This window comes from Hermetia illucens, chromosome 6 (assembly GCF_905115235.1).
Source record: "Hermetia illucens chromosome 6, iHerIll2.2.curated.20191125, whole genome shotgun sequence".
Classification (NCBI taxonomy): Eukaryota; Metazoa; Arthropoda; class Insecta; order Diptera; family Stratiomyidae; genus Hermetia; species Hermetia illucens.
The window spans coordinates 64,001,693-64,571,554 of NC_051854.1; the positions used below are offsets into that span (position 1 = coordinate 64,001,693).

The window sequence follows — 569,862 nt, forward strand, 5'->3', positions numbered from 1 at the left end:
CACCTCTTGCTGTCGCGCATCTTGAACATATGCTGTGGGTGTTGTTACAGTTTTTGTCGTCCAACGATCCATCTTCAGTTCATCATTGGTTGTTCTTGCTACTGGTGTTCTCGGTAAGGTCGTACTTCGCTTGAACACTTCCTTCTCCAGATCCAAATCACTGTCTGTCCGTCTGTCGGTCTGTCTGTCTGTCACAGCCGATTTATTCGGAAACGGCTGAACCGATTGTCATGAAATTTGGAAGGAGTCTGTGAACTGCCGTTCCCTTTACATGCAGCAACTGGCGCCATTTTGTGTTAAGTTTAAGGGCGGGCTCCCATACATGTGAAAGGAGGGTGCAAAATTTTTTTTCATAAAATGTGGCCATGTGGGGTATCAAATGAAAGGTCTCAATTAGTACTTTCCGAAACTGGTTCAATATTTCAATATTCCACATTTTAGAAATTTACCTGGCACCCTCCTTACGTTCATCCCAGAAGTACAAAAAAAGTACGCATGCCAAAATGCGTATAATGAAGAATATAATGCACAATTTGGTCAAGTTTAAAGAAAATCTAACTATTATTAACAAAGTTATAGGGGGTAAAAGTTTACAATTTTTTGTGAATTTCGTGCACTCTACAACCTGATGTCATCATCACATATCAATTCTTCAATACTATACTATAATATAATTTTATTTTATCAAATGCCTGATCAGGATGTAATCGTGAGACCTTTAAATCCCCATCCAGCGTATCAAGCCACCATTGTTTTGGCCGGCTTTTTGGTTGCTTACCATTGCTTTCGATGTTCTGACCAATACTGGTTGTTGAATTCTCGTTAGCGTGAATTACGTGACCACACCATCGAAAACGCCTCTCTTGCAGTTTTTCCACGATCAATGCAAACCCATATCGATCGCGGATATTCTCATTTGAGACGTAATCAAAACGTGTCACGCCACCAGTGCAATGCAACATCTTCGTCCCCATTACCGCAAGACGCCGTTCATTGTCCTTTATAGTCGGCCAACACTCAGAAAGATAGAGAGCGGCAGACGGACGACATTGCAGTAATAGATTTGGGACGTGCGCTGATACGTCGGTCAGAAAGAACACCAGTTGGGGAATGCTACTTCATCCAGGTTGCATTAATGCGTGAAACAATTTCATTACGCAGTTCTCCATTGGCTGATAGCATTAACTCGAGATATTTAAATCGCTGAGTTCTGGCAATAGTAGTAACCTGCCCAGAACTGAGCGATTTCAATATCTCGGGTCAATGCTATAAGCCAATGCAGAACTACATTATGCTCCTCACATAAGGAAACACAAAACCTTATATACCCGAAACGTCAAGCTTCCGGTTTCCCGACTTGTTTCAACTTATAATGCAATTATTTATAAACACACCCTACCCCAGCGCTACCGTTTCCGATAGTCAATTATATTGAGGAACAGGCATTTTTGGAATGCTACAAAACTATCCGCTATTTTTTCAAAACTATCCACGAAAGAGAAATGATAAAAATGCCACTCCCCCCAGGAGAAGATGCTTTTCAGAAGTGATATAGGTCGTCGGGAATTGAACCATCAGTTGAGGTGATTTGTTTTATTTCTATTTTCACAATTCTTTATTATTTCACAGACAGAATTTATGTCTTCATATCTCCTTTTCAAAAGGGTATGACCAGAATGACTACTAGTGTGTTTGAAGAGGGCAGAACAATAAAGTCTTTTTCGCGAAAACTATGAAAGCCATATAAGTCTTCCAGTTTAGGAAATTCAATATCTGGTCACGACAAGTGTAACCTAAACTTTTTCAAAATCGCGCATAGTAAACAGAAAGCTGGGAGTGGATTTTCTAACTTAGTTAACAAACTTCACATATTTTCGACCGAACGTCTATAGAAGTAAAAATGAATAGCAGCAAAGTGCGCTGTTTGTATTCACTAAGCTTTGTTTTTTTTCTTCAGTCCGCATCATCTGTCTCGTTACATCAAGATGGCAAATTCACCAAATTTTCTGTGCCTCGCAACAAGACTACGAAAACGCATGCAGAAATAAGTCCCAATCAGGGTCAGATATTCCTCCAGTGCTATCAATAGGAACTTCATTGATTTGTTTAAAGCCACATCCTCCAAAACAGTGCGGCATGATGCAACATTTTTTTTCACCTAACATATGCGTGTGGGGTATCATATGAAAGCTCCCAATGTGTATTTTAATTTTAAAGTAAATTGCAAAATGTGCGTGTAAGGGATCAAAATGTGCACACCTAAAGCGAGGCAATGCCCATGCCAACCCAAAAATCTGAAAAAAATCGGAGCGATGCGTTAATATGCAATCTAGGTCTCACAATATATCCCATTCCGATATTTGCTCAAACAAACTTACTAATAGTATATTGCTAGCGTTTCGAAATTGAGCGGAAAACCCCCCTCAAGCTCTTGCTAGAAGTACAAAGTTTCGTTGCAGTAATCCGACAATTATTGACAATATTATAGAAAGTCAAACTTTTGCATCTCAGGTAAATTTGTTGCACTCTAAGACGTGTATGGCGTCAGCTCGCATAAATGCAGTGGCCATTTTAGCTTTCCTTTGTTGGTTTTTAAGGTTCTGTTGAAAATAAAACCTTATTAAAATTGAGCGCTTCGATCCTTCACGTGTTATTTTCAGGAAAACGCACGTGTCCTTTCCGTTGCGTTGATTTGCATCGGATCCTGAAAACTCCTTTCTCTTTCTCTTCATCACCCCGCAAGCTCATGGAAGGCCAATATGCTATTCTAACCTCGTAAAATTGTAGCACATGTGTACAGAATAACTTCCGCCCAAAGTGCTTATTATACAAAGAAACACCTATCGTTGCTCCCCGTGGCAAAGTATTGGATAACAAAAGCAAATAAAAGGGATTGCGAGAGTTTCATTTTCTTCATTTGGAATCAGGAAACAAAGTAGGGTGAATTGTTGAGGACGGAAGGGCACAGCAAATAAATAAATAAATATCCAAAAAGGCCCATAGATCCAAAGACCTCTGGAAGGCAAACACTCAAAAACAAATACAACAAACGACTCTCTCTTTTGGTATACTACCTAGGATAAGACGGGAAACTCTACTCTACAAGGCTTAGGAACACTTGCTTCTGGTGAAAAAGGCGTGAAAACCAAAACTTGAAAGACGAAGTCAAGTGCACGTGCAACCTAGCCGGGAAAAATGTTGAGAATCTACTGACTTTCTATCCCACATAAGAAAACGAAGCTGTGAACCGGAATAGGCTACCTTCCATTAAATCAAGTAACTAGAAATTTTAGCGAAATTCGTCCAAAGACCGAGCTTAATGTACAAAGGCGGAAAAATAGAGAGAAACAATTCATGATGTTGAACCCAGAAGACGTGTTTTCATCGCGTAACGTCGTCGATTGTAGTGTTGCTCACGATTGCGACTATCCTATAAACATAGGAACCATGGATACTTTGTATTGTCGCCTTGCTACCCGAATAGTATGGTCACTATTTTGAGATATCCGCAAATGTTGGTCGTAACTGACATATTTCAGCATGATTTCCATCGATTCGTAACTTTCGTTCACACTCTTTATGTATCCAACTGAATTAAAGGCTCATTGTTCCCTTTACGGAATAAGACAACCTTCAAGCTATTTTTACCCCTATCAATAAAAAGCTTTCAGCTTACAAAAACTGTTCCGCTCGAAACGTCTCACCATAGGGTCAAAGCTCTTACTGTACAAGACTATGATCTTGCCAGTCCTCGGAGACTTGGGTTCTTAGCAAGAAAAATTGCGAACTCTTGGCTACGTTGGAGAGAAGAATCCTCCGCAGAATTTTTGGCCCCCTACATGAGGATGGACGATTCCGTAGCCTACACAATGACGAAATCTATGAGCGATACCATGACCGTCCGGTTGTAGATAAAATCCGGCTCAATCGGTTACGGTGGGCGGGTCACTTAATCCGTATGGATGAGGGTGATCCCACCCGGAAAGCCTATAAGGGCAATATCTACGGTAGAAAAGATGGCGTAGGCCAGGACGCCAGACAGCTTTTAGGAATATCGAATTGGTGGACCTCGGCACAAAACCGGGATGTCTGGAGTTCCTTATTAAGGCAGGCCTAGACCGGATACCGGTTGTTACGCCGTTGATTATGATGATGATGATCAATAAAAAGACGGCATTCAACTGACGTATATTGTTGTCGGAGTAGAACAAAAAGGCCGAGAATGTTGGAACAGTAGTTGCAGGAATGTTCACGTCAGGTTACAGGTTGCATCAAACTGAAATAACAGCCAGTCTGATAAATTATCGGCTCTCTCCATACAATCGGTCTTCCATATGTGAAATATTACTCTTCTTATTTTGCGATATAGTACAAAATACGTCGGCCAGTACCGCAAACACTGTTTGGTATCCCCGTTTTGTCCAGACCAATAGACGCAAACCCGAAGCATTGTTTATACCCCCTCCCCCCAACACTGATTCAACACAACATTTCCGACCTTTTTTAAAAACATTTCTCCACAAACATAGCATTGTCAGGTGATACTTTGCACATCATATTTCCACTAGCGATGTACAGACAGTGTAGTAAGTCCTACTTACGGTTACAAATGTTTATAGAAACAGGGAAGCACGTTACACTATACTATAACACAAAATAACAATTTTAACGATTTCTGCAACGCGTAGTAACGATTTTCACGGATTTTTCACAATAAAGTGTTTGGCTTCTACTGACCAACTATGTTGTTATCATATACCGAAATACGTGCTCTTGCAACCACATGGTAGCATCCTTGACATCAATCATATGCCATCACACGATCACACATGAAAATCATGCCCAGATGAGAATAACTACGAGGCATGAAAATTTTATAATCAAGCATACTATCGGAAAAAAATAAATCATTTTTTTAAGGTTTTGTTTATAAGACAAGACCTTATTAAAATCGGTTCAATGCCTGTCAGCCCGTCAATCTGTCTCTCTGTCCGTCTATCACATACATTTTTCTCGAAAACGGCCATATCAATTGACACGAAATTCGGTGACACTGATATATGCAGTAAGTTGCATCTTTCTACGTTGAGCTAAAGAGGAGGGTCCCCATACATGCAAAAGGGGGGTGTAAAATGTTTTTCACCAAATGAAAGGTTTCGATTAGTACTTTTCGAAGCCGGTCTTAGTTTTGATATTTTTTTGGGAAGGTGGCGGCTGCGGGGAGTCGGAAGTGACGATTACTTTAACGGACCCATTCCCAGAAACTATCCAACCGAAAAATCTGAAAAAAAAATCATAAACCTGCTTCTATACGATGTCCAGGCCTCAAATTAATATTATATTGACTATATATTACTAGTTTCTAGAGAAATCAACCCCCTCAATTTAGCCTAGAATTACAAAAATTTGCAGTAATATAGACTATAGTATGAAGCATGATATCACCAATTTGATCAAAATCGTACTATTACTAAAAAAATTTTACAAGTGGGATAGTTCTGCACCCAAATATACTTACATAAGAAACAAACAAAACCTTTCATATCTGAAACGTCTAGCTTCCGGTTTGCCGGACATTTGCATGAAATTGGAACTTTGGTGTTCTGTAACTCAGCCAGTTTTTATCAGATATAAACAAATGGTACATGGTTTAAAACATCATTTAGTTGTACTAATTGTCGAAATTGGACTAGGTATCCCTCCTACAGGCCGCTTCAAGCGAAATCGTACCCCAAACATCATAAATTTACATTTACAAAAAACTGTACAAGCAAAAACATTTTTATCAAAACCTATCGATAAAAACATGATACTTTGGATTATGAAAAATGAGATTGAAATTTGTCTGCCAGTGTTATTAAACTATATGAACTTCGGATACCTTTTTACCTTTTCTATAAAGGGGAAGTGACGAGTCCAATTTTTGGAAAAATTGACTTTTTTTATTAATTTGGTTCAAATTCGGTTTTAAGAATGTGTAACCAATGCACATCATATAGTGTGGCGTGTCATGACCGAATTTTAAGTGGTTTTAGGATAAAAACCTTTGCTTCTTGTATCGCTCCTTTCTCTTCAAAGCATCTGCTTCTTTCTCTTATACTTTACGAGTATATACATATTTTATACATAGAGAAGCTGTATGGCCTGCAACAATTACGAAATAACCTGTAATTTGAATATGTCATATCATATGTCAGAAGAATGAATGACCTATAATGGGGTTACATTAAGTTTTCGGCACTAAACCCGTCAAATTTCAAAAGCGCCGGCATTGTTTTTTGGGTAAATTTTTGATTATTCTATAGAGAATTTCATACTGCTTAAAATCTCGTCTTTTCATCATGTCCACCGTCAATTTTCGATGTTTTATTAAAAAATAAATATTATCAACATCAACGGCGCAACAACCGTTATCCGGTTTATGTCTGCCTAAGTAAGGAACTCCAGACATCCCGGTTTTGCGCCGAGGTCCACCAATTCGATATCCCCAAAAAGCTATCTGGCGTCCTGAGCTACACCATCGCTCCATCTCAGGCAGGGTCTGCCTCGTCTTCTTTTTCTTTTTCTACCATAGATAATGCCCTTATAGACTTTCCGGGCTGGGTCATCCTCATCCATATGGATTAGGTGACCCGCCCATCGCAACGTGTTGAGCCAACCAAACGGTCTATCGCTCATAGATTTCGTCGTTATGTATGCTACGGAACTGTCCACCTTCATGTAGGGGGTCAACAATTCTTCAGAAGATTCGTCTCTCCAACACGACCAAGAGTTCGCAATTTTTCTTTCTAAGAACCCAAGCCTCCGAGGAATACATGAGAACTGGCAAGATCATTGTCTTGTACAGTAAGAGCTTTGACCCTATGGTGAGACGTTTTAAGCGGAACAGTTTTTGTAAGCTGAAATAGGCTCTATTGACTGCCAACAACCGTGTGCGAATTTCATCGTCATAGCTGTTATCGGTTGTGATTTCGACCCTAGATAGGCGAAATTTTCAACAGTCTCAAAGTTGCCCTATCTTCATTGTTTTCGTTTGACCAGTGCGATTCGATGTTGTTCGTTCTTTGATTTTTGGCGCTGACGTTGCCACCATGTACTCCGTTTTGCCTTCATTAATGTGCAGCCCAAGACCTCAAGCCACCTGCTCGATCTGGATGAAGGCAGTTTGTACGTCTCGGGTTGATCTTCCCATAATGTCAATATCGCCAACGTAGAGCAATAGTTTGGTGGACTTGAAGAGGATGGTGTCTCTCGCACTTGCCTCAGCATCACGATCAATTTTTCTAGGGCCAGGTTAAAGAGGATGCATGAGGTATTCCCTTGTCTTAGACTCAGGGATAACAACAATGTCTTAGACCGTTGTTGAAGTTGAATGGTATCGAGAATGATCCTGCTGCTTTTATCTGGCCTCACATATTGGTCAGGGGCAGCCTACTCAGTCTTATTAATTTCGCCGGGATACCGAATTCCCTTATGGCCGTGTACAGTTTTACCCTAGCTACGCTATCATAGGTGGCTGGATGAAAAGATGGTATAACTGATAGCCATATTCTAGCAGTTTTTCCATCGCAAAAAATGAATGTACTACTTTTTAAAATACATAAACATGTTTATAACACAGACGCAGAGTTTCATCATAGTACCTACTTGTTTTCTTAACAAATAAAGCATTTGAAAAATTTGAACGCGTCACGCCCCTTAAGCTTTCGAGAAAGAAAGCTGGAACTATCCTCGAGAATGCGCTAATTCGTTTAATTAGATTCAAAAATTTATTTGTATTGTTTGTATTGTTTTCAGAATTTGTAATATGTACTTTATTTTATTTCTTATTATGATCATAATACATATTACCTCTGATTTTCATTCGTTGCCCCACGACGAAAAGTTTTGCATTATTGCAGAAACCATGGTTATTTTCAAACGCGCCCGCAAGTCCTGAAGGAGCTTCATTGAAGAATAAGTGCATAAATTTCGTTCCATTTCTAGAGAAGCAACAAATACTGTGATAGAATACGAAAGATAGTTGTCCACAATCTAAACGGCTTAGGTGTTACATTTAAGTCATTTTTCATACGTAAACTATTCGGATACACCTGCATTTTTACCCAAAGACTCCCTTAGATACTTAAACGTTACTTTTTTTTTCGACTAAACTTAGGACTCCCTATTTCCGACTACTTGTGTATTTGTTTACTATGGTATAATCTAACTTGTCCCTTAGATCTGTCCGACGTTTTATATTGACTATTTCAAAGCTCAAATTATTCAATGTCGTTGGTTGACCACTATGTCTACATAGACTCATATGTACATATAATACGAAGTCCTTAAAGTCAAGTAAGCAAGCATTAATGCAAACCAATTCAGTCTCATTAGGTAATTATAAAATTAAGAGCATGGGTCCATTCACTTTACCCATCAACTTTAAGTCCAATTACGAGCATGGCTATCTTAAATATCAAATTTCGATTCACAACAGAAAGAAGTCAAAAGCGGAACTCCAAGAATAGGGAGCCAAGACCCCTGCGTGGACGCGGCACCGGCGTTCCTCCAGTCATCATGCCAAGAGTGTGTCCACCTCGTTGCATGCACCATGACAATTACAATAAGTCCAAGGGAGCGATAGCGTCACTTCCACGAGCAGCCAACCCTTCATTCCTGTTTACGGAGGGTGCGTGGACGTCAAGTAAAAGAAAAGAAATCACTCACAGTTAAGACCCTTCGACATGCAATCTCTTAAGAAAATGAGGCATTATACCGAGCATTGGTTACGATACGCATTGCAAGCATATTTCGATGCTATACGTGTCCGGGTTTAGGCCAGGGTCCTCACCGTTGAGGACCAGCTGCTCGAGCCATATCAGAACCTTTGGCAGGTGGGCACGGTAGTGTGAGAAACTGAGTCCGAAAGTGTTTCCCACGGTTCCGTTTGAATAGGGGCCTCCGAAATCCTTACAGAAGTCGCATATTATATGAAGACGTGGAGATCAAGATACTGTAAACAAACGGAGGGAAAGGGAAGGGATCAGTATAAATATCAAATCCCGAAGATACCTTTAGTTCACTTTGAGTTAACATTCCGAATAAGAAACATTGGATTTCGTGTTTAGTTTTTCGTTTTGGATATTTTTGATTTCTTGTTTCTGATAAAGTTTGAGGAATTAATTGGATACATCACGATGGCTTCGATCAATATGGAAATGTCGAAAACATACCAATATCGGAAAGTAATGAAGCCAATGTTGGAGAGAAAGCGCCGCGCGAGAATTAATAAGTGTTTGGACGAGCTTAAGGATTTGATGGTCGCCGCGCTAGAATCAGAAGGAGAACATGTGACGAGACTGGAAAAGGCAGATATCCTAGAATTAACAGTAACACATCTACAAAAGCTAAAGAACCAACGGAAACTCACCGGCGGCAACTCAACAATGACTCGCGCAGAAGGATTTCGATCAGGATATATCTATGCAGCAAACGAAGTCTCACAGACGTTGTCGCGAATTCCGGGAGACTACGTTAATCTCGGAACGCAAGTTATGGGACATTTACGCCAACGATTAAATCAAATTCAGCCGCCTCCAATGAAAGTTACCCCACTGACCCCGCTGACAAATCCACTATCGATTCAGTGCGGAAGCTACCCTGGTTCCTATTCGGTCCCATTATCCCCGATTTCATCAAGGTCGAGTGCACTTGATAGTCCTTCAAGCGAACCACCCTCTACAAAACATACAGAACTTCGATGTTTCGTTCCTGAGCCAGAAGAAAACGTCTGGCGTCCTTGGTGAAAAATGTTGTATTTAGTTGTTTTAAAATGGATCTCATTAAGACATTGTGATTTGAATCTATAGTTAATTGTGTCTTAAATATCTCAGGGATAACAACAATATCCAAGAGCTTCCTAGATGGTATTTTATTTTCTCCAAAAGCTTTAATTATGTATTTCCAAATGTTTGTGATAAAAAGTTGTTGGCATTAAGTTTTGTTGACCGAATATCTGTTAAGTCCTTGAAAAATTCAATTGATGTACAATTGTTGTAACGATTAATCGTATTTTTGTAACAGCTTTATTAGAAGTAACGTTTACGTTTTAGAAAATATACAAAAATCCAATATACATGACGAATCCTTTTATTGAATTTCGGTTGTCCACTTGGGTTTGTTAGAAAATTCGCTCACTGAACACTCGGTTGTGGTCCAAATACAAAAATTGGAAAATGAACTTGTTCACTATCTGATAAGGCAAAGTTTGTCAAAATTTAAACTTCAAAACGCTGCATTTCAAATCGCCAGTTCCTTTCAGGTATTTAAATTATTTCGTAATTTATAATCCTAAAAATGGCTGTGAGTGATTGTGAAGTAAAGAAGCAAATTAACTATATGGTAGCCTTCATTGAACAAGAAGCAAGTGAAAAGATTGAGGAGCTCGAGATTAAAGCCGAGGAGGAATTCAATATTGAGAAAGGACGAATTGTTCAAAGCGAACGTCTAAAAATTAACGATTACTACGCAAAAAAGGAAAAAACTGTTGATACTCGAAAGAGGCTTCAATATATGAACAGGCTAAATAATGGTCGAATTGCGTTGCTGTCGGGACGTCAGGAGCTTTTGAAGTCTGTAATTGAAGAGGCACGTCAACGAATGCGAGAAATGACCCACATAAAGAAAACTTACGGAAAAATTTTAAAGAATTTGATCTTAGAAAGTTTTTATCAAACTATGGAACCGCATGTATTGCTTCGGTGTCGTGAGGTAGATGTACCATTGGTAGAATGCGTCCTGCCAAATGCTGTCCGCAAATATACCGAAAAAACTCATACCGAACTGACCGTGGAAATTGATAAAGCTTTGTACTTATCCCCGTACAGTTCCGGAGGGGTGGAAATATCAGATATGCATAAAAAGATTAAAGTTGATAATACTTTAGATTCGAGGTTAAATCTCATTTGTGAGAAACTGGAACCTCAAATACGAGTTGCTCTGTTCGGCAAGAATCCTAACAGAAGGTTTGAAATTTGAAATTTGTAAAATATTAAATATCAAATACAAATAAAGTAATAATTATTGCAAAAAGCTGTATGTAAATCGCTTTCTCGATTATTAATTTGTTAATAATATCCACCAAACGTCACTCTGAGAAATCGTAATGTAGGGTATTTTACGCCTGAGATATCATATGCTGACTCCATTTGGACCGCCGCACTCCATCGCTTTACCCTTTCGTTTTATACCCCACAAACCTATATTCGGTTAAAAAAATTTTGCACCCATTTTTACTTACTTAAATCCAACGTGCTTCCTTTTTCCGCCTGTGAAGTCGCTTCTCCGCTCGACGGAGTTCGTGATAAGTCTCTGCGCTCTCCTCATGTAGGGGACCAAAAATTCATCGGAGGATTTTTCTCTCGAAAGCGGCCAAGGCTTCGCAATTTTTCTTGCTAAGAACACAAGTCTCCGAGGAATACATGAGGACTGGCAAGATCAGTGTCTTGTACAGTAAGAGCTTTGACCCTATGGTGAGACGTTTCGAGCGGAACAGTTTTTGCAGAAGTAGGCACTGTTGGCTGTCAACAACCGTGCGCGGATTTCATCATCGTAGCTGTTATCGGTTGTGATTTTCGACCCTAGATAGGAGAAATTATCAACGGTCTCAAAGTTGTAGTCTCCTATCTTTATTCTTCCCGTTTGACCAGTGCGATTTGATGTTGTTGGTTGGTTGGTTTTCGGTAATGACGTCGCAACCATATATTTTGTTTTGCCTTCGTTGATGTGCAGTCCAAGATCTCGTGCCAATCACCGCCTGACAGTATTTTTCCATCGTCTTCAGTTGGCAGGACCTCCAAGTCGCCGATGTTGTGGTTGTTATATCAACCCAATATATATTCAACCCATCGCTCCAATATGCCCATTCTGTCTGCAATCACATTTCCCTCTTTGTCTCAGCTGGATGAGCATCGAGGTGTGTAAGGCTTCATCCTGCGGGTTCGTTGGTAAAACGCGGCTGGTGCGGATGCTTCTTGTACTTCTCGAGTTCACAGACTTGTTGGTTCTCTGGGGCTTCTTTTTCCGAAGTCGCTTCTCCACTCGACGGAGTTCATGATAAATCGTGCCCGTGTTCTTTAAAAATGCAACATTACTCGGTAGGCAGCATTCTTCCGTTCTGTCGCTAGCTTACATTCATCGCTAAACCAGCCGTTCCGAATCTTTTTGCGGCTGGGGCCAAATATGTTTGTGGCCGTATTTATGATATCGTTCTTCAGGTGATTATGAAGATCATTTGTTGATGCTTCATCTCTGTGGACTGCAGTTATTGCGGCATCCATTTCCCTCTTATAGCTGTTGCGGAGAGCTGTGTTGTGGATGGCTTCAGTGTTAACTGTCACCTGATTGTCAGAGGGGATTCTGGGTGGTCTTTTTATTCAGGCTCGGAACACCATGCCAACGAGATAGTGATCCGAGTCTATATTGGCCCCCTATGTGTTCTGACATTCAAGACTGAGAGGTAATAGCGTTCGACCCGCACGTGGTCAATTTGCTTGAAAGTGGTCCCATCTGGAGAGGCCTACGTTTGTTTGTGGACCGCTTTCCGCGCAAACCAGGTACTTCCAACAACCTTTTCGCGTGAATGATCCACAGTCCGTTATCATTTGTATTTTGATGTAAGCTCTGGGAGTCGACGTATCGCCTGAATACAAGCTCCGTCCCTACTTGGCTGTTAAAATCCCAAAATATAATTTTGATATCATATCTGGAATAGGCTTCGAGGGTTCCTTCTACTGCCTCGTAGAAGGTATCCTTCTCCGACTCTGCAGTCTCCTCTGTAGGGGCGTGAATGTTGATGAGGCTTATGTTTCGAAATTTGCCTCGGTAGCGGAGAGTGCATAGCCATTCGCCTATGTTTTCAAAGCCGATAAAAGCAGGTTTCATTTTTTGGCTGACTAAGGAACCTACTCCGAGCACATGGTTTACTGGATGGCCGCTATAATATATAGTGTAGCGACTCTTCTCCAGGAAACCACCAGCCCAAAACCACATCAAACAGTACATTTTTGGGGATGTAATGATTTTTCCCTGTTTCTGACACTACTCGAGAGTTTTCTGCTCCCCAGATGAGATAATTTTGTTTGTTGACAAATCCGTCCAATATACAATGCGCTTCATCTCTAAAGATGATTTTATGCGTAAAACCAGCATCATCTTCAAATAATCAATTCACGCTGGATAATGATCTATTAGCTTCAACTCTTGTGTTAATTGAATTTTTTATGAAGGCGAATACAAATCCTTATGTAAAAAGTTGAAAATGCTCAACAGCGCGATGCAATATCTCCTAAAGTTGTTCGTTTCATACACGGAGTTTTAAAATTTGGAAAAGTAATTACGGTCCAAACACTAGGAAAAATTATGATAAACGGATTTGAGAGAAAGGATCTCCCCTTCTCATCTCCGTTTAGCCATTAATGTACCTTCACTTTGATGAGCCATAAGATTTAAAGGGGTAGTTATCGCCGCTAGAAAAAGGGAGCCTTTTTTCTTCTTCTACAATCCCCTCCCCATCCTGTCTCTCTCTCGACATGCGCTTGAAAATTCAAACTTAGCCACTTTTTAAGAAAGATGAGCTCTACGAGTTTTGATCAAGTTTGAAGAGGAGGTATTTTTCCCTTCCATAAACTTTCCACCCCCTCCGGGTTGAAAATACAGGTTTAAAATATTATGAAACGAGGCGCAAAACGCCCATTCACGGCACAATGCGTTGCACAAACGTTTCTGTTGCCCAAAACATTCCAAATATGTTTGAAATTCATCGTACATTGGCACAACTCATCAAACACGCCCATACACTGACAAATTATTTCGCAACAGCCTACTTTGCGAAATTTGTTTGATATTGTATGAACCCTATTAAGGATCGGCCAATTTCATAATAAGTTCTAATACTTTTCAGGCGTTGTTCTATTGTGTAAATATCTAGGGTTAAAACTGTACATCTGTCCACTTGACAAATGTCAAAGATGTCACAAAAACAGTGGCGTTTAGGAATTATTCACTATTGACATCTTGCCCTTACTTTTGAAAGACCCCCTTGGCCTCGCATTCTGCAAAGTGCTTCACACCCTCCTCTTCAAGTTGTGTATTTTGACTCCTTACGCGAGCATTTTGCAATTTACGTCCAAACTAATGTCAGTTTCGAGAAATACTAATCAAGACCTTTCATTTGATATGCCACATAACCACATTCGGTAAAAAAAAATGTATGCGGAGACCCGCTTTAAACTCCTCGTTAATTTTTGACATTCACTGCATGCAAGGGGTTTCATAGTTTCCATATGTCTGCCAAATTTGGGGTGAATCAGTTTAGCCGTTTTGGAAAAAAGTGCATGAGTGCAATGAGTCGGCTTTAATAAGGTTTTGCTTTAGACAAAACTTTAAAAAATCGCTTGTAACCTCTTGCCAGTTGACCTTCACCTCCATCCGATAATCAGAAACTCTATAGAGTCCTCAGATAAAACGAATGTGTAGATCAATACGCCAGGCAACTGCTAGGGGTATCGAATTGATGAGAGTGAACAACATGAAGAGGAGCAACATTGTAGTGGTGAAACCAAGTTTGTTAGCGTTGAATTAATTTACTCACTAAAGAGTAACTAAATATTCGATTATACAACTCTTTAATTAATTGTGGGGCATATCGAATAAAACAAAGTTTGCTAAATGATAAACTTCAAAAAGCTTTCTATCTTCTAGGCTGTCTCTATTAAGTTTTTGAGTTTCTTTACAACTATCTCGACAATGGCGATGAATGACTATGAAGTACAAAAGCAAATAAACCATATGATTGCATTCATTGAACAAGAAGCAAAAGAAAAGATCGAGGAGCTGGATGCTAAAGCTGAAGAGGAGTTCAACATTGAAAAAGGACGAATTATCCACAGCGAACGTCTCAAAATTATTGAGTACTATACAAAAAAAGAGAAAGCTATTGAGGCCCAAAAGAGAACTCAGTGCATGAACAAAATGAATAATGATCGAATTGCTTTTTTGACAGAACGACAGGAACTTTTGAATTCTCTAATCGAAGAAACACGTCAACGAGTCAATGAGATGACCCACAATGAGAAAACGTATACAAAAATTCTTAAGAATCTCATTTTAGAGGCATTCTATCAAACGATGGAACCACAAGTATTAGTTCGATGTCGCGAAGTAGACGTGCCATTAGTGCAACATGTTATGCCAAACGCTGTTCGCAAATATACCGAAAGAACTGAAACTGAATTAACTGCAGAAATTGATACAGCAATGTACTTACCCCCGTACTGTTCTGGGGGTGTTGAGGTGGTAGACGTTCACAAAAAACTGAAAGTGGACAATACATTAGATTCAAGATTAGACCGTATTTGTAAGAAGCTAGAGCCTCAAATTCGAGTGGCTTTATTTGGTAAAAATCCCAATAGAAGGTATGAAATTTGAGCATCCTAAAAGTAGTGCCTTCAAATGTAAATAAATTATAACTGTTGAAAATAAACGGAAAAAATTAAAATTTTGCTTAATCGTGCTGGTAACTACATCATCAAAATTCTATTGCTCAACGTCAATGATTACTATTTCAGGGCATCAATGCAGGAGTCAGTAACCATTAAATACTCTTAATTATTTGATTTTACGGCATATAATGTCTATAATCGCAGTCTCCTTCATGTCGGCTGACTCAGGGAAAAATGTCCTCGTTAAAGCAAAGGAAGCGTAATTTTACTTTAGGCCGATTCGACTGCATGACCAACACAATGAAAGCGGAGCCAAATCGATGAACCAATGATCGAAAATGTTCACAATCAAAACGTTTAAAAATGGAAACGAAAGACAAATCCAGAAATCCTGAATACTTAACAAAATGCTAATTTTCAAATAGGAACTTTGATTCTGGAAAACCTAACTAGTATAGTTATTGAAAAGGAAGAAAGAACGGCGAGTGAGCATAATATTAAAAAAATAATTGCCGCCTTACTTGGCATGTAGATAGAATTTATTAACTTGATATCAACTACTCAAGAAGCAAGCAAGTGATGAAATAATGGAATTAATGACCAGGCGTTGCGAGAAAATGTGATAAAAAGTGGTTGACAGTAGACGAGTCAAGTGAGATCGTGTAAGAAAAGTAAACCCTTAAATGTGTAAAAAAACTCACATAGTGCGTTATATGATTGCCGATATCCTCTAAGCATGGCACAGCGCGCCAGCCACACCCACGCCGAAATATATATCAACTCTCTCTAAGTCTTCCGAAAAACCTATATTCCTCCTCTCCTGTTCTGTGCAATGGTTTTCTCGGCGACCCACAGGAACAAGTGTAACCTATCCACTGCCACCTCCTCCTTCTTATCAACACATATACCGGTTCCTGGTCCATAAGGCGACTAAGTTCTCCGTTCGAGATTTACTCATTCAGGAGCACACCAATGACAAGGTAGCTTTTCCTATATAGTAACACAGAGACAACAAGCTCAACTTGCTGTTGGTGTTGAGGCTACTTCACTTCCACATTTTAGGCAAAGTAACAAAAGCAGATGTAAAAGCTATTAATGCGTCGGTTAACATCAAGCTCGTTGCAACCGTCGAAACAATACTACCAAGCCAATCAAATTGATCTACGCCCTCGATATCCTAATTCAGATAAGAAGAGTGTCCCATCAGATTGGCAACTATAGTTTTGTTGGTGTTTCTTTAACTCAACTCTACTTGCCTCCTTCAAATCTAGAGCTATTGGCCAGGTTTCATGACTTAGTGAGAGATCAAGCAGCAGTCATTGGAGAAATGGAGGTGTTTTTAGAAATATGTCATAGTCCATTAAAGACCTCTACGTCCTCGGGACAAAGCAGCATGTAAAACGTCACCGATAACAAGAAGAAATAATATCGGTGGCAAGATGCAACCTTGGCGGACTTCGATGCAACACATGACATTTTGTGCTATCCTATGCCGCTCTGATAATAGCAATTAGGTTCTGCGGAATGCAGCTCCTCCGTGGGGCGTTCCAGATACCCTCTCGGTTGACGCTACCTAAAGCTTTCTCGAATTCAACGAAAATTATGTGCAATACTCCAAGAAGATCGGAACAACATTAATGGAGGAGTGGGAAAATCAGAATCGGTGCATATGCTTAGACTATGGGCACACGTCTACAACCTGTCGTTCACGCCAACTTTACAGTGCCCAGGCTGCGAAGAAGCATCTCTCTCGTAACCTTTGCGTCGGATTCACTGATACCGTCGGTCGACAGGTGATGAGTCCTCCAACACCTCTGGTTTGTGGCCATCTACATCGCGTCTAAACTGGTTAACGTACTCTCCGCAAAGGTAAGCAACAGACAGAGCTGACATTGCAACTGACTCTGTCGCAAATTCAGTGATGAACCTGATAACGATAGCCAGCGGAACTTTCATGTCCCGGAAGGCACCCAACCATTGCAAATGTTCCATGTGTCGATGGGTGGCGTAAATTGCCGACCCGCAAAAAGAGTGTCATAAATTTCGTCGTTTATCACAATGCTTGCAAGCCCAGGAGGGGGCATGTACCACAATGATAGAAACTAAAAGAAGAATTCGTAGCGCAATAAACAGAAGAAAAACTTGCTGCCGACAAGACGTAGTATACAAGGCGAATGGGGGTCCGCGGTGACTCGACTATAAGTTTGTCAACCGGAAAATCGAGGTTCTGCGGAATCCCTGCTCACATAACGCCAAGTAGGTGCATCCAATTGAACGACATTATTGCCTTAACATCTCGTACGGTTTGATAGCAACAGCCTAGATGGCACCGAAAGCTACTCGCTTCTTACCATGAAAGAACTTGAACATGATGCAAACCGAGAAAGTGCTCGAAAAGCTCATCAAGAGTAGACTTGCTGAAGCGATGCATGCTGTTGGGAGTTCATCCCCAAAACAATTCAATTTTAGAGCAGAAAGTTACTTGCACTGTTGATGGTGTTATGGAGGTCTTCGATAAAGTTTGTTGAGCTGAAATACATAGCGGCCAATTTCGCTTGGTAACGCTTGTTATTAGAAATGATTTCAATTCGGTAATATGAACCTTGGCTTAACGCTCCACTCGAAGGTGAGCTATTTCTAGGAAATCAAAGCAGTAGCATACCAGTTTGCGGCTGAAATTTTGGCCTTATGACGAATCCTAGGAACCCTTCATCTACCAGGAGACGTCTTCTTATGGGTGCAATGGAGTCCGTGCTGCTCTACCGCGCGCAGTCCATTCAGATTCCATTGGCAAAGCCCAAATGCAGAGCTGAATAGGACTGTCCCCGAACCAGCCGTGATGGTGATCGCTGCTGATCCTTAATAATGAACGCAAAACCATCTACAAGAGCATGGGAGCAGACTCAAGGGAGATGGCTGCACGTGAAGAACGACAACGTACACTAAATTAGTCGCAACTCTTTTGGTAAAGTGAATTAAGTTGGGCTTAGCGGTTTTCAGTCTTAAATGCGCAAGACTGAGAAGGAACTATCATCTAAGTGCGTATTCTATAATGGTGGACGACGACGATCGCCTGTTACGCTCGCGTTCTTCTTGTTGCGAAAAAAATTAAGCTCGACCGGTGGAGGGACCGAATGATAAGAGGGTTTTTCAACTAGCAATTCCTTCCTCCTCTGCCTTCCGGCTGGTGAAACGAATTAATTGACTGGAAGGATACCTGCCTTCTACGAGGCAGTTGAACGGAGCCTCGAAGACTGTCACAAGTATAATATCAAAATCATACTCGGAGGTTTCAACAGTCAAGTAGGGACGCAGCACATATTTAGGCGATACGTCGGCTCCCATAGCTTACATAGGGATACCAATGATAACGGATTGCGCATTATCCAGTTAGCAGTATCGCACGAAATAGTTGTTGGAAGTGCCTGGTTTGCGCGGAAGGCGGTCCATGAACATACGTGGGCCTCTCCAGACGGGACCACTTTCAACCAAATTGACCACGTGCTGATTGAACGCCGCCACCTCTCAGCCTTAATGAATGTCAGAACATATAGGAGGGCCAATATAGACTCGGACCACTATCTCGTTGGCATGATGCTCGGAGCTCGAATTACGACACCACCTACAATCCCCTCTGATAATCAAGTGAGAATGAATACTGCACGCGCAGAGACTTATCACGAACTCCATCGAGCGGAGAAGCGATTTCACAGACGGAAAAAGGAAGGAAGGAGAACCAACAAGTCTGTGAACTAGAAAAGTACAGGGAGCAACCGCACCAGGCGCGGAAGTTTTACCAACAAGTCAGCAGGATGAAGCCTTATACATCTCGATGCTCATCCTGCCGAGACAAAGAGGGAAATCTGATTTCCTATAGAATGGGCATATTGGAGCGATGGGTTCAGTACTTTGATGAATTTCTGAACAACCGGAACATCGGCGAGTTGGAGGTCCCGCCAACTGAAGACGACGGACAAATACTGTCACCACCAAGTATAGAAGAAGTGGTTCATCAACTTGTGCTCAAGGTATGGGACAGCGAATCAATGCCTGACGATTGGCAACGAGGCATTTTCTGTCTCATACATAAAAAGGGAGATTTCACACAGTGCAGTAATTATAGAGGTATCACGTTGTTGAGTACCATCTTTAAGATATTCTCCTCTATCTTGCTAGACCGGATAGTCCCATACGCCCAGAACATCATTGGCCCATACCAAAGAGACTTCACTCCAGGCAAATCAACAGCAGATCAGATTTTCTCTCTACGGCAAGCGATGGAAAAATTGTTGGAATATATACATCAGCTGCACCATCTATTCATCGACTTTAAGGCCGCCTATGATAGCATAGCCAGGGTAAAACTGTACACGGTCATGAGAGAATTCGGTATCCCGACGAAATTGATAAGACTGACTAGGCTGACCCTGACCAATGTGCGAGGCCAGATAAAAGCAGAAGGATCACTCTCAAGACCATTCGATATCAACAGCGGTCTACGACAAGGGGATGCCCTATCATGTGTCCTCTTGAACCTGGCCCTCGAGAAAGTGATCCGTGATGCTGAGGTAAATGCGAGGGGTACGATTCATCCAACTACTGGCCTATGCTGACGATATCGACATCATGGGAAGAACCACCCGAGACGTACAAACTGCCTTCATCCAGATCGAGCAGGCGGTGATTGGCACGAGATCTTGGACTGCACATCAACGAAGGCAAAACAAAATATATGGTTGCGACGTCATTACCGAAAACCAACCAACCAACAACATCAAATCGCACTGGTCAAACGGGAAGAATAAAGATAGGAGACTACAACTTTGAGACCGTTGATAATTTCTCCTATCTAGGGTCGAAAATCACAACCGATAACAGCTACGATGATGAAATCCACACACGGTTGTTGTCAGCCAACAGAGCTTAAAAAAACTGTTCCGCTCAAAACGTCTCACTATAGGGTTAAAGCTCTTACTGTACAAGACAATGATCTTGCCAGTTCTCATGTATTCCTCGGAGACTTCTTAGCAAGAAGAATTGCGAACTCTTGCCCGCTTTCGAGAGAAGAATCCTCCAAAGAATTGTTGGCCCCCTACATGAGGATGGACGATTCCGTACCCTACATAACGACGAAATCGATGAGCGATATCATGACCATCCGGTTGTGGATAAAATCCGGCTCAATAGGTTACGGTGGTCGTGGACAGACCTTGATGATGATGAAGGCTCCCTTGGCCAGAAAACTGGAAGGGCTAGCCCGAGGTAATGTCTCAGACAGTTCCAGACTAATTTGCTAATAAAGAGGCGGTGTACCATTGCAAGAGTTGAACACTCCGGACGTAAACGCATTCACCTACCCTACCCACAAAAAAAGGACAACGACTCCCAGTACATGTGAACGCAGTAAACAAGGTTGATGTTTGCCAGGTTACAGTAGAGCGATACCGGAAGAGGTAAAGGAATGCTCCTCAGAGTGCCTTCATCTTCGCTCGCTTAACCCCAGAATATCCAGCTTTTATCGCCAAAATTCTAGCGGAAGTTGGAACAAGCGAGCATTCTGAAGAGCCTCGGCATCGTCGTCGAGGAGCGCTTGCACATTCCAGAATCCATTCATAAACTCTTAACGAAAGTAAAATATCGTAGCCGACAAATCAGTCTATTTCCGAGGCTTGGTAGCCATTATCAAAGCATATTAAAAATTTTGCAGCCCACAAATCTCTTATCATTTTTCGTTAATTTTTACAACAAGCAGGAGTTTCGAGTGAATTTTAAACCCCAATCTGACAGAAAAGTCATAGTTCTCAGCGGCGCACCGACTTTCCCTAAATACGTTCATACATATAGTGCGTTTCGAAACGAAATTCTATCTCTTCACGAAGTCATCTGTTCACCTACTCCTGTCCATTCCCTAATTACAAAGTCAGCAACAACTCCCAATAAACACCAGGAATGCGCCCATATGTGTACTGCACTCCATCATTGAATGAAAATATCTCAAACGTTGATTCTACATACTAACCAAATATTGAAAACCCGAAGCACCATCCCCCATCCACATGAAAGTACGCTGCTAAAAATTTAATCACGCGTTTGTCTCACGTTCCATAAGTGCGGTCATCTCAACCGGATGCGATAATTTTATTTCATTTTAAAGTATCTGGGAAAGGACAACAGAACCGAAAGTGAATGAGGCGAAGTAGACGGCGCAAGATAACACACAGAAAAAAATAACCTGGCATTCCTCTGTAGGCTAAAGAAACCTTACATATCTAGTGTGTATCTGGACATTGTAAGGACGAATAGAGAGCTGCACCAATGAAAGCAGTTAGAGCGGAATAACAGAAACTCCTCCCTAAAAATACAAACGATAGCTTCCCAACCAAAGTGTTACGGAGCAAAAGTACTTTCTTTCACTTTGAATCCATTAATAATTTCCTGCATTCAACCGCTTAGAAAATAATATACATGCACTTTCATATGTTAATAGGCGAAGGACTTAATGCTAAGACAGGTTTAAAAAGTGGGAGAGCAACCTGAAAAACGGTTGAGCATCTCTGCTCCCTAACTCCGCATTCTAAACGATATGTAGCAACATCCCAATTCAGTATACGGGAAAAGTGAACTAACACCAAGGTTTCTGTTACCACGCTACCTGACGAAGGTAATGATTTCAACGGTATTAAGACTAACGTTGAACCATCGTTTACTTATAGGAAGGAGACGTGAAGTTTTTGTATGACCCCCTCTATACTGTCTTTGTTACCCATGTCCACATCCTCCTTGCATTTATTCACTTTAACGTGTCCGGGACCCTGGGGTCGAATTCTGTCAAAAATGAACCAAAACAAGTAACATCTGCACGAGCGCAGGTGACTCGGGTCGATAATGTGGGAATAGCTCCAGAGAAGTTTCCCACGATCCTTTGAAGACGTGCGAGTCGAGGACGACTGGGATGTGTATGCACAATTTCCTACATAAGGGTACTCTAACGATCCCATATTGATATTCTGAGAATTTTCGATGTCATCTGGATAAGTTGATTGTAAAACTAATTTAACTTAACTAGAAATCGATTTATATGTGCCTATTTTTAAGATGACCCCTTTTTGTGGATAGAAAAATCGTCGAAAGGAAATTATGCTTTAGAAACCGTAGCTTATTTAGAAATAAAAATAGCTCCAAGGGGTGACTAAAAGGCATGACATAAATTAAAAAAAAACGATTTTCTACTGCAAAGACTCCTTAAACTCACCAAATGAGGGTGAGTACAATGACGTGAGATCGGTAGCTACAAAGAAACGAGGGATGGGCCAATACGCGCACGGTATATGGAGGATACACGTGAAAGGCACGCACGATACGGATGCGCATACCTCTACCTGACTTGTGCATTGCTTCAGTTCAACAGGAAGATAGTTGTAACCTCAGATCGTGCGTACAAAAAGGTCGACTCACTTCAGGGTAAGTTCATTCGTACTTCTCTACTCGAGCTATACACGTTCCTTCGCCATTCAGTGAAATTGGGCTCTCTCCGTATCAAGTGGATTTTGTGAAAAGTGATAAGTTTTGGAAATTTGTGAGAAAAGTAATAATCATGGTAATCGACGGTTTAAAAATGATGTCAAAAACGCAACACTACCGCAAAGTTACAAAACCTCTATTAGAACGTAAAAGACGTGCTCGGATGAATTTATACTTGGACGAATTGAAGGACCTTATTGTGGAAACTATGGAGGAGAAAGGCGAACATATAACAAAACTTGAAAAAGCGGATATTCTCGAGATGACTGTGACTTTCTTAAAAAGTCGGAACGATGCCGCTTCCGCTGAATCTACAAAATCTGAAAAGTTCCGTGCAGGATACACACAAGCCGCTTATGAAGTTTCACGTGTATTCGCATCAATTCCTGGAATCGACGTTAAGTTCGGAACGAATTTAATGAAACACTTGGGATATAAATTAAAGGAAGTAGATACTTCAAAAGGACGAGGTCATGCATCACCATCTCAATCTCCTGGACTTACTACTTCATCAGTCCCAATTTCACCTGAAAGGGTTCAAAAATCTGCACCAACACCGGAGGCTGTCTGGCGCCCATGGTAATAACTCGGATTGAAATTTTTAAAATAACAACTTCATATATATAATAGTGTTAAAACAAAACAGCTTTACATTAATCTATAAGCATAGTTATTTAGGAATGCACCCCATTTTCTATATATTTAATATCAAAAGCTTTAATTTCCCAGATAAAAATGTAAACTTTAATATTCCTTAATCACGTTATTTTCATAAATAGTTTGGTTTTCACAGTAAGTGGAAAAGCTTTAACATTGATTTGTAGTTTTGTGATAAGTCTGTGATAATTATATTTTATCCTTTGGAACAAATAAAATAAAAACAAATGTACAATGTACTGTCTTTTTTGCTTACAAGTATTTGAGAAATAGCAGGCCTCACGAAAGGGCGGAGGGAAGGGGTTTTAGTATTAATCAATAAATAATAAATTTCGAATGTTGTTAATCCTGCTGCGCCACAGGATGATTGCCCCCGACGGAAGTTTTCTCCGGGCTCGAAGTACAATAAGATACATGTATATTTTGGTAATATAAAAGGTAGACAACTTTTTCCGAAACAAAATAAAATTTAATGTTAAGATGTTGCAGATTCACTAGCAGGAAATCTGAGTTCCTGTAAGTGAGAGGGTTAGTGAGCTGCATAAGCTTCGTTCGCTTCGGTCGCCATTGAGCGGAATAATTTCCCAGAAGGGGTAGGTAAGATGTATTAAAAAGGAAACAAGTCGGGAAACCGGAAGCTTGACGCTTCAGGTATAAACGGTTTTGTGTTTCCCTATGGGAGAAGCATAACGCAGTTCTCTATTGGCTGATAGCATTGACTCGAGATATTTAAATTGCTGTCAGCTGCAGTAACCTGCCCAGAACTGAGCAAATTAAATATCTGGGGTCAATGCTATCAGCCAATGGGGAACTGCGTAATGAAATTGATTCACGCATTAATGCGACCTGGATGAAGTGGCATTCCACAACTGGTGATCTTTGTGATCGAAGTATCAGCGAACGTCTCAAATCTAAAATTTACCGCAATGTCGTTCGTGTGCGCTCTCTATAGTTCTGAGTGTTGGCCGGCTATAAAAAACAATGAACGGCGTCTTGCGGTAATGGAGACGAAGATGTTGTATTGGACTGGTGGCGTAACACGTTTTGATTACATACGAAATGAGGATATCCACTACCGATATGGGATTACACCGACCGTAGAGAAACTCCGAGGAAGGCGTCTTCGATGGTATGGTCACCTAATTCGCGTTAACGAGGATTCACTTACCAAGATTGCTCTGAACCTCGAAGTCAATGGCAAACGACCAAAAGGCCGACCGAAACAATGGTGGCTTGATATGCTGGACGGTCATTTAAAAGCCTCGAAATTGCATCAAGATCAGGCATTTGATGAAATAAAATGGCGAAAACGATCACGACGAGCCTACCCCGCTAGTGAAAGGGACAAAGGCTAGTTTTTAGAAAGCAATTTAAGGGGGTCATCCCGTGTGAAGGCAGTTTTGTTTTTGGCTTTTTTAAAAAATTTTTTGTCAACAACTGGATAAAGATACAAGTACGAATTTTTCACCATAGATTTATTAATGCGTAGTAATTTTTCCAGCCGCATAGTTCGTTATTGAAATATGGAGCAATTTACACACCCATCTCCAAAAAAAGGTGTTTTTCTGCTGCCACGCTAGAGGGCGTTGTGATCATCTTAAAGAAAAAAAGTAAACGGCATTTTAACGTACAGACTTAACTACAGTCCGCAAAGTAGGATTATTAAAAAATATTAAAAGGTAAATTTTTGTTGCCTTGTTAAACTTTTTTTGTGGATTTTGGTGTTTTTTCACGGCTTCTTCAATGAATAAAAAAAACTACTCAATGAATCGCAATTATCCTAGTTTGCAGACCGTAGAAATATGTTCTAAATAAGTCCTGAAAATTTCAAAGAATTTCATTGGCCGATTTTCAACATGCGGTTTCGAGAAAAACGCATTTGAAAAGTAAAATGCGATTTTCAGCCATAAAACCTTAACTGACCATTAATCTGCTACACTTAGTCCATAAACCTTAGGTTTCTTGAAGAAACACATATACGGCCCTGGCTTCAATTCTTGTCTTTTTAACGAAGTCATTCGAACGTCATTTGGACCGATAAATATAAGCTTTATTACGGTGATTGACATAAATCTGGCATGTGACCTATCACGTGTTTAACACTATAATTTCCGAACGACTCCGAATATCAAAACATCACTTTGCCCATATATTCTACACTATATCTAGATACAATTGATGTCAAAAAGAAATTCGATTCGATAAGGTTTTGTTTTACATAAAACCTTAAAATCAGTCCTAGAAAAAAGCGCAAAGACCGTTCAAGTTAGCTACTTATGTGTAGCGAAGTAACGAAGACCCTTGAAAGGCCTCGCTTAGAGACCAATGTAAGTTTCTATTGTCGCGATAGGGTCCACGATAGAACACATGCAATAATTTCATCATCATCCAAGAATGACGTTTCTGGAAGAGAGGATCGTATTTCATAAAAAACTTGGGAGATAGTAGTAGTACGTAGGATAATTAGAGAAGAGCTACTAGAAATGTGCGTCCTGTGAATTGAGGCTTAAGAAAATATTCAAAGTCTTCCCTGCTTGTCGTAAGAGGCAGATTTTGAAAATGCTCGCTTTCTCCAACTTGAGGGAGAATTCCAACATATAAGCGGGACATTCTAGGCCTAATAGTAATGAGATGGTAGGACTCTGGAGAGTAATCCTCTCCCTCTTGCGGTAATGTGTTTTTGTACTCTGGAAAGCTAAGTGGTAGCAGATGCCAATCCGGTATCAGATCTCGACCTGGGACCGGGTGTCTGGCAAACTTCTAACTGCATGATTTTCGTTCAGATTAACAAACATTACCATTGTACAATGTTACGCAACAACGGAGACTTCCGATACAGTGGAGAAGGGTGGTTTCTGAGAACAATTGCACGCAATTCAGGAAAGGCTTCCTATAGATGACATTGTGATCGTGATGGGTGATTTGAATGCCAAGGTGGACTTCGATAATACCTTGCTTGTACAAATGATGGGGAAACACAGCAACTTCGTCACTGGTGGCACAATGTCCGAAGATAGAGCCAGCCACAAGATCAGTTGGGTTTCAACTAATGGACGCCGTACGAGTGATCAAATCGACTACTTCGCGATCAGCAATAGATTTACAAGTTTTCTACTGGATGTGCGTAACAAGGGAGGCGCTGAAATCGGCCTCGAAAGAGATTACCATTTGATGGTCGCTTACGTCCGCTTGCGTGTTGCGGCCGCCTCGCAGGGTAGGGAAGCTGCGATCCCCTAAGTTTAACATCGACCGCTTGTATGATCCAATTATCGCCCGACAGTAGGAGAGCTTATCTTGTTGATCAGACGGCAGATATACTGAGTAACTCGCCAGAGAAAATCGCATTGGACCGTCATCAAAATTTTTTTTTGCGGGTGCTAGACATCTCATCAGCTACGTCCTGAAGGGGCGTCACAAGATCTGACTGACTGCCGAATTGTGAAAACTGATCGATAAACAGATTAGATTGAAAACTCCATTGATCGCTCCAAGTGAAATCTCGGGGATTTTAACGTAGTGTGCCCCATGACCAAAAAGGAATTTGCTATTGTGCTTGTCAGGAACGCGGAAGATGCCGCAAGACGCAATGATTTCAGACGTGTATATTACATTATACAGATGATCCTGTGAAGGATGTCAGCGGTCGATTTCTCATCGACGAAAACGAGCAACTGAAGAGGTGAAAAAAATATTTCACCACGATTTTCCGATGAGTTCCCTCCTCTTGTAGATGAAATGGCTAGTCACCGGCTGTTTTTCATCGATTTTGAGAAAGCTTTCGATAGCCTGATCAGAGTATCTGGAGTGCTCTACGCAGGAGGGGCTTTCCCGAGAAACTATTACCTATTATCACAGCAACATATGATGGCGCATATCGTCAGATGCCGAACCGATGTAAAATCTTGAAGGACTTTGAGGCCCAAAACGGAGTTCGCTAGGGTTGCATCCTGTCACCGACATTTCTTCTCGTTGCCGGTGATGTCCTTCATGCTGCCTTATCCGCAGAACGTGGAGGAATTCAATGGACAAAGACATCTTTCCCCAAATATCTTTACTATGCTGATGCCATCTGTTTGCTCTCTTACAAGGTCTTTGGCTTTGGCCCAATGGCTCTGGTGAAGAGCATCAAAGACGACAATCAATCTGTATATACCTCTGTATATGCTCCGAATTGAAACAGGTGTTTCGTAATTCATTATGTATAATTAAGTGCAATCAAATGATACCACAAAAATAGTGTGTCTAATTCTCGCGAGTATTGAGAATTACATGCAAGTATTCCGATTACGGATTTCAAGTAAATTAGGCTCTGGAAATCCCAGGTGTTTACGTAAACCGGTCCGAATTCGGAAATCTCGGTTTGCAAGTGATACGTAGCAATTCTCTGTGGATGTGTGTGTGTGTTTGTGGTGGGGGAGAAGTTATAGCCTCTGACTACTTAGCCCGCGATAGCCCAATGTACTCCGGTCTCCGGTCTAAGGAAATCTCCGTGGATTCCACTTCCTCGTTACAGAAGGGCACGTATAATCTTGTACAATCCCTATTCTGACCATATGTCCAGGTAGTGAACTATGGCCTGTCAAAATGCATACAATCCTTCTGCAAGTCTTCCTGCTTTTCAACGGTATAAACTTTGCGGCATCCATGTTAGAGTCTGACAGGAAAAGTTTGTTGTATCTAACATCATTTAGACTTTGCCATCTGCCATTATGGGAAGCTCATTCGCAGTTTACGAAGACAGCCTTAGCCAATGCTGCTCCAATTGTTGGTTCCGGTCCCAGCATGGGGGAGATTGAACCTTCTTTGCTAAGTCATCCGAAATTTTATTTCCCTCTACACCACAATGACCGAATACCCAAAGTAATCCCACCATGTTGAATCTACAAGCAAAATTCAATTGACTTCTACATTCTTGAACAATTTTTAAGTTTTCAAAGGACTGCTCAACGCCCTCAGTGCAGTTTGACTATTGCTACAGATTGCGATGCACCTGCCCTTCAACCGCTCGTCAATCATCCAGATTGCCGCCCGAAGGATCGCATACACTACAACCTAAAAGACAGTTGTATATTGCTCTAAAGCAAAAGCCTACTTCTCGGTTTTATTCGAGAGATAGACGCATTCTTCTGGTTCGTCCCAGTTTTCTCAACGTTTCAAGATAACTTCATATCTTCTACCAATGTGTGGCGAACTGAGAATCAGAAGACATTGCGAAAACTGGATTCAGTTCTCCCAATAACTCCTCTAATGCCTTGGGCCCACCACGTCCATTGTTTCCCCATAGATCTAATCGAATTTGTCTATGAGCTGTTCTCACTGCAGTGGTCTGAATAAAGAAATCCAAGGGCAGTAATGCATTCAGAGCTGCGCCGAATGTCGTGCTCATGGCACCGGTGAAACTCAAACACACAGCGAAAACTACTTTGTTTGACCTCAACCCAGCGCGTAAGCGATAACGGCCTAATAGTGACATATATCCATATTACTACCTGAGGCCTAAGTCCCGATTTCGAGGCAAAGGTTCGTCTATACACCCCATAAGCTGTAAGAGCGTATCGGTGATCTGAGAGTGGGACTTCGTCTAGCACCCGCCAGTGTGTAATCAACTCCACTTTTGAAGTACAGATTGTTAAGTACTTCACTTCTTCTCGGTCCCATGAAGGTAGGGGCACACCCTTTGTTTGCAGTCATGAGACCAACTGAAGTAATGAAATCAAATAGCTTCTTACCTTTGGGATTGCATTTAGTCCTGCATTAACAAACATCTTGAGCGTTCGCATATCAACCTGTTATGAGTTCGTAATTTAAAACAGAACCGTTTAGCAGGGTCGGCGTGTGATCGGTTTGATTTCTCTGAAAATAGCCGCAATTGGAGGTACAGTAGTTCCCATGTCCTTATCCATGAAAGATCTCATCTCGTCACGCAGAACATTCGTCTGTTTTCCACTTAACACCTACACTGATTTGCGGTGTCCGGTTTGCGTAGATCCGATCACACAAACTGGCATCAGGCAGTCTCGGTCACGTCTCTAGCTTCCCTTTCTTCCCCCCGTTACGTGAATAGTCTAAGAGAAGTTACTAGCAGGTAATATTCACTCACTGCTCCCTTCGCCAGTGCGAACCCCCGTAAGGGCGTTCCCCCTGTGCAAACATTATCCCACGGGCGCAGCTCCATTGTGGGAAAGCGCACCGAAGATGCTGTAATTTGCTCTATCTTGTGTGAGTTAAAGATCATCATTGTTCGTGGCTCTCAAAATGGAGATGATGCTCTACAGTTTCCTGCTATGATTGAATTTCAATCTATGTTGGAAAAAGTGGGGCACCATATAGTGACTGTCCCTGAGCACTTTCAGATTATTTTGGTCCAGTTTGAAATAACAAGCTGAAACCCTCCAAGTTTGCAAATTCATTCTTCCTGGAATTCATGACCCTCCAATGTCCGAAGTCTATGACCGGGTTCTGTTCACCCAATATGCGGATGATGTTCCCTGCCTTTCTTCCAGGGCTAAGTAACCAGCATCTGACATGTTCTGTCCTGCACAGGTCAATGTTCACATAGTGAAGTTGGGCCGACCGCTAGAACTCAAATCCGGGATTACCTGCAGGAGCCACTTTAAGACAGCCTCATTAGTGCACTGCAAATGGAGGAGCCCATCGCGAAAACTTTGATTGTTAAATTTTAGCTTCGTTGCAGACTCCAGCGTTTTTTTCCACAGGCATTCGCGAAGGATGGTAAATTGTCTCTCTGACATTTTGACATCCTTGGAGAAAATTCCCACGGCAGCGGTCAAAAATGAGACTGCAGCTTGCGCCTACGTCCTTTTCCTTCTCGCCTTCATGTCCTCCTATATATTCCTATGGGAGGCACCGACTTCGTTGAAATCACTCTCGCTGATTTGATCACCTCCTAATCCCCGCGGGATGCGCTGATATAGGCCCTGGTGTGGAATTTCACCGGGGCCACCAGTCTGTCCCCACCTTCCGTCCAAAAATTCCGCTCCCTTGCGTCTGATTTCTCTGGACATTACCGTACCTAGTGTTGTAGCCCAGATTGATGGTGTCCGGGTCGCTTGGCTCCATTTCCACATACCGGCGTTAAACCAGTAGCGTCCACTTCACCAACTTCCCTTCTTCCGCTCTTCCTGCAAAGGATGAAGGATTAGGTTCTCCCTCCTCCTCAGTGGCTGAACTTTCCTTCTGCCGAGCCTTCCTCTTTCATTTACGGTTGGATTTGGACTGTAGTACTGCGGACGGGCCGGCCGTAGTCGGATTTCCGATTTCTCTCAAGCCGAGAATAGGAGGACAATTTGGGATGGCTCTGAAACTGGCGCCTCGGTCGCGACTTGATTGTTCGTGATCGCGGGTGAATTCGAAGTCCGTGACTTCTTACCATTTGGCTTCCATATCCATGTAAAAACACCCCTATTGTAGTAGTAAGATACTATAGGCTCCCCCACCACGAGAAGGTGGTGTCCGAGGGAGAGACCTAGAAACTGCGCAACAGCGTGTTTGTTTTGTAAATGTGTGGAAAATAAATTTGCTTCTTGTTAATGTTTCCTTTGGGTAAGTCCTACTGCCTTTAAAAGTTGAAAGCTATTTATTAATAATTTTATTACGATTTTTGTTCTGTGCTTAATTTTTCAAACTAAGAAAGACATCATTTATTTTCACAATGCCTGAAAGTTGCCTCGATTCATAATACTTGCTCGACTATTGTTGAAAAAAATCACGGGGGTTCCACTCACATATGATTGCAGAACAAGTTACGTCTTTCTTAATTGGCATTCTTAAATCATTCAAAGAATTCAATTTAGATTTTTAGTGAATTACTACATTTCTGTCCAACTAAAACACTGCTTTTCCTCCAATTCTATAGAACCCATTTGATTGAAGGAAACAGTAAATACTATTTGTAACTTTCATATTATAATGAAAACCATATTTCTGACTTATAATAGACGGCAATAAAAATTTATTATAAATTTCGCATATGGATCTTTAATAAAAGCACATTTTTTATAATTTTATCTAAATTTACTCAATAAAACCACTTGGAAAACAACGTCTTGTATACTACACACACTAAGTAGGGTGCGATCTTAAATAATAAGATACGAGGCACATATCATGCCGTGCAAAATACGTATTCAGGAATAGGTAACTACACTAATTAATATTGAAATAAATTAACTTTTCAAGAAAGTTGAATATCAATTTGGTTTTAAACAGCATTGGTAAATAGTCTTTTTTCTTTGTAAAATTGAACTTAAATTTACGCTGACTTCAGGTGGTGATTTCGTTTTCAAGACATCATTTCAAGAAATTCATTGCTTTCAATCACTCATCTCAAAGTCAGAGTCTTCACATTCGATTATCTGAAAAAAGAAAACGATTTTAGGAACCTTATAATGGAGGTTTTGTTCATAAAGGCAATTGATTAAAGGATATGTGTATATAAACCGAAATCACAAAGAATGCATTCTTACCTCACTGTCACAGACAGCCAAAGTTGAGATCCCTGTTAAATCTTCCAAGTATTTCGTTGAATTGAACACATCAAACAGAAAATCGATTTTTCGATTTTCATACTCGTCGAGGACAATCTGTAACACAAGCAATATTAAGCCAAAAACAAATAAATTACGAAAGGCAAGCTTTTAATTTCTCACCTGAGAACAGGCAACACATTGCGAAAATTTCGCTGTTGCTGGAAGGATATTTTCAAATGTGCCGAGCATTCCTCTGATCGAATGAGGCAAAATGCCTAGCAAACCTTCTGGAATCGACACATCCTTCTGATTATTAACCGCATAATAGGCTGGTGCTAATTCTTTATATTTGTGCTGTAAGATTGATACGAGTAATTCGACCGCATAACTGGCTGCAATATTCGAAATTCCTGGACGAGTTACGGTGCACTGCTGATCTAGAGTACGATCGCGTAATGACTGAAATAAATTGAGAAGATTTTCAGCAGTCTCATTCGATCTTTAAAAAACAACTGATTTCTAAAATCATTGTGACAATCAATTTTTCCTCAGACATTCTGACGGTCCATTTGAGAAAGTCATTCCCAAGATGTCAAAGGGTAGTGCAGGTCCCAGGGCGAAACGTGGATTGTTACCCACGATGGAGCATATATCCTGAGAAACGCCTGCTGAACCAACACCAACACTTCTACTACCAAACCCTATCTCCACCTCCACGTGGTGATCGCTGGGAGTTCTTTCATCATAAAAAACTACAAACGGAGAAGGATGGAGTCGAGTCTCCGACGCCTAAAAACAGGACAAAATGTACCAACTGGTCCGCCAGGTTGGAAGTTGGGTAGGGCTGACAACCTTACACGGAAAACCAAAGTTACGAAGCCACAACAGGAGCCTCGGACAGAATGGATTTCAAAACGACGAACCCGGCAACGACAACGGAATAATGACTTGCGATTTTTTCATGGAACGTGCGCTCCCTGTACAGACCGAATGCTGCTGAGCAGCTAGTCGATACCCTATCCCAATATAAGGCTAATGTAACAGCGTTACAAGAGATGCACTGCACAGGAACCAGTTTCCTGGAGAAGAGCCGCTACACCATATATTATAGTGGCCATCCAGTAAACCATGTGCTCGGAGTAGGTTTCTTAGTCAGACAAAAAATGAAACGTGCTGCTATCGACTTTGAAAATTTAAGCGAAAGGCTATGCACTCTGCGTTTGCGAGCCAAATTTAGAAATATAAACCTCATAAACGTTCACGCCCCTACAGAGGAGACTACAGAGTCAGAGAAGGATATTTTCGACGAGGCAGTTGAGCGGACCTTGAAGCCTGTCCCAGTTATGATATCAAAATCATACTTGGAGATTTCAACAATCAAGTACGGACGAATGCAGTATTCAGGCGATACGTCGGCTCCTATAGCTTACATAGAGATACCAATGATAACGGACTGTGGATTATTCAGTTTACAGTATCGCACGAAATGGTTGTTGAAACTACCTGGTTTGCGCGGAAAGGGGTCCACAAACATACGTGGCCCTCACCAGACCAAAGTGGCCACGTGCTGATCGAATACGACCACAAAGATACTTGGCCCCAACCGCAAGAAAAGTCGGAATGGCTGGTTCGACGATGAATGTAAGCTAGCAACGGAACGGAAGAATGTTGCATACCGAGTAATGTTGTATTCTAAAAGAACGCGTGCACGCGCAGAGACATCACAAACTCCGTCGAGCGGAGAAGCGACTTCACAGACGGAAAAAGGAAACCTGGGAGAACCAACAAGTCTGTGAACTAGAAAAATACAGGGAGCAACCGCACCAGGTGCGGAAGTTTTACCAACAAGTCAGCAGGATAAAGTCCTATACACCTCGATGCTCATCCTGCCGAGACAAAGAGGGTAATCTGATTTCCGACAGAATGGGTATATTGGAGCGATGGGTTGTATTTTGATGAACTGCTCAATAACCAAAATATTGGCAAATTGGAGGTCCCGACAACTGAAGACGACAGACAAATGCTGCCACCACCCACGCGTAGACGAAACAGTCCGTGCAATTCATAAATTTAAAAACCATAAGTCTCCCGGAGCCTATGGAATTACAGCCGAATTGTTTAAATATGGAGGCGACCAACTACACGAAGCGGTTCATCAACTGATGCTCAAAGTATGGGAGAGCGAATCAATGCCTGACAATTAGCAACGGAGCATTATCTATCTATTATCTATCACGTTGCTGAGTACCATCTATAAAATATTCTTCTCTAGCTTGCTAGGCCGGATACCCATACGCCCAAAAGATGCAACAGATCAGATTTTCTCTCTGCGGCAAACGATGGAAAACTGTTGGAATATGGCCATCAGTTGCATCATCTTTTCATCGACTTTAAAGCCGCCTATGACAGCATAGCCAGGGTAAAACTGTACACGGCCATGAGAGAATTTGGTATCCCAACGAAATTGATAAGACTGAGTAGGCTGACCCTGACCAATGTGCGAAGCCAGATAAAAGCAGCAGGATCACTTTCGACACCATTCAACATCAACAACGGTCTAAAACAAGGGAATGCCCTATTATGCGTCCTCTTTAACCTGGCCCTGGAGAAAGTGATTCGCGATGCCGATGTAAATGCGAGAGACCCCATCCAACTACTGGCCTACGCTAATGATATTCACAGCATGGGAAGAATAACCCGAGATGTACAGTCTACATTCATCCAGATCGAGCGGGCGGCGCGAGATCTTGGGCTGCATATAAATGAAGGCAAGACAAGGTACATGGTGGCAACGTCAGCGCCAAAACCAAAACCGGAAGAACGAACAACTTCGAATCGCACTGGTCAAACGAAAACAATAAAGATAGGAGACTACAACTTTGAGATCGTTGAACATTTCTCCTATCTAAGGTCGAAAATCACAACCGATAACAGCTATCAAAATGAAGGGAATCGTCCATCCTCATGTACGAGACAAAAATTCTTCGGAAGATTCTTCTCTCGAACGCGGCCAAGAGTTCGCAATTTTTCTTGCTAAGAATCCAAGTCTCCAAGGAATACATGAGGACTGGCAAGATCATTGTCTTGTACAGTAAGAGCTTTGACCCTATGGTGAGACTTTTCGAGCGAAACAGTTTTTGTAAGTTGAAATAGGCTCTGTTGGCAGCCAACAACCGTGCGCGGATTTCATCGTCGTAGCTGTTACCGGTTGTGATTTTCGACCCTAGATAGGATAAATTATCAACGGTCTCAAAGTTGTAGTCTTCTATCTTTATTCTTCCCGTTTGACCAGTGCGATTTGATGTTGTTGGTTGGTTGGTTTTCGGTGCTGACGTTGCCACCATATATTTTGTCTTGCCGTCATTGATATGCAGCCATCTGGACACTGGAGCATGCATGCTTTTTTCGGCGATTTTATTCTTAACGTGTGTGCGGAGCACCGAGGAACTGGCCATCCTGAAGTGGCTAATAAAGAGACAGACAGACGTGTGAAAGGCCAAATTGGCAACTTTTTCGAGCTAGATATTCATCTATAACAATAAGTCTTATTTTGAGGTGGTCGTTTCATTACTACCCAATAATAAGGCAGTAAAATGAAAGTTTAAATCCACCGACTATACCAACAATAATGTCAGTCCACCCCATCACGTCCCCACAGAACAAGGACTGTAGGCTGTTAAATGGTAAGCACTAAATTAGATATTAGTACTGGATAACCCCGGATGCGGCGCTACTTTTCCACTCACGATAAGAGACCAACAAGCATCTTTAGAAAAACTTTACTAGGCTGTCAGCCATTAAGGGGTTCATCCCGTGTGTCGGATCCGAGGAATCGATTTTTTCCCAGGCATCAATTGTGTCTAGATATAGTGTAGAATGTATGGGCAAAGTGATTTTTCGATATTCGGAGTCGTTCGGAAATTACAGTGTTAAACCAGTAAAATGTCACATGTCAAGTTTGTGTCGATCGCCGTAATAAAGCTCGTCGGTCCGAATACGTTCAAATAACTTCGCTAAAATCATATGAATTGAAGCCAAAGCTTTACTTTTGTTTCTTCAAGAAACCTAAGGTTTATGGATTAGGTATAGCAGATTAAGGTCAGTTAAGATTTTAGGGTTCAAAATCGCATTCTACTTTGTAAATGCGTTTTTCTCGAAACAGCGTGTTGAAAATCTACTGCCACCATAGCCCAAAATCTATCCAACGGAATTCTTTGAAATTTTCACGACTTACTCAGAACATATTTCTACGGTCTGCAAGCTAGGATAATTGCGATTCACTAAGTAGTTTTTTTTATTCATTAAAGAAGAATTGAAAAAACACCAAAATTTGCAAAAAAAAATTAACAAGGCACCAAAAATTTAGCTATCAATATTTTTTAGTAATCCTAGTTTGCGGTCTGTGGCTAAGTCGGCACGTTAAAATGCCGCTTACATTTTTTCTCTAGGGTGATCACAGTGCCATCTAGCGTGGTAGCAGAAAAACACCTTTTTTGAAGATGGGTGCATAAGTTGCTCTGTGTTTCGATAATGAATTACGTTATCGGGCTGGGAAAATTCTTCACAAAAAATTCTAAAAAAAGCGAAAAAACGGCCTTCACGAGATGACCCCCTTAAGTATATTTGCTTATAAAATATTCTTTAGATGCAAGATTGCATGTTTTTGGGTGAAGAGTAATCAGCAACGGTCACGGAACAATTAATACAATGAAGACAGAAATTATATAGTTGTTAGATATCGCTTTTGTAAACTTTTTTTGTAAATGTAAATTAACTGAAATAGGTCTAAATAACATACATATATATGTTGAGGGGAAAGTTATGAATGTGGCACATGTAAAGCTACTTTAAGTTTTTCATCACTCATATCGCTTTCCTCCTCTAGCTGAAGTTTTAATTGCTGCGAAAACGAGGCAAATTCAAACCAATCAATAAGAATATTATTTATGCTGCAAACCCTAAGACGAAATACTACAATATCCCCAATCATCTAAGAGAGCTTCACATAAACTCGCTAACTGCAAAATCTATTTGATGTCAACCAGATTCAATTTAAAATAGTAGATTCGCACAAATCACGCACAAAGCATATAATGCGGAGAGGCTGAAAATGCTTCTATTTATAACATCGTCAACTCATAACAAAATAAAGTGATATTGACCGCCAAAACAAGTACTTTTGGTTAGAATGTCAAGAGTGGTTGCAATTGGAGTAGGCCAGTATTGGAAATTCAAATCATAATGAGTGAGTTTTAATTTCATTCAAGATAATATCCCGTCTCCGTGTAATGAGTGTATTTTGCCTTCAGTGGATTTAAAGTAATTTGCACTTTAATTAAGCTCTCCAAAGTGTCATGTAGTGGCTACCATGTCTGAGTTTAGTGAAAAGGAAGAGTTTTCACTGGACGAAAAATTCTCTGGTGTTTTAGCATCACCACTTACTGAAGGACAATGTTTAGTTCTGTCCGGTATTCCAAATAAAGACGCTCAAAGGTATGTGAACTGTTTGAAAGGACCGGATTGGTTTTTGATATATTTTATCCACTTCCCAAACTTTCTCTTGAAGCATCGAGATAATGTTATTGTCTCGGTGTGATGTAGTTCATTTAAGCATGGTGATACTGTTCGATGAGGGTCTAATATTCCGACATGCCTTTCTCAATAAATAATGGACTAACGAAGAGGTGGACACTAATTTGCTACCGGGGAGCAAATCGAACCCCATTACACCTGATAAATTATTTCTCATTAACATCACAGCAGGCCAGGATAACTTCTTCATTTCAATAAATAACAAGCCCTTTTGTACGTACGCATACGCCTTCTGTGAAGAGAAATACAAGCTGTGCGCATATTCAGCGATCTGCAGTTTTTAGGGAAATTCGATTGCCACCAAATCTTTCCTGTTTCAATACCAAAAATTAATATTGATCATAATAAGGATGCGTTTTCTTGCGAAGTGGCAAAACGATTTCACCCTGGAAGTGTTATAGTATTAGAAGCGACACCAAAAGGAAGAAATAAGGGACATTTTGTAATTTATTTTACAGAAGATACAAAACCCAAGATGTGTCCATTCTATTTTGATGCACGATTTTCCAAGCGTTTGATTTTTCTCAAGTGTATGAAACCCCAATTAAGGTGGGTCACGGCGCGATTATTTAAAATTGTTTACAAACGAAATTCAGTAACGAAATGTTGTCAACATGCCCAAGCAAATGTTTCTACCTTATAATATTTCCATCAGACAATCCAAGTGTTATTTTAAAAAAAATATTCTGCGTTTTACTGCCTTTTTGTTCTATTCACCAAAAATAAGCAAAATAACTTATCAACGTTATCTGGCAGCCTTGACAATGAAATTGTTATTCCTGCATTCCCATTTCTACTAAACGAAGCCTTTCGCATGATAATTGCGTTCACCAGGAAACATTTTAAAGTTGCGGTTGGTGGACGTGAATTGTGCTCATTTACGTTCACAAGGGAGGATGTACTGAAAGACTTAAATGGTATGCGAATAAGAACACGAAATGGACTGGACGTGAAAGTATCTTTACTTGCCCATTTGAAGATAAATTCTGCAAACTGTAGAGGATACAAATTATTTTCTATCTTTTTAGCAGTGTAAAATATTTATTTTTGATCTCGAATATTATGCAAAATGTGTGTTGCTAGAATCAATGGAAGTAGCGCAAGGCATTAGCTATAAATTTACTTTGTAAATGCGAATAATTAAAATCCTTTTCAGAATGCAACCCCTATTCATTCCTATCTGTTTTCATCGGCAAAGGAACGTAATATATTTGCGAACTGGAACTTAGCCATGTTTAAATGTCAATTAGAACTACTTGATGGTGCTACGTAAATTAGATGGACTGCACATGCAGGATCTGCCACCTATTATAGCCAGGCTGCACCGAACGCGTTTTGTTTTTGATCACCTCGAAAATCGTTCAGGAATGCAGAAATCATTTGAACTCTATTTCTAGATTCAATACAGTGGATTTACTCTGGGTACCTGGTCACTATGGTGTAGAGGGAAATGGAATCTCGAATGTCTTAGCAAAATAGAGTTCAAGCTCCCCATGCCTGGATCGGAACCAGCAATTGGAGTATCAGTAGCATTGGCTAAGGCTGTCTCCATAAACTGGGAACAAGCTTCCCATACTGACAGGTAGAAGAGCCTAAATGCTGCTAAACACACCAAACTGTTCCTGTCAAAAGCTAACATGCATAGCGCAAAGTTTATCTCGTCGAAAAGCAGGAAGACTTGCAGAGGTATTGTTGGCATTCTGACAGACCATAATTCACTAGCTGAACATATGTTCAGAATAGGGATTGTACAAGATGATACGTGTCCCTTCTCGCCATAAATTCAACCAAAACCTAGTTAATGCTATTTACTACCAAGACAAGGATATCAGAATTCAACTTTCCTTGGCTAAATGGACAAAGATTTGCGCTTTCCTCCAATGTAAAGCACCTGGGTGTTACACTGGGTTCTAAGTTAAATTGGAAACTAAACATAAAACTGAGGGTTAAGAAGGCTTCTATAGCCTTTTACACCTGCAAGAACACCTTCAAAGTGAACCACGTGGACATCCAGGACCATCGATTGACAACGACGAGCTGCGTTTGCTAGTCGAATCCGACACACGTCAGTCTGGGAGGTTCAGTGCAGAGAAACTGGGCGTACACTATTCGACAGTTTCCCAGCACTTGCAACTTAGAAAGGTGAAAAAGCTCGACAAATGGGTTCCGCATGCCCTTACGAAGCAAAACATGGCGCTTAGAATAGAAATTTGCAGTTCTGTACTCCGCAACAGAACCGATCCCTTTTTGTACAGAATAGTGACATGTGATAAAATGTGGATATTATACGACAATCGTCGTATCTAGCACAATGGCTAGATGCTCATGAGCCACCGAAGCATATGCCAAAACCGAACCTCCATCCGAAGAAGGTATTGGTGACTGTTTAGTGGTCTACAACTGGAGTTATCCACTATTCTTTTTTGGCACCTGGAGAAACGATAAATGCACAGAAAACCAAAAATTGAGTATTCAACGACTGAGATTGGTCAACAGAGATGGTGTGATACTCCTTCACGACAATTCACGAGCTCATGATTCCAGAACAACGGTTCAAAAGTTGAACGAATTGCAGTATGAGACTCTGCCTCATCCACCATATTCACCGGACCTTTCGCCAACCGACTAACACTTTTTTTTAAGCATTTGGATCATTTTTTGGCGGTAAAACAATTTAGGAACGAAGAGGCTGTCAAAATTGCCTTCGACGAATTTATCAACACCCGACAGTTGGACTTCTACGAAACTGGCATAAATGCTCTTGAATCTCGCTGGGAGAAGTGTTTTGAATCGACTAGCACCTATTTTGATTAAATAAATAAATTTTTGGTAAGCTTTACAGTCGTTTGAAATTTTAGTACAAAAACGGCCATTTCATTTGCAACAACCTAATACCTGAGTTCAGATGTTGCACAGCAAAGCCCAACGGCCATAATAACGTCCTAAACGATCAAGCTACCCGCAAACTAAACTTCGAGCGAAATTTGTTGCTTTCTAACCAAATGGCAGAGACTGGTTATGACACAATATTTTTCATCGGCGGATCAAAGCTGGTCTGTGGAGTGGGCGTATGCGTTTTTTCGGACATGCACATTGTAGTCCCAGATTTGCCAGTGTATTCCACACAGACTCGATCGGGAGAGCTTCTGGGCAGGAACATGCAAATGCATACAGAATTGTGGTGGTTTTCATGGAGAACTGGCTAATATGGGACCATGCCGCCAGACTCGGCATGGCCTACAGTTCGCATTGCCTAAGTTACAGAAAGGAGGAAGAAATCCTCGGGCACTTCTTTAACTTTTGCCAGGCTCTACCTTGAACCTGACTAGGAACATTAGGTAAGCAATTCTTTGTGAAACTCAAAGAGATTTCTGGGGAGCTGTAAATGTCATGGGCTGCCTGGTTTTTGCTCTACTAGCTCACCTCGCAACAGAACAGTCTACTAATATTATCATATTTGACCCTTTAACGAATAAACGTTTTCAAAGCCAAAAAAAAATATGAAACACGGTACAGGTAACTAAACTAGCCTTACCTTGGAAAAAAGGGGTTCTACCGAGATCGACCTACTTTCCCCAGTCAAACAATGACCATGGTAGCCAATTATGAAATACCTAAGAAAACCAAAACACACGGAAACACAAGGAGGACCACGAAATTATGAAAGGACATGATATACAACTACTACAGGTCGCTGTAAGAATTCTGTAATTTAAAAATGCGATCAGCGTACAGAGAAATTAGAAGACAGTGTATTCTGGAAACGAAAGCTCGATTTGGGCTGCTTCACCATTGGTGATGATGCCCGGGTGAAAACATGGCGATTGGCGGTAATGGAGACGAAGATGTTGCGTTGGACTAGTGGCGTGACACGTTTTGATCACCTCGGAAATAAGGATATCCGCGATCGTTATGGGGTTGCATCGATCGTGGAAAAATTGCGAGAGAGACGTCTTCGATGGTATGGTCACGCAATTCGCGCTAACGAAAATTAACTTGCCAAGATTGGTCTGAATATCGAAGTGGATGGTAAACCACCAAAAGGCAGGCCGAAACAACGATGGCTTGATACGCTGAATGGGGATTTAAAAGTCTCGAGATTATATCCAGATCAGGCATTTGATAGAGCCAAATGGCGAAACCGATCACGACGAGCCGACACCGCTTGGAAACGGGACAAAGGCTGAAGAAAAAGAAGAATAATATTTTATCTTTTACAAATATACGAAATGCAAAGAAAGCATTTTTAAATTGTAGCACTATAATAGAAATGAAAGAGTATGTGTGAAACGGTTCAGTTAACTATTAGTAGCACTAACTGTTTCGAAGTCAATGCAATGCAATGCAATGCAGAAGACACAATCAACTGACTGCAATCTAATGTTAACTGTCCAGAGGTCATGTTAAAACTTTCTACTCCGTAATACGTCTGCCAGTAACACTCCTAGTGACTATACCCAAACTCCAACAAAATGAAAGCAGAATTCACTCTGCTACCCCAATCGTAAATGGCATACGTATGCCATCGCTCCATATCACTTACGATATGCTCCCTGCGGTGTGTATATAACGTTTCATTATGTGTATCGTAAATGTAGCGCTACAGGATTTATAAAAGAAAAATATTTTTGAAACAGATACAATGCGAAACAAAGAGACTACTTCTGAAGCCGAGCAGAAAAACAACAAAAAAAAGTAATATTTCACGAGAACAGAAATTTCATTAACAATAAAAATGACATTACAATTCTTTCAAATTTTGCGACGATAAAATTCCATTCAAACAGGCGTCTTATCCCGACGTCAACGCATTTCTTTGTTGGAAATTGTATCAAGTCTCTGATGACACAATGGAGGCAGTTGTTTACGAAGCCGAAAAAACCTTGACGTTGAGGAACTTTTATTTCCAAATTTTAGACAAATCAGTGAAAGCGAGTGTCTCAAGTGGCATTGAGTTCGATGCCACCGTCCCCATATACAACGGTCCCTAAATATGCAAATTATTCGACGCCTTCGATATTCTGTTCATAAATGCAAATAGAAAAAGTGTGATGACCCGTAAACCGGAAATTTTAGTTTTGTTTTCATTTATCTTCAATACGTCTTTCCTTGCTTCCTTATCCAAAATCTAGAACCATTTGGATAAGGTAAGTTTTTTATGAAAAAAAATTGAACTAGCAGCTTACTACTGGTCAAATACTACCTTGACTTATGTGCGTACATATATCATTTATAGAACGGAATATGACATTGAATTATATAAGCGGGTGCTTCTCAAATCATTCATTTTCTTTGAAACTCGACAGCCTGTAACGGTTTAGTAAATGCATGCCTAGTCTTGAAAAATCTAAAGAAAAATGATGTTGCATATTTATGCAGAAAATTTAAATAATATGGCTTTTATAGTTTAAACAAGAAAATAATTACACTGACTTTGCCAGAGGTTGACACGCTGGAAAAACATAATTAAAATATATCATGATAAAAATGCGGCAAATGGACCATTGTAGTGTGCACGACATGCACAGTATTTGTCATTTTGAAATATAGGAAATTTATATACATATTAGAATTCAAAAAAGATTGGGACCAAATTTTTTTAAACTCAGAAAATATGAATAAGAGGAAGAAAAAGCCTGTAAGCTAATGAATTGTTTCGCTTTACATCCCCCGCTTTTACACTGAACAGCTTTCGTTCTGATAAGACGTACGCATCTAAACTCCCTGACATAAGTTTAAAGCTGATTCACACAAAAGAAACTTTATCTTCCAAGTAACTATAAAATCATTAAAGCTATTCAAACATGATAATAAAAGCTTTTATTACTACTTCGGTAAATAAACGGAAAAAAAGTTATAACCCACATCGTATTATACAACTCATAACACACCACTGAATACCTGGCGACATTGAGAAATCCGAATAAAACACTCGGCACCGTGAGAGAATAAGCATTTAGCTCAATAGAGTTCGAATATGATAAAATGAGCGTCTTATAGCATGTCTTACACTTGTTTCGTTCCATTATTTACTGTGAGCATCAAAACAATCAAAAAATGCGTCATGTTGAAGTCACTACCGGGCATTTCACTGTTTTTCCTCTTTTAACGATAAGATAATAAAAAAGCTAGTGATAACAGCGACAACTAACACAGGTTTTGCCTAAGAAAGTGCACATAAATCGTTATTCTCAATTGTAGCTTCGCCCGAAATGATGACACAATTTGTTGGTAACTTGGCTTGTCCGATTGAATTTGGTAATTCAATAGTGATAGCAGGAAAAACGATCGATGGAGCTCAACGGTAAGATCTTCTGTCAGTTAAGTTAAATAATTTGTTTAATTACTTTCCCCGATTCAGGACACAAATCAATTTGCGTGCAAATAAAGAGGCTATCTCCAATATCGGTTTACATCTCTCAATCCGTTTCGACGAAGAAATAATTGTTCGTAACACATTAATAAATAATGAATGGGGAGAGGAGGAACGCAGTGAACATTTATATGAATCGACTTCTCCAAATCCGCTAGTGCCTGGTGACTTTTTCATAGTGCATATTTTCGCTAGCGATGAAAAATTTCATATATCAGTAAATCACCGACCGTTTTGTACATTCAAATATCGTTTATCAATCGAACAACTGATCACCGTCGAAGTGAGGGATCATTTACAGGCAGTTACACAGATTGATCATCGAACAGCATTCCCAAGCCCATGGCCACCACTGCAATATTCAGATCCTCACACAGTTTTCAGCAATGATTCGCCGATTCTGTTCACGCCGGGTCACGTGATTGTGATTACAGCTCTACCATATCATGATGAGAATGGGCGGTTCTTCGTTTTGTTTATGGATGGCGATTCGAAGCGAGAAGCTCTACATTTCAATGTACGATTCAACCCTCAAAACGTTGTTGTGAGAAACGCAATGAAGGACAATTATGAGTGAGTATCGAGTTAGTTTATATCTTACAGTTTTCTGAACATAGTTTCAAACTTTGTAGCGAAATTTAGGTTCAAAGAAATAAGTTTAAGCAAATCAAGCTTTTTTACAAACACCGGTTAAAACACAACAAGATAACCAAAAATGACTAAGTTGGTGGATGATTATCCACTTTGCTATCCCACTTTAATATTCACTTCAAAATATTTCGGGCACATTAGCAAAGGTTCCAGTAGCCATATTCAGTGCAGTGTACTCAGTACTCTCTTTCCCAATTTGTTAAAATCAAAGAATCTGTACTCACTTGCTATTTACCATACTTTAAGCAATTTAACAAAGGCTAGCCAACACCAATTCACCAGCATTTTTAGCTCTTGGTACCAAGAGCTATACTTAACAAGCTCCCTTATTGAATAATATTACCCATCCCCCCAACAAATTTATTGTAAATGATACGTATGACTCAAGGTGAGCAATAAATGAGGCGTTGAAGACCAAAATGCGCTAACAAGACCCTTTTCTGTATTTTTAACTCTAGTAGAACCATTGTCGAATGAAAATTCTTATATCGCACGAAATTTATTCACTACTTTGATCAAAAATTACCGAAATTATCGCGTTGCAGTGTTTCTACTGACCCGATTTATGTTCTGCTTTCTGTTAGGTTATCATATCTGTCTCTGAAATTCCATTTGAATTTATGTGTGACCCCTGTATGCATTTACATTGAACTTTTCGCAACGAAGACATGATTTCCACGAATGCATCCGAACCAACTTCCATTAAACGAATGGCGTACTACCAACGCCTAGACTGAAAAAAATCAATTAATTGAAATCAACTAATTCAAAAATCAATGAATAGTCACCGTTTTCATTGACACAACTCGAGCATTTGGCACTACTATAACCCACTATCGGAAATTGCCATTATTATTCGCGAATTTAGGACCAAACATGAAACGGATATTCAACAGGCACCGAATTTACCTGATTTGGCTCCCTAGAATTCCTGTATGCTGAACCGAGTCAAAATAGAGAAAATAGAGAATGATCCTGATAGACATACGAAATACCGAACATAAAACAAATTTCGAGGATTAAATTAAGCATTGACATAATTACTTTGCAGTCGATAAGGATTACTTTGAAAGGGATAATATCGATTTTAATGAATAATCTTATGCAAAATAGCCCCAAATAAATGACCCTGTCGCGTAACAACTACTACATGAACGTGTCGGCTATTAGTCACTGAAGAGACTGGATCAACAAGAGATTCGTTGCATACTGAAATTCCAAACGACCATGGACAATGTTATAAAACTGTCGGTAGTCGGTAGTCACTTTACTGATATCATCTTCAAAAATAATTTCATAAAAACCTAAAAGTCCAAAAAAATATTTGAAAAAAAAAAACAAATAATATTTCTATTCAATCAAAAGATATAGCAAAACAACATTATATATACGGTTGCCTTTCACCCCTTGGTGTGGAATAGAGCGTCAACAACATCTACGAGCTATCGTTGGCAGTTACTTGAATTACCCTTTAACTCCCCCCACGACTTCCCAAGACGGTCATCCTCTACTATTCTGCGCCAAGTGCCCCTAGGGCGACCCACTCGTCGACAATCTTGGGGGAATGGATTCCACTGCATTGTATAGCCAGCAATGTACTTGTCACCCTCGTTAATGAGTAACCTATCCACAGCCATTTCCGTCTTCCAATCACAGTGCGTGTGAGTGGCAGGCTTGTGCGCCGACCAAGTTCTTCGTTTAGATAATGTCAGGCCAACGTACTCCGATGATACGCCACAGGCAGGTATTGACGAACACTTCTTTTTCTTTCTAATAACAGAGAAGTTCACTTTCCTTGTGCTACTCCCATCAGGCAATACAGAAAGAACACTAGCACAGAACAGTCTCAACTTAATCTTGGCGCAACATCCAGTTCGGTGGCACCGTCGTGAAAAACCACACTTCCTAGATATACCAATTGAACGATGCCTTCGATGCTCTGGCCACTGATGCAGATAGGGAGAGTGCAATGACCCGTCAGATTGAGAACCTTGGTTTTGCTGGTGTTTATCTCCAGTCCAATTCGACTTGCATCTCTTTCCAAATCCAAAGCGATTTGGCCAAAGTCCATGATCCTGTGAGAGAGCAAACAGATGTCCTCAGCGTAGTCGAGGTGTTTGAGGAAAGATGTCATCGTCATTGATTTCCTTCACGTCCTCCAGACAAGGCAGCATGAAAAACGTCACCGATAACAAGAAATAAAATCAGTGACAGGATTTAACCTTGGCGACTTCCCCTTTGGACCTCAAAATCCTTCGAAATTTTACCTCGGTGCAACACTTGACATTTTACGCCATCATATGTCGCTCTGATAATAGTTATTATTATCTCCGGAATGCCCTTCCTGCGTAGAGGACTCCAGATAAACTCCCTGTTTATGGTATCGAAAGCGGCGGTGCAGCGAAGATCTAAACTTCGCGCATTGTTCCAAAATGATCCGTACAATGTTGATGTGGCCAATGCAGGAGGATCCGAAGAGGAAACCAGCACGCTCTCTATTGATCAAGTTTTCGATATGTTCATTGATGCAGGTCAGTATTATTTAGCTATTATCTTTACAACGGCAAAGAGCACGCAGATATCCTTCCAATTGTCACACTCAAAACGGGTCCGCTTCTTTGGGATCTTGACGACCATCCCCTTCTTGCACTCTTTGGGAAATTTCAGGGATTCCCAAGATTTCAGTAGAAATGGAAGTAGCAACGTCAGAAGAAAAAAAACGTAGGCAAGAAAAGCTGTGTAGGCGACATTTTCTTTTGCATTGTTTATTTTTTTATCTCTTGTTCACTGCTTGGTGGAGTATAGGGTATCATCACAGTGAGACTTTGCTTCAGTTTCATTATTGTCACACTTAATCATGTGTAAGTGATAAGCTCACAGCATCAAGACAAACATAAGACACAAAAAAAAAATCCATGACGAATTGGAGTCAAATCTAGGGTAACGAGATCGACAGGCCAGCGCTCCAGCTTCCCAACCATCGCGCGGAGGAAACTTTCGAATGCTACCTCGAGCAAAAGAAAGCAGGACCTACCTGAAATGGTCTTTTGACGATGAAGGTAACAGTGATCCTTAAGTACACACACTTTATTGTAGACTTTTATAGAATTTTCGAAACCGACTTTCTTAGAAATAATCCTCTGCGCGTCGGTTTGAATCCTTGTCTGATCATGACCTCTGAACAAGGCAACACGAAAAACGCCACCAATAAATAATCTCGGTGACAGGATGCAAGCCTGACGGACTCCGTTTTGGACCTCAAAATTCTCTAAAATTTTACATCAGTGCACCTTGCATTTTAAAATTTTTGAGTAAATTGCGAAAACCTTTTGATCAAAGTATAAACACAAGCCGCATACTGGTTTTGATGAACTTCTGCATACTCATTTTTCTTAAACTGTATTGAACTGAAACTATTATTAATTAGATAGTTTTTCCTCTCTAGTCTTTCCTCTCCATTTAATTATGAAGAATAATCGATTCAGATAAATTGGATATCACTTCTTTATAAGTATATTGCGCGGTTATATTCGCGATTGTAGAAGCCTAAAATTTGATGAGAAATTCAGAACTAAAATTTGGGCCACCTAGATCTAAACAAAAATCTCTAGTACGGAGTGTTCGATTGAGAGCTACGAAGACCTGACACTATTCCAATATCTGGATGTTATTTATGGCACATAAAAAACTCTAGAATAAGAAGAAATATCTATTTTTCATTAAACGAACTCACCACCTGCATAAAAAAAAAGAATAAACAAACAAGAATCCGAAATTTGTGTGCTATTTGTTTCTTACCTCCTGCTGAGAATTCAACACAAACCTCCCAAACAAAAAATTTACACAATTATCCAGTAAAATTCTAAATAATTGGTCTTGCGTTGCAAATTAACAATCGATTAATCGATTGTTTACAGGAAACAGAAAGAACCATATAGTAAGCCTGCACAACGTACATATATTGCAAACTAAAATCATTCAAAATTTATTATTGACCTGGAATAATGGAAGTTTGCAGGGTGGTGCAAAAGTTTTTAGACCCCTGCGTCAAAAAATTTCCTAAATCACCGTACCAGGAGTACGGTATATAAAACAATGTTGAGTCTATAAATCTTGAATAGGTTAATACGATATTGATTCTAAATGAGAGCAATGGTGAATACTCGCATCCAAAAGCGAGTAGAAATTCAAAAGACGAATTGACTTGGCAACAACGACGACCATGTTTCTAAAATACTGCGAATTTACAAGATCACAATGAGAAAATTGATTTTCTCTGGAAAAGGAAGTATGGAGGCTAAGAAAAGAAGTGGTGGATCATCTGCAATATCCGCAAAAGTGAAAAGCTAGTTCCCCATCAAAAATAACCCAAGAGCAGGCATGTGAATTGTGACAAAACTCATTCATGGGGCTTTGCAAACAAGTACCGAGGCTATCTATGGAACGGAACATTCAATCAACAAATGTTCTATAAAGAACATCGGCACTGAACTTCTACCAGAAGCTCCAAAACCTTGGCTGGGCTGATGATAACGCCCGCGGTCAATCCCGGTGGGCAAACACCTTGTTTGTGGACGAGTTGTAGATGCAACTGTGATGCAACCCAATCGATCGAAAAAATAGCAGCAATATTACACTTTAAAGTGATATTCACAGCTCACCAGCAGTTGCGTTCGATATCGATTGTCCGTGGTTGTTTAACTCGATTTTACCAGGTTATAATGCACAACATTCATGTCCTTTGAGCCGTGAGTATTTAGTTTTGTAGCCGGCATAGAAACTCACTCAATTCGGGAACTCACCATGACTTTGCGTTTGGGATAACAATCTAATTTTTATAAATACTACTCTCGGAAGAAGACTCTCGTCCAACATTTTAGATTTCAAAAACACATTTGTATTGAATGCCTCCTGTTCACCCCTTTGTAGAGTATATTTCTATTCACATATCTCTTCGTTGATATTGTTGAATTTCCCCCCATTTTATTTTCAATCAGACTGTGCTTCAGTTCATTGTCATCACAGTTAATTATGTGCAAGTGATAAGCCTAAAACGGTGAAACTAGCAGAAAGACGAACACAAATATCCATGACGACCGAGAAGTTGTCGCTCTACCAGCTCAACCATCGCCCCAGATAAAAACTGTTGAAGTTGTTGAAAATCGTCCAATGTCGCCTCACTGTCGGTTTAAGCAAATGATAATTTGCTAAATAATTCTTGATATGTCGCGAAGTTAGAACTTAGCTCCGAATATACTAGTATTTTGGGAACAACTTGTCCCCTTCTTCAGTGTAGGGTGTGCAATCGTATCCACTTTTGCTAAAAGCACCGAAAGTATACTCAAGAGTTGATCTATTAACTAGTAACTAAGAATCAGTTACTTAAGTATCTATTTTATTCATCACTCTATTCCCCTTTGAATTACTCGAGATAAATGTTTCCATTACAGATTTGGACCTGAAGAACGTGACGGAGGCTTTCCATTCCGCTTTAATCAACAATTTCGATTAGCAATTGCATTCACAAAAAATGCATTCCTATTTGCAGTAGATGGTCGACGATTTTGTACTTTCGCTTATCGGAAAAGCCGTTTATTGGATACTTTAACAGGATTCATAATTAAAACAAACAATGGCATGCGTATGCAGGTAACTTCAGTGGATCATCTAACCTCAAACGATATGGACTGCTCTGAGTTTGAAAAATATTCGAATCCCAGATTTGTTATAATGTAAAGTTGGAATATTTAAGACATTTCTTAAAAATATTGCATTAACTTAATTATAGGTTGTTAAAGATTCACACTGTACCTATTTTAAATTGAATGTTAGTAAATTTTGTTTCTGTTAATTGTTAATTTGTGTGTCAATCTTAGAGAGCTTTACTACACCGTATCTAGTCTAGACAGACATATCGCTGTCTTTGTGGAGCATCTACGCAACCATGAAAATTGTAGTTAGTGTAGTAGTAGTGTAGGCCAAATATTCAAAATTATAATACTTCATTCAACAAAGTATAATGGATTCATCGATTGACAATGACGTTAATACTTAGTTAATAACGATTGCACCAGGATTCTGGCAAAATTGGTAACCATACATACAGCGACGACGATAACTCATTGTCAATTAATTTTCCAGTTACTACAAAATTAATATGCTAAAAAAATCTACGTGACAAGGACTAGACCAAGAACTAGACACATCTTTCGGGTAGGGACAAGGTAGGTAAAGGTATTGATGTGTCGGTGTGCCGATGTCGGCTAGATGGTTTTCTTGTGTATGTTTCTTCATCTTATCCCAGCAGGAAACGGATACATCCAAAAGATTGATCTTGGATGCATCTACATACTTATTTCTTTCTCACATCCTTGGAGAGCAAACATAGTTCTATTATAGAGAATGTTGCGCTTGCTTGCTTCCACCAAGTTTTTTGAAGCATCATTCGCTCACTGATTCAATTAAGATCCATTACCATTAAACCTAAATGAATCTTTAAGATAGCTCTGCCATTGGCTCTAGCTGGGATGTGGGAAGCCATGAACAGCTGTGCAATGTCGGTTATGACAGATGCTCGAAACCACGTGGGTGCACACCAATGCACTGTATCACACACACGGCAGTAACACCACCCCCACCTCCATAAAATTCCAAAGAATGTGCTGCGAGTTAAATCTCTTCTCGACCACAACTTCATTCATGATACCATCATTGTCAGTTTATGACCATCAAACAGAAACCTCCACGAACCCAAAATAAAGAATTTCAAATATACTTACATCTCCCGGCGCAGTAACATCATTACAGAAATAGCATCCTAAATTTGCTCCACTTATACAATGCAGCCCATCAATTTGTTGAGGATGTAAAGCCTCTTCGAGTACTTTATGGCCACCATGCCGCATGACAAGATAACTATCAAAACCTAATGCAGCGTTAATAACAATCTGTTAAAGAAAATCAGATTTGATCAGAACTGCAACTTCTTTAAATCGAATCATTTCTTACTTTCTTATGATAAGAACCTAATAAGGTAGGTAACCATCGACTTTCTCTGGAATCAGTCAATAAAAATATAACATCACAGTTTTTTACTGCATTTTCGATAACGTCGAGATTTTGAAGAACTTCACTGCGCATTGAATCACCTACAGGATGACCAGGCATTGGCACTTGTACAACATGACCAGTGGAAACCTGATATATTTAAAAACTCTAATTTGAAGGAATTCATGAAAATTTAAAATGTTTACTTGATCTTACCACATTTGGATTTATTTGTTTGATCCTTTCTGCTGCTGTTAACGCCTTACGTTTGTTACCATCAACAGCATCTGCATGGATATAAAGAGTCTGTCGTACCGGATTCGAAAAATGAATTTTGCCACTATCAAGGAATGTTATGTTCTTGAAACCCCAACCCTAATAAAATAGGTGAATTGACATCAAAACAATCAATTTATTTGAAAGTAAAGTAATTGTCAATTAGTTCAATTTTCGCTATTACCAACAAGTTCCTCGCAACTGCACAACCTAACGTACCAGCTCCAAAAAGCAAACATCGTGTTCTCGTAAGAATATCCAAATCTAAATTCGGCATAATACGCCACTTCATCAGTTTCAGGTTAAGGTACACAGAGTTCTCAGCTAACCTGAAAACAATGATTAAGCTTTATATCGCAAAAACTTAATAGAACGGATCTCACTTTGCCGGGTCCATACTATCCGCCATCGAAACACATCTCGGTATCATTTTGCCGGCCGCATTTGGTTCCCATCCAACAAATGGAACTTCTGAATTTTTCGAGTTCACTGGAACTATAATATCCCAAACTAAACTTTCTCCTAAGGTTTTCGGAGTTTTCATCCGAACACCCACCACTTTTATGTGTTTATTATGCAATGAGGGACTGAAAAACATGATTCTGTCAATTAACGGTATGGTTGAGGAAAATTTAAAACCAACTTACCACAGATACGAAATACAAACTAAGTACAAGCGTAACAACCATGATGGTTTATCAGTTCCGCATGGATCCGAGAAGCAAAAGTAGATTGTCTCCAAATTTACGTCCTTAAAATTATCTAAATTTTGCACATTGATACAGTCTTTCAGGTTGTAATGTTTAAAACCGTCATCATCTTCATTCTTTCTCAGTATAAAAAATGACTTTGATTGATCCGATGGTAAGTTAAAGTATATAGCCTCTAAATGCTGAGATAGTTCAGGTGAATCTTTCAATAAAGTGGGTCTTGAACCGGAAATAATTTCGGCATTCGGATGTAGTGGAGCCGGAAATGCGAACCAATAGTAGTATTTGTGCGTTTTCAGATCCTACGAAAAATTGTTCAGTGAAACAGTTATACAATCAAAACATGGTTTTCCAGCTTACCGCAAATGAGAGGATGAAAAATCGACTTATACGCCGTGGATCCTCAAGAATTCTTCCAGTTGTTATGTCTTCCAGAAATTTTTGTCCCTCTGATGTTAGTAAAGCAACTTTATCGCATTCTTTAAAGCCCTCGATTGTATTTTTGTTATATAGTGTACCAAATGATGTGTAATTGAATTTCATTGGTGTGAATTCACTGAAAATATGAAGAAACCAGAATAATATAATGAATGTGAAGCACTCGTTTAAGGCCTTGGAACCGATCAAAACTTATTTAGTTATGTCTACATAGTACAAACGCGTACATTACTTCCAATCTTCAACTGTACTAAAACATAAAGATTCATATCTCTCAAATTCACGATGGCGGATATAGAAAGGGAAATTATGTAATAGCTGCGACAATTTACATCCAATTAATTGGTAATTGATTGATTACTAACCAACAATGAAAATAAAAAAAAAATATGTGGATCCCTCAATTCCCAAACAAAAATTTAGCCTTGGCCTAGTTTGGGCTTGAACTTTGGCGGTTTTTACGTTCAATATAGTTCGGACCCACGTTCTAGTTGCTATTATACAAGGTGTCCCGTTTATGATGGTACAAATTTTAATGGTGGATAATACCACTTTTTTTTACCGTTTCAGAGTTATAGCGTTTTTTGTGAATAGGATCAAAAAGCTTGACCTTCCCAAAAAAAAATCACAATTTTCCACTCCCTCACCCATTTAATCCCGGATTTGATACCATTTTCGGAAACTACATAAAATTTCTTATAAATGGCTATTTTCTTCAATTGCAAAGGTCATCATCGAAGGTATAACTGTTTAAATTTTGGAGAAATTACAAAATCGATTTTTTATCTAAATTTCGACACGAATTATTGTAACCTACTTTAAATTTAAAAAGCTGCCGAATTGATAAAAGTTGCTTCAATATGTTACCTTTCAAATGTTGGGTTTAATTATGGAAAATTTAGGAATATTACGCATTAAATGGGAGAAAACTTGGTCCTGATATGGAGCAAATTCACTTAAATATGGCAGTCCCAGTGTTTTGGCAAATCAATTTTCCATTGATCTCATTTAAAAATAACATATTTAGGTATAGGCTCAAAATCACTTCAAAATACAATATTAGACTTTTCAAAAAGACTAGAGACCGGATTATTCTGCGTAAATCACTTTGAGCTAGTGCAAAAACAACTTTCCTATCATTTCGGATTAGGATACCTTGCCGCTGAGGGAGTTGGGAGACAAGAACGTATGCTGAAACTTGGGCATCAGTTGGATTACTAAAAACTCTCTTCTAAAGACGTGAGACAAAATGACTCCAGAAATAGCAGCGACCATCGTTGTTAATTTGCGAAAAAATTAACATTCTAGAGGATTTTCATCTTTTATTTCTTACAACTTACAAAAATTTTATACTACATTTATCGCTCCTTGTATATACCGAAATCAGAGAAAGAAATAAATAAGGGTAGTTTATCTTTTCGGATCAACGGATCAACACCTTATAGTGTCCATAACTTCGTTGCGTGTGCCACTTTCCGTTTGCTTTGTTCTGTGACAAGCTGACAAGAAAAGCAGCATTTTCCTTTCCACGTTGTAGCCTCCCTTAGCTTCTCCAATACACTCCTTCCAATTTCCTAATTTCCATCCCGGCGTACACTTATAGGAGGATATTGCAAAATTCATTGAGACATCTTCGAATCATGAATTGAACATGGCGTGATTATCCTTGGACTTATACGAGTTGTAGTAGCGTTCGGGGAATGCTTGAATAGCGTGAACATGTTCAAAAGGCGCATCCTCCAATATAATGGCCTGAGGATGCCCAGTTAGTGTGGGAAGCCCAAAGGCCATGCATTGAGGCGTTTGTTCGTTTTTCAGGTTCCAGTGCGGATCCACGCATCGGTATAAATTTTGTTAAATGACACATGGCTAGCAAAGAGGTGGAGCTTTAATGCTTGTAGGCGGATCTTCAAAGTCAATTTCTCTTGGTTGTCTCCGACCACTCAGGATGGTCGTATGACTATCTCCAAATTTTTTATGTCATTACAACTTGCGCTATACCAAAAATTCGATTAACCAAGAACGTGAACAGAGTGAAAGCATCATAAATTTATCTACTCCGATATCCCACCCACTTAATGCAGTGGCAAATTTGCTACCTCAGAGAAGACAGCTTGCGTGGTAACAGTGCAGATCAACATTTTCTCACCTATCACTCGTAACAAAGTCGTGCTTACAGCGACGAGGCGAGACTCAAAAAAAACATGAAATGGAAACTTTCGGAATCGACAAGCTGGACAAGGGATTTGTCAAGCGTAATACCTCTCCTGAGAAATAGTAGTTATAATCAAAACCTGGGAGGTACAAAATAATCCCCAGCTTATTCAAGTTTGTTAACAAGTCGGGAAACGGGAAGCTGGACGCTTCAGGTATGAACGATTTTGTGTATTTCCTTTATAAAGACATTTGAGTGTCAATTTGTCCCATTAGAACGTAACACGTAATATACGCAAAATCTTGAATTTCCAAAGAAGTGGCAACTTTGACTTATTATAACTTTATTAGTAATAGGGCGATTTCCATCAAACTTGGTAGGATCAAGCTTTATATTATAACACAGATTGCCGCAGAATTTCATGGTGCTAGGATGAACTTAAGGGGGGTTCTGCAGTCAACTACTAAAAATTACAGAAATATACTATCATTAACTTTATTTGAATGGATATCGATATGGAAGGTATTTCGGAGCCTAGCCGCAGCTTCATGATTTTTTCCAGATTTTTCTGTTGGTCAGTTTCTGAAAATGATCCCGTTAAATAATTGATCACTTTCTTCCCCCCGAACTCCCCGCCTTTCCGACAAAATAAGACCAGTTTCGAAAATTACTAACCGAGACCTTTCATTTGATATCTCAGATGACTATATTTGGTGAAAAAACAATTTACATGTATGGGGACTTCCCCTTAAATTCGACGTAACAGGATGTCACTTACTGTATGCCTGAGCATCCACAGTTCCCACCTTTCCACCAAATTTGGTGTCAATCGTTGCTACAATAAACCGATTTTAATAAGGTTTTATTTTACACCAAACCTTAATAAAAACGAAATATAACCAATTAATTTAGCAATCCGAGAACGGAAGGTAAACAGGTCGGAAATCGTAAGCTCATCGCTTCAGATATGCAAAGTTTTGTGGATTACTTATGTAAGAAGATTTAGCTGTTCGCCGATTTCATTTGTAGTGTATACGTATTAAGTTAGCCAGGCACTTCAACGCGCTATTCACATTTTATTATGCATATGATGGCCAGCCATCCACGATACAGCAAGTCTGTCAGTTCCGAACAGGACCGAGTCTTTCCGATCGCCTGTTCGACTAAAAACACCATCTACGTACCGGCGCCATCTGTTCTACTCTGGCTATGAAAGGCGTTAAGAAGCAAATTAAAAAAAAAAGGCTGAACAATTCAAACTGAGAACCAGAGGGGTTCCACCCATATTCCAGTCGCAAGTCAACTATAAACTGTTCAGGCGTAACTGACAGGTCTGTATCCTTTAGGATACAGTCAATTTACGCGAAATAGACAACTTCGACCTACTATGATTTTGTTAATAAAAATACGATCTCCACCGAATACAAAATTTTGTACTTCTTGTATAAAATTAAGGACATTTCCAGTGAATTTCCAGCCCATTCTTAAATTTTTTTGAACAGATATCGGCATGGGAGTATTACCAAAGCCTAGATGTCATATCATCATTATTTTTTAAAGACTTTTTGGATTTATCGTTTCCCTTAATTTAATTTCCCGACAAAAGACACACACAAAAGACAAGGAATGATGAAATTTCAAATAACTGAAACTGAAAGAATTCGTACCCACAAAATATAAGAAACTCGAGCAGGATATACCTTGTAGACACTAAGGACCGCTTTTCTAGAGTTTTGAAATGTCATAATGAAGAGCTCCAGGAAAAACACAAAGGATTGGACAGAAAACACTACAATGTGAGGTCGGAAGCAAGCAAAGAAGCAATTGATTTATAAAGAAATGGGGTATATGACCAATATAACTTGAAGTTGAAGCCAAGTGCACTTGGAGCCTAGAAAGAAAATTCATTGAGAGGTTGATAATCATGTACAAACTGAAGTTTGAAGCTAAAATTGGCGTCTCACTAACACCCAAAATAAAAAAAGGAGGTCCAGGATGCAATTTTACATGGTTTAGAATTTAACTAACGCACCGGAACGTGATCAGTTGCTCGTACTGGGCGAAAATGTGCTTTTGGATGGAATACTCAAAAAGATTGAAATATAAAGCGGAGATAGCACTAAATATAAACACAAAAGTTCCGAATCTATCTTTGATATTGATACAAAAATAATTTCGACCTTTACGACTTATCGTCGCAATTACAACATACTTCAACATTTGAGTGTGTAATCTGCTCTCATGATTAAGCCAAATTAAAGACTAAACAAACGGCAATTATCACAATGTTTCCTATTTGTACACATCGTTCTCCCTCAATAAATTGTGGTCGTATAATATTTGGCGTAGATTGATAATAAAAGGGACATGTAAATATTTGCCACTATGCGTGACATGTTCGGAGACATATATTTATCTCGTAATCAAAGAGATCGTATGATTTTGAAGATAGCGACTATACAAATTTGGGGCTGACTTCATTAAAGGGTTATTATGGGGCTTATGACTATATCCAAGAAACAACAAAAGTAAGAGGTGGGTAAGTATACAAGGCCGTAAAAATGCTAGACATCATATTAAAGTGTTAGTTCTGATATCTACTATGCTATTCATATTATCAGATTATAATACGATCTCCATAATTAGATTGGTTTTATGACCTGAATACTACTTCGCCCAGAAGGTATAAAACAAGATAGTTAACCTCCAAGAGATTTTCTCAGGCTTAAAAATCGGCCGTTAATTTGTTGATATTTCTCACATTCCACCTCAACTGTTCTGTGCCATATGGTTAGGGAGTACTTCCATTATTATGTATTATTCCCTTTAGTAGGAAAATGCATTCGTCTGCCTAGAATATCAAGAAATCGAAACATCTAATTTCTTATTTTGCTGCATGTTTATTCATATTTTTTTCATTTTATGCTTTAGGTAATACCTGTGGGCTAGAAGTTAAAAATTCATTTGAAGTATTGTTTCTCTAAATAGTGACTAAAAGGAATAAAAATTTAGAGACTAACAAATCGAAGATTTCTAAATATGATATGGTAACGAAAAGTTATCCATACATAGGGTGTTAACAGCATTTGTAGCTTTTAAAAAAATCGATTTTTTATTACATTTTTTTTAAGTATAACTATCTGGAAATACTTTGTAATTGAAAAAAAAAAATCCGCTCCACAAACGACGTGAACCGAGTGGCGGGATTTAACCCCTTAAGACAAGGGCAGGTTCACAGGTTACAGCCTGCGACTATCGCACACAAAGAAAGACTGATTTTTTTAGATGTCCATACCCTCCCCGCCCAAAATGTTAGTATTTTTCAACGGGAATTAGATTTCCAACACTTCCGTTTAGACATTTAAGACGAAATCTCCGGGCCCGGGTGATATCCCTAAACAAAAATTATCTAGCTCCAGCCAAGCTCTGATCCGAACTGTGAGCGGATTTACATTGAACATAATAGGAGGTGCAGCGCTGCTCCCAGGGCAGAAGTGGGGCAGCGTCTGATGGGTTGCCTGTGCCTTGATACGAAACCGTAGCTATCTTCGTTCCGCTTTTGATTTTTGAACTTTGTCAGTCAGGACGCCAAGTATCGCAAAAGCAACAACCAACACTCTCGTCTTCGGCACGCTTAACACAGCTGCTTCAATAACTGTCATTTTAACTTAAGCTGTGAACGGAGTTATGCGCACTGAATTCATTCGGCCACAATTTTCAATTGCAGAGATTGAACGTTTCGGTATAATAATTGTCAAAGAACTAAAGTGACTCGTTAACTCCAATTGGAAGCTTCGTGCGGTCATCATGGAAATGCGAGCACGTAGATCTAGACTTATCGTTATGCTTTGTTGCGAAGCGCAATGCTACTGGCAGACCATTTTTCACGTTAACCAGAAGTAGCACCATTTACCGATCAGGTGATCATCATAATTGCCAGAGCATTCCCCAATGTATGAATCCACGGCATTGTATACCATTTCAGATCAGGGAAGACAATTTGAATCGTAATTGATTCAAAAACTCAAGAACCTACATCAGAACCACAGCGTACTATACTGCAGCCTATGGTGTGGTGGAGAATTTTCTACGTCAACTCAAAGCAGCAATACGCTGTCACAAAGCTGCTAGACAGACGCATTACCTGACGTACTACTAGGCATCCGACAAACTTCCTTTAGAGACTCATTAGACTTAAACTCCATTATTTTGGGGACACGCGCTGAAAATATTACACCATTGCGTTGAAAACCAACAGCAATAAACGTATTCCTTAAGGGGAGTTTTCACACCCAACATTTTATTTTCATTTTTTTTTGCTTACTAATTCCATAGAGTATATTCCCAAGAATCATCCCCCAAAACTTCAAGTCGAGAAATTTCATAGAAGTCGCTAACTAGCAAAAAACCCAAAACAACACATTTTTCATTTAAATTGTATTAACACTTTTTTGTAGCACTATGTTTTTCATACTTTTTGAGATTGCTCGGCCATTGATTATTTCATTTGCTTGATTGATCCTTTGAATACTTCGATCCCTCACGTGTTATTATACAAAACTTCACGACGGATCTTTCCTCTCGATCGCACACACGGTTCCCGAGTTCTACGGCTCCATGCGCGCGGTCGAGTCGTTCTTTTTTGTTGAAAACAAAACCTTATTAAAATTACTTTACTACCTGTCGGTGTCCGTCTGCCTGTCACATGCAGTTTTCCCCAAAAGATGAAATTCGGAGTGCAAAATTTACAATCGTGTACCCAAATATTCTTACATAAAAATTCAACAAAATCTTTCATAGTTGAAGCGCCAATCTTCCGTTTTCCGACTTGCTTTTTTTTTTGTTTCAATTTAGCTCGCGTGTTTATTATTCGATAGATGCACGCGACGTCCCGTGTTGGTTTGATTTTCAGGTTCCGGTGCAGACCCATGCATCGGATAAAAAACATATGAAGTTTTGTATAATGGCACGTAAGAGATCGAGATCTTCATATGACCCCCACTTTCCCGAGCCTTGCTAGCAAATAGGTAAGCAAGTGCGTTCGACGGAACACTTCGATGGAGTTTCAGTATTTATGGCGGACCTTCACAATCAATTACACCAAGGTTTTGAGATAGCTGTCCCCTCTTGGTTGTAAAAATAATACTTTCTAAAATATGCTAATATACTATTATTAACTTTATTTTTGCAGATATCAGAACGGGATGTATTTTGAGGCCTAGATTTCGTTTAGATACAACACTGTGATTTTTTTTTTCGATTGGATAGGTTCTGAGAACGAGACCTGTTACACTTTTCGAGGGACATATTTTTAGCCCTCTGTTAAGTGAAATCGAATATTTAAAAAGCTACAACTGAGACAAAATATGAACTCTATATCTCTCACTTATTTCGTATCCGACTCATTGATTGTCAATGCGCAATTGTGTGAAAATTATGTAATTACATAAAAGGTGTGGAAGAGGGTTAGTTAAACATGCAGGACGAGCATGGCACCACGCAATTAGTAGACGTACTAACTTATTGCTATAGCTTGCAATCCTATACAAATGAAAAAATTGGGAACGGATCTTGACGGAGATTTTCCAACAATACATGTGTGTGATGAATATGTGTGTTTGAAAGCAGGGTTGGCTTGTCCAGTTTTACGCTTTAAAGTAGATAAGATAAGAAAGGATCTCAATCAGAGATACGCCGAGAAATAGTTAGATAGAAGACGGTATAAGAGAAAAGATCTCGGTCGAATAGATAGGACGTGAGTACGAAAAATTTGGAATAAATAAAAATTGGCGAATTTATTTTGTTTCTTTTTATATTAGAATCAGTACATTTAATACTTTACACACTCACTTCTTTACGTTTCACTCGATATCGAATATGGGGCTAGTTTCGAAAAGTACTAATTGAACCCTTTCATTCTGAATATTATGCATTAAATTGGAGAAAACGGGGTCTTAATATGGGGAAAATTCACTTGCGAACAATAGAAAATAGAAAATGAATGCGCCAAAACATTAGAACTTCCATATTTAAATGAATTTGTTATGTCAAAACCACGTTTTCTCCCATTTAATCCGTGTGTTTCCATATTCCATAAATCATTCTACCTGTCATTTGCTTTCTTAATATCTGTTTTGCCTGACTTGCCTTCACAACAGAAAAATTTAAACTACTTAAAACTACTGCGAATTTCGACTGGAAAATTTGAAGAATGGTTTCTGAGGCTATATTCTATCGAATTAGCAGAACAAAATATGAAAACCAAGAGTGTGCTGAAAAAGATTGTACAATTTGCATCAATGAATTTTCATGATCTCTTCAGCTTTACCTTCTGATAAACTCTCAAACAGAAACCAATAATCAGTAAGATAAATTAAAGGGTCTATATACATCGAGACTGTAATATAGTTAGTATAGTTAATATAGTAATACAATACCAGCATTCACTGTAGAAATTATATTAATAACACAAACATTCACTGTAAATCTCATGCCAAAAAAACCCCACTAGACAATATAAGATAAAATATCATCCCAATTGTGTAAACATTTACTGCATCTAAATATTATCTACACACTAAAGTAGTCTTAACGCATAACCACATAAACACTCGAGGTCGAATTTGACGAGTGAATTGAATTTCAAATTACTTTTCAATTTGTTGATGGGTGTGCAATGGTATAATTTAATCAATTGGTAAATAATAAAATTATAAGAAGTCGGTAGGAAATTAAATTTTTAAAAAAAAAGTCAACTGTGCGGCAAACGTCAAATTCCACGAAATTGAGACTTTTAATTCCCCGCATTCCCGCTGCAGATTTGTTAGATTCACCTTTGCGAGCGTCTTATCATGCAGAGATCAATTCTCCAACGACTTTCACGGTTCGTGCGTCTCTAAGATCAGTGACGTCTGGGGAAGCGTTCATAAGCTTATCCTATACGACGAAATTCCCTGAACCCGCATCTGATTGCCGAAGAATAAGGACGAGCTCGTCCAATCCCTGCGTCTTCAAAGCCCCAGGATCCTCGTGGACGGCTTTGCGTTGATCAAGAAGGGGGAATAGATGACATTTTCTACTCTGCATAACCGGAGAGTGCCAGCAAGCACTAGAAAAAGCAGATTACAATGCAATTCGGAGTCAGCAACGCAAAAATGAAAGTGAAACCGCATCAAGTTGACGACGTCAATGAACTCTTGGAGGAGATCGGCGGTCCGATGGGAATTGACGCTCCCCTACAAAAGCAGATCACGCTGCGAGTACGCCGCAGCTAGTTTGTTGGTCTTCCTCCGTGAGGAGAACGTAGCATTGATACCGGAGCCTTCGATCCAAGGAGACCGAAATACAAAAGGAAGCTAAAGTAAATATTGCAATTTATTCTACAGCACAAGGGACACGGATCCGGACATACCTAAAAGATTTATCCTCGCCAGAATGACCCTGAATGCCTTTCTGTGTCCGAACCTCATTACCTAACCGAGGTCAGAATGGAGCAGGCGAGAGATGAAAACGTGTAAATCTCCTCCGCTTATACTCCTCTGCATCAGCTTCACCAGAAACTACGGTCATCATCGCAGCAGCTTGTTGATAGGCTATGATGCCAATGTGAAGCACACACTTTGTAGCTGCTCGGAAATCAACAAAGGAGGCGAGTCCTTGTTTAACTTTATTATTAACGCAAACCTATCAGTGCGTAACAAGAGCAGTACACCAATCTTCCGCTTCCATAGCTCCGAGAACTATGACAGTTGGGAGAAAGTCCTTGATATCACCCTACCAACCAACAGACACTCCAGGAGGATCGACTGTAGGAGTTATCAAGAACAATCTCTCTGGTGCACGCAATGGTAACATTCGCAAATCAAAGGTCAGGGCTCTGTAAAAGGCATTCGAAACCGCCTTTAAAGTCTGGTGCCTGGCAAAATACAACATCTGTCCAACGTTACGAAGCTGACCAGGGAGCTCTTCAACATCCGCTTAAAGGCACATATATTGGCAGCATGAAGAGGTACAAGTCGGCCATAAAGACTGCCAAGAAGCGATCCTGGCTGGATTATTGTCAGAACATTGAAAGCAACAGTGAGTACGCGAGGAGCCCATTCTTTCGTAAAAAGTGAGGACGCACGTGGCAGAATCTTCTGGTGAGACCCTAGAGTTACTAGTCAGCGAGGATAACTGTGAATCAAAACCTTCCTTGGAGGTTATATAGTCTAAGTCGTGTGAGATTGTATGAATTGAAAATTCGATGAAAATATCGCAATTTCCCTATTTTTTCAAAATAGTGTGGCTTTTTTATTTTTTTACGATGAAATATTGATTGAATGATTCATAATTATCCAAAAATGTGCACTAATCCATTAAAATGCTACTTGAAGGTTTTTGTAGATAATATAACGGTAAATTTTAACATTACGCCAATGATATGCAAATGGAGCAGTCAAACTCATTTGGTCCATGTTTTTGATCGTCAAAAGTGATAAAAACAAAGAAACAAGGGTCCTCAAGATGTACTCAAATCAAAATGTGAAGCATAATGGGCAATTCAATTGTGAAAATCATTGGTGCTTCGAAGTGTGGCCTTCATACGACTATAAAGGACCTCAGTCAAACAAAGTCGATCGAAAACGTTCCTACCTAAACAGAATCCCTGAAAAACCACGCCGGAAATTCGAAGAGAAGTGAACAATAGGTTCACCAAAAAAATATGGTTAAAAGGAAGGATTATTTTGGACGCAATGCTGTAAAGAAACTTGCTCTCAAGACTGAGCATTTTCGAAAACGATTGGATTTTGCCAAAAGACACACAAACTGGACAACGGAACAGTGGCAATCGGTTCTTTGGTTAGACGAATCGGAGTTGGAGTTTGGAAAAAAACGTTCCCAATATATCCCGCCAAAATAAAACAACGCTTCAATCCAAAGTGCATACCATAGCATTCTCCAGCAAAGGGCCATTACATCAAGAATGAACTCGCCGCGTTAGGAAATAATTTGGAAATTTGGATGTAGTTTGTTAGCCGAAGTCTTAAAATGAAAAATTGCCTTGGATGATATTTTCCTTTTTATTGGCTAAAAGTATCTAATATATACAAATACGTATTTCAAGGACCAACTGTCCCCTTTTTCGGTGTTTTATCAGAAGATAGACGTGATACAATATTTCACCATGCTTCTTGAGATTTGACGCGCGGAATTAATTTTGACATTTTGAGATCTTAATCAGCAACTGCTAGTTTCCGGTCTACTGAAGTTTCTTGACACAACTTGTGACGTCACATACAGAGGCGCGGGCTGTTGAAAATCCAAATGCTGATAATTTAAAAAATACTGGCTTGAGTTAATCTAGCTAACAAAAAACTTCAAAAATTAATCAATAGAATGTCAAGGATTTGCCGGACTATGATCAAAACGAAAGGATTCACTCTGATGAAAATCCCTTGACTCATTTTAATTTTTTTTTTGTTATTTTTTCCGCATTTTGACACTAGTTAGTGCACGTTAGATTGAACGGATATTGTTTATTTTGGATTAATCTTCAATAATTTGGGAAAATAAAACGGTGTACATAGTGAAAATATAACAAAAGCACGAAAAAATGTTTTTCAATCGTGCTTAAACTTTCCGCTGGTAGTTTACATCTTCGGGCAGAAACGACATAATGCCAGTCATGCTCCAAAAACACCAAGAGAGATTTGTCAGAACTGTATTATGTTCGAATGCTCGCCTCCAAAGCAAAACCACAGAAACCGCTCTTCAGAACGTAATTAGCATAGTAGTGCGATGGTTACAATGCACTATATACCTAGTTGCCTTCCTGGCAGCGGCAGCATAAATTCCTTTTTAAAAATTAAACCCATTGAATGAATCAGAACATTTTTACGTCTGCCTAAAGTTTTCATTTGCTTGTTCCCTCAAAACAGCCATCGATGCTCTTAAAGTGTATGACGTTGCATCGTCCTGCTGAAACCAAATGTCTTCTAAGTCCAACTCATCTAGCCGTGGGAAAAAAATCCTGTAATATGTTTATATATTGGTTTGAATTCACCACTGTCACCTCATTTTCCTTAAAAACCAGAAACTAAGAAAATTGCACACCACACTGTGACTTTAGGTGATTTCAAACGCCTTTGATGCAATTTCCGAGGATTAGTGTCAACTCAATAGCACATGTTTTGTTTGTTGACGGATGCACGCAAATGAAAATGGCCTTCATCATTAAAAAAACAATAGCGCCCCCAGGAACGCCTTCGAGAACGTTCAGAAAGTTCCTGAAAAATGCTCCTCACAGAACGATCGGAAAGCCCAAGGGCAGACAAACATTTGCACGCAGAACGCCGAAACATTGAAGCTTTCACTGCCTCAACGTGATCTAATGGGCCTGGGAGTCCAGTTCTTCGACTTGTAACACTTGTAGTTTGTCTGAACTTAGTGACCAATCTACCGATTGATTTCCAGTCCGGGACAGGTGCAAACAAAGCTAAATTAAAGCGGGTGCCAAAGGCGCGCTGTATTGCGATCACACAACATCCGCTCGGCTCCTAGGGCTCAATGGCAAAAGTACGCTCCACACTGTTCCAAAGCAGCCGACTAAACTGTGTCGGACCGTGCAGTAATATCAGGCTACATGTTGGATGTTGGACAGCGAACACTATGGACACAGTAACATATTATACAGAGTACCTCGGGAACTCTGGGCATTCCCAACGGATTACACCACATACAAGCTGCGTGCAGTGGAAGACCGGCAACGTATCGCAAGTTTATGACACAGTATTCTTCTCCGACGGAACAAAGATGATCTGTGGAGGCGGTGCGGGAAGTTTCTGGGATACGCCCAGTGTACCCGAGTCGTAGAGTCTTCCGGGATTCGCCAGTGAATTCTAAGCGGAGGTACTGGAAGCCTGTCAATGACTAGGGCATGATGCGAACCCCAAGCGTAACATAGTGAGACCGTCAAGCAAGCAGCCATTAAGACTTTGTAGTCAGTGGCGGCATTTTTCATTTTAGCAGAGCAGTGCAGGGATACGCAAGACAGACTGAGTGGCACGTTTGAAATCACCTTCCCATGGGCTCCCAGCCATAGGAAAGTAGATACGAACGACAACGCCGACAAACTGGCCTGACAGGAGTCTCTCGGTAGATGCAGTTAGCACAGACACCGCTGAGGAAAATTCTTTAGCCACTTCCTTGGCGATTATCCAGCTCTAGATAGAGTCAGGCTGCGAACACTTGGTACAAAATTCTCTGAGAACCTTAAAGAGATCTCTAATTGCAGGATTTTGGAGCTGCTAGCCTTCGTACTTGCTACGGGCTAGCTCTGAAGATCTAAGCCGACTCTCTTTGCTCTTCCCAGAGCAATCATGATCTTAGACGTTGGTGGTACCAAAATGGCACACCACAGCGCTAATTGGCTGGAGCGGCCACTAATACTTACCTATCTAACTATTCGAGCGTATTCTTGCAGAGGATATTTTTGGTAACCACCGCAACTAGAAGTTGTCTTTAAGCGACTAGTAGAGTTCGCTTCTACCTGCGTCCCGCCCTCTTTGTTAGATATTTATATTAACTTGTACTGTCAAGAAAGCCCACACCTTAGCAACCCTGAAGCACTTATAGAAATAGCTGCAAAGAAGGGTAGATGTCAAAAAGGATAAATGAGGTGTTTTTTTTACTAGGAGCGAAATTCAAAAGTCCCTCTCAATCCCCATAGAGTACGATTCTTCGTGTCAAGCCCCTAGGCAACATCAGACCCTAAAAAATACCTTCAATTATTATGTAATAACTCTCTATTATTACAAAACTATCTTTGAGCTAATATTAGGAATAATAACTTCCTTCTCAAGGCCATTTACCAAAATATCAGCTTTTTACTGAATCACTCTATATTTAATTCAAATTATCTTCTTATCGCTGCACTGAGCAAGAACATAGAAGGCGACCGCCACAACACCCACACGTATGGAATTTTAATTCATTCTTGAATGTGACCCTGTCTGAAATATTTTAACTAACTTATCACTGGCAGCGCAGCTTTGCTTCGGCAAAGAAGCTCAGAGTATCGATTGCTAAATGGTCAGCAATCGAGCTACATATTCGCTTTCAACCTTAAAGCAAAATCACGAATTATGTCGATCAAACGTTAGACAAGAACATTGTAACAGTGCGTGACTTTCATTGCTTCAAAACAGGTGTTGTGAGCATTCGCTTGAAGCAAGGGTCATTTGCCCAAGGAATTTCTTCGTGAAAATTTAAAAAAAGCGCCTATTTTTGGATTCATTTTGTATGAATACAAGGATGGGCTTGCCAACACCGTGTATGATAGAATAACTTTGAAAATTACAGCAGAAGCCAAACATCAGAACCATCTATAACACACCTTGAGCACGCGCCTCAACTTCAGATTATTTAAAGTAACTGTTCGACCATACGTTCCTCTGTTTGCACTATCACATAACGCACCAGCGCACAAATTTGCGTCAGTTCAACGCAAAACAAGTTTATTTACCTGTTAAAAGCGCTGTAATCCACTTCGAATAAACATTCCTTGGCATTGGCATTGGTGTAGTACCCATAAATCTCGCGTGGTCCATCACTCAACTTATCGACGTCGATTTTAATCTCTGCCAGCTTGTGCCAGAACGAGGCCTGGACAAATGATTTGAACGGCACGTACTGCAGCACTTCCAATTGCGGGTCACCCATTGCGTGAAACCAATTAAAATTCTGCGAGTGAAACAGCAAAATTGGTCACCAACAGAAACGAGCACGAATACCAGACGCGCGCGTAAATTCCTTGAACGACTCAGACAAACAACGCTTACAAGCTCCTCAGACGATACAACTCACACTGGAATCTGTTGTCCTTCCTCAAATGACCTCTCTTTTCGATATGCCTGATTTTTGGGGAAAACGGAACGATCTCGGAAGCATGCGTAGAGTGGGGCAGTTGTGTCTACGTTGGAAGACAAAAGCTCATAAATATTCAGGAAATAACGCACAGCGAAGCAGCGAACAAGTTGAGCTAGAATAAATAAAAAAATCAATATACGATTAGAAAAGTAACCACCGAGCACGCGAGATTAGCGTGTCTCCATAGTGTTAAATGTCTGCTGAGAGTTTTCTAAGCACGATAACTACCTGGAACTGTAACGGGTTCGTCAGAAACACTTCAGATAAGAATTAAAACTGGTGATTGTCAAGTGAAGATAATGCGCACGACGCCTGTAGCCAATAAAAACGACCTTCATGTAGTAAACAAGCTTCTTGTGCAATTCGTAAGAAACAATTCATCCCGAGTTTGGCAGATCCGAATGTTTGATAACAAAGCAACTAAAACATCAAAGTCACACTGACAAGCTAGGTATAGGTCCTTTCAACTATGAAGCACAGTGGAATTCTTGTGCTATAGTGTTTTGTGGGAGATAAGTTCAAATGGTTTTATTTTGTGTGCAGAGGTTTATAAAATAAAAAGAAGGAATATTTATTGAGATTTACTTTTATCACTGTGTTACCAAACTATATGTGAGTAATTCAAAACGAGCAAGTGATAGAATAGAGAAATACAGCCAACTAAGGAGGAAGTCAATTCTCCACCAATTTCAGTAATAGAAATTAGAAATTGATATTGCAATTATTTTTTGCTCTGAAGTATTGAGGCACAGATTGAAGAGTTCAGTGTCTGCTAATCTAATATTTCTTGAAAAAAATGGACCCAAACTCGCAATTTTGTATGTGCAAAGTGCTAATCACGCAGTTCCTCAACAGAATAATTAAATGGTTTTATATAGCAAATCATTCGCGTACCATTCTGGAAGTTCATGTAAGTATAAAGGGATCTAAGATCCGCCCTCAGAAGTAGTCCAGTCTCAGAAATAGAGCTATGTATGCGTCGCTTATTAATCATTAATTGAATATAATTAAATTTCTATGTTTAACGCTACAAGAACTTTTTGGTTGTTGGTTTCAATGAAACGAAAAGATTTTTTTTGATTAGGTACAAACCTATTGTTTTTACCCACGGGAGGGACTAGAAATGGTTGGATCCCCACTCGTACAGGCGCAAGTCTCCCCCATCGAAAGAGCTTGCGCCAGTGGAGAGAGTGTTGCGGGAGATGTAAAACGCAGCAGTCAATCGGGCTGCTTTTATTGCACTGGGTAACAAAATCTTGGGGCTCTGTGAATTCATCAAGGAACGCCAGCATATTCGCGAGGATATAAGGGCCATGATAAGAGGCATCCGGTCGGGGTATGACAGGGGTGAAAAAGAAGTGAAGGTGTCGAGCAAAAAAGTGACGCACGTTCAAAACACGAGAAAGAAGACACGGTTAAACGAATCAGCAGGGCAGCTAACCCCCAAGAGAAGAAAGGGCTCAACTCCACAAAAAGGGAGGTAGGCGAGGAAAACAGCTGAAGCTATTGGTAAATCTCATGTGGGCGCAATTCTGAAAAAAGGAGTGAAAGCCTGAAGAAAGGTGGCCCCTCAGAGAAGGAGCGATCGAAAAAAACATAAGACCGGAGATTATCATTATCTCCAAATGAGGTGGGAAATCTTAGGCTGACATTCTCAGGAAAGTAAAAGCAGAATCCGAACTGACCAATTTTTGAGATAATGTTAGCCGCATGAGGTGATCTCAGAAAGGAGACCTTATGCTAAGGTTCAAGAAATCCAAGGATGAAACCGAGGACAAATTCTTAAGCCAATTTGAAAAGTCATTAGCACAAGAAGCCGACATAAGGGCTAGCAAGCCAAAGATTACTATAGTCTGCATGGATATAGATGATATCACCACGAAAGAGGAGGTTCACGAGGCCTTGAAAAAGTAGTTCGGCCTTATCGTAATCAGCGGTGAAAGCACTAAACAACATTCAAACTATTAGCAGCAGGGAGAATAGGAATAGGCAGGGTTATGTGTCGGCTGAGGGAGCTAGTGACACTAAAGGGAAGAAATGGCATCTAATTTCGGTCACATTGCGAAGGCATGCACCAATGTAGGAGATGCGGAGCGGAAGGTCATATCAGCAAGGGATATGGAGCTGACCTAAATTGCTTACTGTGCAAAGGAAAGGAAGGTGTGGGCCATTGGCAGATTGCAGGCAGCGGCAGCTTCTCGAAATTCAGGAGAGCTCTCAAAACAAATCGCAGATGAGGTTGATTTTTATTAACCACTGTCAAGCGGCGTAGGGCATACTCTTGCAAACAATCCGCGATATGTAGCCATAATTAGTAAGCCATATCGAAACCACTGTGGTGGCATTTGGGTCAAAGGCCAAACGGGTCAAGCAGCGCTATGGACTTGGGAAGAACAGCTTTCCAGAAAATAATTAAACATCGGGAGGATGGATTCGTCAGAGCGAAAGCGAAGGGAATCCACATAGCTGCTATGCTACACTTATCGAGTATGAACAGATGCTGAACGCACTAACTCTGGACGCGAGAGGACGTTAGCCGAAAATCATAATAATAATAATAATCGTTGGCACAACAATCCATGTTAGATCAGGGCCTTGAAGTGTGTTAGAGCACTTCATTCAAGACCGTAACGGTACACTAGGAGGCAATGTGGTCAGCATTGCGCTCGCCCGAGATTATTACCCTGATTTTGACTCAGGTACGCATTCACAGCTGAGTCGACTGGTATCCGACATCAAATCACGATACAAATTCCACTGCCACCAGTGAGATTTGAACCGCGACCTTCCGTACGACAGCTTTGCGCTCTAACCACTCAGCTATCCGGACACTTAAAATCATAATAGGAGATTTTAATGCATGTGGTGGAATGAGATGTGAGAGAAAGGGTTTTGTTCGAAGCATTTACGGAGCTAGACGTGGTACTCGTGAATTCCGGTGCCTCATGCACTTTCAGCGGAAGGGGAGATCCATAGTGGACTAGACATACGTGAGCGCCGCTTTAGCTAGTAGAATTACTTGGTCACCAGGTAATCTGCACGGAAAGCAAGGAAAAAGGGCTCTTACAAGATGCAGTTTGCCCGGTTGAACTACTACTGGAACAACGAACTCCAAAATTTTCGAAACACATGTTTTCAGGCAAAGCGGCTTTACTAGAGGCTTAGCGGAAAGCCCGGAAGCGATGATAGTGAGGAAACACACGAAACAATTGCAGGGCCGCTTAAAAAATATCCACTCGGTTTCCCCACGACTAAAGCAGCGAAAGGCAAGCAGGTGGCCGAACTCAACAAGTGCGTAATACCTTTTGTAACTGAGGAGATTGTACGAGTAGGATCGACGACAACAAGATTTGGATAGACTCCCTAATGGAGCTTTGAAGCTGACAGTGAAAACTAGGCTCGACCTTTTCAATAACACCCTCGTGGTGTGCCTAAAACAAGGAATATTTTCTGTTCAATTCGAGTTACACTGGACGCATAGGCTCATTCAAAGCATAAGGAGCAGAAACACAGTAAGATCAGCTATTACATTACTCAGCTCATCACAGGACACGGTGGTTGCTACAGGCAATATCTACATCGCTTTGGATAGGATGATTGGCGAAGGATCCAGATCTTGTGTTGTTTTACTGCCCAAGTGGTGGGAAGGAGCACGAGCCAAGAGAGTATAGTTGCAGAGATGCTAAGGTCGAAGGCGAACTAGCTTACGGATTCCTCCGTAATCGTAAAATTATAGGACGAGCTCCTGAATGAAGTAAGGAGGAGAGCATAAGGAAACAGAGACACGAATTCTTAATGGCAGACCCAGCGCGAAATAATACCTAAATGGTGGTCCCGCGGCGCTGAGGCTGGGGGTGACCAGGTGTGGTTTTCGTTGGATAGGGAATTCCACACGCAATCCTGAAGCTTTCTCATTATTATTTAGCGTGATAGCCATACGTCGCCAGTGCAATTTTATTACCTTGACCAGTATCTGGTTTGTTTTGCTTGCTAGGTTCCGCTTCGCTAGGGTACATCCCTAGACGGCGTGACTATCTTACCTGGGCAGCTGGCCTTACATGCGTCAATGACGATACTGTCTCTGACTGTCTCTAGTTCCAATTCCTGATATCACCGTTGATTTCTCACTATTTTTTCTAGTTGCCTTCAGCCTCGAGTCTTATTATTCGTGAGCAGCTCATTCATAAGAGTACACCCTAGATTTATGTCTACTATCTCATGCCAGGGCCTCTGGGAGACTTATTTTAAATTGAGTTTAAGAATAATGCAAGCTATTGGTTTTTCATCTTCATGACGACAAAGTTTCCTGCTCGTCACGAGTGAGCATTTGATCCGGAAATGATTTCGGTAATATGGCTAGTCGGATCTTCTTCACTGCATTGGCTTCTACCTTCGCCCCTGACTTACCCCGGATTTCCTCCTTCTTGGGTTCGGATTTGTGTTTCCTAGGAGCATTCCCTTCTTATGGGCTGATCTCCGTACTCCCCTCGTCTTAAGTTCAGCTGTTGAAGGCTTAGGTCTATCCTAAGCATTCTTAAATGCCTGAATCCGTGGTATTGCTAGAAGACCTGAATAGCGCCCAAGTAAAGAATATTTTTAATGCGGCCAACTACTCATCAATATACTCAAGTGGATGCCATCCAATCAGCAAGATAGCTCTCCGATTGTCAAGCGATAGCTGGATCATATAAGCGGTCGATGCTGAACTTGATGGGGCACAGCTCTTCAAACCTCTAAGAAGCAGCGGACACAACAAACAAGCGAACTTAAGCGGCTGATGATGATCCCTATCGGAGTCGATGTTAGCGCCTCTCATGCTACCCACATCCAGAAGACAACTTTTAAGTCTACTGCTGATGGCAAAGTGGCCAATCTGATTGCTCGCCAGTAGAAACCCAACTTATGGCAAATTCTATGCCAGAACAACGTGCCACCAATGAGGAGGCAATGGGAACTGCAGAAATCCACAAACCTCTCATCATTATCGTTACGTTCGCCAAGACCGTATTTCCTCAGCACGCGTCCGACGCAAGTGTTGTCAGAACCAACCCTACAATTACAATGTCACCCCCAGGAAACATCTCCTGGACTGTGTTCATTATCTCGAAGAAAGCTTTCTTCTCCTTTGTAGCGAAAGTGTCCGTCTATATGTGACACTCTACTATTGAAAAGTTCCTTAATCCTGCGCCGAACCTGTTCCCAAGAAACGAGGACGTGCCTTCCTGTTGCCGTAAGCCTTAATCGAGCACCGGATCCACAATTGCTACCACCAGGCTTTTCAGAGTGCAACAATATAGTGTCGCAAGAGGAAGAATTATGCTTTTTAGCGTCTGACGCTGGAACTCACTCTCAAGTTGGAGGAAATGAGCATTCCGGGGACTGGGTACTGTCATCGAGGCGCGTACATTGTAAAAACCATTTCGATAGTCAAAGATCCTTGCCGATAAGTCAGGCTTATCCGAGGCATGAATTTAAAATAGCATTTAAAAAATTGAAAATCTGCAGGTTGGTAGCCCACAGATTTTTATCCCTTTTAGTCACATTTTACAAGAAGCAATAAATACTATGCGTGAATTCTTAACCCTGATCTCAAAAGGGAGTCAGCATCTCAGTGGGGAAGCAATGCAATAAATCAATAGTGGGTACCATTGAAGGCCCCACCTACTCCATGAGATACCTAGATGTTACACGGCCATTCAGGTTATAATCACTCGTCTCAAGGCTTGGGACTAGAGTTTATGAAGCATCCCCAAAGATATAAACTTTGAATCTTGCATTTCCAGAATTTGTGCCGCGTGGCCGTTCGAACGAGGTATCGCCAGTACATTTTCGGTATACGAAACGTTTTCTCTCGGCTAACGATCATTCAAATAATTTTTCCTTAACCACCGTTTTACATCTCAGCGGGTAATTATTATACATAAGTTGAGCGCTTCCGCAGTGATTTTTGAAACGATTGCGCAGAGATATTCAAATTATTATTAATTCCTGACCTCACGCTTATGAGTCTTCATAGGACGTCCTCTCCAAGACTGGTGTACTGAACTTTGCGTTTTCAAATATTTCACTCAAAATCCTCTTCAGGAATATTCATTGCACTGAATTTTGTTAGATATAGGACTATTTTTTATATTTTGCCTTTTTATAAGTAATTATGTATGGGGTAGGTAGGTAGGAAGGTATCAGTGACCGCTCCGAGAAGCCTAATTAGTCCTGTGGGGCGCCATTTTGATGCCAAAAACTCCTAAGACCATGACTGCTGTTATGAGAGCAGAGTCCAGCCGGCTTGGATCCTCAGAGTCAGCCCGTAGCATTCACGAAGGAAATGCAACTAGAAATCTCTCTGAGGTCCCCGAAGAATGGTTTATCCAGTGTCCGTAGCCTGACTCTAGCTAGAGCTGAGCAATCGCAGAGGAAGTGCATGAGGGTCCCCTAATCCGCCCCCCTCCCCTTCTCCGCTGTTTCGGCAATGCGAATTGTAGGTTATGCCGATCCTCGCGGTATGGTCCCCTATGGGCGAGTGCCTCGTCTAGAAAGCATTTGCACTTTCCTGGCACGGGATCTCTCGTGATCGGGCTATGTTATAAACGAGCCAAATCCTTCTTGACTTGGCACACCTGATATGCCTTCTCCATTCAAGGCCCGCAGCTCCTTAGTAGTGTGAGTAGACTCCGTCCTTGACAGCCGCCACCAGGACACCGACTGTACCCGCTGCTGTAAGGGCTGCCAAAAGCAGAGCCCCGCCTGGCCAATACGTTAGCCCGCTCATTCCTTTCTATGCTTCTATGCCCAGAGGAGGGTGACCTTGAGCGTGCCGCCCAGACTGTCGTCGTGCGTCCCTGCGCTGTCCCACCAGCCTGTAGGATGTTGTCGCTGAGTATAAGACCCTAATGGCCGCTTGATTGTCGATCAGAATGGTGCCGACTCCATCCACCCGTGGGGAATGCCCAGATTTCCTGAGGTACTTCGTCTAAGATCTTACTGTGGCCGTAGGACTTCACTCCCTAGCATCCGGACTCACGTAGTCTGACGGCACTGTACGCTACAGCGTATTTATTTTGGAGGTCTAGGGGGAGAAGATGCAGGAGTACATTGAGAGCACCTGTCGGGCAGCACTGCAGTGCCCCAGCAGCACCTGCACACGCGGTTCTTTGAATCCTATGAAACTTCGTTCTATTCTATTTTTTGCTCAAAGCCTACCACTATATAATAAAGCCTTACGTTAGGATTGGATGCACCACAGCGGTGTATATCCAGAGAAGCATCCTTGGCCGGAGATTCCATTTCTTTGCAGGCTTAGAAGGCTATACAGGCCTTCTTAACCCTCAGTTCTATGTTCAATCCCTAATTTAGTTTTGGATCCAGGATTGCACCCAGATACTTAACATTGTAGGAAAAAACCAATCTTTGTTCATTAGGTCGTGGTAGGTGGTATTCAGGTATCCTTAGCTTGGTGATGAATACCATCATCAGTAATTATGTATATACATTTTTTTATTTCCAGTCAAAACCATCGTTTCCATTAAAAATCAAACTGATAAATTTTTGCATTTTAATGCTAATAAATCGAAAATAAATTAAAATTAAAAAAAAAATGTCACAAATCCCCAGTTTCATTATTTAATTGAATTCTGCCGTTTATAACGGTCATAACTGCCATCTATTGCCCAGTACAATAAGCTCTGCGAGTCATTCCCATCAGAGTCAATACCTTTCAGTTGGAAAAGTGTTTGACATTTGTCCATGTTTTTAAAAGCCCCCTGCCTGCGTAGTTCTAAAAACGAGAAACATTTCGGCACCGGCTTGGGAACATAGACCCATTGATCGGGCCGGGCTCCATCGGGAGAGGGGAGGTTAGGCCAGTTGTCTTCCAGCAAGTTATACGAGTGGCGCGGGTACACGTGAATTTCAGTTGCGCGGAAGTGGTTGCCGTTGTGTGCACGTAGGATTGACGGAACAAAGTCAGGATGTTAGCGAAACACGAGTCGGAAATGAAGGCCCTGGCGGTTAAGCTGTTCGAGATCAACGCCTTCAAGTTCGGCGACTTCAAGATGAAGGTGGGGATCAATTCGCCCGTTTACTTCGATCTCCGCGTGATAGTCAGCTACCCTGACGTGTTGGTACGTTTCAAAGTTTCCACTGTGGCGCAATAGCCTGACGTTATCAATTTACTTTGATATCATAGGACCAATTATCCAATTTGTTGGTGGAGTACATCAAGCAGAAGAAGCTGACTTGTGACCATGTGTGCGGCGTGCCATACACCGCGTTGCCCATAGCAACCTTGATCTCCATCAAGAACTCCAAGCCCATGCTCGTGCGCCGCAAGGAGGCGAAAGACTACGGGACGAGGAAAATGATTGAGGGCAAGTACAATGCTGGGGACAATTGTTTAATAATCGAGGACGTGGTCACGTCGGGCTCAAGTATTCTGGACACAGTCAAGGACCTGCGGGCGGAGGGCATAGCAGTCACGGATGCTGTGGTGGTGGTGGATCGCGAGCAGGGTGGCGCGGCGAACATCGCAGAGAACTCGGTCCGCATGCATTCGCTTTTCACCCTTTCCTACCTGTTGAACGTCCTCCAGGAAGCTGGGAAAGTCGAGGAGGCAACAGTTCAATCGGTGGCCAAGTACATTGCAGGCTGCCAGATCAGGAGCGACGGCACTTTCATGAGCGACCAGCCGAAAATAGGTAATTGATTGGTATCCTGTTTGCAAGAAAAAGTTCAAAACTTTCCATAAATCATCCTCATCGCCGGGAAACTAAGTTAGCTAATTAGTGGCTCACGTCGCCCCGTCGCGCTTATCATCTGAACAAACGCTTGAGTTGTAAAATCTCCAGACTGCTGATAAGTTGATGTGCAATGCGATTCCACAATTGAATATATCGCGACGTTTCTGGAGTCGTGTTACATAAACTCGATTTGATTGAGCCAGCATAAAAGCTGGTGACATTGTTTATGCCAGATTTATCGAGGAAAATAATTGTTTTGAGGTTTTGGTGCTATTCATCACGTTTTTTTTAAGAGATTATGTTTAATTGAAAATTCACTAGGTTATCTCTCTCGGAGGGGCTGAATTGATACAAACAATCCCTTTGTAGCATTCTAAAGGGGGGACTACCTGAACAGAGTTTTATGGTGGGGTGGGATGGATACGCTTTGCGGTTGAGTTATATCGCCTTATACTGCAATGTGTTGATATATGATTATCTAATGGCCAGTCTAAGGATATAATCCACCAGATGCACTTGATTGAGCACTTCTACAGGGTTGCTATACCCGAGCTTGTATCCTTCCACCGCGACAGTGTGGGGCGGTCCTAGACTCGCCATATGTTTGTACTGAATGTGAAGTCGTACACGAACGAGCTGGATTTTTCAAAATGCTCGACCACTTTCGCAATACAAGTCGCAAACGCTCATGCTATCACTCTATCACCGTACGTATGGTTTCAATCGGAAAATTGGTGGCTTCACAGGCTAGACTGTCCTTCAGAGACTCCAAATTTCGATGGAATTTTTTACAGGTCATCTTCTCTGACTTGTCACAAATTTAATAATCCAATCGGTTCAAATCGGGGCTGCACGAAGTCCAATCTTCCTTGCGTATAAAATACATCACATGGTCTTCTAGCCACTGTTGAAACGGAATGTGATCCCGCAGAATCCTGTTGGAAGACCCAATCGATACTGTCAAGCAGAGTATCGCTCAAGGAATTTACTACCAACTCTAATACGGTATTTCGCTAGACAGCATCCGATGTCTTCACTCCTTTCTCGTCATGGATGGGACGAGCACCATACCTTGATGTTTCTCCCCAAACCATCACAAACGAGAGGTTAGGATCGCGCTAGAGCTATTGAACTTGTTCAGAAGCTTCGGCAGACGATCAAGCATACAACCTATCGTTTTGGTGATTTAATCTCCGTTCTATAGTAAACAAGTTTTGTTTTAACCGCCCTTTACGGCACAAGTGCAACAGTTTTTTCGTACTTTCGTACTCGTAAGGCCTTCAAACACGCCATAAGGAGCTGTTCAGTGCATCGTTTATATGTAGATCTCGTCTTTTAATACATGCGAGAGAGTTCTCGGTGTGATTTTAATTTCTTCAGCCATCGTTTTCTGTTGACTCGCTGGGTTACGGTTGATGGGCGAAGGTACATCCTCCACCACCCTCTTACTACGGGCAGAACGGGGCCGCCCACTTTCCGCTCGGCTAACAACATTTCCAGTCTCTCTGTATAACTCGACAACACGATATACGAAACATTCGGTAACTTTTAACGGCTTCAGCAGCACATGAATCTGATTTCTAGTGTTGCCTGTTTTTTGAATGCCAATAGTAATCCAACCAACATCAAATCGCATTGGTCAAACGGGAAGAATTATGATCTAGGGTCGAAAATCGCAACCGATAACAGCTACTACAATAAAATCTGTGTACGGTTGTTGGCAGCCAACAGAGCCTATTTCAGCTTACATAAACTGCTCCGCTCGAAACGTCTCACCATAGCGTCAAAACTCTTACTGTACAAGACAACGATCTTGCCAGTCTTCATGTATACCTCGGAGACTTGGATTCTCAGCAAGAAAAATTGCGAACTCTTGACCGCATTCGAAAGAAGAATCCTCCGAAGAATTCTTGGCCCTCTACATGAGGATGGACGACTCCGTAGCCTACATAATGACTAAATCTATGAGTGATACCATGACCATGACTTTGGCGCAAAACAGGGATGTCTGGAGTTCCTTATTAAGGCAGGCCTAGGCTGGTTGTTGTTGCGCCGTTGATGATGATGGATAGTAATCGCACGCTCATGAAAATTATTCCACTCCATTTTGGCTACTTTGGAATGCGGTGGCCGTTGTAATGTAGATCCGTGTTTAGAAGGTTGTAACATTGCTTTCTACTCGGTTGCCACTTTCGTAGTGTAAAATTTCTCTATTTCGGAATGCAGTGATGGAATATATATGGCCAGGTTAGGTGTTTGGTTGGTGCATAATTTTTTAGTTTATATATATCAATGATGTTACTACACATATATTTTATTTAAAAATTATTTGATTTATTTCAAATTCTATTCATAAATCAATGTCTGCGACCTCCGAGAGGCGTCTGCCCTAATTAGGACATGGGTGAAGGATTCAAGATCTGTGGGCACGTCCGCTACGGCATTGCATCCCTGAGCAGATGCAACAAACCGGTAGTGTTGAGTTCTGACTTGATGTCGAGTACAGGGTCGTGAAAGTCTTCAGCTCCGCAGGACTTGCAACAAATTCTTCGCGATTGGCTGTCTGGAGGCCAAGTAGCGTCCACCACTTTTCAAGCATCCCATTAGACTGCGGGTGGTATGCGTTTGACGCCGAAGAGTTTGCCTAACTCTGAGAAAGGGAGGGCTCAAACTACATTCCGGTGATTATAATTGGCGGCACACCAAAGCGTGGAATCCAATCTCAACAGGTCCTGAACCTGTCGATGATTTTGAGGCAATATCTGAAACCGTGCTAGTGATGGAGTATTTAATTCCGAGGTACGCGGTTAATAACCCACGGTCATGAATGCTGCAGTTCCGTTGAGCGAGATTCAGCTGTTTGGAAAAGCAGCTCAACGGTTGCCAGATTTTGTTTACTTTTTGTAGAAGCAGCACCTACGGCAATGTCTGAGGTATCGATGAATACGGGTAGGGGGGCATCTTGCTGAGGGAATACCAGAAGTGTATCCATTCACTAGCTATTGGTTGTTGATCTCAAGCGCTTGGACACCCTCTGGAGATCAGGAGTAATCAAGTGGCCGTGGAATTTACACTTTTCAACGTTGAGTACTAGACCGACTTCAAAAACACTTTTAAAAATGAATTCGAGATGCTCTAAATGCTTGAATTTAGAGGGAGATGTAACCAGCCCATCATTCGAATATACGGAACAGAAATGGAAATCTCGCAGCACAGAGTGGATGAACCTCTGGAAGCCGGGTTGTACAGTCCAAAAGTCATGCTAGTGAACTCGGCCGTTTTCGAAATGTCTTTGAGAGCTACAGGGATTACTTTATGCCTTGATTAAGTCTAAGTTCGAGAAAATACGGTAGTTTGTAATATAGTGCTCAAAATAGTGGATGAGGGGAATGGGGTATTGATATGGAATGATTTGAGCATTTAGACGTCTGTAGTCGCCACAAGGTGTCTATTCGCAATTGGGTTTAAGGACCATGTGAAGTGGCGAAGACCAACAAGTGTCTGAAAGTCTCCGCTTAGGAAGTTCTCAGAACTTTTCTGTGCAACTGTGGGCTTTCGTGGTGACAATGGACACGTATTAGAAAAGATCGGGTGCTGAACATCATGCTTAACGGACTCGGAGAGAATACGTTCGGTAGTGATGTTGCGGTATTTTTGTGTTGTTACATTTCAGGTAGCAGTCGCCAGAACTCCCGACAAGCCTATTTGGTAAGAAATTGCAGGTGCTGGTACATTTCATAGACTTTTCGGCGAACCTACGCCTACCTACGTCGAAGTTCCCGACGATTTACTACCCGATCGCCCATGTCGAGAGGCGGATTTTTACCTTTATTTAGTCCTACTTCTCTAACACAAATCATCGACGACCTCTGCCGACTCATAAACGGTAGTTGTTAATGCTGCTACCTTCTGCTGCAGCTAAACGACCTGGATTGATATATCGTGACCTACCTCATGAGTTTTGTTTGCGATGACAGCTAATGTGTTCAGAGACCCTAAATCAGCACATGTCAGGGTGGCATGTGTGCTCTCCGGGAGCCTCTGCTGCTATAAAAGCTGAAGCAGCTCGGTACCGACTTTGTCACTACCCGACTGCTTTATTTAGTCATCTCACTCACTGACAGACGCTTTATGAGCGGCTCCTTTAGTCTCTTGTAAGAGCAGCCCTGGAGACCTTCGGAGACAAGCTTATTTGCCTCCTTATCTAGCCCAACCAGCACGTGATTGAACCGAATGCCATCCATTGTGGCGCCGGCTAAAGCGGAGGATTCACGCTGCTGGGTTCCTACACCATAACGACGGCACCCGTACGGTCACGGCAGTTATCGAGGAGTCATCGTCAGTGACTAGGCGAGACAAAAACGACCTTGTGATGTTGTGCCGAATAATGACGAGCGCGAAAGGAAGCGTTTATTGAAACGCGTTGATTTTTTCTATTCTCGTTCAGGATGGTACCCATACTCCTAGTTTTTAAACCTTACGCATGGATTTTAAATGTTGAACGATGGTTAAATGATTGTAACATATTGGCAATTTTTCTTGTTATTTGACGAGTATTATCATGGTCTCATCCAAGTTTGGTAATCGTTCGGAGTGTAATATGTACTTTAAGTCAAATTTTTTCCTCTTTGAAGGATGAATACCACCTTCGACCTTTTTTTCTGTCGATAGCACCTTCACCATATAAGGCACACTTGTTCCTGGCAACCTTAGCTGCTTTTGCTCCACGATAAAAAAGACGGAAATTTTTCTTTTTTTTTTATCAATTTGACACTTCATAGTTCTGAGTCTAGAAATAAACATTTTTTTCTTCTATTCGAAAAATTTTACTTTTTCCAAAAATTTAATTTTGTTCGGCGACACAGTTAACGTTTATTTATTAAAACCAATGGTACATTAAGGTATGACTTTCGAAGAAAATTGTGCAAAATTTTCATAAAGGAATATTAAAAAATAAGGCAATGGCAACAATTATTCGGAATTGCCCGGAAAAAGGTAGAATTGCGTTACCCCCTCAACTCGCTGTTGGATAATCTGAAATCAAAAAATCTAAATCCTTTCATGAGATCACTTTCCCCAGGTAACGTTCCCAGGGGTTTTCGAAATTTCAATTTTTCACTTTTTGAGAAAACTTTGAAGTGAAAAACGCGATTTTTATAGAAAATTTAATTTATTAATTATTTAATTTAATATACTTATATGGACAGAAATTTCAAACAAAATTTCAGAAGGATCGGTGCAGTAACTTTGGAGTTATGAAGGGCACTGACTTTGAAAACTTGAGTTGATGACGCTTTGATATTTTGAACACTAAAAAATTTGGAATAAAATCTTCATAAACGAGTTTTATTGGCTTAGCTCACACTGATGCATCGATGCTAGGTCCATACAGAATGTTGCTATCATGAGATCTAAAGCATCTTTTTGCTCCTGTCTACGACGAATCCTGCCTTCTTTTGTCTGTTTTTCAGCTCCCTGCTTCGCTCGGCTTATCGCGTCCATACACGGGCGATTGGTCAATGCCTTGCATGAAGGTTAGTAAAGGAAAGCACCTTCATTGAAGCTGCAATCTCAGCGGTGACAGAGTTTCCACTCAAGTGCTTTAGTCAGATTTTCCAAATAAGTTGGTTCGAACTCTCATTATTTTTCTGCGTAAAACTTCTGGTATGTTACATTGCAACAAGAGGGTATCTTTGCTCAAACCTTCATAGATAGCCTTGATGGGATTCAAAACATCCTTGGGAAGAGCACTATACGTGTGTTTGAACCAATCCAATGCATTGGCAGCTGCATTTTTTGCCATTCGAACCATGAATCCGCGCATAGTCATGTATAGGTTGTGGTTGCTTAAACGTGACCCCCTCTTAATGTGTGACCTATCCGCTGGCGCCTTTCGATCACATGCATACGGGTGGCAGGCCTGTGCATCAACCAAGTTTCTCGTTTCAAATAGCATCAGACCAGCTCCAATGATACTTCACCAACAGTTTTTCACGATGTGTTACTTCCAAATAACTGCTCAGAAAGAACACTAGCGCGGAACAGTCTCAATTTGATCTTGGTGTTTAGATAATTGCATTTTCAGATTTTAGACAAGGCAGCGGAAGCGAAGCTAGCGTTGTTAATACGTCGGGCAAAATCCAGTTCGGTGCCGTCGGCCGAAACCGCATTTCCTAGATATAAAAATTGATTGACCACTTCGATGCTCTGCCCATTAATGTAGATAGGGACAGTGCGATGGTCCATCAGACTTAGAACCTTGGTTTTACCGGTGTTTATCTTCAAACCAACTCTACTTGCCTCCCTTTCCAAATCCAGAGCCATTTGGCCAAGGTCCATGATCTGGTAAGAGAGCAAACAGATGTCATCAGCGAAGTGGAGGCGTTTGCGGAAGGATGTCATCGTCTATTGAATTCCTCCATGTCCTCCGGTCAAAGCAGCATGAAGAACGTCACCGATAACAAGAAGAAAAAATATCGGTGACTGCCTTCTCTTCTGGCCCCATTGCCCATTAGAGGGGAGAATGGGTAGACACTGCTAATGCCAATGTGCGAATTGAGGCTATGACTTTTCGCGAGATAGTAATTAATAACCCATTCACATTATTCCGCTTTTGTCGTAAAAGGTCACTGAAAGAAATAAAAAATGTCTGAGACAGCAAATATTTGTACTTATTATCTTTTTACAACGTTATACAGTTCTCGGATTTTGTCCCGTTTGATAACCTGCTCGTTTGGATCGGGTTCGGTTTTTCTTTTGATCGTAAGTTTTCTCGAAACTTCTCCTCGATACCCAATATGTCATATCAGTTGCGAATGTTATCATTTCGGACCTGATCATAGTCCTCTATAATCGGCGCCCTTTGTCTTCGGTGCCTGTCCAACTTTCCAACCCACAGATGGCAAACGATGCTGGGGATTGAATTTAAGAGTTTTAAACAAATTTGTTACTGATAGATCTCAATAAAGACTGGAAAACATAATAGTAGAGCAATAAATACCAACAGACGCTTCCGATGTAGAGGAAAAGTTAGTGAGACTTCCAACGCAGTATCCCTAAACATATTTATGTTTCAAGCACACATTCGTAATACCATCATTTATATTTGGGTTGGCTAGCAACGGCCATCAGATCGACACATTGTCATCCGTAGTGAAGTAAAGGGGGTTTTGTTATCGAGTTGGAAGAAGGGAGACTACTTTGCGATGGTTGTACACTTCCCTTGCGTGTTACGTTTACGTTCAAGGTCAATATGAGTCCAATTTAAGTAACGAAGGTGATATCGTGACAAAAGGAGATGTTGCTGCCAATATGATTGATTTTGATTCCCAGTATTACGCTTTGATAAAAGCTGTGATAGTAATAGTAGTAGTAATAGTAGGAAAGTTTATTTAAAACATTCAAACTAGAAATCTGCTATGATATTAGTAACCAGAAGTAAAAGTCGTTTTAAGGAACCAAATTGAAGAGATCTATTACAACTAATCCAAGAATATCCACGAAAATAAGGAAATTCAGAAGCATAATCAGTAGGGTCATAAATCTGACTTTATTATCATCATCAACAACGAAACTAACAAGAAAAAAATATATTCATTCATGTTACTAATTATCATTCGTAGCAATAAGCATATCAATCAATGAGACTGAATATAGATATTATTGTAAATTACAGTGAACGAGTTCTCCCGAACTAAAATGAGATTTGAAGCCCGGGCTGATTTGGCAAAAGCAAAAATCGCCAAAGATTTATTCAAACTGATGGCAACAAAAAAGACAAATTTGTGCATAGCTGCAGACGTAACAAGCACTGATGAGATTCTAAAGATCGCCGAAGTATGTGGACCGCATATTTGTTTGTTAAAAACGCACGTGGATATTATAGAAAATTTCAACATTTCCTTCGTACAAGCACTCAAATCGCTCGCCGAAAAACATAATTTCCTAATCATGGAGGACAGAAAATTTGCCGATATTGGCAATACAACGGCTCTACAATATGCCAATGGCATATACAAAATCGCAGAATGGGCAAACTTAGTAACAGTTCATTCATTACCTGGGCAGAGTATAATTCAAGGAATCAAATCGGTTGCTGCAAATGTCGAGTCTCGTGGTGTGTTCCTTCTGACGGAAATGTCATCTCAAGGGAATCTGATTAACGACAAATACAAAGAAGGAACTATAAAGATGGCAACTGAAGGATTAGACACAGATTTTATAGCCGGTATTGTTTGCCAAAGTGCTGAATGTTTTGCCTTCCCCGGTCTAATTCAACTGACGCCGGGCGTTAAGATTGATGAAGGATCCGACAACTTGGGACAAAGGTACAACACGCCCGAGTTTGTAGTGAAAGAGAAGGGAGCTGATATTGGAGTGGTAGGACGGGGGATTTTGAATGCAAGCAGTATTGAGAAAGCGGCTTCATTGTATCGAGATCGACTTTGGTCAGCGTATTGTGATCGTGTTGGATTAAGCGCAAATTGAATGTGTCCTTATAAAGTAATATTCAATTCATTCGTTTCATTTCGGTATTTTTTTTCTTTAATGTGAAATCGAAAGATTATTTTAGTGGGATTATTTCTTATATTTTTTTGTATTCGGAATTTAAATAACGGTTTTTGAAACCGTGAATTTAGGGTAGGCTAAAAGCGAAGAAAAGACATTCTTAAAAATACAACAATCTTGTTGATTCTCATCTATTTTTTGAACTTTACCTCAAATAAATTCAATTGAAATTTAGTAAGTTAAAGTGAGCGTTATTATTCCCAACTTATCACAATCTATACTGACGCCGGATTCGAGCCACACATCATTATAACTGATTTTTTCTCAATAGTGCTTTACTCGGAAGATTCGCTTAGCAGCCGTCATAACATTAATCGATTTTACACTATGGAATAGCACTATTTGAAACGAAATGTGTGCTCCTGAGGCAGGAGAGCCGCAAATGGTTTTTAAGTTACAGCCGACAATGTTACACTTCTCTAGTCGTCAAATTTCCTTGATTTGTTTAATTAGTGGTTTGTAGTTCGTCTTCATCTCGATGTAATTCCATTCCATTCAATGCTTTTGTTATCGGAGAAAGCGAAATTTGGTGGGTATATGGAAATTATGAAATACCATGCATACAGCAAGTGAAGTAAATTTACGTGGAGTTTAAAGGGAGGCTCCCCAAACATGCAAAGGAGGGATCAGGGCCTTGAAGTGTGTTAGAGCACTTCATTCAAGACCGTAATGGTACACTGCAGCATTACAGTACCCCATAGGAGGCAATGTGGTCAGCATTGCGCTCACTCGCAGGATCTTATTTCAGATATTGGATGAGATGCAGGGGAGTGAGGACTCAAAATGCGTGCTCCAAAAAACAAACAGGTCTCGTTCTCAAAACCTATCCAACCGAACAATCAGACAAAATCACAGTAATGTATCGATACAAAATCTAGGTCTCAGTATAAGTATTAATATAAGACACAATTCTGGAAGTTTGAATGCAATCCAACTATTTCTATCAAAGTTATGGTCAAAGTTCTGTATTTCTTTGAACTTCGACATGTGTGATGTCACCATCATACCGCTACATCATTCTACGTCGAATTTAAGGGGATGTCCCCATACATACAAAAGGGGGCTGTAATTTTTTTCACCAAATATAGTCAAGTGAAAGGTCTCGATTAGTACTTTCCGAAGCCGATCTTAGTTTTGACATTTGTTGGAAAGCCCGGAGAGTGCGGTTGGTCGAAATTAATCATTTCTTTCACGGATCCATTCTCAGAAACTACCCAACCGAAAAATCAGGAGGCTGCCACTATATGGTGTCTAGGCTCCGAAATATCTTCCATACCGATATCTGTTCAAATAAAGTTAATAATAGTATATTACTATAAGTTTTAGTAATTGGCAGCAAAACCCGCCTCAAGTTCAACCTAGCACCACGAAAACAGCAATGTAGGCTATGATATATAGCTAAGTTTGGTGGAAATTGCACTATTACTAACTAAGTCATAATAGGTCAAAATTGTTGCTTCGTTACAAATTCAAGACTTTTATCGTTAATATCAATCGAGAGTAGATATTCTCTCATAACATATTACGTGCTACATACTTATGGAACAAACGCACACTCTAATGTCTTTATAAAAGAAATACACAAAACCTTTCATACCTAAAGCGTCCAGTTTCCGGTTTCCGGACTTGTTTTCATCGGAGTGTTGCAGCATAGACCACGTTGGTATGTAAATATACACCTCAATACATCAATATAAAAAGACCGTGTACCGTGTAAACGGCCCTTCGATTTCGACATGAAATGATTATAATTTATGGAGTATTTCCGCAAAGTTACAAAATATGGAGCGACTAAGGTGAATTTTCGATTTAGAGGAATCCGACTTGGAGATTGAATGATGAAAGGTCAAAAAGTTGGAGTTAGAGAATAATTTTGGCTTAGAGAGGTGCGGCTATAGTGCCACTTGGGGTTGGGGGGAATGGCGTTTCATCCTTTTTCACCTCCTACTTCATCAGTACAAAGTAGCTTTGTACTGATGAAGGGGGTAAGTTGTTCCCGAAGTATATATCTACCCTGTAAAATAAAAATTGTAGTTTGGAGTAAGCTACTGGTCTATCAATTTTATGCTTAACTATAAATAGAACACAATATCTAACTTTTTAGCAATCTAGGAATGTTTTAGTGTACTCTAAGTCAATAGAAGAAAAGTGGAGGAAGAAAGTGTTCAAATAGATATACCCCCGTGTTGAACTGAGAGATTTGGCAACAACCCCATATGGGCCCGGGTAGCTCAGTCGGTAGAGCGTTGGACTTTTAATCCAACGGTCCAGGGTTCAAGTCCCTGCTCGGGCGGAGCTTTTTTCGTTTATATTCTGAAAAATACATTAACTCACGAATTTCTGGAAGAATTTATTTTGCGGGATAAAAGTTGATTGGTCGGAGGAGGGCACAACAGAAAGCTCGACTCCATTACCAAGGAACTCTTAATAACATTTCGTTACTAAATAATTGCTCAAAATGGTTGTCTCAGTTTATTAGTTGTCGGGGGAAAACCGTATTCAAAGTAATTTTCTTAACTTATCCTGTGGTTAGAAAACAATTGTCCGAAAGGCTGTAGTCAAAGGGTAGGTAGTGTCCGCGGCTTTGCGACATGTGAAGCACTTCATTCGCCTTTTCCAGAGACAATTTTAAAAGGGAATGCATGCATGAATAATATGTAATATTCTTCCCTTTTCTTCCACTTTAGCAATTTAATTTTTGTTGTACGGCTCGTAGTCTTCCCAAAGAGGCTTTTCACAATGTGAAGTGGTCTTCAATTGGGAGCTTTTTATTGGAATTTGGAGGGAAGTTGCACATGATGGCAGGCGGTGATAACGAATTCGAATGTGGATAGAAAAGGGGAGGAAAAGTTAGCAATCGAAAGTGATGAAATTGACTGAGAGTGCTAGCGTTTTACTATGAACTTGAACTAGAAAATTTCCAATTGACTAACAAAGTTGATGACCATAAACTGTTAAGGAATTACCGCATGGAAAACAAAGATAAATAAATAAGGAAGCAAATGGGGAAAATGTCGGAACGTGAATCTGCCGTGAGTAGTATTTGTATTCTATTGCTGATAGTTAATCAGCATCGCATTCCGCTTTTGGATTTTCATTGGCCTGAGAATATGATCTATTTTGAAAGAGTGGCATTCCTCCTCGAAACGGATAGTGCTGCTTTCCATTTGCCTCTGCCTCTTTATCTTAATAAACCTTGCAAGTAGTTTTCGAATTCCTATTCTCATTGAATTTTGAGGGTTTGATGTAGCGATCGACTTGTTCCGGCTAATCGCTTTTTTAAGTCCGGAGATCTAAAAGCTTGTCTCTGTCTTCTTACCTTGCATTTGACTAGGACCAGCTATAATATTCTATGCGATGTACTACTTTTTGGAAGATTAGCGTTGAATTTCAACAGGACAGAGAACGAATGCGAATCAAAATGAAATCGAAAAATACTGCATATATTGCTTAAATTCAGGAGATGTTTCCCCACACTGTCGATCGGAGCAAAGAATAGACTTCACATACAAAGAAAAAAGAAGCCTTCACTGTCTGCTCTAGAAATACAGGGAGCAACCGCACCAGGCGGAGAAGTTTTAATAATAAGTCAGCAGGATGAAACCATATACAACTCAATGCTCATTCTGTCAAACCAAAAAGGAAAATTTGATTTCAAACCGTATGAGCACATTGGAGTTGAATGTTTAGATAAATTGTTCAATAATCAGAATATCAGCGAATTAAAAATCTCGACAAATGAAGACGACGCACAAATAATGCCACTACCCAGTATGGAAGAAGGGGGTCATGGAAACCACCGGCTTGAGAATCATAAGTCGCCTGGAACCGCTGAAATTATAGTTGAACTGTTTAAATGTGGAAGCGACCAATTACACCAAGCGGCTATTCAACTTATGCTCAAAGTTTAAGACAGCGAATCAATGCCTAATGAGTCTTTTACACAAAACCTTAAAAAGGATACTACCACGCAGTGCAGCATAATATATTTTTCGCTGTTCTGTTGTCAGATCTGATGGGGAAACCTACGGTAGCATAACCACGCTAAAATTATTCACAGCGTAATTGGGTATCCCAGTTAAGTTAATAAGAATAGCTAAGCAGACCTTGATGAATATGCGAAGCCAAATAAAAGCAGTGGAATCACTCCGGAGACCTTTCATCACCAACACCGGTCTAAAACCGGGGAATTTGCATCATGCATCCTTTTTAATCTGGTTTTGGGAAAGTTATCTGTGATGCTGATATGAATGCCAGAGGCATCATCCTCTTCAAGCCCATCCAACTACTGGCCAATGTTAAGGATGCCGTCATGACAGAAAGAAAAACTCTAGATATACAAATCGCTTTCGACCATATCTACAAACACACCAGATACCGCTGGTTAACTGAAAATAATAAAGGTAGGTAGATATCTAGGGCCAAAAATTACAAGTGATTAACAGCTATGACGACGAAATGCGCACACAATAGTTGTCAGTAAACAGAGCAAAGTAAACTTACAAACAAGTTCTTACTTTACATGAATGTGATTTTGCCAGTTCTCTTGTATTCCTAGAAGGCTTGCGTTCTTAGCACGAAAAACTTCGAACTCTTATCCATGTTTGAGGAATTCTCCGAAAGAAGTTTTTTTCTTAAGAGGTGGAAATCTTGAAAAGACTCACCTCAGCGTTCACGATCCCTGAGAGTATGGGATTTTTACCCACTAAAACCACTTCTCGCCAAGCTATGACTAAGATTTCGCCATCCAGCAGCTTTCTTTGATATTTGAGTTTAGTTTTTATTGGGAAAATACCCTGTGGCTACCCCAGCACTTTGGTTAGCTTCGCTGTTTCTCAGTAGCTTATATCTTTTGGCATTCTTTATGCTAACAAGTCGTTTGGCGTTACTCTTTTCAGTTGTCTCGTTATATCAGCGATATCAGTCGTTATTTTTCGTTATTGTGAACGTCCATATGGGCCTTATCTGCTTATAAATTAGCAGCTTGTTGTCAACTGTTAGCAGGGAGCTCCTCCGCAATAGCCAGTACATCTGCCTGTATCTGGCATTTAGCTCGTCTTTCTTTCTTAGGATGTATCTTTTTTTAGACGAGCTTAGCATCGAGTATCATACCTAATTATTTGACCTCACTCGCCTGCGGCACATCTATTCCGTTCATAATGACTTTAGCTTGATTCTCTCTTTTCCCTGGGAAGTTAATGTACATTGATTTTCATTCGTTTAATTTTATTTGCCATTTCTTGGTCCATTCTACAATGTTGTCAATAGCTGTTTGTAGCTTTATTTTTGCTTCTTCCGTAGTTTTACCCGTGGTAAGGATAGCAGTATCATACGCAAACAATCTCGTTTGTAAACTCGTCCTTTGGTAAAGCGCGCGTGGAATTTGATTCATTTCGCAAATTAAGTTTCCAAATAATTCCTATGAACTTCACCCTTGGAGCACTAGAGGGGGAGGGCCTGAGTCGTTGCATGTTTCTTATTTTTTTTTGATATTATTTTTATTTTTCTTTGGTATTATTTTTATTTATCATTTCGTTTATTCGCCTTGAGACGAAAATTCGAGATATTCTTGTATGTGAATATTTATCAGAAATGTTCGACAGCGGTATAAAATTTTCGCTCCAGCCTAAACAAACGTGAAATCTTTACCCACAGCCTAAACAAACATGTCTGGCCGGATGACCGAATCATTTTTCGTTCAATCATCGGCCGCCTGAACAGACAAAACTGACAGACCAATTGCATGCCATCCACGTTGCGGTCGCTGGTCAAACTCTTGAGGTCAAACTGAATGTGGATGGGGGGCTTGAGGAAATCAACTGAAGCCCATGACCGTATGCTTGCCTGTATTGTGCGAAAAGATCAGCTTAAAATGGCGTCGTAGGGGATCAGGACAGATACGCCTAGGAATATTTTGCTGTAAACAATAAAATTGGCTTTTTATTCCTTATTTATGTTATATTATGTTTTTGAGTGTCTAGGCGTGCAAAAGTGAATGCTTTCTGAACCACTAGAAAACTAATAATAACAGAAAAATTTTTGTGCAAAGTTAAGTTTTGCGGAAAATCATGTTAAATTAAGAGTCGGAGGCTGGAGCGCCCTGTCTTATGGTTTAACTAATTAAAGTTTAGACATACAGGATGAGATCGGTTAACCTCAACTATTTTTGGAAAACTTTACCAAGCGCTGATAGTTAAACATGTAAACTGGTCTATGATGGTATCGTCTTGTTGTTGTCATGGTACGGTTCGCCCAATATTCAAAGTCGGTGGTGCGCTGACTGCAGTCAAATAGTCTTATTCATAGTCAGGATTTATGCTGCCCATTCTCATGAAAATTGCATTTTTATGCGCAAAAATAATTCAAAGCTTTCAGGTCGAAGGACAAAGAATTTTGTGGTTGACAACCATGTGGATGTCCTTTAATTATCTGCACAAACCCCGAGATTAATTCTATCAAAAATCTCTGGGAAATAGTTGACATCTTTGTAAAAGAAATTAAGTACAAAAAGGACGAATGAAACAAAAACAAACACCGTCATCGAGGAAAATGGGCGAGACTTGGATCAGATTAATTGGCTTGTTGAATCTATACTTCAGCGCTGTTCTGCAGTTAGTACTGTGAAAGGATATATGATAAAAAATTGAATTTTAAATTCGCTAGTTTATTAACTTTTTCATTTCTGTTAGTCTTGTTAAAAAATTAACACTTTAAACGGATGAACACGTTTTTCCACCTAAAAAATTGTTGAAAACTATTAGGTTGTTGCAAATGAAATGTCGGATTTTTCAATGAAGTGAAGTTAGTTATGATTTTAATGTTTAAAACTGCCGCAAGGTGACTCTGGTGGTATGAGATAATTGAGTATAAATAGTCGTTCGTTCGATCAAGGATTCATTTCAGTTTCAATCGTCATTGAAGTGCCAAGTAAAACTCAAAGAAAAAAGCATGGAAGGGAGTCAAAAACGTCTACTTTTTCTATATGAATTTAAACTTGGTCACAACGCAGCGGAGGCAACCAGAAACATTTGCAGAGCATTTGGAGCTGACGCAGCAAACGAACGAACGACACAGCGGTGGTTCGAAAAATTCCGATCAGGCGACATGACCCTCCAAAGTGAACCTCGTGGACACCCAGGACCATCGATCGACAACGACGAGTTGCGTTTGATAGTGGAATCTGATCCCCGATCATCGATTCGTGACATTGCAGAGAAAATAGGCGTACACTATTCGACAGTATCTCGGCACTTACAACAGCTTGGAAAGGTGAAGAAGCTTGATAAGTGGGTTCCGCATGAACTCAACGAGCAAAACATGGCGCTGCGAATAGAAATATCCAGTTCTCTACTCAACCGTAACAGGAACAATCCTTTTTTGCGCAGAATAGTGACATGCGATGAAAAGTGGATATTGTACGACAACCGTCGCAGATCAGCGCAATGGCTAGATGCCGATCAGCCTCCACAACACATGCCAAAACCGAGCCTTCACCCGAAGAAGGTAATGGTAACTGTTTGGTGGTCTGCATCTGGAATTATTCATTATTCGTTTTTGGAGCGTGGTGAAATAATTAATGCAGAGAAATATTGTCCCCAACTTGATGAAATGCACGAGAAATTACGTGTTCAGCGGCCTAGATTGGTCAACAGAGATGGAGTGATACTGCTCCATGATAACGCCCGACCTCATGTTTCCAGAATGACGGTCCAAAAATTAAATGAATTACGATATGAGACTCTTCTTCATCCACCATATTCACCCGACTTCTCGCCAACCGACTACCACTTTTTTAAGCATTTGGATCACTTTTTGGCGGGGAAACAATTCAGCAATGAAGTAGCTGTCAAAAGTGCCTTTGAAGAATTTCTTAGCTCTAGAAACCCAGACTTTTACGAAACTGGAATAAATGCCCTTGTATCTCGTTGGGAGAAGTGCATTGAAGCTGCTGGTTCTTATTTTGACTAATAAAATTAATTTTCATAAAAGTTATAGTTTTTTGAAATTTTACTCAAATATCCGACATTTCATTTGCAACAACCTAATAAAAAATTAATTCTATATAAACTGTGAACACTTTTTTTCTAACACTGTATATATTTTAAAACAAGTTATTAAGTTAGGGTATGGACGGCCAAGTTTTGAAGAGGGTCTTTCCCTACCTTCGTGTGAAACGACAATCTCTCAGCAATTGACAAATTGAATATTCTTTCTTCTTCATCGGGAAAGTGAAGTGACCCTTAATATCCGATTTCTGGCTAAATTTGACTTCTTTGCACTCCACTGTTTTTTTATAGTGTCTTCTACACATCGTATCCATTACCGTGACCCTAAAAAAATCTCCGTATATACTGCACGTTATTCACCAAATTACGAGCATACGGACATTTCTATTCATAATTGGATGAGGCCAAAATTGTAAAGTATCTAGTCTGCAGATACATTGTACTTATCAAAGAGCAAGTATAGTCTGAAAAGTTTCCCATTGAATAAAACCATACAAAATGCCAAATGACACACAGTAAGAAAAATTTCATAAAATTGGGCTCAGTTTTTCCAATCATCTCTTGATACTACTTGGGTTTTCATTTTTCTTGACAAACTCGAGAAAATCAGCCCAAACAGTAGGGAATCTGCGAGTATAAGCTATTTAATAATTTACCTTTTCGAATTGCAATTAATGATCTATAGACACTTCTTTGAATAGCTCTAAAAATAGATTTCTTTGAAAAAATTCTCCTATGCGTCCAAGTCAAGCAAAAAATATTTTAAGACAACTGATTTCCCGTACTTTTTGCGAAAATGTATAATAATAACTGGAATATATTTTTTATATTAATTTCATTTTTCTTACGCCGCTTTTGTAAAAATCTAATTCTACGTTCTGTCACAACTAATTTATTGGTCATTTTAAAGCACGCTGTATGGCAAACTTCTAAAGAACACACTAATCGTGCATAACTTTCTAATAAAATCCATAATTTTTTGCGAATTCATACGTACACAGAAATTTTTTCTCACCTGTTCTTATTCCACTCAACACTTTATGAATTCACGGACGAAGTCTAATTATGCTCTTTTATGGTGTGGCCTGATTGATGTGATTCCATCCTCAGTTTCCTGTGCTGTAATAAAGAAAAATCTTTGACTATATGCTGCATCGTCCTCTTGCTAGCAGACATTTTTATGCTCCTGCTAGGAAAGCACTATGAACTGGAAGTACTTAAAATCGCTTTGCTTTAGTGTTGAACTACTCATTCTGTCTTCTTTATGATATGAAATTTATATGACTCTCTATATATTGACGTAGCTATTAATTAGATTATATATCGTGGTAATACCCTCCTGTATTTTGTAGGGATTATTTTAATGCTCTTGTTTCCCCGAGTTATCTCAGCCTCATCGCAAAATTCGTCAACATCGGAAAATGCAGGTCAGAAACAACCTATATAACGAATTCTTGCCTCTGCTTCCTAATTAGCAGGTTGGAGTTATCTAATTAATGTTAAATGGATTGTTTATTAAGCTATGTCCTTGCGACTTGCCCTAATATGGGGTGATGCAACAAATATCGGTCATAAAATATATGCGTAAATGTGAAAACCCTCTGGATATCCCATTTTGTATCTTAGAGTCCCGTGGTTAATATGTTAATGCCTTTGAATTTAATAGCGCTGTTTTTATCTGCGCAACAATGAGTGAACGGAAACTTTTTCATTTGCATTTAATTTTGAGAAAATGGGATAGTTCTCAAATGAATGACATATGGTTGCCATTTACCCCTTGGTGAGGTGTAGCGCGCCAACGACACCTACGCGCCATCGCATGTTGAGTGAAGTAAGCACTCGAGCCAAGAAACTTCAGTAGCTTGGCAACTGGCAGTTGCTTATGAAAATATAAAACTGTCAAAATTAATTTCCCGCGTCAAATGCCAAGGAGGACAATGAAATATTGTTTCGTGCCTTCATCACCATCAACAACAGCGCAACAACCGGTATCCGGTCTAGGCCTGCCTTAATAAGGAACCCCAGATATCCCGGTTTTGCGCCGAGGTCCACCAATTCGATATCTCTAGCTGTCTGGTCTCTTGATCTACGCCACCGCTCCATCTCGGGCAGGGTCTGCCTGGTCTTCTTTTTCTACCATAGATATTGTCCTTATAGACTCTTCGGACTGGATCATTCTCATCCATACGGATTAATTGATCCGCCCACCGTAACCTATTGAGCCGGATATTATCCACAACTTGACGGTATCGCTCATAGATTTCGGCGTTATGTAGGCTACGGAATCGTCCATCCTCATGTAGGGGGGCAAAAATTCTTCGGGGGATTCTTCTCAAGTTTCCGAGGAATACATGAAGACTGGCAAGATCATTATCCTGTACAGTAAGAGCTTTGACCCTACGGTGAGACGTTTCGAGTGGAACAGTTTTTGTAAGCTGAAATGGGCTCTGTTGGCTGCCAACAACCGTCTGCGGATTTCATCATCGTAGCTGTTATCGGTTGTGATTTTCGACCCTAAATAGGAGAAATTATCAACGGTCTCAAAGCTGTAGTCTCCTATTTTTATTTTTGCCGTTTTACCAGTGCGGTTTAATGCTGCCATTGTTTTTTTTCCGTAATGGATATGGTAATTTGGCAGGTGAAACTATCATACTATTTCGGTGTAAAAAAACATATAGTCATTTTCTAATGCGAGAAGTTTATTGTATTTGCCAGATTTTATTAGTGTTTATGGTTTCTATTCACGAGTCGTAAATTATATTCCGCATTGGACAGTTGCTACTCATCTGCCCGGCTAGCTCAGTCGGTAGAGCATGAGACTCTTAATCTCAGGGTCGTGGGTTCGAGCCCCACGTTGGGCGCGAATTTTCTTTTTGAAAATTTTTAACTTCAACTACGCAGTATTCGAAGGTGACGGATGATATTTAATGTTCTTGAGAGATTGATGACGACTTAAAATATTTCACGTAAACAAGAAATTTTTTATCATTGTAGGGACGACAAATGTGTCCTACATAATATTCCATACAACAACCCTGTGAATGATTTTCATATTTACAGTCCTGATGAAAAGAAACTTGGTTCTTGATTTTCGCTCAGCAATCGGTTCAAATTCCACTCCGACATACTGTAAGGCCGGGCCCAAGTTGAGGCGCAGTATAACGCAGGGAAGAAGAAGCTGAAATGGTTTGCGAGACGGTAAAGCGCAGTTCTATCGTCATTGCGTCAAATAATATACGGGATTAGTGCTTATATACATACATACCATGATCCTTTTTTATAATGAGAGATACCTGTAGCTGGTTCAGGAAACTCACATTTTTTTCTTATCTGAATATGATGGTTATCCTCTGTATAATAAGCCCTGAAAAGTGCAAATTTTCAAAATTTATAGCCTCCGAAGTGTCCGTGCCTCTACTGGAGAGTGAGAAACTCACGCCATTTTGTGCGACATCATAAGTCGCGGCAAAAAACTTCAGGAGACTGGCAACTGCAGTTGCTTATTAGCACCTCAAAATGCGAAAATTAATTTCGCGCATGAAATGTCAAGAAGGACGGTGAAACATTGTTTTGTTCCTTGCTGCACAAATAATTCCGTAAAAACCCCGCTGGAAGCTTTTTTCGCTGTCCCAAAAGGAAATATTCGTAAGAAGTAGACCGCCATCACCCGACTAAATTCAATTGTTTTGGAGTCAGGTTTAAATTTTGAGCATCATTTCAATATGAGTTAACATTTTTTAAACTTGAACTCCAAACTTAATTGATAATATAGGACTGCGTTAGAATTTTGTGTCATTATTATTTATGTTTCAAGGAAGATCTTAAGAATTATAGCCAAGAGATTCCGCAGAATATTCATCCGGCTCAAGGATCGCATTCCGCTCAGTGCAAATCCATTCGTTTGCGGCCTGTGAATCTTTTAGAAACGTACGTTTTATCGCCACCCAAGTAAAGATGCAAGCGAAGTTTCTTGTGCACATGTGTTCGAGCATTATTTCTGCCAAAGCAGTAAACATTGCCCTTGCACATTAACTGCACTCCCCCCACTGCATTGTCCCTATAACTTTTACGCTGGCACATGTAAATCAATTAAATAACCATATTGCGCATATTTGTATTAATCTAATTTTTCACACTTGCAAAATAGAAGATATGTTAATTGTTTAGGATAAGTGAGGGATCCTAAGTCCACAACCACTTGTTGGACCGGACCAAATGGAGAGCAACTTACTTCCACGTCACGCTGCTCCTAGGGCAGAGGTGAGGCAGCGTCTGACGAGTTGCCTCTGCCCTGGACGAAACCGTTTGTCCTATAATTTTTTGATGCTTGGGTGCCATGCTCCAAACCAGGAATCCGCGGACTAAAGAGACGTGGGAGTAAGTTGCTCTCCATTTGATCCGGTCCAACAACAAGTGGTTGTGGACTTAGGATCCTTCACTTATCATAAACAATTAATTTAGCTTTACCCAGCTCAGGGTTAAACTATTGGTTTCTTTTGGATATAATTCGCAACCTTGGCGTGTTTTGCCAAATATATAAAAAAAAGCGTTTTCCATCTCATTCCACTCACGGTCGCACTGCTCCCAGGTGAGAGCGTCTGACGAGTCGCCTCTGCCCTGAACGAAACCGTTTGTCCTATAATTTTTTAGAAGATGTGTCTGAAGCAATCGATTGAGACAGATATTAACTAACATTACAGGACTATTATTCTATTTAGTATAATAAATATTAACTAACATTACAGGATTATTATTCTATTTAGTATAATAAATATTTAACTTTCCGTTTTGACACCTTTCTTTTCGGGGACGTTGTACTTGCTATTTGGCGTGCTACCATTACTGCCGAAAAATTATTAAGGCATAAAGTCATTTTTACTGAAGTTGTAAAATTTTTGATTTTTTCGGATAAACATTGAAGGAATGAAATCTAGCCATTTGGCGTTCAGATTGCGACGTCCTTGAAACAATTGCAAATATTACTGTGGTTTTCTCAGAGTCAAACAAAAATTAAATATATTTTTTTAAATATACCTAATTAAAATCATATCATTGAAAATATTTAAAACATAACATTTCTACAGGAAAATCCTGAAAATTTTCTACTTTTTCGCAATTTACGGGTGTGTCTTCCCTTAATAATGAATACCGAAAAATTACACTAATAATTCTTATAAGCTTTTTAAAAAGCAATTGTTAAAAAAAAATACGGAGAATTTAACGTTAAAGACGAACTTAAACAGGCTCAACACGTTTGCCGCTTGCCGCAACCCAGCGGAAATCAAAGGCAGAGCTTTTTTTAAGATTTATTTAGTATTAGCAATATTTTTGATGCATTCTTTTCCTGCTGGGAAACTCCAAACCCCTGGAAACACGCTTGCAACTGCATTGTACAATGAACAGTCCACATCGGCGAAGTTCGTTTCAAGTCGGCAAGATATGTTGACACACTGCATTTCACACCGCTCATTAATCTCGCACACACTTGCACATACCCTTCGATTTTTGCCAAAGAACCGATACTCCATCGCGCTAGCGAACGTACACATACCAAGCAAAACACCTTGTCACACATTTGTGTTTGTTGAGGCTTGGGAAATGTGCGGGCGCGCTAGATCGCTAGCAAATGCTTGCGCTTGAGACTTTTCGTTAGGGATTGGCTTGGCGTTTTATAATTTTCTCGGTGCATATGTTGGAAACTTATTTTCAGTTGAATTCAGTATTGCGAACCGTTTTACCCGCAATAACTTTTTCTGAAAAACCTTGATTCCCAAATACCAATGACTTGTGTATAGCATTCTTCTTTCAAGGTTTGTTACATCATTTTATATAAATTGAATAATGGGGGAAAAATCAAATGCTATTATGTGAAAAACCCTTGATAATGATATTGAATCATTGTCAGGACGTCTAACCACTCACACCAGCATAAAGTGGCCGCCTGGCGATCCATGGTGCAGAGACTTTTGTCTATACCACTTACTAAAGAAAGGTTCGAAAAAGAAAGGGCATGCAGCTACAAAAAATGGATTTTGGCCAACTCTAATCCAGAGCTTAATTAAGAAGATGCAAGGTACGAAGGAACGAAATCGCCTAACAACTTTGTTCGAACAAGAGAGGATGAAGATGGATACACAGCGGGCCAGCATAACATACTCAACGGAAATGTACCCAGCTTTGCGACAAATCTTGGAAAAAGAAGGCATTGAAGCAGTAGGATCAAGCAGGACACTTATGCTCAAAGCACAATTAGGCAAAGAAAAAGACCCGAAGAAAGAAGAGGAAAAAAGCGACATCTACAAGAGGTCTTGTGAAGATTGCCCTTGTACATACGTAGGGCAAACCAAGCGGCTAGTCAACACTCGCGTCAAGGAACATTTAAAAGAAGCTGAGCTAATAAAACGGGGCAGAAAAACACATATTAATTCTATAGTCGCCCGGTATATTGTAGAACATGACTATAGAATGGAGAGGGTAACGGTGTCGAAAGAGGTTAAGAGCAACAAATTGGACCCTTACGAGAGTTTCTTCATTGGAATAGAGCCTCAGGAGCATCGGCTGAATACAGATATGGGTAACGCGCACTCATATCTGTATTCACGGATACCACAAGGGGGATATGTTTAAAAATTAAGATATAATTAAGGCCTAGTCATTAAAATAATTAGATTAAAATAGTTAGTATATGTGTAGAATAAAGATATTATTGGGATTATTCCGTTGGAGATCAGTTTATTTGTTTGCACATGAATGCGGTCAATGTAAATACGCCGGGCACAACACGCAATACCATTGAATCAGGACATTCAATGAGAGCGATAGTTGCTTAGCGCTGTATCTAAAATCAAAATCAAAAGCAATTTCAAATTGACTTTACAAATTCGAAAGGGTTAGAAGCTAAAGTAAAAGTCAAGAAATCATTTTTAAGAAAATAACATAAAGGAGGTGGATTTGATTTTGCCGCACAGTACTGAACTGTTGCTCATTAGAAGGTGATAATGTGATCTGATGGTAATAAAATTAATCGGTTAGGATCTGATGAATTTGGACTTGGATCCAACATTCGAGCTACATTACCGGAACATCAAACTTTAAAATGGGAGGCTTCTCCATAATTTGGCTACAAGTACTGAAAATTACGTGGAATAATGTGAACAATGGCCCATATGAACATCCTGTAGGATTCTCTGCTTCCGAATGTCGATATTTTTAGTAATGTAACTGAAGCTGCAATTTTCATTCACGATAATGGCCGTAGATACACTGTTAAAATATCAAAATAATGGCTACTAAGCACCGAAACCATCTGAATCTTGATATTGTTGAGAACTCGTGGTAAAGTATGTAATGAAGATTATCCCTTACTAGATCTTATCAAAAACATGTCAAAGTGAATTGAAGGAGTATTTAAGGCCAAAGCCACTCATAGCAAAACTGTTTACAGAATTAAGCAACAAAAAATATGTTTTTTTGCAAGAAATTATAATTAGATTTACAAATCTTCTTAGCTTTATTTATCTGGAAAAGAATAAATTAATTATCCAGATTAAAAGTATTCTTTGATTTTACTCCACCCATGGTGGGGAAAATATTAAACATATATTACCCATATTTCCGATTTACTTCTTATATCTATCTGAATTAAGCACTACCCGCAAAGTACTATATACCTATATACACACATGTCTGGTTGGAGTAATTGATATTCATATACAAATGACTAAAAAACTAAAACAAAATAATTCTTTCCGATCCAATTTATAAGAACTCATTTCGTTGTGGTATTGATGAATTGATATGTGATGATGACGTCATGCAGGCTGTAGAGTGCACAAAATTCACAAAAAAATGTGAAGTTTCACCCCCTATAACTTTGTTAATAATAATTGGATTTTTTTCAAACTTTACCAACTTGTGCCTTATGTTCTTCTTTATACGTATGCCAAATTTTGTAATTCTGGGATGAATATAAAGGGGGTGCCGGGTGAATTTCTAAAATGTGGAAATATACTATTATTAACTTTATTTGTGCAGATATCGGAACCGGATATATTTTGAGGCCTAGATTTCGTAGAGATGCACCACTGGGATTTTAGATTTTTCGGTTGGATAGGTTCTGAGAACGAGACCTGTTACACTTTTAGGGGGTCATATTTTGAGCCCTCACTCCCCTATGTTTCACCCAATATCAAATATTGAACCAGTTTCGAAAAGTACTAATTGAGATCTTTGATACCCCACATGGCTACATTCTGTGAAAAAAAAATTTGCACCTTCCATTCACATGTATGGGGAGCCCCCCCTTAAACTTAACACAAGATGGCGCCACCTACTGCATGTAAAGGGAACACCAGATTACATACTTTCACCGATTTTCGTGACAAACAGTCCAGCCGTTTCCGAATAAATCGGGTGTGACAGACAGACAGACAGACACCGTCTCGATTCTAATAAGGTTTTGTTTCACACAAAACCTTAAAAATTAAAATTTTTTTTTCACTTGAAGAATGCTTTGCTTGTCCTAAATGGTGACTAAAAGGAACGGAAGTTTGGGAGTTCGTATTTTCTTAGTGATATTGGTGGGACATTCTCCGCATAAACGGTATAAACTTCTATTAGGGCACAATCCATCAGACAAACCTACCTTCTATCATACTCCTCAACTACTTAATGTCATGTAGTTCTAGGGCGACCCACTCGCCTGCTACCCTGGGATAGTGGGTTCCATTGCATGGCATGACCCGGAGTTGCCGCTTTTTCTTACTGTGTGATCTATCTATTGCCACTTCCGCTTTCTGTTGAACACCTACACGAGTATCTAGCCCGTACAGTGGCAAATTCTTCTGTCTGCCTCGATGACATGGCGGAGACAGTTTTTAACGAAGATTTATAGTCTTTGAGTAACAGTAGTTGTCATTTGCCATTTACTACTCCCATATAGTATAAAAAAGAGAATATTGGCGGGGAATACGCGGGAATGTTTGTGTTGAGGTAGCTGCATTTACAAATTTTGGAAAAAATGAAAGCGGATTAGTGCTATTCATATTTCGTGCAAGATTGAGTGCGGTGCCGCTGTTGGTAGAAACAAGACTTTCAGATAGACAAATTGCTCAATGCCCTCGATGTTCTGCCGATTAATGGAACTAGGAAGAGTCTCATGACTCTCCAGCTTGGTTTTGTTGGAGTTTATCTTCAGCCCAACTCTGTTTGGTTTCTTTACCAAATTCAGAGCCATTCGACCAAGGTCCATGACTCGGCGAGACAGCAAACAGATGTCATCCGCGTAGTTTAAGTATTTGAGGAAAGTTTCAATGGGAACTCTTCCACGTCCTCCAGCCAAGGTAGCATGAAGAACTTCACCGATAACAAGAAGAAAATATATCGGCGGCAAGATGCTATCCTGGCGAACGCATCTTTCGACTGCAAATTACTTTGAGGTTTTTCCTCAATGCACCACATTTGCACTATCATATATCGCTCTGATAATGGCTATTATAGTAATCGTTCCTAGCTTAAGTACTGAGGAAGAAAGTAAGTAGGTCTCGAAATACGTATTTACTAACTATTACAATATATTGTAGTAGGAGAAAGCTTCCTAGTTTTATTTTTCTTTAATGGCTATTAGTTTCTTCGTAACGCCTTTCCACCCAAAGCGTTCCAGATACACTCCTTGTTGACTCTATCGAAAGCGCTCTCGAAATCGATGAAGAACACTCTGGACACTGCAAGACAATTATCCAAACTGTGTTGATGTGGTCGGTACAGGACTAGATTGGAAAATAAAGGTCAGCCTGCACTGTATCGATTAAGTCTTCTGCACCTCAGGCATTCCGATTAAGACTGCCACGCCTTGGTGACCTAGGAACTGATTCCTAACCATAATTTGAATGCGAAATCCCCATCAAGCGAAGAAAAAGGGGAAATTTCTGCGACTATAACTAACAAGGTGTTCGTGTGACACATTATTTAAGCACTGGACCTACCATAAGCTCTTTTCGATTTCGACAATTGGCCAGGTAAAATTTTAACTATTCAGGCTTTTTAGTGCCTTTATCTCTGAGCAGAGTGTAGTGGTCAACCATGTCCTATTAAATCTAGTTGAAAAATTTGGGTGATCAATGAACGCTAGGGGGTACAAGCTTTCATAGTCGCTGCGAGTGGAGGCGATCCCGTGACATAGCACAACGAAATGCAACGTAGCGTATGCCTGACGGAAAAGGCACAAACCTATTCATTGCCTTTACGGTTTCTGCAGTGTTGTTATTTCCGCTTATCAAAAAATCCCGGGTTCTTGCCCAGGGAGTGGAAAAAGGGATTGAGTGAGGGGGAGGGTATTTGCATGTTGTCTACTATTGTAAAGATAATAGTCAACGTGATTTTAGCACACATCAAAAAGCATTTTGAAAGCTTAATCGACGGGCAGCGGGTTTCCACTCTATATCCTTTTGTACCTTCCACATTTAGGTTTCGTGTTTACAGACTTGTTGGCTCTTTTAGGCTTCCTTTTTCTGTATGTGAAGTCGCATTTTCACCTGACGAAGTTCGTGTTACATCTCTGCACGTGCTTGCGTTTTTTGAGGGTGCATTGCAGCATTCTTCCGTTCCGTTGCTTTACATTCATTATCGAATCAGTCGTTCCGATTTTTTTTACGACTGGGACCAAATATATTTATGGCAGCACCAATGGTAACGTTCTGCTGGTGGTTGTGAAGATCATTTGTTGATGCTTCCTCTCCAGGACATCTGTTAATTGTGGTCATTGCGGCATCCATTTTCCAATTATAAATACTACGTAGGACTCTTTTATGGATGGATTCTAAGTGGTATTGCTATTATTATTCTGTTAAGGGAAAGTCGCACCGCGTCCTTGAAGAACTATTGTGCCCTTTTTTCTGGTTATAGTGTACCTATTGATCATAGTATCTCAAGCAGGCCTATAACCGTTAGGAACTTTAGTATGTTCCCTAGTTCTAGATCTTTCAGCTTTGCATCTGGTATTAAGTGTTCTCCCAGATGCTTCGACCTACTTTGCACAAGTGCCGAACACTGTCCCAGGATGTGTATAGAGGTTTCGTCCTCCTCCTCACAAAACCTGCAGGCAGTGTCCGTAGATATCCCTAGCTTCCCTAGGTGATAGTTCAGCCGACAATGACCAGTGAGAATTCCCACTATGATTCGGAGGTTCTTTTAGGTGAGGTTTAAGCAATCCTTTGTGTGTATGGGTTCGTATCCCCCAATAAGCACTCGGGACTGCTCCATCCCTGGTAGGCCAGCCCAGCATAATTCCCACAACCGTTCCCCTTCATTTCTTAGATTCATAGCCATGAAACCATTTCCGATTCCACAGAACGGTTCTGGCCTGGAACCCAAAGTATCCAGACCTTGTTGGACGAGCCGAGTCTATTCAGTTTCTCAAGGCATTCCCATACCAGTTTAGAGTTCACCTGGTTGGACCTAAGTGCCTTGACCGCTATTCGGCTATCGGTGAGAATAGCTATGTTCTGCCCCCATAGTTCCTTTGCAGATTAAAGGAGGCACATTTGTCTATGGCGTATATTTCCGCCTGGAATATGCTAGTGTACCTGCCCATTGGCTCGAAGTATATTTTCCTTGGACCAATGACACCGGCACCGGCTCCCTCTGTGAGGGATCCGTCAGTGTAAGTAATCAGTTGCTGGTTTAAGCCGTACGTCGCAGCCACACTCTCCCAGTTTGCCTTGTTACTCCAACGTGTTTCAAATTTCTTATTTCTTTCTTCGCCTAGAAAGAATATCAATCTTCCTTTGATTTAGGCAGCTCCCCCCCTCACTCATACTACCGGCCATCCTGAATATTGCCCTCCTTGCCTGCATCTGTATGTGCAGGTGGAGAGGGGTTATTCCCAGAAGGACCTTCAGGGATGCCGCTGGGCATGTCCTCATTGCCCCACTGATACACACGCAAGCCAGCCTTTGGAGCTTATGTAACTCCCTGGCTTGTGTGCTGAGTTCGTTTCTTACTATTGCCGTATATATCCAAAGTAGTATCTTCGGGCTGCAACCCCATTTTTTTCTGCTGTGGATCTGCAAGTTATCAGAGCCTTCGTGGCTTTCCGACAAGTGTTTCTGACATGTGTCTTTCAGAGTAATTTTTGGTCTAGCGTAATTCCCAAATATTTGACCTCTGTTTCTCGTTTCACCTGCATATCATGTAATTTTATGGTTCTCAGGTGATCAAGCTTACGCCTCCTAGTGAATGGTACTATGGTGGTTTTGGCTGGGTTGATCCGTTGTCCCACCTTCCTGCATCAGGCACTAGCAACCCTTAGTCTAGTTTGGATTTTATCACATAGGGTATCTTCATATTTTCCCCTACAGATTTAAACAATGTCGTCCGCGTAATCCTGGAGTGGTATTCCAGTATTTGTTCACACGTCCAAGAGTTCATCCCCTACCATACTCCAGATCAGCGGCGATAGTACCCCACCCTGTGGGCAGCCTTGAGTGGTGTTCATGATAATAGAATTTGTTCCTGTCGGTACCTCTATTTGCCTGCTTTCTAGCATTTTGTCCATCCAGAATGCCAGGGTGTTTCCCACTCCTTTGCGGCTCAGGGCATCTTGTATCTCTGTGCGCGATGTGTTGTCCAATGCTCCTTCGATATCCAATAACGCTCGCGCGCAATTTCTTTTGTTTCTCTGGCATCCCATAATACCTCTGTCAGTTGATACAGAGTTTTGAGAACGAACGATGTTAGGCACATTGGTCTGAAAGATTTAGGGTGAAAAGGATCCTTTTTACCCGCTTTCGGAATAAATACCACTTTTACCCGTCTCCATGCCCTTGGTATGTATCCCAGTGCTATGCTTCGCCTTACCACCCTCAGAAAAGACTCTAAGATAATTCCTAGGCCTCTCTGGATAAGTGCTGGGAAAATGCCATCGGAGCACCATACAGACCAAGTAGGACCCTGTATGTTCTGATATTCATCAAGGGTGAGAGGTGGCGGCGTTTGATTACAAGTGATCAATTTGGGTAAAATTGGCCCCGTCCGGAGACAACCACGTATGTTTGTTGACGACTTTCCAACAAACATTTCGTGTGACATTGCTAGTTGAATGATCTGCAGTTCTTTGACATTTGCAGTTTTGTTGTAGCGGGAACCGATGTTTCACTTGTATACGGGCTCCGTCCTTACTTGGCTGTTAAAATTTACAAGTATGGTTTTTATATCTTATCTAAGGCAAGGTATCCTCCGATTCTGTAGTCTCCTCTGTAGAGGCGTGAACGCGAATGAGGCTTATATTTCGAAATTTATCTGGCAAATACAGAGTGCATAGCCGTTCGCTTATGTGTTCAAAGCCAGTAACGGGGTTACTTAGGGTTGTCAGCCCTACTTAACCTCCAACCTGGAGGACCAGTTGGTAAAATTTGTCCCTTTTTTAGGCGCGGGACACTCGCTCGACATGAGGATGGACGATTCCGTAGCCTACATAACGACGAAATCTATGAGCGATACCATGACCGTCCGGTTGTGGATAAAATCCGGCTAAATAGGTTATGGTGGGCGGGCCACTTAATCCATGTGGATGAGAATGATCCCACTCGGAAAGTCTATAAGGACAATATCTATGGTAGAAAAAGACCCTGCCTAAGATGGAATGATGGCGTAGGTCAAGGCGCCAGACAGCTTTTAGGGATATCGAATTGGTGGACCTCGGCGCAAAACCGGGATGTCTGGAGTTCCTTATTAAGGCAGACCTAGACCGGATACCGGTTGTTGCGCCGTTGATGATGATGACACTCGCCTTCACCATTCTCTCTGCTGCAGTTTTTCGTTAAGAAAAAAATCCTAGCGATTACCACGTGAAGGTGGAGATAGGGTTTGGTTGTAGATCTTTTGGTCCATTATGTATATATACCTACTACTACCTCTGACTATTAATTTGCCAATTAGCCAGCGTTATATCGACGGGAAACTTATGGAAGAAAAGTTTCTTCTCACGGAAGTTATCATTCCAAAGCCAAGTATCTCCGTTGATGAACAGCTTACCAGGATTGGTAATCGCGTTTCTACGTTGATTCCATGTTTCTTCGACGTTCGTAATGATCAACAATCACGTAAATGAAACTATTTCCTTCCTTTTCTTATGAAATCGTCCCCCATTTAATTCGCAAAATTGGAGATGAAAACGTATTGAATGTAATGTTGACATATTTTTAGCTATTTATTATAGGAAAAAAAGTTGTCTCCCTTGTTGTGTGGCGGGAAGGTAGGGATCATTCAGGGTCCCGTACCTCCGTGGAGTATTTATTCAGCAACCAAGAGAGGAGATTATTTTAATCGAGTTACTTAAGTACTACTATTTTAGTAAATGTTCCTCCTCGACCAGAAGTTTCGGCAAAACTTAGGCACCGCCCGAGCAGGGACTTGAACCCTGGACCGTTGGATTAAAAGTCCAACGCTCTACCGACTGAGCTACCCGGGCTGTGATTCTAAATTCTGTGCCTACCATCCACACAAGAATATTCTTCCATACCCCCTGCTGGCCTTATAATAAAATATTCGCTGCACGACATCTTCTAAAAATAAATCTGATTACCTTCTTGATTCAATCAGTTTCTAGCACCACAGTCTGAAATCGAGTCATGCTCTCGTATCTTGGAAAATTATCAATGACGTCCCCTGCGTTGTACTAATGAAGCTTTAACGTGACTCATGGTGTTTGCAATAATCATGTTTACTATGAAAGTTCCACTGAACTTACGATGAGAATGCGATTCTAATTTGCGAATTATCTTTTATTTGTCTTTTTTGTAATCGTTCGTAGACTCTCCGGAAATTATTATATAATAGAAGGGCATATTCATTGATGTTCATTTGCACTGAGGTGGAAACTTAACTTTGGAAACAGGTTTGAGTTTACTATTTTGGGAAATGGTTTTCATTGATATTTTTCGAACACGAATATATATATACGTATGTTGAAATGTTACTTAGAAACGAGAACTTTTCTGTAGGTGACATCCGGATTTATTGTAGCTTTTCTCATATTCAATTTTATCTAATCGCATTGTGAGGCTAATCTTTATTTTAATTGGGGAAGCTAATGGAATGTCCACTGTAAATGGTGATAAAAAGAAGGGAAAGATGAGGATAGCAACCCGAAAGTAGAAAGATAATGTCTAATTGCCATTCAATATTTGATATGAATATCCAAAAAGGATTTGAATCCATTAGACACACCAATAAAATTTAAAGAAAAACGTTACTTGGATAATTAAAATTCAATTTATGAAGAACTATAAATACTCCTTTTGAGGGATGAGTCTTTAGCGAAGATTACGTTTTTAAAGCTTCCTGTCCAGCAATCTACAGCTATTAAACATTTCCACCATCCGAGAAACTTAACCCTATTCAAGAGTATCTCGCAATTTTTCTATGGATGTGCTATTTGAAGTCTTCCGAACAACCGAGATGCATTATTGATTTAAATTATTCCAGTGCAAAATCCTCAGGCACATACTAATGTGCCATAAAAAAATGCACCCAGTTTTTGGATCTAATGTCCTCTTTTAGTAGGTGGCTTGGCTTTCTAAATACTCTACCCTAATCTTCCAGATTCGGTTATTGTGTCTGAATAATGCTTATGGAAGGCGGCATTCATCATTATCTTGACTTGGCAAATATTTCTTTTTGATATTTCTTCCAAAAACGTTTAGTGATTTTTTCACAATCGCAGTTTGAATTAGGTACCATAAGTGATTAAATGTCTGACATAGAAGAAACAAAGTGGTGGAACTCATATTCTCTTAATACAGGTAACCTTTTTACGAATGAAGTCGGAATCCTAAACTTGTAACATCATCATCATCAACGGGGCAACAACCGGTATCCGGTCTAGGCATGCCTTAAAAAGGAACTCCAGACATCCCGGTTTTACGCTCACAGGTTCACAAATTCGATATCCCTAAAAGCTGTCTGGCGCCCTGACCTACACCATCGCTCCATCTTAGGCAGGGCCTGCATTGTCTTCTTTTTCAACCATAGATATTGCCCTTATAGGCTTTCCGGGGGGGATCACCCTCATCCATACGGATTAAGTGACCCGCCCACCGTAACCTATTGAACTGGATTTTATCCACAACCTGACGGTCATGGTATCGCTCGCTTGTAACAACAATTGAGATAATTGAAAATTGCAATTGTTACAAGCAACATGTAAAATGGAAGATTTTATTTAATGCTGTTATAATTCACAGTCATGTCATGTTTTCTGTATTATATAAATCAAGAGCGAGTCGTCACCCTCAACTCCCGTTGCAACTGGGGAGGCAGCACCTGAAATGTCCCGGGGAATTTGGGGAGTTGTTAAGGAAAACGAAAAGTTACCCCATACAATTGTTTATGCACCACCACAGGGGCTAACACTTTCCAATTTTCTGAATTTTTGGTAGAACCAGATCCACCTCGCCGTCATATTGTGGTGACTCTCGCTCTAAGGGCTTACTACATACCACAATACTCGACTCGCTTGAGTCTATAGTTGCTAAATGCTTTCGTAAGTCCACTTTATGGAGCACGGGAAATCCCATTCAGAACTTTTGAAATGAAACGATAGTGGCTGATTTCTGCGAGTATCCGGTGCTTGGAAACGGAGCGGGAGCCTTTAATCGGGACATGTACCCAGGTGTATCCGGACAGCTGAGTGGTTGGAGCAATAGGCTGTCGTACGGAAGGTCGTGGTTCAAATCTCGCTGGCGGCAGTGGGATTTGTATCGTGATTTGACGTCGGATACTAGTCGACTCAGCTGTGAATGAGTACCTGAGTCAAATCAGGGTAATAATCTCGGGCGAGCGTAATGCTGACCACATTGCTTCCTACAGTGTTCTGTAGTGTACCGTTACGGTCTTGAATGAAGTGCTCTAACACACTTCAAGGCCCTGATCCAATATGGATTGTTGTGCCAACGATTATTATTATTATATACCCAGGTATTTCACGCCATTTGATTGACGTTTGATAATGTTGTTCGTTTTTGTCTGAGGACAGCTTCTTTTTCGCAAAGTGAAAGTTATTTACCCCCTCTGGTTCGTTTACCTGCGTCCTCTACTCCTGATGACCATCTTCTACTCATTCTAGAGATGATACTTGAGGCTAAATTGATCTAAAGATTTCTTCCAAGTGCCTTTTTCCCATTGCTTTTAGCCGAATTTTCTATAACATTCCTTAACGGAGATTCCTTGATGATTTCGATAGCAACAGTGCCCAGATATAAACAAGTCGAGCAGAATTAGTTGAATATTAGTCTTCCGGGCTTCTTTAAGTGATTATTGAAGGAATTTCATAATTTCTTTCAATTTGTGTTTGTTGTTCCTTGTACCGGTAATTGCCTTTCCTTTTCCTTTAGTTTTTAAACGTCTGGTAGCAAAATTGATATATGATTTCTTGTATTCCTTGGCTGTTAATGGATACCTGATCAATCTAATTATAGGCGTGTGTGTGGTTTGATATTGTTGGAATCATAACTTTCGTCGCCGAAAGATAATCTGACGAAAGTATTTCGTTTCTAGATCTCAAAATATCGAATGTGGACGGGCAACTGAAATTTGAAATATATAGGAAACCAACCGCTACGTATCAAACTTAAGTAGGGGTATGTCTAAGTAAGGACTGGATAATTAATAACGGATGCTCAAGGTGTCGGGCAACGAATTAATTCCTGACGATTGGCAACGAGGTATTATCTGCCCCATAGATAAAAAGAAGTATATCACGCAGTGCAAGAATTATAGAGTTATCAAGTTGTTGACTACCCTCTATAATATATTCTTCTCTATCTTGCTAGGACAGAAAGTCCCATACCCTCAGAACATCATTGGTCCATACCAAAGTGGACTCTCTAGGCAACTCAACAAAAGATCAGATTTTCTCTCTGCGGCAAGCCATGGAGAAACTATTCCACCATCTTTTCATCAATTTCAGTACCGCCTATGATAGCATAACCGGGGTAAAATTGTACAAGGCCATGAGAGAATCCCGACGAAATTGATAAGACCGCCTAAGCTGACCCTGGCTAATATGTGAGGGTAGATAACACCTGCGGGATCACTTTCGAGATCATTCCCCTCCAACAAGGGTGTAGGACAAGGGGATGCCCTATGAGGCATCCCTTTTAATCTGAGGCACCGTCCTCTTCAAGTCAAGAGAAGTTCAAGGGAAGACCAACCCAAGATGTACAGTCTACCTTCCTCCAGATCGAGCAGGCGGTGCGAGATCTTGTGCTGGACATTAATGAAGGCAAGCCGAAGTACATGATGGCATCAAAGTACCAACAGTGTCAAATTGTACTGGTCAAATGAGAATAATAAAGATAGAAGACTACAACTTGGATAATTTCTCTTATCTAGGGTCAAATAGTACAACTAAAACTGTTGGGTGCCAACAGAGTCTATATTTCAGCTTACAAAAACTGGATCTGGGTTTTTAACAAGAAAAATTGTGGGCTCTGGGCCGCGTTCGAGAGAAAAATACTACCAAGAATTTTTGGTTGTGGATAAAATCCGGTTTTTAGCCATATACGAATTGAAATTCGGACTTATTTCATAATTCCTGCAATTCGTGTCAAATTTTTAGTTCCATGAGCGAACGAGCCCAGATCGAAATGAAGAAACGACAATTTTTGACGATTATTGGGGCTACGTAATGTTTTCATCAAATATTAATATTATTGGATCCTTCTTTCAAATATTTGAACCCTTTTGAGCCGTCGAGTTGTTGACTTTCGCAACAGATTCTTTGTCAAACTGTTGGGATGAGTTGTCAGTTTGTACATGCATTTGCTGGTATAGGATGCAGTCTCACGCTATGGGTATCTGAAGATCTCTGTGAAGCTGGTTATTTTTCACAAATTAAGGCGCCCCTGTAATTGTAAGCAGAATCCTGGATTGTGAACGTGGCAATAGCTTTATATTAGATATTCTCGCAAAACCCCATAACTGGATCCCATAGGCTTTATGACTGCCTTGTACAAAAGAACTTTGTACTCTAATTTAACCATAGAGCGCTTGTTTAAAAGCCAGTAAAAACTCCTTGCTTCAATGGTCATCTGCTGCTTCTTGGCTTCAATATGCTTTTCCACGTAAGCCGTCTGTCCGATTGGGGAACTTGGATTCCATTAAAGTTGATTGGAGGGCAGGTTTCCCGACGGAGCGTGAATGATATATGAGTGCATTTCGACTCATTAATTTTGATCTTCCAAGTGGTGAAACATTCCTCGATCCGATTCGCTGTAGAACGCAAGATGCAAATCGAGATTCGACACGGGTGGCCAGAAACGAAGTATCATGTAGATGTAACTATATTACTGCTAGTTTGCATTGAATCTACACATAGAGTTCAAACGGTTTCTGCATTCCTGAACGATTTTCGAGGCTGCAGTGACAGCCAAGCTGTATTGAGGCCATTGAGCAGTCTTTTGAGCACCTCGAAAATCGTTCAGGAATGCAGAAACTGTTTGAACTCTATGTCTAGATTCAATACGGTGGAACTATTCTGGGTACCTGGTCACTGTGGCGTAGAGGGAATTGAAATCTCGGACGCTTTAGCGAAAGAGGGGTCAATCTTCCCTATGCCAGGACCGGAGCCAGCAATTGGAGTATTAGTAGCATTGGCTAAGTCTGTTTTCAAAAACTGGGAACAAGCTTCCCATAATGACAGGTGGCAGAGCTTAAATGCTGCTCGACACACTAAACTTTTCCTGCCAGAACCGAACATACGTATCGCAAAGTTTATCCTGTCTTGCGATACTTTAACGAATCCGGAATATTCCGTTAGACGCGGGTGGCGAGTACAATGGGCCAACACGGCGTGAGTGCTCAGAAGCTGTAGCTTCTCCCCCACCATACACACACACACCCACGCTAGTTGCCATGTCTGATGTGTAAATGAGATTCAGTGCTTCGTTGCAGCATTGATGTTGTGGTCACGCATGGTAAACCGGTACCGAATTCTGAACTTCCGCCCAATAGAAATCTTGTGAACATTAGCCGGAAACAGTTTCTTAATTTTGTATATCAGACCTCTATCCACGTGCCACGTCCAGAAAAACCGCAAAACAATATCGGCAAGGAAAGGCGAGAGGAGCAGGCTGTCGAGAAGTGTTGACACTACTGATAGCAAACTCTTCTTCTTTTTCTTCAGCCTTTGTTCCCTTCACAAGCGGGTCTGGATGCAACTTCGAGGCTTTTAAATCCCCATCTAGCGTTTCAAGCAACAGTTGTTTCGGCCGGCCTTTTGGTCGCTTACCATCGATTTCGATGTTCAGACCAATATTGGGAAGTGGACGTTAGCGCGAATTACGAGATCATACCATTGAAGACGCCTCTCTCGCAATTTTTCCACGATCGATGCCACCTCATATCGATCGCGGATATCCTCATTTCGGATGTGACCAAAACGTGTCAAGACGGTAGTAAAACGCAATATCTTTGTCTTCATTATCGTAAGACGCCGTTCATTGTCTTTTATACTCGGCCAACACTCAGAACCATAGAGAGCGACAGGATGGATGACATTGCGGTAAATTTTAGACTTGATACGTTCGTCGATACGTCGACCACAAACAACACCAGTTGAGGAATGCCACTTCATCCATTTTCATAACACAGTTTTCCATTGTCTGATAACATTGACCCACGATATTTAAATCGCTCAGTTCTGGGCAGGTCGCTGCCGCTGACAGAAATTGTGCCTGTTTCATGAGGATTGGTCGTCAAAAATTCAGTTTTATGCGGATTCAATCTGAGACCGTGTTGCATGAGGTGATCATTTTGTTTTTGGACAAGTTGCTCGAGATTGTTTTTGCTAGGAAACCATTATCTGCATAAAGCAATGTACAGGGCGCTAGACGTTGGATGTCCCATGTGACGGTGTCCATAACAAGAACAAAGAGTAGTGGTGAGAGGGCGCTTCCTTGATGAACACTAACAGAGAAACGAAGCACTCCTGATACACCCGCCACGCTTCTAACTTTACTTTTCGGATCGTGGTAGAGCAATTGAACCTAGCGCACGATTTCTTCTAGCACTAAGTGTTGTCGTAAAACATACCAGATGAAGTCGTGTGGCACACGGTCAAACGCTTTCTCTAGATCCAGAAATGCAATGTAAAGAAGGCGATGCTTCTCACGGTGAGTAACCGCGCAGCATGTATTGTGTCAGTAGTTCCACAGTTTTTGACAAATCCGGCTTTATTCACGGTTATTTACACGATTTCGCGAATACATTCAAAAATCTTGATGGTATGGGAAAGTAACCGAATCCGACGAAATTTTTGAACATTCTGCTAGACTACCTTTCTTTTTCCATATTGGAACTGTGGTACTTTCTTACCAGTCATATGGGGTTCTATCTTCCTGAAAAACTCGATTAAAGAATTCTTTGAGTCACAGTGTTGGGTCCCAGCTCTTCGTTTTCCAGAGCTCAGATGGGATGTCGTCAGGTTCTGCTGCTTTCCCCGATTTCATTCGTTTCATTGCCTCCTCGACTTCAGTTGCACGGACAGTTAAGTCCTTGAGGGTTTAACGTGAGTACCTGTCTGGCCGACTTAATCCCACGGTCTTCTTAAGACACGGATTGATTTTGTGACCACAATCAGAGCCCCGCTGAGGCAAGCAACAACGGTAGCATTCATACTGGTGAATGCAAGAACTACCTAAATCTCTACCGAACTAAGGAGTACGGCACCCGTGTTGAAACCCAACACCACGCCGAGGCCCGAAGGTCTCTTCTCGCTTGAGCATAACCACAACCCCCATGAAACTCCCACTAGGAAGCCAAACGGAAACAACCGAGCTGTACTCTGGGAGTTCACCCGAAGTATGAGAGTCTAGGGGCTATCCCGGTTCTCATGGTACAGGATATCCCCTGGTAATGTTTCGTGACCAATTTGCCACTTCAGATGAGTCCTCGTGCAGACTCGGGTCTGATCGCCCTGATTAGGCCTTTGGAGCATTCACCTACTGCATCACGGCCGGCAAGCCAATGCGATACAGCGTCTCCTGGTGCCACTACTATGGAGGTTCTCCTCGGCCACTTGGTTTTGTTGTGGCCGACAGGGTTGCCGCCCCGTCTTCCTCCTCCCCACCTCTGATCACCAGTAGCGCTAACAGGTGAAACCGCTCCAAAGGTCGGCAGTGATTGTGGAAGGGGAGGATGAGTAAATTCTTCAGTTAAAATCTGCTTGAAATATTCTCGCCACGTATCTGTCGCGGCCCGACGGTGACTTAATATATATAAATCACAGAGCGGAATCAGCTTCGTAATTAATCATTTTCTTAATTCAACTCGTTTATTCTTATCTGTGAAAAAGTGGCATAAATCAACTCTTTTAATTATCAATTAAGTACTTATCATGACTTTTTTATAAATCTGATCTGATTATGTATTCTATTTGGACGTACATACTCGTAGCATATCTTAAGATATTTTCACTATCCTCAATTAATTGACTTTCATTGATATCAATTGTTAAACAAATAAATTCCCGTTCTTAATATACTCAGTGTGACTGAGTATTTTGCCGATTCAATACTAATGCAATGAATGGCTGACCCATCGATCTTCCTAGCGCCCAGCATAGCATTTGCACTAAACAAGTAAAAACGTTAGCAACTAACGTTTTTTCGCTATTTTTTGGTTTTTAGTTGTTCAGAGTGAAAGGAATATGCTATAAAATGAATACTTTTCCATACACATGTTTGTATAAATAATTTTTATCTGAAATTTTTGTTGCCACAATTTTGCATTAGTGTTCGGGGAGCGACCACTGCAGTGCTTTAGAATCTTCTGGTAGCGGGAATGTCGGTTTAGATTGAATTAGTCTAATGCCATATATTTCCTACTTCTGAGATATTGAAAAGGAGGTAGATTTTGCGTTCCTAAAGAAGTAAGCATCTAGATGTTGCCATAATGAATGAGGAGAGATTTCCAACATTCGTGCATGTTTAGAGTAGTGGGTAATTAACGTTGATCTAGGTTTCTAGTTAGTAACTAGAAAATATAAGATGAATCGTCTAAGTATAGCTGCTAACCGAAGGGAACTATCTTTATTTCCGAATATGAATCATTAACTTGTATTTTTAACTTCCGCTTCATTACAAATTCCAATTATCTCAAAAGTTTGTATATCTCTGCTTGAATTTTCGAAGACTGGGGAGCTTGAGAATATATCCGACCTGAACACGATGGATTGTGTGGAGCATGAATGTTTCCCGACTGCTCTCCAAATTGTTTTCGTCATAGGCGTCCGCAGTCGTAATGGAAGCAAAATTCCGATGGTTATCAAGCCAGAACACAAGTGAGTAATCTACTTCACTGGTAGTTCTTAGAATGGAGCATTCGTGTATGACGTGGGGCCAAGATGTTGGGTTTCGGCTCGTTGGGGAGCGTTTGGCAGTCAACCCGTTTCAGGAAAGTGGGAGTCGAAATAAAGCTTGCCGGACGACCGAAATTCGTGTTAGTCGCATAGTGAAGCTTGGTCGCAGTGTATAGTGGCGTTTCTCGTTCTTGGGATATTTAACTTTCGTGTAAGTACTTATAATCATCTTCTAGATTTATTTTGGACTGTGTTTTTATTTTTGAATACTGATTGAGAGTGGCGTTGTGCAGATAGGAATATCTTACGCTGAACGGCTTGGGTGCGGTTCTAGTCTTGGTGTTTTGAACTGAAATTCGTGTAAGTACACCTGATCAGCGAATTAACTTGTCTCTTACGTGCTAAGAGAAATGCCGGCTTTCTTGAATAACAGGTTTGGTCACAAGTGAAAATCTGAAAAAATAGTCTAAGGACTTTATTACAATTTATTCAGTGCATGACGGAGTTCTGTTCGATTTCCCGCTTTGAAAAGTGGCTTTAGAATAAAATCAGGGAGCACACCCTAATTTTTTTTAGAAAATGAACACAATCGCACTCTTGGTCGGAACATTTCAAAGAGATGACATCATCGTAATCTGGCATCACTTTGTTGTATGACTGGGGCTAGCTACCAATTAGTTGCTATATTGTGTATTTTACCCGCCCTCCAAATTCAGAAAAGCCTCAGATACGGTTGTGGGTTAACTACGTATTTGCATGTATGGTACAGTAACTAGCCTTCGAACAGTAATGCTATTAGTCACAAATTAAGTGGTTTTGGCATTTATTTTTTTCTCGAAGCGAATAAGCAAGCGGGTGTGTAATCACCTAACCAACGGACTGATAGGGTAGTTGGTTGATTTAGAGTGCTGTGAATATTCTGGAGTGTTAATAGAATGACTACGGTGATGGTTTCTTCCATAGAATTTGGTTCATATGATCTGATGCCACGTCAAATGTGCCGGTATAATATGGAGATGTACTATGGTCGTTTTCGTAGTGTTTGTCTGTTTACCGGTGTGCGGCAACATTGACATCCCATACGTCCATCGATACTCATATTGTGTTCAGCTTCGCTGCATTTCAAATCAGATGAGTCAATGAGATCAGAGTACGCTGGATACTCCTCTTATTTCATTTGAATTTTGATGCATGCAATGTCTGCTTTCTGACCTACATAGCAGTGCCTTCAAGCTAGTGAACTTTATTAGAATTGATATCGTGGAGGAAAATAGCATACCAATTTATAGACTAATATAATGATTTCTCATATCTTGTCAAATATTCCTTACAATATATAAATAATACCAATTAATGGGTTTTAAGTTGAAAAAATATGTTGAAAAATCTTCTCGATATTTTCTAATATGGCCACTAAGCGAAAATTCAATCTTATGCAAATCTCTCCATTCACGTTTTCTAATATAAAGTGTCTCGACACTTGCCGCAGTTTCCCTATACAGTAGGGGGGCGGTGACAAAGGTTGCCCATAAAGTCGCAGAATGCTTAGTCATCCTCTCCAAATGTGAGTTCAAAACAGTGCATGCAATGCTGTTTAGTGAGCACATGTTATCTAATCTGAAGGCGAATCTGTATCCTGTGCTTGCTACATCCTGGTTGAGACAATCTCAAATGGCTGCTTCTGCCCCTTGGATAAGCTTCCGCTATTGGCTGAAAATACTGAAATTTTAATTCAATCTATAATAACCAAACATGATATGATGCGTGTATAAATTGCAACAGTTCTAATTACAAGCTTGTCACAAGATGTGACTTCGGCTTACATTTGCTCAATAACTGTCATCAATCCCTAACCATACGCTTCTTGAGTCTAAGCCACTAATTCTAATTAAATTCAAATGGAACCATTTTCAACAAAAAGTTCAGGGTGAACTCAATATGATGTGAAGCGCAAATTAGTGCAAAGTCTCAACGTTCACTTCTGCCTTTTTCCATTTGATTGAGTCATGTAATATACATACATTATTTTTAATTAATCATCCGAAATTATAATATTTCGTTTAGGTGACGCATGGACGGTTACCTGGATACTCTTTGTTGCAAGGAACATTTCTCCATGTTTTAACAATGAGCAATACCATAGTTTCACAATCATTATGGCTGCAGGTGTTGGGCTTCATGCTATTATATAGTTGCCGTAAACCCCAATATCGCGTGAACCTCACCTAAGCGCCAACGTTGCTGGATCCTAGTAATGTCCTTCAACTCTCTCCACGATTTTCCGAGACGCTTCCATTCTTCCTCTAACGTTTTGTGCACGATAGTGGATCGCATTGAACCCGCAATAGAGTTGTCATCATTTCTTAATGGATGAGCAATCCTGTCACTTCTGCCTTCTAATCCATATATTCACGATTACTTAGTTACTACACCGGTTAAGTTCTTCATTTACTTTTGTGTTATGTCAGAGTAACTGAATAACACAACCCAGACATAAGTTGACTAAGGCTTTGGGCTTTCAAGCAAAAAAGGGATTCTTGCTTTCCAAGTGATTCCCACATGTAGGAGCAGAGGTAGTACCTTCATAAAGAACAATTCAACTTGACAGCGAAGGCGAATTTAGCGGTGTTAATAAGTCGAGTGACATGAAGTTTTGTACCGGCATCGGCAGAAACAATGCTACCTACCAACCTAAGCTATTTTACGCCGTCAACGTTCTGCCCATTAATGGAAATAGGAAGAGTGCAGTAACCTCTTAGACCGACAGCCTTGATCCTGCTGATGTTTATCATCAGTCCGAATCTGCTTGCCTTCTCCAAAGCCATTGTTTTGAGGAAAGATGACATCGTTCATTGAACCCTCCATCCCTTCCAGCCAATATAGCATGAAGATAGTCACCAATAACGAGAGGAAAAAGTATTTGTGGCAAAATGCAACCCTGGCAGACTCCGCTTTGGATTTCGGATTATTCTAAGATTTTAGGTCGATGTAGCATATGATGAAACGTTCTATTGTGATTAGTTCTTCATTTTGGGTCATATACAATATATTTCTGCATATTATTTTTACTATGCTTACCCATAGCTTATGGCAGGTCACTAATATGTTTACTGCTTATACATTACGCAATGTCTTCGATTTCTTTGCTGATATGCGAAGACCACATTGAGAGTCTGAGAACCATATTGAAGGCGTGAATTATTTCAAAGATTTACTATGTTCACGCATTCTTGCATTTGCTGTCAGTGCTAATGTAATGTGGATTGCTGGATATACGAGGCCTGCTGTGATCTACTTTCCCGCTGAGAAAACTGTCACTTGCTAGCTGGAAAAACTACTTCTGCCTGTGATGCTGGCACGTCATAGAGAGAGACTCGTTAAAGAAGTGGTTGGATATCAAGACGAGATAAACATATACGCTCATATTCTAGCTTCCATGAATTATGTGCGATTAGATCCTTGAAAATTCCTACCACAATTACCGCCAACGTCCCCAGAGTCGGTAGAGTATTTTCCTAAAATTTTTTGACTGACATTTATACACAAAAACCCAGGATAATACTCATAAGCAAGCTTGATAACAATCAGTCGGCCAGTTTCGGTATTTTCTTATTGCACTGTTTTTGGACAAATCCCTGGTTATGTTGGTTAGAAAAATTATTAGGCAAATGGATCTTCAAGGTGAAATCTTTGCTATTCTGAAAGCCGCTAGCATAACTGACTATAGAGTGAATTATGAGTATATTACCATCTACGGGGGTCAACAGATGTTGATTTGGGGTTTGAAAAATATTTAGGAATTAATAGGCTTACATGGATTTTGTTTCCCGCACTGTTTGATCCCGGAACTGCGACATACCTTTTATTTTTGCACCCTTAAAGCATTGATGCTATGATATCATATCAGTTATGCCAACGGTAGAGCATAATATGCTTATCGCTATGATAGTCAACAAAATAAATAATGTGTGCACACCAGTCACGATGTTTTATTTTATCTCCTCATATTATGTTTCAGGCGAAAGTACAAAAAAGCACCTCAAAATTTGATAAAAGATAACATATTTTTGTTATGACCACGTACTTGTACAGAAATAAAATAATATTACACAAATGATAGTACTGAACAGTGAATAGTATAAACACTAAAAATGTTTATAATAGAAAGCCACACTTCATCCCCATTCCATGTTTTTCAGTAGAGAAAACGTCAATATGAGATTGAGCAGATTTAAAGCACATACATACATATATATTGGTAATTCAATGATCAATGTTTACAAACAAAGTGAGGAAAATTCGCTGAAATTTTCGTGGGGTTAGTTATGTTGACAAATGTAAAATTGATGTTTCATAGACCAGACACCATCAGACTGGGATACCAAGTCACACTTGTTGAAATGTTTTGTTTTTGTTTTATAGGAAACAGGATGGGGTTTAATTATGCATTTCCATTCTATAGCAATTAATGGAATACCAGTTCTGTGCTTTACGATTTTACAAGTGGTTACTAAACAGCCTTATTGAAGCCCAAACATTTGCCATTAGGTTAAAATCTAATGACTGAAATTTCTAGCTTATTTTACTGATCCCATTTTCCTCCTTCAATTGCAAACAGAGAAGAATGATTGTTTTCCTGAAGAGCTCGATTTTGGTTGGGTTTGCCATGCACCTTGGTAGCAGACTTTATCAAACCAGATTTGTATAAAATAGGCTACCTGCATCTAATATTTGATGTAGCAAATTAACTGATATAAATCTTCCAGCGAAGGGTATTATCCAACTTGAAGTACTCTTTCATCCACCACCGCTGTGGAAAAGATAACCCATCTGCGAAAATTACTTTGGTCCCAGCCGACAAGCCCACTGAGCTCGTTTTTGCACCTGCTTTTCTGATAGTAAAGGTTTTCTCACAGTACTTTTATGGGTAATTTTATTTCCAAAAAGTTGACTTCTGCTTAGGAATGTGTAAACATCACCTTTAAATAGACTATCCCCTGTTTCGACTGAATCCTATTAAAATTAAATTGACATCGCCTCTCCTGGCGTCTTATCTTCATTCGCTTAGACCCTTTCTTGCTTCTTCGTCGATGATTCTGTCTGTTATCATCTACTTTTCCATTTACTGGCAAATGCATGTGGTCACTCATTTGGGTTCTTTTGGATTTTTGATCACAATAATTGTATTGTGCGATATAAGGCTTCCTCTCAGTCTTTTTCATATTTTTTTTTTCCTATATGATTTTCAATGAGACTGGTTCAGTTGCATTATCAGCACACTGAATAAGTGTAGTGTAAGTAATAAGCCTATAGCAGCGAGACAGCACAAAGACGGACACAAACATCAGTCAATTTCCTCTCTAATCTTTGGAATTTGAAGATCGTAGGATCCTTATGTCGTCTATATTCGCGACTTAACTGAGAATTTTTATTCAAAAATATTCCTACTTTCAGCCATTTGTTATATTTTCATTTCAGTGTGATTCCTTCATGTCGATGATATGTCCAGATGTATGGCACGATATTTTAGCCCTTTCTGCTGAGTGAGGCATCGCAATTTTGTCAGTTCGTTTGCAAACGTTTTGTCATGCCAGATTTGACCTTTAAGAACTCCTGCCATAATGTTATTATTTTCATCCTGAGCTCACGATCAAAGTCAAATGATTACAGAGTATTGTGACTCTTTACTAAAAGCAGCTCCCTATCCCCTACCTTGGAAATTAGACATTGATGTTTTACAAACAGACTGCTGAACACTATTTTGGAGATGAATTTGTGTTCAATGCTTCCTTCAAAAACATGAAAATATTGGAATTTTATAAAACAATAATATTTCAAAGACTTTCAAGGGAGTAGGGACTACACTGAGAGCGTTGTAGGAAGGAAAAACCGGGCCCTCGTCTATAAATTGCTTAATTTATCTATTTTTTTCTCTATTTCGGGCCAGAGGGGAATGTCTCCTTCCTGCCCCCCACTCAGCGGGTCTGCATTGTAGGATATCAGTTGAGTTCGATTCCTCCCTCTTTTCAGAGACCATAGTGATTTCTGAAAATCTCCAGACGCTTAGAAAAAAGCGAAGTCATAGAAACGCGATGAATATGTGTCTTCCCTTGAACTATGCTGAATTCCGGAAGTTCGATGAACATTTTACCTATCATGAGTTCATGACATGGAACCTTTTTTACATCCTCCTAACCCAGGCGGCTTTTTTGTAGGTGAGGGATACTTTCAAATTGTTGTCTTCGATCTTGCGCTTGATAACGGGATTGGGATTGTCTTTGCTTTTCCCATTTAAAATGTGAATAACATAAGTATGTTATAATACCTCAAATTATACCTTCCATTTGATTGATCAAAAACGCTCCTCTACAAAAACGAATGATAGCAGATGACTAAAATTTGGTGTGTATCGATCGCATGGCAGAGGCAACTCTTCAGACACTGCCTCACCTCTGTCCTGCGGAACAGCCTAACCGAAAGCGAGTACCGGTGGTATTTGCTATGATTTTATTGGTTTATAAACACAATATGGATTAACGAGTGAGGACACTATTTGGTTTTGGCCTTAGTTTGAACCATGCAACAAAGCCGTCAACAATTGTTGAGTTACACCAAATTTTAGTCATCTGATATCATTCGTTTTCGATACAAGAGCATTTTTTATCGTTGAGGGTTCAAAGGAGTACTTTGGGATGTTGCATTTTAAATCTCGGTGTCAAGCTGAAATTCGAAGACAGCGATTTCAATCGATTCTTGGCCTTCAGCCAGCCTACAGGTTAAAAAATAGGTTTCCATGAATTTATTGAAGTCAACAAAATGAGATGGTACGATATCGCAGTTTCTCCGTTTTTTTGCTTCAAAAGGAAAAATGTACGTACAGAAGTACTACATTGTTACTGGACTGAGTTTTTGCACTCATTTACTTGGCATATAGCCAGCTTCCAGGTTAGCTTGACTAAGGATTTCAATACATTTACATGCATTGGGAAAGATACAAAAGGGAAAGGAGTTCCACATGAAGCAATTAAAGTGAACAAGACGAAACATTGTTAAGCATAAAATCTACGGGTCAAAGTTCCGATTAGTCACGTGGCACAACGGTTCTGTTATCCTTTCAAAAAGTTCATTGTAGATTCAAGAAAAAACTTTCTTTCTAACCTAATACTTTGATTACCAATGGAGTTCCTCATGTTCACGTTCGTTCAGTACATACAAAATGTGAAAAGTAATTACGACTGAAAGTATAAATCGAAAGAAACTCAAGAGAGAGGCACAAACTATAAAAAGCCATAAAGTTCAATTTAGTCTTTAGATTGTGCATCATTCAGCCTCATCTTTTTCTAATCACGTTTTTTTATAAATATAGAACTAAAGAAAATCAAAAGGTTCCTTTTATAGATTTACCAAGAGCAATCAAACATTTTCTGCAGAAAATTCCTGCACAGTACTTAGTTCATTTTAGTCCAGTTATCCTTAGAGCTTTAACTTATGCTTGATGGAAACCTTCCACATCTTCTGAAATCAGTGCAAAGCCATAAAGTAATTTTATAGTTTCCGAGAAAGAATATATTTCCTAGATAGTATTCTTGAACTTCCAGTCTATCCCTTCTGAGCAATCACAGAAGTGGAACGTAGAGAAAAATATATTTTTGTCATCTCCCGCCTGCTTGGCGCCAATGAAATTAGTTTTCAAATGGAAACGTGTTTCGTTTCCTATCGAAATGTCGGTTGATCGATATTATATCTTAGGCTTTTATCACGGCGCGTCCTTACAAGATGTGTGTTTGTTTACATTTGACATTCACTTTTCGTTTGAGTTGTCCTTAATCCAGTGCGTTAGCAGATGACCCAAATTTGTATTCTGTCAGGGAAGTACTGGAGCAAGGCACGTAGTGTATCATTTTCGGGGAATTTAAAAGCATGGCCTTGTATGCTGTCGAATAATATTCCGTACATACTATCTATTTATTTATGGCTAAGTATTTCGGGAGCATTCCACGCCCATGTATCTGTTTTCGGTTTATTTTTTCTGCACAGGGCAATGATGATTTATTTCTATCCAAACATTAGTTATTTAGAAAACGCAAAAGTATACTTTCATGTATAGTGTATAGACCCTTCCATATGTGGAGCGTGAATAAGTAGTTTTGTTTGAAGATGAAAAATTACGCGCAAATTGTTGCAGGGAAAATTATTATTATCGCCAGAACAAATTGTGTCAACAGCATAAGATTTTTCATTTGAAATGTATTATAATTTCCCTGTTTTCCGGTCCTCTATTATTCTAGTTTGGTGCTATTGTTGGTACATTGTAGCAGTCAACGAATGAACATAAATTATGTATGACCAATGGGTAGGGCGTACATAATATCATATAAATTTTGAATTCGTTACTCGTCATCTAGCTTAGCGAGCCCAGATGACCAAAATTCACAAAAGTGAAACTTAACACGGACAATTTTGGTATTCAGTTCACAAGTTAAAAAGAACATTCTTCCAAGGTGCTTAGAGCATTTTGATAAATGTTCACCTTCAATTCACAACCAATGCTTTTTAGATATTCTTCAATGTCAAGATCAACACGATAAAAAAATAATTACCTTCCGGAGTTGTGATAATTTGGTGATTCATAGTAAGCGAAGCATTGCTACGAATAGCAATTCCTAATGCATACTGTGAAAATGAGCACTCATTATTCGTAGAGCTACATATGTCGTTCTTTTTTCCCCATTGGTAAAATAAGTACAGATATTGATTTTCTTTTATTGCGATAGTTCTACTAAGGGTACTAAAATTTCTAGGGTGGTGGTTTCGTCCTACAGTATGGTGAAGGCACCAAGTGTAACTGTTTCACCCTGAACTTTCGCTGAACACTGACAGAAAAGGTGTGTTATCTATTAAGCCCAAAAGTAGGCTCATCTGTGATAAACATTGTTTGTGTCTATTTCATTCTTTCTAAGATTTTTGAAATCCATATTGAATAGAGGTATGCGCTGGAAAGGTTTTTGAATATTAAGACGGCTTTTGATTGACTGTGCGACTTTTCAAAAGGTGTGCGATGAAATAATTAACTCATAGAAAGTCAAATTCCCAATGGAGTCGAAGAAACGACGCTTCCAAAAAGGCTTCTGTGTTCCGGTTCCTGATTTATGCTTATTAACTCACAATGTTTGCGGTCAAGTTTATTCAAATACTTGCTGATAACATGCAGAGATATATTACGGCGTACAATTTATTTGTGCAATAGTCGTAATTGTGATTTAGATAAAACCTAGAGAAGTAAGCCAAAATTTGTGCGTATGTGCAAAATTATCTAGAAATGCAGAGCTTTTCCATGAAAGCACAATTCCATGTTGCGATTTTTTTCTGGACCTTATATGTTTCTATCATAAATGAGTTTTTCTATCTGTTTGCAAAATGTTGCTCACTTTCATTTACAGTAGATCGGGTCTAGTCATTGCACCATTATCCTTTCTCAGAAAAGATCTCTCTCTCTTTAATAACGCTTTTTTCATGTTTTGGCATAGATAAATTTCCAATGGTCTTCTTAAAAACTTTCACCTTGCTGGTCGCGTGGAGTTTGAGCAGCTGTAGTTTTAGGGCAGATCGTTAATGTTCTATAGGATTTAGATCTCCACTTGGTATTGATCACTTTCAAGTCTAAAACTGCTGTTCGCAAAGCCAAGCCAATTTTGCCTTTCTTTTTGGTCATCTTTTTAAAAAAAGGTACGCACATTTTCCAACCAAATCTGGTAAATTGGATTTGAAAATATTGAGCCACTCATAATACCATAAATTTTTATAAACGGTCAAGTGTGATCCTGGGTGGAACAACATTGGTTGATTATGGACGGAAGAAAGGCACAACTGGTGCCCGAAATGAATCTAAATAAAATGTACATATCCCGTTGCAGGGAGAATTTAATTAGAGTATTTTTATTTCCTTCTTCAAATTTTGCGTTTCAAATTCTAAAATGACCAATGTTTGTGATCTTTGCAGAATTTTAACCTATCCTATCTTTTGATAAGGCAGACTTTATTTTAATTGATTAGTCGCTTTAACATTATGTTTTTATTAACACGTTAATATCGAAAGCCATAATCTTGTCGCCATCCCTTGTCTGTTCCGATCAGTAAGTGTTACTATTATACTATCCCAAAGTTCCTAGCATTAACGAAATGCCCTTATTGGCTGATTACGTATCGATCATTATTCTTCAACACGTATTTCAGACTTCGCATAAATTCCAGAAATATAACAGATCTTAAATGTAAAATTGAGCCAAAAAAGAAAGGTGCTGAATTTTGGATCGATCAAGCTCGGTCCCGTGACGCAGATGTCCTGATAGGTTTAGCAAAAGCCTCAGATGTAATTTTCTTATCTTTCAATTAAACGAACTTCACCATCTGGTGGTGGTCGATTATCATTATTTTAGTCTGTAGTGCACTTTTTCCCTTTTCTGATAAACTGAAACGTTTTATGGCTTATCTGCGTCCATTTCGCGATTTCTCTCTTACTTTGCTGTCAGACAAGATTAACGTTTTGTTGGATGGATTCGTTGATAAATTGTTGCACCTAGTCTCAGTTTTGCATGTTATTTTGATGCAATTTATCAATGTACGATTATATCATGATTACGATTATAATTGCGAAGTAGGTATAACTACGTGATTACGCGATTGTAATTATAATCACAGAAAAGAAAGACTTACTGTTGGATTTAGGGTTATGTTGGAAAAGCATTGTACCATTGGTACTGGCTGCGCCTAGTTTGAGAAGGTAGAACTTGACCCCCTCTATCTCATTGTTCTGAATTCGGATTCCAGTTGTCATGGATGGCTGTGTTTGTAGTGTGTTTGTCTCACTGCAACTGAGTTGAGTAAAAAGTGATTGTATTTCTTGCAACAGATGATGTTTGTATCCTTTTGGCACCGTATATATATTGGTTGTCATTCGACAACTGACAATTTAAGCTTCATCCTTTGCAGTTGAGTCATTTCATTTAGTTTTAGGGAGTTCAAAAAAAATTGAAAATGAAAGATCAAATTGCCCACTTTCGCTATCTTTCACTTTTTGTTGCCCGGATGGCTCAGTAGTTAGTCTGCTAGGATCTCCCTTGTACTGCACTAAGGGTGATAGTAATAAATTTGAAGCATAATCTCATTGACATCTGGGACTATGTGGATGCTCTTTATTCCACAAAAGAGTGAACAGGATACATACATACAAACGAACTTAGAAGTACAACAAAGGAAAATTATGTCCTCGGTGTGCTGAGATTGGAAGGGTGTGGTATTTTTTGAGGTCCTACCAAGGAACCCCACAATAAAAATCAGTGAAGAGTATTGCCGACAATTAGGCAGTTCGTACTCATCACCCACCCCCGCAGTTGTGTTCTGTCAAGACAATGCAAAATCAAACCTACATACCTCTGGTTGGTTATTGGGGGTTGGATGGGATGTGCTGCTTCACCCAGAATACTTGCCTAACCTTGTGTCGTCAGACGTCCACTTGATTTGTTTTCTTTCTCCACCAGCTTCTTTAGTTTTTTACAAACAAGGCATCCTTCTGTGAAAGGGGAATTGTGTGTGAGGGAAAAAACACAAATGCCTAATGTTGAGTAAGCGTCCTCTATCCAGAAAAAATGTAACAACGCGCCGTAGTATAAAAGTATATACTACTGCGCTAGCATCGGGATGAGGTTGACCTGCGAATTTGTATGATTAGGCAGTTCTGTTTGTCATGGAAGAGGATGAAAGCATGACAACTTAAATGCCAGCCGAAGACTTTAATGTCCTCTAATTAAAGATCATCGTTGTTTGAGAGAGTTACCGAGCTTTGTGAAAATTGACTCCAAGGATCAAAATTTACTTTCGGATAACAATAAAGCCAGACGTATCCTAATTTCGTAATTTATCTGAACGAAAACGAAACGAAAAGGTCGCGAAAATTGGCCATATCATAGTGGGTCTTGCTTCATTGAAAGTACAAATCTTACCCTTTATGCTCATGAGTTTGAACGACCATTTTAGCGCAAACGTGAATTTTCTTCAACATAGTTCCTCCTACGTTTTTTACCCTCTTTGTATGTTCAATGCATTTTCCTCCGTGCAGCCAACAGAGCCTACTTGACTCTACTAAATTCCTATCACTGAAAATGTCTTTCCATAGGGTTAACAAAAAATTGTGCAAGAATATGTTTTTACCAGTTGTCATGTAGTCTTCAGACATTTATAAATAAAAACGTGTATTCGAGAGGAAGATCCTTCAGAGAAACTTCAGCTCTTTTCATAAGGGAGGGAGATTCCAGCGTCTTTATAACGACGAACCCGTCACTGTATAATTCTTGGTAAAATTAGACTTAAAAGAATGTGGTAAGTAGGTTACTTGATCCGAATGGACGTCGGAGGACATTGTGATGAAATTCTAGAAGGGTAATGTAAAAGATGGTAAGTTGGCTCCTGCCTTAGGTGGAGAGATGTCGTATGCCAGAAATTTGTTGTGAGTAATAAAGTGGACGGCCTTGGCGGGAGACCTAGCCGTTTGGAATTTTCGGTAACGGCAGGTTCAGATCGGCTGTCAATTGAGTCAAATACTAAAGCCACAAGATCATGTCACTAGGACACTCGTAATGAACAATCTATTATAGACGAAAATGGATCTTGACTTTATTGGAAGAATGATCTTCGGTGATGAAGCGATATTTAATTTTGTGTTTTCATAAGCAAACGAATTCAGTGGGTGTCATGTACGATAATAGCCCCGGAATTTTTGTTGAACTAAAGGAAGTTTGTTGTTTGAAATGAACTTTATTCGATGTTTCTTGCTTTTTTTCGAAATATTTTTTCTTACATTCGAGAAATAATTCAGGTTTTACTTCTAGGGAATATGTCACTACTCTTACAATTTGTGTACTCAAAACTTTTTCTTCTTTTCGCTACAGTTGCCACTAATCTGGAAGAAAAATATTTTGATCATGCACCAGTTCTGTTAAAGTGCAAGGTGTGCAATAAGTATGTGTCTTGTTGAATGTAGTGTCGAAGCCGCTTCTGCAAATACTCGTGGGCATAACATCACATTGAAAATGGAACAATCAAATTATTGTTCTTTTTCTTTGTATTGTTGTGTTTTTGCTGTCTACTTATTATGTTTTACTCATAAATCCCAGCTTAGCGTCATCACGGCTTACTGACAGTCTTCTAATGATGACATGACACTTTTGAAGAACTTTGCGTCTGAACTAAATAAATAAGCATATTTTGTTTAGGAATTGAGGAATTCCTAAGTCCGCTATCCACTTAATGGCGGACCGGACCAGCTGGAAAGCAACATGCTCTCGCGGTTGTGGTCCACGGAACCCTCGTTCTTGGCAAGTACTCGAAATGAAAAATTTAAGACTTGTGGTTTCGTCCAGGGCAGAGGTAACTCATCAGACGGTGCTTCACCTCTGCCCTGGGAGCAGCGTGACCGAAGTGGTTACAAGTTGATCAAATACAACCTTGTAACCACTTCGGTCACGCTACTCCCAGGACAGAGGTGAGGCAGCGTCTGATGAGTTGCCTCTGCCCTGGATGAAACCGCAAGTCTTAAGCATAAGAAATTTCCTATTCAGTATGCAAATAATTTTTCACAAGAAGACTATACACAGGAGCTGAAACTTGTAAGAAAAAGCAAGACTGGACTTTTTCAGGCCAAGTCAACATCATAGTGCATTCTGTGCATCTGTTAACGTATTGTGCGTCGTGTTCCTACAGCACTTCTATGCGTGCAAATCCATGTAACAAGGCAACCAGTTACAACCAGCTACGATTGATTTTGCCACCCAGATGGAAAATTTCTATTACAAATGCAGACACGTAAAAATTCAAAGTTCAGTTTCATCTCCTGTGTACAGTGTTCTTGATTCCTTTATTGAAATGGTAGTGTCGCATCAGGAGCTTACTTAGAAACGACTTAAAGACAACGGCACATGTCATATATAATGCTAATGTTGGTTCTGTAACCAATGTCTGCTTATTTGTGAAAGGGTTACCAGGGGAAAATATTACGGCACCACATGAGCGAGAAGAATGCACCAGGCAGTACTCTACCGCTCAAATTTCTGGTTCGATTTAAAACGAGATCAGAAGAAGAAACTTTCTCCTTGATCTTGTATCTTAATAAGAAAAGCTGGTTGTTAGGATATTTACTAGATTTTATGTGATTTATAAAATAAGACAATCATTGAAAGGGTGTACATTTTTCTACATTTTAGCCTGTTACTGTAACTGACTTCTATACTTCCACATTCCAAAATGTTCAAATGAATAGATGATTCATAATTTTTTTCTTAACTTTGCCTCTCTCATTCAATGTGAAGGTTCTTTTTCAATAACAATCTAATATTTCTTTTTACTATCTTTTTTGCAGATTTTTAAACTTTGAGGAAAAAAAACTATCAACATGAGTTCTGCTGAATACTATCCATTCAAGGTAAGTTAATTGATATGCGAACAAAAAAAAAGCGGAATATCTTTTCTCTCTTCTTTTTTTACTTGCATCTTTTCGCTTCCGGTTACATTGAAATATAAACTGATTGGTAGCAATGCAATTTTATAGCAGAGACGTCATAGTTTTGAGATCGTTCAAGAAAATATTTTGAGGCCAATGGAAGATAGATTGAAAAGTAGTCATGCGTTCTATGAATAATTAATGAATGTCATTTTTAGTCTGCCTACACCCCATTGTGAATTTTAAAGTATAAATGACTACATAATTACTATTGCATTGAGTAATTCAATTATACACGATGATATAATCGTGTACGTGATAATTATCAAACTTATTTACTGGTTGGAAAATCGTGACTGTTTGACTTTGTTATTTTTAGTGAGTTCGTTTGTCCGCGAATTTGTCGCGATAAGCAACAGGAATGAATGGTGATAACTCAGAAGAAGGGGATTTTTTAAATTAGTTTTAAATGTTCAGGGAATATTTGAGTTCTAGAGTGAAATACAAGAATTTGGCCGTGCGAACTATAAATTATTTAACTTGGTTTAAATATGAGGAGCAGCAGCAATATTTGCGGTTTTTCTCACCACAAGTTTCCCTTAGTCATTGATTAGATAAGGGTTAATGAGAAATTGAATTCACCTAGAACTAAAACAAGTTACAGAATAGGTCTGATAATATTTAGAATCAAATTCTGTTTTAAAGATACGATTAAATCCCAAGTCTACTTATTACTTTTCATAAGTAATCATTCCCAGTGAAAGCGAATTCACCAGGAGTCGACTTAATAGATACGACCAACTGTGTAGATAGAATAGATATCTTTCACTTACCTAATATAAACGTAACTATAGGAACACGGCTTGACTCCTTGCAATTAAAGCATAAAAGTCACAACAAACAACAGGTTCTTCCTAGGATTTGCCTTCTAACTGCCACTCCCGTCGCGCTTGTTAGGAAAACGTGTTTCACAGAATAGTAAAACTAGCAACAGGTAGACATTACCCCATATATGCAATTGCATTCCAATAATATCCTTGGACAGTGATTTTAGTTCATGAATAAAACTTCCAACCATGAACTGCAAAAATAAGAGATAATCTTGATTATTTGAGTGGATGGGAAACTTTTGTATACATATCATTCTTAATTACTCCTGATAAGACAACAATTACTTTATTTTGCAATGCAATTAGTGATAAGCGGGTAAACAATTTCAATTCGCATTCCCAGCATATTTTATCATACTTTCAAAATTAAACTCGTTTCTCGCATTTTCCAAAGAAGATTTTTAAAAAAAAATTGTCTTCAGGTTAACTTTTATTGCCTCATTCTGAGAGAAATTTAGTACACAACTAGATTAGCATACTGTGAAGTTGATGATGTTGGTGACGTAATTTTGTAGCTAAAATTGGTTTAATGAACTGGCCTTGGATCGCCGGCATAAAACATGTTGGCTGAGAAGTGACGCCGATATCGGGCTATAAAAATTGGGCAAGTTAGCTTTGAGTTTTTAGGCTTTTGGGCATAGAAGGAGGCTAGGCGCTGAGAACCACTTCATAATGAAGTTTTTCTCCACGAACTCTGGATGTAGGAAACCACTACGAATGCAATGCGCTGTTTTCTTTCTTGTTTGCGACTATTTTAGTCATGCGTGAATGTTTCAGATGTTGTATGTTGTTTTTTTTTTTATTTTGTTCGTCTTATGACAATGATGGGAAGCTGTTACAAAATTACTATGCATTAAGTGGGTGCGGACCGTGGAAAGATATTTTTTTTGAGGAACGTTTTATATTTTTGAAACAGTAGATATTGTAAGATTAACATTACTCTTCGTCAGGAAACAGTGTAGTAGTTTTAGTATTATGTGTTTTCATAGTAATACATTAGTTTCGGACCAGAACGACCGCCTAAATCAATGCACTCTCACCTTCCTAACATTCGTTTTCACAGATGACTTAGTAATTCACATAATTTAGTCTCTGCTACTGGTTTTCGTAACCCACCATCTTATTTCGCTTTTTTCGTGCCGGCTACGGTCAGTGTCTTGGTATAAATGTGGGCCAGTCCAGTCAAATGCTCAATTTTTATTTAGAATTTTGGCATAAAATGCAATGCGTCTCATTTTTGATTTAGTTGGTCACCTGTCATGGTTCATCTTGATTTGTTTCCTTTTGGGGCAGAAATTTCTTTTACGACTATAACTAGGTCTTCATGGAGCCCTTTTCATTTTACCTGAGAATTGTTTTCTAAATCCAGTAGGTGCTGATTGTTTTCAAATTATCTCAATTCAGATTTATTTTATTTGGGTTAATGTCGCCGTCTAAAGCTTGAACTTCGATCTTTTTGGTTCATAGGATTCCCTCATTCTATTCAACAGTTTTACAATGATTGTACTATCGTTTCGGTACCCTATAGTAGATTGACGTTTACATCGCTTCAAACTTCCTGAATTCAGTTTTAGTTTTCACAGTTGTGCATCATAGTGTTGTTTTTAAAAATTATTATAAATAAATAAACGAATAATGACTATTTACTAATATTTTGTTTTGCCCTCATTGGACTTCGAAAATTCGATTTGGCGTTGAGGCTAATAAATTTTTAAAGTATTTGCTTCATTTTGGTCCCAGCATTCTAAAGTTTTTGTCTTTAACTGAAGTACGGAGCTAAAATGGCGTTTATTCGCATAGACTTTCCTTACAAGTATCCCCCATATATTCTCTATGGGGTTAAAATCAGGGCTTCGATGGGACCACTGCAAAATTTTTATTTATTTGTCATTTAAAAATGATTTCGTGTATGCAGAAGCGTATACCGCGGCGTTGTCATGTTGGAAATTCCAGTCAATGTTATTATTCTCATATAAATGCGACGTCAAAATGGCTTCCAGAAGCTCAGTATAAATTACAGAGTTAATTTTGGTTGATACGATTTCCTGTCGAAGGTTACCGGGGAAACAAAATGCCCCCAAATCATAACACTGCCGCCTTCAAAGTCGTGACTCATTCGAGGAGCTTCATTTTTTTAGATCGTGCCAAAATGCGCTAAATCCAGCTGGGCCGTAAAGTTTGAATTTCTGCTCATCCGAAAAAAATACTGCCTTCCATTCTTCCCATTTCATCCACGATCTACTCAATTTTTTATTATTTGTCGGTGTTAAATGAGGTGCTTTAGCAGGTTTTTTATATTTAATGCTATTATCAGCATGGAACGTCTGTTGAACCCGTTTCTTTTTAATAGGAACAAGTAATGTCAGCATGATCTGGAACGAACCAAAGTTTATTTCTAGTAGCTTCCTCCTTAATATTTTTTTAGCTTCCTCCTTAATGATTTTTCTTTTTCCGATTTTTTTTTTATTTCCACGCGGATACTTTTTTGTACGGTATTTTCCCTTTAATCTAACAAAATTACGCACAATTCCGTTGGATCCATTAATTTCCCTCAACATCGCTCTTATTGTCCAGCCCGAATCTTCCATTCTGGCAAGTTGGCCTTTTTCTTCTTCGTTAACACTTTTCCACGAGTGTGACTGCGTATATAGACATTGCGCTCACTGCACTGCAGTGAACTACTGGTGGAAAAGAAAAATCGTTTAATTATTATTTACATTAATTAAATTATTATTAAGTTTGAACGATGACGACACCAATGTTTCCCTTTCTCACTAAACGTCTGTCTGGTACCTACAGCATTAATTTTTCATTTGGCTAGCAAATGAAAATTGCATAATTTTACTGTGTTTTCATTGTTAGCCATCAGCGTTGGACATTTGAACTTTAATATTCAAAACAGTTAAATGCCTGACAAGGCTCCTGTCTTACAACTACATAGTAAAATAGATGTTTCTTCGTTGGCACTCTAATAGAATTGCATTTAGTTCTTCCTTTGACACGTCTCCATGGCTGCTGTTTTGTCAAACTTTTGTTGAACCACTGTGTTCTTAGGAGCTCCATCATAGAATCTATTTATTTTTTTGAATGTGAGCTCCTTCCTTCATACTCCTGGCCGACGTAGATAAAGTAGCATAAGTTAAAATAAGGCATATTGTCCAAAACTACATTGAATTTCAGCCCACGCCTTAATTTATTTGCACTTTCTGATATAATTTATAACTTACGTTATCTAGTTTAGGGTTATTCCTCACTCATAAAATAATATCTGCCGAAAGGGGGATTTATTTGAAAGCATTTTAAAAGCTGTGTCATCTCAAATACGAGTTGAGATCGCATCTTTATCATAAATCCAAAAAGATAATATATTGAGTTTACTTTGTAGATAAGGAAAAGTAAATTCATTTCAAATTATTCTAATGAAAAGCTGGTGAGGCTGAAAATAAATAACTCAATTGTTATTTGTGAAACACGAGGGTAGAAACCCAGTTATCTACCTATATCGCAATGAAATTGGATACGGATAGGAGATGCTAGACCTGACGCACAAGAGAAAATGCACGACGCATCAGAAGCATCAGAAACCAACCAACTTGGAAATCTAGATCTCCTTCAACTCGCTGTCTGCTCAAATAAAGTTAATAATAGGAGGTCATTTTAAAAATTTACTACAGAACCCTCTGAGTCCATTTTGGAAATTAATTTTTTTGCAATAATATTGGCCGTCGGCACATTAATAGAAAGTTTGGTGGAAGTCTTACTGTTAGTAACATCAGTTCACGATTATCCCATTCAGGCAAGGTGCAATAGCTTTAGGACTCTGCTAATATCAAATTAAGATGATTAATCTGAGACTTTAAATACACATCTCTACGAGTTGTTTACAAATAGAACCGGCATGCGTTCACATAAAAAATACACAAATGATTTAAATCGGAAATTTCAAGAGATATCAAAGCTCGAAATATTCATTTCTCAATGAAATATCCGGCTGAAGGTGGTCAAATAGAACAAAATAGCAAAAATGAAAGTCATGCAATTATACGGAATTTCCGGCACGCCTTAATTTGTTCGGAATTATCAATATAATTTATAATTTTTGCTATCTAGATTAGGCTTATTTCTAACTCATAAAATGATATTTTCTGGAAAGGGAGCTTGTTGGGCAATATTTTAAAAGCTGTGTCACCTCAAATGCAAGTATCTTTTATAAATCCGGAAATGATAAGCCAATTCAATTAGTTTCTTCATACATTATTGCCAAAAATGACGCATCTTAAATCTGTAGTACCGCAATACAGCAGGACGACTTTTAAAATTCAATCAGCCACCGATACCGCGGTAAAATTTGTTACATTGTAGAAATAATATATAAAAAAAGGAAAAAAACTTTTAACCACGCGCATAGGGCCGCACAGCTCGCTACTCCAAACACTGTTATTGAGGAAAAGCAAATTTATAACGAATTGCATCCTCATCGAATACTACGAGCTGCTTTGGATTTAATTGGAGCATAGTTCTTAGGGTTAACTTTCATTCTTGACATCTTATTTGAAATATACCATGTAATAAGTGTCAAGGATAGGATGTCCAAAGAACCGTGCCTCAATTGCATTAGAGGCAAAAAAAGATATAAGATGCGAATGGATGGATTTTCCCTTCCTCGATCGTGGTATCCGAAGTGGCCTACGATTGGACCATTTATTTTTTTTCTTTCTTTTACTGTTGGCAGAACGAGATTCGACTATTTTTTTAAAAAAAGTTAGATGCTTTACTTTAAGTGGAAAGTCCTTGAACTAAACTAATTGAAAACAGTTTTACGCAAATGGTCCGGTCTTCTAGTGGATTTAGAATCCGGACCACAATCCTAAACGAAAATAAGTTTCTTCTCTTTTATTCTAAAATGCTATATATTTTTCAATTTTGGATGAAAAGCCTTGCAGTGTAATGCAAGAATCGTCGTCGAAGCTCTCAGCCTATTTTAGTCCTTGCACTTCAGGATGCCCTTTTTCAACCACCTCGATCTCGATCGGGACCTCCAAATCCGAAATCAGAGCAGTGATACGCTGTCTACCCAGCACTCTCGAGGTTTTCCCACCTTCCTTCGCTTTTCTGTTCTTCCTTGAATATTAGGTATTCGAGGTTCGTCCACATGTTGAACGTGGCTAGCCTATTACAGCTTCCGAAGTTTGACTACTTTGGAGACTTTAGGGTGTATCTAATCCGCTATTGGTAGTCCTCCCATTTAACTCCTATTATTGTCCTCGGGGCTCTCCGCTCGAAGGTATTGACCATATTTTTGGAAGTTTGTGTTAGGGTCCATGTTTCACGTCTGTAACGCAGCACAGGTCTTATTATTGTTTTGTATGCTGGAAGCTTTGCTTTGCTTTCCTGTGTATGCAGCTGGTTTTTAAAATCGACAGGGCCGACTAGAAGGCTCTGTTTGTGAGCTTAATTCGACGTCAGTTGTAGACCCTAGTATATAAAGTTGTATATATATTGTTGTTTATATATATGCCCACCAGGCGTCATTTTTCTCTTTTGCGTCATAATTTTCGTATTGTTTCCGTTAATTCGTAGACCAACTTCGTTTTCTGTTTTGTCGAGATTTATAAAAATTTCCGCGTGCCTCAGCGCCAGATGAAACAATTTCCAATGCTATGTATATCGATGGACGCCCTGCTACTAATCGTACAGCCATAAAAACATGCCAAGAAATTGAAGTAATAAAAACGTGTTGTTTCTTTTTCGTTGGTGTGGGTATTTATTCTTGCAAATACCGATATTTCGGGAACCACTTGTTCCCTTCATCATCCTTTCGGTATCGGTATTTGCAAGAATAAATACCCACACCAACGAAAAAGAAACAACAAGTTTTTATTACTTCAATTAATTAATCGTTGGAAACACCGCATAATTTCACTCTGATGCCAAGAAAATTACACTCCCTCGAAATACACGTAAAAGAGCCGGGATGAAAATCAATAGAAGGGAAACTAATTAGGGTTAACACAAGTCTAAGCTAAAGAAGAATTCAATTACCTGGGCAACATTATTGTTATAATTACTGGGACCGATATCGACGTAGTCAATAGGTTATAACTACCTAGAATGGCGTTTGGTAGATTAAAAGTTGTTTGAAATCCTGGCAGATAACAAAAACACCCCTAGGGAGCATCGTGACTAAAAGTGACTACAGAAGTTATTTGTACCATTTTCATTGATTCCTAAATATGGCATGCCTGTGAACCATATTGGTTGACACCGTCAGCAACAGCCCTGGACGAAACCGTCAGCTACTTTTTTAACTTGATGACATAGATCTGTGCAGTAAATAGAGATGTACAACTGATGAGCAAGTCAACTGAAATATGCCATCCAGTCCATTCATGTGAGTGATGCGGCTCATCACAAAAGATGCGTGACTCAAGAAAGTTGCCGAAATTGAACCGCTTAAATTGAAGTGACAAACATCAGTACTGCATACCACACAGCACAAACTCAACGATACGGTAAGCACGCTACCCATACAACTCAGCGAGATATGCGAGCTGCGATTCGACTCAAATATCAGTTGGTGAGGTGATATTGGGTGATCTGTTAATGCAATGCAATATGTGCATAGTGTTACGAGTGTATTCTGTATTGGACATGCAGTAAATATAAAAGATTGTTTGTAAGAATGTTGATAGTACGATTGTGTCCTTTGCACACTAGCACTAAAGTGTGGGAGATAACTGTCTGCCATTAAGTGAGCGGAAACGTAGGACCAACTCAAATTCGTAAACAAAAAGTAAAAATGCAAGTATTCATCATCAATTGACTGAGAATTATAGGCAGGATATTCTGCTCAAGGCGAATAACCTAATTTGTTATTCGGCTAGTTATGGAAGGATTCAAGAGAAGACCGAATATCAGTCCACATTGGAAAATGCAATTAGCGTTGCATTGGATACATTCTGCGAACGCTTGCAAAAATTATGCAAAACCAGAGGGAAAAATAATGGGTAGGCGGTGCATGGTATGCAAAAGAATAGCGTTAAAAAAGGTGAACATGAATGCTAAAAATTGGGAGGTTTTGTGATTTATGCTCTAACTAGGAACGATGCAGGAGTTACAACACAATTACATAGATGTTATCAAAACTATATTTTTCATTTTGCAGACAGCAAGCAAAGAAATGATTGGTGACCAAAAAGTACAAATTGTTGAGTATAATTATCATGTATAGAGTTGTACTTCACGTTAATTATCAATACATTGATTAACGTGTCTTTTCGAAGCTTTTGCTAGATTGTTATTGATGAAATATTCAAATATAGACCCTAGTCACTTGACTACATAGTAAAAATTCGACCTTCGAAAAATTCTCTCCTTGGCACTTACAAAACTACATTCCGTCATACCCTTTATTAGCGTGTTTAATTACACACACTGAAGTTTTTTGTTTCCATTAAATATCAAATAAACAATGTAAATCTACACGATATAGTAACATTGCTATTATCGCTATCAACATTCTTCATTGAATAGTCGAAAGTATACTTCCCAATTCATCAAAGTACCTCTATTAGACTTGGATTTTTCGCTTACGAATTAATATGATGGCAAGAACTTATTCCTTCAGGCAGGTTAGGTGTGTTTCTCAGCACTCTCTTTAGGTAAATAAATAGTTGGGCGCTACTCATAATAAACATTGGCCCCCTGGAAATCATCGCACGCAATATAGTTTTGAAATAGGTGTGGGCGACTGTGAATATTTGACAATGTGATGAATTCACTCAGAAAATCGTTACATTCTTATGTTGAAGAGAATTTGGTTGACCTACTTTTTATATGATTGACGCTCGAGGACTTTAGTTGAAGGAATTGTAAACAGCTTCCACCTTATTCATATTTCCCCTTTGATTGATTGATGCCATCATTGCTAATTACATTGGTTGCAATAATGATTGTATCTAGAATTTTCTGGAAGTTTTGCATCATTGGTTTTAGTTTCCCAGACTATCTCGGTATTATCAATTGTCAAACGCAACATGATAGAAATTCGTAATCTCCAGCTTTTTTTCTAATAGAAATATGCGTTTTCTTATCACACAATGACAATATTAAATAAAAATATTTATTCTTTTAGTGTACACCAACTGTCTACCCAGCGGATCCCTTCGATCCCGTTGAAGATGCCGCAACATTGAAGAAAGCCATGAAAGGCTTTGGTACCGATGAAAAAGCCATCATTGAAGTTTTGGGACGTCGTGGAATTGTACAAAGATTGGAAATTGCCGAAGCCTTCAAAACATCATACGGCAAGGATTTGATCAGCGAACTGAAATCCGAGTTGAGCGGGAAATTTGAAGATGTTATGGTTGCCTTAATGACACCACTGCCACAATTCTATGCAAAGGAATTGCATGATGCCGTCGCTGGAATCGGTACCGACGAAGAGGCCATCATTGAAATCCTTTGCACCTTGTCAAATTACGGTATTAAAACTATTGCTCAATTCTATGAGCAATTGTATGGCAAAGCCTTGGAGAAGGATTTGAAGGATGATACCAGTGGTCATTTCAAACGCTTGTGCGTCTCGCTAGTTCAGGGTAATCGTGATGAAAATCAGGTATGACATGATTTCTTCTCACGTGTGACAAGACCATGTTCCGTTAGTAGTCATTTCTAAACGTGGTATTCTGTTTTAATTCCTAGGGAGTTGATGAAGCTGCCGCCATTGCTGACGCTACAGCCCTTTTCGAAGCCGGTGAAGGCAAATGGGGAACCGAAGAGTCCATTTTCAATTCAATTTTGATCACAAGATCATATCAACAGTTGCGCCAAATCTTTTTAGAATACGAAAACATTGCTGGACATGATATTGAGAAGGCTATCAAACGCGAATTCAGTGGATCCGTCCAAAAAGGATTTTTGGCTATTGGTGAGTAATGGGATGAAGCACAGAATTAATCTCAATGTAATTGAAACAAAAAGCGTACAAACTTCAAATCTTGGTGAAATGAATGATACCATTTGTCCTTTTTCCTTAGTTTGTTCTCCATGATCTAAAAATATTTTAAATGATTTTTCAGTGAAATGCTGCAAATCCAAGGTAGACTATTTTGCCGAACGTCTCCATGAGTCAATGGCTGGTCTTGGTACCAAGGATAAGACACTAATTCGTATTGTTGTTAGCCGATCTGAAATTGATTTGGGTGACATCAAGGAAGCCTTCCAAAATAAGTATGGAAAGAGTTTGGAATCATGGATCAAGGTAAGATATCTTTCGTGTTTGTCTTTTTGTTTTTGGATGATCCTTACCAATGAACCTAACAAAACTAATGGTGTTGGGCTTCGGTGAAGTTCTGAAAAAAAGGATATATTTCACCAGACCACATACGAATATACTTGAAACTTCTTGACTTAATTGATTGGTGTGTTTTTTTGAGTAGATGATTTGGTTTCATGCTTTCATAATTTCAATGTATATTTATATATACCCAGCAGTTACGCTTGTGTCCAATGTGTGCAATTTTAAACCTAATTGGAACAGTCAATTATGATTATTTACGCAGAAATTTGACTTTTGTGATGAAGTAGATACAATTTTTTATAATACAAGCCATCATTTACATTAAATTTGCCATTTTTTCATGTACATATATTGTAAAGAGTATGCTAGACTTGTATCATAGAAAATTGTTGTATAGTTTAGTGAAATGTGATTTGAGATTAGTTGATAGAAATAGATACTCAAAACTCTTTGTTTATATTTGAAATCAAACTTAAAATTATAATATTCAAAGTAGAATCTAGTTGTATGTATATAGGATAAGATTAGGCATTGACTTTTATGGCTTTGAGATTTTTTGAGTTTTGGTATAGGCCTTCATGCAGACCAACCGGTAAAATGAAAGTCTACTAACATCTTAATACTAACTTATTCGGAATTAGAACGTGAACTTTCTAAACAATTCAAAGCCAAGAAAAACTTTGAAATTTAAAATGTAAATATAAACTGAACATTCAGAATAGGAGATCATAGATAGCAAGTAAGTAAAATCTTTTCCAAGCTCATTTAAACTAAAACATGAGAACTAACCAAATTACTTATTTAGTACCTTATTAGGACTAGATTCCGAATATTGGAATTTTCTAATCGTTAAAAGCTAAAACGTTTGCGTTCAAGTACTTGATTGAGGTGATTTGATACGAGCTTCATGGCACACATTTTATATTTCAAGTAAAACTCCAGGAAGTACTGTTTATTTTTTCTTTTCGAGAGAGCTGATTCGTGTGGATCAACCCGAAACGTCACATATGAGGAAAAAATAAACTGTACCTTCGGAAATTTCATGCGAAAAAATGTTGAGATATCGACCCTTAACACACAATCGTCAATACACATCTTTATATTTGTTGAAAATTCGTATTTACACGTAAATTGCTTTTCTCAAACGCTTATAAACGGACAAAGTTCAAGAGTGTACGGGTGGGAAAGAGGAAGGAAAGATGCTTCTGCCCAAATGCATTGGGGACTTCTTATTCTCTTTTTTAGTGGGAATTATGGTCCCCGAAATGTAGAGCTGCGGCAAAAAAGTCTTTAATATATAGTAGCAGTAAAAACTTATTTTCCCTCCTTCCTATTTTTTTGTGTTTAGTTTGAATTGTTTTGTCTTGTAAAAGTTAATTTATTATGAAAAATGTATATTCGTTTTGAATGTTGCTAAAGGAATAAGAATTTATCATCAGATTGATATTCCTAGCTAAAAATGTTATCCAGATTTGGATTTTCGTATCTCCCTGTTTTGATTTAGTATCCAATGACTGCATTTAGTGTAAATTCTGAACACACAATAAGACACATTCAATTGATGACATTCGCATCGGCTAGAATTCAATACATGTTTTCCTGGTTTGATGCGACGAAATAGACTCCTTTATTTCTTAGTGGACTTACCTATCTAAATAACGAAGAAAATATGCGTAACAAACCATATTTACCAAGAAAGTCTTTTTTAAGGCGGTCCACGCATCATAGACAAACGATCATGCCTAGAACTGTTATATTGTCTTGGTTTTCTGCGGCAACTAAATTATTACTTGAACAATAATGAAAGTTTCTCCGGATTTAGAGTCAATTTCATCTTATTCTGCTAATTTATGCATATTGATGACGCTTTCTGCAAAGAAGGTTTTTCATACATATGAGTATGTTATTCTCTTCTATTCCTCTCAAAATCATACACGGTTGGCATTCTTCTCTTTGTGGGTCATCATCAGTGAAAGTCCTGAAAATGTGTCAGTTCTCTCTGCATCTCTTGTCTTAGCTTTTGCAGGGTAACAAATAACCTCATTATTAATAACTATAGATTACCGATTTTCATACCTATGTGCGACCTTAAGAACGGAGAGCGTTCATTTACTTTCCTTTCCCCGCCAATACTAACGAGTTATTCCCTGAGGAAAAAGGGTGCTTTGGAGCCTCTAGTAATTTCGGTTCTTTGATGAGGCGGGTCGAATATTGGCGAAAAAGCGAAGATCTGAAGAGTATTGACTAACAATTGGAGAGTATTTTCTCTTATTAAAAGCAATAGAGAATTCGAGGCAATGCGTACATTCTCAGAACTGAATTTGAAGATTTATATACATTTCTTTTATCGTTTGGGTTTCTTGGCCACCAATGTGAACTATAAATGAATTTCTTTACTCTCGTGCGGGTACTGATTTTCGAAAGTAGCATCTTGTTTCAATGTGAAGGCACTAGGTGTACCTCACAGAATAAAAATGAAACTTTTTTCATTACAAAGATGCCACTTTTATGAAGGAAAAGGGACTGAGTATGAAAGTATCATAGTCAATGGCTGCATCGTCTAGCAGCTAGCCCGTGTGTATGGGAAGGCTATGCATGCTGGGGGAGATTGGTATCTGACTGTTGGTTACCTGTTATTTGAACAATTCAGATCCGGGATATTTTTTTCCTAATGCCTTTGAGGGAAAAAAGAAAAAGGTTGTATGTATGCTAATCTTGTTTTAAAATTTTGCCATTGTTAATCAGGTCCTGCCTTCTTTTATTGGACCCATTATTGCAGAAAACGAGGATACTTAATATGTGCAATCTTATCGATTTTGCTTTCACACGTTTGTGATTTGAGATAGAACTGACCTAAATGGCATTTGAGAAAAGAAATGTGCATCTGGAAATAACTCTAAGCACTAATGACTTATATGTTACGCTCATTGTACTCTGGCCCGAAACGCCTATTTAGACGGCTTCCTGCCAGGGACGTTCGCAAGTTTTTGTGAGTTTGAGAATGTCTTCTAGAAGCAAAGAGTGGGCAGATTCTTCATTGAGGAAAACCTTTCAGAGATATCTTCCACTGATGTGTAATAAAAACAGCTGTATAAGAAATGCAGCTCTGTCTTCTCCTCTTCCTCGCATTGTTTTTTGAGTAGGGTGGGTGAAAGTGTTTAAGTACTGAGTGTTAAACTCCCGCAACGGTAAACCGTGGCAATACCAACTAAACATTTCCTCCGACATCAGATAACTAGCCTAATATATTTCTTCAAGTTAGCCCCCTCCGCATCTTCTGTCTTAGAGAGCCTTCAAATTAAGGATTTTTTTTTAAAAGGAAGGAGAAAAGAAAGAAAGAAGTATTTCAAAGAACCCCCTACTATCCGGTCTTTTGGCCGGTAAAGCTCAATTTTCATTGCCAGACGATGAACCTGAACACAGCTCCATTTTTCAGCGCTCTTGAACATATTTCTGGCAAGGTATTCAAAATTAGCTTCCTTATATCTATATAGGATTGTTGATGAATTTCAACTCACTTTACACAAAAAAAACTTAAGAACATGGGGATCGTGCCTTATCGATCTAGGTAAAGCGGAAAATCTTTATGCCCGCTTAGAAGCTGAATAAGGAAATAATCAATCCACGCAGTCTGTCTGTCACTCGACTCATTTTCTCAAGATAACCACTGATGAAATGTATGTTGCCGTTCCAGCGACAAGGAAAAGTAATCTCTTTTAGTCCGATGGTGGAATACCAATTTTTGTAGCTGTTCCGGGCTATCGTCGGGTCTTAACGCCTTTTCATTGCGCATGGGGACGATCGCCTCCTTTTAGCTTTTTCATGGTGAAAAGTGGACAACCTTGCGTCTTGCATGCTGTTGACAGCAGCCCGAATAGGATGCGCAATGAATAATTCTCGCCCTCTTCCTCACATCCGTTACATATAGCGGACGTTGGGTGGTTTAGAGAGCAGTGTCCCGTTAAAAGTTTTGTTAGGATTTTCAAGCCACCATCCTTAAGGGGCAACAAACAGTTTTTTCGTCAAGATTTACGTTTGCCGACAAGAATTTCCCCCTTCAGAGCAGACTTAATAGTAGCTCAATGACAATCGCTAATTCTGGACCCAGCAATGTGGGGCTAGACCCTTGATGAGCCAATTTATCAGCCTTCTTATTACCAATGGTGTTTGGGAGCGCCGATTCTGTGCAGTCGATCACATCAAGTGGTTCCATATATATCATTGTTATTTCATGCTTCAAGAGTCAAAATCATCCAATAGGGAATGCCTTGTGAGGTGAACTGAATTGGTTTCAAACGTTAAATTTCTTGTATAAATAATTTATTTTGACAAAATAAGGCGCAACAACATGTTACGGGGCCCTTGTATTTAACGCTTGATACCATCAATAAATTTATATTAATAGTTCTGAGAGCTGATGACGTCAGGCCTATTGAAGACCCTGTGGTTCCTTTATCCACCAAAAGACATGTTAATTCAATTTACTGAACCTCAGACTAATCAATATTGACAGACACGTCCATAAGAGATGAAAGTACAAAATTTCAATAAAATTCGATCTTCAAAAATTGTTCATTAACAATTATGTTGTTTTCGTTGAATAAATGGGTTCAAACGTCATTTTTTACAACAAATTATTGTGACCCATCGTGGCTAAAACCAAGTTTAATATTTCGCCCATTCCATATATATATCTAGTTTTTTGTTCTTTCATGACTTATCCATTGATTTCGCAAGCTTACATTTATTTTCAAAATAATACCCATAATACACCAAATAATCTACTTGAAAATTACTCTAATGTTGAGTGGAGAGAAATTCTAGATTGTTGTTTTGCAGCAACTCTCCTCGTGGTTTTTGGAGTGCTTAACGGATTAGTATTTGCATGAATACTTCATTTCATGCACACTCCGTTTCAGATTAATAGGCTATTCGATTCAACATAATTTCGAAGAGAAGTTTGGTCAATTTTTGCCAATACCGGCCACACACGGTCCAACCAAAATTGCAAACTGTAGAGAAGTTCCACCACTGCGGACAAATGACCGTTGCTCGCTAAAGTTGGCGCGAGAGTGTCAAAGAAATTGATCCTTGTGGGTGGAGTCTCAAGTTAGCAATCAAGTTGCAGTGTCCGTGGTGTGGTTTGCAGCTTCAAGACGGAAAGCAACAACAGTTGCCCGACACACGATATTTATTCTTCAAGATCTCAGAGCTTAGTGGAGTTGCTAGTTAAGTTGCATGGTTTATGGTAAATGGATCAGATCTTTGTTGGCAATCAGGCGAAGTTTGAATAATTATAATCGTTGGCGCGACAATCCAATTCGTTCTGAACCTTGAAACATGGTAGGGTACTTCATTCACTTACAGGACTACAGTATACTGTAAGGTCCGACGTGGTCACTATTGCCTTTGCCTGTGATTAACTCAGATAGTTATTCACAGCTGAGTTGACTGATATTCGACATCCAGTCACGATGCAAATCCCTCTTCAACCAGTGAGATGTGAGTCTTGTCTTTTAACTACGACGGTCTACCCCTCTAACCAACACCATCCGGGCATCCAAAAGCTTGAATGGATGGGTGAAATTGAACAAGACTGTCTCCTTCATCATTATAGACCATTTCACCGTGATAGCTCCTAAATGTTCCTTTACTTGGTGTAATATATCAGGAATTTATACACATTTTATCAATTATTAATATTATGCTGATGAATCCGCTGAAAATTTTCTCTGACGGGGATACCATGTGTGCTGCTATTGGTTGCGATTTTCATGCGCTCAACGAGTTTATCGGGTCAATTATTGTTCAATGTATCTTCCTCATGAAATTATACGATTGGATATGCTTTACAATGAAGTGTTGCGGAATAATAAAATTGTTACAAGATTATAAGAAGATCATAAGGCTATCAGTAGTCTATAAGTACATTAATGGGTTCTGCCTGTTATGTACCTAGATGGGATTGATTGTGTTTCTAGTTATCGTCGTTGAGATGTTATTTCTATTGAAATCGTTTCATTTCATTTGTTATACTATATTAACCAAAGTTTTCAGAAGTTATGATTATTTAGAATAGGCAATTGAACTTAGTTTCAGTCAAATAATTTCAAATTTAAGTAGATGCAGTTGTGAAAAGGTTGTGGATAATTTTATTTAATGTCAAGGAACATCATTTAAAAATATCTTGTCTACGGTTAAAAGCAAAACCGTAATGGTAGTATGGTGTTATTTTAGCTTTCTTGACTGAGGTATGGATTATATAAATCAAAATTGACTGTTCCAACAACTACTATTAGTTTACACAAAAAAACCAAGATTTTGTTAATTTTATTCAATACTGTTTTTTCTCATTTAATTAAAAAGAAATTAATTGGTGATTTGCTCTAGTAACAGACAGCCCTGTAAAACTTTCTAATATCTTCATCGTTTATAGTATCAAGACTATTTGATACTTCCGTACATTATTTGTGTATCATCTCTGTTACCTGCACGACACTCAGAAAACGTAAATGATAACTTTTCCTTCAAACTGGTTCATTCATTGTTGAAACTACTAAACGATCTTCTAAAAAAATATAAAAAAAAATTGGTGGTAAAAATATGAATTCGCTTTTTACAGGGCGATACATCTGGCGATTATAAACGTTCCCTCTTAACAGTCGTGGGATGTTATTAAAGAGAAATATTAATATAAACTTTTTTGCTTAGAAATGGAATCTCTCTGAGTTAATACAAATATTTTTTATTGTGTTTAAAACATTGTTTCATACACAAGTTTTTCAACTGAAAATAAGGCCACCGAAATCGATATATTTGTGTTCTATCACGAGCTGAATCTCGACGTTGTAAATTTCGTGGATCAATACAAATTCTGTAATATAGTTTTTTTTTTGTTGTTCTTGATAAATGTACAGAGAATAATTCGCGTTTTTGTTTCCTGGATGCATTGAGTATTAATTTATTTGACTCACATGCACATCCACAAAGTTGTGGTATATTTTGAAAACAAATGCCTTTTAAATACATTTAACAGAGATTTCGAATATTTTTAAAACCCTGACTTTAAATAAAATATGAAAACATTCAATATTTTACATAATTTTTATAATAAATGTTTTTTGATATTATGAATGTTGTTTATAAAGCTTCTATTACAAAAACAATATACAAATGTTTTTGTAACTTTGTGTTTTATATGGTTGTTGAAACAGTCAAAGTTTTAGATTCGTAAAAGTATTACTAGGTTTATGGGCACCTTCATAGTTTGACGAATAGGAGCAGATAAGGGGATGCTGTTTACAATTGCAAAGGCAGATAGGAAACCATTGCTCGTAATAAAAACAGGTGGCATGGAGTAACCACTATGTTTTAATAGTTATGATACTATATGGACATCTACGTCTCCGTTTTTGTCAGCGAAGTATTTTTTAACCTTTTATTCATACATTTATGTATGTATATATTCTAATTCGCTTCTATCGTTCAACCGCTGATGTAGTTAGACTGTAAAACGATACTAGATATTAAAGGTTATCTATCCATTCTTTATAAGTTCACAAAAGAACTTCTCTATGCCTCTGCTGGATTGCACTCGTGTATCTGCCAATGATAGATGCTTATTAATTTTCAAAAACAGGTTTACAACTAAAAGTTTCGTCAATTTGCTTCCCTGTACTTTAAATGTATTAAATAATATGCAACTAAACAAGCATCAATGTTTGTTATTTCTTTGAATATTGTTGCTGTTGTTGCTTAACTTTTCATTGTATAAAAATTGTTAAGCTTATACAAGTATAACTTCACCAGCCGAAGCCATGTAAACAATACAAGATTTATCAGAATATTGCACATTACGAACGAATTAGGTTTGAATACGCATAACAACGAACTCCTCTAAGGGATTGCGTGTAACATTTCACCAGGAAAACTATTTTTTCCGTAAAAAAATTAACATCCACCAGCATAGAAACATCATACACACCAGACGATATGAATAGATCTAAAATATTTCCATATATAAATACCTAACACCTATAAGCTGTCTATCAATCTACACTTGCATGCTTCAAATACTATAATAGGTTACTCAACCAACATAATATTAAGCAACATTATTTCTATTTCTATAGAAACACTTAAAAAAACCGTCCAAATTCCATATTTCCAAATAATATCGAAATATGCAATATTTTCTATAAATCTTTTCTAGGAGGATAGTGGAAGTGAAATTGGATATTTGCTGGTTACAGTCGTAGCTTGGTAGACTCCGCGAAACCAACAAACAAAAATGCTTCCTTCTATATAACCAAAGCAAAGCAGTTTAAAATAATAATGAATCTACTCATCATATTCGACGAGATTTCCAAACTCATAATTTTATTTATTTGTGTAAATTGATTTTGTTTCGGCAACAAAAAGTTATTGGCTTCATATAACATTTTCTTTTGTATTTATTTTTTTTTTCAAAATTCATGACATTTTTAGATGTTTAAAAAATACTCAACTTTTGGTTTATTTAATGCATTTGTCTTAATGATTTTATATTGAAAAACAATTCTAAATTGTTGCAAAATTTTCAATTAGGGTTCATTCTCATAAACAGGCACCCTAAGAATTTTAAAAACGCTTACTTACGGACGAAGCATTTGAAATATACATTTATATTTTAATGCGTTTTTTAAGAAAATTCCTCAAGGTTTATTATAACACAACATACTTATGTGAAAATCGTATTCTAAATACGGCCTTAAAGCTTATTTACCTAATAATTAAAAGCCCAGAAGTTAACTTTTCAATGTAACTCTTTTTAGATACTCAATAAAAGTTTTATGAAATGGGCTAGAAAATTATCTGAACGATTGTTTGCTTTCCATATAACATTTTTAGATGCGTTGAAGCTAGTGCGGGATTTATAGGTTACCTTCATACAGAATTGATATGTATATATAACAGGATTTGCGTGTATCTCTTAGCCGTTTTACTTTAAAGCATCTTCAAACATTCTATGTCAATCCCAAATTCAATACTAAAGCAGCCGTCGGCAAAAGGAACATTCATGGGTTCGTTTATTTCCTTTAAATGAATAAAATTCTTAAATGCAATATGTACATATATATACTCAAACTACGTCTAAATACTGTCCCACCTGAATTCAACACATGTTAAATAGTCTCAACTGTTCCAGTTAGGTTTAGATTGGGTTTGTGTTTGTGAGAATTTGTGTGAATGTTTCAGCTTTTCATTACAAAAGTTAACGGTAAGTTTGACTACACTTGAGAGTCTTCATTTGATTAATTTTATCAAGCCAAGTATCTAAATTTCAAAGTTCTGATCTGACAAATTTGGTAAAGAAAGAACAGGTTTTTGGAGAATCGAAGAGCTATTACTTGGCTTAAACTTATGCTCAAAAAGTATATACAAAAGGGAAAGGTGTTTTATTCCCTTCATTTTTTCAGGATGATGTTGAAGGCGATCAAGGCTATATATTGGCAACTTTGGCCTCCTATTAAACGCCAGAAGTGTAAGCATATGTTTCTCATTCCAAAAGTTATTTTCAACATCAAGTTTTTTGGATATGGTCTGAATTTTCTGGAGAAAATGCGGGTTTTTTTTTTAAACTGATTTCAAGGATAATTATATAAGTTATATTCACCAGGCGTGTTAGCATTAATTGAAATACTCGCATAAAATATTCCTTCTATTTAGTTGATAATTTGTGGTTGTGTTGAGACAAATAAACTATATTTGAAATTTTGTGATGATTTTTTTACTGTCTGAAATAGAACAGTTATAAAAATATATAGTTAGCTTTGTAAAAAGGTGTGTTTTATTATCGATATTTTGTGTTCTGCAACAAAACACTGTAAATAAATACATAAATGTGAAGCATAATGCCAAGCCTTTCGTACCTATATATGTATATACATATATTTAATAATGTTCATTTACATAATTTCAACTTTTAAGGATAAGAGCACAATCTTGCTCATTTCCTTACTATTGCAATAATATTGGAAGCAGGCTGCATACCCTTAGGAAGAAATTTTGTTTCCTTCGTTGTTTCAGGAGCTAATTGCACTCGGGCGCTCCATAGGCGAAATCGGTGTTACTATAGGTCTTTTTGACGGGACCTAAATAGAATCTCATTTCATCTAACTTTGTGCACTCTTGTGCGTCCCAATATGGTTCACAGTGTCTGAATTTATACAGCATGGACTTATACGTTGGGTTATATCAATTGCATATGACTTGCACATGTTTCATATTTAGGAATTTCTCTCTTGATACCCACATAGGCTTTTTCATCAAAATTCGTACTTTTTCAAGTAAATATTTTACTCTTGACTAACAAATTAATGCTTTTCCCAAGCAATTTCGTATTTTACTTAAGCAGTTTTGTACCCTCTCAGTCAATTTCAGTCCTCTCCATAACAAATTCGTACTGTTTCTAAGTAATTTCGAACCTGTTTGAATATGGAGCGCGGCATCAAATTTGAACCCATAAATTACCAGGCTGAGAAGCTTTCACTCTTCCTGCGCTGTTCTGCGTCATTCCTCAGTCACTATGGGAACGTGAATTTCATTGCATGGAGAACCAAAAATATAGTTGTCGCTATTTGTTAAAGGTTACACTTACACTAGAACTGCTACTATCGTCTTCTAGTCAACACGTCTACCGGCACATTGCCCGATATATGGCGAAGACATGTTAACGGATGCTTGGAACTTCCAAAAGTCTAAATTTAATGTTGTCGTTAAAATACCTGCATTTACAGGTTTTATCCAAACCAGTGAATGTGGATCTAGCGCTGTTCATACATCAAGTAGTATCGAGCTCAGTGCCACCTCCAGGGAAAACTGTGTTGCCAAGATAAACAAATTTATGAATGCTTTCAATGCTCTACCTATTAGAACAGAAAGAAAGAATGTGATAACCCATCACTCTGAGAACCTTGGTTTTGTCGTTTTTATCTTTAGTCTCCTCGCTTCTGTCTACAAATCCAAAGCCATTTGGTCCAGGCTTATGAGCCAGTGTGAAGCCACAGTAGCCGAGGTGTTCCGAGGAAATATGAAATGACCCATTGAACTCCTTCACGTCCTTCAGTGAAGGCTGGATAGAGGACGTGGCCCATAACGAGAAGAAAATATTGGCGACAGAATACAGCCCTACTAGACTCCGCCAAATTTCTCTGAAATTCTACTTTGTGGCATTTAACCACTTATATGTCGTTTCTTTGGAATGTCCACCTGGTGTAGAGCGTTCCATGCTGTCGAAGATTTCCACAAATCTATGAAGAGCAGATGAGGTGGGGATTCAAGCTCTGCCCACTGCGCCTAAATTATTCTCACATTGTTAGTTTGCTCAGCATTGAGAGATCTAAAGCGGTAATGGGTCTGCTCTCGGTCGATCGAGTGGAGGTGGAATGGATCAAGTACCAAGGTAATTTTAGCTACTATTTTTGCGATGGCAAGGTACACGTACCATACGTGCTCTTCTAATTGTAGCACTCAGTGCCCTTTTTCGAACTATCAAACCCTTCTTAAATTCCTGGGAAAGATCTTACATTCTTTGGATTTACGGATAAGTAAAAGCAGTCTCCCTGTGGAAACTGCAAGTCTAGTTGTTTTCCCTTGCTGAGTGGGTTGATCGGGATGACCTGACTATTGTCCCTAACAGCATGACACGGTTACTAGCCATTTCATCCACAAGAAGTTGAAATTCACCGGAGCCGAAGTGAAAGTCCCTACCACCTCTTAAGTTGCTAGCCATCCTGGATTAGGAAGATCATTAGTTTCTGATCGGACCATCAAAAGATATGCGACCACCTGCCAGTAAATAAATTATCTTTTATTACGGCACACGCTACACTGCACTTCTCGATTTGCGGCGGCACTGCACCTCAAGCATGCCACATTCGACACAATCAACGGCAATAAGAGGCTTCCCAATGCTCTACGATCCACAGTCAGCCAAATCTTACGGCGCCCCTTCGAAGAGTGGTCGACAACTTGACCTGCATCAGAAAAAAAAGCTTCTTTATGACGGCCTAATGCTCATCAATATTCTCCAGCGAGCTGCTCAAGATGCCTGTCAGCCAGGGAGAGGAAGTACGAAATCGCTTAGAGGGAAGTACAAAATTAGTAGGGAAAAGTACATAATTGATTGAGAACGAAATTGTTTGCGGAAAGTTGCAAATTTGGCGGGGGAAATCAAGAATTTGGTTCGCAAGGGTACAAAATAGGTTGTTGAAAATGTATCAGAAAAAGATACAAATTTGATAAAAAAACGTATAATTATTAGTTCTTGGCACAATGGATATATGTATAAATAGACTTTTTGGTATGGGCTACAAATTCTTAACCCAGTAATAATAATATTATCTAAATCCTGGTTTTCCGTGAGTGCTTAGCTTAGTTATTTTCGTCAAAACTTAAATTATGCTTCGATAAAATGGTACTGTGACACCATCTGGTTCGATGTACTCTCAGAAGCCGTGCGGATCAGCATTTTGTACTCGGCTAGGATTATTACCCTGACCTCATTCATATCTGAGCCGAATGGTATCCTACATTCAGTCGCGATTCAAAACCCTCTGTTAACAGTGAAATTTTTCTTATTTTGTTCATTAGCACCAAAATTCCTTCCACTTTTGAGATATTTCATTGGACTTTTCCGCATAACTCCTTCACTCTGGGCAATATGATGTAACAATATCAGTTTGAGAACTTCCCACCCACCAATCAAATTAGTGCACTGTATAACTACGGCAACTATTACCCGGCCTAGGTACTTATTAGCTTTGGTATAATCTTGAAGAAATTAATAGCCTTAAATATTTATGCTGGTGGGTGAGCAGTAAGGGAGACTCAATACCCCCTCTTCGACAGATTTTTGCTCATGGGTCTAATTGTACGTTATACGTCTACGATAGTTGTAATAGTAATAATCGTAATATTGGATCAGGGCCTTGAAGTCTGTTAGAGCACTTCATTCAAGACCGCAACGGTAAACACTCACTTGAGCCATCCGGACGCGAGAGTCGTAATGCTCTTCAAAAAATCCCGTGTAGATGATAGTAGTAAAAGCATAGAGATTTGGTGCAACATATTTTCATTCACATCATTTTTCTTTACACAATCGAGAAGCTGGTGTGTCGCGTAATTCTAGTCACTTTTCTATCTGTGTTCTACAGTACTTTCTAAATGTGTTTACATTTTCTCCCAACTATTCTGTGCTCTATAACTGTTGGAATTGATCTCCGGCTCTATCTGAGAAAGTGATATGAGATCACCGTAATTTTTTTCTTCCAGCTCCACAGATTTTTGATCTGAGACGACTTTTTTCAAAATTGCCTTTGACCTGACGCTTAACACTCTGATGTTAGGCAATCGTCGATAAAATCTCGAAGTTTTCAAGCGTTTCTTTCAATCAGCCTGCTAAGGGAATTCTGAAATTAAATGAGTATTCAATTATGAGGGGGATGATGTGCACATTTGATAACCGCCATATTTCCTAGAATTTGACTAACTTCACGTAAATTATATCAAGATGTGTCCTTGACCCGGTGTTTTGTAAATAATTTGTTCAGGTTTGACGTTCCAGCTTGAAGTGAATGTTTTCAGGCTGATGAAAAGGTTCATGAATTTTAACACCAAGACTGGTTTCACAATCAATATGCAATTTGTAGATAAAAATAGTGTGAAAACTTATCAGACACAACTTTGCTTTTATAAGTGTTCATCTTTAGCCAACTTTTTCCGCTTTGTTTTTTTTTATGTTCAGAGCTATTTTACAAAAGTCTATGATAAATAGGGGTATTTGGGGGAAGATATCATTAGCTGTAGATGGCTCAAAAATGGAAGATGAGATAATGAATATTGGCCTAGGGCCTAGGTTCAAGAATAATAGAAAAATTGCAGTTTCATCGTAATAGACAAGGTGGTGAAAATAACAGCTTGGCCACCTATAAATCGACCTCCTCTACATACATATATGTTTCACGGAGATATTGATCGATGAGCCATTCGTTTTTGTAAAGTTTGTGTGATTGGGTATTCAACTCGGCAAATCAGGACTAATTTCCTATAGCCCATTATTTGAAGTCTCTCATTATTACGATTATTTTTTCAGCACTCTATGAAAACGTTTGAAATTAAATTCGAATAGGCAACGAAACTGGTGGAGCAAGCTCTAACTTGGTCTAAATATAAAAGGTGTAAAATATTAAAGTACTTATTATAAAGCACTCCGGATGGATTCATTGTTTTTATTACGTAAGGTCCCAGAGGTAGGATAAATGATCTTTATTCAAAGGTTAAATTAAATGATAGATATTCGGGCAGACAACTGTGGTGTCATCGTTGATCAAGGTTTCAATCAAATTCAATCTTTTTTAGATAAGAATTATACCCCCATTTGCTCACTAGTGTGTTTGTCCGAAGCTGCCACCAAAGACCAAGTTTTAATCATAAAAAATATTGGGAGTATTAGAATACATATTAAACGTGATGGTATAAAATATTCAGCCTCATGGTTGTTTGGATTAGAGTACTATACTCCATGCTAATAACACTGCGCAAATTATATGTGCGTATACAAATCTCCAATCTCCTATTATCAGAAAAAGACATATACAACTGAAGAGCAGGAAAAATTCCGCGTTTGCAGAATAACAGATTTGGGCCCGCAGTTTCTTAAGGGCTCTTTTCACATTCAGAGCGTATTTAGTAGTGTTTTTAAAATTGTGATTTGCCAGAAATTAAATAACATTGATTTCCTTTTTTGGTATTTTAAAGATAAAGAATGAAATCAAAATAAAAAATATATTTGGTTGTTGTTTTTGTTACACACAGGATTATATTTGATGTTGAAATTGATATTTTATTGAGACTTCACAGCTTTTCCTGCTTTTTTGACCAAACCGTGAATCTGAAGAAGAAAGCTATGACCCTAACTAACAGTCGAATTTTGACGGTTTTTAAAAGCACAAGGCAGTCGTACGGAAGGTCGTGGTTCAAATCTCGCTGGCGGCAGTGGGATTTGTATCGTGATTTGACGTCGGATACCAGTCGACTCAGCTGTGAATGAGTACCTGAGTCAAATGGGGGTAATAACCTCGGGCGAGCGTAATGTTGTCCACATTGCCTCCTATAGTGTTCTGTAGTGTACCGTTACGGTCTTGAATGAAGTGCTCTAACACACTTCACGGCCCTGATCCAATATGGATTGTTGCACCAACGATTATTATTATTTTTATTATTTAAAAAATTAAATCTCCAAATCGCCTTCATTTTATTTAATTTAATATCAACGAATCTCAGAAATTCTAGTTTGGGTCATAATGGCGAGGGTTGCGATTATTTTGGAAAAATATTATTAAAATCGATCCAGTATTTCCTGAGAAAAATGAAGTTTTGAAAAATGTGTTTTCGAGATAAACTCGTTTAAATTTTCTAAAAATGTTTGCGACCATTTGAAATGTAAAAACTCGTTAAGTTTGAATGCAGCTTCTTAAAGGGAAGTTTAAAGAATAAAGCAAAGAATAAATTAAACAAATTGAATAATAAATAGCCGAGTAATCTCAAAAAGTATCCGGAAAAACGTAGTGTCACAAATACAACTCGTGTGGAAAATGTGTTGTGTGCAGTGATTTACTTTGAGAAAAAAATAATGGGAGTTTCAACTTGAACTTGAGGGATGGTTCTTGAGACTATATTCTATCAAATTAGTAAATAACAAAATGCTGACTGTGAAAATTCCCCTTAAAAAAGGAGTCATAAGATTTTCCTAAAATGCCTTTCTGAATTCAAAGTGGGAGTCGGTGATCCAAACAAGTTCTTTCTTCTTATTTGCGAGAAGCATTTGCAAATGAATCTGTGCTTAACACTTGTTACTGGTACTATCACTACAGGCAAATAAATAATATTTTTCGTTACTGTGAACCATTTAATTTCAACAATAAGATTTCTACCGATTCATCTGGGAAGGCACTGCATATCGGAAGTGATGGACTATTGGAAAGGCCATATCATGCAATTTTAATGTTAAGTAATTTCGAAATGGTCTCAATCAATTGCACCTCCAATTTGCTGACACATTTCATAAATATGTTGTCATACACTTTCGTTGTACTAGTAACATAAACAATAAATATTATTCTACCAAATCTTAACTCGTGCCAGAGTTGATTCTTTTTTGGACGTAGCGTTTCCATTTCAACATTCTGACAAAGAATTAATGAAAATCTGGTTTTCATGAACTGAACGAATGTGTTAACTTAATTATCAGGGGCATGAGACTGGAAGTCAGATATCACTTTATACATAGAGACTATAACTTTGTTGATTTTTCATTTCATTTATGGAAAGCTCGCAATGTAGATACGTTAAATATGCCCGATATTCAATTCGATGTGGCACTGACATTTCATCTCTTAGGGAGTAATAATTTAACGCAAAAGCGACCACTTTGACCTGCTATAACTTCGCTGTAACATGATATTTTGGGGTATTGATGACATGTACTACATAATTTTTTCAGATTTGTCCTTAGGGTAGATTTTGAGAACGTGTTCTTGAAGCAACTGATGCTTTTCGGACCGTCGCAATCCTTCCATTTGCAACCAATTTCAAAACCTTTCATTTGATACCCAACATGGCAAAATCCGATGAAAAAACTGTACACCTTTCTTTTAGATACATGGGGACTCCCTTAAGTTTAACGTGCAGCAATGTAATTCACATTATGTGTGGGGTTTCACAGTTCCAGCCTTGCTACCGAATTTAGTGTTAAAAGCTGCAACCGTTTCTGAGAAAAGTGCATGTGACAAACAGCCACAATGATCCGATTTTAATAAGGCTTTGTTTTCAAGAGCATGCTGGAACGCAAGTTCCCAATTGTCATCCATACTGTTTTGTAATAATTCAGAAATTCGGTAGTCGGATAAACAACCCTGACAAAAAAAATTAAATACAAGAAATAAATTAGAGGCTTAGACAGGGTACGAGTTTCTGTGGCCCTAGCTTAAATTCTGTGATTGTGCGATAAAAAAAACCACCCAATTAGAAAGTGGAATAACACTGTAAAGACTCTGGCTAATAATGTTCTTTTGTTCTTTAAGTCACTTGTCAAGTGAATAAACAATCGAATACGATAAAACAAAATTGAATCATCATTATCATTACATACTTAATTAATGATTAATGCTTTAGATTCATTTAAGACGATCGTACTGACTAAGAAAAACAAATATTTCTTCTTGGTCATATTTACATTATACTGAGTTGCTAAAGACGAAAGTTAATAATGGTTTTCATCTTTTTGGTTTAACATTCCTAACCCTCCTAAGCGCTAATTGTTTTGAAAATTCTAAACGATCAAATCTAGGAATCAGTTCTTCTGGCTTCTAAAAAATAAGCAAAAAGAAAACAGTTTCTTATTCGATACTCAAATTATTGCACGTTTTCCCTTATTTTCTTTCCAGGATGATTGTTCCGGGGACTATCGAGACATGTTGATAGTATTAGTTTCTTACTAATAATCGAACAAACAACGAAATAGAGGCCTGTCTAGAAAGTGAATACTAGAATTATTGCTGGATCGTAATGCATATTCATAACGTTACTTTCCTGAACTACATTCATTAAAAATTGTTACAAATTTCTCCTTGATTCATATTTACTTATATGTATGTGTGTGAAATTCGCTAATGTTCTAATCATATTGTTCTTTTAAGACATTTTTAATCGTTTGTGAAGTTTATTGAAAATGAAATTTTGAAACATGTATTTTATGAGATTTTATTGATAATAAAGTAGGGTAGTGAGAAAAAAGTGTTTAGATTGCCTGATATTTAGAAAAAATATGAAATTGAAGTTAATAATGTGGTGCTTAGCTAGCGACATAGGGAAGTATGGTTGAACGCATTTAATACCGTGGAATTCAAAGACAAGATTTGGAACAAAGACGAAATTCAAGGAAAATGAATTCAGCGAAATCCCATGAACTTTTAAATGACCAGGGATTCTCGCGGTATAAGCATAATTGACTCTGAATTGTACATAAATAGATTGTTTTGAAGAGGCTTCCTTTATTACTCGAGGAGATCAAGGCACCTAGTATTAATGGCATCCATCCCGCGATACCAAAGGACAGTATAGAGAAGCGCCTCCTAGTAAATATACCTCCAATTCTTGGCAAAGGGTAAGGTAGTCTTCATACCAAGGCCGAAGAACTAGACAAATTAGCTTGACATCTTTTCGATAAAATATCCGAAGAGAGTGGTTGAAGGTTACATTTCCAAGATGATGTCACGATCGTACCCGCGAAATGAAAACCAACATGGTTATTAGTGTCGAAAATCTTATGATTCTAGTCTTTATTATTTGGTTTCCTAAACTGAGGTAGCAATTATGAAGGAAGAGATCATAACGGAGCTATTCGTGGACGTTGGGGGAACTTTTCATTGCGCGCCTGTCGATTACACTTTAGTTAAGGAGGTTTTCCTATGTGACACTAGATATTTAAACTTTTTTGTAAATTTTTTTTGGCAATAAAAATAAACGTAATCTTTACAATCTTTTTATACATTCAAGACCCCATGAATTATGGTAAAAAATTCTTAATTAACGGATTTGATAAACATTTGCATTTATATAAAAGAAAATCCAAAAACCATTTATTAAATGGCAAATATGCATATTCCACCGGCCACTTCAGTGCTTATGTTTGGATCCAAACTTGAAATTTCTGCAGCCCATTCTAGTATAGCATTGAGTTGTAGTAATTTTACACAGAAGGGGCAATTTGAACTACCACAACTTTATTAGTAAAAGTAGGATCGTAGCTCATACTTTATATAGGTTACGGTATAAAGTATGAGCTTTTGTTACTGCAAAATATTATAATTCCAGGATGAACTTAAGGGATTTACCACTCAATTTCCCAAAAATATAGTAATATACTATTAGTAGCTTTGTAATTCTTCTCAGATTTTTGGATTGGGTAATTTGTCAGAATGACCCTGTGAAGTAAGTGATCACGTTACACAAAACGTTAAAAATAATTGGGATAACCCTTCAGCTTACCGGTGAAGTATCCGGAAGTTATTGTAGATTAGAACAAACATATAAAAGCAAAAGGTGTTGTTTCACCTTGACAGTTTAGTTTCTACCGATGTCATGTCCATGACATCCAGTACAGGCCTCAGACGCTATTCAATTCGCAACTCTCGGAAATCATTCAGAGCACTGTAAACAAGTAGTTCTTATAATAGTTTGGTTAGGTCTATGCGTACTACAGTAAATTAAAAAGCTGAATGCAACCCACACAATACCCTCTGGAAAATATAAATTTAGCTATATACGTAGAAAAACTATGACAGATCAGAATGGTTCGTGAGGCGAAACAGAAACCTTCTCGCTATAAGCCAGTCGTATTGTAAAAAGCAATGTCTAGGTATTACCTGCGTTATCAACACGATATTCGGGGCAGTTCTAAATGCTTTGGATATACACCTTCAGAGCACTACACTCAGAGCAGGTAATAAACTAATTTCTTTGTTGTATGAAGAAATACCAGACACGAAGGGCCCAAAATGTTGGAAGAATTGAATCCAGCTCTTATTATGTCTTCTGATTCTCGGGTAGCCATATATCTGTTTGATAAGAGATATAAGGTTAGCATGCACTGAGAAAACCCAGAATCCCAGAACAATCCGTGGCAGAATATACTGAACTCCGGTGATAACAGAACACATGTCTACTTCTTAGATAAAAACGAGAAATAGGTCTCCGCTTTAAAGCATATACAAAGGTCTTTCAGGCTGAAGGATATGTGATCCTAAGAATGGCAGCCTGGATGATTACCGAGCAATTGTGCGTATCACAGTCTGCAGCACAGTCAAGCAATATGAAGGGTATTGGGCAGTCCCTTGACTTCAAAAATCATCCAGAAATTCAGAATTCATTCGAATTCGATGCGGTGATACTAGTCTGGGTATCTTACGACTGTGGCATAAAGGGGAATGAAAAGTAAATGCCTTGGCAAAAAGAGTTCAATTTCTCCTACAACGGGACCGGAAAGAGTAAGTCATCGAAAAAGGGGAAGGAAACAAGTAAAGGAGACTAGACTGTATGCTGCTAGGTACAACAAAATTATTTGCTGTCTAAAAGCAGGAATTTATGCAGAATCATTGTGACTCTGACAGTCCAAACCTCACTAGCTGAACCAACCCTTGAATAGGAGAATCGTAAGATAATATATCGTGTAACGAGGAAGCGGAACCTGGGTGCAGCAGGCGTCAAATTTGTGGTGCTAATGTACTCTGGTTACGGGGACCAGCATCATATTCACTTGCGGAAATCATACCGTTCGTAAACGATTCTGAAATAGATTCGGGAGACACCCCTCACCCCTTTGCCCCGCTTCGAATTCAATCTTCAAAAGTTGGGACTACAATTCTATCATTCGTATATATGGACCTTAAGCCAGACGTTCACGCAGACACAAAAGGGTCCTTCAGTGAGTGTGTTCTAAATGGATACAGATTTTCAATGAGATAACTCTTCCTTACATAAAGCAATGCTAAGAAACTGTCTACTTTCGAGGAAAAGTTTCAAGCCTATTTTCGTAAATTAAATGGAGAACAAAACCTTATTAAAATCGGTTTAATGTCAGTCTCTCTGTCTGTCACATGCACTTTTCTCAGAAACGGCTATACCGATTGACACGAAATTTGATGAGAAGGTGGGCACTGTGAACGCCCAGATATGCAGTGAGTGATATCCTTCTACGTTGAAATTAAGGGGGGAACCCTACCAGCAAATGGGGGGTGTACAATTTTTTTCACCGAATGTAGTCATGTTGGGTATCAAATGAAAGGTCTTGAATAGTACTTTTCAAAGCCGGTCTTGGTTTTGATAATAATATCAAAAGCCCCAATAGGTCTTGAAATCTAGGGTCCAGCGAATTTTCAAGCAATATCTCCAATGAAAATATGATATTATTTTTTTAGAAGAAAATCGCTTTTAGGCTATAACAAATCCTTTACTTCTAAAAAAAATGTATGAGCCCTTTTGAAATTTGCTTCCGAGCATCAGCACTGGTCGCTTGCAGATTGGGGTCGCCCTCTTCGGAGTGACGACATATATTTGATGCATAAGACGTCCAAATGATTAGCGATCCCATCTGAAATGCTAAGTACTATAGATAAACCACAAAGGAGGAAGTGTTACCATCTGAGGTGTGGCTAAATAATTTGCTCATTTTCTCATTTGTTCAATATTCATTGTAGATTGCTTTTCGTATGATGGAGTTAGTTCGCCAAAGCAACGTGTGACTATCATAACAGTTCAAACTTACTGTCATATTTTTGGACAAAATACCGTATGTTCATGAGAAATTAGCTGAGCAAGAGAACTTTCAAGATGATCCTGATCCAAAGCATTTATTTAATTAGATTAAGCATTACGCTACGAGGTGCTAACTGTGACTCGAACCATTTCCTGGTTAGAGAGAATTATCGTTGCCGAATAGCCAAAAACAGCTATAGCAGCTTGACTCCCAAAATCAATATGGAAAAATAGAAAGACGACACGGCCAATGTGGCTTAAATGTGCACAATCAAGGCACATTTCGACGCACTACCTCATGCTGGTCCTGATGAAAATAGTGACGGAATGTGGCGAAAAATTAGGCATGCTATCCAGAGTGCAGCTAAAAGAATCCTTGGGTATATAGAACGGAGAAACCGTAAGGAATGGTTCAATGGTGCCTGCCTGGAAGCAGTTAACAAGTTGTACGAACTAGCAGCTTTGTTTAAATTAAAATCACATAAAGGAATCGATGGCATCCCAGCCGAGCTCTTAAAAGAAGGGGGAATAGAGCCCATCAGTCGATTCTACAAAGATGACTGGATGAAAAGTGTAATTTTCCCAGTGCACAAAAAGGGTGATCGCCTGTGTACACCATGGTGGTGAGAACGAATCAGATAGTTGCAATTAAGCAAGTGCTTGAAATGTGTTGGAAATATGATGTCGATGTGCACCAACTGTTCGTTGACTTCTGTCAGGCGTACGATAGTGTAAAGCGTAATGCTCTATACAGAATAACGATTGAGCTAAAAATCCCACCGTAGCTAGTCCGGCTAGTGAAAGTCACAATGATTAACAACGAGGAACAGGTAAAAATTCAAAATGAAGCTTTGTGTCAGGACTTAGGGGATGGTCTCGCCCTCACCCTCTTTAACTTAGTGGTCGAATACGAAGTCAGGAAGGTACGTTACTGGTAAAATCCGCGCAACTAGTGTCGTACGCAGACGACGTGGATATTCTTAGCGGATCGAGCAGTTCGAGTCAGCAGCGAGTGAAGTGGGGCTTAGGGTCAATGAATCCAAAACGAAATACATGAGCAACCTCGAAAGGCGGCTGCTCGTGTGTAGAACATTGCAATGGGCGAGCATAATTTCGAACAGGTGGACTAATTCTCCTACCTAAAAATCCTAATTTCGAAGGGCGCAAACGAAAAACACGAAATCCAAAGTACATGTAAAAGTACACGCATTTACAAGATATTGATACGGCCCGTGTTGCTGTATGGATGCAAGACGTGGACCTTGACGCAAAGCAGATCGATATCTTCGATAGAAAAATCTTCCGAGCCCCAAAGGAACGATACAATCATGAAGTGTATGAATTATTTGACGACCTACCAGCATCGATACTATAATAGTTAAAATCCGGAAATTGCAATGGACTGACCACATCGATCGAATGCACGAGGGAAGGATTCTGAAAGGCAAAGCCGATGGTAGCCGACCAAAAAGGAAGCCAAGGCAACGTTGGGAGGGCTTAGTAAACGCAGATTGCAAATCAATTCTAAGATTTTCTAATTGGAGGACGCGGTCTTGAGGTCCAAATAATTGGAGGCGATGCAACCGGGAGGCCAAGGCTCGATTTGGGCTGTAGCGCCATCGAAGATTAGATTGAGTAAAAAAAAAATTAAGCGAAGAGCATGGGTGTCTCAGAAATTTGATGTAAATTCCACGAAGGATAAAATGGTCGTCTCCGTAATCGGATATTTTGTGAAATGGTGAAATTAGTGTTTACATCGTAAGAAGAATGGGTGAAGCCGATAATAATGGCAAAGAGGGGTGGGGAGTATTCAAAGCTATTTAAATTTTTTTCTTTGCATTTTCTGTCTATTTTATTAAATGAATGCATAACATCTCAAGTATTTTGTGTCAAAATTTCATGTCGATCGGAGTAAAATTTACGAAATTATTAGTATTTGAACGTCCGTTGCTCCAGGTCGGAGTTTTAAGTGTGCAAATCTTCGCTTTTTTTAAACTTGCTTTCTTTTTAAAGTTCTTGTAGGCCATAACTCAAAATCTACTGTATTAATAGTTTTAAAATTCTGTTTTTTTGATATTTATTAATCTTAAATTGGTTTAAATTAGCGATGATGCCTCCCTTTGCCGTTCCCCTTAATTATAAAAACAGATTCGTTCTTCTAAGGCATAAGATGCATTAAATTTGCAAGAAATTGGCAACTTTGAATTTCTATAATTTTTTTGAATGAAACTTTCCAGCATGATCCATTATACTATTGTTTGTGCACATATAATTTCCTATCAATTCAGAAAAGTTGGTAATATAATGTTACTAAGTTTCTCTTTGGGTAGAATCGAATTGGAATATAATTTGAGGCCTACATTTTATAAAAGCGCATCATTTTGAATTTTTTTCCGATTTTTGTGCGGAGCAGTTCCCGAAAATGAGTCTGAGTGCTGATTCGTTAAACTGTACCAAAACCAGTTAAATTTGAATGCTCTGATCGGTAGTCTCGATAAATGGAAAATGCCAATTGATGAACCCAAGCAAAATAAAGTAAAATTGTTTTTCCATTAGATTTATATCATTATGTATGTCGTTCATTCGATATTTATAATTGGCAGGCACAAATGTAATTGAATTAGGAGGAAAAACTGTGATTGGAAAGGAGTCAAAAGTAAGATAAATAGGCACAGTACTTAGGGCTGACTTTCCACATCGGATTATCTCTTGTATAATGCACAAACGACAGTGCAATAAGACATCCAATGATTCTGGAACCAGTTTGAGTACATTTCAGCGAACCATGAACGAAGGCGCAGTTGACGCGCCATGCGCCACCAAGGATGAATGGCAAGCAATGATATATATATTCAGAAAGGATTATTTCGTAATAAACATAAATTTATTCAATCTCATAGAATATTTCATCATTTGGCCATTTTAATATTTAGAACATCCAAATTAGGATGACTAATATATGTTAAAGTTAATATATTAAATTATTTATATTTCCACTGACCTAATCAGCTCCTCGAATGCCACCATCCGTTATCTGAAAACAGAAAATACATCCTTTAATACAGTTGTAGTTCGATAACAACCAAATTCAATGATCTGACCTTAAAACCAATGTATACCGGCGGGGAAAGTTTCACTTTTTCTAGATACGCCACATAGTGATCCTTTTCTTTTGGATTCCTTCCCAATAAAATGCGTTGTCCAATTTTATGGGTGTGAGTATCTCCAAGCGCTGGACATAGATACCATTGATTATTCTCACCAGGTTTGGACGTTAAATTATTCGTCAACACGACCTATGAGTTATGTTGATAAGAAGCAATTTCCCTGGATGCGAACATCATGCCCATATCCACTTACTGCCAAATTATATTCATCAGCCATTATTTGAAGATCCGTTAAAATCCTATAAAGAACTCGAATGCGTTCTGAATAATCATCCATGACCCGAATCGGGGAACAAATTGAATCGATTACAATAAGTTTGATCTGAGGATATGATTGAAAGAAAAATTAGGCACCTGAAAGCCTATTGATAATATGATTACATCTTTCTCCTCCTTTAGCCTAGCTTTCACCAGTTGAATTGCAGCCCACAATTCATAACGATCGTTGCAGTAATAGTACCTGATTCCGTCTAGGATTTTTTCGACTGAAAACTCAGGTTCCGCACTCGAAGTTTGAGGTGAGTTCTTAAAGACATCTTCATACCGCTTCGAGCAAATCTCGGCGATTTCTAAAAGAAGTACAACATAAAAACTGTTAGCCCTTGGGGTTTTGATTTCATATGAGTGTAGAGAGAGGGTGAGTTAATATTAAAAAATATTCCAGTGATTGACAAAAAATAGCAACAATAATTTAAGCGATTATTTCTGGATTACCAAGACAAGCAGTATTTATTTTGTAGAAGTACATTTCGTTAATTTGTTCGATTGCTATTCGGGATAATTATCCCATATCTAAGCCTTTACAGTGGGTGAAGCATACGAATTAAACGGACGTTCAGCATATACAGATGGCACGACTACATAAGATGGAGGGATAGATGGATAAGAAATGACAAATTGTGATTAGCAATAGTTTTGAAATAAAACGAAGAAAAGTGAAGGATCAAGGAAGACGACAAAATCCGTAAATAAAAAAATTAGATGACCAGGCATTAAAACATCAAAAGAGTATCCAGAAATTGAGGTCCTTGAGCAGAAGAAATACATGGGTGCTTGCCATTCACCCCTTGGTGGCACACCAACATCGTCTACGTGTCATTGTACACGGTTCGCTGAAATGCGCTCCAACTCCTTTCAGGACCTCCCAAGACGCCCGCATTCTTCCTTTACCGTTCTACGCCAAGTGCTTTTGAGGCGATCCACTCTTCGGCTATCTTTTGAGAGTGGGTTACACTGCATGGCGTAGCAAGCAGTGGAAATGAGGCTCTCCATAATGTTTGACCACCCATTGCCACTTCCACCTGGGCCGAACAATTTATTTCTTCGAAATAGTATCAGGCCAATGTACTCCGATGCCACATCGCAGACAAGTGTTGATGAAGATTTGGAACTTTTGAATAACAGTGGGGGTCACTTTCAACGTGCTACTATGGGCAACATAGAAAGAACACTAGCACAAAATAGTCTGAACTTAATCTTGATGTTGAGGTAACTGCATGTCCAGATTTTAGATAAGGCAGCGAAGGAGGATCTAGAACTGTTAATGCGTTGAGCAACATCCAGTTCGATGCCACCGTCGGCAGAAACCACAGAAGTGCGATGACCCGTTAGACTGAAAACTTTACGTTTGTTTGTGAGTCCGAGTCCGACTCTATTTGCCTCTTTTTTTCGAATTCAGAGCCATGACTCGATGAGAGTGCAGATGTCAACAGCGTAGTCGAGATGTTTGAGGAAAGATGTCATGGTCCATTGAATTCTCCAATATCGTCCGGAGAAGGCAGCACGAAGAACGTTACCAATAATAAGAAAAAATAATATCGGTGACAAGAGGGAACAGTGGCGGACTGGGCTTTCGACCTCAAACTCCCCTAAAACTTTACCTCGATTCAGCACGTGATATTTTGCGCCAACATATGCCGCTCTAATAATATCTATTCGTTTTTACGAAATGCGCCTCCTGCGTAGACTGCATCAGATACATTCCCTGTTGACGCCTCGAAATCAATCAAAATCAGGTAAAGCAAAGATCTGAACAGTCCACCTTGGCATTCAGATCATCTATCACGATCACAATATCACATTTAGGAAACCTCTTCTGAACTGTGTGTTATTGCAATAAGAAGGAGCGGATCTCTACTATATTGGTAGTTTCCGTCGGTATATAGCACTCTACAACAATTTGGACCGGAATACTGCAGTCACAATCCTGCCAGAAGCCGGCTCTCAAGTCAAAAGAGCAAACTTTGCGGTAGCCTTCAGTAACAATTCGACACCTTCGCGTCTGCTACCACTTGGCTTTCCAGAGTAGAAAAGCGTATTGCCACAAGAACGAGAGGACGACGACTCTGAATAGTCCCATGTCCAGTTTATATCGCTGATATTTTCGCTCGAGTTGGAAAAAGCGATCATTCTCGGGACCCTCGATACGATTGTCGGGGAGCGTCTGCACATTCTAAAAACCAATCATAAGTCGCTTTTGATAGCCATCAGTCGAGCGGCTGGGGAGAAAGGGGCAATAGTAGGACCCTTCCAAGGGCAACCTTTTATTGTTGACAGTAGTGGCAATCACCATATTGCAGATGGGATTCTCGGGCGATTTGGCTCTGAATAAATGGATAGGTGGATATTTTTCCTCAGGGGGGTGGAACTAGAGGTTACCTATTTTTATCTGGGAGTAATTGACGTTGAAAAAAGATTTTTTTCCTCCAGCCAATCGATTAATTATTGAGGAAACTTGTGGGCCAGGTTTGAGGGATTTGAGAAGTTTCGTGTAGGATATATTCAGTTCGGACCTACTAGCTCCACTGATTTCGCTGGAAAGGTTTTTAATTATCTCGGAAAGGAGGCAGTAATCAGTGTTATGTGTGTTCCGTAGCCGGTGAAATAATCGTTTCTTCCGCTGCAGTAGCCAGTTTCTTCCACAGCGGCGGAAGTTTGAGGGGAAAAGGCACTCGTATTTATAGTAACCGGGCTCTTTAACTGGAACATATTTGTCGATTGTAGTTTCGAAGGCAGGGTTAAATTTCCAGATGTAAGTGTCTAGCTCTTCATTAGAGTGAATGTACGATTTGTTCAAGGGAGGACCCAGTGCACGTTCCAGTTCGTCAGATTGAAGGATCTGCATTTATGCGGATAGTGGTGGAAAGGGTAAAATTTGCTTTAGGTACAGAGAGAGGCTAAGAGCATGGTTGTCGGCGTGAGCTGCCAAAGAGGAGCAGTGACATGCTGAGAGATTGGACGAGATTATAAAGCTGGAAGACCCTCGAGGAAAGGATGGTACTCCAGCGTTATTGATGCCCACGCTAAGGAATGGACCTGACTGGAACCAACCGAAGTGCATTTTGCCATTTTCTTTGTTAACTAAGTCGAGGAGGAAAACGTGGAAACTGACTGCGACTTCCCAACGTTGGGGCCGAATGGGAGTGAGGTGTGGATCTGCACCGCCCGGGATACAGAGAGCGCCGATCAGGGCTCGGAGCACGTCTCCGCCCTAACAGGCAGTCTGAGCACTGCTAAAAGGGAGGCGCCGCCGAATCCTTGTCGGTATTTTCTTGGACAGAAGAACGAGGCAAACTCCTCGCGATGGGCTGTACGTAGGCTAAGTAAAACGAAAGGTAGGACTTGCGACCACGAGGAGTCATCGTGTGCCATTATAGCGGCTTTCAGTGTCCGATGCCAGCATTCCAGCATCCCATTGGATTGCGGGTGGTACGCAGTCGTCCGGTGGCTTTTGAAACCTAGGAGTTTGGCCAACTCCGAGAACAGGGTAGACTCGAACTGCATTCCTTGGTCAGTAATGACTTCGACCGGAGCTCCAAAGTGTGCGCCTCGGCGCACGATTGCGTCGAAATGTCGGCCAGAGATATTGCGTCAGGCCACCGCGTGAATCTATCGATGATTGTGAGGTAATACTTGAAGTCAAACGAATCTCGATGTGGATCATGTGAAAAGGCTTTGTAGACCGAGGAAATGAGCCTACCTCTTTCTGTACGTGCCTGGTGACTTTACACTTATGGCACGCGATGCACTGTATGGCCCAGGAATTCACATCCTTATTCATTGATGGCCAGAAATATCTACTAGTGACAAGCCGATTCGTTATTCTGCAGATCCACTAGTAACCCATAGTGGCCTAGAAAGTCTGCGTCTAATATAGGACTACTGATGTTCGCTACTACGAAACGCCATGAGAACGTTCCTCGAAGTCCCAGACTTACGTCTACACCTTCAACGATCCGGAGTCCACATAGGCTAAGATGATCTGAGTGCTTTCCGGAAGTCGCTGCAATCACAACGACTTCAGAAGCTCACCACCAACCTTATCCCCGCCCAACTGCTTCTTCTCAAGTAGCAATTGGCTCGGGGAGCGATCACCTAAGGTGAGCTCCGTCAGCAAGTGATTCAGCTTTGCCAATTCACTTACCGACAGTTACTTGATGAGGGTTCCCTTGAACTTCAAGTAGGATACTCCTCCAAAACGTCGGCGACGAGCCCAATCGACTTTTCGTTGAGGCCGACGAGCGCGTGATAAAATTTTGTGGCATTAGCAGTTATGCCTGCGAGCGCGGACTGTGCCTCCAATCTCCGGGTTACGTCGTCAAAAGGGTGGCATTCGTACCGCCACTGCGGGCACAGGGAGTGCAGAGACGCCCAAGGCGTTTGCCGCGCTGTTATTAATTGACATTCGTAAAAAACACGAATCACACAGAAAAGAAAAGTGAAGAGTCGTCCGAACCCCACTACGAACGAAAAACACAATCACCAAAGTGAAATTCACACCCGGAGCAGAATTATTCAAGCACCACTGCCGTTAACGGAATGAAAACCAAGAGAACCACCTGGGAAACAGCGGCACAGTCTGCCCAACTTTGTCGGTTCAAAAAGTCAATCAATCAATTAATCTTTTCTAAACTCAAATAACCAACGGGAATCTGCTACTGCTGTCGGCGACGGAACGGTGTAAGCAGGCAATACCACTTCACATAGCATGCACGGCCAGATGAATATACTGGAACTTGCCCGATGTCGACGACGCCGCTGCTCCTTGAGCTGCTGTTATTGCGGTTTCTGTCGTTGTGGTAACGTATACCTAATATTGTAGGCGCACTCCGAATGCCTCGAAACCCTTTTTAGCATGCACTAAATGGAAAACTACCTTGAATGATCTAACTTGCGGAAGTACTTGGGACGAAAGTTGGCGTAACTGAATCCGATGTTCATTGAGTCCAATTGGAGTCACCAATTGTGGGGTTCACCAATAATTTTCAAGCTACTTTTGTCAAGTAATTGAAATCATTTATTATTCATTAAGCATGTATTATACAAATATCTAAATGATATATTAACTACGGATGAAGTAGTAAGCACAAAAGAGAAAAACTTAATTTAGCGGACTTTTTACTTCCCGATTGTTCCGCCAGCCACTCAGCTGGGTGAGTTTCACTTCGTGCGGAGCCCGGACGAATTCGTGTTAATTAGCCTGTGCCTCCACAGGGCAATTGAGCCGGACTTTTAGCCTGTCGGCCGGTAGGTTGGTAATCTCGAATTTAACTTTTTTGTCGGTATTCTTAATAACAAGGCCCAGGGCTCTGGGAGTCAAGCCGTACAGAAAAATCGGAGGGAGAAAGTTAATTCTATTCTTATCTTTAACTACTGGCGGGTTGGCCGAGTCCGCAGATTTCGAAGTTCCGGGACGTACATGCGTCGCTTCGGGGCGATGCTGAATGTTAGATGCTCGAATAGCCACCTCCATGGGCGGCGATGACGTACGCTGGTTCCGCGTCCTTTACACGCTGCGCTTTAATGTCTCTCGAGCAAGGGTGAGTTCCGTACTCGCGATGCGAGGCTTGTTGCGGTTTTACTTTGTTATCGAGAAGGCACGTGGATTAAATCTCTACTTTGTTATCGAGAAGGCACGTGGATTAACTCACACTGATTTATCGTTAAACCGGCTGAACAACCGCATAACGATGTTCGTAAACTTGGCAATAGCGCAGGCAAGATCAATCGGCAGAACGAACCATTCGCCTAGGTGGATGCACCTTGTTATCACTTTTTATGTTTGTTTCTGTAGATTCAAAATATAAAAAATTTCTTTTTGTCTTGTGAAATAATATTTAAAAATTGTTAGCCAGGGACCTTAAACTTTTTTCTTTTACTTTATTGAGTTTTTTTTCTTAAAGATGGGCTTCTATACGCTGAATATTAAATGGTTGCAGGATTAGAGGACTTTGTATGAAGTTGCGAATTGGCATTACCTTGAACTTTTCAACCCTGAGGATCCTCAAACTGGCTTAATGTGTATAGAGAAAGGGGGCTACTTGCATTTTATTATGAATTGTCGTTTACTATAAAAGGGTTTTGAAGAACAAGTCGGAATACAGGAAGCTTGTGCTTCGGGTATAAAGGTTTTGTGTTCATCTTATGTAAGAAACTTCAACCCACATTTTTCTATCCGTATATAGCTACAAATCCAGCATAATCCTTCATATTTTTACAAACTACAAGACATACGTACATATTAGAGCCATAGACATTATCCTCACCCTAAACAAACTACCTATTTCCGAATACTGTACGTGCACGTACATAAATTGATCGTACCCATATTTTCGACTTAGTTCGTGCACAAAAGCATACATATGTACATATATAGCACGTATATTAAATACTGGACGGATTTTACAACGACGAATCCGGCAACGACAACGGAATAACGATTTGCGTATTTTCTCATGGAACGTGCGCTCCCTGTACAGAGATGGAGCTGATGAGCAGTTAGCCGATACCCTGTCCCAATATAGAGCTGATGTAACAGCTTTACAGGAGATGCGTTGGACAGGGACCGGTTTCCTGGAGAAGAGCCGCTACACTATATATTATAGTGGCCATCCAGTAAACCATGTGCTCGGAGTAGGTTTCTTAGTCAGCCAAAAAATGAATCCTGCTGTTATCTGCTTTGAAAACATAAGCGAACGGCTATGCACTTTGCGCTTGCGAGGCAAATTTAGAAATATAAGCCTCATTAAAGTTCACGCCCCTGCAGAGGAGACTGCAGAGTCGGAGAAGGATACCTTCTACGAGGCAGTAGAACGAACCCTCGAAGCCTGTCCCAGATATGATATCAAAATCATACTTGGGGATTTTAACAGCCAAGTAGGGAAGGAGCTCGTATTCAGGCGATACGCTGGCTCCTATAGCTTACAACAAAATACAAATGATAACGGACTGCGGATTATTCAATTAGCAGTGTCACACGAAATGGTTGTTGGAAGTACCTGGTTTGCGCGGAAAGCGGTCCACAAACATACTTGGGCCTCTCCAGACGGGACCACTTTCAACTAAATTGACCACGTGTTGATTGAACGCCGCCACCTCTCAGCCTTGATGAATGTCAAAACGTATAGGGGAGCCAATATAGACTCGGATCACTATCTCGTTGGCATGGTGTTCCGAGCTCGAATAACAACACCACCCAGAATCCCTCTCTGACAATCAGGTGAGAGTTAACACAACACTGAAGCCATCCACAACACAACCCTCCGCGACACCTATAAGAGGGAAATGGATGCCGCAATAACCGCAGTCAACAGAGGACCTGGAGATGAAGCATCAACAAATGATCTTCACAACCACCTTAAGAACGTTATCATTGATACGGCCACAAACATACTTGGTCCCCGCCCCAAAAGGAGTCGGAACGGCTGGTTTGACGATGAATGTAAGCTAGCAACGGAATGGAACAATGCTGCATACCGAGGACGCGGGCACGCGCAGAGACTTATCACGAACTCCGTCGAGCGGAGAAGCGACTTCACAGACGGAAAAATGAAGCATGGGAGAACCAACAAATCTGTGAGCTACAAAATTACAGGGAGCAACCGCACCAGGCGCGCAAGTTTTACCAACAAGCCAGCAGGATGAAGCCTTATACACCTCGATGCTCATCCTGCCGAGAAAAAGAGGGAAATCTGAATTCCGACAGAATGGGCATATTGAAGCGATGGGTTGAGTACTTTGATGAGCTACTGAACAACCAGAACATCGGCGAGTTGGAGGTCCCGCCAACGGAAGACGACGGACAAATACTGCCACCACCAAGTTTAGGAAAAACAATCCGTGCAATTCATCAGCTAAAAAATCATAAGTCGCCAGGAGCCGATGGAATTACAGCGGAATTGGTTGAATATGGAGGCGACCAGTTACACTAAGTGGTTCATCAACTTGTGCTCAAGGTATGGGACAGCGAATCAATGCGTGACGATTGGCAACGAGGCAGTATCTGTCTCATACATACAGTGCAGCAATCATAGAGGTTTCACCTTGCGAGTACCATCTATAAGATATTCTCGGCTATCTTGCTAGGCCAGATAGCCACATACGCTCAAAACATAATTGGCTCATATCAAAGAGGCAAATCAGCAACAGATCAGATTTTCTCTCTGCGGCAAGCGATGGAAAAACTGTTGGAATATGGACAACAGTTGCACCATCTATTCATCGACTTTAAAGGCGCCTATGATAGTATAGCCAGGGTAAAACTGTACACGGCCATGGGAGAATTCGGTATACCGACGAAATTAAGAAGACTGACCCTGACCAATGTGCGAGGCCAGATAAAAGCAGCAGGATCACTCTCAAGACCATTCGACATCAACAACGGTCTACGACAAGGGGATGCCCTATCATGCGTCCTCTTTAACCTGACCCTTGAGAAAGTGATCCGTGATGCTGAGGTAAATGCAAGAAGTACGATCCTCTTTAAGTCCACCTAACTACTGGCCTATGCTGACGATATGGACATCATGGGAAGAACCATCCGAGACGTACAAACTGCCTTCATCCAGATCGAGCAGGCGGCGCGAGATCTTGGGCTGCACATCAATGAAGGCAAGACAAAATATTTGGTGGCGACGTCAGCACCCAAAACGAACCAACCAACATCAAACCGCACTGGTCAAACGGGAAGAATAAAGATAGGAGGATACAACTTTGAGACCGTTGGTAATTTCTCCTATCTAGGGTCGAAAATCACAACCGATAACAGCTATGATGATGAAATCTGCGCACGGTTGTTGTCAGCCAACAGAGCCTATTTCAGTTTACAAAAACTGTTCCGCTCGAAACGTCTCACCACAGGGTCAAAGCTCTTACTATACAAGACAATGATCTTGCCAGTCTTCATGTATTCCTCGGAGACTTGGGTTCTTAGCAAGAAGAATTGTGAACTCTTGGCCGTGTTCGAGAGAAGAATCCTCCGGAGAATTTTTGGCTCCCTACATGAGGATGGACGATTCCGTAGCCTACATAACGACGAAATCTATGAGCGATACCATGACCGTCCGGTTATGGATAAAATCCGGCTCAATAGGTTACGGTGGGCGGGTTATTTAATCCGTATGGATGAGGATGACCCAGCCCGGAAAGCAGCCCCCGGGCAATATCTATGGTAGAAAAAGAAGACGGGGCAGACCGTGCCTAAGATGGAGCGATGGCGTAGGTCAGGACGCTAGACAGCTTTTAGGGATATCGAATTGATGGACCTCGGCGCAAAACCGGGATTTCTGGAGTTCCTTATTAAGGCAGGCCTAGACCGGATACCGGTTGTTGCGCCGTTGATGATGATGATTCACATGTATGGAGAGCCTCCCCTTAAATTTAACACAAAATGGCACCACTGTATGTAAAGGGAACAACAGATCACATGGTCCCACCAAGTTTCATGACAATCGGTCCAGGTTCAGGAGAATAGAAAAGCGCGGTACGTACGCCGCGTAGAGACGAAAGGGGACCACGCTAAAATGGGCTGACTCCGCCCCGTGATGTAATACCGTACAGTGGTTCCACGGGGATTGGGGGGAGTCGGGGTGTTTTTAGTGGGTAGAATCCCACACGTTGGTGTGTTCAAGCCAGTGTCTTTTGAAGATTTCCACCTCCTCAAAAAAAAAGACAGACATCGACTCGATTCTAACAAGGTTTTGTTTCACATAAAACCTTATTTATTATGCTTTATGCAAGAAAAAGAACGCCCGAGCAGGGACTTGAACCCTGGACCGTTGGATTAAAAGTCCAACGCTCTACCGACTGAGCTACCCGGGCCGTGGGAGTCTGATTTTAGATGACTTAGTCCAACCCTAGTCAGATTCTGAAATATTGACACCTCAACCCCACGCGTGATATTGTTTATACACAAGAAATGTAAACGCACTTCCACTTGACATACCTTTTACTCTGTACGGGGTGAAATCTTGGTTCGTATCGATGAAAATCGCTTTCCCGCCAACGCCGCCTATGGACCGTGGTATCTGAACATTGACGCAAAGCTGAAAACTGTAGAAATTGAATTATTGCTCTGAATCAAGTTGGGATGCTCACGTTCTTCAGTCATTGGCACCAAACTTGGTGGTAACTTACCAAAACTGTGTCTTCCCACTTCCTGGAGGACCACAGAACTCCGTTATAATTCCTGGAGCTATCCCGCCTCCAAGCGCTGTATCCAGTTTCCGGCAAAGTGTTATAATTGGCCGTTGTTTTGTTTCTTCAATTAAGATATCTAACGCCGTCGTCCCGACTATATCTGCCATCCCGGCAAAACTAGGTTATGTTTACAGTTTACATTACAACTGTTGGTTGGTGAATCAGCAGACCGTTGATGAATTTGGTTGGAATCTCTGATGACGCGCTGACTATGTGTCTAGACTTATCGAAAGCATACTCAGCACTCTACAGCCGCACTGCAGCGTTTTATTTATCGGACAGGTTAGATTGAAATCTAAGACTAATTCGCGATCTTTCTAGGGATTAAATTGAAATGTTTGTAATTTTGCAGATAATTTGAAATACCTCTGCATCCAGTCCAACTTTTATTTGCAGCCTGCCTTCATACTGTGTGATAATCTATTTGATGAATGTGCCTCTTATTACAAATTAGGCTAAATTTAGACGCACCAACACAAATTATATGATATGATTGGCATCCCTGAAAGCCACCACCAGTGGCTATAATAACCGGATACTTCCCTCGATAGTAGGAAAAGTTTGTTTAAGGGGGTCATCCCCCGTGAAGCACCTTTTTCGCTTTGGGAATTATTTTTGAAGAACTAAATAAAGATACAAATACGAATTTGTTACTATTTATCAATATTTTGAGCTTAAGTAACAATTTGTTCAGCCAGATACCATCGCTCGTTATTGAAGTACACGGCAACTGTCCACCTATCTCTAAAAAAATGTGTTTTTCTCGGGGTGCCACGCTAGAGGGCGCTGTGCTCACTTTAAAGAAATGAATAAATGGGATTTTATCTTGTGGAGTATATCCCGGTTCTTGGACTATAATAAAGAAGTCGGAAACCGAAGGCTCGGCGCTTCAACTATGAAAAGCTTAATTAATACTTTGTGTAAGAATATCTGGGTACACGATGGTTCTAATTATACATAGCTCCTAGTATATGTACTTTAAATATATCTGACATTCAATTCGATTTTTATCTCGTAGGGAGTAGTCATTTGATGTGATAGGGGCAACTTTGACCTACTATAAATTTGTTAATAATAGCACGATTTCCGCTAAACTTCCCGTATGATGTTCTCTGCTAGAGCCTACCTCACTGCAAAATAATGCGGACCAAAGGTGGTCAAAGGGTACTATATAGGTCCCAGGGCGAAACGTGGATTGGTACCCATGATGGAGCATAAAACCTGGAAAATGCCTGCTGAACAGCTCTACTACCAAACCCTACATCCACCTTCACGTGGTGATCTTTGGGAGCTCTTTTTTTACGAAAAGCTGCTGACGGAGAAGGATGAAGGCGAGTCTCCCGCGCCTAAAAACGGGACAAATTGTACCAACTGGTCCTCCAGGTTGGGGGTTGAGTAGGGCTGACAACCCTACACGGAAAACAGGTTGTTACGAAGCCGCCACAGGAGCCTCGGACTGGATGGATTACACAACGACGAACCCGGAAATGACAGAGGAATAACGATTTGCGCATTTTCTCATGGAACGTGCGCTCCCTGAACAGAGATGAAGCTGCTGAGCAGCTAGCTATGGACCACATAATTTACACCAAAATATGTATAAATGATAACGGACTGCGAATTATTCAATTAGCAGTGTCACACGAAATGGTTATTGGAAGTACCTGGTTTGCGCGGAAAGCGGTCCACAAATATACGTGGGCCTCTCCAGACGGGACCACTTTCAACCAAATTGACCACGTGTTGAGGGCCAATATAGACTCGGATTACTATCTCGTTGGCATGGTGCTCCGAGCTCGAATAACAACACCACCCAGAATCCCCTCTGAAAATCAGGTGAGAATTAACACTGAAGCCATCCCTAACACAGCCTTCCGCAACACCTATAAGAGGGGAATGGATGCCGCAATAACCGTAGTCAACAGAGATCCTGGTGATGAAGCATCAACAAATGATATTCACAATCACCTGAAGAACGTTATCATAAAAAAGGCCACAAACATACTTGGCCCCAGCCGCGAAAAGAGTCGGAACGGCTGGTTTGACGATGAATGTAAGCTAGCAATGGAACGGAAGAATGCTGCATACCGAGAAATGTTGCAATCTCAAAGAACGCGGGCACGCGCGAAGACTTGTCACGAACTCCGTCGAGCGGAGAAGCAACTTCACAGACGGAAAAAGGAAGCCTGGAGGAACCAACTGCAATTCATCGGCTTAAAAATCATAAATCGCCAGGAGCCGATGAAATTACAGTCGAATTGGTTAAATATGGAGGCGACCAGTAACATCACGTGGTTCATCAATTTGTGCTCAAGGTATGGGACAGCTGATCAATGCCTGACGATTGGTAACGAGGCATTATCTGTCTCATACATAAAAAGGGAGATATCACACAGTGCAGCAATTATAGAGGCATCACGTTACTGAGTACCATCTATAAGGTATTCTCCGCTATCTTGCTAGGCCGGATAACCCCATACGCCCAGAACATCATTAGCCCATACCAAACAGGCTTCACTCCAGGCAAATCAGTAAAAGATCAGATTTTCTCTCTGCGGCAAACGATGGAAAAACTGTTGGAATATGGACATCAGTTGCACCATCTCTTCATCGAATTTAAAGCCGCCTATGAGAGCATGCCAGGGTAAAACTGTACACGTACACGTACATTGATAAGACTGACTAGGCTGATCTGACCAATATGCGAGGCCAGATAAAAGCAACAGGATCACTCTCAAGACCATTCGACATCAACAACGGTCTACGACCAGGGGATGCCTTATCATGCGTCCTCTTTAACCTGGCCTTCGCGAAAGTGATCCGTGATGATGAGGTAAATGCAAGAGGTACGATCCTCTTTAAGTCCACCCAACTACTGGCTTATGCTGACGATAACAAACTGCCTTTATCCAGATCGAGCAGGCGGGGCGAGATCTTGGGCTGCACATCAATGAAGGCAAGATAAAATATATGGTGGCAACGTCAGCACCGAAAACCAACCAACCAACAACATCAAACCGCACTGGTCAAACGGGAGGAATAAAGATAGGAGAATACAACTTTGAGACCGTTGATAATATCTCCTATATAGGGTCGAAAATCACAACCGATAACAGCTACGATGATGAAATCCGCGCACGGTTGTTGTCAGCCAACAATGTCTTACCATAGGGTCAAAGCTCTTACTGTACAAGACAGTGATCTTGCCAGTCCTCATCTATTCCTCGGAGACTTGGGTTCTTAGCAAGAAGAATACGGTGGAATACGGTGGGCGGGTCACTTAATCCGTATAGATGAGGATGATATAGCCCGGAAAGTCTATAAGGGCAATATCTTTGGTAGAAAAAGAAGACGAGGCAGACCCTGCCTAAGATGGAGCGATGGCGTAGGCCAGGACGCCAGACAGATTTTAGGGATATCGAATTGGTTGACTTCGGCGCAAAACCTGGAGTTCCTTACTAAGGCAGGTCTAGACGGAATACCGGTTGTTGCGCCGTTGATGATGATGATTCTCTAATATAATGGCCTGAGGATATCAAGGCAGGGAGGGAACCTCAGGGGCTGCACCTCACAAAACATCTGAGGCAGGGGATACATCGGTCGAGGATGTGATCGATCATGAATCCTATTCTGCGACCGCGACACTCGGCTACGAAGTTCTATGGCTCCATGCGCGCGATAGAACTGTCTTTTTCTTTGTATTTCAGTTTCGGATTTAGTTTGCGTGTCGTTCATTACGAGGAACCCTCATATTATGCACCGGAAAAGGCACGTAAATTTTTGTGAAATGATACGTGAGTGATCGAAGTGTTCGATCGAACGACAGAAAGAACATAGCAAGGCATACAGAGGCTCGGGCACGGCTACTAACAGCTTACCGGCTGAAGCAGTGTTCAAACTGTTCGCTGCTGGTAAGGCAAAAGTAAGTTGGGTCCTTTGCCAACTTAAAGAGCAGGTGTCCTCCGAGTGCTCTTTTAGATGACTTGAATTTGACCACATAAGGGAGAAATGCACCAATGCCTATGATAGGTCGAAAATGTGCATAAAATGTGGAGGGGAAGGTCATATATTGAAGGAGTGGAAGACTGGCAAGGGGAAAAAAGGGCGTCGACTATTGGCACGTCGCAACCAGCAGCGGATGGCTAGTACTTGAATGATTGCAATGAAATGAGACTAAGGGCTATTGGGAAGTCATAAACCCGATGGTGGCGCTTGAGAAAAGGTACCATAAATGATGAAACTCTTAAAGAGAGCATACGATGCTGCCGTGCCGTTGTGGCGAATTTTCACCAATAGGTGGTCTAATCAGGCTACGTACCTTGCTGGTGCTGGTGCGAGAATGCTACAAAGAACTTGCACGGAGGTTCATCAGCGAACTTTAGGCATGCATGGTAGAGGGAGTTTTCCCCGCTGGGTGGAAGAGACAATCATCATGCTGCTCGATTTGCCCTATAGATATGGTAGAAAAAATGCTAGATATCATAGAATATAGGGATCATCTATCGGAGTGACTGTTACTGGAATAAGCTCCTCGAAAGTTACCTGTCGAAAAGACCGTTTGGTACGATATGGGTGATGGGCCTAAGCATAAAACAGTCACGGCAGGAGTTCCACACGGTTCAGCATTGGGTTCTCTCCTGTTGAACGTTATGTATACTGCGGTTCTTCCCGTGCCGAAGAAAATCATAACAATCGGTTTCGTAGAGACCTAGCCTTGGTTGTCGTCGCGAAATAATCTGAAACCATTAGTGCCTTAAAGTTTGTCCGGAGATGGCTCAACTTATCCTTCCGGAATAAAAAAACGGAGGCGGTCTTGATTACCAATCGCAGGAAAAGAAGACCAAATCATCTTCAAAGTCGGTTATCTGGGAGTGATAATAGACGCATAGAACAATTTTAAGGAACATTCGGACCGTGCCTGTGAGAAAGCGGCAAATACTAGGCCCAAGATGCTCTACACTATTATAAGCAGCACCAGTCTGGGAGAAGCACTAGCGTGTGTGAGTAATCGGAGGACAAATATGATTTATCACTTGCTGGCGCTAAGGGAGTGCAGTATTTTCAGGCAGCGTATTTTATTGCGGGGATAGTCAAAATGGACATTCTGGCAAGTGAGGCATGTTGCCTGTACGAGAAAAGAAGAATGAATCTACGTGAAAAGAATACCAAATTGCGGAGGGCGGCAAGACATGAGACGCTGATAACTGATGTACGATGATTCGCGGAGGGGTTGCTGAACGCTCCGATTCCCCGTATTGAGGAGCAGACCCAATTCCTCTCTGAACATGGTTGTTACTGGAACTATCTGCATCTGATTCGGTTTGCATGTTTCTGCATTTTTCCTTGAATGTGTTTGCTCGCTGTACCCGGAGCATTCCGTGTTCAAATATCCACGATTTTGCTGAGGCAAGAGATGCGTGGAAGACTCCCTGAAATATTCTATTTCAGCTATCAAAACATCATTGGCGATTTCGCGGCGAAGAAGAAGGAGAAATTGGGGGTGGTTTTGGTGGGTGAGAATCTCATTCACTGCTGCATCTTGATGCGGTAATATCTTTCTAAGATTTCCATCTCCAAAAAAAGACAAGTTCTCTGTGGAAAAAGGCTGTGGAACAAAAGGGATACGAGAAATCTAGGTTTACCCGTGGCTGTTATATTGGCACGGTATTTGCTGTAGATATGGTTGGTTGTTTTTCTTGTCTCACCTTTGGTTGTCGGTCTCCTCTTCTTAAGAGAATCTGAATTTTTTAATGGTGAACCAAAAATCGATTATTTTGCAGTTGTCGCAAAAGACACTCCAAGTGTCTTGCCAAGGTTTGACGGGTATGGCAGTGCCAGATAAGTGAGTTGGATAGAGATTTTTCAGGTATTGATCCTTGCGAATTTAAAAGTAGTATGGACATAAAAACAATTGGTTTACCATTATTGGAAGGAGAAATTGGAATAACAAATAAGGACAATTGGTGTCAAAGATGACTACGGGTGAAACTTAAATACTAGCCTAAGCTGGACGAAGCTGAAGTAATTTTTGTTTGGAATTGAGGAAGTCCTGAGTCCGTCATTCACTTGATGGCGCTATCAAGTGGATGACAAAGTCTGGGCAGTCTCAATTCCGAACCAAAAATTTTTCTTCCTGACCGTTTTTGGTGCCTCTTTGGGATAGTTCAGAGAAATTGCTTTCGTATGCTTAATCCGAGTTGAGCAAATCGTAGTAGTTTATGTTCACTGTGTTCGCTTCGCTTATTGTTTTGTTTTTGATGCCAGCGATTTTCACTATTTTGATGTGCTCATGTCTTTAATTATGCCAAATATATACAAAATATTTTGGAGAATAAAAAACCTTAGGGGAAGTGCTTAGACATCTCGTCCAATGGAACCGGGAAATCTTTCCTATGTACACTTGGGTCGTAGGGTAGCCTCTCTAGTGCACAGCTGTTTAGGGTTTATGGGGAGCTCTTTCTTTGAACCCGAGTATCGCCCTGGTCAAATTTCACATACAGGAAAATTGAACTCCAGGAAAGGCCAAAAAAGGGTGGTAGTGATATAGACACCATATCGGTTCTAAGGGTTTCAAATTAGAGGATGTAGGTATTAGATCGAAACAGAGAGGGGCGAAACAGAGAGGGGCGTTGATAAGGATTGTAGCGCCATGGGGTCGTCAATAATGCGCTATTATATGCCACTTAGTGAAAAGAAAGTTGACCTACCATATCCGGCAAGTATTCAAATTAAAAACACAATTTAATCTTTTAATTTTTTATTTAAAATCTGTAAAAACTAAAAAATCGTAAAAATCCGATCTTAGCTGATTGAAAAACGATATTTACAAAATTGTCTATAAAACTACGAATGAAATTAAATAGTACAAAAGAAGGTCCTTTTTAGAAAATATAGCTGCGGAGCAACTGAGGCAAGGAACTTAGTTCAGGATGTATAGAGAGTCCATCGTACATGAAAGTTGGGAAATTTTATGGGAAGTTAGAGTTACAAAATCTTAAATCTAGGCAATAACATTCTTAAAATAGCTAAATTTATAGCCTACTATTGCTGACATCTTTCCGTTCAACTGCGTCGCGTTTGGCGTTTTATATTACGTTTCCGTGGAATTTTCAATTGGAACGAGTCAAGGGTATCATCGAGCTCATAACCCGTGCGTCCTTCATTTTCCAAGGGGAAGAGGAAATCAGGAATAAGAAGTTCTCGTTGAAGTTCCTCAATTCTTTCGTCTGATGGAAGTTCAGGAACTAATCTTTTGAAAGAGTTCCTACTGCTTTCCGATGAAGTTGCAACGTCCGATTCTCCCGAACGTCCAGATGGTTTATCGTCAGATGGGGAGTTTTTCGTACGTAAGAGAGAGGACAGGAATGGATTGTGTGAAAAAGAAGGAGATGCCGTTGAGACCTCTGAAGCAGCACTTGGTAAATCGGCGTGACTGTCTTTTTCTCCAGGTAATTTTGGTGGTTCTAAGCTGTCAGATGGGGTCTTCCATTCATAGTAGATTGGTGGGCCTTGAGTGGTAGCAACGTCGTGAACTACATACTCTCTGAAAGGAGGAAGCAAGTCGCGGGGCGGGATTGGTACATCTGATTTTGCAGACTCAATAGGTAATCCTAAAGGTGTCTTCTCTTTTTTCCTTGACTCAAATGCTTGTGAAGGACCAGTAAAATTGTCTTCAATACGGTCACTAATTGTAGTTGTTTTTCTCGAAATGGTTGGACGGAAAGATGGTTCTTGCCGTTCAGTGATTGGGTTTTGTTGCTGTACTAAGTCAGAAAAATCATAATTGTTTTTAGCTTCGTTTCGCGAAGTTTGGGCCTCAGGAGCAGTGGGAGCAATAGAATTGGCCAATTCAAACGGCTGACCTGCAAAAGTAGTTGAAACTATTTCAGTGGGGAATGTTTGCTCCGTTGTAATTATAGTCGTTGTCGCTTCAGTGGTTGTGGGTGTAGTTGACAATTTTGTTGTAGTTGTTGTCGTCAATTCTTCCGTATAATTTAGATTATAAATGGGATGCAAGAATGGTGGCTCGTAAATTTTCGAGGGAACCTTCACTGGAATGCTTTGGTTCGGCTCAATGATAGTATTGGAGTCGGTCGTTTTATGAGGATGAGAATCAATATTAAGCTCGCTTGAAACATCACCTGTACTGTTGTAGCGAGAGCTGAAACTAGTACCAAGATCATTTTCGTGGTCAATATTGTCACTTCGTCGGTTTGTGTGTATCGAATTTTCTTTTGACTTCAATGAGTTCTTGAGGCTCCAACGTGTCGGTATTGGTTTACCCAGATGTTTCGAGTTCAATGAATCAGAAATATGATTTTGAATGGGGGGTAGGTCCTGGAAGAACAGAAAATGGAACGAAATTTTCAATATGTCCAAAGGTTTATTCAACTTAGAAAATGACGTTTGTGTTACCTTGTAATTGTTCCTAAATGATTCGCCTGAATAATCGGGAGCATATGGCCGATCCAACAAGTCTGGGCGTGGTGTTCGCTGTTGATGTTCTTCTTCAGGGACAAATGGCTTATCCTTTTGACCTTTGACGTGAGCGAATTAATTAGCAAGCTCTTTTCTTATACCAAACAGAAGAATGTTTTATATACAAACCTATTAATAAGTTTGCCGCATAATCATCCTCAGCTCTTGAACAATTCACCATGTACCAATGGTCACAAATTAACATCCTTTGTTGGAACAATGTTGTATTTGGGCAAGCGTAACTAAATTGTCTTCCGACGCCATCGCACATATGATAGACCTGCATTTTGGGTATAAAAAGTGTACAGAGATTTTGGAAGAAAAGGCTAAATAATACCTGACATCCTGTCTCCACATCAGCATAATATCCGGCTGGTCGATTTTTACATGTAAATGAAGTTTTTGGGAAAACACGGGATGCGCCGACTGGATTTGGCATCTGGAAAATAATTAGGAATTGGAAATGGGTTAAGTCATTCTTTGAAAAGATAAAATTATTATACATAAATAATATATAAATTTTGCAAATTTTCTTTGGTTTCTTCATTCGTACAATTTCATATCTCCAGATGAAAAGTTTCATCCTCAAACAATCTTGCTTAAGTATATCCGGTTATGAGCACCTCACAACCTACAGCCTTCAACTCCGTAAAGCGTCCAGCAGTTGTCTCTCAAATATCATTCAGCACTCCGACTAGGTAGCAAATTTTTCAAAAGGTATTACTTGAGTTCGGTGTGAAATCATCACCACCCTAGACACAACAAAGCAGCAACTAAAGATCTCGCTTTCCAGGGGTGTTAGTCAAATTTCCTATTCGGTTATACGGGGTTCATGCGTGGGCCGACCAGGTGAGAGCAAAACGCCCGTCCGTTTGGGTTTATAGTTAACTTGACACACATGGGTGTTACGTTAGACAGAAGAGTCGCTTTGCATGCTACTGAGGACTATAGTTACAGTGATCACTAAACAATCTGCATGGGGATCAAAGGGGTATCGAGCTTCAAAAGGAGCACTCGCAAAATGCCGAATTCGCTACTCGGATGGAAGGTGAAGACTTTTGAGAGGGACTCGTTTTGTGAGGCGGTCGAGATTGATATATCCTTGGACAGCACGAGATCACCCAGATTACCAATGAAAGAATGCAATGTTATGATGCCCAAAAGACAGTTGCTTCTTAGCGGACAAACACACGAAACTGGCGAATCAAGACTGTGAAAGCCAAACGGCATTCCAATAGAATGAGAACGCGATACGAGCAGTTACCCAGAAAGAACTGCGGGAAATGTTTTGGAAGATTGACAATAATTAGTCCCATGTTTGTATGCCATACTGAGCAAAGCTTGGGCGCTTCAAGTGAAGAATAGATCCAATCAAATCGCCAACAACTTGAATATTCCCTGTCTAATGTAAAGGGCAGAAATTGGTGTTGTTTAAAAACTCAAAGTCATCTGTGGCAGACTCTTATTCATCCTCTAAAACGATAACCGCCTATCGGAGCGTCAATATGGGTTTCGATGTGCTCAGTTTATTGTATGCTGGTGAATTGCTCTGCCATGTTGGCGTTGGATGTCAAACATGCTTCCAGTTCCATACTAGGCAAGTTTGGCCATACCGCCTGTATAAGGTATGATGCTAGGCTATATACTGGGGAATGTAATCCTGGGTGACCAGCGATAGGAAATGAAATTAAAATAAAACAAGAATGGTGAAAGTTGTCAAATTGAGTCCAGTTTTTTATTGAAGCAACATTCATGTCATTATGTATGGAGTATTACATTATACAAATGGCTGCCCTCCCGTCGCTGGCAGAGCTTCAAACGATCGGTCCAATTTTTAATGACTGGGTTCAATATTTCGAGCGTTGCTAACCTCCCTTTATACCAAGGACCAGGACCGCCACACAATAAACTGTCAATCTTTGTAGATACATAGATATTACTCGTATACTTATGGATTGTGTTTTGGTCAAAATCCGAATTTTCGAACCACATTTCGAATGCGGCGTTGTCTACAGTCATCTGGTTTCTATTCTGTCGTCAGCATAAATTTATAAGGATGTATGTCCAAATTCAACCACAAAAGAAGCCAGGTTGGCTCTCTGGCGATGCCTAATTTAGCTGATATGCGTTGAATCGACATTTCTGGGCCTCCGTGGAATTTTTTTCTCTTCTGGTTCATGGGTTAGGTCCACGATGAAAGCGGAATTTTAATAATTTTTTTTTGATAATTTCCACACGTTCTGCTAGAGTAAAACAATTCATGTTGTAATGACCAAGTTTACTGAATATTTTGGCAACTAAATGTCATCACTGTATACATAGAGTTCACATCCTCCCCGTCTCAGGGGGGGCTACGATTATTTATTTAGTGGATAGTTTGGCTGCCTATGAATAGCCCTGGTCTGCCTGAAAAAGATCGGGCTAACCTTGGTTGGTGAGAAAAAGCAAGCGATAATCATTATAAATGATAAAAAAAGAAACTGTCAAAGTGGAAAGTGGTGTCGGACATTATTCAAGGTGACATTCTAGGGCGAAAAATAAGTGCGCTACACTTTACAAGATATAAAGGTAGATGCGCAAAACGCAGGAATCCGGCAAAGCCAGAGTCACCTGACAATGGAGATAGGGCGAGTTCTTGGAGAGTCGGAGAATCATAAATGAGTTTCTAACATTAGGGAATGAATTGAGCGGATTGATTATCATATTACTCAGTTCCTTAGAGGACACGTTGATTGAAATAGACTACTGTTACGTGCCAGAAGATCCAGAACATGTTATCTTATGATGCCTACGACTGGCAAGTGACCTTCAAAATAACAAGATACTGAAAATAAATATGTGTGCGAACAGTATAATTGGGGGGATGTTCGCGTTAAAGGAGACTGGTTGACAGCTGTCCCTGCAATTGTAAAGCTACAAGCGACTTGCCTATGAAGGCAAGTGTCGCCAGAGCTTCAGAGAGGGGGGGGGGGTGACTTTTAGTGAGTGCGAATTTTAAATGCATCTGTATCGAGGCCGAAATTCACGCGACAGAGCTAGCAGAGGCACGCTTTGCTATAATTCCCAAAAGAAGTGGAGCAGGTGAAGAGGACGGCTGGAGCTACCGGCGAAACTCATGTAGCCGCAATTCTTTAGAAAGGGACTAGATCTCGCAATGAGGGTATGTAAGCTTGTAGAAAGGTGGCATCCTGGAAAAGGAGAGATCATCTCCAAACATGGTGAAGAGTCGTATGCTGTCATTCTCGAGAGAGTGAAGACAGAGCCTGAACTCACCAATGTGGGCAAGAATGTTAGCCGCGTTGGACATGTTCCAGGAGACCTTATTTTAGAACTCAAGGAATCCAAGGATGTAATCTCGTACTAATTCTCGAGCCAAATTGAAATGTCCTTAAGACAGGAAACCGATATAAGGGCAAGTAGGCAGAAGATCACAATAGTCTGCAAGGTCATCGACGAGATCACCATGAAGGAGAAGGTTCACCAGGCCTTGGAAAAGTAATTCAACCTACGGTGGAACGCCATCATCAGCCTAACAGTGGAGGCAGCATCCAAACTGTTAGCAGCAAGATGAGTAAGAATAAGATAGGTGATGTGTCGACTTTGGGAATAGGTGGCACTGGAGCGATGCTTTAGATGCCTTGGCTTCGTTTACACTGCAAAGACATGCGCCAGTTGAACAGACAGGTTGAAGCAATGCATTAGATGCGGAGCGGAGGGCCATATCAGGAAGGACTGTGGAGCTGACCATATTGCTTACTGTGCATAGGGAAGGAGGCGCAGGACTTACTTTCGCAAACCATCTGTGAGAAAAACATCAGTATGGCTATAATTAATGAGTCATATCGAAATCGCAGCGGTGGCATTTGGATTAAAGATTAAATGGGCGAAGAGGAGACACAGGCAACTACTTAATAAAGTCCATTAGGAGGAGTAAACAGAACAGTTTCAAACAGCTATGTGATCTATGGTTTCCTTACTAACAAAACAACGAAGGCAAACGGTGGTTCAACTCAACGAGTGGTTAATACCTTTAGTAACCGAAGAGGAGTTGCGAGAAATATATGGTAAGATCGGAGGCAACAAGACCACGGGGTTGGAGAGTTATGCAGCTGGCAGTGAAGACTATTGGTATTGGTATTGCTTCCCAAACCCAATAAGCTACCTGGAGATTCAGCATCATATCGTCCGATCTGCTTGATGGATTCAATGGGGAGAATGGTGAAGAGAGAGTAATCTAGAATGGACTATTATTCATCATCGACAGTGGCAATGACTTATCGCAGTATCAGTATGGGTTTTCGTCACGCCTACTTTTCTGTGGACGCAATTAGCATGGTAGTGAACCTGATAAGAAACGTGGTGAACTCTGATATCAAAAATGTGTTCAACTTCGTCAACAAAAGCTGAATTTAAGGCGCATTGGCTTTAATACTTAACTATGCTGAACAAGAATTACTTCGGAGAGGTCCATTTAGTTTGGGGCGGATGAGTGAACCAAGGGTTGCATTGCCACAGCGGCGATATCACACTGTATCCTCTGCTGTAGAGTTCCTCGGTGGGCATGATAGTTACCATAGACAGTATTTGCATTGGATAATTTCCCAAAGTGTTGTAAAAGTGATAACGTACGAGAAGATATTCAAGCAAGAAACCTGAACGGAGTAATACTTAAATGGCGGTCCCATGGGTTAGGGCAGGAGATACTGGAGTGGGTTTTAGTGGGTGCGAATTTCACGTGCACCTGTGCCAGTTTCCACATTCACGAGGCTGAGTTAGAAGGTACGTGTCGTGCTATGATTACATTACAGTGTAAGCACAGAAAAACGCACCCTATAAATCTACGAGGCCGTTGCTACTATCACGGTTATTTCATCCCCAAATAGTGTCTTGAACCGCAGCAGCTACGTATTCCGGGAAAATATTACTTTTCTGAGTGTTCGGACTCAACAAAAGAATGGAGAATTTATAATATACACGGAGAATATACCATTATTGAGTAAAGGCGATCGAAGCCCCTGGCAAATGGTTTCCTGATAATGTACTGTTGTATAAAAGACCAGATGCAGAAATAAATTGACGATAGCTCGGCCTATTAATGCTAATAGGAAGATTGCGTTGACCAGTCAAACCAAGAACCTTAGTTTTGTTGGAATTTAACTATCCAGGCATCATCAGCGTAATCAAGATTTTTGAAAAAAATGTAGTCCATTGGATCCCTCCACGTTCTTTTGAGATTCGAATTCGATGCAGCACATGACATTTATTTATTATTTGACATTTGTGACATTTGTGGTTCGATCAGCAAGAGAGAGCTCCCAGTATTAAAATTCGACTTTGTGGTAGGTTCTGTATGAATTACGAAGCAGAGAAAGCTGCAAAATCTTCAACTCCCAGCAAGGTGTTATCAATGCCCAGCTTGGCGTTCAAACCAACTATAACGACCACAGCGTAAAGCTTCTTCTGGACTGCATTAATCCAACACCGAATCCATGCTTACTTGGGATTCCCAATCAAATTGAAGGAAGTGACTAATTTGGGGGCCGTGATACTGCCCTGAGTAGCATCCCAGAATCCAATCCTAATACATTGAAGAAAGCAAAAGTCCGTAGCCAAAAAATCAGTCTACCTCTGAGGTACCTCTTTTATTCCCCTTCAAGTAGGTACTTTGAGGTATTTCTCGACCCTCAATTCACAGGGGAATCACTACCTTACGTAAATACATGTATTTTTCCATCAAAGGTAAAATGAGACTCGAAGCGGTTTAATCCAAGAACTCATGAAACTGTTATTATTTCAACTTTAGCCTTATCCTAAGCCACTATCTGCCTGTCATTAATACAACGTATGAATATAAACACTCAAAGAATTTACATATTTCTGTCAACATTTCCTAATTATTGTCGGAATTCAAATAAATTCAGGTCTTTAGTTTCTATTCTTATTTTTCTTTGAGTAAATCTGCCATCTATTTCAAGGTTGTCCGACAGAAAACCTCAAACGTAATTTCCAGCAATTACAGATACTTATGCAAGAGCCGTATTTAGCAATTTGAAAGCTGCTCCTAATAAATTTTGCATTACAATTACTCTCATTTCACAATTGCAGTCGACAATACGCTGCACCCCATCACAAACTAAAGCTGCACAATCATAAATTAACTGCATACGATTCATACTGATCATTCAGCAAATCTTCTGCTTTAATAAATCTCATTTTAAAAACTTTCCTGAATCAATCAGATAAGCTATCAAGATTAAAGATTTCATTGTGGCAGAACTTACGAGTATCTGTGAAGTCTCCGTTCTTCCTCACGAATCAAATGAGTTTGCAATGATTGACATGATTTATAGTTTTTTTCTTAAAGTAGGCAGTATGTATTCTTCTTTTAAACGTACACGAGTCTGTCGCTCTTTGTATTCGTTTTGTAGAGAATAAAAAGATCTGGCTGTCTATCTGATGGATGATCAATCAGACTGGCGGATTAAATAGCAATGGAATGAATGAATCAAGCTGCAATTAAATGAGCAGTTTTTATATAATCGCATTGTTTAGATATTGTCTAAATAAGGTGTACACATCTGTCGAATAAATTAACGCTTAGACTTCTAATTTGAAGAGGTCGAAAAGGGCAAATAGTGAAAGGAAACGTCTGTAGAATTGCGAACTAGTTTTTGATATATGTATGATATAATAAAAGAAAGTGCAACTAATTATTGTTATTATTTTCAGTCTAGCTGAATGTATCTAAATATTTATCACGGAACACAAAAAAATATGTGTGGGAAGAGTATTTTCCATGAACGATATTTAGTAAGTTGTAAATAAGATCAAATATCATATGATTAAGTGTAATATGGCAAATATTCAGGCAAAGTAGCAGCAATGTCTGGGAGCTATTCAGAAGCTTAATTAAAGTCGAGGTTCTTCCGTCCATATAGTCTACGTAAAGCGCTTGTTATTCTACGAGCTATTCAAAAATTGTGAAGCTTCACTGCTGTCTGTATAGATTCAGTCAAGTACAGCTGAATTATGTTAATTTTTTAGGGTAGTGTCTCCATTATGACATTGGTAAGTCAAGGGTTCATACCCTTTTTACCAACGTACAGTTCGGATCTTCATGAAATCTGAACACAGTGGAGGTGCGGAAAACATCACCTTAGTAGGTAATGTCTTCACACATCAACCAGCAGCCGACATTTTTTTCAATCCATAATTTTACAAATGAATTACTTAAAGTTAAGAATTTGCATCTGCACATGCACCCTATATTTTAGCCCAAAGTCACCCCCAAACCAGTCCACAAGCCAGCCCGATGCCAGTTCAAAGCCGGCCTAAAGCAAACCCAAAACCAGCCCGATGCCGCCGCGACTTATATTACGAAGAGCGGTATTGTTAGGTGATGTTTTATTACAATATCACTTTTGTAATGCGGTGATGCGGTCATGTTAGGTGATGTTGTAATGTTTGGGTCGCGCTTGGTGATAGTGATGTGATATTACAATAGCTGCGTTCCGTTTGCCGCCCACAATGCTCACGAGCCTCGCGAAGTGTTCATTTTGAGGCTTGTGTCTAACAACGATTGTTATTCGTTACATCAGTTTTCGATTGTTATTCGTTACGTCAGTTTTCAACCGCACTTCGCATTGTTACTTCAAAACATTAAGACAAAATGTCAAATCAGCTGAGAAAGAATGAGAATTTTCCATTGAATCATATTACTTACAATTACGTAAAGTATTTCCTAAATAATTACTTCCTAAAAATGCCATTTTGACAGTTAAACGTTGACAAGCAAACGAAGCGAGGCTCTCTGGGTACCAAACTGGATTCAGCCACTTTAAGGTGATATCACTTTTGTAATATTACCTACATCACCTACTCTCATATCTAGAACAAAGTAATTATGAATCTCAATACATTCGAGAAATGCAGAATACAAAAAAACGATTTTAAAAAAGTGCTAGGTTTGGATTGATTCTTCCTCTAATCGGGACAGTAAATTGGTGGATGTAAGTTCCCATTCTTATAGAGCAAAACATGAAGAAGAACTTCTTTTACACAAAACCTTATTAAAATCGATTTATTGTCTGTCTGTCTGTCTGTCTGTCACAAACGCTTTTCTACAAAACGGATACATCGATTCAAACGAAATTTGTTAGAAACTATGAAATAGAGAGTGACATAAATTTGTACGTAGTTTAAAGGGGGCTGCGCGTTGTTGCAAAGGTGGATTATATATTTTTTCGGCACCTAATGTACCTGTGTGGGGTATCAAACGAAATAAAATGCCAATTAAAAGCACTTTGATAAGCACATTTCAGATTCGACGTGAACTGCAAAATAGTAATGAGGGAGAGAGAGAAGAGAGAGAAGAGAGAGAAAGAGTAATGAGTGTACAAACTTGAACTAAGGTAAGGATTAAGGGTCTAGAAGGTGGAAACAAGTTTTGAAAATTGAGTTAGGTTTTGATTTTCTTTTAGTCTTATGTGTTTATGAATTGGATGGATGGAACCAAAACAAATTCCCAGTGACATCAATTGTCAATACAAAGAACCACGCCGACGTGAAATTTTGATTCTTCATTGAAGCTGCGAATGTGTCACTCGTAAGAGTTGTCCGTCGGCTCGCTCACCTTTATTATATCTTGTTGTTAAGGGTCCAAATAATTAGCACGCAAATGCTTTCGGAACATTTCATCTGAAGAAAATGCAGTCGACACCTTCAGGAAATGGGTTCTTATGCCACTGGTAGGTCTAACAATGGAGGAAAGACAATGACATATCGAGCACGATAGTGTGCAACACTTAACGTATGATGAACTAGAAGCTTTCATTAACATCGAAACTGGAAACCAATGTGAGCACGTAACGTGGAATGGACAGGCTACAAATAGATTTTCCCAGGGAGCCTGCAGTGTTCTTTTTTCATAAAAGAAGTCCAGAGAAAATAACTATACTGAGCAGGTGGATTTAGGCATGCACAAGTGGAACGAGAGCGCAGTCGACTGTAGAGTCGAAGCGGAAAGGTTTATCAAAACATGTGTGGCAGTGGTGAATAGCACCGTCCCTTTAGAAAAACGTCAGCAATTCGTGAAAAACGGGCTGGAATTGGATTACTCCTACACTGCATTTTCTTCTACAGGCGGCTATGGACAGTAGCGGAAGATGCGCTAAAACAGCAACAACCGCTGTTCCGGCTGAGATCACCGTAGGCGCCAAACGTGTCGCAGATAGTGCGTTGCAGAGCGAATTCTTAGCGAGATTCACTATATCAAGCCCGGAGATAGTGTAGCAGAAGGTATCTTCTATACCGCAAACGACAGATGACGGAGTCTTCACTGAATTAGAACTGAAAGTACCTAATAAGAGTACGTTCTCCAAGGCGGTTAAGGGGTTACTGGCAGAGGTTGGCTACTAATCTAGAACCTAGGTGCTCTCTGGAAGTGAGAGATCTTGACGTTCTCCCAGAAAAAAGTTGAAGTAGAGCAGACCATCAAGCGTGATTGCAAAGAGGTAATCAATGCCTGGATAGTTAACACCTCAGCGAGTCCTTGAGGCCAAAAACTTGCTGTGTTAGAAGTTGCCGAGAAATACGCGAGGATAGACTCCAGCAAGTGTTACAAGTGCTTAAACATCCACAACCTGCCGGGGATCTGACAGGTCAGGTTGGTCACAAAGTGGAGACTTGCAACGAAAAACGGAGTAGCGTTCCCCGGAAGGATCGTTGTACGTCTGGTGAGAACTTTGCACGCCCTATGGGCTTAGGGGGTGTCCAATCTTTGGGGTGAAACTGAAACCGTCGAAGAGGTTCTGACGTAGTTCGCAGTGGAGGTAAAAGCTGATCTAGTTCTAACCACCGAAGAGTACCGGAACAAGAACCCAATTTCGTGCATCTCCACTTATCGGGTACCACAGCACTTGACAGATTTTACTGGAACGCATGAAATGTCGCTAAGGTGAACATAGGGAAATACGTCTAAGTTATTGGAACAGACAGAGCCGTGCTGAAGGGCACTTTGAAGGGTGATGGCGTAGCAGCTGACGCTGTCGTAAATTCAGTGCTAAACCTAATTACGACAGCGAAATTTCTATGTTCCGGAGGGCACTCAGCTGCGACAAGACCTCTAGGCACAGGTGGTTGCCGAAAATTTCCCACTTGTGGAAGGAGTGTCATATGCTCTGCCATCTGGCATAATATTTAACAGGCCGGGGGAAGGCATGTATCATAATGGTAATGTGCAACATCGCGTAATACACAAAAGCAAAACTCGCTGCTGATAAGGGCTACTCGACAAGGTGAATGGAGATCTATAAGGACTTGGTTAAAATCTGGTTATCTGCAAAATTGGAGCTCTGCGGAATTTCTATAATATCTAGATAATGCCGAATAGATGCATCGCGTAGCACAGGTATTATTCCCTGCATATCACGTTCGGATTTGTGTCAACAGCGTTGAAGGTGCCGAGGATGGCCCACTTTTCACCATGAAAAAGCTAGAAGGGTTAGTCCTCCCTATGGAAACTAAGAAGGCACCAGGATATGACGGTATCCAAGAAGAGATACACAAATTACTGTTCCTCCTTTGGCTGGATCTACTTCACGCTGCATTTAACGGCGTCCTGTAAGATCTGGAAGGGGAGTGCTGCTCGTATCGCTTGACTTTACAGATGCCTTACAATCCGTAAGATAAGCAAAAATACTAGCCACACCAGAATATTTTCTCCACGTTATGGGCTATCTCTTGTGGATGTTGAGGTGAGTTCCATCATTCCATGGTGATCGATGAGGGGATTATAGAGTCAAACTCAATGATCTTTAACAAACCACATTAAGAGGTCTAAATCGACTTTTTTATTTTTAAGATCGTTAACTTACCTATCCCAGAATATCTTGCAAAAATTTCAAAGCAAAATTCGTGTTCCTTTAGATTTTATGAGCGTGGAACCGAGCATTTATCGGGTACAGCCTCGATCGTCTAGGGTGCCGTCACTTTATGTCCTTTCGTAATCTTGTAGCACAATGCCAATAGTGTATTTACAAATATTTTGCGTCGGTCCTTTTTACAAGTGCATTTGGATTTGTTGTAACTGTATTTTGTTAGTAATTAAACGTGAGAAATGTGTTCATATCCCAAGGGAGACTTTTCAAATACCTATTTTTTTCAAACCCGTTTTTTTTAAAATCACGTTTTTTCATATTTGCCAGATTTCCAGCTCAAAAATTAATAAACCCATCATTACGAAATTTGGAAGTATGATTCTTATAAGAATATGAACCAACATTTAAGATATTATTTTTAAGGGTGCTCTCTTTTGCATTATTTGTAAAAAAAAATTGTGAAAATTGAAATTTTCAATAACTACCAACATTTTTTGATTTTGATTATTTTCGTCCGCGTTGAGGTTCATATTCTTAAAACATAAGTTATTAATATAAAAGCTTTTTGGTTCCAGATGAAAATTGGAGTCACTACACGCCCTACAGTTGTAGAACTCTAGTTACAACCTTCAGTGGAATAAAGTTGCTTTTTATTCCTGACTCAAACTTAAAAAAAAAAATTTCCGAAAGTTACCCGGAATGTAACTAATATAATGTTAGAATTTGATTTTTTCCTTCTAACAAAATTACAAAAATATACGTGAAAATAGGTCTTTTAATGTGGTTTCTCCCTTAAGTACCTTACAATGACATGAATGAAGAAGTAGCGGACAAGGCTGCAGCTGCATTTCGTCCTTAAGTTAATTGATTTCCCTTTTTGGATGTCTTTTTGATTTCATATATCACGACCTACATTATTATAAAGAAATTCCAAAAGAAAATATGGAAGTTACGGTAGTTTTATTGTGCGTGTATTTTTGGCTTCATGCATGTGCTAACAACCAGTCCACCGCGACACGAGAACTGTAACATAGAGTGGTGAAAACACTTGCAAGTGAAGAAAGGGATACACAAGCCAGCTCTGAAGCTGGAACTATAGTAAGCATATGCGGAAACAACATACTTGAAATCCCCCAATGAGAATTAAATGTAACTGTCTATATTGGACGTGCGTCGTGAAATGTTTCCCTCCGCGAGTTTCGTTAAACTTCCGTTGAACACAGAAAATTCGGTATCAACCGAATTTAGCATAAAAATGTCACACAGATGCCGTAAGAAATGTCATTCCAAATTTGTTTTTGCGAAGTGGTGCAAGCAAGTGAAAAATGAGTTGTTGGAACCACCAACTCGAAATGTCTAGTATTCAAACGAGTCAATGCGATTATAGGCGAGAATGAGTTTTGACAGATCTCTAATTTAGTTTCATTAAAATTTTGACATTATGATATGACCATCATAGTTCTCGCTTATGTTTAGAAGAACAGGAGTATGTTAAACCTGTTTTTGAACTTTACTCAAACCTTGTTTGGGAAAGAACAATCAAAGTAATATCGAGTGTTATAACAATACGCTTTAGGTAATCATTCCCAAACAAACGTTTGCATGTAAGGAAGTCGTGGAATGCATATTTTACTCGCCTGGTTCAATGAAGTATGGATAACTCTGCTAAAATGTCTAGGCATAATGGGTTGCCTAATTGGGTTCATATCCTGAAAAAACTTTAAACGTGTTTTTCTTGAATTTACATTTTTCCAAACTGGTTAGTCTCAGGATTTATTTGACCGATTTTAATAAATTTTGTTAGGTTTTCTTTATTGGGGTATCCAGCCGACTTTTTCTAGATTTTTTTCATGAATTTTTTATCTTTCATTGATTCTTTTTTACAGGGTGGCAAATTGTCATGTAAAAAACCTTCCTTATTAATATGTTCTTTGTTTTTTTTTGTTTCAGACTTTCCATTTCTGAGATTGTGTCCGCAATGGGACAATGAGTTTCTGGTGTGCCTAACTTTAAGTGCTCTTTATAATTTTTTGAGAAATTATAAAAAAGGAAAACATATTTTTTGGTACTCGTAAATGCTTAAATAATGTTTAGCAAAAAGTTTCACTGCCATTTATAATAAAATAGCTAAAATTTGTATTTTGTGTAATTTTTACTATTTTTCGTGTTACTAGTACCTTAAGTCGGCTAATGGCAAATTTTGGTGGTTCTATCGCTGCTGTAGTTTCAGTAGGACTAATTGAAAATTGGAAATAAAGACTGACCAAAACCTAGGTAATCTGGAATTTCTTTTTGTGTTTGGAAATTAACTATTGGTCCATTTTTATTCATATCTAATAGTACACTTTACACCTACTTGGCCGGTAGTTTCGACATTGCATCTACACGTGCATCTATTTCCACAGTCCACCTAAATATCCAGTTTCTCCGTTGCGTGTTTCAATGATGATAACGCAAATTAACTCGGACTTCTTGTGAAAATAAGACTTATTATTTGTCCACGTGTCTGTAATAAGGCTTCACGCTTGTTCTTGCTATTAATAAGAACTATATAGCTATGTATATAACAGTCAAAGTCTAACGAGAACTGATTAACATTGAAAAAAATTAGTGTAGTATTTATCTTGGATGCTCTCAGCATTCCAAGATTTTTTCCTATCTCAATAAACACTAGAAGCTTCTTTTTTGGTAAACCCTGGCTAATTCGTCGCCTTTGGCATACCAAATTCAATTGGACAAAACAATTTTTCGGTGATTATTTCTAGACACAAAAAGAATTATCTTTTTCAAACAATTTTTTCTACTTATTTTCTCAATTTCGCATGCTAAATTAACTTGGCGATGATGAGTGGAAAAATATGGTATTTTTGCTAATGATCTTAATGCTAAAATATCATTGTACCGTTGATGATTGGTTGGCAGCTGATTAGCATTATAAACACCAGGGTCAAGAGGAATTCAAGATGTTGAAGAAGGTTTTTGCAGTTTCTTGAATTTGCACCAAGTTCACTGGAAATTATGATTGTTAATGAGGTTTGGCTAATTTGAATTATTTTGGCTAAGTAAATATGATAACAAGAATTTAGCTGAAGTGCTTTTCTTGTTAAAAATTATTCCAAAGGAGGTAAATGTGCAATAAATATTTAAATATGCGATAACTAGGGGTGACATATTATTTCATATTTACTAGAAAATAATGTTTAATCTTTTTTTTAAAGGAAGTGTCTTACGGTAGTCCTGGTATTACGATCACAGCTGGATGCAATTCCAAGTTTGACGATGTAATGAAATTCTTTTTCAAGAAGGCTTTTTTGCAGTCTGCATTCGAGGGAATGCCATTCCTCCGTTAATTTTACTAGGTTGCATGCTACTGTCATTCTTCCTCTGTGATAAAGGAAAGATCGACTTTACGTTTTACATTCTCGCCACAGTGTCAGTCATGATTTTTATAGACCGCACTCAGTTTAAGTACCTTATATGAAATCTGACATGCCTTACCTAAAGTTGGAGCTATATAGAGGAAGATTGATCTCCAAATGGCTATAAGTAGCCAACAAGTACATCGCGAGCCTCCTACATATATTCGGCATTATCTTTGCTGGTCTATATTCGTCACGAATCGATTGGCGCAACCTTGCAAGTGATAATATGATTAACAACTTTAATATGTGCGCAATTTGTTATACACTTGGTGACGGAAACCGCTCCCGTTTCATCATCATCATCAACGGCGGAAGAACCGATATTCGGTCTAGGCCTGTCTTGATAAGGAACTCTAGACATCACGGTTTTAGCCGCGGTCCACCAATTCGATATCCCTAAAAGCTGTCTGGCGTCCTGACCTACGCCATCGCTCCATCACAGGTAGGGTCTGCCTCGTCTTCTTCTTCTACCATAGATATTGGCCTTATAGACTTTCCGTTCTCATCCATTCGGATTAACTGACCCGACCACCGCAACTTATTGATTATTTTAGTTTGACCAGCACGATTTCATGTTGTCGCATTCTTTGGTGGTGAAGTTGCCGCCATATATTTCGTCCTGCCTTCATGGATATGCAGCCTAAGTACTCGCGGCGCTTGTTCGATCTGCATGAAGGCAGTTTGTACGTCTCGGTCGTTCTTTTTAGATGTCGATATCATTATTATAGACCAGTAGTTGAGACTTAAAGAGAATGGTGCGTCTCGTATTTACCCCGGTATCGCAGAATAGTCAGTTAATTTCGTCAGGATACCGAATTCTCTCATGGCCATGTACAGTCTTTTTATCATAAGCGGTGTTAAAGTCAATGAAAATAGTTTTCTATCGTTTGCCGCAGAGAGAAAATCTAATGTGTTGCTGATTTGCCTGGAGTAAAGCTTCTTTGGTATGAGTCAATGATGTTCTGGGCGTATGCGGCTATCCGACCTAGTAAGATAGCGAATATTTTATAGATGGTACTCAGCAACCTCTATTGCAATTGCTACACTGCGTGATATCTCCCTTTTTATGTATAGGGCGGATAATGCCTTGTCGTCAGGCATTAATTCGCTGTCCCACACCTTGAGTATAATTTGATGAATCGCTTGGTATAATTGGTCGGCTCCATATTAAACCGATTCGGGTGTAATTCCATCGGCACCTGGTCGATGGATTATATGGATTGTTTCATCCATGCTTGGTGGTTGCAGTATTTGTCTGTCGTCTTCAGTTGGCGGGACCTACAACTCGCCGATATTCTGGGTGTTGACCAGTTCATCAAAATATTCAACCCATCGCTCCAATATACCTATTGCATCAGAAATCTGTTTTCTCTCTTTGTCTCGGGAGAATGATCATCGAGGTGTGTAAGGCTTCATCCTGCTGACTTGTTGGTAAAACTTGCGTACCTGGTGCGTTTGCTCCCTGTACTATTCGAATTCACAAACCTTTTGGTTCTCCCGGGCTTTCTTTTTCCGTCTGTGAAGTCGCTTTTCCACTCGACGGAGTTTGTGATATGTCTCTGCGCTTGCCCACGTTCTTTGAAAATGCAACATTACACGGTATGCAGCATTCTTCTGTTCCGTAGTTAGCTTACATCCATCGTCGTACCAGCCGTTCCGACTTTTTTGCGGCAGTGGTCAAGTATGTTTGTGGTCGTATCAATGAAAATGCTTCCGTTTGCTTTTGCGCAAGTGTAAGTCCAGAGCTCTTTAACCAAGCCGTAACAGCACTGATTACTTCGCATGAATATAACGCAGCATTCTCGAGATGCTTTGCGACCACAATTAGTACCATGTTGGTGCCATATTATAGTTTTTATCCTTGTAAGTACATTACTGTTGGTAGGCACTACGAGAGGGGGGTGGAAAGAGAAAAATTTCCCCTGGGCCCGGAGTTTTCTCGGGAGCCCCAAATAGAAATTCCAGTGAAAATAGGGGATAATAGGGGGTCTACATAATCTTCTCCCCAGCTATTTATCCGCATACATAATTTTTAACTCAGGCTCGGATTTTTTCTATGACCCTGGCTGTTGACAAAAACAGCGAGATAGGTCAGAATACCAACCGTGGCAAGGGTTTTCTGGACTAAGCTCCAATTGACTGAATTGAATGCATGTCTCACGTCTAGGATCACCGCAATCCAATATTTATTGGTATTACGTTCTTTGCACGCGAATTGCCAAACTAGTAACCAATTTGCTGGCATCAATGTTGATCTGACTTTACGGAGCTTATACTGGCAATCTAAAAGGCGTCCTTAATAACAATAATAATCGTTGGCGCGAGAATCCGATTGGATCTGGGCCTTCAAGCGTGTTAGACCTCTTCATTCAAGTTACAGGATTACGATCCACTGTAGGAGGCATTGTGCTTACCCTTGATTATTACCCTGATTCGACTCAGGAACTCATTCACGACTGAGTCGATTGGGTATCCGACACCCAGTCCCGAAACAAGTTTCTCCGCTACCGGTGAGATTTGAACCGCGATCTTTCGCTACGACTGCCTAATGTTCTAAGGACTAAGCCATGTCGATACTAATGTATCGACGCTGAAACTCATCACAATTGGGACGGAAAACCGCCAAAATGGTCTTAGAGTCGACGACATGATTGCGTTTACGCGGCACTTATCTTCTCGTATTTTTCTCAGACCAAAAAACATAACCTGAACTATTTCGATCACCTAAAACCATGTCGAGGATTTTGCAATAATCATTTCGGCTTTTATGGATGTAGAGCCATATTGAAATGCATTTACCCGTTCACAAACAGAAGCGCCATGAACTTCGCCTAGCTTACCTTTAATCTGTTACCGCGCATGGTGAAGTATTCAAATATTCAAGTTGAACTTTTCGAAATAAACAAAAGCTTCTTCTTCCAACTGACATTGAAGTCAGTTGACTTCGAATATAATCAAACTTTGAAATCTACCTGGTAAGAAATCATACTTATAAAGAACAAGCTCTTTCTGACTGCCGTCTGATAGATTTTCTAAGGATTTTTTCCCATAGTGCTTAAAAGATATTATATTTCAGGATGCGAGGCATGTCTCCTCAGATATGTGGGTCTCGAACAATTCAGTGAACTTATCCGGCCTAGAATTTACTGTCAGTTTTATTCAGTAAGTCGTCCATGCTTGACGCTTTGTTGTCTCCTATTACACTGTAGATCTCCAGCAGCTCGTGTGTGCTGAGTGCGGGAAGTGACCAGTGCCCTTCTTTTACTGAAGGAAGAACCCTTGGATGAGTTTTAGAAAAAAGGTAGGAATTTTGGGAAGCAGGTAAGATAGACGAGTTGTCTCCTTACCACTTAACAAACGCTCTTTCGCAGATTTATGTCCCCATCTTAAAAGAGCTTCTTAAAATATTCCCTCAGAAATAATAAAAAACAAAAGCATTGAAATCTTTCAATATGCGGACGATTTCCTCATTTTGGCTACTGGAGACGATTGGTTGTCGACTTCCAAATGTTTGCAAAGGTAGATTAATGCAGTTTTTGATGAATCCCGAAGACTAGGCCCACCAATTAACATAACCAAATCTCAATCTATATCCTCCAAGAGAAGCAGGGTAACACCCCTGCTCATTAAAATTAATACCACCTCAACTTCGTTATTCCTAAAACCGTAAAAGCAAGTAGGTTGATTAATTTTTCAACCAATTTTTCTTTGGCTCTTACACCCCGTAAGGGAATCAATCTCTATAGATCTGTGGTAAGGCCCATTATAGAGGATGCCGCTACGTCCACTAAGAATCCGCCAAAATATTTTGAAAACAAGCTTAACTCAATATCTGCTTGTATCCTGAAAAGATGCTCGGGGCTGCCCAGAACCACACCATTTCACCATTTCGATTTGGCCAACGAGCCGCCTCTTCATTTCAGAAGGCTCCTCCTGGTAGCCAAAGAACCTGTGGCAGAGCCCAGGTGGCGGTTGCGTGTGGCGGTTGAGCTTTTTGCCGTGCTTCAACCCATCAAGGTGGCTTTTAGGATGGGTGAGGAGAAGGTTGCTATCATTACAGACTCTCTCCATACTTGCAAAATACATGGCCTTGCTTCTGACCCCCTTTTTAAGTCTTTTAAAGTTCTATGGTGCCCGGGGCGCGCGAGACACCCATTAAATGAACTCGATCAGGTAGAGAGCGCAAGGTTCTGGGCTCCAGTCCTACAAGTTTGGTCGAACCCTCCCTTGTAGATGGTCTGAAGGCAATTCAGAAACTCTCCTATAGGGAGTGGGAGGATGACTTTTTGGCAATATCATGGCCCATTTTTCTCTAACATTCACGCTGCTTTACCCATTATTCAACCGGAGCCTACGCGTATGCTTACAGCTTCCGAAGAAAAAGTAAGTAAGTAAGTAAGTAAGTAAGCCTTCAGGCCAATCATACATATAGTTTTTCTCAAAATGTTTGGAAACATAGATTCGGACAAACGTAACACTTGCATCGTTAGAGAAAGTAATGAACGGATTAAGTTTAGATGGTATAATAAATAAATAAATAAACTTTAACAATTCTTTTTGAGTATAGATCATTGCATGATTGATGACCTTTTAGAATTCTATAAGGAGGCTAGAGCTAGATTATAATACGTATAGTTTCAGTTTCTTCGCGGCACAGCATTTCCTGCCATCCCCGTTCTTGTTTTTTGCATTACCTCTTGGCGCTCCAATGGTTAGCAATGGTTAGTAGAGTCGTGGAGAAGTACCTGATCCACACGGTGTCAGATAACTACTGAGCAGCCTTTATGTGTTCGTGCGTCAAGTTGTTATCGGCTTTCTGGTCTGGGCTGGGGGCCTTTCGGATGGAAGATTCAGACAACCTTTTACTTCACTCGAAGGAATACTGAATCTTATTTTCCGGACCTCAATCACTGTCGATTCTACAATGCATTCTGTTTTTCTCGGATCTCATCTTTTTGTACACTAAAACTTATAATGTATCCTGGTCATCATCCTCAACCACGATAACGACTAGAAAACACTAGCATCCATCATCGCGAGAGTTAATTCTTCAATTTAAATAAATAATAATAAATTTATAACTAATACCTATTAAGCTTGCAGCACGTGTCCAGTCTATTAGGGTAAGCTTTGACACTCATGTGTTTGTAAGTGTGTCGGGTAATTAAAAAGGGAATCAAACTTAATAAATTTGTGCTTGGCTGTTTTTGGCCATGAATGATAGTGTGTTTCTGGCAACATAGGCTAGGTCTGCCATCAGACCTGTTGGTGTACTTCGTGGGTGTAGGATCGTGCTTTGAGTTACAGCCTACATTGCTGCAAAACTGCGTGATTCTAGGATGAACTTAAGGGGGGATTTGCAGTCAATTACTAAAATGGGCATGGACGGTATTTCGGAGTCTAGGTACCATGTAGTGGCAGCCTCTTGATTTTTTAAACATTTTTCGGTTGGATAATTTCTGAGAATGGTTCCGTGAAAGAAATTATCAATTTCGATCCCCCGCACTCTCCGCCTTTCAAACAATGTCCGAACAAAGACCGCCTACAGAAAGCACTAACCAATACGTTTCATTTATTACAACACATGACTGTATTTGGTGGAAAAAAATTCGTATTTTTTGGGGCCCCCTTTAAAGTTTGACGGTGAATTATGGGACCACCTTTCTACCAAATTTTGTATCAATCGCTATAGCCGTTTCCGAGAAAAATACGTGTGACAGACAGACAGACCGATTTAATAAGGTTTTGTTTTACATAAAATCTTAAAAACGGTGCAAAAAAGTTTATATCATTCCTCATTTTTCCCACAAAATCTGGAAGAGAAAATAGTCTAGTTAGTTTGATTTCCACTCAAATGTTAAGTTATCAGTCTTCAAATACCTAGATAAGATGTGTTACAAGGATGTTAGCCACTTGCCATAGGTGACTACAAATTCATTGTCTGCGTGCGTTAATCTTTGGCTACGAATACTTTTGCAGAATGAGAACACATTGGAACAATAGCAATATCTTACCAATGTGACCTTTCTTTGATATTGATCTCACACTTGGGATCTCGCAAATGTTGCATTCCGCTCGATTATAAACAAGATACCTATCATAATCTTGTACTATTTGATTAACAATTTGTATAAGTAATTGATTTTTCAACACCTCAAAGATAAGACATTCCCTTGTTTACATTTACACCACGTCGACAAAACATGTATCCATTTTAAGCATCAGAAGATCGTCAAGCAGATTTGGTTAAAGGTGTCACGGAGACAAAAGTTGGTATTTAAATCTCTCGTTGACGGTAAATAAAAGTCCACCTACATCTCATGTCGATTTTTGTATTTAATAAGCTCAAATATTGTTTCAGTGCGCGAAAATTGCTTCAGGGTCGATATTGATGAATGATGATTGCTGATCTTGGAGTCATACAAGAGACTGTATATCATTTGTAAACTGTGTTTATGTTTTTCTCTGCTCAGAATTGACAGCAATTTAAGTAATAATACTTAGCGTCCTAGATAAATGTCTGAAAAACACTCATTTCCAATTAGCATACTTCAATCTGCACATCAGGTTTACTTTCAAGAGATATTTTCAAGATGAGATGCCCAATTTAGATAACTTGAAAATGAAGGCTTTATCTAGATCCAATCAGATGAAATTGACACTCATCGCTACCATTTAATGCTTCGTTAAAGCCTCCGAATACTATATTTAATTTAAAACATGGAAGATAAAGATAAAAGATACATTAAATGTACGTATACATTGAAGTTGATGTTAAAAGGTGGCATTCATTTCTTTGATCTTTAAAATTATTAGAATTTTTAAGAAAATTGGATACTGATTGGTTAGATTGCATCGTCGGTGTTTGGAAACTTGGATAAATTTGGTTCTGAGAAAATGATTCATCTTTTTAAGGTTTCGTTGAAAATCGGTTCACTGTTTGTTTGGCTGGTTTCTCAGAAACGGTTATACCTATTGACACGAAATTTGCTAGACATATGTGAATCCCCACGCATGCGGTGTATTACATTGAACTTTAGGGGGAGGAGTCCCCGTACATTTGAAAGAGGGTTGCAAAATTTCGTTTCACTTAATTCAACCACGTGGGGTTTCAAATAAAAGTCTTCAAGGAGTATTTTTCGAAGCAGATATTAGTTTTAACATTAGTTACAACGGAGAGGAGAGTGGGCGTCCGGAAAGGGTCAATTACTTCAAATAGTTCTCGAAAACTGCTCACCCGAAAAATCTGAAAAATATTCTGGTGTTCTAGGTACATCGTCTGTACGCTACCGATTGTTGTTTAGGATCTGCGGGATCCTAAGTCCACATCCACTTGATGGTGGACCGGACTAAATGAGGAGCAACTTACTCCTTCGTTTTTTAGTCCATGGATCCCTAGTATTGGAGCGTAGCACCCTAAGCATTAAGAATTGAAAAAATCAAAAATTTGACTGACGCTGCCTCACCTCTGCCCTGGGAGCAGCGTCTGTACGCTACCGATGTCAACTCTTGAAATACGTCACCTAATAATAAAGCTAAATGAAGGAGGTAAAGTTGTTCGAACCAACCAAATTGCTTGTAGGAGCCACTTCACTGTTTAGACGTTAAAAAACATTCTAAACAAAAATTTTCAAATTTAAAATAAGAGCAGAACTGCTTAGAGCAAAAAACTCGGCCATCATAATGAACGGCCTATTCTAAAAAGAAGTTAATGAAAATATTTCTTAACGGCAAATCAACTGAAAAATTTTGTCCAAAACGGTTTTAAAAAGGATGTCTGTGGTGAAATGGTTGAAATTTTTCTTGAGAAATGGTATTTTCATGGCAAAATACCTGGGGAAACGCCAGACATCAGTAAGTAAACAAGTGGGGAAACCGGAAGCTGGACGCTTCAGGTACGAAAGGTTTTGTGTATTTCTTAGTACGTAGCACGTAATATATCCATATATTATGTGAGAGTATCCACTTTCGGGTGATATTGACATTCATAGTCTTGAATTTTCAAAGAAGCAACAACTTTGACGTATTATAACTTTGTTGTTCTATATTATAGCCAACATGACTGCAAAATTTCGTGGTGCTAGGATGAACTTAAGTGGGGTTTTGCAGTTAATTACTAAAAATTATACTAAGGTATTTCGGAACCCAGGCACCATACAGTGGCAGCTTTTTGAGAATGGCCCCTTAAAGTAATGGTCACTTTCAACCCTCCGCACTTCCCACCTTTCCAAAAACTGAAGGTATGCTCTGCCTTCAGGACTGTCTCAGATCATTCATCATTCGTCATCTCTGGAATGATGTCGATTTTTCACGATATATTCACTAATATCTTGAGCACACGTAGTAATTTTTCCAGCCGGATAGCATAGCAGAGAAATTTATATACCCATCTTCAAAAAAAGGTGTTTTCCTGCTGCCACGCTAGAGGGCGCTGTGATCATCTTAGAGAAGAAATGTGTTGAATGAATTTTGGTGTTTTTTCAAGGCTTTTTTAAAGAATAAAAAGAAAACTACTGAAGGAATCGCAATTATCCTAGTTACCGTAGAAATATGTTCTGAATAAATTCTGAAAATTTGAAAGAGTTGGATAGATTTTGGGCTATGGTGGCAGCAGATTTTCAACATGCGGTTTCGAGAAAACACATTCAAAAAATAGAATGCGATTTTTAACCATAAAATCTTAACTGACCATTAATCTGCTATATCTATAAACCTTAGGTTTCTTGAAGATTCGCATGTATAGTCTTGGCTTCAATTCTTGTCCTTTTAGTGAAGTCTTCCAAACGTCACTCGGTCCGATAAATGCGCGCTTTATTACTGCGATCGACATAAATCTGGCATGTGACTTATTACGTGTTTAACACTATAATTTCCGAACGATTCCGAATATCAAAAAATCACGTTGCCCATATATTCTACACTATATCTAGATACAATTGATGCAAAAAAAAATTCGATTCCGCGGATGACCCCCTTAAGCAACTATACCTCATATATGACTCAGCGCAGACTTGTAGTTGGAATGGCAGGAAGTTGTTAATGAGCTAGATTCGTTCAAAGACACATAAGAATCAAATCTGGCAGTCGTTGAGCTTCTTCCCCAAACAGCTCAATCCCGCTCAACGGAACTACAGTACCTATGATTGTGAGTTACTCGCGCCGTACCACGCAATTAAATTCTTTCGGTATTCTCTTGAAGGCAGGCCGTTCACATTATTCCCGGGCCACAACACTTTTTCTTTGAAGCAAAAACTCGACAAAGCGTCCCCTCGCCAACTTCGGCACTTGAGTTTTATCAGCCATTTCACTTCCGATATTTAACATTGTCTGGAAAAGATAACGTGGTTGCTGACGATTTGTCATGTGAAGATCCCCACCACTGTTGGTTTTCCGGCAATCGCTGAGGCACAGAAGGACGACGAAGTTCTTCAGAGCTTTAGGGCTAATTCCAAATATACATTTAGGGAGTTTCCTATCTTCGGGTTAACATCCAGTATATACTGCGAGAACTCAAACAAGGGACGGAGGCCATATATTTTGGCCGATTTCCGAACGGAAGTATTTAACGCCGTTCACGATTTGCCGCACCCAGGCATTCGTATAACGAATTGGTTAGTCACCGTGAAGTTTTTCTGGCGGTCCATAAACAAGGACATTAGTTCTTGGGCCAAACAGTACATCGCATACAAGAAGTGCAAAACAACAAAGCATATGAGGAAAGAAGTAGGAGTGTTTCTTCAGTATACCAAGCGTTTTTACACAATCCACCTCGGCATCATTGGCCCTTTTGCGAGACTCGTACCGTTTCAGGTATTGCCTCGCAATCATCGATAGGTTCACGCGGTGGCCTCAGGCAATACCTCCGAAAGACATTACTTCACAATCTTGTGCAGAGGCCTTCTGTCGAGAATGTCTGCCGGCAATTATAATCACCGACTAGGGAATGCAGTTTGCGACATCAGCTCGGGACTCACCGCTATCGGTCTGTCGCGTCAGCTCAAGGATGCAATGGCAAAACTGAAGCCGCCAAGCACGCAAAAACGTGACTGAGCCTAGGAATCTTGAATTTTGTACGCACGTCTTTATTAGCACGGACGCTCATCGGAAGCCGCTGCAGCCACCTTATGAGGGTCTCTTCGAATTCCTCGAGCGAGGCCGACATTAATATAGCCTCAACGTCGGGGACACCACCAAAAGGGTCTCGGTGTTGCTCTGCTAGAGCCTATCGCTCAGCTAGAAATCGCGACCAGGATGAGAAGCGCGCGACGCGTCCGCGTTGATTTACCGAAGCTGAATTGAGGAAGCTGTGCCTGGTCTGGTTCCTTGCTGAACCTCTCCCTGGTTTCAGCTGGGGGTGGAGTGTTGTGGAGGAGCGAACAACTTGCGTGCTGCATGCAACAACAAACAAGTCGGGAAACCGGAAGCTAGACATTTCAGGTATGAAAGGTTTTGTGTATTTCTTTCATAAAGAGATTTGTATATGAGAGAGAGATATGTATATATTATGTGAAAATAGTCACTTTCAAATGATATTGACATTCATAGTCTTGAATTTGCAGAAGAGTGACAGTTTGGACCTAGTATAACTTTGTTAGTAATAGCGCGATTTTTACCAAATTTAGCAGGATCATGCTCTATACTGTAGCCTACATTGTTGCGTGCTGTGATTCTAGGGTGAACTTAAGGGGGGTTTTCCTGTCAATTACTAAAAATTATAGTAATGTACTATTATTAACTTTATTTGAACAGGTATCGATATAGATGGTATTTCGGAGCCTAGGCACCATATAGTACCAGCCCCCTGATTTTGTTCAGATTTTTCGGTTGGGTAGTTTCTGAGAATGGGTTCTTTAAAAAAATGACGACTTTCGATCCCCCGCACTCCCCACCTTTTCAACAAAAGTCAAAACTAAGACCTTTAATTTGGTACCCCACATGACTATATTTGAAAAAATTTACACCCCCCTTTTGCATGTATGTAAATTCGTCCTAAAAGGATGTAACTCAATATATATATAAAAATATATATATAAAAAGGATGTAACTCAATATATATATACCAAATTTGGTGTCAATCGCTATAAACGTCTCCGAGAAAAATGCGTGTGACGGACAGAGAGACAGAGAGACAGGCAGACAGCTCTAGTCTGGGCATCGTCTTTGAAGGTGGAAGCAAACAGAAGAAAAATCGCAGCCCCATACCGATTGAGCGCAGTATATACGTCATGCGCTTACCGTACAACTTCAGATGAAGCAGCTTGTGTGATAGCCGTCATGATCCCCATCGACATCTTGGCGAATGAGGGTTGACGCCTCTATGACCTATCATATGCAATCGGTGAGTCTTATACTAATCGTCGGCTATTGGCACGAAGTGATCCTATTTTGGAATGGCAGAAAAGGTGGGATGATTCAACTAAACGACGCTGGACACACAGGATTATTCCAGATGTCTCTAAATGGATCAAGCGGAGATACGGTGAGGTTAGTTACCACCTAACTCAATTCCTAAGCGGACACGGAGGGTACCGTGCATACCTTTATCGCTTCGGGCGTGACGACTCCCCGTATTGCCCAACATGCGTGCTGATTCCGGAATATGCGGAGTATGCTGTTTTTAACTGCCCGCGGTTCGCTGCACACAGAGCGGAGGCGGAAATTGATGCCGAGGCACGGTTGACACCCGAGAATATCGTGGACTACATACTAGCCTCTGAAACATCTTGGAGGGCAGTGGAAAAATTAATGAAGGCGATCCACAATCTGCTGAGGAGGGAGGAGCTTCGGAGGAAAGTGACAAATGACGACAGAAGCCGCAGTTCATAACTGATCCTGCCCCGCGATTTAATACGGAAATGGCAGTCCCGCGGGGTAAGCGAAGGAGAAGGTGGTGGTTTTAGTGAGTAAAAGTCTCACATAACCGTATGGCAGGAGCCAGCGGTAGGTCTTGAACCTTTCCAAGACAGACAGACAGTAAGCCGAATGTTTTTGTGTTTACAATACAGAGAGTAACTCGTGGATGGAATAGAAAGGATTGTAACTAAGCTCTAAGATTCTTTCGACAGCGGAAACAAAAAGAAATGCCAGGAAAAGAGCTAAGGTTTCAGTAGGATGGAAGTTAGTGCTCAAGCTGCTAGTACCAGCAAGGGTGTAGATGTTCAAAAGAATGCGACAATTGAACTAAGATTCGGTGAAAAAAAGAAGGAAAAAATGGAAGTCCATCCCAGGGTGAATATTATTTTCAGCATCAAAAATATGTTTTATGTAAACACATTAAGAAAAGTGAACGTTGATCTTAGAAACTTGAAGGGGGGAGGGAGAGGTTAGCATCAACCGGAGGAAACGAAAAGGGATCTTATGCTCGAGTTGAAAAGTGTTGATTACAGAAAAATCGGGTTAAATGTAGGCTGAGGGAAGCAGAGGAGGAGTTGGAAGAGTCTTTACGAATGCAATCGATGATCGGAGGGACGAATAGCTAGTTCCTCAGAGAGGGGTGCGTTGAGGGTGATTCCAAAAGGTAAAAGTCCTACACACTGGTAATAGATGGACCAGCGTATTTTAATATAGGCTGACTGATTCACTAAGGTTTTGCTTTACATATAATACAATGATTACTTCTCCGAAGGCCCTGGTATCTAAAGTCGCCGCATTTCTATTTGTAGGGTTCTCTTTGCTCAACGCTTCGGTTATCTCAATCTAGCTGAATCACCGGCGATAATACTACGCCATACTCGTGACTACATGCAAACTAGATGAAGTCATAAATTTCTTCCAAAACTTGGCAGCTAAGTTTTCCCAATTTTTCTTCGTTCACTTCAACAGTAGGGCGATTACCTAAGAACGTGTCTTCAACAAACTTTATTACTGCCCTAAATCGCCTGTACATTTTTTGAGAACTTATTTTCAGAAAATTTATTGACTGAAGGTTCCGGTGGGAAGGTTTCAGTGTCTAACCGACTGATGCTAAAGTAACTGAATTGCCAGGCGAAATACACGATGATGTTTTTTCGTGATTTTAGTTTTGTATAATGGTTCCGCTGAAATAAGTAATTGCTATTACGACAGATGCTTACTGACTATTTGCATTGGGGCATGAACATCAACACGAATTAAAACTCCATTTATAACTATCATGTGAAATAATCACAACAATTTCAATCAACACTAAAGGGACGTTCATAGTAGAATTAACAATGGCCGCCAACAACGCAACATACCGCGCTCAGCAGATAATTAATTAATCCATTCCTTCTTTTTTTCATTCGTTCATTCATCAGAAAATTGCAATTGTTTGGGTGAGAAAAACTTGCGTAAATTTACATTGCTGACCATGAAAATAACTAAAAGCATCTTGAATCTTCCTAGAGACCAGGGCTTGGCTTGACACGAGGTATGTAGGTACGAGTACATTTAGTATCTGTTATGGCGCATCTTCTCCGATGGGTTTCGTATGCGTGATAATCCCAATAGTTATAATTTGTTGAGGTTCATACCTCGGTTACGAATGTCGTTCATAAATTCTTCACAGAAAGGTTCAATGTCAGAGCGAAGTTTGATTGTTTGGTTTCGCTTTTTTTGTTGGATCACTAAATGTTAAATGGCTGGAGAAGACTACGGTGAATGAATCTTGTGTGACTTCAAAAAACGATGTTGTTAAAAGGAATTGTTTCCGGTAGGTTTCTTTGATGCAGCTGTAAATTCAGGGTTATCTTATATAATCAGCTTAGATTTTGATGAGTGTAGGTTTTAAATTTTCATTAATTTGGTAGCTTTATGCTTCGTAAAATAAATAAAACTACCTGAAAATAGGTTATAATGTTGATTTAATAAGATATTATTTATTAAAATGATGTTATAAAGGGAACATTGACCAATTTTTATATTTTTTGAAAGGCAAAGTTAATGATAAATTGAGAATTTGATTGTGCAATTCAACTGTTTTTTCCCCGTGAGTTGGGTCGTAAGAATACACTCAAAGTCTTCCCTGTTTATCGTAAGAGAAGGCTTTAAAAGTTTATTGCTACCAAAACATCAACAACGGCTCAGATAGGGACCGACCTCGCGCCCAAGACCTGTGACTGTCAAAAATCGACTATGATTGGTTTCTGGAATGTGCGCATGCCCTGGACAACGACACCAAGGGTCCTTAGAGTGCTTGCTTTCTCCAACTCTTCTATAAGCTGGACATTCTGGGCCTAACCGAAGTAAGATTGTAGAACTCTGGAGAATACTCCTCTTTTCCTTCCCACATCAATGACAATGCGCTTCTGAACTCTGGAAATCCGAATGGTAGCAGATGCAGATAATGTGTCGGGCTGTTTCTGACAGCTACTGCAAATCGCGCTCTCTTGATTTGGAAGCGAGTTTCTGGCAGACTATATACCAACAGAGACTTCCAATATGGTGGGGAAGAATGTTTTGTACACATTGTTCAAGCACAGAGTTTACCATAAGGTCAATTGGGTTTCAACTGACCGACATTGCAAGAGCAATCAGATCGACCACTTTGCGACCAGCAGTAGATTTATGATGTCTGTAACAAGAGAGACTCTAACATCGACCTCGAAAGGGATAACCATCTGATGGTCCCTTATGTTTTCATTTGCCTGTTGCGTCCATCACTTATCACAGGGTTAGTGAGTTGCAACCCGCCAAGTTCAACATCGACCGTTTAAATGATCCAGCTGGCCCTTGATAGTGGGGGAGCTATCCTGTTGATCGGAAGGCAAACACACTGAGTAAACCACCTCAAAATATCGATGAGAATTGGGTGCTACGTCGTCGGCCACGATCCGAAGAGGTGTCATAAGATCTGGCTGACAATGGAATCGTGTAAGTGGATCATGAACAGAAGGGGTTGAATGAACTTCGATACTGAACGAAACCCGGGGAAGTTCAGGGTAGTGTGCATGGTGACAAAAAGGAATTTGCTATTGCGTTGGTAAGGGAAGCGGTGTATACCGCATCACGAAAGAGCTTGCATGTGGTTACAAATCTTTCGATAATCCTGTGGAGAACGACTTTTCATCCACGAAGGCGAGCAATTCAAGGGGTAGAAAGAACATAACACTACAGTTTTCAATTGAATCCTATCTGATGGGGGTGAAATGGCTGATCACTGTAACATGTGGATATGGAGTGTTCCTCCAAGCAGAAGAGAAATTATGGCGGCCATCAATGCATTGAGTTATTTATTGCTGCAACTTATTGTAGATCTGCTACGCTTTTTCCACTTGTATGGAAATTTGGGAATTCGAGGCCTTTGTCAGAGAGTGTAAGAAGGCGATGATCGTTAAGATCCCAAAAAAGGCACTCGTTTAGAGTGTGATAATTATATGGATACCTGTGGACTTTCCGCCATCGTAAATATAATGGCTAAAATAGTCCTAGAACAAATCAAGGAGCATCTCGTAAATTTAACTAACAGTGAGCAGGGTGGTTTCCGCTTCGGATCCTTCTGCGTTGACCGCATCAACACCTTGCAGATCATTTTCGAACATTGCGCTGAGTTTAGATCTTCGCATCACCTGCTCTTCATCGACTTCGACAAAGCTGTTGACAGCGATAATAGGGGGTGTTTCGTGTGTACTCTATACAGGAGAGGTTTCTCGGAGAAACTAATAGCTATTATCAGAATGGCAAGTGATAGCAGAAAATGTCATGTACTGCATCGAGATAAAATCTCAAAGGACTTTAAGATTCAAACCGAAGTTCGCCAGAATTGCTTATTGCTACCAATATTATTTCTTGTTCTTATCGGTGCCGTTTTTCATTTTGCCTTGCTCGGAAAACGTGGAGGAATTCAACGGGATATGAAATCTTTTCTCAAACACCGCGACTACACTGATGACATCTGTTTGGTCTTTCATCGGGTCATGAACCCTGGCCAAATGGATTTGCATTTGGAAAGAAAAACCGAGGTTATCAGTTTGACGGGTCATTGTACTCTTCCTCTCTACATTAGTGGGCAGAGCATCGAAGGCGTTGATACATTTATATTTTTAGGAAGCGTGGTTTCTGTCAACGGTTGCACCGAACTGGATGCTGTCCGACGCATTAATAACGCTAGATTCGCTTTTGTTGTCTTGTTTAAAATCTGGAAATACAGTTATCTCAACATTAAGATCAAGCTGAGACTGTTCTGTGCTAGTCTTCTTCCTGTGTTGTTATATAGGAGTAGCACATAGAAAGTATACTCCACTGTTACTCAAAAGTCCCAAGCCTTCGTGAACTTGGAATACGCCGGCTTGATATTATTTCAAACGAAGAACCTGGTTGGCGTGCAGACTTGGAAGGCAGTGGATTGGTGGCACATTAAGGAGGGGCGACAATTGCCGGCTACGCCATGCACTGGAATCCACTCTCCTAAAGACCAGCGAGTGATTGCAGCTAGAGCAGGGAATAATAAGGGCTTCCTTCCAAAGATGAGGAAGGTAACATTCTTCGAGAATTTTGTTGAAGCTCATACACAGAGAAAGGGAGATGTATTGTTTATAGTTAACGAAGTAGAGGTTAGGAAGCTTATCGGGAGGTCTGACCTTGGAGTCGAGATTACCAATTAAGAACTTAACCAAGGAAAGGACAAGAAGAGGGCGTAGTGCTGCGGTAGTAAACACAGAAAAGAAGTAAGAATAGAGTAGATTGAATGATTATTGTGAGTAATTTGCCTTGAAATGAATTGAAACTAAGACTGAGGTGAGGTCGTCAAGGTTGGCTTTGCAAAAATTTAGATTTAGAGTAACAGCGAGAAAGTTCCGCTTCAAGTGGGGGGCGGTAAATGTCAATTTTGACATAAGTCGAGGTGCAAGTAAATATGGAGAAGTGGTGCTCTGGCAGGTTGGAAAAGAAGAGATCAAGAGTGCTCATCAAGGAGTTGTTGGTGTTCAATAGCAGGATGGAACAAGAGGAAGAATGAAAGGGAAGGAAACCTCACAGGTAGTACTTAAGACAAACTGCCAAACAATATGCTATTCAGGGCTTTCAATGTCGTTCATTCCAACGAATTTGAAAATTAATAAAGTTAGAACAAAGTAATAACGTAAACTAAGAATAGAATGATAACAAAATGGCATGCGTAAGTTACTGCATCGTTTAGCAACGAATATTCCTGGCCATAATGCCTGAATTAATGTTGGGCATCAAATGTAGGTATGTTATTTAGTTTGATCAGTCAGGATTAGTATATTGGAATCTTTACTTAATTGCTTTATGATATAGTACTAGTATTAAATTACGGAAATCACGATGTATCAACCATGTGGAGTAAATGGAGCCCGGAATAGAGCAGATGTTTCAGAGTACACCCTTGAGGTTTAACTGAAATTTGTGGTTGAACTTTTTTCTTTATTTAACTGTTTGAAAAAGTCTCTAGTTTAGATCGAAACGTTGCGTGGTGGGAGATGATCCATATAATTTGACAATTATAGGTGTAGTGTAATACGATTGACAATTCAGATGAAAATTACAATTCTTACATATTCAGTTACTCCATAGTTTATATCTGTAGTGAGAAACATTTACAATCTATTGTTGTGGTTTAAACAGTCTTCACAAGTGGAGACTGGAAATAGGCAAACGTTTTTTTTTTTAATTTCATTCACTTTTCGATGTGTTTCGATCATCATGACAATGAATTCCCCAAATAATGCAATAAAAAACAAACATAATCGCTAGAATGTCATTTTTTTATTGTTTTAAAAGCATTCATTATATATGTTTGTACTATATATCACAAAAAACAATGCTCACAAAACTTCAAATTGTCCAGTTAACATTTAGTTTTTTTTCCTCATGCAATAAATGATGCAGATGCCCTGCTTTTATTAGTTATAACGAAAACTTGATTTACGGAATCTCAACACCTTTTTATTAACATATAAAGAATATAATTTCGAAATCTAGTTTTGATGTTTAAATTCCTTTTATGGTAATATTATTTGAAATTTTTGCATTAGAGCTATCTAATGCCACAAAATCAAAATTGTGTGGGCTGTAAAATGTATTATCCTCTTAAAATCGTTTTTTTTTAAAGATGGAACGATGGTGTGAAATATGGGGTGAAAAGCATTTTTTTCTTTCTTTTGTTATGCAATCTGATCATCTGATTTTATTTTACAAAAAGTAATATAAAAATCAAATAATTCGGGTATGTTTGAATAAATTACATATATATTAGAAATTAAACTGGCGCCATTGTTAGGAAATTAACATATGGTCTTGAGAAGCGGTAAGTTTTAAACCGTATTTAGAGAAATACACAATTAATTAATTATATAGGAAAAAAGTTAGAATAAAAATCCAAGGAAATTAAAAGTATTCAATTGGTATGATCTGTGTCTAAAATTCGGAAACAGGGAAGGTAGCTTTCATTGAGATATGAGGAGGTGAGTAGTCATGAATTATCGAGGTGATGTGCTGTTTGTCACCTTGTTTTGTACAAAAGCATATCCTACATTCAAGAAATATTGCTGAAGCTTCAGATAAACTTAGATAGTATCAATAAGAAAATTATCCGATATTCCACAAGAGAAGTGTGATTTTTCCTTGGGTCAATATGTAACGGTCTTTTAGGCTGATGTGTATACGATGCTAAGAGAATTAACCTGGATAATTCAAAAATGTAAATGATCACTAAGGTGTAGAGGGAAATGAAATCTCGGATGCCTTAGCAAAAGAAGGCTCAACTTATTTTATATACAACAAAGTCTAAGCATCAGATTTCTTTTGGTTAAGATCTTTAACTTCAGTTTGGTGTCAACAGGAGCTTTATTTAGTAGGTCGTGTATGATTTTCTTTAGAATGTAGCAGGAATTTTCTTATTCTCTAGATCAGTGCCTGTATTCGACCAATTTTCTATTACTTGAGACATATTTTATTAGTAAAGATCCTAAAGGTAAGAAAGAACAACGCGAAAACATTGAGAAGGATTTCATTCTACTGCAGTTGTCATAAGGAAATTTATTGATTGTCATGACCCCGACGGGGACACGCTCCTAGTTCAGTGGTTGATAGAAGTTTCACAGAAGAATCGTTTCTAGACAATAGAAAATAACAATATGGCTAAGAACTGTTATAAACCTTTTGTAGCTTTGTAAGCTTTTGCAGCTAGCCCTCATCAATTCGTGCTTATAGAAGGCCGAAAGGGAGGTGCCGTTCATCATCCGTAGCGTATACGTTTTTCACGATATCTAGAGTGTTTTTGGCAAGACTGTTCTTCCATAAAGTGTAAGTGGTCACCAATCGAATTTCTAGATGATATCTTACCAGACCGAATTCCTGAAAGGAACTCCTGTCTAAATCACAAGTAATCGCCCCGGATCACGTTGGTAGCAAAAGGTATCGTACAAAATTGATCCGAATTTGACAGTAGAGTTTCAACTCAACTCATATGGGCATTGGAACTACAATGACTATAGAAATATTTGAATTTGCAGACTAACAAAATATTATTAGACACGTCTGGCACGAAAAACGCCACGGGCTCGAATTACAGAGCCACTCTGCGCACGAAAATGCTCAACATAACAGTCAGATGATAAGCCGGTTGTATGACTCAAAAAAAAAAGGAAACCCGTTCTTCGTGATTGCATACTACCGGTAGCTTACATTGTAACAGGTCATCAATTTTATGCGAAACCGAGAAACATGTAAGTATTCGTCTTCACAACATTACGTATCCAAATTCCCTTCCGCTGTCGGCATCGATCCGCCGGGACAAATGCATTTAATTCCTCACAAGTAAAGTTAATTTTTATTGTTGTGGAGTCAGGATGGGGAATTGGGAAAGGGGATGGTGGAAAGGATAGAAAATGCGGCAGTAAAAAGAGAAAATGGGTCGTACTCAAATGAATTTCTCCAGCGGCCCGGCACCAGAAAATGAAGAAATAAAAGAACTTGCATGTCGTGAAGCCGCGGATAATACAAGTTTCTTGAACTAATGCCTTTAAAGTGTCGTCAGATACTAAAACCTTTACCTCACCTACTTGCTAGAGGAATCTGCAAGATAGTTTGTAGCGGCAACTGGTTTGATAGATTGTTTTATGGATGAGTAAGACTCTCGCCTAGTGAATTCAGTGATTTCAAAAATGTTGTGACGAGGCCCGCTCGAGGACTAACCGTGGGCTTGCTGGCTCTCCCTCTTGTACAAATGAATGCTGTTAAAGTTGTTCACATAGGTTCTAGAACTTGGGCAAAAATTCCCGGCCGATGCACCAGGTGGTCAAAGGGTAGTATAGGTGCCGGGGCGAAACGTGGATTGGTACCCACGATGGAGCATAAAACCTGGGAAATGCCTGCTGAACCAACACCAACAGCTCTACTACCAAACCCTATCTCCACCTCCACGTGGTGACCGCTGGGAGCTCTTTCTTGACGAAAAGCTGCAGACGGAGAAGGATGAAGGCGAGTCTCCCGCGCCTAAAAACGGGACAAATTGTATCAACTGGTCCTCCAGGTTGGGGGTTGGGTAGGGCTGACAACCCTACACGGAAAATAACATGTTACGAAGCCACAACAGGAGCCTCGGATAGGACGGATTTTAAAACGACGGACCCGGCAACGACAAAGGAACAACGATTTGCGCATTTTCTCATGGAACGTGCGCTCCCTGTACAGAGATGAAGCTGATAAGCAGCTAGCCGATACCCTGTCCCAATATAGGGCTGATGTAACAGCGTTGCAAGAGATGCGATGGACAGGGACCGGTTTCCTGGAGAAGAGCCACTACACCATATATTATAGCGGTCATCCAGTAAACCATGTGCTCGGAGTAGGTTTCTTAGTCAGCCAAAAAATGAAACCTGCTGTTATCGGCTTTGAAAACATAAGCGAACGGCTATGCACTCTGCGCTTGCGAGGCAAGTTTAGAAATATAAGCCTCATAAATGTTCACGCCCCTACAGAGGAGACTGCAGAGTCGGAGAAGGATACCTTCTACGAGGCAGTAGAACGAACCCTCGAAGCCTGTCCCAGATATGATATCAAAATCATACTTGGGGATTTTAACAGCCAAGTAGGGAAGGAGCCCGTATTCAGGCGATACGTTGGCTCCAATAGCTTACACGAAAAAACAAATGATAACGGACTGCGGACTATTCAATTAGCAGGGTCACACGAACGGTTGTTGGAAGTACCTGGTTTGCGCGGAAAGCGGTCCACAAACATACATGGGCCTCTCCAGACGGGACCACTTTCAACCAAATTGACCACGTGTTGATCGAACGCCGCCACCTCTCAGCCTTGATGAATGTCAGAACATATAGGGGGGCCAATATAGACTCGGATCACTATCTCGTTGGCATGGTGCTCCGAGCTCGAATAACAATACCACCTAGAATCCCCTCTGACAATCAGGTGAGAGTGAACACTGAAGCCATCCACAACACAACCCTCCGCGACACCTATAAGAGGGAAATGGATGCCGCAATAACCGCAGTCAACAGAGGACCTGGAGATGAAGCATCAACTAATGATCTTCACAACCACCTGAAGAACGTTATCATGGATACGGCCACAAATATACTTGGCCCCAGCCGCAAAAGGAGTCGGAAGGGCTGGTTTGACGATGAATGTAAGCTAGCAACGGAACCGAATAATGCCGCATACCGAGTAATGTTGCATTCTCAAAGAACGCGGGCCCGCGCAGAGACTTATCACGAACTCCGTCGAGCGGAGAAGCGACTTCACAGACGGAAAAAGGAAGCCTGGGAGAACCAACAAGTCTGTGAACTAGAAAAGTACAGGGAGCAACCGCACCAGGCGCGCAAGTTTTACCAACAAGTCAGCAGGATGAAGCCTTATACACCTCGATGTTCATCCTGCCGAAACAAAGAGGGAAATCTGATTTCCGACAGAATGGGCATATTAGAGCGATGGGTTGAGTACTTTGATGAGCTACTGAACAACCAGAACATCGGCGAGTTGGAGGTCCCGCCAACTGAAGACGACGGACAAATACTGCCACCACCAAGTTTAGGAGAAACAGTCCGTGCAATTCATCAGCTAAAAAATCGTAAGTCGCCAGGAGCCGATGGAATTACAGCCGAATTGGTTAAATATGGAGGCGACCAGTTACACCAAGTGGTTCATCAACTTGTGCTCCAGGTATGGGACAGCGAATCAATGCCTGACGATTGGCAACGAGGCATAATCTGTCTCATACATAAAAAGGGAGATATCACACAGTGCAGCAATTATAGAGGTATCACGTTGCTGAGTACCATCTATAAGATATTCTCCACTATCTTGCTAGGCCGGATAGTCCCATACGCGTAGAACATCATTGGCCCATACCAAAGAGGCTTTACTCCAGGCAAATCAGCAACAGATCAGATTTTCTCTCTGCGGCAAGCGATGGAAAAACTATTGGAATATGGACAACAGTTGCACCATCTATTCATCGACTTTAAAGCCGCCTATGATAGGTTAGCCAGGGTAAAACTGTACACGGCCATGAGAGAATTCGGTATCACGACGAAATTAATAAGACTGACTAGGCTGACCCTGATCAATGTGCGAGGCCAGATAAAAGCAGCAGGATCACTCTCAAGATCATTCAACATCAACAACGGTCTACGACAAGGGGATGCGCTATCATGCGTCCTCTTTAACCTGGCCCTCGAGAAAGTGATCCGTGATGCTGAGGTGAATGCAAGAGGTACGATCCTCTTCAAGTCCACCCAACTACTGGCCTATACTGACGATATCGACATCATGGGAAGAACCACCCGAGACGTACAAACTGCCTTCATCCAGATCAAGCAGGCGGCGCGAGATGTTGGGCTGCACATCAATGAAGGCAAGATAAAATATATGGTGGCAACGTCAGCACCGAAGACGAATCAACCAACAACATCAAACCGCACTGGTCAAACACAAACACGAACAAGAATAAGGATAGGGGAATACAACTTTGAGACCGTTGACAATTTCTCCTATCTAGGGTCGAAAGTCACAACCGATAACAACTACGATGATGAAATCCGCGCGTGGTTGTTGTCAGCCAACAGAGCCTATTTCAGCTTACAAAGACTGTTCCGCTCGAAACGTCTCACCATAGGGTCAACGCTCTTACTGTACAAGACTATGATCTTGCCAGTCCTCATGTATTCCTCGGAAACTTGGGTTCTTAGCAAGAAAAAATGCGAACTCTTGGCCGCGTTCGAGAGAAGAATCCTACGAAGAATTTTTGGCCCCCTACATGAGGATGGACGATTCCGTAGCCTACACAATGACGAAATCTATGAGCGATACCATGACCGTCCAGTTGTGGATAAAATTCGGTTCAATAGGTTACGGTGGGCGGGTCACTTAATCCGTATGGATGAAGATGATCCCACCCGGAAAGTTTTAGGGATATCGAATTGGTGGACCTGGGCGCAAAACCGGGATGTCTGGAGTTCCTTATTAAGGCAGGCCTAGACCGGATACCGGTTGTTGCGCCGTTGATGATGAATCGTGGATAGGTAGGTAATTTACTCCGTTTTACACAACAAGTTAGACCTTTCAATCGATTTTCTTTTCGGTTTCAGGACGACCTACGATTTCAGTGTGATGCGGAACTGAGGTTACTAGAATATAAACATAATGTAAAAGGGGCGTCCGAGTTCAGTAAAATATTTATATTATCAAAAACAAGCGCCAAATAAGGAAATGATAAGAAAATATATGTAACGAAGAAGTATGAACTGTATACTTGCCTCTATTAATGAAGATAAGAAAGTCGCAGTAGCTTCTAAAGCATAGTATCGTGTCCAATTTTGTGTTTCAATTAGTTTATTCATTTTTAGCTTTTTTCATAGTATTATAATAAAATCCCAACAAGATGCCTACTTTAAAAGTGTAATAGCTCAATAATTATGAATTGAACTTGAGGTTTTTTTCGCCAACCTCTCCCAGGAAGCGCCAGTCCTCCATATGGTTAGGCCCCCCCCTTATAACGCTTGAAGCGGTAGGGTTAAATAATTAGGATGGGGTGGGTCGCCGCAGGGGCGCAATGTCATCCTGTACAACAACCGCTTAAAGAGGTATAAGTCGGTCATCAGCACTACTAGGAAGCGGTCCTGGTTGGAGTATTGTTAGAGTACCGGAAGCATTACCAATTCTACGAAACTCAGTAAGAATCTGATCAATGAACATATGACTTTATCCCAAATCGTAGTTTCCTGGCGAGACGCACTTCTTCGCGAGCGAAAAGCACTGTGAGCCTGGACCCCGCCTGGAAGCTATGTAGCCCTAGTCGTTTGAGAATATTAAATCGGTAACCACTCACCATAAAATCAACTGGGCTTTAAACAGAGATTATAAATCCGGGTTCAAAAGGCATAGTGCCATTCATGCACCAGAAACACTAAGAAAGAGTTATTCCGTAACTTGTAAAGATTTATCGTAGCTACATTTCACTCATATGTGGTCTCTTATGTATGTTTTCATACCGAAAGTAGGCAGGTGCGGCAATGGATGTGCGAAGTAGGTTCAGCCAATTAGCCTCAGCTCTTTCGCCTTGAATATTTAAGAACACGCGCGGGACATTTACTTCAGGGCGATCATGGAGAAATCGTTGCTCCCCGATTCTCAGGACACTTATCTTAAAAGAAAACCTATAGAGATTGTTCTTCACAAGGGAATCAGAGAGATACCTGAATTACACTTTGCACGTCCAATCGACAAAGAATGTCACTTTCTTTTACCATAAATTATCTGGGTGTGATCCTGGTTTCTACGTTAATTAGAGATTGAACCAAGAACTCAATGTTAAGGATTACCCTTAATGGACTTCTATACCTTCTGCCGCTGGACGTCTACTCTTAATGTGCTGTATTGTGCTGCACTGTCAAATTCTGAGAGTTAGGATACTGGGTAGTGAAGATTACAGCCATAGTAACTTTCTAGATGAAGTGAAACAGGAACTCGGGGCATTTCCAACTGACTACCAGGGCTTTAAGAGAAATTTTGTGATGGGAGCTTTAACCAGGGCAGAGTGGAAGACCGATGGTGTGCTGCGGGATTAGGAAATAGTATTGTTTATCGACGGATCAAAGATGGTCTGTAGAGGCGGCAGCCGTGTCGTATGGTCATTGAGGATATGGCAATGTGTTTGAAGTGGAGGTGCTGGCGAAACTAGACGCCTGCTAATAATTGGGGTTAGCTCCGAATCCCAAGTGTAACATAGTCATTCTGATGGACAATCAACTTGTACTCCGCGGTGACATCCTCCAGCCTAGGTGACACGCTGAAAATCATCCTTCTTTGGAACGCCGGTCATAGGATTACGACCGTTTGCACGGACCACTGGCTTATAGACGACCATATTGCCTCACTTGACGTACCTTACAATTCATATTGTTTAAGTTACGGAAAGGAGGCAGGCACGCTCAGGCACCTCCACCACTAAACAGAGAACACTAGGCAAACAATTCCCTGGGCGCCTCAAAGAAATTTCTGGTTACAGGTAGAGGAGCTGCTATCTTTCGTGAAAATCTAGGGTGACTAGATTCTGCCGTCTAGTCCTTTGTAGTGGTGGCGATATTGACAGCATTTTCTTTGTTTTCTCCCGCCCTAACACTCCTTAGCCTTTCCCAATACTTTCAATTTACCCATTCCATCCCTACATTCCAATTCAAACTTTCAACTTAAACATGTAGCTTTTGTAACTTTTAAGCTAAGTACTTTTATTTATTTTATAAAAAGATACCTACAGGTCCTTTTCCCTTAATCCCAAGAATTTACTTAACCCCATTTGTACTATGTAAGCGAACAACGTGAAAATGAGCATCCACCTCATTTGTATAAATCGATCAAATGTTGGAGTGTTGTTGTTATTTTCGCAACGTTCCGGGGTAGCGAAGGGACCACGGTGTTGTTGGGTGCATGTTCTTTTCTGCTTCTGGACGAGGCATAGGGTATTGTTGCTGTCACTGAGGTAGCATGAACTTTGGAGTTCAAGGTCAGATTTAGCCGGACCGAAACCGGTTAACCGACTGACAGCACTTGTGGAAAAGAGTTTTTGGCGTGCAGTCGAAAGTGATTTGGAAAGTGGACGTTGATTCCCTGCGGATTGATCAGTGTGTGTTTAATTAATTAAATACATCGTTTCTATTTATTGACATGGTGTGGTTAATAAATGCCGTGCACAATCAAATGATTTGTATTTTATTCTCACATTTTTTTTTCGGTAATTGAAAAGACACAAGCGTTTGGTTACCGGAATCGGAAAAACCGAATTAAACTCTTTGGCTGCACACGGCAGCCGGAAACAGGAGATAGGGTGCAGAGTCGTAGAGGATGGCTTCTTGCCAATTGATGGTGAGTTGATGTCAGTATTGGGTTTCGAGTGAACTTGAATGTAAAATTTCATCGCAGGGAGCAGATGCAGAGCCATTGCCAGTCGCGGCATATCAAAGAAAAGGAGAGGATTCCATCCTATTTTCGCTAGACCGCTATCTTCCGTGAATTTGGACTATGCAAATTCAGGGATCAATTATTGGCTCGTCCTCCTTTCTGTGTAGAACCGGGGCTTCCGGGATCATAGTTGAGTGGAACATCAGCCGACGGAGTTATCTATTTTGATTGATTGTGGCTCATTCCGGTGGTCAGCAGCTGCTTGTTGTACGAATTTTGCCCCTCAACTAGGCAGGAATATTGAGAAAGTGGAACATTGTTGTTTTCGCAGCGGTCGAAGAGCTTGGTTGGTGTCCTACCGAGTTTACAGTGTGTAGAGCGCACATGAGTGACGGTTTTAAGGGTGAAAAATTGCAGCAGATGTTTTTTAGGCGCAGGGTCGCAGAGGTTGGCCGTTTACCAAAATTTGATTGTTGATATCATCTGAACAATTTAAAGAGCCATTTAATTGGAGTGTGGACATTTTCAAAGGGAAAAGATTTGACGGTGAGATGGCAGAACTTGATTAAAGAAGAAAAATCGTAAGAATGGTCGGTATTTGAGGCCCACTTCAAATTCTTTCACTCAACCATCTTGTGTAAGTTTTTCGTTTCTTCGACAGTTTGAATACTGACTTATACGCAAATGAACTGAAACTAATCATCAGATCTCTACTTACGTAAGTAGAGCGCTATCCATCTTCTCAATTTCAATCGGGGTACCAAATTGTTTCGTTTGTTATTATAATAACCCATTTCCTTTTTAGGAGTAAAATTCTACGACCAGAATGATGATTTCGAAGATGATGTTGTTAAAATTGAATATGTAGCCTCTAGTATGAATTTGCATTAAATTCGTGTTCGTCTTGAGGACCTTCCTTCTTTTCTCCGCTTCCTTGGCCCCACAAAGCTCTAGCATAGGAACATCCTTCAAAATAATGGTCTGAGGATTTCAAGGAAGGGTGAACTGGTTGCGCTTCACAAAAGATCTGAGGCAGCAAGAACAAGGATCGAGGATGTAATCTGCCGTGGATTCTCTCTTGCGATCGCAGAACTCAGGTCCGGAGATTTTAGGTTCCACGCGCGCGGTGGAGCCGTCCATTTTAAGGTTTTGGTTGCAAAACAAAACCTTATTAAAATCGGTTCAATGTCTGTCGGTCTGTCCGTCTGTTCGCCTGGCTATCTGTCACATGCACTTTTCTCAGAAACGGCTTTATCGATTGACACGAAATTCGGCGAGAAGATGACAACTGTGAACACCCAGACACGCAGTGAGTGATATCTTTCTACGTTGAGATTTAGGGGGGGTTCCCATACATGTAAAAGGGGGGTGTATAAATATTTTTCACCGAATATAGTCATGTGGGGCACCAAGTGGAAGGTCTCAATGAGTACTTTTCGAAGCCGGCCTTAGTTTTGAGATTTGCTAAAAAGACGGGGAGTGGGAGGGGGGGAAAGTGATGATTTCTTTAACGGACCCATTCTCAGAAACTAGCCTTGTCACAGCAATCACGGTCTTAGGGGTTTATGCCATTAAAAGAAAACTATTCGTACTTTATTGTGTTTCAAATTACATTCACATTTACGGAACTTAGGTGAATCAAACTCAAACGAAAATGGATATAAAAACAATAATTGAAATGTTTGCGCCTTATTACCTGCACATATGAACAACCTTGTTGCAACCGAAACACCAATGGCATTAACAATTTCCTCAGATATAAAACATGCATCGGTAGATTCGTTAAACATCTGCTTAACGGGCATTTATTTATAGCCTCTTTGACCTTTTCGCTGGTAAAAAATTTACTGTAGATTAGTATGATGTTTCAGATTTAATCAATTTAGATTGCCTACGTAAACTTCTGTACGCAGAGTCCATTCAATTAAATGAACATATGTGGAATTTCCTTTATATATATACCAGCAAATATATTGATTTGACCTACTATCATCAGGTACACAATGTTTACAATGTGTAAATCAGTGAAAAAGCTGCTGTGGAATGTATCGAACATATTGGGACTAAAATGACTTCGATGTTAGAAATAAGATTCAAAAACAAAAGCCGAATGTACATTTAGGTGATCTTCTTATACTGATTTCGCAGGTGGTATTGGTTAAACACACAGCACAGTTTTGAGCTTTATATCACTACCCCCATTAGCAACGAGTACTCATTCTAGTTCTGAATAGTCATTTCAAAGTTCTTTAAATTTTTCTACCGATAGATTGATTGATATACTCTTGGGAAAATTTTAATTGGTTAGACTGGTTTTATAATTTTATTAATTGTCGATATTTGACTAAAATTCCAACATTTCTTTATGGTCAAAGTGAATTCTAATTTCCTTTAATATGCCGATTTAAAGCCTACCGAACTCGTTTTGCAGTAGCTTAAGCATTGTAGAATTCTTCCGAAAATATTTTGAAAGTTGATGTCATTTTTAGCTAATTTCGATTTATTTATTTGCAAACATTTTTAGAAAAATTTTTTTGTATATTCATTGACTAAGTTATCAAATTTACTAGTACTATTTTGGACAATATTTCCCGTGAATGTTCGGAGAGAGATTCGTAACCATGCAAATGTAGAATAAACGTTATAAAATTCAGAATATGCCTTGTCAAATTAAATGGTTTTAATCTAGTTCATCTGGTTCAAGGCAAGTGTTCACATTTCCTCGTGAGAATATTTTTAGTCTATTTTTCTAATAAACTTCGGCTTAAAATATCTGAATAGATAATTCTTAGTACGAATTTATTAGAGCTATTTAGCCATTACACATGGACATAATGTCTTTATTAGTATTCATAATGGCATCATATTTTGAGAAGAAAATGTACTAGAAACCGGTATTTTCTCCTTTGGCGGTAGATGTTTGAGATTATGAATAGAATATCGTCCTTGATTGAGTGTGATTATCTATTTTACATCCTTTTCAGATTATACAATAATTTAAGGAAGCAGTTGGATTTTCTTGATTAAAATATTTTAGCAAAAAATATTCGTAATCATTAGGTTTTCCCTTATTCGAATCTTATCAATATTGTATAAAATCACTTTTGAACATTAATCCATCGGACACTTACTACACAATACTAGTGTTATCACTTCTGGTAGCTCATTTACATACAATAAAGCCATGTCGGTATTTAACATCATGATTTTATTTGCAATACACGCATATATACACATCTGCATCTATAATTGCATGAATGGAAAGACTCTTTATGCGATGAAATGAAAAGTATGTACTGCCTCTGGAGTGGTTTAATTTCATCTCAAGATAGTAACAATTTTACACGAGACGTAACGTGATATTACGCCATTTCCCGCCAAAGAAAATTGTGCGATAATAGTAGTAATTGCTACATATTTTCACATGTTTTCCATTTACTTTGAAAATATAGCCCTACATTATGATGAGGACAGTATGATAACACTATAAAGATGGACATTAAACGAACAATACAGTTGTGGTAATATAATATATGTGGTTGGGTTGTGTTAGCTTGATTTTCTAGATTAATTCTTTTATTGGATTAATTCTAAACTATTTAAAATTGATAAGCACATCCTGCTGCGATTATTCTGTAACTAACAACAAAGTGTAAGTAAAATATTTCCCAGAGACATACTGTATTTATGCCATAGGATGGAATTTCATTGATTACGTTTTTAATATTCTTGCGCAGTTTGTTTTGTCGAAATAAAAGATTTAAGCCAGCAACCCTAAATTTCTTCAAATCGTTTTTGAAATGTTGTTTATTTGTTTGATTGTTTCTGAAAATTAGTTTTAATCGTATATATTCATTTTTAATAGTATATAAGGATGTAATGACTAATTGATTTTTGGCGACCAAACGGCCATCCTGGGACGGATGCATCCGTCCCCTCTCCCTAAAAATTTGAAGAAATTGACAGTGATCCGATCAAGGGTTAAATGGTAGCCACGAATATAGTGAGCAAAATTGAAATCCAGACACCAGGACTTATATGTGTTTCATTTTTTTACAAGAGCGGAACGAATACAATGCAAACAAAATCACCGAAAAAGGATAAAATAAAGTCTTTGTTGAGGGCAAATAACAAAAGAAGCTCTATTTTCGGAGACAAAATTGAAATCTGGACACAGGTAAAAAATTGTAATAATGACATAAAAATCGTAATAATGACATAAAAGACCCCAATGTTTAGTTAACACTCCGTATGGAAACTTTAAGCATCATATACAGTCTTCACTAGCCAGTGGCATGGATTTGATCAAACGCTGGACATCTTCAGCTAGAATTTTTCTCCATTATTCGGAAGACGTTCCATTAAGTACTTTTTGCTCGAAATGGGAACTTCGGGATGCCTATTGTCAACATAATCCCGTAGGTGCTCATTGATATTGATTGTGGAGAGGTTTTGAGTAGCTTCGGACAATTGAACACTGCTAAATGTGTCTCTCACGCTTTGGAAGTACAAACATAAAACAAAAAAATAATGGCTGATGCTTTTTCAATGAAGTACGGTCTTTGGGAACGAAGCCACGATTTAACGATCAAGGTTTTCGTGATGGGCTTCTACATTTGGAGTGCGCTGACGAGGCTGCCTTAAAGTGGCTCCAGCAGGTAATCCCAACTTTGAGTTCCGGCGGTCGGCCCAAGTTCACTGTTGTGAACACTGAGCTACGCAGGACAGAACATGTCGGATGTTGGCTACCGGGCCCTCGAAGGAAGGCAGAGGACTTCATCCGTTTGCTGGGTGAACAGAACCCGGGCATGGACTTTGGGCACTGGAGGGTAAAGTTCATGAATGCCAGGAAGGACCAATCTACAAACGTGGAGGGCTTCAACTTGGTATTCGAACTGGACCAACAGAGTCTGAATGTGCTCAGGGTAAGTCACCATATGGTGCTCCACTTTTTTCCTATATAGACTGAAATTCAGTCATATCAGGAGACTGTAGGGCATCATCTCCATTTTGAGAGCGAAGAACAATGATGGTCTTCGACTTACACAACATAGAGCAAATTGCAGCATCTTCGGTGCGCTCTCCCACAATGGAGACGTGCGCGGAGGATAGTGCATACAGGGGCGGAACCCCCGTATGGGGGCTCGCACTGGGGAAGGGACTACAGAGTGAATCCTACCTGCTAGTAACTTCTCCTACACCTTCCAAGGAACAGTCGGAAGGAAGGGAAGCCAGAGACGTGAACGAAACTGACTTGATGCCAGTTCGAGTGATCGAATCTATGCAACCCGGACACCGCAAACCAAGTAAGATGCTAAGTAGAAAACAGACGAATGCTCTGCGGGATGAGGTGAGATCTTTCGTGGATGAGAACATGGGAATTGCGGTACTCCCAAGTACGGCTTTTCTCAGAGAAATCAATCACGAGGGGATCGAGTCTCTGGCGGTACGGTGTGGGGGAAACCCCGTCATACGCGGACTGCCGCATACACTTCTAACTGCTTTCCATAAGACAATAGACTAAGTTTATGTTGAAAAACATAAAGATTGGTCAAATCAACCTGCAGCATGCCAAAGCTCCCTCCTACCTGTTGGCAGCGAGAATGACAAAGCTGCAGGATTTCCCCTATATCTTTCTGGTGCAAGAACCGTGGGTTCGATTTAACAGAATGTGTGGTATTGGATCAGTAAAGGGGGCTAGGATCTTCTACGACGAAAGATCCATAAGACCGAGAGCTTGCGTCCTGATGTCAAGACGGTTAGAGGCAACTATGCTGAGACAATATTGTTCCCAGGACTTAGCTACGGTCATCATACAATACCAGATAAATGGCGAGAGGAAAAACATCATAGTTGGCTCCGCTTATTTACCCTATGATTCTTTGTATCCTCCACCGACGCAAGAACTTAGGGATCTGGTGGCGTATGCAGAATCAAGTGGTCTCGAACTCTTAATAGGTTGCGATGCGAATGCTCAACATATTTGATGGGGCAGTAGCAAATGCAATCCAAGAGGAGAGAAGCTATTTGATTTCATCACTTCAGCTGGTCTTATGACTGCAAACGTGGGGTGCGCCCCTACGTTCGTGGGACCGAGAAGAAGCGAAGTGATTGACCTAACAATCTGTACCCGAAAATTGTTAGAGTTGATTACACACTGGCGAGTGCTAGACGAGGTCTCACTGTCAGATCACCGATATCTAGAATTCAATCTGACTATTGCGGGCGAACAGTCTGCAGTACAAAGACGGAACCCTAGGAAAACGGATTGGGCAAAGTTCAATGAACTTCTTGGCAATAAAGTACAGTTCCCTAGGCGACTAAGGACTCCTTTGGTGCTGGAAGATGAATTGAAAAACTCTGAACTACACACTTTTAGAGTGTTATGAAGAGGCTTGTCCTATTTCCGAGGCCAAAGCGGTAAAACAGTTCCTTGGTGGAACCGAGAACTGCAAAAACTCAGGAAATCAACCAGGCGACTTCTAAATCGTGCTTGCAAAAGTAACAAGAACGAAGACTGGTTAAATTTCAGGAACTCACAACGTGAATATAAGAGGCTCGTGAGGTGCTCGAAACGAGACTCCTTTAGAGCGTACTGTGAGGAACTGGAAGGCGAAAGGGAGACTTCAAGGCTGTGCAGAGTCCTCAAAAGGGATGAGTCGGCCAAGTTGGATTCTCTTAGAAAACCCGACGGTACTTTCACGAACTTCAGACTGGACTCAGTACAGACTCTCCTGGAAGTACACCACCCGGGGGAACGGGTGAGAGAAGTGGTAGGGGGAGAGTTGACGGTTCTTGCAACCCCTTCAACACGCAAGTGTTGCAAGAGGAACTGGAACACTGCGAAAGCGGTTGTTACCCTTGAAAAGGTGAGAGCTGCGATACTGTCCTTTGAACATTTCAAAGCACCTGGCATGGATGGCATCTATCCGGCAATGCTAACAAATATTTTTCGAGGATGTCTTGCTCTGGGCTACGTGCCTTCTTCTTGGCAACAGGTTAAAGTAGTTTTCATACCGAAACCTGGGAAAGATGACTATCCAAAGAACTTCAGACAGATCAGCTTGACTTCATTCTTGCTGAAAGGTTTGGAGAGACTGGTGGAGCGTCACATTCGTGGAAGGGCACTTAGGTCACACCCACTTAGTGAAAACCAACATGCTTACCAACGTGGAAAGTCCTGTGAGTCTGCTCTTTATTCTTTGGTCACAAAGATAGAGGATGCAACTTTGAATGGTGAGTACGCGATGGGGGTGTTTGTGGACATTGAAGGGGCTTTTGACTGTGCGCCTTTTCAAAAACTTTGTGATGCCGCCAAAGCGCATGGTGTTGATGATGCTTTAATTAAGTGGATCCATGCTATGCTAACGCAAAGATTGCTGTGCGCGGAGGTAGGGGTCGATCGCTACCTGACTACGGAGGCAACGAAGGGCTGCCCCCAAGGAGGTGTGCTTTCGCCGCTTCTGTGGAGTATGCTGATCGACTCACTGCTATGCGAACTGCAAAATTTGCCAATGCACGCTCAAGCTTATGCTGATGACGTGGCTGTACTTGCTGTTGATCGGGATCTTGGAACGGTGTGTAGGAATATACAGCGTGCCGTTGATTTGATAGACAGCTGGTGCCTTAGACATGGTTTGTCAGTTAATCCAAATAAAACCACAATGGTTTTATTCACAAAAAGGAGAAAACTGGATGGACTTTGCCTCCCTGAGATGAGGGGTACTACCCTTCAACTCTCCGAAGAAGTGAAATACCTGGGGGTTACTCTAGATAAAAAACTTCTTTGGAACAAACATGTAGAGGTAAAGATGAAACGAGCTCTCACAGCTTATGGGCTGTGCAGACGGACCTTTGCCTCGACATGGGGACTCAGGCCTCATGTGGTAATGTGAATATACGTTGCCATCATTTGGCCGATGTTCGTATATGCATCCGTAGTGTGGTGGGTTAAAGTGAGACAAAAAGGTTTTCACCGTAAACTAGCTGCACTGCAAAGAACTGTTTGTCTGGGTATCACTGGTGCCATGAGCACGACATCCGGCGCAGCTCTGAATGCACTACTCAATTTGCAGCCCCTGGATATATTTATTCAAAGCACTGCAATGAGAGCAGCTCATAGGCTAATTCGATTAGATCTATGGGAAAACAACGGATGTGGGGGGCACAGAGCATTGGAAGAGTTGCTGGGAGGACTGAATCCAGTTCTTACAATGCCTTCCGATTCTCGTGTCCCCATACATCTGTTTGGTAGAAGATATGTAGTTACCCTGAAGCGTAGAGAGGACTGGGAAGACCCAGAGGAATGCGTGGAGGGATATACGGAAGTCTTCTACACGGATGGCTCAAAAACAGAAGAGGGTTCTGGAGCCGGAGTCTACCTCTCAAATAAAAACGAGAAGTGGGCTTTTCCTTTGGGACAATATGCAACGGTTTTTCAAGCCGAAGTTTATGCGATCCTAAGGGTGGCAAACTGGGTGATTGACGAGCGGTTGAAGGGCAGGCGCATCGCAATCTGCAGTGACAGTCAAGCTGCACTGAGGGCATTGAGAAATCCTTTGATCACCTCGAAAATCGTTCAGAAATGCAGAAACCGTTTGAATTCTATGTCTAGATTCAATACGGTGGAACTACTCTGGGTACCTGGTCACTGTGGCATAGAAGGAAATGAAATCTCGGACGCTTTAGCGAAAGAGGGGTCAATCTCCCCTATTCCGGGACCGGAGCCAGCAATTGGGGTATCAGTAGCATTGGCTAAATCTGTTTTCAAAAAACTGGGAACAAGTTTCCCATAATGACAGGCGGCAGCGCCTAAATGCTGCTCGACACACCAAATTTTCCTGCCAGAACCTAACATACGTACCGTAAAGTTTATCCTGTCGAAAAGCAGGAGGACTTGAAGGTGTATTGTGGGCATTTTGACAGGCCATAATTCACTAGCTGGGCATATGTTCAGAATAGGAATTACCGAAGATGATACGTGTCCCTCCTATAATGAGGAAGCGGAATCCACGGAGCATTTCCTATGTGAATGCCCCGCCTATGGACGCATCAGGCATCAAATCTTTGGTGCCGATGTTCTCCAATTACGACGGGTAGCATCACATCCACTAACAGAAATCCTACGATACGTTAACGAATCCGGAATATTCCGTTAGACGGGGGACGCGAGTACAATGGGCCAACACGGCCTGAGTGCTCAGAAGCTGTAGCTTCTCCCCACCACACACATACACACACACACACACACGGTCTTTGGGGTTTGCAAACTGTCATCAAGCGATAAAATTGGAGGATGCCCTTTAGATTAATATGAGTCTTTTGGGTTAGAGCGGAGGAGGGGAAGAGGGGGTCCTCAAATAAAAAGGAATTAGCTTTGATTCATTTCAACCATCGAATTTATGCGCAGGCGACAAAGTGTTGAATTTAAAAAGAAGCGATTAAAATATGCAAGGACGCAAATTAAAAGTAAAAGGAAGAGAAGATGATAAAGCAAGGATAAAAAAATATATATCCCAAAAATACAAATTTTAAAATATAAGTAACAGAAGTGAAATGTGGAAATAAATACGAACGAAAAAAAATCAAATGAACTTCAGAGCTTCCAAAGGATTGGTTTACGGGATATGGCTTATTTTTTGCAATTACGCTGCCATATTGTACCTTATTATAAACTCCAAATGTACTACTGTATCCAAAAAGTAAGACTAGTTTTCAATTTAAATAGAGCAGATAAACGGGACATAAAAACAATTTCTAAGCCGGTAGCATCGTGACAGACATCTGTGACAAATTTGTCAAAGCATTCATTATATTTTGTTTCACGCTTGATTTTGTACGACGCTAAAAGGGCATTCGGCGATTTTTGCAAATTCTTATTTTATTGAAAGTTGCTTTAGATGTTTGTAGTTTCAGGATGATGCAGAAAGCTGTTAGAGACCTTGCGGATGCTGTTGGTATTTCGCAAAAATCTGTCAATACTAGTTTGAAAGATATTTTGGGTTTGAAATGTGTAAAGTCTCGGCTAGTGCAAAAACAACTAGAGTTTTTCGAAAATGGATCAGTAATTCTTCGTACGTTATAATCAAAAATTGGATGTATATTGATCCAAAACCGCCGTGTTCACATTCACATTGAAATGAATAAAAGCTGGTCTTAATTTTTGGATAGAGTAGTATATATCAAATTCCAATAATCAATAAAATATGCAATCATCCCTTGAAATTTCGTGTAGTTGGTTTCGCGTTTATATGATTCCGATGACAGTTCGACGGACGACCTTCGCGCAGGGGATCTTTATCCGCAACCAATGAAAAAGCCAACGTCACGCTCCCTGCCGAAAAAATGGAAGGTTGGCGGCAGACCCCCCATGGCTACGATACTCTGAAAATTATAACGTCTTTACCCCCCAATTCCTTCAATGCTCCAATCGAGGCCACAATAAAATAACCGATATGATCGCCCGATATGAAGAAGTAAATACAAAAGTGCTGACAGATTCCGAAAAGAATATTCAAGAAGCCGCATGTGCCCAGCTTTGGAGCTACTGCGGATAGAACTTCTTCACACATGACGATTATCAATATTTTCCCTTGGCAATTTGCCAATCCAAAGTGCTCTACAACATCCGCCAATGCCACCGTCACTGTTGCGTCCAAATGCAATAGGGACGGGGGATTCTCTGCAGATTCCCCGGACACCACTGGCCAGGGTTCCTAGCTAGACTTTCAAACTTGATTGCCGGTGACAACGCTTAAATTGTAACGAAGAACTTGATGTCACTTTTGCCACTTAAGTTTTCACTGGAAGATAATAATAATAATAATAATCGTTGGCGGAACAATCGATATTGGATCAAGGCCTTGAAGTGTGTTAGAGCATTTTATTCAAGACCGTAACGGTACACTACATGATTATAATACCCTGTAGGAGGCAATGTGGTCAGCATTGTGCTCGCCCGAGATTATTATCCTGATTTGACTCAGATACTTATTCACAGCTGAGTCGACTGGTATCCGACGTCAAATCACGATGCAATCTCACTGTGCCCGTGAGATTTGAAACCGCGATCTTCCGTACGACAGCCTTGCGCTCCAACCACTCAGCTGGAAGATACATTGCCTCAATTTTCCTCGTACATGCACCACGGAAGCTGCCCACTTGTACCATAGAAACTACTCACAAAGAGTTAGATGAAGTGTGACCTATTCGCACGAAAGATGCACGTCAACTCCCCGGTTCATTTCATATTGCTGTTCAATGTCCTACTAATTTTGTTCTTGCCCCCAACTTTGAACTCAAAATTCAATGTCGGTTGGGGCAGATGCAAAGGCCAGGGCGCCAGACAGGGATATCGAATTAGTGGACTTTGATGCAAAATGGATGTTGATATTCTTCATTAAGGTAGGCCTAGATGGGAAACCAATTGTTGCGCTGCTGATGGTGATGATATATTTATCTGCCGTTGAAGATTGCAAAATAGAAATCTCATAATACTGGCACTGAAGTTGGGTCTTCTTTTCTTGAGGTATCTTCATTTTAAGTATAAGAAGTCGGAGAACTGTATATGAATTGCAGGATCGCTTTCTTCTCCTCACAGGAGTTGCCGGTAGCCAAGGCGTCCACTCTGATTTTCACTAGATAATTCTCAGGGTTTTGTCTTCCTAATCGACTCGACAACCTTAACCTTTTTTCAGGTCTCTGACCTTAGTAAAAATGAGGTCCTCCTGCTGTATTGCATTTTATACGTGCATGACGACCTTCGTGAGGAAATGACCGAGAATGTTTTTTCATTGGATATGTACAGCCGTGGTCCAGCCTCCTCCAATTCTAATGCATGCGTTTATTGTGTGGTGGCTAGTCCTGTGCAGGAAATATACTCGGACTAAGCTGAGGGAATTCAAAGAACCGCATGCGCACATGCTACCAGGGCTCTGTAGTCTTGTCGACAAATGCCCTTAATGTACTGCCAGGCCTGAAGTGAAGGTGAACCTTCATATTTATTCAAAAGTGCATGTTGGGCAGCAGAGCCCTACGGCTATAGAAAATGCTAGACCAAGACCTCTGGGCGTTTCCAATGGACTACGATACACGCAAGCCAAGTCTCAAAAAGAATTTTCGCATTTGGGCTCTCAACCAGGGCAGAGCGAAAGGCCGTCAATTTATGAGAGAATTACGACACTGTATTTTTTTACCGATGCATCAAAGATGGTTTACGTACTCAGAGCGGAAGTATTTTTGAAAACACACTATGTTACTGAGTCGCGCCTTCTGGCATGATAGGCTAGTGTATTCTAAGAGGAGCTACTGGCGAAAGTGGTGGTTTTTGGGAATAAGCAAGCGCATTTAAGGTCATTGTTATCTCTTGATTGCAGTACCTTGGTGGTAGTACATAATCTTAATGTGGTTAATTTGTAAAGCTATGCAAAAAGTAGGGTGCTTTGTGAACAAAAGCATTGGCTTACAGAGGAAAAATATATTTCTTAAAGATAGAAATAAGTAAGAAGAAGAAACGTTTATGGGAAGCAAGTGTCACAGTTGATATTTTTGGGAATACGGTGACCCGAACTTCAATATGCCCGGGTACAACCACGATTCGTGCTATTAAAGGAGATAATTAAACTACCCATATGGGAGTTTTACATTTGCAAGTGGGAAACCACCAACAGCAAGCAAATACCGCGGTGCTACTAAAAAGGAGCATTCTATCCAAACAAATTTAATAATTTAATATCTAAATTCCCTATTTACAGGTTTGCTGGAAATGAAGAACTCTGTTAGAAAAGGCTTGAGAAAAGTATATAGTTGTACATAACTAGCCACAAGATCTGTTGATATAACCTGTTCACGAAATGGATATAGACTCTGCAATTAATATATAGTGAGCCCTTAAAAGTACTGGATAATTTTCCCAGTGCTATAGAAAAATGATAAGATTGCTATTTGTTTGTGTGGAAAGTAAGTTGTTAAGACCGCTTAAAAATTGCGATTCGTCGGAACGAAAGTGGAGGGGATTGCTATTTTCAATTGCTTTTCCTCTCTGTACAATGCAACCAGGGAATGTGAGGTATCGCCAAAGGAGTTCCATCCCAAACAATCCAATAGCGGTATACTGGGCTGTAATGTGGTCAGTATTGCGCTCGCCTTGACTCAGGTACTCATTCACAGCTAAGTCGACTGGTATTTGACATACAATCACGATACAAATATCTCTGGCGCCAGTGAGATTTGAACCGCGACGGCCTAGTGGTCTAACCATTAAGCCATCAGAACATCTCAAATAAACCAGGGTCAATTATAGCCGAAAAGAAAGGGCTTGTGTGAGAGAGGGAGTATTTCCGATGAAACAGAAAAACCAGCTGCTTGCACTTAAGATAGATAACATGGTTATGAACACGGTAGCCAAGTTACAAGAGTGCGATATTTACAGCACATAGCTTCCAGTCGAAGAAAATAACCTATCAAGCTATCAAAGCAGGTCTCACGGCAGAGGTACGCCGGTACAGTGTCGGAGGATTTGTCTTTTATTGCCCTATAACCAGAAGTGGCATCAGAGGTGATAGGTTTGTTAAAGTGTTGGGGAGATGAAAAGGGTGAAGATGCAGTTGAGCATATCGGAAAAGTTGGAGGTAATGGTGGTACCTAGACAATTTGTCTTTTTGTGTAATAAGCGTAGATTTACACTTCCAAAGAAGCTTTTTGTTGATGGAATTATTATATTTTTGGTGGCATATACAACGCTATCTTCGAAGAATAATTGTTTTAAAACTTTCGGTAAATACTAGTTTCAACCTGGTGAATTGAACTTGTCCATATGTGAGTTCATACCGTTTGTGAAAGTGTACATAATATTACGGGGCCTCTGGAATATTGCAGGATTTTGATTCCGATAGATGTTTGAACCTCTCTTAATCTCGATAGCTACAGGCCTATTATCCATACTATATTCCTCCGCCAAGATCTTCGAGCGGACCATTGAGTCCAATATTATTAACCAGAAAACTCGAATCATAGCATGCCTCCTACACGAAAGAACAGCTTTCCATATGGCAATACGGAATCGCTTTAAACTTCTGTGAAATGTTTAACATCTATCCGCATATCAGTAAGCGCTGTAAGTTAATCCTAGGTGGAAGGAACGTCCTACAAAACCTTTCATTTCCATACATATGCCTAGCAGGTATTTGTCAAGTTATACAAGAATGAAAGCCATTTCAAATATGTTTCTAACCAAAATCTATGTGATTGCTGCCAAACTCCTTGCATCGTCACTGTCCCTGCCCATCACGCTACTCACTTCCTAACCAAACCCCAGGTGATGCAGAACGTCGAAGAGATCCTTCTTCGCATTCATCTACTAACTCAACTTCTCTTATCCCTATAATTCCTAAACTGCCCTTTCGGCCCAGTTTACAAACCTACTCATATTCGGCGTCAATCTCTAGCTTCTAACCTTCAACTCGTTCCTGCATATCATCCTTCACCCTCTCGCTAATCCTATCCCTGCTCGAATATAAAATTTCATTAAATAATGACCAAATGGAGGTTTTTTTACTTTTTTCCAAAACATCTTGTAAATATTTCTTCCCTTTTATAGCTTAGTTAGTTGAGTTTTTACAAACCTATCGATTGGCTGCGGCATCGGCTTAACACTCGATAACTGCCACAGCCACTGGTGCTATGAAGAGCGGTAATGCAATATCACATTACCTATAACAGAAATAATATCATCATTACAATTGTAATGTTATGCTGTTTGGTAATGTTTAAATCGCACTCAGTGATGGTAATGTGATATTACACTTTAAGGCGGTATCACTTTTGTGATAACATATACCGGACTTACCCATCTCTATTGAATATGTTACTGATAGTGGATTTTTTTAGCTACTACTCGGACGTGGGGAGTAGCGGTAGGGCTTATAAGTGAGCAGTGTTTCACAGCAATGAGTGGTTTGTATCTGCTCCCAATGAGCTTGTCTATCTTTTAGGAACTTTAAGTTTGTTATACAGTAGAATCCCGATAATTGGTATGGTCAAGGGACTGACAGTTTGGGATGAAATATCAGGATTACGAATTATAGGGAGTGCAAAATAAAGGAAATTTACTCTGGGGACCGACAAATTGGTACGAATTAGCTGGAAATACGGATAATCAATGTACATATTATCTGGATTCCATTGTATATGTCTTTTGTTCACTCCTTTGTGATGTAAAGGTTGTTTGCATTATTTCTTGTTCGTATTATTAACTTTTTTTTTATTTCTTCAATAAGACTGTATTTAGTAATCACACCTAGGGCTAGGTGAACGTTTTTTTTTTTGTCGGCATGGAATTTTAAGAACTTTTAGATTAGAAAAATGTGAAGAGCATTGTCCTTACAAGGGCACAACAGAAGAACGGCGAAATAATTGGCGGGCGTACTAGTTGCTATGCTGGAGTCTACGCTTACATTTTTTAGTATGAGTGGCTAGAATAAAGGTCTGTAAGGCTATTTGTAGAAAAATTGACCTACCATGATAAACCATTTCAAATTGGATAATAGTTTCTGAGAAGATAAATGTCGTCATTAGTGGACTGCTACGATGAACTGCATGATAAATTTTACCTGGGCATTGTATAGTGGACTAATTATAAAAGAAAAAAATAATTTGGGGCAAGCCCACCTGTCAGCGCGACTGAAGTTGAGGAAACAATAAAACGCATGAAACCGGGGAAAGCAATAGGACCTGACGGCATCGCATCTGAGCTCTGGAAAGCGAAGAGCTGGGATCCAACACTTCAATCGGATTATTGAGGAAGGTAGAACATCGTCTGACTGGCAAGCAGGTACCACCGTTCCAAAATGGAAAAACAAAGGTATTTCCGCAGAATGTTCGAATCACCGTTCGATCTGGTTGCTGTCCTATAAATGTAGATTTTTGGACGCATTTTTGACAACCGTATTCGCAAAATAATTCATGGTTAGCCGGATTTGTCAAGAACCCCGGAACTATTGACGCACTACACGGTACGCGGTTACTCATGGGAAAACACCGTCAGAAGCATGGCCCTCTGTACATTGTATTTCTGGATCTAGAGAAAGCGTTTCATCGTGTGCCACACAAACTCATCTGGTATGCTCTATGACAACACTTAGTACCAGAAGAACTTGTGCGCTGGGTTCAATTGCTCTACCAAGATCCGAAAAGTAAAGTTCGAAGTGTGGCGGGTGGATAAAAACCATTTCGTGTCTATGTTGATGTTCATCAAGGAAGCACCTCTCACCACTCCTCTTTGTTCTTGTTATGGACACTGTCACATAGGACATCCAAGTCCAACACTCCATACATTGCTTTATGAAGATGATGTTCTTTGGCATCTAATAGCAAAAATCTTTTATTTCTTCTGCCTTTGTCCAGTTCACATGCGAGGTCGGCTTGTCGTGATCGTTGTCGCCATTTAGCTCTATCAAATGTCTGATCTGGATGTAGGTTTTTAAATCCCCATCCAGCGTGTCAAGCCACCGTTGTTTCGGCCGTCCTTCTGGTCGTTTACCATCGACACTAATAGCAAAAATTATCTCGAGCAACTTATCCAAAAATGGAATGATCGCCTCATGTAACACGGTGCCTGATTGAAACTACAGTTTTGAAGATCCATCCTCATGAAACAGGCACCATCACTGTCAGTGGCATTGACCTGCCCAGAACTGAGCGATTTAAATATCTCGGGTCAATGCTATCGGTCATGCGTTATGCGTGCATTATGAAATTGTTTTCCGCATTAGCGCAACCTGGATGGCGTTCCCCAAATATTGTTCTTTGCGATCGACGTATCAACAAACGCACCCTGTTGCTCTTTGTGGTTTGGAGTGGTGTGGAATGTTGGTCGAGTATAAAAAGCAATGAACGGCGAGTCACGGTAATGGAGAGGAAGATGGTTGGATGGACGACTTGATCACATGCGGGACGAATGTGGGAAATTATCTGTATAGCAGACAATTGCCTGTCATTATAGTGTAGGTAATTACTGCTCTTTCAGGCAGATTCGCAATTATTAATGGTTGTTTTCTTTCTTTTCTACTCCTATCTCCAATTCCAATTTCTTAGGTTTTAACAACAGCATTAGAACATCACTTCTTTACCCCATGAAAACTTGAAAAATCATTTTCGTTTGCTTTCCTTCTTCCAGAAATAACAGTGGCCTTTTTTACATGATTTGAAATCAGCTGTATACGACATTGACTTGAAATAAATTAATTAACAGTGTTTCAAAGCCGTAAATTTCTTGGCAACATTTTTATAGAAAACTTTGCTGATCTAGTTATTAAACCTTTTTGTTTTATTAAAGAAAACATTCTCCATACTATGTTAATAAGATGAAGTCTTTCGTTCTAAATTACTTGCGATTTGAGTAAAAAACAACACACCCATCCAGGGAGAACTATTCTTTATAGATAAGGGATACCTCTTGATTTAATTTTGATAATTGATTGGAAGTTTTTGCTAGTTTGTTGATTATTATATGTATACATTGTTAATATCACATACTATAATATTTCTTTTAGATATGATTTCCAAAAGAAGATAAACAACAACAAACAAAGACTCGTAAATAATTCAGAATAGTCATAGGCATTCAAACACCATATGAAATTATTAAAATATTTCTATTTATTTAAAAAAAATCCGTCAAATTGACATTTAGAAAAATGTGGAAAATTGAACTGAATTTCGGTTTTTACAGAGTATGGGAAAAAACATTTGAATATCTAACAGATCTGATTTGAATTTTGAATGAATAAAAAACACTCTAAGGAATGTACTGTTAAAGTTTCGTGAGTGGAAGCATATAAGTTCAAGGTAATCATTGAAGACAGATGTGAGTTAAGTTTTTTTATACTTTCTTATTAATATTTTATAGAGAACTGTAAGAAACTGAAGGTAAATCTCTGGTTGGATACTAGGTGAAGAGGTTCTTTTTTCAATTCCAGGGCAATATTCTTAATTATATGTTACTGAATGTGGGTATAATTATAAAGTAAGGATATATGCCAAGGAATTATAACTTTTTTATAAATGATGTAATTAGCTATAATGTTATAAAAGAAGATGGAATGAAATATTTAAAATAGTATTTAACTCTGCATTTTTCAGTTGCATAATGTTGCATATTTTAATTATCTAGAATTGATATTTTCTTTAGTCAACCACGATTACCTTGGTGTAGAGAAATTATAGCCCAAGATATGTAGATGCATATAAACGTAGATACATAGTGGCAGTTTCCATCGGTCGGTAGAAATTAGTGTAATATAAATTCACAATTCCTGTTCAAAATTTATTTAGTTCTTCGGAATATGCAGGATTTATTCTTCTATTTTTTCCAATTTCTCTGTCTCCAGGTGTCTTCATTTTAGAACACCTTGTAATTCTCTTAAAAGAAGATACAATATTTATGGTTTGCACTTTAAAATATGGTACGTCGCCTCCTTAGACAAGGTGATCTTGTTCGTAATATTGTTGACTTATTCTGCGGAAGGAGTGAAGAACGCTAACAGTCACATGATATGGTAATAAGACGCCCATGCAACCATAAAACTAAATTATAACACCGCATTTGAATATAAAATATTTGGAAATCAATAGAAAATCGAAGAATGGTAAACAATTTTGAAATAAGTGTCTGATGTTGTTTTTTGTTTATCTGGGTATTAGCGAGTTATTTCGTGGGATGAGGACTAATGTTTATTGTTGATGAATATTCATCATATTTACGTGCGTAAAGTTCTCAGTCCTCCTTCACAATTTCAATAAATTGTATATTCATTCATGTGAGAAAGATTCATTTTATAACCACCAAAAATGGTTTAAATTGAGAATGATATATTCCAATCGCTAAGCTTCCTTTTTATTTTGAATGGCTGCACATGCGCCCGAAGGGTCCAGCAGACATTTTCAATTATACGTTTCTGCATATAGGATTGCCTAGTTGTCACACAAGTTGTCACAAGAGATACTAATAATTAGATTCCTATTTTTTCATTTAAGCGGAGATATCATCATCATCAACGGTGCGACAACCGGTATTCGGTCTAGACCTGCCTTAAGAACGAATTCCAAATACCCTGGTTTTGCGCCGAGGTCCACCAATTCGATATCCCAGAAAGCTGTTTGGCGTCCTGACTTACGCCATCGTGCTGGGTCTGCCTCGTCTTCTTTTTCTACCACTGATAGTGCCTTTATAAACTTTCTGGGCTGGATCATCCTCATCCATAAGGATTAAGTGACCCGCCCACCGTAACCTGTTGAGCGAGATTTTATCCAAAACCAGACGATTGTGGTATCGCTCATAGATTCCGTCTTTATGTAGGCTGCGAAGTCATGTAGGGGACCAAAAATTCTTCGGAGGATTCTTCTCTCACACACGGCCAAGAGTTTGCAATTTTTTTTGCTAAGAACCCAAGTGTCCGAGGAATATATAAGGACTGGCAAGGTGATTGTCATGTACAGTCAGAGCTTTGACCCTATGGTGAGGCGGTTTTTGTAAGCTGAAATAGGCTGTGTTGGCTGCCAACAACTGTCCGTGGACTTCATCATTATCGGTTGTGATTTTCGACCCTAGATAGGAAAAATTTTCAACAGTCTCAAAGTTGTAGTCTCCTATCTTTATTGTTTTTGTTTTTCGCATTTTCTTGAAGTTTGAGGTTTTCAAAGTTTCTGCCGAGAACGGGAAGGTAATATTTCGATAAATAAGCCAGTTGCAGCCGGTTTCATTCATTCTAAAATTTTCAAAGGCATTTTTCTCAAAACCAAGTTTACCTAATTGCTACCTGAAGTTTCTTGAAAACCAATGAACCGAGCGTCTTGTGCTTTTTTGTGGTTATTCTAATATTTGCCACAGGAGTTTTTTCCGTTACTGAGTTCTTGTTTTATAAACAAAGTTATAATAAGTAATAAAAATCGCAATTTACGTTCAATAATTAAAACCTCGATTCGAAATTTCGAATAGTTTTTCATGAAAAAATTCGTAAAAATGACCTTTTGCTTTCTTAGGTTGAGATAGGTAAAACGTGCGGAAATGGAGAAGTGACATCATCAGTGAGCGCTGAGGGTTCCAGCAAGTTCTTCTTCTCTCTCCTTATTAGCCTCTGCCCCATTCAAAAGCGGGGTTGGCTTGTCTTTATCGGTTGTGTTACTTTGCTCGGTCATCGGCCTGATCTGGGTGGAGTCGGGAAGCTCCCAAATCACCCCTTAGGGTTTAAAATCATCTCGATCAGCCTTTTGGTGGTTTCCCATCAATTTCGATATTCAAACCAATCTTGGCAAGTGAGTTCTCATCAGCGCAAATTACATGTACACAGCATTGATCGCGGATGTCTCCATTTCGGATGTGATTATGACGTATTGTGCAACTGGTCCAATGCAACATCTTCATCTCCATTACCGCGAGGGGCCTTTTATTGTCTTTTATAGTAGACCAGCATTCAGAACCATATAGGGCGTAAAAGGGGGCAGCATTGTGTAAATTTTGGAGCTGAGATGTTCGTTGATGCGTCGAACACTAAGAATACCTCCATATTGGAAAGACCGTGTTTTTCTGCCAGTCAGATGATGTTGTTTAATTATGAAGAATTTACTGTGCCATAGTGTTGGGTTTCAGCGTCAGGCCCTCTTACTTTTAACGTTTTCATTTATTTAATTGGTTCCTGGACTTCAGTCATTCTGGCAGGAGGCATCACTGCAATGTTGATGGTGCTTGTGGAAGCTAGAGTCCTGGCAAATTGTCAAGTAGAAAAAAGTACCTTCACCGAGGGAGTCTGAGCCGGGGTCTTAGCCCCAGCAGTAGCGAAAGAAACCACCACTCGCTAGACCGAAGAATGTATAAACGAAAATAGAAAAACAAGATGCGGCCTATGCAGATATCAATCGCAAGGTAAATTTGGATACGGAACTTATGGACTTCAGCCGAACACAAAAGAGGGATCTGATGCTAGAATTAAATAAACCCAGTGAGAAGCATACAGAGTACCATAATGGGGATGAGGAAGGTATAAGGAGGCATGCAGATTGATATTATTAGATTGTCGGTGGAAACAATGAGATGCTTCAGATGTCTTGATTCCATGAAGGAGAGCACCTCGTCGAGGATTGCACAGCAGACACACGATATATATTGTTGTAGGTGGAGTTCAATGTCCGCGAATACAAATTATGTGTTGAGGTCCAGGATCTATTTTTTACAAACTATTAGAGGAATTTGAAAACCATACGGAAATTATAGTGGCACAACATGGGGGAAGATACGTCTGGTAACGCCGCAATATGGTTAAATACAAGTCGTTCAAGAAAACATGACATGTTTGGGAGTTTGTTTTGTTAGAGCGAAAATGAGTGGCTTCCATATCTATAGCTACTACGCTCCTTCTAGTGTAAAAAAAGTGCAAAGTGAGAAGGTGTTAGACATGTTTGTATTAATAATAATCGTTGGCGCAACAATCCATATTGGATCAGGGCCTTGAAGTGTGTTAGAGCACTTCATTCAAGACCGTAACGGTACACTAGGAGGCAATGTGGTGAGCATTGCGCTGTTTGTATTGGGTGATAGAAATTATAGTTTTAAGATGATTGTTGGCTATTTTAATGTGTGGTTTTTTGGAGTGGAAAATCCGTGTGACGAGCCTAAGAAGACAAATCCTCATCGAAACCTTTGCGGAGCCGTGTTTCGTACCAGCTAACGGTAGGTTATTGTTGAATTTCCCAGGTAAAAGGTCAGGCTTCATCGTCAATTCAACATTCCTTGGGGAGAGGGATGGTCTGGAGAGTAGCGATCAATACGTCCACAGCGATCACCCGTCAATCTTTCTCGATATTGTAAACGGTGTCTATCGATTTTCTGGTGTATCGGGACTTTTCACGCAAAGATATGCCTTGTGGTAGAGCTTACGGTGCAAAAAAATAGCATAGAAATTGTGGGTCAACGTATAATGTAGGTATGAGACGTTACAATACCTCGACGGCGGTTGCACCACAACAGAAAACCGAATTAATTGTGGAACAAAGAAATCTCACAGTTGAGATCATCTTATATGCAACAGGATTTTTCCAAATTATAAGGGTGAAGTCAGAACATCGGGAGTTGGAGCAAAAATACGGAAATATCCGAAGTAACGTTAAGAAGGCTATCTGGAAAAGCAAGCAGGATTGTTAAAGGCAGTTATACCTCGATGCTAATACTGACGCGGCGGGCCGCTCTATTTGCCTTTTAGTCACTATGAAGAGCTTGTTGGAGTGGGTTGTGGCCTTTTGTAGGTTACTTCCGTTCGCTGCGCTTGCAGGTGACTACTCGCCAGAGTTGTCAGAGCTACTAGACTTATCAGAGCGACAGTTTTGATTTTGGCGGGCCCATTTTGCTGTCGATGCTATAATAATGGTCGTGAATATGGTTTGGGAGGCGCGATTAACAGAAGTTGGATTCAGGCACTTTGGTTAAATTGGGTGACGTTGGTTACTTCACTTGCGGGAGGGGGTTACCTTTTGCAAAGCCTTCTCTGGAACGAGGCGGACTACGTGCTGAAAGAGTTTATTATGACAACAAGTGTTCTCCAAGGTTTTGCACTTTGGTTCCTGCTGTGAAACATCAAGTACGATGGAGTACTTGGCTTTTGTATGCCAGCCAAGGTTGTTTGGTTTTGTAGATGACTTAACGGTGGTTGCAACGAGGTGCTGGAACTATATGGAGGTGAAAATATTCATCCCACAAAGTCATGATACGAATGAAATTAAACGTGGTGGACCTTTAGATTGATAGTGGGAAAATACTGGGAATATAATACAGACACAGAGAAAGGAAACTATTCTGAAAACCAGGGACTATTTGCTGTATACAGTCATTGAAAAAAAAGAACAATTTTTACGGTTCTCGGTTATCGCAAACAGTGAAAATTTCGTATGAAAGGACATACATTTAGGTTAAGTATTCCACCTTTTATAGTTCTTTGAATGATTTTCGTTGTTTTTGATTTGCAATAGTCCGCATGTTGCCCTTGATGTATTCATGTTGCGTGTGCGATTATTGCAGATAATTTGCTAATCTAACCAAAATAAATGAAATAAAAATAAAAAAATACGTTGGTGATAGTACTGTTACGAGCTCCATCCTCGGATTTCCGATCTAATTTGTAAAACAAAGGATTACGATCTTACTGATTTGATTGCGAGGCAAATATTTGATATTAGTCGTTGGAGATTTTTGGCTTCCACCTTACTTGGAGAAGACACATCGAAGCTAAAAAAATACCTATATTCTCCCCCCCCCCCCCCTTAACAACAAGGTCCTTTTGGATAACCTATTTGGACCTACGAAATTGACTTAAGGAGTGCTTTGAAATCTTCAAGCTCTTCCAACAAACGCAGTCGAAGATCCTACGAATAATAGCAAATACATCTTCTTTGGTTTCATAAAAAAAAAATACTTACATCGAGAACTAAATACTCCTCTTGTGAATGACGAAATGAAGTCAAAATATATCTCGAAAAATTGGAGGAGGAGGGGAAGGTGCTTGGACTTCCAGGAAAAAAATTGAAATCGAAGACTTTAACAAAGCGTTAAGAGTCTTGAGTCTTGAAGCATAGGTCTGGGCATAGGTGAAATTCGTCTCAACACAGGGGCTAATTTGGAAAGTCAATTTGGAGAAGGAAGTGCCTTTAGTGCTATTAAGAGATCAACCTTGTTCAAGGAGTCTGACACACTGACCAGATGATGACCTGGTTGATGGTGCATCAAGCAGTTCACCCACCTTCCGCCCAAAGAAACTCTGCCTGCTTCCATCTAATTACAACTCTCAGCATGAAACACAATTCTTCACCGCTAATTTGAATTTTTTCTTATTATTCAATGAATTAAGCTCAAGGCCTAAAATTACAGAATCTTTATTCGCCTACAAATTATTTAAGTTTTGCACGATTAAATCATACAATTTCAGAAAATCTTAAATTTCAAAGTCAATGCCTTTTAGAATTATTCATAGTTTCCGGAGAATTTACATTAATTCCTCTTTCTTTTGTTTTAAGTCGGTTAAATGCGTCTTTTTTACTCTAATATCTACATTTTCGCATAAAAGCTGTTAATTCAGTTCATTAATACGGAACAGCGCATCTTCAGAAATATGTCTTAATTATTACTTGTAAACGTTTTTTTGGCGAATTGTTCACAGCAATAACTCAGTACCTGAAGTGGTAAAAGACGAAACTGTGATTCCTATAAAAAAAAATGTAAATGCTTTTGACGATAGATAGACATCATTGTGGTCACTTATTGTTAATTCTTTATAGCATTTTATCAAAGCATAGAAGGGTCAAGCGATTATTATAAAATGAACAATTGAGAATTTTTTCATTCTGCTCTCCAGGCTTTTTCCTAACAAAATACATTGAAAAGAATATAGTTGCAAAAAATAGTAATTTTCGTCTATTGTAAAGTTTCTACGCGCAATGGTAGATAAATACAATAAGAATTGACCTTTTTCTTCCAAAAGGCGCTGCGTCCACTTTTTAAATTTTTCAAACTTTTAAGTTTTTAGAAAGTTTAACAGCCTAGCCTACTGTGTTATGGTCTTAAACAAAGTGCCCTAACAAACTTCAACGTCTAGATCCAATTCCATTGTTTAGCCAACGATTATTATTAGTGTATATTTATTTATAGTTGGGTGCAGAATCTATTTTGTTCCAGAATATACAATATCCTACTAGCAGATGTATTTGTATTCTATCCGCTTGGATCGGAGGTGTATTATATATAGTTGTTATTTGCCCATTGATAGGGTAGTACGCACCAACCACACCTATACGCCATTGCTCGTGGTTTACTGAAACGCGTTTAACCTCCCCCGACCAAGACTTCGTAAGATGTCTGCAGTCGTCCCCTACGGTTCTGCGCCAAGTACTCTTGGAGCGTTCCACTCGCCGGCCACCTTGGTAGAGTGGATTAGACTGCATAGCGCAGCCAGTAGTACAATTCTTCCTTGCTAAATGTGGGACCTGTTCACTGTTACTTTCGTCTTCTGATCACATCGCGTGGAGGTGACGGGCCAGTGTACCAACCAAGTTCTTCATTTGAAATAGAATCAGGATAGCGTACTCCAGTGATAGGACACAGACAGGTGCTGATGAAGACTCGGATTTGGGTGCCGCTATTAGTTAAGACCATGCTTGCTAGATATACAAATTGATCAACGCTTTCGATGTTCTGCCCATTAATGAAAATAGGGAGAGTACGATGACCCGTTAGATTAAGTAGGTTGGTTTGGTTGGCGTTTGCCTTCACTCTAGCTTTACTTGCCCTTCTTTCCATGTCCGAAGCGAGGGCAGTCAAACGGTAGCGTAGCGTCCATTGAACTCCTCGACATCCTCTGGACAAGGCAACATGAAGAACGCCGCCGGTAACAAGAAGAAATGATACGGTGACAAGATAGAACATTGGCTGACTCCGCGTTGGATCTCGTATTCCTCCGAGACTTCACTTCGATGCAGCACATGATATTTTGCGCCATCATCAGAAAATAGCTATTGGTTTCTCCGGAATGCCCCTCCTACGTAGAGCACCCCAGATACACTTCCTGTTCACGTTACCGAAAACTTTTTCAAATTCGATGAGGAGCTACACTCCGTTCACAATGGGGTTCACTATATCGTGGATGCAGGGTGATCCAGAGCGAAAACCAGCCTGCTTTCTGTCGATCAAGTTCTCAAGATGTTCTTTGATGCGTTTCAGGATTATCTTAGCTGTTATCTTTGGGATGGCAGAGAGCACGCAAATACCTTTGCAATTGCCGCACTCAAAACGAGTGCCCTGTTTGGAATTTTATCAATCGTCCTCTCTCTAAGAAAATATCTCGGCTTCCCAGCATTTCCGTATGAGCGGAAGTAATAGGCTTCCAGAAACTCCGTTTTAGTATATGGATCGTTTCTACTTAGAGGAACAGTCCGCATCCGCATATTACGGTGACTACTTCATCCACACGAGGAGGAACTATACCAGAAGTTAGACGGTTAAGAACTGTAGTGAAGTGTTGAAATGTGCCGTTCGATCAGCAAGATAGTTCTCCCACTATCGAGCCACAGCTGGATCATACAGGCGGTCCATGTTGAAGTTGGGAGGTTACATCCCTGCGAAAAGTGGCGGACGCAACATGAAAGCCAACGTATGCACCATCAGATGGTGATACCATTCGAGACCGATGCCAGCGCCTGTCGCAGTCTTATAACATACATTATAAATCTACTGCTGATCGTAAAGTGGTCCACCTGATTGCTCGTGCGGTGTTAGTCAGATGAAACCTAAGTGACCTTATGGCAGGCTCTTTGTTAGAACAATGTACCACGAATGACGACGAAGTGGAAGTTGCAGAAATCCACGAAAATCTCACTGTCAACACCGTCTTTCCTCATCATATGTCCGAGTAAGGTGTTATCAGAGGCCATCTTGGCATTCAGATCCCCGATTACGATCACAATGTTAACTTTAGGAAGCTTCCCCTGAACTGCGTGTAGTTGCCCGTAGAAGATATCCTTCTCCACTATGTCCGAAGTCTTCGTTGGTTCGTAGCACTGTAAGATTGCCATGCTCCTTAGCCTTTCTTTCAGATCTTCGCCGTGAGGTCAGTCCCTAACTGAGGCGTTGTTTATATTTCAGTAGCAGATGGCTAGCTCACAAATTTCTTCCATTATTCCATTCCATTCCATTATTCTTCCACCCTAACTCACATGGCGTAAAAATTGTCATAGATTACGGCAAATTTTGTCAAGCATTACATCCCAAAAACGAAAGAAAATTATTGGACTATTGGAACCGAGATTTTTCGCTCTACAGGGACTTAAAACTAAGCTGCTTATCAAGACGGTTTATGCGATTCCTTTATCTTGTTTAATAGACGTCACAAGAAAAGACGGTTTAACTCAAACACTCTTCGTGCGTGCCTTTTTCGGAATCGATGTCATTGATGAAGAGGAGAACTGCCTACTTTTTGTCCACCTGTTATTCAGTATACTTAGCTGACGAATGGCAACAGATTTCTTCCTTTCTAGCTGGAGGGTTGGAAGACATGTTTTCTTAAGTCCACTAGAAAGTTAAGAAAAACTCGTTATTTTTCTGATAGAGGCCATCTAGCTATGTTTTTTCTAGTTTTAAAAACACCGTTTTTTAGCAAGCATGGTGAACTTATGAGAAATTAGTCAGGAGAAAGTCTGCACACTTCGTAACCTCAGAAGCGAAGTAATATTCTAAGAGATTTCACAAAGGTAACATTGGATTTTGGTAAAAGACGATCTTATACAGTGCAACAACGAATCTCAATGGTCTAGAACAGTAGATGGTACAACCAGAGATCCATCGAAACTAACTATGCATTGGAATTTCTATTCTAAGCGCCCAAACAGACTTCGGAGGAAACCACCCTTTTCCCTCCTTTCTCTTGCCAGGCTTGGTTGAAGTGGTTCAAAAACAAGCAGACGAATTGCCACCAGAAGTGAGAAATGAATCATGTGTGATGTTAAACAAAAACGATCACAGAAAAGGCCATCTGAATCAGTGGCAAAGTCAGGATAGACGCAAGAAGGGAATTTCAATCTTTTTTCATGGAAAAGGGTTGAATCTAAAATGCGATCTGTCGGGGCTATTTGTAAGCTCTATGAGAACAAAAGTATATTGTAGTGATCTGGTGATTACGCCAGAAAAGTAAAAGTAACATTTCAAACAGTGAAAGTTAGTAACAAAATATTCGAAGAATAAATGCTCGTGGTAAAATATTATGGATGGTTTTACTTTAAAAAAAAAAAACATTTTTCCAGACATTGGAGTGAATTGTTCTACTATACACTATCGTATTACATATACAATTTTTATCTCTCTATTTAATTTAAGACAAATATTGTTTTTAGTATTATTGTGTTTTTTTGTTGAAAATAAGTTATATATAATATTTATTTTTATTTGAAGACATTTGACACCAACAGCATCACTTACAATTAGTTCCAAAAAATACTAACATATTTCCATTGATAAGTTCCAATCCACGAAAAATCGAAAATATTTTTGATAATTTACAAAGTCCAGAAAAGTGAGTTTAATTTCTACCTAATGGCAGATCTTTAGAACAGTATACCTCAAATAAGTAAAAAAAAATTCTTTTAAGGCTTGAAATCATAGAATATTTCCTGAAAATAATTTCAAATGAATATAGTACTTTTTGGGAACCAGCTTCCCAATTATAACAACTTTTTTTAACAAAAGTGGTCAAACTAGAACATTTTCTCACCAACATTCCATCATATGTAAACTTGAATGATAGTTTCTGGTTGAGAAAAAACAAGAGAAACTTTTGATGAGTGATTGATTATTTGAAAAGATAAAGTGTATCAAATATCTTATTTGTTCTCTAATTATTTTCAAGGCCGTTTTGTAGCCATATTAAAAAAAATAGTAGCATTTGTAGCTAAGTGAAAAATAACAGATTAAATGATTTTCATCGGTTGGCATTTTATTGCACTTACCTAAAATTACAATATTGACCTTGTAAAAGCTTTATCTACAATTAATTATGTGGTTTTAATCGCTTTACTTACGGTTACATAAATTTTGGAATGTTGGAAATTTAGCACTCATAGTGTCATTCAAGTGCATGTCTTAGGTTTCCTACCTGGAAGTAGAAAAAGAGAAATTATTTTTCGTTAATTGAATATGGTTTTTGTTCTTAGATCTATGTTTGAGATCTCTTAATCATATAGCAACTAAAGCCATGGGAATTTTACAAATGTTAAAAGGAAAAGTATCATGAAATCTGAGTCGTTCCACAAAGTGTCTCGTACGTAATCGTTTTTAGGTTTTGCAGTTCAAGAAAACATTCAATGAATAAATGTAGGACCTGACCTGATAGATCAACTAAAGATTGGAGTTAAGGCTCTACGAAATCTATAATTATGTTAGTTGCTGAGCAGGTTCAGTTCATTTACTTTCTTGCATAGACTATAAATCGAAATGTATAACCTTTCTTAGAGTCTTATAGTTTGGTGCCATATTTGTTCCGCTTTCCTTGAATAGATTGTTGATTCAAAACTGCAGTAAAATGCACAATAGTTTCATCAATGCATAAATGGCGATTCAGTGCATTAGCAAATGTTTTATTCAATTTACCAATCTCAACCCTCTGCATCTTATACAGATAACCGATCACATATATTATTTGCCTTGTTAACCATTAAATGTAAGCCATTCAATCTTTGAATGAAACGATTGTTAATTTGGTTACAAAAGATTGATTAAATACTTTTGTGGTTGATCAATTGTCATTTATATTTGGCATTGGAATTGAACTTTGTATGGAAAAAGGCAGTACTCTTTGAAAAATTCATCAAATTCTCGATTTTAGCAAAAGAGATGAGACAATTTTGCAAAAGACTATAAAAGTTTTGAAATAGCACTGGTATGGAATTTGCAATATATATATATATATATATATATATTTGGCGTACCAGGTTTATCCTCACCTGAGTTGCAAACGCAGAGCTGCATGCGACCAGGCGCGTGTCATGGGTTGCGGATAATGACATGACCCACCGGGTCAGCTACGAATATCGCAAGTTAATCTTGTAAATAAGTAGCCGCGGACAAGCAGAACGTTTCCCTTTGTGTTCGTCTTCCCTTACCGATTCTTCCCGTTCAGGAGGAGTAAACCTCCTTAACAAATCCGTAATCCGAGGTGAAGGGATCGACGCGCCTATCGGATGAATTGCAGTGACGTTACACTGTATTTCAGCGGCTCCCCTCCAAATACCTTCCCTATCTTTGGAGGTAACCATGGGGCATTGCAACATTGGGGCTCTGTTGCAGGGTTGACTGCTTCCCCAATACTCGCGGGAATAAAATTGGGGAAAACAATTTAAATTCTCTTAATGGGACCCCAGGGACACGAAGACAGTACCCAACACGGTTAAGGGTCGTTCAACAACATCAGAGCGGCTCTTCGCCCTTGGATGTTTTGGCGGTTATGCCGTCAACCACAAGGGACGGGAGACCTAGGCGTCATATGGTTTGGACGAACCAACTCAACGAATTTATCGTCCGCGCCTATTACCGTGTCACGGATTTGGAACGGAATCCATCAGGGTACAGACATCGACTACATGACGCGTGCATAACCCGATTTCCGGAGCTAAGTCATGTTCCGGAACAGAACGTCGTCAACCAGTACCGGGTGATCGTGAATAACAACCGAGTTGCCTTACCAACTAGACAACAAATATTCCAAGAGGTTTCACTTGAGTTCGGGCTGGAGTCATCAAATTACCGGACTAGTCAAAGGAGTAACACAAGTACCCCACCTGTAAGGCACTCCATGAATCCAGTAGTAAGGAGAAGCTTAGTAACTGGGGATGTCGACCCAATTTATAATGAGGCTTTGACCGCATTCCAGGTCGCATTCACAGAGTATGCTGAAATTCTCCCAGACGCTAGGCCAAAGATCCCAAAACTGGAGTTTACTTCGGCAACTACTAACATCATTGCTGCCGTTGACAGAATTTTGGCTGATCGTTTGGCTAGCGAAATTACTGCTACAGAGGTTCATAGCCTGATCTACATTGCAGCTGCCACGGTTATTCGTCTCCATAACCAACATCTTAGAGCGAATAACAGAGGTATGCGCAGAAGGACTTTACCGTTCTGGGTGTTTCGACTCAACAAAAGAGTCGAAAAGTTGAGAAAGGAGATTGGTCGTGTGACGCAAGCACTCCTTGGAAATCCATCACCAAGAGTGCATACATGCGTTGCGAACATCATTGGAAACTACCATCTGTCCAATGATATGCCAATCGAAGAAATCCTCGAGGTGCTGAAGCAGAAACTTGCGGTATGCTCCAATCGCATCCGTAGGTATCAGAAAAGCTTTCAGCGAAGGACAGACAACACCTTGTTCTTCCAGAACCAACGGGGATTCTACAAAAATCTCAACAGCTCAGATAGGGAAAGTAACCTCGATCTGGATCAGGCAGAAGACTTCTGGAGAAGTGTTTGGAGCGAATCCAGCCGTTGCAATTTAGAAGCAGCGAGGCTCCCACACCTTGTGCGTTCATGCGAGGCCCTCCCCGAAATGACCATGCCTGACGTAACTGAAGTCGACGTTGAAGCAGCCCTTGACAAGGCAGGTAACTGGAAGGCGCCAGGAGTTGACAAGATTCACAACTTCTGGCTGAAGCGGTTCAAGAGCACTCACAGGATATTGGCAAATCAATTTAATCAGATGATTGCCGATCCTGATTTAGTTCCACCATTTTTCACCAAGGGGATAACTTTCCTCATCCCCAAGGAACAGGATGTCTCTTGCCCTTCAAAATGTCGACCAATTACTTGTCTTCCTACCATCTACAAGGTCTTCACTTCAGTTCTGTGCGCGAACATCTCAAAACATCTTGATGTTCATAAATTGATAGCTGAGGAGCAAAAAGGATGCGCAAAAGGCTCCCGAGGCTGCAAAGAACAGCTTATAATCGATACGGTAGCTGTAAAGCAGACTGTCCACCAAAAACGAAACATCTCGACAGCCTACATCGATTATAAATCAGCCTTTGACTCCATATCACATTCGTGGTTACTACAAGTGTTACGCTTGTATAAAATCAACCCGAATGTCGTTCTTGTTCTGAGAACAGTAATGAAGAATTGGAGCACGAAGCTATCGGTATCCTCACAAACATCAGGAGAGATACTAATCAGGCGTGGCATTTTCCAAGGCGACTCTCTAAGCCCACTGTGGTTTTGTTTGGCTTTGAATCCGCTATCCCATCTTTTGCATGAAAGCAAATACGGGTTCCAAGTCAAGCATGGCATATTGTCGAAATGTACATTAAGCCATTTAATGTACATTGACGACATCAAATTGTATGCCAAAGACGAGAACCAACTTCGCTCCTTGCTGGACATCACCATCCAGTTCAGCAGGGATATCGGCATGCAGTTGGGTTTGGAGAAATGTCGCATAAAAACAATTGTTCGGGGAAAACACACCGACAACGAAGGATATAGCCAAAATAACATCCGAATTGAGGGCATGGATTCGGACGACGTCTACAAATACCTCGGCATATTGCAAGCAACAACACCTGCTGTGGCAATAATCAAATCTAAGTTGCTGGGGGAATTTGAGCTGCGTCTGGAGCTTGTCCTTAAAACTGAGCTGTACGGGAAAATAAAATCATGGCAATCAACACCTTTGCCATTCCCGTCCTTCTATACACTTTCGGTGTGATACAGTGGAGTAATTCTGATTTAGAATCTGTCAATAGACGGGTAAGGGTAGTTCTTGCAAACAACAACATGCACAATAGAGCTGCCGAAAAATTGAGGATCACTATCCCACGTCATCGGGGAGGAAGGAAAAACGTTGCACTACAATCAAGTGCATTCTCTTCGTGAGTTTTTCTATGAGAAACAATCCTCTAGCCAAATACATCAGGCTACCGTCATGGCAGATAATAAATTATCTCCTTTGAACTTGAGAAGCAGAGAATGGGATCCCATGTCGAATGTTACTTCAGTTCAACAGAAGATTGACATGTGGAAAGAGAAACCCATTCACGGAGGTCATATAAAAAATTTGTTGTTGTCAGGCATTGACATCGAAGCCTCCAACAAATGGTTGACAAATGGTGTACTTTTCTATGAGACCGAAGCATTCCTAACTTCAATTCAGGATGCTTCGCTCCCAACAAAAAATTATAAACGGTACATTCTTCACGACTCCTCAATCACCAACTCCAGTTGTAGGTTATGCAACTGTGAAGAGGAGACCATCCAGCACATAACATCTGCGTGCAGGATGTTGAGCGGTACCGAGTACACCAATCGTCATAACTCCGTTCGCAAGATTCTCCATCAAAACCTTGCGTTGAAGTATAACTTAGTGGCAACCTACCATCCTTACTATAAGTATACTCCGCAGAGAATCTTGGAAAATGATCGGGTCAAACTACTGTGGGATCACACTATTGCCACCGACCACAGTGTAAATCATAACAGACCCGATCTAGTTCTGCTTCTGAAGGAAGAACCAGCGTGCTTTATAATCGATGTAGCCGTACCGTTGGACCGGAACACTGTTGAAAAACAGCACGAAAAAATCCGGAACTACGGCCCCTTGGCAGACGATATGAAGCAGACTTGGAGACTACAAAAGATCCAAGTAGTCCCAGTAATAATTTCAGCGACGGGATTAGTCCCGCAGAACTTACATAAAGCGCTGAAAACGCTCGATCTTAGGGCTGGACTATACATGGAGATGCAAAAAGCGGTTATCCTTGCAACCTGTGCTATAGTCCGAAGAGTCCTGTCCGGTAACAATCTGACCTAATGGGTTTCAGTCTTGATCCGCACTGTCTTCAATATAAGATCCATGTCTCTGTAGTGTAGAACCTCCGCGTCATTGGCTGAAGTGTTTGCGACAATCGGGATGTAGTAATACATTTTCGCATGGTCGCACACACTTTGCGTTAAAACACATCATCGCTGTGATGCGGGCCTTTGGATGTTGCCTTCAGCCCATCCTTAGGTTGGTCGCCCCTCGGTCCGGTTGGGCGGGAAGAGGGTCCGTGGGCTTTTTGAACTATATATATATATGACAATACCGAGAAAATAGAAATATATTTATTGTCAACGGTAAGAGCGAAAACATCAGCAGGAGTATTAAACTTTTCAAATGGGTCGTACTTAAATTTAGCAGGAGGTGGACGCGTTGTTTATCACTCTTTTCTCTTTCCTCATCCATCCTTTATGTAATCCAACTGAACATACAGGAAGCATAGATATAGATAATGGGAAAGTTTACATTTCACACCGGCTGCTACGTCTGTTACACTATTGGATCTACTTAGTTGCAGAACATACTGGAAAAGTGGGTTCACTGCGTAATTGATTTCAAGTCAATCCTCTCCTTGAAAAGATTAATTTCGACTAAGATTGTGACAATCAATATAACATATTCACTAAGATTTTCAACCCCGCCTCTGTAATTCAGGTGATGTGCCGACTCTTCAGGATATTATAATACAGAGGGTGACCAAATTATTAGAACCACTCATATATTTCATCTAATTTTAATAACATGATATTTCTTCCAAATTTTAATTAAGTTTAGTGATTTTAACGCCGCGGGCGGGTCACTTAATCCGTATGGATGAGGATGATCCCACCCGGAAAGTCTATAAGTGCAATATCTATGGTAGGAAAAGAAGACGAGGCAGAACCTGCCTAAGATGGAGCGATGGCGTAGATCAGGACGCTAGACAGCTTTTAGGGATATCGAATTGGTGGACCTCGGCGCAAAACCGGGATGTCTGGAGTTCCTTATTAAGGCAGGCCTAAACCGGATACCGGTTGTTGCGCCGTTGATGATGATGATGATTTTAACGCCGTGATAAGTACTATTTATGCACTAGTTAGTTTTATTATTTTATTATGTTTAAATTAATTTATGTACGATGCGGTTATATATATATATTTTTATTTTATAGCCTTTTATTAAATATTCTTTCCCGCAAACAATTTCCGAAATGAAAACGTTGATTTTCCAGATAAAAAAGTTGATTACCGATACTGACAAATCCCTTGCATTGATATCAAACGAAAATTGAGTTTTTCATATCGGCGACCACTACTCCTGCAATGTTGATAAAGTGCCTCAATAGATGCAAATAACATTTAAATCTAATTGTTGATGTTTGAAAAAGGTAACTAGCTTAAGTTAATTAGATTCCATAGGTGAAGTGATGAAACGAAACAATTTGTCACATTTTGAATATTTGCCACCACAGTTCAAAACCACTTGATTCTTCCCGTTCCTGCTTCTCCCATTGAAGGCTCTGAAAATGGTTCTAAGAACTAGAATTAAGTATGCAGTTCTTTTGGTGGTGTGAACCCTCATTCAGGCATTCTACCCATATATGTTTCATTTTTCGCGTGCTCACCTATTGTGGAAAAGTACTTTGAAATAAATAAATAACCACAATATCACTCCAAGAATCTCTTTTGATCCCCATTGTGTTGCGCATAGAAAGTCTTTTCGCATTTTCCAGTTTTCATTCCTTAGAGGACTTCGATCGTGACCATCACACCGAAAGGACATATTAAATCGGTGAAGAAATCTATCCGACTAAAATCAATCAGCCTAATAGCCAGACAGGCTAATCTGCAGCTCATATGGTTCCCTCCTTGAGAAAAAACCCAACGAATGAAAGTGAAGCATTTAAAAACTCAATAAAATTTAAACTTTCTCGCAGTCTCCTGACACATCGGCACCAACAAACTTAAAAACTGGTGAAGTGATAAACTAAAGAAACTGTTACTGAAAAACTGTGGAGTGAACTAAACAAAAAACCTTTAATTGGAAGTGGAAAAAACTATCTTATGTGACGTGAAAACCGTCAAGACCAAATGGCCCCACAGGAGATGGACGAAAATGACGATAAGAAGAAAATGACGCTGCTGGGAAGGCTCATCGAGGAATTAACTGAAGGGCTTCAGTCATCTAGAAAGCTGAATGAAACGTTAACGGCGTTTATCGACGAAGAAGCGTTGTCAGATACATCAGAGAGCCTGACAATGAGAAAGACGAAAATAAAATGGAGGAGGAAAATCCAGACTTTCCATGGTTGTCGGAACCCAAGGCAGCTAAGCTCCCTTCCCTCCCACCGAGATAATAACAACAAACCCCCAGCCCCACCAAAGTAAACCGGTAAGTCAAAACAGAAAACAATAGCAATAATGAAAACGGCACAGTGCCAATAATCATGTGCCGAGCCAAAAAATGACCCCAAATAGAGCGTAAATTAAGGGAACTGAAAATCAAAATCCTAAACACTAAAAGGACCTTTCTGGGAATAAGAATCAACGCAAAAGAACCTTTAGATCGTCAAATGATCAGCAGATTTTTCAAAGAAAGTGGTGTAGAGTACCACACTTATCTTCCCCCCGAAGAGAAAAATTTAAATATCATAATTAGAGGTATTTATGGTATTCCCCCTGTGGAAGTCAAAGAAAACTTAAAATTTCAAGGCTTCCATCCCATAGAAAGCCACTCATTAAAAACCAAAGAGGGCCCCTCTAAATTAATGAAAGTACTTCTCTCTAAAGAAGAAACAGAAATCTACAATGTTAGATAAGTTTTTCACCCGATAGTACATATTAATTTACGACCAAGGGCAGGCAAATCCCAATATCATAATTGCCAATAATTCGGGCATGCAGCTAACAACTGCTTCGCTTAGCCAAAGTACGTGAAATGCGAAGGCAATCACCACTTCTCTAAATGTACAAAAAAGAAGGACGAAAAACAACTTGCACTAAACTGTAATGGCGATCATGTAGCCAGCTGCGGAGAATGTCCTAAAAATCCGAAAAAATTAAAAAACCTTTGGCCAATCAATCCTACTCAAGCGACAGCCCCAAAAGTCGCCAACAAATCCAACCAACCCTCGCCAAACACCATTCAAATGGGCCAAATAGTGTCCAACATGCAGAAGCAAATCCAAGGCATGATGGAACCGATGCTGACAAAAATGGTCTAGAATATGTTTAATGTTCAGATGTAATTTAAAAGCAAAACAATAACATATGATCAGGTATAACTTAAAAATATTTAGTTGGAATGCAAACTTCGTCAGCGGTGAAATGATGGAACTCAAACAATTCCTTATTAACACAGAGATAGATATTCTGCTAATTCAGGAAAGATTGCTAAAACCTGGGGCAGGCTTCAAAAGCAACAATAGTCGAAATAAAAACGGGTTCTTTTAAAATAAAAATGATTTTGGCTTACAAACTGCCTAATTCAACCAACTTCTTACCTGATCTTCAAACTCTTCAAGAGCATTCAAATCCAAACTTTTTAGCAGGGGATTTACACGTGCGCCACCGTCTATTTGAAACATACACAACAACACCGCAGCAACATCCTCAATAGATTCCTAAACAACAATATAGTTACCTTGTATACTCCAGGAGAACCCACCAATAAGAGGAACTACCATTGATATTGCCCTAGCAAAATTTTTATCTAATAACGTTACCATCAACGTGTTAGAAGATTTACCATCAGATCACAAGCCTGTGCTGTTTACCATCCACGGCATGCACAAAGATAAACTGGGAAACATACAGAAGCTTGCTAGAAAATTACATACTAATAGAACTTCCCCAATCAATACAAGAAGTCGAATTAGAAATCAAAAAACTAACTAACTTATTAACTAAATAATCGGAGCATAGGAATCTAACACGACGGAAATAGAATTAAAAGACCAACACCATTACCAGCTGCTACAAAATATAAAACAACTAATCAGGCGAAGGAATCGTATTCGGAACAGAGGCAGAATAACTGGGGATCCCAATCTTAAAAGAAAGACCAATAAACTTAATTAAAGAAAGGATTGAGGAATACAAAAACTAACAATGGGAGAACTTTAGAACTCGGGGGAAAACATTCTGGCGTCTCAACAAATACTTCAAAAAGGAATCAAAAATGCAATCCCAACTATCCATGGGCGAAACGGGCTAGAATTATACAAAGATATTAAGGCTGAAGCTTTCGCCGACACTAGAACTCCAGTTCAAAGAAAATATCCTCTCGGACGAAGATTCAGAAGAAGAGGAAGAAACGCAGTTTAAAACATTGGAAGGTCCACCACCGTCATTTCGGAGACATACAAATAGAAACAGACTGAGATACAAAATATCATACAAGACCTCAAGAAAAGAAAAAGTCCGTGATGGGATACAATCACCATTGAATGTTTCAAATTCGCCCCAGAAAAGATAACTCTTGTAGTAACCCAAATTATAAATGCAATTTTTCGAATCCGAAAATATAAAAAAAACTAGAAATTAACAATTATCACAGCCATTCTTATAACGGGGAAAAATCCCACTTTTCTTGAAAATTGGAGACTCATTAACCTATTTCCTTCTACAATACGGATTCTGACGGGAACACTCTTGTGAGTTGCAGCTATTAAGAGTTATCCAGCATATGCGCGATGGACTAAATATGAGAAAATCGACTGGATTAATCATGTTAAACATCGAAAAAGCCTTCGACAAAGTCTGGCATAAAGGCCTTATATCAAAACTCCAAAAATTCGGCATCTCTCTCTCACTTATTTCTTAAAAACAGGAAATTCAGAGTTAAAATCGGGGACCACCTCTTTAGTGTGAAATCAATAGAAGCGGGAGTTCCGCAAGGATCTCCACTCTCACCTCTACTTTATTCAATTTATACAGCAGATACTCCTACTAGCCTCAATAACATTATTCGCCGATGTCATATGCCTGTTCTATGTCTCTCGCCAATTACACATGATAACTTACAGAATAACACTAACAAACTCCTAAAGTATTTAAAAAAATGGAAAATGGATAAAACTCAAAACTTGAAATGTCCGATACGGTAATAGACTGGAAACAAACAGCAAAATATTTAGGACTTAATATACATTCGATAAAAGAATGATCTGGAAACCTCACATCCAAGAAAAAACCTGCATTGTCTGCCTGCCTAGTAAAAAAATGAGTAGCGAAAACAAACTACTCATATTCAAACAAACTATGTTTTTATAAGCATACAGACCCTTCCAAAACAAATCCAAATCTGTCAGAATATCGTGTTTAGAAGAATATTTAATATCCCTTGGTACATTAAAAAAGCAGACATCCAAATAATCTCCAAATATAATCAATAAAAAAATATATAAAAGACAAAGCCCATAAATTAAAAAACACCATAGACAACCACAATAACACATCAGGTGATAACCACCAGCCCCAAAACCAATACCAGTGCCATGCATTACTTATCATTGGTACCAGGGACCTTCAGATCGGGTCTCCGCTGTTGATAAAGAGATCGGAACTTTGGAGGATTCTTTACGAATTTGGAACACCGCATAGTGTGCATAAGATATAGAATGACAATGGGGGGTAGCTGTGCAACTTTAGTAGTAGTCGCGTGACAGTGATCTTCTACTGCTAATTTTTGGTGGTCGTAGAGATTTGTATTTTTTTAACTTACCGTTGAAACGAACGGGAATACCATGACTAATATTTCTGTAGTGAGCGTGCTATGCATAGGTTGTCGACCGCCAAATTTAGGGAGTACGGGGGGTTGAAAGTGATCATTCCTTTAAGGGGGCCATTCTCAGAAACTACCAAACCGAAAAATCTGAAAATCAGGAGGCGGCCACTATGTGGTGCCTGGGCTTCGAAATACCTTCTATACTGATATCTGTACAAATAAAGTTAATAATAGTATATTACTATATTTTTTTTTAATTAGCTGCAAAACCCCCCTTAAATCATCCTAGCACCACGAAATCGCAACAATATAGGGTATAACATAGAGCTTGATCTCACCAAGTTTGGTGAAAATCGCACTATTACTAACAAAGTTATAATACGTCAAAGTTGTCGCTTCTTTGAAAATTCAAGATATTCTCACATAGTATATGCGTATATTACGTACGTACTAAGAAATACACAAAACCTTTCGTACCTGAAGCGTCCAGCTTGCGGTTTCCCGACTTGTTTTAATTCGCCTCTTCCAACGCTCCTGATGTCTACAAATAAATGAGCCGTATCTTTCCCTTTATTTGAGTTTGCGACTTTAACACCAAAGTGACATGAATATCCTTATCTTGATTGTAATTGGAAACATTGATTATCTTGTGGATCAAGAAGGGAATGACGCTGATATGACTACCACAACTGAGAGACAAAGTCGAAGTTATATTGGCGGGTAGTAGCAGATTAGTGGTTGGATGGTGGATTCAATTGAATTAAAAAATCCACATTCTACCCAATCATTACACTTTTCGCTTACCTTAAAAGAAGAAATTAACAATTGATTATGGATTCTCAATGCCTACATTGACTCAGAGCCTATAACAACGATAAGCTCCCACTTTTATTTTATAATCTGCATTTATCGCCTTTGTTATGCAATATTCATATACTGGATGCATCACAATCTGTAATGCTGCATAATCAATTTTCTTATTTAATTCGTGATTCTCAATAAACTTTTCAAATGCTTTATATCACAAAACCAGCTGTGCATCGTGTCAAAAAATGCAATCAATGTAATAAAATTTGTAAAATTATACCCATATATAAATATTTTCATTGAGATGGTATCGTATGCATTTCTTCACACTAAATATTGATGCTGTCACATTCTTAAACTATTAAGTGAACAGCAACTGTATTATACTAAGTGTGGAAGAATTGATACTATCAGGAGATGGTTTTGAAGATTCATTAATCACATTTCACGTGATCTATGTTTCGAGATTACAAATTCGACATATTATAATTTATTTTCAGTTTCGATTTTTAACTACTGATCGAGATCAGGTTATTGGTTTCGATTTAAACTTGATAAATGAGTGCCTCCAAAATGGTTTCGTTTCTATATGACATTTACTTTTTACGGCAATTACCTACTTCCCACTAGATGTTTACTTTGACAGTGTATATGTACATTACGTTCTATATATTTATCAAAGTCTGAGTTCCCACTTAATTTTTGAAACAAAACAAAAGACTGAAGACAGTAACCTGATTTCTTAATTCTTACCAATTCAAATTTGGTTGTTGCACAAGTGCTGCAATAACCTTTTGATATTTTCTGCCGGACAGCTGCTTGTTGAATGCTAATGAACAACATTTTCATAGCATTTTTAAATCATAAACTTGTCCGGAATGCAGAGATTTATAAAAAGAAGCGTGTATAATTTGTGCAGTTTGGAAATCTGTTCCTTTTAATGTTTGTTTATCTAACGAAAGTTCGGTATAAATGCGGCTTACGGGCACACGAGCAATGTGGAAAAAAACTGAGAAAACAAATATTAATAAATTTATTCGAAAATAATGGTAATTTCTTGTCACTAGTGGGTGGAGACGACACTAAACTTCAATCGCCATAAATTTATTTCTTCTTGAATATGGATATTAATCGTGTCACATTATCTTCACAAACGAAAACAATCTGAACTATTTGAATCAGTTTAATTTCATATTCACGATTCATATTCTCGAAATATCAGCTTTTTCTAATGTTTGACTAGGTGGAATGGCTGTTTTTACTTTCAATGCCGTTTTATTGTAACAGCAAATTATTGTTGATTTATTGAAGCGAAATTGCATGGAATCAAAAGGAGTGATCACGGACAAATCAGTTTTATCGAAGTAATTTTCCAAGAGAGAAGTTCAAGGGAGCGAACTTTGGACAAAAGAATATTGTGTGTGATAGATTTGCCCTAGTCATCTGATTGTTTAGCATGACGACACATGGTGTAGCAGATAATAATCTAAGGGCGTTTTGTTAATATTGTGCCAGTGAAAAGTTAAAATGGCCATGGCCTTCGATGGGCTAAAGCTATTAAAGCATTAACTCATGTATTTAGATGTAAGGTCAATTACATATACATTTATTATCACAGATTAGAAATGAAAAGCCCAACAAATTTCTGATTTCAATTTAACATTCAATATACACATTTAATCAGAATCTTTTTATAAGTCAATAATATCTTTTAAGAGGTTCAAGCTGTAAAGATGTTCACCGAACATTCACGGTCATGTAGAAGTCATTTGGCATTAGAAATGAATCAAATTGATCAAATAAAGATGTTGAAATGTACTTATTTTGTTAATCGAATTTCTGTGGGCTTCGTTGTTCATTGTTAAATCGATATTCCATAGCCTTCATAATTGAATGATATAAACGCGGATGCTTGGTAACACATTAATAATAGAACCGATTGAAATAAAAATATATGGACATCAATGGAGAATAATCCTTAAAAGACTTAAGGGGTGATCCCACTTGTAACCCACTTGTGAAAAAACAATCCAAGTTTTTTATTGTATTTCTTCTTTAGTATAACTATCTGAGAATACGTCATGAAAATTTCAAGCCGATCTGAATGAAATTGACTGAGGTATAATCGTTGAAACGACCTGAAGCTGAAACTTTAAACGCGTTTTTCTACAAATGTTATGTTTGTAACCGGTGACTCCCCTAAAAAACCACGGAACCGATCTTTCCCAAACTTGGCAGGCTGATTCAATAAATAATAAATAGGGAAACCGGAATCTTCTGGTATAAAAGGTTTTGTGTATTCCTATGTCAGAAACTTTAGGTGCATGGCAGTTGTTCTTGAATAATAATTTAAAATTCAATTGGGTACCATTTTTCAGCAGCCATTTACATAAATAATTTGCCTTGTAAAGTGCTCTTTCCATTATAGTTAATTACATACTAACATACATTCTTAATAACTCACCAAATGTAATCAACTTTACCCAAAAAAGAAGCAAAAAAGGGCTGGCTTCGTAGCGACAAAGGAGTAGGACTTTAATATTTCCCTCGAATATCACTTATTCTCATTAATTATGACATCAGAATCATATTTGCATGGTTTAAGATGCAGGCAATTGACGCGAAATTGAATAACTTTGAACTGCTACAACCAGTATACCAGTAGCCGGATTCTCAAGAAACTTTGCAGTATTATGCGCGATACGGTCCTCTATGCTACAAAATTTGGTGAATCTAGAACGAACTTAAGGGGGGTTTCCGGTCAACTTTAAAAGTTTGTAACATACCATTATTGAGTTAATTTGAGCAGATATAAAATTGGGACACATTGGACACCCAGATTTCATGGAAGCGCATGGCCCTGAATTGTTTCAGATTTATGGGTTAGTTAGGTAGTTTCTAAAAATGAGTCCTGTCTCACTTTAAGTATGCAAATTTTTACCCCTCACTCACTTATTTTACAATATATGTCAAAACTAGAATCTACTTCCAAAAGTACTGATCGAGACCTTTCATTTGATACCACGGAAACATTAGGTGAATTTTTTTTGGAATATAAATTAAGCACGAGGATTTGGTTTCGTTTCAATTTCTTTGCTTCTTCTCTACGTTAAGGTATTTCAGAGTGGACTCTGGGCGATTTTGTGAACACAACAGGCATACTAACCGAATCTCCCAGAATGACTTTAGTGATACTGATTTAGCTTTCGATTCTAACACCGAGATCGCTACATATTTCATATCATTCGACGGCCAGCCACATAAATATAATAATAATAATTGTTGGCGCAGCAATACAATTGGATTAGGGACTTCAAGTGTGTTATTGGACTTCATTCAAAGCTGTAACGGTACAGTACAGGAGTACAGTATAGTTTTAGTATAGGGACGAATATGGTCAGCATTGCACTCATATCTGAGTCGACTGGTATCCAACGTCAATTCACGATACAAATGCTCCCAGTGAGATTGGAACATCCCGTATGACAGCCTTGCACTTTAACCATTGAGCTATCCAGAAGCCACATAAATGGGGTTATAAAAACCAAGTTTTGAGAAGAGCGTCAGAATTTAGGGCTTTGATTTTTTTGCTGGTGAACAATGTAAAACAATTCCTGAATATGCACCTGACCTTGGAGTCAGTGGCAATGTTGTGACTCGTTTAACGCAGTCAGTACCAAGCCAGAAGAATCACAATTTTTTTTGATTGTTGGAACAGTATTCCCAAATTACAGGTATACTTAGCTTACCGTGGTTTTTTGCCTTTGTGTAACGTGCCATTGAATCGAGTACCAAATACTCAAATGCCTCCCGAATTACGAACAAGTCGGGAAACCGGAAGCTGGACGCTTTAGGTACGAAAGGTTTTGGGTACTTCTTATATAAAGGCATTTGAGTGTGCGTTTGTTCCATCAGTATGTAGAACGTAATATATACGTATATTATGCGAGAGTATCCACTTTCGGCTGATATTGACATTCATAGTCTTGAATTTGCAAAGAAGCGGCAACTTTGACCTATTATAACTTTGTTAGTAAAAGCACGATTTTCACCAAACTTGGTAGGATCATGTTCTATATTATAACCTGCACCACTACGTGGTGCTAGGATGAACTTAAGGGGGTTTTGCAGACAATTACTAAAAATTATAGTAATATAATATTATTAACTTTATTTCGGGGGTATGTCGGAGCCCAGGCACCATATAGTAGAACCCTCTTGATTTTTTACAGATTTTTCGGTTGGGTAGTTTCTGCGAATGGGATGGAGAACAAATGAAGAAGAAATGATAATTTTCGACCCCTCCACTCCCCACCTTTCCAATTAATGTGAAAACTAAGACCGACTTCGGAAAGTACTAATCGAAACCTTTGATTTCATATTCCACATGACTATATTTGGTCAAAAAAAAAATATACATGGCAAGCATGGCGACCTCCTCTTAAATTCGAGGTAAAAAGATGTAACTCACTGTATGCTAGAGTGTTCACAGTTCTCACCTTTTCACCAAATTTGGTATCAACCGCTATAACAGTCTCTGAGAAAAATGCGTATAACAGACAGACAGACCGATAGGCAGCCGGATAGACAGATAGTAAACCGATTTTAATAAGGTTTTGTTTTACACAAAACCTTAAAAAAGGAAGAGGGCGTATGATTGAATAAACAGCTATAATAGATGGAATCCAAGGAGGTTTATTCACTTGGTTTGACAACAAACCTGCGAATATACTTTCAATATACGTTGGTGGCAAACCTGTTACAAAAGGATAAAGACACCAACCCAAAGAAATAGCAATGTCCACAAGTTGTTGAAGTCTACAATCGTCATATGGGAGGCTAAGACTTACTTGATTCAATGCTGAGCTTTTATGTACAGGATTCAGTCGAGATCAAAGAAGTGGAATAAAAGGTTTTTTTCCATATGGTTGATTTATGTGTCGTAAATGCGTGGATTTTGTGGCCAAGAAACAACGAACACTCTTATCTATCTAACCCTACTACATGTGGACTCCTTTGATCTATGCTACTTTGAGAAGCCATAGCGCTGCTTGCTCAATTTGATTTTGGCCGAATAGCTACTATTGTAATTTATAATGTGGTTATGGCATTTGCGATTTGTGATGAGGGCTCACAGACATTGTTGTATTTCTGGCAGAAACCCTGGGAGTAAAAGCACTCCAGGCTATTGCTGTCTGCTTGCAATGCAATGGTTAACACCTTGTGTTTTTATCAAAACTTGTAATTTAATTTTGCCCGGGTATACTTATTGATTCAAACCTTCATTTTTTGCAGTGCTTGGACCTGTCATCCGCTATAAGACTGCTGCATTGCCTTTGTTATTAAGTTGACACTATCGTCGACACTATGGATTCCACCATAGGCTTTTTATAGCGTTATTACCCCAATTTCAACTCCTTCTCCAAGTTCTTTGTGCACCTCCTCGTTTGTGGTGACATTATTTAATTCTTTGCAATCTATAGTAACTTCCGTTTAGTGGCCATCATATATCTCTATTGTTCTAAGATCTTTTCGATTAGGTTCTAGAATTTCTCTCCAGTTAGATCATTCGAATTCTTAAGCTCCAACATAAGGCTACTTGCTGAACCTGTTTGAGGTGGCTAATATTTCCCCCTCAAATGATTAATTAGTGTATTTCCTTTCAATCCTCTAAAAATATCGACGAATCTTCAGTTTTTTTCGAGATGATTGTCACCTCGGGTCGCCTCCTCCTCCTATTTCTCCTTTTTGTAGGTGTCACCTTCCTCTAGGCCTCTGCATTCTCCATGTGGGGTCGACTTCTCCTTTCTGGTTAAAGATAGATGGTTATTTGGATGTAAACTGCCACGAGGCGCCGTATTCCAATTTATGGCTTGGTATTGTGGTGGACTGCTGTGAGAAATACTGCAATACGATGAAGCGCCAAAGAGTGCAGAAAAGTAAAATGCACACGCCCAAGGAGTGCTTTAGGATCATACCCAATAGGGGCTTTAAATGTTTTATCAAATCTTCTCTCTGTCGATTGTCATATTGTGCATCGCTGGACAATGCTTTATGGACACTGCAATATTTTGGGGTTATTACCAAGAGAACTCGGGCAATTCGTACTGAGTATGCCACAAGAAGGATTAGTCGTTACGAGGCGGGGATGAAGAAGAATGATGAAACGTCAAAATTATGGTTTTCACTGCTGATCTGAATATAAAGCGCGGGATTTAGGGAGAGGGCTATTCAGAGTAACATGTCTTTACAAGTGTTTATCTTCCTAGTTTACGCTGCTATATTTTAGATAGCACTGTTAGTAATTCGGAAGAGTGTTTGAACAGTCCTGGCAAAATGGGTTCATATTTTTTTAATTTAAAAAAAAAATACTTTGTAGAGAGTTAGACATTTTTATTTGGGAGAACATCATTTTTTACTTAAATATTAAAAGCCTCTCCATATTATTTATTGGTGGAACAACGAAATAGCTAGTTAGCAAGCTGCATGTTTTTGGGCAAGTAGGCCTAACTAAAAGCTCATTGGAAAACCTGATAGCGACGACCGAGAGACTTAGCGCAGCCGACCTTTTTGCCAACACCTTCGAGGCGTGCCTTAAAGGAATATTTTGGTGTTCCCAAACCCAATAGGCCACTTGAAGGCCTGGCATCATATCGTCTAATCTGCCTGATTGATTCAATGGGAAAGATATTTAAAAGAGAGTTATTGATAACTGACTCCTACCTACCATCGAAAGCAGCAATGGTCTGTCGCAGTGCCAGCATGGGAAAAGGCAAAAGATGCACTGAATTCTGATGGTTGCCATATCGTGGTGGCACTGGATGTCAAAACGCATTCAATTCCGCAACTGTGGCCAACTTAAAAGTGCATTTGCTAACATAGGGTTATCTCTCAGGGAGAACTTCATGATACGGGACGAATGAGGATTCCAAAGAGTACATCGTCACAGCGGGGGCATCACAGGGCTCGGTACTGGGTCCTTTGCTGTGGAATGTTATTTATAATGGTGTGCTTATGCTTTCTGTTGCAGAGGAGGCTACGATTGCATGGTTGTAGTTGTTGCAGCAAAACACCCAGAGGATGTGGAGGTTTACGCGGGGGAGACGGTAAGGGCGGTAAAGACCTGACTGGAAAAGGTTGGTTTGACCCTGGCGATGGGAATACGGAATAACGAACCATAGGAAAAAAACACCGTGAAGGTGGAAGTCTGTGGATATATGGTCGTCTTTAAGTTGGCTAACAAATACCTGGGGATAATAATTGTTGCCAAACTGAAATTTAGGAAGTTTCAAAGTTTCAAAGACGGTTTACGCGCTGATGGCTTTGAGGTTTGCAGTTGTTTTAGAACCGCCTGAGATGAGGCAGTACTGGTGGTGGCGGGCATTCTGGCGAATAAAATGCGTGCACTATTATACCATGCAAGACGTATGGAGGGGCATAAAAAACGGAGAAATTCGATTAGTTCAGAGTTGCATGATCTCCGGCAGCAGACGCTCATTCCCATTAGGATATTGCTTGGGCGAAAACACACACAAACCAACCACTTGTTACTCAGTTCCTCGAATTGTCCTGGATGCAGTGGGCGCTATGGCGGAGCTGTGTGGTAACATTTTCCACAATCGTGCACTAACAGAATACAACCTATTATTTATGGATGGGGTTATTGGATTCTAGGACGCATAAAATTATGGTGCATTAAAGCGCAAATCTAGCTGTGCTGTTTTCTATCCAGAGAAGGACATCGTGAATATCTTAACACATATTGGCACTATTTGCATAAATTGGTTCCTGAACTTCTAAAAAAATTGCTGCCTGTAGTTTAGATTTTCAGATAGAAGAACTCGATGTGTTAAATGCAAATGAATCTAGGCATATTTATTCTGCATTCTGCAACTGCGTTCAGATGGTTTATGCCGGCCTCAAAATCTCGTCATTCAGATAATGAGGTAGTATCTCAGTTCCCCGTCCAATAACAAACAAACTGAGCTTAGGTCATTTATAAAATATAAGATACGTGTTAGCAAAAATCAATGGAAAAACTTCAAAACTCAAGTTCAAATCATTCTATTGTTATCAGGAAAACGATTTAGGAACTTATTATAAAAAGAATCCATTTCCTGTTAAACCAATATTTGTATTTGCTGCCTTATTATTATTATTTTCATTCCAGAGTTAGCTTATATAATTTATATTGTTTCCTACAAACCAAAAGGCATTGAGTTTTTTTTTTGCATGTCAAGGGATGCCATATAAGATGATTAAGCTTCAATACCTGCAACATGATGGTCATTTAGACAATCCTAAGCTCATCAAAGAAGCAATCCGTCAAATATTAAACTAGTAAGTCCACAAAGTGTCTATATTTTTCGGAAGCGTTACATTATTGCCTAATTGGATACATCATTAGTTTCGCCAATGTCGGAGTAAAATCAGATAACGATAAATCTGGTGAAAGTGTGAGCTGAAACTTATTTGATTGATATGTAGTTAGATATGTCATTGGAGTTTGAATCTTGATTGAAAATGTGATGATGCCTATTACTTTTATTAAAATTGAAAATAGATGGAAAATGCTAAAACGGAACGTTGTGCTGATATATAATTCTTCATTAAATAATCATTTTATGCTATTCGAGGTATTTATCAAGTGTTTCTACTTACTATGCAAATGGGGAATATTTCCTAATTTTCCATTTTGACTAGGTCATACCCATTTTCATAATACAACAAAAAGCTTGGTTTTCCCATCTTAAAGTTTGTGACTTAACTGAAACATTTAAAAAATTTATTGACGAATTTATATGCAAAGAATGTCTTCAGTTACGACACGGAATGCCACTTCTTTGGGAACGAAATCAACCGACTAATTAATGGTATTAAAAGCGTTAGATTAGATCAATTTTAAGTGGCCGAATCGATACGTTATTTGAGAAATATTTATTGTGCTTTGATTTGTTTCACATGGAAACAGTAGTTCGAACAAATAGTCAGATTGACTATAATAAATTAGCATTTTTGAGATTTATTTGGATAAGCAGATGATGATTTTATTGGTGATAAATATGTATGTATCTTTCGGATGGTGAAGAATTATTTTAGAATTATCAGATTCTTCTTCTTTTTCTTCAGCCTTTGTCCCGTTCACAAGCGGGGTCGGCTCGTCGTGATCGGCTTCGCCATTTGGCTCTATCGAATGCCTGATCTGGGTGCAATCTCGAGGCTTTCAAATCCCCATCCAGCGTATCAAGCCACCGTTGCTTAGGTCTGCCTTTTGGTCGTTTACCATCGACTTCGATGTTCAGACCAATCTTTGCAAGTGAATTCTCGTTTGCACGAATTGCGTGACCATACCATCGAAGACGCCTCTCTCGCAACTTTTCCACGATCGGTGCAACCCTATAACGATCGCGGATATCCTCATTTCGGATGTGATCTAAACGTGTGACGCCACTAGTCCAACGTAGCATCTTCGTCTCCATTACCGCGAGACGCCGTTCATTGTCTTTTATGGTCGGCCAACACTCAGAACCATAGAGAGCGACTGGACGGACAACATTGCGGTAAATTTTAGATTTGAGACGTTCGTTGATACGTCGATCACAAAGGACACCAGTTGTGGAACGCCACTTCATCCAGGTTGCGTTAATGCGTGAAGCAATTTCATAACGCAGCTCTCCATTGGCTGATAGCGTTGACCCGAGGTATTTAAATCGCTCAGATCTGGGCAGATCACTGCCGCTGACAGTGACTGTGCCTGTTTCATGGGGATCGGTCGTCAAAAATTCAGTTTTGTTTAAATTCAATCTGAGACCGTGTTGCATGAGGCGATCATTCCATTTTTGAACAAGTTGCTCGAGATCATTTTTGCTATCAGATGCTAGGAAAACATCATCTGCATAAAGCAGTGTGTAGGGCGCTGGACGTTGGATATCCCGTGTGACGGTGTCCATAACAAGGACAAAGAGGAGTGGTGAGAGGGCGCTTCCTTGATGAACTCCAACAGAGACGCGAAGCGGTTTTGATACACCCGCCATACTTCGAACTTTACTTTTCGGATCGTGGTAGAGCAATTGAACCCAGCGCACGAGTTCTTCTGGCACGAAGTGTTGTCGTAAAGCATACCAGATGAGTTCGTGTGGTACACGGTCAAACGCTTTCTCTAGATCCAGAAAGGCAATGTAAAGAGGGCGATGCTTCTCACGGTGTTTCTCCATGAGTAACCGCGCAGCGTGTATTGCGTCAGTAGTTCCGCAGTTCTTGACAAATCCGGCTTGATTCACGGTTATTTCAACGATTTCGCGAATACGGTTGTCAAGAATGCGTTCAAAAATCTTCATGGTATGGGAAAGTAACCGGATCGGACGGTAATTTGAACATTCTGCTGGACTACCTTTCTTTTTCCATATTGGAACAGTGGTACTTTCTTGCCAGTCAGATGGTGTTCTTCCTTCCTGAATAACCCGGTTAAAGAATTCACTCAGCCACGGTGTTGGGTCCCAGCTCTTTGCTTTCCAGAGCTCAGATGCGATGTCGTCAGGTCCTGTTGCTTTCCCCGATTTCATTTGTTTTATTGCCTCCTCGACTTCAGTTGCGCTGACTGGTGGAACTGCTCCAAACGTCGGCAATGATTGTGGAAGTGGAGGATGAGCAAATTCTTCAGTTGAAATCTGCTCGAAGTATTCTCGCCATCTATCCGTCGCGGCTCGACGACCAGTAAGCAAAGTACCGTTCTTGTCATTAACACAACAGAAGTGTTCGATATCCTGTGTGCGTTCATCACGGCTTTTAGCAAGTCGGTATAGATCTCTCTCGCCATCCCGAGTGTCCAGTTTATCGTAAAGATTTTTGAAATGGTTCGCTCGGGTGACAGCGACCGCTTTCTTTGCTTCCCGGTTGGCATTCTTATAAATTTGCCAATTAGCAGGCGTTTTATCGTCGAGAAATTTGTGGTAGAGGCGTTTCTTTTCACGGACCTTCATTTCAACATCTTCATTCCAAAGCCAAGTATCTCGGTTGATGTACCGCTTACCCGGCTTGGTGACCCCGAGGGTTGCAGAGGCCGCTTTGTGGATCGTGTCTTTCATTTGGTTCCATGATTCTTCCACATTCGTAATGGTTGGCAATCGTATGAGTGAGACCGTTTCTTCGTTCTTCTCACCAAATCGCCACCATTTAATGCGCGGCGGGCCAGTGCGTTCCTCACGCCGTTTTATCGGTGGCTTAATTCGCAGGACAGCAATCAACGGCCGATGTTGAGGTGCGATGGTCTCATAGGGAACGACTTTGCAATCAATGACAGTGGTAAAATGTTGACGTCTTATGAGAATATAGTCGATTTGCGTTTTATTGTTCCCACTATAAAATGTGGGAAGATGAGTAAGTAAGTACAAGGTCATGGGTGTCCGCAAAATCGATTATACGCTCGCCACCTTCGTTGCGCGCTCCGAACCCCTTTCCCCCATGGCACCTGTTACCGTCTGCCTTTTCACCCACATGACCATTAAGGTCGCCGGCAATGATTATGTAATCGTCAGCAGGCACATGACAAGTCTTTTCATCGAGAAGTTGCCAGAAGGCATCTTTCTCGGCATCAGGTCGGCCTGTCTGTGGTGCATACGCGGTGAAGAAGTGAATAGTGCGATCAGCTGATATAATGGTGAGCTTCATCAGCCGATCATCAAATCGTTCGACTTCTTTAATGGCATCACGGAAACCCTCTGAGATGGCAATGCCAACACCATATTGAGTGTGTGGGTTACCAAAATAGAGAAGTTTGTAGCCATTTTTACCGCGTTCGCGTTCAATGTCGCAGCTTTTGGAACCAGACCATCGGGTTTCTTGCAGAGCGCAGATGTCAATGCACCTTTTCCGAAGGGCTCTTGCGAGTTCCTCGGTCTTTCCAGTTAGGGTACCAACATTTAGCGTGCAGACACGTATTTGTTTTGTTCGTTGTGTGCGGACTAACTTGCTTACGTCCTGACGTCGTCCATGCGTCAAGAACCCTTGCCCATTTCTCGACAGGACCGGGGCCCGTCCTGCCGCGTCGACTGAGGTGGACGCCCTAGCATTTCTCCGAGGCCTGTGACTTAATCCGATCATCATGTTTGTAACGACATTCTATGCATTTTCTTGGTCGACCTGTCGCGGGGCCTGTCACCAAGAGAGATCAGGTAGGATTTAGCATAGTAGAATAACTCCAACTATACTCTATTTATCTCTTTCCCTGATCTCAGCATTTTTATTTTTGTTTTACTGAGGATAGTACAGAGTACGTTGCCTCAAACCCTCCTCCTTTACCTGGGCTTGGGACCAGCATACTATGTTAATAGCATGGCGGAGTTTTTAGAATTATCAGATTAATGCTACTATATACAGGCATCGAAGAAAATATTATAAATAGATCCCTTCAGTAAGCCGTGAATCTTAATAAAAAAGTGACTAAATCTATTGGCAGCGCCCTGATCGGGAAGAAACGGGGGAGAAATAAGCTGGTGAAAATTCTAACTAATTTCCCAGCATCCTTTACGTATATCACCATTATCAGGATCTCTTTGAAAATGGTGTGGTCATTCAAGCGATGTGCTTCACAATCTTCGATGTGAACCAGTCGTCCTCTTTTTTCCCCTTAATTCTACCTCCTTCAGGTGGTCTCGAAGACACGTTTCCACATTCCTTCTTGTCTATCCGATATATCCGGACTGGACCATTTGGTCGACTGGGTCATTGGTTAATTCTAGAAGAATTTTGACCTGGCTGTTCCTGCTCATGAAAAACAAGGTGCAAATCATGCTTCGTTTGTTTTAAAGAAAACCAAATTTGGTCAAATTCCAAAGCTATTCACCTTTTAAAATAATTGAGGAAAATATAGAAGTAAGCTTTATTCTAGAGCGCTGGACAGGGAAATCCTGAAGGAATACCACCCTCATCTGAAACTGAAACATCTATATCCCAATGCATTCCTATTATTTTTCATTAAAGGTAAAAGAGCAGAAAAGTGCGGAAATGAAAGAAAGAGAAAGAGCAGAGGGTTTGGGTTTAGAGGGTGCAGCAACCGAGGTCAGTACCTGGACTTTATGCTATCAAATTGGCAACTTCGTGGTAAACTAATACTCGAAGTTTTTCACGGTATAGCAATTGAACTTGAAAAACGGATTGATTTTTGCCATTCGAGGTTAGCAAGTTTTCTCGTCATCGAAAAAGAGGCGGGAATCAACGCGTACTCTCCGCCTTCAATAATTATTTCCCAACGAAAATAACGCAGCAGGACTACAACAGCGCACGCAGGACAAGGTCGGAAGTATCTGAAACACACGGCAAAGGACTATAATGGAGAAGATAGTGAGAGAAGCGCAAAGGAAATGTACTAGTTATATTGGTCAAAGAAGATTACGAGAACTGAATGAAACGCAAGCGCGAGAATGGGTCTTACAGAAGACTTGGGACCGATTCTCTTCCACTGCTCATTACATAGATGGACAGAGTTATTAAAGCAGGCCAACTAATTTTGAGAATTATCAGATTGAAAGTTTCAATTCCAGTACTTTCCAGGATCAGAAAGCTCCACAAGATACATAAACGAGGCAAGGAGATTAGGGAAATCGTTTCCGGGAAAATATCTCCTAAGCCCAGATTAAGGAAAGACAGGGCAACAATTCAACGATTTGCGCATTTTCTTATGGAAAGTGCGCTCCCTATACAGACCGAATGGTGCTGAGCAGCTAGCCGATATCCTGTCCCAATATAAGACTGATGTTACAGCGTTGCAACAGATGCGATGGACAGGGACCGGTTTCCTGGAGAAGAGCCGCTGCACCATATATTATAGTGGCCATCCAGTAAACCATGTGCTCGGAGTAGGTTTCTTAGTCAGCCGAAAAATGAAACCTGCTGTTATCGGCTTTGAAAATATAGGCGAAAAGCTCTGCTTTTGCGAAGCAAATTTAGAAGTATAAGGCACATAAACGTTCACGTCTCTACAGAGGATACTGCAGAGTTGGAGAAGGATACCTTCTACGAGGCAGCTGAGCGGACCCTCGAAGCCTGTCCCAGATATGATATCAAAATCATACTTGGATATTTCAACAGTCAAGTACAGACGGAGCCCGGATTCTTCACAACCACCTGAAGAACGTTATCATTGATACGGACACAAACATACTTGGGCCCAGCCGCAAGAAAAGTCGGAACAACTGGTTTGACGATGAATGTAAGCTAGCAACGGATCGGAAGAATGCCGCATATCGAGTAATGTTACATCCGCAAAGAAAGCGGGCACGCGCAGAGACTTATCACGAACTCCGTCAAGACGAGAAGCGACTTACCTATACCCCTCGATGCTCATCCTGCCGAGACAAAGAGGGAAATCTGATTTCCAACAGAATGGTCATATTGGAGCGATGGGTTGAGCATTTTGATGATCTGCTGAACAACCAAAGTATCGGCGAGTTGGAAGTCCCGCCAACTGAAGATGATGGACAAATGCTGCCAGCACCAAGCATAGAAGAAACAACGCGTGCAATTCATCGGCTTAAAAACCATAAGTCGCCAGCGGCCGATGGAATTACAGCCAATTGGTTAAATAAATTACACCAAGCGGTCCATCAACCGATACTCAAAGTATGGGATAGCGAATCAATGCTTGACGACTGTCAACGGGGTATTATCTGTCCCATATATAAAAAGGGGGATATCACGCAGTGCAGAAATTATAAAGGTGTCAAGTTGCTGAGTACCAGCTATAAGATATTTTTCGCTATCTTGCTAGACCGGATAGTGCCATACGCTCAGAACATCATTGACCCATACCAAAGAGGCTTTCTCTGTGCGGCAAGCGATGGAAAAACTGTTGGAATATGGCCCTCGAGAAAGTGATTCGCGATGGCGATGTAAGTACGAGAGTCAAGATCCTCTTTAAGTTCACCCTACTACTGGCCTTCGCTGACGATATTGACATCATGGGAAGAACGACACGAGATGTACAGCCTACCTTCATCCAGGTTGAGCAGGCGGCGCGAGATCTTGGGCTGCACATTAATGAAGATAAGGCGAAGGGCAACGTCAGCACCAAAACCAAAACCGAAAGAACGAACAACATCGAATCGCACTGGTCAAACAAAAACAATGAAGATAGGAGACTACAACTTTGAGACCGTTGAAAATTTCTCCTATCTAGGGTCGAAAATCACAACCGATAACAGCTATGACGATGAAATTTCGGCAGGATTGTTGGCAGCCAATAGAGTCTATTTCAGCTTACGAAAACTGCTTTGCTCGAAACGTCTCACCATAGGGTCAAAGCTCTTACTGTACAAGACAATGATCTTGCTAGTCCCCATGTATTCTTCTTCGTAGCAAGAAAAATTGCGAAATCAGCGAGGCATCTGCTTGAAAGCGAAGTTAACTTCGGCCAGCCTGATGTCAAAGTATTGGTCGAGTTGTGCGTTTTATCGGAAAAGACAAAGTCGCAAATGCTCTCAACTTCCTCAATAGATTGCATCCCAATATTGAATTCATCCTCGAGATGCAAAAGGTCAAGTAACATAAGTTGGAATTATATTGCTCATAGCTCCAGCGAGACAGAATTCAATTATAACCCGGGTATGGTAGTGCGATATTCCTTTGCAGCTATATAAGAGTGGTTGTCTAGGATTTAGATATGACCGGATCATTTGCGAGGTTAGACACCTTTACCTTGTAAATGTCTCCTTATTAGGTCCGCCATTTGATTTGGTGTGACACTGTCATTCTAGTGTGATGTTTTAGCATGAAGCTAGTTCTCCTAGGAATCAGAATTTTGGTCCATTATAACTTACATTTAAGTCGAAAGGAAATCAGGCCTGCCGTCTGATGATCGAAAAATCTTTAGGTAACCTGCTGATCCAGGTTGTGACCGATAGTAGTGGCGAATCCCTCAAAAGTATTCAAATTTGGCTCCAAAACATTTAAGCTCGGGCAAACCGATGGTTCAACGAAGAATTTTTGCTCATTTTGGAAGTCATGGACGTGGGCGGGGATTACTTTGGGAGACAAGAAACGCATCGTCCGCTCCGAGCGTAGGGTCAGTGGTGCTCCAAAAATCTTAATGAGGAAGAAGAATTCTACGGCTCTGGCATTGAAGATTGAATTGTAAGTTTCTGCAATCGTGTTTTGTACTATCGTCAACGGATGCCGCACTTCCTCCTAAAAGAACTATTGTGCCCATGTTTTATACTGCACTTTATCTTTAAACACGTTTTCCGAAAGTTGACTTTTTTAAATAGTGGGGCATCTCTTCTACCAGAAATATTTACCGCCTTAAGTAACGCTAAGGTTTTTGGCATAATATGATCTCGGGATGGGGAAATATGATTTTGAGTAGGTGGATCTTTTCGACAGAACAAAGGCGAACGAAATGATTTACATGTTGCGAAATCATGGATACTAAAAACGGTTTAGATTAGTTTTGCTCTAAATTTTCATAAACGAACGCTCAAAATTCACCGGTTTTTCGGGTTCTTCGATAACATTGCCCCCCTATTTGACAACAGTCAATTTGGATATTTATCTTAAACATTATCGACCTTCAAAATTATTACTTCCACAGGGAAATCTTAAAATAAATAAAATGTTCAGCTGATTTTTATAACACAATACTAGGTGATGCAATCCATAACGAGGAAGGACATTTTTCTTAACGAACATGTCATATATTGTGCTTATTTCGGAGGGTATGCAAAGGATTTTTAAACTACATATATATACTTCCGCAGACATCGGTCATTTTTCATTAATATTTACCTACTTTAATCTGAATTAGAATGAAATAATGTGACAAATTGGATTTAACTACACATTGGAAAAACAAAAGCGCAGAAGTAGAAGTTTGGCACTCGAAGGAGGTAGGATACGACAGGGATTGGGACTGAGAACTATCTGGGCGTGAGAATAGGGATTGCGATTGGTGGAGTGGTTTAGGAATAGGTTGGTTCGGAGGTGGGACATATTTGAAGCGGGACTGGCGCCAGGTGTGAATTACTTTGCGTTCATTGTCGAACAGACGTTTATCGCCGAAATGAAAGGGGGGAGGGAATTTTTAAATTTTCAAAAATTTAGTAACTAAGGAGCTGTGGTGTGACTGGATAATTGGGAAATTCACTGCGAATCTAGTTAATGCTGTTGATGACAAATTAGACTTCATTGGATACGTAATTGCTATTATCATTGGGTTTAAAAATGCCGACATGGAGGCAAAGAATTTGTCATTCTTCGAGGCTGAAGCCATCCATTTTTCGTGATAAGGTAAGGTTGCCCAGAAGGTGAAATCAAACCGCTCGCAGAAGAAAATTTTCATATGTGGAGTAAGCGTTTTGTACTGTAGAAGGGGATACTGCGATTTATGTTGAATAAGTCATATGACTTGCTTTATTGGGAGAATGGAAGTTGTGGGATAAGTTCTAGACATTGAAATATATTTTCGACTTTGACATTTGAAGAACACTTTACATTTATATTTAACTTAAATCTGAGTCAGATTTTCTTTTTGGGACAGTCGACGGAAAAACTTTTAACATGTAGCTTTAAGTTTCATCAGTTTTTCAATTTGATAGCATAGCCAAGATAAGGCTTACACGGCCATGAGAGAATTTTGCATCCCCATAAAATTAGTAAGTGGACGAACACTAATCAATGTGCAAGGTTAGATAAAGGCAACATGATCAATCCTAAGACCTTGGATCATAAGTACATATCTATGAAAATTTATATCTTATATCTTTAATTTGCTCTAAGATAGTTCCGGTGACGGTGGTATGTGTGCTTCGCTAGGCCATGATATCTATGATATATGTATAATATAGATATAGTGGGGAGAACAACATGAGGAGTGCAGATAACTTTCACCATCCAGATCGGATAAGCGGTGCAAGTTCTTGGGCTAACCTCCAAACGCGCTGGTTAACTGAAAGGAATGAAGATAGCAGGCACCTAGAATTGCTCCGCTTGCAAATTGATTTAGTCGGTCTTCATGTACACTTGGGAGATTTGGGTTCTTAATGAAAAAAGTGGGACAATCATAATGGCGGTGACAAAGGCTGATCACTTGCAAATAGTCGAGGAGGATTTGACCGTATATCTATCACAATACCCAAGAGCTTTTGCACCAGATGCGTACATATGCATATAGGATTAGGGCAGTCTGCAAGGGCACTAGCTATTACCGAAGATGCGAAGAGGAGGTATTGGGATAGGCTCTAGCTAAAGCCAGACTACGAATACGATGAAAACAAGAAGAGATTTCTAGTTGCCTATCCTCCTTGTTACCCTTCTTAAATGCTGTTGGTTGGTTGAGCTGGCTGGATTATATTCCCCTTGCCTTATCACACCAGTCATGGTGTTAAGAATTTGTGGCATCAAGGCGGTGCACTATAGCGCTAATTGGGTTCCTCGTAGCTTGCCGGCCCTGCTTCTATCTAATACTGTTTAAATCGTTCCTTAGACATATATATTATAGAATTTTCCGTTTATTTCAGATAGGATAGCCAAATGTTGCGAAGATAAATCATTGCCAGATCTGCGAAAATAAAGAAGCTAATTTGTGAACTCAATATAAGGCCAATACGCTGGATGGGGATTTGAAAGCCTCGAGATTGCACCCAGATCAGGCATTCGATAGAGCCAAATGGCGAAGCCGATCACGACGAGCCGACCCCGCTTGTGAACGGGACAAAGGCTGAAGAAAAAGAAGAATATAAGGCCAATAGCCTTGCACGCGTTATTTAATGAATTTCTTTCTTTGCTTGTCATATAAGTAAACTGCTCTTTTCATCTACAGTTGACGATTATATGATGAATCCCGTTCTGCCCAGTTTTAAAGTTCTGAAGTTACTGAACTTCGGGGAGACTTCTGACCTTATTTGTTCTCTGCGAATCATAGTTTCTGACGTTTAATATATTCTTTTCCTTTTAATTATGAAAATAGTCAAAACAATGTTCCCATTTTTTTAAAATAATTGAATATTTTAATATACATGCATAGTATGATATTCTACCATAGTTAGTCATAAGTGAAAGTGAAAATGCTAATTACATCAGAAACATTTTGCAATTCACCTTTCTTTCAAGCAATTTTTTTTCAATTAAATTTAAGTAAAAAGTTGTAAATTTACTTCCTCTCGTATGTGTCCATGCTTATTGCGAAAAAATAACCAAAAGCGAGACTTGCATGCAAGACAATGTACAGCATTGAAAGTCCCATTGAACTTATCTCCAGACACATAAATCTTATCATCTGTTATGTAACGCGTTTGTCTGCAGTCACTTTTCCCTGATGCTATGGTTTTTCACAGATAATAGTCTCTTGACAATGGACGGATTCCTTCATCCAAATGCAGTTTAACACAATGATCAAAGATCTATTGTTCACATAATTCAGATGTCTAATTGTATCTCTTATCGTATAGGAAAGTATCTATCTAGGTAAATGGGTTATTGTCAATTTATGAACTTGTGCAATAAAGTTACGTTAAGCCATTCTGCACAATAATTATTATAGATCGAAGTGATTCGATCGATAGTCAAAAACTTGTCAAAATCTATTTAACCTTTAACATCCACGTATAGATTTCTTCAGAAAAAAGTATCTTTTTGCTGATTTCTAGCAACACGCTTGTCATTTTAATTTGCAGAGTCCAACCTCGATGAGTTTATGTCGAATTTTTTTCTTAGAGCAGTTATTGTACTTTTTGTTGTGAATGTTACATAAACGAAAGTTAGGTTTTGATCAGTTGCGATATCTTTTAATGGAATCTTGTTGATGCGAGGACGAAGCGATAGGTACTTTCTATCATTGGGTGAATGCTCTATAGTAAAACTTGCGATTGAAAGGTTTTGACAATAACCAGATTTAAGTTTTAACCGAAATCTTGTGGGATGCTCTAGATTTTATAAATATTGTTTTTTTTTGTTGTGGTTCATTGTTTAATTCACAAATACTGATTCAATATAAGTAATTGCATTGAAGATGACGTAGTTTGAATTCCAGCGAATCACTTAAATGCAGTCTACAGGGTGTCCCGTTTATGATGGTACAAATTTTAATGGTGGATAGTACTACCACTTGTTTCAAGAAAATTGGTTCATGGAATGGGCACTCTATCTTTAACCGTTGTATAGTTACAGCGTTTTTGGTGAATAGTATCAAAAACTTGACTTCCCGAAAAAATGACAATGTCTGTAGGAATATTTGCATGCTTCCTATTGTCACTAAACTATTAGCTAAAATCATTTGAAGCTCCCAGAAGATTTGATTGAAAAAGGGGAGGCTATTTTCGGCTCCTCCTGCATTGACCACATAAACAACCATCTGATTATTGTGGAGCATTGCGCCAAATTTAGATTTCTCCTTTATCTACTCTTCATCGCAAAATGTCAGTATGTATCAAATATATCAAGGTACCATTACCGGCACTTTTTTCAGACACTTTGGCTTAAGGATGTGGAGGTATCCGTTGGCTCGACTACGCAGACGACATCTGATTATTCTCTCACCAAGTCAGGGACCTTGGTCAAATGGCTCTGAATTTGGAGTATACAGAGGTGGACTGAAGATAAAATCTCTTTTAAGGTGATAAGGGACGATTTGGGTCTTTTATGAAAAAAAAGTATTTCATTAGTAGATTTTTGCCTCATATCCTATAAGGAATATTCTTGTTACCCTAGTATCAAAAGAATTTCTGTATCTCATCCGTATGGCTTCCTTCAGATTGAATTTCATCCATATTGTACTGCTTAATTCGATCCTTATTCTATTTCCTTAAGGTTAGCTAAGCTATTTTCGCTAATATGACTTTCAAGCTCATACAGGTTGCGTAATCCATTCAGTCCAATCATATCAGTTGGTTTTCGAGAACAGTAACGATAAGGTTAAAGCTATTCAACAAATTAAAATGTACGACGAGTTGAGAGAGTTCGAAAAAGTGGATTTAATTACCGAGAAAATTTAATTAATCACCAAAACTTTCATTTTCAGCTAATATTTGAAAGTTACTGAAGATTGGAAGACTGCATGAGTGCAATAGAACAATTTCTATTGGAGCTCGTCTTAGAGCAACTTTGATGCTTGTTTCACAATAACGAAAAACAAGTCAGGAAAAAGGAAGCTAGATGCTTCAGGTATACAAGGTTTCGTGTTTCCTTATGTGAGTGCATGACGGATCCGCGTGTCCTTAGTTAAAAATTCAATTCTACTTTCCAAAGAGCCATCAGCACAAATCATTTGATCTGGAAACCACCGTATTGATAATAGTCAACCTCATTCGCTTCATACTAGTAGTTCAATATTATTAGCAAATGTGAAGAAATTCAGTAAAAGCAGATAAAAGAAGTGCTAATAGATGCAAAGAGCGAAAGGGTTCGGGAGAAGTAACTTCTCTCTATATGGAAATTCACTCGAATGCCAATTATTCTCGTTAATTATGACGCCAGTATCTTATTTCATGGTTCAAGGTGCAGTAAATTCGCAGCGAAATTCGAGTCGAGATATCGGAGTGGGACATATTTTGAGGCCTAGATTTTATATAAGCGCATGGTCCTGAATTTTGCCAGAATTTTGGGTTGGGTAGTTTTGCGAAAATAAACCCTGTCCCACTTTAACTTTGCACGTTTTGACTACTCACTCAGTCATTTTACAAGCTACGTCAAAATTAGAACCCGCTTGTGAAAGTACTGATCGAGACCTTTCATTTGATACCCCACAAATTTTATATTCCCCCTTTGCATATGGGGTATATGAGGAGCCCCTTTTAAACTCTAGCTAAATTTATGCCACTCACTGGATGCGTGGGATTTCATAATTCCCATATGTGCACGAAATTTTGTTTGAATCGGTGTAATCGTTTTGGAGGAAAGTGTTTTTTTTTGCTTTCACAAAACCTTAAAAAAAGAAGGAAGGGAGAAGTGATCCTTTCTGGCCACCGCATTCTCCTCTTTTCGACCAAACACCCCGATTCGAAAAGTACTAATCGCGACTTTTCTTTCGATATCCTACACAACTATATTTAGTGAAAAAAAATTTTGACTTCTTTTTTGCGTGTAGGTGGAACACTTACACTTAACGCTGGGGGATGTATTTTACTGCATGTTTGGGCGTTCACAGTTTGCACTTTCAATTAGCATGGCCGCTTCTGAGAAAAGTGTGCGTGACAGACAGACAGACATTGAACCGATTTAAATAAGGTTTTGTTTTACATAAAATCTTAAAAATCAACAATTCCCGCAGTAGACTAGAAGGAAACTGAAGTTTAGTTTCAAATTATTATTATTAAATCGGAACGCTATCGGTCCCAAAGTATCTGCAGAAGTAGTTTTGTGTCATACAAAACTTTATTCAAATTGGTTTATTGTCTCTATTAAAATTGGTTTATTTCTCAGAAATAGTTACTCCTATTGATTCGAAATTTGGTGGGAGAGTGGAAAATCTGAGCTCCTATATAAGCAGTGAGTAATATGTTCTAAGTTGATTTGTCATCAAATGGTAGATTTTGATTAATTTTTCCCAAAGCTGTCTCGGAGCTGCCACTATGCGGTGCCTAGGCCTCAAAATGCCGTTCATATCGATATCTGTTTAAATAAAGTTAATCATAACATATTACTATAATTTTTAGGGATTGACCCCAAATCCCCTTAAGTTGATCCTGTAATCATGAAATTTAGAAATAACAATATATGCAAAAATTAAAATTAGCGCCAAGTTTTGTTTTTTTTTATACGAGCATATTCCCAATTAACAATTGTTAAGCAATTCGTGATAGCAATTTCTTTCTTTTGAATCTCTTTCTCTTTCTCTTCTTTTTCTCTGTATTGTTTATTTTGCTTTTTTGTTTTACTTAAGTGAATTAATCTTAGTCGAGTTGGACTAAGCTAAAACACAACATTAATTTATGAAAGCAGAATGTAAAATCAAAACTGGATATACTATAAGCGTAAGGAGCAAATTCATTCTTTGGGGTGTCCTGGGATTCTAGCGTATCTTAAGATAATGCAACCGAGCGGATCCATGAAGAATTGTCTGTTCCCCTGGCGCATTTTATTGCAGAACCATGCCCATCATTTAGTAGCCATGAGAGGGGGTTCAGTGCCATGCAAAACCAAACGGGACTCAACGAATCCCCCTGGAAAATGCCCCTCTGTATATGGATGGGTTCCGAGGTATTAGCATCCTCTCATGTACGCACTAATAAAGTGGTATGCCACCCTTCCATGACTGTCGCCAAAAATTTTATTAGTTTCAGATCATGCCATACATGCTATCGAAAGCCTTGACATAATCGATAAAGCAACTAAAGAGGTTTCTTTGGACTCTAGGTGCTTGTCATACAACTACCGAGTCGATAATGAGTTGCTCTTTGCAACCCCTTGACCCAATTCGGCAGCCCTTCAGAGAATGTTGTTGGTCGCGAGGTGCACATTGACTCTTCCAAACATATTATTATTATTGTATTATTACCTTTATTTAAGCGAGTATCGAAGAAGAAGATTTTCAAGCCTCTCAAACACGATTTTAAAAATGTTTTTTTTTCACATTTACAGGAATTCAAAAAGCCATAAACGGACCGTCAGGAAATTTGGAGGTATGATTCTTTTGTGAAATTACGTCTTTAAGGGTGTTTTTTTGCATAATTAGTGGAGAAAAATAGTGGAAATTTATATATTTTTTTTTTCAGCGGCGGCAAAATTTTTAATTTTGATTATTTCCAACTGCGTTGAGGTTCATATTCCTAGAAAATAAGATAGTAATGTAAAATTAGAATTTTTTTAGTTTCAGATCAAAATTGCTACACGTCCCGAAGTTGGAGAATTCTAATTATGCTCCTCGGCGGACTAACGCCGTATAACGTATATAAATATTTCACTTAAATTATTCAAAAAATGTCTAAAAGTTGTTCGGAACCAGTAACGAAACATGGTTCACATTAATCGATATTTCTGCCGAAATTAAATTTCGCATGGTAAGTGCATCTAATACTCGTATGTATTAGATGACAGATACTGCCTATCATACCTTTTGTATTAGCAAAGGTGGCACACAGAAACTAGAACTTCGTGCGCTAGCTCAGTTCCGCTCACCTCCCGGCTTCACTCAAACGCTTGCAATTCTGGTTTTCGTTTCATTCTTCAAACCTTTAAAAAGTATAGCATATACCAAGTGTGCGATTTGATACAATCAAATCGTGTTTTGGGTTTAAATTCTCTTGTTTCAAATTAAACTCTTATTTGTAAAGTTTTCTTTCCCTATATGCCTGCATGTTCTTGAGGTCTAGGTTTCGTTATTTGATACAATTTGACTTGAAAATTATGTTTACAACGCTTCATTATCTGGAAGCGATGGCGACATATGTAAGTACAAAATTTCTCTTTTTCTATTTTGTATCTTATTTATCGAATCTGGTAGTTTATATACGAAACTCTCATAGACATAGTCAAGTCGTCATAGGTATAGGAAAATAAGAATCAAACTCCAGTACCGAACATTATACAATTTTTAAAAAACAACTTAAAGGTATGTATCCACCCGAATTCAATCTTAATGCAATTAGCTAATAAACATTGATCGCTTAATTCTAAATTATTATGAACAAGTTTCGCAGCATTCTTTTCGTAAAAGTTGAAGGTAGTTTACTGTCCGACCGAAAAAAGATGCTTCCAGCTTTGGCAACGAATTGTGGAAATAAATTGCAAATTAGCCAGGCAAAATATTGTACAAAACGCATTAATTTGTGTGAATAATTAATTGGAAATATTACAAAGGAAGAGATTTTTGATAACGTTATAATAATATTATAACATATACCTTCAAGTGTTGGAAGAATGAATTTCCTACAAGATCAGCCTTCACTTATTTATAAATTAATTGAATATAATAATATGTTGCGAATTTAATTTGACTGAGGCTGGGGTTTAGGTTGAATCCGATTACAGTGTATTATACGTTTTTAATGATAATTATATAATATTAAACTTCTTCTCTTTGCTACTTTACCAAATTATTTCTTTGTTGCGGTTTTCAATCAGTTCCAGAAATCTTTTGATTTATTTTTATTTCTCTATTTACTGATCTCACGATATTCAGGGATGGAACCACCATATCCATATTTTTCTGCATATATGTATAGTAAAGATTATAAACTATTTTCACTAGACACCAGCTAGACCGACATCTTTTTGATTGTCTCATAGAAGCACTTGGCTTTGATATACCTTTTTCTACCCTGATCATTTCCATACAAAAAAGGCAGACAGAAAACTTGACATGTTTCGCCTAAAATAAAGATAAAATTATCAAACCCATTTTCGGTATCATTTTGGAAACAGCTTCGTCAAGGCTGATCAGTTCATTAGAGCTTCGGTACATGAAATGCCTTACCTTTGATGATATCGTCAATCAAATCACATTTTCCGAGTAAGGCTGAATTTGTACCGTTTTTTTAGTTCCTTCGCACTTGTTGCTGTTGGAGTAGAATCTAGATTTATTATAAACGATAAAAATCCAGATTATAAGTAGCTAGCTGTCGAACTCTCTTTCCTTCTCTCTCCAAATCCTCCCTCAGATGCCACCATCATGAAAGCCGTAATTCAAACCCGCAATACAATAAGGACAATTTGAATACCCTGAACATTCTGCACTACTTTTTAAGGTTTTGTGTAAACATAAACCTTATTAAAATCGGTTTACTGTCTGTCAGTCTGTCTGTCTGTCCGTCACACGCATTTTTCTCGGCGACGGTTATAGCGATTGGCACCAAATTTGGTAGAAAGGTGGCAACTGTGAACGCTCACGCATATAGTGAGTTACATCCTTTTACATCGAATTTAAGGGGGGGGGGGTCCCCATACATGCAAAAGGGGGTGTAAATTTTTTTTTCATCAAATATAGTCATGTGGGATATCAAATTAAAGGTCTCGGTTAGTACTTTTCGAAACCGAAAGTACAAAGCTACTTAGCTTTGTACTGATGAAGGGAGTAAGTTGCTCCCGAAATATATATATACATAATAAAATAAAATTGTAGTTTGGGGTAAGCTACTGGTCTATCAACTACCTCTCGTCTTCCCTTCGCGTATGTAGATGGCTTTACGTTCTTTAGCAAGGGGAGCAACGGGGCCCACTCCCGCGGTCACCATTGTATTATTTACTCAGAAGTATAAACTTAATGGAAGCGGAAACGTGATCTCTATCTCATTTCCGTGGATTCAAGTTATAGTTAACAAGTAAACTACACCATCAAAAGAGTGCAATAGTACATGTAGGAACTTATGAGTTTTTAGCTAATACCAGCAATAAGTCGCCAAGAAGTCATGCTTGAACGATGTTACCTACTTAAAAATATATAGGGGCTAATGAGAAAATCCGCTGAAAGCCATCCTCTACATCGAGTTTTAGATTGAAAACCGTAACCTATACTACGGCTTGCGCTCCATTCTTAAGAATACCTACGTTGCAGCAGTTAGTAATGGACGAGGAACTCAATTATCCAGAGATCTGCGAAATAATTTTGAAAGGCGATTACATGTTGATGACGCTCTAATGGGTGCCAGTGAGTTAGGCCATCTGAAACGAATTCATATCTACATAAGGGGAGTTTAAACCTTCGGAAATGGACAGCTAAACACCCTGATCTTTTAGAACTTATTACACCGGAAGATCGATCAACTCACCTGCCATTCGATTCTGAATTAACCCGAAGAAGTAAAAACTTTAGATTTACAATGGCACCTAGGACAGGATGTATCCTCGTTCAAAGTACATATGCCAGAGAACTTGAAGTTGACTAAACATCTGATGCGATCAGAAATAGCAAGATTATTCAATCCGTTGGTTACGGTCTTGCATAGTTATTGCTAAAATTACAGATCAACAACTGTGGTTACACAAAATAGACTAAGATAATTGAATACCCGAAACCAGCTAAGTTGCCTTGAAGATTTGTGTATCCCAAGATAGATAGAATATATAACCAAAACTACTGTTCAATTGTGTGGATTCTGCGACGCATTCAACGTGGCCTACGCTGCTTCAATCTATTTAAGAGTGATCGATGAACATGGATCTATTTCAACTCAAATATTAACAGCAGGGTTGGGCAATTGGAGACACTGTCCACTCTTGATGGGGACGATGCAAAATATGAAGGAAGTATATGGTTGGAACAGAATAAAACCATTTTACTGGACTGATTCCAAAATAGTGTTGGCATGGATTCAAAAACCATCTTCAAGTTAGTGGGTGATCGTTGCGAATCGGGTAGATCTCTTCCAGTAACACTAGTTCCAAGTTGAACTTTAAACATCACGACGGAAGGTGAACATCTTCAATGATAGTAAAATCAAGATGCTCTGTTCATGGTTAGATGTTGATGGAATTCTCAGAGCAGGAAAAAGACCAGCATTTCAGCTAGAAGTCGTCAGTGATCTCCCGACGCACGCATGGATAGCAGTACTGACGCATTTCCACAGCACACACGGTTTATATCGGAGGGGAGGAGTTCCTCATTAATGAAGAAATATAATGGAAGTACATCCCTTCCGGTTGCCCACACTTTGGTGAGCTGCGGGAAGATGGAGCAAAATCCATGAAAAGGCATTTAGTAAAGGCAATCGGTCAGCAGGTTTCAACATCGAAAAAACTATATACTTTGTTGGCGCAGGTAGAGGCTTGTTTGAATTCGCGTCCTTTATGTGAAGTGAGCAACGACCAGCTGACTATGAAGTTCTAACTTTTAGACACTTTCTAACAGCAAATCATTCAGCAAATTCCAATAACATCATCAGGGAAATCACTCACAAAGAAATGGAAGATTATCCAGGAATTAAAAACCCATTTTTGGATGCGATGGGAAAAGAAATATTTAAGCCGCTTGCAACTACGACCAAAATGGAATACTAGTCGCTCCAACTTGAGGATTTGTGATTTGGTGTCGGAGAAAAACGACAACTTTCCATCAACTCAGCCGTTAGTTAGAATAGTCAAAGTACATCTTGGTGCGGATGGAAAGATACGTGTCGAATAGTATATGTCAAGCTACACGATAAGGTAACCTGACGAGCAATCACAAAAAAGCTTATTGTTTAACATTTGAAAATTCCTGAGTCCTTACATGAAGCTGTACCAAAAGTCAACTCAATTCATAGTCAGCCAAGAAAGAAAAAGAACATTAAAATGGCACCTATTGGTGACAAATGGGAGAAAGATCCCAGGGAGTCTTCACCAGAACCTGGATCCGGTTGAAGTTTCGGTAATAAAATTCTTTATTCACTGGTAATTCTATGTTGTATATTACCACCAACTCAAAGTTTTCCTAACGTGATCCAGCCAATCCACATGTATTTCTCGGAGACTTGGGTTGTTAGCAAGAACAATTGCGAATTCTTGCCGCGTTCGAGAGAAGAATCCTCTGAAGAATTTTTGGCCCCCTACGTGAGGATGGACGATTCCGTCGCCTACACAATGACGAAATCTATGAGCGATACCATGACCGTCCGGTTGTGGATAAAATCCGGCTCAATAGGTTACGGTGGGGTCGTGGCGGGTCACTTAATCCATATGGGTGAGGATGATCCCACCCGGAAAGTTTATAAGGGCAATATCTATGGTAGAAAAAGAAGACGAGGCAGACCCTGCCTGAGATGGAGCGATGGCGTAGGTCAGGACGCCAGGCAGCTTTTAAGGATATCGAATTGGTGGACCTCGGCGCAAAACCGGGATGTTTGGAGTTTCTTATTAAGGCAGGCCTAGACCGGATACCGTTTGTTGCACTGTTGATGATGATGATGATCCAGCTAACAAATGGTCTGAATATCAAACACTTAGGTGCAGCACATCTACATAGAGGCAGGCGATTTATAAGTTAACCTTCAAACCCTATGGAGCAATTTGGAATTTGATAAAGCTAGTATAGAAATAATGACAACCAGCATACGCACGCTTTGCACCACAGGCATAAAGTTGTCAGAAAAACTCGACCGTGAACATCATGTCGAACACTTAAATAAAAATAAAAGCAGAAGTGTTTCACAAAATCGATACGTTGCACTTGTTTCATTGAAGCAGGCACTCTTGGACCACTGTTAACAACAATATTCGGTATAAATGATGTTTGTTATACCCTATTTAGTCGAAAGCGGCTGAACTTATTGTCACGGAATTTGATGAGAAGATGTTGGTCTGTGAATTTCTTTAAATATAGCAAGTGGCACCATTTTGTGTTGACTTTGAGGGGGGCTCGATTGGTTCTTTCTGAGACTGATCTTATCTCTGATATTGAGTAAAACCTATGGTAGTGAAGACTAAAGCAAGGGTGTCCCCAAAAGTGTAAGACGTCTCGCTCTCAAAACCTATCCACCGAAAAATCTGAAAAAATCACAGTGATGCATGTACGCGAAATCTAGTCCCCAAAATACATCCCGTTTCGACATATGCACAAATAAAGATAATAACAGTATATTACTACATTTCAAAAATTTAACTGAAAAGCCCCTTTAAGTTCATCCTAGAAGTATAAAATTTGGCAGCAGTGTACGCGATAATATAGAACATAATTGAAAAGTTTTAACGTAATCCAACTATTTTTAAGAAAGTTAGAGAAGGTCAAAGTTTTGGATTTCACGTAAATTTATTGCACTCACAAATGTGTATGACATCACCATCATATAAAGTGAACTTATATGAACGGTGGGATTCATGAGGATATTTCAATTTTCCTTTCAAATTTTTCGTGTAAGACAAAATTTCTAAAATTCTGTTTGTCTGCCACGCCTGTTATCTCAGAGACGGTTACACATTTTGGCACGAAATTCGGAAGGAAGGTGGGACCTGTGAATCTCATTGTATTTAGTAAGTAATATAATTCCACGTGGAGTTTTAGGGGGAGGGAGGAGTGGTCCTCATTCATGCAAGTGAGAGGGGATTCTTTTTCATCGAGTATACCATAATCATGTGGGGTGTCAAACGAAATATCGATTAGTACTTTCCGATATTACTTTTGGCGTTGGAGGCAAAGTGGGGGACTGCGGGGACCCGAGCGGGGAGTTGCTTCATGGGCCCGTTCTTAGAAACTGGCCAAGCGAACCATCTGAAAAAATATTGTGGTCCATGAGCATGGTGTCAAGGCCTCAAAATACTCTCCGATATTTGTTTAAATAAAGTGAATAATAGCATATTGCCATAGTCATTATAAGTACTAGTATATTTGTAAGAAATATAGAAAAATTGACTGGGAGCGCCTTTTCAATATAATGAGTGAATAAATAAAATAAAATTCCGCGGCGTGTAAGATATGCCCAGGAAAATTTATTTCGTTTGGAAAAGGAGCAGGAGGAAAACATTTCTATTCTACGGTTGAGGTTTCCTATAATTTCCTCGAAGTTAATGTTTCTGGTAAATTAATCAGTTCATGCGTCCACACATGTTTCAAGTAAAAGATCTTTACTGTTAAAGTTATTTTTTTTGTGTACTCATAACTGATAGAAACCCCGTGCCTTCATGACTGATTTGCTTCACTATCAAATTCATTGTGACAAAAATCAAGTTCAAAGCTGAATGAAAACTCCCGTTCATCTGTTCAAATCTACAACGGATCCTTTGTTTCCAAACACAATACTATTTCCAGGAAGCACTAAGCTCCACATTCGCTAAATTAAAGATGCTTCAAAAATAGATGTTTTACATGGAAAAAAGTTCGAAAACACCTGTTTGCATCATTAATCATTTATCTTTTGATCATTTACATGCTAATTATGAAATTTTAATAAATGATTAGCGGTGAAATTTGCTCAAAAGAAGCCGCTGGTTGTGATAAGAAATTCCGTCAAAGTATGACATACTAGATCAAGGGTGTGATAATGAATTCCATGTTTAGGTGGATATTTTTCCGCTTCATAGATTAATAGTAGTATTTTATAATTTAGCATGAAACAGCTGGCAAAGCTAGAAGGTCAATCCAAAAACGTGCGAAACCAGGATATTGAGGAAGTGATACTTTTCACAAACAGCTGTGGGAAAATAACTATTAGTTGCGGATGTTGATATGCCGGAAATGTAGGAAGGACGCGAAAGTTTTCTATTGTTAAGAGAAGCGAAGAGTCCCATATGTCTACAAATTGAGTTTAATGTTTTTTAAACCATTATAATAAATGCAATGGATAATATTTTTACTACACTTGCCAAGCTCGAAACTAACTACCATCTATCACTTATTCAGCCTTGAAAGAAGAATGAAATGTTAAAATGACAGAAGGCTCTTTTTGAACCACTGATGCTTGCTTTGTTTCAAACGAGATACAATTTATATGTCAGCACCCAAACTAAGATTAATTAGAAATTTGGTTTTCGTGATTTTTATCAGAAATTAGAAAGAGGTCGTCCCGTGTACAACTTCCAACAAAACAATTTTTTTTAGAAACACAACGAAGGTGGCTTCTTAGCCCCTATTTGCATGCAGAATACTTAAAATTAACAGCAGATTGCGAATCTGATTGATGGCCGTGAAAATGATTTTGAGAATTCACTATTTCACTAGTGTTGACGGTGATTGATCAAGTTTTAAGACATTGCAGCCTTGAAATGCTCTAAAAAGTTCAAGCTGGATTTTGATTGAAGGAAAATAAGAATTCAATTAAAGGCAGATTGAATGACGTTATTTATTCGTAGTACAAAATTAATTATTCTTGGATTCATAACTTTGAACGATCGCTTTTTGAGAATTTGATGTAACTGTTGACAGGTCGCTCTAGATTTTTGAAGTGCCCTCGGCGAATAAGGTCCAGGTTTTAGTCAGGAAAACCGTTTTTCTGTCAGGGAATTTTAGATATTTTAATTTATATTTAAGAAAACCTACTTGGTTCAATTTATTTTATATAAAGGGTTGAAATATTTCCGAATCAGTTTTCTGAGAGGCTATCTTCCGTGCTTCCGGATGCAACTAGAAAGGGTCGCAATTTCATAGGCTATGACATGCAATAAAGCAACTATTCCGGGACGGTTGTCAAGCGAGGTATGTAGGTATATGACAGATAATAGTCGAAAGGAAGCGTGAACAATATTACTAGGAATCGAAAGTGATGTAGTGTAGAAAAGCATCTTAGCTTTTTCAAACTTTTTGCTTGTCACATATTTTTACAAAATGGGTTTTCATATCTATTCGCCAGAAATTCACTAAAAACAGATCGGTAACGGAAAGCTTGAAAGATTTTGTAAATTAATATAGAGAATAAAATGTGTAATGTTTTATAACCGACTTTATTTGAGCAGGGATTGGAATGGATAGCTGTAGTAGTAGATACCACCATCTCAGTTTTTTTTCATTTTTTTCGACTTGGTAGTTTCTGAAAATGAGATATTTAAATAAGTGACATTTTTTAGCTTGGGCACCCCTCCTACTTTACAACTGGTGTCAAAACTGAGGCTCATTCCGGAAAGTGCTAATAGGAACTTTACATTTGGTGCTCCCCATGGCTATATGCGGTGGGAGATGCACCCCATTATGCAAACCCCTCCTTAGAACAATAACATCTATTGCATGCATGGGAGTTCACAGTTCCAAACCTCGCATTAGATTTCGTGCCAATAGGTATAAACTTTTCTGAACAAAATGCGTATGATAGACAAATAGACAATGATCCAATATCAATAAGATTTTGTTTTTCACAAAATTTAATTAGATACAAAACTCTGACAACTTTTTGCCTCTTCTGTGATTTTTTCCGCACAAGACTATGACTGCTAAGAAAGAGGTGCGTTTTTTAGAGCTAGTGGAATTATTGCATCAAGAAAGAGCTCCTAAGGATACCGATAATGTCCACGAATATTTTAGTTATACATTATGAATTATCTGTTATCTTATCTCTTTAGGGTCGACTTCGTCTTTCCCTTATTTCTTCAGTTTTCCAATTGAAGCAGTACATTAGGCTGGTAGATACGTTAAATAGAGTACCCTTTTCGAAAAAGGTTCTGTGTTGCTGTAACTAGAGGAGATTAAAAAAAATGGAGACGAGAAGGGTAGTCTATATTAAGATAGTTCTTCTTCATAAGAGGGATAAGATGAATTTGCTTTGAACTTTTCAAGAGTAAGACAATAATATAATAATAATCATGAAGTAAAACTTGCGGACGTATTTAAGGGAGTCATCCCGTGTGCCGAATCCGCGGAATCAAATTTTTTTTTGACATCAATTGATTTATCGGTCCGAATGACGTTCGAATGACTTCGCTACAAGAACAAGAATTGAAGCCAAGGCCGTACATGTGTTTCTTCAAGAAATCTAAGGTTTATGGACTAGGTATAGCAGATTAATTAAACCGCATGTTGAAAATCGGCTGCCACCATAGCCCAAAATCTATCCAACGAAATTCTTTGAAATTTTCACGACTTATTCAGAACATATTTCTACGGTCCGCAAACTAGGATAATTGCGATTCATTCAGCAGTTTTTTTCTATTCATTGAAGAAGCCGCAAAAAAACACCAGAATTCAAAAAAAAAAGTTTAACACGGCACCAAAAATTTAGTATGTTAAAATGCCGTTTACTTTTTTCTCTAAGATGATCGCAGCGCCATGTAGCGTGTCAGCAGAAAAACACCTTTACTTGGAGATGGGGTATAAATTACTCTGTATTTCAATAGCGAACTATGTGATTACAATGCACACTCAAGATATTAATAAATCTATGGTAAAAAATTCGTACTAGTATCTTTCTCCAGTTCTTCAAAAAAAATTTCTAAAAAAAGCTAAAAACAACGGCCTTCACACGAAATGACCCCCTTAAGGAAGAAGCTCGAAACTTAGAAAGGAATAGTAGGAGATCTCGGAAAGGAAAAATAACAAAAAAAAACGGACCCATCAAAGGCAAAGCGACAAGATCGATTGAAAAGGTAGCATTTGTAATGAGTGACAGGCGCATATTGAGTAATACGAGTTTGGAGAGAAGTAACCGCACCAGGCGCGAAAGTTTTACCAACAAGTCAGCAGGATGAAGCCTTACACACCCCGATGTTCATCCTGCCAAGACAAAGAGGGAAATATGATTTTCGGCAGAATGGCCATATTGTAGCGTTGGATTGAGTACTTTGATGAACTACTGAACAACCAGAACATCGGCGAATTCGAGGTCCCGACAACTGAAGACGACGGACAAATACTGGTCCCACCAAGTATAGAAGAAATAGTCCGTGCAATTCATCGGCTTAAAAATCATAAGTCGCCAGGAGCCGATGGAATTACAACCGAATTGTTAAATATGGAGGCGACAAGTTACACTGAGTGGTTCATCAACTTGTGCTCAAGGTATGAGACAGCGAATCAATACCTGACGATTGGCAATGAGGCATTATCTGTCTCAAACGTAAAAAGGGAGATATCACACAGTGCAACAATTATAGAGATATCACGTTGGTATCTGGTAGTAGGTTGATGGGATAATCCGTCGAGAACTTCCCCCAACATCAACACATCCACTTTCTCGAGACACCAAAATTCCATTGGCTTCCCGAACCAGTAGCTCATAGTTCACATTCTTCTCCACGTATTTCCGTTCAATGTTCCTATTACGAGGGATAGCAACATCAATAATATATGCCAAGCGACCCGTCTAGCCAACTAACAGCGCATCAGGCTTGTTATGTGCTATATGGTGATCAGTTAGAACTTCATCAACGGCGCAACAACCGGTATCCGGTCTAGGTCTGCCTTAGTAAGGAACTCCAGACATCCCGGTTTTGCGCCGAGGTCCACCAATTCGATAATCCTAAAAGCTGTCTGGCGTCCTGACCTACGCCACCGCTCCATCTTAGGCAGGGTCTGCCTCGTCTTCTTTTTCTATCATAGATATTGCTCTTATAGACTTTCCGGGTGGGATCATCCTCATCCATACGGATTAAGTGGCCCGCCCACTGTAACCTATTGAGCCGAATTTTATCCACAATCGGACGGTTATAGTATCGCTCACAGATTTTGTCATTGTGTAGGCTGTAGGCGGAAAGTTAGAACTTGCCGGTCTTAATACATGCTGCAAACAGAACTATCAAGTACTGCTTGCAACTCGTATCGTTAAACAGGACATACTCTCGTGATCAGTCCATGCTTGTATGCAAGGTTTTGATGGATTACCTTACATACGGTATTATGCCTGTTCGTGTACTGCACCGGTGTCATAACAGTGCAGCCAGAAATGAGTTAGTCCATGGTTTGTGTTATTATCATCCTATTCTATTTCTACTACTAATAAAATAATAACATTGTATCAGTTACTAAGCTCCTTTTCTTCGATTCTATCTGTCTATCTGATTTCAAAACGACAGTAAAATAAATTCTACCTATAAGTAATTCTTTGATTTGAAGATTCTCCCTTCCCTTCCTCCTCCTACCTTACTGCGTTGAACCCACTTCAAAAATAAGGGGTATCCTCCATTTGTTTGACTTCTGGGTGCCAAAGAATGTTGACGATCCCGTAGGCTGCGCCTAATAAAAATCGGTGGCAGAGAAAACATCGATTGAGGATATGATCCGCTGTTGATTTTCCCTTTCGAAAGTTTTTCGCCTGCAAGGGGGAGGTCAAGCCTGTATTTTTCTTGCTTTTTTCCCATTTTTTAGCGCCAATAATTTGTATTTCAGGTTCTGATGCTCAAATTTCGTCAATGACGTGAGAGGGACTCAAGCGGTGAAAAGGATCCTTACATTTCCGAGCCTAGCTAGCACAGAGTCGTGCAAACGCATGTTGACGGAATACTTCGGGTGGAGCCTCAGTATTTGCGGGTGGACCTTTACCATCACTTTCGCTTTCGTTTTTACGTTTTTGGGATACATCTGCTCTCTTAGTTGACCTTCGTCTACTCTGATGGTCTTTCGGTCATCGGTTGCTTAGCTTAGTCGGGATAAAAGTCGAGAAGGTAATGCATCTTAATCCGACACCACAAAGTCAAGTTGGGAGTCACAATTATCTATTTTCCACAGTTTTAATTAGTTAGACCATTACAAATGCGCCCAATATGGGGCCCATATAATAAATAGAAGGTTGTGCCCCAAAAATATTACTTCAAATTGAATTGCATCGAATATACATGATTTAATTTGCTAATCATTTTAATATTGAGACCTTAAAGAAATTAACACAACCACACATGTATTAAATACGAGTACGTTTAATATACTCTAACACTTCCCGGTGAAAGTGAAAGCAAGGACGTAGAAAAGTTATAGCTTCCAACGGTGTTACATGATCGAACAAACAATGACTGATGTTGTTGACGGAACGAAAGCAAAAGTAAATCAAAAGCGGTTGAAATTGAGCCAAATAAAACTGGAATAATTATTAACGAATCAATTAGACTCAGCCGCAATTCACATCCACTTCTTAATCTTGTGTTTTACTTTCATTCAAATTAGCAAATAAAGGTAGCTGCTGTCGTTTTCGACCCTCCTTGTATCACGTTTTTATTTGCTTCCTCATTTGGATTGATTGGAGAAAAAAATTGAATCACTCAGAAGCAACAAGGCATGATTGGACAGTCGGAAAATGGGTTCGTTTTAATTGTTTGATAATTATATAGTTTTTCTGCATGCACATAATGAGGATGGTTTTATTTGTTGAAAGTTGAAACATTCGAAATGTCTCAAAAAGTTTACATTTGAGTTAGCAAAAAAGAAGTGAGAAGGTCTTTTGGAAGAGTATGTGAAAGTATCTTTGATTACACTGTATAAATGTATACATACAACCTATATAAATGAATCAAGGAAGTAAAGTGATAGAAATAAGTAAATGTGTTCAGATGTATAAAGATCTTCAGTTGATTCATAACTGGAATGAAAGTATCATTTTACACCTACAGTTGGTATCTGTAACTATTTGAACTATTTGAAATAAATTATATTTCGATATATTTTATATGAAGTGGATAAATAATTTTAAAATATTACATGTACATCTTCCAATTGATTCTTATTAATCGGTTATTCAATGATATCTGTAGATTTTTAAACTTTCTTGGATCTACAGTCTGTCATTTTTATAGAAGTGTTATGATTTGGATTTTGATTGAATTAAAAAATTATCATTGCATACGATGAAAATATTGGAAAATGAAAGTAGTGTTGATCCCCATATGGAGCTCTTAACGCAGGAACTGGCGTGAAATGAATTGGTTATACTTTATAATTTCACAATCTGTCCTCACAAGTTATGTAGACCTGTCCAAATTGAAGAATCATTTAGAATCTGTTATTTGATTAATGAGCCGAGTTTAATTTTCAATCTACTGTATAGGTATATGGTGCAGATAAAAATCGATCACTCTAAAAAAGTAACTATAAAATCGTTCACAGGTAGTCACGGAAAATGACAGTAAGATACCAACTGAAATAAAATATTTTTTTTTGTATGTTGAGCATTGAGGCATGAAAAAGACATCTTCGCTATTAAATTTATTTAAATGAAACCTTGAGAACACTGGGAAGCTATTTCGTAAAAGAAAAAGGGTTACATGACCCCGATAATTTTGATTTTAAGGATCGGAAATGGACTTCATCATCATCAACGGTGCAACTACCGGGATTCGGTCTAGACCTATCTTAGTAAGAAACTCTAGACACTCCTATTTGGTGCCGAGGTCCACCAATTCGATATCCCTAAAAGCTGTCTGGCAGGGTCTGCTTCGTCTTCTTTTTCTACCATAGATATTGTCGTTATAGACTTTCCGGACTGGATTATCCTCATCCATATGGATTAAGTGACCCGCCCATCGTAATCTGGTGAGTCGGATTTTATCCACAATCAGATGGTCGTGGTATCACTCATACATTTCGTTGTTATGTAGGCTACGGAATCGTCCATCCTCATACAGCGGGTCAAAATTCTTCTGAGGCTTCTTGTCTCGAATGCAGTTTTCTATGAACCTGAGGAATACATAAGGACTGGAAAGATCATAGTCTTGTATAGTAAGAACTTTCGAGCGAAACAGTTTTTGTAAGTTGAAAGAGGTTCTGTTGGCAGCCAATCACCGTGCGGGGATTTCATCGTCATAGCTATTGTTGGTTGTGGTTTTCGACTCTAGATAGGAGAAATTTTCAACGGTCTCAAAGTTGTAGTCTTCTATTTTTATTGTTTTCGTTTGACCAGTGCGATTCGATGTTGTTCGTTCTTTCGTTTTTGGCGCTGACGTTGCCACCATGTACTTCGTCTTGCCTTCATTCATGTGCAGCCCGAGATCTCGCGCCGCCTGCTCGATCTGAATGAAGGCAGTTTGTACGTCTTGGGTTGTTCTTCCCATAATTTCAATATCGTCAGCGTAGACCAGGAGTTGCGGGGTCTTCAAGGTAATGATGTCTTTCGCATTCACATCTGCATTGAGGATCACTTTCTCCAGGACCAGGTTAAAGAGGACGCATGATGGGGCATCCCCTCATCTTAAACCGCTGTTGACATTCAATTGTCTCGAGAGAGATCCTGTTCATTTTATCTGTCCTCGCACATTGGTCACGGTCAGCCAAGTGAGTTTTATCAATTTCATCGGGATACTGAATTCTCTCATTGCTGTGTATATTTTGACCCTGGCTATGCTATCATAGGCGGCTTTAAAGTCGATGAAAAGATAGTGTAACTGATACCCAAATTCTTACATTTTTTCATCGCTGCAGAGAGAAAATCTGACTTGTTGCTGATTTGCCTGGATATAGATGGTACTCAGCAACGTGATGCCTTAATAATTGCAGCACTGTGTGATATCCCCTTTTTTATGTATAGAATAGATAATGCCTTGTTGCCCATCGTCAGGCATTGATTTTCTATCCCACACCTTGATCACAAGTTCGTGAACCGCTTGGCGTAGTTGGTCGCCTTCATATTTAACCAATTCAGTTGTAATTCCTGGCGACTTATTATTGCTAAGCCGATGAGTTGCACGGACCGTTTCCTCTATACTTGGTGGTGGCAGCATTTGTCCATCGTCTTTAGTTGGCGGGGCTTCCAACTCGCTGATATTCTGGTTGTTGCACAGTTCATCAAAGTACTCAAACCACCGCTCCAATATGCCTATTCTGTCGGAAATCAGATTTCCCTCCTTGTCTCAAAATAATGAGCATCGAGGTGTATAAGGCTTCATTCTGCTGACTTGTTGGTAAAACTTCCGCGCCTTGAGCGGAGCTGCCGATAGAAGCAGGTTTCATTTTTTGGCTGACTAAAAAACCTACTCCGAGTACATGGTTTACTGGTTGGTCGCTATAATATATGGTGTGGTATCGGAAATGGACTTACACGCACAAAATAATAGATCCTTCATTTTGGAATGAATATATACTCTGCAATTACACAAAGAAAGCACAAAAGGTTGAAAGGTTTCTCCTAAATGGCTAGCTGTCTTATAAATACGGCCGCCTTTAATCTGAGTTAAGGGTAGTGGCTGCTAATGTGAAGTTTTGGATGGAGTATAATCTTTCAGCTGGGCATGTCGTAGCAATGCCGCAAATGTGACATTCGCTGCAGGAATAGCAGCCACATCGTTATTTTTTCTAAATATATAAGCTACTCATTATCACTTTCCCCACAAACGTCAGTGAATCAGATAACATAGCTTTCCATTTGAGATTATATACAGTCAGGGAACCCGATAATAATAGTCGTTGGTGCGACAATCCAATTGGATCTGGGCCTTGGAGTGTGTTAGAGTCCTTCATTCGGAATGGCATATTACAGGATTCTAGTTTATGATTTGACTCAGGTACTCATTCACAGCTGAGTTGACTTGTATTCAGCATCCACCACTGCCTTCCCATCAGTGAGGTTTGAACCGCGCCCTTCCGTAGGACAGTTTACCGCTATAACCACTAAGTCATCCAGACAGGGAGAGACGACCCAATTCTGTGACATAAAGAATATTAGCAGTTTTGGAGTCAGAGAGGCGGTTCCTTTCTGTGTTCTACCAAATCTAGAATTATATAATATGTAAGACATTTTCAATAGCAGTGAGGTACCTTCAAATCGAGGTTGATAAAAAGCAGGGAAGGTGGTTGCGAGCGTGCGATATCTCCAGAAGCGACTACCAGATCGCCAACCTTAGTTGGCCAGAATCAACGATTTAGTGAGGAAGATGTAGGCCAATTTGTGAACCTAGATGCAGTGTTTCGTGTAGGACGATTATTCGATTCTTCGAAGAGTTGCGTTCTAATTTCTGCTTTATTTGTGACAAATGGGCGCGAATATTACGGTACAATTGGTCCCATAGGTTTTCAATGGAATTAAGATCCGGTGATTGGGGAGGCGTGGCTAATACTTTAGGATAGTTGTAAAGGAGCCATGCCCGCGTTGTATACGCTTTATGTTTCGGATCATTATCCTGCTAAAGCTGGAACGAGTATAAGATGCCTGGTTTTTCAGCACCTGATGTAGTCTTTGGCAATCATCATTCCTTCAATAAACTGCAGTGTGCCTACCCCAGACGCCGCAAAACAACCCCAAACCATGACATTTTCGCCACCATGTTTAATGTTCACATTCACATTTTCTCATTAAATTCAGTGTTTGATTTTTACCTTCCCGTCGCTACCGAACAAATTGAATTTGGACTTGTCACAGAGGATAACCGTTCTCCAAAAAGTTTCGCCCTTCGAGATATACTGTTCTGCAAACTCGAGACCCTTTGTCTTATTCATTGAGGATATGTACGGTTTATTGCGAGCGGTTCGGGAATTAAAACCGGTACTTTTCAACAGGTTTCTAACTGTTTAACCCGAAATTTGTTTACAATACGTTCCGGTGAACTCCTTACTAACACGTTTAGCACTTACTTTAGGGTTACACTGAACTTTTCGAAGGATAACTCGTTTGTCTTGCAACGACAGTTTTTCAAGTCGGTCGGAACGCGGTTTCCTGTTAATCCTACTCTTGTTTTTATAAGGCCGAAGTATTTTATAAACAGTGCATGATCTCCTATGTAAGAATTCTTCAATTTTGTAACTCGATAAACCTTGTTCCGAATTAAAAACCACCTGAAATAATAAAAACTTGTTTATTTTTCGTTGGTGTGCACATTTATTCTTGCAAAAACCGATATTTCGGGAACCACTTGTTTCCTTCATCAGTGCTAACAAGTTTGAGCAAACACAAAACCTTATTAAAATCGGTTTACTGTCTGTCTGTCTGTCCGTCACACGCATTTTTCTCGGAGACGGTTGTAGAGATTGGCACCAAGTTTGGTAGAAAGATGGGAATTATGAACGCTCATGCATGTAGTCATTTACATCCTTTTATGTCGAATTTAAGGGGAGTCCCCATACATGCAAAAGGAGGGTGTATATTTTTTTTTCATCAAATATAGTCATGTAGGATATTCAATTGAAGGTCTCGGTTAGTACTTTTCGAAGTCGGTGTTAGTTTTGATATATGTTGAAAAGTGGGGAGTTCGCGGGGTCGAAAGTGATCATTTATGTAACGGCGTCATCCTCAGAAACTGCCCAACCGAAAAATCTCAAAAAAATTAAGAGGCTGCTACTATATGGTGCCTAGACCTTTCATACCCATATTCCTTCAAGTAAAGTTAATAATAGTATATTATCATAATTTTCAGTAATTGGCTGCAGAACCCCCCTTAAGTTCATCCTATTATGAAATTTGGGGGCAATGTAGGTAATAATAGAGAACTTGATCCTACCAAGTATGGTGGAAATCATACTATTAGTAACAAAGTTATAATAGGTCAAAGTTTTCACTTCTTTGGGAATCCAAGATTCAATGTCAATATCACCCGAAAGTAGATATTTTCAGATGATATATGCGGATATTACGTGATACGTACTAATGGAACAAATTTATCCTTAAATGTCTTTATAAAAGAAATACACAAAACCTTTCTTATTTGAAGCATTCAACTTCTGGTTTCTCGACTTGTTAAATAATGGATGCTAATCCAAAACAGACGGCTCCATAGAGAAAAAACAGTGAGGGAAAAGTGGATGGTGGACTCTGAACTCTCCCAATCGGAAATCAAAAGAAAAATATATACCCTAATTGCAAGGTAACTCGAGCGATGCTCACCCCATAGGGTATGCTTGATAGCTAGGATCCAATTGCTTCTTTCGCAGTTTGCAAGAGACATAATTTTTAGGCCTCCTATCCTAGATCGAAAACGTAAAATAAGTTGAATAAGATATCGGTTGTGTGGGTCTGTCTAAAAGTGAAAATTAATTGGGTGCCGGAGACTATTTGCTCAATTTGCAAATGGCATAATGTGGTTTACAAACAGAATCTTAGTAATGAAATTAGTAGTACCCTTTAAATTACTAGCCCGATCATTCTTCTTGATATTTGTCAAAGTCTACAGGGTTCCGTTTCGTACATATCCCGCACAGGAAGACAATACACTAATAATCCCTATAGTGAGGAAAAACGAAAATTCCTCCGAAAGAGTAATGTGTTCCTTTATTGTACATCATAATCTATGAGTGTTATTATGAAATTTTGGGCTGGTATCAGATAACTTTTAGTTAAAAAATAATTACTATTTCTTTCAAATACCAGCAATAGTTTATTCAACTGTTATGCTAGTATTGATCACGCGTAAAAACCAATAAAGTCAATGCATATTCATTAATAGAAAAACTATTATATGGAGACCGATAAAAGAAAGATTATAAACAATTTAATTATAATAATTATGCAACATTAATTAAGCTCAAGGATGAAAAGCGAAATAGTTATGATAATGTTCCCTATAAACTTGATGTTATGAGAAATATCCGGTGGACAATTTCCACATCCGGTACGCAAGATTCAAATTTCAAATAACAAAAAGTATTTTTTATACATAATTTCTTCAATCAGGCAATTTAATAAAAACTTATTATTTGGAAAAGTAAAGTGAATTACAATATATCTATTATAATATAATACAATGTATAACTTACTACCAAGTTTTGCCAATCTTTATCTGCAATCTTACCTGTAAAAAAAGTGAATTAAATCTTAGTTTTTATTTCGTGTTAAATTTCAACTTAATCTATGTATCTCAACTAAACGCCTAAGGAGATTGGATTTTATGTAGATAGTAGCGCCTAATGGCTGGGTGATCATAAAAGATCAATTAACTTGTTTTCATTTAATCGTTTTCAGGTATTTTACGTTTTGAAGGTTGATTTAAACTTTTTTATTTCATACCACTTTCTTGCAGGCATTCTTGGAATATGTAAGATGTGTTTAAGTGTTCAGGAAAAGATACTGGGAATAAATATTCAAATTTCAAACCAGATGATAAACTCATAATTTACCGAATTATCTAGATGACCACCAGCGTTTCTTTGTGCACTATATCTATTGCATTCATCAATCGGATATGCCAAATACGTTCAAGAGTGTTATATGGACCCAGTGAGGCCACAATCCGAGGATTTTTATAATAAGGGTTAAGGTTGTAACGTGTACAAGTAAAATCTATCGCGAAATCTAGGTGATAAGTGATTAATACCTATTATGTTATTGTCTTTAAGGCCGAATTGCCTTTCAATATTATATCCGACATTTTTTACATTCACTTAACATTTTCCAGGTTAACGGCACCTGCAGGTAGTAGGTGGAATCGAAATGGAAGCAGCTGTGGTGTGAATTTAAAAACTGTTCATTGACCGTAATAGGAAATGAATTTAGCTAAAAACAGAGCCGACGTTAGATAATCTATGAATAAAAGATAACAAAATTAATCACTTTCGGCACTTTGACATTGAAATTTGTATGGTCATTTACCAAATTAGTGCATATTGTATATATTAATGGTGTTAATTTATCCTGCGTAGTAAGAAATAAATCAAGTTAGGGAAACGAGAGCGATGACCATTTGTATATGGAGACTATTCTCAAATATTTCCTTGAAGTTGAAGTTATTACAAATTCGATTTTAGCAAGCTGTATTTCATACTTCCTCTGGAAAAATAACGATAAGCAGTAATCACGCATGGACTAAAAAAAAATAGACAATTTTGGTTCATCCAAGGCGTAGTGACAGATTTTCTGAATCTAACCTCGAAAATTTAAAGAAGAAACTGAAGTTAGTTTAAATTTAATTTATTTCAAAACAAGTGTAGCAAATTTCGAAATATTTGGTATTCCTTTGGGTGATCTAAAGCATGCTCAGTTATGAATCCTGATCGAGCATATGAATTTTTCTGTATTCTGTTTGTTTGACACTTGTGCGTGTGTGTGGGAGAGAAGCTGCAGCTTCTGAGCGCTCAGGCCGTGTTGGCCCATTGTACTCGGCACCCCCGTCTAACGGAATATTCCGGATTCGTTAACATATCGCAGGATTTCCCTTAGTGGATGTCATCGAAATTGGAGAACATCGACACCAAAGATCTGATGCCTGATGCGTTCATAGGCGGGGCATTCACATAGGAAATGCTCCGTGGATTCCGCTTCCTCAATTGCTGGTTCCGGTCCCGGCATAGGGGAAATTGAGCCCTCTTTCGCTAAAGCGTCCACGTGTTTGACACTTAATCCTTTTGCCAAATTCTTTAATGAATGTGAATTCATAAAATTTTCCACTTTCTTTATTAAAGGTGCTTATATTTTATCTCCACTACATTATCATCTATCGGACACGCTTTGTCTTACTCTGGAGCCGGGGAAGGTAATTACTCAAAACTTTTTAAATTTACAATATAAAATTTCAGGTGAGTGCAATTATATTGAGTTGAAATTGTGGAGCATCATATTTGCTATTTGGTTAACCTAATCGTTCAAATATATGGTTGCCCTTCTTCCCTTGGTGGGGTATAACGCGTCAACCACACCTATGTTCTATGCCTCGGGGTTACCTGAAACGCCCCAGCTCAACCCCCATCACGCTTCCTAGATATACAAATTGATCGATGCTTTCGATGCTCTGCCCATTAACGTAGATAGGGAGACTGCGATGACTCGAACAGATGAGGTGTTTGTGGAAACATGACATAATCCCTTGAATTCATCTACGTCATCCGGACAAAGGAGTATGAAGAACGTCACTAATATAAAGAAGAAATAATATCGGTGACAAGATGCAATCCTGGCGGACTTCATTTTAGGCGTCAAAATCCTCCTAGATTTTACCTCGGTGCCACACGTGACATTTTGCGCCATCATATGTGGCTCTGATAATGGTTGAGTTTCTCCGAAATGCCCTTATTGTGTAGAGCACGGCAGATACATTCCCTTCATGTTGAAAGTTTTCTCGAAATCGACAAAGAGCAGGTGAATCTAATATGTAAACGCAGCACACTGTTCCAAAATGACCCGTAGGGAGTTGATGTGGTTAATGCGCTCGGGAGGAGGCCAGCCTACTCTCTCTGGATTGAGCTTCAAGATGTCTCTTGATGCGTTCCAGGATTATCTTAGCTATTACCTTTGTAACGGCAGGGAAGACGCAGATGCCCCTTCAATTGCTACTTTCAAACAGCATGCCCTTCTTTGGAATCTTAACGATCAAAGCCTTCGACCTTCGACTATCTGGGAAAAGTTTTGGATTCCCATGATTCCCATACGAGTGGAAGTGGTGAAACAGCAGTAACTGCATGTGCAGCTACAAATAACTCTGCAAGGAGACCGTCAAGTCCAGTGGCTTTTCTCTGTTTGAGTACACTGATGGGCAATATAATTTTTCTTCAGCTTGGAGGAACAGTCCATATTCGCATGTTATGGTTACTAGCCATTTGATCCACAAGAGGAGGAACTACATCAGATGTGATACCGGTAGGATCCTCAATGAAGTGTCCATTTCATCTTTTCAGTTGCTCGCCATCGTAGATGAGAAGTCGACCGTTGACGACCACATTCAAGCTGTTTCATAGTGCGTAAACACTTCTAAAATCATTGCTTTTTGCGGCATCTTCCGTATCTTCCCTGAGCAGAGGAATGGCAAATTCTCTTTTGTCGCGGCGTACACCACGCTGAACTTCTCGGGATTTTGTAATCGTTTGCAGCGGTCAATAGATCCTTGAACCCTTTCCACTCATCGATCTGCTTCCACGATTCCGATGTCGGTTAGTTGAAACTGAAACTGTGCTCGAATTATGTGCCACCAATGTCGAGGCGGTGGAATTTGCAGAAATCCACGAATCTCCCACAATTATCGATACGGCTGGTAAGACCGTGTTTCTTCATCACATGTTCGAATAAGTTACCTTTAGGTAGCCGCCCCTGAACTGGGTTTGAATGCTCGTAGGAAGCATCCTTTCCCGCTATATCGGAAATATCCGTTGGTACGCACCATTGCACAACTGTAATGTTCCTTAATCTGGACCGGAATCTTGCAGCTAGAATCCCGCCAAGTCAAGAGAGCGCGCCCTGCGGTAGCGGTCAGGAGCAACCCGATACGGCTTCGCGTCTGCTACCACCTGGCTTTCCAAATTTCCACTCAAGTGGAAGAGAGCGAGCATTCTGAGGACCCCCCTACCATTGTCGAGGAGCGTCAGTCCCTGTCTGAGTCGCTGTTGACGTTTTGGTAGCAATAATCTCTATCGCTTTTAGTCGCCTCTTACGATAAGCAGACTTTGAGTGTGCTCTTAAATCCTAACTCACAGGGCCGATGTAGGAAGAGTAGAGGAGTCTTGATCAGCTTCTGTAATTCTGGAAAGGAAGTTCCCTAGCTTAGTAAAGTGAAAGATCTATGGCATGCATGACTCTTACTACTATTGTACAATGAGGATAGATTTTAGTCTGATGGTGTTAGATACAAAATAGTACAACTTTAAATTATATTTATCACATTTAGTTTTCACAGAGTCATCCTTACAGCATTTTTTTCAGTGGGTGAATACCAGGAGACAGCTTCTAATTAAAGATAATCTAAACGCAAATATCGGGCATCTTTTTCGAGAAATGCAGATGCCTTTATAGTGTTTGATTAGAGTTCAGTAAAAACCCGACGGAGGTTGTCCAAATTCTGGGATTCATCCTCAGCAATAAATTAGAAATATTGTACATAATGTAAAGAACACACCAACATTCGTGACTAGCAGCAGACCAGAGAACACTCAATCGTATTGAACTCCTAGTAGAGAGAATACAGGCCCAGGGTTATAGGTGGTAATATTGTTTAAATCTGTAGGGGCAAATATACGGATAGCCAATGTAATAGAATTCAAACCGGACTGCGAATCACTAGTAACTGGCGCAAAAAGGCGGGTTCGTGCATAAATCCAACCAGGGCCAATATAGTACCGTTCCCTGGGGAGCGCAAGCTTGATGGGAGCCATTAGATTACATGGCGTCAGGGTGAAACCAAAGGGCGTGAGATCAAAAACTGCAATGGAAGGCACAAACATATATCGGAAAGCCGCAAGTGCTCTTTCAAATAGAAGGAAAATTGATATTCTTTTAAGGCGCATCTCGAATTTTGATAGCAACGGATAACGTTACAACGAGGTTTCTTTTTTATAACAAGTTCGAATTACGTTGGAGCAATATGGCAAATTGGGGGAGCGTGACATTCACATGTGGCTTAAATCAGTAGCTAATTACCTGGACGGATCCCTCATAGCAGAGGGAGCAGGTATTGGAGTCATTGATCCAAGGAAAACGCACTTTGAACGAATGTGTAAGTATACCAGAATATTCCAGGCGGAAATATACGCCATAGACAAACTAAAGGTCTCGGTCAGTACTTTTCGAAGCTGGTGTTAGTTTTTACATTTGTTGGGAAGGTGGGGAGTGCGGGTGGTTGAAAGTGACCACTCCTTTACGGGGGCCATTCTCAGAAACTACCCAACCGAAAAATCTGAAAAAAATCAAGAGGCTGCCACTATATGGTGCCTGGGCTCCGCAATACCTTTCGCACTGATATCTGCATAAATAAAGTTAATAATAGTATATTACTATAATTTTTAGTAATTCGCTGCAGAACCCCCCTTAAATTCATGCTAGGACCACGAAATATATTGTACAATATAGAGCATGATCTTGCCAAGTTTGGTGAAAATCGCACTATTACTAACAAAGTTATAATACGTCAAAGTTGTCGCTTCTTCGTAAATTCAAGACTATAAATGTCAATATCATCCGAAAGTGGATATTCCCCCATAATATATGCATATATTACGTGCTACGTACTAAGGAATACACAAAATCTTTCGTACCTGAAGCGTCCAGCTTCCGGTTTCCCGACTTGTTTTACTTTGCACTCCCGATGACTGGTTATCCCGATATTTCGTATCAAATCATCAGTCTCTTGACCATAGCAACTATCGGTATTCTACTATATTATTAACTCTATTTGAGCAAAAATCATAGCTGAAAGTATTTTGAGGCCTAGACATCAAATCCACAGATATTCAGACATTTCAGTTGTGCAGTTTCTGAGAACTGGTCCTTGAAGTAATTGCCCCCTTTCGGACTCCGCATTGCACCTCAACTAATATCCGCTTCGGAAGGTGCTAGTCAGAACCTTCCATTTGATACTTCACATGATTATATTCGATGAAAAAAATTGTGCACATGTCCCTTACGTATGTGGACCCCCATTAAGATCAACATAGAGCAATGTATTTTACCGTATGCACAGCTCCCTCCTTCCTAACGTGTCAATCGGTATAGTGGGTTCTGAGAAGTACCTGTGACAGACAGACAGAAAGCCAGATATGTAGGGAATCGATCTTGACAAGGTTTTGTTTTCAGCTGAGCTGAGACTGACAGCAAACTGCTGCTCCTGAATGTTACAGATCGGTTAGTCCAAATGAAATCCTCTAAGTATGCTAACAGGAGAGGATCTTACTTATGGCAGCGCATAGAGGCATCCTCTTTGTCAAAGCCATAGAGAAATATACTCACACGAGAAATATACAAAACCATTTTAGCCCAAAGTGTTGAGCTTCCGGTATATATATTTACAATGCTCTGGGTTTAACTCCGCCATGCTATTAACATAGTATGCTGGTCCCAAGCCCAGATAAAGGAGGAGGGCTTGAGGCAACATACTTTGTACTATTCTCAGTAAAACAAAAACAAAATGCTGAGATCAGGGAAAGAGATAAATAAAGTATAGTTGGAGTTATTCTACTATGCTAAATCCTATCTGATCTTTCCTGGTGACTTATCCCGCGATAGGCCGACCAAGAAAATGCATCCAATGTCGTTAGAAACAAGATGATTGGATCAAGTAACAAGCTTCGGAAAAATGCTAGGGCGTCCACCTCAGTCGACGCGGCAAGACGGGCCTCGGTCCTGTCGAGAAATGGGTAAGGGGTCTTGACGAATGAACGCCGTCAGGATGTCAGTAAGTTAGTCCGGGCGAAACAAATACCCCTAACCGGAAAGACGAAGGAGCTTGCAAGAGCCCTTCGGAAAGAAGAAATGATCTCACTTACGCGATTAGCAACCATTAAGAATGTTGAAGGATCGTGAAACCAAATGAAAGATATGATCCACAAAGCGGCCTCTCCAACCCCCGGGGTCACGAAGCCAGGTAAGCGGTACATCAACCGAGATACTTTGCTGTGGAATGACGATGTTGAAATGAAGGTCCGTGAAAAGAAATCTCTCTACCACAAGTTTCTCGACGATAAAACGGTCGCCAATTGGCAAATTTATAAAAATGCCATCCGAGAAGCAAAGGAAGCGATCGCTGTCATCTGATCGGCCCATTACAAAAATCTTTACAATAAACTGAACAGTTGGAATGGCGAGAGAGATCTGTATCGACTTGCTAAAAGCCGAAACGAACGCACACAGGATATCGAACACTTCTGTTGTATTAATGACAAGAATGGTACTTTGCTTACCGAGCGTTGTGCCGCGGTGGATAGATCGCGAGAGTATTTCGAACAGATTTCAAGAATTTATTCATCCTCCCCTTGACTGCTGTATTCGCGATTCGTCAAGAACTACGGAACTACTGATGCAATACACGTTGTACGGTTACTCATGGAGAAACACAGTAATAAGCATCGCCCTCGTTACATTGCATTTCTGGATCTGGAGAAAGCGTTTGACCGTGTCCCACACCACCTCATCTGGTATGCTCTACGATAACACTTAGTGCCAGAAGAACTCGTGCGCTGGGTTCATTTGCTCTACCACGATCCGAAAAGTAAAGTTTGACGTATGCCGGGTGTATCAAAGCTACTTCGTGCCTCTGTTGGTGTTCATCAAGGAAACGTCCATTCACCACTCCTCTTTGTTCTTGTTATGGACCCTGTCACATGGGACATCTGACGTCCAGCGCCCTATAAACTGCTTTATGCAGATGATGTTTTCCTAGCAACTGGTCCAAAAATGGAATGACCGCCTCATGCAACATGGTCTCAGATTGAATCTGAATAAAACACGGCCGATCCCCATGAAACAGGCACAATCACTGTCAGCGGCAGTGATTTGCCCAGAACTGAGCGATTTAAATATTTGGGTCAATCCTATCGGCCAATGGGGAACTGCGTTATGAAATTGCTTCATGCATTAACGCAACCTGAATGAACTGGTTTTCTTTGCGATCTACGCTTCAGATCTAAAATTTACTTCAATGTCGCCCTTCCTGTCGCCCTCTATGGTTCTGAGTGTTGGCCGACTATAAAAGAGAATGAACGGCGTCTTGCGGTAATGGGGACGAAGATGTTACGTTGGACTAGGGGCGTTTTGATCATATCCGAAATGCGGATATCGCGATCAATATGGGGTTGCACCGATTGTGAAAAAAATGCGAGAGGGGCGTCTTTGATGGGAATTCACTTACCAAGATTGGTCTGAACATTGAAGTCGATGGTAAGCGACCAAAAGGCCGGCCGAAGCAACGGGTTTTAAAAGCCTCGCAATTGCATCCAGATCAGGTATTTGATGGAACCAAATGGCGAAACCGACCACGACGAGCCGACCCCGCTTGTGAACGGAACAAGGGCTGAAGCAAACGGAGAAGACAATTGATCTGGGTTTAATGTGTATACAAACTCCAGAGAGCTATTGTGTTAGTTTTCCATGTCCAAGTTTCATGAATGAGAGAAGGAAGTTATGATATGTCCTGAATGTTTAGAAGACTCCAGAAAATATGAATCATGTGAAAAAGGGCGAAAGATTGTTGGGTTCTAGTGAATGTTGTATTTCGACAACTATTAGGCTGTGGCAGGAATGTACAACGGAGTAAAGCCTTCGACGTTCAGGAATGCTTCGGATCGCACAAGGCTGCCTACAGCTTCAGCTACCTCTAGAACTTCCCATGAGCTTTGCATTCCTTCTTTCCTTTGTGTTTCTGGAGCGGCCAGAGCACGAGACATTTGGGGATTGTGGAATCCATTGTACGGGATGGTTAACTATGGGGTTGTCGTCGTGTAGTATCTGACCTATCCACCACCAATTCCGTCTAAGGTAACTAGTCTGTACGTCGACGAAGTTCTTCGTTCGAAAATGCATAAAAGCACTCCGATGATATGACGCAGAAAGTATTGACAAAGTATCGGAGCTTTCCAGTAATAATGGAGAGTTTCCATGTGTTACTCCCATATAGCAACACACCTTTTATATTTAGTACGTATTATTCTATTCCATTTATTTGCAACTGCCAATACGAAATTGGGCTTTATCTATTTAGGGAATATGAGTTCTTACCATTAAAATAGCATAAATCAATAGCCGGCATTGAAACAGTTACACTCGACGCTTTAATTGCATTTCATGATAATGGATATTTTACGACCATTTCTACCATTGACCACTTATTAGACACACTTACCTCAGGACAATCAACACTTAATTAAGTAAAATAATTACACTTGGAAACTGAACACAAAACACCATTGTCTTATTGAAACTCCTAATTCAATTATGTAAGATATCTTTGGAAAATTTATTTGGATCTACGAGAATAAAATTTCGCACGTTTACAAGATTAGATGACATTAACGAAACAGCGAAAGTAATTCTTGGATTTATTGCCGGTGTAGGTGGCTCAAGAAGGTCAGTCACGGGGAAAACTAGTTGATCAATGAGATAATATTGTGTTTTGGTGTTATTACGATTTCAACACCTACACTCTGCTTCCATTTATAATTTAGTTTAAGGAGCGTATGCGGTTTCTAGAAATGAATTTAGAAATATTTAATTGGCCCTTCCATAGCTACTCTTAAAAACTGGCTATTCTGGATTTTGACTGAATTTAAAGTGAAATGAATTAATAAAAATTCACAGCTACTCAAGCCTCTAAATTTTGGGCATTATTCCTCTCAAATTTACTAAAAGATTTGACTATAATTTGAAACTAACAATAACTGAGTTTAGTACAAGCAAAACTGGAATTACAGCTCGTGACCACATCGTTGCATATTTCTATCACAGACATAAAATTTTCCCATGAAAATAAATGTGCCCTTAGTTTTCATTGTTTCTAAAAAGAGACAATAACCGATTAGCAAATTTACTCCTCCTTCAATTTTGGTTAGATATTATTGCAAAAAATACTTTTATTTCCATTAAAGATAAAGTTAGATTACGTAAAGAGAAAAAACCAGATACATTTCATAGGTCAATGCATTGTATTTGAACTCCTATGGGATTCCTACTAAGAGGCGTCTCCCGCGTTTAAAATTACGTTTCGTAATTAAAGGCCATCAATAGTTTTTTTATGACTTGTGTAATTAATAATTTAAGCTTTAATGCGGATAATCCCACATTGATGCATGCAGACATAAATTTCGCACATCGATTTTTAGCAGCAAATTATATTGTATGATAAGTAGTAATTATCTAGACAATAACAGAGGAGCAAAGGCCTGTTAATTTGATATTGCAGTATTTGGGCGGGGTTATTTTATACGAGCGATGAATATGTTCGCTTCAGCACACAATTTTTATGTTTCTTAAATTGTAGGAGATGAAGGTCTCTGCAGTAATTAATTTGGATTTATGAATATTACCATATATCTAACTATAAATAAGTCAGGTGCAGCACGTGTAAAGTAGCGATTTTCTAGCTTTATTTTCGAAGAAATTTTATAATAATTAAATATTTATTCTTAATATGATTCCATTCCTTTTTAAATAGCATTATAGTCCACCATGTGAGGTCATTTTCCTCGAGTTTGTTAATTATAACTCAGATATTCTCTGATTCGTTCAGACATGACGTGCTGCTTGGTCAAGAAGTAAGTTAGAATTTTCACTTAATTTTTTCCGCCAATTTTTTTGTAGACTTAGCTTCATGGTAGAGATCATCATGGATTATTATAATGAAACGTTTATATTGAAATGATATTCCTGTCGGAAGTGAAGTTGGTTTGAAGATTACTTTTGTGCTAATCCTGCTGCAAGGCTCTTTCCCTATATAGTTACATTTAGTTGCAAGCATTTATATATGGGTTATCCCCTATGGGCTATTTATTTTATCTCCTTACTTCACTTTTGATTTTTGTAACTGCATTTTTGTCTTACAAGAATAATAATCAAACTCCCAAATAAAGCTATGTTCTGAAATTTTCGAAATTACTTGTCTCCAACTAGAGTAGATCAAATTGCTCTTCGTGTGTACTTAACTGAACAAAAGATTTAAGACAGAAACCTAATTACTGGAAATGTGACGTTTGTGCGCGTAATTACATGTACGGAAATCGCAACAATTCGCAACAAATATTTAAACTAATTTTCATAGAGCCTTGGTATCACAAGAGATAAAGTAAGGACTGAAAATATACGAAACAGTTGCAATACGGAAAATATTAGGGCGAATATTCGGAAAATTCGCTTCGCCAGCATTTATTATGATATGTTTTGGCATTTCTCCTTGTAATTCTTAGCATTTGCGTTTGCGCTCTTGTTTCCTAGAAAATCGTAGGGATCGAATAATAAGATTTAATGGTCATGTATTCTACTAATTCTTTCAGTAATGCACTTGCAAGTAAGTAAATTTCCGAAATATCTGAACAAAACTGAAAACTATAATTTTTGGTAAAAGGGCGCAATGGTTGAGGGTGTAGAACGTCAGCCTCTCAATCTTGCTGTTCTGTTCTTGAATCCCAGTCGTCATGAATATCTGTGTTCGTCTTGTGTTTCTCTTACTGCTGTGAGCTTATCGTTTGCACAACCCTACAAAGTAGTGAATAGGAAATACTACTAATTAACACGCACTGGAGTGTAACCCCCCACAAGCTGCTAGTGCAGCTTGCTGCGGAGGTAATAGCTGATCTATTGCTAATCAGCAACCAATACCAGAACACCGATTTGTCGGGTGTCACTGCCATCTGGGTTCGGGACGGTATTCAACTTCGGGTTCTTGCCCAAATCCAAGGGAATGGCTTTGTCTGGATCAAGTGTGTAGGGATAACCCTTGAGGCTAATGAGGCCATGCCGGACTTTCGGTGCAAGCTCGATACTGTAGAGGACGCCGTTTTTGACACGGTGACTTAAATGCTAGGGCTCTTGAATGGGACATATCTCACCTAGGCTTCAGAGAGAAACGGATCCTTGAAATGGTAGCGGCTCCATGCTACCTTTCTGGCACCCAGGCTGTGAACAGAGCATCCTCTGACGTAAGTTTTACGTGGAAACCTATGGCGCGTCGGTGGGCAAATGCGACTTCTCCCAAGTGACCACCTATACATCTTGTTCGAAGTAGTTGACGCTATTTGTGGGCTTGTACCAACCTGGCGCTTCCCATACATGTGGAACAACACGAAGATAAATATCGAGAAATTCGTCGAAGTTCTTGGAACAGGCAGAGTTGCCCTGGGGGGCACTTTGGGGGGTGGTAGCGTTGACCTGATACTGTCGTACTTGATAACGAAAGGTACTGAAGCTTCCATGCCTCGGACGGCCCCAGTGGCGGAAAGCCTTCTATGTACTGGTGGACGGCAGAAATTGCGGATTTACGGAAAGAGTATCATAACCTCCACCGTTCAGCAATGCATTTACAAGTCCGCGAGGAGGCATGCGCCACAGAAGCAGTCAACGAGATGAGTGGGGACCCGTGGGGATTTGGCTATAAAGTTGTCACTCGGAAAATCGGGACTCTGCGGCAACCCTGCATGCGTAGTACCGAGCAGATGGACCGAATTGTATGGGAGTTATTCTCCAGGCATTCAGTACATGTTGTTGTCAACAACGCGAAGTCGTCGAGGCAGCTTTCGACATGAAGAAAAAGAGGGGGTCAGGTATTGATGGTACCCCGGCGGAAGTATTACAAAGTGAAGTTCTGCGAATGGCCAGATCTTCTGCTCCGGACGTTCGACCCTTGGAGGAGGGAATTTTTCCTTATCGCTGAAAGGTAGCGATGTTGGGGTTAATCAGCAGAGGAAAAGGAGACCCTGAGCTGCCGTTGGCACACCGTTCGTCGTTTGTGCTAGTTACGGCCGGGAACTTGAAAAGCTCATTAGGAGTAAACTCACTTAAGCAATCCGTGCTGTCGGAGACTTATCCCCAGGACAGTTCGAGTTTAGAGTAAGGGTATTTTTGATGAATGCTGTTATGGAGGTCGTGGATGCCATCGATTTTGGCCGATAGTGTTTCCCATGACGACTGGTGTCAGAAATGCCTTGAATTCCTGTTATAGAGTCAAAACCGTAATTTGAAGCACTCGAACATGAGCGGACAGGGCTGCAGCCGGAGTTTTGGCCTTGAGTCGGCAAATGGGGAATGTTGAGAGCACTATATGTACCAGATGATGTCTTCTTATGGGAGCAACGCAGTCTGGCAAGGAGGTGTGCCGAAGGTGCTCAAGATTGTGAACGCACGATCTCACGTCGTTGGTGAAAGGATTTGCCTGATCTGAAGATTCCCTAAGTCGGCAAATCAGGAGAGCTAGCCCGAAAAAAATGCGTCAAACGGTTCCAGGCTAGCTCGTTGATGACGGGATATGTGTTTTGTTTGGTAGTCCGACGACATACCATTGCGGGAGTCCAACACCCTACTCCAAGAAAACCTACCACCGGCCACTACCACTAAAGCGCCTATATTCTTTTCAAATAGCTAGCCATGCCGAAAAAAAACTGGTTTATCAGGCATATCTCCGTATCAGGTGAGCACAAGCAAGAAGCGAGAAGTAAAGTAGTGAAGCTAAGCTCAACATTGACCTACTGCAAAAACTGCAACCAAGTAAGGTCCTTGATCTGAAGGCAAGAACCAGCAAAATTACATCTGAGGTCAGTAAAATCAAGATTAGTCGAGATTGTGAAACTTCGGAAAATTATAATAGTCTCAAGCAAAGTAGCACTGCGTCCTAAAGGAACTACTGTGCCCCTTTCTTGGCAATAGTGTCTTATTAACTATAGTATGTCGATTAGTTTGAATGTTTCAGGCGTGCATCTGGTGTAATCTCCCTGGTATGTTAATCTATTTCGCGCAAATGCCGGATGAGAATATCCATGAAGTTCTCATTGGCTTCACTGAAACTGCAGATAGTGCCCGCAGATATCCTTGGCGTTCATAAGTAGTAGTTTAGCGTACAATATTCCGTTGGTATTTCCGTTATGATCCCTTTAGACCAACGACTCAGCCGTTCGCTCCTTCTGTTATAAAGGTAGGTCACTGTCACTCGCTTCAGGACTGCCCTGTTGCTTCACCGTGTTTCAATTTTTTCACGGACTAAAACTTCATTTTCATTGTCGGGAAGAATCTCAATTTTCAATCGATTTAGGCAGTTCTCCATCTTTCTGATTCCAACAGGCATTCTAAATAAGACGGAATTCATTCTGCTATTTGAAAAGCCGGACTTACAGGGTGGAGCGTTTTCTGACTAATAAAGGCTCCGTTTTTATGTTCGAATGACTTAGTGATTTGAGAGCTAAGTTGTCTCAATGCGAGGTAGTGGACCAAATCCCATTGATAGCAGAGATTTGTGTCATGACTGAATATTGGATACCAGTCAACTCAACTGTGAAGAGTACTGAGTCGAATCAGAAAAATAATAACAGGCGGACACGGTTCCGATTGCCTTGTTTCCTACTACGGTCCAATGGTCTTCGATGAAGAGCTCTAATACACTTCAAGCCCTAGATCCAATTTGGTTGTTGCGCCAGTGGCTTTTATTATTATAAAGACCATTGGTAACGTCGGGATATGTTCTGGAAATTAAGTGAGTATTACTTCCATAGCTATCATCAGGCAATCGTGTTCGATATAAGAAACCAAACAAAACGGTTAAAAGTTTGTACGTTCAAGTGCTAAGAAGACGTCAGTTTGATCTGCGAAAGTAATGGCTCTCATGAAAGTTTGACAACATCACGTCATACTAAGCATACCAGCTATTTATATAACAGACTTCACTGTAATGGGGTGCGCGCACCTGCTGGTTCACTGTGCTAGAGCAGCGCAAAAAATTCTCAATAACCTCAAGCTAGTTGGGCCGCTAGGCAAGAGGAATTTTTCCAGACAACTCCGAAGGGAGACCGATATAAACCTGTGCAGTAGCACTACAGAGTTGCGATGGCGAAATTCAAAGGCTACTCTTCACCGCCTAAAGATTGTTTGAAAGTATTCCCTCAGGAGAAAGTTCTGTAGGAGATACTGATTAGGATGAAAACAACGGAAAATCTGATTGATGAAATATCTGCATGCTAGAAAAGCTAGAATGCAGTTTACCGCATGTTCGGGGCTTTCCAAATAGGCTACGAAAAGCAGAAAAGGCAAACGAAGTGCGATTTCGAGAATGATTGAAGATTGAGGGGAAACTTAATGACAGTGCCATCCACCACGCGGTGTAATAGTTTCAGGGGAAACAGGCGAGCAGGAATTGGTGGGGGAAGGGTTTTAGTGAGTGGAAACCCCAAACACTGGTTGTATGCAAGGGCCTGCCGATTTTGAAGGTTTCTGACTATGGAAAAAAGACAATAAATCGAGCTAATAAAGTTTTTTTTTACACAGACAGTTTTGCTCCCATCCATGTTACACGGATATTCACGCAAAAGTACAGATATGCGCGTCTTCAAATTTTCAAATTTAGAAGAGGTGATACGCAAGTGTTTCTCTCGAAGAGAGAAATATATATATTCGTAGATAGGTAAGCACAGTAAGCGTTAGTTGTTAAGCAGTAAGCGTTAGTTTTTAAGCAGCCGGCTTGCTTTGTTCGTGTAGCGAACGGCAACATACTGCAGTAATTTTCGAATCCGATCCGAGAGCGCTCTTGGAAAAGGCTTCCTAGTGACACCATCCGAAAGTTGTGTGGGAATAGTTAGTGCCTATATGAGGGAAAGGATAGGAGTTTGATTTTTTTTGTTTTGGGGTTAATTACGAAAGAGATTCGTAATATAGGATTTAATTCTTTAGAAATTCAATTATTGTCAAAAAAAGTTATAGGCGGTCAAAGTTGTCTTTTTCGTATGAATTTCGTAGGATTAATATTTGCCATATGATGCTATAATATGAAACAATGCTGCACTAAAATTCGAGTTCAATTTCCGGTCTCAAAATTATTGGTTTGATACCAATTATTATGTTTCTTCGATAGTCGTACTGAAGGATATAATAGCAGAAGTATTTGAATCAGTACCTGAGTCAAACCAGGGTAATAATCTCGGGGGAGCGCAATGCTGACCACATTGTCTCCTACATTTTTCTAAAATTATTGACATATAATTCCAGACCATTGCTGATGCTAGTTTGTTGGTTTTTAATTTGCTCGTCTGTATAAGCGCAACCATCATAGGCTATGTTCTCATACGTACTTCTCCTAACAAAAGATTTAAGACAGTAACCTGATTACTAGAAGTGCAATATTCGGAAGTAAGTAAGTAATTACATGCATGGTGACTTCAGTGTCTCAAATTTATTTTATGAATAAATGTTGATAAATAAGTAGAGCAACTCCACTTTCGAACTATCTGAAAATCGGAAGATGAGCGCTTCAAATATGAAAGTGTGTATTTTTTATGTGAGAATATTTAGTGGACGATTGATTGATATGTGGTTCGTAATGTACAGGGTGCGCAGCATAACTTCCTTTTTTAAAATGCGCGCCACTCAGTTAGTTGATGTCATAGCGGAGCGCTAATGGTCTCGTTCAAGAGGGGATACTGTAAAGTTTTGTCCCGACACGGTTCAGTCGCCATCATGCGTTGGAAAAGTGAGGAGCGTGTCTTTGCCGTTGAGGTTTACTTTTCAAGCGGATGTTCGGTTATTGCAACACAGCGTGCATTTCGGAATCGCTTTAATTTAGCCCGGTTGGTTCCCGTCCCAGACCGCAAATCAATTGTTACATGGGTCACTACATTCAGACAAACTGCAAGTGCAACACAAGGAAGAACTGGAGTCCCTCGGCCCGTTAGATCACCTGGGAACATTGAAGCAGTGAGAGCGTCAATGTTGCGATCGCCACGGCGTTCTGCGCGCAAACACGCATCTGCCCTTGGACTATCCGATCGTTCTGTGAGAAGAATTCTTCGTGGTGATCTTCATTTTCATCCCTATAAGATGGCGATAGTGCAGGAACTTTCAGAACGTGACTTCAATTCTCGGATGAACGCGTGTGAGCTTCTTCTTGATGTCGTTCCCGAGGGTACTATTGTTTTTTTTAGCGATGAAGCTCATTTTCATTTGCGTGGGTCGGTTAACAAAGAAAACGTGCGTTAACAAACAAAACACGGCTAGAAAATTTGGATTTGGGGGACACTTGGTTCCAACAAGACGGTGCAACAGCACACACTTCAAGAGCATCGATGGCTGTTTTGAGGGAACACTTTCCAGAGCGCCTTATCTCAATTAGAGGCAATTTGGAATGGCCGGCACACTCTCCCGATCTGTCCCCTTGTGATTTTTTTCTATGGGGTTTTTTGAAATCCCGTGTTTATGTGAACCGTCCAAGAACCCTACAAGATTTCAAGACCGACATCCAAGAAGAAATTGCCAACATAACACCTGCTATGCTAACAAGAGTCATGACAAACGCCAGAAATCGATTTACGCAATGTATGGAGAATGGGGGAGTTCACCTAACAGATTTGATCTTCAAAACAATGTAAATAAAAACTTTAGACATGTACCTACATTATAAAAAATAAATAAATATTTTCCGATGCATACAATAGTTTTTATTGAGTTTTGAAAAAAGGAAGTTATGCTGCCGCACCCTGTACAACATATTCATCTAGTGTGTCATACTATTCACTTTATTGTAGTTTTAACAATTCATATCTTCGGTTACAATAAATTTATATGAAGCAGACGATTGTGGTCTACTATAACTTTGTTAATAATGGTTGGACTTCAACCAAAACTTTACTAAGGCTTGAACAATTTAAGATTCTACGATAAACCTAAAAGGTGTTCCAGACAATTTCCAGAACTGATAAGCTATTATTAATTTTATTTGAACAAACGTCAGTATGGAGGGTATTTTGAGGCATAGATGTTATAGAGGGGGTGCTTTATGGTTGTTTATTTTTCTGATTTTGAGGTTGAGCAGTTTCTGAGAATATACCCGTGAAATAAGTAATCTCTTTCTTGCTCTCGCACTTCCCCTGTTATTTTCAACTGATGCCCGAACTAAGGCCCGATTCGGAAAGTACTTTCTTTAGATACCGTGCATAGGTGAATTCAGCCAAAAAATTTTCTGCGTTTCCCGAGACCTACACAGTGAGGTGTGGGTTATGGATAAGAGCCGAAAAACGGTGATGTAGACTTGAAAAAGTCGAGATATAGAAGAAGCGACGTGGAATGGTTTCAAGAGAGCGAAAATACGAGGAATATCTACAATTGCTATGCGACACTTAGTCTTACGATAGTGAAGTTTAAGTCAATGGTGCAATGTAAGATGCAAATGATCATAGCTCTAGGATAATAACTGGCGACTTTAACGAATAAAGAATAAGACAGTCGAAGAACGAATGCAAGAGGACGTGTCTCACTTGAAGTTCTTCCTGGTCTGAATCTTTTATTTCCAAATACTGGATATGCTAACAGTTTCCGAAGGAGCAAAATGGGGTCGGTGATAGATGTGACATTTGTTAGTGACATTTTAGACAGTGACCATCAGGTCATAGTAGAAATAAGGCGATGTACGAAAATAACTTGACAGCGTGCTACCAAAGGAGGCTTTTAAAAAGGTTCTACTACAAGTAAATGCAAATGATAAGGCTTTACAGATCGATTGCGAGTTAACACGTATGGCGTGCCAATGAAGGGGGAAGTACAGTGTAAAGGGTAAAAAAAGTCTATTTCTTTTGGTTTGCAAAAGATCTTCATTTTTTCCCGAACAAAACATGAGCACTGAATTAAAAAATACCCTGCCGCTACAGTCGTTTGTTTTCATCTTTCTGCTTGTCAACTTGTCCACTATGGATTGGCTGGCGTGCTCTCGCTTCCCTTTCAGTAGGAGAGTCAAGGACGGGAACTTTCCTGCATGATAAGGGCTCTACTTCTTTCATAAAGCAAAACTACCTGAACGAGGTATTCGTGCTATTTATTACAAGGCTGCTGTTATTGTCTATTGACAACTGTTTGGTTAGGTTGTTTACGTTTGTAAAGTACCTCCTGGGAAATTTTTATTATTCCATGAATATTATAAAAATGTCCAAAGTTAGTTCGATCGATCAGGAAGAAACTAAAACAGGCCAGAAACTCACTGGACGCTCCAAGAAAATTCTACGGGAATCAACATTCAAAGGACGACGAGGAGGAGACTGACCATGCTCAAACTTCAACGTCTGCAAGAAAATTTCGAACTTTGTGTATATCATTTTGGAGTTCTTCTCGCTGTTTAGTGTTCTTTTGAAAACAGTTAGTTGTGGTAAGTGCCATGAAAAAGTGCAGCTCGTGATCTCGAAAGAACGTGGAATAGGATTTAAAATAAACGTTCAGTGTAGTTCAGGAAAGTGCAAATCCGTTGAGATACCATCTTGCCCTTTTGTAAAGAATGGTTATGAGGTCAACTTAAGACTGCGTTTTGCTATGAAGTTGCGTGGAATAGGTCATGCTGGTGTTACTTTGTTTTGTAGAGTTATGGACATGCATATACCAGTCGCTAAAACCTACTTCTATGCGCTAACTAAGAAGATACGAGAAGCTTCTAGTGTAGTTGCAGATTATTGTATTGTTGTTTTTGTTGCTACAGAGGAAAAGCAGAAAACTGTACTAAAGCCAGGTTATAAGCTAGGAGACATTACAATGTCAATTGATGGATCCTGGATGAAGAGAGAATTTTCTTATTTATTTGGTATTGTAGCTGCTACAGGAGTGCTGAGTTTCAGTGAGTAGCATGTTTTGCAAAGCATGTGAAATTTGGGAAAGGAAATTTGGCACTGAAGAATATAAGGACTTCATTGATACCTATTAGCCTGAGTGCAATACTAACTACAAAGGGAGCAGTGGAGGAATGGAGGTCAAAGGTATTCTTGAAATTTTCAAAAGGTCAGTGGATTTCAGATATGTTCGCTATCTGAACTACACAGCTGGTGGTGACACAAAAAATCATAAGGCAATCTCTAAGGTTAAACCATTTGAAGAAGAACATCCTGTTAAAAAAAAGAATGTGTTCACTATGTTAGCAGAATGGGCTTGAAACTTAGGAACTTAACAACGCTTTACTCTTCTTTGAGAGGAAAGGGCAAATTGAAGCGTAGGTAGGCAAGTTGTCTATTATGGAAATGCAAATAGAAGCAACCCTTTTGAGGTAGAAGAAGTCAAAAAGCCCATAATGGCCACCTATTACGATCGTGCCTCAACTGATAATAATTCAGCACTTTTACTGCCCGCAGGGTAAAACTTTATGGTGTGGCAGGCAGCGGGCTATGACAAAAAATGAAAAATACAAACACCAGGATGCCCTTTCTCATAAAGTTACAGCTGCAATGAAACCAATCTATGAGGACCTAACAAGAGAAGAGTTGGCGTAGGATGCGTAAGAGCCTTTCATCAAAATGCCGATGAAAATTTCAACAGCATAATTTGGGAAATCGCACCAAAGACACTGTTCAATGGCAAAATGGTAGTTGAAACTGCTTGCGATATTGCTGTCAATGTGATCAACGAAAGGCACTTCACTCTCATGAAAATCATGGAAGAGTTAGGTGTGACTCCAGGAAGCTAATGTTTCAGTGCAATAGAAAAGAAACATGCAAAAAGGATTGTAAAGTCAGAAGCAGAAGAAGTAGCTGCAACAAAAGAAGCGCGGGTTATCCTTAGATAAACCCGAAGAAGAGCCCAAGAGGAAGCGATCGAAGAGGATGGAGTACTGTCCGGCTTGGGAATTGATTCAAACTGGTAAGAATCGTTTTATCCGAGCTTTCGTAAAGAATTCTCGCTTTTTTTTTAAATCGATTTTTCTCGAAATACCTTTTTTTTACACACCAAACGGTTTTGTGACGTAGAGGGAGCTAGGGAGGGCCTAGGAAAGTCTTTTTTTAATTGAAGCTAAAAATGTGGCCAATTATTCTATTTAAGCAATAAATACCTAATTTGTCAATTTTAGTTTTGATTTATTTCTGAAAGTAGACTTCATTTAGACCCCCTGAAAAACGATATTGCTTTCCAGAACCGATTATCGATCTTTTAGTGGAGTTTTGAAATAGAAGAGTGCCTCAAGGCCAGAGGGCCCATTCAGCAAAATAGTAACCCAGAAAGAAGTAGGTGGACCAAAAATATTAGATGTAAAATGTGCGAGTAACATATGGGTGGTCTGCAGAGTGAATCAGAAGAATCAGTTGAGGGACATCCCAAGGAGTGCAGTCAGTGATGATAGCCAGAAATGAACAGAGGTAAGGACTTCTCTTAAGAAAATGTGATGGGTTTTTGCAAGTTCAGTTAGGAAGAAACTAGGTTTCCTTTTTCGAGAGTGAAATCCCGCTACAGGAATGTTTGCGATTTTAAAAACCTTTTAGAGCGTTTTACATGGTTAAATAGTGCAATCAGAGTCTTAGATATTGCTTTATTTCGTTTATTCTCTATAAATATTTTGCAGTAAATCTTTATAACACAGATATTATTGCAAATAATAGAAAACAATATATTCATGTGACATTTTCACCTATTTTTGTGTATCTGATAAGTATGAATAATTCGAAATTCATTTCGATTTGCACTCCCGTTGAAGCTAGCTTCCCATTAAGATACGGTTGCAACAAAACGTAAATTGATATTATCGCCGTCTTACATGCATCTATGTGCATAAATTGATTTCACAGTTAAAACCCATGCTTGATTGGCCATTCAAAAGATTGTTTACAATATGGGCTTCCAATTTCGACATTCCTGTAACAAATTGCTCTTTTTATTAACTTATATGCGACATTTGGTGGATTTTTTGTCATCCAAGCACGGAGCAAATCGAGTTTGATAAATACAGCTCACCTCGATGGTGATTTACGAGAGGGATTACTTACTTTCCAGGTGTTTGGAATGATATCTAGAGAAAAAGCGCATGGATTGGGGTATTTTGAAGAATTATAATAAAAATATTGAAACCGAACAAATTCCTTATCGTAAATACACTTTCATTCATTGGTTCGAAATATGGGTATTGAATGTTCTATAGATCAAAGTGCTCTGCCAATATATGCATACCGATTGCAGCGAAAAAAACTATTTATTCATAGTTTCATCAAGACCCATAATATCTAGTAAATCTGATTTGGTAGATGACATGACTATTCCAAATCGGGCTTCCTTCCTCTAGTCACCAGCAACGATCTTATGGACTGATGTCTGATATACCACCACGTTCCGTTGAATGTCTCGTGAGATGGTGCAACACGGTGAGCCGTTAAAGGTCGGAAAACTTTTCTTTCATGTATTTCGTGTACCACTGGCACTTTTTTTCACCTAAGTTCATCGGAATTTCTGTGCCATTGCAGTTTTGTGCATTAATTTTACTGGATATTTTCCATTTCGGGGTCATGACTATAGAAAATAGCGGGGCGATGTGGACAGAGTGCATTTCTGCAATATTCACGTCATCAACTTAGGGGACGTTAGAAAATTGCTAGTGTTAGCTGGTTTACAGGTATGAAAGTTATTTTATTCTTTCTCAACTGAATACTTAGCTTTGATTGTCCCCCAACACGTCTCAAAACTCGTCCTATAAACTGAACAAAGAAAGCCTGAAAGTAATCAGGTTTTATTCGACTATATAGTGGCTTTGTTTGGAAACGATGAAAGGGATCAAGTGGAGAAATATTTTAAATTACTTCCTTTTCCGGGAACTTCTATTTGCCATTTATTTTTAAATAAATAGTCTTGTCAGACAAAAATTGAAATGATCTTGGTATTTTAAAAAAGTCGCAAACTAAAGCAGCCATTACGTGAAAAAACTGGGAGCAAATTCACTTTTGAAAATATTGCATACTTGGATGCAACAAGAGCTCAAAATTGAAACAAGTGGAAAAGCGAAAAGCTGGTATAACTCTAGGACAAAGATAAAAGTGAGATGAAAGAGCCGCTAATTCTAAAAGCTGCACTCCTTGCTAGTTATTAAAGTCGTCAAAAACCTGTGAGTTTTGAAATGCTAGTGATTCATCTACGATCTGAATGGAATTTCAAAATATTTACGAAACAGAAGATCGTTTTTTTTGTTCAAGTTTACTTTTCATTACCTACCTTTTCGCGGTAAGGGAGCTCAATAAGGAGGATCCTCTAAGAAACCAGAGGTCGTATCTGAAGTTAAGTGATAATCAAAACCCCAAGTCAAGGTGTGACTATCGTACTGAAGACTGAATGGTGACAGAGAGTAAGATATGGCCGTGAACGGTGAACTCTGGGTACTAGACGACCGCCAATTTCAACTGGCCTTGTCTCGGTAAAAAGGGGCTCCTCCGAAATCGACTTTTTTTGCCCGGTAAAACAAAGGCCATTGGAGCCAACTAAGAAAAAATTAGAAACCCAAATTGCTAAACAAAAGCAAAGCAAAATAAACCTCGATCATGACGATCCAATCCTCAGCTCATCGATGGAGACTCAAATTCTCCACTTAATTAAGTGGGCACCAATCCAATTGGGACCCAGGCTTTAATGGACGAGCCGAAAGAGTCCCTTTCTGTCAGCACTCCTGACGGCGGATCCCAGTCGGCGCCACCTGCTAAGGGTAAAGTCTTGCCAACCGGTAAGCAACTGTCTTCCAGCAGCAAACAGCCTCGGGGCTATCGTCTCCGGACAAACAGTCTCCAAGCAAATCAAATCTAGGCAAACCACTGCCCCCGGGTTTTACAGGTGGCGAAGGAAGAGGATGTTTCGAGACCTGTGCGGTTAGGGCAAATCAAAGCAGCAACGGTTTTCTGACGATTCCAGCACTTCGGCCCAAATGGCTGTAAAGTGGGCTCGACCAGCAACGGCCAAATCTTCATTTGCAGCCAGAGCTACGGAAGCTGGATAGGCTTTGCCTGACGGCACCAAACCATTTGGTTCGGATACCGAGCAGTGCGAATAGCTTAGGAGGTAACTCCTCTTGCTAGCTGTAAAGACTTCATCTTCGCAAGCGATTAAGCTTCGCTTTAAGTCGATAGGTGTATACCGTAAAATGTTGCGACTAAACTTTGCCTTGTAGGGGAGGATACGCGACTGACTCTTAGGAGGGTTTGTGAGCTGCTATTGTTTAAAGAGTGCTATCGCTGGCTCCCACAAGAGGAGCATAATGGTGCTGCTTGGTGTCAAGAATAACTTCAAGATCTCCACCTGGATACTGTCAGGCATTAGATAGAAGCGATAGGCAAGCAGTTTTCCTTACTATCGGCGTTTCTGAACCGAATATTAAGATGGTTCGGGAATAAACGAACGGAAATTAAGAAGGTTCCAGAAAAACGGACTGCCAGCTCTACTACGGGCTTACGATCGTCACATTACAAGTATCGGCTCCTAAAACCATTAAAGAGACGTGCAGCCCATGGCATATTTTAGGGTGACTACATTTATCAATCGTCGGATCAATAGCGGCAAGACATGTATATACGTCATCAAAGAACTACGGGTTGTTGGTGACGAAATCAAGGACTTAAACTTCCGGCATGCTGACTTGATGAACGACAATGGAAATGATAGGTTGCGCACCTGCATGGTGGTTTGAAAAGACCTCCAAACTTTCTTGGCTAACGACCTATATGATGGTGTCCCCCGACAATGGTCAAAATGACCATGGACATTCAACAGGGAGATAAGGAGATTCAATGGTGCTCCAGTTATTTTCGTTAGAACGTAGGCTAAATTCCCAGTGAAACATTCATCGGAATTAAGCAATGATGTTTCCGACACAGATATTCTGGGGAGGGTCCAACATAAACGCGATAACTACTACTACTGCTACTACAGGAATATTTTGTAGGAACTGGAATTGCAGATCCTCAATTGGCGTAATGAACCCACTTTCTTCAGGCGCGAGGTCATCGATATCACAGTGGCATCCCAAGATATTGCGACTTCTGTCTTGTCTGCACTTCGAAATGCATGCAAGACAGATTGGGTGGCGAATAAAATAGAACTGAGCGCCTGGATTCCGATCGCTGAGAGATGTATGAAATCCATTGCTGCAATTGAGAAAACTATCCACATGATCACAACTGGCATGAAAGAAACTTTAGAAGATAGCTGTTCACTCAAGACGTCAAAGAAGGGTAAAATACCATAGTGGAACTCCAATTTGGCGCAATAGAGGAGAACGGCAAAGGTTCGCCTCAACCGAGGTCTTAAGTCTGATTCAGCTGCTGGCTGGAATCAGTCAAAATCATTTCATCATTTCATAGGCACCTGCTTATCAGAAAGGTAAATTTACTGAGACAACACTCCATAACCTCACGACAAAAATTGAGAACGCGATATCCGATAAAGCATCGAAGTTGCCTTCCATTAAGCCTCGTTTGCAGCGATTTGTGACGCGGCAAAACAGTATGAAATCGATTGGATTCTTCATATGTTAGGGTGGAAAAAGATCCACGTATTGGTTGGGCAGAAGTCTCCTAAAGTAGGATGTCTTCGCAATTGCCCACTGGGAGGGGTTCTTTTTTCTCTGTTATGGCTCCAGATTACATTGCTATGGCTTCTGGAGGACGCAAAGGTCTTTGCACAAGCATAAAAATTATCGGAAAATTTGCGGGCTCAGTGTGTGACCTCTCAAATGCAACACTGAAAGTAATCCACTGTTGGTGCCTCTGTAACGGACTCATGGTGAACCCTAGGCAGACTGGGCTGGTGGTGTTCATATACACGCCGTCCACCTTATCAGGGACGGAAATCCCGCTGGTACAAAAAGTCAAATATGTAGGAGTATATTTCAACACCAAACTTACGTGGAAGCACCAAATGCAGGGACAATACCAGGGGACGGATAAATCCCATTTTGATATATGCGTGCATCGTCGAAAGGCGGCCAATCATATGGCCATGCGACCATCTGGCTAATCCTTGACAGACATCAGGTGGCTCTGATGACCATCCTGTTGTATCCGATATCTGATATACTTCATTATACGTTGGGCGCCGAATACAAAGGACTAGCATTTGCTGAGTGCTCAGCAGGTCTAGTACCATGAGTCCTATATAAAGACACGTACGTCCGCACACCCTTATACGTCCTCTGAATGAAGCTTTGTGTGCGTGTGTTTGTGGATGGGAGAAACTATAGTTTCTGAGCACTCAGACCGTGGTTTCCCATTGCCCTTGACTCCCACGTCTAATGGAATATCTCGGGATCGTTTATGTATCGCAGGATTTGCGCTAGGCGATGTGATACTGGAGCACATCGGCACTGAAGATATGATGTCTGATGCATCTTTAGGCGGGGCATTCACATAGAAAATGCTGTGGATTTATCTTGAATAACTCGTATTCTGAACATATGTCCAGTTAGTGAATTATGGCCAGTCAGAATGCCTACAATACTTTCTTGCTTCTAGATAGGATAAACTTTGTTTTTGACAGGAAAAGTTTGGTGTGTCTGGCAACATTTAGGCTTCCCCACCTGTCATTAGCGTCAGCCAATGCTACTGATATTCTAATTGCTGGTTCCGGTCCTGCCATAGAGGAAATTGAACCCTCTCTTGCTCAAGCATCACCGTGATCAGGTACCCAGAGTATTTGAAATAATAAAAAACTTTTCCTTATACGCTATTGTGGATATTTTTATTTTCGTAAATACCGATATTTCGGGATCCACTTGTTTCCTTCATCAGTGCTAACACTAGCGAATAAGAAAAAACAAGTTTTTTATTACCTCAAATAATTAATCGCTGGAGACACCGCATAACTACACTCAGATACTCAGAGCAGTTCCACCATATTGAATCTAAAGATAAATTTCAAACTTTTTCTGCATTCCTGAACGATTTTCGAGGTGATTAAAGGACTACTCAACGCCTTCAGTGAAGCTTGGCTATCACTGCAGATTGCGATGCGTCTGCCTTTCAACCGCTGGTCATTTACCCAGTTTGCCGCCCTTCGGATGTCATATACCCTAGCTTGAAAAATCGCTCCATATTGCTCCAAAGACGAAGCCCACTTGTCGGTTTATTCGAGAGGTAGACTCAGGCTCCAAAACCCTGTTTTGTTTTCAAGCCACCGGTGTAGAAGACTTCCTTATATCTCGCTGCCCATCCTCAGAGACTACCTAGGTTTCTCTATGTTTCAGGGTAGCTTCATATCTCTTACCAACAGATGTATGGGGACACGAGAATCAGAAGGCATTATAAGAACTGGATTCAATTCTCCCAATAATAATTCCACATAGATCTAATCAAATTAATCTATGAGTAGTGCATTTAGAGCTGCCCCGGATGTCGTGCTTATGACACCGATAATATCCAGACACACAGTTCTCTGCTAGTTTGCGATGAAAACATTTTGTCTCACCTTAACCCACCACTTTTCAGATGCATAAGCAAATATCGGCCTAATGATAGAAATGTATATCGACATTACCACATGAGGCCTAAGTTCGCATATCGATGCAAAGTTTCGCCTATACAGCCCATAAGCTCTGTGAGCTTTTTATCTAGAGTGAATCCTAGATAATTCACTTCTTCGTAGAGTTTAAGGGTTGTACCCATGAGGGCGCGAGCAAAATTCATCCTGTTTTCTCCTTTTCGTAAATAATACTAGCGTGGTTTTAGTTGGATTAATTGAAAATTCATGCCTCAGACACCAGTGGTCAATTAAATCAACGGCGTTTTGTAGATTTCTAGACATCATTCCGAGATCCCGATCAATAGCAGGCATAGCCACGTCATCTGCATAAGCTTGAGCGTGTATTGGCAAATTTTGCAGGTTGCGTAGTAGTCAGTCGATCAGCCTTCTCACGAATGTGACGTTCAAACAATCCCTCCAAACCTTTCAGCAAAAATGACGCTAAGCTGATCTGTCTGAAGTTCTCTGGATAAGAATAGTCATCTTTCCCAAGCTCCGGATGAAGACAACCTTAACCTTGTACCAAGAGGTAGGCACATAGCTCAAAAAAATATTTCTTACCAATCGCTCTAAGTGCTCCATTACCCTCCTTTAGCATCGCTGGATAGATGCCATCCATGCCAGGTGCTTTGAAGTGTTCAAAAGTTCTCACTTTTTCTCTTTCTTTCGCAGTGTTGTAACTCCCTTAGCAGCACTTACGTGTTGAACGGGCAAGAATAGTCATCTTTCCCCCTCCACTTCCCTCACCAGTTCTTTCAGTACTTCAACAGGGTCTGTGCTGATTCCAGGCTGGAGTTTGTGAAAGTACCATGTGGTTTTCTAAGAGGGCCGACTTATTCTTTTAAAGTCTCTGCACAGCACGGAAGTCTCCCTTCGCCTTCCCGTTCCTTACAGTGCGTTTTAAAGGAGTATCGTTCCGAGCACATAACGAGCTTCTTATATTCTTCTGGATTTCATAGGCACGATTTAGAAGTCGCTGGTTGATTTCCTGAGTTTTTGCAGTTTCCGGTTCAACCTAGGGGGTAGGGACGCACCCTACGTTTGCAGTCATGAAACCAACTGAAGTGATGAAATCAAATAGCTTCCCTCCTTTTGGATTGCATTTGTTACTGCCCCAACATTTGATTCTGAATATGCTACCAAATCTCTTAGTTCTTGCGTCGTTACAGGACACAAAAAATAATAAGGTAAATAAGCATATGCAACTATGATGTTTCCTCTCGCCATTAATCTACAATGATAATTAGGTCCTGGAAACAGAACTGCCTCAGCATGGTTGCCTCTAACTATATTGACATCACGACACAAGCTCTTGGTCTTCTGGATCTTTCATCGTAAAATATCCTAGCCCATTTTACTGGTCCAATGCCACAGATTCTATTAAATCTAATCCATGGCTCTTGCTCAAAAAAATGTAGTGGCAGTCCTGCAGCTTTGTCATCCTCGATACCAGATAGAAGGAGACTTTGGCATGCTGCAGGTTAATTTCACCAATTTTTATGTTCTTCCACATAAACTTAGTCTAATATGTAATGAAATACAGTTGCAAGGATATGCCGCGTCGGCGTGTCATGGGGTTTCCCCCACACCGTACCACCAGAGACTCGATCCCCTTGTGTTTGATTCGTCTGAGAATAGCTGGACTTGGAGGTACAGCCGTTCCCATATCCTCATCCATGAAAGGACTCATTTCATCACGCAGAGCATTCGTCTGTTTTCCATTCAATACCTTCACTAATTTGCGGTGCGGTTTTCCCATCACAAGAACTGGCATTAAGTCAGTTTAGTTCAAGTCTCTGGTTTCCCTTTCTTTCGCCTGTTCCGTAAATGGTGTAGGAGAAGATACTAGCAGGTAGGATTCACTCTGTAGTCCCATCGCTAATGCGAACTCCTACACGGGGGTTCCGCCACTGTATGCCTTATCCCCTGCGCACAGCTCCATTGTGGGAAAGCGCACCGAAGATGCCGAAATTTGCTCCATCTTGTGTGAGTCGAAGACCATCATTGTTCGCTCTCAAAATCGAGATGATGCTCTACAGTTTCCTGATATTATTGAATTCCAGTCTATCTAGTCAGGTCAATTGTGATAGGCTGATGGTGGATCGAGAGTGATGTCAGATTGATTGTGTAGCACTTATCTATGATATTTTCCCCTTATTGTACAATAACTATTTCACAAGAGAGGATTCACTATAAACAACTTTTTATGGTCTCTCTCCATTCATAGTTTATTCAATGTCAACTTGGCTTAAAGATACTTTATAGAAAAGTCAACTGCATGTTGGACAAGTAAATTTACGATTTCTCGTGGGAAGAGTGGACTATTTTCAGACAAAACTGAAGTGAAAAAATGAATATATTCCTATTTATCGTTTGTCTTCCAAAATACTGCAACTCAGCGTGTATAAAACTACCAAAAATAAGCCACAGCGCAAAGTGATTCACTTGATTGCCAACACTGCAATTGCACCCATCGCCAAAACATTACGTAAGTTGGTGACAAGATGCTATTGCAGTTGGCGATGAGAGAATTCACTTTATTCGATAACGAAGAGGTCGCCAATGATGGTGATCCATTCCATATAAGGCTTACTTGAAAATTTATGAACAGATCGTGGTCTGTTGTTTGCACTATAATTTATCTGCTTTTCAGATGGTGGCAAAATCTTAAGCTGGTCATTAATCTCAAAATCAGGTTAATGGAGTGCGTCATGAGTGATGGTACATATCTCATCTCCAATTTGATAATCATGTTCTTTAGACCTCAAAGCATGTCCATATGTGCAAGTACTTCAAATCGACTTGACCTAACCGATTAAGTGTTGAAACGTTCGCAACTCTTACACAGAAATTGATGAAGAGCCAGCGCAAGTCATTCAGTTTAACTCAAGAAATTTATTTTATGGTCATTAGAGAACCTTGGAGATGCCTCTGAATGCACTTAGAATGCAGGTAAGATCATTTACCTGATGATCGTGGTATCTTTCGCTAATGGGGAATCTTGAAAAAAAAAAATCTATTTGCATCTTAAAGGTCCCCCGATTTGTACTAATCACATCTGAATAAACACGACCAATAGTCGTCTCCATAGGTCAAGTCCACAAACGATTTGTCTTACCTTCGTAATTATTTCATCAACTGATTGTGGAGGAGTGCAACGATCGAACGTAGGACCATGAAAATGCAATTTTATGGCAACTATTATGAAGATAAACACGGAAAGGCCGCAGGATCATAGGTTTGATCCATGTTAGATATACACAGATGGAAAACATCGTAATTATCTTTTGGTAATGTTAAGTCACATGGAGATCTTCATACATGGAGCTTGCAGTTTCAGATATATCTAGAGGTAGGTTTCATGTGTTTTGAAGAAGATTCGGGAATTTCCTGCTTTGATAATGTCTCTCACTTTTACACTAGTTAGCGAATTCCTAGGAATTTTATTTATATTAGGCTGGGCTCCATGTTCGCGTACAGATTGAAGAGCAAAATATGATCACGACCGTCTATAATAGCGAAGTTGGTGATTTTGTTTGGTAACATGGGAAACCCAGTGAATGCTAGAAAGTAAAAGTCTAGGTACATTGCACTCTGCCAACTACAAAAACATAGCATTATCACTATTTATACATATGTAATAATATAGGAAATGTGCAGTTGAATTTTTGGGTAGCATAGTTTATGTTTTCTCTGGATATCTCCAGGTAATTAATGGTTTAATTGAAAAGGGGACTGATATTTCCTTTTGTACCTCACACGAACTCAACCCGAAAAAATAGTTATCAACAGTTATCACTTCCTCCAGCTCAGAACTTCTAATCCAACAGCTCAATAAATGCAATGCTTTCACTTCTGATGGCTTTCATATTAACAAGATTACCTGTGAATTTTGTAGCCGGTTTCCCTCCTGTACATGGATACAGAGCGTACGCACTAATTTACAATTGGGTTCTTGGGTGGAAGAGTCCAAGTAAGGAAATTACTGTTTAGCAAATTTGAAAAATATTGCATACATTATTGGGTGAGATCCTCTACGAAAATGATTAAAAAAAATATGAGGACAAGTGCTTTATACCATTTGCCAAAAACCGTAGGTGTTAATAGCCCTTCTTAGACCTTTAGCTTATAGGTTTCAGGCTTCCGTACACGGTACATGATTATATTAAAGTCCACAAAGATACATGGGCCTCTCCAGACGGGGCCACTTTCAACCAAATTGACCACGTGTTGATCGAACGCCGCCACCTCTCAGACTTGATGAATGTCAGAACATATAGCGGGGCCAATATAGACTCGGATCACTATCTCGTATGCATGGTGCTTCGAGCTCGAATAACAACACCACCCAGAATCCCTTCTGACAATCAGGTGAGAGTTAACACTGAAGCCATCCACAACACAGCCCTCGGCAACACCTATAAAAGGGAAATGGTTCCTGCATTAACCGCAGTCAACAGAGGACCTGGAGATGAAGCATCAACAAATGATCTTTACAAACACCTGAAGAACGTTATCATTGATACGGCCACAAACATACTTGGCCCCAGCCGCAAAAGGAGTCGGAACGGCTGGTTTGACGATGAATGCAAGCTAGCAACGGAGCGGAAAATGCTGCATACCGAGTAATGTTGCATTCTCAAAGAATGCAGGCAGGCGCAGAGACTTATTACGAACTTCTTCGAGCGGAGAAGCGACTTCACAGACGGAGAAATGAAGCCTGGGAGAACCAACAAGTCTGTGAACTAGAAAGTTACAGGGAGCAACCGCACCAGGCGCGGAATTTTTACCAACAAGTCAGCAGGATGAAGCCTTATACACCTCGATGCTCATCCTGCTGAGACAAAAAGGGAAATCTGACTTCCGACAGAATGGGCATATTGGAGCGATGGGTTGAGCACTGAACACTGTACAAAACAATGATCTTGCCAGTCCTAAGGTATTCCTCGGAGACATGGGTTCTTAGCAAGAAGAATCGTGGTCACGACCAAGACGAGAATCCTCCGAAAAATTTTTGGCCCCCTACATGAGAATGGACGATTCCGTAGCCTACATAACGATGAGCGATACCATGACCGTGAAGTTGTGGACAAAATCCGGCTCAATAGGTTACGGTGGGCGGATCACTTAATCCATATGGATGAGGATGATCCAGCCCAGAAAGTCTATAAGGGCATCTATGGTAGAAAAAGAAGACCCTGCCTAAGATGGAGCGATGGCGTAGGCCAGGACGTCAGACAGCTTTTAGGAATATCGAATTGGTGGACCTCAGCGCAAAACCGGAATGTCTGGAGTTCCTTATTAAGGCAGGCCTAGACCGGATACTGGTTGTTGCGCCGTTGATGATGATGATGATAAGCCACTTTATCGAGAGCTCGCTTAGTGCATTGATTTGTGGCCGTAATATCCACACTTTTAAATACATATATATGCCTAGTATATTTACTCTAACTCTGATTGAAGATTCAGAATTGAATGCAGATAATTGGATTGCTCGACTTTATTATATAGATTAACGCTTTCAAATGGTATATTGTCGTGCATTTTTAAAGTAGATAACCAGTTTAGCCGCATCATGGATTCATAAGCAACCATAAGTTCCCTGCGATATTTGCAAATCTGTTTGAAGCAGCATTTTTCCTGGCTGCGTCTTTTTCCGGGGAGAAAGGTTTTAGCCGGGCCAAGGAGACCCTTTTGAGTGTACATCCGACTTCCATATTGGAATGGTGTGGGCAACGCTCGAGCATCTCGTAGGAGCCCTCTTAAGGTAGCATCGACCTCCAAAAGGCGTCCGTTTTAATTAGGATGTCCGCCATTTTTCAGCGTAGTTGGCGGGAGCTGGTGGCTTCAACTTCCTCACTGTGCCCTTCAAAAAACGCAGCAAACCATGGGTGTTAAGATTCGACATAATGTTGGCTACAGGGGCGATGAGATATCTTGAGTTTTCTATCAGAAGGCCACGAAGAGTCGTTTTAAGCCATTATAGTGACTTTCAGCGTCCTGTGCTATCTCTCAAGCATCCCATTAGACTATGCGTGGAGACAGTCGTCCAGAAACGTTTGAGGTCGAGGACTTTTCCTAACTCCAAGGATAGAGGAAGTTCCGAGAATCCACTATCGTCAGAGGGCCTCGGTAAAATATTATGCAGAAGTATCGTTCATAGGTGTGAGGCAATATCTAAAGGGAACACGCCTAGCTCTTTCTCACATGTTTCGTAGTTTTGCACTTTTGACATGCAGTGATAGTGCATCCGATAGCATGGCCCATGAATGAACAGCCTCGTTCATGGACGGTGAGAAATATTTTGATTTGACTAATCGATAGATTGTCTGGATGCCTTGGTGTGCTGAAATACTTTCTCACAGAAATACGTTGAAATATAATGGTCCCTGGTCTGAAGCCTGGTAGTATACACTAGACATCGAGTCGAACATAGGAAACTCCTCAAATGTGTGTTTGGAGTTGATAGTGGGGCTCTGGAAAACTGCGTCATTTTTCTACGCCCCTGCGATTGCCGGTAAATCGACGGTGATTTACCTCTATAACACATTATAAAGCGTCAGTAACTACCTTATCCTTTCCAGACACGTGTTGAATGTGAACTTCTGATAAAGTTCAAGTGGGGGAGAGGTTTCTTTTTTCGAGCTTCTGTTTCAAAGCAAAGGTGAGTGGTTCATGGTCTATGAACACTATGCACGGCCTGTCTTCAAGGGAATACCTGAAATATTTTGTTGCTATTAATATGCGGCCAATAAATTGTGTATGTGTGTGTTTGAAGTAGGGGAGAGGCAAAACCTCTGAGCACTCAAAACCTAGTGGCCAATTGTACTCGATTCCCTCCTCTAATTTAACATCCTGGTTTCGTTTATATATCGTAGGATTTCCATTAGCTGATGTGATGCTACCTGCTACCTGGTACAGTTGGTCTGATCTCTGTTACTTTCATAGGCAAGGCACTTACATAGAAAATGTTCCGTGGATCCCGCTTCCTCATTAGAGGAAGATATGCCTCGGAGGTGAATTATAGCCTGTCAGAATGCCCACAATACTTCTGGAAGCCTTCCTGTTTTTCTACAGGATAAACTTTGCAATATGTTTGTTAGGTTCTGATGTATTTACCACCTTTTAGGCTCTGCCACCTGTCATTACGGAAAACTTGTACACAGTTTTTGACAGAAGCTTTAGCCAATGTTACTGACACCCTAATTGCTGATTCCGGTCCGGCTATGGTGGAAATTGAAGCCGTTTCTATTCGAGGGATAGACTTCTGTTCCAAAACCCTGTTCTGTTTTTAGCTATCGGTGTAGAAGACGTTAGTATATCCTGACATGCATTCTTCTGGTTCGTCCTAATTTTCTCTTCGTTTCAAAATAACTTCATAGATCTATGGGGAAAGAATGGATCTGTCTGATAGTTGGATGGGGATCCAAAAATTATAAGATATTGCGAAATGTGTATTCATTTTTTCCAATAACTCTTTTCATGCTCTGTTACCCCGCGTCCATTGTTTCCCCATTGATCTAATCGAATTAGTCAATGAGTTGCTCTCATTGCAGTGTTCTGAATAAAAAAATTCAAGGGCAGCAAATTTAGTAATGCATTCGAAGCGGCGCGAGATGTCGTGCTCATGGTACCGGTAATACCTAGACACCCAATCCTTTGCAATGTAGTTAATTTACAGCGAAAACTCTTTTGCTTCACCTTAATCCACCATACAACGGATGCATAAGCGAACATCGCCCTAATGGTAGCAACAAATATCTACATTGCTACCTGAGGCCCAAGTCCCCATGTCGACGCAAAAGTGAGCCTACACAGCCCATAGGCTGTGAGAGGTCGTTTCATCTTTATCTTTACATGTTTGTTCCAAAGACGCTTCTTGTCTAGAATAACTCCTTCATAAGCTTGAGCGTGTATTGACAGATTCTGTAGTTCGTATAGTAGTGAGTCAACATACTCCAGAGAAGTGGCAATATCACCTTCAGGGCAGCCTTTCGTCGCTTCTGTTGTTAGGTAGCGATTACCCCCCAGTTCAGCACAGAGATACCTCTCCTTTAGCATAGCGTAGATCCACTTAATTAAAGTTTCATCAACACCATGCTCTCTGATGGCATCCCAGAGCTTTTGGAAGGGCAAACAGTCAAACGTCCCTTTGATGTCCATGAACATCTCCATACCGTTCTCGCTTTTCGGAGTTGCGTCCTTTACCTTTGAAACCAAAGAATGTAGAGCTGGCTGAGAGGACTTTCCATGTTGGTAAGCATGTGTTCATTTAGTGAATGTGACCTTAGCGCCTCCTCGGGAATGTGACCCTTAAGAAGTCTGCCCTCCAGACATTTCAGCGAAAATGATGTTAATCAAGAGGGAGTTTTTGAGCTTCGGCCCAAATAGATAAGCGGTGCCATGGGCAAGAAACAAGGGTAGAAGTTTAATATGTCCGAGAATGAAATCACTTGCACTTTGATTGGGTTCGATTGGATGCCTCCAGGGGTTATTAGGTCGCCGATGAATCTTACCTGTGGCTATAGGAATTAGTATCCATCATAAAATGCTAGCCTGCCCTCAAGGAGATATTGAAAAATACAATAACTGTTCAGACTTAGAGCAGGATGCAACCAGCACACCGTCCAAATAAACCAAACAAAAGTGGAGGTTTCGAAGCATAAAGTGGATGAATCTCTGAAAGGTGAGCATTTTGCTATTTCTGGCTCAGGCAAACTATGCTCGGTAGTAATGTAGCGGTATTTATGAAGAAGTGTGCGAATATATGGGTTGGCAACGTCTTCAAGAACGACGAAAAGAGTGTTAGGCATGCGGGTTAAAATTCTTTCTAACGACCTAAGGGAGGCTGTGGATTCAATCTGTTGTATAGTAATCTATAGCGGAACAAGAAGTCTGCATTTAAGATGAGAGTGCTGATATCTGCTATGATGAAGCGCTAAAAACACCTTTGACGAAGTTTCAGGCTTATGCCTACCTGCCTACAGCCGTAAGTGCGGGTCGACGAGCAATTTGCTGCCGCGAGTTTCAAGGTTTGTATGTCAATCGATGATTCAGGGATGCGTGCAGAACCAAGTCTTCTGCGCCTGTATCAACCAAGTAGTGGCGTCGGCCCAAGGGATCATAATTTGTTAGGCAAAGAGGCATAAAGAGCGACAGGGCGGACAACATTGGGGTTAATTTTAGATTTGAGACGTTCGTTGATACGTCGATCACAAAGAACACCAGTTGTGGAACGCCACTTCATCCAGGTTGCGTTAATGCGTGAAGCAGTTTCATAACGCAGTTCTCCATTGGCTGATAGCGTTGACCCGAGGTATTCAAATCGCTCAGTTCTGAGCAGATCACTGCCGCTGACAGTGATTGTGTCTGTTTCATGGGGATCGGTCGTCAACAATTCAGTTTTGTTTAGATTCAATCTGAGACCATGTTGCATGAGGTGATCATCCCATTTTTGGGCCAGTTAATCGAGATAATTTTTGCTATCAGATGCTAGGAAAACATCATCTGCATAAAGCAATGTGCATGGCGCTGGACGTTGGATATCTCGTGTGACGGTGGCCATAACAAGAATAAAGAGAAGTGGTGAGAGAGCGCTTGCTTGATGAACACCAACAGAGACACGAAGCGGTTTTGATACACCCGCCATACTTCGAACTTTACTTTTCGGAACGTGGTAGAGCAATTGAATCCAGCGCACGAGTTCTTCTGGTACTGTGTTGTCGTAAAGCATACCAGATGAGTTCATGTCGCACACGGTCAAATGCTTTCTCTACGAAACCCAACTAGAGATTATCTGCCAGGCACTACCATATACTCTAGATCCTCACGTCAGGGTAAGGCGTTGTAATTCAGATTTTGTTTGTTACTAGATTACTTTCGTTATTTTATTCTCTTCGATTTTATGAAATCATCATCATTAACGACGCAACAAGCGGTATCCGGTCTAGGCCTGCCTTAGTAAGGAACTCCAGACATCCCGGTTTTTCGCCGAGGTCCTCTAATTCGATACCCCTAAAACCTGTCTGGCGTCCTGACCTACGCCATCGCTTTATCTGAGGCAGGGTCTGCCTCGTTTTCTTTTTCTACCGTAGATATTGCCCTTATAGACTTTCCGGGCTGGATCATCCTCATCCATACGGATTAAGTGACCTGCCCGCCCGCCTAAGTAAGGAACTGTCTAGGCCTGCCTAAGTAAGGAACTCCCGACATCCTGGTTTTGCGCCGAGGTCCACCAATTCGATATCTCTAAAAGCTGTCTGGCGTTCTGACCTACGCTATTGCACTATCTGAGACAGGATATATATAGACTTTCCGTCCTGGATCATCCTCACCCAAACGCATTAGCTGACAACCAGGCGAAGAGAAATATATAATAGGATTTCTTCATTGAAGTTAGTTGCGTACTTTTCCCATCGTTATTTTGTGTGTGTAGGATACGAATCCGGGCCGCCCCAACCAAATGTTACAGATGTTTGGATTATGAGCATACATCTGCAAACTGTCGGGGACCTGACAGAAGGGCAACATGTCGTAAATGCGGTCAGGCAGGCCATAAAGCGAACACCTGCAATGAAAAGGAAAACTGCGTCCTATGCAGGGACCGTGGCGCGACTGATGAGGACGTTGCGCAGACTGCGCGCTCGGGGCGGTGTCCAGTTTTCAGAGCAGAATTGGAAAGAGCTAGGACACGGTCGTATCCTACAAATCAAAATACATCGGAGTGCAACCGCTCACGAGTTACTAGCGCAGTTCGCTGTGGACAGTGAGCAGCAATAAAGCAAGAGCCCAGTTTCATAGTATCCTGACATATCAGGTACCGATGCCATCTAAGTTCGGGACGGCACCCCCTTAAGGTTCTTGCCCAAGGCCGAGGGGACGGCTTTGTCTGGATTCGGTGTTCAGGAATAACGTTTTTTAGTGTCTATCTTACGCTGAGTGAGACCATGTTCCGGCGCCCGGGCTGCGAAGGAAGCATTCCAGACATAACCTTCGCGCCGGAATCACTGGTGTCGCTGGTGGACGGGTGGCGAGTTCTGGAAGACTTCTCGGCAAGTGACCACCAATACATCGCTTTCGAAGTGGTGAACACAAACTCTCGGTGTGCGCCACCCCAGCGATTTTTCTGTGCATGGAACGTCGCGAAAGTGAACACCGGGAAGTTTGTCGAAACTCTGGGAACAGGTGGGGCCACACTGGAGGGTACTGCTGGGGGCGGTGGCGCCGCAGCTGACACTGTCGTAAATTCAGTTATGAACCTGGTAACGACGGTCGGCGGGGCTTCCATGCTCAGGAAGACATCGAGGCGCGGCAAACCTTCCATGTATTGGTGGACAGTGGAAATCGCAGAGTTCCGGAAGGAGTGTCACAGTCTCCGCCGCTTAGCAGAACGTCTAGGCGACCGGGAGGAGGCATGTACCATAATGATGGAGTACAAATCAGCCAAAAGGATACTCCGCAGCGCAATAAACATGAGCAAAGCTCGCTGCTGGCAAGATCTGGTCGGCGAGATGAATGGGAATCCGTGGGGACTGGGTTACAAACTGGTAACCCGAAAAATCGGGGCTCTGCGGAAACCCTGTTCACTTAAGGCCGAGCAGACGGACCGCTGGTGACGTCGGCGCGGGGAGCGCAGAGGATTGATACAAACTGGTATTCCAACCCCGGCTAGACCTACTGCTCGGCGCATTTAACCGCCAGAGATTTATCTCCCTGGCAGTTTGGTTTTAGAGAAGGTAGGTCCACGGTGGATGCTGTCATGCAAGTCGTGGACGCCGTTTGACGAGCGGAGGCACATAGCCGCCGAACTCGACGAGTGGTGCTCCTCGCGATGACGTCGCGGCGCTTGTTGCAGGACGCAACGGGTAAGCGGATGGATGACTACTGATGGTTTCAACCTTGCACTGGAAAAAACTGAAGTAGTCATCCTGACTAAAAAGAGAATTCCGACCCTGCATCCCATATCGTTCGGCGAGTTGATAATCGAGTCAAAATCAGCGGTAAAATACCATGGGTTGACTCTTGACTCAAAGATGAGCTTTTTTAAACAAATCAGCGAGCAGCGAACAAAGCTGCAGCTGGAGTTTCGGCGTTAAGTAGGCTAATGGCAAACATTGGGGGTCCTACCTCTAGCAAGGGACGTCTCCTGATGAGTTCAACGCAGTCTGCCCTGCTCTACGGCGCAGAGGTATGGGCTGACGCTCTTAACAAGGAGGTATATCGTAAAAGTTTCGCGTAAGTACAGAGACAGGGAGCTTTGCAGGTGGCATCTGCGTACCGCACTGTCTCTGAACCGGCCGCGATGGTGATCGCGGGAGTGATTTCTGCTAAGGAGCGTCAAGCTATGTACAAGCGAAAGGGAGATGAGCCAAGGGAGGTGGTTGCTCGTGAAGAACGGCAACGCACTCTAAACAAGTGGCAGCTCTCGTGGCAAAATGAAACTAGAGGACTGCGCGGCTCATCGGCAACTTAGGTGCGTGGCTGAATAGGAAGCATGGTGAGACTGACTATTTCCTTACCCAATTTTTAAGTGGGTATGGAGGTTTTCAGTCTTATTATTATTCAATATTGGAAAGGCGCGACCTCCGGATTGTGTGTTTTGCAATGGAGTTGTGGACGACGTCCACCACACTTCTTTTGACAACTTTGTTGAAGAGATGCTGAGGAGTGCTGACAGGTGGAGCCGTGTTGCCCATTACGTTCGGGCCTTTCTCCTTGCTAAGAAGATAGAGCTTGACCACCGGAGGAGTCGGATGGCAGGGGGTTCCTTAAACTGACAGCGCCCTTCCTCCTCTTCCCTCCCGTTGGTGAAAGCAATTCCCTGATTTGAAGGCTTCGCAAGGCGGGGGACTAGCCCGAATTAATGTGACAAACGGTTGCAGGCTAGCTCTCTGACGATGGGGAGGTGTTTAGTTGGTAATCCGACGACTTACCGAACCGGGAGTCCAACACTGTGTGCGTAAATGCCCACCCACCCTACCCCCACAAAAAAAAACATACAATTCCATCCAACAGAAATGTTGACAAAAAGCAAATGACTTTACAGCTCTTTTTAAAATATCAACGTATCATATTCTTATTCCGAATTTTAAACTCGTTTTATTGGAATATCATCATGACCTAAGAAACCTTGAATCGAAATTCTCTGCACCATGTGATCATTATAGCAACCATATGGAACTATCTCAGAGATAACAGATCCTATAAATTATACTGTACGATGACGTTACCGTTTTCAAATTTATCGGCTAAATTTTCTAGTTTTGTGATCTTTTTGTTTTGTCACAGTATCCATGAATTCATTTTTTTACTACCAAAAACCAGATCAATTTGAAAATAAAAGTCACCAAGATCTTCTGAATTTGTTTTTATGACTTCCCTCATTTTTTTCGTTAGATTTTTTTATAAACTATTACAGAAGATTTGTATAATATTAACAAATGCAAACACCAACAGAAACACCAAAATTCCATACAAGGTCGTGCAACATTCCAAGCAACCCACTTTGAATCGTGAGTTCCGAATGAAAATTTAGAATTTTTTTTGTGACTTAAATATCAAATCGTTTGTATAAAATGTAAATTAGCTTCGGTCTCTGAGGATTAGTGTAAGCCAATCTTTTATCTTCTTTGAGTTGAACAATTTGGGTATATTGTTCATCACATGACACAAGGTGGAACTTCCACATTTCAAATATTATAGAATAGTTTCAAATGTGCTTTTATTATCTGATTTCTTTGCTAAGATACACATGGATAATTCATGAATTTGACATTCACTGTTCTTCCTGAAGATTTGATCACCATTTAATTTGAATATCAAATAAAACTATCTCAGACTTACGAATCGTGAATAACTAAGTATTCCTTTGGTTGTAATCTCGAAAAGTATGCACATTTCTTTCATCTACAATGTTATTATAATAATTTCCTTTAAAACGTATTTTTTTATTCTCTGCCCCGCCCCCTTCCCAAATTAGCATTTTTTCCCATTTTACATAAATTTTGCACACTCTTTCGGTTAAAAATTTTCTACTTACCTGTCCAGTTATCGCACTCGCGTCAAGTTCCTCTTCTGTATCTGTATCTGCGACAACATAGATGGTGGATAGTATCCAAACCACCAGAACTGTATGTAGGATCCAACGTGACGTCATTATAAAGTTATTGTGACTCCAAAGCAGTTGACTTCTGTCGGAATGCAAAAAAAACAGGAAGCACTGAATTAGTTAATAATGCACATGTGACTTTATCTCCAACAATGTATTTGACAAAAGGAACGTGAAAAAATTAGATAAGATTTCAGCCAGAAATAGTTTTTTAAAGTGATAGTGCCGAGAGTTAGTTTTTGTTTGAACTTTCATATGATTTTTACGACTGACATTTCGCTTTTAAGAACCTAGTTTTCTCTATTTCGAAATTTTAATTGCTATGGCGGAAATATATCAGAATTTTGGAAGCTGATCAATAAACAACATTGTTTCAGGAAAGTGCAGTTTATATTTTTTTCCTTTGCATAGAAAAAGTGAAACTTTATATGTTTTCCTGTTGCTTCAATGTTTGCTGACCATTGAATAGGAACATACGGTGAATCTGGTCAGGTGAATTTGCGTCGTATTCAAGGATATTTCAAAGAGCTGAAGAGTGTTAAAGACGGTTAGATCAAGATGACGCACGGTTAACTATATCGATTATATGCTAATCGAAACAGAGTTTTTCATCTAGGTTACAACCAGGTATTAAAATGAGTTTAGATATAATAGCGGTACTCAGTACATGCCGAAAAATAGGAAAGCCATGCAAATAAGAAGGTGATTAACTAGAATAATGGACATTTGAGTGAAATATTAAAATTCCATTAATGAAGAACTTACTTCTCCCAGCCCTTTTTAAGGTTTTTTGTAAAACAAAACCAGTTTATTATCTTTCTGCTGACTACTCCTTCTTGCCCCGTGGAACCACCATAAAGTATTACATCACAGAACGGAATTGAACCAATTTAGCTATTTCTCCTATCTTCTATGCGCGTCGTTCGTAACCGCGCTTTCTTCACCTCTTCCGTTTTCCGTAGTTTGCCCTGGATTGATGGGATCATTGAGTCCAATCCTCCTGTGATATTACCTCATTTTCCGGTGTCAGCGCTTCACCTAAAGTATTCACTAGGTTCTTCCGTTCGCCCCTGAATCTCGGACAGTGGAGGAATATGTGCTCTTGGTCCTCGGGGACTCCCTCCTAGTTTGGACAATTGGACGAATTGTCCAATTTGAACCGATAAAGGTACTGGCGATATCCCCCATGTCCCATGAGAAAACTCCCTTAGGGCTGTTTAAAACATGTTGTTTAAAACTGAACTTCGCCGATTCTGATTCGGGCGTAATTTCGCTTCCAGCACTTTGTGATGAGGACCACTTCCGTTTTTTCCTCCACAAGTGCTAGTCCAGCGCTCTCTAGCCAGGCATTAGTAGCACTGATTGCTTTGCAAGAGTATAATTCAGCATTCTTTAGATGCTTTGTGATTACAACCACTACATCTGATTCGGTGGCAGCCTGATCGATGGCTGGCTAATTTCCTATTCCACCAGTAGTTAGGCCTTCTACTGGAGAATAAGCACCGCCTAGGCATGGATGCGTCGCATGTCTTGACGATGCATCTCTCTCCGTGGGACTGCCTGTCTTAGTAAGTTGGCCTAACCACACTTTCAAGAAACTTTTCTCATCCAATGCTTTTGCAGACCAGCCTGATGCCCTGCTCGGGTTTGGGTATGCTGTTTCCCTGGTCTTTTGCTCCCTTCTCAGTTCAAAAATGATTGCGTGGTGATCGCTGCCGGTATTGTTCTCGTTAACGTTCCAGGACATACGTCGTACTAGTGCAGGGCTGACAAATGCCAAGTTTACGATTGAGGAAGACTTCCCTTTGTGAAAGGTGACCTAAACTGAATCCAGCTAAGCAGAAGCCGCTAATAGACTTCGGCCTCTTGTGCTACTCTCCCTGCTTCCCCACTCGAGGGCTCAAGGGTTGGAGTCAGCGGCAATCACAGATGCACTTCGTCCCCTTGCATCGGGAATAAGGTTGTCTAACATGTCTTCAAATTTAAACAATGTGAGACTGGGTGAGCCATAGCAGTTGTACACGTACACATCACTTATTTTCGCCTAAACGAAACCACTGACTTACTGACTCATGGAGCATTGAATAACTTGGCGACCGCCCGCCCATATCGCCGCCTCGCTAGTCTCATGTGTGTGATCCATACACCACGGTCACGGTTTCTGTAAGAGTAGATATTCTCAAATAATATATGCATATATCACGGTATTAATGAGACAAATGTCCACTCGAGTGTCCCATGTGTGTGATCCATACACCACGGTCACGGTTTCTGTAGGGTTAACTTATGATGAAAATTTCCATCTAAGATGCATAAGTAGTCTGGTCAAGTAAGTCCTGAGCGACCCTTCATTGATTGAGGTTTATTTGAATGAACCACATTTTTTTATTGCAGTCAACGCATTCCTGAATTCTGAGCATTTACCATTTCCGGCAATACAGTACAGTAGGCATTTGGGGTCCCTACTACACACCTTCTGTATCGATCGGATCGATCAATGCCGCTGATACATGCCTTCGCAAAGCGTGCAACCATGAGGCACTTGAAGCATCTTTTTAATGAAACCTGACAATTCGAATCTTTCCGGTCGACAATAATTCCTGCGCTGCCTTCACTGGTAGTCGCATTCTGGCCGTTTGGGTATTACCAGAGGTTTTTCTCAAGCTCACAATGGATTCTTCTTCCGACTCCTACAGCTTAAATTGTTTTTTTTAACGCAGTGCACATTTCATTTTTTTACTTTATCAACATCCTTGCACTGTATGTAAACTTATGTTTTTGGGCTCGAACTGTGACATTCTTCACAAGCAAGTTTTTCAATTGGGTGCTAAGACCGTCGGTTTTGCCCAAGCTGGATTGTTTCAGCCCAAACATGAGATCGCTTTTCTGGGTCCTTCATATCTTGGTGACATTTCCACTCAGATCTTTTAGGTCGGGGTCAGATTTCACCTTCTTCATATTCTCCGTGTAAGACAAATTGCCCTTACTGGAGATAATGATTGCCTTTGAGCGCGTTCGCACTTTTGCGTAGTTTTTCATTTTTTTATTAACGACTTTCGTCTAGCCATCGTTTCGTTCCCCTTAGATTGTAGACGCTTGCCTGTGCCCCAAACAACTTTTTACCTTCCGTGTTTTTAGTTCCGTTCTTCCAACTTTTTTCCTCTTAGGCGCCTGCTGATTCCCTAGAAGATGACCGTTTTTCTACCGGACTCTTTTCTTCGCTGGCAGGTCGCTAACATTTTCGTTCGGTGTGACTTGGGTCGCCTGTGACACTATTGGCTTTTCCTTGGGATCTTTTTCCTCTTCCTGCGACCTATTATAGAGGACGCTAATGGCTCTGAGCATATTTTTAATAGATCGGTGCACGTTGCATTTGCCCTTGATGATCTCGGACAGCTTAATTATTTTTGCTCCAAGCTGCTTGAAATGTTAGGGCTTTATTATGTAGGAGTATTGGCAATTAACATATTTTCTGTGTTTTATGTGTTTATATTATATTTCGTTGGCATTGGTGGACATTGAAGAATTGAGGAGCTTCTCCTGAATGGATAAATTTCTTCCCTCTTAGACAAATGAGGTGGGTGTCGAAAACGCCTTAGTCGGGGCAGGGTTTTGCTTCGCTTGAACATCTCCCTCTCCAACTCTAAATCATTTGTAGCATTAAATGCCAAAGTGGTCAAGTTGTTCACCACTGAGGCATTGCAGTCGAGGGATACCGATTGCCGGGAGCCCGCTTGCTCTCTCCTAAAACCCGCCGGTACTGGGGTACCGAGCCCCTGCATCGTAAGTTTCCTCCTTCTCTCTTCTTACATGTTGGTTTTATTTTCTGGGTATCCTTTTCACAGTCATTTTGGTCCATGCAGCAGAGATGAGCAAACACTAGCTCATGCACAGTCTGAAAAGAAAAGTATATGAACGTGTATTTACACATCAATAGGCATGCCCCAATTCTCCAACCAGCAATCTGAAAAAGTCAAGAAGATGGCACTGTATGGTGCATACGCCCCGAAATGCCCTGCATACCGATATCTAATCAAATAAAGTCAATAATAGTATATTACTGTAATTTTTAATAACTTACTGCAAAATCACCTTAAGTTCGTCTTAGAATCACGAAGTATTGCAGCAATATGTATAGGTCACTATACCAAGTTTGGTGGAATGCGCATTATTACTAACAAAGTTATAGTAGGTCAAATTTTGACGCTTCTGCGCAAATTCAAGATTTTGAATGTCAGTATCACGCGAAAGTGGATATTCTCAAATAATATATGCATATATCACGGTATTAATGGGACAAATGTCCACTCGAGTGTTTTTATAAAAGGAACACAAAACTTTTCATACCTGACGCATCCAGCATCTAGTATCCCGGCTTGTTTGTATAACTAAAGTCATTCAATCTTCCTAAATAATTGATTTATTAGAGCCATCACCATCTTGTAACTGATAATGTATCTAAAATAAAACCAAACCTTTCGAAATCTCCCCAATTAGTCGGTCTTTAATAAACAATTTCTAAAGAGTCTTAGCTACTAGAATTACCCTTGACCGTCAACCATCCTCATTTTATCAAACACAGCTCGATTTTATCTTATTGTTCAATTCAGTATTATCGCGCTTTGGTAGCCAGTATCTTCTCATTAACAAGCAGGCGTCGGTCGGTGTCTGCGCTTCCATCATCACTTGGCTACCATCATATGCGCATCAATTTACATAGCGCAACGTTCATAAAGCTCTCCCAAAGTCGCTTGCCATAATTCCTGATAATTTAATGCAAATTATATCTGAACAGAATTCATTAGTTTTTGGATAAAATGTGAACGATATTTGGATACATTTTATTTTGGAAAAAAAAAGTTTTTTTTTGTAAAAAAATGTGAAATAACTTTATTTACATATTTCGCGTTTCAAGAACGTAAAGAGTATTAAATAACTTGGTTCACATCTGGGTTGTCTTTTACCGTCAAGATATTTTGGCTGCCGTCCTACATATTCGCGCACCTGCTGCTAATCAGATACTTAAGTGTTGGAGATTGTCAACATTCATTTAAAATGGAAATGGGAAGTAAAATGAAGATACTTGTTTGGAATTCACTTCTGTCTCTCAAGAACGCTTAACGCTAATTTTAAATTGGGCAAACGGTTCAGAAATGGGGATTATGAAAATGAGTGCTTTCGAGGACAATTTCAATAAGTTTCAACAACTCTCGCAGAAAAATGAAACCAATAAAGTAGATATCGGTATTGGCTGCGAAATTTTATTAAAAAAGCTACAATAAACTCTCTCGATCACTTGTCGAAACTCAAGATACCGATTTCTTTCATTTTTCCCTAAAGTAAATTTCGAAGTGCTATGGTCAACATCTCGTCACGCCGGTCTTACAGATACAAAATCTATCTTAAGTAAGTAAGTCAAACAAAAGAGAAAGTGGTTACTCCATATCGTCAACCTATTGATAATGAAACCAATTTAGATTGAGTGTTCGCACTATTGACGGTGCAAAGGATTGAAGTCAATTAAGTAAGCAGGTTAGATCAAACAGATTTCAGTAGTGCTTTTGGAGTGTGATGTAATTGGCTGCAATTGAAAAATTTAATGGCTCTTGGAGATGCGGTGATGAAAGACTTCCTTATTTTGAGTTATAATATTATATTTGCAATTTTAATTTCTACAAGTACTAAATAGACCGCTAATACCTGCTGTGGATGGTGTTGGATAAGTGAATACTTTATTTGGTAGATACTTTCAAAATATTTATAAATTCAGTTCAAAAGAGGGCACGGTAATTAAATGTACTCCGATGAAATTTGCTATTATAGTGGTTGCAAAATGTATATAGTAACTTAAGATACGGCCTGGAATCCTCACATTATATGCTATATTATGACAAAAATTACTTTGGAAGATTATGAAATTTGCAGCAATGGCAATTAGTGCTTGCATAAAAATTATGTACGATGAGGGGGAATATTTATTTAGTATACTTGATAAGAGGTGACCCAAATAGAGGAATTCAGGGTAACTATTATATCTGAATTCAGTAAGGCATAAAAGGATCTGAGGTTCGCCCCAGAGTCTGTCATTTCCAGAAGGAAAAGAAAATCAAAGTACAAGTTAGAGTGCAGTAAACTGACAATGTGTGTGTATAGCCTGCCATCTACATACAGTTCACCCTGTCAGTTACGCTTGAATAGTCTGCATTTGACGGTAAAGTAGATGGGAGGCTCTGGCCTGTCAGTTTGGACTCTTCAATCGTCTGGTGATCGAATGAAAAATGATTCTGCCAACCGGCCAGACATGTTTGTTTAGGATGTGAGCGATGATTTCATGTTTGTTTAGAGTGTGGGCAAAACTTATATGGGCATCTTTATCACTAATGAACATTTTTGATAAATGTTCACGAACAGAATTATCTCAAATTTGCATCTCAACGTCTTCTGCCTCCAGAGTTGAACTAATTATGTTGCGGTTTGCCGGTATGTGGATGGTGCATTCAGTTCAACTGGTGGGAGGGTACATTGCGGACCCTTCCGGCGTAACCGACAGGCGGAATTGTACGTGGGCGGCGGGCTTTGCCAATGATGAAAAGAAAAAACGGGAGCCGATTCAGTGGAACCGCGGAAGATTAAAGACAACTCCAAACATAGGATACTTCATAATCGATGACGTCAAATCATAATCGGTGAGGTAAATCATAATCGATGACGTCAGAGACATTAGAACTCTCTAAGTATGAAACAGACAAGATGGAGCTGTTGGAGAAGTAAATCATTGAATTGAAGACATTAAAGACCGACGTAAGAGTTGCAAAGCAAACAAAACCCACCGAATGGATAGGGAAACATAATCAACCATTATACAGCACCATTTCCTAATAATATACCCCCGGAGACAAGGGGTATGCATCGGAACAGAATACCACTGGCTTCAGCAAAGACAGGTACTGCAGCATTAAAAGCTACAAAAGCATCAAAAGTGCAGCGGCATCTAGAAACTCAACAGAACAGATAAGTCGTGAATCCTAGATTACTAGACCCCTAATGCAAATTTTTACAATAATAAGGACCCAATGCAACACGACAAAAGTAATCCTTAAAGAGAGTAACCTCTCTTTCGTTACATTGGTTCCACCGGCAGATAGGGAAACAAATCTTGTTTTAAGAAAATTAAATGATTTTTAATATAATAACAAGGCAATGGCAGATTTTTTTTTCGTTTAGGATTTGACTCCATCGTCAATAAATAATCGAAACAACAGTTGAGAGTAAGGTTTTCATTCATTAAAATTTGCGCTTCGATTCACTGAATACTGCCTTTGGTTGCTGTTGGAACAAAAGCACAAAGCCTCGGTCATGCTGATTAAATTCGTTTGGTTTCCCATGCTTCTAAAACTACCGTGTCTTCATGAGGGCTAGAGTTGGCCGACAACAACGCCAACCTCGACTTAACAACCAGATTGCTTTTCCGTATTTTGCTTTCCATACTAGCGCCAAAAATTATTAGTCTTTAAACTCTGATGGAAAAAGAGATTAAGGATCCTCTTTTCTGATTGCTATATGAGTCGAGCAAATGAATCTTAAAATAATTCATTGAAAAATAAATTCATGTCGTCATGAATTGTCTTTCTTCTCAACGAAACGAATTTGAAAGCCCACCATAATATTAAATCTCGAACTACAAACTCATCATTCGGACACCCGAGGAGGTGGAGGTACAATTCTCTACTTACAAAATAAATGTTTCCTCCACAAAATGCAGCTCCGTCCTTCAAAACTTGTTATCGTTACAACCAATGATTCAGTTTTACTCGTCTGCTTCTTATATTGCCTTGACAAATTTTTAGACCCACTTATTCTTTTACAATTAATATAATACCTTAACATGTAGATGTTCTACATCTAAGTAACAATTACTAGTTCTTCCTAAGGATTTCAGTACCAAGCAGCTCTGGAACACCATCCTTTCTTAATCCACAGTTTTTTCACCACTTCAGGAATAAACAATTACGACGGTGTAGTCCTTAGCATCCAAAGACCTGGGACACATATACCAATCTATCTTATAACCTGTGATGGCAAATGGATTTAAACGATGGATCAGAGACCATCGTCGGTGGCAGGAGTGCACCAAGTCGGGAAAGCAATCTGAAAAATCTAAAAATTTAGCGAAATTGACTGTGAAGATCCACTACTAAATATTGAACCTTCACCGAAATGTTCCGCTCATCCCTGTTTGCTTCTCCCTTTGCTAGTCAGGCTCGGGAATGTGGGCGGTGCGCCTTTCACGTGTCCTTACACCGAGGCGTATGTCCGCATCGGAACTTGAAAAACAAACGTTGGATACGGTGGTGGTAAGCATGCGAGCTAAGACTAGAAATAAAAATAAAAAATAACAGCTCGATCGAGCGCGTAATACTCCGGACACGAATGACGCAATCGAGAAGAAAAATCTACAACGGATCATATTTCAAATCGATGTTTCCTAGATATCTGTGATCTCCAACCCTGCCTTAGCATTCTCAGGCCAAAATAGTGTAGAATGCTCCTTCGTATTAATGTCAGTTCCGCTGGGTAGAGAAGAGGAGAGGAAGAGGAAGTCCTTCAATCAAAGATTTTAGCTCTGAGAATTTCTGTTGCAAAAAGTTCACAAGTATACACGGTCCATTGTCACATAGCATAAATCAGGTTATTAGTCGGCCGGAGAAATTTCCACCCTTCCTTTCTGCAGGGACAACCTATCTTATTCCGAGAAAGACCACTGTGCAGGAGTCAGTCATGGAAAGGTTATATTTTATTAGTGGACTCATCGGAGGGCACTACTGGCAACACCTCAGAGCCCATCCGCGTACGGGGAAGCATATCCAGGGTTATTCATTGAGTCCCCTTTGGTTTTGTATGGCACTGAACCTCGTTTCATGGCTACTGAATGAGGCTAGAGGGCATGGCCTACATACTAGGTGCAAGCTGACATGTACATAGATGACATCAAGTTGGATGCTGTTACTGATGACTACCTAAGAAGCCTGTTACGACTAGTAGACATGTTTAGTCGTAATATTCGGATGGAATTTGGACTAGACAATTGTCGATTTCAAAGCATCCGTAAAGGTCACATGACGATCATAGTATTGGTGACTCCCACTTCCAAGCATGATCAACGCAGTAAGTACCTAGGAATTCTCCAAAGGATCGCATGCTCGATTTGGTAATCTAAACAATGCTCTGTTGTCGGAATTTCTGCGACGTGTAAAGTTGGTTCTGAAATCGCATCTCTCAGGGAAAAATAAAATAAGCGCACTGAACATATTCGCTATCCCTGCACCAGCTTATGCTTTCGGAATATCGACGTGGTCAACGCCCGATCTGGAAAATATCCAGCAGCGGATACGTCCTAATTCCGAATGGATTATCCCTATTCTGCCGTGGAGCGGATGCACCTGCCTCATGATATCGCAGGCAAGGGCGTAGTTGACGTGACGGCACAATACCACTGCCAAGTCGAGCCGCTATGCGCTTATATTTACAACAAGTGGCAGGTGAGCCCGTTAACTTGAGCGATTGTCTTTCAATCCTCTGAGTGGGGTGAAGTCAAATCTGGAGCGGATCGATGAATATAAGTCGAAAACAATGTACGTTAAACATGTGAATTGCCTTTGACGGCAATTTGTCGAACAGAAGGCTGCGTGTTGGGGAGCTCTGTGACATTCAGAATGCCAGACAGGCATTATGCTGTATGCAAGGTGATTCGTCAAAACCTTGCATACAAGCATGGGCTGCTAATGAGAGCATGTCCGTTTTAGCGGTATGAGCAATACTCGATAGTTGTGTTTATAGCATGTATGTTGCTATCCCCGTTAATAGCAACATTGAGCATAAATACGTGAAGAAAAAGGTGAGCTATGAGTCATTGACTCGGGAAAAAATAAAGAATCCTGAATTTACGTTGGATTTTACTTCAATATAGTTCGCACTTATGTCGTGTTTGCGATTATATATAAATGGAGCGATTACCACCTGTTGCTACTCTCGCTGCTCCCAGGGCGGAGGTGAGGCAGCGTCCGAGGAGTTGGACGAAACCGTCAGTTAACTTTTTTTTTGGTAAATAAAAGAAATTTAGCGTATCGAGAAGATGATTGTATTCCCATAATGCTACCAGCTATATGTATTGTTACCTAGAGCTCTTGTGGATTCCCTTAATGTCCTGGGATTCTCATATAGTGTGGTGCAAACCATGCGGAAATTAAACATTCTCTGTACGTGATCGATGTTGCGAGGAGTTCTCGACGAATCCTTTCACTAACCACTACGCCGACCAAGGCCCCTTATATTTATTTTTAAGTAGGTAAGATCATCCGAGCCTAAATGTTCGCTAGTATGAGGTGAAATCCGGTATCGTCCGAGATTGTGATAACTCGAAAATAGGAGAATACATGATCAACAATAAAAGCACACAACTCCCTCCCTTTGGGGATATTAAAGCTTCCAGTTCCTCCCAACAAGAAACAAATGTCCATGTGATTCATTTGAGTCGCAATCCTTGACTGAGAGAAATACTTAGCCTGATATATAGTAATTAAAGATTTGGCCATTTTTTCTTTCCATATGGTATTGAAAGATTCGCTATATTGGTTTGTATCCTAAACTAGGGGCTTTTACCAGGTTTCCAGTTCGCCGGACATACTTCAACGGGTTGGCAATGAGCTCAAATGCGGACGGTGAATTAATAAAGTTAGGTTATGTGATGGTATGCTGGCTTCTTTGTTTAAAATGTCAGTGGCGCGGGGGATCGACATGAACTTGTCTAGAAGTAGTGCGATATTTGATCTGCTTAATCCGTCCTGTTTACATGGAGTATGGATCCATGCATTTATCAAGTGATAATCCTCAACCTATTGCCTCACTGATGCCAGATAAGCACCGGCCATGCACATCTAAACACGGAAGGCTATTTCAATTCGCACCCTTTTTCACACAAATTCACTTCCGAGCTCGTTAGTCAGCAATCTCAAACCTGTCTTCCTTTCAATCAAATTCTGCTTTTCATTTTTAGACGATTCCACTTGATTTCAAGATCAACCCTAGTAATAAGTCTCAAAAACTCCGAAAAACTATTTCAAACTACTGCCAGAATAAAAAATTAGCTTTCCGAAAACTGCACCGTGTACCAAACTCGACTCCCATCTAGAACCAGAAACTGTCGATACTCCAACACTTCTGCGAGTCTCCTCCCTTTCACCTTCCTCAGATGCACAATTTTTTAGCTCCTTTCCTCGTCGGCTGCGTCAACAACAAAACCTGCATAGAATTTTTCCATAATTTATATGGATCCGTCCTATCTCGAACCGACTTCATCACAAGAACAAAATCCCCTTAAAATAAATTCGCATTCGCGTATATTTGCACAAGTGTTAAAAATGCATTTAACGAAATCAAAAAAGATAAATGATGGTTTTTGGAATACTACAAAGTTGCTACATTAATATTTGGAAACATTTAAATAAATTTTAGCTTTGTGGATGTGTCAAAAGGTGATAGGGTTTTGCAAATAAAATTATGAAAAAAGGAAATAAATTTGATCAATTTCTAAAAATAAATCTTTTTTTATAAGCGCGTGTCGGTATGGAAATTAGAAAATTGGAAGGTGTGTATTGGAAAAGCTAAACGTCAAAATGTGGATTCAATCAATGCCTTATGACTGGCAACGAGAGATTATTTATCGCATAGATAAACAAGTCGGAAACCGGAAGCTTGTGTAAGAAATTTGCACAAAAGTAACAACTTTGATCTATTAAAGCTCTGTTACTAACAGTGCGTTTTCCACCAAATTTTGCAGTATCATGCTCTGTAGTACAACCTATATTATTGCCAAAGTTGACTATATCAGACTATATTGGGTGAAAAATAAATTTACACCCTTCCCTTTTGCGTAAATGGGGACTATATCACTCATTGCATGCGAGGAGGCCCCACCTTTCTACCAAATTTTGTATCAATCGGAGCAACCGTTCCCGAAATAACGTATGTGACAGACAGTAAATGAATTTTAATAAGGTTTTGTTTAAAAAAAAAAAATATCAGTCGGAGCAGCAATTATGTTGTTGAGTAATGTCTACCGGATATTTTCTGTTGTTTCCCTAGATGGGTAGCCCCATATGCCCAGACTTTTATCGGCCAATGTTCCACGACAAGGAAATTATCTACCATGCATCCTCTTTAACCTGGCATTGGAATGGCCGTGATGTCGATGGCAATGCGGGAGGCACTATCCTCTTTAAGTCTACCCAGCTGCTAGCCTATGCTGACGATAGCAACGTAATTGGAAGAACTACCCGAAATGTACGAATTATCTTCAGGCACGCAGCATGGAAATCAACTAAAAAAAGTAAAGATAGGAAAATACAACTTGGAAACCAAAAAAAAAACACTTCTCCTATCTAGGATCCAAAATCACAACCAATAACAGCTGACGATGAAGTAGGCTGACATTTGTAGAGAACGGACGTGTCTACAAATTGATATTATTAATAAAAATAATTTAAAATTGAAATTAAATTAACTTTTATCAAGAATATAAAAAGATATTTATATTACTTAATTAATAATATATAATTTAAAACTTAATTGAAACTAATTTACTTTGAGTTGTTATCTAAGTTACTTTTCCTTAAAAAGTTTTGACAAAAAATTCGTTTTTTTGGCTTGGCGGGAATGAGCGGCGAGCCGCCGGCGGGTGGCGGACCAGACCCCCACCATAAGGCCTAGGGGCACTCGGATCGGTCGTGGAGTCCGCAACGAGGAGGATCCAGACTTGAAAATAGCCAAAGTGAGGATAGCCAATCTTGAAAGAAGAAATGGCGAGCTGGCGAAGACACTCGAAGATTTGAAAAAGCAAATGACAGTATTGATAAAAAAAAAGGAATGCTTACAGAGCACCTAATGGCTGGGGAGGCGGGCCCGCCGTCTCCAAAGGTAGCCAGAAAAAAGGTTAAGCTATCTTCGACTACTTTTGCAGTCATGGAGGAACCGGGCCGCCTTGAGGGCGAAAAAGTTGTCGAGAGCGAATCTGTCCGTATGGAGGACATAGAGAGCAGTAAAGCAGACGATACGAGAGTCAGCGACAACGGTGGCGATGGAAATGTCCCAGAAGAGGATGCTAACCAGGCAAGTTGCAGTATTGAAGATGGAAAATTGGGTGAGTTTTTGGTCTATGTTTCCAAAAAATTAAAGAAAAAAACAAAACTCAAGAAAAAATGTTAAATAATGTAAAAAATAATGCAAGTACGAGTGAAAATTTAAAAAATGGTCCGATTGGGGATACAGTTAGCACCCGAAATAAAGAAAAGGGGGAAAGGGTGCCCCCCATTAATGTTTATAAATTAGGTGGTAGAGATTTAGCCACTCTACTTAATAGGAGCGCGGGGCTCTCAAATTTTGTTATTAAAAAGACGGGGGCCGAGAGAGCCCAAGTCAAATGTAATAAAATTGCAGACTACAAAAAAGCACGGGAGGTCCTCGAGCGAGTGAAGGCTCCTCACTTCACCTACACTCTAAAGGAAGAGAAGGTGCAAACCTTCCTTCTGAAAGGCTTGGATGCGGAGGAAGAGCCCGATGAGGTGTTCAAAATGCTCCGGGAGACGGGAACTGAGGTCAAGTTCCTCTCAGTGTCACGGTTTAGTATGAGGAGATCCGTTTTGGAAAAGCGAATCCTGCCGCACTTCCTCGTGCAGATAAGCCCGGAGAGCCGGGGAAGCGATCTGATCGGCATCAGGTCGCTTAATTACCAGGCCATTCGTTTTGAGCGCCTGCTAAGGGGCGAAATAGTCCAGTGTCGAAGATGCCAGCGCTATGGTCACTCGGCAGTGAACTGTCAAATGACCTTACGATGTGTAAAGTGCGGGAAAGATCATACCGCAGCTGAATGTTCGCTGACTGAAGCAGATGGCAAGGAAAAAACTTTCTGTGTTAACTGCGGAAGCGGAGGGCATCCGACTTCGTACCGTGGATGTCCTGCATACCGCAATGTTAAGGTCACAAGGCAGCAGGCACCGAGATCGGCCCAAAGAACGAAGGTGTCAGCGGCGTTGGACGGTACCGTCCCTTCGGCACCAATCGTCTCGGGGATCCTATTTGCGGAAGTAGTTCGACAAGGGGGAGCTAAGAAGCCCCAACAAGATGCAAGTGGCGGGATGAACACTATCCTCAATAAAATACTAACCATGTGTGAAAACATGCAGCATACGCTACACGTACACAATATAAAAATAAATAACATAACAGAATATTTACACAAACAGCATGCCCGCTGCTAGGTCTGCAGTCACAGCGGTACCTCTGGATGGTCTCCGGATCATCGCGATTAATGTGAATTCCATCGTAGGAATCCATCGAAGAGCGGAGCTCCTTGATTTCGCTGCCAGACAACAGCCTGACATAGTCTTGATTTCAGAAACCCACCTCAATCCGAGGCATTCGATAACATTCAAGGATTTTGAATTCGTGAGGAACGATAGACGAAATTGTGATGGGGGAGGTGGCACCGGAATACTTGTGGGTCGCCATTATCGTTTCAGGCATATTAATAGGCCTGAATTTGAAACCTTTGAGTGTATCGAAGTCTCATGTATTCTTTTTTCACTGCCTAGAGGAGGGAATTTATACATTCTGTCAGTCTATGCAGTGGGAAACAACCGAGCCAAGTTCAAGGAGGAATTCCATTCTCTGTTTACGATACTCGAACTGAATAGGCTGCATAATTACTAAATTATAGCTGGCGACTTGAATGCTAAGCATACCTCGTGGCTAAACGCCACAAACAATCCCAGAGGGGTATTCCTCAAATCTTGGATAGAGCAATACCAGATAGAGTATAAATGCGAATTATATGGGTCAGAGAGTCCAACCTGGCCCAGGGCAAATTCCTATCTGGATTTGTGCATTGCTGACGCGCGCTTGAATTTTAATTTTAGGAATCCTCAACGGAAACTACAGACTCTTCCTTACGATAGCGACCATAACGCTATTCTTATTGAAGTTCTGTTTGATGGACGAAGAGTTCGCCTTCTGCCGATGGACAGTGGCGTCCACAGGCTGAACTTTAAACAAACAAATTGGAAGAAATTCCAAGAGAGGTTTATTCGGGGATATCGAGAGGAATGCCCACCTCTTGATGGGGAAAACGATAGTACAATTGCACCAGGTGACAGGAACTTGAGCAACGAGGAAATACTTCAGTATCTTCTCAAGCTGGAGAACTTGACGCTGGAAACAATTGAACAAGTCGTCCCTAAAATTAAACCTTGCAATAATATGGAAGGATATGAAACTGCAGCCATAAAACGGTTGAAAAAAGTGAAAAGCCTTCTACTCACTCACGTCAACAAAATCTATCGGAGATATGGGGACTATCATCATCCCATATTGGTTGAGTTCAAATCACTTCTAAAGATCGCGCGGGATCTTATCCGTCAACATTACGTAAATGAAGTGAACTCCCAGTGGCGGGAGAAGTTAAAGGGTATTTCACCAAGCGATCCAGATTCCATGTTTACTAAGATAAATACGTTATTCCGGAAGAAGTCACGAGTAACTGTACCGAGAATTAAAATCAGTGGCAGCGAGATACAACACCTTATTGACTCAGGTATAGACACGAATAGTGTAACTGCTGATGCGCAAGGCAATTACATCGTGATGGATGATGCTCTGAAACTCGAACTTATAGGGGAGCACTTTGAATCGGTGCATCGGCCCAGAACGGACTTAGAGCCAACGCGACTTTCGGAAATTGTAGAACGAGATGTCCACAATTTCAAATATAGCCTGAACGGCACCACAGTTCTCCAATTTAGCTCTGCGTTGCAGGCTGATCTTATACCGAGTGATAATCTGCTTGATTACTTTGTCTCATGTGTAGAGTTAACTTCCATATTCAGAAGAGTAAACAATAGGAGATCATCCGGTATGGATGGCATTCTGAACGTGGTCCTCAGGCATTTACCAGACATTGCCATTCGTAATTATTGCATTTTCTTCAATAATTTATTGAACAATTCCTTCTTTCCAGGACAATGGAAGAAAGCCCGAGTATTCCCGATTTTAAAGAGAGGGAAGGATTCATCCAGCACTCAAAGCTACCGCCCAATCAGTTTGCTGCCTAACATCAGCAAGGTGTTTGAGGTTTTGGTATTGAAAACCTTGAACGGGCACATCAAGAAGAAGGAATTATTGCCGAACGCGCAATTCGGATTTTGATCTGGACATTCGACAATACATGCAATAACGAAGGTAACGTCTGATATTTGCTGGCGGATTAACAATGGTGAGTGCGTAGGCGCTTGCCTTATAGACATGGAGAAAGCCTTTGATACCGTCTGGTTGGATGGACTGATTTTCAGGCTCCTGAAGAATGAGTTTAACAGTCACCTCGTAGCGATGATGTGTAGTATGCTGTATGGCAAGTGCTTTGTCATTACGGACGGAAATCTCACTACTAGCAGAGAATTTCATGTTCTGAATGGACTACAGCAAGGGACAGTGACTGCGCCTACACTTTTTGCGGTATTTGCCGGCGAATTACTCAATTCTTTCGATTTTAATAAATCTCCTAAAAGGTCGTTGGTTGCCTTTGCTGACGATCTGATAGCCTACACGGCGCACAAGAAGGTAACTGAGGTGCAAGTTGAACTTCAGAAGATGTTCAATGATATTAAGTTCTTCATGAACAGTTGGCGGATGAAAATCAATGCGCAAAAGTGTGAAACGATTCTGTTTCGAAATTCCTTGGCGTATGCCAGTAGGTGCGTTAGATACCTGGGTGTGCGTCTTGACGAGCGTCTCCAATTTAACGAGCACGTTAAAGTCGCGCTAGAAAGCGCTCGCAAGGCATTCATGTCTCTTCGAAGACTCTTTTATCCTCCACATCTTAGCCGGAAGGTTAAGATTATTTGTTATCTTACTTTGGTTAGACCGGTGCTCACCTACGGGTGTGCTATCTGGTTTAATTTGAGTGCTAGCCAAATGGAGAAAATAAGGATCTTTGAAAGGAAATGCTGCTTCGTCAAACTATGAGCACTATATAACTAATGAAGTGATGTATGCAGCTGCTGCTGTGCCAAGAATCGACACAGTTATCGTCAGATTGATCGGAATCATATAGTACGATCTGCTTCGCATGGTGAGAACCCTTGGGTTTCGCAGCCGTTCTACACAAATGATGGGTATTTCGAGAAAACTCTCACGACAGGCTTCATTCCTCCCGAAGCGTTCGTGTATCTTGACAGGAATGGTCTAATTCTTGATTCTGCCGGTGATCCGGTTATGTATCATATACATAGACGGGCCACGGACAAAAGGATAGAATACCCCCCGAATTTGACAGTGGGGGCTCCGGGATTCGACTGGAGATACTCCAGAGCGAGAGCAATTGATATTAAGCGGGATGAAAAAGAGAAATCCTGGTACTGGTGGCTGCGGGATGCCGGTTAGCGGTGGCCGTGCTCAGTTCTGCCATTTGTTTCTTGGTGGGGCTTTGTAAATATGTACATATTGAACGGGTGCTGATTTTGTCTCCAGTTGTAACTTATAAATACATACGTTATTATTCTTTGTTTTTTTGTATGGATGTTATTGTAAAAAAAAAGAAAAAATGTATAATAAAAAATATATAATTATGATAGTTTTAAGAACAATAATTTAAGTTAAAAGTATCTTTTGAAGCGATCAAATATTTATTATTACTTTTATATTTCTTTATTTGCCACTAAGGCCAAGTGAATTCTGTCGGGTTTTTGACCATTTCCCGACAACTTATTGTAAAATTAGATTTTTATTTCTTACTGTTTCTCTTCTCTGCCTGTAAATTGTTATTCGAAAACTTTGAGAGCCCACAGTGGCCATTAGATTTAAGTTATTTTTGTTATTTTAAAAGATTGTTTTTTATTGTTCATTTTTCCAATCTATATACTATTGTTACCTATTTCTTAAAAATAAAAATGATTTTAAAAAAACAGCTGACGGTGAAATCTGTGTGGAGTTGCTGGCTTCCAACAGAGCTTATTTCAACCTGTAAAAACTCTTTCGCTCCAATGATGTTAGCTCCAACTGGACAAGACTGTCTCCTTGCCAATCTCTATGTATTCTTCGGAGAGTTGGATGCTTAGCAAGAAAAATTACGAACTTTTAAACGTTCGAGATGAAAATCCACCGAAGAAGTTTTAGCCCCGCAAAGGAGGATAGACGATTCCGTTCCTTATAACACTGAAGAAATTTATAAGCGACACAAAGGTCGAGATTATTGACTTTGGCAGTTTAGAGGCTTTGGAAAGCTCCACAGTTCAAAGAATAAGCAAAAGGATTAACAGCAATCCAGATAATATAAATAGTTTGCTATTTGGAGAGATGGTGAAAATAAATTTAGATTAAGGGCAAACTAGACAGTAATTGAGTTTATTGAGGAAGAGGGAAATTAGTCCTCTTAATATCGATATCTGAACAGTAAAAAAATATTATATATATTCCCCAACAACGGAAAAGCTGGTTTGGTTTTACTGAACAAGCCAAACCGGACAAAATGACAAACACAACAGTAGAAGCAACAGATTACATAATATCTATTGCAGCTTGCGTTAAAAGTTCTTGAATACAATCCTACGCAAAACGTAACAATCTCAGCTTCCAAACCAAATATCAAAGATACAACTGAACTTTTTCGTTACTGATGTGTATACCTCCAGATAGTTTTTTATTGATCACGTTACACATTTAATTTATCTTGGAGCTATCTCTGACAAAATAACAATAGAAGTGAAACCCATAACCATCTATGTAGACCCAGTTCTAGTCGTTACTCTGAAAGTAGTAAAACAGTGACGCAGCTGAAATCTTTAGCCTCTGCAGAACAAACCACAATCCTTGCTAAACGGGTTGAAAGTGAAACAAATATCGTGACCGATGCAAATTAAAACTGAAATTCATGGTGTTTAAGTAGTTCTTGTGCAAAGTATTGGATGAAGTTATGGGGATTAAAAAATAGGCGCATGGGGCTTTGCTTAATTTCGATAGTTTTTGTTGGAGAGTATATTGGATAATTGCAGGTTATTAAAAATAAATTAAGTAGTTTCCAGGCATCTGATACTTGGAATTATTACTTGATAAATCGAGGCAACTAATCAGATGTTAGTGAATATTAGCCTTAGGAGATTTTTTTGATTAGTGGATTGATTATTGTGAAGATAACCTGACATAGACTTCTCATTTCGATCTCAAAATCTTTAGCAAATCAAACCAATGAGGTAGACCTTCCAGGATGAACTTTTAGCCAACATATGCGTGTTATTGAAGCACGAATTATTTTGCGCTAGAATTTTTACTAACTCATATTCACAACAGTTCCATTGACTGTCGTTTATATACAGTAGGCCGCAAAAATATTCGTATCCTAAGCATGTGCAGTAAAAGAGAGCGTATTCCTTCTTACAAACATAAAATATAAACCAATACTGGCCATAAACGGTTCTTTAGGAAGTACGAAAATGTGGGAATTCCTTTTACTGATAAATCGAAGTACATTTTTAGCTGGGAAGGACGAAACCTGTCTGGGCGAAATGTGACGAAGCAGGGAATCCAAAAAAAGCTGATATCGACAGTCAAACGTGATGACCTCGGATATATGGTGTGGGAGTGTATGACCACAGCTGGGATAGGTAGCCCAAAAGTAATAAAGTGTACAATGGATCGCTTTCGATACCTAAGCATTTTACGAAAAAATTGAAACCTATTGATATATCCAACAGGACAATGGACCTATATAATAAGCTGATATCATCCTTAATTCATTAAGTTTCTATTTGAAAGTGGAGTATTTAATTTTCGGACGGACCATTGGGATATCTATACTTTCAATGATAATGGGCATAAATAATTTTGGAGACTTGTTTTCCCCCAACATTGTTATATCATATACTAAAATGATTTTTTTTTTATCTTATTAACTAAAGATAGATTTCACCATTTAAGAATTATGAAAATCTCTCATTTCCTAGTATAACTACTGCCAGCAGATTTTTCTAGCCTCTTAAACAGTACCTAGCTTGAAGTTTAAACCTGAAAAGAATCTATACAATAAAAAAGTAAGAACATCGCTAAGGGCGATCTTAAAACGCTGCAAATGTCTACGAATGAAACGCCTACCACCTGCTCTTATGCCCATTATGGTGATATTAAGGGGACGGCTGCTACAAACTGGTGCGGACTTAGCTGACAAGGTCTACGCAGCATTTCCTTCAACACCAAGCGCAGAAGCAACTTCGGATATAACAACACCTTCGTCTTCAGCGGCAGAAACATGCTTAATGCAGTCAAACAGGAAATTCATTCTGTGTTTTTTTTCGTACGTAGATGTCAGCATCTTGCTTTTCAAGACGTTCACTGTCAAGATGCGAAAGTTTTTGTCCCCAGAGTTAACATCAGTTAGAATTCCTATAGATTTAATTCCGAAGCCATTGTGAATCAGTAGAGAGGTGTTCATATATGGGTTTATTCGCATTCCAAAATCCAAGGACCACGTAAAAAGACAAGGTTAGAACTTTCGGCAGCCAACAGAACACTAATTGACCACCTCAACTTAGATCCTCGATAAAATTTCCCTTGGACATTTATAATAGCAGACTCGGGGTGGATCTTCAGCACGGCTGTCCCTGAGAGTCAAAAAATCACTAAGCACGGTAAATAAATTAACACCATGATTCAAATATGAGTAGCACGTTCATTAAAATGTCCTTGTGTTCCACTGTTGCATTTAATTTAGAAAAAGAATAACGAATGTAGACAATGCGAAGATTATCGCGCACTGAACAACCGGCAGTGGCATTATCTGTCTCATACATAAAAAGGAAAATATCACACAGTGCAGCAATTATAGAGGTATCACGTTGCTGATTACCATCTATAAGATATTCTCCACTATCTTGCTAGGCCGGATAGCCCCATACGCCCAGAACATCATTGACCCATACCAAAGAGGCTTCACTCCAGGCAAATCAGCCACAGATCAGATTTTCTCTTTGCGGCAAGCGATGGAAAAACTGTTGGAATATGGACAACAGGTGCACCATCTATTCATCGACTTTAAAGCCGCCTACGATAGCATAGCCAGGGTAAAACTGTACACGACCATGAGAGAATTCGGTATCCCGACGAAATTAATAAGACTGACTAGGCTGACCCTGACCAATGTGCGAGGCCAGATAAAATAGCAGGATCACTCTCAAGACCATTCGACATCAACAACGGTCTACGATAAGGGGAAGTCCTATCATGCATCCTCTTTAACCTGGCCCTGGAGAAAGTGATCCGTGATGCTGAGGTAAATGCAAGAGGAACGATCCTCTAAGTCCACCCAACTACTGGCCTATGCTGACGATATCGACATCATGAGAAGAAAGACCCGAGACGTACAAACTGCCTTCATCCAGCTCGAGCAGGCGGCGAGAGATCTTGGGCTGCGTATCAATGAAGGCAAGACAAAATATATGATGGCAACGTCAGGATCGAAAGCCAACCAACCAACAACATCAAACCGCACTGGTAAAACAGGAAGAATAAGGATAGGAGAATACAACTTTGAGACCGTTGATAATTTCTCCTATCTAGGGTCGAAAATCACAATCGATAACAGTTACGATGAGGAAATCCGCGTACGGTTGTTGTCAGCCAACAGAGCCTATTTCAGCTTGCAAAAACTGTTCCGCTCGAAACGTCTCAGCATAGGGGCAAAGCTCTTACTGTACAAGACAATGATCTGGCCAGTCCTCATGTATTCCTCGGCGACTTGGGTTCTTAGCAAGAAGAATTGCGAACTCTTGGCCGCCTTCGAGGGAAGAATCCTGCGAAGAATTTTTGGCTCTCTAAATGAGGATGGACGATTCCGTAGCCTACATAACGACGAAATCTATGAGCGATACCATGACCGTCCGGTTGTGGATAAAATCCGGCTCAGTAGGTTACGGTTGGTGGGTCACTTAATCCGTATGGATGAGGATGATCCCACCCGGAGAGTCTATAAGGGCAATATCTATGGTAGAAAAAGGAGACGAGGCAGACCCTGCCTAAGATGGAGCGATGGCGTAGGTCAGGATACCAGACAGCTTTTAGGGATATCGAATTGGTGGACCTCGGCGTAAAACCGGGATGTCTGGAGTTCCTTATTAAGGCAGACCTAGACCGGATACCGGTTGTTGCGCCGTTGATGATGATGATGATGAACAACCGGTCTGATATCATCACCTTTTCAAATCGGTCACGGCATATGTAACGCATAGCTTCCTAAGGAAAAGGACCGCAAAACTATAGATGAGTTGACCGATATTTATAAAATTGCTGACCCAGAATGTTTAATGTGCATATCGGCAGACTATTTAGGGAGAATATGAAGGAGGCGGAAGTGGCTATTAGGTACTCCCGAAAACTCACAAAGTCTATGGCAGCTAAACATATGGTTAATTGCGGCCATAAAATAACCACCAACGATGTAGAAGTATTGAAACATCATCATCATCAACACCCGGTATCCGGGTGTAGGCCGGTGTGACCGGTATCCGATCTAGGCCTGCCTTAATAAGGAATTTCAGACACCACGGGTTTGCGCCGAGGTCCACCAATTCGATAACAAATTTGCTTACGAAATTGCCTATGAAATCGAAGGGAACCTCAGAGCTATTCCCGTCCTCGGAAAAAAAAATCTCAAAAACTGCTCATCCTCCAACTCATTAATCTGCAGTGGTACACCTAATAAAATCCGCTAACTGGAGAAATTTCGTAACCTACCAGCATTTCAGTGTCACTATACGTCTAGCTAAATCATCGTTATTTTCTTGCAATCAACCACTAGCCTGGGAGTGTGGAAACTTACCCGGAATAAAAAAGTCGGGAACCGCTTTTACTACTTTAATTATCTTTCCTATTCATCCAAGTAATCACTTTCATAAAAGTTATTTAATTATTAGAAGGTTAAGTAAATCGTGAATCGGAAGCTGACAATGTACCCTCTCAACCATCGCGCCGTCATATGATAGCGCAAAATGTCACGTGCTGAACAGAGGCAAAGTCTCAGAGTATTTTGAAGTCTAATGCGAAGTCCGGCAGGGTTGCATCCTGTTACCGATATTATTTCTTCTTGTTATCGGTGACGTTTTTTCTGATGCCTTGTCCGGAGGACGTGGAGGAGTTCAATCGACTATGACATCTTTCCTTAAAGACCTCAACTAGCCTGATCACATCTCTTAACTCTTTCATCGGGTCAAGGACCTTGGCCGAATGGCTGTGGATTTGGAAAGAGAGACAAGTATAGTTGGACTGAAAACAACAAAACCAAGGTTCTCAGTCTGACGGGTCGTGGTTTCTGCCGATAGTTGCATCGAACTAGATGTTGCCCGTCACAGTAACAGTGCTAGAACCGTTTTCGCTGCTCTGTCTAAAATCTGGAAATGCAGTTATCTCAACACCAAGGTCAAGTTGAGTGTTCTGTGCCAGTCTTCTTTACGTGCTGCTATATGGGAGTAGCGCATGAAAAGTGAACTCCACTGTTACCAAGAAACTCGATGTCTTCGTCAATACCTGGCTTGGTCGGCGCACAGGCCTGCCACTCGTACGCACCATGATTGAAAGGCGGAAGTGGATAGGTCACACTTTAAGGACGGGCGATAATTGCATTACGGGCGACGCCATGCAGTAGAATTCACTCTCCGCAAAATGATCGACGAGTGGATCCTCCCAAGGGCAATTGGCGCAATAGTAGAGGATGTGTGTGAGCATCTTCGGAAGTCGTGGGGGTGCTGAAGGTCACTTCAGATAACCGCGAATAATAGCATATCGGTGTGGTTCATGCGCCATACCCTATCAAGGGGTGAAGGACAACCATATATATATATATACATCAATTCACTAGAATATATGAAGTTGTTTTAAAACGTAGAGAAAACTGGCAAATCCTAGAGGAATGCTTGGCAGGATATACGGAAGTCTTTTACCACTATGGCTCAAAACAGAGCGGGGTTTTGTAGACAGAGTCCACCTTTTGAGTAAAAAGGAGAAGTGAGCTTTTCCTTTGGGACAATTTTTCAGGCTGGAGTGTAAGCGATCCTACGGTGGTAACTTGGTTGAGGAGCAGTTGAAAGACAGGCGCATCGCCGGGTAGACGAGTACAATGGGCCACTACGGTGTAAGTGCTCAGAGGCTAAGCTTTTAACTAACTTCAAACAGATACATATACCCAGTTTGAGTATGCGGCAAGATAAAGAGAATAATGTTTATTAATTCGCTACAGGTAGATGGTGGTAATTCTTCGAATAGATTTCAACGGATGGGTTGCTCATCCACCATTACTGCAAATATTGTCAATATTCGAAGTTATTTTACCTGCCATCAGCACGGAAGCTGAGAAAGCAATCGAACTAATGAAATCAGGGCAAGCAAGAGGACCTGGTGACAGTGCAGTTGAATTCAGGAGAGCGAAGAGCAGCGAGAGCCAAGGTAAAATATAACCGAACAGGAAAATGTTTATTTCCTTTGAGTAAGAGATAAAAAGAAAAGAGGGGGGCGGGATAGAATAAATTTTGCGTAGTTAACATATTTCAGCTGAAGAAATGTTTCATGATCCTAGGGCACGATAGCGATATTTTTGATTAAATTGGTGGTTTGTGAGTTGGATCAACGTTGTCAGGAAGTTATGATGTCAAGGCCGTTTTTTGGCTATTTTTTAGAAATTTTTTGTGAAGAAATGGATGAAAATACAAATACGAATTTTTCACTATATATATATATTCTGCCCCGGTTATTTTTAGTTGACTCCTTTATAAATGTTCCTTATTGACTGCGGTTGAATACCCTATATCGTGGAGAAGGCTGATGTTGTATATATAATAGATGGACCTTGCATCAAATGTTCTGAATGTCAGCGGTGAATTTTACAAAGACCATCTATCTTAAGATGAGATTATGGAGGATAGGTAAAATTAAATTTCTTGGTTAGAATTCCATCGAAATCCGCCCAACCTCTTTGTTAACGATCTTAAAGAAATCTAGATTTCTAGGACTGAGGGTAAGCGAGTACAAAAACTGAATTTTAAACAAAGGGGCGACACAGTCAACCAAGTATGCTGATGGAAATTTTTCGTGGAGATGAATAAAAAATAAGCGAGGAAAGGATCTGAAAGCTGACTTGATATCAACAACTGGGGAACATATTGGGAGAAAGGGCTTATAGCTAACAACAATGGACAAGCCCGATTGGTATATTGTTATCTTCAGAGGTACGTTATGGAGCGAATGTTGATCGCGCCAATTTTCCTCTCTATACATAATACCCACATGTTGTAAAAACTCCTCCTTTTATCAATAAAGGACGAAGTGGAATTAAAGTCGAATAACAATGTTTTCTTCTAGGTAAAATGCCAATAATTTTCTGTTAACGCTAAAAGGACTAATATTTAGAGCTGCTTGCAGTATGTAACAGCAATGACAAGCAGATTTTTAGCGAGAATAGGGTCTACTACGGTGCATGGAGTCATGCTAGTGGCTAAGCTAGTATGTTCCACTTTGTCAGCTACAGTCAGATTACTAGCCAGTGAATAATTGTGCTTATATTGCACGAAAACCAATCAACCAACAACAGCAAACCGCACTGGTCAAACAGGAAGAATAAGGATATGAGAATACAACTTTGAGACCGTTCATAATTTCTTCTATCTAGGGTCGAAAATCACAACCGATAACAGCTACGATGATGAAACCCGCGCAGCCTATTTCAGCTTACAAAAACTGTTCAGCTCGAACGTCTCAGCATAGGGAGAAAGCTCTTACTGTACAAGACAATGATCTTGCCAGTCCTCATGTATTCCTCGGAGACTTGGGTTCTTACATATCTGTTTCTAGACTGTTTTTCACAACATTAAAATTCTTTAGGAACAAGGCCATTCAAGGAGTTGGTGCTTAACGAAATATCACAAATGAAATATGCTACATATAGTTAATTAAAGCCCCCTCGGCAGCTTAAGATTAAGAATTTACTGTTTTCAATTTCGCTATTCAAATTCTTGTTAATGTTCGATGAACCATATAGCTCTTCAATTTTGGACCTCGATTGGTTTTTCAAACTTTTTCTAAAGTGTTCTCGCATGTTCGTCCTTGTCGTAAAAATGGGCAACTACTATTTTGACATTAGTTCGATACGATTCTTATGTTCGTTCAAGATGGTTGCTAACAACATTAGTACCTGTTTGCCCTTAGCGGTGAATTAATATTGAAGTCAAATTCTAAAAAACTGCCCATTTTATGTGAAGTTAACGATTTACCTTTAATAAATTTAACTTGAAACTGCCTGTCCTCGAAAAGTATCTTCTTTGATAGACCGTGTATAGTTCCATACTAAAACATGGACCTAATTTTGGTAATGGAATGCTTTCCGGTGTTATCAATTATTCGTCCTTCGTATCGAAGAGAGAGTTTATTATACTCGAAGTATCTAGTCTTGTCTATACTTAAATTCAGTTTATCTTCCTGGTAGAGTTCTCAGATTTCCTGCTCCTAACAACTAAATGTTGAACCCATAAGAAAGTTTTTTCTCGCCAAGCAATTAACGGTAGTTCCAAAGTTCATTGGTTGCCATTTCTACTATAAGAATTCGTCCACAATATTTTGACTACATCATAAAATATTTCAACTAAAAGATTTATCTTGATAAATATCTACATATGTATATTAGATTAAGATGAAATAATCACTGACAATATTCCAGAAGAACAGGTTTTCAAATAACAGCCGAATCAAAAGAGGCATGCGTATCGCTTATAGCTTATAACCCAATAATTTCCACTTTTACTTTTGTTAGTGACTTGATTTTTCGATTCTACTATTGTCTGGGCTGGCATTGACCTTATGAGTTGAGCATACGGAATCGAAAGATTTTAGAGTGTTATGTTGGTGCATACATCCCCAAGTAGCATGCAATCTGAATTTGAAGTGAAAACTACATATTTCAAGTTGAATCCACACTTGCCCGAGTGTGATCGTCCTTTTCATCTGCTACCCTTTGCCATCTACCATGCGATCCATGTTAACAATTAAAAGGTGATAAATTCTAGACTCAACAAATGATTTATAAGTGCATCCTTATCTTATAAGAACAATGGTAGGCATTCTTACAATATCACATATGACACACATGGTATTCATACGAGTAAGAGTTATTTATAATAAAGAACTCTTGAAAAACTGGTAAATTGAGTAGGCTCCCATTTCTTATATTTCTGCTTCTTTGATTGATGCACTAATTGATTTTCCTTGATCTCTTGCTGAAGAAAAGAACTGCTTTATAGTTATGCATATTATGTCCATTTTGATTTACATGATAAAAAGCGCACATGTCACATGCTATAAAAATTAGCTCTGCCGAATTATGAATCTTTGAATTAGATAGGTGGATTAAAAATAACTCAAAATAAGTAAGCGCAAACAAGTTAGGGCGTTTTCTAGTTTCCCGCATCTTTTACTTGGCATTTTAAAAACGAATTATTTTTGAATAAACCAAATTCTGACATCATTGTGTTTTTTTTTAAACACAAAATGGACCTAGATGAGAAGGGACATTCGGCCACCAGGAGTTTTCCTAGGACGGGTCAAACCAGAGAACAGTATATTCTCTCAACAGAATCTAAACAAATTACTGGGTTTAAACCAATAGAAGAAGCTTTCATTTATGGATAATATTTTTATTGATGCAGCGACTCACCGGGAGCAGTATTCATCCTCCTGATTGACAAAGCAAAGAAGCTGCGTGAATTCATGAAGGAGGAAAAGAGTATGCACTAACCCATACGGGCTATGATAAGAAGTATCAAGCTGGCGTTTATGAAGAACCAAATGGGAGGGTCAGCCAATTGTAGTAAATTATTCCGACTCAGCAGACAAAATCTGTACAGAGGAAATTAGGGAAATATTGCTGGAAAGAGTGTTTTTAAGGTTTTGTGTGAAACAAAATCTTATTAGAATCGAGGCGATGTCTGTCTATCTCTCTGTCTGTCTGTTCCACCCGATTTATTCGGAAACGGCTACACCGATTGTCACGACAATTGGTGAGAGCATGTGACCTGTTGTTTCCTTTACATACAGAAAATGGCGCCATTTTGTGTTAAGTTTAAGGGGGCTCCCAATACATGTAAATGGAGGCTGCAACATTTTTTTCACAGTACGTGGGCATGTAGGATATCAAACGAAAGGGCTCAGTTAGCACTTTTCGAAACTGGTTCTATATTTGATATCAGGTGAAACAGAAGGGAGTGAGGGCTCAAAATATAACCATCAAAAAGTGTAATAGGTCTCGTTCTCAGAACCTATACAACTGAAAATTCTGAAAAAAATCACAATGGTGCATCTCTATGAAATCTAGACCACAAAATACATCCGCTTTCGATATCTGCACAAACAAAGTTAATAATAGTATATTTCCACATTTTAGAAATTTACTCGACAACCCCCCTAATGCCCATCGTAGAAGTACAAAATGCCATGGTTGAAAGGATAATATAAGGCACAATTTGATCAAGAAGAAAATTAAACTATTATTAACAAAGTTATAGAAAGTGAAACTTTGACATTCGTCAATAGCAGAACGAAGAATTATTATGTTTTGGTTTTTTATTCATTTGTATATGAATATCAATTACTCCAAACAGATATATGTGTATCTAGGTGTATAGTATATGCGTGCTAATGAAGTTGAGATATTTGTACATTAACCCAATAATTCAGATAGATATATTTGCACATTAAGCCAGACGTATTTAATATACGTAGTATATATGTACATATGTATACTTTTGTGTACGAAGTAAATCGGAAATATGGATACGATCAATTTATATATGTGCTTATAATTGTGCGGTATTCGGAAATAGGCAGTTTGTTTGCTTAGGGAGAGGATAATATCTATGGCTGTAATATGTACGTACGTCTTGTAAAATGTGCGTTGAAGTTTCTTATATAAGATGAGAACAAAACCTTTATTCCCGAAGCGCGAGCTTCCGGTATTCCGATTTGTTTTATTAATGCCCCTGCCAGTAGCGCAATAACCTATATCTAGAGAGAGAAAATCTGATCTGATCTGTCTAGAGTGAAGTCTTTTTACTTTAGAATAACGATATCGTTGCCAATCATCGTTTGGGAGAGCATGTAGCAGTTGCGATTATGGTGACATCTATTTACTTCTTGCAGTTGTTGCGGAAGACTTTATCATGGGGCGCTTTAGTGTCTACTGTCAGCTGTTTATTAGAAGGTATGCGCGGTGATGTCGCTGATTGTAATTCGAGCCCGATACACAATACCGACTAGATAACGGATCCATTTATTTATTATTCTGTTAAGGGAGAGTCGCACCGCGTCCTTGAAGAACTATTGTGCCCCTTTTACTGGTTATAGTGTACCTGTTGATCATAGTATCTCAAGCAGGCCTGTAACCGTTAGGAACTTTAGTATGTTCCCCACTTCCAGAAGTTTCAGCTTTGCATCTGGTATTAAGTGTTCTCCCAAATGTATTGACCTACTTTGCACAAGTGCCGGGCACTGTCCCAGGACGTGCATGGAGGTTTCGTCCTCCTCCTCACAGAACCTGCAGGCAGTGTCCGTAGATATCCCTAGCTTCCCTAGGTGATAGTTCAGCCGACAATGACCAGTGAGAATTCCCACTATGATTCGGAGGTTTTTTTTGGTGAGGTTTAAGCAATCATCTGTATGCATGGGTTCGTATCCCTCAACAAGCACCCTGGACTGCTCCATCCCTGGTAGGCCCGCCCAATATAGTTCCCTCAACCGTTTCTCTTCGTTTCTTAGATTCATAGCCATGAAACCGTTTCCGATTCCACAGAAGGGTTCTGGCCCGTGTAAAGGCATCCCTGCTCCCTTCTTGGCTAGTTCATCCGCTGCCTCATTGCCTTCCAACCCAGTATGGCCTGGAACCCAAAGTATCCAGACCTTGTTGGACGAGCCGAGTATATTTAGTCTCTCAAGGCATTCCCATACTAGTTTAGAGTTCACCTGGTTGGACCTAAGTGCCTTGATCGCTGCTTGGCTATCGGTGAGAATAGCAATGTTCTGCCCCCTGTAGTTCCTTTGCAGATTAAAGGAGGCACATTTGTCTATGGCGTAAATTTCCGCCTGGAATATGCTAGTATACCTGCCCATTGGCTCAAAGTACATTTTCCTTGGACCAATGACACCGGCACCCGCTCCCTCTGCTGTGAGGGATCCTTCAGTGTACCAAGTAATCAGTTGCTGGTTTAAACCGTATGTTGCAGCCACGCTCTCCCAGTTTGCCTTGTTACTCCAACGTGTTCCAAACTTCCTATCGAAGTGAAGCCTTGTTGTCATGTTCTCCCTCGGTATCAGTAATTCGGTATACGGCCTAGAAAGGATATCAATCTTCCTTCGATTTAGGCAGCTCCCCGCCTCACTCATACTACCGGCCCTCCTGAATTGCCTGCACCTGTATGTGCAGATGGAGAGGGGTTAATCCCAGAAGGACCTCCAGGGATGTCGTTGGGCATGTCCTCATTGCCCCACTGATACACACACAAGCCAGCCTTTGGAGCTTATGTAATTCCCTGGCTTGTGTGCTGAGTTGGGTTCTTTCTGCCCAGATTACCGCTCCATAGGTAATCATTGGCCTTACTATTGCAGTATATATCCAAAGTAGTATTTTCGGGCTGCAACCCCATTTTTTTCCTGCTATGGATCTGCAAGTCATCAGAGCCCTCGTGGCTTTTCGACAAGTGTTTCCGACATGTGTCTTTCAGAGTAATTTTTGGTCTAGCGTGATTCCCAAATATTTGACCTCTGTTTCTCGTTCATGTAATGTTATGGCTTTCAGGTGATCCAGCTTACCATACAAACCACCCTTTATGTTTTGATATTCATCAAAACATTGTCAATCTAGTTGAAGCTGGTCACATCTGGGAAGACCCACGTTTATAGACCATCTTTCATCCAAAACAAGTGCTTCCGATGATCATTTTTTGAAACATTGCCAGATCCATCTCTTTTGAAATCTTCAAATGTGAATTTTTTGTCAGAACCGGGGCAAGCTTGAAGGAATTCTTCCATTGCATCGTTCTACTTTGTAATCTTCTCAGTAGGGGTACAAACGTTTATAAAGCTGATATTTTGAAGTTTGTTTCGCAAACAAAAAGCTGAACAGGCAAGTTTCATTTTTTGACCAAATACCTCAAGCATAAGTTTACTGGAGGTCATCTTTAATGTATGGTATAGTCACTTTTCTCCAATAACCCAGTCCTCGCTCAAAGTATTTCATGTAACGTGGCGTTATCAACAGAATATTTGAGAGCTAGTTACTGAGAAACTCCTGCATGGTATTCAGTTTCCATAAACAGGTGTGCAAATCTTTCGTTCTTTTTCTGTGTCGAGTTCGCCATTGCGTTTCCGAACCAACTGGAGGCTTTATTTCGTGGCTTGGTGACAGGTGGTATTTGTACTGAAATATATCCGAACAGAGAATATATGCTAATGAAAACCATGTCAGCAAAAACAGTGGAGCCTATCCGAATTGTGTGCTACGGACATATTAGGAAGAAACGGGTTGCCGGCAAACTGCAGGAAACGCGCAGGATACAGGAGAACCCCTAGTGCAAACCACAGGTGACCTTAAAGCAGATTTACCTCAAGCATTGTGAGCTTGCGCAGAATTTGTTCTATAGCAGGTACGGAGGGATTACCTACCTAAGAAGCCAAAGAGTAAGAAAAGCGATATGATGAGTTCCAAAGCAACTTTTCAGAAGGTCACGGAATGTGTTAAAATTTAGTTCTATAGCTTCTTTCATCGCAATACTTAGAGAATGTGAAGAGATGCAGAGGACAAATGAAAGGAAAATCGCAGTCACATATCGATTGAGTGCATTACGAAAGTCCTGCACTTACCGTATAACATTGGACGAAGCAGCATGTGTGGCATGGTCCCTATCGACATGTTGGCGAACGATCGCCGGCGCCTCTATGACCCATCATATGCAATTGGTGACTCCTGTACCAATCGTCGGCAATTAGAACAAAATGTAGCTATTTTGGAGTGACGAAAAAGATAGGGTGAATCAACCAAAGGACACTGGACTTATACGAATATTCCAGATGTCTCAAAGCAGATCACACGAAGGCACGGTAAAGTTAGCTACGATCTAACTCAATTCCAAAGCGGACAGGGAGGGTACCTTGCAAGCTTTTATCACTTCGGGCGTGACGACTCACCATATTGCCTGATATGCGGGATGATTCTGAAGGATGCGGAGCATGTTGTTTTCAACTGCCGCACACAGAACGGAGGCGAAAATCGAAGCCCGGGCGGGGCTGTCACAAGAGAATACCATGGATGAAATATTAGCCTCTGGAAAAACTTGGAGGGCGGTGGAAAAATACACAAAGGTGATCCACAATCTGTTGAGGAATGAGAAGCTTTGGAGGAAAGTAGCAAACGACAAGAGCCACAATTCGTTCCTGCCCCGTGATTTAATACCGAAATGGCAGTCCTCCGGGGTAAACGAAGGAGAAGGAGGTGGTTTTAGTGGGAAAAAGTCTCGCATAACTGTATGGCAGGAACGTTTCCACCTTCCAATGTAAAAAAAGACGGACGGACGGACAGGGGGACCGCCAGTAAACCAATTTTAATAAAAAGCTAAAAAAGGCAAACGAAACTGTCCCCATGGACAATATAGAAGTATACTATTATTCACTTTATTTGTAGATATTGAAGTGGAATATATTTGGAGGCCTAGATTTTGTATAGATGCAACATTTTTCTCAGATCTTTTGGCTGGATAGTTTCCGCTTCACACTTGAGCCTTCACTCCCCTGTTTTCAACCAATATCAGAAATAAGATCATTTTCAAATAAATTGAAAAAAAAAATGTACACTCCTTTTCGCATATATGGGGAAACTCAACACAAAATAACGCCATGCTATATGTAAAGGGATCCACAGAATACACCTTTTCACCAAATTTGGTGACAATTGGTTCAGTCGTTTTCAAGTAAAGCGGCTATGACAGATATACGGTCAGGCAGAATCGACTTTAATAAGGTTTAGTTTCACACAATACCATAAAAATTATTGTGGACTGACGGTCTCAGGTAATCATTACTTTATTAATAAATTAATATATGAATTTTTACTTAATTACGATGTCTCCTTGATAATGGCCTAATTCTTAACGTGGAAAAGTGCAGATTTCTGTTGCAGCTGCCGAAATTTCTAACCCATTCCATCACCACTGACGGCACAAAACTCGACCCAAACAAGATGCAGGCAATCGCGAGCTTTCCACTGCCAATAACGGTCAAAGACCTTAGAGGATTCCCAGGTATGGTAAAATTCGACTGTCGGTTTATGCTCAAAGCCGCTCACCACCTGGCTTTACTTAACGCTTTTCTGTCTGGTCGCAAGATCAAAGAATCACAGGAGGTCGTGTGGTCAACAGGATCCAGCAGTTTTTCGGAGCCGAAATTCGAACTCCAAATACAAATTTAAGGAGTTCCCCATTTTCGGAAGGGATCAAAGTTGCTTTCTGTGAAGAAGTATTTCACTCGGTGCACGATCTTGCGCAGCCCGGCATTTGGACAAAGAATCCGTTAGTTTCCAGTAAATATTTCTGGTCGTCCATGAACAAGGACGTAAATTCTTGGGCCAGGGAGTGGATTGCATTCTAAAGAGAGACCATGCCCCTTAAGTAATCTTAAGAAGAAATCAAGTGTGTTTTGCCCAAGTCAACAAGGTGTTTCCGCACCATACATCTCGACATTGTAGGTGCTTTGGGAAACTCAAACGGCTACAAGTATTGCCTCACGATATCAGATCGGTTTACGCGGTGACATGAGGTAATTGTTCTAAGGGTCATTACAGCACAGTCATGCGCGTCACTCGGAGCCATGCTAGAGTCCCTATAAGGTCTACAAGCGTGGGGAGCACGCGTTCAGCTTCGACGTCGATAGCAAGCCAAAGACGATCTCCTTAGGCAGACTGAAGCCCTTTCTTCCTGGCGGTAGATGGCCTGGAAAGGGGCGCCGCATACGTTTTGACGTGTACCAGTCAACCACGACTGAGTAGCCCGCCGCGGGCTCTCTCGCCATAACCCCTCGGTTTCAACTAAGGGCCGGTGCCGTAGCGGAATGAACACATTGGAATATCGGAAGGTATAAAGGTTTTGTGTTCATCTTATGTGAACAACCCTCTACGGACGTTTTTTCATTCATACATACATACAAGAGTGCAAAATATTGCGTCATACATTGCCAAACAAAATATGCACGTGTCCACACATATTAAAGACATAAATATTGCGCACAAAATTGATCTAACGCATCTTCCATTCCATTTCGACATTATTCTCTGCACGAAAGCGTACATACGTACACACACGTCCATCGTATTGAACACTAACCGCAAATTTCAGTGGCATATACGTATACACACACATGCCTGTCTCCAGTAATTGATACTGATATTCAAATAACTAAAAAACTTAAAAAAGAAAAGAGAAAGTGTCTTCATCGACCCCGCCTTTTATATAAGTTCCCTTTATACATTTGATGATGACATCATACACGTCCTAGAACGCAATAAATTTACATGTAATGCTTATTGCATGACTTCTAATAACTTTGTTAATAATAGTTGGATTGCGTTCAAACTTTCCAAAATTATGTCCCATATTTACAGCTACACTGTATTGTAATTTTGTAGGAAGAACTTAAGGGGCTACATTTCTAAAATATAGTAATATACTATTATTAACGTTATTTGTGTAAGTATCGAAATAGGATGTATATTGAGACCTAGATTTCGTATAAATGCATCGCTGCGATTTTTTTCAGATTTTTCGGTTGGATAGGTTCTGGGAACGAGGCCTATTTCACTCTTTGGTGCAAACATTTTGAATCCTATCTCCCCTACGTTTCACTCAATATCAGAACAAGCCGGGAACCCGGAAGCTGGGCGCTTCAGGTATGAAAGGTTGTGTTTGCTTCTTCTGAGATTATATTTGAGTGCGTAACTATTCCATTTGTACGTAGCCCGTTATGTATATGCATTTAGCATGTCAGATTTAGTACTTCGGGTTGTAAATTTACATGGTAAAGACAAATTTGAGCCACTGTAACTTTGTGACTAATAGTATGATTTGGGAATAATATGCCCCGTATTATATTTTATACTACTACCAACTTTTATAACTGTGGGATAAACTTAAGGGGGTTTTACTCAATTTTCCCAAAAATATGGTAATATTCTATTATTAATTTAATTTAAACAGATATCGATATGGAGAGTATTTTGAGGCTTGGGCACCATATAGAGGCAGCTTCCTGAATTTTTTCTCGGTTGGGTAGTTTCTGAGAATGGGTCCGTTAACGAAATCATCACTTTCCATCCCTCCCACTCTCCGCCTTTCTAACAAATCTCAAAACTAAGGCTTGCTTCGAAAAGTACTAATCGAGAATTTTCTTTCATTTGATACCCCACATTTTACCACAAATTTTACACCCCGCTTTTACATGTATGGGGACCCCCGCTAAATCTCAACATAGAAGTATATCACTGACTGCATGTCTGGGCGTTTACAGTTCCCACCTTCTCAGCAAATGTCGTGTCAATTGGTATAACCATTTCTGAGAAAAGTGCGTGTGATAGACAGACAGACAGACAGATATTGAACCGATTTTAATAAGGTTTTGTTTTGCAAACAAAACCTTAAAAAACATCAGAATAAAGAAATAACATAACAATAAACTTAACACAAAATGGCGCCACTCGCTGCGTGTGGACACACAGACTACATGTTCTCACCAAATTTCGTGACCATCGGTTGAGCCGTTTCCGACTAGATCGCCTATGACAGACAGGTAGGCAGAGAGACGAACAGACAGACATTGAATGGATTTTAATAAGGTTTTGTTCCATACAAAACCTCAAAAATCAGTATGAGCTGACCCTTTTACATATTTCTTAATTAATGTATGAATTTTTACTTAATTATTAAATGGATTGTTATTTAAATAAAGATGAATTATAAGACATTATTATTAAATTAATAAAATGAATTATAACCATTGCACCGGTCGTGGCATTTAACCGTTCTACAAGGGTATATATTAGCGTGAAGTAAAATTGCAGTCGCGAAAAACATCTTAGAATATGATCAACTTTTCCTGATGCTAATTTCTTCAATAGCACATGAGAAGCGAGTGGCCCTCCGGTCAAATGCAAACATGTACCCCTCAAGTTACTTAGTCAACTAAATTAAGCCATTATCTATCGCGAAATCGTGAAAGTGATAGAAATGGTAGATTCTGTTAAACAACTGTCGACTGAAGGACGCGGTAATTACGAACGAAAAAATGTAAGGTCTCCTATGATAAGTATGGGTGTACATACATACTTCACTATAAAAATGGTCAATCGACTTATTCTAGCTTAGGTGGACTGGTATTTAAAACAGGTCGCTTATAGCCTCCTACATTTAAAATATTTGCGAAGTTATCATCAGTGAAGTATTGGCTATTAAAGAGGATTAAAAACTCGACTGTTCCATAGAAATTTGCACCCCATTGCGGTCTATAAATATAAACCTTTTTGAATTTCAAACTTAGGAGAGCCACCAAATTCCACGAGATTTTTTTTATTGAATTTCATTCATAGTTTTCTAAGATTTTACCGAAAAATTATTTATGCCAATTCAAATGGTTGTTTGAATATTCATTTGGTTTTGAAAACACGCCAACATTTCGCATGTTTTCACCTTCATAGAATTCTATAATAATTCAAATTTCAAATCAATGAGCAAACCTAAAATTGGTTATATTCAATTTTGCGTGACTAAGACATACGTCAACTTCCACACACCTCATATATCACATGAACTGATTTCATTAACTATATCATTTTGAAAAAATGCATTAAACATTAAACCAGTTTTCTGTAAAATGTCACTGAATAAATTGTTACTAATTTGACTTTTTTAATGATAAAAATGTAGGGTTTGAAAAGTTAATATTTTCAAGAGTAAGGGTTAAGCCACTTAAGTTTGAATGTACTACGATTCTTTCAAATGAAGTTATCATTATTTAATAGAGAGTGTTTTTTTAAGTTTTCTGTTAAGGTTAGCACAATAGCTCATTCACACTTTATAGAAGTTACTCTTTATCTGGCGATTCTAGGAAACTTTTCCCGAAACTAACTCCACATCAGGTTGTACGTACAAATCGGTAATAAAGCCCATTTTCACGTATGCGTCTGGTGCCCCAGGCTAAAATTTAGTATCAACAGAAAACTAGTAGTTGAAATCCTATCCTATCGTAAACTTCGGTTGTTTTACCATCCTTGGAGCAATGGAAATTATCCTTGCTACTTGAAGCTGGCCTAAATTTACTCCGATCGAGTTTTGGGTAAAAGGGGATATACAGGTAGGGTTCCATTTCAGACGGAGATATACGAGATTTTGGCAACAGCCGAATGCTGAAGAGCTGACACCATTTGGATCTGCACCAACAATCAGTCTGTATAGTCACATCAAAACATCCTATGCAGAGCATTTAATGGAACAAAACAAAAAGGCAATCTTCTTCTTTAACCGTTGCCCCGTTCAATAACGGGGTTGGTCTACCTAGATCGGATTTGTAACTTTTCTCGGTCAAGGTTTGGTCCAGGTGGAGTCGTCAAACCGTTACCATGAATGCAAAATCCAATATGAAGATGATATTATATACTATATGAAAGAGGTTGGACCTAGTCTAAAAGTACTTACTGTAATATCGAAATAAAATATAGAACTGCAAGTTTCATTCTCAAGAGCTACCCACCAGGAAATTATATGAAAAATGAAAAGTTTTCTGTTATTGGGTTGATGATAGAAGATCCAAGATTTGGAATCTAGGTCCAAACTGCGTTATTACATATTTTTTCCGCCAAATTATAGGAATGGTGAACCTGCTGCTACTTATGAGATATACAAATATTTGATCCTCAGTATAAGTAATTGGTCTTCAACTATTAGGAAACAGATATGATGAGTTAACATCGCTGCTCTATAAAGCCATTTGAGGTTGGGAAATACTACGGCACTCTGGTCCAAAGCCTGATTGAGAGAAGGAGGAACGAGCCTGGGAGTAGGTGGGGTGAATTTCACTAATACTATGGGGGCTTCTTCTTCTTTTCTTCAGCCTTTGTCCCATTCAGAAATGGGGTCGGCTCGTCTTAATTGGCTGGGCCCTTTTGCTCTCTTAAACGCCTAATCTAGTTGCAGTCGCGAGGCTTTCAAATCTAGCGTATCAAGTCATTATTGTTTCGGCAAGAATTTTGGTTTGTTTTCCTATCCACCACGATGTTCAGTTCATTTTTGAATTCTCGTTGGTATGAATTACATCACCATGTTAACGAAGACGCCTTTCTCGTACTTTTTTTACGATCGTTGCAACCCCATATTGATCACGGATATCCTGATTTGGAATGCGATAATGGCAAACACAACATCGTCGTCTCCATTACCGCGTGGCGCAGTTTCGTGTCTTTTATAGTCGGCCAACACTCAAAATTATGGAGGAGGATGGACAACATCGCGATCAATTTCGTATTTGAGATGTTCGTTGATTCATCAATCCCGCCAGTTGTAAAACGGTATTTAATTTACGTTGCGCTGCTGCGAGAAGCAAATTAATTACGCAATTCACCATTAGATTACGCCGAGAAGTCGGTGCTCCACAGAAGTAGTGACCCCTTGTGAGATGGCGACCTACTTGCCATAACTGACGACTAAGAGGGAGTGATGTGTGGGCTGCCAACCTGGAAATCCCGAATTTCATTTTTTTTTTGGGAAACAGGTATTATACCTGAATGCGAACTGACTTTGCGACTACAGCGTTTTGCTTTCACCACCGTTTTTGTAAGGGTTCTGGAATTTTTAAGGTTGGTAGCTTTTTTCAACTGCAATGGACATTTCAGCGACACAAACTAGACATTCCGAGGTTAAGTGGGGTCAGATGGTGGATCTCCGGAACACTTCCCTCCATATTACGACACTGTGGTATTATTGTACTCGGACAAATCTGCCGTAAATATGTGTGTAAATACGGTTTCTGATTAATGCTTCCTGCATCCGCGACTGCGAGACTGCTGATCCAAAGGAAGAACTCAAGATTACAGGGTTACATACCAACAGAGACTTCTGAAGCAGAAGACAAGGAGGCTTTTTATGAACGCGGTTCAGGAAATACTTCCTAAAATTGGCACTGCGATCGTGATGGGTGATCAGAATGCCAAGGTAGGAGTAAGGTTAGCATCTTCTCGCAGGGTTAGAGAGCTTCAAATCATTTAAAATACCGTTCGCTTTCGGAACCCAGGTATCATTTGGGAGTAGAAAAACTGTCTTTCTGTCTAGGCAGCGGACACCTTCAATATATTGTTTCCTGTTCAGTCCTTAGTCGAGTATATATCCACACAGTCAGACTGTGTATCAATTTCATTATTACATAACGCTGCGCAAGGAATAAAATCACGCGAAAAGATAAAAAACACAAGTCTAATATAGACTATGGCCGAAATTTCGAAGTGTCGAGCTTTTGCCGCTGCTAGAGGTGGGATGGTGGACGCAATTCGCATTAATCCTGTTACCCCGTGGAATCTCGAGAAGTGAAGCGGAGCGCTGGTCGTGACAAAAGGAAATTTATGAAAGTGCTGGCCAGGGAGCCGAAAGTTAGGATGATTTATCGCGTAACGAAAGAACACTCAAGCGGTTGTAAACCTTTCGATGATTCGGCCAGTGACGTTAGCCGTTGCCCCCTTCTTCACGATGACGAGAAGCTTAGGTAGAAGGAATTTTTCATTACGCTTTTTAATCATATCATACTCGGGGAAGTTCCGTTTGTTGCGGGTAAAAAGGTGGGTCACCGTAGAATTCGGATGCGGACTGCTCTTCCAAACAAAAACGGGGCAATGCCACTGGACTAGATCGTCACCTTCCGAAACTGTTCATCGCAGCATGCATTATCCGCAAAGCCTACGCCTACATTTATTCGTAAATCTTATCAATCTCCGGTCCTTCCAAATAAGTGAAAGAAGGGGATGATCATTGATTTTTCGAAAATGAGCACCCGACTTGAGTTCACCCTTGGGTCACAAAGATAGTTGCTAAAGTTAACCAAGAACAGATCGAAGAACATGCCGAAAGTTTGGTTGATAGATATCAGGAGTATTAAATCCTTCATATCATTTCGGAGCAGAGCTCGTAGTTCAGATTTCCGCTTGATCCATTTTTTCATTCATTGCGAGAAGGTTTTTAACAAGCTTCAACCGAGAGCGGAGTCCTACAAGGACAAACTTTGTTATCGATGCACTTCAACACTTCATGAAAAGTTATCAACCTGTGATCCAACACAATTTCGAAAGAAGCCCTAGGTGCTCCTAGATAAGTTGATTAGAAGAGGGAAGTGGCATCGGATAGATCACCCTTTTATACCGCTGTGGTTATGCCATGCAATGGAATCTACTAACTCAGAGTGGCCGATGATTGTGTCCACCTAGGAAAACATGGCACAGAGCAGCGGAGGAGGCGTGTAAACATCTCGAAAATACTATTAGGAACCGTAAAAGAAGTCGCATAAATATGGTCAATGTGCTATGTCCCCATAGAGGATAATGGTAATCAAACTATGTGGAAAAATTATGTAAATTTATAACCAAAGTGTTTAATAACCATTTTGTGAACTGCTAAAAAAGAGGAACAATTTAAGCAGTACGAATTATCGAGACGTACTAATAAAAAGTTTTTCTCCAGAAAAGCGTAAGCGAAATTTCGTTTGAAGAAAATTGAGAAACCAGCAATAAACAAGTCGGGAAACCGGAAGCTGGACGCTTCAGGTACGAAAGGTTTTGTGTATTTCTTAGTACGTAGCACGTAATATATCCATATATTATGTGAGAGTATCCACTTTCGGGTGATATTGACATTCATAGTCTTCAATTTTCAAAGAAGCAACAAATTTGAGGTATTATAACTTTGTTAGTAATAGTGCAATCTCCACCAAACTTGCTAAGATCATGGTCTATATTATAGCCTATATCACTGCATTTCATGGTACTAGGATGAACTTAAGGGGGGTTTCTAACCAATTATAAAAAATTGTAGTAATATACTATTATTAACTTTATTTAAACAGATATCGGCATGGAAGGTATTTATAGTGGCAGCCTCCTGATTTTTTTCAGATTTTTCGGTTTGGTAGTTTCTAAGAATGGCCCCCTTAAAGAAGTGATCACTTTCAACCCCCCGCGCTCCCCATCCTTTCAACGAATGTCAAAACTAAGATCGGCTTTGAAAAGTACTAATCGAGACCTTTAATTTGATACCCACATGACTACATTTGATGAAAAAAAATGTTACACTCCCTTTTGCATGTATGGGGACCCCCCTTAAATTCGACGTAAAAGGATGTAATTCACTGTATGCGTGAGCGTTCACAGTTCCCACCTTTCTACCAAATTTGGTGTCAATCGTTATAACCGTCTCCGAGAAAAATGCGTGTGACGGACAGACAGACAGACAGACAGACGGACAGACAGATTTTAATAAGCAGTAAGTTAATGGTATTCAAATTTCTACATTTTTGGTATTCGAACATAAACGGATGCCTCATATGAAAAATGGTCCCATTGGTGTAGGCTGGATGAACTGAACTATGAACTCTCTAACGGTGAGCTTTCGAAAAATGGATGCAAGTTCATGATAAGGTTGTTGTGCCCAACCTATGTCTTGCGATTTCCTGGCAATATTTCAAGATATATATAGGAAGACAGCGTTGTGCAGTATAACAGTCTTGGACTTCCAGTATAATGAGTAAATTAGCTTTGTGTTTCATGCAAATCAATGAAACTTGAGGGGATCCATCCCTAATATGAATCCAAAAAAGAACTGACGAGCAGCGGTCAAAACCGGAGGTTGAAATCTTGGGAAAAAAGTAAATGTACTTGGTTGCGGTAGTGTATGAAATTCAAGTTGACTTCCACTTTCTCCATTCACATACTGCTGGAGGATTTTGGTTTAAACTATTGTTGCGGCATTGTCTTTACTACGGCCGGCCTGAAACGAGCATCATCCCATTTTTGCGACGATCGAGGAGATCAATATTTGGGAGTTACGTAAGACCAAAAATTACTCTGGAAGACCCATGTTGGAAACGCTTGACGGAAAGCTACAAGGGCTCTGATAACTTGCAGGTCTATAGCAAGAAGCAAATGGGGTTGCAGCCCGAAGGTACTACATTGGATATACACTGCAATTGTAAGGCCAATGATTACCTATTGGCCGGTAATCTGCGCAGAAAGGACTAAACTCAGCCAGGGGAATTTCACAAACTCCAAAGATTGGCTTCTGTGTGTATCAGTGGAGCAATGAAGGCCTGCCCAACGACATCCTGGAAGTCCTTCTCTGAATACTTAATACCAGATGTAAAGTTGAAAGATTCGGAAGTAGGGAATATAATAGAATTCCTTGCGGTTATAGGGTTGCTTGAGATACTGTAGTTAATGGGTATACTATAATCAGCAAAGAGGCACAATAGTTCTTTAAGGACGCGGTGTGACTTCCCCTTAGCAGAATAATAATTATATGCTGTATTATTCAACCATAGGCTTTACCCATTTTTTTTCAGACATGACTTTGCTCTATAATGGATCCGCTTGTAAGGTAAGTTAGGTTTTGTTTTTAGAAAAGGTTTGACCTTTTGATGAAGAAAACTTTGAGAGACTATCTCCTAATATTAGTACATATTTTACAATAATGACTCGAAAAAATCGATTTTGGTAACACACCGTCCCAGGTTCCCCCACACCCAGCCATTCTAAAAATTAATCTGTTCGTCCGCATCTAAAAGTGCATACGAAAAGTAATTAAATCGAAAAAGGTCTCTAGAGAGCCATTGGGATTATTATCTTTTGAATTTTGTTATTACTAACACTAGTGAATTTTTTAAGTCTTTTTAAGTGATCAACGCTAGTGATAGGGCTGGTGCTGCCTAAGTATGCTACCAGTTAATAGGTAAGTTATCATACATGCAGTGGCATTATCTTTTTATAGAAGTATTTAGAAAAATTCGTAGCTCAAAAATATTTTCAGATACTTAACCCCTGCTTTTATCGTGTAGCCTAACAGGCTTCCCATTAAATAATTATACAATTGTTTTCGCTGGAGTGTTATTTAGCCCCACTTTGACCACATGAGGATTCTCTCACATGGTGTGTCCTCGCATTTATCCCTGCAGTATTATCTGGCCAGCATAACTTGGGGCATTTACTCCAGTATTTGGCTACAATATTGACCCCAATGATACATGCACTACCCTTTGATCCAGCATCTTGCCCATCCAGAAAACGAGAGTATCCTTGACATTTTTACGGGTAAGGATATTCTGTAGTACTGCACGTTTGATTCTCAAACACACAAATAAGGCTACTTCTTTTGTTTGCTTGCTGTTGTGAAAAAGCTATCTAGTTACATCGGGTAATACAGCTGGTTTCAATGTTCGAATATATTTCTTTCGTTACTTTTCAAATTTTGTTTTGTATCTACCTCTAGGTGATACCGAGCAACCTATTAGTATGCTGTTCGCCCCCGATGTAGGACAGGACCCTAGGAAATAAATGTCAAAATGTAGATGTAATTTATCCTTTTCACTTTCGATAAACGTTCTCCTTTTTTCAGATAGACAGTGGATGTAGTTCTAACACCTTGCTCAACGCTGAAATTTCTTATTTTTTCCCTCTTCCTTCCCTAATCGTATTGCTATTCACGTTTATATTTTGGACAATCCCCGGATTGCACTATTATAGAGGTTCTGCTTATTAAGACCTTCTCCCATTGGTGCGGTGTTTGTCTTTAGTATCTATCTTTCTATTAGTAAACAGCATCAATAATCCTTGCTCTGTTGGATTATTGATGCTGCTCAGTTGTACTTAATTTTAAGTTGTAATGACATATGTTAATATTGGAATGTAATTAGAAAATTAAGAACGAATGTTTTAGAGCAGCTCAAGTGCTAAAATGCGAAAAAAAGAAAAACTGCCGCATTCTAGCAAGTGCATTCTCTCGTCAGCTTACTACTGGACACTGCAGGGCAGGTTAGTTTCTGAGAACCCATCGTGAAAAGTCAGCTGAAGACCCACATAGTGTTTAGGCTCTGAGATTGCGACAAGCACAATCAAAAATCTTCGTTAATACAAGCGAGCAGCAACATTTTAATAAGACAAATCCTCCAACGAACAACCCATAAATATAAATATATTTACGAACTAAATACATACATAATTAACTTAACTATCATAGTAAAACTGAACCTACCGATTGAATAGACATAAACCTATGCATCTAAAGGACAATACAGTCTTTTTAAACAAAGAAAAGGAACGAGAAAGAAAAATAAATGAATCAAACTTCGTTCGAAGTAATGAAAAGTTATTCTACGTTCAGAAGTAGTAGTAAATAAACTTACATTCAAAAGAAATTGAAAATTTAATCTAAGTTAAAAAAAATAGAAAATAGAAAACCAACTGACGCCCAAAATGGAAAAGACTAGAGAAATAGAACAGAATGCAAAAAGACGAAAAAAACAAATCAGAATACCGGAATCTGTGCGCTTCGGGTATAAAGGTTTTGTGCTCATCATGTGTGAGAAATTTCCTATACATGTGTTTCTATTCGTAAATATGTAGCTAGAAATTCAAAATATTTCTTGACATATCCAATCCCGCCGTTCATATCATTTCACTTTATATTATGATCATGATGGTTAAATATATTACTATAATTTTGACTGCAAGTACATAATTTTGGAAAGTTTGAATCAATCTAAGACTGCGATGAATTCACATGAAATACGAAAATTTGACGTTCTATAAATATGTTAATAATAGATGTACTTTTTTCAAACTTTACAAAATTATGTACTTGCAGTCAAAATTATAGTAATATATTTAACCATATTTGAACAGCTAACGGTATGGATCCTATTCCGGAGCCTGGGCACCAGACAGTGGTAGCCCCTTAATTTTTTTTTTCAGATTTTTCGGTTGGGTAGTTTCTGAGAAAAGGTCCGTGAAAGAATTGATAACTTCCTATTCCCCACACTCCCACACTTTCTAACAAATGTCAAAACTAAGACCGGCTTTGGAAAGTACTAACCGAGACCTTTCATTTGATATCCCACATGACTGTATTTGGTGAAAAAAAATTTACACCACCGTTGTTCATGTATGGGGACCGCCCGCAAATTCGAGGTAGGATGATGCAACTCACTTTCATCTTTCCCCCAAATTTAGTGACAATCGTTGTAACCGTTTCTGATACAAATATTAGTTTATTGACAATAGCCATTTCCAAATAAATTGAGTATGACAGACAGACAAACAAACACTGTATCGAGTTTTTTTCACACAAAACCTTAATCAAAGAAATGAGCCTACACTCTGTAAAATGTAAAAACAGATGAATCTACGAAGAAATAAGCCCGGAAACCGGAAGCTTGACGCTTCAAGTGTAAAAGGTTTTGTGTTAACCTATGTGAGGAGCAATGAGTGAATGACACTTCCATGTGTATGTAGTTAAAAATTCCATTACCGTTTATTTTTTGGAAAGCATTTTAAATAAATCATTTCATGGAAAACATAGTTGATAATAGCCAACCTCATACGCTTCACACCCGGAGTTCAATATTATTAGCAAATGTGAAGAACTTAACCCAGAACAGATACGGAAAATGAATGGGGAGAATTAGATTCTTCAGAAATGGAATTTTAATAATATGTAATAAATTCGCCCGAAATTGATAAGTTTGTACTGCTTGAACTTTGACACTAATAGCTGGATTTTCATGTAACTTGGCATGTATATGTCTTCTATGCAAAATTTAGTACCCCTGGGATGAACTGTCAGTTTCTAAAAGTACGTAATATACTATTAGTAAGTTTGTTAGTTTATTCGAGCAAATATCGGAATGGGACATTTTTCGAGGCTTAGATTTCATATACGTGTTTTACACAAAACCTTAAAAAGGGCTGGGGAGTAGTAGATTCCTCATAAATGCAACTGACGTTGCTTTTCTATATATTAGTAATTGGAATGGAATTAATGAAGATAGATTGTGAAATAATAATTATTGGTGGCTAAATATTTCAGGAAAATGTCAATTATTCTCGTTAATTATGATGTCAGCATCTTATTTGAATGGCTTTAGAAGCAGTAATGGCCAGATTTCCATGAAATTTGGCATGTATGCAAGATATTATCCTGGTAGGAAATGGTATTCCTAGGATGAGCTTACGGTGCGTTTTAAGTCAATTTCTAAAAGTTGGTAATATACTATTAGTAAGTTTATTCGAGTAAATATCGAAGTGGCACATATTTTGAGGACTAGAATTTATCTAAGCGCACCACCCTGAGTTTTTTTTGGATTTTTGGGTTGGGTAGTTTCCGAAAATGAATCCTGTCTCGTTTTAAGTGTGTACATTTTGGTTCGTTACTCGCGCGTTTAACAATTCACGTCAAAACTAATATCAGTTTTGGAAAGTACTAATCGAGACCTTTCATCTGATACCCCAGATGAATTTATGCAGTGAAAATTTTTTTTAACACAATTAAATATAATACATTCATAAGAATAAATCCACTTTCGTGATATACTTAAGAAAGAAATAAGAAACTCTGCTCTACAAGGTGGGATGGCAAAATGAGGTTTACGAACACTTGTTTCTAGGGAAACAGGCATATAACCTAGAACTTGAAAGAGGTCAAGTGCAGTCAAGTGGAGGCTGGCCGGGAAGAAAGTTAAGAGGCTATTTTTACTTCATCCGACAGACTAAAACGAACTTGTGAGCCAGAATAGACTGACTTCCACTAATTCCACTTACCAAAGGAAGGCCCCACGTTGAGCTCCGTTTGTAGCGACTATGACATAAGTGAATGCCGGGATGGGAATTAAGAAATTGGAAGGAGTGTATTGGACAAGCTAAGTGCTGTTAAAACGTGAAAAAAGAGAAACTGCTGCATATTAGCAAATGTTTTCTCTACTTATCCCGGCACCGAATATAAAGATATATATCCAGGATTAATTCTAGGACTTCCTTTCTATTTGTACTAACGGTGACATTTGCACAGAATGCAGGCCCAATAGCCTGAAGTATATAAGTGCGGATGTAAGGATTCAAGAGCATCTTGTAAACGTTAATATAAAGTTACGGATCTACAATTTATCCTTTTCACTACTTACACTAAGAAAACTTCAGTTTGTTGTTAGATTGAAAAGTGAAGAAAAATGGAATACCGAATCAATCCGTGAGTTCTCTTCACTCACAAAAAATTCAGGATTGTATCTTCAATTGTAAGACGAAATAACTACTGAGGTAGTATTTACTATTAAGCTAGTATTTAGTCTTTTGCTTGTTTCAAGAGTGATTTTATCGCCATAAATGTACGAATATACCTTCTAAATAGCCAACGCACACCCCCTTTTATATTCATTCATTTGGACGAAAACCTGCTTTGTTGAAAGTTTAACAAGTTTTAAACATAAATAATCTATACGGGAAAACTTACTGATTCTCAAGACTGAAATTTAACAAGCCAAAATCCCCACAAGAGCGCAAACAGCTGACGTTTCACTCTACTCGGTGCCTCCTCCAAAAGTAATCTAAATGAACACCAAAAAGAAAGAACAACTTGTTTTCACTAAATGTCAGTTAAATCACACACCAAACTTTAGATTACTTGGGCACTTATTTGAATCACAATGAAATCGTAGAAAAATCGCACAACAACCGGCCCGCGAGCAAGATGAGAATTCTCAACAAAAGTTTAATTCGGTTCGACTTATTTCAATACTATCAAAGCAGTTTCTTACACTCCGTTTGTTTTTAAAGCGGCGTATCTTTAATTATTCGTAAAAGTCGGGGAAAATGTGACTTAAAATTCATTAGCAATAATTGAGCACTCATAAATTATTGAAATGAATCACTTGTCCGGCGGGGGCAGGCAATTATCACTCGAATTTTATTAGTTTTATCCAAAGTAAAATGCAATAAATCGAATCGCTGATCCGTTTTGATCTTGGGTATTGAAATTTTAAATGCTGTTCCCCCGAGACAATCAAAGATCATGGACCAGTCGATCACTTCTAATCACTTTTGTGGTCATTCAGCAAAGTCCACAAGTCATTGAGAAATAGGGTACCTTTCGCTCCAATCAATTCCAATCAAAAGTTCAATTGTTTATAAACAATATCCAAGAATTTAGAAACAATAATTTTTGCCATCAAAAGGTAACATCACGAAATAGTCCCGCACTATGTCAGCGTCGCGTAGTCTCAAGACGATGTTTCAAACTGATCGCGACTGATTAAAAGTTTTTCGATCCAATATAATTAAGAAAATCAATCCGCGTCCGCACACCACGAATGAACTGAATCATTCCAAGACTTGTGCTACTAGATATCAGCATCCACTGTATCTGGCTGGTATGAGCGTGATGTATGGCTTATACCAGTCTTGGGTATGCCTAGGCTAGTGGAGCCGCTGGCAAAGATGCACCCATGCAAACTCAAGGAAAACAGCTTCTCCTTAAGATCGCGACAAATGAAGAAAAGCTTTCCGAGATGGAATTTTACTATTCGCCAATCTTCACAGTATTTTCACAATCGAGTCGACGATATTGTGTGACGAATAAGCGCGGATTTGGGATCGAGCGGGTGATACCACGGTGCCTCAAGCTGTGTCGATCTTGCTTGATCAATGATCTTCCAAGAACTGAAGCTGTTGGCTTCGGAAAATGTGTAAAGTTTGTAACAATCGCAGATGCTGTAGGCACTGGGTGGGTGGGTTATTTGGCGGTGCACTCTTCCTATGAATGGGCGACCTTCTGTTATTGTAAATTTTCCTATTTATTAATTTTTTTTCTTGCGGATCATATCGCATCTATTCAGATATTCAATGAAAGTTTATCCGTTGCTCTTGAAGATCAAGCTTCAGTCCAAGACCTTCTATGGACGCGGTGACCCCTACTTGATATCAAGACACAAATTGCAGGGGCATATTCTGCTGCATGTGCATATTCAGTGGAGGAAGATTGCGCAATTTTCCTGTGACTTTTCTTTGGTTTTTCCAAATCGTTAATCTTAAGCATATGTGGGTAGGTAGTTTGGGCTAGTCTAAGCAATGGGCAGCAGATGTTCCTGTCATATTTTTTTTCCAGATCTTTATATTTTTTTTTTTCAAAATGACACCAGATTAAAAGCTTTAGGTCATTGAAAGAACTTCTCCTAGTTGACAGTATTTCAACATTATTTTATGATCAGCAACATCGACCATTGGTGGTCAAAGGGTAGTATAGGTCCCAGGGCGAAACGTGGATTGGTACCCACGATGGAGCATAAAACCTGGGAAATACCTGCTGAACCAACACCAACAGCTCTACTACCAAACCCTATCTCCACCTCCACGTGGTGACCGCTGGAAGCTCTTTCGTAACGAAAAGCTGCCGACGGAGAAGGATAAAGGTGAGTCTCCCGCGCCTAAAAACGGAACAAACTGAACCAACTGGTCCTCCAGGTTGGGGGTTGGGTAGGGCTGTCAACCCTACACGGAAAACCGATGTTACGGAGCCACGGAAGGAGCCTCGGACAGGATGGACTTTACAACGACGAACCCAGCAACGACAACGGACTAACGATTTGCGCATTTTCTCATGGAACTTGCGCTCTCTGTACAGAGATAAAGCTGATGAGCAGCTAGCCGATACCCTGTCCCAATATAGGGCTGATATAAGAGCGTTACAAGAAATACGATGGACAAGGACCGGTTTCCTGGAGAAGAGCCACTACACCATATATTATAGTGGCCATCCAAAAAACCATGTGCTCAGAGTAGGTTTCTTAGTCAGCCAAAAAAGGAAACCTACTGTTATCGGCTTTGAAAACATAAGTGAACGGCTATGCACTCTGCGCTTTCGAGGCAAGTTTAGAAATATAACCCTCATTAACGTTCACGGCCCTACAGAGGAGACTGCAGAGATACCTTCTGCGAACCACCCAAGACGTACAAACTGCCTTCATCCAGATGGAGCATGCGGCGCGAGATCTTGGGCTACACATCAATGAAGGCAAGACAAAATATATGGTGGCAACCAACAACATCAAACCGCACTGGCCAAACACGAAGAAGAATAAGGATAGGAGAATACAACTTTGAGACCGTTGACAATTTCTCCTATCTAGGGTCGAAAATCACAACCGATAACAACTACGATGATGAAATCCGCGCACGGTTGTTGACAGCCAACAGAGCCTATTTCAGCTTACAAAGACTGTTTCGCTCGAAACGTCTCACCATAGGATCAAAGCTCTTACTGTACAAAACTATGATCTTGCCAGTCCTCATGTATTCCTCGGAAACTTGGGTTCTTAGCAAGAAAAATTGCGAACTCTTGGCTGCGTTCGAGAGACGAATCCTCCGAAGAATTTTTTCGCCCCTACATGAGGATGGACGATTCCGTAGCCTACACAATTACGAAATCTATGAGCGATACCATGACCGCCCGGTTGTGGATAAAATCCGGCTTAATAGGTTACGGTGGGCGGGTGACTTAATCCGTATCGATGAGGATGATCCCACCCGGAAAGTCTATAAGGGCAATATCTATGGTAGAAAAAGAAGACGAGGCAGACCCTGCTTAAGATGGAGCAATGGCGTAGGTCAGGACGTCAGACAGCTTTTAGGGATATCGAATTGGTGGACCTCGGCGCAAAGCCGGGATGTCTGGAGTTCCTTATTAAGGCACGCCTAGACCGGATACCGGTTGTTGCGCCGTTGATGATGAACATCGACCAGGCGTGTAAGAGATTGCTAATGTTCGCTAAGGAATTTATTATGCGTTTCGTGGATGCTCCGTTAGACTGTCTAGTGTTTTTGGTGGTAAGCGATCAGCATTTTTGGTAGCACATTTCAGAACAAGTGATCTTGAGAGTATCTTGTTGTGTTACCACCAAAATCTCCATGGAAAAATCATTCCATAACTGTAGTTACTTTGCCGTTCCTACCATTAACCTTAACCCACTAGAAGCGTATACATTTTAGCATGTTGAGAATAATGGTACACATGATGCTAGCACTCTAGCTAGTATTTTTACCCAGGGTGAAACGGCATGAAACCTACGCTGTTAGATTCAGGGGTGGTTTTGTTTTCGTTTATTTTTATCACTTCAAGGGAAAGTTCCGTCCTTATCGGTAAGGCTAGAGTCGGTAGGTAAGCTTAAAAAAAAAGGGAAAGAAATAAATAAAGTATAGTTGGAGTTATTCCATTATTCTAAATCGTACCTGATCTTTTTCGGGGACAGAAGAAAATGGACCCAATGTTGTTAAAAACAAAATGATGCATACGCACCACAGACACGTCGGCCTGATACCGAGAAAGATGCTTTCTGGCAACTTCTTAATGCAAAGACTTGTAACGTGCCTGCTGACTGTATTATTATTGCGGGTGACCAAAGATTTCTCGACAATAAAATCCAACAGCAAATTTATGAGAATGCTAAACTTAGAAGCAAAAAAGGCGATCGCTGTTACATCACAAACATCTTTACGATAAACTCGGGATGGCGAGAGAAATCTGTATCGACTTTCCAAAAGCTCAAATCGGGGAAGCAGCAGAAACTGACAACATCACATCTGATCTCTGAAAAGCGAAGAGCTAGGACCCAACACTGTCGCTCAGTGAATTCTGCAGTCTGCAATCTTGATGAAGGTAGAACAATATCTGACTGGTAAGAGAGTACCACAGTTCCAATATGGAAAAAGAAAGGTATTTCAGTAGAATATTCAAATTACCGTCGATGCCGTTGCTGTCCTATACCATCGAGATATTTTAATGCATTCTTGACAATTCTACCGGCGAGATCGTACAAATAACCGAGAATCAAGCCGGGTTTGCCAAAAACTGGGGAACTACTGGCGCCATACACACTGGGCGGTTACTCATGGAGAAACATCGTGGGAAGCGTCGCCTCCTTTACACTACATTCCCAAATCTGGAGGAAACGTTTGACCGTGTGTCATATGAAGTCACCTGGTATACCCTAAGATCACAAATATACCAAACGAACTCGTGCGCTGGCTTAGCAATTCTCTACCACAATTCGAAAAGTTGGGAGTGTGGCAGATGAATCAAAACCGTTTCGTTCATTTGAAAACCTCAAGACTGCATGCTGATCAGCCATTGGTTAGAACAAAGTGGCCCGACGGATCATGACTAGCTGACCCCGCTTGTAAACAGGCTAAAGAAAAGGAAGAAGATTGAAGGGATGTCTGAATTCCACATCAGGAAAGAATTTCGTCATTCATACCCACTTCCATCAACTGGACATTTTAAAACAATTAATCAAAGGGTAGATGACAGATGGCGGAATTGGTGATCTGATGAAGCAGAAAACCTGCGAAATGCCCATTCAAGCAGTACTATCAGCTAAGCTACCTAATCCTATTTCAGATTCCACGTAGTTATTGTTCTTCTTAATAAAATGCTACAGGCTAAGAAGAATGAAGACGATTCTCTCGTGATCAAAAATAGAAAAAAAATGGACATTGATTCGCCGAGCTGGGGTTGGTGTAGGGCTCACGACCTATCACGAAACCATGAAATGAGCCTTGGTTTTGATTTGATATCCCCTGGCTTGGATAAGTAGTAAAGCAAATGACATACACATTTTCTTACAGGAAGTGCGCTCTTAATGTAAAATGGTAGCGTTAAATCAATTGCGTTTGAAAGCGTCGGGGGTTTCCAGAAGAGGACAACTATACCATTTATTATATATAGATGTCATCCAGCATACAATAGAAAGCGAAGAGAAAGCTTTATATGGAACGCCACTTCATGCAATGATGCATTTCAAACCGTATTTCCCCGTTGGCTAATAGCCAATAGCAGAGATATTGGAATCGCACAATTCTGGGCAGATCGCTGTCACTGGTAGAAATAGTGCCTGTTTCATAAGGATCGGTCCTAAACATTCTGTTTTAATCAGATTCAGCTTCAGATAGTGCCGCATCATCATAATTTTATTTTTGGATAAGTTCTTCGAGATCAGTTTTTATGAGACTCTAGAAGAGCAACATCCACCTAGAGCAGTGTGTAGAACATGGGATCCCCGTGTGACAGTGCCCAAAACAAGAATAATGAGGAATAGCGGAAGGGCGATTCATCGATGAACACTGATATTGACACCAACTGGTTTTGATACATTTAGGCACTTCATACTCTATTCTTCGGATCGTGGTAAAGCGATTTAACAGAGCACACCAGTTCCTCTGGCGCTAGGTATAAAATGAGTTTCTGTGACGCATGGTCAAACGCACGATGCTTTTCACAGTGTTTCTCCCTAGGTAACCACGCAGCGTATAGTGCGTCAGTAGTTTCGTATTGTTCTTGACAAACTAAGCCTGGTTCACGGTTATTTGATCGATGTCACGAATACGGTTATCAGTGTACATGATATGAGACACTAACCGGATTGGAAGGTAATTTGAGCATTCTGCTGGACTACCTTTCTTTTTCCATATTTGAGATGCTTTCTTACCTATCAGGTATTGCTCTACCCTCTTAAATTACTTGACTGAATAACTCACAAAGCCACAGTGCCGGGTCTCAACTCTGATTGTTTTGCGTGAGGACCAGCCTCCCCCCTTCCTCCCATGGCTCAGCGGTACTGGTTGATACTGAGTGCAGGCTGAGCATTCATACCAATGGATATAAGCTGTACCCAACATCTCTACGGCAACCAAGGAGGAGGTTGCATGTCGAGACTCTACGCTTAAGCTCACAAGGAGCTGCACTCGCAATATGAGCACCATCCTGAAATTTTCTCAAAGGGATAAACTAAAAATAACTGGGCGGAGAACCCATTCCCTTGAATTCTTCTAAGACATATGCTCTTAGACGGCCATCCCAGTTCTCATAGTTCCACATAACGTCTAATGAGGTATCGTGGCTGGAGCCAATTTGGATAAGTCCGGACTCGGGTTTGATCGCCCTAGGCTTCAGATCATTTACTTAGTGCATCCACCGCCGGAAAGTCGATGTGGAGACATCTTTTCCCCGTAGCATCACTCGGAGGTTCTCCTTTGGTCGTTTAGTGTTGACTCAGTTGACAGGGTTTTTGTTACGTATGCCTCCTCACCCTCTTTAAGCAACTGTAGCCTTGGCAGGTGAATTGGTCCAAATGGCGGCAGAGCTTGTAGAAGCGGAAGACAAGCAAATCATCTGCCCGTTGTGGCTTGCCGATCGGTAAGCAAACTGCTATTCTTGTCATTAACGCTACAAAAGTTTTCGTTATCCTGGGTGCATTGGCATTTGGTTTTGACAAACGCATACACATCTTTTTCGCTGTCCTGAATGTCTAGTTCATTGTCAAAATCTTTGTAATGGACCGCTCGGGTAACGCTCACCAAGTCTGCAATTGGAAGCTCGCTAAAAGTATGGAAGATTGTATGGAAGTAGAAATCGGAGCAGAGAATATGTTCAGGCTCTCATGTCACATTCTTGTATAAATGATCGCTTCTTAGTTCTTCTCACTGTCCTGCGACCTGTGTTTATGGGATGCCCTTCTCGCCATCCTAGAATAGTGAGGAATGATTGCCTGATGTAGCCTGCATTGAAGCGGTTGCCTCTACACATGTGTGCCCTGCCCATTGGCCGGTTCACCGACAAAGTTCTTCTCATGTACGAGCGAAATACCCCAAGGTCACGAAGCAGATATGTGATCGATGATAGCTGGAAGTTCCGAATAACAGTAGCGGTCGTTTTCCATTCACTGTTGCCATATAGCAGCACAGAAGGAACATTGGCGTGGCAAAATAGCGAAAGCACTCGCTGGTGATTCATCAAGCGACATCGAGTTCGGTACCATCATCAGTAAAAATAACTCTACATTGATATACAAACTGCTCAACGTCTTCGATGTTCTCCTTATAAATACAAAATACGAAAAGTTGCAATAACCGCTCGGACTGAGAACCTTGGCTTTACTAGTCTTTGTATTCAGCCCAATTTTGTATGCCTTCTTTTTTGAATCCAGAGGCAGTTGGCCAACGTCCATGACTCGGTTAGAGGGCAAGCAGATGTCATTATTGTAGTCATTTTTTTTGTGGAAAAATGTCATGGTCCATTGGAATTGTACGTATGCGACATACAGACACAGCAGTATAAAGAAAGTCACCGATAACGGCAGATCCCAAACATATACGAGAGTTTCACGGCGGGAACCTTAACCTCTGCTTGAGTACGTTGAAAAGTTCGGAAGACCGGTCCGTATTCAAACAGTACCGCGACTTTGCATGTAATTTACAAGAGCTAGCGCTAAGTAACTTTACGCAATCGTGGAATCCTTTTTATCAGATTGGGAGCAATAAGGAGCCTGGTAGCGTCAACGATATAGACGAAAAATGCATCCAATGCTTTGATTCATGTTAGGTAGCCGGTGGGTTCCACCTCATAATATGGGAGACTTAATCCTCCGGGAAATTTCTCAGTTCCTGCGTCGTGAAAATCAGCGACTCTTGTGAGGGCGTGAAGCTCAAGTTTATTTCATACGTCGAGATACCCAGGAGAAGATTGTCAAAGAACGGCCAAGCTGATCAAGGAGGAGGAACTCTGCGTAAAAAGCCAGTGTCTGCTCCACATAAATGGAGAATGACTGGAAGCACTGGAAAAGGCAAGGTGCCGATAAAGAGTCATCAAAGCCTCCAAAGCAAATATTACAATTTATTCCACACCACAAGAGACATTGATGAAGACCTACCTCGAACATGTGTCCTAGCCAGAAAGAGCATGCAAGCTTTTCTGCGTCCGAACCTGAGTTCCTTATCAAACTGAAAGCAGAGAACCTGTATTACACTTTAGCTTATATGTTTACGACCAATCAACTCCACCAGCAGAACTACAACATTTGACGTCCACTACCAAACGAAGCGCAGTCTATTAGTGTTGAACAGGGACTCACCTTTCATTTCCTCATGAATGAGCTGTGGCGGTTGGCAGGAGATCTGTGATATCACCCTACTAACCGGCAAAGGGACTTTCAGGGCGGAGAACTGGATAGTGGCTGATTAGAGACCCTTCTCAAGTCTCAGTTGGGTTCCTGTTAGTTTAGTTCTCGTTGTAAAAATCCTTAATTTTTTCAAAGAATGTAGATAATGAGTCGGTTTATTCTTTTTTGCTAATTTTTATTTTGCAACGCATAGCGATATTTTGGGAACAAGCTACTCCCCTCTTCTGATCTATTCGTCTTCGCTGCCGAATAGCACTGAAGATGAGAGAACTTTCATTGGATTAAAATTTTCATTGATTTTTTTTTAATTAAAAAGAACAGAAAATATCAGTCCGCGGGGCTTTAACGCTAGCGAAAATGCTTTTCACAAACCTCAGAATGAATATCGATTATATATTAAACGTAGCGAAGCTAGTGGCGTCAAAACGTTTGGTCGAAACATTCAGATTGCAATGTATCGTGTCGAAACGACATTTATCCCTCTAAGAAACCCAATTCATCCTAAATTGGCTAAACGTATCATCATGGAATTTAATTTAATTTTGGAAATTTACTAAGAAATCCATTAAAATCATTCTACGAACATAAATTATAGGCGATAATACTGAAAAGTTTCCTGCAAATCAAAGTCTATTATTACCGAAGTTATTGTATGCGGTTTTCCATGAATTCCATACTCAAATCTCATAAGATGGCAGTATCCAATTACATCTAAAATTCGGATGCACTAAAGTAGAGCAAGCGGTCAGTGTTAAATGTAGTTGCACGCATGACAAAGAACTTCGGGCCTGAAAGAAAGAAAACGGCAGAACCGTTCATAACTGCCGACAAACTTTAATGTGTGGCTTGACTGTGTTTCTTTTAATCCAACTTCGACTCCCCGCCTACCCCGCCCCCCCCTTTTTCACTCAATATTGGTAAGTCCCTAAACCATAAACACAAAGATCTTCTGCAAGAGCAGCTCAAGTGGTTCAATTTATGTGTAATCATCTTTATGTACCAATACAGATGGTTTTTGTCTTCGAATGGATATCAGCTTAAGATAAATTTAGGCATTAAATCATGTCATACCCAGATAGATTGATTAGGTTCACTGTAATGTCAATCTCAATCCTAATTTGATAAATGTTCAAATGGTGTAATTTTGATCATAAATTTTATTCTGTTAATTTCTCACTAGTGGCCGTAATAAACACCAAAACTATGTATAATTTGCCTGAAACAACAAAATTTTTACATTTCCACAGTAACATTCGAATGAATGAATGAATACTTAACACACAGCAATTAACCTCCTTTCCGCAAGTCCATGGATACGCATAACATACATAGATGTGTATACGTTTCTAACGGAAATCCCAAATTTTTAATCTCACCTGCATAAGATAAAAACTGCTGCAGTGCCGGTTACCTCATACCCACTGCATCCTCAACTTAATATATAATCCATATTCCAATCAAAAGTGCAAATGACATAATGCACGTAATTTGCCGAACCGCCACAGATTGAAATGTAAACAAAAAGTGAAATATTAGATTTTTGGCATGATCGAATGCATTATCAAATGAAGTGTAATTATGGTTAATACGGTAACGCGGCAACGTAATGGATGCTAATGAATTTTTCCATTTCGGCTGAAATGGTATTGTTTCAGGTAGCAATAGGCAATTCATTGTGTAATTCTACAGCCATTCAAAGACTTGGTTTTTTTAGCTACACATGAGGAAGGGCTAGCTAATTAGATTCAGCACAGCTCAGATATGAACATATGTATATCGCTATCCATAAAAGGCCTGCTTTGAATATGAATAGGAAAAACTAGTCCAGTTTCATCATAAAAATTACTTAAATATTTATATTGTCTATCGGACATTTCTAAACCAAGGTCCTTATCAAAAGAGCATTATTAGATAAATGTATCTATTACGTAACGCATCCAACATTCAGGAACCATTAATATCAAAACATTCTCAACTTACACTTGGAGATTTTTATACATGGTTTGATCAGTAAATGATTATTCTTAAAACCATCTTCGTGCTAATTTTCGATTATAAATAAATTCATGCTTGAGTCGTAATCTGTAATGTCCATCTGCCAATAGTCCAATTTGGTCAAAGCGTGTTTTCCAATGATTGAAGCAAGATGTCTACGAGGAAAAAATAAAAGCTATTTAAGGGGACTTGTTTTTAGCTGAGTGCCTTTAAATGGACATCTAGAACTCAGTCTGTGGTTGTCGCTAGGTATGAAGTTTTTATGTTGCTAAAGCATATTCATGACAAAAAAAAAAATCGAACAACTATTTCCAAAGCCATGTATGGACAGTGATGGGAAATAGTTACATCTTCCACTTCTGGCAAGCCTGATATATGGGAATCAATGATGGGCACAACATATGCATATATTCGTGTAGTAATGTAATGTTTAGTAGACGTCATTTGGCTGGTTGACCTTTGAATCAAAAGATGAGGTGGATACTTGGAGAAGCTAGTTGAGAGTGAGAGCTTAGAAGGCTTTTTGTGTTTATAAGGCTGCCTAATTTGTACTAGACTATGGATTACAATATGTATATTAACGTATGTAGTATGTGAAATCCGGGCGAGAACCTATTGCATTACCTGATCTTGTTTTGTACTGCAATAAACGCCTTTCTTTACAATCTTAATTATAATAGTTCCTTTGTTGAATACAATGCTACCCAATTACAGCCTTGAACTAAGATCTAAAGATCGACTATTACCTACCCTGCCTTGGTAAGCAAGCTTAGCTAAGAACCTCCTCTGAAGAAAGAAGAAAGCTAAACCTGGACGGCAACCAAACCCCATGCCAAGGTGTGGATATGTGGACGGCTAGTAAGGGTGAACTTAGTTTTTACTAACTCCGATATGAAGAGGTTCTTTATATCGTCAAGTTTGGCTTACTTTCCTTATAAAACAAAGGCTACGGCAGCAATCATATCAAATGTAACAAAAGATAAAAATTGAAACAAGAATTAAACCTCTATCCTGCTGATCCAACCCTTAGTGGAGGAGCAATCATGAGCTTATTGATTGAGAACCTGAGCCTAGTCTAAGATTTATTACTTAATCAGTTTGGAAGCAATTCCATTGGCATCCAGTCCTTCACGATCGACCTGAAGCCAGTCCCTACTTCTCTTTCTTCAGCCTTTGTCTCGTTCTCAAACGGGGTCGGATCGTCGTGATCGGTTTCGCCATTTAGTTCAACCAAGCCCCTAATCTGTATGCAATCGCGAGCCTTCAAATCCCCATCCAGCGTATCAAGTCACTGTTGTTTTGATTGACCTTTCGGCCGCTTACCACCGTTAGCGCGAATTACGTGACCATACTATCGACGTGCCCCACTCGCAATTTTTCCACGATCGATGCAACTCAATACCGATCGCGGATATCCTCATTTCGGATGTGACCAAAACGTGTCACGCCACGCAACATCTTCGTCTCCATTACTCCAAGACTCCATTCATTGTCTTTTATAGTCGGCTAACACTCAGAACTATAGATAGCGCAGGACGGATGACATTGCAGTAAATTTTAGATTTGAGATGTTCGTTGATGCAGCGATCGCAAAAAACACCAGTTGTGGATCACCACTTCATCCAGGGTGCGTTAACGGATAAAGCAATTTCATAATGTAGTTCTCCATTGGCGGATAATAGGGTAGGTAGGTATCACTGGCCGCTCCGAGGAGCCCAAATAGCGCTTTGCTGCGCCGTTTTGATGTCACAAAACTCCTAAGACCGTGACTGTTGTTGTGGGAGAAGGGAAGCAGAGGCCAGCCGGCTCGGATCTTCAGAGCCAGCCCGTAGCATTCACGAAAGAAACCAGCTCTCCCACCCTGCAGCTAGCAATCTCTCTCAGGTCCCCAAAGAATGGTTTACCCAGTGTCGCAACCTGACTCTAGCCAGAGCTGGGCAATCGCAGAGAAAGTGCATGAGGGTTTCCCTTCCTTCTCCGCAGCTTCGGCAATGCGAGTTGGAGGGTATGCCGAGCCTAGTAGCATGGTCCCCTATGGGCCAGTGCCTCGTGCAGATTGCCGTAATCTTGAATGCATTTGCACGCGTCTGGCACAGGAGCTCTCGCGATCGGGCTATGGCCAAATTCTCCTTGACTTGGCATAGCTTGTAAGACTTCGCCATCTCAGGCCCGCCGCTGCTAGGTAGTGCGAGTAGACACCGCCCCCGACAGTTGCCAGCGGAACACGGACTGTATTCGCCGAATCTGTCAGGCCGCTCATTCCCCTCTATGTTCCTATGCCCGGGAACCGAGAGGAGAGTGACCTTGAGCGTGTCGCCTAGACGGTTCAGCGCGTCTCTGCATTGTCCCACCAGCCTGGAAGATGTTGTCGCTGAATACAAGGCCGCTTGGCTGTCGATCAGAGTGGCTATGTTACGCTTGGGGCTCGACTCGCGCTCCAGCCATCGACAGACTTCTAATATCGCCAGTACTTCCGCCTGGAATACACTGGCGAAACCTGGGAGACCATACGACTTGGATACACTGTGTGTATTCGAGAAAAACCCCGCGCCGAATCCACAAGCCATCTTTGATCCGTCCGTAAAGAATACTGTATCATAGTCTTGCAACACGCCGCCCGTCTTCCACTTTGCCCTGGTTGGAAGGTCCACAGCAAAGTTTCTCGTGAAGGTCAGCTTGCGTGTGGCGTTTCTTTTCTTAACACATTCAATTTATTTTGTTTGATTTTGTTACAGGTAGTTTATGACTAAAATTAATACTAGACTTATCTCTAACAGCTTAACTTTATCTAGAGACTAACATTTTGCTTAATACTAGACTTAATTTACGGTGGTATTAATTTATCCTATGACTAATGCTATAGAGGGGAAAGTCAGAAAAAACCCCTCTTATGTTTGTTCGTTTGTTGTTTGTTGTTCGTTGGATAATTGTGTTGCATGAATGTATGGAGGAAGGATACATATAGGGGAAGGTGGTGTTATTGGGCGGTGGAGTAGACGAGGCCAGGGCGATGTCGATCGTATGGGCGGTTGAATGTGATCATCTTCCCGCCGCGATAACTGCTGTTTTGGGAGGAAAGGGTTAGAAGGTCTGAAGGGAGGGGATGGTGGCGGTATGTGGGGTTAGTGTTATGGCTGCGTATGTGGGAGTAAAACTGGATGAGGTTGTTTTCATGGGCTTGACATTTGATGAGGAATTTGGTTAGTGAGGTAAGGAGGATCTGGTCTATGCGGGAGCACTTTACCTCGTCGTAGACAGCTTGGTTGGAGTGGATATTGGACTGGGAAAGGGAGAGGCGGAAGAACCTCCTTTCGCGTACCCGAAGGCGCTCCATTTGAGCTGAGGAGACGTGACACCATGCGACGAATCCATATGTAATTAAGGGACGGATTAGCTGCTTATAGCAGTAGAGTTTGACTTTGGGGAGGATGGCGGAGTCTTTCTTAAGGATGGGCCATAGGGTTTTTAGTCCTGTTAGGGTCTTTGACATGATGGAATTTACCTGGGGTATGGGTGATAGGCGGGTATTGAGGGTTATTCCCAGGTATTTAGTGGATTGGACGGAGGGAATGGTGGAAGGTCCGATCTTGATAGTGAGGTTGCGGGTGTCGGCCAGCATCTTGCGGGTAAAGGTGGCTCTACCGCGGAAGACGATGGCTTCGATTTGCAGGGGTTGAGTAGGAGTTTCCAGGATTGGAGGAATTTGTTGAGGGTTTGGATTGAGGTATTGATGCGGTTTTGGGCGGATTGTATTCTCCGGGAAGAGGTGTAGAGGATCAAGTCGTCAGCGTATTGGATGGTTTTGACTGCTTGGGGGGAGTTGGTAGGGTGCTGGAGTGAGATATCGGCGGTGTATAGGGAGAAGAGGGTTGCTGACAGAACTGAGCCTTGGGGGATGCCTGCGGGTGGACTGTAAGGGTGGGGACAGGGTATCGTGGATACGAACTAAGGATTGGCGATCAGACAGGTAGTTAAGGATGAGTTTGCATAATTGTGGGTGGAATTTGAAAGTGTGGGAGAGTTTGTAGGTGAGGCCGTCGTGCCAGACCGCGTCGAAGGCTTTCTGGATATCGAGGAGGCAAGCTGTGGTGGGGATGTTGTTGTTTAGTTGGGATAGGATGTCGGTTTTGAGGACTAGGAGGGCATGTGAGGTGCCGTGTCCGCGCCTGTTGGCAAACTGGAAGGGGGGATAATGGCGTGGTCGGTGATGTGTTGGAGCATGATATCGTGGATGACGTGTTCGAAAATTTTCGATGTCACGTTGAGGAGGGAGATGGGGCGGTAGCTGCCCGGGGAAGCTGAAGGCTGGTCCTTTTTTAGGATTGGGACGATGTGGGCTCGTTTCCATGGGGTGGGGCGTGTGGCGTAGTCCGTGGGGAATTCCCAGATTTCCCGAGGTGTTTCATGAAGGATGTTGCTGTGTGCGTAGGACTTCGCTGCCCAGAATCCGGACTCACGTAGTCTGACGGCACTGCAGGCTACAACATGTTTAATGTGTAGGTCTAGGGGGAGGAGATGCAGGAGTACATTGAGAGCATCTGCCGGGCAGGACTGCGGAGCCCCAGTAGCCACTGCACACGCGGTTCTTTGAATCCTATTAACCTTCGTTCTACTGTATTTTTTCTTCAGAGCCTGCTACTATACAATAGAGCCGTACGTTAGGATCGGACGCACTACAGCGGCGTACATTCAGGGAACCATTTTCCGCCGGAGACCCCATTACTTTGCAAAAGTTCTCTTGCAGTCATAGAAGGCTATACAGGCCGTGTTAATCCTCAGTTCTATGTTCAATCTCCAATTTAGCTTAGGATCCAGGATTACAGCCAGATACTTTACATTAGTATTGACCCGAGATATTTAAATCGCTCAGTTCTGGGCAGGTCACTGCCACTGACAGTGATTGTGTCTGTTTCATGGGGACCAGTGATCAAAAATTTAGTTTTATGCAAATTCAATCTTAGACTATGCTGCATGAGGCGATCATTCCACTTCTGGACAAGTTGCTCGAGATCATTTTTGCTGCTAGACGCCAGGGAAATATCATCTGCATAAAGCGTATCGGGCGGTAATTTAATTCCATTCGTTTTACTGTTTCCTCGACGTCAGTTGCGTTGACAGGTGAAATTGCTCCGAATGTCGGTAATGATTGTAGAACTGGAGGGTGAATAATTTCATCAGTTGAAATCTGCTTGAAATATTCTCGCCATTTAAGCAAAGAACCGTTCTTGTCATTAACCCAACAGAAGTGTTCGATGTGTTTGCGTTGGTGTCGGCTTTTGGGAAGTCGATACAGATCTCTCTCGCCATCCCGAGGGGCATCGAACCTTCGTTGCAACATCGTCATTTTAAAGTCAAGTATCTTGGTTGATGAACCGCTTACCTGGCTTGGTGAACCCGAGGATTTCAGAGGCCGCTTTGTGGATCCTGCTTTTAATTTGGTTTCACGATCCTTCCATATTCGTAATGGTTGGTAATCACGTAAGTGATTCTCCTTCTTTCTTCTTTCTTCTTACGAAATCGCTACCATTTAATGCGCGACGGGTCAGCGTGTTCCTTACGCTGTTTTATCGGTGACTTAATTCGCAGGACGGCAATCAATGGCTGATGTTGAGGTGCGATGGTCTCATAGGGAACGCCTTTGCAATCAGTGGTAAAATGTCGGCGTCTTGTGATAATATAGTTGATTTGAGTTTTGAGATTTGAGTATAAGGTAATCGTTTTGTGGGTCCATGGATTCATAAGTACAAGGCCATGGGTGTCTGCAAAATGGTTTATACACTCGCAAACTCTCATTGCGAGCTTCAAATCCCTTTCCCCCATGGCGCTTGCTACAGTTTGCCTTTTAACACACTTGACATGATATAGTGATCAGCAGGAGTGTTGCGGGTCTTTCCCTCGAGAAGTTGCCATAAAGCATCTTTCTCAGCATCTGTCTGTGGCGCATACGCGGTAAAGAAGTGAATAGTGCAATCAGCTTATATAATGGTGAGCTTCATTAGCCGGTCTTCAAATCGTTCGACTTTGTTAATGCCGTCGCGGAAACCCTCTGAGATGAAAAACACTGTATTGAGTGTGTGGGCTACCAAAATGAAGAAGTATATATCCATTTTTACCGCTTTCGCGTTCTAAATTGCAGCTTTTGGCACCAGGCCATCGGGTTTTTTGTAGCGAGAGCAAATATCACTGCGTTTTTTCCAAAGGGCTAGTTCCTCGGTCTTTCCAGTCAGAGTGTCTACATTTAGCATGGAGACATGTATTTGTTCTGCTCGGGCTAACTTACATTCTGACACTGTCCATGCGGCAAGAACCCTTACCAATTTCTCGACAGGAACTGAATCTATCCTGCCGCGTCGACTGACTTTGGCCTAGGCTGACTTTCGGAAAGTCTTTTACTTGCCAGAATGTCCATTGGGACGATTTTCGTAATAACATACGCTGCCGTGCCGGAATAGCCTCAGCGCCAGCAAGCGGTATGTCATATTCACTCTTCTTCACTTTCATAGGTATAGTTCAGGTGTACCTTGAAATTGACCTTCGCATCAATCATCACCTCCAGGTGTTTGATAACCGGTTTAAAAGTGACCAAGTGGCGACCAACACAAATACTAATCGTATTTCATTTCCAGACCACCTTCGTCTTTTGTTCACAGAGTCAAACTGAACCATCCCTAATCATGTTTTTATGGCACTGATGATTACATTTGCGAACACTTTAACATCCTCGGGTTGTTTTGCGACGTCAACCACAACCGCGAACTCGCTTATCGTGAACTTTACCGCATGGGAAGGATAAGAACGCAGTATTATGTTCCATAAGAGAGCACCCAACATTGATTTAGCCTTGTAATCTAATCGTGACGGTTTTTCGCTTGGGTTCTTCATCCGTATTGTACCAAAGTGTCCTTTCTGAGGTTTAACTAAATTTCTCAAAAAATCAGGGACACCTGTTTTAGCTAATGAGCCTTTTATCTATTCTCTTCTTGTTAGCATCTTTACTACCGTATTTATAAAACAAATCGGGTGGTATGAAGATACGTCTCTCGGTTGGTGATTGGGCTTATTATTCAGCAGCAAAACTATTTTTTGCCTCTTCCGCCGAACAGGGGAAACTCCTTCCGCTATGGATGCTTCGAATACGCAGATAAACCACTCGTGTCTGGCTGTAACAATGCGTTTAACTGCTGTGTTGGAGCAATTTAGTTCGATCTTCAGAAATTAATTTATTGGCAATCACGAGCTTAAGTAGAGAATCGGCATCAATATATAAACAATAATTAACTATTATGAGTCATGATTTTTCAATTGTCCTCTTACACCCGCCTACAATTAAGTGATGTGTTTGTTGTTTTTTTAGTGGATAATGTGTAATTTCCTGCCTTGTCCAGTCGTTCCGTAGTATTTCCAGGTTCTCCCAGCCGCTTGGTGTAACTCCTATTCGCCTCGTATTAGTTCTACGTTTTCTTTCTTTCTTTCCCATGGAAAGTGCGCTCCATGTACAGATTGAATGCTGCTCACCAGCTAGTCGATAAGCTGTCCCAATATAGGACTGATATAACCGCGAAACAAGAGGTGTGCTTGACAGAGATAGAATGGACCTATTAGCGCGATGGGTTGAGTATTCTCATGAACTGCTCAACAATCAGAATATCGTCGAGTTGGAGGTCAAATGAGCAACAAATAAAACTTTTTCTGTCAGGCAAGTAATGGTAAGACTGACAGGCTGACCCTGACCAATGTGTGAGGTTAGATAAAAGCAGCAGGATCACTCTCGAGACCATTCAACATCAACAATGGTTTAGGACAAGGAGATGACCTATCGTGCGTCCGCTTTTTCCTACCCCTGGAAATAGTGACCCGTGATACTGAGGTAAATGCGAGAGGTACGATCCTCTTTAAGTCCACACAACTACTGGTCTATGTTGACGATATCGACATCATGAGAACAACGACCCGAGACGTACAAACTGCCTTTATCCAGATCGAGCAGGCGGCACGAGATCTTGGTTTGCACATCAATGAAAAGGGATCGTCATGTGATGCTCGCTTGTGTGTTGCGTCCGCCACTTCTCCCAGAGTTCGGAAACTGCAATTCCCCAATTTCAACATAGGTCGCTTACATGATTCAGCCGTTGCTCGACAGTGGGAAAGTTATCTTACTGAACGGACGGCAGATACAGTGAGCAACACGCTTGAGAATATCGATGCGCACTAGGCCGTTATCAAAAATGAGAGGGAAAACCCTGGAACGTAGTCTGCACCGTAATAATAGGGAATTTACTATTGCGCTGGCCAGGAAAGGGAAGTTGCCACAGATCGCAATGGTTTCAGAAATATATACTGGATCACGAACGAACTTGCATGTGATTCCAAATCTTTTCATGGTCCTGTGGGAGATGTTCACGGTCGACTCCTCATTCACGATGACGAACAGCTGAACAGGTGGAAAAACACTTCACTACGGTTCTTAACCATCTGATATCCGGCGAAGTTCTGCCTCTTGGAAATGGAATGAATAGTGACCGTAACATGCGTAAACGGATTGCCCCCCAAATAGAAGAGAAATCATCTCGACAATAAATGCACTCAAACGGAGTAAAGATGCTAGACTTCACGGCTTCCCCGCAGGACTATTTATCGATAGTCTCTGGAGAACTGCTATTCCATCCGTACAGGAATCCTCGAAATCTGAGACTTTTAAGTTTCTAAAGAACGGCACCCGTTTTGAGTGTGACAATTGGAAGGGTGTCTATTTGCTTTCTGTCATTGCTAAGATAGTAACTGAAATAATGATAGACCGTATCAAAGAACATCTCGAAAGTTTGATCGACAGAGAGCAGGCTAGCTTCTGCTTTGGACCACATTAACACCCTACCAATAATTTCCTCTTCGTAGAATTCTAAAAAGCTTTCCACAGCCAGAATAGTATCTGGCCGGCATTTGTTGCTCTATGCAGGAGTAACTAACAACTATTATAAGAGTGACATATGATGGCTTAAAATTTCACGTGCTGCATCGAGATAAAATCTCTGAGAAAATCGAGGTAGAAAGCGGAATCTGGCAGGGCTGCTTTTTTTAACCGAAATGTTTTTTCTTGTGGCTTTTTTAAGCTGCCTTGTCCGGGGTCGAGGAGGGCCAAATGGCTCCGAATTTGGAAAGAGAGGCAAGTAGAGTCAAACTGAAGATAAAACAGTCTGACGGGCCATCATACTCTCTCCGACTTATCACCAACTTTGCCGAACGGAAAAGCGACTTTATAGACGGAAAAGGAAGCCTGGAAGAACCAACAAGTCTGTGAACTCGAAAAGTACAGAGAGCAACCGCACCAGGCGCGGAAGTTTCTACCAACGATGAAAGCCTTATTCACATCGATGCTCATCTTGCCGAGACAAAGAAGGAAATTTGATTTCCGACAGAATGGGCATATTGGAGCGATGGGTTGAGCACTTTGATGAACTACTGAACAATCAGAACATCAACGAGTTGGGGGTCCCACCAACTGAAGACGACGGAAAAATGCTGCCACTACCAAGTTTAGGAGAAGCAGTCCGTGCAATTCATCGGCTAAAAAATCATAAGTCGCCAGGAGCCGATGGAATTACAGCCGAATTGGTTAAATATGGAGGCGACCAGTTACACCAAGTGGTTCATCAACTTGTGCTCAAGGTATGGGATAGCGAATCAATGCCTGACGACTGGCAAAGCGGCATTATCTGTCTCATACATAAAAAGGGAGATATCACACTGTTCAGCAATTATTAAGGTATCACGTTGCTGAGTACCATCTATAAAATATTCTCCTCTATTTTGCTGGGCCGGATAGCCCCATACGCCCAGATTATCATTGGTCCATACCAAAGAGGCTTCACTCCAGCAAATTAGCAACTGATCAGATATTCTCTCTGCGGCAAGCGATGGAAAAACTGTTGGAATATGGACATCAGTTGCATCATCTTTTCATCGCCTTTAAAGTCGCATATGAAAGCATAGTCAGGGGTAAAACTGTACACGGCCGGGAGAGAATTCGGTATCTCGACGAAATTGAGAAGACTGACCAGGATGAACCTGACCAATGTGCGAGGCCAGATAAAAGCAGCAGGATCCCTTTCGAGACCATTCAACATCAACAACGGTCTATGACAAAGGGATGTCCTATCATGCGTCCTCTTCAACCTAGCCCTGGAGGAAGTGATTCGCGATGCCGATGTAAATGCCAGAGGCACCATTCGCTTAAAGCATACTGGCCTACGCTGACGATATCGACATCCTGGGAATCGAGAAGGCGGCACAAGATCTTGGGCTGCACATTAACGAAGGCAAGACGAAGTACATGGTGGCAACGTCAGCTGAACCAAAAGAACAAAGAACATCGAATTGCACTGGCCAAACGAAAAAAATGAATATAGCAGACTACAACTTTGCGACCATTGAAAATTTTCTCCTATCTAAGGTCGAAAATTACAACCGATAGCAGCTACGACGATGCAATCCGCGCACGGTTGTTGCAATCAACAGAGCCTATTTCAGCTTACAAAAACTGTTTCGCTCGAAACGTCTCACCATTGGGTCAAAACTCTTACTGTACAAGACTATGATCTTGCCAGTCCTTATGTATTCCTTAGAGACTTGGGTTGTTAGGAGAAAAACTGCGAACTCTTGGCCGCGTTCGAGAGAAGAATACTCCGAAGAATTTTCGTCCGCCAAGATGAGGATGGACGATTCCGTAGCCTACATAACGACGAAATCTATGAGCGACACCATGACCATCCGGTTGTGGATAAAATCCGGCTCAACAGGTTACGGTGGGTGGGTCACTGAATCCGTATGGATGAGGATGATCCCGCCCGGAAAGTCTATAAGGGCAATATCTATGGTAGAAAGAGGAGACGAGGCAGACGCTGCCTGAGATGGAGCGATGGCGTAGATCAGGACGCCGGACAGCTTTTAGCGATATCAAATTGGTGGACCTCGACGCAAAAATGGGATGTCTGGAGTTCCTTTTTAATCATCATATATCAAGGGAGTATCGTTTCTGCTAACGGTGGCTGTCGCTGGATACGTTAATGGATGGATGGATGTCATTCAATACGTTAATAGCACAAAGTCCACCTTGGCTGTCTAGTCTTAAATGCAGTTATCTCAACACGAAGTTCAAGTTAAGATTGTTGTATGCTTATGTTCACTCCATCGAGAGTAGCTGCCACTGTTACCCAAAGGCTCCAAGCCTTCGTCAATACTTTTCTGTTACGTGCCATCGGGGTACGCTGGTTAGATATTATTTTGAAGAAACGACGTTGTCAATTACCCAGGGACGAGTGAGTCACTCCACAGGAACTTTGGGCTGAACACTTGAAGCGAATTGTGAGGTCGGAATTTGAATCCCATTTAAGCGAATAGGGTGCGATGGCGCTGAGGAGTGTTTGATGTGCGATGCCCTACCACAAGGCGAAGAAGAAACCAATGATGTGAATTCCGCCAGAGGCGCTTGCCGCCTGCAGCAGAGACAATTTATCGTATGCGGAGATACTGAAAACGGCCAAAGCTGGCCCCGTAAGGAGGGGATGGTTAGACCTCTGAATGAGGAAGGTATTCTCATAGCGACTAGAAACGAGCAGCAAATAAATGTCCAGTGGAAGAGATAACAATAAAGCTCCGGGTTCTGGACGGATAATCGAATAACCTCGTAGAGTCAAGAATGGGCCTAATGGGTAAAATTCCTATATATTGGCACTTCTAAGCCAGTATGTTTTGAAGATTTCCTAAACGAAAGACAAAGAAATAGACAATGAATGAATTTCAACAAATAGATGTGATCAAACGTAACAATCTGAAGCTACTAAGATTTGTCAGAGATATTCTAGAGTGGCCCGAATTAAAGCGAAACTCAAACTTTACTTTATTAAAGAATTTACGAATTCGTTTGCAATTGAAAAGTAACTCCAACAGCTTCTTTTAGATTTCATGCACCTTCTTATGTCTTATGTTCCTATTTATATGTTACACTCTCAGTTTTAATATCTTAAAAACCACAACATTGTAGCAAAATAGAAAGCGCACGTAATCTTTTTTCTGCTGCAAAATTCGATTTTCAGTTACTTTTAACGAAGCTATCGATAGTAGGACAGAAAGTAAGCTATCATGGCTATGATTCAGTCACGTATGATCATATCCATTTGATTTTGATGAAAATCGAGAGGCACGTATTCATGCGTTGAATCAATATCACAGCAAATTGACTCTTTTCAAACTATACCGCGGAAGTTTCATATGCAACCTTGGTGAATTATATAATATGATAGTGGAGCATAATTAGTATCCACTTTATTAAAAGCGCATCATGTATGCGTATTCACTTTGGAACTGCGTTATTGGAACTGTTGTTTTACCTAATAGAACTTTTTGTTCAGCGAAGTGTAATGGCAACTTATATTACACGTGCATGATGATGAGCGCACAATAACAAATGCGTGGTTACCAGTATAATTCAATTACAATTTCCTTCTTCTAGTAGCAATGATGTTTGGAATACGCGCGAATAAATATGCATTTGTTGCGAAACTATTAACACATTTTTTTAAGGAATATTTTCCCACATACTCACTACCCAAGAACAGTTTCGAAATTTTCAGAAACGATCAACATATCTAAGGTCAAGTAAAAAACACCAATGTCAGCTACCCATCCGTATCTTCTGCCCTCTTTCTAAAATCACCATGTGAACTATTTATCAAATATAAACAGACCTTCGCTTTGTGAATAGGCCGTCAACCAATCTTGAAATTTCAAAGAAAACTTGCCAAGAAAATGGCATATTTTACTCATTAATGACACAAACTTAATTTTCATTAATATGCCTTTGTTTTTCCTTGCTTTAATCTAAATAAAGAGATTGTTATCTTAAAAATTAAGATGAATTGAAATTTGATATTAGTGTTGAATAAATCACTCAGCATAATTCGTGCAGGTACATGTAGCTTGTCTTCACCATTAATTTATTATATTTTATGTCTCGATTGTAGGAATTGAATAGCTGAAAATAAGCAAAGTATCTACATTTGAAACTGAGAAAATTGGTACGAACAATACGAGGAGACATTTGCAAGAAAACACAATGAGACAAGCAGATATTTTTCGCCATTACATAATCATGGCATTTGTAAAATTAGTGAATAGAAAAATAAATTTAATATGATTTTATTCACTTTTATCTAATTTTTAGAAACAAAAAATTATGTAGTCGGTTCCAGATTAATTGTTTGCAGAATTATAATTTCGGAATTATTGTTTTATTGAAAACAATTATTTATTAAGAAAATCAACAATACATTTTAAAGAAAGTATTTATCTCCCTCCGAGAGCGCTCTCTTAAGAAATTTCAAAAATTTATTAGGAAATGTCAAGTAAATAAGTAACTATACTTTTTTTTCGGGAGTAGGGTAGGTGAATGCATAGAGTGTTGGAGTCCCGCAACAGTACGCTGTCGTACTACCAACTAAACACCTCCCTTTCATCAGAGAACTAGCCTGGAACCGTTTGACACTTTACTTCGGGCTAGCCCTCCCGCTCTCCCGGCTCTAGGAGCCTTCAAGTCAGGGGATTCCTTTCACCAACGGGAGGAGAGAGGAGGAAGGGAGTTGTTGTTAGTTCAGAGAACCTCTGACTGTCCGATCCCTCCGCCGTTGAGTTCAATCTTCTTCGCAATAAGAAGAGCCCGAACATAATGCGCAATACGATTCTAGCTGCCAGCGCTCTTCAGAATCTCTCTGATAATGTTGTCAGGGAAGCTGTGTCTGCATAAAGTTGCTGACGAAAGCCGTCCCACCTCTCGCAAGAGAAAAAAGTGTGCTCAGCGTTGTCCGCCTATCCATTGCAGAGCACAAAATCAGGAGATTGCGCCTTCCCAATCCTGTGCAGGTAAGACTGAAAACCTCCATTCTCACTCACAAGTTGGGTAAGGACGTAATCAATCTCACCGTGCGTTCGGTTCACCCACGGGTCTAGAAAGAAGACCAAGAAAGTTTCCACTCGGTAAGGGTGCGTTGACGTTCTTCACGGGCAACCATCTCTCTTAAGTTCTCGCCCTTACAGCGGTAGATAGCTTTGCGCTCCTTTGCAAGAAGGGTAACGGAGATCACTCTTGCGATCACCATCACAGCCGGTTCGAAGACGGTGCGATAAGCAGACGCCACTCGCAAAGTTCCCCGCCTCTGCACTTGAGCAAGGCGCTTACAATGCACTTCCTTGTCTAGGGCATCAGCCGATACCTCCGCGCCATAGAGCAGAACCGACTGCGTTGCTCCCATAAGAAGACGTATCCTAGTTGATATAGGGCCCCCGACATTCCCCATTAGCCGACACAAGGTCGCAGCCCTGTTCGCTGCTGCTTTGATTTGCTCGAAGAAGTTCATCTTCGAGTCGAACATTAAACTAAGGTATTTAACTGTTGGTTTTGACTTCATAGTCAACTAGCTGATCGATGTGGGACGCAGGGTCGAGATTCTTCTTCTGGTCAAGATGACTACTTCGGTTTTTTCCAGCGCAAGGCTGAAACCGTGTGCAGCTATCCATCCGCTTTGCCAGCACATCAATATGCCAAGTCTGCTTTGTGCCTGTTCAACAGTGCGTCTGGCAACAACTGCTGCAACGTTGTCTGCATAACTGACTAGGCGCGACTCTTCGGGCATATCGAGTCTCAGCAGACTATCGTAGGAAGCGTTCCAGAGGTCCGGTCCTAGGTTGGATTTCTGTCCTACTCCGGACGTGATTTCCATCCTCCTCTGGCCCTCTAGCGTCTCAGAGAGCAGGAAGCGGTCTTTCAGATAATCCCTCAATAACCGCAAGAGATAGCTTGGCACGTGAAATGAGTTTTCTAATATCTGTCCATCTTGCGGATTTGAAGGTATTTCTGACATCAAGCATTATGAGGAGCACTATTCGTTCAGATTGGCGGCTGTGTGCTTCAGGTCGATGAAACGCATGTACGGCCTCCATAACAGCATCCACTGTGGATCTCCCTGTTCTGAACCGAAACTGGTTTGGGGATAAATCCCCGGCAGTACGGATCGCTTCAGTGAGTCTACTCCTGAAGAGCTTCTCGAATATTTTCCTGTCCGTGTCAAGCATATACAGCGGTCCGTATGCAGACGGGAGCTCCGGGTCTCCTTTACCCTTTGCTGATCAGCGCGAGTTTGATCACTTTCCAGTGACAACGAAAAATTCTCTCCTTCAAGCAAGCGTTGAACGCCTCAAACAGCATTTATGGCCGGTGGGGGAATACCAGTTTGTAAACTTCCGCCGGGATGCCATCAGTGCCTGGCGCGTTCTTGGTTTTCATAGTGAGAACCACTTCTTCAAGATCTCTCATTGTGAAAAGGGGTAATCCTCGACGCTTTCCGCGCTATTTACATCTACCCGTACAGGGTGTCTGGGGAACAATGCCCACACAATGCGGTCCATCTGGTCGGTACTTAGTACGCCTCTGCAGAACCCCGATTTTCCGGGTGACAAGTTTCTAGTAAAGTCTCCACGCGTTCTCCTTGTTGACAAGGTTCTTCCACCCGCGAGCTTTGCTTGTATTTATCGTGCTGTGGATTCTCCTTTATACTGACCTATACTGTGCTTTTATGGCACATGCCTTCCCGTTGGCGTGCAAATGTTGCGCCAAACCGCGGAGCTTATGATACTCCCTCCGTAGGTAGGCAATTTCTCCCGTCCATCAGTACACAGAAGGCTTGTCGCGCCTGGGCTCCCTTTGGGGCATGGAAGCCTCACACGCCGTCGCTATCAGGTTCATCACTGAATTGACGACGGCGTTAGCTGCAACACTATCACCCCCCGGAGCGCCCTCCAGCGCGACCCTGCCTGCTCCAAGAGCTTGGACGAATTTCCTGATGTTCACCCTCGCGACATTCCACACGCAGGGGGAGCGTCCCGTTGTTGCTCGCCAGCAAAAAGCGTCAACCACTTCAACCGCAATGTACTGGTGATCACTTGCCGATAAGTTTTCTAGAAGTCGCCACCCGTTCACTGATGATGCCAGAGATTCCGACGCAAAAGTGATGTCAGGAATGCTTCCTCCACAGCCTGGGCGCCGAAACGTTGGCGTGGATCTGGTGTTTAAAACTACGAGCCCGGTTCTCGCGCCATTTCCAGAATCCGAATCCTGATTAGTGGTTATGGATGAAACGGTAAACAAGTCGGGAAACCGGAAGCTGGACGTTTCAGGTATGAAAGGTTTTGTGTATTTGTTTTATAAAGACATTTGAGTGGGCATTTGCCCTATTAGTACGTAGCACGTAATATATGCATACACTATGTGAGAATATCCACTTTCAGTCTTGAATTTTCAGTAATAGTGCGCTTTTCACCAAACTTAGTAAGATTATGCTCTATGTTATACCCTACACTGTTGTAAAATTTCGTGGTACAGGAATGAACTTAAGGGGGATTTTGCAGCCAATTACTAAAAAATGTAGTAATATACTATTATTAACTTTATTTGAGCAGATGTCAGTATGGAGGGTATTTCGGAGCCTAGGCACCATATAGTGGCAGCCTCTTGATTTTTTTTCAGAGTTTTCAGTTGGGTAGTTTCTGAGAATGGGTCCCTAAAAGAAATGATCACTTTCGACCCCCCGTACTCGCCACCTTTCCAACAAATGTCAAAACTAACACCGGAGGGTACTAACCAAGACCTTTCATTTGATGCTCCAAACGGTTATATTTGATGGGAAAGAAAATGACACTACCCTTTTGCATATATGGGGACCTCCCCTTAAATTCGATGTAGAATTATATAACTCACTGTATGCGTGAGCGTTCAAAGTTCCCACCTTTTCTGCAAATTTGGTGTGGATCGCTGCAACCGTCTCCGAGAAAAATGCGGACAGACAGACAGAAGGGTAGACACACAGATAGAAAGTCCTGTGTGGAGTTGCCAGATCTTCGATCAGGCACATCCGTTCGTGCGGATAAGGGAATTTTCGGCGGATGCGTAGGAATATGTACATGTACGCATTTGGAGGTGTGCGTGCATGGGCATGTTTATGGGCAAGTTGGATAGGTGCGAGAAAACACCCACCCGTGTACAAAAATGGCTATGGGAACGACACCCAGAATAAGAAACCAATATGGAAGAAGAAAGGACAGAAAAAGTTACGGTGCAGAGACTCGCAACCCCCGTACTGGCGGCTTTTGAGAGTGGGCAAGCAGACTCCCGGCCGTCGATATAGCTCGACTGCCGTGCCTCGGTGGTGGATTACTTGGCCACCGTTGCATCGAATACTACAAGTAACCTAGAGAAAGAGGCATTTAAATGGAGTACATCACTCCCGAGAACGTCTGTTCAAAATACATATCGTGTTAGTGTTTGTTCCATTTAGGAGAAGCTTGACGATCCTGCGATTTCCTCCGAAATCAACGTTGATGAAGGACGGAAATCAGCGAGGCTCTCGGAAGGCTATTAAATACGGAAATGCCCAGTGGTAAAACCAAGGAGACGAGCAGTGTCAGAATATGGACAAATCATCGTTTGCCCTACTCGGAGGAAATATAATAGAGTTGTTCGAATTCATAAACGAGCCCCAAAAGCCCCAAAAAGGACCCAAGGAAGCATGGATCAAGATTGACGGAAAGAAAAATTAGACACATAAAAGAAGATTACGGGCCGAATTAATTATCATCTCCAAAAAAGGTGATATGACTTATGCTGATATCCTCAGGAAGGTCAAATCCGATCCTAAGCTGATAGACCTTGGAGAAAGCGTCAGCTGAATCAGACGTTCCTGAAAAGGAGATTTGATGCTAGAGCTGAAGAAGTCTCCGGGCAAAACGGTTGAAAATTTTCTCGGCAAGGTGGAGAAATCTTTAGGAGTAGAAGCACAAGTGCGGGCCAGAAAGCAGGAGATTGTTGTATAATGTAAGGATATTGATGAAATCACGACCAAGGAGGATATCCGCGACGCCTTAGAAAAGCACTTCCGACCACTTGGCTTGCAAGATTCCACAATCAGAGGACTGAGGAAGGCATACAGATACATGCAAATGGCAAGTATAGGCTTACCCGCTGAAGCAACGTTAAAACTGCTGGTGGCTGGGAAAGTAAAAATAGGGTGGGTCGTTTACTGACTCAGGGAGCAGGCGTTCCTCAAGCGCTGCTTTAGATACCTGAAATTTGGCCACATAGCGGCGAAATGCACCAACGACTGCGACAGGTCGAAAAGTTGCAGAAAATGTGGGGGAGAAGGTCATATGTTCAAGAAGTGCAAGGCTGAGCCTGAATGTATGCTTTACAAGGGGCAAAACGGCGTCGACTGTCGGTACATGGCAGACAGCAGTAGATGCCCAGTGTTTAGAAGAGCCTTGAAGTAAAGAAATGTGGTTGATACAAATCAACCTCAACTACTGCGAAGCAGACCTTCTCTTCCAGGCCATCCATGAGAAGGGAATCGAAGCTGTCATTAGGGAGCCATGCCGCAATAATAAGAGCGGTGCCTGGACTACAGATGTAACTGGCATTCAAGAAGTGATGGAGTTTCCAGAAGTTGGACTCGTCAGGGCAAAAATAGCTGGTATCTACATATATAGTTACTATGCTCTACCAAGCGCGACGATAGCAGAATTCGAAGGAATGCTAGGCATGCTAGTTTTGGATACAAGAAGTCGAAACTCCAAGATCATATCAGGTGATTTGAACGCGTGAGCCGTAGATTGGGGCAGTCGAACTACGAACTACAGGGCCTGTATCCTGCTCGAGGTTTTTTCTGACCTAGACTTGGTAAATACGGGAAATGTTTCCACTTTTCGTGGGACAGAGTCGGGCTCAACAGTCGATCTGACATATGTGAATATCACATTGGCGAGGAGAATGGCATGGTTTGTCGGTGAGCATTATACTCATACCGACCACCAGACAATTTTCTTCCAGATCAAATATGGTTGATGCGGTGATGTGCGTTCCCGCGCAGCTGGAAACCAGGGTTGGTCCGCGAAAAAGTTCGAAGAGGATGCATTCATAGAAATGTTATTTGGAGGCCACAATCCCGGTGGTGCGACTACAGAAAAGGTAGAGCAAATGATGGGATGCGAGAAACTGCAAGTATATGTAAACCTTCGAAGTACGCTTAAGCAGGTTATACGGACCAGCAAGCGAGAATTCTTCAAGGAACTTGGCAGAGGCACACCAAAGCCCTTGGGGAACAGCGTACAGGCTGGTTATGAAGAAGATGAGAGGGCGAACACCACAACTGTCCTGCCCGCATCTTTTGCTTGATATCGTAATTGCGCTTTTCTCCCCGGATAAAGGCGAGCGTAAAAAAACACAGGGAAGCATTGGCCGTCTATACCATACCTGCGGTAACTAAGGAGGAATTTGCATTAATTTGGCGGAGAATTGGTGATAACAAAGCAGCCGGTCTGGATGATGTTTCCAATAGAGCTCTTAAGCTCGTTATTAAGACCAGACCCGATTGGTTTATCAGCGTATTTGAAACATGCATGGTAGAAGGAGTTTTCCCTGGCCGATGGAAGAGGCAAAACCTAGTTTTGCTCCCTAAGCCGAATAGGCACCCAGGACATCTATCATCTACAATACACTGCTCCCTATCATTGAATATAAGAATGGACTATCGGAGCGGCAATTTGGATTTCGTCAAGCCCACTCAACGATCGACGCCGTAGACGTTGTTTTGAAGCTCGTTCGAGACGCTATGTTGTCAGAAGATTGCAGGTGACGTTGGACGATAAAAATACGTTCAGGTCCCCTAGTTGGGAGTGGATAAAAAGCTCACTGGCTAAAATGGGTGTCCCTAGTTATTTGACTAAGCTGCGCGACAGTTACCCTTCGGAGAGGATACTTTGGTATGACACGAATGAGGAATCCAAGCAGTACACCGTCACTGCAGGAGTGGGGTCCCTTCCTGTGGAATATCATATACAATGGGGTCCTTGTTCTTCCCGTGCCAAAGGAGGCCAGGATAATTGGTTTCACAGATGATTCAGCTGTGGTTGTCGTTGCGAAACAACCTGAAGACGTTGAAATGTACGCTAACGAAACAATTAGCGTCATAAAAGCGTGGCTGGAGATGGTTCAGCTTGACCTTGCGGAGCAAAAGACGGAGGCAGTCTTAAATACCAGGAAGAGGAATACAGTTAATATTCGTGTTGGTGGTCAAAACATCACTTCGAAACCATTTATCAAATACCGAGGGGTGAAGATTGATGCTAAAATCAGTTTCGAGGGACACCTGGACTATGGCTGTGAGAAAGTGGTAAATACCAGGGTATCATCAGCGCGGATGATGCCGAACAATGGAGGCCCAAGATACAATCGCAGATTACTTGTGGCCGGAGTGGTTTGCTCCACATTATTATACGGGGCACCACTTTGGAAGGAAGCACTAGCGTGTGAGAGTGTTCGGAGGAGGCATGTTATGTTCCACTGTCCACGATTTTCCTCAGAGAGGAGGAGTCTGTAAAACTCCCTGAAAATCAACCTAAGCCCGCAGAATATCATCGAGGAAATGTTGATGTCAACGGGAAACTGGTGTACGGTGAACTCCGCAATCAAAAGTATACGGGAGGAACTTGGAAAAGCGGTGCGCGCACGGAGGACGGGAAGAACGGAAGGTTTGGTCGCTTAAAGTACAGTCCACCCCTCGAAGTAATGCTTTGGGGTGGTTCCGCGGGGAAGGAAGAAGGAGAAAGTGGGGGTGGTTTTAGTGGATGCAAATCCAACATCCTGCTGCAACCTGGCGCGCCAGTGTCTTTGTAAGATTTCCACCTTATCCATAAAAAAAAGAAAGACAGAGAGTAAACCGATTTTAATAAGGTTTTGTTTTACCCAAACCCTAAAAAACTGTGGGAAAATTGGAGTTAGAATTGTAGCGTATGCGAATGCGGAGGTAGTATCTGTTTCAGGACTATTCTCCCTGTTATCAGTGAATTAATGGTTGTTGACAAGAATGAGGTGTGCTTTCAATCGAAGGGAGAGGAGCAGGAAGAAGGAAGAAATGCCGAAATTCAGCCTTATCAGACTGAACTGCCAGGGATTGAAACTATGCGTTAGTGGGAAACAATTAGACGTGTTGTTGAATGTAAATGTTGTTTAGAAACAAAACCTAGAACCGCACAAGAAGAAAATTCATCATCTGCGACTGCAACAGTCTGTACAGTCAAATATTGGCGCCAGCTTTACTTTTCACGTCCAAGCGACGGTTAGTTACCAGAACATAGTGGTAGGTGTCAACTACTTCATGATTTCATCTATCTTCACGATGCCGCACTGAATTTAATTATCTATGCGATTTGCTCAGTGTCTGCATTATCTAATTTTCCGGTGGGAGTGATTCAGCTGAAGATGAGCGAACTGAAGAGCTACCTCGACATAGTGGATCGGATCGCAGTAAAGCAATTTAATTCAGCGCATTTTCTTTGCCATTCGGTATTACTATAGAGCATAGCATTTGAGGTTGTGTGGTGAACGGTGTTTCTCATCATCATCAACGGCGCAACAACCGGTATCCGGTCTAGGCCTGCCTTAATAAGGAACTCCAGACATCCCGGTTTTGCGCCGAGGTCCACCAATTCGATATCCCTAAAGCTGTCTGGCGTCCTGACCTACGCCATCGCTCCATCTTAGGCAGGGTTTGCCTCGTCTTCTTTTTCTACCATAGATATTGCCCTTATAGACTTTCCGGGCGGGATCATCCTCATCCATACGGATTAAGTGACCCGCCCACCGTAACCTATTGAGCCGGATTTTATCCACAACCGGACGGCAATGGTATCGCTCATAGATTTCGTTATTGTGTAGGCTACGGAATCGTCCATCCTCATGTAGGGGGCCAAAAATTCTTCGGAGTATTCTTCTCTCGAACGCGGCCAAGAGTTCGCAATTTTTCTTGCTAAGAACCAAAGTTTCCGAGGAATACATGAGGACTGGCAAGATCATAGTCTTGTACAGTTAGAGCTTTGACCCTATGGTGAGACGGTGTTTCTCTAGGAGAAAATGCGTAGCGTGTATTGGCGTCAGTAGCTCCGCAACTCTTGACAAATCTAATTGACTTCACGGTTATTTGATCGATGTTGCGAATACAATGACATTTTCTTTTTCTTCAGGTTTATATCTGGTAGAATTAAAACACTGGGTGAAGGGACTGTGTCAAATTTCGAAAACGTTTTTTACTGAAAGAAAGAAAATATATATATTACCTCCTTTAAAAACCATTTTCTTGATAATCGCTTTCTTCAATTCCGATGCCCATTTCAATGCATATAAAGTGGCAATGGAGCATCCATTGCAACAGTTTGTTATAAAAGTTAAATTTCGTAGTTTCTTTATATTGCATGTATTGATCCATTCCAAGATAAGTTTACAAAAGATGTACAATAAAAGATTTTTGACTTTCTGATTAGACATCTTTCTTCAACTAATAAATCAACAAATCTAACGTATTTAACCTTTCAACTAAATTTGGAAGCAACATCTCAAGTAGCCTCTTCCTTCATTGTATTGCACGTCGGTGATTTACATTTTACTTTCACCTACGCAGTATCATGTAACGCCAGCGCCTCCGTTCTTTCCGCAGAGAATAAGTAACTTAATGAGTCACAATGTTATCTAGGGAAACAGATGTATCAATTTGCTGTTGGTACAAAATAACAATAAATCAGTAGAAAGCTAACTTCACATGAGGAGTTTTGTTGAAATTGCATTATGTAAGTACAGACGTCTTCAAATTATTACATAAACGCTCAAATCTGACTCTACTAGCATCGAATTGTCGTAAATATTGTAATGGCATTATTTGTGGACAGTCGGCCAAAAAAGAGTTGCATGGGACACACTTGAATTTTCAATATTTTTTAATTACTGCGTTACCCCAACTTGTACCAAACTACTTAAGAAACAATTTTTGAAGTGGATAGCAGAACAGAAATCCCTAGCAATGTATCAATCGCCATTGACTTTTTGATATCAATTGGGAAATTCCTATCTTAATTAATAAATCGAAAATCCTCAATTATTATTCGAACTCTAACTGAGAGCAGAAAATTATCTTTTTGCGACGAGCAGTTAATAAAATATTAAGGCAAAAAGAAAGCATTTTGATGCGGAATTATAGAAAATTGACGAGAACAATTCAAGCAATAATACAAGAGCCTGATTAGTGGGTATCCGAAAACCACTCTTTATAAACACAACAAGTCGGGAAACCGGAAGCTGGACGCTTCAGGTACGAAAGGTTTTGTGTATTTCTTAGTACGTGGGAGTAATATATCCATATATTATGGGAGAGTATCCACTAACGGGTGATATTGACTTTCATAGTCTTCAATTTTCAAAGAAGCAACAATTTTGACGTATTATAACTTTGTTAGTAATAGTAAGATTTCCATCAAACTTGGCAAGATCATGCTCTATATTTTTGCCTACATCACTGTGTGTGGTGCTAGCATGAACCTAAGGGGGGTATCCAGCCAATTACAAAAAAATATAGTAATATACAGATATCGGCATGGAAGGTACTTCGGAGCCCAGAAACCATATAGTGGCAGCCTCCAGATTTTTTTTAGATTTTTCGATTCGGAAGTTTCTGAGAATGGCCCCCTTAAAGAAATGCTCACTTTCAACCCCACGCACTCCCTACCTTTCCAATAAATGTCAAAACTAAGACCGGCTTCGAAAAGTACTAACTAAGACCTTTAAGTTGACGCCCCACATGGCTATATTTTATGAAAAAAAATGTACACCCCCCTTTTGAATGTATAGGGACCCCCTCCCTCCCACTTAAATTCAACGTAAAAGGATGTAATTCATTGTATGCGTGAGCGTTCACAGTTCCCATCTTTCTCCAAAATTTTGTGTCAATCGCTATAACCGTCTACAAGAAAAATACGTGTAACGGACAGACAGACAGACAGACAGACAGACGGACAGACTGCTGGAGATCTGCGCTAGCATAGGAGATAACAAAGCTCCGGGTCTGGATGTTGTGCCGAATAAGGCCTTTAAGCTTGCTGTGAAATCAAGACCGGACATATTCGCTGAGTTGTTCGAAGCGTGCATGCCCAAGGGGATATTTCCTGCATCATGGAAACGACAGAAGTTGGTGCTACTGCCTAAAGCTGGAAAACTTCCAGGTGAGCCAACTCCCTACAGACCTATTTGCCTTTTGGACACTATTCACATTCCAATCACCTCTGAATGTGGCAGGAATCCCGCCAGTTACTAGAGACGAGCTGCTGGAGATCTGCGGTAGAATAGGAGACAATAAAGCGCCGGGCCTGGGCGGAGTACCGAATAAGGCCCTTAAGCTTGCCGTGAAATCTAGGCCGGACATGTTCGCTGAGTTGTTCGAAGCGTGCATGCCCGAAGAAATATTTCCAGCGGCATGGAAGCGACAGAAGTTGGTATTTCTGCCTAAGCCTGGTAAACCTCCAGGTGAACCATCGCCATACCGACCCATATGTTTGTAAATGGAAAATGTTAGAGCGGGTAATCTATAATAGATTACTCCCGGTTGTTGAGAGCCAAGGCGGCCTTTCAGATCGGCAGTATGGGTTCCGAAAAGCCAGAGTAACCATTGATGCCATCAAATTGGTTACTGGCTTGGCCGAAGATGCAATCCACGGAAAGGGCAGTACTAGCACATATTGCATAGTAGAGACCTTGGATGTGAGAAATGCGTTCAATTCGGCCAGTTGCGACCTAACACGGGAATCTCTGGTGAAGATTGGTATTCCCGCTTATCTTGCAGCTATTGTCAACAGTTATTTACAAGAACGGAGGCTTTGGTATGACACCGATGACGGACCCCAGGAGTACGTTGTCTACGCGGGTGTCCCACAGGGCTCCGTACTGGGCCCACTGCTGTGGAACACCATGTACAACGATGTTCTTAATCTTCCCCTTCCGGAGCAAGCCACGGTGGTGGGCTACGCCGATTATATAGCACTGGTTGTTGTCGCAAAGCATCTCGAAGATGCTGAGTTATACTCATGCGAAGCGAGCAGTGCTGTTAAGGGTTGGCTAGAGAGTTCTGGTGTGACGCTTGCGGAGGAAAAAACGGAAGCAGTCCTCATCACCAAGCGAAGTAAAAGAAATTTTGCCCGTATTCAAATTGGGAATCATATCATTACTTCTAAGCCTGCCATCAAATACTTGGGAGTGATGATAGATTGGAAGCTTAGCTATAAGCCACACGTGCAGTATGTCTATGACAAAGCATCCACTGACTGTCTATGACAGTGTGGCCCTGGCAAGAATGATGCCGAACGTGGGAGGGTCACGGCATGCTTCCAGGTTGTTTATAGCTAGGGTAGTGAGTTCGATCTTGCTCTATGCAGCTCCAGTTTGGGGAAAGGCATTGCAGGTTACATTTCACGCTAACAAACTGAGTTCAGTCTACAGAAGAACGGCCCTAAGGGTTGGCTCGGCATGCAGGACTGTCTCAGATGATGCAACATTCGCCATTTCTGGAATGATGCCCATTGACATCTTGGTAGATGAGATGACGAATATATATAATGCGAAGTCTATCTCTCCTTTATCGCAGACGAAGAACGCGGAAAGGGAGAGACCGCTAAATAGATGGCAAGAGCATGGGAACGGGAAAGGGTCGGAGGACACACAGGCTCATCCCTGCCATCAAGGAGTGGTTGGAGAGACAGCACGGTGAGATTAATTATAATCTTACCCAGTTTCTCACAGGGCATGGAGGATATCGCCAGCACCTGTTCAGGTTTAAACTAGATACCTCACCCGATTGTGCAAACTGCGATGGAGTCCCAGAGGATCCAGAGCAGGTGTTCTTCCACTGTTCAAGGTATGTGTAGGAAAGGAAGAACCTAGAAGAGACTCTAGGAGAGGTGCTCATACCAGAGAATCTGGTGCGAAGAATGCTAGCATGCCAGGAAGATTGGGATGCGATCAACTCCATGGCCGTATCTATCCAGAGCAAACTGCGAAAGGCAGAGGAGACCAGAAAAGCGCGGTTACGTACACCGCGTAGGGACGAAAGGAGACCAAGCTAAAATAAGCTGACTTCGCCTCGTGATGTAATACCGTACGGTGGTTCCACGGGGTTTGGAGGGAGTCGGGGATGGTTTTAGTGGATAAAAATCCCACACGCCGGCGTGTCCAGGCCAGTGTCTTTTGAAGATTTCCACCTCCTCAAAAAAAAAAAAGACAGACGGACAGACAGACAAAAAGTAAACCGATTTTAATAAGGTTTTGTGTTTACACATTAGTCGTAGCAGGTAATATATGCATATATTATATTATGCGAAAATATCCACTTTCAAGTGATATGAAAAATTCAAAATGTTGAATTTGCACTGAAGCGACAGCTTTGACTTATTATAACTTTATTAGTAATAGTGCGATTTTCAATAAATTTGGTAGGATTATGCTCTATGATGTAGCCTATATTTCGTGATTCTAGGGTGAACTTAAATGGGGTTTTCCTACCATTAAAATTATAGTAATGTACTATTATTAACTTTATTTGAACAGATGTCAGTATGGAGGGTATTTCGGAGCCTAGGCACCATATAGTGGCAGCCTCCTGATTTTTTTTCGGTTTTCGGTTGGGTAGTTTCTGAGAATGGGTTCGTTAAATAAATGATCACTTTCGACCTCCCGCACTCCCTACCTTTTCAACAAATGTCAAAACTAAGATCCGCTTCGGAAAGTACTAAAAGAGACCTTTCATTTGATAAACCACATGACTACATTTGATGAAAAAAAATGTATATCCCCCTTTTGCATGTATGGGGATCCCCTTAAATTCAACGTAAAAGGATGTAATTCACTATATGCGTGAGCGTGCATAGTTTCCATCTTTCTACCAAATTTGGCGTCAATCGCGATAACCGTCTCCGAGAAAAATGCGTATGATGGACAGACAGACAGACAGACAGACAGTAAACCGTTTTTAATAAGGTTTTGTGTTTACACAAAACCTTAAACAGGGCTAGGGAGAATTAGATTCTTCTTGAATGGAATTTTAATATTTCACTCGAATTTCAATTACTCTCGTTAATTATGAAGTCAGTATCTTATTTGTATGGCTTAGGATGCTGTTAATTAGCACGAAATTGATAAGTTTGAACTGCTATAGCTTTGACACTAATAGTTGGATTTTCATGAGGGCATGGTATGCAGGAGGCTGTCCTCTATGTCGGTGCAAAATTTAGTACACTTAGGATGAACTTAAGGGGAGTTTTTTAGTCAATTTAGTCAATGCGTATGACAGACAGACAGACAGACAGTAAACCGAATTTAATTTAAAAATGGGGCAATGATTGGGGACGAAAGTGGAACAAATAAGAGATAGGCATCCCATTTCCAAGAACTACTCAACCACTCACACACTACTCTATCACCAGTAATTAGTAAAATTATGGTCGAGCATAGTGGGAATATTGAACCACCATAATTGGAAGAAATAGAATCTGCAATCAAATGTCAGACAAGACCGAATACCGGAAGCTGGATGCTTCGGGTATAAAGGTTTTATGCTCATCTTCTGTGACAAATTTCCTATTACATTTCCCCTTCGTATATACCTCCAATTCAAAATATTCCTTCTCCAAAATATTCCTCGATATATAGTTTCGTTCACCTAGTATCAAAAATATCATCAGTTTCGAAAAGTACTAATTGAGCCCTCTCATTTGATACCCCACATGACCATATTCGGTGAAAAAAAAAAACCCGCCAGACCACACGTTCTGGCCAAATTCGGTGGATTGGTTTAGCCATTTTCGAGTAAATCGGGTGTGGCAGACTGACTGACCTGGGCGGAGTTGCCAGATCTCCCATCAGGCGCGTCCCTTTGTGCGGATAAGGGAATGCTGGACGGATGCATATGAACATGCACTTGTACGCATTTGGAGGTGTGCGTGCAGGGACAGGTTTATGCGCAGGTAGGGTAGGTAGGAAAAAACACCCTACCGTGGACAAAAATGGCTATGGGAAGGACACCCAGAACAAGAAATCAATATGGAAGTAGAAAGGAGAGAAAAATTTACGGTGCAGGGGTTCGGAATGCTAGTACCCGCTTTTGAGAGTGAGGAAACAGACTATCGGCCGTCAATTTCCCTCAACTGCAGTGCCCCGGTGGTGCATTGCTTGGCCACTGTTGTATCAAACACTACAAATAGTGGAGAAGAAGGCATTTAAATGGGGAGTGATGTACCAAAAACACGTAAAAAATTCTTCACAGCTCACATTGGGGTAGTTACAGCTGGTTGGGAGATGTCGGAATAGCCAGTGCTTAATCCATTTAGGAAAAGCTCGACAATCCTGCGATCTCCCCCAAAGTTAACATTGGTGAAGGAAGGAAATCAGGGGGCTCCAGGAATACGGGAGTGCCCAAGGATCAGTGTGAGAATACTGACGAATTATCGTTCGCCTTACTCAGAGGGAAAATATTAAAGTTGTCCGAATCCATAAAGGACAAACACAATGTGCACCAGCCCCAGCCCCAGATGGTGAGATCCATACGTGTACTGTACAATAGTTCCAAGGACGAAAATGCTTCGAACAAAGCAAGCCTGACTGACTGACGCTAACACAAGTGACGTACCCTTGAAATCCAATGGGCGGTAAGCTTAAAAACAGGAGTAGAGAGGGAGCGTACGAGTCTTTCGAATCAGGACGTGAAAAAGCAATAGGCCTTCTAACCGATAAAGGGAAGCCCAGCAAAGTAACCAACCGTGACTCCAATCGACCCAAGGGAGGTTAAGCCACAAAAAGGAACTAAGGTGAGGAACTGATGCTCAGTGGTTTGGAGAGCCTTGGAGGCAGTAAAGAAATGAGGTTGACCCAAATCAATTTCTGCCACTGCGAGGCAGTGCAGGACCTACTCTAACACAACATCGATGAGAAGAAAATCAAGGCATAATCAACGAGCCTTATCGCAAGAATTGGAGGGGTGCCTAGGCTACATATGACTAAGCGGCAATATGGGCATGTGGAAGTCAAGCCATCCAAGAAGTGATGCAGTTTTCAGGATTTGGATTCGATAGAACAAAAATAGCTTGAATCTAGATATACATTTTATAGTAATTAAAATTACTATAAACGTCCACCAAATGACATCATTCCATAATATATTTTATTTTAAATTATTGGTTAAAATAAAAATTATTTTATCATGAAGTAATTATTAAATTATAATATTTATGCAACTATTATACTTTATTTTTAAATTATTTATTTTTAAAGACTGACCGCAGACTCTACTCCCTGGTTCCTCCTTTCTTTTCTTTTTTTTCAACGTCATGTCATTTTCTTCATGGCACTCTGATCTCCACTCCTGAGGCGAGTGGAGAGCGCGGTGGCACCATCTGTCCGCTGGTATTCGCAACATTCGAAGTAAATTTCGAATGCCGCGAATCCCGCCGCGCCACATATACTCGTAGTTGCTATGCTCCACCAAGCACGACGATAGCAGAATTCGAGTAAATTCTAGGAATGTTGGTCTCGGATGCAAGAAGTCAAAACTCCAAAACAATAGCAGGTGATTTAAACGCATGGCGAGGAGAATGGTCTGATTTGTCAATGAGCATTTACTCATCCCGACCACCAGGCAATTTTCCTCCAGATTGAATATGGGCCATGCGGCGATATGCGTTCTCGCGGAGGATTGGTCCCTGAAAAAGTTTAAAGGGGATGCATTCATGGAAATGCTACTGGAAGGTCACAACCCCAGTAATATGGCTTCAGAAAAGGTAAAGCAAATGATGGGACGCATACTGAGAGCATGCGACGCTGCCATTCCGTGCCGCAAGTCCTCGCAAATAGGCGGGCAAATTAATGGTGGAACAAAGAGATTGCGGACTTGCGGGGCGCATGTGCTGGAACTGGACGAATCTGCCAAGGATCTAGAGGAAGACCAGACTTCGGCGAGAAACGGTAAGTATATGCAAACCTTCTAGGTAGGTTTAAGCAGGTTATATGGACCAGCAAGCGATTAAATTGCAAGGAAATTTTCACAGAGGCAGACCAAAGCTCTAGAGGGCAGCATACCGGATGGTTATGAAGAAGATTGGAGGGCGAACACCACAAATGGTCTGCCTCTATTTTTTGGTTGATATTGTAAATGTGCCCTTCCTCCCGGAAAAAGCGGAGCAAAAAAAACAAACAAGCGTCTGAATCTTACCTGCGGTAACTGAGGAGGAACTTACTCTTATTACTACTTATACGCTAAGCTCCTCTTGGAAGGACACTTTGGTACGGTATGGATAAGAAATCCAAAAATTAAAACCTCACCGCAGGAGTATCACAGGGCTCAATGTTAGATCCTTAGAGCGTGATATAGAATGAGGTCATTGTCCTTCCCGTGCCAAAGGAGGCCACGATAATCGGTTTCGCTGATGATCTAGCCGTGGTTGTCGTCGCAAAACAAACTGAAGACGTTGAAGTTTACGCTAGCGAAATCATGGACGCCTTAAAAGCATGGCTGGAAATGGTTCAGTTTGACCTTGCGGAACAAAGACGGAAGTGGTCTTAATCACCAACCGTAGGGAGAGGAATATGTGTAGTTTCCGTGTTGGTGGCCACATGTATCCGCTAATTAAGTTTGCGGATAGTGCCCAGTAGGATCGATGTGTTTAGTTAGCTCAATTTGGAAGGACAACGTTTATTTATTTAGGATTATCTCAATATTTATATCGTTGATATGTATGCACATTTAATGAAGGAATATTTTGCATTTTTATCTATGTACGAATGGAAAACAGTGCATATAGATGAATGCGAAACTTTTATACCCGGAGCAAAAGTTTAATGGAACATCTATTTATAAGCACAAAATGCCGTTTAGATTTTTTCTTTAAGTTGATCACAGCGTCCTTTAGCGTGGCAAGAGAAAAACACCTTTTTTTAGAGGGTATGTAAGTTGATTTGTATTTCAATAATGAATTATAATATCAGGCTGAAAAAATTACCAAGCATGCTCAAGATATTAATAAATATATGGTGAAAAATACGTATTTGTACAATAATCCAATTCTTCATAAAAAAAATCGAAACAAATTGAAAAAAAAACGCCTTTACACGGGATAACCCCCTTAATAAAAATTGGCTTTAATGTATATGTTATTAGTACCTTAAAGATCTGAGTTTCACGAGGCGAGGTGCCTGTGGTATAGGCGGTAAAGAACTGTCCAGCCTGCTGAAATAATGGTGAGTGCAAGGGTTTTGCAGAGCGCAAATATCGCTACGGATTCTCCGATGGGCTCTTGCGAGTTCTTTCGTCTTTTCAGTGAGAGTATCAATATTTAGCTTATACCCACGGATTTTTGTCCCCCAGATTAATTTGCAAATGCCTTGACGCCGTTTTTGCAAAGAACCCTAGCTCATTACTCCGCAAGAGCAGGGCCCGTGCTGGAGCATTGACCGGGGTAGGTATCGTAGCATTTCCCCAGGTTTGTTATAGCCTATCACGGGACATATCACCAACAGAGATCAGGTAGGATTTAGCATAGACGCTCCTCCTTTTTCTCCACCCAAGACTAACATGTGCTTGTGGTAGGTTCTATGCTCCAATAACGTCATTATCTCCATGTTTCGTACGACCATGATTCTCCGTCACATGTCCAAGCATCTTGGTGGCCCCACCCATGTTTAGGTCTCTTTCGAACTGCATTCAATTCCTCATAGAAAGGGCGTCCAAAAATTCAGCGATAATATTTAAAGGGCTGATAGAGCAATTCACAAGGAGTCAGGAAAACATTAAATGATCTTAGTAAAAAGTTGATGGTTTCCGAGATATTGGCATAGCAATGGAATTTAAACCCACATACTGTAAAAAGAAATTACTGACCTAACTTGGCCAATGACTTAAAAGGGATGGCTTCATGAATATGCGCAATTTGTATAGTTATGCATTGAAAAACCCCACTCCATACGAGAAGAAACATTCCAATACCGATTCAAAGTTAACATGTGGCATCTTACACGGACATGCAATTAGTCCGTTGGAATTACCAAACAATCTGAACTGGCAGGCTTACTAACATTTTGTACAAAATTATCTACCAAATCTTTTAGAATATGTTTCTTTGGTCATACTCCGATCCATATTGTTCCAAAACGATTGCTGCGCAGCCCATCTGCTCGTGAAGTCCGTCATTATTTAGAATAAAAGTAGTCCCAGAAATGGATTGGCCGACTTGGTCCAATTTTGTGGTCTCCCAGATCTCCAGACTAGAACTCCCTAAATTTTTTTACTGGGGTTGCATGAAGGAGAAGATTTATGCAAAACCAATAAATAATATCCATGATTTACGTCAGCGAATAGAAAACTCAAAGTTGCAAAAAATGAAAGATGGAAAAAGAAGTCGTTTTTAAGAAGATTTCCCGCCTGCATTTTCGTTGATGGTTGGTTGAATACATTGTTTAATTTTTGTTAGGTTAAATAAAAACTATACCCAATTTATTCAATTTTTTAAAATGATTTCATAAAGTAGATTACGATTATCCTTTAATATAATTCATTACTACCAAAGTATTTGTTAGAACAATGGCCTCTTTGTTCAGTAAAATGGTGGTCTTTTCTTTGATGAATACCTGACAGGTGTTGCACAGTTTCGGAACCTATATTACATGAGCTGACTTTTGAAGTCACTCACCAAGTCAGCTCAGTAGTTTTTTTTTATGGCATGAAGGTTCAAACTTTGGGGATGAAAAATAAAAAAAAAATCATATTTCAATGAATTATTAAAAGTTTTGAATTATTAATCAAATGTTGCTTTTTTGATTAAAATAACGATATTATTTTTTTTGGAAAATCTGATCCAAGAGAACGATTTTAACGAATTCAATTAAATTGCCAATATTTCGGAAACCGTGAACTTTTTACTAAGGACATTTTATATTTTCTGTGTTATTGTTGACTTCACCCAGTCACACCCCATAGTTATTTTTCCATTGAAAACCAGCTCCGACGTCAAAACGACACGCCATTCGTTGGCCCTTACCAATAACAAGACACCAGATGCACGCTTGCTTCTGACTACCCATATACAGTGCCCCAAAAGATGGTGCAGTGCTTTTCAGAAACACACCATTTGGCCTCACTTAATCCCAGAATGTCCAGGTTGTAGCACTGGAACTTCCGATCCGAATTGGAACAGGTAAGTTTGAAGTCCTTCAATATCGTTATTGAATAAAGCAAGGGCACTCCAAAAATCGATAGTTGGAAGTCATAACCAAAAAGGCCGTTCTTATCCAAGCAGCAGGATCATCTTCAAGACCATTCGACATCAATAACGGTCTACTGCAAGGGGTGCCCTATCATGCGTCCTCTTTAACCTGGTCCTTGAGAAAGTGGCCTACTGGCCTATGCTGATGATATCGACATCATGGGAAGAACGACCCGAGACGTACAAAATGCCTTCATCTAGATCAAGCAGGCGGCGCTAGATCTTGGACTGCACATCAATGAAAGCAAGACAAAGTATATAGTGGCAACGTCAGCGCCGAAAACCAGCCAACCAACAACATCAAGCCGCACTGGTCAAACAGGAAGAATAAAGATAGGAGAATGCAACTTTGAGACCGTTGATAACTTCTCCTATCTAGGGTCGAAAATTACAACCGATAACAGCTACGATGATGAAATCCGCGCACGGTTGTTGGTAGCCAACAGAGTCTATTTCAGCTTACAAAAACTGTTTCGCTCGAAACGTCTCACCATAGGGTCAAAACCCTTAACATACAAGGCAATAATCTTGCCAGTACTCATGTATTCCTCGGAGACTTGGGTTCTTAGCAAGAAGAATTGCGAACTGGCCGCGTTCGAGAGAAGAATCCTCTGAAGAATTTTTGGCCCCATACATGAGGATGGACGATTCCGTAGCCTACATAACGACGAAATCTATGAGCGATACCATGACCGTGTGGTTGAGGATAAAATCCGACTGGGGCGGGTCACTTAATCAGTATGGACGAGAATGATCCACCCCGTAAAGTCTATAAGGGCAATATCTATGATAGAAAAAGAAGACGATGGATGGATGGACGATGAAGCGATGGCGTAGGTCAGGACGCCAGACAGCTTTTATGGATATCGATTCGGTGGATCTCTTTTCAAAACCGGGATGTCTGGAGTTCCTTATTAAGGTAGGCCTACACCAGATACAGGTTGTTGCGCCGTTGATGATGATGATGAATCGTTCGTACTGGAGTAAGTTGTATTGATGATATGCCCTGTTTGTTGGGCCTAAGAATACACTCATAGCTTTCCCTACTTGCCGACTAGAAGGCAGCAACCTGCAGATTTTGAAGCTTTATTGCCATCGAAAGGTCAACAACGCATCGGATAGGGACTGACTTCACGGCAATGACGTTTGGCTATTGAAAACGGACTATGATTGGTTTCTCGAATGTGCGCACGCTCCGCAACAACGGAAGCGAGGGTCCTCAGAATGCTAGCTTTCTCAACTTGTGCGGAAATTCCAACGATATAAACTGGACATTCTAGGCCTAAGCGAAGTAAGATGGTGGAACTTTATAGAATACTCCTTTTTTTTTTGTGGCAATCTGCTTTTGTACTCTGTAAATTCAAGAGGTAGCAGACACGAATCCGGTGTCGGGTTGCTTCTGGTCCAAACCGCAAGACACATTCCCTTGACCTGGGAGCCGGTTTCTGACAGATTTCTAACTGCAAGGTGTTGGTCCTGGTTAAGGAGCATCACAATTGTACGCATTGTACATTGTACGCACCAACGGAGAGTTCCGAGGCAAGGAAGTTTTTTTTCGAGCAATTCAACACGGTCCAAGAGAAGCTTCCTAAAGGTGACACTGTGACCGTGATGGGTGATCTCAATGCCAAAGTGGGATCTGACATCATCTTGCCCGGGTATGTGATGGGGAAGCACGGTTTTGGCGACATTAACGGTAATGGTGAGAGGTTCTTGGATTTCTGAAACTCCTACCGACTCGTCATTGGTGAGACATTGTTCAAGCTCAGAGCCTGCCATAAGTTTAGTTGGATTCCAACTGACCGACGCCGTACGAGTAATCAGATCGACTACTTATCGATCAGCAGTAGATTTCTCTCTTCTCGATGTGCGTAACAAGAGAGGTGCTGGTATCGGCCTCGAAAGGGATTACCATCTGATGGTTGCTTACGCTCGTTTGCGTGTTGCACTGTTACACTTCTAGCAGTTCAACATCGACCGCTTGTACGATCCAGCCGTCGCTCGACAATGAAAGCTATTTTGATGATTAAGCGGCAGATCTACTTGGTAAAGTGTCTCATCGATATTGAGTATTGGCCGCCATCAAAAATGCTCTTTTCTCGAGTGCTGCACAGTTGTTGGCTACGTCCTGAAAGGGCGTCCTAACATCTGGCTACTTCGGAGTTGTGGAAGCGGATCGATGAACGAGTTGAAAGCTCTACTGAACACTGCGATTGATGGTGGGCATGACTCCGCTCGAACTCCAATACCAAGCAAGATTATGAGAAGTCCAGCGTAGTGTACGCTGTAACAAGAGAAAATTTGCTTGCGGTGGTGAGCAAAGCGGGAGATGCCACATATCGCAATGATTTCAGAACTATATACTGCATTACGAAAGAGCTTGGATATGATCGCAAATCTTTCGATGGCTCTGTGAAGGACGTCAGCCATCTACTTCTCATCCACAATAATGAACATCTGAAGAAGAGGAAAGAAGCCTTCACCATGGTTTTTGACCGTATCACCTCATGCGGATGAAATGGCTAGTCACCGTAATATGCGGATACGGATTGTTCCTCCAAGCCCGAACAGAAATCTTGGGATTCCGAGACCTTTCCCAGAGAGTGGAAGAAGGGGGTGATCGTTAAAATTAGAAAAAAGGGCACCAGTTTAGAGTGTGACAATTAGAAGGGCATCTGCATGCCCCTGGCCGTCGCAAGGATAATAGCGAAAATAATCCTGGATCGTATCAATGAACATCTTGAAAGCTTGATTGACATAGAGTTGTCTGGTTTCCGCTCCGGATCCTCCTCCATTGACCACTTCAACACTCTATGGATCATTTTGGAACTGTGCGCGGTATTAGATCTCCGCTGCATTTGCTCTTCATCGATTTTGAAAAAGCTATCGATAGGGTGAACAGGGAGTGTAACCTTCGCTACTATTTTCATGTATTTGTTGTTTGGCATACGATAAATGCGACAAAAACGCGATTTAAATCCAGTTTTATTCTTCGAGATGAGGCACTTCTCACCGCACTCACCCATCATAGATACTTATCTTAAAATTAAGTATTCATTCAGCTTTGAAGGGTATTCGAGTCCGGAAGTTAATCGTGCGCAATATAACCTGCTGAAAGTTCCTCTTTTAGCAGCACTTCGGTTGACTCGCCGATCATTTATTAACCAGTGGGATCATAATAATTATCAATCTAGAACTGAAAATATTTCCAAGTTTAGAATCGTCTGTAGAAAGTCTTAGATGAAATTATGTGTTAAGCTATTTATCGCTGATGCAGTCAATATTGTATAGTTAGCTTTTCAGTACTTAGATATATTTTTTGATCATTTTTGGACAATTTGTTTGACTCGTGGAAAAGTACATACGTAGTTCCACCCTATCACCAAAATTTTTCAAAAATGTTTCAATCTGAAAAGAAAGTTATGGTTAGCACGGTCACCATTTAAAACAATTATTTTTAAAAGCTTTTGGTCTATTTAGCCGTCCTAATCTGAATAAGTTTGTTGAACCAATCAATTTATGGATTCAGGAAACAATTGCTAACGTCCAATATTTTTCCTGAGGAATTACACGGAAATTCGCCTACTCCAAAGAGCCTGAAAACAGTATCTGGATACATCATGATTAATTGTCATTATACAATAATGTCTTTATAAGGATACTCGTTAGATTTAACTGGCACGGCAACCGACGCGGATGACTTAACTTTCTTTTGCATATTTGGTATTATTGCCCAAATTCGATTTAAACCGGGGCTCACATCAATATGCAATAAAACGTGTTTACCAAAACTGGCAATCCACAATTCCAGAAGTATGACTGGAATAATATTATACTATAATGTTCTAGACAACCTGATTTGAGTCACGTTGTGATCGATCGTCGTATCTTAATGTTTATCTTGAAAGATGACATGGCACTTTGATTTGGAACACCTGTAGACGATTAAACTCCTTTTGAGGTAGAACACGGGCTATTAGAAACAAGTATGTGGGTGCTCCTAATAAAATTTATGTTTGCTTTCAAATGATTCAACGCTGTCTTCAATCCTGTTTGAAGGTAGAATTTACAACGAAGTAAATTTGAGAACAGTCTATCAAATTGGACTGGACATTCGAAAATAGTATTAAGGGGAAATTTATATTTTCTTATGAATTACTGCTTTGTCATCTTTTTTTCTACCTAATCCATATTCATCTATTAAAACTATCTTAATTCACATACATATATATTCGTTTGCCAAAATTTTCATTGATTCTCGAGCATCAATATTGGACCTGCAGGCAAAAGGTTTAATATGTATTCCTCTGTGTGTATACTCTTCTTAAGTAACTCGTTGAACTTCTTTCATAATTTATTGAGTCGAAACAAATTTGCAAAATCCGAAATTTCGCCATTACTAATCTATTTTTGTCTGGCGCCTTTCGATTATTTCAGACAAGCTAAACGGATCATCAACTATAGAAAAAAATGAAAGTAAATAAACAAATCATAGCACCGCTGGGGTATTTTCGTTTTAAACCTTTCCTTTTCGATTAATTTTAAATCTGGAGGAGCAGAGAAGTTCATTCATTACTAAACTATTGTATCTAGCAAACATCGGAAGATTAATAACGACGATTTTGAAAGGTTCTTTTTTTTTGCGGTGATCTCTAATTTAGGTACTGAGATTTGAAAGTGTAACGCAAAGGAAAAACCGATTCGTGATTTTAATTTTGACGCTTAGTAATTTATCAACATCCGCTGATCAGGAAGCTTCATTTCGAAGTAAAAAATTTAATATCTCCGTCGTAATATATTAATAATATCCAATTTTTCGTTAATATCTGAAAGTAATATAGTCTAATATTTTTCTTACATGGACCTTACATGTGTATTCAATAAGTCAATGAACTTTTTAAGGTTTTGTGTGAAACAAAACCTTATTAGAATCGAGTCGGTATATGTCTGTCCGTCTGTCTGTTTTTTTTGCCGATGTAAGGTGGAAAGCTCCAAAAGCTACCGCCGGCTCTTACCACACGGTTATATGGGACTCTTACTCACTAAAACCACCTCCTTCTCCTTCCACTCTCCCCACGGGACTCCTATTTGGTTCTTTCTGCCTAAGCTTCTTTCGGATCGCTGCAATCACTTTTTCGACTTCGGTCCATATCCCCTTTGCTTTCACCATAAGCTCCATTATATTTACGGGTGTAAAGTGCTCCCCGGTTGTAGCTTCTAATGTAGCCCTTTGGGCTTCGAATCTAGGGTAATGAAAAAAGACGTGTTCTGCGTCCTCTGCAATATTGGGCAATTTGGGCAATATGGTGAATCATCATGTCCACATCGATACAGATATGCTCGTTAGTCTCCGTGTCCGCTCAAGAATTGAGCTAGGTCGGAACCTACTTCGCCGTGGGCTCGCTCGATTCATTTCCGGATATCCCATATGATTTTGTGAGTCCAGCGGCCTTTTTCTGACTCATCCCACTTTTCTTGCCATTCCGCGATAGTTTCAGTTCGTGCGAACTGTCGCCGACGGGTGGGAGATTCTTCGGTGAGGTACGTTCGGTCGTAAAGTCGTGGTATTTCTTTCGCCAGAATCTCAATCGGGACCATTCCTGCTATCACGCAAGCTGCTTCATTGGATATTGTTCTGTAAGTACAACATTTTTGGAGTACACTTATACGATACGCAGCTCCACTCGTTCTCTTATTTGCTATATTTTTCAGTGCATCTGCCCATACAGGGGCTGCAAACAGTAGGATCGAACTGACCATCTTCGAAATAAGGAGTCGACGGCTCTGCCTTGGGCCGCAGCCAGCGCTCCGATGATATATTCTTTGGTTGCTGCACCCTGCACATGCAATCTGAAATTTAACCTCTGGTCAATCATTACACCTAAGGCTTGCAATGAATTGTTTGCGTTCCAACTTTGATCTTCATGGAGTGCACTTTCTCCACTTGGTAATAAGTACTACTTCCGTCTTATGCTGTACGAGCTGTAGACCAGAATTCTCTAACCAGGATTTAATCTCATAGACTGCTTCATTTGTATAAAGCTCGACTTGTTCGTGAAGGCGTGCAACAACCGTCATACCAATATCGTCCGCGAAACCAATGGAGGCCACACCAGTAGGAAGGTCTAGGGCCAGTACTCCAATATACATAATAATCCACAAGAGTAGCCCAAGGACAGACTATTGTGGAACTCCGCATGCCGTTCGGTATGATTTCATTCCTTCATCTGATTTGCAGCACAGAATCCTATCGATTAGGAAGTCGGCAGGTACTTCGCCACGCCTAAATTGACTCAAGTATCTTGCTCCATCTAGCGGAATTGAAGGCATTCTTCACATCAAGTGTAATCACTGCACAACATTTGCCCTCGTTTTGTCTGTCTTTTTTTTCAGAAGATGGAAATCTTTAAAAGACACTGGTCTGGACACACCAGCGTGTGAATTTTTATCCACTAAAACCACCCCCGACTCCCTCCCTGCCCCGCGGAACCACCATAAGGTGTAACAACACGGGGCGCAGTCAGCTCATTTTAGCTTAACCACCTTTCTTCTATACGCGGTGCACGTGATCGCGCTTTTCTCCTCTCCTCTGCCTTTCGCAGTTTGGTTTGGATAGATGCGATCATGCAGTTGATCGCATCCCAATTTTCTTGATGTGCTATCATTTTCGGCACCAGATTTTCTGGTACCAGCATCTCTCCTAGAATCTCGTCTAAATTCCTCCTTTTTTCCACAAATCTCGGACAGTGGAAGAATACATGCTCTGAGGACTCCATCGTAATTTGGACAGTCGGATGAGGTGTCCAATTTAAACCTGTGCAGGTATTGGCGATATCCTCCATGACCCGTGAGGAACTGGTTGAGATTAAAATTAATCTCACCGTGTCGTCTCTCCAACCACTCCTTGATGACATGAATGAGCTTGTGAGTCCACCGACCCTTTTCCGAGCGTTCCCACTGCTCTTGCCATCTATTTATGGATCTCTCCCTCTCAGCGTTCTTCGTTTGCGATAAGGGAGAAATTCGCTTCGCAGTGTATATATAGATAAGATGACCATCTGCCAATATGTCAATCGGCATCATTCCAGAGATGACGAATGCTGCATCATCTAAGATAATCCTGAAGGTAGAGCATACCCTCAGGGCTGTCCTCCTGTAGACTGCACTCACTTTGTTAGTGCTAACTGACATCTGCAACGCTTCCCTCCAATCTGGGTTGAAACCCATGGTGTTTTACGTAGGTACCTGTCGTGAGACTTAATCCTACGGTCCTCTTCAGACACGGATTGATTTTGTGACCACAATCAGAGCCCCGCTGAGACAAGCAACAACGGTACCAGTCTATACCAAGTGCATGGCTTAGCATTCATACTGGTGGATGCAAGAATTACCTAAATCTCTACCGAACTATGGAGTACGGCACCCGTGTTGATACACAACACCATGTCGAGGCCCGAAGGTCTCTTCTCGCTTGAGCATAACCACAACCACCATGAAACTCCCACTAGGGGGGCCAACCGCAAATAACCGAGCTGTCCTCACATACAACAGGAGTTCACCCGAAGTATGTGAGTCCAGGGGCTTTCCCGGTTCCCATGGTACCAGTATACCCCTGGTAAGGTTTCGTGACCAATTTGCCACTTCAGATGAATCCCCGTGCAGACTCGGGTCTGATCGCCCTGATTAGGCCTTTGGAGCATTTGCCTATTGAATCACGACCGGCAAACCAAAGTGATTACAGCGTCTCCCGGTGCCACCATTATGGAGGTTCTCCTCGGCCACTTGGTTTTGGTTTGGCCGATAGGGTTGCCGCCCCATCTTCCTCGCCGCCACCTCTGAGCACCCTTCCAAACTGGGGTGGAATAGAGCATGATTGAGGTCATCAATCTGGCTATAAGCAACCTAGAGGTATCCCGTGGCCTCCCATGTTCGGCATCATTCTCGCCAGGGCCATACTGGTAGTGTATGATTTATCGCGAAAATACTGTACGTGTTGCTTATAGCTGAGCTTCATGTCTATCACCACCCCCAAGTATTTAATGGCCGGCTTGGAAGTGATGGTATGATTCCCGATTCTAATATAGGCGTAATTTCTCTTCCGGCGCTTAGTGATGAGGACCGCTTCTGTTTTTTCCTCCGCAAGTGTCAAACCACAGCTCTCTAGCCAACTTTTAACAGCACTGATTGCCTCGCTTGAGTATAACTCAGCATCTTCGAGATGCTTTGCGACAACAACCAGCGCTATGTCGTCAACGTAACCCACCACTGTGGCTTCCTCCGGGGTCCTGGGCTCCGTCATCGGTGTCATACCAGAGCCTTCTTTCAGTTAAGTAACTATCGGCGATAGTAGCGAGATAGGCGGGAATACTAACCTTCGCTAGGGATGTCCGTATTAGATTCCCATTGGCCGAATTAGATGCATTTTTCACATCCAGGGTTACTATCACACAATATCCTTTCCGTGGATTGCATCTTCGGCCAAGCTAACAACCAATTTGATGGCATCAATAGTCGATCCGGCTTTACGGAACCCATACTGCCGATCTGAAAGCCCGCCTTGGCTCTCAACAACCGGGAGTAACCTATTATAGATTACCTGCTCTAACATTTTCCCCACAGTCTCCAAAGGACATATGGGTCGGTATGAGGATGGTTTGTCTATCTCTCTGTCCGATTTCCGATTTCGTAGTTTTCGGGTGGCTAGTCCAGTAATGGCGACCCCTTAGTTGAGAAATTTAGTCACTTTGAGTGAGTTGTTAATCCTCAATTTAAAGAGGAGACACTGTTTCAGTGGGCTAAAGTTGCAATATAATTATAATGTACACCAGTGCCAGTTTCATGTAATTGTTCAGACTATAGTGATTCGTCATTCTTCCTTTCTCAAAAGGGTTTACAATCGTCCTTGCAGAAATTACATTCGAGATCTTCAATATATCGATCTGAAACTCTTCTTGGCAGCTTAACTTAAAACTGGGCCTCCCCCCCTGTGTACTACTTCTTATTATGTTCTTTTTCTCAAATTGATGATCACGAAATTCGAATTTATTTTACTGTTATATGTTGGAAGGTTGATAATTTTTTTTCCCACCCTTCCTCGTCTTAAAATTCTTGAACAACTAAGCAAGTAAGTATGGGTTCCGTCACCAGTTCTAAGGCCAGGAATATTTTCTCACATAACTTTAGCATATTTGGCCTTTCAAAAATGGTAAGATAATAGTAGTTCAAATACGAGCACCTTCTATATGTAAATATGTAAATGTCGGGTTTCCGTATTGTAAAACATTTCTAATTGTATGAATCCTGAAGGTTGGGGCGGAACGAATAACTATTAGTAAATTATAAGAAACTAAGATACGAGGTTCATGTTACGAGACTTAAAAAGATCATTGCGTGAGTAATTACAAGTAGTAATCTGAAGAAAGGACAAATGAACTATTCTCGCCAGTACCCCTAACTGGGTACTTGTTTCCTAAAATATTTTCGATGATGGGAGATCTTTAACAAAGAGATGCTTCCATGACCTTTACTTGAATGGTACTCAACATTTCCAAGGCTTTTACACTATTTGTAGTGACTCCAGATATTTCATCCGTTCCTCAATCATGATATGTATCAATGATTACTTAGTGCGAAGACGGACAACATAGTTCCATTATTTCAAATCTTAATCATTAGAAAAATCAAATTATCGAACCACTCTTACTTACCACAAGTTTTCCTAAAAGCATTCCATTTTGTGCAAAATCACACCAAAAACAACAAGTGAAAATATTTTTCTTCAAAAACAATACCTGCAATTGAACCTTCTATCTGCTAAGCAGAACTTGAAGGTCATAATGTAAGAAAACGCAATTTTCTCCATTTCATCATGTTGTCAAAATAATGAACATTAACACCATTTTGTCAGATTTAGACAGCAAAATTCACCGAAGAGCAAACAGCTCCAGGTCAATTGGATTTCAGTAGTCAATTTTTTCTAACACATTCAATTATAGCCCTTCAGCTACCAACTGTATGGGCAGACCGTCCATGAAATAACAACTGAAGTAGGCACACTTATGATGAAGATGATTTGTAATAACCGTAGATTCCAATTTGATGATGATTTTGTTTGTTTATTTTCTAGCGCTTGACCTTATTTGCAGTACGCACTACAGAAAGTAAATGATACAATATTCAAATATCTATTGCGAAGTCAAACTCACCGTATATGAGCATCTTTTCTTCGACTGAAGTTCAAGTACAATCCAAGACCTAATGACTCTCATGTCTTTCAATATTTCTAAAGGTGCTTGTAATCAAATGTAATTGGCGGCGTCTCACTAACTCAAAGTGAGCACATTGCCGATGATATATCTTCTACAATTTTAGGTTAATTAGTGTCGAACAATATTTCAGTAAGACCGACACCACGCTGTATGCTGAAAGGGAAATGTTAAATGTCCTTTATCAAGTTCTATTAAGAGTAACAATTAGTAAATATTGAATTATATTCATAATTATGTTTACAACAAGTGATGATTTTTAATTTGCAAAATCATACAAACGAAAGATTTAAGCCAGTAACCTTCTTTGTTCTCCGTATTCATCTAAACTTTTATGATTTACCTTTCTCATTTGGTTTAATTTTTTGAACGAATGGAGCAATCAAAGCTAGTAACACATATTTAAAATCAAATAGTATCGAATGGAAGCATACACTAAAACACATTAGTGGATCTGGGCACTGGAGAAGTCCAGGAAGTACACATGCGTGTATGTCACCAACTTAAGCGTTTGAAATTGTTTAGATTCAGGTGCTATTATATGACTATTAAGTTTTCAAAAACGTACAAACCATACAAATAAATCCGAAATATATAAATTTTAAAGTCATAATTTCATCGTTTCCAAAAATATAGAAAAAAAAGCGAAATATTATCCATCTTAATTCTAGTCAATCATGGAAAAGTTATATCGAGATGATTGCATAATCAGAAAATTGTTCGGCCAAAGCTCCCAAGGTGACCAAGGTGGTTTTCGAATAAAACACTGACACAGCTTGATCTTCGATTTTCGAAGTTCATCACAATTCTTTCCCGTCAACCTCTGTGATAAATCGTCGCCTTTAATTACGAAAACTTTTTCCCTCTTCGATTAGATAATTGGCCGATCCTTCCGAGAAATCGTTACTATTTATTTCACATTATCGGTTGCGCATCATGTTATCCGAAGATTATTCAAAACAAAGAAACCTGTTCGACTCCTTCTACAATGATCGAAAATTTCAACGTCCAGGCGCAACAACAAACACCCCAGCCTGCACTTGCCAGCATACGAATAGTACAGTGGACGCTCGGCAATTGCGCAACATTACATACATAAATACTTTTCGGCTGCCTGCAATGATCTGCTAGGCAAAATGTATTTAATTGCATGCATTAACCAGAAAATGTGAATAGTATTTCAATGTAAATGTCTGAAAAAGGGACAACGATCTTTGCTTTAAAGAGTATATGAGTATATGATTGAGGGGACATTTTAAAGTTGAAGCGACCATGTAAAATGGCAAAAGGGCCAATGATGAGTACAATCAAACTAATTTCTCTGTTAGTGCTAGTCAATATAATAAGGATAGAAGATGTTTGTAAGGTGGGGGGGGGGGGGGGGGACTCGCTCTCTCATCAGTCAGGGCGTAGTATCCTACTTGACGTTTCTGTCTATCGAAATATCTCAGATTTGTTTATGTATCATAGGGTTTCCGTTAGTGAAAAATTTCGTAATTTTTTTTACCATTTGTCCTTACGGTAAGCTTGCTCCTAGTGTTTGATAGTTACGTTTACCAATGCTTCTGACAGTCCCATTACTCCGATCCTGGCATGGGAGTATTTAAATCCTCTTTGACTAGAGAATCCGAGATTTAATTTGCCTCTACGCCACAGTGAACAGGTATGTAGAGTAGTTTCATCGTATTGAACCCTAATATAAAGCTCAAACGATTCTACAGTCTTCAATTTTTGACTGCTTACCGTCCTCAAAGTTGCTTGGCAGTCATTGCAGATTGCGATGCATTTGTGCTTCAATCGGTCAGGTAGCCGCTCTTAGGATCTCAAGAGAGAAAGTGACTTCCATGTCATACCTGAGCAATGGATCTTATAGTAGTAGAAGCTTATACTCTGGCGAAATAGGAATTCCTATATGAGCTCCGAGTTCAGAACATATACTAAATATTCCCTGCTTGTCATTTAAAGGGACTGCACTAAAATGGATAGAGATTTGTAGGCTACCTACTTGAAATTCTCAAATTCTGCATCGGAGATGGACTTTTGGCGACAGCATTTTTATTTCGTCAACTGTTCATAGCTGAATCCTTAAACATACAAACACTCCTAGGTGACGGTATCGATCGTCTGAAGTTAAGCGAGGTAATATAGTTGGACTCTGGAGAGCAATGCTCTCCATGCAGCACTTTACTATGTGCCGGAAGTAAAGGTGAATTTGGTGTGAAATTAATACTTACTGCTTCTGCGAAGCACACGACCTTATGTCCAGGGAACCAGTACCAAACAGAATTTTGACTGCAACATTTCGCTCCAAAATACAGAAGAGCTTTCTATGAGTAGGTTAGGAATGATTTCTGAGAGGTAGCATTAAGATCTTGGTAGGTGATCTGAACGCTAAGTTGGGCTCTGATAACAATTTGTGGAGGAAGCACAGTTTACCTTTTTCTACAGTTCCCTACGCGCTGTCATTTGCGGTACACTGTTCCAACACAGAGTTCGTCATAAATCAAATGTCCAACTATCCTGAAAGGAACATCTAATCAAATATAATACATCGCGACTGCCAGTGTATTGAAGAATTGTCTTCTGACGCCTTTGCTCATGTATTGCGCCCGAGTCCACCTGAAAGAGTGAAGCCCCCTACACGCTAAATCCTACACCATCCTCTTCCGTGAACCGCCTGTCGTTTGGCAATGGTAGCATTGTCCTGACTGGATGGCAGTCATCTTGAAGAACTCGCCGGGAAATATTAATGAGTATTGGGCTCAAATCAAAAGTGTTCATTTCTGCCGCAAATCAGGGTACGGATCGCCGAAAGTACGAAAATCGAGGCTAATATTGCTGTGGCGGATGTCATTACAGCACTGGTTAGAGAGGCAGAAGCTGCTGGAAATAATAATTATTTTGCTAACGTATATCATATCACTAAACAGAAGTCTGAAAAAATCAGGATGCTGCTACTATATGGTGCCTAGACTCTGAAATATCCCGATACTCATATCTATTCAAATAAAGTTAATAATTTTTAGTAACTGACTGCAAAACCCCCCTGAAGTTCATCCTAGAATCACGAAATGCAATGTAGGCTATAATATCGAGCATAATCTTACCAATGTTCTCACATAATATATGCATATATTACGTGCTAGGCACTAATGGGACAAATGTCCGCTAATATTTTTTTAAAAGAAATACGTTTTACGTTAGGTTTTGAGTTACTTAAATCGATTCACTGTCTGTGTGTCTATCACACGCAGTTTTCTCCAAAACGGCTAAACCAATCCAAACAAAATTTGGTGGTCATATGGGAACTATCAAATCCCAGGCGTACAGTGACATAAATTTGCGTGCAGTATAAAGAGGGCTCCCCATACATCTAAAGGGAGGATGTCGAATTGTTTTTAATCGAATATAGTCATGTGGGGTATCGAATGAAAGATCTCAATTAGTACTTTCCGAATCTGATATTAGCATTGACGTGAATTGCAAAGTGCGCGAGTGAGGAGTCAAAATGCACACACTTAAAGGGAGAAAGGACCCATTTTCGGAAACTACCCAACCCAAAAATCCGAAAAAAAACAGGGTGGTGCGCTTAGATGAAATCTAGGCCCTAAAATATGTCCCATCCCGATATCTGCTCAAATAAGCTTACTGATAGTATATTACCAACTTTAAGAAATTAACTAAGAAACCCCTCTTTAAATCCATCGTAGGACTTCCACCAGCATAGAGGACAATAATTCGTATACACGCGCTAAATTTCATGGAAATCTGGCCATTAACGCCAAAGTTATAGCAGTTCAAACTTAGCAATTTCCTCCGAATTTACCGCACCCTATACCATACAAATAAAATGCTGACGTCATAATTCACGGGAATAATTGACATTCGAATAAAATATTAAAATTCCATTCTATCTACTTCTCCGTAGCCTTTTTAAGGTTTTGTGTAAAACAAAACCTTATTAAAATCGATTCAATGTCTGTCTGTCTGTCTGTCTGCCACACGCATTTTTCTCCAAAACGGCTAAACTAATCCGAACGAAATTTGGTGGACAGATGGGAGCTATAAAATCCCACGCATAAAGCGAGTGGCATAAATTTAGGTGGAGTTTAAAGGGAGGCCCCCATACATGCAAAGGGGGGATTCAAAAATTTTTTTCACCAAATATAGTTGTGTAGGGTGTCAAATGAAAGGTCTCGATTGGAGCTTTCCGAAACTGACATTAGTTTTGGCATAAATTGCAAAGTGCGTTAGTAAGGAGTCAAAATGTACGCACTTGAAGTGAAACAGGACTCATTTTCGGAGACTACCCAACCTTAAAATCCGAAAAAAATCAGGGTGGTGCGCCTAGATGAAATCTAGGCCTCAAAATATGCCCCATCCCGATATCTGCTCAAATAAACTTACTAATAGTATATTACTACTTTTTAGAAATTTACTGAAAAACCCCCCTGAAATTCATCCTAGGACTTCTGAATTTTGTAGTCGCATAGAGGATAATATTTCGTATATACGTGCTAAATTTCGTGGAAATCTAGCCATTAACGCCAAAGTTATAGCAGTTCAAACAACAATTCAACAATTTCGCACGAATTTACCGCTTCCAAAGCCATGCAAATCACATGCTGACGTCATAATTATCCGGAATAATTGACATTCGCGTGGAATATTAAAGTCGCATTTATGAAGAATCTATTTATCTGCAGCCCTCTTTAAGGTTTTGTGTAAAACACTTATGTGAAATCTAATCTTCGAGAGATGTCCCACTCCGGTATCTGCTCAAATAAATTTACTAATAGTATATCATCAACTTTTAGCAATCGACTAAAAAACTCCCCTTAAGTTCATCCTAGGTATAACTTTGCACCGACATAGAGGACAGTCTCGTGCATACACTTGCTAAGTTCCATGAAAATCCAACTATTAGTGTCAAAGTTATAGAACTTCAAACTTATCAATTTCGTGCTAATTATCAGCATCCTAAGCCATACAAATAAGATGCTGACGTCATAATTAACGAGAATAATTGAAATTCCAGTGAAATATTAAAATTCCATTCAAGAAGAATCTAATTCTCCCTAGCCCTTTTTTATATTTGATGTTGGTTAAAGTGTTGGCATTTGCTAATAATATTAAACTCAGAGCGTGAAGCGTATGAGGTTGACCATTATCAACACAGGGCTTTCCATCAAATGATTTATTTAAATCACTTTCTAGAAAATAGAGGGCAATGGAATTTTTAGCTATATTACACGGAGCTGTCGTGCACTCGTCGCTCCCCACATCTTTTTCTTCGGCCTTCAGTTCACAAGCGGGGTCGGCTCGTGGTGATCGGTTTCGTCATTTTATTTTATCAAATGCCTGATCAGGATGTAATCGTGAGACCTTTAAATCCCCATCCAGCGTATCAAGCCACCATTTTTTTTGGCCGGCTTTTTGGTTGCTTACCATTGATTTCGATGTTCTGACCAATACTTATTGTTGAATTCTCGTTAGCGTGAACTACGTGGCCACACCATCGAAAACGCTTCTCTTCCAGTTTTTTGACGATCGGTGCAAACCCATATCGATCGCAGATATTCTCATTTCAGACGTAATCAAAACGTGTCACGCCACCAGTGCAATGCAGCATCTTCGTCCCCATTACCGCAAGACGCCGTTCATTGGCCTTTATAGTCGGCCAACACTGAGAACTATAGACAGCGGCAGACGGTCTACATTGCAGTAAATTTTAGATTTGGAACGTGTGCTGATACGTCGATCACAAAGAACACCAGTTGGGGAATGTCACTTCATCCAGATTGCATTAATTCGTGAAACAATTTCATTACGCAGTTCTCCATTGGCTGATAGCATTGACTCGAGATATTTAAATATCGCTGAGTTCTGGCAATGGCAGTAACTTGCCCCTCGAGATATTTAAATCGTTCAGTTCTGGTAATTTCAGTAACCTGCCCAGAATTGAGCAATTTCAATATCTCGGGTCAATGCTATAAGCCAATGGAGAACTACATTATGCTCCTCACATAGGGAAACACAAAACCTTTTATACCTGAAGCGTCAAGCTTCTGGTTTCCTGACTTGTTTGTATCTGTTGTAGGTTAAATTCTCGGCATTTGCTAATAATATTAAACTTAGAGTGTGAAGCGAGTGAAGTTGACTATTATCAATACAGAGCTTTCGATCAAATGATTTATTGAAATCTTTTTCTAAAAACAAGAGGGCAACGGCATTTTAAACTATATTGCACGGAGCTGCCACGCATCGTTGCTCGTCACATCTTCTTCTTTTTTTTCAACCTTCGTCGCGTTCACAAAAGGGGTCGGCTCGTCGTGATCGGTTTCGGTTTTATTTTTATCAAATGCCTGATTTGGATGCAATTTCGAGGCTTTTAAATCTCCATCTAGCGTATCAAGCCACCGTTGTTTCATCCGGCCTTTTGGTCGCTTACCATCGACTTCGATGTTCAGAACAATATTGACAAGTGAATTATCGTTAGCGCGAATTATGTGACCATACCATCGAAGACGCCTCACTGGCAGTTTTCTCACGATCGGTTCAACTCCATACCGATCGCGGATATCTTCATTTCGGATGTGATCAAAGCATCAAAGCAAAGCATCTATTTTGAATGCAGTCTCTAAAATAGACACTTTATATACAGACTGCATTAAGTGGAGTTTTCCGGAAAATTTGCAATGATGCAAATATTAAAATAAGATGCATTTTGAGTCCTAGATTTACAGATACAGATGCACCGCTGTGATTTTTTCAGATTTTTCGGTCGGATGTTTCACCCAGTATCAGAAATCAGTTCAGCATCAATCGAGCCCTTTTATTTAATACCTCACATGGCCATCTTCTGAAGAAAAAATTTATGTCACACGCTTACATCTATGAGGAGCAGCCCTTAAGCCTAATGCACGATGTGACTCATTGCATGTAGTGTACAGACCACATGTTCTCACAAAATTTCGTGACAATACCTTCAGCCTCTTCCGAGTAAATTGGATGTGATAGGCAGCCAGGCGGACATTGAATCGATTTTAGTAAGGTAACACACTATTTTGGAAACTTTAAAAGAAATCCAATTCTTATTAACAAATCTATGGAAGGACAAAATTTTATATTTCATATGAATTTATGACGTCATCACTATATAAAGTCAACGGCGGGCGGTTCTTCTGGGTTTCTATGTGCCAAAGATACTAAGCTATGTACGAATAGAAAAACATGCGTAGAAGGTTCCTCACAGCTAAAAAGAAACAATTACAAAAGATGAAACCATTAAGAAGGCAGAATGTTTGGGAATTAATTTAAAATAGTATTTCCTCCCTATTTAACCGATATATAAGTGAAACATTGCAACTTTAAAAATCAGTTATAGCAAATACGGGCAGACCTTACTGGCTTGATTAAGCTTCTGCTCCAATTCATAGTTGACAAATGATAATTTAGGAGTCTATTTCAAAGGTTATTCGGGATGAGTGTACTTAATTTGTCTCATTTGTTTTGATTTATGAACTAAAGTTAGCGCCTATGTATAAAATCAGGTGAAATCTATAAAATATCATGACGTTACAGCTCATTATCAAAGCTATAAAACCCCATAAAATTTCTAATCATTGATTTCACTATTGATCGAATGGGATATTTATAATGTGTTTAAAACTCATTTAACAATAAATATTCATAACATTTGTTGCAAATTTTTATTATAAATTTACGGAATTTTATTCGAAGGCTATCAGCGTTCCTCCTGCTATCCGTCGAACTTCACACTCTATGCATCTTTCATATGACGCTACGGCAATTAAATCGATAAAAAAATGCTATATTAATGCAATACCTCCACGAATAGGTGAATATTTAACTATTGACAGCAATCATAATTAGAAACTATAAAAGTTATAGTTAATCGTAAAGTTTGATTCTCTGATTAGAACCTAATCCTGATATAAATCTCCAATTTAATTTCGCAGATAGGTAAAATTGAAATTTATCTTTTGTAAACTAGCCCCTGCTGGTAAATTGACTGAGTCATTCCAACTAAAAATATTCTCTCTGGAAAGAAAGAGGTTATTATCGTAAAACTAAAATTTAATTCGAATTTGCCTAAAAACAGCGGAAATGGTAATAGTTTTCAAAACCATTAGTTTTCACACTGAAGATACAAGAGCCACAGGTTTGTGTGAAATTAAAGAAAAAGAACGAGTTCTGTTGAGGAAGCTTCAATCATATAACTGTGCATCCATCCACGAGCATGTAAGCAAATAATAAATGGACCATTTATCTCAATCCAGTTCAAGGAACCATAGCCGTTTATGGTGGCTCAAAAAGATAACTATATCTTTCGTTTTTCGAATTCCTGTTTTGTCTCAGTGCTCTTAAGTGCGAATATTTTAAAATATAAAAATGTTCCCAGAACCTATTTTACACATATTTAAACATGATCATTTTTCATTTCCATACATTTTGTTGGTTGAACTGAAATTATGTTTGACTCATTTGAAGGACAAAATTGACAGAAATAAATGTGCGTAGATAAGCGCAAGCAATGAATTTTTGCACGTTTGATTTTAATGGTGCAATTAATTTTCGACTTTTGTTGGATAAAATAAATGAATTGATTGAGACAAGCCTATCGTTTTTATTAGCATTTGTAATTGTTGAATAATTTATTTTTAATTTATATATAAAATATTTTCATCATCATCAACGGCGCAACAACCGGTATCCGGTCTAGGCCTGCTTCAATAAGGAACTCCAGACATCCCGGTTTTGCGCCGAGAGCCACCAATTCGATATCCCTAAAAGCTGTCTGGCGTCCTGGCCCACGCCATCGCTCCATCTTAGGCAGGGTCTGCCTCGTCTTCTTTTCCTACCATAGATATTGCCCTTATAGACTTTCCGGGTGGGATCATCTTCATCCATACGGATTAAGTGACCCGCCCACCGTAACCTATTGAGCCGGATTTTATCCACAACCGGACGGTCATGGTATCGCTCATAGATTTCGTCATTGTGTAGGCTACGGAATCGTCCATCCTCATGTAGGGGGCCAAAAATTCTTCGGAGGATTCTTCTCTCGAACGCGGCCAAGAGTATATAAAATATTTTGATAGCCAAAAAACGGGCGTGCTGAAATGGATTCAATTAATACTACCACAATGGCTGGTTACGTTAGATAGTGATTTAAGAGCCTTTCGGCTCCACCTTAAGAAAGCCCATAACCGAAAAAACTGGCAAACTCGATCTGGATGAGCCAGCCGTGTGTTTATGGGTGGGAAAAAGCCTAAAGAAGACGGATGAAAATTGTACAAGATGACTCACAAAAAAAGAAAACGAAAACTTCAATACTCATAAAGTCTCATAGCCTCAAGTCAAGTGTCTGTACTGGGGAGAGACTTGTTATAAAATAAAATCGCCCATTCTGACATGTTTTGGACGATGAACTGTTATATATACCGACATATATATATATAATTACACCTGGAAAGTCTATAAGGGCAATATCTATCGTAGAAAAAGAAGACGAGGCAGAACCTGTCTAAGATGGAGCGATGGCGTAGGCCAGGATACCAGACAGCTTTTAGGGATATCAAATTGGTGGACCTCTGCGCAAAACCGGAATGTCTGGAGTTCCTTATTGAGGCAGGCCTAGACCGGATACCGGTTGTTGCGCCGTCGATGATGATGATGAATCATCCAGCCAATCTTGTTTGCGCTTTCGGTGCTGCCAATGGGTACGTTGGACAAAAAATTAGGTTTGAAGTTTACTCGTGGGAATACGAAAAATGGTGGCACATACCTGCCAATGCCATTATCACGAGAGTTCCTTCTTCTGCTGAGGTGATCCGTCTAATCTGCTTAAAACTTGTCCGGCTTACAATTGTAGAGGGAGTCTGTACGGTGGTAAGACCAGTTTCGTCCATATTGCAGATGGATCGTGGAGGATGGTCTATTCGGTTGTATGTGATTTGTAGATTTTGGAAAAATTAATTGACAGTCACTCTATTAAAAGCGAAAGCTCGCGCAAGATTCTTAGCTTGGGGCTTACGTATGGACAAATTACGGTGTCATTTCCAAAATGTAATCGATCAACGCTCTTTCCTGAATTTCATTAAATATTTGAAATATGTTAAAAATTGCTTATTTTTTTACAGATTTTGAAATTGTTTAATTTTTTTAAAATCGTTATGTTTCATTATTTAAAAAATCACCGAGCGTCAATCCCGATCGAGTGATTGTTACATTTTCAGGATCAGTAGCCTCACAGTGACAGCTGAATGACATTCGACCAATGCCAAACTGCTTCACCGCATTTCTCACAGTGATCCCATCATTCACTACTGCACGAATAGGATTTTTTAATTTGTCTGCATTAACAGCAGCGGTCTTCGGCACATAATTTCGTACCATTGGAACCTAGACATGATTAATTTTGGATTTGAATTAGAATTAACGAAAGGCAACTTGTTACGAAATACCCCGCAAAACATACACATAATGATAGCAGTGCTTATAATTTGGCTATTAAATATGTGCGTAGCAATGTAGAAAACAAGTAAAACTTACCGAATGGTGTATAAAACCAACAAATTTGTTATGAAAACAAAAAATCAAAGATTTTAAAATTTTGCTTTTGACATATGAAACACTTCTTATGCCACCCACAATATACAATGGCAGATGCGCGTATCAAACTTCGTTCGAACCTAGGAAGCCGCTAGAGCCACCTACAGGATTTTTGCAGGTTTTTAGTTTCACATGGGTTCCTGTGGCACCTTTTCCAATTTTTTCGGATTGACACCAATTGCCCCGGTCCCCCTTTCATATTTCGGGCCCTCACTCCCTTATGTTTCACCCAATATCAAAAATAAGATCAGCTTCGAAAAGAACTAGTTTTCACACAAAATCTTAAAAATGAAATGAAAATCAAAAATGTATTTTTTATATTTTCTCTTACCTTTGAGTGAGAATCAGATCAGTCGCCAGTCAGCCTCTTCATCTACTATACTCATGTATATAATTTTGACATGGAAAACTACTTGCTTGAATATTTTGTTCTAGTGAAGAATTTTTGATCCCAATTTACCAAATGGTTATATATCAAAACTGAATAGAACGAAACAACGAGTCTGAAACCGCAAGCTCGGTGTGTCAGGTATGGAAGATTTTCTTGATATTTTACGTAAGAATATCTAGGTACACGATGGTTCCAATTATACATAGCTCGTAGTGTACGTTACATATAACCGATATTTAGTTCGATGTGGCACTGACATTTCATCTCATTGGACGTAGTAATTTGACATGAATGGGGAAACTTTGATCTACTATAACTTTTTTGATAAAAGTAGCATTTCGACCAAACTTTCCAGTATGACGGCACCTATTAAAGTTTACCTCACTTGAAAATTATGGACATCTAACATGAACTTTTAGGGGGTTCACAGTAAATTTTCAAATATAATATTCTAATATATTATTATTAATTTCATTTGAGCGGAAATCGTAACGGGGAGTATTTCGAGACCTAGATAACAAGTACATGGGCTCCCATGACTTTTTTCTGATTTTTCCGTTGGGCAGTTTCTGATAGTTTTTCAAGTAATTGAACCTTATGGACCCCCGCACTTCCTGTGTAACCAACGTTAAAACTAATATTTGCTATGAAACTAATATTTGCTATCGAGGCTTTTCATTTCATACCCAACTTGATCTTATTCGGTGAAAAAAAATTTCATCCGTCTTTATTTATATGGAAACCACTATATATGTGGGGTTATAAGTTTTCACCTTCTCACCGAATTTGGTGTCGATCGGTACAGTTGTCTCTGAGGAAAGTGCGTTTGACAGACAAACAGACGGACAGCCAGTGAATCGATTTTAATAAGGTTTTATTTTCAACAAAATCTTAAAAAGAGTGGCCCACTGCAAATCATTCAGCAATTCCAAGTTATTTGTAATAAATAAATCAAAAGATTTTCGCCAAAAGCCGCAAATGCAATATATCCAGAACAATTAATAATTGGTATGCGGAAATATAAAAACTCTGTAGCAGAAAGGAAATTTAAAATTTTTAAAAATTAGCTAATAAACCGCCAGGCAACAATGTTGAAATAAAGATTTCCTTTTTGAAATTGGAGTTTCAACAATTACTGGAGAATCAATTTTTTAAAATTAATTTTGGATTCAATTTGCCTCTATTACACAAAATTGCTAATTAATCATCATGAACAGAAAACAATTAAATATAAAATTAACAACAATTAATTTATATCTACTATCCTCATTCAGAAGCGTCATTAATTTGCTGAATATTTTCAACACCTTTCCCATAGAAACTTAAGACTCCCGGCAGTATCATTAACAACAATTTGTATGACAGCGTACCATTTCCATTCACATTAAAGCTTTTGTCAAACTCAAGCCGAAGCGTCACGCTTGAATAGGAATTATTAGCATTTTTAGTGAAAATCCCTGACTTTGAAAATTTCTAAACAACACAAAGAGGTACAATTTATTAGATTATATTGGAGATCTTATGTAAAAGTTTCCATGAAATCGAAAACAAGGAAAACAATACCGTTTTCAATTAAGAGCATAAAGAAATAGTATTTCACACACTGTGAAATGGAAGTTAGACAGCACTTAAGAAACCAGAATTATGATGAATAACAGGCTGACTTAATTACAAATTGCTAGTAATTTGTTTGCAAAAAATAATAATAATAATAATTAACTCTACCATTATCGTGAACTCCGTCGGGCGGAGAAGCGACGGAAGAAGGAAGTCTGGGAGAACCAACAGGTCTGTGATCTCGAAAAGTACAGGGAGCAACCACACCAGGCGTAGCAGGCGGAAGTTTTACCAACAAGTCAGCACGATGAAGTCTTATACACCTCGATGCTCATCCGACAGAATGGGGATATTGGAGCGATGGGTTGAGTATTTGGATGAACTGCTTAGCAATCAAAATATCGGCAAGTTGGAGGTTCCACCAACTGAAGACGACGGACAAATGCTGCCAACACCATGTAAGAATAAACAGTCCGTGTAATCTATCGGCTTGAAAATCATAAGTCGCCAGGAGCCGATGGAATTACAGCCGAATTGGTTAAATATGGAGGCGATCAATTACACCAAGTCGTTCATCAACTTGGGCTCAAGGTATGAGACAGCGAATCAATGCCTGACGACTGACAACGAGGCATTATCTGTACTATACATAAAAAGGGGGATATCACGCAGTGCAGCAGTTACTGAGGTATCACGTTGCTGAGTATCATTTATAAGTTATTCTTCGCTATTTTGCTAGGCTTCACTCCAGGCAAATCAATAACAGATCAGATTTTTTCTCTGCGGCAAATGTTGGAAAAACTCCTGGAAAATAGCTATCGGTTGCACCATCATTTCATCAAATTTAAAGCCGCCTAGCCAGGCCAGCATAGCCAGGGTAAAACTGTACACGGCCATGAGAGAATTCTGTATACCAACGAAATTGATAAGACTGACAATGTGCAAGAAGACTAGCAGGATCACTCTCGAAACATTCAACATCAACAGTGGTCTAAGACAATGCCGGATGCCCTATCATGCGTTCGTGAGAAGAATCCTCCGAAGAATTTTTGACCCCCTACATGAGGATGGACGTTTTTGTGGCCTACATAATGACGAAATCTATGAGCGATACCGCGACCGCGACGTTGTGGATAAAATCCGGCTCAACAGGTTACGGTGGACGGGTCACTCAATCCGTATAGAAGAGGATGATCCAGCCCGGAAAGTCTATAAGGGCATTATCTATAGTAGAAAGAAGACGAGGCTGAATTGCCTAAGATAGAGCAATGGCGTAGATCAGGACGTCAGACAGCTTTTAGGGATATCGAATTGGTGGAAGTCGGCGCAAAACCGGGATGTCTGGCGTTCCCTACTAAGGCAGGCCTTGACCGAATACCGGTTGTTGCACCGTTGGTGATGATGAACTGTGCCATAGGTGGACTGGAACTCATCCTGACAGAAGGAGGGATGGATAGGTTCAAACTTCCGAGTGAACAGAGGAGGTAAAAGTGTAAAAATTTTGTCAAGTTGCTGGTTAGTCAATGAGAAAGCTATCACAACACCTATCAATTAAGGATAAAGTGCAAAACCATCAAAGGAGGAGAAAACTTAAGATCCGGTGTGAGTAACCAGCGGCGGATGTCTAGCTTGGAGACTGGGTCGGAGTAAAAGACAGGACAGCTTCATAACCGCTCACTGTGACTCCACCTAAGAACTTTTTCAACAATAACGAACGTGACTATGTAGCAAACTTCAAGCCATCATACAAATTTCTGGTAGAGTAAGTTTACCAAACTCGATTGCCACATAGTATAAATTACGTCATTAGTTGGCTGGAAGAATTTCCTCCACTCCTCAATGCAAGAATTATCTACAGTACACCTACAATCTGTGCAGTTGAATCTCTCAAAGTCCGTTGTGGAGCCAATGAGGCTGTCTCGTGATATCGAGGGCGGTGGTATAGTTGATATTATTGCGCAACTGCCAAGGTCCTTGAAAGGGGACCGACGGATCGATTATTCATTTATCTATGTGGAGAAAAGTCGAAACAGGGGTGGATTGATGAGTGGAAGACCAAAGCAATATATGGCAAATATGTGAATTGTCCCCAGTAGCAGTTCGTCTGCCTTTATTTTTCCAGCAGGTTGTATGTGGTGGTGGATACCTTTGACGATACGGAGGGAGTTATGTGTGCGGCTCATTGTGGAATAATCTACTTTGCCTATGATCAATGAGCATGCAATGGGTAACCAGTACAGATTTTGGCGATAGAAATGTTGGACTATCTGATTTCTGACTTCAGTACAATACGCGAACAACCGTAGTGATCCATCAAAACCTGACATATAAGAATGGACTGATCAGGGGATATGTCCGGTTTATCGATATGAACGGTAGGGAGTAATCGACAGTTCAACAGCGTATTGGGACCGGCGCCACATTTCATATAGCAGCCCTGACGTTGATGTTGCTAACTCTACTAATCGCAACATTGAACGTGGAGGGAAGGTAAACTATGAGCCGCTGGATCGGGAAACTAAATGAATTTCACGCCTTGGAAGGGTTATAGTCAGTGAAATGGAAAACCTGATTTTTCATCAGGGACAACCCTATTTATCGACCATTCGGTAGCCAGTTAAAAAAAACTTTGTCACCAATTTTATTTAAAAAATTGACCATATACTTAAATTGTAAGGTCTGTCAATTTGAATATGGGGAGTTTTTAATTAATTAAAGATTAGCCCTATTTTTTTCCCCTAAATTTCGATGAAGAGCCCTCACAAATCGCGCCCAAGATACGTACTCGTCCTATTTTTCCCCGGTAGTCTGAAAATGTCCAGACTTTCTAGGATCTCCAATGACTCTGTTCCTTTTACCATGTGCATCTGGTAATTATTATATATATGGTGATGTTATGGTTCCTGCTTACCATATGCTTGACAACTGACGATTTTATTTCGCTCGCCGCTTTTCTGATACTGGGGGTGTATTCTTTTTCCTTCTCGAAGTGTTTCCCACTTAGCGGAACCGGGTACGTTCGTTGGATTATGACGTGGTAGGGGGGCATTTTCGACCCCATGAATTCTTTCTTTACAGGAAATTAGGCGACATAACTCCTCGGGCTTACCACTATCATATAAATCTGCGCTACAGGAGGACCTAAGGACACCGTTGAGAAAATTACAGCCAAGCCAAATAGGGCGAATGCGAGAAGAAGAGGAAACGATCCATACTTACAAAAAGACTAAAGGCCCTATAACTCTCTAACATGGACAACCCTGAGACGGGAAATAACAATATCGAGTACATAAGCAACTTTATTATGAGCAGGTGCAAAGAAAACTAATCCTCCTCAACAGGGGATGAACTACGCGATCAAGGAAGGCAGATTCCCAATACAGGACATATATGTAGTAGACATCGAAGTGGCCATTCTATACCGCCCAACAGACGAAAAAGAAACTGTAGGAAAATGACTGACCAAAATCGCATTAGATGATGCCAAGGATAAGGGGACCAGAAACAAAGAAGCTACCATCCCCAGGAGTCCCAAGGGAAAACCAGGTTTTTACATAAACGCGGGCAAGGGAAATGCGATTATAATCACGGACAAGGAGGAGTGCGATGGAGCAGTCATGGAAAAGTTGAACAATGGCAACTTCCATGTACTAAGGAAAGATCCCCTACCCCCCCGCCCCCCCCCCCCCATTTAACCGGGTGAAAAAACAATTAAACAATGCCAAGCTGACATTGAAATCTATCAACAGCGCAAGTGTCCACACCAACTCTTCCAAGGATCAGCAGCATACCTAAAATTCACAAACCTGGAAATAAAATGGAGTAGATAATCGTCGTAACAATCCACCCACTCAGAAACTAGCGAAATGGCTGGTTTCGAGACTCAGCAGTTGGGAGCTCAAACGCACATACGCCATGAGAGGCGTCATCGAACGGATCTGAGAAAACCTGGAAGTAATAGCAAACGATGAAATGTTCGTTTCCTTTCATGTGATAGCTTTGTTCCCCAGCATCCCTGTAAAGGAGACGCTCTGCAACCTATCTTCTGAAGAGAGGAGGTTCACCTGATTGCAGGGAGGAGGTTATCCAATACATAAAACTGTCCTCCCCATCTTTGAGTGAAACCTATTTCACCTTCAAAGGTAGATTCTACAAGATAACCTCGGGGGTTGCAATGGGTAACACCGTCTCACCACTGCTCAGTCAAATCTTTTTGAAAAAAAATGAAAGAGAAGATGGGAAAAGAGGGAATAGTCCTTTCTTTTTGGGTAAGATGTGTGGATGATGTCCTTGCCGTAGTCGAGAGGCAAGACGCAACATCAGTGTTGGAAAGTCTCAACAATATCCGCAAAAGGATTACCTTCATAATGGAGACGAAAGTGGGCGAAAGTGGTCCCCATCAACTCCGTAATCCATTGAATGTGCACGGTCTCGCTACAAAGCAAAAACAGTGGAGCATCTAATGATACGAAAGGAAAGGCAGCTGAAGAGGAGGGAGCTAACGTACCAAAGCAAACACCAACAAGAAAACTCAGAGGATAGAAATAAATTTCCATGCATCTATTCAACGCAACGCGTCACACTAAAATATTAATGGAGAAAACAAACTTGGTGCCGATATCTACGAGCAGGAAACAACAGCTAAGACAAAAACTGGGTTCCCCAAAAGGCTGCTTGCGAGAGAATGAGAGGAGTGGGATCTACAAAAGGACAAACTAAAGGACTGCCGGTCACCAGGATTAGAGAACACAAAGAGGAAGCACGGGTTACATTGAAGGAAGCAAAAGCAGTGAGCGAAATGAACTGGTCAGTTGTCAAGCATATGATAAGCAGGAACCATAACATCACCTTAGATAATTACGAGATGCACACAGTAAAAGGAGCATGATCATTGGACATCCTAGAAAGTGCAGGAATTTTCGGACTACCGCGAAAATGAAATGCAAATAGATTTTGCAGCTTGGAACCACGTAGACTCAAAATGTTCACTGCATGTTCGAATTAAATCTAAACGGAAAAGAAGTGTGTGCATGGTTTCTTTGTATCTTCGAAGATGCCCTAATATGTTAACGAATTAGATTGCTATAGGTATGTAAATACTAAACACATAAATAAATCTATAATAACATAATGTACATAATTCAGTTGTAAAACTGCATGCATAAATATATTAGAAATCTCATTGCTGTAAACTCTATAAATATGTAACACATACGTTACTTATTTCGCGAATATGCCTCGTAAAGAAGGTATGAATATGTACTTCATATTTCCATTAATTCAACATGAACGAATTATGTTCACTTTGTTAACGGATGCAATATTTTGTGGTAATAATTTAATTATTGGGAAATTTACTTTTATACTTTAATGTGCATGTGTGTAACATAATGTTTCAATTAATGGCTGTTAGATAATCCAGAAGTAGCAAATATGTATGTAGGTAAACCACTTTTCATTATTTTGAATGCGGGCTCAGTTTTACATGCCAGAAACCTGTAAATTGTATTGCAATCGTTTTGATATTTTTGCGTTCAAAATCCAACTTTTACAACCAAATTTTTGCTATAACTATTGCATCAATCAAAGCGATCAACCTTACGCACTTTGGCAAGCCTATCATCATCAGATAAAGAGGATTTGAGACATCAACGTACTTTGTACTGTCCTCAGTCAAACAAAAATAAAATGCGGACATCATGGAAAGAGATAAATAACGTACAATTGGAGTTACTCCACTATGTTAGATCCAAACTAATATTTCTTGGTTAGAAGCCCCGCGACAGGCCGACCAACGCATGTCCTTCTTCTAAGGAGAGAGAAATGCTAGGACATTCACTTTAGTCGACGCCGGTTCTTTCGGGAAATTAGCAAAGGTTCTTGACGCATGAGCGACGTTAGGATATAACTAAATTAGTCCGAACTAAACAAATAGGTGTTTGCATGCCTAATATTGGCACACTCAATGCAACGACGGAGGACTCGCAAGAGCTTTTCGAAGGAGGGTCATGTGGGCGAAAAAACAGGCGACAACAGGTGCCATGGGAGAATTTTGCCAAGACTCGCGACGTTGCTTTTGTCAATACATAGTTCATCAAGCGATAGGCTTACCTTCCTAGATTTTACAGTGGGGGCAGTGAAACACAATATCGACCTTTGTTTAGTCTCTCACAAATCGAACAACGTGAGGAAAGCACCATCCCGTCTCGGATTAAATGGCGGTGATTCTGTGGAAAAAAAAGAAGTTATCTCATTTATACGATTGGCGACCATTGTGAATGTTGAAGCATCGTCGTATGCAATTGAGAAGAAACGATCCTGGAATAAATCGTTGATAAAACACGGACCAATTGGCAAATTTACAAGAATACCAATCAGGAGGCAAGGCAAATGATCACTGTTACCCAAGCGGACCATTACAATACACTGGATACTCAGGACGGCGGGAGAAATTTATATCGACTTGTCAAAATCCAACCCAAACGCACACAAGACAAGAACGGTACTTTCCTCACGAGTCGACTACTCTTCTGAATGGGAGAAAGGCTGAAGAAGAAGAGCACCAGGAAACACATTTTGTGGTGCCAAGGCGTTGAACATGCAGGATCGGACTGGCATCTTCATTATCGCTGGGTCTAGCATGACGGCACGCACGAGACAGGTGTTCCAAGATGCTAGATGAAAGTCCCAAGTCTGTAAATTACTAGAACAATTCCCGGATATTTCACTTCTTCGAAGAGTGAAAGGGATGAACGCGTCATCTCTGGGAAGCAAAGACAGTTTAGTTTCTATCTTTTGTAAATAATGGCATAAAAGTTTTTTTGGATTTATTGAAAGCCAATGCGGAAGTTGCCAACTGACAATCAAATCAACGCAAAACTAGTCTTTCCAAAGATTTCGGTGTTAATCTGATCTGTCTAAAAACTATCTTACCTTCAGCCAAGAATCTCTCTCTCGTCCATTTCTGTTGCACCAGGGAATCGTTTCACGTCATTTGGCACGCGCAATACGCCTCTTCAATGCACTCTGAAATTGTGAGAATCCGAGTTGCCAATCTGATGATTATGACCATGATGATCATTATGATGGTGATATTACGAATATGTATCACGAGAGGAGCCCTTAGTTGTCTAGGTAGGAGTATTCCGTTCCTAGGAAGTTCATTGGACAAATCGCATCATCAGTAAGATACCTTGCCCATTGAAAAAACTGTTTCAAACGTTCGCAGTTATGAGAACAGCTGGAGTGCATTTCCTGCTCCCCCAACAAATATATTGAGGGTTAGTATCACAACCTGTTAAGAGTTCAAGATCACTTGATTGAGCATACCCACAATCATTTCTCTTAGTTCTTGCATCGGCAGAGGACACAAAGAATCAAAGGTTAAATAAGCAGAGAGACTCTCGGTCTTGAGGATCTCTCATGAAAAGGGATCCTTACTTTCTTAACTAATCCAATACCGCCGATTTTATTAAACCCAACCCACGGCTCGTGTATCAGAAATATATAAGGGCAGTCAACTTTACCAGCCTTGCTACTAGTTGCCTATATTCGTAGACATAAGTGTAGTCTAATATGAAAATTGGCGCTAACTGAAGATTGCTTCATCCAGTGGGGGTCACACCAGAATTACATGCTTGTTCGCACTTTCTACCGGAAGTTCCGTTTCTTTGCGTACGATTTCTTTAAATATTGCCACACTTGGTAGTACAGTAATGACTATGGCCTCATTCCCAAGAAACTACGCTTTCTTTGCCAGTACCTTCCTCCCTAGGTTCACGGTGCACGGGTTACATGAATCCGTTTCCACATATAAGTATTAGATCAGTTGCGTTCACATTACTAGTTTCCCTTTCACCCGCTTTTCCTTGCCGAGCCAGAAGAAAAGGTTCTGAGTGGCAAGATTTGGCCTATAGTCGACTTTCCTCCCGACTGAAGTTTGCACCTGCCGCGCCTTTCTCTCCCGTTATCTGTATCCGGATGGCTCAAGTGGCTAGAGCGCTGGATTATTGTAGTGGAAGGTTGCGGTTCAAATCCCGCTCTTGGCAGAGGGATTTGCTATCATAACTGGATGTCGGATACCAATCGACTCAACTGTGAATGAATATCTGAGTCAAATCAGGGTAACAATCTCAGGCAAGTGCAATGGTGGCCACATTGCCTCCTACAGTGTGCTGTAGTGTAATGTTACGGTCTTGAATGAAGTGCCCTAACACACTTCAAGGTTCTGATTCAATGTGGATTGTTCCACCAACGAATATTATGATTATTATTATCTGTGAATGAGTTTTTCCTCTCATAAATGTTTTGTCTCCTCTTTTTCTTTTCACTGCGTGCAACTTTTCTACTGAAGTGGAGAGCATATATTCTACATATTTCTCCTTGGAAGAATGTGAACCAAGTGAAGTCTCCAAAATCCGTGCCTTGGACGTGACTTGGTTGCTAAAAATCGCGGGTGAATTCGAGTCACTTGGAGGATTAAAATCCACTGCTTCCACCTTTTTGTGTTGTGGGCACCCCGAGTGTAGAAGTGAGCTACTGTAGCCTACCGCACAATGACGAGGTTTCCAAAGAGAGCTCCAAGTGTACCGTTCAGTTCTTTATGTTTTTTTTTGTCAAATCAGGCAAACTCTAGCGTATATGTTATAGCAATATCTGCTTGTGTAATGAAACCCTTCCAACGCAAAGATGATTATCACTGACTAAAACGCTTGAACCATCGACTCAATGGAACGAGGTTTTCTAATTAACGTTTGCAAGTAAAATATACTGCTTTCCCACGAAGATTATGTAAATGTAATAAATTCTGGTCTCTTTCAATTGTAGATCTAGCTTTTGTCAGCCCTGCGCTATCGCTATGGAGGGAGCCACAAGGCAGTAGACCCGAACGTTGGAATCCGAAGTCGAAAAGAAAGCCAAGATGGGCTGCAAAAGCGATGGATGGATGAGTCAACATTCTTGGAGTTGTGGCTAGACCACCCTAACAGGATAGGTTCCTCTAAGGATAGAGCTTTCTATATAATTCAGTGCATCGCTAGGTACGTGAAATATAGCTACCTCGGAGATGCTCATTTTTCAGTAAGAGAAACAACTACTGGTGCAATAGTGAACTGGCCGGCCTTCGATCACCATGCAATCGAGCCAGACGTACGGCTTAGAGAGCTGTAGGATTGATCAGGGGTAAAACAACGTTCCTATAAGAAATCTGCCAAAAACTCAAAGCTCGCCATTCGACGGAGCAAGAGGGACTATTTTAAGGAGGTCAGAAGTGGGTAAAAACCCGCTTCGGAGGCTGCTCATCTTTGCGGATCTTGCTCTTTCCCGTGTTTTTGAAGATCATCCATGAAATTACACTTTCCAACGACTTTTGAATGTGGCCGCAGTTTCGTAAGTCGCCAGAGATGAGCTGCTAGAGATCTCCGATAGAATAGGCGACAATAAAGCCTCGAGAGGGTATTCCTTGTATCATAAAAGCGACAGAACCTGATACTACTGCCTAAGGTTGGTAAAACTCCAGGTGAACCATCTTCCTGTAAACCTATATATTTTGCCTGCTTAATTTTTCCGTTCCGGAGAGGCCACGATAGTGGAAAACACGGAGGCCGTCCTCATCACCGCACGCCCGAAGAAAAACTACCCTCGCATTAGAATTGGAAATCATATCACTTCGAAGGTGGCCATCAAATACTTGTGATGAAATATTCAAAATTCAATTTTAAGCAGTCGTGGTCAAAGGGTAGTATAGATCCCAGGGCGAAACGTGGATTGGTACTCACGAGGGAGCATAAAACTTGGAAAATGCCTGCTGAACCAACACTTACAGCTCTACTACCAAACCCTATCTACACCTCCACGTCGTGACCGCTGGGAGCTCTTTCATAACCAAAAGCTGCAGACGGAGAAGGATGAAAGCGAGTCTCCCGCGCCTAAAAACGGGACAAATTGTACCAACTGCTCCTCCAGGTTGGGGGTTGGGTAATGCTGACAATCTTACACGAAAAACCGATGTTACGAAGCCACGAAAGGAGCCTCAGGCAGGATGGATCTTACAATGACGAACCCGGCAACGACAACGGATTAACGATTTGCGCATTTTCTCATGGAACGTGCGCTCCCTGTACAGAGATAAAGCTGATGAGCAGCTAGCCAATAACCTGTCCCAATATAGGCCAGATATAATAGCGTTACAAGAGATGCGGTGGACAGGGACCGGTTTCCTAGAGAAGAGCCGCTACACCATATATTATAGTGGTCATCCAGTAAACCATGTGCTCGGAGTAGGTTTCTTAGTAAGCCAAAAAATGAAACCTTGCGAGGCAAGTTTAGAAATATAAGCCTCATTAAAGTTCACGCCCCTACAAAGGAGGCTGCAGAGTCGGAGAAGGATATCTTCAACGAGGCAGTAGAGCGAACCCTCGAAGACTGTCCCAGATATGATATTAAAATCATACTAGGGGATTTTAACAGCCGAGTAGGGAAGGAGCCTGTATTCAGACGATACATTGGCTCCCATAGCTTACACGAAAATACAAATGATAACGGACTGCGGATTATTCAATTAGCAGGGTCACACGAAATGGTTGTTGGAAGTACCTGGTTTGCGCGGAAAGTGGCCCACAAACATACGTGGGTCTCTTCAGCCAGGACCACTTTCAACCAAATCGACCACGTGTTCATAGAGCGCCACCTCTCAGCCTTAATGAATGTCAGAACATATAAGGGGGCCAATATAGACTCGGATCACTACCGCGTTGGCATGGTGCTCCGAGCTCGAATAACAATACCACGTAGAATCCCCTCTGACAATCAAGTGAGAATGAACACTGAAGCCACCCACAACACAACCCTCCGCGACACCTATAAGAGGGAAATGGATGCCGCAATAACCGCAATCAACAGAGGACCTGGAGACGAAGCATCAGCAAATGATCTTCACAATCACCTGAAGAACGTTATCATTGATACGGCCACAAACATACTTGGCTTCAGCCGCAAAAGGAGTCGGAATAGCTGGTTTGACGATGAATGTAAGCTAGCAACGGAACGGAAGAATGCCGCATACCGAGTAATGCTGCATTCTCAAGGAACGCGGGCACGCGCAGAGACTTATCACGAACTCCGTCGAGCGGAGAAGCAACTTCACAGACGGAAAAAGGAAGCCTGGGAGAACCAACAAGTCTGTGAACTAGAAAAGTACAGGGAGCAACCGCACCAGGCGCGGAAGTTTTACCAACAAATCGGCAGGATGAGGCCTTATACACCTCGATGCTCATCCTGTCGAGACAAAGAGGGAAATCTGATTTCCGACAGAACGGGCATATTGGAGCGATGGGTTGAGCACTTTCATGAACTACTGAATAACCAAAACATCGGCGAGTTGGAGGTCCCGCCAACTGAAGACGACGGATAAATACTGCCACCTCCAAGTTTTGGAGAAACATTCCGTGCAACTCATCGGCTAAAAAATCATAAGTCGCCAGGAGCCAATGGAATTACAGCCGAATTGGTTAAATATGGAGGCGACAAGTTACACCAAGTGATTCATCAACTTGTGCTCAAGGTATGGAACAGCGAATCAATGCCTGATGATTGGCAACGAGGCATTATCTGTTTCATACATGAAAAGGGAGATATCACACAGAAATTATAGAGGTATCACGTAGCTGAGTACCATCTATAAGATATTGTCCGCTATCTGGCTAGGCCGGATAGCCCCGTACGTCCAGAACATCATTGGCCCATACCAAAGAGGCTTCACTCCAGGAAAATCAGCAACAGATCAGATTTTCTCTCTGCGGCAAGCAATGGAAAAACTGTTGCAATATGGACAACAGTTGCACCATCTATTCATCGACTTTAAAGGCGCCTATGATAGCATAGCCAGGGTAAAACTGTACACGGCCATGAGAGAATTCGGTATCCCGACGAAATTAATAAGACTGACTAGGCTGACCCTGACCAATGTGCGAGCCCAGATAAAAGCAACAGGATCATTCCGAAGACCATTCGACATCAACAACGGTCTACGACAAGGGGATGCCCTATCATGCTTCCACTTTAACCTGGCCCTCGAGAGTGATCCGTGATGCTGAGGTAAATGCAAGATGTATGATCCTCTTTAAGTCCAACCAATTACTGGCCTATGCTGAGGATATCGACATCATGGGAAGAACCACCCGAGATGTACAAACTGCCTTCATCCAGATCGAGCAGGCGGCGATTGGCGCGAGATCTTGGGCTGCACATCAATGAAGGCAAGACAAAATATATGGTGGTAACGTCAGCACCGAAGACGAGTCAACCAACAACATCAAACCGCACTGGTCAAACAGGAAGAATAACGATAGGAGAATACAAATTTGAGACCGTTGACAATTTCTCCTATCTAAGGTCGAAAATCACAACCGATAACAGCTACGATGATGAAATCCGCGCACGGTTGTTGTCAGCCAACAGAGCATATTTCAGCTTACAGAAACTGTTCCGCTCGAAACGTCTCACCATAGGGTCAAAGCTCTTACTGTACAAGACAATGAACTTGCCAGTCCTCATATATTCCTCGGAAACTTGGGTTCTTAGCAAGAAAAATTGCGAACTCTTGGCCGCGTGTGAGGGAAGAATCCTCTGAAGAATTTTTGGCCCCCTACATGAGGATGAACGATTCCGTGACCTACACAATGACGAAATCTATGAGCGATACCATGACCGTCCGGTTGTGGATAAAATCCAGCTCAATGGATTACGGGGGGCAGGTCATCTAATCCGTATGGATGAGGATGATCCCACCCGGAAAGTCTATAAGGGCAATATCTATGGTAGAAAAAGAAGACGAGGCAGACCCTACCTAAGATGGAGCGATGGCGTGGGTCAGGACGCCAGACAGCTTTTAGGGATATCGAATTGGTGGACCTGGGCGCAAAACCGGGATGTCTGGAGTTCCTTATTAAGGCAGGCCTAGGCCGGATACCGGAACTTGCGGTTCTAGAAAGTATGATGCCGAATGTTGGATGGCTGCGTTTCATCTTGTTGTGCGCGCTTGGAGGAACAGCGCAGCGTGTTTTATGTGAAGCACATAAACTGAGTGCGGTTTACAGAGCAGCTCTGCCAGGTGAAAAGTATGTAAAGAGAGAGATCTATTGAGAAAGGCACTCAAAGGGTCGTTGGACACATATGTTGATGGTTACCATTGAGGAGTGACTGGAGAGAAAACATAAGGAAATCAATTATTATCTCACCTAGTTTCTCACTGCCCATGGGAGATACGGTTAGTACTTGTACACGTTTAAATTGAACACCTCATTTGATTGTCCAAACTGCAATGGCGTCCCGGAGAACGCAGCTTGCGTGTTCTTCCAAAGCGCAAGAGTCGTGGAAGGGGCCAGGAGAATTGTCATGAGATCAACTCCATGATCGCAGCAATTCAGGGTCAGTTGCAAAAAGCGGAAGAGGTCAAGATGACGCAGTTACAAACGCCGCGCATAGAAGGAAGGAGACCTAGCGAAAGAGAGCTAACTGTCATGCCTAATGGTGTATCGATGCATCACAGGAACGGGAATCGGGAGTGCTCTTAGTGGGTAAAAATCACTCAGTCTGCTGTGTTCAGGACGGGGCTTTTTGAGAATTTTCACCTCTTTAAAAAGGTGTTAAATATGACGGCAGACATACAGACAATGAACCGATTTTCATAAGCTTCTGTTTCACAGAAAACCTTTAAAACTAATGAAATTGTCACTTTTACTACCATTTGAAAGAGAAGCTTGAGTTAGTAGGCTGACATTTGTAGAGAACGGACGTGTCTACAAATTCATATTATTAATAAAAAGAATTTCAAATTGAAATTAAATTAACTTTTATCAAGAATATAAAAAGATATTTATATTACTTAATTAATTATATATAATTTAAAACTTAATTGAAACTACTTTACTTTTGATTTGTTATCTAAGTTACTTTTTCCTTAAAAAATTTTGAGAAAAAATTCGTTTTCCTTTGGCTTGGCGGGAATGAGCGGCAAGCCGCCGACGGGTGGTGGACCAGACCGGCCCCCCCGGATCGGTCGTGGAGTCTGCGACGAGGAGGATCCAGACTTGGAAAGAGGCAAAGTAAGGATAGCCAATCTTGAAAGAAGAAATGGCGGGCTGGCGAAGACACTCGAAGATTTTAAAAATCAAATGACAATATTGATCAAGAAAAATGGAAAGCTTACGGAGCAGCTAATGGCTGGGGAGGCGGGCCCGCCGTCTCTAAAGGTAGCCAGGAAAAAGGTTAAGCTTTCTTCGACTACTTCTGCAGCCATGGAGGAACCGGGCTGCCTTGAGGGCGAACAAGTTTTCGGCAGCGAATTTGGATGGAGGACATAGAAAGCAATAAAACTGACGATACGAGAGACAGCGACAACAGTGGCAATCGAAATGTCCCAGAAGAGGGTGCTAACCAGGCTAGTTGTAGTAGTGAAGAGGGAAAACTGGGTGAGTTTTTGCTCTATGTTTCTAAAAAATTAAAAAAGAAAAACAAAATTGAAGAAAAAATGTTAACTAATGTAGAAAGTAATAAAAGTACGATTGAAAATTTGAAAAATGCTCCGACCACAAGTAAATAAAGAAAAGGGGGAAAGGGTGCCCCCCATTAATGTTTATGAATTATATGGTAGAGATTTAGCCACTCGGAGTTCTTGGAAGAAATTCCAAGAGAGGTTTATTCAGGGATATCGAGAGGAATACCCACCTCTTGATGGGGAAGACGATAGAACAATTGCACCAGGTGACAGGAACTTGAGCAACGAGTATCTTCTCAAGCTGGAGAACTTGACGCTGGAAACAATTGAACAAGTCGTCCCTAAGATTAAACCTCGCAATAATATGGAAGGATATGAAACTGCAGCCATAAAACGGTTGAAAAAACTGAAAAGCCTTCTGCTCACTCGCGTCAACAAAATCTATCGGAGATATGGGGACTATCATCATCCCATATTGGTTGAGTTCAAATCACTTCTAAAGATCGCGCGGGATCTTATCCGTCAACATTACGTAAATGAAGTGAACTCCCAATGGCGGGAGAAGTTAAAGAGTATTTCACCAAGCGATTCAGATTCGATGTTTACTAAGATAAATACGTTATTCCGGAAGAAGTCACGAATAACTGTGCCGAGAATTAAAGTCGGTGGTAGCGAGATACAACACCTTATTGACTAAGGTATAGACACGAGTAGTGCAACAGCTGATGCGCAAGGAAATTACATCGTGATGGATGATGTTCTGAAACTCGAACTTATAGGGGAGCACTTTGAATCAGTGCATCGGCCCAGAACGGACTTAGAGCCAACGCGACTTTCGGAAATTATAGAACGAGATGTCCACAATTTGAAATATAGCCTGAACGGCACCACAGTTCTTCAGTTTAGCTCTACGTTGCAGGCTGATCTCATACCGAGTGCATAATCTGCTTGATTACTTTGTCTCAAGTGTAGAGTTTACTTCCATATTTACAAGAGTAAACAATAAGAGATCACCCAGTATGGATGGCATTTCCATGCCATTCATAATTATTGCATTTTGTTCAATAATTTATGAAACAATTCCTTCTTTCCAGGACAATGGAAGAAAGCCCGAGTATTCCCGATTTTAAAGGAAGGGAAGGATTCATCCAGTCCTCAAAGCTAGCGCCCAATCAGTTTGCTGCCTAACATCAGCAAGGTGTTTTAGATTTTGGTATTGAAAGCTTCGAACGGGCATATCAAGAAGAAGGAATTATTGCCGAACGCGGAATTCGGATTTCGATCTGGGCATTCGACAATACATGTAATAACGAAGGTAACGTCTGATATTTGCTGGCGGATTAACAATGGTGAGTGCATAGGCTCTTGCCTTATAGACATGGAAAAGCCTTTGATACCGTCTGGTTGGATGGATAATTTTCAGGCTCCTGAAGAATGAGTTTCCCAGCCACCTCGTAGCGATGATGTGTGGTATGCTGTATGGCAAGTGCTTTGTCATTACGGACGGAAATCTCACTACTAGCAGAGAATTTCATGTCCTGAATGGATTACAGCAAGGGACAGTGACTGCGCCTACACTTTTTGCGGTATTTGCCGGGGAATTGCTCAACTCTTTCGATTTTAATAAATCTCCTAAAAGGTCGTTGGTTGCCTTTGCTGACGAACTGATAGCCTACACGGCACACAAGAAGGTAACTGAGGTGCAAGTTGAACTTCAGTAAATGTTCAATGATATTGAGTTCTTCACGAATAGTTGGCGGATGAAAATCACTGCGCAAAAGTGTGAAACGATTCTGTTTCGAAATTCCTTGGCGTATGCCAGTAGGAACTTGAAAAGGAATTGGAGAGATTTCCACATTGTCGCAAACGAGTTCTGAGCGCATTCCTCATAAGAAGTGCGTTAGATATCTGGGTGTGCGTCTTGACGAGCGTCTCCAATTTAACGAGCACTAGAGCGCTAGCAAGCGCTCGCAGGGCATTCATGTCTCTTCGAAAACATTTTTATGCTCCACATCTTAGCCGGAAGGTTAAGATTATTTGTTATCTTACTTTGGTTAGACCGGTGCTCACCTACGGGTGTGCTATCTGGTTTAATTTGAGTGCTAGCCAAATGGAGAAAATAAGGATCTTTGAAAGGAAATGTCTACGTGCTTGCACGGGGCTTAATAGGACTGCTTCGTCAAACTATGAGCACTATATAACTAATGAAGTGATGTATGTAGCTGCTGCTGTGCCAAGAATCGACACAGTTATCGTCAGATTGATTCGGAATCATATATTGCGATCTGCTTCGCATGGTGAGGACCCTTGGGTTTCGCAGCCGTTCTACCCAAATGATGGGTATTTTGAGAAAACTCTCACGACAGGCTTCATTCCTCCCGAAGCGTTCGTGTATCTTGACAGGAATGGTCTAATTCTTGATTCTGCCGGTGATCCGATTATGTATCATATACATAGACGGGCCACGGAGAAAAGGATAGAATACCCCCCGAATTTGACAGTGGGGGCTCCGGGATTCGACTGGAGATACTCCAGAGCGAGAGCAATTGATATTAAGCGGGATGAAAAAGAGAAATCCTGGTACTGGTGGCTGCGAGAGCCGGTTAGCGGTGGCCGTGCTCAGTTCTGCCATTTGTTTCTTGGTGGGGCTTTGTAAATATGTACATATTGAACGGGTGCTGATTTTGCCTCCAGTTGCATAATAACTTATACGTACATACGTTATTATTCTTTGTTTCTTTGTAAATATTACAACTCTTATTATTACCTTTTCTCCCAATGGATGTTATTGTAAAAAAGGAAAAAATATATAATGTAAAATATATAATTATGATAGTTTTAAGAATAATAATTTAAGTTAAAAGTATCTTTTGAAGCGATCGAACATTTATTATTACTTTTATATTTCTTTATTTGCCGGTAAGGCCAAGTGAATTCTGTCGGGTTTTTGACCATTTCTCGACATCTTATTGTAAAATTAGATTTTTTCTTAATGTTTCTCTTCTCTGCCTGTGAATCGAAAACTTTGAGAGCCCACAGTGGCCATTAGATTTAAGTAATTTGTATTTGTTTTTTGTTGTTCTTTTTTCCAATCTATATATTATTGTTACCTATTTCTTAAAAATAAAAATGATTTTAAAAACAAAAAACAAAACGAAAGAGAGGCTTCAGAAACCGATCAAATTTTTTTCCTTTGTGCCTGTTCCCCATTATACGCAAATTTTAATATCTTACATTTACTAACAACAAAACAATTGCGAATTGTAAAAGTAGCCGAAAATATCTGAATTAAACTCGATGACAATCTGAAGTTCAATGTACTGATTGAATAATTTTTCATATAGTTTTGATCAGTAAAGACTTTCTGCCAAATCATATCACGAGTGAGACATTCTTTCACCTACAAAAAACTTTCTATTTCACTTGATTTCATTACGCCCCTTCAAAACATTTCCACTTGGAATTTATAACTAAACTATAAGGAATTATGTAACATTCTCTTTCTTATTGAGTTGTTCACTTTGAAGTGTCACTTGCGTCTCAAATTACCCACTTCAGACTTTGACACAATCTTGTCGATTTTGAGATGTACATATGTACACATGTATCTTATGTGGATTTGGTGGCGATTTAAAATTTAGTTGGTCATGTTTTAATTTCTAACAAATTAAGCCAAGGATTGCGGGCTTATTTTTCTACAAAAGTCGACCATCATTTTTAGCGCAATACAAAGTTTTGAATAAAATTAGTAGAAGAAATGGATGTCTAGCTGAAAAAATATGGAAAATAATGAATAGTCTTTCCGTACCAGGAAAATAGAAGATTTCTATCTAACAGTACGAAAGTGAATTATTCTCAACTTAAAACGGACCGGTCTTCCCTCGTAGGTCTTTATTTTTAAATAGAATTGTATAGGATACAACTCCGGCCATGGGAAAACACTAGCGAAATGCATAAAAGAATATAATCACGGAGAACATTTAGTGGCTTGCGTGATCGGTAGATAATTACAATAATTAAACAGTACTAGCAACAGCAATTCTCTTTGGTACATCGTAATAGTAAGACACCTTTGAACATAAATATAAACACGCAATTCATTGTCATTCACACCTTTACAAGATACTATCCCCGAGGAGTAATTAATCTCTTTTGATTACTTCATTCAGAGAGTTTATTGTTTTGTGCAGTAAATGACCATATTTCCGCTATTGCAAAAAATATGTATACACATATATTGTGAAATTTTAAAACCGATGTCGATAAAAGTTTAAATAATACAATGCACTTTGTCTTCAGATATGCATCTCCAAGTTCAGGTCAAACAACTCTAGCTTTCAATTTTGAGTTTTTATTTAGTAACATTTGCCTATTAAGGGCAGAAAGTAAAAATAGATATCCAAAATTGACACTCTTAACTGCACAATTGGAGGTTTCAAGGAAATTTGTGGATAAATGGACTAAAATATACACGAAATGGATATACCGTACCAGTTCGAAAATTAGAAACGAAGAGTTTTGGCCAACTCTAATTTTTAATTTGATGACAATAATTAGGTTCGTGATCACATTCCATACAAATTTCACATAAGTTTACCTGAAGAAATCATTAATTTTAGATTGCCTATTGTTAGCTTTTGCAAGCAAACTAACCCTAAGATTTTGTGTGATAATAATTTCGAGCACTAATTAAAAGTTTTGCTTAGTTCAGCTAAGTAAAACGCCCTTTATCATCATTACCAACGGCGCAAAGGCCGGTATCCCGTCTAGGCCTGCCTTAATAATGAACTCCAGACACCCCCTCACACATATCGATATTCCTAAAAGCTGCCTGGCATCCTGGCCTACCGCCGGCCATTGCTCCATCTTAGGCAAGTTCTGTCTCATCTTCTTTTTCTACCGTAGACATTGCCCTTATAACCTTTCTGGGCTGGATCATCCTCATCCATACGTATTAAGTGATCTGCCTACCGCAAACTATTCAGCCGGATTTTATCCAGATCCAGAACCAGACAGTTATGGTATCGCTCATAAAATTTATGTAGGCTACGGAATCGTCCATTCCGTGAAGGGGGTTCAGAATTCTTCGGAGGATTTTCCTCTCGAACGTGGCCAAGAGTTCGCAGTTTTTCATGCTAAGAACCCAAGTCTCCGAGGAATGCATAAGAAATGGCAAGATGATAGTCTTGTACAGTACGAGCTTTGGTTCATTTTCGGCTTTGATGTTGCCATCATATATTTCGTTTTGCCTTCATTGATGTGCAGCCCCTGCTCCCTGCTCGATCTTGATGAAGGCTGATCTCATCAGCATAAGCCAGTCTTTTGGTGGACTTAAAGAGGATGGTGCCTCTCGCATTCATCTCAGCGAATGATAGAGCATCCCCTTGTCTTAGATCGTTGTTGATGTTGAATGTTTCGAGAGTAATCTGCTGCTTTTATCTGGCCTCGCATATTGTTCAAGATCAGCTTAGTCAGTCTTATCAATTTCGTTGCTATATCGAACTCTCTCATGGCCGTGTATAGTTTTACCCTGGCTATGTTGTCATAGGCGGCCTTGAAGTCGATGAAAAGATGATGCCGCTGATGTCCATATTCCAACAGTTTTTCCATAGCTTGCCACGCAGAGAAAATCTGATCTATTGCTGATTTGCCTGGGGTGAAGCCTTTTTGGTATGGGCCGATGATTTTCTGGGAGTATGGGGCTATCCGACCTAGTAAGATAGCTGCACTGCGTGATACTTCCCTTTTTATCTAAGAAACAGATAATGCCTCTTTGCCAGTCGTCAGGTGTTGATTCGGTGTCTCACACGTTCAACATAAGTTGATGAACTGCTTAGTGTAATTAGTCGCCTCTATATTTAACCAATTCGGCTGTAATTCCATCGGCTCCTGACAACTTATGATTTTTAAGCCGATGAATTGCACTGACTGTTTCTTCTATACCTGGTGGTGGTAGTATTTCTTCGTCATTTTCAGTTCGCGAGGCATCCAATTCGCTGAATGTTGGGCAGTTCATCAAAATACTCAACTCATCGCTTCAATATGCCCATTCTGTTGGAAATCAGATTTTCCTCTTCGTTTCGGCTGGATGAACATTGAGGTGTATACGGCTTCATCCTGCTGATTTGATGGTAAAATTTGCTCCCCTGATGCGGTTGCTGCTTGTACTTTCGGAGTTTGCAGACCTATTTGTTCTCACAGGCTTCCTTTTTCCGTTTGTGAAGTCGCTTCTCCGCTCGCCGGAGTTCGTGATAAATCTCCGCGCGCCTGCGTTCTTTAAGAATGCAATATTACTCGGCATGTGGAATTTTTCCGTTCCGTTGTTAGCTTACGATGATCGTCGCACATTTCCGTTTCATACGACTGAGGCCAAGTATATTTGTGGCCGTATCAATAATAACGTTCTTCAGGTGATTAAGAAGATTGTTCGTTGATGTTTCATCTCCAGGGCATCTGTTAGCTGTGGTTATTGCAGTATCCATTTCCCTCTTATAGGTGTTACGGAAGGCTGTGATGCGAACGGGTTGCAAACATGAGGAGTTTCGCGAGGGATGTCTCTTTACCAAGTTGTCTCTGAATTGGTTGTAATGGAGATCGCGGAGATGAACGCCGTTGCTTTCCTAGCTAAGGAATGCATATCATCTACAAACCCAAGGGAAAGGATTTAAGGAGGGAATATTCTCTTGGCAAATCGGGTCCAGAGGTCAAGGGCTAAGCGGTAACTTTGGTTCGTGGCAGATCCGAAACTATCGTGAGATTGTTTGCTTACCCAGTTTTTAAGCGCAGACAGAAATGATTTCAGAATCATATACAATAGAAAGAAACAACTTATAAGCGGTCGGAATTCTTTCAATGGCCCTGTGACGATGATAAGCAGTTGAAGAGTGGAAGGAGCGCTTCACCACTGTTTTCAACCGTATCGCATTCGGAGATGCTCCACCTTTCGTGGATAAAATAGATAACCACCATAACATGTGGGTACGGATTTCGGGCATGAATTGTTTGTACTCCAATCAGAAGAAAAATCATCTCGGCCATCATTGTACTCAATCGGAAAAAATCTGCTGGACTTGACCGTCTTGTCACATTGTTATTCATCATTGCTCCTGTAGCTTCCGCGAAACTGGAATGCATGAAAGACAAAAGCTTGATCAACAGAGAGTAGCCTGGTTTCCATACTGCGTCCTTCCCCCCTAAACACCATGCGAATCAATCTGGAATAGTCCGTGGAGTTTAGATCCTTGCTTTACCTGCTTAACATCGATTCCGACGATGTGAACAGGGAGCATAAGAAGAGGATTCCAGAGAAACGTTGAGCCATTATCAGAGTGACATACATGATTACACAAAATGTCACATGCGACATCGAGGTGAAATATCAGAGAAATTTGAGATCCCAAGCAGAGTCTTCTATGGTCTCATCTTATCTCGCTATAGTACGTCTTTCTGTTATGAGTAACGTTCACTTTACTATAATATCTTTTCTCAAACACCTCGACTGCGTTGGTGACATCTGCTTGCTCTCTCTCCGAGTCATGTACGTTGGCCAGATGGGTCTAGATTGAGGGAAGGAAGCAAGTAAAGGCTATATGAAAATAACTATCACCACAAACAAAGCTTTCCGTTTGACGGGTAATCGCACCTTTCGTGTCTGTACTAATGACCAGAACATCGAAGGCGGCGATCAATTTGAATATCTATGGAGCACTATCTTTGACGATGAATTGAATTCAATATCGCTCGACGCTGAATCTTCCTTCACTGCAATACCACCATCAGGTTGTGCTAATAACCTTTCTGTGCTGCTATTTGGAAGTAGCACATGGAAAATGAGTGCCGCTGTTACTCAAAAATCCCAAGCATCCATTAACGTTTGTCAGCATAGTGTTGTCGGGGTACTGTGAGTTTTTAAAAGTTCGAACGAAGAATTTCGGCGGTTGTCAGGCCAGTTACCCTTGAACGTGCTGATCAGAAAGCGGAAGTGGCAATGATGGGTCATGGATAAACGAAAGGGGACAAGTTCATTGACTTGTAGGAGTGATTGACACGCCATGCTCCAATCGAGAATAAATGGATGGCCTATATATGGATCTATATATATGGATGTAAGCAGAAGATAGGAAAATTTCCGCCTAAATTCCACCTGTTCTCACTTCTTTGTCAAGCATTGACCTTGTCCGTTAGGTTGGTGCTCGTAGGTGGCGGCGAGGAAGATGGGGCGGCAACCCTATCGGCCAAACCAAAAGCAAGTGACCGAGGAGAACCTCCATATTGGTGGCACCGGGAGACGCTGTAATCACTTTGGTTTGCCGGCCGTGATCCAGTAGGCGAATGCTCCCAAGGCCTAATTAGGGCGATCAGACCTGAGTCTGCACGGGGACTCATCTGAAGTGGCAAATTGATCACGAAACCTTACCAGGGGTATACTGGTACCATGGGAACCGGGAAAACCCCTGGACTCTCATATTTCGAGTGTACTCCCGTTGTATGTGAGGACAGCTCGGTTATTTGCGGTTGGCCCCCCTAGTGGGAGTTTCGTGGTGGTTGTGGTTATGCTCACGCGAGAAGAGACCTTCGGGCCTCGGCGTGGAGTTGCGTTTCAACACGGGTGCCGTACTCCTTAGTTCGGTAGAGATTTAGGTAATTCTTGCATCCACCAGTATGAATGCTAAGCCATGCACTTAGTGTAGACTGGTACCGTTGTTGCTTGTCTCAGCGGGGCTCTGATTGTGGTCACAAAATCAATTCGTTTCTGAAGAGGACCGTAGGATTAAGTCCCACGACAGGTGCCTACGTAAAACACCATGGGCTTCACTGTCCGTTAGGTTGGATTTTGGTCTAAGCGGCAAGAACTCTTCACCATTCCAAAAAAGCTCTTCAGGAATACAATAGAAAGTTTTCTATTAGATTGACTCAATGGTAACGAGTTATTTTCTTTATCTTGACAGGTTGATTCACTACAGAGGTTAGTCTCTTAGCTGCCAACAACTGTGGCAGATTTTATCGTTGTAGTTGTTATCAGTTGTGATTTTCGATCCTAGATAGAAGAAATTATCATCATCATTGTGGTCTCCTATCTTTACTGTTCCTTTTGGACCAGTGCGATTCAATGCTGTTGGTTCTGTGGTTTTTGGCATTGACGTCACCACCATATACTTCGTCCTGCCTTCATTAATGTGCAACCCAAGATCTCGAGCCGCCTGCTTGATCTGGATGAAGGTAGACTGTACATCACGGATTGCTCTTGTCATAATGTCAATATTGTCAGCGTAGGCCCGTAATCGGTTGGACTTGAAGAGAGTGGTGCCTCTTGCATTAACATCGTATCACGGATCCCTTTTTCCAGGCCAGGTTAAAGAGGACGCATTATAGAGCCTCCATTGGTCTGAGACCGTTGTTGGTGTTAAGTGGTCTCGTGAGTGATCCTGCTGCTTTTATTTTGCCTCGCACATTGGTCAGAGTCAGCCTAGTCAGTCCTATTAATTTCGTCAGGATACCCAATTCTATCATGCGGCTGCTGATTTGCCTGGAGTGCCTCTTTGGTATGGGCCAATAATGTCCTGGGCGTATGGGGTTATCCGATCTAGTAAGATAGCGGAGAATATCTTATAGATGATACTCAGAAACGTGATACCTCTATAATGACTGCACTGCGTGATGTCCTGTTTTTAAGGTTGTGTGAAATAAAACCTTATTGAGCATTGAGTCGATGTCTGTCTGTCTCACTCGATTTATTCGGAAACGGCTGGAGCGATTATGACGAAAGTCGGTGAGAACGTGTATTCTCTGGATCCCATTACATACAGCAATAAGCGCCATTTTGTGTTGAGTTGAAGGGGTAGTTCCCCCCAAGGAAAGGAGGTACAACTTTTTTTCGCAGGATGTGGCCGTGTGGGGTGTCAGATTAAAGGGCTGATTAGTACTTTTCTGAACTATATATAATATGAGGCGTCGGGGCTGAAAATATGACTACCAAAAAGTGTAAGAGGTCCATTCTCAAAACCTATCCAACCAGCAAATCTGAACGTGACACGGGTGAATCATCGACTAAAAGAAGTAAAACCTGCACAGATACAATTGACTTCGCACCAAGCAATAGAAACTAATCCTAGCTAAAGAGTTAACAAATGAACAGCTCCATTTATCAAAACCGGAACGTTGGTTCCGCAGGGAGTGGTGTGGAGAAAATATGAGCGATGTTAGTTGGTAAGATTGCGGCATGCACGTCAGCAATTACAGATGCGTAACTATGAAGGACGTACCCCAGCCACACAAACAATGAACCGATTTTATAAGATTCTGTTTTACAATTTGGTGTCTGGTGTTTCTATGAATTAGTCACTCAAAATCTACGTTTACGTTTACGTTTTATATAAAACAAAACCTTATTAAAATTGGTTTCCTATCTGTCTGTCCGTCACACTCAATTTTCTCGGAGGCGGTTAGAGCGTTTAGCGATAGAGCAACTGTGAACAGTCACGCATACAGTGATTTATACTCTTTTACGTCGAATTTAAGGGGGGTCGCCAGACATGCAAATGGGGATGTACCTTTTTTTCCACCAAATACAGTCATGTGGGGTATCAAATGAAAGGTCTCGATTAGTACTTTTGACATTTGTTGAAAAGGAGCGGAGTACAGGGGGTCGATATTGATCATTTCTTTAACGGACCCATTCTCAGAAACTGCCCAACCGAAAAACATGAAAAAAGTCAAAAGGCTACCACTGTAAGGTGCCTAGGCTCCGAAATATCTTCCATGCCGATATATGTCCAAATAAAGTTAATATTAACAACGCAATTCGTGCAAACGAGAATTCACTTGCCAAGATTGGTCTAAACATCGAAGTCGATGGTAAACGACCAAAAGGCAGACCTAAGCAACGGTGGCTTGATACGCTGGATGGGGATTTGAAAGCCTCGAGATTGCACCCAGATCAGGCATTCGATAGAGCCAAATGGCGAAGCCGATCACGACGAGCCGACCCCGCTTGTGAACGGGACAAAGGCTGAAGAAAAAGAAGAAGATTATAATAGTACTAGCTTACCCGGCGAACTCTGTTCCGCCTTAGCGCAGCAGAGCAGACTATGGATTTTATTCAATTCAATTTTTTATGAGGAAAAATATAATAAATCAAGTATTTTAATGATTCTTTATTGTTCATATATTTTAGTGCATAGGTTGCACTCTTTAGTTAATCACCTTGTGATACAGGACATTTTTTGTTTTATTATCAGATATGCAAGCAGTAATCAGTGCTGCAATCATATCGAAACGCTGCTCGATTCAAATCAGCACTTGATACATTTCTTCTTGTCGAAAATTGTTTAGTTCTTCATCTCTGTTATTCGCTCGACGATTTCCCATTGCCAACCGAGCCTTCCTTGTGCTTCTTCAGTCCTACAGTGTACTGTAGTGTACCGTTACGATCTTGAATGAAGTGCTCTTACACACTTCAAGGAACTGATCCAATATGGATTGTTGCGACAACGATTTTTGTTATAATAGTATATTACTATAATTTTTAGTAATTCACAGCAAAACCCCCCTCAAGTTAATTTTAACACCAGAATGTAGAATGTAGGCTTAAATATAGAGCATGATCCTACCTGGTTTGACTCAAATCGTATTATTACTAACAAAGTTATAATAGGTCGAAGTTGTCGCTTCTTTGCAAATTCAAGACTATGAATGTCAAAATCACCCGAAAGTGGATACTCTCGCATAATATATGCATGTATTTCGCGCTACGTACTAATGGGGCAAATGTACACTCATATACTTTTATATAAGAAATACACAAAACCTTTCATACGTGAAGCGTCCAGCTTCCGTTTTCCTGTTCTAATTTGCTAAAATATCATACTAGACACTGCCATTCTTTTATAAAACTTTTCTTAGTTTAGACAAGTTCTAACATATGGAACATATGTAACTATATATCATACGTATATTCTCTTTAAGATATTTGGGCAAAAAAATTTCACTTTCATGATAAAATCGATGCATCATTAATCTCTTGCGGAATTTACATATTTAATATATTTAAATTCCCACCTACTACCTCATGAGAATATGTGAACTGCAACGACCCGATATCAGTTTTTGCGAATATAAATTCCAATTTTTGCCATTATTATAAATTGATTTAGGTATTGCAGGAGGTAACCTAAATTCCATCAGCATCGCTACATCACAGATGTTATTCACAAAATCCGTTAAATTTTCAAGTTCATTTCGAAATTTATCATGGATTTATATGCGACGGCACCCGTAAATGTTACTGAAGTATAATTCAATCTTGATGCTCAGAAGGTAACTGCAGTGTTAATTATTGTAATTTATGGCTTTAATTTTAATATAAACTAGCAAATGAACAGCCAGCAAAAACGCATAGAGACCCCAAGAAGTGTTGATTAGTTCATCTTAGGTTTACGCTTCGGTTTTGAACCTATAGTAGAGGAACGGCATTTTTGTTGGATTGCATTTGATGTGATCAGTCTGGTTTTCTAACTACCTTACATTGAGCCTTATTTATTTGGAATAAAAAGAGGCGGAAAATATGTATATTTCGTCCACAACGATGGTCAATTATTTTTGGATAACATTATCATAAATGGGCAGTAAAACATTTAATGAGCAATTTATAGGCGTTTGCGTAGAATATCTGACATTTTATAAAGCAACAGATACATCTTATGTGTTCGTTTTTTGTGATGTTGCTAATAAAATCATTGGAACTCGGCTAATTCGCCGCCAATTTGCTTTTGTACCTTAAATTCAAACAACGAAAAAGCCTCGAGATCATCACTAGGCTCTAACTAGGAAACTGAATCCATTTACAGCTTTTCAGTCCCGAAGCCTCAAGTTTGCTTGTTAATTGATTTTGTACCACCTTTCCACTTTTAAATTAAGTCAGTGTTAAATTAGATATCATTCTTTTTTGGGTAATTTCCGCCACTACTTTATCTTTTCATCTTAGAACTGTAATAAAATAAAGCTTCTCCAAAAAAAAAAATTTAAAACCCGTATCTGTGCGAATGAATTTTAATTAAACGATGTGATCGTTTTCCATGCAAAAATAGGCTGTGAACTACTTGTCGGATATCCGTTGGAGTTTTCTCCGTTTATTAATGAGTGACCTATCTACTGCCATTTTTGCTTTCTTATTGACACAAGCTTCATTTTTTATGATTTCAGGTTCATATGCCACTTCCATATGGGAGCACAGAGAGCACCCTGGCACATAACTACCTCGAGTTGATGCTGATCTTGGTGGTGTGATAAGTGCATTTCCAGATATTGCATAAAACGGCGAAAGGGAATAGATTCAATATAGAAACATGTGTATGTCAATTAACACTATTTTTTTTTTTGAAAATTTGTTTTTTGTTAGGTAAGTCAGGCATTAGAAATTGGTAACAAGAAACCACAAAACAAAACCTAATTAAAATCGGTTCAGATTTAGTTTAATGGAGGGCGCCATGCATGCAAAAGCCGAATATAATCATGTGAAATGAAATGAAAGGCCTTGATTAGTTCTTTTCGAAGCATGTATTGGTTTTGACATTGTTATTGGGAGGCAGAGTGCAGGAGGTCGAAACTGATCTTTTCTTTCAAATATACTTCCGCACGAAATGCCCAAACCATTCCTGGAAGGCCAAACTTTCGGTTTCTGAGTTATTGGTTTATACCCCTGACTTAGCTTTAAACTTAATAAGGTTTTGCATTCCGAATGGTCACAAACATCTTCTGAAACTTCTAATATGTTTATTTCGAAACCACGCTTTTCCAAATTCCCCTTCAGTTTTCTCAGGAACTACTGCATCGATTTTAATATCTCGATTCATTGACATTTAGGACCTTTTTTCGATCTTTTAGATTAGATAGAAACAAGTCGGAATACCGGAAGCTGGCTGCTTCACGTATAAGGGTTTTGCGTTCATCTTATGTGAGTAACTCTCTATGCACGTTTTTCCATTCCCACATAGCTAAAAATACAAAATATTCCTTCATTAATTCTAAGCTCCAGGTAACCTCTATTCAACATCAACAGTCTAGGACAAGGGGATGCGTTGTTGGCCCTTGAAAAAGCGTTCCGCGTTATAGAACTCCTCGAGATGTACTTACAAACTGCCTTCATCCAGATCGAATAGGCGGCGAAATACATGGTGGCAACGTCAACACCAAGGAACTAAGATAGGAAACTAAAACTTTGGGACCATTAATAATTTGTCCTATCCGGGGTTAAAAATCACAACCGATAAAAGCTTGGATGATAAAATCCCCGCACGGTTGTTAACTGCTCACAGCGCCTACTTCAGCCACGATAAAGGAGAGCAAAAAGCACTTAGAGCAATTTCTGAGAAATATTTTTGGAAAATGTCTTACTCTGGGCTACGTGTCTTTTTCTTGGCAGAAGGTTAAGGTTGTGTTCATACCTAAGCCTGGAAAAGACGAATATTCAAATGCAAAGAACTTCAGGGAAATCATCTTAACAGTAAGTAAGGTCGCACCCACTAAATGAAAGTCAACATGCTTAGCAACGTAGAAAGTGCAGTTAGTCTCCTTTTCACTCTTTTGTTTCAAAGATAGAGGCTGCAACTCTGAAGGGGCGTTTGACTGTGCGCCCTTCAAAAAGTTCTGCGATGCCGCCAAAGAGTATGGTGCTGATGAAACTTTAATTAATGCTAAGCTAGCGCAGAAATTGTTGCGTACTGGTGTTGGTCGCTACCTATCCACAAAAGCAAAAAAAGGGTGCCCTAAGGAGGTGTGCTATCGCCACTTCTGTGGAGCATGTTGATCGACTCTATACTATCCAGGAATTTTCGCTGTAAACTAGCCGCACTGCAAACAAATGTTTATCTGGGTATAACCAATGCCATGAGGATGACATCCGGTGCAGCTCTAATGAATTACTAAATTTGCAGCTCTTGGATTTGTTTATTTAGAGCACTGCAATGAGAGCAACTCATAGACTAATTCGATTAGATCTATCGAGAAGCAATGGACGTGGGGCACGGAGTATTGGAAGAGTTATTGAGAGAAGAGTCTTGGCAATGCTTTCAGATTCTCGGATCCCCATAAATCTATCTGGTAAAATATAGGTAGTTATCTTCAAACGAAGAGAAAATTGGGATGAACCAGAAGAATGCGTGTTACAATATACTGACGTCTTCTACAATGCTGGCTCAAAAACAGAATGGGGTTCAAAGGCAGAAGTCTACCTATCAAAGGCATCACAATCTGTTGCAACAGCCGAGCTGCATTGAGGGGTAGTAGAAGTCCTTTAATCACATCCAAAATTGTTCAGGAATGTAAAAATCAACTGAACTGTGTTTCTAAATTCAATACAGTGGAACTACTCTGGGTACTCGGCCATTGTGGTGTTATGAAACGGGATCTTGGATGCTTTAGGAAAAGAGGGTTCAATTTCCTCCATGTCGGGACCGGAACCAGCAATTGGGGTTTCAACCGCATTGGCTAATGCTGTTATCAAAAATTGTAGGACTTCCCATTATGATAGGTGGCACAACCTTAATGGTGCTAAACACAGCAAACTTTTCCTGTCAGAACCAAACAAACATGCGGAAAAGTTTATCCTTTCGAAAAGGAGGAACACCCGCAGAAGTATTGTGGGTAATTTGACTAGTCACAATTCATTAGCTGGGAATATGTTGAAAATAGGAATTTTTCAAGATGATACGTGTCAATCCTGTAATGAGGAAGCAGAATCCACGGAACACTTTCTCTGTCAGTGACCCGGCTATGGACGCATGAGATCTCAATTTTTTCGCGCTGATTTACTATAACTGCACGGGGTACCATCATATCCACTAAATTCTACGATACATAAACGAATCGTAGATATTCCGTTAGACGGGGTAATAGACTACAATGGACCACTAGTGGCTGAGTGCTCAGAGGCTTTGTCTCTCCTTCAACTGAAACATACACACCCACATACATCCCAAAAGGCAGCCAGTGCCACAGCAACATCTCTAAAAATGTTGCCGACTATTAGCGGGCGAAAAACGGTCAGAAGTTGCTTCTAACCGCAATACAGTCCATCCTGCTTTACACGCTCCCATTGTGGGTACCGGCGCTTGCAAAAAAAGAAGGAGGTGAATTCGCTTTTCCGGCTGATGGTTTTGTGGGTTTGCAGTGGTTGTAGAACAACATCAGATGAGACAGCACTGGTGACGGTGGCGGGCAACGGCTATGCACTTTGCGCTTACGAGGCAAGTTTAGAAATATAAGCCTCATTAACGTTCACGCCCCTACAAAGGAGACTGCAGAGTCGAAGAAGGATGCCTTCGACGAGGCAGCAGAACAAACCCTCGAAGCGTGCCCGAGGTATGATATCAAAATCATACTTGGGGATTTCAACAGTCAGGTAGGGAAGGAGCCCGTATTCAGGCGATACGTTAGCTCCCATAACTTACACCAAAATACAAGTGATAAGGGACTGCGGATCATTCAATTAGCAGTGTCACAGGAAATGGCTCTTGGAAGTACCTGGCTTGCGCGGAAAGCGGTCCACAAACATTCGTGGGTCTCTCCAGCCGGAATCACTTTCAACCAAAGTGACCACGTGTTGATCGAACGCCACCACCTCACAGCCTTGATGAACGTCAGAACATATAGGGGGGCCAATATAGACTCCGATCACTATCTCGTTGGCATGGTTCTCTGCGCTGTAATAACAACATCACCCAGAATCCCACACCAAGTATAGAAGAAACAGTCCGTGCAATTCCTCGGCTTAAAAATCATAAGTCGCCAAGAGCCGATGGAATTACAGCCGAATTAGTTAAATATAGAGGCGACCAATTACACCAAGTCGTTCATCAATTTGCGCTCAAGGTGTGGGACAGCGAATCAATGTCTGACGACTGGCAAAGAGATATCATCTGTCTCATACATAACAAGGGAGATATCACACGGTGCAGCAATTATAGAGGTATCATGTTGCTGAGTACCATCTATAAGATATTCTCCGCCATCTTGCTAGGCCGGATAGCCTCATATGCCCACAACATCATTGGCGCATACCAAAGAGGCTTCACTACAGGCAAATCAGCAACAGATCAGATTCTCTGTGCGGCAAACGATGGAAAAACTGTTGGAATATGGACATCAGTTGCACCATCTCTTCATCGACTTTACAGCCGCCTATGGTAGCATAGCCAAGGTAAAGCTCTACATGGCCATGAGAGAATTCGGCATCCCGACGAAATTTATAAGACCGATTAGACTAACCCTGACCAATGTGCGAGGCCAGCTAAAAACAGCAGGATCACTCTGAAGACAATTCGACATTAACAACGGTCTATGGCAAGGGCGTCCTCTTTAACCTAGCCCTGGAGAAAGTGATCCGTGATGCTGATGTAAATGCAAGAGGTACGATCCTCTTTAAGTCCACCCAACTACTGGCCTATGCTGACGATATCGACATCATGGAAAGAACCACCCGAGACGTACAAACTGTGTTCATCCAGATCGAGCAGGCGGCTATTGGCGCGAGATCTTGGGCTGCACATCAATGAAGGCAAGACAAAGTATATGGTTGCAACGTCAGCACCGAAAATCAACAATATCAAACGGGAAGAATAAAGATAGGAGAATACAACTTTGAGACCGTTGATAATTTCTCCTATTTAGGGTCAAAAATCACAACCGATGACAGCTACGATGATCAAATCTGCGCACGGTTGTTGTCAGCCAACAGAGCCTATTTCAGCTTACAAAGACTGTTCCGCTCGAAACGTTTCACCATAGGACCAGAGCTCTTACTGTACAAGACAATGATCTTGCCAGTCCTCATGTATTCCTCGTAAACTTGGGTTCTTAGCAAGAAAAATTGCGCCGCGTTCGAGAGAAGAATCCTATGAAGAGTTTTTGGCCCCCTACATGAGGATGGACGATTCCATAGCTTACATAACGACGAAATCTATAAGCGATACTATAACCGCCAGGTTGTGGATAAAATCCGGCTGAATAGGGTATGGATGAGGATGATCCCACCCGGAAAGTCTATAAGGGCTAAAGAAGACGATGAAAAGAAAAGAAGACGAAGCAGACTCTGCCAGAGTTCGAGCGATGGCGTAGACCAGGACGCCAGAAACCGGGCAAAACCGGGATGTCTGGAGTTCCTTATTAAGGCAGGCCTAGACCGGATACCGGCTGTTGCGGCGTTAACGACGGTGATGAAAAACGGTCAGAAATTGCTTCTATTCGTTCAGTCTGTTCTGCTTTACATGCTCCCTTTGTGGGTAGAGGCGCTTGGAAACTCTCAGAAAAAAAGGAGGTTTTAGAACAACATCAGATGAGGCAGCACTGGTTTCGGCGGCGGGCATGATCTGTATCGATATCCTGGTGAAAGAAATGAGTGTGCGAGTGTGCTGTATCATGTAAGAAGAGGGGCGTACAGAACGCAGGGTTGAGATAACGTCAGAGCTTAATGATTTCCCAACGTTACACTAACTACCACATTACCCAGTTTCTCACGCGACACGGTAGTTGCTATAAACAGTATCTCCACCGCTTTAGGTTTGCGATTCACCAAATTGTCCCAGACACGGTGGCATACCGGAGGATCCGGGGCATACTGCCCAAAGTTTGGAATAGAGAGAGGGAAACTGAACCAAGCGTTGGGCTGGAACGTAAGCCCGGAGAACTTAGTTGTAGAGTAATACCTAAATTCTGGTCCCGCGGGGCTGGGTATGGAGGAACCGGGGATGGTTTTTGTTGGGTGTGAATGTGTTTATCATAATTGGGGATTTAGTCATTATATTTTGGCGTGGTGGCACACAAGTTAAATCCCATCATGATATCGGATGTTCCCTCCAGCTCATTCTTAGGTTGGCCACCCCAAGTTGTGGTTGGGCCAGAAGAGAGTTTGTGGTCTTTTTTACTTTATATATAACACAAAATATACGCAATAAAATCAATATTAATCCCAGCAGTATAATTTTATATTGTTAAAAGTTAACGAGGCAAGCATGAAGCAGCCCTCTTTCATTAAGATTTATACCAGATATTGCTTATAAATTTTAACATATGTATTCTTTAAATACAATAACTCTCAGTTTAACACACGGATTATGTTGGGTTCATTGTATACTACTGACATACATTATGAAATACGTAACAAAGAAAGTTTGCTAAAAGTGGTCACTAGATGAATGCCATATTATAAATCAGCTTAACTGATTGATAATAGGAAATCAATTTTTTCAAAATCATCTATGCATAAGAGCCCAGAAATAACAAATGTTCCTTCATCACATATAGATTATTTATTATAGCTCGAAATTCATGTTCGAGCTTGGAAACAAATTAAAGAGTAAGGAAATGTAGAGATCTTAACAAAAGACTGATTCATGGATATTAATAGAAGTTAATAAATTCTATTATATAAACAATATAGAACGCGCACGTGAATGAAAAAGAATGCATTACACTTTTGTTTCAATGATATTTATTAGTTGCCAGTGAATCATGAATAAAAGAAAATACCAATTCAAAGTGAAAAATTATTCATATTTGGAACTATGCATTACATTAATTGATAATGGGAACCATATGTTTCCAATTCAATACTATCAAATGGAATAGGACAGTAAGGTATTAATAATAATTATTTTACAAATATTTGATAACATATTCCCAGATGTATTTATATTACTATTAAATTTTATTCAAATTTTCAATTAAACGATTTTTTATTTATTATTCCAAGGAGACCTCTTCGTTACATAGGCTTATATTCTTAGCTTGCTTCAAAATAATACTTCCTTAATCGATAAATGTCACATAAATACGTATAAAATGATTAAGGTTTATCAATCAGTATTAAATATTACCATATAGGAAATAAATTCAAAATTTTGTTCTTGCGAAATACTTGATCCACAAGATTTATGTTTGACTTCAAGCACGCGTCATGTAACTCAATCAATCAGCCTTAAATGATACATCGTAAGTATTTACGACTTCATGTAAATATTTATTACATAAAATTATCTTAATAATTAAGTGAATATCTTTTGTATCTTCAGCGTAAATATGTCAATAAAACTGATGAGACTAATTTTTCAAACAGGCGAATACTTTAACTTGCAGATTCCATGGCTTATCATATTTCCAAGGTCAAAATAAATTTAGAATCATCTGAAAATATAACTCTTTCTGCATATGTAGAGTATCTCGGTACTTTTTTGAATTTCAGTAGATATTAGATATTCCTTCATTTGACTTAATAATAATTACTATATTGATGATTTCATTGGAATAGAAAACTAATCATCAAAACTGCGGTTGGTCTCCTAACGAAAAACTAGTGAGTCGTCTAAAATCGTCTATTTCCATTGTGCCAATAGTGGTTGTTTTCATTTTGGCCATTCTTGTAGATTTGAAATAAAATGTTTAGAAATTTAAAGTTATCACACGTGCTTGAAATATTCGCCGGGCTTAGAAACTGGTTCTGCTGAAAATTTCCTACTATCGGCAGTAAATCACCAAACTTACGAAAACCCGATGGTTTATACTTGAAGTATGGCTTAGGAAGAATATGCGGAAGTCCCGTTTTTCTAGCCATGTCGAATTCAAATAATTCGCGTCGATATGGAACATCTACATCTAATTCATGAAGACATTTAATTTTTCAAATAATACATTGCTTTGTCCAAGCACTTATAGTCACATGATGTTACAATTAGAGGTTAAGGGTTTCAGTTTATAGGCAGTGAAAATCATAAAAAACTAAACAAGTCAGGAAGTTGGAACCTTCAGATATGAGAGGTTTTGTGTATTTCTTATATAAAAGTATTGAATGGACATTTGTCCCATCTGTAACTAGCACGTGAGGTATATGCATATGTTATGCCAGAATAGCAATGTTTTGTCCCCCCCCCCCCCCCATAATTCGTTTGGAGGTTGAAGGTAGCACATTCGCCTGTGACGTATATTTCCGCCTGGAATATGCTAGGGTGCTTACCCATTGATACCAAGTACATTTTTTTTAGACCAATAACCCCGGCACCCGCCCCCTCTTCTATGACGGATCCTTCAATTTACCGAGTAATCAGTTGCTGGTTTAAACACTATGTCAATGCTACGCTATAATAGTTTGATCTGTTCCTCCAACGTGTCTCCAACTTTTTATCCTTTGTTATCGTTTGGTATCAATAATAATAATACGGGCTACCGCCTAGAAAGAATATCAATCTTCCTACGATTTGGGTAACCCCCGCCACACTGATACTCTTCGCCATTATGAAGATCGCCCTCCTTGTCTGCATCTGTATATACAGATGAAGAGGAATTAATCCCTGAAGGACCTCCAGCGATACCGTTGAGCATTTCCTCACTGCCCCACTGATACACATCCAACTAGTCTTTGGAATTTGTGTAACTCCCTAACTTGTGTAATAAGTTCAGTTGTTTCTGCCGAGATTACCATCCCTTAGGTAATCATTGGCCTTACTACTGCAGTGTCTTCGGGCTGCAACCCTATTTCATTCCTGCTATGCAGCTGTAAGTCATTAGAGCCCTCGTAGTTTTCCAACAAATGTTTCCGACTTTTGTCTTTAATTTTTGATCTAGTGTAATTCTCAAATATTTGACCTCTGTCTCTCGTTTCGCTTGCATGCCACATAACCTAATGGCTCTTAAGTGGACAAGTTTACGCGTCCTAGTGAATAGTACTATGGTGGTTTTTACTGGATTGGTGTGCAGCTTTGCCTGCCTATAGCAGGCATTAGTAACTCTTTGTCCAGTTTGTATTCTACCACATAGGGTATCCTCATGTTTGCTCTTACAGATTAAAACAATGTAATCAGCGTAATCCTGGAGTTGTATTTTCAGTATTTTTTAGTTCGTCCTGGAGTTCATCCACTACCATACTCCACATAAGCCGTGACAGTATCCTGCTCTGTGGGCAACCTTGATTAGTATTCATGAAAAATTTGTGCCTGTATGTAATTCTATTCATGTATTGTAACGTTAGTTCTACTATAGTTGTCTGTGACCTTATCCAACGTTTTGAGTACTAAGAATGTTAGGCAAATTGCTTTGAAAGATTTAGTATGGGGAAGATACTTTTTACGTACTTTCGGAATAGAGACCATATTTGCCTGCCCACTTGCACTTGGTATATATCCGAAGGCTATGCTGCCCCTTACTACTGTGGCCTCTCGTCCTACGCGGCCTACAAAACTCCCAAGCGAACCGGTCTTCGACAAGAGATCGGGTCTCACGGAGTCGGGGTTGGTGCGTCTGCTGAGGGACAATATCCGACGCATCAAAGCCACACCACCCACCCGACACTCGTCCACACCTGCCTGTTCGCCCAAGGAGCTGGACACGTGCACGCACTTTCTGGTCAGGACGGATGCCGTCCGGAAGCCGCTGTAGCCTCTATATGAGGGTCCGTACCACGTTCTCGAGCGGGGAGAACATTTCTTCCAGCTCGAGATCGGCGGACGCAAAAGGGCGGTCCCCCTGTCCAGGCTGAAACCCGTGTGCGCCCTGAAGCAACGCCGCGTTCGCCTCGTGGACTGATGGAGAACGCAGTCGCTGAAACCTCCTAGGCTTCATCTGGGGGCGGAGTGATGTGGCGCAGCAGGATTCGCGGCATTCGAAATTTATTTCGAATGTTGCGGATACGACGGATAAATGGCGCACGCCTTTAGAACTCGCCACGGGAGTGGAGAGCTAGCGGTGAGAGTGTGCCGTTGGTTGGGGGCAGAAAGAACCACATGGAGACGGATCGGTCTCTTCTGCCTCTAGCCTTGCGATAGACGGTTGTTCTTGCGGCGCAGCGATTCATAATTTCTTTAAAACTCTTTGGTTCCAATTAGTGGATTTTCGATTCATAATTTCTTTAAAACCCTTTCGTTCCAATTAGTGGATTTTTAGTTTGTTCGTACAGAGTATCGATATGTATAAATCATTCTGATCAAGCATTTACGGTCGGTGTAAACACAAAACCTTATTAAAATCGGTTTACTGTCTGTCTGTCTGTCCGTCTGTCTGTCTGTCTGTCACACGCATTTTTCTCGGAGGCGGTTGTAGCGATTGGCACCAAATTTGGTGGAAAGGTGGGAACTGTGAACGCTCACGCATGTGAGTTACATACTTTTACGTCGAATTTAAGGGGGGGTCCCCACACATGCAAAGGGGGGGTGTAAATTTTTTTTTCATCAAATATTATTCATTGTTTTGGGAATTCTGCGCTAAATGCGAAAGTGGAATTGTTACAGTAAGGTGACACAAAACATCTAGAAATTTGATTTTTTTATGAACTGCCGAACGGCCAGCGAACGAATTCTAATTGGTGCTATTCCTTTTCCATAACACCGTTCGAGCTTAACGAGCCAGGTCCCTAGGACTAGTTACGAATAAGGAAGTATAACCAAACTACTCTTAGAAGATATTCTAAGATGACCTCTAGACCGCTCTGGTGCTGGGAAAATGCCATCTACCCCGGTGATTTCTGTGCTTTAAAAGTTCCCACTGTCCACCTTACCCTAGCTTCCGAGCATTACTCTTTTTAAGGTTTTGTGTTTATTAAAATCGGTTTACTGTCTGTCTGTCTGTTCCTCTGTCTGTCTGGCCGTCACACCTCGAATTTCAGGGGGGAGGGGGGGGGGGGGGGTCCCATACATGCAAAAGGGGGGTGTACATTTTTTTTTCATCAAATATAGTCATGTGGGGTATTAAATTAAAGGTCTCGATTAGTACTTTTCGAACCCGGTCTTAGTTTTGACATTTGTTGAAAAAATGGGGAGTTCGGGGAGTTGAAAGTGGTCACTTTTTTAACGAACCCATTCTCAGAAACTACTAAACCGAAAAATCTGAAAAAAATCAGGAGACTGCCACTATATAGTGCCTAGGCTCCGAAATATCCTCCATACTGATACCTGTTCAAATAAAGTTAATAATAGTACATTACTAGAATTTTTAGTAATTGACAGGAAAACTCCCTTTAAGTTCACTCTAGAATCACAAAATTTTGTAGCGTTGTAGGCTCCAGCATACAGCATGATCCTGCCAAATTTGGTGAAAATCACACTATTGGTAACAAAGTTATACTAGGTCAAAACTGTCGGTTCTTTGCAAATTCAAGACTATGAATGTAAATATTATTTGAAAGTGGAAATTTTCACATAATATATGCACATTTTACGTGCTACATGCTAATGACACAAATGCACACTCAAATCTCTTTATAAAGGAAATACACAAAACCTTTCATACCTAAAGCGCTGCGCTTCCGGTTTCCCGACTTGTTTGCTTTGTTAGTTTCCAGTTTTCCTTTCTTCCTCTTTTGTTCGTTGTTGTAGTGTCAGGTAGAATATTGTTGCTTTCAACCGTGGGAGAGGCCTCGAGAAATGAGTTCCGAGAAGCAGATCTACTCTCTCCTCCTATTTATCGACAAATGTCTCACCTTCTTCTTCGGACAGACAGAAGATACTGCTCTGTCTTTGGATGTAGATTTGTATAGCCTGGTTGCTTTTGTGGTTTGTTCCACCCCTTCATAGAATTTCCTGAAGCTGTTCCGTTCCTTCCCTGATTGCGTTGCTAAATGCAGTCACCGCATTTTTATACCTCGGCCAGACTATGGTTTCTTTTGCCCGGTTGAAAAGTTTTCGTACCTATGCTCTCATTTTGGCTAGGCTCCTGTTCCACATTCCTTGAAGACTTAACTGCCTTATCTGGACAGCTGGTCTCATGTGCGCCAGTGACGACTTTGTTAAGATCTTCTATCAGTCTTTCCACTTCCAGTCCAGTCCTAACATTACCGCCCCTCCGCAGGTGAGCCAAGTTGTTGCTCAGGTGCGTTGCACCGTAGTCCTAATTCGTTCTCCCGCGATTCCTTAGCATTCCTTTTATTTCGGAACTATCTTTAATATCGAATCTATAATAATTATTCTGTGATCCGACATAGAGGGCTCATCCGGCACACTCGAATTCCTGGTCAGACTGATCATCGTAGTATTCCCTACAGTTATGTCTAGTAACTCACGAATATTGGAGAGTTTCCTATGTTATGTATTTCTAATTTAATTCTAAGAATAAATTCAAGAAATTATTCGATTGGTGTCGCCGCTTCCCCTGACTTCATGGGCGTCGATATCGCAGGAGGAGTAGTAGGACCCTACTCTCACAGTTCTTCACCAATCTAGTGACTAACCCCCCGTCGATCCGAACTACCTATCGGCTTCATTAGTGTTTGAAGCTCTCCTCTACGGTCGGGATATCACCCTGTTCCTCCGACATAGCGCTTTCCGCCACATGGCTGCCATCCCTATGCCCAGAAAGATCAAGGTCTAGATGGTCTAGATTCTCACTGGGCAGCAGGGATCATTATCCCCCTTCACCTCGATCGATCGACCCTTGCCCTCCACCTTGCTTCTGAAGACTCTACATAATGGCAAATCTACATTCTGAGCATTTAGGAGGCCCATAAGGAAGAAACACTGTCACCATGTGTGCTCCAAGTATGTCATTCCCAGCACATGATGACAATTCTGCCCTTTTGCAGCCTGGCAATTTAGGGACTATAATCTTGAACAACTCTGCAGTGCTCTCCATCGCGCAGTCCACCAGTATGTAACCTGGTCGAAAGCGTGCCCCCGTCAATACAAGCTTCACACTCGATCCCTTGCACGTGTGCCTGCCGACAAAGTCGGAATGTCCTTGACCGTACTAGCGTAGCTAATGCCGGGCTGGCTGACTCCTGCTTTCACCCCTGAGTTACCCAGGATTTCCCATCTCTTGCCTTCAGGTTTGGGCTTTTTGGGATCATTCCCCTCATGTGGACAAATCTCGCTGTTTCCCGCTTCCAAAGCTCTTGTAATGATGGCTTCGATCTATTCTGAGCCTTCTTAAGAGCCTTTTCTGGTTTCACCACTGAGGCCTGCCTCCTTACTGACGTCTCATATACTGATGTTAACATTGTTGCCCTTGCAATAGGCCAATGGTAACCATGACTCCACTTCCTCACGCCCTAACTTCTCCCGTTTTGGGTTTAATCACCTGGCTTCCAGTGTTTCGGATATGAGCCAGTTTCTATGCAGTATGGAGTGTTCTTTTTCTTCCCGATTTGTTTACTCATTTGATTCCCACGAGTATGCGGGTTAGGAGGACCGCCGTGACATGTATCAATGTGGTTCCGGCCAAATACAGTCAGTTACCCCCGACTGCAAACCATCCAATGAGCATAATTCCCATGACACCTCGGATTGGGAGAGGTGTTTCTTCCAGTCTAAATCCGTAGCGTATTGTTAATAGTAAAGTCACCTCGTGCAAGGTGTACCTATCACCATTCACTAACGGACTTGGTAGGCGAGGGGCTTGGCTCCTGAGGAGACACATATAACCCTCGAAGAGAGACTTATCACCCTCAGAGAGGGAGACAGGTTGGAGTCATATTCTGCATCAGTATATCCTCCAGTGCAATGCTTTGCCCCTATAACTTTGTTAGTAATAGTACCGTTTTCTTCAAACTTGGTAGGATTATGCTTTATATCATAGCCTATATTACTACAAAATTTTAGCCACCGTATAGTGGCAGCATTGTAACTTTTTAAGACTTTTCGCTTTAGTGGGTTCTGAGAATGGGTTCGTGAAAGAAACTGCCATCTTCCAGCCCCCCGCCCTCACTTCATGTGATATCCCACATGACTGAATTTGGATAAAAAAATTTGCACTCCTTTTTTACACGTATGTAGTCCTCCTCTTAAGTTCCACCTAGAACAATATTACGCACTGCATGGCGTTGACAGTTTTCACCTCCCCACCAAATTCAGTGTCATTCAATGCAACTGCTTCTGAGAAAAGTGGTGTGACAAACAAACATACACACAGGCAGTAAACCGATTTGAATAAGGTTTTGTTCTACGCAAAAGCTTAAAAACATGTCGATTCGATCTTGACGGAATTGACATATTTACATATAAATGAACTGGAATAGCGTTTTTCATAACTGCCTTCAAACACAATAACATTTTTTCATTCATTTTAAGGTTTTGTGTAAAACAAAATCTTTTTAAAATTGTTTTATTGTCTGTCTGCCACAGGCATTTTTTTCGGAAACGGTTATACCGATTGATACCAAATTCTATTGGAGTATGGGAACTGTGAAATCTCTCGCATACAGTAAGTTAGATCGTTCTTCGTGGAATTTAAGGGGGTGTACATGAAAAGGGGGGGGGGGTCTAAATTTTTTTTCATCATATATAGTTATGTAGGGTATCAAATGAAAGGTATCGATTAGTACTTTTCAAAGCTGGTCCTATGCTACACTACGGCTATCGATGATGCGAGTAATAATCCCATTCCAACAGTCCACTTTAGAGGCGCAGTTTGCGCCTTTACAACATAAGGTTCGTCAAGATTTGTTGATTGCGGGTCCCCGATTCCATTTTTAAGGTTTTGTGTAAAACAAAACTTTATTAAAATCGATTCAATGTCTGTCTGTCTGTCTGTCTTTTTTTTTTTCCGATGGAAGGTGGAAAGCTTCAAAAACTACCGCAGGCTCCTGCCACACGGTTATGTGGGACTCTTACCCACTAAAACCACCTCCTTCTCCTTCCACTCTCCCCGCGGGACTCCCATTTGGTATTACGTCGCGGGGCTGGATCAGAATTTATTCTGCGCTCATGTCAACATTCGTGTTCCTCTCGCGTTCATTCTTTCGGATGACTTCCTCCTGCCTAAGCATCTTTCCGATGGCTGTAATCACTTTTTCAACTTCGGTCCATATCCCCTTGGCTTTCACCATAAGCTCCATGATATTTTCGGGTGTAAAGTGCTCCCCGGTTGTAGCTTCTAATGTAGCCCTTTGGGTTTCGAATCTGGGGCAGTGAAAAAAGACGTGTTCTGCGTTCACTGGAATGTTTGCACACTGTGGGCAATATGGCGAATCATCACGCCCAAATCGATACAGATATGCTCGATAACCTCCGTGTCCGCTCAAGAATTGAGTTAGGTCGAAACCTACTTCGCCGTGAGGTCGCTCGATCCATTTCCGGATATCCCATATGTCTGTCGGTCTGTCTGTCTGTCTGTCTGTCTGTCACACGCATTTTTCTTCAAAACGGCTAAACCGATTCGAACGAAATTTGGTTGACAGATGGAAACTATGAAATCCCACGCATACAGTGAGTGGCATAAATTTAGGTGGAGTTTAAAAGGGGGCTCCCCATACATGCAAAGGGGTGATTCAAAAATTTTTTCACCGGATATAGTTGTGTAGGGTATCAAATGAAAGGCCTCGATTTGTACTTTCCGAAACTGATATTAGTTTTGGCATAAATTGTAAAGTGCGTGAGTAATGAGTCAAAATGTACGCACTTGAAGTGAGACAGAACTCATTTTCGAAAAGTACCCAACCTAAAAATCCGAAAAAAATCGGAGTGGTGCGCCTAGATGAAATCTAGGCCTCAAAATATGTCCCATTCCGATATCTGCTCAAATAAACTTACTAATAGTATATTACTACTTTATAGAAATTTACTGAACAACCCCCCTTAAATTCATCCTAGGACTTCTTTTGTACCCGCATAGAGGACAATATTTTGTATATACATGCAAAATTTCGTAGAAATCTGGCAATTAACGCCAAAGTTATAGCAGTTCAAACTTAGCAATTTCGCGCGAATTTACCGCTTCCAAAGCCATGCAAGTCAGATGCTGACGTCATAATTACCCGGAATAATTGACATTCGCGTGAAATATTAAAGTCGCATTTATGAAGAATCTACTTATCTGCAGCACTTTTTAAGGTTTTGTGTAAAACACTTATGTGAAATCTAATCTTCGAGAGATGTCCTATTCCGGTGTCTGCTCAAAAAATTGACTAATAGTATATTATCAACTTTTAGCAATTGACTAAAAAACTCCCCTTAAGTTCATCCTAGGTGTACCAAATTTTGCACCGACATAGAGGACAGTCTCGTGCATACACTTGCTAATGAAAATCCAACTATTAGTATCAAAGTTATAGAACTTCAAACTTATCAATTTCGTGCTAATTAACAGGATCCTAAGCCATACAAATAAGATGCTGACGTCATAATTAACGAGAATAATTGAAATTCGAGTGAAATATTAAAATTCCATTCAAGAAGAATCTAATTCTCCCTAGCCCTTTTTAAGGTTTTGTGTGAAACAAAACCTTATTAGAATGGTGACGGTGTCTGTCTGTCCGTCTGCCCGTCTGTCTGTCTGTCTGTCTGTCACACCCGATTTATTCGGAAACGACTAGACCGATTGTCACGAAAATTGGTGAGAGTATGTAATCTGGTGATCCCTTTACATGCAGTAAGTGGCGCCATCTTACGTTAAGTTTAAGGGGGGCTCTCCGTACATGTGAATGGAGGGTGCAAATTTTTTTTTCTCAGAATGTAGCCAAGTAGGGTATCAAATGAAAGGTCTCAACTAGTACTTTTCGAATCTGGTTCAATATTTGATATTAGATGAAACATAGGGGAGTAAGGGTTGAAAATATGACCCACAAAAAGTGTAACAGGTCTCGTTCTCAGAACCTATCCAACCGAAAAATCTGGAAAAAATCACAGTGGTGCATCTCTACGAAATCTAGGCCCCAAAATATATCCGGTTCCGATATCTGCACAAATAAAGTTAATAATAGTATATTTCCACATTTTAGAAATTTACCCGGCACCCCCCCTTATGTTCATCCCAGAAATACAAAATTTGGCATGAGTGTAACGAAGAATATAATGCACAGTTTGGTCAAGTTTGAAGAAAATCCAACTATTATTAACAAAGTTATAGGGGGTGAAACTTTACAATTTTTTGTGAATTTCGTGCACTTTACAACCCGCATGACGTCATCATCACATATCAATTCGTCAATTCCACAACGAAATGAATTCTTATGAATTGGGTCGCAGACAATTATTTTGTTTTAGTTTTTTAGTTATTTGTCAACCAGACATGTGTATATGTAGGTATATAATATATGCGTGCTAATGAACTTTGCGGCTAGTGCCTAATTCAGATAGATATAAGACGTAAATCGGAAATATGGGTACGATAAATTTAGATACGTGCATATATGTGTACAGCAGGTAATAGGCAGTTTGTTTGTTTAGGGTGAGCGTGATATCTATGGCTCTAATATGTACGTATGTCTCGTAGTTTGGAAAAATATGAAGGATTATGTTGGATTTGTAGCTATATACGGACAGAGAAATGTGCGTCTCTTACATAAGATGAACACAAAACCTTTATACCCGAAGCGCGAGCTTCCGGTATTCCGACTTGTTTATATTTGATGTTGGTTAAATTGTTGGCATTTGCTAATAATATTAAACTCAGAGTGTGAAGCGAATGAGGTTGACTATTTCAATACAGGGCTTTCCATCAAATGATTTATTTAAATTACTTTCTAAAAAATAGATGCCAATAGAATTTTTAACTATGTGACACGGAGCTGTCAGGCTCATCGCTCCTCACATCTTCTTCTTTTTCTTCAGCCTTCAGTTCACAAGCGGGGTCGGCTCGCCGTGATCGGTTTCGTCATTTTATTTTATCAAATGCCTGATCAGGATGTAATCGCGAGACCTTCAAATCCCCATCCAGTGTGTCATGCGACCATTGTTTTGGCCGGCTTTTTGGTTGCTTACCATTGCTTTCGATGTTCTGACCAATACTGGTTGTTGAATTCTCGTTAGCGTGAATTACCCGACCACACCATCGAAAATGCCTCTCTTGCAGTTTTTCCACGATCGGTGCAAACCCATATTGATCGCGGATATTCTCATTTCAGACGTGATCAAAACGTGTCATGCCACCAGTGCAATGCAACATTTTCGTCCCCATTACCGCAAGACGCCGTTCATTGTCCTTTATAGTCAACACTCAAACTATAGAGAGCGACAGACGGACGACATTGCAGTAAATTTCAGATTTGGGACGTGCGCTGATACGTCGATCACAAAGAACACCAGTTGGGGAATGTCACTTCATGCAGGTGGCGTTAATGCTTGAAACATTTCATTACGCAGTTCTCCATTGGCTGGTAGCATTGACTCGAGATATTTAAATCGCTCAGTTCTTTCAATGGCAGTAATCTGCCCCTCCAGATATTTAAATCGCTGAGTTCTGGTAATGGTGGTAACCTGCCCAGAACTGAGCGATTTAAATATCTCGGGTCAATGCTATAAGCCAATGGAGAACTACGTTATGCTCCTCACATAGGGAAACACAAAACCTTTTATACCTGAAGCGTCAAGCTTCCGGTTTCCCGACTTGTTGTTCTCTCACATTCTTTTACTTATGAAGAAGTGCACGTAAAGGAGAAATTACCAGTTGTTTAACTCATCAGTTATGTACGCAAGTCCATACAGATTTATATGTGGCATGCCAAAAGTACCTTGTATTTAAAATTATTATTCCACCTAAAATAATTTTCTTTGAAGGCACACTTGCCATGAAATTTCGTTTTAAATTTGTTAAACAAAATGTTCGAAACTCGCTGACGTTAATTAAGTAGAAATTTCAGTCAACGGTTCGATTTTAAGGCTCTTTTTAACAAAAATTTTCAGCGGACTTTTACGAAGTTTTGATTCCTTTTTCCGAGTATCTTTTTGGTAACAATTACTTTAAATATGAACCACATCAATTAAGATGTATTTTCACACACGCAGGTGAGACTTACAATTGTGTAACGGAAAGGAGGAATGGAATCGATATCTGCATCGGTCGAATGCGAGTGTGAGACGATGGATAAGCCTGTGGATTTTTTAGGCGATTCTATATGCAAAAGTTCATCATCGAGCGTACGGGATATTATAAGAAGATATGAGCCTGACCGTGAGTTACTGAAGCAAACAGGATCGTTAGGCTCTGTTGTTACAAATCCTGTGACGACCCAAAGAAGTCACACAAAATCGTTGAATAGAGTTGTATTTGAAGAAACTGAGGCAAAACCAATGCGCGTCCTGGCGCAACAAAATGTAGCGAAACAAGTATTGACAAAGTCTCTGGAAAAAGCCAGGGGGGTAGGGAGTAAGCGAAGCCTTGGTGCTCTTTCAAAGAAGTCGAACGTTTCGAATCTGCCGAAACGCTCACATTCTGATGTTCGACCACCAAGCCCATTGACTGAAAATACATATAAAAGTAAAACTACGATTACTAGAACAGCGCAAGGTGATATCTCATGAAACTAGCCTGCAATTGGAATGTACCTAGTTTGATTGTTAATCTATTTTCTCAGGGGTCCGAATAACGACGGATATCCTTTACAATTCTAATGTCAACATTCCAGATCAGTGGGTAGGACGAAGAATCGATACTGATCTTCCGAACAGCAAAATTTTGTTGGAATTTCAATCTAATCAGAATTCTGGCAAGTAATACATATTAGCTTTTCTTAGGAACATAATGTTTAGCTGCTAAAGCGAAGTCTAAAATGAGAAAATTATAAAATTCAAGTAATAAAGAAATTAATGCCGTGAGAAGTTGCCTCTGAAAACGTTCTAAGGGCGAATGAGATTGGGTTTGCCATTTCCACACGATTGGCAGTTCTCCCCAAAAAGTATCCAAAACAAACACATGAAATCTAAAAGTTATCCTCCGGACATAATGTGTAAAGCGTGATGCTACCCTGTTATCCGTGAGGTATGTCCTTTACTGCGGATAAAGGAACGCTTAGCGGTCATGAGCAAGTTTCAATATAAAAATTTCCTATAAATCCCTATGTGGAGAGTAGTCATCATCATCAAAGGTGCAACAACCGGTATCCGGTCTAGGGCTGCCTAAATAAGGAAGTCCAGATACCCTGGTTTTGCGCCGAGGTACACGAAATCGATATCGCTAGAAGCTATCTGGCGACCTGACCTAAGGCATCGCACCATCTCAGGCAGGATCTGCTTCGTTTTTTTTTTTTACCATAGATATGGCCCTTATAGACTTTCGGGGCTGGATCATCCTCATCCATACGCATTAAGTGACCCGCCCACCGTAATCTGTTGATCGGGATTTTATCCACAAACTGCCGGTCATGGTATCGCTCATAGATTTCGTCGTTATGTAGGCTACGGAATCGTTTATTCTCATATAGGGGACCGAAAATTCTTCAGAGTATTCTTCTCTTGAACGCGGTCACGAGTTCGCAATTTTTCTTGCTAAGAACCCAAGTCTCGGAGGAATACATGAGGACTGGCAAGATCATAGTCCCGTACAGTAAGATCTTTGACCCTATAGTGAGACGTTTCGAGCGGAACAGTTTTTGTAAGCTGAAATAGACTCTGTTGGGGGCCAACGACCGTGCGCCGATTTCATCATCCTAGCTGATATCGGTTGGGATTTTCGACCCTGATAGTGGAAATCATCAACAGTTTCAAAGTTGTAATCTCCTATCTTTATTCTTCCCGTTTGATCAGTGCGGTTTGATATTGTTGGTTGGTTGGTTTTTGGTGCTGACGTTCCCACCATATACTTTGTCTTGCCTTCATTGGTGTACAAACCGAGATCGCCTGCTCGATCTGGGTGAAGGCAGTTTGTACGTCTCGGGTGGTTCTCCCCATGATGTTGATATCGTCAACATAGGCCAGTAAGTTGGACGGACTTGAAGAGTATTGTAACCCTTGCATTTATCTCAGCATCACAGATCACTTTCTCCAGGACCAGGTTAAAGAGAACGCATCCCCTTGTCGTAGACCGTTGTTGATGTGGAATGGTCTTGAGAGTGATCTTGCTACTTTTATCTGGCCTCGAACATTGGTCAATTTCAGCCTTGTCAATCTTATCAATTTCGTCGGAATACCGAATTCTTTCATAGCCGTGTACAGTTTTTCACTAGCTATCCTATCATATGCGCCTTTAAAGACGATGAAAAGATGGTGCAACTGATGTCCATATTCTAGCAATTTTCCCATCGCTTGCCGAACAGAGAAAATCTGATCTGTTGCTGATTTACCTGGAGTGAAGCCTCTTTGATATGCGCCAATGATGTTGTGCGCGTATGGGGCTATTCGACCTAGTAAGATGGCGGAGAATATCTTATAGCTGGTACTCAGACAGATAATGGTTCTAAGCCAGTCGCCAGGCGTTGACTCGCTGTCCAATACTTTGAGCACAAGTTGATGAACCACTTGGTGTAATTGGTCGCCTCCATATTTAACAAATTCGGCTGTAATTCCATCGGCACTTGACGACTTATGACTTTTAAGCCGATGAATTGCAGGAACTGTTTCTTCTTTACTTGGTGGTGGCAGTATTTGTCCGTCGTCTTCAGTTAGCTAGTCCTCCAAGTAGCAGATGTTCTGGTTGTTCAGTAATTCATCCAAGTACTCAACCCATCGGTCCAATATGCCCATTCCGTCGGAAATCAGATTTTCCTCTTTGTCTCGGCAGGAAGAACATCGAGGTGTGTAAGGCTTCATTCCGCTGACTGGTTGGTAAAACTTTCGCTTACTGTGCTGGGTGCGGTTGCTCTCTGTACTTTTCGCGTTCACAGACTTGTTGGTTCTCCCAGGCTTCCCTTTTCCGTCTGTGAAGTTGCTTCTCCGCTCGGCGGAGTTCGTGATGAGTCTCCGCGCGTGCCCGCGCTCTTTGAGAATGCAACATTACTCGGTATGCAGTATTTTTCTGTTCTGTTGTTAGCTTCATCATACATTCATCGTCAAACCAACCTTTCCGACTCTTTTTGCTGCTGGTGCCAGGTATGTTTGTGGCCGTATTTATGATAACGCTCTTTAGGTGATTGTGAAGATAATTTCTTTATGCTTCATCTCCAGGATCTCGGTTGACTGCGGTTATTGCGGCATCCATTTCCCTGTTATAGGTGTTGCGGAAGGCTGTTTTTTGTGGACCGCTTCACGCGCAAACCAATTACTTCGAACAATCATTTCGTGTGACACTGCTAATGCAGTCTTCTACCCTAACATGGCCAGTTTTATCAACTAACCAACCAATCCACCGAAAATTAAAAAATGAGAAACTGGTGAGCTGATATGTTCATTCGGAGGTCATACTTCGACTGACAACACAATGACAACTGCGCTGCACTCAGCGTCTTCAGTTGAAAGCTTCGGGTATAAAAATGTTGTGTTCATCTGGTGTGAGAAACTTCATGTTCATGTTTTCCCATTCATAGGAGTATGTACCTCATGGACGGACAAATAAACAGATTCTAATTTCCTTTTTGTCAATGATTTTCGTTTATTTTCCGAATACCCTCTCTATTTTATGGTCATGTTCTACAACATGCCATGCAACCGCAGAATTGATATGTGCTTTTCTGCTCCATTTTATTAACACAGATTCTTTTAAATGTTCTTTGACCCGGGTGGGCAATCTTCGTAAGACATCTTGTAGATGCCGCTTTTTTCCTCTTCCTTCTTCGGATGTTTTTTATTGCCTGATTGCACTCTGAGCGGGTTAGTCCTGCTTGATCATACTGCTTCGGTGCCTTCTTTGGCCAAGATTATTCGAATAAACACGCCATACTATATCCTTAATTCAAAGTATTCCTTGATATACATATGTATCATATTTCCAAACTTCAACTCCGCCGTTCATGTGAGCTCACGTTATATGATGATGACGTCATGCACGTCCTAGAGTGCGATAAATTCTTCTAAAATATACAATTTTGACCTTCAATAACTTTGTTAATAATATTTTAATTTTGTTCAAATTTTCCAAAATTAAGCATTATGTTATTACAACTTCTAGGATGAACTTAAGGAAGAATTTCGGGTAAATTTACAAAATATGGTAATACACTATTATTAACTTTATTTATACAGATATCGGAATGGGATGCGTTTTGAGGCCTAGATTTTGGACGGGTGCACCATTGCGATTTTTTCGCATTTCGAGCCCTCACCCCCTATGTTTCACCCAGTATCACATCCAGTTTCAAAAAGTACTAATTGAGCCCTCTCGTTTGAAAGCCTTCACGACCATATTCTATGAAAACAAGTTTGCACTCCTTAAAGAGAAGAAAATAACGCCACTTGCTGTATGTAAGGGATTCACAGACCACATATTCTAACCAAATTTCATAACAGTAGCCTCAGCCACTTCCGAATAAATCGGGTGTGACAGACATACATTGAATCGATTCACTGGCCCTTTCGGACAGCATTCAAATCATAAGCCCCTTTAAAAGGGGAATGGGATTTGAATAGCTCCATTCCCGAAGGAGGAGAGTGTGGAGAATGTACGGAGAATGTAGTGAATGAGTCCGTCTTTCAATTTCTGTTAAAGGGCCGCAACAGCCGTCCCCTTTTAACAGTTATGGTGCCTCAAAAAGGGTCATTTTTAACATCATTAATGGCCTTATTGTTAAGGCAAACTGGGTTAGGTTGGGGAGGGGGCACACCAATTTTAACGTCTTCCTTAAGGCGGCAGAAGAAATATGCAATTTGTTGGTCAGTAATTTTCAACTCAAAGTATGTAAAACTAACTTTAATTGATGACCTCTATTTGGAAAAGGGTAGTTAAAGGTGAAAAAAGGTAGGCGAATATAACACATAAATCGATTCGAATTAGCACGTCTGAACCATTGGGAAGTCATGCAGTGTTTACAGACTGGCAACTGCACCTACACTCAGGCTGCAGGCTCAACAACAGATGTTATTCGAAAATTTAAATATTCATCAGTTCAGTTCAGTCCATCAGTACCACACAAAATCAGTTTGCCATATCGGTCATTCTGCCCGGTGCCAAACTAGCAGTGTAAGGCTGCTCTCCTGCTTTTTATACAGGTATCTACTGTGAAACAACTCCAAATTTGATATTGGTGTTGAGATAACTGCATTCCAGATTTTCGACAAAACAACAAAAATTCAGTACCGCCCCCCGGCAGAAGCAACCAAGAATCCTAAATATACAAACTGTTCAATGCTTTCTATGCTCTGTCCTTCGATGCAAATCGGAAGACAACAATGTCCAATCAGATTGGAATCCTTGATTTTGTTTGTATTTATCTTTTGTCCGAATCATCTTGCCCCCTTCTTCAAATGCAGGATAAGGTGTATATCATGGTGAGATAGTAAGCAGGTGTCTTTAACGTAGCCGAGATGTAGGATGACACCGTCTATTGAATTGATCCATGGAATAGAATGCAATACAGGTCTACTCCTCTTTGAATTTCAAATTCTTCTAAGACTTTGCCTTGTAGCTGGTTCTCAGGAATGATGAATGTTTCAGTCCGTTTGAGCACGTAGATGACAAAGATAATTTCCCTTCTGTTTGAAGCAGTCCTTTATCAGTATGTTGCCTAATCCTCCACAAAGTATATTGGATGTTATACGATTAAGAATGGCGCTCGTCTTCAACTGCTCGTCATCGTGCATGAGAAAGCTAATGTGCCTCACAGGACAATTGAAATGCTTAGGACCATTTTCAAGCTGGCGAAATCTTCGTTATGAATACCATCTTCTGTGCCCCTCGCCAAAGTAATGATGCATTTCCCTTTGTAAAGGCGCGCGGTATGTCATAGACATCGTACTTCATTACATTAACGGAACTCAACCACATCGTACTAATCTCTGCTCGTACCCAACAACAGAGCTACAAGTTCCTTGCGTTATCAATCCGCCTCCATTTTTTTCAACTCAGCTACTCTTTTGGGATGTGGTTAATAACTTCATCCGTGCCACAGGTAAAAAATACACTTTCGATGGCAATTCGTGCTGACAAAAATTCTCCTGGAAGATTATTTAGGGTGTTTATTGTTTGCGCAGCAAGAAAGTTTGTCCACTGCTGGTCAATAATCGGATTGGCAAGACTGCCCGTATTGAATTTGGACACCCACGCTCTATTCCAGGTGTAGGAGCGACACACAAGTCAAGGGAAGCGAACAATAGATGATGGTCTCAATCGAGGCCGATGCCATCTCCTAAACTATTCCCCAACCATATGCCCTTTTCCAGTGAATAAGGTGTTGTCAGAGCTCCCCTTGGCATTTAGGTCATCCTTCATGATGGTAATGACACCTTTAGAAAGTTTCTCCTGAACTGCATGTAATTGCTCATAGAAAACATTCATTTTCACTATATCGGAGGTTGCCTTGCTTTAGTTATCAGCAAAAGTCCTACACCAGGTTGACGTTTGTTACTATAGAACGAGTCCCCTCCAAGACTCCATCATTTCACGTTGCTTAAGCCCACAATGTCCATCTGAAATTCTCGTTAAAATTGGAGAAAGCGACCAATTTAGGTCCATCAATGCCGCGGTCAAGATATGTGGGCACATTCCAGAAAACAATCAAAAACTGCCTTCGATAGTCAAAAGTGGTGACCATGAGATCAATCCCTATCCGACGCATTGTTAATGTTTCGATAGCAACAGTGGAACTGAAATTAGATCTACACTAGAATCTTTTAAGAGAGTTCCAAGAAATGGAAGGGGATATTCCCGGCACAGTTTGGAAAGACTAATACATATCAAAGGAAACTGAGTTGACAAAAACACTCATGGACCTACAAAAGTAAAATAGTCCGCCGATAGCAATCCTGAACAAGTCAAAAACTAGAAGCTTGGCGCTTCAGATATGAAAGGTTTTGTTTGTTTCTCATGTAATGTATACAGTATCTCTCCATCGAATTATGAACGATGAACTTTTGTGGGAAAATTGGCTATATCATCGTTAGCTAGGGTCGGAGCTCAGAATAAAATATAAACCGTTATTTGCGCGCCGGTCTCTTCATTCTGTCGAAAGTCGTATTTTGCTGGTCAACTTTTCAGTGCAGCTGCTTTTTGCGTAGTTTTTCCCGGAAAAATCGGGAAGTTAAGTTTAGAATAGTCATTTGCGAAGTTTACAGTGTACTCACCGGTACACATGAGTAAAAACATTTATTTTATTTTGCACATACACGTTAGATTTTTTGACAATGCAAATTAACAGGAAATGGGTAAAAAGGAGATATTAACATAAAATAGAAAATTCACGTTGTGTTCCTTTTGAAAGAAAGAAGATGAAGCTATGTAGCGATTGTCTTAAATGTCCGTCTTTTTAGTCATCAGTGGCTGAAATAGCGATAAGATTCAGTATTGCTCATGATGAACCAGAGGTTTTTCACAGTAGTCGAAAAAGCAAGGAAAAATTAAGGCAGATTTTTCTGGGTCCTCTTACACGAGGATTACAATTCAAACTATTTGAAAAATCTAAATTGGTGAAAAATATTTTTTTTCCGGCTTTTTGTCGATTTTAAAATGTTTCCTTTTTTGTGTAACACAAAATTATTAAAATCAGTTTACTGTCTGTCTGCCTGTCACACCTTATATCTCAGAAACGAAAAATACTATTGATACAAAATTTGGTAGAAAAGTGGGACCTGTGAATCCCATTGTATGCGTTGAGTGACACAGTTCCGCGTTGAGATGCACATGGTAAATAAAATAAGGTGAATAATAGTATAATGCCATACTTATTTTGCGTATATTTTCAAGAAATTGACTGGGAACACCCTTAAGTTTATCCTAGAATCATTAATTTTCGCCCATAAGTTACACTATAGAGCATGATTCTATCAAGTTTGGTGGAAAACGCACTATTACTTACCGATTTTGAATGTCAGTGTTATACTAAAATGAATGGTTTGACAAAGCAAATGCATAAACATTACGAGCTAGGTACACATGGGAACATGCCCATGCCCAACATGCTTCTACAGGGCAATACACAAAACCTTTCACACTTGAAGCGTTTAGCTTCCGGTTCCCCATTTTTTAAGGTTTTGTGTAAACGATTGACACCAAATTTGGTAGAAAGGTGGGAACTGTGAACGCTCATGCATATAGTGAGTTACATCCTTTTACGACGAATTTAAGGGGGGTCCCCATACATGCAAAAGAGGGGTGTAAATTTTTTTTCATCAAATATAGTCATGTGGGGTATCAAATTAAAGGTCTCGGTTAGTACTTTTTGACTTTTGTTAAAAAGGTGGGGAGTGCGGGGGGTCATTTTTTTAACGAACCCATTCTCAGGAACTACCAAACCGAAATATCTGAAAAAAATCAGGGGGCTGTCACTATATGCTCACTAGGCTCCGAAATACCCTCCATACCGATACCTGTTCAAATAAAGTTAATAATAGTATATTACTATAATTTTTAGTAATTGACAGGAAAACCCACCTTAAGTTCACCCTAGAATCACACATGCAACAATGTAGGCTACAGTATGGAGCATAATCCTGCCAAATTTGGTGAAAATCGCACTATTATTAACAAAGTTACACTAGGTCAAAACTGTCGCTCCTCTGCAAATTCAAGACTATGAATATCAATATCCCTTGAAAGTGGCTATTTTCACATAATATATGCATATTTTACGTGCTACATACTAATGGGACAAATACACACTCAAATCTCTTTATAAAAGAAATACTTGAAGCGTCTAGCTTCCGGTTTCCCGACTTGTTTTTAATTTTTTGTAGGTCATTTTTAGTGACGAATGGCGTCTAAAGGCGTTCACTGAAGTGGCCTGAAGTGGTTAATAAGATTAAACATCCACTATTCTTAATGATTTGTAGCTGCATTCCTGAAGAAGTACCCGATCGAATACAATTTATTAAAGATACATCGCAATCTGTGCAGTACATTAAAGTAATTCAAAGGGTCTTTCTGCCATATATCAACAATCTGCATATTCTGCGTACAGAATATGCCTTCATGTAGGATGTCGCACCTTGCCATATATCCACAGATAGCATGAATTATCTAAATTCACTGAATTTGGATCTACTGCCTGGGCCCAACAATTCTGCGGACTTAAGCCTCATAAAAAATTGTTGGGCTTATCTGAAATCCAAGATATATTCTCGCAGAAATACTACAGTCGCATGAGGGATGCAATTTAAAGTGGGGGCGGTGTTTCAAAGTTTTAAATATAAGGAGATGTCGGGCTTTAAAAATGTTACACACATATGTCACTCAAATATGTTTTGTTAATATAAATTGGTTTGACTTTGATTTTCATTACTGCCTCAAGTTGAAACTTTGCATATTATCTTAACATTCATAATTGGTCAGATGGACATATAATGTATGTATATTAAGCATGTCAGCCTATTAACTTTAGTGACAACTTGGAGCTCCTGTAACTTTATCGCTAACTGCACGATTTTGATCAAACTTGGGGATATCAGCTTCAGACTATCGGCTATATTATAGTAAATTTTTATAACTCTAGGATAAGGGTCTCTAGTCAATTTTTCTTAAACATTGTAACGTACTATTATTAACTTAATTTTAGTAGATATTGATGTGGAGAGTAGTTTGAGGCCGCGACATTGCATAGATACTGCTTGAAGATTTAATTCAGATTTTTCGGTTAGGTAATTTCTGAGAGTGGGCCCGCTAAAGAAATTATCACTTTCGACCTTTTCGCACTCCCCGACTTCCCAACAATGTCAAAACTAAGACTCGCTCCGGAAAGTTCTAATCGAGACCTTCCATTTGATTCCCAACACGCCTACATTCGGTAAAAAAATGTTACAATCCCCTTTTGTATGATTACCACAGTTCACTCACCAATTTTCGTGTCAAACGACATAGCCGTTTCCGAGAAAAGTGAAAAAATTTTAATAAGGTTTTGATTTACAAGCAGAATAACTGTCAACAAAAAGAAAGTAGTCCCGGAAACGATAAGAAAAAAAGGGGAAATATTAAGGGCCCATATTCTCTGAAAGCGTCATAATTAAAAGACAGGTAATAGTGTAAGCCGCATCATTGCCACACAGAAAGAGAATTTTCGTTTAGAATAAGGTAGATCTAGTGAGAAATAGTAGTAGCTCGTGACAAGGTTGAAAAGATGTTTCGGGAACAAGCATAAATAAGAGCGTAAAGGGGGGTATAGAACCAGTGTGCCGTAAATCTAAGCGCAGTGTCTAAATTGATTACTACTGGCTAGGTATGATATGTTTGGTAATGTTCAGATTGCGGAACCAAGATTTTCTGAACATGCTGCCTTGATTTCAGCCAACACGATAGATCGAAAGAGTGGAGAAAGGTCGAACAAAAATTGAACGGGATCCACGAAAGATGTTGCACATTGCAGGCAGCGTAACAATAGTTTGATAAGTTGGTAGACAGTTTGGCCTTCGTTGCTGGAGACCGAAGTTCTTAAACAATTACTGGTGGTTTCATCATTTGGGATTTGGAGTAAGCACGCCAAATTCTGATCGGAACCTTTACGGAAGCACAGGTCCTACTAGCCAACATGCATGCGTATCCACCTCCCGAGCTAGAGGACAAGGTTCAATCATCGGCCTGGGATAACCCTGCATTTTTTTTATATGGGGGAAGTTTGGCGAGTAAAAAAGTACCAACCACCAGTTTTCATCATCATCAACGACGCAACAACCGGTATCCGGTCTAGGCCTGCCTTAATAAGGAACTCCAGACATCCCGGTTTTGCGCCGAGGTCCACCAATTCGATATCCCTAAAAGCTGTCTGGCGTCCTGACCAACGTCATCGCTCCATCTTAGGTAGGGTCTGCCTCGTCTTCTTTTTCTACCATAGATATTGCCCTTATAGACTTTCCGGGTGGGATTTTATTCACAACCTGACGGTCGTGGTATCGCTCATAGATTTCGTCATTGTGTAGGCTACGGAATCATCCATCCTCATGTAGGGGGACAAAAATTCTTCAGAGGATTCTTCTCTCGAACGCGGCCAAGAGTTTGCAATTTTTCTTGCTAAGAACCCAAGTTTCCGAGGAATACATGAGGACTGGCAAGATCATAGTCTTGTGCAGTAAGAGCTTTGACCCTATGGTGAGACGTTTCGAGCGGAACAGTCTTTGTAAGCTGAAATAGGCTCTGTTGGCTGACAACAACTGTGCGCGGATTTCATCATCGTAGCTGTTATCGGTTGTAGAAATTACCAGTTTTCATCGTTCGCCCGAAAATTCTAGAGGAGTATTTAAAGGCTTTCTGGAAGTAGGCAAATAGAGCCAGAGTGGTTGGCTGGTCTACTGAGATTTTTGAAAAAGAAATGTTCCTGGTGAACTCAAAAGGAAGTGAACGAACAGAACTGTTGCGTATAACTGAGGTATGTAACACTGCAATGCAATTCAGTTGTTCTGTTAAGGAACGAGGTTACTTTGTCAAACGGTAATAAGGAAACGAAGTCACCAGGATCTGAATGGCGAATACTGAGATTTCTCAAGTAGCTTTAACAAAACTAAACGGAAAAGCAGCCGTGAATGCCTTGCTGTTTGGACGAACTCGTTCGCAAATAGCTACAAAATTGTAGCGAAAAAAATAAAATTACAAAATAATTTCCTATTTCCTCAATAAGAATGAAGCGGATATCAGCTAATGGTCGAACAGGACATCTTGACAGCACCTGGAATTGCCTACAACTACGAAAGATAGGCAAATATATTTGAGGTAATAAGGTTCCGGGATTTGACAAAATTTTGAACAAAGGCATCAATTTGTTTATTGTACTAAGACTGGAAACGGGGGTTTATAGGTAGACTTGGATTTGAAGAAGTGTTTTCTGTCAGGGGACGAGATAAAAGTGGGTTGTACTGAAATCCTTAGAACTACCCGGCGTGCTCACTTCGTATGTGCCTATATACCTTTTAGACACTACGGGCAAGATGCTGGACCAGGTTGTATGCAACGGGGTTTTCCTGTTTAATGAGCTAGCAAGTGGTCTATTAAAACGAATGAGAAAACAAAAAATGGGGTAGGTGTTTATATAGCTAGAATAACAATCGATACAGGGGTGAGCTGCTGAGCTTCAACAAATATTCGGACTATTCGCAAAAGAAAGCAGTAAAAATTAATTCATATCTGTCAAAGAAGATGCCCAATATCAAGGAGCCAGACTGTAGTCGCAGGCTGCTTATCACAGGGGTAGTGAAATTCATACGCTGGCAAATGGACAACGCTGTGAACCGGACGATGATAACTCCAGCATACCAGCTAATTATACTGCGGATGTCGAATTCTATGTACTGCGAGGGCCTTTGGAATAATCCCATTCATTGCATCCCAACCTATCCTAGTCAAGGTAAGCCGAGGGTGCGAACATAATTATTGCCCGCAATTATCAAGTGCTGGTTACCGTGGATGCTCCCAATTGAAGAGGAATCATTGAAATATTCCGCCGCAGTTAAATAATTTCTTCGTCCGAAACATTACTGCCTCTACACTGCCACTAATGAGGCACTAACCTAATCGAAGTTTGAGTCAAATGCTTTCTTCACTATGTGCTTCCTTTGCTTCAGATGAGCTGATGATCTCATACGGAATTGGCTATATATCGCAAGAACCCCCTATTTCTTCCGTATTTGTTTCTTAAAGTAAATTAAATAAAGTCTTTTTTATGAATGTTTGTGTGCTCATATGTGCTCCATGTTTCTATATTTGTGTATATATTTATATTTATGTTACTCCTATATAAAAAATGTTATACTGAGAATCAAAATTTAATACATTTATCATGAAAAGGACTAATAGTTTGTGGCAGATATAATCCATAGAAAGTCTACTAGAATCTTTTTAATGAAACAAAACAAACTCATATTTTTTGAATAATTAACAAACCTAAGTAATGTGTACGCGAACCATAAATTTTGATGCTTAATAGGGGATGCGAGCTTCTTCCTGAATATTTATAGACTTTTCACTATTCTGTAAATCTCAAGAAAATCACCATTCCATATTGAAATGAAACATTGACATGGTTTCTCCAGTTCGTGATTTTTACTTTCCAAGCCGGGTCCATTTGCTGGATAGGGAAAGCTCTTACTTCTTGCTGAAATTGCTGGCGACCGTAAATAATGAATATGAAATCTTTAATATCTGCAATGAAATAATTATATATACATGCATAGTTTGAAGCTGTCAAGTGGTGAATAAATTCAAATGGAAATCAATAATTTGAAAAAAATAAGGAGGTTAGAAGCCTATCTAGATAAGGGCTAAGAATTTCGCACTTCAGTTAGAAAAATTTTGTTACCACGGTATTATTGTCTGATGGTTGTCAATCAACATTTGTACCTCAAATTAACGGTACCGACATGATACACGAGAATTTGATTTCAAAAACTCATCAAGGGTGTATTTTTTCTGGTGAATCCAATTGTCCGACTAGATTTGTAGGTAGGTCCAAGAAGAAAGGATAGCCTAGTTTACGCCTTGGGCTTATCAAGGAAACTTAGTTTGGCCTCTAGTTAGCGTAAATTTGAAAGACTACATATCTAGATGCCATTTTACCTAATATAAATAACGCAATTAAGACTACTGACTCGCCTTTCCACTCTCAAATTTTAGATCGGTAATTAGCCTTAAAAACATGCTACACGTTTTCCTTGCATCACTGCACGTTTGTAAATAATTAAATTGTTAGGGGACCAAAAATTTGTTGTTCCATTTCGATCTCAACTAATTGTACCCTACAATCCCCTAAGTAATATCAACTCAGTGGACAAGGTTTGTCTAGTATAACTTAGTTAACCTAGTCCAATATTCGTCCTACGACCCGAAGCTCTAACTTTCACTCTCCTGGGATGAATGCAGCGGGCTCATTGGAACGTGTAACCCCCGCTTCCAATCGATTTCTTCTACTTGTTTGAAGGCTTTCCAGACTGGCCGCTTTTTACCTTATCTTTGAGTAGGTTCTCGAAAATTCTCCTGTCGTCTATCCGCTCAACATGGCTTGCCTACTTAAGCTTCCGAATTTCTAGGTAGTGACTTGAGGCGCGTCGTATAAAAGGTACATTTCCTTGTTGCCTCTAGTTCGTCATCGGCCATTCTCGCTTACTAAGCTTAAAATTCAATTAAGGCTCGCTCCCAATCGTGTGATAAATTTGTAAACAAATCCAGGATAATGATGTTTTGTAAGACGGTACGCCATTTTGGCGCAAAATCTACCATGTTTCTTGACAATTTTTCGTTTTTGACGAATTGGCTTACTCAAACTTCTCATAACACCCAAATAATACTCCCTGTTCGCTGTCTGACCTATGCCATCCGAATATAATGCAATCCCCGAAAAATCTGGATCATTCCTCCAGGTCATCCTCTCTGGGGAGGTTCTAGAGATCACTGATCAAAAAAGGGGAATAAGGCTCAATCTCAAGTCCAATGTGAGCAGACGGAACTCTTATCCAAAATCATCACCATCATTGCCAGCTTCGGCTACCAGCAACATCAGTAGAACAGTTGATGAAATAGCTGACGGGTTTTTTCATCCTTGTCCTGGAAGTAGCGTAACCGAATGATATTATTTACTCCCATTTATTTATTCATAAACAAGAAATGCCTATAAATCATATTGAGTGGTAGCCATCGGGTCTCAGCTGACCTGAAAATTGAAAGAGTAGAGTTGTTTCTGAGAAAAATACGCTTCACAGGCAGACAGACAAATAGACAATTAAGCCCTTGAGTGTTTAACGTAGGTACCTGTCGTGGAGACTTAATCCCACGGTCCTCTTCAGACACGGATTGATTTTGTGACCACAATCAGAGCCCCGCTGAGACAAGCAACAACGGTACCAGTCTATACCAATTGCATGGCTTAGCATTCATACTGGTGGATGCAAGACCTACCTAAATCTCTACTGAACTAAGGAGTATGGCACCCGTATTGAAACGCAACAGCACGCGGAGGCCCGGAGATCTCCTCTCGCTTGAGCACAACCACAACCACCATGAAACTCCCACTAGGGGGACCAACCGCAAACAACCGAGCTGTACTCACATATAACAGGAGTTCACCCGAAGTATGAGAGTTCAGAGGCTATCCCGGTTCCCATGGTACCAGTATACCGCCGGTAAGGTTTCGTGACCAATTTGCCACTTCAGATGAGTCCCCGTGCAGACTCGGGTCTGATCGCCCAAATTAGGCCTTTGGAGCATTCGCCTACTGAATCATGGCCGGCAAACCAAAGTGAGTACAGCGTCTCCCGGCGCCACCACTATGGAGGTTCTCCTCGGTCACTTGGTTTTGGTTTGGCCGACAGGGTTACCGCCCCGTCTTCCTCAACGCCACCTCTGAGCACCAGACAAATAGACAGCAAACCTATTTTAAGGTATTGTTTTCAACAATCCCTTGAAATGTCAGCCCCTTGCCTACAAACGAATAGCCCGTACACCAAATTGCGAAAATTAGCTGCTATCCCAAATGATGCAGTCCACTATACAGTTGATGAAGACTTAAGGGGGTCATCCCGTGTGTCGGATCCGCGGGATTGAATTTTTTTGGCATCAATTGTATCTAGATATAGTGTACAATATATTGGCAAAGTGATTTTTTGATATTCGAAGTCGTTTGGAAATTATAGTGTTAAACCAGTAATAAGCCACATGCCAGATTTATGAAGATCGCCGTGATAAAGCGCATATTTATCGGCCTGAATGACATTCGAATGACTTTGCTAGAAGGACAAGAATTGAAGCTAAGGCTGTGCATGTGTTTCTTCAAGAAATCTGAAGTTTATGGACTAAGTATAGCAGGTTAATGATCAGTTAAAATTATATGGCTAAAAATCACATTCTACTTTTTAAATGCATTTTTCTCGCAACGGCATATTGAAATTCTGCTGCTATCATAGCCCAAAATCTATCCGACAAAATTCTTTGAAATTTTCAAAACTTGTTCAGAATATATTTCTACGATCCACAAACTAGGATAATTGCGATTCATTCAGTAGTTTTTTTTATTCATTAAAGAAGCCCTAAAAAACACCAAAATTCACAAAAAAAAGTTTAACACGGCACCAAAAATTTAGTTTTTCATATTTTTTAATAATCCTCGTTTGCGGTTGTTTGTAGTTAAGTCTGACGTTAACATGTCGTTTACGTTTTTCTCTTTAAGACGATCGCAGCGCTCTCTAGCGTGGCAGCAGAAAAACACCTTTTTTGGAGGTGGGTGTATAAATTGCTCTGTATTTCAATAATGAACTATGGTCTTGGGCTGGAAAAATTATTACGCATACTCAAGATATTAATAAACATATGGTGAAAAATTTATATTTGTATCTTTATCCAGTTCTTCACGAAAAATTTCTAAAGAAATCGAAAAAAACGCCCCTCATACGGGATGACCCCCTTAACGTTTACCCATTCTTAGTCTACGCAACTAACTGCAAAGTCCCATAAGATAGAACAACTACTTAAGTTCCAATTGGACACCATGTCAAGGTTTTCGCCAGCATTGAAATGAAAAAGAGCGCTGCACTGTGTGTTCGCTATTTCTCTACCCCCCCCAAAGACCCTCTCGATCATATTAAAAACGGGTAGGGTAAGTTCTGCTAGTCTGACCGACTAAGAAACACATAGCCGACCCAGGTAGTGGATGAAAAACCTTAACGGGTTAATAACAATAAATTGATTTAAATAATTTTCCATCGAAGTGTGCTTCGTTCATTATTTTTTTTTTATTTCGTAACGGATTTCGCTGAGGACTTCCGCAAAAGTCTTGCCTTCCGCCGGCTTAATAAGCAAAGCTGGCGGTCTAGTCCTCCTTCGTCTCCCCACCTTTTCTTTTGGTGCTCCGTCCTTCGTGCCCACCTTAGTTTTAGGCAGAGGTTTTTCTGATGGCGCGACGTGTTGTTGTCTTTTGATCCTCTTCGCCTTCATCTTTTCTGCCCTGGAGAGTACCTGAGTGAAGTCTCCTTCAGATGTCCCTTCCTCCTTTCGTTTTTTAACAAGTTCGCTCTGCAATGGGCTGTCAGCGATCCGTTTGGTGCTCGTGGTGTTCTCCTCGGGAAGCGCGGTTGTTTCTGCTTCGTGCGGATTTTGTCTTACTTTCCATGTTCGCCTATAGTATGAAATCCTGTCCAGGAGCTCTTCCAGTTCCATTAGCCCGTTTTTCACCCCCTTGCCGACGTTTTTCTGGAGGAACGTCGCAGATCGTATGTGCTTCACAACTGCCGTACATTTCTTAATAAGTCTTTCCTCTTCAGCTTGCGCCAGAGTAATCGACAGTCCTTCCACTCGGCTTATATTCGAAACCATTTTATTAGTTTCGGCAGTTTCCACTACACCTATTTCCCCAATTATAGCACTGTGCGGTATAGTCTGGGTTCCTATCTGTGTTGCAGGTGCCGCATCACTTTCCGAGTCTTTCTCTCCGTCTGCGCGTCTCGTCGGGTATTTCAACCCTTGTTGCGTCCTTTGCTGGGCGCTGGGGCGAACGGCGCATTTGCGTGCTGCGAATAAACGCAGCCAGCTCACTCTCCATTTCCACTATCTCTTCGTTTCGTTCGTTTTGAGTTTCTGAGTTGTTTACCAGCGCATCGTGTGCAAGGGAGCGGGCCGCAATAATCAGGAACGAGTATACCCTCGGGGACACAGCCCCTACCCCAGTTCCCTGAGGTCTGACCTACGCTTAGTTGATCCCGGAATTCACGGACGGATCAGCGCTCGCTCGGGGCAACGCGGTCTACTAACACCGGTTCAATGCACACTACCCGACCAAGGTCCCGAAGGGGCTGGCTCCTGATACACGTCACAACTACCACCTTAACAGAGCTAGGCTCACATCACCCCATCAACGTCAACAGAGAGTTGTCGACGGCTCCGGGGACTCCCAGTGTATCCCGGCGTGTATCGGTCATTAGCAGTTCGCTCTTCACCGAGAAACTTTCTCGAGGCTACTACCTAGGACGCAAGTATTATGCCAGCTAGGGGGTCAGAACTACTTGCTCGGGCACCTCGGGGACGCCACTCCCCGTATCGTAAACGACCCGTAAAGGATCGTTGACGATCCCTGAGGGATTGAAAGATTGAAGGTGATCAAAAGAGATAAAAATCCTACAAATTCGATATAGTATTTTTGCTAATGACACGTAATCCACTCACCGATGCAAAAGTCGCCAATGTCACGGGTATAACCTTCCCAGCAATAATTACTTTACTTCTCTGAGTAAAAATCATGAAAAGGATCATGAGCTTCTTGAATTTTATCGACTGGCCAGTCCAATTTAACGAGTATATGGAATTAACAAAAGAATCGGTTGATGACATAAATTGATTGGAGTAGTAGCAACAAGGAGCAATCTGGAAAATCTCGGCCAGAAGAAAGAGCATTCCTGTAAGCGTCTCAGTTGCTGTCAAATTGTATACAAAGTATTCCAAGATGATCATGCAAATGACGAGGGAAGTCCCGATAAATTGAAGGAATATTGTATACGATACAGTTCCTTGGAGAATATCAAAAACTCTGTAAAGAGAAAATAATATATTTTATTGTTATTAAAGAATCATTCTATAATTGGTTAGATTTTATACTAACATGCTAAAGACAATTTTTATCAATAAATAATGATTAGCGAGCCTCCTTTAACGAATTTCAACTCTTTCTGTATTGCGGACGAGTTTCTTGCACGAATTCAAGATAAAGGGATTTCCTACAAGTGGATACTTCTTATGGGAATTTTACCTACTTTATATTAAAAGTCAAACTTCAACTCTTCAAGTTGTTCAGATCTGATCGCCTGGGTCAAACAGTATAAAATAGTAGTTTCGCAAGTGTTCCATTGAATTCCTCCACGTCCTCTGGACAAACCAGTACGAAGAACATCACCGATAATAAGAAGAAATAATTCCGGTGAGAAGATGCAATCCTGGTGGACTCCGCTTTAGAACTAAAAATCCTCTGTTTTTTACCTCCGTGCAGTATGTGGCATTTTGCGCCATCATATGCCACCTTAATAATAACTGCTAGTTTCTCCGGAATAGAGCACGCCAGATGTATTCCCTGTTCACGCTATCGAAAGTTTCCTAGAAATCGACGAAGGGCAGGTACGGTGCCACTATTCCAAAATGATCTGCAGGGTATTGATGTGGTCCATGCAGGAGGATGCAGAGCGGAAACCAGCCTGCTCTCGACCGATTAAGCTTTCATGATGTTCTTTGAGGCGCTCTAGGATTTTTTAAGCTCCCAATTATCACAGTCAAAACAGATGCCCTTCTTTGCAATTATAACGGTCATCTCTTCTCGTCTCGAATTACTAAGGTTTCCTAACCAGTGCGAGTAGCATATCTGCAGTAACTGAAGGTGTAGCGATAAAAAGCTCTGCGGAGAGACCGTCATGCCCAGCGGCTTTTCTGCTTGGAGGTTCCTCCCATATCCGCTAGTTACGGTAAATAACCTTTTCATCCACAAGAGAGTAGGATGAGAAGTCTACCGTTAACGTCCTTCGTAGGACCTTCGAAAAGTTTCATTCCGCTTATTTTATTCAGCATATATCAGTATTTTGGGAACAGCTTCTTAAGTGCACGGATGCATACTGTAAATAAACATTACTAGCGGCTGATTGATCATCACACGAACAGATTGATTATAATATTCCATTTCCCTGGCCCTTTTCTCACGGCCCACACTATGCTGCACTTCTCGAGATTTCACTCGCAGCACTCAATAGAGCCTTCAACCCCTCTCTGTTCATCGATCCGCTTCCAAGATTTCGCAATCAGCCTGATCTTATGACTCCCCTTTGGGATGTGCTTGATGATCAGTGGAGCACTCTAGAAGAGAGCATTTTTGATGACGGCCCAACATTCATCTATACTCTCAGGCCGATCAGCAAGATACCTCTACCGCTGTCAAGCGACAGGTGGATCATACAAGCGATCAGTGTTGAACCCAGCGAGAAGTGCCGGATGCAATATGGAAGCGAAGGTAAGTGATCATCAGATAGTGAACGCTTCCGAGGCTGATGAAAGCACTTCTCTGATTGCTCATGTGTTAGCGGTCTGTTGCGTTCGAACAATTTGTCACCAATAACAAGGCGGAGGAAGCGGAAGAATTCACAAGCCTGCTACCATTATCGTTCCGGTCGCCAATACTGTGTTTCCCCATAACATATTCCAGCAAGCTGTTGTCACCTTGGGCTCAGATTACCCATTACGATCACAATGTCGCGTTTAGGAAGCCTTTCGGTCATTCGTCGACAAGCAGACAAGCAGTGTTGGATAGTTGTTTACGACTAGAAAGTCGTAGTAATTAGTGTTGCTTACGAGTTAGCTCGGAACGGTGCGTTCCGGGGACTGCGGGCCGGACATGCGCTACGATCGATGCTGTGCCCTATTTACGCCGCAAGGGCGAGGGGCTAGGGCCAATGTCCGTCACTGAGCACAATGTTGCTCATACTGCTGCAGTTGAATTGCACTAGAGCCACTGGCGTGATGTACTAGCGCGTTAACGTCGCCATGTTGTAGTAACCCTGGAGAGAGGGCATCCATGCAGACATACTGGTGTCCACTGTTAGGGGGTCGGCCAAGGCGGCCATAATCAATAATGATACGCCTCTAGATTGCGTCTGTGTTGAGAGTCTTACTAATGAGTGGAGTATATGTGTTTTAAGCACGGGGCGTTTGGTGGTTTTCTGTTAGCATGTACTGTCCACCTATAGACGACTCGGAGTATATCGCATACCTGGAAGAGATGGTTGCGTGTATTTGCGGAACACGATCAATCCTGGCCATGAACGTGAGTGCAGTCTCCCCCATGTGGCACAGCAAGATCGCCCAGCCCGCATCTTGTCACCTTGGCAAGGTAGTGGAGAAGTATTGTCTGAAATGTTGTTGAAGTTGTTTAAATGTCCCGTCAAATGTTTACACGTCTGAATGCTTCAGGGGCGTTATTGATATTGGCATTACCTGGGTGAATTTTGCAGCAGTTATGGAGATTATTTAATGGATGCAATGTGAGTAACCACAACTCCTATTGAGGTCGTGCTAGTAAATAAGACTGTGAATATGAATGTTAAGTCCTCATTTTTGCGACTCGTTGGAGTTTTGGGTGTGACTGGGTGAAAAATGTTGCCTGCTACCATTTTTTCCTTTCTGAGTTCGTGCTTTTTTCATTGGAGGAGATGGTTGAATTGCCAACTGAGTGGATCTGGTCCATGAACGATGATATACTGAGGAAGTCCGAATGTAGTGCAGGTATGTTAGGTGGTGGACGAACTAGTAAGCAAGGGGAAGTACGTCGCCTGATGAAGAGATTCCAAAAGGCGCATCGTTAACGTGAAATTGATCTTCTTGTTAAAGCTAACCAATTTAGGATCGCTTACAGGCGAGGTGTATCGCCTTATAAGGAGCTTTTGAGTCAGTCTAAGGAAGGTGACTGGAGGCGTTTCACCGATGAGCATATCGATGACCCTTGGGAAGAGTCTACCGGATATGAAAAGAGAAATGAAGTGACGACATTGCCGACATCAAGGTGAACGATTTGCTTATGCTAACATGGCGTGATAGTGTTTGCGTCTTGTTGGGTGAATTACTTCCGAGATCCGACCCTTCAGTGTCTCCCGACGATTGCGTTGAAGGAGGAAATAAACTCCATCCCCGAGATGTTGTTACATCAAGGAGATGGCGAGGCTTGGCTCTGAAGTCGGCTGGCTGGGATGACTGGCGAAATGTGCAAAGCCATCTGGCGGGCCAACCCAACTCATCTCAACTGTCTGTATCATTATTATCTACAAGAATGCTATTTTCCTGTTTTCTGGAAAATTGCCAGAGTTGTTGTGCTTCTGAATTCGCCAGAGAAAGATAAGAGGAATCTTCAGTCGTACAAAACCATATCCCTTCTCCCAGCTCTTGGCAAGGTCCTGGAGAGGATGATGGTTCAGCGGTTGGCGTTTAAAAAGCAGTATGGCTTATGAACTGACAGGTGCACCGACGACGCTTTAATAGATGTGAAAAACTATAAAAGTGTGAAAGCAAATACGTCTCTGGAATCTTTGTAGATTCCAAAGGAGCATTTGACTACCTGTGGCTGCCAGGAATTAGCTCTGTGGAAAAGTTACTTACATGGTAGGAAAGCATTCGTCCACGGCACCTACACTAATGATCAAAAAAAAGTGGCCACCTACCTGGTGTCGAAAGAGTGTCAAATATTGCCGCCGCATGTAATATTTCGGGGTTTTTCGTAATTTTGCAATGAAGCAGGTATAAAAAGGGACATCAGAACATCAAAGGACATCAGTTCCTAACAAACAGACGAAGTGCAAGGATACAAAATTTAGAAATAGTGAAAAATCATTCAAAGGTGGAAATAGTGCTTGAAATACATTTTTAATAATTTGTCGAATTAAAATGTCTCCAAAACAGCGGTAAGTAATTATTATCATTAACTTAGTAGAAAAGGATAGTAAGAAAAAACTCATCAAAAATTAGGCTTGCCTCAAGGACTTTTCACAAGGATAATCCTGGTAGAGTCCTGGAAGCAAGCGGAGAAATCAGTTTGAAGATTAAAAATTCATATATTTGACTTATTTTCAAAAAATCATTTTGTTTGAAAAGAAACTCAAGAAAAGTGTATACATTTTTTCTACAGGCAATTAACGGAGGAAGAAAAAGGATGCATCGTAGGACTAAGCGAGTCTGGCAAATCACAACGCGAAATCGTGAGAATTTTTAAAAAATCGGATGTCGAAGTTTCGAGAAGCGGCGTGCAGGAAGTTTTGCGACGTAAACAAGCAAGCGGCAGTGTAGCACGTAAGAAAGGCTCCGGAAGACCACGAAAAATGAATAGCAGAGACACGAGAGCGTTGGAACAACACGCGCTGAGGAATCGGAAATCGTCGATCGCACAAATATCTAAAGATTTTGTGCCAGCCAGCGGAAACTTAGTAAGTCGCCACACGATTTCACGCCGTTTGAAAGATGGCATTCGCAGTCGGCGCTGTCGAAAAGTTCCGGCTCTTAAACCGAGGCACAAAGCTGCAAGATTGGTTTGGGCCAAAGACCATCGAAACACCGACTGGACTAAAATCATTTGGTCGGACGAATCAAGATTTTGCCTTCGATCGGACAGGCCGCAACACTGTCTTCGTAGGTCAGGCGAGGAATACAGTGAGCATTGCATCCAGGAAACGCAGAAAGGCAACCCTGGAATAATGGTATGGGGCTGTTTTTCCTCAAAAACAGTAGGTGTACTGCACCGGGTACCAGTGAATACAAAAATCAATTCAGCTGAATATAAAAATATTTTAGAAACATCACTGGTACCAAGTCTAGCGAGGTTCAGAACACCTCGCCTATTAACTTTCCAACAAGATAATGCACCATGCCATAAGACAAGGCTCATATCCGATTGGTTGGCCCAAAAACATATAAGGACTCTTGATTGGCCTGCTCAAAGCCCTGATTTAAATCCCATCGAAAATATATGGGACCATATTGATCGTGAGATTCACGACAAGACAATTAACAACTTAAACGAGCTATGGGAAGCTGTTTTGGGTGCCTAGAATAGAATCTCCGAGGAGTATTTAGAAGTACTAATTAATTCTATGCCAAACGGAATTGATAATAATAATAATATATAATAAATAATAATAATAATAACTCCGCCGAAGCCGGTCCCAAGCCCGGTTGTGAAAGGAGGAGGGATGGATAGCTTCAGTCTGAATGGCTGTACGCCACCGCAGCGTCTCAGGGGGTAGGTGAGGAAAGTGCAGGAACTTTGCAGACTTGCAGATTACTCACTAAGGAAGCTATCTACACACCTGGCAGCTAGGGATAAAATGCACCACCAAAAATGAGAAGAAGGAGAAATTTAAGGTCCGGTACGGATAACCGGCGGGAGTCGTCTGACTTGGTGACTGGGTCGGGCTCTCGTAATGGACAGCACGGCGTCGAAACCGCTAGTCGTGGGGCGGTTCGACGTCTAGGCGCCACGACGACCAGGAGCACAGCTCCGCCTGCTGCAGCTGTTTCGCCACAACCTGTGGCGACCACTTCAGCAGGTTCGCGTAGGAAGCGGATGAAATGGACTGAAGAAATGAACCTCTTCATCATCCGCTCCTACTACGAAATAACGGCGGGGGCGGGTACAACATCTTACCGCCCCTTGTTGCACCAGAGATTCGTCGAGCGTTTCCCGCAATTCGCGCACGTGACTGTGCAGCGAGTCGCAGACCAGTACCGCTTTATTACTCGCAGCGACACAATCCCGGCCACCATCAGGGAACGTGTTCGACTTGAAGTCATCGGGGAAACTGGTGACCGAGAGTCGATGGGGGCAGAGGCGGCGGCATCAACAACACCACGCCGCACTGCTGGCAACAGGTTCAGTACTCGCCGAAGCACTCTTCTCCACCGTCCAGCTGAGGTTTCCGCTGAGGTTCGGGACGAATTCCAAAGAGCGTGTATAGAATTCTCGGATATGGATCCTTTGCATAGACCAGGCATTCCCAGGCTCTATGCATCTCCAGCAACTCCGGGAATTCTATCTCAAATCAATGATGAGATTGCATCTCGACTGTGTGCTGATATGTCGCTGCTGCAACTACAATCACTTGTGTATTGTGGTGCAGTTGCGGCTATCAGATTGCACGGTCAGAAGATTCGCTTTCGTGTTATTGGTTTGAGTGACAAAAGAGATCCACCATGGAAAATTCGTCTGGAACGTCGGCGGGACTCACTAAGGCAGGACATTGCTAGACTGATTCAGATCAGCACTGGCAATGCCAGCCGACGGGTGAGAAACAAAGTGCAGAGGGTTTACCGGAACTATGCCATCCCCTGTGAGACACCCGTTGTTGAAATTCTGGACACACTAAAACAGAAACTTTCTGTCATATGCAGTCGGTTACGACGGTATGGCGAAAGTTATTCCAGACGTGTCCAGAATGCAACATACGCGAGGAACCAGCGGAGCTTTTTCAGATCTCTCAACGAATCCCAACAGAGCGCCCAGACAATACAGTTCTCGGTGACGGAAGCGAAAGAGTATTGGGGTGGACTTTGGGGGTTACCTGCCCAGCATGCTGAGCATGCTGAGTGGATCACCGCCGAAGGCACCCGCCATGCCAATACACCTGGCATGAATTTCGCGGATGTTACCGAAGAGGAAGTTCGACGAGCCATAAACAGCTCGAAGAACTGGAGGGGCCCAGGTCTGGATCGGGTGCAGAATTTCTGGTATAAGAAATTTACCAGCGTACACAGTCGGTTGGCACGCAGTATAAATGAGGTCATGAGTCGGCCGGAGGAATTTCCACCTTTCCTCACTGCGGGGATTACCTACCTTATCCCTAAGAAGGACACGGTGCAGGACCCCGCAGACACAAGACCGATCACTTGCTTACCAACCCTCTACAAATTCATCACGTCCATTATTAGTGGAAGGATCAATGCGCACCTCGAGACCAACAACATTCTGTCCGAGGAGCAGAAGGGCTGCCGAGTTGGGTCAAGGGGTTGCAAAGAGCAACTCATTATCGACTCGGTAGTTGTAGGACAAGCAACTAGAGGCCAAAGAAACCTCTTCAGTTGCTATATCGATTATGCCAAGGCTTTTGATAGCGTTCCGCATACCTGGCTAATCGACATCCTACATCTGTATCGCATTGATCCGAAACTAATAAAGTTTTTGGCGACAGTCATGGAAGGGTGGCATACTACCTTATCAGTGCGTACATCTGAGGGTGCTAATACCTCAGAGCCCATCCGTATACGGAGGGGCATCTTCCAGGGGGATTCATTGAGTCCTCTTTGGTTTTGTATGGCACTGAACCCCCTTTCATGGCTACTGAATGATGCTAGAGGGCATGGTTTTGCAATAAAATATGGCCTACGTGCTAAGTGCGAACTGACACACTTGATGTACCTAGATGACATCAAGCTGTATGCTGGTACTGACAACCATCTTAGAAGTCTGTTGAGAATAATAGACATGTTCAGCCGTGATATTCGGATGGAGTTTGGATTAGACAAATGTCGAATCCAAGCCGTCTGCAAAGGTCATCACGAGCCGCATGCCGGGCATAGCATTGGTGACCTCCACATCGAAGCTATGCCCGAGACAGACTTCTACAAGTACCTAGGAATTCTGCAAGGAACCCATGCTCGAGTTGGTGATCTGAAGGAAGCTCTGCTGTCCGAATTCCTGCGACGTGTAAAGCTGGTGCTGAAATCGCATCTCTCGGGGAAAAATAAAATAAGCGCGTTGAATGTATTCGCTATCCCTTCACTGGCTTATGCATTCGGAATATTGCCGTGGACGAAGACCGACCTGGAAAACGTCCAGCGGCGGATACGGACAACTATGTCCAAATTCCGAATGCATCACCCAAAGTCTGCCGTGGAGCGGATGAACCTGCCTCGTGACATCGGAGGTAGGGGAGTGGTTGACGTGGCGGCACAACATCATCGCCAAGTCGACTCCCTGCGCGCTTATTTTTACAGCAAAGAGCAGGCGAGTCCCTTGCATGCGGCTGTCTGTAAGGCAGACTGTGGACTGACTCCACTTAACTTGAAGGATCGATCTTTCAATCCTCTGAGTGGGGTGAAGTCGGACCAAGAGCGGATCGAGGAATGGAAGTCGAAGGCAATGCACGGTAAGCACGTGAATTGTCTTTGGCAGCCATTTGTCGATTTGCACCTGTCGAACAGATGGCTGTGTGCTGGGAAGCTCTTTGCTGAGACGGAGGGGTTCATGTGTGCCATTCAGGATGGCGTGGTCGCCACCCGAGCTTATAAAAAGCTCATCATGAAAGAACGGGTGGAGAACGACCAGTGCAGAATGTGTGGTTCGGCGTTAGAGACGTTGGACCATCTCATTTCTGGCTGTACTGTTATGGCACCGGTGCAGTACATCACCAGGCATAATGCTATATGTAAGGTTATCCATCAAAACCTTGCATACAAGCATGGGCTGATCACGGGGACATGTCCGGTTTACCGATACGAGCCGCAAGCAGTACTTGATAGTTCTGCTTACAGCATGTATTGGGACCGGCAAGTTCTGACTGATCGCCATACCGCACACAACAAGCCTGACGTACTGTTAGTTGACAAGACAGGTCGCTCCGCGTATATTATTGATGTTGCTATCCCCCATAATAGCAACATTGAACGGAAATACGTGGAGAAGAAGGTGAACTATGAGCCATTGGCTCGTGAAATCAAAGAAATTTGGCGTCTCGAGCGGGTGGTTGTAGTTCCCATAATATTGTCAGCTACAGGTATTGTACCTAAATCCCTCACGGCTTCCCTTGATGTCCTGGGACTTTCGCACAGTCTGGTTCAAACCATGCAGAAGTACACCATTCTGCATACGTGCTCGATGTTGCGGGGAGTACTCGACGGATTCTCCCACTGACCTACCACCGGCCACCACCACCAGTGCCCCTTTAGTTTTTAAGTAGGTAGGATCGTCCGAGCCTAAATGCTTGGCACTTAGTGCTAGTATTAGGTAAAATCCGGCATCTGCCGAGATTGTGATAACTCGGAAATAATAATAATCGTTGGCGCAACAATCCATATTGGATCAGGGCCTTTAAGTGTGTTAGAGCACTTCATTCAAGACCGTAACGGTACACTAGGAGGCAATGTGGTCAGCATTGCGCTCGCCCGAGATTATTACCCTGATTTGATTCAGGTACTCATTCACAGCTGAGTCGACTTGTATCCGACGACATATATTCTAGAAGAATTCCTGAGGGCTATGCATGCATTACTTGCAGTTCGCCCCCGTGGTGGGAGTTTCATGGTGGTTATATCCATATCGCGGGTAGAGCTTCTTGTGAGCTCAAGAGTGGAGTTGCACTGTACAACTTGTTCGCTGTAACCCTTAATTGTGGCAGAGGTGTTAGATAGATCTCGCATCCACTGATATGAATGTTGAACTTGCGCTTGCATATATAATATATAAATCAGTACCCCACACAGTATAAACCAGTATCGCTGTGCCAGTCATGGCAGTGTTTTGATTGTAGTCTTTAAATAAATCCGCCCCCGAAAAGGACCGTGGGATTATAGTTACATGGCAAGTACTCACGTTAAACCCCCAGGACCTGCTACTTTATCGGAAGTTTCCGTTGGTGCATAGCACAGTGCAATTGTGATGCTCTTTGACTTGAACCGGAATCTTGCAGCGGAATTCTGCCAGAAACTGGCTCCCAGGGAAAGAGAGCGCGCCTTGCAATAGCCATGAGAGCCAACCCGACACGGAAGTTGCGGTTTTACCATTCGTCTATCTAGTGTATAAAACGCATTGCCATTAACGTGACCCGAGGGAGAGGAGCATTTTCCACGATCCCGCCATCTTACTTTGCTTAGGTCCAAAATGTCCAGCTTATATCGTAGGAATTTCTGCTTGAGTTAGAGCAGGCGCACACCAAAGGTCGTAGCCGTGAGGCCAGCCCCTATCCGAGGCGTTGTTGACATTTCAGTAGCGAAAAAGTTTCATAATTTGTGGATTGCTAGCCTACAAATTTCTATCCTTTTTAGTCGCTTTTTACGACAAGCGTGGAACATTTTATGTGTATTCTTAAGTGCCAACTTACAGAGCTGGCGAGAGGGTCCAGTATGGTACTAAATTTGTAGGAACCTTGTCACGATCACTTATATGCTAACATGCCTCGTAAGCTAGAGGCTGGAAAAGATATCCCAAGGGGGAAGGAAATAAGCACACTAGCAAATGTTGTCTATTATCGTGGGGGTCTTCACTTGGGGGCTAATCATCGTAATATGTATTTCCGATTTGTTTTATTCGGTTTTCAGAAACTCAAGTAGTGGTTTGGATATCTGAGTCGGGCTCAGATTAGCATATTGTATTCACATTGCAGGTGGTATCCGTGAAACATCTCCAAAGCCTCCAGAAAACAAATAAACCCATTTTTTAGACAGTTTTAAATGGTGTTCATACAGTTCCTGGTCTTATGAGATCATAGGCACACCAGACTGCCGGTGAAGTTTACATTGCATTACTGTACGCACAAATAAAGAGAACTTTGGTTGGATATGATTTTGATCATATCTTGAAGTTTGTTACCATCTTTTATGATCAATGGAGGTTACCCCAAATCAAGTGGAGAAAGTTACTGTAAACTTTTTCAAACTGTACTAGTATAGACAGGGGTAGGCTAGGACTCATGCTGATGGTTGAATAGTAGTTGAAATAGAAAGTCTAGAGAACGGTACCCTGGGTAATGGGTGTGTTCATAAATGTTACTGGGGACGTGGACTACAAATTAGCGACATACTCGTGGACCCATTCTTGAAAACCAAATAAATTGAAATACCATGGTTGCTACTTCCTTAGGTTTATTAAAGCTAGCCCAAGCTATTGGGAAAGAATCTTTTATTTCGGAGAAGATCCGAACCAAATGGAATAAGGAAAACGAAAATAGCAGAATTGGTCCAGTTAGTATGATCAGTGATCAGAGAAAGAGAAACACCCGCCGATGAAGTGGGCAGTGGCGCATATTTGCAATATCCCCACTAGAAGCGATGAGCTGAGCTGTAACCGACCAGTATAATAGATCCTTAAAGAAGTAAGTGGGCATGCTGAACGTGTTTTTCCTATCGGTTGACGTTCCGAGCAGTCAAGAGGTGTGAAAATAGCCAAAAGCTACCTACATTGTCGCCGGCTACCAACTCGGTGAAAAGGAAAACACATGGCTATCTATCAACAGGCAATACAAATAGTGGTACAGCGAAGCGTCATATTCGCGCAGTATATAATGACAGATAGGTACAGCGTATGGAACGACTGGTTTTGTTTTCTGTCGAGGACATGAAGATATAGGTTGACTTTCCGATCCCAGCATTTATCAAGGATCGATAGGATATGGCTGAGGTTTTGGAAGAAATGAAACGGATGCGAAGAGACACAGCAAAAATTCAATCGACAAATCACTGTACCGCATTCCTGATCAGTTATTCATCGCCCAGAAGATCAAATGAAATACTCCACACCTCGACAACAATTACTCTTGTAGAACTTATCGAATCAGCAGATTGGGAACTATTGTATTGTATGATCTATTTCATACTTACAACATGACTTACTTCATAATAAGTCTATGATCCTCAATAACTTCAATGAACTCCTTACGCATTTCCAAGTCAGATTTCCCGGAATCATCAGATATGCTTTCAACGCGTTGCATGACAATTCGTAAATGAGCGTCCAACACATTCAAATAAATCGGTCCGGTGACATCATTTGCTGCTTGTTGAATACAGAAGAAGAACTGGGCTGCACACTGGTAAAACCAAGTTATCCAAAATCGAAAGGCACTGACACGCCAATCATAAGGCAACCAAACTGGAAAAACCAAATGTTGATATCCTGAAAGTGCAGCCATCAGACCAAACAATCCATTAACAACCAAGTAGCAAATAAAGACGATCCAAGCCAAACGATTGCAGGTTCCGCAAACTCTAGCCATTTGAGAACGTTGAGCCTTCGTTGAGGGGCGAACGTCCAATTGGTCCAATATAGGCCGAATCTGGATTATTTTGCGACGCATCTTCAAAATAATTCCAGTTTTATAACCGCAGATAAGCAGGCACAAACTCATGGTTAAGTTATCAAGCAGCTCCTTGAAACTGTTAACGATGAACAGCTCTCCGATGAATAATATCGAAGTAATCCCGTTAACGGAGAAAAGGATGGAAATCGTATGGAGGTAATGATAAAAGCGATAGTTTTCCACTGAATAGACTCCTTGGACGTTCCAAAATGACCACACGGCATCTAACGCCTTATGTGACTGTAGATTCGCGGTACTTTCCATTTCTCTAACGAAAAAAGTTGACCTGATCAGAGGAAACCTTCAAGAACAACTGAAATTTTTCCACTCGTTGAAATCCTGAAATGCTTGTTCCTGGTCATGTGAAAATTGCAGATGATAACTATTTAAATGCTTCACTAGAAAAGGTAGGGATGCGCCCACGTTGATTTTTTTTATTCATTTTTAATGCCACGAGAAAGAAAGTTTTAAAGAATGTTCGAGATTGGTGAAGCCACATTAACGCTTCAGGAAGGGACAGCCCCGATTACATTGGATCCTTGTCAATAATTAAACACTTTCGTTTTCATGTTTGATGAATTCCATTTGGTGCTGAAAAAAGTTCCAGGAGGGAGAAATGGACATGAAAGGCTGATTTTTTTCTTCTCAGAAATAAAAAATGCAAAAAGAAATTTATTTCTAAAATGCAAAAGACCTGTTTCTGGGGTTGAATGTTATGAACAAACGTGTTGAGAAAACACGTGGCAGGACTGTGCTAATTCAGCCAATATGTGGAAATTTTAGATATTACAACTTATGTCTTGGTTTTCAAGTGAAAGTATTTGAGCTTGGAAGAGTTTTATTTCATACATTGGGTCCATGGTGTTTAACGTAGGTACCTGTCTTGAGACTTAATCCTACGGTCCTCTTAAGACACGGATTGATTTTGTGATCACAATCAGAGCCCCGCTGAGACAAGCAGCAACGGTACCAGTCTATACCAAGTGCATGGCTTAGCATTCATACTGGTGGATGCAACAATTACCTAAATCTCTACCGAACTATGGAGTACGGCACCCGTGTTGATACACAACATCACGTCGAGGCCCGAAGGTCTCTTCTCGCTTGAGCACAACCACAACCACCATTAAACACCCACTAGGGGCGCCAACCACAATTAACCGAGCTTCCCTCACATACAACAGGAGTTCACCCGAAGTATGTGAGTCCAGGGGCTTTCCCGGTTCCCATGGTACCAGTATACCCCTGGTAAGGTTTCGTGAACAATTTGCCACTTCAGATGAATCCCCGTGCAGACTCGGGTCTCATCGCCCTGATTAGGCTTTTCGAGCATTCGTCTACTGCATCATGGCCGGCAAACCAAAGTGAGTACAGCGTCTCCCGGTGCCACCACTATGGAGGTTCTCCTCGGCCACTTGGTTTTGGTTTGGCCGCCCCATCTTCCTCGCCGCCATCTCTGAGCACCATCTCCATCATACATACATACAGCTACGACATTTGAAGTGTCTACGAAGAAAAAAGGAATTTCTGTGCCGTGTCCCGTGCGAATTTTTCGGAAAATATCGCGTTTTCTCAGCGATCGAGTGTGTCGGGTGATACGTAAATCGCTTGCAGGTTCGATGTGTTTCGTGTTTTGTGCGTTTTCCGGCAACCGCAGAGTGTAAACGGCGAAGTTCATTAAACTGCTTTTTCGTTATCCCTTATCAGAAGGAAAAAAGGGATTTCGCGATTTGTGGCGATTGTAGAAGCGCAGAAATAGTCCTGAAAGCGTTTAAAGAAATCGTTTTCCCTAGTGCTTGCTGATCGGCCGTTGAGGCGATGATCGGTGGTTGATTTGCGTCCGCCGTGCTTCCAGGAACGATCCGGCCAGTGCTCCGGGAGGACTCAGCAGCGAAATCCGAGCTTGCTCGCGACATTCCGGGCTCTGACTCGACGGACTTCCCAGATATTTGTGCGGTCGCTACCTTGTGTTTAACAATCGGAGCCGCGCTCGAATTTGCATCCGCAACAGAAGTCGATGACCAGCTCGCGGCCGGACAAGTAAAGCGGGCGAGTCTGCCAACTTGAGAACAGTTTTCCTTGCTTCGGAGCTTTTCAACAAAAAAGGAAGCTTCGCGGAGCCCTCGATCGGGATATAATGGTGTTCACGACAGCGCCAGACGCGCTCCAATTGGATTATAAAATAAGCGTCTGCCGGTCCGCACGACCCTTTTCGCTTCTCGCCCGCACGGAGGACGGCAAGTGCCTCGCTCGAAGCTTCCTGGAAACGACGGCCCAGAGGACACGCGACAGAGCGCAGCCAGTGGAGGAGGACCGAGACCGCCGGGAACGAGAACTGATCTTCGGTTCGCGGCCATTCATTAGCAGAATTTGGTGGAATGTTAAATGCGCCATTCGCCCATCGCAGATTGAATGTTGCTTGTTTCATACGGCTCAAGTTATTGTTCAGTTAGGTTATGGCAAATTTAAATTTTCAGCAACCTCCAAGAAGTATAGCAAGCAGCACCCTATCAGCTCGAAGTTCGGAAGATTTTGGTGGCAGCTCACTATCCGGTCATGCAACACCACCGACTGGAATGTCGGGAATGTTTCCACCTGGCGGTGGAAACTATGGCCAAACGCAACAGCAATTGTCACCGAATCGAAATGCCCAATTGTCGGTGGGCGGAGCCGGGGGTGGTGGTATGCAACAGCTGCAAAGTGGAGCCCGAGTTGGAAACATTCTCGGTCAGCGATCGTTTCCGGGCCGACGAATGTCTGGCGGTGGACTGGCAGGCAATTCGATGTCGAACATGGGATCTTTCATGCAATCAGGTCGTGGAGGAAACGGGTCTGGCAGCGGGGTGGGTGGCGATAGTTCTCTTAATAATTTCCATTCGGTGTTTGGTGGAACTGCGGGTGAATCTGCGACGCCAACATTTCTTGATCTCTCCGAATTCCCGTCATTGAATGCTCGTGGCCAGAATGACCAATCACTGCCTCAGACAAATCCTTTGCAGCCACCTGGAAGTAAACCTTATATGGGGATGGTGAAACAACCCACGTCCGAGCAATCGGAGTTTACAATATTAAATGAGGACTTCCCCGCGCTCGTTGGTACCCAAAATACGGATGGCACGACGACAACAAGTGGCCTTGCGGGTAGCATCTCATTCGACAATGAGAATTCGAGAAAAGGGCGATATCTCTGATTACTCGTTTATAAGAGAAGAAACACTGCCAAGTGTTTTTAGTTTATTGGTCAACGGGGGTCGCTGAGAGATTTACCGAATGCCTTTCTCAGGTAGAATACCGGCCAAAAAACAAGACCCTGTTCCATTTAGGAAACTAACCCAGAACCTTTGACATATTACTTCAGGGCAGCCCGATTTAGTGTAGGAACATAACACCGTCATTTGGGGACCCTAAGCTAGCCTGATATCTATCCTATTCTTCTCCCTCTTTTTCGCCTTAAGAATGCCTTGAGTGTAACGTGTTACTCAGGTCCTCGCTGTGCAGTATGGCCTCTGTTATGCTGTCCGGAGACAAATAACACTTTTCCATCGAAATGTGCAGAAGGAAAAGGTGTGGCAGGAATCATACACCACATGTTTGCAATAAATTCAATTGGCCGATTGCGATTTCTCCATCGTAGGCAGGTATGACTGAGAAACCCGGTATCCACTGAGCAGCTGCTGGGTTTGGTAATTGTCAACTTCATCGTGTTTTAGATTGAATCACGGCCACACGTCTTTGATAAAATCCGGGATCTATCTACCCTTCGATTCGCTTTCCCATGATTGTTACCATGCACCGAGCATTCCCTCATCTTTTGTAAGGTATATAGACCGCCACTCGGCAGTATGGAAAGTACTCGGAATAACTTCTGCTATCAACATTGCTGCTGGCACCGATAGGGTACGATAAGCAAACGAAACTCCCCTTACCATTGTATTCGCCCTAAACGCCTGCGGTACATTCCATTATTGAGGATGCTTATACCTCGAAACTGTTAAGAAGAACTGACTGACCCGCAGTCCTCAGCAAATCAAGCCGACATTGGACATAAGCTGGCAAACCCCAAATGTTCTAGCAGCAGCCTTGTCTGCGGTATTGCGAATCTGCTCGAGGAGGTTAATCATTATGCCTAGTATGATGCCGAAGTACTTCATCTCCGGCTTCGACCGGACCCTGGTTTCATCGACCTGAATAAGGAGGACTGTAGAATCCTCTCACTGGTCAGGAGAATTCATGCCCAGTGATTTATCTATCAACTCACCGCATTACCATTTCCAGTGTGCGCTGAGCTTGCTGAACTGTGTGTGCGGCAACCAATGCCATAATACGTATCGGACAATTTCATCAGACATTTCGAGTCATTGAAGACTATCGTGTAGGGCGCTCCAAAATTCCGGACCAAGGATAAATCTCTTAGCCGCCTCCGATGTGCCCTTCATTTTGCGCTGCCCTTCCCGGGTTTCGTAGAGCAGGGCACGGTTTTTCAAATAGTCCCTCAACATCGGTACATCAGTTTTCCAGCGAGTTAAGCTTGTAACACTACCTGGCAGAAAGGAATCTTAAGTCTAGAGTCACAAGGAACACTTCTCGTAGACAGTGGTGATAATTTGCCTCAGCCACTTTCCCCTGGATCGCTTCCTCAAATCTAAAGTAATTGTTGATGAATAGTCTCCCACAGCACATATTGTGTCAGTTAATCTTGGCTCGATGAGCTTTTCGTATACTTACGGCGCCTCGTGGTCGCCTTTGCCCTTATTTATCAACACAGGCTTCGTAACCTCATTCGTTTTCAAACATGCGTTGATTGCGCTGAGTAGCAAAACCAGATTATACTTTGATAGTTTTTTCAGCACTTTCTGGCAATACCATCTAATCCTGGTGATGATTTGTCGTTCATGGACAGGACCGCCTCTTCCAGGTCCTTAACAGTGGAAACTGGTCTTTCCTCAGCACTCCGCCTCTGATTGAGAGCGTCCACTCGGATGGGGTGGACTGAAAAAAGTATCTGCATTATTTCTTCAATCTTCTCTACTTCCATGGAATAGGGTGATCGGTTTACATGAAGTTTTTTGGTAATCAACTTATACCGAGGGCTCATGTGTCCTGTTAATGTTGCCGTTCAGCTCGTTACATTATGGACTCAGTAGCAAGTCGCAATTTCGCACTGCTATCGAGATTTAGGGAATCTCCAAATTTCTTTACTGCGAGCATCTAGTTGAAGCATGCCGCAATCGAGGGCTCTAATGTTCAAGTCTCTTGCAACTAAAATTCTCCCTTCCGTATCTCGAATCTTGTTTGTGATCGCTGGAATGCAACTCTGGGTGCAATCCACAGTTGGTGCCCCCGCAATGGACTCACGATGAACGCTAGGAAGACTAGACTAGATAGGAGGACTAGATAGGGGGGCAACTATATGCTACCCACCTTAGCAGGGGTCGATATCCAGCTGGCACAAATAGTGAAGTATTTAGGAGTACATTTCGTCTCCAAATTAACGTGGATTCACCATATCCAGGAACAAAATCAAAAATTCTGCTGATTGTTCTAGTGTTGTAGGAATGTGATAGAGTGTTGTGGCGACTTTTACCAAAATGGATACGGGGGATGTATACATCCATAATAAAACCCATTTTGATGTATGCATGCATCGTCTGATGACCGAGACTGAACTTTGCTAACAGGAAGAAGCTGCTAAAATGGATTCAAAGACTTGGTTGACTAAGTATTACTGGAGCAATGAAGCACTTGAAACTATCCTAAATCTACCCCCATTCACTTGGTGGTGAAACGGAAAGCAGCCAACGATGCAGCACGCCAACAATTCCTTGAAAAACATCCGGTAGCCCTGATGTTTCCCAGATTCGTCTTTGAAAAGACATACACTGTTGCTATCACCAAACGAGAAGAATAGTCGGTAAATGGTCATGCGTCTTTTCAGATTACAGACATTCCGAACATTCAGACCCCTCGGAAAAATGACGACCATATTCCAGGCGGATATATATGCTTTTTCATTGGCAGCATAAGTAGGTCTGCCACAAAAATGGGAACTGTCCTGGGTGAACTTAAGCTAATTCAACCCATCGATAAATGGATAAATCGTCGCTATAGAAACTGTAGTTACCAGTTACCGCAGTTATTATCTGGCCACAGTATCTACTGTAAATACCTATGCATGTTTGGGCATTATGAACTTGAAGTATGTCCTACTTGCTTAGGCCTAGAAGACCATCCAGTCGCTGTTTGACATTGTTGCAGTTATGTTACTCAATCAACTTTCCTGTTATATTCTGCTATAATGTGCAAATATTGTTTAATTTTAGTCTGTAGTGTTCGTTTATTGTTTGTGACTGTAAAAAGTGTCACTTGATGCAACTGGTGCAACTAGACCAGTGGCTTTAGTTGACGCTGGGCAGGAAACGACGCATCGCTTGGTGGTGATGTACCACGTACTATGGTACGGAATGCCATCAGAAGTTTCTGGGAGGCGGGCTCATAGACCTGCAGGGCAGGTCGAGGCCGATATCGACACACTTCAACTCGAGATGACCGCTTCATTGTCACCAATGTGTTGAGAAATTGCTATTACACCGCTACTGAAGCTCGTATGAATCTTTCTGAGGTGATAAATGTTAGTGTTAGTAAACGTATCATTAGAAGAAGACTAGTATACAGTGAGAGGTTTCCGCCCACAACATCATAGAGCTAGACTTGCTTTTACGCGAGAATATGCTGATGTACCGTGGAGGATTGGTAGCAAGCCCTGTTCTCGGATGAAAGCAGAATAACCTTAAGAGGTCCAGATGGACGTCAGCTTGTCTACAGGTGCCGAAATGAAATTCTTGCTTCATTCACTATATCTGAAACAGTACGTTACCAGAGAGTCTCCATAATGGTTTGAGGAGGTATCTCTTATGAAGTGCGTACGATTTTTTTTGTGTTCAAAGGAGGCAGTGTGGCCTAGATGGAGAGATACGTGGAAGATGTTTTTCAAGACCACGTCACACCTTTCGCAGCATTCATTGATGACAACTTTAGAGTCATGCATGACAGCGCATGTTGTCATACCACAAGATTCGCCACTGAATAGCTTAATGAAATCGGGATTCAAGTTTTTCCATGACCGCAGCGCAGTCCCGATCTTAACCCAGTTGAACACATTTGGGACAATCTCGAAATGCGTGTACGAAGAAGTCGTAGTACCCCAGGAGAACTCAAGACTACTCTGGTAGAGGAATGGCTTAATATTCCCTAATCGGATATTCAACATATCATGAAAGGATTGCCAATCCGGCTTCAGTCATAAGGGCCAACGACAGCAACACATATTACTAATTTTGGATTTTGATTTTATCTGGAACACTTTTCGAAATTTTTTTTTTTTTAATTTTCATCGGAAATATCCAAAAAAGATCGATTTTTGATAACCACCCTTTAATAAACGACTTTTTTGCAGGACTTGTTTTCTTTTTATTACCTCAAAGGTAGCTTTCAACGTACCTCTCATAAATTGTCCGAAAAATTCGACCATTTCTGCAAATTGAAAACAAGTCCCTATGTAAGGAGCATAACGCTGTTCTCCATTGGCTGATAGCATTGACTCGAGATATTTAAATCGCTCAGTTCTGTTAGCGGTAGTAATCTGCCCAGAACTGAGCTATTTAAATATTTTGGGTCAACGCTATCAGCCAATGGAGAACTGCGTAATGAAATTGCTTCACGCATTAACGCAACTGGATGAAGTGACGTTCCACACCTGGTGTTCTTTGTGATCGATGTATCAGCGAACGTCTCAAATCTAAAATTTACCGCAATCTCGTCCGTCCTGTCCACCTCTACCGTTCTGAGTGTTGGCAGACTATAAAAGACAATGGACGGCGTCTTGCGGTAATGGAGACGAAGATTTTGCGTTGGAATAGTGGCATGCCACGTTTTGATCATATCCGGAATGAGGATATCTGCGGCCGATATGGAGTAGAACCGATCGTGGAAAAACTGCGAGAGAGGCACCTTCGATGGTATGGTCATGTAGTTCGCACTAACGAGAATTCGCTTGCCAAGATTAGTCTAAACATCAAAGTCGATGGTAAGCGACCAAAAGGCTGACCGAAGCAATGGTGGGTTGATACGCTAGATGGGGATTGATAAAATAAAATGGCGAAACTGATCACGACAAGCCAACCCCGGACAAAGGCTGAAGAAAAATAAAAAGATATGAGGAGCGATGAGTGCCTGGCAGTGCCGTGTCATACAGTTAAAAATTCTATTGGCCTCTACTTTATAAAAAGAAAGCGATTTAAATAAATCATTTGATGGAAAGCCCTGTATTGATAATAACCAACCTCATACGCTTCACATTCGCAATTTAATATTATTAGCAAATGTGAAGTTGTTAACCTACAACAGATACAAGAAAGGGCTGGAGAGAGGGAACTAGATTCTTCATGAATGGAATTTTAATATTTCACTTGAATGTCAATTATTATCGTTAATTTTACAGCAGCATTTTATTTGTATGACTTGCTGTTAATTCTTTCGAAATTGATAAGTTTGAACTGCTGTAACTTTGACACTAATAGATGCATTTTCATGAAACTTGGCATGTGTATGCACGATACTGTCCCCTACGCCGGTGCATGTAGTACTCTTGGGATGAACTTAGGCAGAGTTTTTCAATCAATCCCTAAAAATTGGTAATAGTATAACTGCTATAACTTTGGCGTTAAAGGCCAGATTTCCACAAAAGTTGGCACGTGTATACCAAATATTGTCCTCTATGCTGGTGCGGAATTTAGAAGCCCCTTCGATGAATTTGAGGGGGGGTTTTCAGTCAATTTCTAAAAGTTGGCAATATACTATTAGTAAGTTTATTTGAGTAGATAGCGAAACGCGACATATTTGGAGGCCCAGATTTCATCTAAAGGCGCCACTCTGATATTTTTGGGATTTTTGGGTTGGGAAGTTTCCGAAAATGAGTCCTGTCTCATTTTAATTGCGTACATTTTGAGTCCTTACTCGAAGATTTTGCAATTTACGTCAAAACTAATATCAGAGTCGGAAAACACTAATTGAGAGCTTTCATTCAATCCACCACATGACTATATTCGATGAAAAAAAATTTTACACCCCCCCTTTACTTTCATGCGTGAGATTTCATAGTTCCCATATGTCCACCAAATTTCGTTCGGATCGGTTCAGCCGGTTTGGTGAAAAGTGTATATTACAAACAGACAGACAGTGAATCGATTTTAATAAGGTTTTATTTTATACAAAACCTTAAAAAAGGTTGGCGGTTAATTGTGCCTGTGAGTGTATAATAGATGATATTACTTCGTTGAAGCGGACATATTCTCAAAAGATTGTTGCAGAATAGCATGATCTGGAACGTCTCACATAAAAGTCAATGGAAAATAAGTGGCTTCTGTCGTAAATTTTGATAATTTTAAATTATTTGCTAGGTCTAGATGACTACGGTTTCGTTCAGGCAAAGACAACTTATCAGACGCTGCCTCCCCTCTGCCATGGGAACAGCGTGACCGAAGCGGTTCAAGGGTGTTCTTCGCTTGCTTATATTTATTCGCAAATGTGAATTATATTCAACCTAAAAAGCGCATTCAAGGTTCTGTACTAGGCCGGCCGAAATTGAAGTATTTTTTCTTAAGAATGAAGTCCTGAGCCTGGAATCCACTTGATAGCAGGCCAAACCAATTTTAGAGAGACTTTCTCTCATTGTTCTGGTCCGTAAACTCCTCTTTTTGGACTAACACCGTAGTCGCCTAAATTTCTTGAACTTTGAGTGTTAGCCCAAAAGGAAGTGTCCATGGACCAGAATAGTGGGAAAATCTCTCTCTAATTGGTCCGATCCATTTTCAAGTGGATGGACTCAGGGCCCTCTCCGTTCTTAACAAACAAATATTATTTTTTATGTATTAGAAATGTCTTAAAGTAAAATGTTACGCCACTAAAAATGATGATCTCTGGGATGATGAAGAGGCCGATTTTACAAAAGGGTGTAAATTCTGGCTGCCCCTTGTCAGGTGCGATTTGTAACGAGCAGGATGTTTGGGAAACGCTATAGGACCTGATACCTATTCTTGAACTGCTTAGCTAAACAGCCAAGTATGGTGGCTGACAAGCTACCAAACTTAACTGGTCAAATTTCATTAGTTTTTCAGTTTTGCGAAATAGCTCCGCTTTCGTTAGTAAGTAAAGTAGTAAATCTTCATGGTGTAGGAAAGGTTCCCAGAGAAAATTAGATGTCACTAGTGTTTCCTCATCTGAAACAAAAATGGTTAACTCAAACATCAATAATGGGGTTAGTAATTCTTTTTTAAATTTCCGAGTTCCACTTTGAAGGAATAATATTTCCTCCTTCGCTATTCAGATCATATTTGCTCTATTTCATATTCACAATATAACTTACTTCATAATCAGGCGATGATCCTCGATAATTCCAACAAACTCATTGCGCATATCCGAATCAGATTTCCAGGAATTATTTGAAATGTCTTCCACACGTTGCATAATAATTCGTAAATGGGCGTCCAAAACATTCAAGTAAATCGGTCCGATCACATCGTTTGATGCTTGTTGAAAGCAGAGAAAGAAATAGGCTACGCACTGATACAGCCAAGTTATCCAAAATCGAAAAGGACTGACATGCCAGTCATAAGGCAACCAAACTGGATAAACCAAATGCTGCCGACCTGAAAGTGCAGCCATCTGTGCAAACAATCCATTAACCATTAAATTGCAAAAGAAAACGGTCCACACCAAACGATTAGAGCTTGCAAAAACCGTAGTCATCACAGAACGTTGAGTTTCAGTTGTGGAATGATTATCCAGTTTTTCCAATATAGGCCGAATCTGGATTATCTCACGACGCATCCTTAAAATAATTCCAGTTTTATAACCGCAGATAAACAGGCACGAACTCATGGACAGGTTATCAAGTAGCTCCTTGAGACTGTCTACGATAAACAACTCTCCGAGGAACAATATCGAGGACATTCCGTTGATGGTGAAAAGGATGAAAGTCGCGTGGAAGTAATGACAAAAATGACAGTTTTCCAGCAAATAAACTCCTTGGATGTTCCAGAATGACCATACAATACCCAGCGCTGTATGTGACTGTAAATTCGCGGTACTTTCCATTTCTTTAACGAGGAAAGTTGACCCGATTAGAGAAAAACTTACGAAAGACTGAAATTTCAATTCAATATTCGAAATCCTGAAGTTCCTGTGGTGACGTCAGGAGTTCTTTTATACATTTTTAATGTCATCAATAAGAAACTTCTACGTAATGCCCAAATTATGGTAAAGCTTGAGAAATTAAAAAGTAATTATTATTATATTGGATTGACCAGGATACCAGATAAGTTCTATGTTTCAATAATTTTTTTTGGTGCAAGGAAAAGCTTCAAAATTAAGGAGTGAATGCAAGAGGGCTGAATTTTTTTTTCAACGATTTGAGAAATATGCAGTCAGAGCTCGAATATTAGGAATAAAAGAATCAACCAAGTAGTAAAACTGTAATCAATCAGTATTTTAAAAGTATTAGTTATTACAATATATCCGTTGGGTGAAGCTTAGATAAGTTTTTAGGTTTCGTATATTGGGGATTGAGAGAAATTCGTATCAAATTGTATAATATGTAGATTGGGGTGTAAGAAAGGAGTGCGTCGCTGAGGGGTTTATGGAAATTGAGTCAATCACTATACCTATTTTGTTCCAGTGGATGGGTTTTAAATGGACCACGAACCGAGAAAGTCCCTCCTTTTTAAGGTTTTGTTTGCAAACGAAAACCTTACTAAAATCGATTCAATGTATGTATGTCTGTGTTATTTTTTTGTTTTTGGAGGAGGTGAAAGTCTTCAAAAGACACTGCCTGGTCATGCCAGCGTGTGGGATTCTTACCCACTAAAACCACCCTCAACTCCTTCCCACCGTACGGTTTTACATCACGGGGCGGAGTCAGCTCACTTTAGCTTGGTCCCCTTTCCTCTCTACGCGTCGTACGTAACCGCGCTTTTCTAGTCTCCTCTGTTTTTCGCAGTTTGCTCTGGATAGATACGAACATGAAGTTGATCGCATCCCAGTCTTCCTGACATGCTAACATCCTTTGCACCAGATTCTATGGTACGAGCAGCTCTCCTAGAGTCTCTTCTAATTCTTCTTTTCCTCTATAAACGTTGGATAGTGGAAGAATACATGCGCTGGGTCCTCTGGGACTCCATCGCAGTTTGGACAGTCGGGTGAGGTATCTAGTTTAAACCTGAACAGGTGCTGGCGATATCCTCTATGCCCAGTGAGAAACTGAGTAAGATTATAATTAATCTCACCGTGCCGTCTATCTAACCACTCCTTGATGGCAGGGATGAGCCTGTGTGTCCACCGACCCTTTCCCGAGCGTACCCAACGCTCTTGCCATCTATTTAGAGATCTCTCCTTTACGGCGTTCTTCGTCTGCGATAAAGGAGAGATAGATTTCGCATTATATATATTCATCATGTCATCTGCCAAGATATCAGTGGTCATCATTCCAGAGATGACGAATGCTGCATCCTCTGAGACAGTCCTGAATGCCAAGCACACCCTTAGGGCTGTTCTTCTGTAGACTATAGACTAGAACTCAATGCCTTTCCCCAAACTGGAGCTGCGTAGAGCAGGATTAAACTCACTACCCTATTTGAAATAATAAAAAACTTGTTGTTTCTGTTTCGTTGGTGTAGATATTTATTCTTGCAAATACCGATATTTCAGGAACCACTTGTTCCCGTCATCAGTGCTAACAAGTCAACAACAAGTTTGTTATTATTTCAAATAATTAATCGTTGGAAACACCACATAATTATACTCGCTGTGGGACACCTGCAAGGATAACGTACTCCTGGGGTGCGTCATCAGTGTCATACCAAAGCCTCCGTTCTTGTAAGTAGCTCTCGACAATAGCTCCAAGATAATCGGGAATACCAATCTTCGCTAGGGATTTGCGTATTAGGTTCTGATTGGCCGAATTGAATGCATTTCTCACATCCAGGCTGAATATCACGCAATATTTGTTAGCACTGCCCCTTCCGTCTTTTACATCTTTGGCCAGCCAGTAGCCATTTTCATGGCATCAATGCTCGGTCTGGCTTTACGGAACTCATACTGCCGATTTGAGCGACCTCCCTGGCTCCAACAACCGGGAGTAATCTGCTATAGATTACTCACTCAAGCATTTTGCCCACAGTGTCCAAAAGACAAATAGGTCTGTAGGAGTTTGGTTCACCCGGAAGTTTGCCAGCCTTAGGCAGTAGAACCAACTTCTGTCGTTTCCATGATGCAGGAAATATCCCCTCGGACATACATTCTTCGAACAACTGAGCGAACATGTCCGGTCTGGATTTCACGGCAAGCTTAAGGGCCCTATTCGAAACGCGTAGATCTCCAGCAGCTCGTCACTGGTGACTCCTCCTCTTGCTGGGGGAATTACACCTGGATAATTTTTAACAAGAGTGAATGGCGCGTGATCTGTGGAAATAATCGGTCTCTGAATCGCTCCATCACGATTCTATAAGCGCTTCCCCACGGGCTTACATCCGCTTCCGAACAGAGCTCCTTAAAGCTTTCCTTCTTGATCCTTTGGATGGCGAGCTTGAGGGTTTTCCGGGCTTCCTTCTTTATAGGCGCGGGCAAAAGCCCTTTGTCAATTCTGCCTACCGCTCTCTGAGTCACTCTTCTGGCTCGGTAACAGGCTGATCGAAGACTGGCCAGTTCAGTATTCCACCAATAGTTTGGCCTTCTACTGGGGAATGAGCACCTCCTAGGCATGGACGCGTCACATAAATAAAATTTTTTTTTACCGAATATAGTCATGTTGGGTATCAAATGAAGGGTCTCTATTAGTACTTTTCGAAGCTGCTCTTAGTTTTGAGATTTGTTAGAAAGGCGGCAAGCCGGAGGGGTGGAAGGTGATGATTTCTTTAACAGACCCATTCTCAGAAACTACCCAAACGAAAAATCTGAAAAAAATTATGAAGTTGCCTCTATATTGTGTCCAGGACTAAAAATACACTCCATATCGATATTTGCTTAAATTATGTTAATAATAGTGTATTTTCATGTTTTTGGGGTAGTGGGAGGTAACCGCCCCCCTAAGTCTATTCTAGAGTTATAAAAGTTTGTAGTAGTATAGAATATAATATGAAGTATGTTATCCCCAAGTTGGATAAAAATCATGATCTTACTAATAAAGTACCGTGTAAATTTACTGCAACTAAATATCAATATCACACTAAAATGGGTATTCTGACATGCTTAGTGCATATACATAACGGGCTACGTACAAAAAAAACTTTTCACCCCTGAAGCGCCGAGCTTCCGGTTTCCCGTCTTGTTTATTTCTAGGTGACGTTCTAAATGCAGATCTTTTGCCGATAAAATGCATCAATGAGACTTTGTTTCTGAATATGACTAGCACGGTTCCAAAGCGGGAGAATTTAGGCTGAATTCCCGACTTCTATCTTCTAATCTAATCGCAAGCTTTTTAGATTTAAGCAAAGTAACATGGTGGAATCCTGGAGAATACTCCACGCGACACTATTCTTCTGTCCTCTGAAAAGTGGCCTAGTGGTCTTGTCCTTCTGTGATGCTACAATCCTGTGTCGGTACTTGCCTTTCTGAAGGCTTCGTTGGCACTCTTCTCTGCCAAATGCTCACGTGTTCCTATTTTAGGGACCGAGCAGCATGTGAAAATAAGCCCTCTCATTTATTTAGGGTGGTTCTACCTTGCCTCGATGTAGGCTCCTAGGGATTCTTCTTACGTCCTTAGACTGTACTGGTGTACTTTCGAGAGTTTTCGAATCTTAAAATGAGTGACAGCTGTTATTTCATCATATAATAGATATAACTCACTGTTGTATCTCTTTGGGGGTCGTCAGCGACCTTTATCAGGTGCCTAAGTAAATAGTTCTGACCCCCAAGCTGGCAGTATACCTGCGTCTTAGGTAGTCGTCTTGAGAAAGCCTTTTGGTGAAAAGCGAACCCCGGAGTCGTCGACGTCTTTCGACATCAATGAGATGATGTGAACCTAATTCTGCCAAGGTGGCAGCTGTTACGTGTATCAGGAGCCAGTCGCTTCGGCACTTTGGCCGTATAGTGTACATTGAACTGGTAATAGTAGACCGCGTTGCTCCGAGCACTGATCTGTCCATGAGTTCTGGGATCAGGTAAGCATATATCAGGCCTCGGGGAACTGAGGTAGGGACTGTCTCTCCGAGGGTACACCCGTCTTTAACTATTCTAGCCCGCTCCGTCGCCCACGATGCGTAGATGCAATTTGCATGGAGAATAAAAATAACTACACGAAAACAATCGAGGAAATAGCAGAAAAGGAGGAATAGCTGATTGCGTTCGTGCGCAGTACGGAAATGCGCTGCTCACCGCAGTGGCTAGTGAGAGAAGCAGGGAGGGCTGAAATACACGTTAGGACACTGGGACGCCCAAATAAAGTGCAAGGCTACGGAGTAGTATCCCTATTCCGGAGAAAAGTTGTCAGTGCAACAATCCATATTGGATCAGGGCCTTGAAGTGTGTTAGAGCACTTCTTCAAGATCGTAACGGTACACTACAGTACACTGTAGGAGGCAATGTGGTCAGCATTGCGCTCGCCCGAGATTATTACCCTGATTTGACTCAGGTACTCATTCACAGCTGGTGTCCGACATCAAATTGCCACCAGTGCGATTTGAACCACGACCTTTCGTATGACAGCCTATTGCTCTATTGCTCTAACCACTCAGCTATTCGAAAGCGTGAATGTCCAGAGGTAACCAATGCCCGGATTTGATATCATCTTTGCAAATGCTCGAGGCCAAAACTTGCTGTAGTGGAAGTCGCCGAGCAATATGCGAGGAAACAGCGGGAAATGAAAATTAAATGGGTAGTATGCCGGGAGCAAATCCAGGTAATCCCCATCAAGTGCTATAGGTGTTTGAACTATGGACGCACGTCAGCAACTTGCAAGAGATCCGACATGAGGATAGCATGGCGCAAATGTGATCAGGTAGGTCACTTAAGCGAAGCTCTGCAATGAAAACGAAAGTTGCGTCTTCTGCACTGATAGTGGTGCGTCTTTGGAGAGCGTCGTACACGCTGCGGTTTGAAACGGTGTCATCCTACCAATTAACATGCACTAGAGTGCAACCGCTCACCACCTGCTAGCGCAGTTCGCTGCGAAAGTAGAGGTTAATCTAGGACTAATCAGCGAGCAATACCAGAACAGGCATCTCGACTTATCGGGTACCGCTGCCATTTAGGTTCAGGACGACGTTCGATTTCGTGTTCTTACCGAAGGCCGAGGGTTCGGTGCTTAGGATTACGTTTTTTAGCGTTTATCTGACGCCGAATGGGACGATGCCGGAGTTTCGACACAGGCTTGATGCTCTGTAGGACGCTGTTTCGGGCATGGAGGGGCGAATTCTGGTAGGCCGTGATTTTAATGCTAGGGGCCTTGAATGGGGTATGCCTCAGCTAGACTCCAGTGGGAAACAGGGCTCGTAAATTTAAACACCGGATCCACGCCAACGTTTCGGCGCTCAGGCTGTGAAGGAAGCGTCCTTGACATAACTTTTGCGTCGGAACCTCTGGTATCATCGGTGGGCGAGTGGCGAGTCTTGGAAGACTTATCAGCAAGTGATCAGCAGTACATCGCGTCCGAAGTGGTTGGGCCTCCTTGTTGGCGTGCACCAACCTGTCGCTCCAGCTTCGTGTGGAATGTCGCGAGAATGAACACCGGGAAGTTCGTCGAAGACCTTGGAACAGGCAGAATCGCACTAGAGGTCGCTTTTGGGTGTGGTTGCATTGTAGCGGATACTGTCGTAAATTCAGTGAACCTGATAACGACAGCATGTCAGGTTTCCATGGCATAGAAGGACCCCAGCCATGGCAAATACTGGTGGATGGGGGCAATAGCTGACCTACGGACGGAGCGTCATAAGTTCCGTCGTTTGGCACAACGTTTACACACCTGCGTGGAGGGATGTGTCATAAACACAGAGTGTAAATCAACAACAAGTCGGGAAACCGCAAGCTGGACGCTTCAGGTATGAAAGGTTTTGTGTATTTCGTAGTACGTAGCACGTAATATATCCATATATTATGTGAGAGTATCCACTTTCGGGTGATATTGACATTCATAGTCTTCAATTTTCAAAGAAGCAACAAATTTGAGGTATTATAACTTTGTTAGTAATGGTGGAATTTCCACCAAACTTGGTAAGATCATGCTCTATATTATAGTCTATATCACTGCAAAATTTCATGGTACTAGGATGAACTTAAGGGGGTTTCTAACCAATTACAAAAAATTTTAGTAACATACTATTATTAACTTTATTTAAACAGATATCGGCATGGAAGTTATTCACTTTCAACCCCCCGCGCTCTCCACCCTTCCAACGAATGCCAAAACTAAGATCGGCTTTGAAAAGTACTAATCGAGACCTTTAATTTGATACCCCACATGACTATATTTGATGAAAAAAAATTTTACACCTTTCTACCAAATTTGGTGTCAATCGCTATAACCATCTCCGAGAAAAATGCGTGTGACGGACAAACAGACAGACAGACAGACAGACGGACAGACAGACAGTAAACCGATTTTAATAAGGTTTTGTGTTTACACAAAACCTTAAAAAGGAGACCCCGCAGTGCGATAGACAAGAGCAAAGCTCGCGGCTGGCAAAACTTGGTCAGCGAAATGAATGAGGACCCGTTAAATTCCGTCCACTAATTTTCTAAAAACATCTTTTAATTTGCACTCGTCTCACCCCATCCACTTGACAGTTTGAAATCCCTTCATTTCACCTTTGTCATCCTCAAAATTGTTTAATCTCCTGTTTTATTCAATTAGGTTCTAGATAAATTCTTTAATAACATTGATAAGGTCGAAAAACTGTCACACAACCATAATAGGTATAAATGCCAAAGAGAAAGTCAGAACTGGGATACAGTACTTTAAAGAGAAGCTTTTTTGGTGGGAGGATTCAAATGAAAGTCCTACAATCGAACGAACGAAACAATCTCGTAACGGAAAGTCAATAAGGGGAATATCTATGGTAGAAAAAGAAGACCCGGACAGACCCTGCCTAAGATGGAGCGATGGCTTAGGCCAGGACGCCAGACAGCTTTTAGGGATATCGAATTGGTGGACCTCGGTCCAAAATCGGGATGTCTGGAGTTCCTTATTAAGGCAGGCCTAGACCGGATACCGGTTGTTGCGCCGTTGATGATGCTGAATGATTTAATGACCTGCTGATGATATCAGCTGATCAAACTATTCACTTCTTTGCCGCATGCGCACCACAAACAGGTCGACCGAATGCCGAGAAGGATGCCTTCTGGCAATTTCTCGATGTAAAAACCTGCAACGTGTCCGCTGATAATTATATCACCATTTTAGGCGTCCTCAATGGTCATGTGCGTGAAAAGGCAGACAGGGGTAGGGGTTATGGGGGGAAAACGGCGAAAGAATCGTGCAACCAAATGAAAGACACGTTCCATAAAGCGGCCTATGCAACCCTTGAGGTTATCAAGCAAGGTAAGCGGTTAATCAACCGAGATATTTAGCTTTGGAATGACGATGTTGAAATGGAGGTCCGTGAAAAGAAATGCCTCTACCACAAGTTTGTCAACGATAAAACGCTAGCCAATTGGTAAATTTACAAAAATGCCAACCAAGAAGCAAAAAAAACAATCGCTATCACCCGAGCGGTTCATTATAAAGGCCTTTGCGATAAACTGGAAACGGGGGATGACGAGATCTGAATCAACTTATCAAAAGCTGACACCTACGCACACAGGATATTGAACACTTTTGTTGTGTTAATGACGAGAATGGTACTTTGCTTACCGACCAACAAGCCGTGATGAATAGATGCCGAGAATATATATGTGGTATGTAGAGTATAATTAGAGCGACGCTCATTAAGTATGGGGAAACCCTCAGACAATCACATCTGGTCATTACGGGGCAGCCCCCGGAAAACCCTGAGTAAGTAGGTCACGCAAGTACAGCATGTACCTAGCAATAGATGCGAGCGCGTGGGGGTAATTAGATTTAGGATATAAATAGAATGCATTGTAATTAAAACACCAGTAGCTATTCACACCATCATCCTGTACGTACGTAATACTTTAAGCGCGTTAAATCAATAAAATAATTTTAGTTTAACCGAACTATCATTCTTTTAATACTATCTCCTGGACCCATAAACCCTATATGGGGGCTCGTCCTAAGGTAGTAAATTAGAAGTTTGATTAGTATTCGCGTTGATTGGTGCACAAATCTTCGCGGATACCGTAATCTCTCCTTGGTGGAGCATTTCTCCTAAGTGGAGCCGTCATATCTCCTTAGTGGAGCAATAAATCTCCTTGACGTGGAGACCTCCTTCGTGGAGCAGCAAGTGAATACTCGCGAGTTGTATATAAGTTAAATAATAGCCAATATACGTGAAAATAGGTGTGATTATCGTGCTAAAGTGGTTTCTGTGAGTGCGAAAAAATTAAAAATCACGATTGGAAATCAAAAGAAATCGGTAATCGCCCCGTCGCGCTTCCAGCCTCCAAGAAGCACCAAGACAACAACAATGACACATCAACAGCTTCTTCAGCAGGAACAACAGCGTCGTGAAGAAGCCGAGCGACAAGTTAACGAGCTCTCATCCGCCTTAGCCGAACTTAGACAGCAATTTCAAGCGATGCAGGCAGAACGCAGCAACGAGGCTCAAAGCAATCGAGAATTTTTGGCTCGAGTGCAGCATGAACGCGAATCATGGATAAACGAGCGGCGTCTGCTGTTGGATAAACTCGCGGCAGAGCAGGCTACAGCGGCAGCAGCGACGGCAGCAGCAGAACGAGCAGCGTCGGCTGTGACAGAGCAGGCAGCGACGGCCGGAACAGAGCAAGGGACGGGCGCAGCCTCAACTCCAACACAGGATCAATCGAATTCTATGGTCACAGCTGAAGCTACTCATAGAAATTCTATTGGCATCCTCACGGCGAACAACAATCAGGAAAATCGCCATGATTCCAACGGTTCTGGATTTTCACCGGTCGCAGACAACCGGGCGATGTATTCGCAGCTTAATCAACACCAACAGGCAGCATGTCTGACGCAGGAACAATATTATCCGATTTGCAGCAAGTCCTTAGGCGCGTACCACTGTCAGTCTCTATGGAACAACTGCAGAAATACAGTGCTGATTCTCCAACCCAGTCAGTTCGGGCGTGGATCGTTAGAGTCGACGAAGATGCTACAATTCATGCTTGGTCTCCCGTAGAGAAGTTCATAGCGGCAAAAAGAGCACTAATAGGTACCGCTCGGAAATGGCTCGATGGTCAAAAAGGCATAATATCATGGGAATCCTTTGGAAAACGTGTCAAATCTTCAGACATACATGAAGCTCTAAGCAAGCGGAAGAGAAGAAGAGACGAGACTATTTTGGCTTACGTTCAAGAGATGGAACTACTAGCATCTCAGGCTAACTTGGACGAAGACGAGATAAGGCAATACATCGTCAATGGTGTGACCAATCTATTAAATTGACACTTATTGGTGCTTCATCTCGCCTGCGATTCATGGAACTACTTGAGTCTCATGAAAAAATGAAAGCTCGGGAGTCGGAGGAGCATAATCAACGTCGGCACCACCATAGACAAGGTACAAAGCGTTGTTATAACTGCAACAAGTACGGGCACCTCCGAAAAAACTGTACCGAGGCAACTTTAGAAGCAACCCGACCAGGTCTAGGACAATCAGGAGTCCAGGAACGACCTTCTAATTTCAAGGAGGGCCTAAAGGCCAATTCTCGAAACTTCGTCCAGTACAAAGGAAAAACATAAAACAATTCTGCACCTAAAATCAACCACGTGCAATACAAAAGTGGTAATCGCAGTCGGATTACAGCATACATTGGAGGAGTTACCGAGAATTGCCAAGTTGACAGTGGCGCAGATCGCAATGTAATGAGAGAGGATTTTTACAAACGCATCGAAGATCGTTTCCCATTGAACGGCGAACAAGGAACACTCAGCGGAGCTGGTGGCCTTATTCGGACATTGGGAAGTGTAAGGATGCCAACGGTGATCAATGGCACAGAGTACATACTAAAATATACCGTAGTGCCAGAAGAAAATTTACCATCAAGAATCCTCTTAGGTGATCCTATACTCGACGTTGCCAGGGTTTTTCTCAGTAAGGAAGGACCACAAATAGAACCAATCATCGGCAACGACTTCGTACAGCTTATTGAGGAAGAGTTAAGCGAAGCTAAAGATGGGATCCATCAAGCAATTATCAAGGTACCAGAGGCAAGGAGGGAGCAAATTAGGCAGTTATTAGAAAATTATTCTGCAAATATGCCTCCTCAAACCTCGGTTAAAATGTCGATTAGGCTAAAAAACACCCAGCCTATTGCATGTCGACCGAGGCGCCTATCTCCAGCCGATGTCAAAAAACAACTTGAGGAATGGACGCAAAAAGGCGTAGTAGTTCCTGGAATTTCCGAATATGCGAGTGCTATTGTCGTTGCTCGTCGAAAAGACGGACACGCTAGTATATGCATCGATTATAAGCCTCTCAACAAAGTCGTCGAACGTGAACAACAACCAATGCGACTTATAGAAGATGCCGTAGACTCAGTTGCGAACTCCGTGGTGCACTCCACGCTGGACCTCCAAGATGGGTTCTTTCATGTAGAAGTATCTGAGGAGAGTCAAAAGTACTTGTCCTTCGTCACTCCATGGGGACAATATATCCCGAAAAGAGCTCCTTTCGGCTTCTGCAATTCACCAGCTGCATTCCAAAGGCTCATACTGAATGTTTTTCAAGAACTCATCAATGAAGGCATAATGGAAATCTACGTGGATGACGCCTTTGTGAAAGCTGAAGACGAGGATCAAGCAGTGGAAAGATTGGCACGTGTGTTAGAGGTAGCGCAAAAGAATGGAATTCAATTCAATTGGAAAAAATCTCAGCTTCTACAGCGGAAAGTAGAGTTTCTCGGATACATAGTAGAGAAAGGAACGATCACGCCAGGACCAGCTAAAATGGAAGCCTTGCTAAACCATCCTCAGCCAAGAACAACCAAACAGTTACAACGCCTGCTCGGGCTTACGGGATATTTTAGAAAATTTGTTAAGGGGTATGCAGCCATCGCAAAGCCTCTTAGCAATTTGTTACGCAAGGATGCCACCTTCAAATGGGGACCAGAACAGGAGAAAGCCTTCTTGCAATTGAAGCACGTTCTGACGAGCGAACCCCTCCTCCAACTATACAGGTCAAATCGTGAAACGGAGCTGCATACCGACGCTTCAAAGGATGGCTATGGTGCGATTCTACTCCAGAAGTGTCCTGAGGACAATGCTTTCCATCCAGTCTACTACATGAGTAGAAAAACTACCCCGACAGAACGCAATTACCATAGTTACGAGCTAGAAACCTTAGCAATAGTGAGAGCATTGGAAAAGTTCCGCATAAACCTGCAAGGAATTAAATTCAAGATAGTAACGGACTGTTCCGCTCTACAAATGACACTAAACAACAAGGAGCTGAAAACGAAATTCGCAAGGTGGATCATGTTCCTTGAGCTATTTGATTTTAAGATAGAACATCGATCAGCTCAAAGGATGCAACACGTCGACGCTCTGAGCAGACAGGATTCAATACTTCTCATACATGATCCCCTGTTGGATAGTATCAAACGAGCACAGCAACACGACGAAAAATTGCAATTAATTCGCAAACTTCTTAACGTAGGGCCATACAAAAATTATACCCTGGACAACGACCTGCTCTACGAAAAGAAAAGCGAAAAATTGCTGTTAGTTGTGCCAAAAGGAATGCGATATGACATCATTCGGCAAGCTCACGACATCGGTCATTTTGGCACAAAAAAGACAATGGAAAAATTGCAAGAAGAATTTGCATTTGAAAATATGAAAAAGCATGTAGATCATTATATTAACAACTGTGTCACCTGCATTTTAGCTTCAAGAAAGAAAGGCAAACAAGAGGAGCTACTCAAACCAATCCCTAAGGAAGAGGCTCCCTTTCACACTTGGCACATAGATCATGTAGGTCCACTACCATCCACGAACAAGAACTACAAATACCTATTTGTGATTGTGGATGCGTTCACAAAATATACATGGATTTTTTCCATAAAAACCAAAGGAACCAAAGAAGCCCTTGGAAAACTTTCCATATTGCAGCAACATTTCTGCACTCCGACACGCATCATCGCCGACAGAGCAAAAGGTTTCGATTCCAAGGATTTCGACGAGTTTTGCAAAGAAAATAAGATTGATCTACATCTTATTACAACCGGAATGTCTCGAGGAAATAGCCAAGTTGAACGCGTTATTCAGGTAGCAAACGCCGTATTCTCCAAAGTTTCTCTCGGCCAACCTAACAAATGGTACAAGTTCATAAGGAGAGTTCAACACGCCATAAATGGGACACATCATCGCTCAATAAACGCCACCCCATTTGAGCTTATGTTTGGTGCCAAATTAAGAATGCCTGAAGATATGGAGATCATAAAGTATATAGAAGAGGCCAAACAAGAAAGGTTCATAGATACAAGATCAGAACTCAGAAAAAGGGCAGTAGAGCAAATTAAGAAAACACAGGCTGAAAATAGCAAAAACTTCAACAAAAACCGCCGACCACCTACCAAGTATTCAGTCGGAGACATCGTAGCCATCAGAAGAACCCAACGAGGACCAGGTCTAAAAATAGCCATCAAGTTCTTAGGACCATACAAAGTGGTAAGAGTAAAGGACAGCGATAGGTATGAAGTTGAAAGGATCGGTGAAGTCGAAGGACCAATATTAACAACAACCGGAGCAGACTACATGAAGCCGTGGCGTGGGTTTGCTGATGACCTCGAACCCGATGACGACGAAGAAGATGAAGGCGAACACAGTATCTCAGTAGATCAAGAAATCGCGTGAAATAATTAAAATGTCCTTACAATATCCCTATTATACGATATATTTATAATATGTAACTTCCTTTGATACTATAATTCTTGTTTTGATTACTGTATTTTATTTATGAAATGTATTCATGTTTTGTATATCATGTATTTTAATCTCTAATTAACATCTTATTAATCTTTGATGGATTCACAGAATTATGTGTATACGTATGTAATCGTTGTAATATGTGTCTGTCGTATGACATGAATGTTTATTGTATTACATCGCCAGGGACTGGCGATATGTCAGGAATGGCCGTGTGGTATGTAGAGTATAATTAGAGCGACGCTCATTAAGTATGGGGAAACCCCCAGACAATCACATCTGGTCATTACGGGGCAGCCCCCGGAAAACCCTGAGTAAGTAGGTCACGCAAGTACAGCATGTACCTAGCAATAGATGCGAGCGCGTGGGGGTAATTAGATTTAGGATATAAATAGAATGCATTGTAATTAAAACACCAGTAGCTATTCACACCATCATCCTGTACGTACGTAATACTTTAAGCGCGTTAAATCAATAAAATACTTTTAGTTTAACCGAACTATCATTCTTTTAATACTATCTCCTGGACCCATAAACCCTATATATGTGTTAAAGTAGATTTTAATGAAAGAATTTGTTCATCCTCCACTTTCGCAATCATTGCCGACATTTGGAGCTGTTTCATCTGTCATCGCCTGTGAAGTCAAGGAAGCAATAAAATTAATGAAATTGGGGGGAACAACAGGACCTGACGATATCGATCAGTCGGTTTTCTCCATAAACTTGTTTGAATAATAACAGCATAGATAGATGCTGTCACAGTTTGGGTTAACGATAGCGAGAATTTCAGATATATTAGTCTTGTCGTTGAAAGTACGAGAATAGAAGTGATAAATTGAATGAAAATTGTAAAGCTTCCCCATTATAATCCGATGATCCTCCATACACTGTATGCAATTTTGGAAACTTTCTTCCTTCAAATTCGAAAATGCTGCATTAATGAAATCAACTTGTAAAAGTGGATTACCATCCTTAATTTATCCTTTTGCTTGTCCGTCATAGGGCGGTTGTTCAGACGCTTCAACTATTCATTCATTTCGCCGAGGCTTGGTGTTAGTTTGTTAAAGTACATTGAATTCGATGGTGCAGTTCAATGGTCAAAGGAACATTTTCCTGAAATTGTCTCAAATTGTTAACGAGCAATAGTTCGATGATGAGGGCTTAATAGACAATATTGGTAAGAATAAGATCCTAATGTGTATTTTGTGGCGATGGTAATAGTCTTCCATTATAACCATTCCTTGCAACTTCGATGTAAAATAAACGATTCCGAAAGCTTGGACAATTTCAATTCTGTTTTCCGGGGAATTTTTCGAACCGAACGACAACTTGGGATTTTTTTTTGGATATAGCAACTTTCTGCTATGTCGTTCTATATCTCTGTTTCTTTATCAGTGGGCGAATCTGTACAGCAATTAATTCACTATTCGAAACACACTATCCATGTTTTATGTGGCAAACTCTGGACTTGCATACTGACAGGATAAATACCAGTTCGCTTCGTTATAGAACTGACCGCAAAGAAAATATGCATTTGTAGCACCCACCCATGCAATAAGGAACAAATATTCCAATATATCGATGAATGATATAATCAACAGTGAAAGGAAGGTTACCCGGATATTTAATGTAATATGTTTGACGTGTCCTGGTTTATTCTCAGAGATAGCCAGGTGAATCCTTCGATTTATTGATTAAGTTTTTCTCATGCGTTATTCAGTGAATTCATCTGGAAGAATTAAGTTACGGTACGGCGGAGGAAATGGGGGTAAACCGTAATCCTAAACTAAGATATAAAGTTTTTTCTTTGAAGATGATGTTTCCAAGACAGTAGACAGCTGCATATGAAATGGAGACCCTTCCTCTCCTCTTCCCCATATTGACATATTGAGCTATTAGAGCAATGTCATCTTAGAAGCCCGTCTAGTCAACACTATGGAAATTCATTTTTCCTCATTGACGAACAATGAGAATTTCATTCTAGGATCGACCACGAAAATTCTCAGGTGTCGACTGGGATTGTCAAGGGAGGGTTTCACTAACGTCCAGTCGCACGAGCATAACAAACTTGACAAATCATGCAAACGACGAGTGGGACTGCATTCCTGTTTATAGAAGTTTTGTGTTCATCTTGTGTATAAAATTTCCTATGCACGTTTTTGGATTCGTACATAGCTCGAAATTCTAAATATTCCTTAATATATCCAACTCCACCGTCTATATGGTTTCACTTTATATGATGAATATAAAACTTTGACCTTCTAAAGCTCTGTTAAGAATAGTCGCATTTCCCTTAATCTTTCCAAAATTGTGTCCTACACTATTAGTCATAACGGTGCCAAGATCTCCCGAATGAACTTAAGGGGGAACCACATTAGAAAGCTTGTTTTCACGTACTTTTTTAGGGGGAAAGTGGGAAAGATTACTTGGAATCAAATGTAGTGTTGTATGTACATATATCAAACAACTTCCGAGAATTTTTTTACAGTTTAAGACAAAAATATTTTTTTCACTAAAAGGACCCTTCAAAATATGCTATCATCTAATATGTTGGTTTATGTGCTATTCTGTTTTGTGTACTCCAGACATCCCGGTTTTGCGCTGAGGTCCACCAATTCGATATCCCTAAAAGCTGTCTGGCGTCCTGGCCTATGCCATCGCTCCATCTTAGGCAGGGTCTGCCTATTATAATCTCTGTCTATTATAATATTTATATCTATACTCTTGAGCTTGAGCTTGAAAAAAAACGTTTGGAAAGTCGCCTTTTCGATATGAATACATTCTTCGGTTTTAATTACAAAACAACATAGCGTTACAAGATTATGGGTGCTCAACACTGAGCCTCTACCCGATAATTGCTCGGTTCTAAGCTCATAAAATCTAAACAAACACGTGTTTCGCTTCAAAATCTTTGGACCGTATTCTGGGATAGTGGAGCTGTTCATCTATGCACTAAAAGGCCTAACTTTTACATAGATGTTCACTGTGCCACTGTGATTTTTTCAGAATGTTCGGTTGGAAAGGTTTTGAGAACGAGGCCTGTTAGACAATATCGAAAAGTACTAATCACTTGATACCCCACATGTCTATATTCTGTGAAAAAATGTTTAAACTTACCACAAAATGGCGCCAGTTGCTGTGTGTGAAGGGGGACTGTTCTTACCAAATGTCATGATAATAGGCGTAACAGTTTCGGAATAAGCCTCACACCCGACAGGTAGACAGACAAATGGGCATCCTTATCCTTCGTGCGGATACACTTATACGCACTTGGAGAGGTGCATGCATGCGCAGGTCGGGTTGTTTGGAAAAAATACCCAGCTAAAGGCAAAAATTGGCAATGGGAAGGACACCCAAAACAGAAAACCGAAAAGTCGTTGGTATGTAAAGACTGGCAGTAACAGCATTCCAGCCAGATATCAACGCATCATTTGCTGACACAAGCTGGTAGAGTAACCATCTGTATCACCTTGTAAGCAAACGTCCCACGCGCACGTATCGGTAGAACGTCCATGTACCTTCCCGCATGGGCGATACGGCGACCCGAGTTGAAATGTGACTTCCGAAACCCAACACGTCACTTTGTTGCAATCCTGAGACGGGCAAACCGCGGTTTAGTAGAGCTAGTACTTCTAGGTGAAACTAAAGGAACACCTGAGTTAGTCCCGCAAACTGAGGACACATGCAAGGGTACTTCTTCTGAAATCCCACAGAACTTTCGAGGGTTATCTACTATTTGGCAGGTGGGCAGTTCAAAGAGGGCAAAAGACGGCTGGAGGAGTAGGACCTCCTATGGCACACAGGGGTAGTGAAAAGCTGGTCGTTGCCACGGCTGTGGTCCGGGAGCGCGAGCCTGTGCCTGAATTTGTGGCAAATACAAGAACAAACTTATGGATGCAAGAAACGAATTACCAACAGTCTTAGAGGAAAGAGACCTAGACTTGTGCAGACGGGTGGATGGCCAGGCACTGAAAGTGGCAACAGCTATGCCGGGCACAAAAAAGAAGGAGTGGTGCATGCCAATGACGAGAAAATTGATGCACGGTTAACGAATGTACTAAGGGTGGAAAACTGCCTGATTGAGCTGGGTAATACCCAGAACACGCTCTACGAATTCATCGGACCGAAGTGCAATGTACATAAGCGAATTTTATTCGACGGCTCAATGTACAGGGAATACAGGACTGTTACAAACTCCAACGGTGACTCCATTGCGGCGGGCATCAAAAAGATGGAATTGGCCAGTCAAAAAAGTCCAAAGTGGAAAGCTGTAGGGAACATAAAGAGTGGCAGAGAAGGGACGGAGGATATTGGCGCTAAGATTCCAAAACTGAAAAAGTGCAAAAGCTCCAAGGATCCAGCAGCAGAGAAGTACAACGCCTCGATTTCAAATCGGATCAACAAATGAAAGCTCAGAAGATGGCAGCGAGCATTTCGAATATTGTGAAACTAAGGACGCAGGAAGGACACAAAGGAAGCTCCGATCGGACGTGATAGTCGTCGCGCGCAGAGGTGATCTTTCTTCCATTGAGATTCTGCGGAAGGTCAAGGGAGGTCCATCGCTAAGTGTCATTGGTGATAATGTGAAAAGAATCAGAAGAGTGCAAAAGGGAGAACCTCTTCTGCAACTCCGGAAGACACAGGACAAAAGGAGGCTCAACTACCAAAACTAGGTATGCAGGTCCTTAGATGAGGAGGTTATAGTTAGGAAATTGAGCTATGGGAGAGCTGTGGAGTGCTTGACAAGATTACAATTTTTGCGGGAATTTCATGTTCCAGACGGGAGTGTCGACGCAATAAAGAACTTGCGAAAAGCATACAGTGGCATGGAAACGACAACCACCAGTTTGCCAGCTGTTTGGGTAAACAATTTGCTGAAAGATGCCAAAGTTAAGATCGGATGTCTTTAGGGTTCGGGAGATAATATCTCCTGCTATCTGTTATAGATGCCTAGAGGATGTTCACATAGCCAGATCCTGCACCAGCAGCCACTATAGATCTGATCAATGCAGTGCAGTGTGTGTGTAGTGTGGTGAAAAAGGTCGCCTGGCCAGGAAATGTGAGAAAGACCTTGACTGTATGTGCCTCGAGCAAATACATGAACCACAGAACAAAGAATGAGCTCAGTCGTACTTTCACCGAGCCAGAAACAGACACCGACTTCATAATTCCGGAGCAGATTCTTGTCAAACAATACTGAATGATAGTGGAAAATAATCGAGGTGACATTCCAACAAATTTTCCACGAACTTTCACTTGAGCTCGGTGTGGAGTCGTCAACCAAAGGAGCAACTCGACTACTC

At 40.6% G+C, this 569,862-nt stretch overlaps 12 protein-coding genes and 4 non-coding genes across 20 annotated transcripts; 10 read left to right on the plus strand and 6 right to left on the minus strand.

The window, feature by feature from the left end:
* Nucleotides 1–9,077: 9,077 nt before the first annotated feature.
* On the plus strand, nt 9,078–10,046 carry LOC119659391 (enhancer of split mgamma protein-like). The gene has a single exon (XM_038067452.1). The coding sequence runs from the start codon at nt 9,180–9,182 to the stop codon at nt 9,786–9,788; it is 609 nt and encodes a 202-aa protein (XP_037923380.1). The 5' UTR covers nt 9,078–9,179; the 3' UTR covers nt 9,789–10,046.
* Nucleotides 10,047–10,190: 144 nt separating this feature from the next.
* LOC119659390 (V-type proton ATPase subunit E-like) lies at nt 10,191–11,034 on the plus strand. Its single transcript, XM_038067451.1, has one exon. The coding sequence runs from the start codon at nt 10,339–10,341 to the stop codon at nt 11,017–11,019; it is 681 nt and encodes a 226-aa protein (XP_037923379.1). The 5' UTR covers nt 10,191–10,338; the 3' UTR covers nt 11,020–11,034.
* A 3,662-nt stretch (nt 11,035–14,696) lies between these two features.
* On the plus strand, nt 14,697–15,548 carry LOC119659789 (V-type proton ATPase subunit E-like). Its single transcript, XM_038068056.1, has one exon. The coding sequence runs from the start codon at nt 14,788–14,790 to the stop codon at nt 15,466–15,468; it is 681 nt and encodes a 226-aa protein (XP_037923984.1). The 5' UTR covers nt 14,697–14,787; the 3' UTR covers nt 15,469–15,548.
* Nucleotides 15,549–22,967: 7,419 nt separating this feature from the next.
* LOC119659857 (enhancer of split mdelta protein) lies at nt 22,968–23,854 on the plus strand. Its single transcript, XM_038068162.1, has one exon. The coding sequence runs from the start codon at nt 23,077–23,079 to the stop codon at nt 23,584–23,586; it is 510 nt and encodes a 169-aa protein (XP_037924090.1). The 5' UTR covers nt 22,968–23,076; the 3' UTR covers nt 23,587–23,854.
* Nucleotides 23,855–31,638: 7,784 nt separating this feature from the next.
* On the minus strand, nt 31,639–68,748 carry LOC119659187 (ubiquitin-like modifier-activating enzyme ATG7). Its single transcript, XM_038067147.1, has 12 exons — nt 68,529–68,748; nt 67,897–68,412; nt 53,159–53,354; nt 52,736–53,100; nt 52,472–52,675; nt 52,273–52,417; nt 52,029–52,187; nt 51,774–51,962; nt 51,545–51,712; nt 32,330–32,608; nt 32,147–32,263; nt 31,639–32,035 (listed from the first exon to the last, which is right to left on the minus strand). Exons 2-12 carry the CDS (start codon nt 68,091–68,093, stop codon nt 31,994–31,996), a joined length of 2,061 nt encoding a protein of 686 aa, XP_037923075.1. The 5' UTR covers nt 68,094–68,412; nt 68,529–68,748; the 3' UTR covers nt 31,639–31,993.
* On the plus strand, nt 37,221–50,623 carry LOC119659188 (32 kDa beta-galactoside-binding lectin). The gene is made up of 4 exons (XM_038067148.1): nt 37,221–37,394; nt 43,943–44,045; nt 44,103–44,687; nt 50,216–50,623. The coding sequence occupies exons 1-4, from the start codon at nt 37,391–37,393 to the stop codon at nt 50,499–50,501; spliced, it is 978 nt and encodes a 325-aa protein (XP_037923076.1). The 5' UTR covers nt 37,221–37,390; the 3' UTR covers nt 50,502–50,623.
* Nucleotides 68,749–76,040: 7,292 nt separating the features above from the next.
* LOC119659530 (uridine 5'-monophosphate synthase) lies at nt 76,041–85,787 on the plus strand. Its single transcript, XM_038067667.1, has 3 exons — nt 76,041–76,420; nt 76,486–76,993; nt 84,711–85,787. The coding sequence occupies exons 1-3, from the start codon at nt 76,268–76,270 to the stop codon at nt 85,520–85,522; spliced, it is 1,473 nt and encodes a 490-aa protein (XP_037923595.1). The 5' UTR covers nt 76,041–76,267; the 3' UTR covers nt 85,523–85,787.
* A 2,036-nt stretch (nt 85,788–87,823) lies between these two features.
* On the plus strand, nt 87,824–87,896 carry Trnak-uuu. Its single transcript has one exon. It is a non-coding gene; the product is annotated as a tRNA-Lys (tRNA).
* Nucleotides 87,897–96,397: 8,501 nt separating this feature from the next.
* Nucleotides 96,398–96,470, plus strand: Trnak-cuu. Its single transcript has one exon. It is a non-coding gene; the product is annotated as a tRNA-Lys (tRNA).
* Nucleotides 96,471–108,003: 11,533 nt separating this feature from the next.
* Trnak-uuu lies at nt 108,004–108,076 on the minus strand. Its single transcript has one exon. It is a non-coding gene; the product is annotated as a tRNA-Lys (tRNA).
* Nucleotides 108,077–117,033: 8,957 nt separating this feature from the next.
* On the plus strand, nt 117,034–159,435 carry LOC119660219 (annexin B9). Of its 4 annotated transcripts, none has more exons than XM_038068656.1 (6): nt 117,034–117,176; nt 131,376–131,438; nt 140,481–140,963; nt 141,050–141,275; nt 141,427–141,608; nt 159,134–159,435. In XM_038068656.1, exons 2-6 carry the CDS (start codon nt 131,409–131,411, stop codon nt 159,185–159,187), a joined length of 975 nt encoding a protein of 324 aa, XP_037924584.1. In that variant the 5' UTR covers nt 117,034–117,176; nt 131,376–131,408; the 3' UTR covers nt 159,188–159,435. The 4 variants fall into 4 exon arrangements, with proteins under 4 accessions (XP_037924584.1, XP_037924583.1, XP_037924582.1 ...); XM_038068655.1 differs by lacking the exon at nt 159,134–159,435 and adding an exon at nt 151,106–151,299; XM_038068654.1 differs by lacking the exon at nt 159,134–159,435 and adding an exon at nt 149,860–150,319.
* A 6,445-nt stretch (nt 159,436–165,880) lies between these two features.
* On the minus strand, nt 165,881–176,789 carry LOC119659634 (DNA repair protein RAD51 homolog 3). Its single transcript, XM_038067833.1, has 6 exons — nt 176,582–176,789; nt 176,391–176,497; nt 166,550–166,737; nt 166,362–166,490; nt 166,103–166,297; nt 165,881–166,035 (listed from the first exon to the last, which is right to left on the minus strand). Exons 1-6 carry the CDS (start codon nt 176,749–176,751, stop codon nt 166,003–166,005), a joined length of 822 nt encoding a protein of 273 aa, XP_037923761.1. The 5' UTR covers nt 176,752–176,789; the 3' UTR covers nt 165,881–166,002.
* Trnak-uuu lies at nt 176,194–176,266 on the minus strand. The gene has a single exon. It is a non-coding gene; the product is annotated as a tRNA-Lys (tRNA).
* Nucleotides 176,790–183,393: 6,604 nt separating the features above from the next.
* Nucleotides 183,394–398,387, minus strand: LOC119660164. Of its 2 annotated transcripts, XM_038068571.1 has the most exons (7): nt 397,201–398,387; nt 349,451–349,601; nt 185,460–185,561; nt 185,252–185,402; nt 185,060–185,181; nt 184,786–184,981; nt 183,394–184,506 (listed from the first exon to the last, which is right to left on the minus strand). In XM_038068571.1, the coding sequence occupies exons 2-7, from the start codon at nt 349,565–349,567 to the stop codon at nt 183,707–183,709; spliced, it is 1,488 nt and encodes a 495-aa protein (XP_037924499.1). In that variant the 5' UTR covers nt 349,568–349,601; nt 397,201–398,387; the 3' UTR covers nt 183,394–183,706. The 2 variants fall into 2 exon arrangements, with proteins under 2 accessions (XP_037924499.1, XP_037924498.1); XM_038068570.1 differs by having other exon boundaries at nt 183,394–184,981.
* Nucleotides 398,388–509,717: 111,330 nt separating this feature from the next.
* LOC119659669 lies at nt 509,718–510,745 on the plus strand. The gene is made up of 3 exons (XM_038067894.1): nt 509,718–509,878; nt 509,936–510,437; nt 510,505–510,745. Exons 2-3 carry the CDS (start codon nt 509,969–509,971, stop codon nt 510,642–510,644), a joined length of 609 nt encoding a protein of 202 aa, XP_037923822.1. The 5' UTR covers nt 509,718–509,878; nt 509,936–509,968; the 3' UTR covers nt 510,645–510,745.
* A 12,198-nt stretch (nt 510,746–522,943) lies between these two features.
* On the minus strand, nt 522,944–551,371 carry LOC119660028 (odorant receptor 7a-like). Its single transcript, XM_038068406.1, has 4 exons — nt 551,282–551,371; nt 550,908–551,206; nt 528,072–528,432; nt 522,944–523,067 (listed from the first exon to the last, which is right to left on the minus strand). Exons 1-4 carry the CDS (start codon nt 551,369–551,371, stop codon nt 523,011–523,013), a joined length of 807 nt encoding a protein of 268 aa, XP_037924334.1. The 3' UTR covers nt 522,944–523,010.
* Between the last annotated feature and the right edge of the window lie 18,491 nt (nt 551,372–569,862).

Coding starts and splice junctions, on each gene's coding strand:
- LOC119660219 (XM_038068653.1), top strand. CDS start 131,409: ATGAGTTCTGCTGAATACTATCCATTCAAG. Junction 141,276..141,426: donor AAAAGGATTTTTGGCTATTG/GTGAGTAATGGG, acceptor ATGATTTTTCAG/TGAAATGCTGCAAATCCAAG. Junction 141,609..148,269: donor GTTTGGAATCATGGATCAAG/GTAAGATATCTT, acceptor CGCTTTTTACAG/GGCGATACATCTGGCGATTA.
- LOC119659390 (XM_038067451.1), top strand. CDS start 10,339: ATGGCTGTGAGTGATTGTGAAGTAAAGAAGCAAATTAACTATATGGTA.
- LOC119659530 (XM_038067667.1), top strand. CDS start 76,268: ATGTTAGCGAAACACGAGTCGGAAATGAAGGCCCTGGCGGTTAAGCTG. Junction 76,421..76,485: donor TCAGCTACCCTGACGTGTTG/GTACGTTTCAAA, acceptor TTGATATCATAG/GACCAATTATCCAATTTGTT. Junction 76,994..84,710: donor GAGCGACCAGCCGAAAATAG/GTAATTGATTGG, acceptor TGTAAATTACAG/TGAACGAGTTCTCCCGAACT.
- LOC119660164 (XM_038068570.1), bottom strand. CDS start 349,567: ATGACGTCACGTTGGATCCTACATACAGTTCTGGTGGTTTGGATACTA. Junction 185,403..185,459: donor ATGTGGAGACAGGATGTCAG/GTATTATTTAGC, acceptor CCCAAAATGCAG/GTCTATCATATGTGCGATGG. Junction 185,182..185,251: donor TGCGGCAAACTTATTAATAG/GTTTGTATATAA, acceptor CTCACGTCAAAG/GTCAAAAGGATAAGCCATTT.
- LOC119659634 (XM_038067833.1), bottom strand. CDS start 176,751: ATGGCAGATATAGTCGGGACGACGGCGTTAGATATCTTAATTGAAGAA. Junction 166,491..166,549: donor GGCTAAAGGAGGAGAAAGAT/GTAATCATATTA, acceptor TCATATCCTCAG/ATCAAACTTATTGTAATCGA. Junction 166,036..166,102: donor CGGTATACATTGGTTTTAAG/GTCAGATCATTG, acceptor TTCTGTTTTCAG/ATAACGGATGGTGGCATTCG.
- LOC119659391 (XM_038067452.1), top strand. CDS start 9,180: ATGGCTTCGATCAATATGGAAATGTCGAAAACATACCAATATCGGAAA.
- LOC119660028 (XM_038068406.1), bottom strand. CDS start 551,371: ATGCGTCGTGAGATAATCCAGATTCGGCCTATATTGGAAAAACTGGAT. Junction 528,433..550,907: donor GATCATCGCCTGATTATGAA/GTAAGTTATATT, acceptor TTCTCTTTACAG/AGTTTTTGATATTCTCCAAG. Junction 523,068..528,071: donor CATTGGCGACTTTTGCATCG/GTGAGTGGATTA, acceptor ATTTCATTGCAG/ATATTAAAGATTTCATATTC.
- LOC119659857 (XM_038068162.1), top strand. CDS start 23,077: ATGGTAATCGACGGTTTAAAAATGATGTCAAAAACGCAACACTACCGC.
- LOC119659187 (XM_038067147.1), bottom strand. CDS start 68,093: ATGGGTGACCCGCAATTGGAAGTGCTGCAGTACGTGCCGTTCAAATCA. Junction 52,418..52,471: donor GATAGTATGGACCCGGCAAA/GTGAGATCCGTT, acceptor CATTGTTTTCAG/GTTAGCTGAGAACTCTGTGT. Junction 51,963..52,028: donor AACAAATAAATCCAAATGTG/GTAAGATCAAGT, acceptor TAAATATATCAG/GTTTCCACTGGTCATGTTGT.
- LOC119659789 (XM_038068056.1), top strand. CDS start 14,788: ATGGCGATGAATGACTATGAAGTACAAAAGCAAATAAACCATATGATT.
- LOC119659669 (XM_038067894.1), top strand. CDS start 509,969: ATGGAATCGATATCTGCATCGGTCGAATGCGAGTGTGAGACGATGGAT. Junction 510,438..510,504: donor GATTACTAGAACAGCGCAAG/GTGATATCTCAT, acceptor CTATTTTCTCAG/GGGTCCGAATAACGACGGAT.
- LOC119659188 (XM_038067148.1), top strand. Junction 44,046..44,102: donor ACGATCGATGGAGCTCAACG/GTAAGATCTTCT, acceptor TCCCCGATTCAG/GACACAAATCAATTTGCGTG. Junction 44,688..50,215: donor GCAATGAAGGACAATTATGA/GTGAGTATCGAG, acceptor TTTCCATTACAG/ATTTGGACCTGAAGAACGTG.